The sequence below is a fragment of the Lycorma delicatula genome, chromosome 10, assembly GCF_047948215.1.
Source record: "Lycorma delicatula isolate Av1 chromosome 10, ASM4794821v1, whole genome shotgun sequence".
NCBI classification, from domain to species: domain Eukaryota; kingdom Metazoa; phylum Arthropoda; class Insecta; order Hemiptera; family Fulgoridae; genus Lycorma; species Lycorma delicatula.
In genome coordinates this window covers 85,677,564-86,251,400 of record NC_134464.1, presented here as the reverse complement: position 1 = coordinate 86,251,400, position 573,837 = coordinate 85,677,564, and the positions used below count along the sequence as shown (strand labels likewise).

Here is a 573,837-nt window from a genome sequence, read left to right as displayed (position 1 = left end):
CTTAATTATTACTGTGTACAACGTTTTGTAGCTTTAATATTAAGTTGTTTACTGGTAGTTGTTCTATATAATTCTTCTACCGTCAAATGGCAATTTAATATTTGTTGTACGTTTTTCTTTTTATTGTTATTGTTTTTATGACAGTGAAGCATACATAATAGCGCACGCACGCACGCACACACATACATACACACACACACACTAATAAGTAATTACACTGGTCTACAAATTGAAAAACGTTTCGGAATAGAAACACTTTTTTTTTGTCTTCAGTCATTTGACTGGTTTGATGCAGCTCTCCAAGATTCCCTATCTAGTGCTAGTCGTTTCATTTCAGTATACCCTCTACATCCTACATCCCCAACAATTTGTTTTACATACTCCAAACGTGGCCTGCCTACAAACGTGGCCTGCCTACACAATTTTTCCCTTCTACCTGTCCTTCCAATATTAAAGCGACTATTCCAGGATGCCTTAGTATGTGGCCTATAAGTCTGTCTCTTCTTTTAACTATATTTTTCCAAATGCTTCTTTCTTCATCGATTTCATCGATTTGCCATAACACCTCTTAATTTGTCACTTTATCCAACCATCTGATTTTTAACATTCTCCTATAGCACCACATTTCAAAAGCTTCTAATCTTTTCTTCTCAGATACTCCGATTGTCCAAGTTTCACTTCCATATAAAGCGACACTCCAAACATACACTTTCAAAAATCTTTTCCTGACATTTAAATTCATTTTTGATGTAAACAAATTATATTTCTTACTGAAGGCTCGTTTAGCTTGTGCTATTCGGCATTTTATATCGCTCCTGCTTCGTCCATCTTTAGTAATTCTACTTCCCACATAACAAAATTCTTCTACCTCCATAATCTTTTCTCCTCCTATTTTCACATTCAGCGGTCCATCTTTGTTATTTCTACTACATTTCATTACTTTTGTTTTGTTCTTGTTTATTTTCATGCGATAGTTCTTGCGTAGGACTTCATCTATGCCGTTCATTGTTTCTTCTAAATCCTTTTTACTCTCGGCTAGAATTACTATATCATCAGCAAATCGTAGCATCTTTATCTTTTCACCTTGTACTGTTACTCCGAATCTAAATTGTTCTTTAACATCATTAACTGCTAGTTCCATGTAAAGATTAAAAAGTAACGGAGATAGGGAACATCCTTGTCGGACTCCCTTTCTTATTAGGGCTTCTTTCTTATGTTCTTCAATTGTTATTGTTGCTGTTTGGTTCCTGTACATGTTAGCAATTGTTCTTCTATCTCTGTATTTGAACCCTAATTTTTTTAAAATGCTGAACATTTTATTCCAGTCTACGTTATCAAAAGCCTTTTCTAGGTCTATAAACGCCAAGTATGTTGGTTTGTTTTTCTTTAATCTTCCTTCTACTATTAATCTGAGGCCTAAAATTGCTTCCCTTGTCCCTATACTTTTCCTGAAACCAAATTGGTCTTCTCCAATTCTTCTTCAACACTTCTTCCACTCTCCTCTCAATTCTTCTGTATAAAATTCTAGTTAAGATTTTTGATGCATGACTAGTTAAACTAATTGTTCTGTATTCTTCACATTTATCTGCCCCTGCTTTCTTTGGTATCATAACTATAACACTTTTTTTGAAGTCTGATGGAAATTCCCCATTTTCATAAATATTACACACCAGTTTGTATAATCTATCAATCGCTTCCTCACCTGAACTGCGCAGTAATTCTACAGGTATTCCGTCTATTCCAGGAGCCTTTCTGCCATTTAAATCTTTTAATGCTCTCTTAAATTCAGATCTCAGTATTGTTTCTCCCATTTCATCCTCTCAACTTCCTCTTCTTCCTCTATAACACCATTTCTAATTCATTTCCTCTGTATAACTCTTCACTATATTCCACCCATCTATCGACTTTACCTTTCGTATTATATATTGGTGTACCATCTTTGTTTAACACATTATTAGATTTTAATTTATGTACCCCAAAATTTTCCTTAACTTTCCTGTATGCTCCATCTATTTTACCAATGTTCATTTCTCTTTCCACTTCAGAACACTTTTCTTTAATCCACTCTTCTTTCACCAGTTTGCACTTCCTGTTTATAGCATTTCTTAATTTCCGATAGTTCCTTTTACTTTCTTCATCACTAGCATTCTTATATTTTCTACGTTCATCCATCAGCTGCAATATATCGTCTGAAACCCAAGGTTTTCTACCGGTTCTCTTTATTCCGCCTAAGTTTGCTTCTGCTGATTTAAGAATTTCCTTTTTAACATTCTCCCATTCTTCTTCTACATTTTCTACCTTATCTTTTTTACTCAGACCTCTTGCGATGTCCTCCTCAAAAATCTTCTTTACCTCCTCTTCCTCAAGCTTCTCTAAATTCCACCGATTCATCTGACACCTTTTCTTCAGGTTTTTAAACCCCAATCTACATTTCATTATTACCAAATTATGGTCGCTATCAATGTCTGCTCCAGGGTAAGTTTTGCAGTCAACGAGTTGATTTCTAAATCTTTGCTTAACCATGATATAATCTATCTGATACCTTCCAGTATCGCCTGGCTTTTTCCAAGTGTATATTCTTCTATTATGATTTTTAAATTGGGTGTTGGCAATTACTAAATTATACTTCGTGCAAAATTCTATAAGTCGGTCCCCTCTTTCATTCCTTTTGCCCAGCCCGTATTCACCCACTATATTTCCTTCCTTGCCTTTTCCAATGCTTGCATTCCAATCTCCAACTATTATTAAATTTTCATCTCCTTTTACGTGTTTAATTGCTTCATCAATCTCTTCGTATACACACTCTACCTCATCATCATCATGGGCGCTTGTAGGCATATAGACGTTAACAATCGTTGTCGGTTTAGGTTTTGATTTTATCCTTATTACAATGATTCTATCGCTATGCGTTTTTAAATACTCCACTCTCCTCCCTATCTTCTTGTTCATCACGAAACCTACTCCTGCCTGCCCATTATTTGACGCTGAGTTAATTACTCTAAAATCACCTGACCAAAAGTCGCCTTCCTCTTCCCACCGAACCTCACTAATTCCTACTATATCCACATTCACCCTATCCATTTCCCTTTTTAAATTTTCTAGCCTACCAACCTTTTTCAAGCTGCTAACATTCCACGCTCCGACTCGTAGAATGTTATTTTTTAATTTTCTGATGACTCCTTCCTTAGTAGTCCCCACCCGGAGATCCGAACGGGGGACTATTTTACCTCCGGAATATTTTACCAAGGAAGGCGCCTCCATTATTGCTATGTGAAAATGCAGAGAGCCACGTTTTCTTGGAAAAAAAGCAGCTGTAGTTTTCCATTGCTTTCAGCTGTGCAGTACTCAGAGGACTGAGTGATGTTGATACGGCCGTTTAAGTCGTCCTGACTCACGCCCCTAACATTTACTGAAAGAGCTGCTGCCCTCTTTCAGGAATCATTCCTTAGTCTGGCTCTCAACAGATACCTCTCCGATATGGTTGCACCTTCGGTCCAGCTACTCTGTATCCCTGAGCACTCAAGCCCCCTCACCAACGGCAAGGTCTCATGATTCATAGAGGAGGATAGAAACACTAGGTAAACTTTATTCTTTTGTGTGCGTTGAAAACGAAATCAGTTTTCCTCCATTATTCATCACAATTTTGTTTTACACCCTTCAGAAATTTCTAAATAATCTGAAATTTTGAAAAGATAAATTCCATAGATTTAATAAATTTTGTAATTTATTACAAAACGTATCACGATGATCTCCCGGGACTCATAACCTAGTTACTTGTGGAAATTACCACAAATTAACCATAATTACTTGTGAAAATTATGGAAAAAGTTAATGTAAACGTATATCCTAAAATGCTTTGTTTGGAGTTACGGCTATTTCAGGTGAAATGAAGTTGTATTGAAATTATTAAAATCTTAAGGAACGGAATTCGTGATTTCTTACGGTTTTTGACCTGAAAATCAAGTAAAATAGGTCCCGCAGTTATTGAGAAATGTAGGTGAAAACCAAACAATTGAGGTAAAAAACGTCATTTGATTTATATATATATATATATATATATATATATATATATATTAACTACTGAACTATTTCCATTATTTTCACGAGTAGAATAGGTTAAGAAAGTCCCAGTAGAACTTTATGATAAATCTGTATCTTTTTATTGCTCATATTTTATTTTGTTTATCAAATAAAAAATCCTTGTAGGATCTTACTATAACAGATAAAACGTACAAAAATTTTTTGATAACTGGATATGGTAAATAATAAATTATTTCTTCCTTTTGTGTATTGAGGGGTCCTCTCCTTGTAGAAAGTAACATATCACTCATCATCGATTCTTCCTGTCTACCTTGGTAACGTTTGATGGGAAAAAGTCAAAATGGGAATGCAAGAAATGAACTTTTAATGACATCAACCTAAATTTTTTTAGTTTAACAAAAGACGAAAAATATCCAACTGGTTATGATATTTATGGTATATTTCTAGTTATGATGTATTATTGAGCTGTTCAAATTGAATAAAAAAAAAAAAATTAATAATAATTATTCATAACCATGACTAATTATCTAACTGGTTTAAATAATTCTAGTTCTAATTATCACTGTTTTTAATAATTTTAGCAGCGCTTTTGTAATGAATAAAATGTACTTTATCTGAAATTAATGTTTTTATTTGAAAGCCGCCATTGTGTTTTTATTTATCCTAGAAAGTTTAAATTTTTGACAGAACGTTTTTAGAACCTTACTTAAAGGTTTGTAAAGTTTCAGTTGAACCGGTGGGAAGATGGGCGAGTGATAATAAATCAAAAGCGTACACCTCTTTGTGGGACTCTGTATAAAACGATCTATAGTGAGCGATTCATAATCATCGCCCAAGAAAATCTACTGAAGATAAATTGATGAAAATTTGTATACGTGATTTTCTTATAGTCTTAAGTGCACACTAAGAAAGGATATTTTGAAAGTCCGAGTTTGACGGGTTAAAATGGAGTAACAATCAAATTTATTACTTTTTTAATTTCTCGGTAACAAATGAAGACATCAACTTGACTTTTGGTTTGTGTAATGTTCATGTGAACATCTAGAAATCAATTTACAGATTTTCTGAATTTCGGGTTTTTTTAATTTCAATTTTTAAAGGGTGTGACGCGACTGGTTGCACCTGCCTTCGGATACTTGACTAAAAACATAGAATAATAAAAAAAATATTGACCGCGACGGGAAATGAAAGTAACCATACAGCGCGGACGCAGGCGATGGGGATGCTAGTGTAAAGTAAATTAAAATAAATTCTGTATTTATATTTGCAGAAGATTACTGATAATTCAACATAAGCTGTTCGAGGTGAGCGATCCGAGTAGCAGTGCCTTTTGTACTCAAAAGATCATACTGAGAGACGCATGACGCAAAACCTTGTTGTCAATACCGTTGATTTTTTGTTGAACGTTCGACTTAAATTCTTCAACAGTGTAGGGATTCGGTTCTTCAACTCTCACCTTTAAATAACCCCAAAAGAAAAAATCGCAGTTAAACAGATCTTTCTTTTTCCTATTCAGCCTCCGGTAATTATCGTTCAGATAATACTTCAGGGGATAAATGAGGATGATATGTTTGAGGGTAAATGATGTGTAGTCTTGTACAGTCTCATTTCGACAATTCCTGAGATGTGTGGTTAATTGAAACTCAACCATCAAAGAACATCGGTATCCACGATCTAGTATTCAAATCCGTGTAAACTAACTGACTTTACTAGGATTTGAACGCTGAAACTCTCAACTTCCTAAATCAGCTGATTTGGGAATACGCGTTCATCACTAGACCAACCCGGTGGGTAACTAAACAGATCTCGAGAACGCGGAGCCTATCGTGCTCGGATCGTTCGTTCTTCTGTTTAAGCCGTACGAACGCGGGTTATTGAATCGTTTGGTGTATGACCGTTGCTCCGTCTTGTTGGATTAGGTCGTACTATTTTTCACGATCCGAGTGTAGAATTTTTCGAAAATTCTACGGTATACTTCTATATTGATATACAGTCAAAACGTATTGATACCGTTATAGGAAATCCAGAAACAGCACATCATGCACCGATTTTAGGTAGATTTCATAAGGAAGATACCTATTGCAATAGGTACCATGATTCGACTTCTGGAAAATTTCGACATAACTTCTCGTTTCACATCCCCCAGACCCCCAAAACCACCGTAAGCTCAAAGGTTTATATAATATATATCTGTAGTATATATATATATTTCACTTTATTGTGAACACAATAACTGCCGTAATTTTGCGCCAATAACTTTCAAATTGTTCCCTAAAAATAACTCATCCCAAAATCTCGTTAACGGCCAAAATCAGACCATGGAAATGGGAGGGCTTTTTCGAAAAAAAACAAAATATCGCTATAACTTTCTTATTAAGTAAAATATCGAATTCGTTTATAGTTTCTACTATTTTTTGGATAAGGACCTAAAACTTATGTAAGTAAAACTTTTGGATATCACCAACCATTGGCTCAGGCTGAGGTGGAAAAAATGGTGTTTTGAAGTAAAAAAAAAAATCATACCTTCCTTAATAGGCACGGTATCGAATCGGTTTAAAGTGGTCGTTAATCCTCTAAACATTACCTAAAACGTTTGTCTGAAATAATCTTTGATATGACCAACCCTTACGGCAAGAGATAACCAAAATGTTGCTGGAATTGTAAGAAGATGGGGCTTGTCGTATCGTAAACATGTGAAACTCTTTTTTACATGCAATATTGTCGTATTGAGTAAATTTGAAGTTTTTCTTAATTTTAAGGTGGAAATCTTTTTTATCCCCTACTTAGCACTAGTGAAATCTACCTCCGCTGTTGTATTGCATTTTTAAACCAAATCATGTTTGCTACGCTTTGCTGGGATACTGGCATTCGAAAATTTTTCGGCGAATATAGAATTCTGTATATAAATTGTTAAAGTTGTTTAATGTAAAAATAAAATGACTAATTTATTATAATTCTTAAATAATTACTTTACAATTATTTTTGTTAACAATTAATTAATGATATATTAATTAATTTATATTTACAATGACATCGTGTTTTAATAATGATATCTATTAAATAATTGATTTACTCTTATTTTATGGCTAAATATATGCTCTTGAAAATTATTGCTGTGTTGATTTACGATAAGCATGGAAATATTTAAATTTCTCTTGTCAAAGATAAACAAAATGATTACTTAAATATAAAAATTTATTATTATATTTAAAATTTGGCAATTGATTATGTAATCACTTTTATTTTCTTATCTTGGATGTAGTCATAGATTATCGCTTTATATCGATTGTGCAATTAATTGTTTTCGATAACCTAAATAAATTCATAGTTAGAGCCTTTGTTTATAGAACAGTTGTTTGTTTTAAATTATAAATGCATCTAAATCATATTTTCAAGCTGTTTTTGTTACCACTATTGTTTAATAATAATAATAATAATAATAATAATATCCTTGTCAACAGTAATTAGGATTAGGCTACTATAATTTTGTAGTTGAATATATGCTTATAATGATGATAATAAAATTTGAAGCTATTAATTTTAATTTCTTATACTTAGGTTTTTACGAGTATATTTAAATAAATGTAAACATTTAATTATTTTATATTCTCAATTATGAAATTGTTTGATGAATTAATTCACCAAAGAAGCTTACAGAGAAGGTTGCGTATAAGGGAATATGAAAACGGAGTTTTGTAGCGTATGAAAATACCATGCCTGACCAAGGGATTCGAACCCGGGACCCTCAGATGAAAGACCAAGACGTTACCACTGCGCCACGGAATTGTATTTGTATTAACCTCTTTGTTTTTGAAATGCTATAATTTTCTTCGGAATATCAAGCTGTATGTGTAGAGATCGTATCAATGTATTAACGGTTGGTGTTCATAAAGAATAAAGCACTATAATTATTTTCTTTCTCTCAAGCTGAGCCTGGCTTGTATTGTTCGGTAGGGGAGATCCCAGCTTCCTGGTCTATTGCAGAACTTACTTCGCAGCCAATAACTGCTACATGTTTGTAAAATACAATTTTTTTTTAGTTGTATGTATATGTTCTAACCTAGTCTTAGTTGGTTTAAGGCACTAAACAGCTGTTAAGGTACGGTTCCAAATATGCCGTTCGTTATAGATACAACTATTATGCTTATATAGTCTTTGATCATTTGATCTCATTGAATAGAGGTAGGTAGACAATCGTTTATTTTGATGATATCGCCACATAAGCTTGAAGCTGTGCGTGGGATATGTAAAAGGCATTTTTGTAGAATATGAAAAATTACATGCCTGACCAAGATTCGAACCCAAGACCTCCAGATGAAAGGCGCTGTGATGTAAGTTAGGTACGTACACTTTCCTGTTTTGCTAAAACATTATCGGGTGATTGTCATGTACAGCTTGTGATTGGCCCTTTTAATAGGGTTTATTGATGTTAATTAGATCCTTTCGTTTGTATATCCGTTGCCAAGGTGATCACCATGGCAACATTGTCGTGTCGTTTGAGGTACTTGACAGGGACCAACACTGAGCACCCTCTGATGATGTTCTCAGTGTTTTCTCGTCCTTCGTTGCATATAGTCATAGATTATCGGAATCTACGTGAAATATGTTTTAATTTTTTACCTACTTTTATACAGTAATTGCAGTTAGATAAATAACTGTGAAATCAAGTTAGCACACGTCCACCAATCCCGATTTCTTTAAGCTTCCTCAGTAATACTGAATGAGAAAGGATACCACCAAATTCTTTAGATAATCGATAAAATTAAAACATCGTTTCCCTTATTGAAATTCCCGTTTACATAGTTAGATAAATCTGAAAAGCATTTATTAACACCCAGAGCCTTCCTGAACTGAAACTGACTTCTAAGAAGTTTCTTAGACGTTTGAGCGTACGGTGGATTTTGGGGTCTGGGGGATGTGAAACTAGAAGTTATGTCGAAATTTTCCGAAAGTAGAATCATGATACTCATTACAATAGGTATCTTTCTTATGGAATCTACCTAAAATCGGTGTATGGTGTGCTGTTTCTGAAAGTCTTATAACGGGACCAATACATTTTGACTGTATATCAATACAGAAGTGAACCGTAGAATTTTCGAAATATTCTACGCTCGGATCGTGAAAAATAGTACGACCTAATCCAGCAAGACGGAGCAACACACCATTCAATAGCCCGCGTTCGTACGGCTTAAACAGAAGAACGAATGACCCGAACACGATAAGCTCTGCTGTTTTGAAATCTAAGAGGCTTCTAAGAATCTCACTTTCTTCAAAATATTTATATAATCTTTTATGTATATATCGTTTAAAAATTTTATCCAGAACAGAAAGAATAGAAATCAGTCTATAGTTTGACTTATCACCGTGAAAACCAGATTTTTAAAATGGGCGAACTAGCAGTTTTTAAAATTTCAGGATAACAATAGTAATAATAATAACAACAAAAATTTAATTATTGTTTTGTCATTGAGAAAATGTTGGATTTTAAGGTATATGCACAAATGTTTGGCAACGATTTTTTTTTCAGATTTAATTTGGTATTGAAATTAATTTATAAAATAATATTTGTTTAGCTTTTATTTACTTATCATTTTATTTATCTGTGAAAAAACAAACAATTATGATACCTAACTAATAATATATTTTTTATTGTTGTTTTAATTACTTTTGGGATTGTAAAATATTGTCATTGATTTCAATTGACAGATTTATTTATTAAAAAAGACAGAAAAAATGTTTTTCCTTCTACTACTCGTAAAATTAAAAAGAAAAAACAAAAACAAAAAAGTATTGTCAATTTATATTATAATGAAAAACGAATGACCTTCCAAATACGCTTCTTTAAACCTTCGTTAAATTTCAGTAAGCTGAGTTAAATTTTATGCTTTGAAGAAAGATTGTAATAGAATAAGTTTTTGCATAGCTATGTTATAAGAGAAGTCGGAATGGGAAATAAACGTTAAATATTTAAATTATTTTCTCTTTATTGTCTTGTGTAAAAAAAAATTACTAAGGTATTCAAATGAATTTGTTTTTTGTTATAAATTTAACCCTATTGTATTTTTGCGTAATGTAAGAGTAATAAATTGAGTTTAACAGCCCTGATTAATTTACAATTTCAATTTAACAGCGACAATAGTGTTCTATTCTTGTACAATAAAACGTACTCGGTTGTATAGCAGATAACAGTCAAACGTAATTAAATCTATTTTTTATTAATTATTTTCACAAAATACCTTGCATATAAAGATTGTTAAAGTGGTAGCTTCGTTTCGTGGATGCTTGTTTGTGTATGTCTCAGTAAACGATTTTAAATATTTTTATTCAAAGAATTTTTACTTGCTTCAATGACTGTCGAATATTTTCTTATCCGTGCTCTGTTTTTTGCTATTTATTTATTTTTTAAAACTTTGTTTCAAATATAAATCCCAAACGTATTAGGATTAATATAATTTATATATGACAATGTATTCTTTCCTGTATTATTTTATAACAAGGGAATTCGTGCAAAAATTATGCAACATGAAAAACAGCTGTACAAAGATTTAAGTATAAATTTGTACACTGATTGAAATATAAAGTATGTTCCACGAAGAGGTATACGCATCTGTTCTATTAAAACTTTACAGATCTTTTAATGAAGGTTCTAAAATGTTCTATGAAAATTTCAGCCTTCTAGGATTTATGGAAACAAAACGACAGCTTTCAAATAAAAACATCATTTCAAATAAACAACATTTTTTATTAATTAAAAATAAATGGTAAAAATTATTAAAATCAGTTAATGTACTGTTAAATAGCTGTTGAAGTTAAATAAAACAAGTTAATAACCATGACTAATTATCTAACTGTTTATGATTATTATACTTCTAATTATCATCTCTTTTTAACAATTTTTTCCATCTCAATTCTCCCCCGCGGGGAGAAGATCCCGGCTCGTAGCGTGTCAGGTTGCTACACCACCCCCTCCGTTCCTTGCCAAGAATGGCTTTAACGGAGGACATCTTCTTGCCCTCAAACCGATCACATTTCACAGTGTTCAGCCCAGCCACGTGAGATGCCACCGATGCAGATGCCCCGAGGGACACCTACATCAGTAAATTCACCCCGAGAGATAGTAATGAGTTTATGCCTTCCGAAGAAGACATCTGAAACCTAAAGCTACCAATCATTTTTACCAGATATTTTGTAAACTACAAAATAGTAAATTGTAAAACGGTAGGTAAACTCATGGTTTATCTAAAATCATGTTTTAATTTGACGGCCGCCATTTTGTTTCTATAAATCCTAGAAGGTTGAAATTTTCACAGAACACTTTTAAAACGTTAAAAGCTCTGTAAAGTTTCAACAAAATCGAGGGGTGAATGAGGGAATGATACTAAATCAAATCTTACACCTCTTCGTGGGTCATATTGTACATATGGCTGGCGATGGTGGAGTGCCGGTGGCGATTAGACGCATCAATGGGCCAGTGGAATATATTTGAATCATAACTGACTTTTTTAAACTTTCACTTTTCACTTTTTTCGTCTTAAATCTGTTTGATGCACACCCTGGGCGTAATTTCCTATCCAGCATTACCATATTTGTGGGGGTTTGTGTTGATCGCCATCTTATAAATGGTGAAAAACCGACATTTTTCCTTAGCGTATTACATACTAGTATATATATATATATATATATATATATATATATATAGATTCTTATAAAATAAATAATTTATAAAATAGGATTTAGTGTCTACAATTTATTTATACCTGAAGATATTTTAGTGCAAGAATAAACAAAACTAGTACCAAAACTCCGTTTCATTTTTCCTTTTTGATTTCAGTTTTTTAGATTTTCGTTATTCTGTGTTGATTTGAAAATCTACGAGGGTAAGTCAATTATTATCCGCAATGTAGTTATAAATTTTCAATACAAATAAGAAACTTTCATGTACATAATTTTTCAACATAGTCCCCTTGCATTTCAACGCACTTGGTCCATCGTTGCACAATCTTCCTGATGCTCTCATAAAAGAAGGTTTTCGGTTGAGCTGCGAGCCAGGAACGCACCACTTCTTTCACTGTTTCGTCCGAGATAAATCGACGCCCCTTAATGCCTCTTTGAGTGGACCAGAAAAGTGATAATCAGAAGTGGCAAGATCAGGACTATACACGGAAGATGAGCCAGTACTTCAAAGTTGAGTTTTTGGAGCGTTTCAGCAGTATGTGGACGGGCATTGTCGTGCAACAACACACCTTTTGACAGTAGTCCTTGGTGTTTGCTTCGAATTGCAGGCTTCAGCTTGCCAGTAAGCATCTCACTGTAACGCGCAGTTTATTGTCGTGCCCCTATCCTTATAATGTTCCAATACTGGGCCTTGTGAGCCCCAAAAAACCGTAAGCATCAGTTTTCCTGCGGACGGTTGGGTCTTGAAGTTTTTTTGCTGGGCGAATTTGGATGTTTCTATTCCACACTCTGCCGTTTACTCCGGCTCGTAATGATGGATCCGTGTTTCGTGACCGGTGATGATTCTGTCTAAGAAGATGTCCCGTTCGTTACCATATTGATCCAAATGTTTTTGGCAGATGTCCAAGCGCGTTTGTTTATGCGACTGTGTGAGTTGTTTTGGGACCCACCTTGCACAGACTTTATGAAACCCAAGTCTGTTGTGGATTATTTCGTAGGCAGAACCGTGACTAATTTGCAGACGATGTGCCGCTTCATCGATAGTTACTCTTCTGTCTAAGAAATCCACGTCACGTGCACGCTCAATGTTTTCCTCATTTGTGGCAGTAAACGGTCGTCCGGCTTCTTCGTCGTGCGTAACACTGGTGCGACCATTTTTGAATTTTTGGATCCATTCGTAGACACTCCGTTGCGGCAACACGCTGTTCCCGTACTGTACCGAAAGTCTTCGATTAATTTCGCACCCTGATACACCTTCCGATACAAAAAACGGATCACTGAACGTTGCTCTTCGTTGGTGCAAACAGAAAGCGGAGTAGCTATGGTTAACGGCCGGGCAGCGGTAATAGAACTAACCTAGCAGCATCAAACCAGCACAGATATAACAACAATTAAACTACACATACGTCATCTACGCAACACAACAGTACTACCCCAACATAAACAAAAATATAACTAAATTGCTGATAATAATTGAATTACCCTTGTAATTTGAAATTAATTCCTTTATTTTGTAGATTTCACATCTAATTTAAACTATCTAATTGTAAAAATAATATAATGATTTAATGTGTACGTAATATAACAATATCTAGTAGTGTTATTTTCGAAGTTCTGTATATTTATTAAAATAAGCATGTTCAGTAGTTTAACGTTTGAATACAATAGATTTACACTTTTTTATAAAGAATGTAAAATTTTCATTCCGAGTATAAAAACTTTATTTAAATAATTTACTCGGTTTTTAAACTGTTTTTCTGATAAAATAAAATAAAATCAGATGACGAAAAAACAATAAAATTATATAGACAATTTTTATATGAATATATATATGTACTGGGTGGCTGAAAAGTACCTTACACACCTCTAAATCTTTTTATACTCGAGATAACGGGAAGCAGTTTGCGGCATTGATCCTTGTAAAGTAAAAATAAATTCTGATCGCCCAATTTAAAATCGCCAACAATGTGTTTTTTTTAGATAGCTAAAACCACAGTTGTATGCTCCCTTTAATTTTCTTTATATCTGAGATATCTCGATTTTCTCTTTTGTAATTTTCCCCGATATGAGAGGCTAACTCATGATTTCTTTGTATGCATACTAAATTACATACACACATTTTTTGCTGCACTTTATTTAAACTTTTTCATTTGAAAGTGAGATACGATCCTCCAATTGTTTAATAAAGTGGACAGTTACATAATTGCATTGTGATTGACACCACATTGCATCACATTTTTTATGGTTTCCGTATTAGCATATTATTTTAGTTTATATATTAATTTTTGCATCACATTTTTTATAGTTTCCGTATTAGCATTTTATTTTAGTTTATATATTAATTTTGTTTCATGTCGATCAAGTAGTTATGTGGTGTAACTGAGAACGTGTCGGATCCGTAACTAGCACACATCGGTCGAATATGAAAATTGATTTAATAAACTCTAAGAAAAACAAAAAAAATCAACTTTTATTAAACACAAACCTAACAAAAAAATCTTATAATTTGTAAAAATTAAAAACAATACAATAAATTCAGACCTTAGTAAAATTAAAATATTTAAATTTACTTTTAAAGAATACTCTTTGTGGTTTATTCTCTAATAATTTATTACATTCCTGCCCAAAAAGTAGTTTAATGTATTTAGAGTGTACATATGTTTGCTCTACCGTAGCAGCTCATCGGCTGAACCGATTTAGATGTATGACTCCGCGGTGAAATGTTGAAATCCGTATATATATATACATACATATATATAAATTTAAGAAATTTGAAAAAATTATATTGTGAACAAAATTGTCAGCCGCACGCTCTGTAATTATCTCGTATTAGTCATTATCCTATATTAAAGATCGTTGTTTGTTAGTAATGGTTTTTTTTTTGGCAGTCGTGTTTTTTAATTTTTCATATTTATTTTTAAATTTATTAATAACTAGCAGACGCCTCGCAATGCCTCGCTACTGTTAGGTAAGAATATATATATATATATATATATATATATATATATATATATATATAGAGAGAGAGAGAGAGAGAGAGATTAAATGAACACAATTGAAAGTTTGATAAAACATTAACAAAATGAAGATTACGGAACTTTCCCTTTCCCTTTTACATTTTCTCCCTTTACCCTTTCACCCTTTCCTTTCCCCCATTTTAATTTTTACCATACCACCTTTCCCTTTCGCCATTTCACCTTTAATTTTCCCCCATCTCCTTTTCCATTTCTCCCTTTCTCTTTCCTTTCCTTTCATTTTCCCATTTCTTTTTCTCTTATTTTTATTTTCCCCTTCCTCCGTTCCTCTTTCAATATTTCTTTTTTTCCCGTTTTCCTCTTTCCTCTTTTTTCTTTTTTCCATTTTCCCCCTCTTCCCTTTTAACTTTTCGATTTTCCTTATTTTGCTTTCCCGATTATTCCCTTTCTGCCTTTTTTCCGCCAGTAAATCGGTCCAATAGTTTTTTAATCTATAGCGGACACACATATCGGAAATACTGAAAGGGAATCGTAAGATATTTGTTAATACGTGTGTTGCTTTTACGTCGAACAGATAGCGCTGATTTAAAAAAAAACAAAAAAACATGTTTTTACCGGTCACAGATGTGAAATCTTAGGTATATAAATAATAGGTACATAAAAATACGCGCATATTCGAATGCAATCTTGTGCTAAAATTTCAAAGCAATCGGTGAAAAACTTTAATTTAATATTTTGAACAAACGAACATTTACATTTTTATTTATATAGATATATAGATTTTAGTTATTTATATTTTACCGAAAGCTTGAATTTTAATTTTGGTTCTAAATTTAATATCTATAGAGTATTAAAATATTTTTTTTAAAGAAAAAATAAATAATTTATTTAATTTTACCCCAAAAAAATAGAAAATCACATTTTGAAATATAATCAAATATTAAGAGCATTGAACTATCTCCCGAGGGTAGACGAGATCGGGGTCGCCCCACAATAAGATAGGTGGAAGACTTTCTGAAGCAGGATTGGAATCCTAATCAATGATAGCTGAAAAAGAAAAGATATTTAAAATAATATGTACCATTATTAAATGTTTATATTGAAAATCAAGTCTGAGGGATTACAAACAATTATTAAAATTTTATTTTTGGTAAGATTTAATTAACTTTTATTTAAAAACATAATAGAAAAATAATGTCACCAAAAACTTAACTTTAAAAAATTATAAAATCCTTCCCATACGATATAGCTGAGAATGATTTTAACTAGACGACAGATAAAACGTTTATGAGCGGCTCCATTGCACAGTAACACATATCCCTTTACTGGTTGGCTGTCAGTAAAACCTGTTGAAATAAGTTAGCGAATTGACGCCGATCGGCAGAGCGACATGCATGATGTTAATTCATGATGCTGTTAAATCTAACTCGTAAAAGAAGTTCGGTAATCCCGTTGCCAGCTGTTTTTATTTACTTTAAAATTTGTCTGATTTCATATATATATAAATCGTATCATTCGATATTTCTTCATACATAACACACACACACACACACACACACACACACACACACACACACACACACACACACACACACACACACACACACACACACACACACACACACACACACACACACACACACACACACACACATATATATATATATATATATATATATATATATATATATACACACACAGAGAGAGAGAGAGAGAGAGAGAGAGAGAGATAGTTTCTATCTAAATAACAATATTATAAAAGGATCTTTTTTTCGTTGCCCTTCAATAGGTATTTTTGTTTATATATTATTTCTATTTTTAGGAAAGTTATATTTCAGCTTTTCAGGTTAGAAACTTGTTTAACCTCTCTACATTGGAGATTGCTTTTTCTCGAATTCTTCCTTTTTTATTACCACTTATTTCCTATCCTTTATTTTTATTAGACTTTTTTCGTATAAATAAAAAGTATATTCCTTTAAGATAAACTTTGTTTCTTTTTAAGTTTCTATAACAACCATTAAGGATTTTATTTTTATAGATTTACATCCATCTGTCTGTTTTTAGTTTCAATGTAGTGGAATATTTGTGAGTTATTAAAAACATTTGAATAAAAATTATTTAAAGTAAAATGGTACTCTTTTAATTAAGTATAATCTATATATATATATAAATCAATGTTTGTTTGTCTGTCTGTTCCAACTTAACTCGAGATCTACCGGACAGATTTTTCTCAAATTTTGCACACCTACACTTTGAAGCCCTGGAAAAATTTAATTTTTAGTTAACATTTTTTTTCAACATTGAATTGATTAATTTTGAAAAGGGCTGAGGTTTTTAAGTACAGTTATTCCTAAGTTTCAATTGATTTACCGCACTAGCATATGTAAATTTGACGATTCATTCATTTACAATTATTTACAGCTGTTTAAAAACATAAATAAGTAGCTGCTTTTGTTTATCATGTGTGTGTTACTAATTTAAAGTGTGTAAAGTATTTAACTGCAATCTTTTAAATTCTTTGATCTTTTTTCAAAACATATACCATGCCTAAAAGACATTATTCAATCGGGAGAAGTACAAAAAAAGCACGTATGATTAAAACTGTTCGTGCGGCAGAGACTGAAGACGAAAGACAGTCAAGATTGGAAAGCGACCGAATACACACAGCCCGATCCCGTTCGACTGAAATAACTGAGCAACGGGAAATGCGATATTCCACTGTTACTGTATGTGTGAGTGAATGCACCTGTCTCCGGTTACTTGACTAATAAATATAAAATAAAAAGATTGACCACCACGGGAAACGCAATTAACCATATAGCGCGAGCGTAGCTGCGCCTGGGAGCTAGTTGTTGTTGTAGGAGGATCTTGTACAATTTAACGATTTTTTCGAGGTTTTTTTTTTGATCTACTTATATCGTTAAATATTTATTGTAAGCGTATTATCTTTTTCTATTACTTTTTTTGGCGAATATAGGTAGAATAGCTGAATTAAAAAGGAAAGTATGATGATCATGTGAAAAATGGAGTATCCGATTATTTGCAAATCTTTACGTTTTACCCTTCAAATAATACATCTAGACTAAAATAAACCCATATGTTGTATATATGCATACGTACCCTACGTATCGCAATATATGCATATCACAATAAAACTAATTTTGATTTACTTCAGAGACATTTTAAAGAAGATTTTATTAAACAAAATGTTTTAACTACAATACATATATAAATAATTCAAAAATATATATATTTAAAATTAACCCCATCTCTTAAAATTTAAAAATATGTTGTTTTTTTTTTGTTCTGCTGTATGTCCCTTCGGTTTAAATATACTTAAACATTTTTTGAAAGTTTATTCGAGATATGAATAACTGAGATATAAAAGTTTATTCGAGATAAAAAACCAGTTTTTAAATAATGCTGAATATTTCCAGATAGGCTTAAAATTTTGGAATTTTAAATAACTTTATAACTTTTTCATCTAACTAAATCTCAGTTTTCTACGATTACTATACAAAGTGAAAAATTAAAAATAGCGAAAACAATTTTTTAATCTTGTCCAAAATTTAATTATATATTAAATACTGCATGATTTTTAAGATACAAATATTCCTGGATCAAGGAGATTAAATTAAACCCAAATTTCTTTGTACTAAAGCTTTTTTTTTTTTAATTCTAGTCTAAATACTGAATAATTAAGTCATTATTATTATTTTAAAACTCTATCGATTTGAAATAGAAATCTCCAAGTGAAAATCCAGAAAATTTATGCCATTTTTTGGCAAATTTTTTCTTATTGTTTTATAAAAAGATGAAATTATTTTATTACAAAAATAAAAGTTAGACGCTTAATATTTAAATTGAAAAATATTTCTGGCGTAGCTAAGAAAGTCCTGCTGTACTTTCCAGCTTTTATTTTATTAATCCAGTGCTCATCAATTATGTACTGAAAACCCAAACTATTAATTATTATTTTAGGCTTCTCTTTTGAAATTTTCACAGATAAGAGGCTAACTCATGATTTCTTTGTATGCATACTAAATTACATACACACATTTTTTGCTGCACTTCATTGAAACTTTTTTATTTGAAAGTGAGATACGATCCTCCAATTCTTTAATAAAGTGGACAGTTACACAATTGCATTGTGATTGACACCACATTGCATCACATTTTTTTACGGTTTCCGTATTAGCATTTTATTTTAGTTTATATATTAATTTTGTTTCATGTCGCTCAAGTAATTTTGTGTTATAAGTGAGAACGTGTCCGATCCGTAACCAGCACACATCGGTCGAATGTGAAAATTGATTTAATAAACACTAAGAAAAACAAAAAATCAACTTTTATTAATCACAAACTTAACAAAAAAATCGAATAATTTGTAAAAATTAAAAACAGTACAATAAATTTAGATCTTAGTAAAATTAAAATATATTTAATTTACTTTTAATTCATACTCAATGTGGTTTATTCTCTAATAATTTATTACATTACCGCTGCTTTAACGAAGAAGAAGATTTAAGATTTTCGTACGTAGTTTTTTCGTCTATACCAGAGGTTCCCAAACCTATTTTTCTCATAGACCACTTTCAAAATTTTGCTGGTTCCGGTGGACCCCCTGCAGCTACATTTCTACCATATTTCCAGTCGACGGAAAATGTGATGATTTGATCTAACTATGAAAATTTGCGTTACGGCTGAGTTCCACAAACTAACAGCTTCCGAAAAAAATGTGAGAATTGATCGGTTAATTTTTGATTGACTGTGCTGTGAGTGGGTGTCAAAAAAGTAAAGTTGGCCAATCAAAAAAAAATGCTTCCATCCAACTTTACATTTATGACATCTACTCACAGCACAAGAAAGCAATCAATTCTCACTTATTTTATTTCGAAAACTTCCCATTCAAAGTGGTAAAAAGCAAAAGAAAAATAGTATATTTTATTGTGTTGCATTTATTCAAATATCTAATCATTACACTATTAATTATTATTGTTATCATATTGCAATGTAATATAATAAAATTATCGTAATATAATTAAAATTAAACATTAATAACGTAATGTAACTTCTACAATGACAATCACAAAATAGTTACAATTTTGCTTCTCAAAACATTATCTGCTTAGATTGATACGCAAAGTCAAGCCTACATTTTAGTTCTTCACTATCGAAACCAGATGAATTTTCGTGGACCCCCGCTTACGAATTGTGAACCCCCATTTTTTTGTCACGTCAACGTAGACCCCCGTCGAGTCTCCCGTGGACCCCTGGGGGTCCACCTGGACCACTTTGGGAATCAATGATCTAGATGAACTAGTTGACCCTAAAACATAAAGTTTGCAAAAACTCCGATGCTTCATTTTTTATATTCGATAGGAAAGTAAATAATTATTTAAAAAAAAAATGGAACTGGCATCAAAATGCGCTAAAAAATCAGAAATAATTTCGTCCAAATACATAATTAATTCCTTAGAAATATTTTGTATCAGCGGATGTTTCTACATAATTAATTTCTAGATATAATACAAATCTGTTTTATAATACTATATACGTATACTTCATAAAAAATATCGATAAAACATCAGTGAAATTCATTTTTATGTGCTTCGATTGCTTTTCCGTTAGAGATTATTACGTGTTTTTATATACGCCATCTATAGGTCCATTCAAGTACCAAATAAGAATGATCATGTATTTTGGAGCCGATTCAAAAATTAAGGAATTAATTATTTGGACGAAATTATTTCTTACTTTTTACGCGTTTTGATGTTGGTTCCATTTTTTTTAAAAATAATTATTTCATAATTTTCTATGTCTGATTAATAATAATAAATTATTCGGCGGAGTTTGAGCTCCTTTTTAGTGATACGTATAATGCCGTTATCTCCAGTTCGTGTAAGTCCATTGGTGGTTTATTACCATCCTTGGTATGAAGCAGAAATAAATATGTGACTTCAGTTTTCATTTTATGAGCTAACAATAAACATGAGACAAAGAAATTACTTGGAGTTGATTGATTTATTAAATAACTACCGTTTTGACGAAGTTACACAACGGGCCAGTTGGTAATAATTTGCAAAAGAAGGAGGGTACCATTATCAGACAAATTTACAGATGGAAATGCTGTAAGAATATTCCCAACTATTAGATAAGTTGATGAATATAAACGTAGTATAACTGATATATTATCAAAAACAAAAAGATTTTATATTAACGCTATTGAAGAATCACCCGAAGCTGCACATTAGAAGCTGCCCCGGGAATATTTTCCTGGTAGACATCAATTACTCTGGTAGCCTGTTGCATAATCTATCATTGGAAGAGGGTTCAAGAGTTGTGTTAAGGCGTAATATATTGATTTCTGATGGTTCAGTTAATGGTGCTGTGAGAATTATAAAAAACTCAAATGGCCTGCTCTATAAAGGGACCGACTGAAAAGGGGTGATTTATCAAAAGCTGTGTTAATAAATCTGATGAGGAAACATTACGTAAAAAAATGAAAAATGAAGGTGAATGTGTACCTATTACACCAGTAAGTACAACATTTCGTGCTACTAAACGATATGGAGGTACAGAAAGAGGTAAGCTACCTTTAATTTTAAGTTGGGCTAAGTTGACAAATTGCAAGGTACAATACTGAGTAGAGCTGTAGTAGATTTGAGGGGAAAAATATCTGTAAAAGGAAAAGTTTATGCTGCTCTAAGTCGAATCAGAAATTCAGATTGTTTAGCTTTGCATCATATAGATCGACGTAAAGTACTGAATAGTCCATACGATAAAAAAAGACTTGCCGAGACGAAAATATTGAGAACCATGTACAGTATTGAACAATGCGCTAAACTTCGTTCAAAGCATCTATACGTTGATTACTAATGATATATCAACAGTGTTATGAGTAATATGAAGAAATTTAGTTGCCTGACCTTGCGAGAGACTGCAAAATAACATGTAATGTAATTTTACATTCTTATGTAAAATTGTAAGATTTCCACTGTTCCTACAATTGCTGTGTATTATGATTAACGTATATTAAAAAAGGTTAAAAGGTATTAAAAAGAGTATAAAAAGGGTATTTAAAAAGGTTAAGTGTATATTAAAAGGTTATTTAAAAAGGTCTGAAAGGTTTAAGACGAGATATCGAGTTTTGATGATTTTATTTAAGGTGCTCCATATATTGTACATGTACAGAAACTCATTACTTCCCCTACAGAAGACCATATAACATCATAAACGCAAATATATAGAATATCAGTATACTTATAGAATGTCAGGAATCCCATTGTCCCTACCTACTCGCCAGACGGCTAAAATATTTTTTTATCAATTTTAAGACCGATTTATTGTATTTAAAAAATTTAACATCATGGTCGAACTGTGAACAGCAGCTGCGTCGATTGCAACAAGATTTATTTCAATCGGATTAATTGGAAAACGTTATGCAAGAACAAATATTTAAAAACTCTGATGTGAACACCACATGACTTCCTTGTACGCCTATTAAATTACATATACAATCTTTTTTTTTAAATGAAAAGTTCGTAAAATTTTATTTCATTAGTAACTTTTAATGTTTTTTTCTTTTTTTTATAGTTATTGAATTATAATTTATCGTAAAAGTTTTTTTACAATCAGATATTAATAATTATTAATAAATCAATATATTTAAATTACAAAAAAAGTTAAAAAAAAAAAAAAAGAAGGAGATCAAGTCTGATTCGAATCGATGTAACTTCTGTAAGATCCATCATATTTTATTAATTAAAATTTTATTTGGCTATAACTCTGGAACCAATGAGAATAAGTATCACTTATAATCGTTGAAAAGCTCTCAATGAGGGTTTATTACTGCAGTTAAAAAAAATCCAAAATCCAAATGTTTTTGGAATTTGGGCTTTTTTGAACACTTTTGATTCAGTAAATTGCAATAAAAAGAGTTCAGTCAATTGCACAACTACATGTTACAGCAGTCCTAAATTCAAAATTCAAAATTACAAATTACGGCTAATCATTTTTGAGTTATGCGAGATAAATACATAGATTCGTACGTATATACGAATGGATATCCCCGTTGAAATAAAGAAACCGAAATTTTTCGCGATCACAATACTTTCATTACTTCGTACAAGGAAGTAAAAATATACGACTCGAATATATAGCCTCCTTTTTTTGAGATCGGTTAAAAATTCTACTTTAGTTTTTATTAAATATTTTAAAACTTTATCTTTTAATGGATTCGGATTACTTTTTTATATTTTTTACTACTACGACCATTAAACGATTTAAAACCTAGATGCGGTGAAATTTTAACTTTTGTTTCGCGTAAAACTATTACTTTTAAGTGTTAGTAGACAACTATTTTAAACTCCACGTTTTACTACATTTAACTGTTATCGTTTACCGTACCTCCTTCGCCGTATATTTCTCCAACTTCTAAATTCTCACCATAAAATTTCTACTACGCAGTTTCCTATTGCCCCTATTTCTTTATCTTACTTTTCTCGAGTCAATATTTCAACATGATTTTCTATCTCGTGTACTAAAGTTAACGCTGTTATTAAGTTAGCTCTGTAGGATGTAAGTTAGGGCTTTTTATTTGAATGCCTTATAGGAGCAAGAATCCTTTTGTTAAGTCCTTTTTTACTACTTTTTTTTTTGTATTATTTATTCTTTTTTTACATTGATTTTACTGTGTAGTCTACCTACCAATTTGAATTTGGTAGGTATAATAATTTGGTAGGTAATTTGAATTTGAATTTTAGTTTTCATCCACTTTTATTCAACATTATTCTTACCTTTTATTTCTTATCATTATTTCTTATCTTTTCTTATGTGTAACGGTATTATCAATCGTACACACACACACACACACATATATATATATAGAAATATGTGTGTGTAATTTTTTTTTTAAATCAAAAGTTTCCGTTTAATTTTACACGTAAGGTGTTTTTAATCTTAAAATTTTCCCATTCTTGTTATAATTTTTTATTAGATTAAAGAATTTTTTTTAATAGCAACGTAATTTGAAAAATTTAATTTACTCATTATCATGGAAAGTAACGGGAGGAGTTTTTTAAATCTGTTCTCGGTGTCAAACCAATCATTACCTCTCTTTGGTCTAAATTTTATTTATAACGGTGAGGAAAACGATTTATTTCTTTAACTATGAGATCTAGCCACATAATAGTTTAGAAATTATATTTTTATTAGCATTCCCAGTTATAGTTTTGTCCGTGTTGTATGCGTATAGAACTTAAAAAAATTGTGAATAGTTTTTCAGTAATTATGTGTGAACATTTTTCTCAAAATAATCGCTTTATTTATTTTATTCCCTTCTCTTATTTCTTTTGCTCCAAATGATATCATTTGAAGTAGGGTATTATCTAACAAATGTTTAGATAAAAGATGTGTTGCTAAAATTAAATTTTTAATGAAATCAGGAGGATATTGAAATTATTCAAAAAATACTTTTCTTCCAGCACAGTAAAATTCAGGACTCTTATCATTCCTTCTTTTGGTATTTCATTGGTTATATATTTTGATCATGTTAATTATTTGAATATCTTTCTTATTATGTTAATTAGTTTTATGGCGATAATAAAAAGCTGTTTTGTAATCTAACATATTCCTCGAAGGTTGAACTCGATTCTGAACCGAGAGTATAGGGTTGCTTTCCAAATCTTTGAGAACGCTCTGGCGTAGATCCCACGTGGTCTCTCTTTTTTTGTTTAGTCTCCGGAACCATCGTAAGGTATTACTTCAGAGAATGAATGAAGATGATGTGTATAAATATAAATGAAATATAGTTTTGTACAATCTCAGCTCAACCATTCCTGAGATATGTGGTTAATCGAAATCCAACCACTAAAAAACCCCGGTATTCACCATCCACCTGCTTTCAAATCCGTATAATAGTCACTGCCTTTACTCGGTTTTAACCTTAAAACTCTTGACTTCTAAACCAGCTGATTTTTGGTGACGAATTAACCACTATACCAACCGGGTGGGTTGGATTCACGTTGTTTGCAATCATAAATTCTAGTAGCTCTAGAAGTTCTTCCTATCTGTGATCTCGCCGATCTAGGCGTTATGAAAGTATTAGTATCGGATTGAAGGTCAAATCTATGCCAATTATATGTATGGCTTACTCCGATGGAACTTCTTATATCCGGATATTAAAATCTACAAGAGCTACTTTGCTGGCGTGAGGATGAGTTCTCCCGACTAACCGCCAGATTTGACCCACCGGGTTGGTCTAGTAGTGAACGCGTCTTCTCAAGTCAGCTGATTTGGAAGTCGAGAGTTCCAGCGTTCAAGTCAGTTATTTTTACACGGATTTGAATACTAGATCGTAAATACCGGTGTTCTTTGGTGGTTGGGTTTCAATTAACCACACGTCTCAGGAATGGTCGAACTCATGTTGTCTCACACTCTTACATATCATCCTCATTCATCCTCTGAAGTATTATATGAAAGGTAATTACCGGAGGCTAAACAAGAAAAAGAAAAAGACGTGTCCGGCTAGCATGGATTCGCCGATATGAAATATTCATTGAACCGAATAGCGGCCAAATTGAGCAACTGCATTGAAATGTTTGCAGCTTCAAGTAGTCTTTCTGATATGTAATAATTTTTAGAAAAAAAAAAAAAATTATATAATTTTTTTTTTTTTAAATCTATTTTTTTTTACTATTGATAAGTTTTCTATTTGTTTTCGTTACATTGTTTTTTCAAACATTGATGATAGTTCTGTTTAAAATCGTATCAGTTTTCCGATCCAGTTAGTGTGTTTTGTTTCTAATTAATGTTTAACTTATCAAATTTTTGTTTAATTTTAATAGACGTTACTTAGATTAATTTTCTCAGAATTAAATTATCTATATAGATACTTAGAAATTTTTATATGTTTACCGGTAAATTAACAAAGTTATTTATTCCAAATCTAAAAATGTGTATTTTCCTACAAAACGTGTTTTACCCCGTTTTTCTTAAAATCTAAGTGATATAGAGGTCTGGGACCACTTAATTAAATTTTTTAGATCAACAACCATAAGGAACCATCAAATGTACCTCTCGATTTTTAACCCAAGGATTTTAGTACGGTTTAATTTCACGCAGAAAGCAGAAAGCAGGGTTAACTGTTTCTCGAGTTGAAACTCGCTAAAATACATTTTCTGATCTATGTTAATATGTTTTTTCTTATTTTTGACTGTAGAATCATCTCCCGTGAAATTTCCGTACAGTTTGAAATGATTCTGAATATAGTTATATTAGTTTATTTAAGCCTGTGTATAAATTTTTTTGGCTAAAATTTCTTCAAACTAGTACATCAATTTCATCGAAATTTATAAATTTCATACTATAATATCTAAAATTGAGCATTAGAAAATTTGATGAAGATTGGTTTGAGTCGTTCTTGAGTTACGCTCAATTTAAGGTCGATAAAATTGAGAGGGGCAACATTAGAAGCGTGGTTCGTTATGATGCTGTAGATTGGAATGTGGAAAAAAATTATGTAACGAAACGTCAGTCGGTCATCTTGCGCAGAACTGAGCAAGATTTTATTTTTAACTTGTAAGGTACTTAAGACATTAATAAAATAAGCAGAAAGTTATTTGCATAAAATGTACAACTTAAACAGAGATTACAATGCAAAGTAATTACTAAACATGTGCTTTAAATGAAATTCAAATAAAGGCGGATTCTTTTTATGTATATATTTCAATTTTTTTCTTTTCAATGTTCAATAAATATATATGGATTTAATAAAAAAGTAACATCAATATTTAAATATTATTCTCATAAAATAAAATCGGTATTTGAAATGATAAAAGAAATAAAAACAAACTACGGTAAAATACACAAATTTTTTTATACCTCTTCTGTTCTATTTAGATTTTTAAATATGCAAATATTCAAATATTCAAATATGTAAACGATAATGTAAGATGTAAAATCTTAAAAGACAACATTGCAGCATAGTATTAAAATCTACACAAACTGCATATATTCTGTTTGTCATATAAAGCAGTCGAGTATTCAAACAAATATAATAATATTATTATTATTATTTATTTTAACGATTGTAGTTATTGATTTCATGTTTTAGAATTTTATATATATTCTAACATCCCCGTCGCGGCTTCGCCCGCGTTATTTGGTTACTTGCATTTTTCGTCGCGGTCAGTAGATTTTTAGCCGATCGATCAAGGGATGTTTAGCCGTGTAAGCGATTCCTGCAGACTTGCTTGCCAGAATGTGAATGAGATGAATTATCGGTTTGCCGTCTGCAAGGTCGTAAAAGCTCCTAATATTGTAGTACATTAAGATTTTTAAAAAAATTTCTACTAAAACTTTCTACTATGTAAATTCAATAAATTATACTTTGTATGAAAATCTATGTCTAATTTTAAATGTAATAAATTTTATTTAAAATAACCTGGTACTTTACGGACACTCCGTAGATAAACTAGTACAAATACATTCTAGAACGTGTATTTTTTCTCTTCCTACATTTGTGACTTTACAATTTTCTCAATTATTCCTTTTTACTCTAACAAAAAATTAATTCACTTTCATAGTCTTAAAACCATTTTTTTTAAATTAGAATAAAAATAATTTATTTAAGAAGGAGGTTTTCACTCAGGTGGTTTAGATTAAAATGTTTATCGTCGCAATTTTTCTCATCTGAAAAAAAAACCGTGTTTAAGTGTTTCTACAAATTTTTAACTCTAGTGAATGGGGAAGCTATGAATAAAGCAAAGTGAAAATTCAATGTACAGGCAAGTCAGTAGTAATTCTATATCCGTATATAAAAAAAACAAATAAATAAATTTATAATTTTATCTATATTTATAAAATTACAATTTCTCAATTTATATCGTAAAATAAGCTTTTCAGTTATTAAGCCAAATAATATATATATATATATATATATATATATATATATATATATACACACACACACAGAGAGTGTATCTAAAATGGTGATCTGGCTATACTTCTTCGGATTCTATTTGCAAAACTAAACTTGGGGAAAATGCCAATTTCTCCTTCGTTCTTCCCCTATCCACCATATTGTTATTTTTTACATAAAAAATTGATATTCAAGTTTTATAACTATTGGTTTGCTTGGCATTTCTCCCCCCACCACCCCATTCGGTCGAGCTAAAGCATAAGACCGAATGTCGTGCCACAAACGGCTACTGAGCCACGAAACAGTTTAGCGACAGCGTCCTAAATAGCTCCTAGAGCTTATCTGACAGCGTGAGAGAACTAAGCGCGGTGCCATACACCACCGGCTTACGTGTCCCAACTGCTCACTTGTCATATATTTCCTAAAATAGGTAGGCGCACCCCATCAACTACTAAAAATGTATACGAAATCCGTAAATTAAAATTTAATTTGTCAAGACAGCAATTCGCTGCCAAGCCTAGGTCGTTGAATGCCAGCAAGTACCTGTCCACCATATTAAAGCGCTTGGAGCCCTAATTGGCTGGTGGTCAGCCATATATCTCAAGGTTAGCTTTCCACAGCAGTGCGTTAGGAGTCTTTCCCTTAAGTAAACTACTGATGTCGGTTTCCAAATAACCGAGTTATGGCTGAAAATTGATGTAATTTTGTGTCAACATCTTCTCCAATATACGTTCAATTCGATTAAATACTAATTGTTTTTATTTTTTGTTTATTCTAAAACTGTAAATTAGTATCAGATTAAGTAATAATTTTCTCACAATAATAGACCTAATAATTATGACACAAAATTACAACATCAGTTTTCTCCCATAACTCGACTATTTGTAAACCGATTTAAAAAAAATTATTTCGTTTTGTTCAAAATCAGAGGCTCAATATTTTAGCAAAAACATAAACTTTGATAAAACTAATACTTATGGAGATATAACGGATTGAAAAATAAATACAACCGCCATTTTGTAATTTATGAAGGTATTTAAGTCCTAATTTTTCGCTAATTCTATAACTTTATTACTAAGAAGCTTACCAAATATTATTGTGATTCATGTACCCGAACTTGAGATTTAAATTTTTATATAAAAATAACAAACTGGCAGACGGGGAGAACGAAGGAGAAATTTACATTTTTCCTAAAGATATTTTTTGTTTAGTTTTACCAGTAGAATCCGAAAAATTATAGCCAACCCACAATTTTAGAAACACACTCTCTCTCGCTCTCTCTCTCTCTCTCTCTCTCTCTCTCTCTCTGTGTGTGTGTGTATATATATATATATGTATGATAAAATCATTTTAATGAACTTTCCTTTAGGAAATTACACACATAATCAAGCGTTTTCAAATAATACCTTTAAAAAAATAAATGTAAAGCACGAAATTCAAATAAATCATTAAGTTTTCTGTTTCAAGTACAACAAACAGGAATTCTTTTGAAGCTAATCAAATTTAAACAGTATCTTAACAGAACATTTCAATTAATATTTAAAAATATAACGATAAACTAGAAGTTTCCATGGATTCGCGCACAACAAACGTGCATACATTTGTTTTGCATTGTACGTTTCAATATTTCACGTCAATAAATATTTTTTTCGTTTATAGCATATACGATTATAAAGTCGATTTATTAAACCAATATTCTGTTGGGAAATATCTAATTTTTTTTTTTTTTTTTACGTTATCTGATATGGCAATAAATAGAATTATCTATTAAGTTGTAGTTACTCCCTTACGTCCCATTTATTTTCATATAATCTTAACTGCAAGAGAATTTCAATGTCCATTTTCAACGATGTTTTTTTATATTTTCTGAAATTCCCTGGTGATTTCCTTTCAAATATTCTTCATATAAAACAAAAATATTATTATTATTTTTTTATTCCTTTAAGGTAAAGTAAAGGCTACATTATAATACGGAGGGGACTGTAGTGTGAGATATAAATAGATAAATATTTCAGGGATCTAATTTTTTCTGCATTTCTTTTACTTATGTTCTCTAAGTATAAAAATGGGAAAAATGTTCTACAGAACATAAATAGGACGATTTTTGAATTATTTATTTTATTTTGTGTAGTTTTTTGCGCAGGAAATATACAAAATATAAATTAAATGAAAAAACTAAAACAGGTACAATTTTTTTGAAATTTAATACTAGCCGGCCGTCTAGTCAGAACCTGCACCCTCGGGGCTCAGGTAAGCCCAGGCGAATGCCGAAGCCAACTCCTCGACGCCTCCAAGGGTGAAGGGACCTACCCCATGGCTGCAGAGCTCGCTTCGTTTGCCATTCCTAATTTGCGAGGGGGAAACGGTGCCCTCGACAACACCGGCAGAGCTTGCTTCGGTCGCTATTTCCATCACCCAGAGGGCTCCGCCTCCTGGAACCCCGAACTGTACGTTATCCTCATGACTGTAAAAATAATACTGATAAATAACAATTATAGTGTTCAGGGTTAATAGAAATTTAAAAAAAGAAACTAAATTACAAAAGATAGAATAATAGTAGCTCGTTCTTTCTTTCTTTTTCCTGTTTAGCCTCTGGTAATTACCGTTCAGATAATACTTCAGAGGATGAATGAGGATGAAGTGTATGAGTGTAAATGAAATGTAGTCTAGTACAATCTCAGTTCGACCATTCCTGAGATGTGTGGTTAGTTGAAACCAACCACCAAAGAACACAGGTATCCACGATCTAGTATTCAAATCCGTGTAAAAATAACTGATTTTACTAGGACGCTGGACCACTTGACTTACAAATCAGCTGATTTGGGAAGACGCGTTAACAACTAGAATAACCCGGTGGGTTCGAATAATAGCAGCTACTAAAGTACACATACACCTTTGACGATGAAAAATTCAGAATTTTTTTTTTTGCCATGGTGGCAGAAATATAAAATAATATAAAAAAAAGAATGAAAATAAAAAAAAAAAAAAACACGAAAACAAAACTAGCATTTCAAGAAATAACAATTTTTTGTTGTAAATTATACTGTTTATTATAATAATATAATTTATTAATTAACTCAGCATGCTCCCAGTGCGTGCGGAGTTAAAATTATATTATAATATAATTTTCCTCAATAAATATCTTTAATTCACAACTTCAACCTTAGAGGGCCAAGAAATAATGAATATTTTTAATATCATACGGCAGCAGGCTCTGTTGAAGTCGCTGATCGGCGTGGAAGAGTACCTAAACGAACAGAAGTTACTTGATATTTAGGATGCTTTAGCCGAAAGTTCATCAATGTTAATGGGTATATTAGCACAGCAGCAAGATATCGGACTTGCTACCGCACATAAAGCTGTAAGAAAAGAACTGAAACTTTTCCCCTACAAAGTATAAATGTGCGTTCAGACATGATACTACCTACACGACTGTGTAGGATCATGGACTCTCTGAATTACACAAACAATCTTTACACGAAGCGAAAATTGGAGTCTGAGTCAGTGTGAGTAGAACGCGTATTATGGATGCAATCTTATTTTAAAATGCAGTTAATACTGATCGTTATTTTGGTTTTAACAAACTTCATTAGTCAGTGTGTGGAAATCAATCACGGTTTGTTCCAACAAGATGGCGCCACAACGACACAGCGAAGAGGTCACGGAGTTTATTACGAGATGGTTTTGGTGAACGAATCATTCATCTCAAGGAGTTTATGGCTTGGACGATCGCCCGATCTGACTCCCTTAGATTACTTTTGATGGGGGCAGTGAAACAAACAGTGTATCGCAACAGACCACGTACGATTGACGAACTGAAAACGAAATCACGGCTTACGCACGAGACATTCCAGTAAATCAGCTGGTTGGAAACAAAATGAATCGTGTGCAGTATTGTATTGGTGTTGGTGGAGGTAATTTTCAACACCTTTTATTAACCAACCTAGTTATTGTAATATTTGTTTCAATAAAATAATGAAATAAAAATACAAAGTAATAATTAAGAAAATTTCGTCATTACATTTCATAATTTCAGTGCTCAGCAACTTTCCAACATATTGTATAAGAGCGTATGAAAAATACTCCAATACAAATCTTGACTTATCTTAAGAACGACTCAACAAATATTCATAAAATTTTGACATGCACAACATCAGATACACTACTTTAATATATCTGAATTTCAATGAAGTTGATCCAGCTATTTTGGAGTTTTTTCGAGTCACAGGTTTTATATATAGGACTATATTGTATTTTTTGTAATCAAAAACACCAACTTGAACAACCCAAGTACAGAATTACAAAGTAAATGAAATGACACTTACCTTATTTTTATTTTATTTTTTCCAGTAGCACTTTCGCGGGATCCCGCATCATCAGTTATATATAAATTATACAAAATTACTTCATGTTTACTTCGTAATTATATAAATTGGCTTCATTTTTTCTATATATGATAGTAATTTTAATGTTAATATTTTAATTTTTTCTAAAAAAAAAACGTTGTGTTTTGATATGTAATTTTATATAATTTATATACAACTGATGATGATGCGGTATCCCACAAAAATGCTATTGGAGTATAGAAAGAAAAATAAGATGAGTGTAATTTCATTTACTTTGCAATTCTGTACTTGGGTTGTTCAAGTTGGGTTTTTTAATTATAAAAAATACTATATATTGGTACAGACGAATATGGGTCTTATAAGTATTGAGTTTAGAAAAATCATAGTCCTACATATATATGCAAGAAAATTACATTTTAAGTGAATGGTATTTTCGTATTTCTCATACTTCAAAACGTAAAAAACCATTCAATTTCACCCTATAATCCCACCGTGCGACCGAAAGTAACAGTTTATTTTTCTTCCAAAAGTCGGTAAAAAAATCCAGAGTGCAATCTATATGTGCTGGTGTGAGTATGTCTTCTCTCTCTCTTTCTCTGTGTGCGCGCGCTTGTGTATAGAGAATTGGTGCTGATTCATATAAATAAATCTTATGTAGTTGCGATTGCAGTTATTTTTGTTGTGAATTGTACGTAATATTCATATACATGTGAATATATGTATAATATATATATGTTATTGAATCCATAAATGTAATGATAGCTCTTGAAGTAGATTAATCGGGTAGCTGGAACCGGACTGTCCAACTGGAATGGAATGCAAAAGTGGCGGGAGTATCACAAATTCTCCCTTGGAATTGCAGAGCCTGGACAGTGTCCCTTGCTGCTGTATGATTCTGTAATCGGGCGTGTTTTAAGGGTTTATTTTAATGTCGGGTCTAAGTTTCAAGTTTTGTTATATTTTATGGACGAATTTGTGAATAGCATTCAATATCCGTTTGTGTACAACTGAAATGATGAGATTGCTTATATACTGTATGTGGAGCCGATGGCATCCGAAAGGAGCCGATTGAAGTGTAAAGAGCCGAATGAAACCGAAGATCTTTAAACTTAAAAGTCCTACATTAAATGAAAATTAAAGTTCCAACATTTAAACAGGACAACAAAAAAGTGAACATTTATAAGAATATTTAAAAACTAGATGTTATTTAAATAACCTGAGTCTTAACATAGTGGGAGTTTGTATATATATATATATATATATATATATATACAAACTGTGTGTGTATATAACTGTGTGTATATACAACAATGTGTGTGTGTGTGTGTGTGTGTGTGTGTGTGTGTGTGTGTGTGTGTGTGTGTGTGTGTGTGTGTGTGTGTGTGTGTGTGTGTGTGTGTGTGTGTGTGTGTGTGTGTGTGTGTGTGTGTGTGTGTGTGTGTGTGTGTGTGTGTGTATGTTCACGTATATATATGTATATATATAGCATTGCCATTTTTTATAAAAATCAGAAAAGCTTAAAGATAATACTACTTAAACTCATAATTTCATTTATGTTTTCGTACATATTTATAATGGACGTTTAAATAAGTACGTAAACATAAATTAAATCATGAGTCTAAGTAGAATTACCGTTTACGCTTTTCTGATTTTCATACAAATTAAATGACATTAATGCTATATATACACGAATCACCATACAAAATTTATTTCGCATACAACAGTTCAGATATATTAAGCAAAACAGGCCCTAAAACAGTCGTAATAAGTAAATATAAATAAAAACACACACACACAATCTTGAGTGTTTTTCAATGTATATTTAAGCGGTTAATCAATGCAAAATCGAAGTGGCACTCTCATCTTGTAAAAAATCCTCGATTTAAGTTTACTATAATCTATATCCTTGGAAAGGGAACTAAAACTTACAGGATTTTGTCTAAATAAACTACTTTTACTAAATAAACAAACAACAACAATAAATCTTTAAAAAATGTTTCCCATTTTTAGAAAGAGTTATTCTTAGCTGTATGTAAATAATTCTTATTCTTTCCTGTTTGTGTACAAAGAGCTATTAGCTATATTATTAAACTTGTGATGAAAAAATAACTCCATTTGGTATTTAATTGAAATAAAACAATGTCCCATAATATAATTTTTTTTTATTTTTATTTCTATGTTAAAAACGGATTCACATTAGAGACAAAAAAAAAACATTTTTACAGTCGACAGTTTTAACAGTACGTAAATCTTTTATGCATGCTCCAGTTATATTTGTGTCTGTGAATATTTGAAGCAGACTGTACCTCTGTTTTAGAACAATATTTATTTTTGTTAGTATCTCTCAATTTGTTTACTTTAATCCATTTTATCAATTTTTTAAGTACTAGTTAAAAATATAATTCCTGGAGTAATTACTGCTATTACCTGGAAAAATAAATAATTACACGTTAGAATAAATCTTTTAACGTTTACAAACAATTAATCAGTTTATAGAAAGAAAAAGGATATAATTATGCGTTGAAATAAAAGGAAAAAGGTTCTCTAAATATTTTTTTTACTTCGAAAAAGTTTCGTTCTCTGAAACTGGTAAAAAGATGTTTCCCTGATTCCTGCACCAAAGGTAAAAGGAAATAACATTTTTGGAATAAAGATTATGAGGTAAAATTAATAGTTTGTAGTGATATTTGATCTGATGGATTTTAAAAAGTTGATCCTAGAACTGTATCTTTAGTAATTTTACAAAATAAAAAAAAATAAAAAATCACAGGCGGGAATGTAATTTTTCCACAGATCTTCTTCGACAGATACTACTAGGGAATAAAAAGAATACTAAGGTATATAATTATGCAAGTAAGGAATTTTGTAAAACAAAATTAGTCTACTCTGATAAAATTTTGAGCTATGACACATTCTATTTCAATCTTCTTTACCAGTTATAACCTTATTTATCTGTATCTTATAAAGAAAATAATTGGCATTCAGAAGTTCTTGAACAAAATTTCATAGAAATCGGTCAGGTTTGAAGATATATGCAAAACGCTAACTTTTCCAAAAGAGTCTTTTTTTAACGAAAATTAATTAAAAATTAAAAATGGGCCTATTATTCCCCACACCTGAATGAAGACTACTCGTAACCGGTAAGGGGTAAAAAAAATCGTTTTTTTTTGGAATTTCATCTCAGTTTATTTTTCAATATTTTCTGAGTCATTTGATAGAAGATTAAAAATATGTATGTTTTATATTTTTTTTAAAAAGATTACGTTACAGCCCTTATGCAAACAACGAGGCTTAAATTTGCCAGTAAAATTGTGTTCTTACACAAAATTTCTCTCCCAAAGCCTGTCTGTCCTTCAAGATATAAAACCAATATTGTAAAGTTTATCTGAAGAAGATTTGTTGAAAAAATGTCTCCATGGACAGACGCAGAATTCCAACGAGTCTCTCAACCGCATAATTTAGAACCGGTTGCCAAAAAATATTTTTGTGGGAAAGGAAACACTTGATTTTAAGTACATGATACAGTGTCAAGATTTAATAATGGAAACATTAGCAAATGTAAAATTCTGCAGCATCTTGGAATATATCCAGTTGTTAATACCGTACAAATTTTAAAAAAGAATTACGAAGACGTATAACCGAGGCGGAAAGTACAGTTCAAGAAATGCAGAAAAAAGGCACAGACAAGAAGGAACAAAAAGCTAAAGCCAGAAGATCAGGAAGCTCCGGTAAGTAATGTGAAAGTATGTAATAGATTACACATCAATCACACAAGTGCTTGATGTGTAGTTGTATGCTCATGTGTATGATGATCTGTTACGACTGTTTGGTGTGCTTGTGGCGTGATATGTGTAATTCTTGTTTTCTTGCTCTGTGCATGATTAGTGTATGACTGTGTGTGAAAGCGTGTCACCCCCCCCCCGCCATCAATACTTCATGATGAAATGCTTCCTTAAGATGTTCCAGGAAGAGTGGGGAGCCAGGAGTGGAGGTTTAGTCGGTAGTGCGCAGGTATACATACGCACTTAATAAAACCTTGTGAAACCTGTTAGCGTGCCCGACACTGCCTAGGCGCCCGTAAATGGGGTTCCTCCACCTCTTTAAAAAAAAAATAATAATAAATAAATAAATAAAAAAAAAATTAATGATCAAGAAGCTACCACTGATGTAAATTAAGAAAAATTTATTTATGTAATTTTTAAATCCCATTTTCCAAAAATCATATTTTTCTATATTTATCGCTTTATTTATGACGCACTGAAGATAACAACATAAATTTTTTTCTCATTTTTGTATATGTATATATATATATATATATATATATTTCAATACGTCTAAATTTATGAAGATATGTAATCTATTATCCGTTTAAAAAAATTAAAATTCCTAAAAAATTGAAGAAAAAAATTATTATTAATTTATATTTCATTTTTACAGTTATAATTCCAGATGCATCTAATGTATAAAAAGTATCCACAAAAAATTTTAAGCCTGTAGTATTAATAGTTCCTGAGATAATAGGTCGTCAATATAATTAAAATTAATATAGCAAAGGATAGAGAGTTACGAGTGCTCTGAAATTGCCCAAATTAATCGAGGATTCGAACGCGAGGCATCTGAATGAAAGACCAAGTCGCTATGACTCCGTCACGGAGATTGGCGATATTAATACGTAAACATTATTTTTTTATGTATTAATTAACTAATTGCGCAGGTCTCCGTGGTGCGAGTGGTAGCGTCTCGGCCTTTCATCCGGAGGTCCCGGGTTCAATCCTGATCGGGCATGGCATTTTTCATAAGGTACAAAATTCCATTTCTATATCCCACGCACAAGCTTCAAGCCTATGTGGCAATATCATCAAGCAAAAATAAAAAAAAATTAATAAATATTCAATATATAAAATTAAAGTAATTAAAAAAATTGTTTTGTTAAACAATGTAAAACTTCATCCTTCGTTAAGGATAATATTGAAATTGAAATTATTTTATTATTCAAAATTATATGAATTTTTTAAAATTTTATCTGCAGAACGTTTTCCTAGTGCATGCCTGTTTGTTTTATCACGGAATACTCTATAATCTGGATATCAGTTCCTTCCGCCTACATACGATTTCTCTTAACAAAAAATAGATGTTTAAAAAAGAAATTTTTTTTTTTTTTGTCTTCAGTCATTTGACTGAAGACAAAACTGATTTGAAGACATCACTGGTTTGATGCAGCTTTCCAAGATTCCCTATCTAGTGCTAGTCGTTTCATTTCAGTATACCCTCTACATCCTACATCCCTAACAATTTGTTTTACATACTCCAAACGTGGCCTGCCTACACAATTTTTTCCTTCTACCTGTCCTTCCAATATTAAAGCGACTATTCCAGGATGCCTTAGTATGTGGCCTATAAGTCTGTCTCTTCTTTTAACTATATTTTTCCAAATGCTTCCTTCTTCATCTATTTGCTGCAATATTTCTTCATTTGTCACTTTATCCACCCATCTGATTTTTTAACATTCTCCTATAGCACCACATTTCAAAAGCTTCTAATCTTTTCTTCTCAGATACTCCGATTGTCCAAGTTTCACTTCCATATAAAGCGACACTCCAAACATATACTTTCAAAAATCTTTTCATGACATTTAAATTAATTTTTGATGTAAACAAATTATATTTCTTACTGAAGGCTCGTTTCGCTTGTGCTATTCGGCATTTTATATCGCTCCTGCTTCATCCATCTTTAGTAATTCTACTTCCCAAATAACAAAATTCTTCTACCTCCATAATCTTTTCTCCTCCTATTTTCACATTCAGTGGTCCATCTTTGTTATTTCTACTACATTTCATTACTTTTGTTTTGTTCTTGTTTATTTTCATGCGATAGTTCTTGCGTAGGACTTCATCTATGCCGTTCATTGTTTCTTCTAAATCCTTTTTATTCTCGGCTAGAATTACTATATCATCAGCAAATCGTAGCATCTTTATCTTTTCACCTTGTACTGTTACTCCAAATCTAAATTATTCTTTAACGTCATTAACTGCTAGATCCATGTAAAGATTAAAAAGTAACGGAGATAGGGAACATCCTTGTCGGACTCCCTTTCTTATTACTGCTTCTTTCTTATGTTCTTCGATTATTACTGTTGCTGTTTGGTTCCTGTACATGTTAGCAATTGTTCTTCTATCTCTGTGTTTGAACCCTAACTTTTTTAAAATGCTGAACATTTTATTCCAGTCTACGTTATCGAATGCCTTTTCTAGGTCTATAAACGCCAAGTATGTTGGTTTGTCTTCCTTCTACTATTAATCTGAGGCCTAAAATTGCTTCCCTTGTCCCTATACTTTTCCTGAAACCAAATTGGTCTTCTCCTAACACTTCTTCCACTCTCCTCTCAATTAAAATATAAATAATTTTGTTTTATTTTATAAAATAAAACAGAAAAATAAAACGAGTTTTGGTCATTTATCGTTGAACTACTAAAAAGATAAATTTTTTTTAACTTACCCCGGGCATGAGTACTGTTTTGATTTCTGATTACACTAATGATTATTCAAATATTTATTTTTCTTTTTTAAATTTTAAATACTATTTATAATATACGAGAATTTAAGAACCCAGATAATTAAATGAAAAGATTTTCTTCGAATACATTAAGAAATTTAGTGTTTTTTTGATTTAATTTTCGGTACTTTTTCGGAATTTCACAGTAAAAACAAATAATTATAATTATAATTTGTAAATTTAACATAATTAGACGAGGTTAACTAGCGATATGAGTGTAGATTATGTTTGGTTAGGTTATGTTGATGTACGTACTAGTCAATAAACGGAACCGTGCACAAATCATACGTCACAATCTAACCAAACATAACCTACGCTCGCTTCGCTCGCTAACATTATCTTATTCTTTCTTTTTCCTGTTTATTCTCCGGAAATTACCGTACAGGTATTACTTCAGAAGATGATATGTATGAGTGTAAATGAAGTGTATTCTTGTACATTCTTAGTTCAACCATTCCTGAGATGTGTGATTAATTGAAACCCAACCACCAAAGAATACCAGTATCCACAATCTAGTATTTAAATCCGTATAAAAGTAACTGTCTTTACTAGGTCTTGAACGCTGGAACTCTCGAATTCCAAATCAGCTGATTTGGGAAGACGTGTTCACCACTAGACCAAGCCGGTGGGTTTTCGGTAACCTTATCTAATCAACGTTAATATACTAATTATATTTAACCAAATAATATGCTGTAATATAATGATTCGTGAAATAAAAGATAAAAAATTTTGGCTCTAATATTCCGAAAAAGTATCAATTTTTATAAATAATTTTGTAATCTACCCGAGGAACAAGAATTTGGGTCAAAGTTGGTTTTCTTGGTAAAAATTATGTTCATTATTCATCGAATCTCTTTGAACAAGTTGAAATATTTACTTCCAGTAGTTAATATTATTTAAATTTGTGGTATATCTGACATACTGAATTACAACAAAATCATTTGATGCAGAGAATAAAGTGATCATATATTTCTTTCAGTATATCATTTGTTTTTTTTTGTATCTTGGTATGGGATATTTTTTGTTCTTGAACATGGATATTCTATTCATGAAAGTTATGTTTTTCTGGTAGTAATAGATTTCTAATAAGAATTGTGATTATAGTACTTAACAAGAAAATGTACAGTGGAACAAATAAAAAATTTCATTAAAAATAAATTCTATCATTTTCTTTTAAAAATAATGTTATTCTTTTATAATAAAAAGAAGAAAATCAATGGCATAAATATTCATTTAAAATATTACACTAAAAATTTATTTTAGAATGAAATAACAAAGATATATTTTGAAGAGAAAATGCATTAATTAACTTAATCCTAAAAAAAAGATATTGGTAAAAAATTCTAATTCTTTTTGTTCATTTTTATGTAAAAATAAAATATGCTAGAAAAAAATTATTTATAGGTAAAGAGATTTTTAGATTTGTGATATGCAGCAATTTTTTTCTCAATTTAATTTTTTCGACAGAGGGAAAAATTTAACTGGATTTGAGAAATACTATGAACGGTACAATGATTCGTTATCCGTTATAAAATAAATCTGATATCCCTTTTATTCTCTATCACTTCTCTCTTTACACCCACAACACACACACATACACACACACGCACACACACACACACAGTCGTTCCATCTATCTTTCTCTTTCTATGGAATACACATTTATACCATTCTTTCTTTCTCTCTCTTGTCAAATATTATATGTCTATTGCGGCCCCAACGGTGACATTATTGACGATATTACATGGTACTCTCTTTGCTGCCTTCACGGTTCAAAGGATTTTTTTTTTCCGATGAAATTCATTCGTACTATTTTAGTCACGTAGCAAAGGGCATTATACATATATTTTTGTCCAGAACGATTTAAAAAAAAACAATACCATTAAGAAAAGTGTTAATAAAAAAAAAAAAAGATTGCAAATATCTCATAAAGGATTTGTTATATACGTGTAACTAACCTATGAACATTTTTAGAAAATCTTCAGTTTCATGAGTTGTTACTTTCCCGTCTAGATAGTGTTACAGCATTGTAAGTAATTCTAGAAGGGAAAGTATTGTAATCGATCCAATTTGGGCATATGCGGTTTTCACCGGATCGTAACAGTTTTGATACCAAAGGAACCAAAAAACACCGAAAGCCAGATGGAAATTTTCCGGATGTTATGTACGTATGTGTGTGTGTGTTCGGTGTTGGCCTCTAAATCACCTTATATCTTCCGAATTACTGAATTGATTTTAACCAAATTTTCTCAGATTAATTCTATGTATAGTATACTGATGTCAATACATTTTCAACTTAAAAGATCAAGTGGGTGACCTTCATTATCTCGAGATTTCGCCTAATTAAGTTCATATTTTTCTTAGGTACATTTGTTAACAAATAAAAAATTAAGAATAATATTTGCAAAAACGTTTTGCAAATCACATCCACACCCCCAAAAAAAGCTGTTGTAATCATCTGCTATGTTGTGACGTCACAGCTGAGCGGTAGAATTAGATAAATGAATATATTTTTTCTTTTTCTTCTTCTCTCTCGGCCCGAATCCTGCAGATAAATATTACACAGCCCAGGGGAGTATTTTTTACTCTAACGGGCCTCCACGTCTCAGCCCGCCGGTCTGATCTCACTTTAGGTCCGACTCAAATCCCCAGAGTAGGATCTACCAGGCCCGGCTATGCCGTCCCTGAGTCCCCACTCCGGCAGCCAGGACTCGGTCTTTTTGCCAATGTCTCTAACGGGGACACCTCGAGTGGAGCCCCGCCGGGACTCAGTCTTCTTCGCTCGGGGGTGCGAGAGTCCCCGAACTTAATCGCTACCTGTAACTCGTGCAAGCACGTGCGAACAGCAACTCGGCAGAGAGCTGTCCTTCATTTCCGAGCTCCCCGATCCTTTTTCTGAAGAACCCTTGCCACGAACTCAGCAATGGTATCAAAACTCTTGGGGCTCCACAACATGGTGCCGATTATGTTCTCCACGCTGAGCGGTCCGGTAATCGCCGAGCAAGCTGGGCGGTATTCATCCCACTGCGAGTACCAGAACACCACGTGTTCTGGGTATCCGGGTCGCCGCAGTAATGAATATTACGAGGGTTATTTTTTTTTCCAGGTCCGATCGGTCACGAAATTTAAACCACAGTGAAAATAAAAAAAATTTTATTTGTAACAATTACTTACATAGTTATGCTATTTCTCTACATAGTCGCCACTCCGATTTAGACATTTGTCGTTGCCAAGATTTCGTGGTACCAAGATTTCCACCAATTCTTAACTCAGCCTGGTTTCAACAAGTCGGAGCAACGTCACATACTGCACGAATATCGATGGCAGCTGTACGCCGATTGTTTGGACAACGTGTAATTTCACGAAATGGTGACATAGGTGGCCTCCCAGATCGCCGGATCTCTCAGCTTGCGATTAGATTTTGTGGAGTCACCTTAAAAGCAAAGTGTTCTTTATCAGCCAGATCCATAATCCGGACAATTAATTCCTCACGAGAATGAATATTTGTTTTGTATATAATATTGTATTTTTATCCCTACTCGCAAAAATCTAAAGTTGTTAGATCAGGCCATTTTGGTGACTAGGAATATAGACTTCTAGGAATGATCCATATCTCAAAGAAATGATGACATAAGTAAGTGAAAACTTCCCAAGAAAAGTGGTGAGGTGCCCCACTTCAAGCACTTCCGGAAAATCTTCTTTAAGAAAGTGTAAGTAGACCTTAGCATTTAAGCAATCAGATATGAACGGTCCAAACAGCTAACTGTGAAAGACGTTGAACTAGACATTGACGCTAAATCAGTGTTGGAAATTCCTTTGCACCGTTTCATGAGAATTTACTTCTTTCCATGAATGTTCATAGCGTAAGTTGTGACCCCGTCTTCACGCCATCTCGAGTAAAATTTGCGTCGTTGGAAAACAAAACACTTGTGTAGAGTTGTCGATTTGAATTCCATCTGCTGCAGAACTTCAAGCGAGCTGGACGGTCTTCTGTGTTAGATGTTGAAACTGGCTGTTAATGATAAGGTTAAAACTTGTTTTGGTTAAGTGTTCTCTAAATCATCGAATGCGAAACTCCGATCCGCTAAGAAAGACGTCCTGTACTGACGCCTGGACTACGCTGAATTGTATCGATAATAATTTCATCAATAACAGCTTCATGTTGGACAGATCATTCGTAGCTGGTACGAATACTAGGCACCTAGGTAGTGAATCTGTTTGTCAGTGTTTTGGGGTCTGGAGTTCTACGATTCGGAAAACGTATTTCATATTCTACTATAGGAGCCGTAGAATTACAAATACACGCACCAAAATCAATACTATTTCAGTGCATTCCTCTGTTGTAAATAACTACGGCATTGTTTCAATGGCAAACCGATGTTTGAAATTAAAAATCACAGAAAACCTTCGCCTACGACAACACGGTTCACAGTACCCTATGTACTTTATGTACCTTGCAGAATAATTTAAACACTAATGAAGTATTGCGCATTGTTGATCAGCGCAATTATTTCCAAGTTTAAAGTAATAATTTTTCAAATAATTTATTGTATTTCTGTCACTAATAAAAAAAATTATTATCTAAGTAATTTTTATTTTATAATTGTGTAATTTCTTTTTTTTTTCACAACATATTTTGACAATAAATTTTCGTTTTACAAATTTTTTCACATCATCAAAAAAGAATTTGGTTTTTGTTTACATGAAAAAATACTTTTCTTACAAACTAGTAATAATATACTGTTTGTTAATAAAATTCAATTTTTTCTAACTTTTCTTTGCTTTATTCTACTATCTTACATATTTTGTTTAAAATTAAATTCTCTAAAATTTTTATGTGCGTTATACTTATTTAAGAAAGTTATTTTACGTCAGACATAAAAAATAAAGTTTTTTACCCAATTTATTTGTTTTCAATTATAATTATTTCTTTCTACTGAACACTTCCTTAGATATAATTATTATTATTATTTTAATTGTTATTTGATTTTTTTTCAGTTTTGTTTTAATTAATATGTCGTTCTGCTTGAAAGATAGAAAAATTATTAAGAACATTTCATAAAATTTGGAGTAGTAAGTTGGCGTTTACTGCATTACAAACACACAAATGTTGTTTAGATCGAGTTAAAAGATGTAGAAGTAGCTTTACTCGATTAAAACTTATAATATAAACATAGAAACACGATCACTCCATTACTTCAATTCCAACCCAAATTGTCTTTTTTATTTTAATCTAGATGTTATTTTAAGAACTCTATTAATGGTATATAAATAAGAAATCCAATTAGAAATATTTTATTACTGATCCCTTAATACTTTGAATAAAATGAATTTAGGCACTTGTACGATATATCATAAATTACAAATCTAAAAATTAAAATTAAAAATGCTCTATTGGTTTACTTTAAATAATTCAAAAGAAATTGAGATAAGTTTTCACCGCATTTGAATAAACTGCACTGCAGTATATACTCGTATACATATTAAATGAAAAAAAAAATAAATAACATAATGAAAAAAAAAATTATTTCATCGAATATTAACTGAGATTTTATGTTTATTGTATTATTATTTTTTTTGATTTATTATTTATTAGTTAAAAAATGATTACATAATTAATTTTCACTAAATATACAAAAATCAAAAGAATATATTTACTTTTAATATTAAGAAATATTTTTAACGAAACTCATTTATTCAATTTATTTTTGCCCTTAAATAATATATATTCCATATTTTCATTTTACCAAGTAATGATTTATACCTCCTGGATAACAGGAATTATATATATAAAATTATAAGGAATTATATATATATATATATATATTTAAAACTAAATAAAATAGAAAAAAATGGTTATTCTAAGCACCAATAACTAATTAAGTTTGTTTCTAACTAGGCATTAATTAATATGACAACCATTGATCAGTTCTAATTTTACAGGAAAAGTACAAAAAAGGTTCATTTTCTATCTCTTAGTGCGTATTTAAATTGTCTTTTATTTGTAGAAAATCATATTTAACAAGAGATAAATTATAAAAAAATTAAAAAATAATACTGCAAAAAAAACGTTGTTCCTTATTATATTGTAGGATAATTAAAGAGTGGGCGGGTGACAATTTTGTATATAGAACTTTTTTTCCCTACATCACCGAGCCGGACATCCAATTAAGTATACTCGACTCGAGGACGTAGCCTTTTCGGATCTTTTATTTGCCTGCCTCTAATCTCCAACGGAAGAACCAGGCCCGGCTATGCAGTTCCCAGCCCCCCCGCCGGAGATCGTGCCACGGTCTTTCGTTTTGCCAGCCTCAAACCGACGGCGCTGGAGCCGAAGCCCTCAAAGCGTATCCGGGAACCCACACCGCCGGCCGGGTCTCGGTCTTTTCATTCATTCACACCTAACGGACTCCAGGAGTCCCCGCTCCATCACAGGAACCCACACACCAGGGCATGTGAGCCCTCAGGAACGGGTCTGTCCGCCCAGCCTTGCTATAAACTACAACCCTCAGTATCCCAGTCGTCTTGCATCATCTTCTTTTATTCTGAGGACTGCTCTTGCAAATATTGCAAAATTATGTCAGTTTCCGGACATAGCCAAGAGCCACTCCTAGAGCTGTTTCGGTCGGGTATGCAACAGTCCTGCATTTATACGATGTTTCTCCCAACGTCTGCACACAAAAATAGTGTTCGGTATCGTCAACCGCATCCCAGTAACAACAGATGGGTGACTCTCTCCTGCCAAACCTATGCAGGTATTGTTCAAACGCACCATGTCCCGACATGAGTTCGTTGTGTGGTAATCTAATTCGCCATGAGAGCGATATAGCCAAGCATCCAGGTCCGGGATAATTCTTCTGGTCTATGCGGCCATTGCTGAACCCCCTCCGTGCCACCTTCCGTTGTTCCCGTATAATAGAATTGGCCTCATCTTTGGCTACACTGTATATAGAACTTGTATAAGTATACTTTTTCAAAACTTTAAAAATTTATTTAAATATATATATATATATTAATTATTTATTTATTGTTCAAGAAACACCATGCATGTACAACATATATAAAAAATATCCCTTTCGGCACGCCGGAAGGCGGAGGTAGATTTTACCCGTGCTAAGTAGGGGATAAAAAAGATTTCCACCTTAAAATTAAGAAATACTTCAAATTTACTCAATACGACAATGGTTGCATTTGAAAAAAGTTTCACATGTTTAGCGTACGACAAACCCCATCTTATTACAATTCCAGCAATATTTTGGTAATCCCTTGCCGTAAGAATTGGTCATATCAAAAATTGTTTCAGACAAAATTTTTAGGTAATGTTTACAGGACTAACGACCACTTTAAACCGATTCGGTACTGTACCTATTAAGGGAGGTATGACCTTTTTTGTCTTCAAAACCCCATTTTTTTTACTCCCAGGCCAGTCGTTGGTGACATCATAAAACTTCACTTACATAAGTTTTAGGACCTTATCCAAAGAATAGTAGAAACTTTAAACTAATTTGACATTTCACTTAACAAGAAAGATGTAGCGATATTTTTCTTTTTCGGTAAATTTTGGGTCGTTATATTTTGTTTCAATTTAAAAGTTATTGGCGAAAAATTACGGCAGTTATCGTGTCCACAAGAAAGTGAAATATATATAAATGTATAAATAAAATTTTGAGCTGACGGTGGTTTTGGGGGTCTGGGGGATGTAAAACGCGAAGATATATAGGAATTTTCCGGAAGTTGAATCATGGTACCCATTACAACAGGTGAAATTTACCTAAAAATAAAACTAATCTCACCTTTAATGTTAAAATCCTTTATTAATTCAATAAGGCCTTTTTGGACCTCTGGATCCATCATCAGTTGTTAACAAAATTAATAAAATATTAGGTAATCGGTAGCTAAGGTACAACTAATTAAAATTGTAACCAGATATTAAAAACATTTGTCAATGTGCAGATGTTATAGCTAATTTAAATTGATCATCGTTTTCGAAATGTGTTTGATGGTTCACCAAATTGTAATATTTGGTGTGTATTTTTGGTTCACAAAATATTTGTCTAAATTCTTTAGTTTTTTTTTAACGTTACAAACTTCTATCTCAAGATTATCTACCATGTTTGTAATTATGTGTTTTTTCGAAATCAAGTGATCTGCCATGTTTGAAAAACATTTCTTCTTATTCTTGAACGCCCTCAGATGTTCTGAGAATCTTATACTAAACTATCTATCGTTTTTTCAATATATATGGCATCACAGTGTGTGCATCTAATACTATATATGTCGCTCAAGTTGAATTTGTCAAAGACGTAGGTTGAGTTATAATTAAAGAACCTTTTTGAGACGTTATTGACTGGTTTGTATGCGATTTTATACTTTTCCTTACTATACACGTTCGTTAACATGGTGTGTGTTAACTATGTGTGTTTGTTCACATAGTTGTATAAAATATAGCTTTTACTGTAATTGTTAGACTGTACTTTTGTTATATTTCTCATTCAAATATCGTCTGTAAATACAGTTAACGAAAGATTTATCGTAGCCATTTTGCAAAACTATACTCCTTATACGTTCTAGTTCGTTATTTAAAATTATTTTATTATTATGCGAATAAACCATAGCTTTATGTATCATAACATCATAATAAATGTTCTTTTTACGCGATCAAAATAGATCCCAGAACTGTATCTGCAGTAGTTTTTGAGAAATCTGGGGTGAAAACATCAGATTAAATTGAGGTAAAATCCTATTTTTCATGTTTGTCATACGAAAACTTTATTAAATTGGTAATAAATACGTAAGACTTTTAATCAAGTCTTGTAGATAATTTAATTCTGAACAAATTGGTATAAGATAAGATGAATGAAAAAAAAAGTTAGAAAAATTTGAATTTAATATAGAAATAGTATATTCCTAAATTTGTCACTTTAATGTAAAAAAAAATAAAATTATTTTTTTGTGATGTAAAAGATTTGTAAAAACAAGATATACTGCTAAAAAATTAAAAAAAAAACTGGAAATTACCCAACTATTGTAAAATAAAAATATATCTTCCCGCAGCCACCACCGGTGGTGGCATTAAGATTATGTTTGTTTATACGTATTTATAACCACACGACTACCCTAGTACTGTAAGGTATGAAATCGCTTACCACACATATTCACGTGGGACGGAACTACTAGCAACTTTTAATTAGTTAACTAAGTGTCTAATTTTGGTGAGTTTCTGTACTAGGATAGAATTTAGGTGTTAAGCGCTCCCATAAAAATTTCTTCATATTGCCCAATGGAGTTAGATTAAGATTTAATTTTCTATTTATACAGGATGATTCAGAAGGATAGGGCAATACTTTGACTACTCATTCTAGAGGCTAAAAATAACAAAAAAGTTCATATAAACATAGGTGCGAAAACGCTTCGTTAGCGAGTTATACAGGTTGAAAGATTTCGCCCGAGTTTCAGTTCCTCTGGGTAAATTAAGGCTTTCTGAAATTCTGGGAAGGTCAATTAAGGGACAAATTCAATTGTTTCTTATGGGTTTTAAGCTGGGAATTTGAAATAAATAGGTCCCAGAACTGTATCTCTCTTATTTTCTAAAATATCCCATGTAAATTGCCAAAAATAGGGTCAAAAAACACATTTTTTTTACGTTTGATGTCCAATAACGTTGTTAAATTGGCAATAAATCATACATTTTTTAAACAAAAATTATAGAGAATTTAATTATAAGAAGATTGATGTAAATAATGTCAACAGAAAACAAATAAAATTTTAAATACGTCGACTTTTAACAACAAAACAGATTAATTTTTACAGATTGAAAAAAACTTTTTCGTTATGTACAGTAGAAAATAACTGGAGGAAGAAAGAATATTTACTGTTTTTTATGATAATGATAAAATACTACTTACAAGTAGTATTTCATGCGGTTTAATAACTTTCAAAAATGCCATCGTTGTGTTCAATGCACTTTTCAACGCGTTGTATTAGATCTGTTAAAAATAAATCTGTTATCGTTTTATTTGAATAGAATATTTTTTCGTTTATTAAATTCAATAATTCAAACTAAAGCCTGTGCGCATACCGTATTTAATTCGTGCGGGTGTGGCGGTCGGCACAAACTAAACTAATGTAATTTCACAACTTGCATAGAACAAAGTTCGCTTACACGGTCGGGAGACTGGTGTAGCCGCAAGGCTTAACGCATCGGGTACCGAGTCAACCGAGCGATCGTGTTTGAGACCCAGCCAGACGGAGTTACTTTTTTACACTTTAAATTCATTAATTCTACCGCTCACTTGTGACGTCACACAATATAGCAGACGACTACAACAGGAGTTTTTGGTTTGGGGTTCCATTTTGAAAACATTTTTTTGTGCAGATATTGTTATATTTTAATCGTTAACAAATGTGCCTAAGAGAAATATGACCTGTATTTGGCGAAATCTCGAGATACTGAGAGTGACCTTGCTCTACAGCCTTGTCCCCTTAATCTTTTAAGTTAAAAATTTAATGGTTAAAAATTTTTTTTTGCATTGGTGCCATTAAATTGCACAGTATATAGAAATAATCAGACCAAGTTTGGTTAAAATCGATTCGGTAGTTCTGGAAATATAAGATGATTTATAATGCGACAGCGAACGTACATACGTACATACATTCGGAAAATTTCTATCTGGTTTTTTAGCTTTTAGGGTTCCTTAGGTGTCAAAACGTCAAGATCCGGTAGTAACCGCCTTTGCCCAAACTGGATCGATTACAATATTTTCCCTTCTAAAGCTGTAGCTACGCTGTAGCAGTACCTAGACAGGGGAAAAAAATTGTAGAATTTTTTTTGGTAGAACTGTATATAAAATATAAACTTTCAAAAAATCTTTGAAAAATATTTAAACCGATGGAAGATTATTTAAAAAGTGGAGGTTAATTAAAAAAAAAAAATATTTTTTTGAATTACTTATATATATGCATTAAATAGATTGGTAGGTAACAAATTTGCTTTAATAGATTTTTCCGTAAACTACCTCTGAACTGAAAAACATCGAAATAGTTTTTTTAGGGTTATTCCTCCACGCTCTTAATGAATTTTGAAAAGAAAAATATGATCAATGTTCTATATATAGAAATATATGTCTAAATTTGAACAAAAACGGTTCGGTCAATCCTGTGATATAAGGTCAAAAGAAGTGCGACACATAAGTACGCACATACATACATGTGTTTTTTTTTGTCTAGATAAACTAGTTGGGATCCTAAAACGTAAAGATTTGCAAAAAATCGGTATCTCGTTTTTGATATGATCACTGTAATTTCCCGGTTAATATAGTTTTTCTATTTATATTCACCGGGAAAGTAAAATTTCTTCCTAATTTTTATGGATAATCAATATTTTTCCATAAATAGAAATATTATTTTTTTTACGTTTTACAGCGAACAATATTTCATTTCAGATCTAAATAATTTAATCGCTATAGTGACAATAGTAAAGACGTAATTTGTCTAAAGATCAACTTGTTTTGATATTGGAACGTATTACTTATAGGACAGCTATCTGATACAGAGTAGTCAGTCCTGCGACTGCGCACTGCCTGCTGCGTTCAGCCTGCCTGCGCTGCTGCCTGTTGCTGCTGCGCGGACATGTTACAACGGGCACGCGAGACGTAGTTAGCTACGCGAAGTCAGTATGTTTTAGAGCTTTTGTTACCTGTATGTATAAATTCGTTGTAACTAAATAATATTTAATATTTTTTAGTAATTTTTATGATTGTTTAATTGTGTATTGTGCGAGTTTCTCTGTCTACATGAACAAATTAATCTTTTGGAGTACTTTACGATAAGCATTATTAATAATAATAATAATTTGTAAGTATAATTACTTATTTTGTTTAATATTAAGGATCTGTTTGCTTAGTCGTTCCGTTACATTATATTAACTTAAAAAAGTTATATTCACCCTGAACTGACGTCGTAATTTAATCATTCAATACGAACTGCTGTCTCTAATTTTGACTAAATATTTCACACCAGTATTAAGAATTATTAGTATTTGTGATATGTCAATTTATGATTCATTGTATGCAACAGTAATTTTTCTTTTTTAATTTTATATTATAACATTTTTCAGATAATAGTTAATCTGTAAAAATTGAGATTATTTGTTAAAAATATTTGATTAATATTAAATGTATTTGGATCCCAATATTTGAAGAGTAATTACTGAGGTTTTAAAGTTTGTTTATAGATATTCTTTAATAAAACGAATTGAGTAGTTGATCTCGAAATGATAATAGTTATGATGAAAATGAAGGCATGAATTTTTATTGCTTAAAAATCGATATCCTACACCACTATGATTGTAATTTTCAGTGCAAAACCCAAATGGGGTTTTTTGGGGCCCGGCCGATAGATACGGGTTAGAGCCCCCATTTTGTGAAGGGAAAAAGTTTGGGCACAACGAGAAGCCAATAGAAAAAAACTACAACGAAAATCACCCCTTGTATTGCCTTCTATAAATCTTCAAAATTAAAACCGTTTTTAGGGGTAGGGGTGAAATTTAGCAATTGTTTTTCAAAATTTATTTATTTTATTAATATTCAGAAAATTATAAAAACATATATATATATATATATATATATATAACCTTAATTATACAAATTCTGGAGACTATTTCGCTCCCCCCCCAGGTACCCCCACCCGTTGACCTTTTGAATTAAAAATTTAATAGCATCACTGCCCCTCCTGTATAAATATTGTAGCCAAGTTGGGTGAAAATCGGTCAGCTAGTTCTGGAGATATAAGGCGATTTACACGGCAAATTTCGATGCCATTTTTCGGTTTTCTGGGGTCCTTGGGATCAATTTGTCAAGATTTGGTGAAAACCGGATATGCCTATTTTGACCGATCACCATAGTTTTCCTTCTACATAGCTAAATTACAGACGGAAAAGTAAAAACCGTAAATCATTCAAACGTTCATACATGAACCTTTGATTTTAACATTTTACCATTTCTTGTATTTCATTCATGAACGGCTGATATCATTTTTTAATAATCGCCGATTGAATTTACGATAAGCTTGGTTTAAGTAATATCTATATTTCATTAAAAAAAAATACTTTGTGACGATGCATCCTTCTTTTGAATTATGTTGTGGAAGTTGCTTTCTTAAAGGACCTTGCCTCATTAGATTATAGTGTACTGCAATAAGAACGTAGGTGAATTCAGCCGCATAGTTTGTTTCTTATAGCCTTTGGAACCAACGTTAGGTATTGCTTCAGATGATGAGATTAAATGGCAGTTTTTAATCGTATGAAAATTTCATGCCTGACCGGGATTCGAGCCCGGAACCTTCGGATGAAAGTTCAAGACGCTACCACTGCATAGTTAGTCGATTAAAACGTGATATTTTATTTTTTTTTATCCAAACAACCGATGATATGTAAAAATAACTGTCCTTACGAATGCAACTAACTATTTTAAGGTAATTTTTTTCGTAACCTGTTTTAGGTACTGTGAAAAGAAAAGTACGAAGTAATAAGTAAAATTAGGTGCTTTTGGATAAATATTTAATTTAGTGATAAATTTATAACTTAATTTAAAATAGTTTCTTACCCTTGGTAAAATTTTCAAATCGACGTCAAAAAAACCAGCAGCTTCAATTTTTAAGTTACGGTAGAATATTAACATAGAAAAAAGTTCAAGCTGAAAAGAATAAAACACGTGAAAATTAAAATCTTATTCTCTATTTCCTTCTTTTTTTTCTATTATTTTTTATTCTATTTTATTTGCCGTATTTAAATATAAATATCATAATTTCAACATACAGTTTTTTTCTGTCCCTGTCTGTTTCAAATTGGATAGACTTTTTTGGCAATTTTAAAAATGTTTGTAACTTCACCTGTTAAGTCAAAAAATCAAGAAATTACATTAACCTTTTCTTTTTTTGATGGAGCCCAGTAACTTCCTCTTATTCTACACATTATTATTGTTAAAAAAAAAAAACATTTCTTGGTACGTTTTCGTTTTATGCTACCCAAAAATTCTTGCCAAAATCAACTCGGAATCACTCAAAAAAATTATTAAATGAAATAAAAAACAATTTTTAGGCGAGGAAAAAGATAAAAAAAATGTTTTTCTATTTTTTCTATTTCTTGTTTTTTAAGTTACTGAAATGTAAAATTACAATTTTACATTTACGACATTTTACATTTATTTATATTGTAACAATTGGGGGGGTCTGCCTTCCAACTCCCCCTGAACAATCATTATACTTTCTTCATTTTGTACATAAAAATAATTTTAAATTAAAAAAAAAATTAAAAAAAGATTATTTTCTTAAAAATTGAAAAAAAAAATATTTCCTTCCCAAACCAAGTTGTGAACATGTTAGGAAATCATTCAGTATAACCATTTATATTTATTTATTTTATAAAAATAGTTTAACAAAACTTAACCTACGATCGTTAACCGTAACTAAATAACACAGTAATGTTTTTAGTATTTATAAAATAAATTCAGTAATTATTGTAATTATTTATTATTTAAATAATCAAAACATTACTGATAATTAGTCTAAGTTAGCGAGCGAAGCGAGCGTAGATTAATTAAAATATGTTTGTTTAAACGATTCAAAGGTTAAAATTCAACTAGATTTAAATTAGATTGAAAATTTTTTAAAAAGTTACCTTAACCACAAATTCAATACCCGGGCGATTCAAAAAGAACTTTACAACTTTAAATGCATATAAAAATTTATTGAAATAACTTGCAGATTCGGTTGAGGTCTCATTTCATAGAAAAGCACATCGAGTTTGTCATCAAACACTCACTCGGTTCGATGTAATTTCCATTTGTAATGAGTCATACATTCTACCTGTAGTCGATTTCATTTCATACTGCAGGCAGCAAGTCGGGTGTTACCTCTGCAGCTGAGGTGATAATTCGAAGTCTTAGTTCAACAAGATCAGCAGGAAAAGATAAACCCGTTCTTTAATGAAACCCCACAAGAAAAAAAATCTAGCGGGGTCAAATGTGGTTTGCGAGGTAACCATGCAATCGGACCTTCACGATTAATCCACCGACCTAGGAATCGAGTAACAAGAAAATTGGGACTTCTTGAAAGTAGTTTGTGAGGGGGTGCACCGTCTTGTCGATAGTAATGGCGCCCATCTTGCTCATCATCGTCTAATTGAGGAATTAGAAATATTTAAAGCATGTCCAGGTAAACGATACCATTTGCGGTTGCCGCCTGGAAGAAGAACAGTCTTTGTTTGTGTGTAAGGGCACTAAAAACATTGATCTTAGGACTATCATGAATAAGCTGCGAAGATTCATGAGGCTTTTCGCTAACACATATGCAGCCGTTATGAGTGTTCACACATTGCCAATCATGCGAAACGTTGACTGATCATTCAAAATTACATTGTCTAATAATGTATTGTCGTCTGAAATTCTATTCATCATTTCTACTTTAAGTTTTCATTTTATTTTAATTTTTTTTATGCTACTTGTTTTGTTTTCTGGGTTTTTTTTTTTTAGTTTTTAAATGTGTATTTTTTTGACTTAGTCTTTAAAACCCATACATCGTGTTCGGGTGATGAAAATGCCGAAGCGAAACCCCCCAAAAAAAAATAATTTCTGCACAAAATTCAGACGAGCTACTTTGTTGTAATCTGTAACGTGTTGAACCACGGTTACTTTGTATGGCTTCAGGTGCAATCGTTTCCGTAATATGCGGCAAACAGTCGTCTGTAGAATGACAATCAAACGTGACGCACGTCGAGTTGATTACTTCGGATCGCATGCAAGCTTTCTCTAAGTTATTCCACACCGGCTTTAGGGACGCATGGTTCCTATTGTTTAAAGTTGCCTGCTGAAAGAAGAACGAGCCGTTCGGTCCGGGGAAGAACCACCTGTCTCAACGAAGATTTGTTTTTTTTTTTGATTTCGTAGGAGGAGGAAAAGCTCTGCCAGCGGGTATCCGGTCAGCCCGACTAAAACCCTTCCCCTTAAACAGCAGACCGGATACCTGCCTTTGAGCACACCCGCGTTGTTTCAACCGCGGGCTTCGTGTTTTGCGGTTCCTTGTGTTGTCTTTCACCTCTTCTCGTTCCCTTTTCTCATGGAGGACCTTTCCTAAGATGGTTTAGGGAGTGTCAGGCACCTCATCAGCAGCGGCGACCCCTAGGGACCCCCGACAAAGGAAGGTTTGTTGCCAAGAGTAAATTGTATGTCTAGTAGGAGGCTCCCTACCATAATCTCTACAGAAATTACGTTGAACTGCAGTTGCCGAGTGCAATTCGTGAAACCAAAACATATAGCGAGCTCGTACCGCACCAGTAAATTTATCCATTTTTAACAACACTCGTGAAAGCGCTAGTGGCCAAATTCGGTAATAATGAACTAAGTGATTCAAAAATTGATGTTTTGCTATGATATGAGACCTCAAACAAATCTGTAAGTTATCTCAATAGATTTTTATCTGTTTTTAATGTTGTGAAGTTCTTTTTTAAACACCCGGTATAACAATGTTTTTGTTGTATCGACTCTATATTACGTGCTTTAATTAAAAAAAAAATATTTTTTTACTAATACCAGGGATTCTGTACATATATTAGCTTGAAATGGTGTAAGCATCTTCATTATCATCAGTATTTAATTTTTTAGTTAAGAATGAGTGGTGTTAAAATCTTTATAAAAGAAAATCTTATTCAGTTATTAACATTTGATAGAACCTTTTTAAAAATATTTGAGATAATTTCAGCTTTTTACTTGCATTTATTTTATTCAACAAGAACTTATACAAATTTAAAAAAACGATTTACTGAAATTTAAAAATTTTCCCCTGATAATAATACTATACATTTTCCAGTTTTACCGATATACAAACGGAATATGTAAGTAGGTTTAACATTTTACTTTTTCTTAGAATTTTGACCTAGTTGTTATAAGTAAATAAAGATTTTATAACATAATTACATAACATATAAGTTACGTTCAGCTTTTTACTTGCATTTTTTTATTCAACAAGAACTTATACAAATTTTAAAAAACGATTTACTGAAATTTAAAAATTTTCCCCTGATAAATAATACATTTTCCAGTTTTACCGATATCCAAACGGAATATGTAAGTAGGTTTAAAATTCTACTTTTTCTTAGAATTTTGACGTAGTTGTTATTAGTAAATAAAGATTTTATAACGTAATTACATAATATATAGGTCACGTTAAAATGCTTAGTAATTTCCTCGAATAAAAAAACGTAATTTCCTCTGCGTTTGCTTGGACGGAAACCGTATTAAAAGCTTGAGCAAAGCAAAGACATGTACAGTAAAATCAGAGCAGTCACTAAATACAGAGTTAATTAAATCTGTCAAAGTACAAGCAAAAAACAAACAGAAAATTAGACGGGGAAATTATTTCAACGTATATTATTTTTATATATTAAACAAGGTTTCAGGGTTTTCTTTTTTCTGGTAGCAGTATTACTTTTTTGAAAGCTATTAGGAATAATATTAATTTAATAATAAAAAAAGTAATTTAGTTTAATTTTTAATGTCAAAGAAAATATTTAAATAAGAGGGATAATTATTTGTAAGCGGTAGGGAAATATAATAATCTCCTTTTGAGTGTACTAAAGTATTTATTTTTTCGTTACACAAAAATATTTCTATCTTATGATTTGATAAAAGAGTTCGCTATAAATGTTTCGCTCCTAAAGCGAAGCCGATAAAAAATAAACTAATAATAAAATCCACTTAATTTTCACCATCCCTAACGTTGAACTCTTCCTATAATAATTCAATATTGATTCGTTCATACAAATCAGATTATTTCGATAGTTAACCGATCAGAATACCGCATTTTCCTAACCGACACAAGTACGAATACGATTGACCAATCGTAAAACAACATATTTTACACCAATCACAGCAGTGAAAGTTACTGACCAATTATAATGAAGTAAACTCCAACCGATCACAATCTCCTGTTTTGTAAACAAACATAAGGGGTGAATAAATCTCATCGATCGCAATACACAAATTTTGACCAATAAAAATATGTACTTACTCTGGATTCTATTAACACTATTTCCTATCTAATCGTAAAACCTTATATTTCAATATCAGCACACAAACACACACACACACACACACACACACACACACACACACACACACACACACACACACACACAGAGAGAGAGATATATATATATACGCGCGCACACGCACACACACACACACGCGCGCGCGCACACACACACACACACACACACACACAACAGAGAGAGAGAGAGAGAAAGAGGGTGAGAGAGAGAGAGAGGAGAGAGTGTTTCTATAATTTTCCTGGCTCTTCTTTGTCGGATTCTACTTGTAAAACTAAACATCGTTTTCCTCCTCACCCCAATTTGGCTATTTTTATATAAAAATTTATATCTCAAGTTCGGATAGAGGAATCATATTAAATAATATTTGGTAAGCGTCTTGGAAATAAAGTTTTAAAATTAGCAAAAAATCAAGAATTAAATACCTTTGCAAATTACAAAATGGCGTCCATGTTTATTTTTCATTCCGTTATATCTCCGTAAATATTGGTTTTATCAAAATTTATGTTATTTACTAAAATATTAAGACTTATTTTGAACAAAATGACATTTCTTTTATAAATGGGGTTACAAATAGCCGAATTACAGCAGAAAAGTGATATAATTTGCATATTCACTTTACGTCCAATTCGATTAAATATTAATTTTTTTTTTTTTGTTAATTCTAGTATTGTGAATTAGTATCAAATTAAGTAATAATTTTTTTACATTAATAGACCTAATAATTAAAAAATAAAACAACTACCTGTGATAATCTTACGTTAATTATTGTAGAACATTACGGTTATTAAACAGTTAACAACTGTTAAAAGTTATCAGAGATGTTCAAAGTGTCCACCGTTAGAACTTACATAAGTTTCCAGTCTTTTTTTTTTTTGAGAATGTCTTAACCGTTCAAACATTCCGGGATTATTCCTAATTTCTTGAAATTCATTTTGGATCCTTTGTTGAAGATCCTCAATGTTGAGTTGAATAAACAATAATGTGTTTCAAATGGCCCCACAGGTAGAAGTCTAGAGGGTTTAAGTCAGGTGATCGGGCAGGTCAGGCCACTGGCCCTCTGTGTCCTATCCTTCTTTCAAGGAAAGTTTCATGCAGGAAATCTGATACCAACTAACTGAAATGTGTTAGAGCTCCATCATGGTGAAATCAAATATCTCCTCTTGATTGTAGAGGTAGGTATTCCAAAAAAATGTGAAAGATTTTCGGTTAAATGAGCAAGATAATTTTCTCCATTCAAACGATTTGCCAGAATGACAGCACTCAAAAGATAGTCATTAAAAATACTTGCCCATATGTTCAGAGAAAATCTTTGATGATGGCTACTTTGGAAGGTACCATGAGGATCCTTGTCGCTACAGATACGCTGGTTGTGATAAATTTGAACACCATTCCTGTTGAAGGAAGCTTCATTTATACATTGTTAACATGATGAACAGTAATAGTGGTTGTGTAAAATTATTTAAAGTGAAAACTTAATATCAATTGTTTTATTATTATTTAATATTAAATCTATTGTGAGAAACTTATTACTTAATTTGATACTAATTTACAGTACTAGAATTAACAAGAAATAAAAATAAAAGTACAATATTTAATCGAATTGAACGTAAACTGGTGGACATGAAAACATACACAAAATTACAACATCAATTTTCTTCCATAATTCGGCTATTTGTTAACCCATTTAAAAAAGTAAACTGTCATTTTGTTAAAAATAAAAGGCTTAATATTTTAGCAAATAACATAAATTTTAATAAAACCAATATTTATGGTGATATAACGTATTGAAAAATAAACATGGCTCCCATTTTGTAATTTGCGAAGGTATTTAATTCCTGACTTTTTGCTGATTTTAAAACCTTATTAACAAAAGGCTTACCAAATATTAATGTGATTCGTTTATCCGAACTTGAGATATACATTTTTATATAAAAATAACAAAATGGCGGACAGGGTAAAACGAAAGAGAAATCACCATTTTTCCTCAGGATATTTTTTGTTTATTTTAACAAGTGGAATCCGAAAAAGTATAGCCAGCTCAGCATTTTAGAAACACTCAGTATTTGCAGATATATATTTATATTGTAATATTTCAATTTAGCATATGAAACGGTGTATTTCTATGGATTTAATATTTTTTGATAGCTGAAAGCAAGAAACATAATTTTTTTGTAAGTGATAAATTAATGTATTAGCAGTTTAATTTTTATTAGTTTTATAAAATATCTGTATTTGATTCTTCTGTAAGAGGACACCTACATTTCTGAAACAAAAGTATCCTAACTTAGCCAAGCTGAAGCGTAATAAATAACGCGTGCTATTATCCCAATGACTTGAAAGCGTGGATGTTTTCTAGTGTCTGATCGCACAAGTTATTCCACAAATGGCGGATTCTCTAACGGTATTCACAGAGATACGAGTCGTGGAGGAATCTTAGTTTAATTAAAATTTACAAGAGTAATGTTTATTAGTATAGAAACAAAGTACACAGACTGAAGTTTCAACGTATATGAGTTAAACTTTTAAGAAATAGGGCGTCTACTGAAGAAGATCTTTGAATTTTAAATCTTTGCGTTTTATTTAATACTGTACTTTATGTGTAATATTACAAAATTGCTTTTAATATTAAGACATTTTCAAAAACCGATTTAATTTTTCAGTTTTACTAATTATTTCAAAATTTATTCACCCGGATTATTTTACTTTTAACAAAATAAATATATTGAAATTAAAAGAAGTAGTACATAATATTTATGATTATAAATTAATTATATTAATGGAACTAAAACTATATTTACCTCTTGAATCACGTCTTCAGGATAATCTTCGTCCAATATTTCATGTATTAATGGACCAGTTTTTTTTGCCTAAAAAAATAATTTAATTTTACAAATAATGAAATATTTTTATGAAATTTCTTATTTTTATTCCGGGTGGCTGAAAAGTAATTTACACCGCCTTCTAACGGTATTTATGAGATACATGGTTGCGATCGAGGGGCCACCTCGATGAACTTATATTTCACTCTTTCTGAATTTTTGATGGTGAAGGGAAGGGGGCAACGTGAAAAATTTCAAATAGGATCAGTTGTCATTTTACAAATCATTTTAAATAGCTCGATGTGAAGGAAAAATGATCAAGTTCCTAAATAGGAACTTGACCGCCATTTTGGATTGGGGATCAGAACTAAATTCCGGCTAGATGGGGTGTTATCTGAAATTCGAGGGGGTATAATTGACTTTTTAGCCTCCCCGTAAATAAATCAATAAGCGTGTTTGTTATTATATACCGATGTTTACTAAACATAGCCTAAAGACTTTATATATATATATATTTTTTTTTTGTAATATAACCTGAACTTATATATACTAATTGGTTTTAGGCATAAATTTATCTAGATAATTTCATCATGTGATCTGTAAAATTTAAATAGATACTGTCTGGTGTTTAACAGCGATGTTTTTTTTCGTCTTCAGTTCATTTCACTGGTTTGATGCAGCTCTCCAATATTCCCTATCTAGTGCTAGTCGTTTCATTTCGGTATACCCGCTAAATCCTAGATCCCTAACTATTTGTTTTACATATTCCAAACGTGGCCTGCCTACACAATTTTTTCCTTCTACCTGTCCCTCCAATATTAAAGCGACTATTCCAGGATGCCTTAATATGTGGCCTATAAGTCTGTCTCTTCTTTTAGCTATATTTTTCCAAATGCTTCTTTCTTCATCTATTTGCCGCAACACCTCTTCATTTGTCACTTTATCCACCCATCTGAGTTTTAACATTCTCCTTTAACGCCACATTTAAAAAGCTTCGATACTCCGATCGTCCAAGTTTCACTTCCATATAAAGCGACACTCCAAACATATACTTTCAAAAATCTTTCCTTGACATTTAAATTAATTTTTGATGTAAACAAATTATATTTATGACTGAAGGCTCGTTTGGCCTGTGCTATTCGGCATTTTATATCGCTTCTGCTTTGTCCATCTTTAGTAATTCTCCTTCCCAAATAACAAAATTTTTCTACCTCCATAATCTTTTCTCCTCCTATTTTCACATTCAGTGGTCCATCTTTGTTATTTCTACTACATTTCATTACTTTCGTTTTGTTCTTATTTTTTTGATGTGGTAGTTCTTGGGAAGGTCTTCATCCTTACCATTCATTGTTTCTTCTAAATCCTTTTATTCTCAGCTAGAATTACTATATCATCAGCTAATCGTAGCATCTTTACCTTTTCACCTTGTACTGTTACTCCGAATCTAAATTGTTCTTTAACATCATTAACTGCTAGTTCTATGTAAAGATTAAAAAGTAACGGAGATAGGGAACATCCTTGTCAGACTCCCTTTCTTATTACGGCTTCTTTGTTATGTTCGTCAATTATTACTGTTGCTGTTTGGTTCCTGTAAATTTTAGCAATTGAACTTCTATCTCTGTATTTGAACCCTAATTTTTTTAAAATGCTGAACATTTAATTCCAGTCTACGTTTTTTTTATGTATTGAATTTTTAATAGTTATTTAAATCATATTTTAATAACTGACATGGATTATTATTTATATATGTACCATATAATACATGGTTCCCATAAGTAAAATTTATAAAAAAAAACTGAATTTTTTTATTAAAATCTTTTATTATTAGAAATTAAAAGCAGTAACAGAGAGAGTTACATGTTTCCTTCAAGTAAAATTAAAATGAAAAAGTTGGTAAATAATATATGTCTTTCCTGGCTACCCTCGTCAGGTCATGATTACCAAAACAAGATTTAAGCATCAAAATTCTAATAAAACTTTTTTTTTTTTAGGATATTGCTTGCTTTAGGTGGGAACATTTATTTATAACGAAGTGATCCCAACAAAAGAAAAAAAAAAATTTTAATTATTGAAAAAATAAAGTTTAACTTTTATGAAAGTAATGTAAAAACATTGCTTCTCATTTTGGGTTCGGAATGTAGTTTAGGTGCAAAAGCCAAACTTAGGGCTATTTTAATAGCCCTTTAAATAATAAGAAAAATACAAAGAGAAATTAAATAATAATAATTAAAAGAGTTGGAGCAAAAAAAAACAAATCAGAATTTATATTTTTTTAGATTTGGGAAAAATTTAATAAAAAAATTCTAAAAATATTCTTACGAATGTTAAGCAAACAAATTTGCTTAACTAAAGTTTTTTCTATCTTTAATATCACTTTACACAGGCTAAAATAAGAAAAAGGTACATCTTCATAGAGCTTTTCTGCATATTAATTTGTGGGTCTATAGTTTAAAAAAATGTGGACGTTTCTTGATAGCTCTGTATATCAAGTGTAAACTTTAACATTTTTTTTTTAAATATTTAAACTTAAGTGAGGTACAACAGAAGAACAAAAAGATTTTTTTTGATTATTTATATACGTTTTTTTAGGTAACAAATTTGCTTTAATAAATTTTTTTTATAAAATGCCTCAAATGAAATTCGAAATTAGTTTTTTCATGATTTCCCTCCTTTCCTTTAACGAATTTTGAAAAAAAAATTTATCAGTGTCCCATATATAGAAATATTTGAACCATATTTGAATAAAAATTGTTTTATCAATCATAAGACCAAAAGCAGTGCGATACATATACTTATGCACATACATACATTTTTTTTTTGTCTAGATGTACTAGTTTTACTTTAATACGTAAAATTTACCAAAAACCCGTTACCCCATACCCCAACAGCTCATAATTACATTTCTGGAGTATTATCTAATGGATATACATTGACAGAAAATATAATGATTTTTGTTGTTATTATTATTATTTTTATTATAAAAAGTATCCCATTTTAAAGAACGAATTTTAAGCGATTTCATTATAATGAAGAATTAAAACAAAACTGTTTCCAAATATTTTTTTCTTCGGGTGGCCTTCAGTGATTTAATTTATCCTAAGATCCAATTTTTTTACGTCAAGCATTAAATTCCACCAATCTGATCTATACATTAACGATATACCTCTGAAATTTTTTTTTGTCTCAAAATAAAATTTATAATTGGTAACAAATATTAAAGAAACCATAAGTAAATACATATAAATCTTGACTATTTTGTAGTAATTGTTATGTTGGCACCACTTTCAATGAGAAGGCGGGAGTGTTGTACATCAACAGCTCTATTCATGCTATTTCAGTAGGCAGTATGTCGTGGTCGGGTGAACAACGAGCGTTTGTGATTGAAGCCTATTTTAAAAATAATGACTCGTTTATTATAACACAGCGTTTATTTCGCAGACATTTCAATTTAAATCGACACGCGTCTGTTCCTAGTAGGAATACTATATTGTTGTGGGTGAAGAATTTTAGGAACCCATCGTCTGCTTTTAAAATGAAATCAAAACGGGACTGTGAGAACGCCTGAAAACATTAAGGTTAGCTGTTACGCGGTCTCCAAGACGTTCAGCAGCAAGACATGCTGCTGCGCTAGCCATTTATGATCGAAGTGTTCGACGAATTCTTAATGCCGACCTGAAATTCCATCCGTATAAGATGATGTTAGTGCAGCAACTTAATGCAAATGATTGGGCGTCTCGCAAAGCAGCTTGCGTGGTCATCCTCGAAAATATCCACCAGGATGCCATTATTCTTTTAAGTGACGAGGGCATTTTCATCTGTCAGGATTTGTGAATAAACAAACTTACCTTTATTGGGCTTCGATAATCCACGGAAAATTCTTGAAAAACCACTTCACAGTCCATATGTTAAGTGCGGTGTGCGGTTTCAAAGTTCGGCATAATTGGCTCATATTTTTTTGAGGAGTTAAATCGCAGAGTTACAGTAACATCTCATCGATACGTAAACATGTTGAATAAATTTCTGCGACCGAAACCGAATGACTTTCAAGGACATGAAATTTGGTTTCAACAGGATGGTGCCACCGCCCATACGGCGAGAATCGCAATGGATGTTCTGCGAGAAACCTTTCCTGGACGTTTGATTTCCCGATTTGGCGACATTCCTTGGCCTGCGCGTTCACCTGATCTGGCTGTTTGTGATTTTTTTCTGTGAGGGTATCTCAAACATAAAGTCTTCAGTAGTCGACCACAGTCAATTGCAGAACTCAAGGAGGCCATTCAACGAGAAATTGAAGCGGTTCCACAAGTGATTGAGCAAGCAATGCCAAATTTTAGAATGAGGTTAAGTGAGTGTATGAGGAGTAATGGATAACATTTGGACGACATAATATTCATATAAAATAAAATCTATGTAAATAATTCACTATAAATTGCAAAAATTGATCTTTAATTTGATATATTAAATGTTTTAATAGTACAAAACAAAGTTTAATTATTATCCCTCAAAAATCGTCAGGGTTATATGCCGGACCCTTTTGATCACGTAAAAAATCACATGCAGGGAGGCTTCCATCGAAGTTCCTCAGATATTACATACTAATAATCGTATATAGAACATTTCTACTACGTTCATTCCATCTTCAATATAAGTTCACACATAACGTTGTCAAAGAATAGTACCGTTGGTGTCTCAACACAAAACAGAAACAATCAAAGAATAAAGAAGAGGAACGATGAAATTCTGAGAGAAAAAATGAAAATAATATTAAAATTAAAACGAAAGAATATCTAAAATTGAATAAAATAAAATAATGAACCGATGGGTAGTAAGTAATTGGTTGATGCAGTTCCACCTCAAATCACATAAAGTCACCAAAATCTAAAACATTGAGTCGTTTAACCCTTCTAACGTCTTCACTATTTTCTAGAAGGTTACATCTAAATAATTCACACAGTGTTTAGCCGGAGTTTATACTTGTATCGAATCGCTTTATTTCATCTCGAACATACGGTACACCTAGATATTCGTGTAACTCATCGTTCTTACAATGAGTGTCTTAAACAAGACGCTTCTGTTATGATCCTCAGAAATTTGTTTTGGAATTTCTATATTATCTCGACGTTGCTGCTGCTTGTACACCAAAGCTGGATCCTTTAAGTGTAAATCGGTTTCACAATAGTCGTGTACAACAATTGCTCGTTAGATAGTGGAAACTGTGATCTCCTGTTCAGCAACCAGTACATTTCCTTAAACTTAATATTCAGTTGTTTTCTCTTTTCCCTTGCAGGTCAGAAAACAATCAAGACGAAGACCAAGGTACCGTACAATTTGAGAACGCCATTAAGGTAAACCGGTAGTTAGTCTAATTTCCTTACCGCTAATGCCACATGACTCGACTTCGCTTGATTGACCTTAATCTTCCATCTAGATAACCATTAGTTGATTTGGTCCAATTCAGATTGTAGTTTACTTGAAGCTAAGTTGGCTTAACATCAAAAACTAGGATAGCAGTGTCAAACCCACCGGATTGGTCTAGTGGTAAACGCGTCTTCCCAATTCAGCTGATTTGGAAGTCGAGAGTACCGGCGTTCAAGTCGTAGTAAAGTCAGTTATTTTTATACGGATTTGAGTACTAGATCGTGGATACCGGTGTTCTTTGGTGGTTGGATTTCAGTTAACCACACATCTCAGGAATGGTCAACTGAGACTGTACAATACTACATTTCATTTACACTCGTATATATCATCCTCATTCATCCTCTGAAGTAATATCTGAACGGTAATTCCCGGAGGCTAAACAGGAAAAAGAAAAAAAACGATAGTAGTGTCATCGGTGAATTAAATTAAGATCTCTTTTTTGGGCCATATCCTTTTTTAAAATTAAAATACTTATTTTATTTTTTTTTTTGAATATTAAAAAACTTTATAAAAACACTGATATAAAATTTGAAAAACAATGTACTTACCTCTGTATGGATATCGTCACAAATTTTTATTACTGATATCGCAGACAATAAAACCACAGTAATTCTTACGATATAAAACAAAAATAAATGATACGTTTTATCATTTTTTACTACATTTACATCGTGAATAAATGTTTTTATCTGATAACTAATCGAAAAAGTAAAACTTATAAATACACCGCTTAAACAGAAAAATAAATTTAAACCAAATAATTTATTAAAATTATTGATAGAATCGGCTAAATGTTTATGTATTTCATTTAAAGATTTTATTTTGTTTTTTGTTACATCCGATCGCGATGAAAAATGTAAATTAATTTGAAATTTTTTTCTGTTATTAATTACGCACGAATATTCCCGAAACGGATTCATTTTATCAGCGGGTTCGATTAAAAATAACGGAAATTTACAACTGTAATTTTTTAATTGCCAATTTAGTTGAAAAAACTTTTCATATATTTCAGTGGCTATATTTAAAAATATTAATTGCAACGAACCTAATCTTGCAACACATAATACTAGAAAAACGAAAAAATCATAAAAGAAGTAAAATGCGGGACCAAAAAATAAAAATATAACGATAAAAAATATTACCATTTGAAATGTTTGATGTTTTACCGTATTCTTTGATATTATGGATAAATTATTTTTAACAAATAAATGTTCTACTTTTGTTAAATTATCCCAAAATAAAGATACTTCTTTCCTATTTAGTATGTAACAGAACATAATCATTACGTTTTGTAAAAATAAAGGCAAGTATAGTAATAACGATCCGTTATTTTTTGTGTTATAATAAATAAGTACATTTTGTATTTTTAAATAATAAATTGTAATATATAAAGTATATAAAATTAATGTAAATGATGATTTTATTGTAATTTCATAATTATTAGTAAAAGGATATGTGCCTAAAATTTTCGATAAAATAAAAATAGGTTTTAAATTGTTTTCGCATACTGACACCATTTTCATAGAAATTAAACAGAAGTTAATAAAAGAAAATGGTTTTCAAATTATTTATATACCCATATATGTAAACAAAATACTATTTAATCCAATTTAATAATTATTTTTTTTAAATATATATCATAAAACTTTAGTTTTTAATATGTTAAATGTATTTTGAAAGACATTAAGTAGTTATGGTCAACTGAATCAGAAAAGAATAATTACTTTCATAATGCTTAATAATTTATGAATAGGAGTAAAAAAAAAATTGACAAGTTGGTATACTTTCCTGATATTGTTTATTTTTATTCGTATATAATGGAATAGTAACAAGCGATTGGTTGTGTGTTTTAGTTTATGATAATTGATTTTTATATGTTTTTTAGCTCTGAATCCGAACATAACCTTAATTTGTTTCCATCCCTTCAGGATTTTTCGCAAATCAAAAATTTCAAAATTTGTAAAAAAAGTTGAAAAATTACGAAAATGTGAATGAAATAGATATAAAACGTTTTCTTTTATAATAAATTATTATAATATATTCACTTTCTTGGCTTATACTATGCATTTTTATGGATGAACAGTTTTGTGGTCTGAAGAGGATTGATGGGGGGGGGGGGGATTATTAACTCCTTAATTTCTAATGAAAATTGCCACAATTTCTATTTATTTATTTCTAGTACATTTTTAAATTAATCTATTTTTATTCATTTAATTAATTTTTTTGAGATACGTCATGCCTCTGGAAACCACTTCCCCTCTTCACTCACCCATAATGATAAAGTATCTAAAATACTTACAATTTTTTTCCATTTGTCAAAGTTTCTTTGGATGGATTATATGCTTCGCACTTTTCCTTCTATGTTATCTATAATATTCATCTCGGTGTAACATCCAGCTATAGTCTGCCATCATCCCAGTAGTCCACGTTCCTTGATACCTCCTCACCGTTTCTTTCATGACCTGATGAAATCTCTCATCCATCTCTTCGCTAACGGCACCAAGATTTTCAGTAAAATAGTCTACACGTGAATTTAGGAAGAAGTAAATCTTCAAGCTCATTAAACAGCCTAAATGTTTGTGCTTCTGAAGCATGTTCTCAACGATTGATTTGAAGTTCGAATCCTTCTTATTGTCCAGAAACTTGGTTACTACAACTTTAAAGGCTCCCAAGGCTTCTTTTTCTGAAACTTCGACTTGTTTCTCAAAGATGGTAATCTTTGAGAGGTTTTCTATTGTCAGCGGTTGATAAGACTGGAAATTTGTCACAGATGTATTTAAAACATTTACCTTCTTTTAGTAAGGCTTTGACAAATTTCTTCATCAATCCTAACTTAATGTAAACAGGTGGAAGGATAACTTTATTCGGATCTATGAGAGTTTTTCGGAGCAAAGTTTTGGTTCCAGGATCTAATGAACCTCTTTTTGGCTAATCTTTCCTTATCCAATGATTTTTTTGGGATGAGGGTGCGATTTTTCAAATAATAACCAGTTCAACCGTCTAAACTTGATGTTTAATTGTTTCCTTTTTTCTTTCACATGACTTTCCTATCTTAGGCGGCGGTGCCTAAGTCCTAGGTATCGTAAGTTGTCCGAATGAGAAATGTAAACTCCATCTATGCGTGCTCCCCTCCTCATCGCAAACGTCTCATGACTCGACTTTGCAGTATTAACATCTATCTTCCATTTCACTATCACTGAGAAGGCCTAAATCTCCGACTGCATTCACTCCTACGCTACTGTTGGTTTAACAAAAATATTAAAAATAAAAAACAGCGATTTAATGAAACCTTGTAACTTGTTACAAAGCGTTGTATTTATTAAAACGATGGACAAAGTTATTGTTAGCTTGTCTCAGGGTTTTCTTTCGTTGGAAGAGAGGAAACTTTTTATATGCATCATATTTTCTCGAACCCCATGTAGTGTGAGACTTTCCCTTGAGAGCTGACCCACTAAAACCCCTCCTCTTCTACGGTGGGAATGGGATGCCATGCCCATCTTCCGGTATTATCGCAGCACCCCATATGTCTTGGCCCCACGCCTCGAACTCACTGGGGTCCTACGACTTTTTTTTAACCTCGACCTTGGAGCCGGGAATTATTTCAACGGAGACTCAGAGAGAATTATTCACACCTGGACTTCTTCCATCAACTTTGTTCAGATGATATTAACCAACATTGTGGACACCGCGCGCCACGACCGTTCGCTCTGAAGCATAGTATGAGTGGTTATCTCTGGGTTAAGCACCCCGAATTCTCACAGGTATGCCTTAAAACACCAGTGACTGGTTAGGAATTGATTGGGTCAACTCGTATCCCAGTTCCCAGTATTTTCGGCACATTCGTCTCTAAAGGTCTGGCATCAGTCTGTAGGCCTAAGTTCCTTTCATCGACTGATTCCATTATTCTCAGGGTTAATGTATGGGTATCAGTTTGCCTTGCTTTTTGATCAACTATATTGTTTTCAGTACACCAAAAATTTTGCATGACTAATATTTGTAATATAGCTAATGATTTTTTAGTCTTTTCTTACTTACTTTACATTACTTATAAAGTCTTGATGATTTTTTAATACTTTTCACGTCTCCTTTTAGTTTGATTTATATATATAAAAAAAAAAAAAAATTGCAATCCTTAGTCAGCTTTCTTATCAATTACATTATTATTTATTTATTTTTTAAGCCCTGCTTCCCGGAAAAAATCCCCAACTAAGCATGACACGGTTCCGGGAGGTGCCTTTGCCTCTAGCCGCCAGATGAGGGAAACGCCAGGCCCGGCTATGTCCTCTAAGGCACCTTCTGGAACCTTGTTTGTGCTTGATTGGAGGTCTGTTTCTGGGAGGCAGAGCTTAAAAAAAAAGTTATTAATTTGGTTGATGATTAATTCACCAGATATAATTGAAACTTGTTCGTGGGAATGTAGAATGGAAATTTTTTAGTGTAGGAAATATCCCATTACTGATCGAACCCATTACTGATAACGGATTCGAACCCACGACTGTTCGGATGAGAGGCTCAGATGATATTCCGCCACAGAGTTCAGTTAATTAATTGTTATCATTGGTTATTGTATTGCTACGGTATATTGGTATACATCATAATTTAGGAATATCAAACACATGGAAAAATAATCTATTAAAATTGCATTTAGTTAACAAGGATTTTTTTCTTTCCCATTAGTCGATTAATTTTATTTAGATGACAGGTACAAGTTGAAGTCCTCTTACAATTGAAAGCATGAGGTACATGTCAATTCTTTTTTTTTGAAAATAATTTTTTTATAATCTACTTTTGTTAATATGTTTGTTAATCACTCAATAAGGCTAGAAGAAAACTTATTTTATGGTAATGATACAATGAATATTTAAATAGATTTATTTAAGTACCATATTCGCGTTTTATTACAAAAGAATGCTGTATTTTAATGAATAATACTTAATAAATTACTTTATTTTTTAAAAATTAATAAGCTAGCTGGTAAAAATGAGTTATGTGAATTATTTGCGTTCAAATGCTTTACAGATCAGTGAAAAATTAAAAATTATTCTCTTAGTTGAGAAAATCGCCAATTATGCAGCAGGCCGTAAATATAATATTCCGGAATTGTGTACAAAAGATTAGAGAGAGAAAAAAGAGAAGCTCATGGATAGAAATAAAAGTAGAAAAACATTTTACGGCGAAATTCGGAAGTTTCTTCAAATAGAATAGCAGTTGTTTTCTTACACTCAACATGTACACGGTCAAGGATTTGCTATTCTAACAGAGATGGCACAAATAAAAGCCGAACAAATCGCGAGAGAATTTAAATTTACAAGCAACTCGAGCATGGTTAAATCATTTTATGAATAGATATGAACTTTTCTTTTTTCCTGTTTAACCTCCGGAAATCACCGTCAGATACTACTTCAGAGGTTGAATTTGGATGATGTATATGAGTATAAGTAAAGTGTAGTATTGTAGTCACAGGTCAACCATTTCTGAGATGTGTGGTTAATTGAAACCCAACTACTAAAGAACAACGGTATCCACGATCTAGTATTCAAATCTGTATAAAAGTAACTGTATTTACTAGGATTTGAAAATTGGAATTCTCGACTTCGAAATCAGCTGATTTCCAAAGACACGTTCACCACTAGACCAATCCGGTGGGTAGAACAGATAGATATGAACTATCAATAAGAAAATGTACGTTTGGATGCCTTTTAGGAAAGATTACCTTCCAGAGACATGTAATTCAGTTACGATAAGAAAATAACTTTTCAATGGAGCAGATAGGAAATGTCGATCAAACAACTGTTTTCTTCTATATGCCAACAGATTCAACAATTAATTCTGTCAGTGATAAAACTGTTCTCGTGTATAAATTTAGCTATGAAAAAAGCGATGTTGACAATACTTGCAGATGACAAAAAACGTCCACCGTTAGTTGTATTTAAAAGGAGAAACCTTTTACAAAGGGTGAAAATTTAAATAAAAAGGATGGGTGGATGACGAACTAGCTTTAGACTAGGTAAAATATGCGTGGAAGTGGCAAACTGGTGCCCTTTTAAATTTGAAAAGTATGTTATTGATGGACCGTTTCCGTGGACATGTAAGAGACAATGTGAAAAAAAAACTTGGGGAAAGTAAAACTGACCAAATTTGTATTCCTACTGGAATGATCTCATTATTACTCAACCCATTCGATGATTGTGTTAATTGGCCTTTCTTTCTTCCTTTATTTTTCCTGTTTAGCCTCCGGTAACTACCGGTTAGATAATTTTTCAGAGGATGAATGAGGATGATATGCATGAGTGTAAATGAAGTGTAGTCTTGTACATTCTCAGTTCGACCATTCCTGAGATGTGTGGTTAATTGAAACCCAACCACCAAAGAACACCGGTATCCACGATCTAGTATTCAAATCCGTGTAAAAATAACTGGCTTTACTAGGACTTGAACGCTGTAACTCTCGACTTCCAAATCAGCTGATTTGGGAAGACGCGTTAACCACTAGACCAACCTGGTGGGTTGTGTTAATCGGCCTGTCACAGCCATTTGAAACATTTTTATCCCGAGTGATGGCGAGTACAACCTATGAAAAGATTAATACATGAAGACTGAAAAAGCCGAAATTGACATTAGTATACGAGTGGATCTTGACTGCATGTGGTCGAATGATTTGGTTGTAAAGAACTTCAAGAAATGTTGCATTTGCCTCGATGGAATGAAGACTGGCATATGGAACGACAAATGCTATAATCCCGCCGTCTGAAGTTGGAGATCCAAACAGTGATGAAGATTAAAAAATTTATAAGAATCCCTCAGATTTACCGTTTAATTTTTTAACTGGCTCCTCTTTTAAAACGATCCTACGATGTTGCTACAATAGGATCTTTGTTTTAATTTTTTTTTTTTGTTTCAGTCTTCAGTCGTGTCTGCTACCCTACGTGTATATCTATATTTTTTGTGTTTATCAATGTACCGTAATTTATATATATATTTTTTTTATTTTTTGCTTGATTATATCACCACATAAGTTTGAAGCTTGTCCGTAGTTATGAAAATGGAATTTTTAGAGCGCATAAAAAATTCCATGCCTGACCGGGATTCGAACCCGGGTCCTCCGAATGAAAGACCGAATCGCTATCACTCCGCCACGAAGATCGGTTAATTTATAATGTACAAAGAATAAATAAAAATCAATTGAAAATTTTACGTGTTACCTTTTTCTCAAAAATCACACCATTTGTTTTCGGGTGCGCGTCTTAAACGAGTAAATACCGTAATAATTTTTATGGATTTTTCTACTGCTCATCTCAAGCGGATATTTCTTTTAGTATTCGTAATATCCAGTTTTCTCTCTCTCGTACAATATTTCAGTTTTGTTGCTCGACATTTTTTTGCACTGGGCGATCCATTTTTAAATAAATATAATTAGTAACTACGTAAAGTATCTTTGTTATCTATAATCAGTTGCTCAAGAAACATTCGAAAATATCATTATCTTTTCCTGTTGTGTTTAATGAAAATACAGATTCTCTTGACTGTAAATTTTGTTAAAAAAAAAAGATATACGTTATCTCACAGATTTTTCCATGCATAGGCTTTGCATTCTCATATTTGTTACAAAGTAAATATTACTATAAATTAAATAAATTTAAAAAAATACAACAAAATTGAAAATACATTGAAAAGTAATCAAGATTCACTAAACTGAATATATGACAAAAATGTCTGTTTCTTAATCGATTTCATATTTTCTTTTGTACGGTAAACATTCTACACGTGATCACCGTTCATATATAATGTAAGGTTAATTATTTGCTTGTAATCCACTTTATTCGTAATTTAATTTATATAAAACAAGTTTATTTATGGAAGACATTATTATAATATTATAATACCAGCTCGATTGTCGAATCAATGATTATTAGATTGTACTATGACAATTGTTAGATAATTTTTTTTTAAATTCAAGCTTTGACAGGATATCCTCTCTTTATATCCTGTATAATAAATTAATCAATGAACAAACCAAATTTGAGGATAATATTCTATTTAAACAAATAATTATAATTATCAAATTACTTAACCTGATTATCACCCTGCAATCATCACCATTCTTTTTACCTCCGAGACCACCATTACGTACTTACGTACTTATGTTCAGTGTATAGATTTATTGGCGTTGTTGACCAATTTAATGATCGACAAAATGAATGGCAATTTTTGTAGCGTGTGAAAACGCCATGCCTGATCGGGATTCGAATCCGGGACCTCCGGATGAAAGACCGAGACGCTACCACTCATGCCACGGAGGGCGGCATTCATAGCAACTTTATTTTTTCCTGTTTAGCCTCCGGGAAATACCGTTCAGGTATTTATATGAGTGTAAATGAAGTGTAGTCTTGTACAGTCTCAGTTCGACCATTTCTGAGATGTATGGTTAATTGAAACCCAACCATCAAAGAACACCGGTATCCATGATCTAGTATTCAAATCCGTGTTAAAATAATTGACTTTACTAGGACTTGAACGCTGGAACTCTCGACTTCCAAATCACCTGATTTGGGAAGACGCGTTCACCACTAGACCAACCCGGTGGGTTACATTCATAACAGTTGAGACATTCTTATGTAACGGACATAATTAATTTTATAGATTGACGATCATTTGCTATGAATTTAATATTCTATAATTTTTATTCTACATATTTTAATTTAATGATTTAAATTAGAAAAAAATTCTCTCCTGAAGATGGTCGAATGATTGAAACTACTTGAGGATTAAGATAAATTTGTTGGTAAGGTTGATTTTTATTTAATTTTTTATATAATTAATTTCATATACCAACGGTACCATGTTTAACAAACATTTAATTAAAAATATCTATTCTTACATAATTCAGCACATTATGTAGTTCGGATTACAAGTAAGAACCTTATTACGCTGTTGCCGTTTTAAATAAATTACGGCAACTGCTGTTTAAATCAACATCCCTCTAACAATTTTATTTATGATTAAATTTAACTTTCTCCCTCTCACTCATCTCTCTCTCTCTCTCTGCGTCTTTCATCCCTCTGTCTTCTCTCTCTCTTTGTAACAGAACTATTCTTTGTAGTCAACGATATTTTAAATAATACAGATAATGTTACTGAGCATTCCAAATCCAGTTTAGTGGATACTAATAATTTTTGTTGTTCCTTTCTCAATTGTTATTTTTTACAACTACTAAGTTTATTAAGTAAAATAAATATTAATGTATTGATTGATAAATATATATTAATACATCTAGTTTTTCTTTATTTTTGTTTACTATTCTTTCATGAATTTATTATTTTTAAGTGTGTATACATGTATATATTTTAATAAATATAATAATTATAATAAGATATATGTATCCTACCGTTTCGTTGTTGAGGCTTTGTCTGCGATATCAAGGTGGCTTCACTCATGAGTGCTGAGGAGAGGGAGTAGTAATTGTTGCTTCTGCATTGTTCACTAGTGTGCTGCTGTGGTTGTGGATACTTTTTATTTTTTCCTGTTTAGCCTCCGGAAGTACCGTAAAGTGTAAACTTCAGAGGATGAATGAGGATGATATATATGAATGTAAATGAAGTGCAGTCTCAGGTCGACTATTCCTAACCTGGTGGTTTAGGAAGCAGCATATCCCGGGTAATGTCTTCATGGTGGGTACAGGTGCAGGTTTTTCCCGCTTAGTGAGTTATTGGTGGGAAACCTCACACATCATTAGTACGGGCTGCTGGGCATCTGACAGCAGATGCTGTCATTTTTTCTCCTGCAGCGGAAAGAAAAAACCCACGGGTTGGTCTAGTGGTTTAACTCGTCATTGCAAATCAGCTGATTTCGAAGTCGAGAGTTCTACGGTTCAAATTCTAATAAACGCAGTTATTGTTATACGATTTGAATACTAGATTGTGGATTCCGGTGTTCTTTAGTGGTTGGGTTTCAATTAACCATACATATCAGGAATGGCCAACCTGAGACTGTACATGAATACACTTCTTTTATATTCATACATATCATCTTCTGAAGTAATAGCTTACGGTGAATGATAAACAGAAAGAGAAAGGTCAGCCATTCCTGAGATATGTGGTTAATTGGAACCCAACCACCAAAAAACACCGGTATTCACGATCTAGTATTCAGATCCGTATAAAATTAGCTGCTTTTACTAGAATTTGAACCTTAGAACTTTCGACATCGAAATCAGCGGATTTGCGACGACGAGTTCGCTACTAAACCAACCCGGTAGGTCTTGTTGCTGTTGTAGCTGTTGATTTTCGGTAAGCTGTTATTACACTTGACTCACATCCGTCAGTGTGTTGTTCAGTGTATAGATTTATTGGCGTTGTTGACCAATTTAATGATCGAACTGTGGAAAAATCACAAACTGATTTTTAGATAATAAAGTGAAGAACATTCGTTACAAAAATCAAATTGATACCTCAATTTATTGCCGAGAAATGCTCAAAAATATAAAAGAAAAACAATTTACCTTCTTTCAGCACGGCTTGGCTTTGCCTATAGTATAGTTTCTTGCGTTTCCCGTTGCGGTCAGGGCATGTTAGCCGGTAATGGCTCTTCGCTTGCCCTTCCCGTCCAAACGAAGGGCTTTGCCCTTTGGATCCTGCTGTATGCATTAAACTCAGCTTGTGAGAATAATAATCTATATATATAAAAATGAATGTTTGTCTGTCTGTATGTCTCTTATGCCTTCCTAAACCGTTCATCCGATAGCGATGAAACTTTGGGGAATGGTTGGACGCATGTCAGGGAAGGTTTCTGAATTAGTTTGAACCCACGAAGTGGCGCTGGGATCGAGATATTTCGAAAATTGTATTTATAGTCCGATTTGGCTCATATTCAGAATATGTGTTATTTACATGGAAAGAAATACCTCTCCAAAAGTTGGACACGGTCGATAGCGCTGGGGTTGAAATATTTGGAAAAATTCCATTTATGGTCTGATTTGGCTGATATTCAGATTATATATGTTACGTGAAAAAAAATATTTTTGCAAAAAATGGCCGCTAGATGTTGCTGGGGTTGAGATATTTAGAAAAATTGTATGTGTGTCCGCTATAGACTAAAAAATTATTGGACTGATTTATGGACGGGAAAAAGAGAAATAGGGGAAAATTGAAGAAGAGAAAAAGGGACAAGGAAAATAGGGAAACAGGATATAGTGAAAGGTTAAATTTTGTGAAGTTCTATATTGTTCATTTTTTAAAATGTTTTATTACACTTTCAATTGTGTTCATTTAATCTACATATATACTCAAATCTAGCAATAGCGAAGCATTGCCGGGTCTTCTAGTGATAAATAAAAATTAAAGCCTGTTCAATTTATAAAAGATATCCTTGCCGTGAATTGTAATATATCAACAATTGTAATATATAGCAACAGTTTGCTCGTACAGGACCCGAAACTTTGAGTGATTTATGAATGTGGGTTATAAAACAATCAGCCTCCATCTTAAAAATATTAGTTATAACTGGTTACACCTACTTGGCAAGGGTAAAATATATTTGGCCCGGTTCTTAGCGTTACCCGACAAACACCACTAGGACGTGTGATCGTGCTTTGTTTCTAGTTTAAAAATGAAATTCTAATTATTTTTATTTTATGATATTTTAATTAAGTAACCGGAGGCAGGAGCAGCTAGTCGCATTACTTTACTTTTACTTTTTACTTTTCGCACTTACTTTAACAGTGGTTGTGTTGGATTAGCCATACTGTCGCATTTCTTAAAAAACCGAAATTTAAAATAACTCGGAAATGGCTTTTAGATGTTTGCCTGCATTGTATTTGCAAGCCCTGATCTAGTAATATCTTTTTAAGTACAGTCAGAAATGGGAAAAATTTATATTCATTGTTCAAACATTTTTTTATATTTCATCTTCCCTTTCAAGGTCGAATTTCGAAATATCTAGTGATTGGTTTTTAGATATTTACATGAAAATTACATAAACAAAAATCAAGTTGATATCTTCAATTTTTACTGAGAAATAAATTTAAAAAAAAAGGGGGTTAAAAAATAATCCAAAATTTATTTTAACCTTTTAAACTCGGAATTTCTAATTTAGAAATTAGTTTTTAGATATTTGCATGAAGATTACACTCATTAAAAATCATGTTGATATCTTAATTTGTTAGCGCGAAATTATAAAAAATAATAAATTTCATCGTTACATCATTTCAATCCTTTTAACACGGAATTTCAAAAATCTTTTCCTAGTGTGCACTTAGTCTGTAAGAAAAATGTGTGTACAAATTCATCAATTTATCTTTAGTAATTTTTGCTGACCGTTGATGAATCAGTCAGGACAAGTCGTTTTATAGGTACAGATATTATGCTGTTGTAAATAAAAACGCTGTAATTTTACACAGGGATAATACAATTGGTTCAATTTCTTTAAGTCTAAAAATCAGGGTCAGTTATGGTGTATTTTAATGAAATTAATAATAAATAACAAAATCTATATGAGATTTTGTGTTTTTCCAACCTATATTTTCATTATTTTTCTTAAGTAAATGGAATTTTTTTCAGCAATTTAGATAAACAAAAATCCGTTCATTAAAATATTAATCTTTTTTTGATTTTGAAATGTTACTGTTTATTCTTACGTTAATTATTATTATTATTATTATTATTATATTTTATTTATTTTGTATCATTGTGCTGTTTAGAAATTAATTACTAACCTCACTAGTAAAACTAATCTATTAAAAAAAATTGTAATTAAAAAAAATAATCGTTTTATATAGCTTTATCAAATAAGTTTTGATATACAGTATAAGTATACGATTGTAGATAGTATGATAACTACTCAACAACGCTTAAGTATTATTAGACGTCAACAATGATATTCATTCATCGATCAATTGTTATACAGGAAAATCGATGTCATTGTGTGTTGTCGATTGCATTTATACTATTACTTAAACCATACAAATATTTTGTAACGTCTTGACTTTCATATGATAAGCAATAATTGATGTTATGTATACGTGTGTGTATATATATATATATATATATATATGTATATTCATGTCACATTTCAGTCGTCCCCCACTCATCGTTATGATAAGTTTCCAACTTTGTTGTTGAGGTGTACTGAAGACTCGTATCGTAAATATATATATATATATCAGTGTAGTATTATCACTTTTCCTGTTGCAAGTATCCTTCTTCTGTGACGCGAGGAACGATTTTACACAAAGCTTTTCATATAACAAACCATTGATGATCACCTACAACATTTTTTATTTAATTTTAAAAGTGTTCATATATATATATTTAATAGCTGAGTGTGGTTTATTGATTAGTAGCATTAAATTTTAAATCTCTTTTTCATCCTGTTGGATTTTTTGTTTATTCGTTATTACAATAATGAAATATAAGAGAGTTATACCATTATTTCTACTGTTATAACGTTTTACATATTCTTTAACTTATATACAGACTGTCCTGAAATGTTGCTCGAACTTAAGGGATAAAATTAAGGACATCAAAACAAAAGAAAAAAAATCCTTTTCGGCACGCAGGAAGACTGAGGTAGATTTCACCGGTGCTAAGTAAGGTATAAAAAATATTTTCACCTTAATATTAATAAAAAACTTCAAATTTACGCAATACGACAATAGTTCGATGTAAAAAAAGTTTCACATGTTTAACATACGACAAGCCTCATCTTCTTACAATTCCAGCAAAATTTAGTTTATCCCTTGCCGTAAGGGTTTGTCATATCAAACATTCTTTCAGACAAAAGTTTTAGGTAATGTTTAAAGGACTAACGAATACTTTAAACCGATTCGATTCTCTGCCTGTTAAGGGAGGTATGAGTTTTTTTTGTCTTCGAAACCCAATTTTTTCCACCTCCTGGGCCAATAGTTGTTGATATCAAAAAACTTTACATAGATAAATTTTAGGCCCTGTTTCAAAGAATGGTAGGAACTTTAAATGAATTCGATATTTTACTTAATAAAAATGTTATAGCAATATTTTGGTTTTCCGAAAAAGCCTCCCCATTTCCATCCCCCATGGTTCAATTTTGCCCATTAACGAACTCGACCTACATTTTGGTTCCTTAAATTTTATGTATCAATTTCAATCTGATTGGCCCAAAATTACGGCAGTTATCGTGTCCACAAGAAAGTGAAATATATATATATATATATATACATTAACATTTGAACTGACGGTGATTTTTGAGTCTGGGGGATGTGAAACGCGAAGATATGTCGAAATTTTGCGGAAGTCGAACCACGGTACCCATTACAATAGGTAGCTTTCTTATGAAATCTACCTAAAAGTTCATGCGAATGTCCTATCTCACTTCATTTTTCCTCTGTTCACCATTTTTTGTTTTTTCAATAAATATGGATATGTTAAAAATGAATTGAAATATTTTAATAAAATTTGGTGAATTTAAAAACCCGACAACATCTATAAAATAAATCAGACTAAAAATTTTATCGTTAACGAATTTAAAAATTGTGGATAATTAAATGTTTAATAATTAATATCTCCGTAAACGTCAGTTATATTGAATTTTATATTAAATTACATAAAATAAATAGCGTTTAATTATAAACAAAACGAAAAAGATTATTTTTTTAAATCGGTTTAAACAGATTAGATGTAGCTGAAATTTCTAAAATGAATCATAAATATTATATACGTGAAAAAAGACACATCATACATAATTTTTGCAATCCTTTATAATTTCAGCCCTACCACAGTCGTTTATCAGCTTATTTGAGCAAAAAGCTCAAGATTTTATCCAATAAAACATAATTCCATAAAAATAATATTTATGGAGCTAATTATTAAAGTTTTAACGACCATTTTAGAACTTTTCGAAGGTAATATTCTCTCTCATATTAATGGTCATTATAAAGAGTTTCATAACGTATTTTTTCTACGGTTGATACATTGTTTATGGAATATATTTTTTAAATTTTTTAAAATTTCAATAAAGAATACGTTTCTATGCCAATAGGTTATTAATCGTAAATTTTGCCTTTTTTTTTTAATATCGATGGTTGTTAAAGACATATCTTCCTCAGAATCCGACTTAGATCTGGTTGAATACCTGTACCGTAATGAAAATCTGTTTCATAATGATTCTCGTTACGATACAGGTTCTAGCCGCGTAATTCTACACATATAATACAACCACAGAAAAAATATTTTAAAAAGAATTCGCCACTACTCATAGGCGTGTCCAGAATTTTTTCGATGGGTGCCGAGTCCGCCTGCAAACGTCCCCCCACCCCTAAAATTTAGTCTTTGATGACGCGTCTGACACCGAAGCAAGCTATCAAATAGATATAAAATAAAATTATAAATAAAATAATTTATTTATAAATATATTTAAACTTTTATTAATAAAACCTTTTAAAAATATAATATAAAAGCTCGTTTGTCGGTGGCGGCCGGTCGGCAAATTTTATGTTAAATATTTCTAATTGTTGTAAAATGAGAAGAAAAACCTATTGTAAATAGTTGTCATGACCTGTGATTACTGGATTTAATAGTTTCAGTAAAAAAATTATCCTGTTTGTTTAAATCAATTAAAATATGGTTCAGCTACATAAACGTTGGCAAAAGGTTCTTGTCACAATCATCTCGGAAAGTTTCGAAGTTAAGACCTTATAAATTCTTTCCTTTACTATTGTTGAAAGTAAAGTCTTGTCCCATTTTCTTCACTTGTTCTTTATGTCTTATCTGAAGAGCAGTAGAGCAATACCAAGTACCTAATTTCGCCGCCCCTCTGAGAACGCGTGTGGGTGCCACGGCACCCACTGTGGACACGTCTATTCTCGTACTGTGCAATTTTCTATAACGGTAGCATTCGAAAAATACATGTATTATACTAGTAATCATTCTGTTTTTTTTTTACAAAAAAGATTATTTATAAGCATGTACAACTTTATTGTTTGTAGATTAAACTTTCATCGATAATTTGCCTACTGCATAATGTTTCTTTTATATTTCAATATAAACCATTTCTTTCTACATAAAACTCTATGCCTAAAAATATTTATGTTGAACTAATGTTTTTTTTTTCAAACCATTTATATACTAGATCTCAACCAAAGAGATGCGATGAACAAAATCTATGGCAACTTATTTTTGAATAGTATTCTCAATAGTGTTTCGTATCTTACTGAATTCATCCCGTAGAATTCGTTGTAGGATAAAAAAAATATGTCTAGTATTAAAATGGGATCCCTGTAGAAAAAATGGAATCGACCAAGTAATCAGCGTCGTTACTCGATTTATTTTCAATCGAAAACACATTGAACTTCAACCATACTTGACAGATCTACCGAAAGATATTGAAGCATCTAAAAAAGTATAACTTTATCCAACTATACTAAGATTCTTTTACTAGATTACAAATGTTTCATACTTGACCGGTCAAGTATGGTCAAAGTCCCGTATGTTTAAGATTGAAAATAAATCGAGTAACAATGTCAGTTACATTTTCAGTTTTTCTAATGGCTTTTACATATTTAAAACGTTTGAGGTAAATATATTAAACAAATATCCTTTCTTCGATGAGAGTAATGAGTTAATAATCATCCCTTTCCATTAAAGATTAAAGAAGTCACTTATCAGGCTGAATTCTCATATATTATGACGGGCTTGGGGTACCGATATGTAATAGTACAATCAATTCTGTGAAACTTCAATATACATGTCCTTATTGTTTTTTTTTTTTTTTTTTTTTTTTTTTTTTTAATTTACAAGCTCCAAAGATTTCCAAATGACAAAGAAAGAATTTTTCAAAGGTTTTTAAGTTTTATCTTTCAACATAGTCATTTGCTACATTCGATACATTTAAACCAATAAATTTCCATCCTTTTAATGTTCGCAATATAATGCGATCTATCCATCTTTGAAAAAAACGATTGAATCGGATATGAGCCCGTCATTCATCCAGGAGGCATTTCTTCAGGTTTGGGAAGTGGGATCGCAAGAAACCAAATTCGGCGAATATGGGGCATGTGAAAACACTTCAAAGGTCACGTAGATCATTAGAGTTTTGCAGCAAGAATCCGAGATTGTGTGTGTGTGTGTGTGTGTGTGTGTGTGTGTGTGTGTGTGTGTGTGTGTGTGTGTGTATGTGTGTGTGTGTGTGTGTGTGTGTGCAGGCACATTTTCTAGTTAAAGATAACTTTCTTTCTTTCTTTTCTGCCAGATGTGGGCATTTCGTCTGATTAGCACACTTCAATAGGTTCAATTGTGAAGTGTAATAATACTCTTCGTTGATGGTCTTGGCTTTTTTCAGGTTATCTATGAGCACCGTACCAGGAGAATCCCAAAAAATCCAGAAAAACTTTTTCAAAAAATCAACACCCACTTCTTAAAATTGAAACGTAAGGTATTGTCCGACTTGATAGACGTAGGCGGGAAAGTCATACAATTCGTTGCCAGATCTTATAAAATTATATATATATATATATATAAATTATTAATTTATATAAAAATATTTATTGTTTTGCATTTATAGACAACTGTAGATCCAAAATTTTTCCGTACCATAAAATTTCGAAGATTTAATGTTTAATGCCGTTATTATTGTCAAAACCATCCGTTGGCAAAGTTTATGTGTTCATATAATACCTGTAACTCGGTATCAGTTACCTGATATATTTTTATTATGAAGCGAAAGCGATTGCTTATTACTGTATGTAAGAGAACTTCTCTAGCCACCTCTTAATTTTATTTCTTCTTTTCAAAAATATTCATTCTCTTTATCATGTGAAATATTCTACAAATTAATATGCAGGGTGATGGTATTTAATAAAACAATAAAACAATTTCACGAACGAAGTTTTTTTTTTATTTCAAGCAATTAAATAATTATGAAAAAATTAATAATAATTATAATAATAGTAATAATTGACAATAATTTTTATAGAGTATTTAAAAATACAATAATAATAATTAGTTATAAAAAAATATAAATTACAAATAGATAAGCTTGTAATTTTAAAATTTTTTTAATAATTTTTTTCAAATTTTTTACAAGGAATTAGCATAAAGGGTTTATACATTGCTTTAGGAGAAGATTAAAGATAAATGGATGGAAACTATAGCAAGATATAAAATAGAGTAAAAAAATTTTAACATTTTTTTTTAGTTAAAAAAAAAAAATTACTAACATTTTTATAATAATAGAAAAGTAAAAATACTACATAATAGATTATTATAATTCTATTTAATAACGACATATAACACAATGTATTATTTATTATTCTATATCACATGTATAAAAGCTTGTTAAAATTTTACAACGAATAACATAATCTATATTCTGATAATTTATCTATTTTACTATGTAAACCTATTAACTATTATCGTAATAATCAATGGAAAAATAGTTAACGTTTAAAAACCGTTTATAAAAATTTTACCTAAGATTTAAAAAAGCTAGATACCATTTTTATTGTTAAACAACCATCTGAAGTAGACGTTGAAAAAAAATTATTTATAAAAAAATGTTAATAAATTTAAAAAAAAATAATGAGTTAAGAAGTATAACCCAAAAATCAGACATATTTATAATTTATAACTGTTCTTTACCCACGACGAAAATCATAATCATCAAATCGTTCACAAAGGCGATAGGGACTTAAATACGGAAACATGAATGTCACCAACCATTTTAAGTAACTACGAGAAATTATGAGCTTAACAGAAATAGATAAAGCGTCAATTGAAATTAGAATATTAAAACTAGTTAAAATTCGATTTATCATCAAAGACATCTGTAGTAAAAAGAATCTCTTCAACATCGCGAAATTACGATATTATGTTGCTGTAGTAAGACCGGTAATATTTTGACACTGAAACATTACACATAAACGACCTCAAAAAATTACTCAAGGTCGAATGAAACTTACTAAGGAGAATTCATAGTCTAAAGGTAATATAGGAAGGTTTCAAATTGAAATCTAACAAGGAGATTTACCAAAATCAAAAAAACCTAGAAACATCTTTAAGAAAAAGAAGGTTAAATTTCTTTGGGTATACGATCCAGAAGGATCCAAACAGATTAAATAAATAAATCTTTGACAAGCTATAGAACATGAAAAGCAAATCAAATTACTTGAAATTGATAGAGAAGAACCTCCAAAAATTAAAGGAATTTTGGGATATAGATAACTTCAGAAGAGTAATTTACAATATAAAAGGATTTCATAAGAATTCCAAAAAATAAATTACTAAAACAACTGGTAATCGGAAAGCTGAGCTTAAAAAACGATGGGAAATATATAAAACAGAAATAAAAAAAGACCTAAAAGAATGGACTGAAAATTGAATACGCAAATGATAAATCAAAAATCAACGAAATTCTAAAAACAGTATGTTTCCACAGACAAAACAACCCGAAATATAAGAGTTTTGGACAAACCAAGAAAGATCTGATTTGAATAACCAAAAGAAATATTCGCAAATACAGAAGACAAAGCCAACGAAGAAAGCCAGAAGGAAAATTGACATAAATTCTCTTAAGTGATCCGATGTGGTCATAAAATCAGAAAAAGTAAAAATGTATTTGTGACGGAAAAAGGAACAAAAGCACAGGAAGAAAATGGACAGTTAAACAGTAAAGAAGTCATACTGAAAAAATAACGACTAGTAAGAGAAAAGAATATAGATAAAAATAATATTTTGGTGATCTTATAGCCTTTTCGCATAAAAAAAAAAATATATATATATTAATTGAAACGAAATATTATTAAAAAAAATATTTTTAAAGATGGTTTTACATAAGACTAAAAACAAGTGTTGTAGTGTTGTCATTTAAGGCGGCGATTCAAGACGATCCAAACAGGAAGAGTTAATTTAACTTAAAAAAATTAATGTGAATATTTGACATGAAGATTACGCAAATACAAGGGGATTTATAATTTTAAAAGATCACACAAAACCATCTTAATATCTGAGTAATTTCTAGTCGATAAAGCCAATTGGAATCAGAAAAAATTGTATTTTTTATAAAAAATTTACATGGCCATACAATTAATTTATAGGTAACTTACATCGTCTGCTTTGTATTTTTTAGTTTACAGATATTTGAGATAACATATTTAGTCAAGTAATCCGGACAAATTTTCTCAAAAATTATTTTTTGTACATTGTCGTCGTAAAATTAATTAGTAGTTTATAATTGTATATGCAAAAATAGTATTGTCATCTGATTGAAATATTTTAAATCACAAAAAAATGTATAATTATATTTACATTTTTTATCATCTTTCTTTAGTATGTTATTTATTTTATTACACATTTTCATTCGCTCGTAAATAAAAACAAAAAAACGGTTTTAAGTAATATTTATGAATTGAAAAACGATTACAGTATTACGATTTTATTACAGAATAAATCTTTACTTTTTTAAAAATTAATGTGTAATAAATTAAATGGCAGTAAAATATAAAAATAAGAAGTCTTAGTGCAACCAAAGAATTGTAAATCCAACCAATTTACTATGTGTAAATCAGGGGGCTCGGGGATGAGGGACAGCCCTCTGCGGAGCTGCCGTTTGCATGTGCTTGCACGAGTGGGCTGTTAGCGATGAGGTACGGGGACTTTCGCACCGCCGAGCGAAAAAGACTTAGTCCCGGCGGGGATGCTCCACTCGGGGTGTCCCGTTAGAGGCATTGACATAAAGACCGAGTCCCGAGTCCGGCTCCCGGAGTGGGGACATAGGGACAGCATAGCTGGACCTGGTGGATCCTACTCTGGGGTTTTGAGGAGGGCACAAAGTGAGATCAGACCAGTGGGCCGAGACATGGAGGCCCGTTAGAGTAAAGGACACTCCCCTGGGCTGTGTAATACTTAACTGCAGGATCCCACCCCGAGGAGAAGAAACAATAGCTAAAAAATAATAATTTAAAAAAAACATATTACAATACGACCCCGCTGATAACATCCGGAGACAACATTTATACCCATTGTATAAATTAAAGTTCCACTTACCAACAATTTAAAATATATATCCAATTACTTTCGGAGTTGCTACTACATCACGAGGAATATCTTATAACATGTTAATTCAAAATTCATGTGTCAAATGTATAAATATATTTGAATTTAAATTACGTTAACGACTATTATGTAGTAGTCGTAAACTTCTTACGGATATGACGTTCTTACAGTCTTATTGACGTATAAATTATTTTTTCTTGACATCCGACGTCAAGAAAAAATTGTGAACGTAACAGTTTTAATTTAAATATATTTATACATATGACGTATGAATTTAAAATTAATATCTTATAAGAAATAATAATATTTATATGAGGGTGTCTTCCCCTACGGGGTCAGAATGAGCCCGCCTCGGCCACGGTAAACGCGCATGCTCAACAAAAAAAAATTCTGTTCGATTTATTACTAAATACGGATACTTATTATAATGCGTTTGTATTTACCTAATAAAAACAGAAGTATTTTTTTTATATCAGTTGTTTTTTTTTTTTGCGGGCGGACAACAGCTTTCTATCCGCGTTATTTTGAATCGTATTATAACAAGATCGTACTGTATTTTCAAAATATTTTAGTTGCCGTAACCCAAATATTGTAGGCGGTAATAAGGTAAGAAACCCTTAATTAACATATTCATACTAAAGATAACAAGCATCCCATGCTGAGATTAGAACGGAAAGTAAGGATTATAATGATTACAGTTTATTGTATAACAATACGCCAAATCCTTCGCAATACAAGAGATGTTTACACCTATAAACTGTAACTTAGCAATATTTTAATTGTGTTGCAACGTAACTCAATTGGCATTATTATTTTTCATTTGTCATTCGATCTTCGGAAAAACCAGGTTAATCTATAACGTGGGTATAACTGTTGTCTCTGGATGGCCGTGTAATAGAGGGATCGTATAGTATCATCCTTCGTAATATTTAGTTTTTGGATTGATTATAAAAATTTATGGGTGTTAATGATATAGATTTGCTTCAAAAATCATCTAAAATTTCCATGTATAAAATATTTTTTATAACAGTAAGAATGATATTTTGTGACTTGACTAAATTCAGACGCGGAAAGTGGGTATACGGCGGTAGAAATTATAATTTATCAATTGGATAAAATCACTGATCACATAATATTCTACTATAAAAATTATTTGTAAGCTTGGTATTTACTTGTAGTGAATATTTATTTTATTATTTTTCTTTTCAATTGAATTATATTAAAACTAAATAATATAAAAAATTATATATACTTTGAAAGAAAACAGTTTAGTTACATATTTAATATTTAACGATCAAAACTTTATTTTTAAGTACCATTTAAGAAATTACCGTTTTTCAGGTTTACTTTTCTTAAAAACAAAATTAACACTGTTAAAAACTATAAAATTTTATCTTATAAAGTCAGTAAAAACCTTTTACATCAGTATACCTAAATGAATACAATATTTAATATTGTACCACACATCTCAGAAATGATCGACCTAAGACTGTACAATGCTACAGTTCACTTAACACTCATACATATCATCCTCATTCATCCTTTGAAGTAATATCTGACGATGAATCCCGGAGGCTAAACAGGAAAAAAAATTAATGTGTATTCCGGAGGTCCCGGGTTCGAATCCCGGTCAGGCATGTCATTTTCACACGCTATTTGTCATTCATTTAATCCTCTGAAGCGATACTTAACGGAGATCCCGGAGGTTAGAGAAGAAAAAATTAAATATGTATTCAATTTATTGTAATAAGAATATTTATAATGTAAACTCGTGTATTATTTATTGTCAATAAACTTTATAAAAATTGAAAGAAAAATTACATATCGCATAACATTTTATTATTTTTTAATCTGCATTAATGATAATTCTTTTTATATAAGTAATATAAAAAAAAAGTAATGTTATGTGCTATTTGACACGGTTTTTAAAATATCCATAGTATACAAACGCGCCCTTCATGTACAACTGTAGTACAAGTTTTCTGCAGTTGACATAGTAAAGTTAAATTATTAAAAAAAAATTGAAAGAGTTGCTTGTAAATTCTGAAAAAAATATTGTTTCTTTTAACAATCCTCAAAAAAAACGTTCATATATGTAACCTAAATTGTGATAACAGACGTACACGTCTAAGCTATTTTTATATATAAAGCTTGTTTTTTAGTTTGATGAATTAATTCATCACAGAAGCTTTCATACCTGTAGTTGGAATTAGTTTGAATACGGAAATGTAATTTTTTGTGTAAGAAAAATTGCATGTCTGACCGGAATTCACTTCGGAACAACCGGGTGAAAGGCGGAAAGGCTACCATTCCACTACGACAATATTTTTTTCATATTTAAATGGTATATTTTTCTTGTAATTGTTTTTTCTTTTATTTTTATTTATTTATTTATGATATACACGGTTACAGAAAACAGAACAGTGACTTGACGTCATCTGTACTCTACAGAGATGCCAAGGTACCTGTTCGCAGTGTGGTAAGTGTATAGGTACCGGTGAATTTTTTAGTCTTGAACAGACTCAGGCCGATCACTCCTGAGATGTATGGTTAATTGAAACTCAATCATCAAAGAACACCGGTATCTACAGCCTAGCTTTCAAATATGTATAAAATCAACTGCCTTTACAAGGACTCAACCTTAGAATTTTCGACTTAGAAAATCAGATGATTTTGCAATGATGAGTTTAATCACTAAACACGGCGGGTTGGTATATTTTATAAATAATTAAAAAAAAATAATAATATAATTGTTATTCTGAGTGTTTATAAATTGGTGAGCTGGTAAAACTTTTTCGATTCTACTTGTAAAACTAAACATAAAATATCGTTACGAAAAATTACAATATCTTCATCGTTCTCTCTTTCGTCCGCTATTTTCTCTTTTTTAAATAAAAATTTATATCTCAGATTTGTATAGACCATTGATTCCCAAAGTGGTCCAGGTGGACCCCCAGGGGTCGACGGGGGTCTACGTTGGCGTCACAAAAAAATGGGGGTTCACAATTCGTAAGCGGGGGTCCACGAAAATTCATCTGGTTTCGATCGTGAAGAACTAAAATGTTGGCTTGACTTTGCGTATCAATCTAGGCAGATAATGTTTTGAGAAGCTCAGCGACTGATCACTTTGAGAAGGAAACCTGATCACTTTGAAAGCTGATATCGCGTATTTGACAGATTTGTTCAAAAAATTTAATGACATTAACTTAAAATTACAAGGGAACAGATTCAATTTAATAAAAACAAAGGGTGTAATTTCAGCTTTTCTTGGAAAATTGAAATTTTAGAAGCAAAATATTAGTCGGCTCGGATTTTCCCAGTTTTCAAACTTGTCACAGGTAGAATGCCTTGATGAGGATATTCAGACATACGTTCAACATTTAATTGCCCTGCAAGATGACTTCAAAATCAGATTTGAAGATATTCTGACGATGGAAATACCACCAAATGGATCATAAATCCATTTGATGAAACGGAAGTGGAGAATGTGATATTACAAGAGGAGCTAGCTACTCGAGCTTAGCACTAATGAGGAGCTGAAGGTGAAATTAAAAAGAGGGTATCAAACATTTTGGCTGCAGACAGAAATACCAGAAAAATATCCTGGACTGTGGGGAATTGCGAGAAAGCTTTTGATAGCGTTTCCCTTGTCATATCTTGTGGAAAAAAGTTTTAGTGTCGTTACAAACCTTTTATCAAAAAAAAGGAGAAGATTCAATATCACAGAACGGGGAGATTTGCGCTTATTCCTAACAAAACTGAAGCCAAATATTGATAATTTGCTGTCAATCCATCAAGTACATCCCTCCCATTAAAATTGTAACCATTTTGTGATTGTCATTGTAGAAGTTACATTACGTTATTAATGTTTAATTTTAATTATATTACGACAGTTTTATTATATTACATTGCAATATGATAACAATAATAATTAATAGCGTAATGATTACATATTTGAATAAATGCACAACAAAAAAATATACTTTTTTTTCTTTTGCTTTTCACCACTCTGAATGGGAAGTTTTCTAAATAAAATAAGTAAGAATCGATTGCATTCTTGTGCTGTGAGTAGATGTTAAAAATGTAAAGTTGGATGGAAGCATTTTTTTTGATCGGCCAACTTTACTTTTTTGACATCTACTCACAGCACAGTCAATCAAAAATTAACCGATCAATTCTCACTTTTTTTTCGGAAGCAGTTAGTTCGTGGAACTCAGCCATAACGAAAATTTTCATAGTTAGATCTAATCTTCACATTTTCCGTCGACTGGAAATATGGTAGAAATGTAGCTAGCTGCAAGGGAACCAGCAAAATTTTGGAAGTGTTTTATGAGAAAAATTAGTTTGGGAACCTCTGGTAGAGACGAATAACATTAATATTTGGTCAGCGTCTTGGTAATAAAGTTTGAAAAATAAAAATAAAAATTAGAACTTAACCAGCTTCGAAAATTACAAAATGGCGGCCACGCTTATTTTTTAATCCGTAATATCTACATAAATATTAGTTTTATCAAAATATATGTTACATTAAAATATTAAGCCTTTCGTTTTGAACAAAACAACATTTTATTTTTGAAAATCGGTTAAAAAATAGCCAAGTTATGGCAGAAAATCGTTTTTATATCCTCCACTTTACATTCAGTGCGATTAAATTGTTAATTGTTTTTATTTATTTTTAATTCTAGTATTAACAATTAGTATCAAATTAACTAATAATTTTCTCACAATAATAGACCTAATAATTATGACACAAAATTACAACATCAACTTTCTCCCGTAACCTGACTATTTGCTAACCGATTTAAAAAAAAATAATGTCATTTTATTCAAAATAAAAAGCTTAATATTTTAGATAAATTTTGATAAAACTAATGTTTATGAATATATAACGGTTTGAAGAATAAAAAATGTCCGCCATTTTGTAATTTCCAAAGGAATTTAAGTCCTGGTTTTTTGTTAATTTTAAAACTTTATTACAAAGACGCTTACAAAGTATTAACGTGATTCCTCTATCCGAACTTGAGATATAAATTTTTATATAAAAATAACAAATTGGCGGACAGTGGGAGATCGAAGGAGAAATTGCCATCTTTCTCAATGATATTTTTTGTTTAGTTTTACAAGTTGAATTTGAAAAAAGTATAGCCAACCCAACATTTTAGAAACACACTGTATAATATAATAATAAATTATTTAATTATTTTTTTGTTATTTTATTATTTTTATTTTATTAAAAATAAAATGCTGTCTTAAAATAAAATAAAATAAAATATGGAGCAAGACGTATGTATTACGATAAAATTGTATCGTTTGTAAAAAAGATTACCTCTCCGAAAGTATACAAAACTATGGCTACTGTTATCGTTTTAACAGAAATACCAAAATTAAAATATTTTCAAAAACTTAATAGTAATCACCGTTTTAAAATACGATCTTTGTAGCTCATTAAAATTTTTATGATGAAAAATTTATTAGCTAAAGAGAATATTGGATTTGTAATTAAATTAATATATATCTCAAAATACATCATAATTATTGGATATTTATTTTGGACATCTGTTCCATAATATTTCTCAAAAGTAACAAATGTAATTAAAAAGGTTAATAGATTTTTCAGTAATGAGAACGTGAATATGATTTATAATTCTTTTTGAATATTTCTCGGAAGAGAAGGTACTGGGAAAATATTACGCTGGTAAAAGCTTGTTCATGTGTGGGATATATTACGGGCAAAACTCTCAACTACATTTTCGGGGAATAGAATATTAAATTTAATGAAATTTGTTTTCGAGTTGGTAAAATAAAATGCTCAAATTGCTTTTTAGTACCGAAAATTTTGTTATTTTCTATCGAAAACAGTAATTTAACTTCTACCATAATTATCATATTAAGTAATAATTTCATTTAACTAAATAAAACGGATTAATTTATTTATTGTTTTATTCAGGTTATTTTATATTTAGAAAGTTGAAAAGTGGAAAGTTAAAAAAGTAATTAATTGTGTAATTTTGTGAAAAAGTGTAATAGAAACCTTATTATGCTTACCTCAACGTAATTCTTGCCATATGTAATAATTATTACTAGCGTTTATATTAGGCGATGAGTTGAAAGCCTAATGGTTAATTGTATTTGATAATGATTAAATGTTTTACAACATATATACATATTACGCCCGAGAGAAGGAGAATTTAAAATATAAAATAAAAATATTTTAAATAACTGTTATGTAAAAATAAATACCATAATCTATCATGTTTACAAATAGACTATAAAATGGTAATTAGAATATTACTTGAAGACAAGGCAATGGCGAATATTTCAATACATCGCCCGTACAGACATAAAAATGGTGTTCAACCGTGAAGGAATAGTTGTTTTTATATATATTCGGTTAGCGTGTTTTAAATTTTAAAAACGATTATATTCTTCTCAAAAAGAAATTATTTGGAAAAATGTTATCCGAAAACGTTTTAAGTGAGCGAAGACAATGCGAAAAGATCATTTATTATTTTTTTTTTTTTTTAGTATTTTTGTGAGGTTTCCTCTGGCGTTAATTAAAGAATAAAAAAAAAGAAAAAGTATATTTTTTAATTCAATATTTCTATAATTGAAAGTGAAATTCCCTTAAGTTATCCGAAAACTGATTCTGGTATAAAGTAAGCACCATCGCTGATTTTCTAATGTTATTAGAAAGGAAGATATAACACTTTAATTAATGTAAATATTTACGTTACCGTACAACCAACATTATGACTTGATAGACCTACGCGTTTTGTTTTGTATGTTAAATATCTGAGAGTACACAAGTTGTGATTTCATCCATATTACAAAGGAGGTTATTTCATGTTCCATTACAGTTTATAAATTTGGAATCTCTACATAACAATATATAGTTTGTAATTATAACAACTAAAAAATAAATTAGACGGATGAAATATGTTATTTTTGAAGATATCATGTACGAAACGCCCAATGGAAAAATTGGGTTTTTATTAAATTACTTTTTTTTCTTGGTTATACCTGACTATTTATTAAAAAAAAGTATAGAAATTATTATTAGGTAATTAAACTGTTCCGCTTTTTGAATGCCATTAAAATTGGTGTAACGTAACTAGTTTAGTAGAATTATATATTATATATATAATATATAATTCATATATATATATATATATATATATATATATATATATATATATATTCTACTAAACTAGTTATATATATATATATATATATATATATTTATATTATATTTTTGTTAAATATATACGAAATTTTGTTTCGATCTATGTGTTTTAAATATATTTGTACGGCAATACATAATATGAGTTTAAAATGGGATGAAAAAAACAGTTTGAAAAGAACGAAAATTGTTTGTTAAGCTGATAAAAATGTCTAATAAAAACTGTAACTGTCTAATAAAAATTATATAATTTTAAAAGTAAAAGGAAAATAACTAACTGTTTACACAATAATTATTTTAGCATTGTATTTTATATGAAACGACTGTTCTATTTTCCGCCCATTTTAATAAAGATTCTTTCTCTCGAAAACTATTTCCATCATGTTCTTAACGGAAATTATCGTAATAATTTCATCAGAGCAAATAAGTACCTACTTTTACTGAGAGATGAAATACTATTAAAGAAATGAAGTTTTACGGCATTTATATAGAAATCAATCATACAAAATATATATATTATATATGTTGTTTTATATATATATATATATATATATATATATATATATATATATATATATATATATATATAAAGCAACATGTGACTAATTGAAAATCAACGCCCAGCTAAACCTGCTGAAAATAAATGTATGAAAATTTGTGTACACGTTCAAATTAGGATGTAAGTCCACACTTAGAAAGGATTTTTTGAAATTCCGAGTATAAAGAATTGAAATGAAGTAACAATAAAATTTACTATTTTTTTTTTTTTATAATTTCTTGGTTTTAAATGAAGATATCAGCCTGATTTTTGGTGTGTGTAATTTTCAGGTGAATTGGTTAAAACCCAATTTTTTGATTTTTTTTTAAAATCTCATCTTGAAATGAGATGAAGAAAGGGTAGAAAAATTTTGATTTATGATCACAAATTTTCTCTATTTCAAGCTATACTAATCGAGATATTCAGTAGATTTGGGTTTGCAAATTACTCTTCAGACAAATGTAACAAAATATTATTTATGGTTTTTTAAGTTTTGATTTTTTAAGAGGTACTCAATCAAGATTATTACTGCCACTGTTAGTGTATGTGAGAAGCGACTGGTTGCACTTGCCTCCGGTTACTTAACTAAAAAACATTTTTAAAAAATTGAACGCGACGGGAAATGACGCAAGTATATATATATATATATATATATATATATATATATACGAGGTTTGTTCAAAAAACTATCGAACGTTTTTAATTACGCGCCAAAGAAAATATTATGTGACGTGCGGTTGGCAGCATTGTATTTCGCATAACCTCCTCTGTAACCACATGTTCTTGGATTGTTGATATCGCGTTTAGTTTTCGTGTTATTGTTATTTGAGTGCAACGTGTTTAAGTGTTGGTAGCGATTTTTGTAATGTGCGGTTTTCAAGATCAACGATACAACGTAAAATTTTGCGTGTAACTGGGGAAAACGTTCACAGAAACTTTCCAAGTTTTGAAACAAGCTTACAGAGATGATGCTCTGAGACGTACACAATGCTGCTAATGGTTTTCAACATTTAAAATTGGTCGTCAGTCAATTGAAGATGATCCTCGATCAAGAAGGCCTTTGACTTCAACTGATGACACACACGTTCAGAAAATCAACGATCTGTTGCTTGTAAATCGCCGATTGTCTGTCAGAGAACTTGAAGAAAGGGTTAGCATCTCGATTGGATAATGCCATTACATTTTGACTTAAAAATTGAACGTGTATCGAATCGCAGCAAAATTTATTCCTCGTTTGATGACCAAACAGCAGAAAGAACATCGAGTGGACAATTGCTGGCAACTCCTTGAACAAGCCGATGACGATGAAACATTCATGCAAAGGATCGTAACCGGAGACGAAAGCTGAGTTTACGGCTACTTCATTGAGACAAAAGTTCGGTATTAACACTTAAACCTGTTGCACTCAAATAACAATAACACGAAAACTAAACGAGATATCAACAATCCAAGAATATGTCGTTACAGAGGAGGTTATGCGAAACACAACGTTGCAAACTGCACGTCACTAAATATCTCCGTTGGGGCGTAATTAAAAAAGTTTGATTTTCTTGTGAACAAGCCTCGTATATATATTTAATTCATAAAAAAAACAGAAGTAATTGTATATTTATTTATTTAACATTATTAAAACATTTGTAGAAATCTAAACATAAGACAGACAAATACATTTGCTATAAGTTATGGTATCATTACAATAAAATAAAAACCAGGAAACTCCCAAAACCGCTTTTATAACTGATAACAGTTTTATATACGTAGGAAATTAATTTTTTTTAACTAAATACTGAATGTTTCTAAAATGGTGGGCTGGCTATAACTTTTTCGGATTCTACTTGTAAAACTATACAAAAAATATCATAGGAAAGCTGGCAATTTTTCCTTCGTTCTCCCCGTATTTGCCATTTTATTTTTTTATAAAAATGTATATCTCAAGTTCGGATAGAGGAATCACATTAATATTTTGTAACCGTCTTCTTTTCGATGTTCATTTCTTGTTTTTGAGATCTCTTTTGAATGGGTCCGTCTTTGATTTAATTTCTTTCTATCTTCGTTTATTTTCTTTCTTTGACCTATTTTAACCACTTGGTAGTTGGCTTTCACTTGTTTCCTAGTTTAGTCTGTTTTCGTCTATTCTCATCGAGTGTCCGTAGAAGGTAATTTTGCGTTTCCTAATAGCGGCTGATAGTTTGTCTATCTTACGGTAAAATTCATCGTTTTTTTTTGTAGTTTCGTCTGCTTTTTTCGGTCCTTGTATTTTCATCAGTATTTTTCTTTTTATATTTTAAATTTTATTTATTTACTCTAAGTTTAGGATTGTACATTTGGCCGTACTTAGTTGCACTGTTGTGTAATGTCTCAGTTTTTCCATACGTGAGATTTGTTTCTAGTTGTAATCAAGGCCATTCCGTAAGCTTTTTATCAGTTTTCTGATCCTGGCTCCTTTGTCTAGCTCATTATGCTATATTACTTCTCCATTTTATATGCAGCCGTCTTGCTTTACCGTTTCTTGTGCTAAGGTATTTAGGTACATCTCTTTTTTATATGCTCCGTTTTTCGCCCAGATTCCGTGGGCTTGGTACCGTTTCGGCCTTTCATCCGGAGATCCCGGGTTCGAATCCCAGTCAGGCATGGCATTTTCACACACGCTACAAATCATTCATCTCATTCTCTGCAACAACACCTAACGGTGAACCCGGAGGTTAAAAAAAAGCTCCGTTTTTCAAAAATACTCTTAGGCTTTTTTTTCAGTAATTTCCTTCAAAGTGTTGATCTGATATTCGGTTGTATTTAAATTTTCTGCTGGGATTTGAGAAGTTTGCAAATCCCAAGAATTTGTCGAGTGGAAATCTACCTTTTTCATTGCTGAACCAGTTTGCTTAAAATTACGTATTCATGTATTAATTGGATGTGATGACGGTACTTGAGCGTAGCGTTCTCTATTAAACAGGCAGTGAAATTTCTACGCGCAGCGTCCACTCTTTATAAAAAGCTTTAATGGCAAAAACCCACTGCAACCTTTCCAGGTATTTGTGATAACTGAAGGTAAAAGCCATGAGATGGTTCTATAATTTATTTAGCACCGATAGTTGCCACGGGCTACCGATACAAATTTGAAAATTTCCCGTTTCCCTGAGACATTCTGTGCTTATTTTTTGTATCCGACGACTGCTGTAGTTACACATTTATTATAAAAATTCAAATTGTAAAAGTTTTTATTTCTTTAGGACAATTATAATATATAAATTATATAATTTATTTGTTAATACTTAAAGCATCCTGGTTTTTTTTACGGAGCCCTCCAAGGAAAATCAGTTGATTTGTTATCGCTAATTATTTTTGTAATCTTCTATTTCTCAATATTTTCCATATTTTGGTATTTACAAAAGTTATGATTCTGTTTTGGTGTGTTAATTTTATAATGAATGCTTAATTGAATTAAATGGTTTACGTTTTAAATCTTTTTGTATTATCAATTTGTGTTTTTAACATTATAATACAATTGTAGCAGAAGAATCTTACACGGTGTTATCATGAATTAGTTTCCTTCTTTAATTCATTATTTTACTTAGTATTATCATTTTATAGTATTATATGAACAAAATCTATTGTTATAAGTAAGGAAAGTGGAATTATTGATTTGTATAAGCGGCTTCACTTGTAGAATTAATTAGTTGCTAATGGACCCTTAATATTATCCCATGAAAATAATATATTCAGAGATTTCTATTACCTTATCTCTTTTCTGCTATATGCTTTTGCCCAAATTTTTAATATCATGACAAATGAGTTTTAAGTCTTTAAGGATTACTGTAACTAAAGTTTATAATGTCATTGATTGTAAATTACGTTTTAAGAAACTAGAATTAACATTGTTATTAGAGATTAGGAACGCATAAAATTATTTTAAAATTTTGATTACCATGTTCTAATATACGTGTGACATTGGATACCTGTTACTTCCGAAAATGCAATAATCATTGTCAAGATAAGAAATGTATTATGCCATGCTAGGTTTACTAGGAAAGTGAGGAATGAAGTTGTATCCCAATGCCTTGTTGATTGAGTTAAATATTTTATAAAATACCGGCTTCCGTATTTAATAGAATGCAGATGATATTCGGCCCAAAAAATGACACCTTAAAACCGTTAACTAAGAGGTAGATTTAAATAAAATCGTCTTGGTAAACTTGTTGAGATATGGGTGGAAGTAACTGATATTGAGATATGGGTGAAAAAAAGTAACTGGCCGAAAATAGAAAGGAATGAACATACGATGAATATAATCGTCTCTGAAAGCAATGTATAAAAAATGTGAAAAATAACATTTAGCAGACAACTAGCCGCATTCCTGAGCTTTATTATTGAATTATTAACTCGATAATAAGTTATAAGATCATTTTTGTACTCAATTTTCACTGCGGACCTTCGGACACTAGACATGTCACTATCGCCTCGTTTGAAGATAATATAGAAACCCTGGCAGTTGATGAAGGCCCACACAATTAGCCTAAGCGAAGCTCCAATTAGTACTATATTTGATCGGCGTACGGTTAGCAAAATGGAGAATAAAGGTGAATTAGAGTAAGCCAAGTTTACGATGAGAGGAGGCGACTGTCCTCCTAGTCCACCTAAACTGCACTTTCTTACACATGCACTCACATACACTCTGACCACATACGGTACCTTGGGCTTCACCTTGATCGTCGTTTGTCGTGGAACTATCACGTGAGTGAAAAAAGGAAACAGTTAAACACGAGGAATAAAGAAGCTTTATTGATTGTTAGGCAAATATTCACACTTGATGCTGTCCAACAAGCTTTTAATATAGAAAGTAATTCTAAAACCGATTTGAACCTAGGCATACAGTTATGGGGTACGACGGGAAAGTGTAACAGATATTAAACAACGGTTTCCAGAATAAGTTAATGTGATCCATTGCAGAGGCACCTTGGTTTGCACAAAACGCAGAAATTCACAACTACCTAGAATGTCCTTATTTATGTTCGCCTAGAGGTCAAACGGTTCGATTTAAATTATAAACAGCGGTTAGATAAATATGGGAACTTTCTAGCAATTAATTTCCTAGAAAACAGAAATTTGCTGGATTTGAAGTCTGTGTGACTGGAAAAATGGTTTAATATTACATACTAATCACGTATCTTTTTATGCCTTGTTGAGAAGCCTAGCTTCTTTCCATTTATCTCCATGAGCTTATTATATTATACGTGTTTGTGCTTCTTGTTTATTGATGTTAAACATTTCATTGTTTATTTTTCATTAGAACTTAGTGAACTCTTGTAGATATGCTATTTTATTCAGTGCGAGTGTGTTTATATAACTTTATATACTTATGTATTACTTTATTTACATTTTTATTTATATGTTTGTTTTATTGAGGATGTTCGTTGGAAACCCCCTCATCATGTGGATTTTGCAATACGATTTACTTATGGTTCGTTATTCGTAACCGATTTTAAATTAAATAATTGTAAGGCAAAAAAAAAAAATGAATTGCATAGAGATTAAATATCAGTCAATAATTTTCAAATATCTCGGTAGCATTATCTTCAAATTATGCAATCTGTAGAATAATATAATGTCAATTTGAATACATTTCTAAACTGAACTTTTACGAATTGAATTTTGTGCGTTTTTTCCTATTTATTTATTTATTATTTTTTTATTAATTAATTAGGTTTTTTAACATTAATAACCAAAACTAATTTCAATTAAATATATTTAAATCTTTCAACATAAATTTTTTTTTTTTTTTTTTTATTAAAATTTTACTAATAAATTAATGATATATTTTTTATTAAAATACAGTTTATCGTTTACTTTTTGTAAAAAAAAGTAAATGTGTGATTATTGTTTCTTCATCCAATTAATTAATTAAAAAACATATATATATATATATATATATATATATTTATTAATTTTTTTTATATTAATAAATTATAATTCGATACATATATTTGCTAATAGTTATCACACTACGATTGTTTCCAAATATATATATATTTTTTTTCATTCTAAGCCAACGGTCTGGTCTAGTGGTTAACTCGTCATCACAAATCAGCTGATATCGAAGTCAAGAGTTCTAAGGTTCAAATCCTGGTAAAGCCAAATTACTTTTATACGAATTTGAATACTAGATCGTGGATACCGGTGTTCTTTGGTGGTTCGGTTTCAATTAACCACATATCTCAGGAAAGGTCGACATGAGATTGTACAAGACTACACTTCATTTACATTCATACATATCATCCTCTGAAGTAATACCTTACGGTGGTTCCGGAGGCTAAACAGAAGAAGAAAGATATATTTTTCTGAGTAAATTTAAATGTAAATTTTTTCTCGTTTTATTTGTAGAAAATTTACTGTAAAATCTTTTACAAGTAAGATTTAAATTTAAAGAGTTTTCCATTGTAGGAAAATACTACGTCATAGTCGCAGCACGTACTATATTTTTTCTTTTATATTTCAGTATTAAAATAAAATTTTGAAAGAAAATTATAAAAGAACTAATAGTACAAATTGATTTAAATGCAAATATTCTGATACAATTTATTTAAATGACTGCAGGCGTCTTCCATTTCTGCTTTTGTATATATATATATATTTTTTTTATTATTATTATGTATTTATTTATTACATTTGTTCCTAGAATCACAGATACAGAAACATTATGGTGATATAAAATAAGTTTGAAACTTTTTTCATAAAGAATGATCAAACACTGATCGTATGCAATGATAGATTAAACATAAAGTAATCATTTTTTTTCTCTTTTTCTTCTTCTCTCCCGGGCCGGATCCTGCAGTTGGTACACAGCCCAGAGAAGTGTCCTTTACTTAACGGTCCTCCACGTCTTGGCCCGCCGGTCGGTTCTCATTTTTAAACCCCCAGAGTAGGATCCACCAGGCTCGGCTATGCCGTCTCTGGGTTTCCACTCCGGGTGCCGGGAATCGGTCTTTATACTAATGCCTCTAACTGCCACTGGCATCAAGTAAGAAATTATATTTAAGAAATATCACCTTCTTCTGGAGAATAAAATTCTTTATCGATCTTGTTAAATTACATTTAGTTAAAGAAATTACTAATTCAGTGATGTTTAAATAACAATTAATAAATAAAATTTTGAAAACAAAAAATATAAATATAAATTTTGAAAATATTAAATAAATTTAATTTTTAGAAGCTACGATAGGTGAGCATTGTAACGTCTGCTGAAACCGATTTTTTTTTATAATTAAAAATTCTCTAATACTTAAAAAAAATTACTACTAAAGTAACTACAGGTCGTTCGGTGTAAACTGACTATTGTAGCCTACCATGTAAGGGGCAATATAATACTGTCAATTCTACTAACATCATCTCACATCATCGCAAATGTGACATATATCACGGTTATAAATGCGAATGAAACTAAATAAATTGAAATTCAATACACTGAAGCTGTAAGAGGTAATTTAACTGTTAAAAGAAAATCAAATAAATTTATTAAAATGTAATTGTAATTTGTAATAACATTACAAAACATTTTGAAATATAAAAATATTAATTATTGTAAAATGTTAAACAACGGCGAATAGTGTTATTTGTTACAATTTTATTTAGATATTAAAATAATCTAATTTAGATACCCGTATACGTTATATATTCATTAACATTTGAATAAGTTAAATCAAACTAACCAATTTGTGTTCTATATTCAAACTTTATGAATACATTTCTTCAACTCCAGATAGTATCTCTGATGGAACTTCATTTTCAGTATCGCTCGATGTTTCATCAGTAGAAGTTTCACCATTTAGGTTGATGATTAGTTAGTCGGTTTCAATAGTCATGGCATATTCTTTACCCCAATAGTCGTTTTCAATTTCAATAACATACTCAAAAAGTTTTAACCACATATTAGCATCAATAGATGAAACATTTTTGTTCAACGAGGGCAATAATATCCTTCGCTTTTAGATTAAGTTTCGATCTACCACCCATTCTTTTATTACTCCCCAAATTAGTTCAGTTGGATTTAAATTCGGATGGTACGGGGCAGTCTAAAAACGGTATGACCCTCCACATTTAAAATGCTATCGAGAGAATAAGTTAAAACCGGATTTGATTGTTTTATTAACTGAAGTAACTTTGTTTTAATTCATTGGTTTTTCGAAGGAAATATGCCTTCTCTCTAGCCACTCCTGCATTTCTACTGTAAGAATTCCCATATTTTGATTTTTTTTCCTATTTGCAACAATGTTATGGCACATTATCGAAAGCTACTACAGAATTTGGTTTCAATTTTTCTAAAAGATTTTTGGAAACCCATCGTTCGAAGTTCCTGAGGTTTATATTATCGTTGTAGTCTCCTATTTCTGAGATAACGATGTATGTCAGTAAGACATTTGGAACAAACCTATCTTTTCCTCCTGCATGACTTATGATGACTCTTTCGCTTTTCGAAATCGGTGGATGAAATTCACCACTGCTGCCGACTTCCCCCGATTTAGCAGATGAGTATGAAGTTAAAACGTAACTTTCTTCTAAATATATGATCGGTCTATTTTCTTCCCGAAATTTCTTATTGGCATTCAAATAAAAAATTCTCTTCACAGCAATATCATGATTCTCTGTCAAAAGGTTTCGTTTATTTTTTGTTTTTACCCACTTAAATCCGAAATCGTGTAATATAGTACTTAAACTTTTTTCTCCTCCTTGAAGTTCAGATCGTTTTGAAGTTTTTTTTTTTTTTTGTCAGTAGATATTGCTTTATCTGTCAAGTAAAAATTATGAACGATTCTTCTGATAGCTGAGGAATCATAATTGTCAATCGTTGTAACAGGTTTTTGTATTTTACGATTTTTATTCGGCGTACAGAAATTTGACTCATCGTTTTCATTTGAAAACATGCCTTCAGCTTCCCTTTTTATTCGCGTTATAGCACTAACAGATACACCAGTAGCTTTACTACAACGAAGCTGAACTTGTTGCTAAAAAATAAGAAAAGTGTCGTCTGATATTTTAGATTTGTTGTGATTAGCGTCTTCTTCTACAAATTTTAACACGTTATATACAATTTATTTGCTCTATCAAAAAAAAAAAAAAATTTTTTACTTGGATTTTAATTTCAGGATTCATTGTTAACAAAAAAAGTCACAAAATAAATTATTTTGTTTCACGTGAATTCACTAACACTGTTAGGCTCTATAACATAAAGAAACTATAGTCCGTTTTCAAAACCCACGCATAATATATTTTATAAACAGGAAAAAATTATAATTCTTAAAAAGAAATCGCTTATAAATTTAAATAAAAAGCGCAAAAATAAATTTATTGAACTTCACTTGTTAAGCTGGATTTACACATACAGTACTGTGCACGAACTGTATCGTTACCGTGTCGTGACTGTTTCAAATAAAAAATGGTGTAACCCATTTGAAATCCTTAGAAAGTCTGTTTTTAGTTTAATTATGTAGGACTGTACGCATACCGTGCTCAGACCGTACACTCTTCGACTGTTTCAAAGAGGATTCATTAAGGTTATGATAGACGACAGTCCGACAGTTAATCATTTTTCATATCAGAGTTTTATCATTTTCGTTAATCTATGCTTGTACTAGGGCCTCTTCTTGTCACATTAACTTGCCATCGAACCTTCCTTGATCCTTCAAAATAATCACTGAATTTTCACCAAACTTCCTTGGCTTCTTTAGTACCACGGCGTCCGACATTTGGAATGGAAGTAGGACAGATTCAAATCAAACGAAATTGTATTCGTGAAAGAAATTATACAGAACACATGCAGCGAGTGTAACTTTCCCGCGTTTTCAAGCTTCACCTGTAAACGCCCGTAGAATATTCGGAATCTTTGCACCGATTGGCCAAAAGCATTTCCTGAGGTACGCCGGGTTCTTGACAAACGATTGTTAAAATATTCTTTGATTTCTATTAGCCTTTGCTAATAAGATTTTGAGTAGGGTCGCAGTAAATATTTCTTAAGAGGGAAACCTTAAACTCCCACTAGCACAAAAGGCAATGGATCTGAAGTTCCCAGTAGTGGTTTTAATGGAAGTATATGCAGCGTTCCTTGTTCCAGATGCTGAACTGAGTTTGAGGTTCTCAGAATAACGCCATCATTAGATTTCCCGTACTCTCCTACATCCACGACTACAAACCTGTAATTCGCATCAACTATTGCCAACAACACTATTGAAAATGAACCTTTCAAATGAAAATACAGTGAATTGCTATTTGGATATTCTTGTCAATATTTGGAGGTGCTACGTGCTTCCTGTCAACCGCACCAATGCATTTGGGAATGGCCAATAATACTTAAATTCTTCTGCAATTTTCTGTATAAATAATGGACCCAATTGGTTTCCTTTTTTTCGTTTTCTTCCGTTGTTCTTGAACGAGCACATATAAGCAGCAGGCAATAATTACCTCCCTTCGTCTCGATACATCAATTTACGTTTCCGTCTACGAATGAGAGTACTAGTGAGCTAAAAGAAAATCAAGATGAAAGGAATATGCGCACAGTGTTTCAACAGTAATAGGTGTTCGGTACGAGCATAGTACGATATCTGTAAATTGAGACGGTCGAAGACACGGTAGTGATATAGTACGCGCAAAGTACTATATGTGTAAAGCCGCCTTTTAGGGTTCAGAAGATTGCGATTCAACTATCACGTAAGAGGATACTAAATATATATTATTTATTGTTAGACGTTATAGTTGTTTATTAATCCAAGGGCCTACACATCTCTGTAATATGTGCTGCATATCATGAACAATAGTTTAAACGTAACTTTAAATGCAAATGTAAATACAATAATTAGACGTTGATGTCATTGTAAGTATGATTTCATAATATTATCTTTGTAACAACGATGTTTGTGGAACGCACACATAACAGCTATTCAACCCCCCCCCCCCCCCATCGACGACTAGTCAACTCACCATCACACCGCCAAAAATCAAATTACAGCCCGGACCTAATATACGTGTAATTATGTAACGGTTTTCAAGTAAAACTAACATTGCTTTACCTCATTAAATATTTAATTTTTTGGTAAGAAATATTCTGAATTAATTATAACAACATTTTATTAATAATTTTCCTATTTCCAAAATAAATTATGTAGGAAAGTGAACATTTTGAGAAATGTGTAACAAAATCTTAAAAAACAAAAATTTTATAAAAATTTATTATTTTTTTTAGTAAATTGTTTTAAAACAATAAACTTTAATTAATAATAACTATATATTTTTTTTTTTTTGGAAATTTGGAAACAGAAAAATAAAATTAAAATCTTACAGTGAAAAAAATATTCAGTAACAATGCTACTCAGCGATTAAAATATTGAAAGAAAATAGAGGTTACGGAGGCAGTAATGAATCTTGTAGTAAAAAGAAGTTTGGCTTTAATTGCTGAACGACGCAATGAGTTACCTGTTGTGGGAATGTGTTATAACAATTTTTATTGTACGTACTAATAATGTAAATATAATGAAATTTGTTTGCATCAAAAATTAATTTAAACGTGAGGAAAAGATTTTTGGAATTATATGTTTGGAGCATAGCTTTATATGGAAGTTAAACTTGGATGATCGAAGTATCTGAGAAGAAAAGATTAGAATCTTTTGAAGTGTGGTGATATAGGAGAATGTTAAAAATCATATGGGTGGATTAAGTGACAAATGAAGATGTGTTGCGGCAAATAGATGAAGAAAGAAGCATTTGGAAAAAAATATAGTTAAAAGAAGAGACAGACATATAGGTCACATATTAAGGCATCCTAGAATAGTGGCTTTAATATTGGAGGAACAGGTAGAAGGAAAAAATTGTGCAGGCAGGCAACGTTTGGAATATGTAAAACAAATTGTTAGAGATGTAGGATGTAGGGTGTATATTGAAATGAAACAACTAGCACTAGATAGGGAATCTTGAAGAGCTGCATGAAACCAGTCAAAAAAAAATTATTTCCATTTAGTTTACTTTGTTTTACTCTGTATCTACAGAATAATCAATTTAAAATGCAACCCACCAATCAGCCTTCTATAATATTTGAATTGACTGCCCAACTTCCTTACGTTTTACTGGAATGGAATCGTCCAACAAGTGAACATCGCGCCGACCATCAACAGCAGTAGACTGCCATTGATAACTATAACAAAGCGATCATAATGTCAGTGTTTTCTTAAGGAGAAGATTGTGTTTTCATAAGACGAACGTGTTTTTATTCTTCAGTCGTACTTCAGCCCGCGATCAGTGGTTGCAGCCCAAGAATCTTTTAGCTGTAAGTAACGTGATAAACCAGCACCTAAGACATCAGTTTTGAAATTAGCAGTTATATTTAAAGTGACAGATTCTGTTAATAACAAGGAACACAAAAAGTTCGATGACAGTAGTGAATGATATGTAAAACAAATTGTTATCCGAGATGTTGGATATACGGGGTATACCGAAATTAAACGACTAGCACTAAATATGTAATCTTGTAGAGCTGCCTCAAACCAGTCAAATGACTGAAAACAAAAAAAAAAAAATGTAATTGCTATAATATTTGGATATATTTATTGATGCTTCATTTCCAGTCTTTCCCTGTTTTTTTTAGCTCCGCCTTTCTAGTACGTACTTTTAACTCTCCCTATCAACTAGGCTGAGTTTTAAGTGATAATTTTCCTATTCATGCTTTTTGTTTCAAAAAAAAAAAAAACTTTTAGTCGCATAAAACATCTGAAAAATGTGATCAGATGGATTTAACAATAATAAAAATTAGTAATAGACAAAAATATATATAATAATAAAAGATAAATTAAATTATGATATATTACATTAAATTTGTATAATTTTATAATATATTTTTTAATATTTTATAATGTTAATAAACTATTTAATAATATAAACTACCCTGTTAATAATATGAAATTTATATATATCTAAAATAGTAACACTAATTTTAATTTCTAACAATTATTTTGATTAACTGTTATCTTAAACTACTTATATCAAAATATTAATAAAAACTTTAACAAATTAAGTAATAATATCTAAAAAAGAATTAACGCAGTTAATAATGTAATTAAAAACTTCTACATGTTATGTAACACTTTAAATTATAAAACAAAACGCTTTTTACTTCTTAAAAATACATCATCTATTGATAGAAGTAATTAATTACTTTAAAATATTTTTAAAAAATACTGGAATAAATTTTTATCATAATTTCATCAGTCATATCACATTACTACAAGAATATGAATTTTCTGAAGTATGAAACTCGTTTTATAATTAAACAGAAAATTACGCACAACTTATATAGATAATTAAAAATTTTTACACAATATATAACATTGAAATATTATAAAAATACAATTTGCAGTTCCTTAATCGATTAATTCGTACATAAAATAAAATCTCCTTATTTGCGGGCGGCAAAAGTTTCCGTGTTCGCGTACATTAAATTATGTAGTGACATTAAAAAATAAAAAAATTGAAAGATTTAATAGCGCAAGTAGAGTATAAACGTGAAGAGGTAGAAAATACGATCCCAGGAAAACAGTTGAATGTCAAAACGCCTATCGAAGGCTATCCTGTGATCTTATCCAGTTTTTTATTGATGCTGATCTATATTTGAATAGAAGCTTAATCTTTAAGGGCAAAATTGAAGATACCATGCAAGAACACAAAGGACTTCGCACAGATTTAAAAATACGAGCGAGACAAGGAAAAATTACAAATTTTTGTAATTGCAATCCAAAATATGTAGGTTAGTTTTGTAAATTTCCTTTACAGTAATTTTAGTTTTAGTGTACGTAGTACTGTAGTGCTATTTATTGACTTTTTAAGGCGATTAGCGAGTACGATTTGAATTTGTAATACCGTTTTCTAATACTGTACGTACTGCAGTGAGTTTTTAAATAAAACAGTTCGGTAAGTGGTTACGAGTAAATTAGAAAATATGCTGTATTTTGTTAAATATTTTTTATGTAGTGTACCTATGTACTGTATACTAAATCGGTCCTTATAATTATTGTTGTCGTCTGTATTTCACCAATAACATCGTCCTAAGTAAGTACGCATGATTTTTTTTCATTTTACTTATAACCTAACCATTCTTCCTTAAATGAGAATAGTTCCGTTCGCGGCATTTTTACGGTCTGTAACCCCCGCGAAAAAGGAGATTTTACTGTATATTTAACCAAAAACAGTGGAGTAAAACAAATGTAATACTGTTTATCCAATTGAAAAATGGAATTAAATTTATGTTTGGAATAAGTGTGCGGTACCAGACAAACCTGGCTGATGATCCCTGTCTCGTTGCCATGCTAATAGAAATATATTCCATAAATATTACATTTCTAAATTTCAAAAAAATTTAATTTATTATTATATGATTTTGTATATATGTTACCGTAAATTTGATTAATCACCTCCAACTTTGGAGAATTTAATAAATATATATGAAAGAACAACTCGATTCGAAGCAGTAATTACTGAATTTATTATTTAAATAATCAAAATATTACTGTTTAGCCGAGGTTAGCGAGCGTAAATTATGTTTGGTTGCCAGTCTCCAGGGCGCGAGTGGTAGCGTCTCGGCTTTTTATTTGGAGGTCCCGGGTTTTAATCCCGGTCAGACATGGCATTTTCACACACGTTACAAATCATACATCTCATCTTCTGAAGCAAAACCTAACGGTGGTCCCGGAGGTTAAACAAAAAACAAAAAAAAAAAAAAAGGTTATATTTGGTTAGATTATAAGAACCTAACCAGGGCGGAGGTGAGATGCAAGATTGATGTTCCAATCTTGTCAGGCTCGTTGGGATCGTTTCTTCAGGGGGTGGACTTACCGCTTGATTCCGGAGGTGAGCCATGGGTCAGCATTAGGTTTGGCGAGATCTCCTATTCGTTGATCCAGTTCCTGTCTGGCCACGGCGTGTACCGGATATATTTTAATGCACGGCAGCGGGATGATGACCCCTTTTGTTTATCCTGCGGGGAGCTCGATACTACGGAGCATGTCGTGTTTGCCTGTCGGGCCTGGGACAGGGAGCGCTGGCAATGAGAGTAGATTAATGGGTCATTTACGGTGGAGAGTATCGTGGACGGTATGTTGGTGAATGAGATACAATTCCGTGCTATATCTGATTTTATCACACGGGTCCTTCAATAGAAGGATAGGGCTGCTAGGACAACGAGGGGATGAGGGACAGCTCCCTGCTGAGCTGCTATTCGTTTGTACATGATGAGTAGCAGCGATGAGGCACGGGGACTCTCTCGTCCTCTTGTGGAAAAGACCGTAGTCCCGGCGAGAATGCTCCTTTGGGTGTTTTCATTTGAGGCAGAAAGGCATAAAGACCGAGTCCCTGCTTCTAGAGTGTGGGAACAGGAACGACATAGTCGGACTGGTAACCCTACTCTGGGAGTTAGAGGTAGGCATTAGTAGATAAGATCCAGTCGGTTATAAAAGAAATGTCCCCCAGATTGTGTTATCCTTCACTGTGGAATTCGATTCCAGGGAAAAAAAACCAGGGTGGGAGATCCCTTTGGGGGTTCCTCATTGGAGGCGAAGCGTAAAGATGGGAATCCCGGTAGAGGATCTCTTTGGGGGTTCCTTCATTAATTCGCATGACGAATTATTAAAAGACCGAGTCCCAGCTACCTGGGGAAAACCTTAGTTCCTGACGAGGTATTTTAAGGGGATGGCGTCCCCCTGGAGCTGTTTTTATGCTTAATTGCGGTTCCGGCTTCAAGGGAGGAACAAAGATTAACAATAAAAATCTAACCAGGTAACCTCTTCTAATTAACGTTAAGTACACAAATTTAAATTAAAATTAAATATTATTCTGCAACATTAGAGGCGATTTATCAAATTCACCAGTAATTATGTATAATCAGCGGATTATCAAATTTACCGTAACATATACAAACAGAAAATAGTATATTTATATACAATATTAGATTATTGTTCCCAAAATACAGTAAAATAAATAAAAATAATTCTACAAAACTATGTAAACTACGAGTAAAAAATTATGTATCTTCTAAATAAAAGAAAATTTCCTTGGAATCTCTAACTTTGTAATCAGCATTGTTTATAAATATTGCGTACTATATTTAACGATGAGTTTGAACTTAATAACTTGCTTCATTGTAACGGTAAAAATTCAAGAATTGTTACTTTATACCTCGATTAGTTTCCTCTTAACATCTGAATTTTTATTTCATTATTAAAAAAAAAAAAAAAAAAAAAAAATTAAAAGAACTATGTCCTTTTTAATTAATTTTAAAATTTATGCTCTTTTGAAACAATAATAAAAAAATTCTGAAATCTAATTTTAACATAAATGCCTGTATCTATTTTTTTTTCTTATTTTTTATTATCAAATTAGTCCTTTGGACGAATTCCCATTTATCGATTATATTCGAAGTTATTTTATTCAATTTTTTTTTTTTTTTTAATTAATTCAAACCTTTTTATTTTTATTGATTTGTTGAATAAAAAATTAAAATAAGGATAAAAGATCATAGAATAATGATTCGTTAATTATTAAAAACAATTATAATAAATATTTTACTAAACTGCAATTTATATCTTACTTTATTAAAAGTGGTTTACAATATTTTATACGTTATTTATGTGATCGTTACAGTACTTTATCCTTTCCATAACATATTGTGTAGTGGTAATATTAATTGGGTACGGTAAAATTTAGTAGTATGATCTGCAATCGTGGGATGGGTGAGAAACTTTTCTTTAAATTATTATGATGAAAATCCCTGAAAAACACGATGCAGTAAAGTGCTAAGATTAACAGGATAGTTAATTTAATTTCTCGTTCAGGTTAGGTTTTTCCGGTAATTCTGAATAAAATAGTTAGTAAACACGGAAGGAGATTGTTTTAAAAGAACAGTATTAACTAAGGAAAGGTGAGGAACAAGGGATGCGATTGGGGTAGTAAAACCTTTTGGTGACAGTGAAGAGAAAGAGGTAACGAAGTGAGAGTATTATAGGTATGGTAAAAACATTAAAACATGTTAAATAAGATGGAATGATGAATATATTAATATATGAAAGAGTAAATTAAATAAAAGATAATTAATTAATTGAACAATAACCCAGAAAACAATAATGAAAATAAGTTATGCACAGAAAGGTTTAACTTAGAAAGAGTAGTAAGACTGCTTATCTCTAATATTTTTTTTTAATATATATGTTGAAGATTTAAAAAAAAAACAGGATAAAAGAATCGGAGAAAGGAGGAAAATAATTTTGCTATTTTAGTAAATTATTTGATATATTTCTAGGAGATACAGAAGAATACATTTAACATATGATTTCAACATTAGTAGGCATTATGCTAAAACATAGAATTAAAATTAATAATGTTAAGAAAATTGAACTAATACGAGTGAAACACTAAACCCATGAATTCCGATTAAAAGAACGCAGCTACAAATAAAATATTACAGATATGAATGCGCTCTATAAATGTTAAATTACATAAATGAAACCGAAATAAAAAATAAAACAATAACAAGTAGAGTTTAATAGAAATAATGAAATATTATAAAGTAAGATCAACACAGACTTGAGGAAAAGTCTTGTAAAGTTTTATGTATTGTTTGGAATGCACTTTTGTTAGAATTAGAAACATAGTCGCTATGAAAAAGACATAAAAAGTTAGTTATTGAAGATGTGATCCGAGGAAGTTGAAGAAAACTAAATCAATCGATACAGTTAAAAACAAAAATAATGAAAAGAGTAGACTAGAGTAGAAAATTATCAGAACAATTCAAAATAAGAAAACTAGTTTGATTAAAACAGTGCTTAAGGAACAATAGAAGGTGCAAAGAGAAAAGTAGGATAAACTTTCTGTACTTCTGGAAGTACAAAAAAGAAAAGGTCATGTGGTAAGAGGAAGTAGAATCTTTTGAAAACAGCTTTGGGGTCAATAGAAGGAGTAAGGAAGCGAGAAAGAAGGATGAAGTTAATGGATGGGGTGAAAATCGAAAACTACGAGGGGAAAAAGAGAAGTTTTGGGACAGGGACGGTTGGAGTTAGCGCTAACGTAAGGGATCTCCCACCAGGCAGAATTTCGTATAATAACAAACAGCTGATTAAAATGTAATAGCAGATGTCAAGAACTCAGAATTTTAACGGAAATAAAAGATAAAGAAGATTATCAGAAGTGATACAAGGGAACTGCCTCGGGACAGGTATGATATTTTGTTTTATATATATATATATATATATATATATATATTTTATTCCAGTTCATCCCCATCATAATATTTAATTACTTTAAATCATAGATGTTCTAGCGTTTGATTTCTTGAAAAATTCTGGAAATTTTTTCATCAATCATTTCTTTCGTCTCGTATTTGTTCAAAACCGAGAAAGTAGTAACGAAGTTGTGTAATATTATAAATAAAAATTATAAAATTATTTTTTTACCCATTTTATCAAAACGAACAAAGTTTACTCTTATATTTAAAAATATACATTAATAGAAATATGTCTAAAAACTGAAAACTATTCGTCAAAGAAAGCCCTAATTTGGCAAGGCCAATGAGAAGATATTAGATGTGAGGTAGTAGTTGATAAGACATATTTAAAAAGAATTATTTGTGCGTTTGAAACAAAACATAAAAAAATTTAGTCAAATGAAGGATACTTTTCTTTAGTTTTTGTTCGAGCTTTTGTATGTAAATTTCAACTATTAACTGGAGTGAGATAGGTTAACAAACAAGTGGTTGGGGAAATAAAACTATTCTCGCGATTTTTTTCTACTGTTATGTAACAAATTATTAAGATTTAAACTCTCACTGACAAAGATCTAACTTAACGAGTTTAGGTATTGCTATATTTTTTCAAAGATTATTCGTGCATAATCTAAGCCCAATTAAATTCGATAATTATCTTATATCAATCACAGGCTCTCATATCTCTTATTACTTCCAACAAAAGCTAAAAATCTAATACTATTCTTCTCAGAAAATATAAATTAATAAGCATAAGAATTCATCTCATTCGATATAAAACTGATATATAATTAATTTTCAAGCAATTTTATTAATAAGTAAAATATTACCCTACCTTCATTATATTAGACGCTTTAAATTTACATAAATGAGAGAGAGAGAGAGAGAGATTCTTAAATTTACTTTAATATTAAAACGGAAACACTAAAAATCTAAATATAGATAAAAAAATATTAAAGCTTAGGTATATTTTAATAATTAAAAATATTTCAATTTACATTTTAACTTTTATACTAGTGTGTATAAATATATATATATATATTTATGGTTTGAGATCATTCAAAATTGTTTCTTTTTTTCACGTATTTTTATTTTCTAAAATAAATCGCAGTATTTATCAACGAGATTCGCATTATACTATCCCGTCCAGATAGCGCTATAGCAGAAGTTCTCGCCTAGAAGGGAAAGTTTTGTAAACGGATCTTGACGTTTTAACACCTAAGGAACCCAAAAATTCGGATGGAAATTTTCCGGATATTAATGTTCGTATGTGCATGTGTTTGGTGTTGGCCTCTAAATCACCTTATTTCTCCAGAACTATTACACCAATTTTGAACAAACTCGGTCAGATTACGTCTGTATATGCAGCATTGATGCCATTAAATTTTTAAACAAAAGGTCAAGGGGGTGATGGTGCAGAGCAAGGTCACCTCAGTATCTCCAGATTTCGCCTAATTAATGACTTATTTTTCTTAGGCAAAATTAAAAAATAACAATATTAATCGCATCCCCACCCCAAAAAATGCTGTTGTAGTCGACAGGTATGTTGTGACGTCACAAATGAGCGGTAGATTTAAATAAATGAATAATTGTTAAAGTGTAAAAAAGTATTTAAAGTAGCTGCTAGTACCGCCACAACCGTGCGAATGGTATACGATATGTGCGCGCGCTTTAGTTAAAATCGTTGAATTAAATAAACGATTAAATATTATATTTAAAAAAAATTATAAATATTTTTAATTAAGTTGTCTGTGTATGTGTGTGTAAGCAGGTGTGGTGTCAGCTTTTCTTTTTAAAATGTTTCATACATTTATTTTGATGTATTCTGAAGAATTTACTGAACCATTAGTTAATTTTTAATGTCCAGAATATTTAAATAGTGATTTTTTTTAACGATTTCCTGACCTATAATTGTAACAGACTTTTTTTAACTTTCACGTTATCAAAATTGATTTGTATTTGCTCAACTTATCGGTAACTTTATTTTTTATATCTAGTCGTGAGAAAATTTCTCTAATATGACCAATTCTTATAGATCACAAATAATTTTGAATTAATATAAAATATTTTCATTCATCAAAATACGTATCGTTAAATAAACATCTTCTAAATGTCTTCATTTAAATTTTAAAGGTAAATTTACCTTTAATATGTAAAATACTCTTTTTTTAGGTTCCGGAACCACCGTTATGTATTACAGAATGAAATGAAATGGCAATTTTGTAGGATATAAAAATATCATTCCTGACCGGGAATCGAACTCGAGACCCCGAAAACACTACCACTCGCGCCACGCAGGCCAGTTTTAAACGAATTTAATAAATATGTAACTAACATACCTAAAGCAGAGGTAATTTTTTTCTTTTCAATTAAAAATAGCCATCTTTTTTATTGAAAAGAAATGGCTATAAAGATTTTCTTCTGCATAAGAAAATTCTTAAATTGGTGTTATTATCTTATTAAAGAAAAAAATTGACAGCAACGTTGTTATGCTTTATTATTTATTTATTCTTGTATAGTGAAAAACTAATGATTCAAGAAAAAAGTTTAAAAAATTTAATAAAGTTGATATTAAACTTTGTTCGTCTCCCCCATTCCTAATATTGCCCTCAAAGTATTTTTTTTTTTTTTTTTTTTTGATGTACCATGCTTATGAAGATAAAACAAATTTGGTTAAAAATATGAAATAAATAAAAAGATAACTTTTTTCGATTTTTGGGAAAGTGGAGAATTTGAGAGAAAATTGACTTTTTTAAGTAGTAGGTACGCATTTGCTGAGCTTAAAATAAAATGAGGTTATCTTTGAAAAATTTTGATAAAATTTACCACTCGTTGAAGATATTAACCTCAAACCTTTATCAAACAATTGCCCTATATATATATATACGAGTCTATTTGCCAAATTTCATCAAAATTGGTCTATCTAGTCAAAAGTTATTAAGCTTCAAACACTCATGCGTGCGTACGTATGAACATTACTCCCCTCGGTCATGAAACGTTGAGAAATGCAAAAAAAAACCTATACCGAGTTATTGGCTTATTACCTTAAAAAAAGACTTTAAGTATGCAATTTTTTTTTTTTTTGCTTTATTTAATATAAAATGAGACTTTTATTTCTGACTGAAAAGGGGAACAATTGTTTCTGTTTTAATTATGAGATCTAAGCGGAAACAGTTGGATGTTAAATTTAACAACATGTACTGACTACAGGACATAGATCTTGGCTTTCAGTAGAAAGTAAATTATTGATTTATAAATCAGTTTTGAAGCCTGTTTGGACTTACGTGCTTGAATTGTGAGGTACGGCATGCAATTCCAGTATTGACATACTTGAACGATACCAGACAAAAAAACTGCGATAAATGCTACACATACCCTGGTACAACAACAGCCTCATGTATCTTAGGTTGCGAACCGTTCGGCAGGAAATCTCTCTGGTAAGCCTACGTACAAAATCGTTTGGATCGGCACTCGAGTTATTTGGTGGTCAATTTATTTGATAACAGTCAGTGATTTCAAGATTGCTGCTGTACAATATTCTTGGTTTGTCTTACCGTTTCAATTATGTGACTTTATGGTCTGGCTGTAAGGAGTGCTCTTCTATTTCACTTCGTTGTTATCGTTAAGTCACCAGCCGCTAGGTTTGTGACTACTTGATGTTAGTTCAAATAGATCTAATTTACTTATTGTTCAATTATCTTGCTGAACAGATTGTAAAGTTGCTGTGTCGTTATAATAAGAAAAAACAAGTTATGTTATTTATTTACATAAAGAATATGTAGAAAAATAATATAGATTTTAAAACCATTAAAGAGTTTAAACAACTATTTCATTTTCTGTTGGGGTTTTATTTATATTTTTCTATTTATCTATTTTTTATTAAAATTTTTTGTTTATTAGTCAAGATACAACTGAATGTTTTGTTATGGAAATTTATTAAAGTAGACGGTAATAAAATGTAGCAAAGAGATAAACTATTGTGTTTCTCGGACAATACACAATTTACTACAAAAAATTTCAAGTTACGTTCTCTTTTGAGACTACGCTTTTATCATCTCAACAAATCATATAACATTCCAACCATCATTCTACGACATCGTATTCGGGTACCCGTTTATAAAAATCACGTAATTTAATCTCAAAAAAATTGAACTTTCTTTTAAATATTATTTATTCTATTATTATTATTTAGAACAATAAACCAGTTATAAATGAATAAATATGTGTCTAACAGACATCACAGCACAAACTCAACAACACAATTAACTAATAAGAGGACGTTTAGGTTGGTAATTTATCAAATTTCAACTACTTAAAAAATTTAAATCGATTAGGTCGGTGCATTTATCAAAATTACTACTACATTAATTTCAAATAAACTCTAGAAATATGTGATTCAAATATAATTCTATAACCATAATTAAATAATTCAAATGACCAATGTTTTTATGTATTACAAAAATCACAAATCTTCGAATTTACCCATAAAATTAACCACCTCAGAGAGGAATTTTATCAAAGCTGTTTATCAAAATCTAAGGTATTGCATAAATCAGTAATTAAATTTATTTTTTTTCGTAATTAGGCAACATCATTCATCTGTATTCTAGCCTATAGCCCTTACTTTCTTGTGCATAATTACCATTTTAAATATCCTGAAAAAAAGTTTACAACGCGTCCAGGAATATCCTACAACTGTGAATTATTTCATTCAGTCATTCTAACTAAAGCTCGCGCGCATACCGCATTTAATTCGGGTGTGGCGGTACTAGCGGCGACAAACGGCATTAATTAAACTAATGTAATTTTACAACTTATATAGAACAAATTTCGCTTGTACGGTCGGCAGACCGGTGTAGCCGCGAGGCTTAACGCAATAGGTTCCGAGTCAACTGGGTGATCTAGTTAAAGAGCCGGCCAGACCGAGGTACTTTTTTTACACTTTAAATATTATTTATTTATCTAAATCTATCGCTCATCCGTGACGTCATAACATAGCAGTAATTTATAGCATTTTTTAGGGTGGGGATGCGATTTTACAACATTTTTATCCAAATATTCTTATTTTTTAATTAACAAATTTCCTTAAGAAAAATATAATTTTAATTAGACAAAATCTCGAGATACTAAGGGTGACATTGCTCTAGAACCTCACCCCCTTGATTCTTTAAGTTGAAAATTTAATGGCATTAATGCCTCATATATAGAAATAATCTGACCAAGTTTGGTGAAAATCAGTTCAGTAGTGCTGGAGATATAGAAGTCAATACCGAACACACACACGTACATAAGAACAATAACATCCGGAAAATTTTCATCCGGTGTTTTTAGTTATTTAGGTGTCAAAAGGTCAAGATCCGGTAGTAAACGCATATGCCCTAATTGGACCGATTACAATACTTTTCCTTGTAGAGCTGTAGCGCTATGTAGACGGGAAAGTCTAAATAAATAAGGTTTAGGAAAACCTAAGTAACTTTATCATTAAAAACTATAGAGAAAAGATATAATACAAACCACTGTTTTTTCCAAATGATCTCTCGGTTATTTCATCATTAGTCGTGTGCATACGAGTATATATAGATTTTAACATTCTGAAAAAATTGTTAAATGAGATGTGTTGAGTCAGTGACCATTGAATAAATATTATTATGAATAATAAATATTTTAATGGAGCCAATCCATAAAGATTAAGTATTAACAGAAATAAAGAAAATTTGTGTTCGTTTCCGTATATTCAAGCCGAAAACTTAAATTAAGAACTCTTTAATTTAAGCGTTAATTTATTTGTATTCATGTAAAAACTCAATCTGTTAGCTAAACTAGAAGAGATATATTCTACAATACGCAAGAGAGTTGTTTGTAATTTAATTTAGACTTTTATGTAAATAGAGAGAGAAGTTTTGTTATTTTCAACTCATTAAAAATTAAGTAATACCCCTAACTTTTTAAATTAATAAACTTATTATTATAACAAGAAAACAGGATTTGTTGTTAACGGCTTTAGTTAATGAATTCTTTAAGATGCTTTATTTTTAATTTAACATTTGTAATATTGTTATATTTCCTGTACAACGTTAAAAATACTTTCAACACTAATTTTGCTTTTTAAATAGCAAAAATATCCTTTCAATGGCAATAAAAAATCAAAGGTACCAGATTATCTATTTAATTCCTTATTAAAATGTAAACGAAGAATTTTAAATATTGAACTATTTTAATTACGTTTCATAATGTCACTGAGACCATGAAAAATCCATAGATAGAAAGAAGTAGCTCTATATAAAAATTCTACGTATTTAGAAAAATATATCTATATTTTTCCTATCATTCAAATGTTATCTTTACATAGTCTTTTTTTTATAAATATTTTAAGTTAAAGCAGAAAACAGTAAAAATTATAATTTTAAAAATATGGGAACGAAAAAAAATTTTTTTCAAGGTGTTAGCGAGCACAACTGTGCTTACGTACAAATCGATACGTAATTACCACATTACAGCTTGCCCGGTTTATTAGAAATCGGGACGGATTAATTCAACTACCATTTTCGATTTCGTGACGTTGTCTTCTATAATTTAATTAAACCTAGTTAGAAGTTTTCAAGATATTAATCTTATTTTATAAAATGCATTATACTTATTATCTTTTCTGTTGAAGATTAATTAACTCTTTAATTACAGCTTCGATGAATGCTGCATTAAAAACTTCTTAACAGTTACCATAGTTACTGTTATTCTATTTTTGTCATGTAGTTTCTTTTTCAGGTTTATATAAAGCCTAAATAATTTAATTGTTATTTATTAGTATTATTCTCTTAACCATGAGAGTAACAAATGATTCAGGGGGTCCAGGAGTCGGGAACCCCTGGACAGACGGGAATGGCGAACGAAGCGGGCTGTCCGGTCATGGGTTCCCTCTGGGAGTCCAGTTTAGGCGAGCGAACCGAGTCCTGACCAGCTAGTATATGTAATATACATAAGTGTAATAAGACGACGATTATCCTAACCAATTTTTTTCATTTTTAACTGAGGCAATTTAAAAAAAATGAATTCATTATTTAAGAAGTTGACTGCTACACCCAAAACTGCAATACTTGACTATACTTTTACAAAGACTTTTTCCCCATTTTTTTTTCTTTTCAAGCTATGTATTTTTTGTATAGAATTTCATTCAATCTTATATTCTGTGAAATTATAATAAAAAAAAAAAAAAATGAGACATAAATTTGGGCCTAACAGCATTTCAGTAAGTCAGATACAATTTTTTTTTTTTTTTTTGAGTGCATCATTTCCCCCCGCTGGAGCCGGACACACAACTAAGCTTGTCACAGCTCCAGGGGGTGCCTTCGCTTCAAACTGCTTTATCGAGAACTACTGTTCCCTCCAGGCGGCCGGGACTCGGTCTTTTGGTGATATGCCATGCCTCTACTGAGGAGACCTCAAAGGGGTCTCCTTACCGGGACTCCAGTCTTTACGTCTTGCCACTAGTAAGGAACCCCCGGAGAGATCCCCCACCGGGACTACGGTCTTAAATTTACCGCTCAAAATCCAAAACTACGTGGGAGTTCCCGCCCGATCATCGAGAATCCCAGCAACCGTAGGCTATACTTGCAAATATTTAAAAAAAAAACAGAAAATAATTAAATTAAACACAAATAATAAATAAAAAAAAACTCAAGGAAAACAATTAAATTAAATAAAAACAGTCGCAAACAATAAATTAGTAATTAGTGTCAGGAGTAGCCCGTATGGAAGCTAACCAAAACGGACTATCCAACAAAAACAAAAAAAAAAAAAACACAAAAACCCAAAAAACGAACAAATACCACAAAACAATTAATAACGTAAATAAACAACAAAAAACGAAAGCACAATCGTATGACAAAAACGGAGCTCGAACATGACTTCTTCACTCTCTCAGATCTTGACACGTACTCAGATACATATTAGGTGCCTCAAGATAAATTCAGCGGTTGGAATATCATAAATGGGGGTTTTGTAATTACAGTACACTGTTTCGTTTACAAGGATGCTATAAGGGAAAAACCGTATTTGTGTGGATCACAACCCACATTGAAAAAATCTTACATCAAAATTTTATATACCACTACACTTTAATTTTCGTTGGTAATAACATAATTCGAAAGGAAAAATTAAAATATTTCTACTGAAAGTAGCAGTATTAGAAAAAAAAGAAGAATTATGCATACTATTTTCAAGTTTCTTTATCTATAACTAATCCGACTAATAGTGATTTGGGAAAAAACAATCCAGGGATATAAGCATAGAATATCCCCGTCACTCCATTTTAACTAGTTTTGGACCTAAATAACAACATTATTCTACAAATTGAATTTTATAATTTTTATAATTTAGAATTTTTTAATACAGCTTGGTAATTTTTGAATGAGGCAATGTACAAAAAACTAAGAACATTGTTAGAATCTGTCATATAATGACGTTTCTGTTATGAAAAATGGGACGAAATAAAGACTGTTAGTAGTTGAAAATTACTAATACAAAGAGACATAAGTACTTTGATACGAATTTGGGTACTAGATCGTGTACTTTGGTGTACTTTGGTTGGTTAGATTTCAAATAACCATACATCTCAGGAACAGTCGACCTCAAACTGTACAAGACTACATTTCATTTACATTTATACATCATCCTCTAAAGTAATATCAATCGGTGGTTTTGGAGGCTAAACAAAAAAGAAAGAAAAATACAATGAGATATCAAAACGTATCTCAATAACCCAGCTGTATATATAACATAATACCCCGAATCGGGTTTCGTAACAGTCAACCAGTTAAAAAAATTTTAAATACTATTCAATTAAACTGTTCTTCAACAGGTAAAGCATTTTTATGTATTATTTATTTTTACAGGGTTTTTAATTGAATTTTTTTAGATGTTCGTAACCTATAGCACTTTTGAGTTTTGAAGTATCCTTTTTAATTTTACTGGAATATATTTATTCTTTCATCTTTTTATTTAATCTGATACCCATTAAAAAATATAAATATATGTCTAGTACGTTAAAACCTTTTTTTTAATTCTCCAATTATCCGGATTCGGCCTTGCGAAGGTCAACCCGGATAATCGGCGTTCCATTGTATGTATTTTTTAAGATAATAATTTTAAATGATCTCTAATTTATTTAATCAATTAAAGTATACAATTTTCTAATTTTTTTTATAAAATATTTGGCACATATTTATAATATTATAAACTATTTTTGGGCCTACCACCCAAATAACATAATTCTACACTATTACCTTTATCTATATCACTATCGTATTCCTTATCTAACCGTTTCTTTTTCTTTTTTTCTTTCGGTGTTTTTCGATGAAAAAACGATGTTCGAGATCCATTTTGTTCTCTTACTATATTTTTACATAATTTTGATACGGTTTGTTGCTCTTTTTTATCCAATTGTACTAGTACCGAAGTCGAATTCATTTTTTTTTTTAATAATTCTTTATGGGATACATCTTTATTAATACTATGCGATACGACATGTGCTGGACTAGCTAAAGTTCCGACTAATTCTCCAGATGTTTCAAACGGCTCTGTAACACCTAATAATCTTCTCCAAGCCGATCGAAACTGTAAATAAAAATAAAAATATGTATGTAATAATTATATATTTATAAAAAAAATATTAATATTTTTTTTAAATCTCAAATTTATGTATAAATAAAATTTAACAATAATATCTTTAAAACAAGAAAGTTATCCAAAATGGACGGTATTAAAAACTTATACAATTTAATAAGTTTTCTTAAAAAAAATATATCTATACGTAAATATTGGCTATTAACATATTAGTAAGTATGGATCAACAGGAGGTACGGAGAGGAGAGTTTCAATCTTGCACAACTGTTAACTGGACATGTTGAGTTAAGGGCTTACCTCCATCGTCTTGGTAGGCGAATGAACCCAGACTACCGATATTGTAACGAAATTGACACAGTAGAGCACTCGATTATACAGATGTAATAGGTAGGACGAGATTAGGCACTCATTTGGGAAAAGTCAATTACATTCCTAACACACGCTGAAGTACATAACAAAAGGAAAACATGAATAGGATAACCAGAGTAATACAAATCAAGGAGAGAGACGCTAAGGTGTGGGATAGGGAAAGATACTGGAAGTAGGAAAATACAAGGGCAGCCCTACTCATAAGAGGGCGGTTCGTTGTGGTGGGTTGCTCTCGGTGATTGACTGCCCTTGAGTTACCGGAAAATCGAAAAGACCGGAGACCCGGCTACATCCCCTTCTTGGAGGGGAACTGGTTTGTGGCATGGCACAAAGAAAAGACCGAGTCCCGGCCTACTGTGTGAGCGACCCCCGCAGGGTACGGCATCGCCGAATCCTATGGGATCCCGGCAGGTTAGAGGCCAGGCAACCACTGAGGATGAGCAATGTGTAACTGCTGAACCATCCTCAGTGGTCTTGTGGGGAAAAAAAGAAAAAATTATAGTAAGAACATAAGCAAATTTTCGCTCGGATAAAACATTCAGTTTATTATAAGATGAAGATTTGCATTTTGAATTATTTCAGTACATACGACTCCCTATTCGTTTGAATGTAACATACCGTATTTTATTATCCGATGCAACCGCAGTATAATAGATCGTCCCGTAAAAAATTACTCGATCATAAGCTCTATTGAGATTACAATGTAATCTCCCCAGTAGTAATTTAATATCACTTACAGATCATATTGTCTTCTACGTGTGGGAGAAATCCTATTAATCATATGATGGATTTATTGAATATTCTATCCTATTATTTCTCACACGGTTGAATAAATGAACATTTAAACTGAACAAATGTAGATTGACAGTTAAATTCTGGCTTATAGCGTATAAGAAATTAATTTTCTCATTTGATTTTCTACTTAGTTTATTAAACTTAGCATTATAGATTGAAGGATCTGCGGTAGTAGTAGTAGTTAAAAAGAAAGTTAACAGAAATGATAAAAGAAGATTTCTAAAACAAAATATTTAAATAAAAAATATAAATAATTGAGTGGAACTGAAGTTCTCACAGAATAAAAAATAATATTTTTACAAAGGTAATGAAAAAATAAATAAATAGGGTATGAAAATAATATAATGAAAAATTCAACAGAAAGTTTCTTCCATATATTAAAGCATATTTCGCTCATAAAAATAATGAGAGAAAAAAAATTTATATAATATGAATTTTGCTGCAAATCTCAAATAAGGTTACACTAATCTACGGATATAAATAATAGAGCATTATTATTGGTTTTATATAAAATACATGTTTTTACCTACACGAAAATTGCTACACACATCGTTCTGAAACCTATCTTTTTTTAACTCTTCTTTTAAGATTTCTTATGAAACAACTAATTTGCTCGATAATTTGTGTTAGTATTGTTTTAATATATCATTATTTGGATTTTGAGCAAAAAAATAGGCGAAATATTACCTCAGTTGCAAGTAAAAAACAATCGTTCCCAGATATTTGTTTAATGAACTTTTTTACTATTTTGATTAGAGGAATACTCCTAAAGTAAGACAGAATTTTTTTGAAAAAATCTGATGTGGACACCGCATGACTTCCTTGTACGCCTATTGAATTACATATACACATTTTTTAAAATGAAAAGTACTTAAAAGTTTATCGTGTGTGTCATTAGTTGAAGTCGAAGGCCTTCTTGATCGAGAGTCATCTTGAAGTGACTGACGACCACTTTTAAATCGTGAAAATTATTCGCAGCATTGCATACAACCCAGAGTATCATCTCCGTAAGCTTATTTCAAAACTTGAAAAGTTTCTGTGAAAGTTTTCCCAAGTTCAGGCAAAATTTTACGTTGTATCGCTGTTCCTGAAAAACCCACAAATTTAAATATGTTGAACGCAAATAACAGTATCACGAAAAATAAACGAGATATAAACAATCCAAAAACATGTGGTTATACAGGAGGTTATGCGAAACGCAATGCTGCCACCTGCACATCACTAAATATCTCCGTTGGCACCTAATTAAAAAAAGTTCGGTCATTTTTTGAACAAAACTCGTACAACGTGCAAAAACACATCCGACTGGGCTCTATTTCAACGGCGACAGTAGAAATGTAACATCCGGTTGAGTAGTAGCGGTAAAATATGATGAATACAGTCAATGTTTATAAAACGTAAAATTTCCTTCCAGCAAAATCTAGCATTTAATCTTAGAAATATACGAGTGTAATATACTTGTTCGAATAGAATTTATAGATGAAGCGTTTGCGCATGTTTGTGAAGGTATAATTCACTCGGATGTAGTTACGAGAAATTTTGTAATCCGTGGGAAATATGTGGCAACCTTTCATTGTCAATTTTTAATATCGCAACGGAGGATTTTTACGATAGTTTTTTTAAAATTATGTATTTCTAAACCTTCCAAAATCTTACCAGATGGAATTGGGAAATTGAAAATTTATTCAGTTTTATTCACGAAAAAACGTATTATAGTGAAAAAAAATAAATAAATAAAGGAAATGATAATTCCTGACTATTATTTTCAAAACCAAAATAATTTTAGGTGATTGCTCAAAAATTTGTATAGATTATCAAGAAAGACATGTCTATGCCAAGTATATCAGAACAAAAGTATCAGTAAACAAGGTTTAAGAAGCATTATTCTACATTAATAAATAATATGTATTAAACTTTAACATTTATTCTTCCAGCAGTTTTTTTTTTTTTAATCCGATAAAGTGAAAAGTGTACTTGTTACTCTTGTATTTTTTTCATCCATCTACTTAAATTACGATTTAACTATAGAAAAGGGCACCTTTAATCTCTTTACCGCCAAGATTAGCTATCCAGTGAACGGCATTCCGTTGTTAATATAGAACAGCTTTATAAAAACCGGTCGACAAAAGTAAGTGGATTACCTACAATTTTAAACAGAAATTATGTCTGATTACTGTATGCATTAACCGTTTTCTTTAATAATTATCAGAATTTTGTGATCAATTTTATATTATTATTTCTTTTTAGTTTGCCTTTTCGCGTCTCCATTATTTAAAGAATGTTTAAAAATCAAAATGATTAATTATACTACTCTTTTTTTCTTGTAACATTTAATAAAATTTGTTTCAAATTGCATAATGCAATTATTAAAATAGACGTAACCGTTGTTTACAGCTTTCTTGTTCACAAGTGGCGGACTGGATGCGCCGTAGCACGGCAGTAATAAAGAGCGTTCCGAAAGTTGCTGTACAATGGAATTAAGAAGTGTACGTAACTGCATTAATTAATACTTTGTATTTTTATTCCATTGCATTATAGAAACTGATATTACAATAACTGAAATAGTTTATCAAAAGATGTAGAAAACGAACTCCTCCAACATCAATACAATACTGTGCACGTTTCAGTTTGTTTTCAAACACTTTAATCAGTTGATTTACTGTAATGTCTCGTACGTATGCCATTATTGAAGTTTTTGTTCGTCAATCGTGCGTGATCTGTTGCGAAACACTGCTTTTTTATGCTGCCCCCTATAGAAAGTAATCTCTCTCTTTTTCTGTTTAGCCTCCGGAACCACCGTAAGATATTACTTCAGAGGATGATTGAGGATGGTATGTATGAATGTAAATGAAGTGTAGTCTTATACAGTCTCAAGTCGACCATTCCTGAGATAAGTCGTTATTTGAAATCCAACCACCAAAGAACACCACGATCTAGTATTCAAATCCGTAAAAAAGTAACTGCCTTTACTAGCATTTGAATGTTGGAACTCTCGACTTCGAAATCAGCTTTGCGAAGACGCGTTCACACTAGACCAACCCGGTGGGTTTTAATTCACAGTTAGATTCATTATTGAAATAATAAATAAACCGTAAATTACAATAAATTTTTATTATATTTTTTTTACACAATTATAGGCCCACATGTCGTGTACAATTACCGATTATAATAGTATAAAAAAAAAACGTTTTATACGATTAATATTAGCAATTCTATGTTTGTTGTGCATGACTTTACAGTACTCCCACTCGCCACACAAGCCATATGAAATGACACTATGAATGTTTGCTCTCTGCATTCCTGTCCGCAGAACGAAACTCTCTCTGTTAACTGGTTCGAGGTAATTAAAGAGTTAGCACAGTTCATATGGAAATAAGTGTAGTCAATTTTATTAAACAAACATTATTTTAAACGATTTTAATCGGTTCAGTTTTAATCATTATTTTAAACACATTCATTCCTTTAATTTTGTATTATTAATTAATCCTTTAATATCCGACATGTAAAACACGACATGTTTATCTACGCAAGTAATAATTAACTAGATATTTATTATAAATATTTATCCGCTGTTACACAGCATAAACGTCACCCGTATACAAATATTGCCTATTGAAATTTTCTATCAATAGCTACCTCATATTAACAGTTTAATTTAATTTGTGAAGTGCAATTTATGTACCATCACAAATAGGTGTTAATACTAATTACTATAACGAAGTCATGATCATATTATTAATTTTTAAATGATTTATCTATTGTAATCATTTGGTGTTATTTTTTAAATTTACATGAAATATTAAAAAAAAATATTTATCCATTTATGAAATATTGTGTTTATTGAACTACATTTAAAATTTTAGTGTATTAATAATAAAATAAAAACATAACAATAATAAAAAAAATCGGAGAAAATAACTTTCTCTATTGCGGCCATTTATAATTTTTCTCAGATAGTTTCATTAGTAGTTTATATTACGTTTTAAATAACTGCCAAACAGTGAAATATTAACATTTATCAAATGTTTATTTGATGTTGCTCAGAATTATCTATTTTTTGCACTGCTTGGGTAGTATTTTAGCTCATCTTTGAAACCAATTAGAAATATTAGATGCCCAAAATTTTGATTAGAGTTGTTAAAGCCGGACAATTTTACGTTAAAATTTGATTTTTCAATGCTTTTGAAATAATACGTTACAATCATAAACATTCCATTTAAATTGTTTTACTTCCCCCATGGGTGATTTTGGGTGTGGTAGTCTCTCATAATAAAAAAAAATAGTTTTGAGGTAGGAAATATTTGCTAAATTTCATCTCTCTATTATTATCGGTTAAAAAATAAATTTTTATTTTTAATTTGTATCCGTAGTATTTTATTGTTGATATTTATATTTAAATCGTGAAAGGTAAAAAGGAGCCGGGCTTGAATAAACAATAAAAATGTACCTCAGTTATTTTTTGTCAAGAAATATAATAATTTTCCTACCAACTGCTGGCCGCTAATAAAGATACAAATAACCGGTGATAACTAATTCGATTTTGTTGCGCTGGGAAAGTAATGACAGGGAAAAAAGAATGGTGACTTGTTGCTATGATATGGCTTAATGGCGATACAATTACTGATGCAGCTAGTCTGTCTCCCAAAAAACTAGCTTTCAACGTTTGTAATAAGGAGAACAAATATATATTTTTAAAAAAAATTGGTATAGGGTTCAATCTCCTCAATTATTTCCTGATCGACTTAATAGTCAAATTCAACTTTTCTAAAAATTCGTCTTACGACCGAGGGGAGTAACATAAAAGTTTTCTATAACTGAAAAACCGTAAAAACCATAAATTAAATATTTTTTTATTTATTTATAAAATTATTGTTCTTTATAACACACACACACACACACACACACACACACACACACACACACACACACGCGCACACGCACGCGCACACACACACACACACACACACACACACACACACACACACACACACACACACGCTCATTTAGATGTACTGAGTGAATCACGAGTTATTTCCCGGAACTTTCATAAAATCTTCTCGTTGAAAATAGTGGAAAATTTACCTCAGTGAAATGAGGCTGTAATGATATTTTTAGGACTTTAATTACGGGGCAGAATTAATGATTTCTTATGATTTTTGACCGAAAAATCGAATAAATAGGTTTCAGAACCGTATCTGCATAGTTTATATATATATATATATATATATATATATATATATATATATATATATATATATATAAATAAAAGGAATAGATTACCCGACCGATGATTGCTTTCAAATTTATCAAATATGTTCGTGTTATCCCAGGGAAGGTATAAACGGAACGCAAGAATGGCGGGAGTTTCAATATTTCTCCCTACAGATCGCAGAGCCTGGACAATGTTCCTTGCTGCTGTATCTTTCTATTATCGGGCGGATTTCATCGTTTATTTAGTGGCGGTTATAAATTTTAAGTTTTATTTATGGACGGATTTCGTAATTTGCGTTCCTGTCCGTACGCACCATGGTGTAATATATTTACTGGTTCTGACCGTGATAGACTAAGCTTTTGAGCCTAGTAATCCCGGCGTGATTCCCCTTCAGTCCATCCGCTGAAGTACTTTCGGTACCAGCACCTATGGGCTAGCAGGAGTGCGCCTACCGGAGCTATAGTTATTTGGAGGAAGAAATGCGCCCCGTTCTCCGGAGGGAGTCGCATATGCTGACTAAATGAAATTGTGGTCTCTTCGTGGGACGGTGTGGGGTGATGTCTAGCATTTTATAGTTAAAAAAAAATTTAATTGCGAAAACGGTTACTTTCGCGGCCAGAATTTTTGTGCTGTTTCCATTTAGCACCTAAGTCTGGTTTGTCATTTTTTGACTCCCGTCCTGCCTCTTCACGGTGGTTCGTTTAATACGGCACGAGGCCGTTTTCTTATACCGTGTGGAGTACGGTCCTCTCGGCAGATGCCCCGGAGATGGCCGTGATCGGACACGGCCGCTCTCCTGAACAGTCTGCGTGCCTACGCCACTCCCAGCTCGGATACGGTGTGTACTCCTGCATCGTAGCGAAGAGTGACGTTTCTGACGAATAGGTTTAAAGCCGTAGCTCCCTTGAGAGTGTAGTTGTAAATTAAAGATATTCATTAAAGAAAAAAGAATAATCCATTTAATTCATTGTTATATTTCTGTCACCATGGCAACAGAAATATGTTGTAAAGTTTCCCTTGTCAAAGGTCTAGGTACTTAAGTTACCACAATTATTACTATTCTGTCTTTTTTAATTTACTTTCTTTTTTAGATGTCTATAAATTCTGAATATCTTAAGTGTTATTTATCACTATTTTTCGTGAGGGTAACGAACAATGCGGAGGTCTATAGGACGGATCTCTCTGACTTGACGGAAACAGCGATCGAAGCGACTTCTGGCACCTGGGTTCGGCCGCTGGAGGTCCACCTGGGTCAACCTGGGCCGTGGATCAACAGGGTGGAACCACGAACGGCTAGTATTTATATATAAATATATACACAGCAAATAAGTAGCAAACTTTCAGGATGATCTACTGGTGAAAATAAAGAAGAGAGTTCATATACCGGTAAATATAGGTTTAAAACCGATGCTTTGTGTGTTTTCGGTGATAAAATTAAGCCAATCTGTAATTCTACTCAAATTAAGGGGTAAAAATTTACTGGTTTTACATGAAATTTGATCTAAAAATTGAAAAAAAAATCATAAAACTATATTTTGAGTAGTTTTCGAGAAATATGGAGTATAATATAAAGAGTATACTGTTAACATGCAAACCGTCATTATTGTAAACGTATTTTAACTTTTTACGTAATTTTAACTTTTGGCTTTATTATAATGTTTTATCTCTTGATGATGGTTTGAAAAACTGAAAGATTTCGAGGACTTAACACCTGTTTGCTGTTAAGGTGGATATATCACTTATTTATTACTTTTAATTATTTTGTTAAAATATACCAGCTGAACCACATTCAAGAAATTTATTGTAATATAAATTATGTTATATAAGTTTGTGGTCAAAACAAACATTATTTTATTTTTGCGTAAAATAACTGTTAAATAGGTAATTAACAGACAACCCTGTTAAATAAGCTTGTAGAGAATTTTATTCTGAGTAAAATTGAACGAATAAATTCTACAAAAACTAAATATAAATGTAAGAATTATGAAGTTTATTAAAAATAAAACATAACAAAACGTGACAGATTTTAACTATGAATTAAACAAAATAAAAATTTTCAATATTAAAAAACAAAAAGAATTAAATATTTAAAAAAATATCATATGAAACAAGATATCAATTAAACAGTTTATTAAATATCCTCAATACTAATTTTTTCTTGAGAGATTTTTATCGGAATTTCAGTAAATCACGTATAAAAAAATATCCCGTTTTTTGTATTTTTTGGCAGTGTATAAATTCAATTTGACAAAACCTTACTGATAAATTACATTAAAATGAACCTTTAAAACGTAGATTTTTTTTTATTAAGAATTTAAATAAATTTCCGATTGCCGTCTTCAACGAACCAGTTAAAAATAAATATTATTTCGGCTCGTGATAAATATATATTATTTTTATAGAAGTATCTATTTTACCCACGACAGAACTGAGACTGTTTGTGTGTGTTACCATTTTCCTCAAAAACTGCTGGACCGATTTCGATGTGGTTTTTTCACTACATAGGTATAACTTCAGAGCAGGTTCTTAGATATGTTTTACGGTTATTGGCTCGGAGGGGCCGCAGCAGTATATATGTTTCTCTAAAACGGATGGGCATATTTTTATGGTTTTTTTTGTATTACTCATATATAGGTATCATCTCAGAGCAGGTTCTTAGATTAGTTTAACGATTATAAGCCGCCAGAGGGCGGTGCAGTATATGTGTTTCTCTAAAACCTTTTGAATAGTTTGTAAATCTTTTTAACTCCCCAGCAAGGCTGCATTAATATTATAGCAACCGTAATATTATTTTGGTACTTACGTATTAACTCCACCGCAGCTTGAGCTTTATTTACTTATTACTTTTTTTAATTGGCCGCAATTATGAAAATATTTATTTTTATTAAATTTAAATACTGATAAATTAAATATAGATAAAACTGCTTTTCATGTTTAAACACGAATTTTTTCCCCATAACGTAGTTATGAAAGGATATATAATCCAACCAAATTACACTTATAGAACAAATATTGTTACCTGGACTTTTATAAGTGGAAATTGTAAAGGGGCCTATAATAAAAGTGAAAATAATAAATGCACGAGCGAAGGTGTTGGAGGGGTGATTTGGGAGGTTGGGAGTTGAAAAAAAATTTTCCAATACAAAAGCAGATCATTTTGTAGAGATCATTTTTTAACATAGCCTCAAAATTACCGAGAAAAATGCGAAAATCTTCTTTTTTTTTCGTTTTTTATTAAGTAATTTGCGCTGATCAAGTATACTAAACTTTCATCATCAGCCTATAAACGTCCCGCTGTTGGGTACAGTAGCAGGCCTGTACCCAACAGCGGGACGTTTCCCGCTGTCTTATAAAAGCTATATCTTTAAAAAGTAATATATAAAAAATCAAATTAAAAATGTTAAAAATCCTTAAAAAACGTAAAATGTTTAATTAGATGTATATTTGCCTTATAATCCTCTGTGACATTCTGATATTATTTTTAAGACAATAAAATTTTGATTTACCGTCGTGGATGACTCGTAGACTGCATAGATAACCTTTAGTTATCGTCATATTCACGCACGACGATTAATGAAAATCTTAAATTTTATTGTCTTAAAACCAATATCACAGAGGATTATAAAGTAAAATACAGTTATTTAATTATTTCACTCTTTTAAGAGAGTCACCTTTTCGTTGTGGTTTTTTAACATTTGTAATTTAATTTTTTTATTAAAATTAGTGCATAGCTTTATAATTGCTATTAATGGTAGTAAGAGAGAGAAGAATTGATTTTAAAACGAGTGGGGGAGCGTGAGATTGATCGTTAAATGTACAGTCACTTCACGTAATCATAAATGTAATTGTATATGTCTGAACAACTTGTTCAAAATTGTAGAGCAATGTAAAGCGATTGTAATTCGCCTTGAATAGAAAATCGAGACTGTCGGCAATGTAATGGAAATTATTTCTTTTTCATCCATTTCCCACTCCGTCGTTGATTTAAATTATAAAATTGTGTAGGCCTATACATCGTAAGTGTATTGTTAAAATATACACTTCTATGAAAAAAATTTGTCTTTTTTTTGACAACCGTAATATTATTATTTTTTTTTTAATAGGCCGCAATATTGAAAATATTTATTTTTATTAAATTAAAATACAGATAAATTAAATATGGATAAAAGTGCTTTTCATGTTTAAACACTATTTCCCCCCCCCCCCCCATAACGTGATTATGAAAGGATATATAATCCAACCAAATTACACATATACAAAAAAAAATATTATTAACTAGACTTTAATAAGTGGAAATGGTAAAGGGGCTTAGAATAAAAGTGAAAAAAATAAATGCGTGAGGGGGGTTGTGGAGGGGTGATTTAGGAGGTTCGGAGTTGAAAAAAAAATTTTCCAATACAAAAGTAGATCATTTTGTAGAGTTCATTTTTTAACATAACCTCAAAATTACCGAAGAAAAATGCGAAAAATCTTCTTTTTTCCGTTTTTTTATTTTTTAATCCCGCAAAAATAATTTAATTTTGACGAAACTTTATGAAAGTATATCTTAAATAAAGACAAATTTTTTTGACGTCAACTTTCACCGGAAATCGCAATTTTTCACCCCTTTTCAACCTCCCAAATCAACCCTCAACCAAACCCGCTCACGCTTTTACTTTTTCAAATTCAAATTCTTTTATTTCTTTCACTTTTACAGAATTAACAATTAATTAATGGAGTAATCTTAATAGTAATTATAATTGTACTCTAAGGTTATCTATTCATAGTCAAGAACCAATATTAACATTGTTTTATAATACAATTAAATATTTATTACTTAATTTATATGATTTATAATCGGAAATGAGTTTTATAAAAGATGAAAGATTAGGTGTCCACAAGGGTCTTGCTCGTTTTGTGGCACCATCCCTTTTATATTAATCTGCTTAGTTAGAGTAAGGGGTAAAAGGAAACAGTTTTATTTTATATAAAAGAATTAGGTTTGGTTCAATTCATGATTTACTCTGGCGGAAACTTATCTTTTCTGCAATTAAGTATAGAGAAGATCAATCGTCGTCAAATATTTATGTATACCAATAAAACTTTCATCCAGTGATGCCCGTTAAGTTATATGTGTAAAAAAATCTATTACTATGTTAAGACCAATAATATAAAATATTATAATTAATTATATATATAATCGTAAATCATAAATCATAAATATAATCATAAATCATGTAATTAATCGTACATGGAACATATTTTCAGCGTCATCAATATTAATTAGCCATCGTCTTAATAGCTTTAAGAAAGTGTTTAGGTTTCTACTCGTTTTTATATGATTAGGAAGTATGTTATACAATCTAGGAGCAGTACTTGAAAAGAACTTCATATAACTTGTCTTATTTGCTCTGGGGAAATATGCATTCCTTTTGCTTCTAAGTTCGTACTCGGTTATCATATTTTCTCTATGACCACTTCTGATAAAGAAAATTTTCATTACTTTATAAATATATAAATAACGTAGCGGTAATATAGACAATTCCCTAAATATTGACAAAGAATGATCCGTAGTTCTTTTTTTACTTATCATTCTAACGAATCTTTTTTGGATTTTGATTATTTTTTTACGTTTATTGTAAGTCCCTTTACCATTTCTACTTATAAAAGTCTAGGCAACAATATTTTTTCCCCTCTAAATGAGTTATTTCGATTGGTTTTATTGTTCTACCAAAAAACATTCGAAAACGGGATATATTTTATACGTAATTATTGACCCAAACTCGTAATTTTCCAAATAAATTGAAAGAAAAATAATATAGGAAAAACTACGTTTAATAATGTATAAAAATACATTTTTTCATTCAAGTAGTTCGTAATTTATAACTCTTTTAAAACAAAATTGTTTCCTTCCTGGGAAATGTTTTAGTCTAGAAAATACTAGGTTTAATATAAAGTTAATGATCAATATGGGTTTCCTTATAGAACGGAATAAGCCCATTTGTTATAGTCTGTAGAACTTTATCTATTAATTATATAAGTTAACCGATATTTCTACTCGAGTAACATTAAACATGAAATTCTTTATCGATCAACGTAAGCAAAATCATTCGTACGATAAAATACTTTTGTAACAGGTTATATTGAATTTAATTGTATCAGAAATAAGAGAAGTGAGGTTACGGTACTTTTTGTTTTCTAATACGCAAAGGATTTCATTAAAAAGTGAAATTTATTTACTTAGTTTTTCTACTGTGAGGTGTATATATAAAAATAAACAAGGACGACTGAATTTTTTTGTTTATTATACTTTATTTTTTTAATCAATTTTATTCAGTGTTTTTATAGTCATTTTCTTTTGTAAAGAATTTATTTATTTATTTTTTTTATGATATACTGTTTTCACGCTTCATAGGGAAAAAACTGGAACCACCAGAAAAGGTCATGTGTTAAAGGTTTTTAATTAATTGTCAAAATATATAACAGAATTTTCAATTTAAATAAACAAATTAAAATAAAATAAAAACATTTTACTTAGTTTTTTTTTTGTTTTTAAAAAAACTTGAATTAAATAAAACCGAAATATATTTTCTTTTGTAGACGACACTGAATAACATTTTTTTTTTATTTTCGCCTTTAAAAAGAAAAAAAAAATGTTATTGTTAAAAAATTAAAGAAAGTATTTATTGTATTTAGGTTTTTCTTCACACGCAATTATAATGGATTAAAAAAATTATGTAAATATTTTAGAAAATGAAAAAAATACAATGAAAAAGATATGTTTATAAATATAAAGCAGAATATAGTAATTTTATAAATCTATATTTTTGTTATTATTATTATTATTATTATTATTATTATTATTTAAAAATAATTTCTTTACTAAATCTGATTCTATTGATGATTATTAGTTAAGTTATATAATAAAAACCACATTTTTCTTTAGTAGCTAGAAATTACTTGAATGCTAATTTCTTAAACTTGATTGGACGTGATGGACCAATCGATTGGCCACCACGATTGCCTGATTTAAGGCAATTATTCCTAATTTACTCTTTTTCTTGTTTACCCTCTGGGAATTACCGTTCAGGTATTACTTCAGAGGATGATATGTATGAGTGTAAATGAAGTTTAATCTTGTACAGTCTCAGTTCGAACATTCCTGAGATGTGTGGTTAATTGAAATCCAACCACCAAAGAACACCGATATCCGCGATCTAGTATTAAAAATACAAAAAAGGAAGTAAAAACATTAAAAGTTACAGTTAAAATTGAATCTCATTTTCCAACTCAGTTGTTTGAAAAAATTTCTTTTTTTCAATATAGACACATTTTTAGTTTTAAATATATTGGTCAAAGGAGAAAAATAGATTAAATATTTTAAGCGAGCGGTATCTACGGATTTAACCGTAGTATATAAGGAGTATGGATAACATCAAAGAAACCCAACGGGTTGGTCTAGGGGTGAACGCATCTTCCCAAATCAGCTGATTTAGAAGTCGAGAGTTGCAGCGTTCAAGTCCTAGTAAAGACAGTTACTTTTATACGGATATGAATTCTAGATTGTGGATACCGGTGTTCTTTGGTGGGGTTGGATTTCAATTAACCACACATCTCAGGAATTGTTGACTTGCGACTGTACAAGATTATACTTGATTTACAATCATACTTTTCATCCTTATTTATCCTCTGAAGTAATACTTGAAAGATAATTCCCGGAGGGTAAACAGGAAAAAAGAAAGAAGGAACGAACTTGAGATGTTCGTTCCTTCATTTTTGAAATTTTTTGAAAATTATTAATTTAAAGAAAAAATTCGTTTTCATGATTTCTAGATTATAAGCGACTTATCGTAGATGCAGTATTTGTAATTAAAAAATGCTTTTTTTTATTTTTTAAAGTGCAGACGGGACTACCTGGAAAATTATAATAATTCATAAAATTATTAAACGGTGAAAAATCAATACTCAATTTATATAGTTTAAAGGAAACAAAGCACTTTCAATGTTTAAATAGTTATTGTTAATAAACGTTTAAAGATAATTATCATAGTAATATTATCATTGTTAAAATTTTAGTAAACACTAAAGATAAAGTTAAATTGGATTTCGCTTCCATCAGTCAATTATTTTAAAAAAAATCCTTTTTCTTTCAAGTAACTTTATTCAAATCAAAATTAAATTTTAATTTCATTTTTAAAATAGCCATAAATTACATTTTAGGAATTCACATCTAAGCGTTGCCTACATCAGAGGTAAATAAAAATGTTTGTATTGTATTATACTGTTTTACAAGTTTTAAAAAATAATCCAGATCTATTTTTTTGAGTAATAAAACAAATGATTAAAAATAATTTTTTAATTCTATCACGTGGTAAATTTTATACTCAATGGGAATGGTGGAGGAAATTAAATAACATTGCTGCCGACTTTTTAATTATCCAAATGGATACCCATAAAAAAAAAGAAAAATTATTTCTAATTTTTTTTAACTTTTTTTTTGAATTAACTTTCTTTCAACTATTAATATATATATATATATATTAATAGTTCATACTTCGAATTAAAATATTCAAAGTAAATTTACCAAAAAAAAAAAAAAATTAAATTCCAACTAACCACTAGCAACAAGGAACTAGAATCAACCCGAACTAAATCTTAAATTGTGATTTATCTAAAAATAAATCGAGAAGAAAAAACACATTTCATTTTATGTACGTATATTCCACGAAGAGGTTAAATCACATATTACCTCATTTTACCGTTCAAGAAATGAGAGATCATTTAGCAAGATCTCATTTTGCAAACCCAGTTAAATTGCTACTAAATACCCATCATTTTTAGGATCATTGAATCGGTCGTGGAAATGAATTTTTGGACTGGCCACCGAGGTCACTAGACCTTTCTGTCTGTGAATTTTTATTGTCGGTTTATTTAAAGGAATATGTGTACTCCCATAGCCTTAACACGAATGAAAAGTTGAAGATGGTCATTGATAAAGGAATTACACGAATTCCAAGACATTTCTTTACAAATCTATATACAGGATTTATTAAACGATATTACCAGCATGTCGCTGTTGTTGGATTTAGTTTGAATAAAGGATTTTTCTTTATTAATTCATACAAACATTTCTCATGGTATTAGCAGTAGTTTTCATTTTGTAGTTCATCTTATTTTAATTATTTTTATTAGCTATTTTGTAATGAATAAAAAATGTAGTTTATCTGAAATTGTTGTTTTTATTTAAAAGCCGCCATTTTGTTGTTATTTATCCTAGAAAGTTTAAATTTTCACAGAACATTTTTAGAACATTAGTTAAAAGGTTCGTAAAGTTTAAATTGAATCGGTCGGAGGATGAGCGAGTGATACTAAATCAAAAACGTATACCTCTTCGTGGGACACTCTGTAGTTACGTCTATTCAGAAAATAACCGAGTATTTTTAATTATGCTCCAAAGGAGATATGTAGTGATGTGACGCTGGAAAAATTGTACTCCGCATAACCTCCTCTGTAAGCACATGGTTTTAGATTGTTGATATCTCGTTTAGTTTTCATGTTATTGTTATTTGAGTGCAACGTGTTTAAGTGTTGGTAGCGATTTTTGTAATGTGAGTTTTATGGGAGCAACGATGCAACGTAAAATTTTGAGTGAAGCTGAGGAATCCTTTCACGGAAACGTTTCAACTTTTGAAAAAAGTTTATAAGAGATAATCCTCCGGGTCATACGCAAAATTACGAATGGTTTTCAGAATTTAAAAGTGGTCGTCAGTCGATTAAAAATGACCCGCGTCAAGGAAGATTTCAACTGATGACACCCACGTTCAGAAAATCAAATAACTGATCCGTGCAAACCGTCGATTTACGGTCAGAGAACTTGTAGATGTTAGATCTCGATTGGATCATGCAATGACATTTTGAGTGGAAAAGTTGAAAATACATCGAGTTACAGCAAAATTTGTTCCTCGTTTTACCGAACACTAAAAAGAATATCGATTGTTCGTTTGTCAGTAACTTCTTGAACAAGTCGGCGATGATGAAACATTCATGCAAAAGATCATAACCGAAGACGAAAGCTAGGTTTACGGGTATGACCCGTAAACCCAAAAAAAAGGGTTTTTAAAAAACCCGTTTTTTAAAAAAAATCGCTACTAATAATTAAACAGGTTGCACTCAAACAATAATAACACGAAAACTAAACAATATATCAACAATCCAAGAACATGTGGTTACAGAGGAGATTATGGGGAACACAATGCTGCCAACCGCACGTCACTAAATATCTTCGTTGGCGCGTAATTAAAAATGTTCGGTTATTTTCTGAACAGATTTCGTGTGTGTGTGTGTGTGTGTGTGTGTGTGTGTGTGTGTGTGTGACATACACTATCACTATTTGTGATAGTAAATGGATTGTTCCCTGCCGATTTTCAATTTTATTATGGCCAAACCGTTGATCAATTTGAATTCGGAAACCATTTGCAGTATTTCAAATTAAATTTTCTAAAAAAAAGAGATTTTTTTTATATCTCTTTTGGTAATCGAAAAAAGTTGTTTTAAAGGGTTGACGATACAATGCGGGGAGTCAAACAATAGATTCACTGCCACTGTTACTGTGTATGCGACGTGACTGACTACAACTACCTTGGGTTACTTAAACAAAAAACATAAAACGAAAAAGAAATATAAAGAAATGAGAAACAATGTGCGGATACCTGCTCGTGGAGTTTTCAAATAACACTAAGAACCGCGCAAATTACTTTTTTACATTTACAAATTAACCAGCTGTAACTACTGTTTTTTTAAGATCGGGACCAATTATTCTGAAACGGGTACTTCAGATTCACTCAAAGTTTCTAGTGTTGTTCTGAATCAATCGTTGCTGTAAAGCACTAGTTCTGAACGTGGGCGATAACGTCCCCTTGTGAGCGCTTAAAGCCTTCATGGGAGGCGGTAGAAGAACTACGGAAAATTGAGGGCGTTCAGGCGGTCTAGGAAGGCGTTGGTTGATTAAACGGCAAAAATTATGTTTTTCTGATATTTCAAACTAAAATGTAAAGTAAAATGTAAATTTCAACTCGGAAATTGGATATGAATCGTTTAAAAACAATAATTGCAATTACTTTTTTTAAGAGTACATCTTAAAAATAGCAATTGTAATTATTTTTGACAGATAGAAAGATTAAAAATTTTGAGATCGCTAGAAAATTTTTGATTCTAAATGTGGCCGGTGGGCTAAAAAGTTTGAGAATCTATACTCTAAAGAAATTCGATAAACTGATACTTTTTTATAAATTGAACAGGCCTTAATTATTATTTATCGAATTATAACCACAAGAATGAGGATAATGATTACAGTGGGAATCTAGGAGGCCGAGCCCCCTGGCTTACGGGAAGGATATTTTTATTAAATATAAATAAAATACAAATATCTGTATTTTTTTTAATGCAGAGTAATATTATTTTTAATTATTTTTGAAGTGTATTAATAATTTACATCAATTATCAGGAAACAAGTAAAACAACGTAATTTGTAATGATGTTTACTCTTTCAGTAATATCATAGATTCTTTTGTTAATATTTTATCTACGCTATAGTAAAGGAAAACGTGTAAGCTGTAGTACTGTATTGGTTTTCTTATCTTAAATTTATGACAGTTGTCATATTTGTGAACCCTTAAATAAAAAGTGTAGCGTAGCAGCTGAAATCACAGTTTTCAAGCTGTAAAAAGTGAAATATTACAGTAAAAGAATATTAAAAATAAAAAAAAGTTACATACAGTATTTTAAAGATTTTCACTATAATCTATCTTTTAAAATATTTGTGTAAATCGTATACCTTCTCATATTTTCCGTCCGGATAACCTCTATTACGTAGTGTAATACTGCAAAATATATATATCGATGGTAGTCATAATATTTATATGAAATATTTGTACGATAGGATATTAAAATTTCCATTTGAATAAATATTTTTTTTTTTAAAGTTTTGTGAATGTAAATAACAATTTTTCCACCTAAATTGTTCTGTTAAAATTCCTGTATTAAACTATTTTTCATTTGTTATACTTTAGTTACTTTTAAAAACTCTGAATCTGTTTCACTTGAATAAAGTTTAGTTATTAATTTTAAAATACACTTAAAAATAAAGTTAAACGAGAAACTGAACATATTAAAATGAATAATATTATTTATTAATTTTATTCCACCTAAAACAATAAAAATAGTACAGGTGTATATCAATTTCGGTAATTAAAAACTCGTAGTAATGCCAGTAAATTTTCCCAGAATTCACATTGAGTATAAAATTAAAAAAAAATTTAACACAATTAATTAAAAAGTAAATAAAACTAATTATTTTTAAAAATTTATAAAAAACGTATAATAAATAATATACAGTTTGTTTGTGCCAGAAGTAGACAAGTTTTCAATTTAAAATAATAAAATGTCATTTCTGGCTATTTTTAGAAATATTCTCAGCTTTTAGACATTTTTCTTAGCATACCTGAAGGGTATGTTCTGTAGAAATATGTTAAACGTGTAAACTAAAAATGTGATTTATACTAAAACCTGAATCTTCTGTGTCGAAGGAAAAGCTACTACAATTCCGCCATGTAAATCCTAACTTTTTATACTTTTCTTTATTTCATTGAAAAAAAAATAATAGTTTTAAGCTTATAGATTAAAATAATAAAAATTTACAAAATATATAATTAAGTAATAATAAATAAAATTTATAGGGATTAGAAAAAGAAGCAGTAAAGTTAGAATATAGAAAATGGAAGTAGAGTTACATTTAGATGGCAACCTTCAAGATGGTACCTTCAACATAAATAATGAATACAATAAAAAATCCGTTACAAGAAAAGCAAAAGATCCTATAATACTATAGTCCTTCCAGAAGCATTTATGGTTTTGAAATACTATACAAATTCTTTAACAAAATCATACGCAGAGTTGAAAAGAGAATACTCAAAAAAATGTATGGTCAAAAAATAAGGATAAACTGTACTGACCGAGAAAAGTGGCGGTTACATTAAAAAGTAGAAAATACTGGAATAACAATGAGGAACAGAAGAATAAAATTCTATGAGCATTTATATAGAATGCGAGAGGACGGTACTACAGAGGGTATAAGAAAACGGCCTCGTGCCGTATTAAACGAACCACCGTGAAGAGGCGGGACGGGAGTCAAAAAATGACAAACCAGACTTAGGTGCTAAATGGAAACAGCACAAAAATTCTGGCCGCGAAAGTAACCGTTTTCGCAATTAAATTTTTTTAAAACGATAAAAAGCTAGACATCACCCCACACCGTCCCACGAAGAGACAACAATTTCATTTTGTTAGCATACGCGACTCCCTCCCGAGAACGGGGCGTATTTCTCCCTCCACATAACTAGAGCTCCGGTGGGCGCACTCCTGTAGCCCATAGGTTCTGGTACCGAAAGTACTTCAGCGGTTGGGCTAAAGGGGAATCACGCCGGGATTACTAGGCTCAAAAGCTTAGTCTATCACGGTCAGAACCATGGTCCATACGTATAGGAACGCAAATTACCAAATCCGTCCATAAATATAACCAAAATTTATAACCGCCTCTAAATAACCGATGAAATCCGCCCGATAATAGAAAGATACAGCAGCAAGGGACATTGTCCTGGCTCTGCGATCTCTAGGGAGAAATATTGAAACTCCCGCCATTCTTGCGTTCCGTTCCATATAGAATGAAAAATAACAGCAGAATGACAAAGAACATTTTTAATTTTATTAATGAAGAAAAAAATACAAAAACAAATTGGAAAGGACCTCGAGAAGCTGAAAATAATATGATAGAGATAATTTAGGAAAATTTGATTTTTAAGAAGGAAAAAGGAAGTAGAAATAATGAAGAAATTTTGGGAAAAGAAAAGAGCCAAATTATGTAAATTTGGTCTAAAGAGATTGCCTAAATGAAAAAAAAAAAAAAAAAAAATTAAATTAAATATTTCAGCTAATCTTATTTTCATGAATATGTGGTGGTGCCCTTAACGAATAACAAAAAAAGAATTGTCCCAAGATTTATCTAGAAGTATGAAAAAATGTCAAAAAAAAGGACGACAAAAGCAATAAATTTTATAATCACAAAAATATACACCTAAAATCTGCATACTCAACCAAAATGAAAGTTCATTTTATCACTAAAAAATACTTCAGTACAAAAATCCTTGTTTTTAATTATACTGTACTAAGTTGACATTAATAAATTCTACACAGACTTGACTGTAATAAATTGGACGTATGACAAACAGGATGAATTTTTTCAAAAATATTTTAAGAAATAGTATAAAAACATTTCACTCTATATAATTTTTACGAATCATCTCATTGAAATAAAGCGTAGCTACATAAAAAAGTATATAATTTTTTTTTCATTCTTGAATTACTTGAATTATATAAACATAAAATAGGAATTAAAACAAAATTCTTCTTGAATAAAAAAATGTAAATCGCATAATCTTTAAACCTATCATAAACAATATGATATGATACAATATATAGATAGGATACAATATGATGTATCATTATTAAAAATCCGATTAAAACATCAGTCACATGCAATGGATTCTCACTACCATAGGTTATGAACCTATCTATATATGTTCTTAACCTATATAGATATAGGATAACCTGTAAGAAACAATTTAGATATGGTAGTGAGAACCTTCATAGGTTCTCACTACCATATCTAAAGAAGTTTAATAACAGAAAAAACTTAGCTTACACTTCCATTTTTGTAACTTTGATCACTTATAATTCGAAAAGATAGACATTTATCGAGAAACAGGTTTTGCCGTCGTTATTTTTGTAAATTTTACTTTAAAATCATGTATCACAGTTGACCTTTGTATTTGAAAGGAAAAAAGTTTAATTCAATATTACGGATCGAGAACAGTTATGCAAAGATTTCAAAAAGTTAGTAATTTAATACCTATGTAGATCCGCATTTGTTTCTATCTCCTGTAATCTCTCAGTTTTGAAATATAAACTTATTTTTTAATATCACATGAATTTTAAGTAGTTTTAAATTAGTAATACTTTTCAATTATTTTTAAAATTTCTGTTTTTAGAAGTAGATGCCGAATAAAAAAAAAAATTAACCCAAACTGAATCATATTTAAAGTCTTACCCTCGAATATAATGATTCGGTCTGACCTCATCCAACATTTCTATTCTATCTCTCAGCAGCTATGAGTTGGACTCTTCTATCTTGATTTCAAGTACAATATTTAAGCCTAATATACACATAGAGTACAGAAAACACTAAAAAACCTAGGCCGACTAAGGCGCTTAAAACCATCCCCAAAAAACCACCCAGAACAAAAAAAATCCTTTAACCTGATTTTGGCAGGGATTTTTTTTTTGGGTAGGTTGGTTTCTCTTGTTTTTTTGGGTTGTTTTAAAGATAATACTTTGTTAAAACAAAATTTTTAACGATGATGCTGGGAAGTTGTAAATTATTTTCTTATTTATAGAAAGTTAATTGAAGTTAGCTTGATTTTTATAAATTTTTCTGTTCGTGGACTTACGTAATAAACGACTTAAAAGAATTTAAAAAGACTTTTTTCCGATTGATGATTACTTTATAACGTATTAACTTAAAAAATGTCTTACAATCGGCCGTTTATTACTCGACTAAAAGTATTATTTTGGTTCGCTCAGGATGCACGTTACTAAAGGTATTGTCATAAATTTTGAGGCAGACTACAAGTCGTAGTTTCATTGGGTACCTAGTGAAATTCATAAATCGTTTTAGTGTGGTAATATATTCATACTACTGTACCTCGTATATCATCGTAACTTCTCAATACAAAAAATAAATATTTAATCTAATTTTTTTATTTATTTCCGATGAGTCTGAAGTGATCAGTGTCGAACTCGCTAACAGGTTCCGCTAGATGTTAAGAGAGCGTATGTGTGCCTGCGTCTTACTGACCAAACGTCATATCTCACCTATCCTCTCTTCCCAGGGTCAGGTTCACAATTAAGGATTCATATCCCCGGGAAATCCCTTTTGGCCAGAGGGATCCAGAATCTTCGAGCTTCATCACCGACCCATCCACGCAAGCTTAGACGAAAGAGGCTTCGCAGAGAGCTGTCTTTCCCTTCCGACCATCCGTTCATGTTCTTCCGCCTCAGTCTAAGGACTTTGTATTGTGGTGCTCTCTAGAAGATCCACCTGGAAGTATTCATCAGTTCCTCTCTTCCCGGACTTTGGTTTGCAGGAACCCTACCCACGAATCCTGCGACTGTTTCAAAGTGGTACTGGCTTTTCAACATGGTGTCTATTATGTCATTTAATCTAATCTTTAATAAATAACCTTTATAACAATATTTTTAAATATTTTTTCATTCAAAAATATTATTTTGGACATTGTTATATGTTTTTGTGTCCGCGGTACATACGTGTAATTACGCAAGCTGTTTTTTTTATTCAATTAATTTCAATTTTGTTATAGGATTCAATTCGTTAAAGTTTAGTACAAAATTAATGAAGTCTTCTTTTTCACAGAAATTCTTATTAAAAGATGAAAAGAAATGATAAAAAATATTTTATAATAAATGTATTAAATTTTAAACGGAATTGCTATATAACGTTAACTATTTAAATAAATTACCAGTGTACTTTTTCGAAGAAAATTACTTGAATAATATAGACTAATTTATTTATCAAGCTTAAAATTTAATTTTCCTTTGTATTTTTATGACAATCCCGGATAAAATTAGGCTATACAATTATTTTTATTTTATTTTGATAATAAAAATTTTACTTAAAATTTCAATATTACTTTATACAAAAGAATGTTCATGTAGCAGGTGAGGTGAAACAAGAGTTACGAGAATGGGTGATAAATTGGGATTAATTGATTGATTCTGTGTTATTACATTATAATCACTGAGGTTTCATAGCTGTTCGGAATTGATATAACGATCTCAAATTAAAAATAAAAAAAGGTAAAATAATCAATTTATAAAATTATTTACGTACCTGAGTGTTAAGTCCAACATATATAATAGGATTATAACAGATAGAACTTTTAGCTACTAATGCGGGTACAACTCCTAACCATGGAGATACATTTGCATCAGCGAAGGCAATTAAAAGTGCTAATATTGCGTACGGTGTCCACGCAAAAAAGAAAGCTATTATCATAACCGCTACCATTACGGCTACTTTCTTTTCTGCTTTTGTCACACTTCCCATAAATCGGACGTTCTGCAAAAAAAAGGAAAATCAAAAGTTAGTTAAATCTCTTTTATAATTTTACTAAACAATTACTTACTTCTATGTTAATTCTTTATATCTTCGTATTAGTTAGATTTCTTATGAAATCTAACTAATCTATTCTTTCCTTTTTTTTTTTGCAATTGGTACCATGATTCGAATTCGGGAAAATTTCGACATATCTTCGCGTTTCACATCCTACAGATCTCAAAACCGCCGTCAGTTCAAAATTTTATATATATATATATATCTTGTGGACACGATAACTGCCGTGAATTTGCGCCAATCACTTTCAAATTGATACATAAAATATAACGACCAAAAATCTCGGTCAAGTTTGTTAATGGGCAAAATCGGATCATTGGGGTGGATATGAGGAGGCTTTTTTGAAAAAAAATATCGCTATAAATTTCTTAGTAAGTAAAATATCGAATTCGTTTAAAGTTCCTACTATTCTTTGGATAAGAGTCTAAAAGTATCTAAGTAAAGGTTTTTAATATCACCAACCATTGGCTCAGGAAGTGAAAAAATCTCGAAAAGTTTCGAAGACTAGAAAAAAAATCATACCTCCCTTAATAGACACAGTATCGAGTCGGTTTATAGTGGTCGTAAGTCCTCTAAACATTACCTAAAACTTTTGTCTGCAACAACTTTTGATATGACCAACCCTTACGGCAAGGGATGACCAAAATTTTACACGTGAGCTCTTTTTCACGTGCAACCGTTGACGTATTGAGTAAATTTGAAATCTTTCTTGACTTTAAGGTGTAAATCCTTTTTATCCCCTACTTAGCTCTGGTGAAATCTACCTCCGCATTCCGGCGTGCGGAAAGGGAATTTCTTTGTTTTAAATTTCACAGCATATACCTTTTGTTTTTTATAAATTACTAGCTCCTGGTCAATCTACTAGCGGTCAATATTTTTATTTTATATTTTTTAGTCAAGTTACAGGAGGCAGGTGCAGCCAGTCACATATATAGTAACGGTGGCAGCGGCAATTTTCGTTGAGCCACAGCGCCGTATACCTTTGCATCCATTAAAAAAAAATTAGAATTAAAAAAACCAAAAACGTACTTTAAATATTTAGTTGAATAGTTTTGCAAGCCCAATATCTCGTTTACTATAATCGTTAGGAAAAATTACAATCATTGTTCAAGATTTTTTTACCTTTCTTCATCACCTTTCAAGGTCGAATTTCAAAAATCTAGAAATGTATATACTTACATGAAGATTACACTCACAGAAAATCATGTTTATTTCTTAATTTTAGTCCGAGAAACTGAAAAAAAAACAAGGTTTCAAAAAAAAATTAAATAAATTTAACCCTTGAAACTCGGAATTTTAAGAAAATCTAAAAATAGATTTGTAGATATTCATAATCATTCAGTTTAAACCCAGCTAACGTAGTGAAAGAGACTAACAGTTCATTAATTCAATTCATTAAATTTGTGCTTCAACCGGCAAATCTTCACTACTAAATATATTTTTTTCACAATTTTTCGAGGTTAAATATATTTAAAAACCTTCTCAGTTATGCCAAGAAACGGGTAAAAATTTGGTTGTGATTGATCGAGTAATTTTCTTTTTATTCCGAACAAACAAAAACCCTGTTCCTGTTTACTTAATTGTATAGATTTTCTGTTTCATAAACTTAATTGAAGCTACATTGATTTATATACATTTTCTGTTGGTAGACCTATACAAATAACACAAAAAAGACTTAAAGAATTTAAAAAAAAAAAAACTTTTTTTTCGTCGATGATTACTGAATAATCTTTTACATTAATCAACTTAAAATGTTTTACAGTCGGCTATTTGTTACTAATCAGTTAAAAATGTTATTTTGCTTCGCTCAGGATGAATGTTACCAAAAGTATTGTCATAAATTTTGATGTAAGCTATAAGCCGAGCCGGCCTCCGTGGCGCGAGTGGTAGCGGCGACCTTTCATTCGGAGGTTCAGGTTCTAATCCCGATCAGACATAGCATTTTCACATACGCTACAAATCATTCATCTCATCCTCTGAAGCAATACCTAACAGTGATCGCGGAGGTTAAATAGGAAAAAAGTTGGGAAAAAAAAACGCTTTAAGTTTTTGAGAGATTCCAATTGGGCGTCGGCAGAAATTCATATACCCGTTTAATTAAAGTCGCTGTTTAATCTAAATATAAATCGAATAACCATAAACGTTTTATCGGTGATCTAATAATGGTTTAAAAGATTTTCTTGAAGTTATATTTGGAAAAAATAACTTAACATTTATTATGTGTAATTTAAAATTTATTAAAAAATAAAAATTATTGTATAATTTTTGCAGCTACTCCTTGTTTACCTATAGGTTACAATGTTAATTCTGTTTATTTTTTTTTGATATATGAAATCACTTACTATTATGAACACTTAATTAATATTATTATTTGTTACCTTATTTATTTAAATACATCTAAATTGGCTTTGAATGTCGTTTATGTACAAGCCGTAAATTTACTTTTAACGGTATTACAGAAATTGAACTTTAATTAATATATTTGTACACTAATTGCAATCTGTGTTCACAAATAACCAATCAAACACAGCCTGATCTAATTGTAATATTTATTTCATTCGCTCAGCAGTTTTTAATTGATTTTAAATTTTTATCAAATTTTAGTTATATAATATTTAAAATTGAAATTTATTTTTTTGGATGAATTTTTAAGTTAAAAATGCAGTAAATTTTGTTTTATTGTGCTCAAAAATCATTTATAGAAATTAAAAATTAAGAAACAGTGAATTTCAATTTTCGAATAATCATTAATCAGATGTTATAGAGAAAGCTAAAAAAATCCAAAGAAATGAAACAAAAAAAATATTCAATAAATTTATAAAATATTAAGTAATGAGCTTGGTATATGTATTTTTGTTATGAAAATCACAATTTTAAATACTTTTCCTTCTGGTTTTCATTATTTATCAAATTTTTATTCAAATAACCTCTCATATAATATTCTGATTTAATAAATGTTTTGTTATTTTCTACAGCAAAAATATATCAATTCTAATACATTTCTGATCATGTGGTATTTTACCAACTTTTTATTATGTGCTACTCTTCTTTCTTAGTTATTTCATTCTAAATTTATGTAACTTCTTTTTTTGGTGATATATATATATATATTATTATATTAGATTTTATATGTATGTATATAATAAATAAAATATAATTTGTAATCTTTTACTTCATATTTTTAATTTTTATTATAATTTTTTTTCATCGATCTTCATGTTTCATAAGTTTCAAAAAATTCAATTTATATTTCAAACAATCAAATTACTAAATAAAAATGCTATTTTAGAGTTATGCCTTTTTTATGTTAATTTTGATAACCGTTAATGGATGAACATGATTTCCTCAAAACTATAATTGTATTAGAACAAAAATGTTGCTGAAACCTATAGATGAATTTTTTTATCCTTTTAGGTCGGCTACAATGTATAACAAACATCATGACCTCAAAGCAAAGGATAAATTTCTGACAGGTATTTCTTGTATCTCAGGCGGTTTAAATGGATCGCAGTCATAAACATTTTTTATGAATCTCAGTTTTACTGGGACAATTAGTTTAAAGTAAAATTTTCTAAATTGAATAATTTTTTTTTGCATTTCTTCGGATTTTTTAAAAAAATCCTCTATAACACCTGATTATGATTGTTTAACTGTAGAAATTCGCCAGGTTTTAAATTAGGTAAATTAAGGTAAATTATTTTTACTTCTTTGTGTAAATGGTTTTTTAGTATACTATAAGAAAATATTTACTATATTGTTAATTTAAAAGTTCATCCAAAAAAAAAAAATAATTTAAATTTTAGAAAACTAAAAATTTCTGTTACGAAACGAGCCTTATATGGCGTTGTTTATAAACAATGCCTTATAAATTTATATGTTACCTGGAAATATCGATATCTGGCAATATCTATATTCTCTGGTGAATGTCGAGACATACCAAATATACCGGTGAAAGACCGAAATAGTTGCTTATTCGGGCCTTCATCGGTATATATCGGCAAAACAAATAAGCTCTGGTTGGGCTTGAAACGATAACTACAAATAAAAATAAAAAAAATCACCCAGTACCAATCTTTAAGGTAAATAGATTCGAATAGGAAGTTTAAATTTAAGTTGAACATACCCTACGCTCGCTTCGCTCGTTAACCTTATCTAATTAACGTTAAATATTATATATTATTCTTTAACACTAGATGATTAATCAAATTTACCGCATTTATAAAAATATTTAATGAAATTTTCAGCATTTAAATTAATTGAAAGAGCCAGTCAGAATATACAGAAAATATTAACTGCATGGATGAACGATAACGACCCAAATAAATAGTCAGATGATTTGCTCTTTATTCAGATTTTTTACAAAAATATTTTTATTCAACTTTCACCATCGGTTCATTCCGAATACGGTGATTTGATTAATCGCCTCCATGCTAGAGAATAACATATATAACGTGTATTTTATTTTTTTTTATTTACTTATTTTTTGTTTAACCTCCGAGTCCGCAGTCAAGCAATTCTTTCCGTACAGGATGAGATGAGTGTTTTGTAGCGTGTGTGAAAAATGCCATTACTGACCGGGATTCGAACCCAGGACCTCCGGATGAAAGGCTGAGACGCTACCACTCGCACCACGGTGGCCGGCTGTATATAATTTGTATAGACGAGGTTAGCGAGCGTAGTTTATGTCTGGTTTAAATTAAAATTTCCTTTTTTTTCGAGTGTTTCTCGTAATTTATTTACCTTATAGATTTGTATTTGATTATTTTATTATTATTTTTTTTTAATTATCGTTTCGACCCCACCACCTGAGCTTATTTGTGTTTGTCGTCATATACCGGCGAAGTTCCGAATAAGCAAATATTTCGGTCTTTCATCGACGTATTTGGTATATTTACTCATTTATCGGAGAATATTGACATTCTCTAATTTCGGTTTTTCCTGGTTATATATATTACTAGTTCACCTCAGTATGGAATGCTCTGATGATATAAGCTACATGTTATATTTAACTTGGACTAATTACAGTTAAGTCTTGAGTATGTTTGTATGTTCATTTGTTTTATTTTTTTAAATTAAATATATGTATACCCATCTTACGATATACGATATATGCTTGTTTTATAAAATGTATTTATTCCTTTACTGATGATTTGTATAACAATTGAAGTGCGCATTAAGTTTTATATTACTGTTTTGTTTGTTTTTTTAAGAGATCTTGAGCTTACGATTAGTATATTAATATTTTTTGCCTGTTTAGGATGAATGAGAATGATATTCATGAATATAAGTAAAGTGTAGTCTTGTACAGTCTCAGGTCGACCATTTCTGAGATGTGTGGTTAATTGAAACCCTGGTGGTTGGGTTTCCACGGTATCCACGAGAGACCGGTAAGAACACCGGTATCCACGATCGAGTATTCAAATCCGTATAAAAATGCCTGCTTTTATTAGGATTTGAACTTCGAACTGTCGACTTCAAAATCAGCTGATTTTCGAAGATGCGTTCACAACTAGACCAACCCGATAGATTAATATATTTATACTAAAGAGTATTATCAAAACTCATTATCAAGATTTATTCATACAAAATTTAATTTTGTTTCAATATTTTCAGTAGTTGAGACAGAAATGTTTAATATAATAACAGTATGTTAGTTTTGTTCCTATCTTCTATACTAGATTAAGTTCTACCCAAAACTTTGTATACAAGAAAGAGAACATGGTTGCTGTAATCAACATTATTTAGTTACTATCTAGTTTACGCTCGTATTATTACAGCGAACTAATTAAGATACTAAAACTTGAACAGTTTGAATAAATTTGATATTTGTGTTATTTCAAATATGTATGTAATTAATGGGAGTAATATGTAGAAAATTCAAATGATACTCTGCATATAATCTTTATAATTTATGAGTATACATAACTAAATACCTATTAATGTTGCAAAAAAAATAAATCTTTTTATTTTTTATTTAAAACATTTTATAATTTCATAATTTTTCAATTGTTTTTCAAGTTTTTATCTTCGATGGATCACATTAAGACATTACTTTGTATTTTGGTTTTTATGTTTTGCCAATTTTTATTTGTTCTTTGACTTTGAGTTCGTTTTTATTCTTTGTTTATGTTTACTCTTTTTGCTGTTTGTTTTTTCCCCTAGAAACTGTAGATTTTGAATTTTATATCTTGTTTTTTCTTTATTCTGTTTTCACTCATTCTTTTTATTAACCAAAGAATAATAATCTCTTTTTTTGATATTTCTATCTAATAGTGGTGACACTGTTTATTTATTTAAATTTCCAATTTATTTATTTTTAACTATATAGGAATGCTATTTGATTAAATGCCTTTTACAGAAACGAGAAGTTTCTTATTACAGTGATCTAATTCAACTCTGCATCTGTATCTAATGTATTACTGCCGATTACTTAGAATTGATTCTGTGCGTTTTTCATGAAAGCAGTTCAATTTCGTTACCATATATTTACCACAGTTTAACATAGATGTTTTCAATTTGATGATTTTGAACAGAAAACCGATTACTGTGAGACATACTGCGAGAAACCAGTCAAAGGAGACGCACAATGCGTCTTTATGACATACGATTTTGGTGTTGCAAGAAACGTACTTGCCGAACGAAAATCAATTTGCTGTCGATAAGTGGCTGAAAAATTCGAACCTCAAACGTGTAGTAATCCACTGGGATAATTTTATTAGAGTAATGTTTGTTTAGTACGTTGAGCAACAGAGGCAAGAAAAAGTTAGAAGAACCGGTTTGTTACCAAAAATGATGGCATGGTCGAGGTACAAAAATTATGCTGGTCGCGTCAACCTACAACAATAGGTTTTCAGTTGTTTGTCGTGAAGTCTACGAGTGTTTCGTTATGAATATTACTGATAGATCGATTCATACCCTTGCGAGTGCTATTGACGTTGTCAAAAGACAACGTTAATGAAGGGACCGTATTTCGAACCTTGCCGTGCGTACCAAACCGATGAAATAGAAATGAAAGGGTTCCGCTATTATACTCTGAATCATACTTCCATTGAACGCTTGTGGCGTCACTGTAATGGCGGAAGAAAAAGCACAAGGAAACTTTCAGGCACGGTGTGGATTCCTACTTCACCGAATTCATATGGCGTCTCAAATCCGATCCTGAAAATACTAGTCAATTTGTATTTTTATTTGAAAATCCTTACCTACCGATTGATGTTTTTTCCATATGTTAGGGGGCGATGATGGAAGCTTAACTCCATATTTTTTTCGAGAGAAAAGTTTTTCGAACAAAAAATGTAGAGGACATTCTCCTCTACATTTTTGTTGAAAAAATGTAGAAGAAAATCTAGAAAATGCTGAAGTTGTTCAGCGCCACCTAGTATTTCAATTTCGAATTATACGGCATAACTTCAAAGACATTAATTGTAGATTTTTTGTTTGAAAAACTTTTCTCTAAAATGCATGGATTCAGAGAAAAACGCATTTCAAAAACTTTTTGAGTTTTTAAAAAATCTATAGGAGGGGGATGTTAAAAATCTAGAGTTAAGCTTCCCTCATCACCACTAACTCATGGACAAAAGATCAATCGGTAAGTAAGGATTTTCAAATACAGCCTATTTTGATGACAAATTGCCTGTACTACGAGTTGTAGCGTATCGGCCTTTCACCCGGGGGTCCAGGGTTCGAATCCCGGTCAGGCATGACATTTTTCACACACGCTACAAAACACTCATCTCACCCTCTGCGGAAAGAATTGCTTAACTTGACCGGAAGGTTAAAAAAAAATAAAAAAATACTCGATGCAGCAATTAAGAATGCAGCAGTTGGTGAATAAATTTCCCGTAATCTTTAAATTTAAATATTACAGTAGTCCGTACATAACCAATAATTAAAAAATTCATTCGTAAAAGCCACCGAGTTGAAAGAACAAGCGGTAGCGTTGGTATTTGATTAAAGTGCCCTTTTTTTTGTATCGGATATGTAATTTTTTCAAATTTTTTATATTACTCCTTATTTGATCTCAGCATATTTTTTATAATTTTTGAACGTTAGGCCTAATATTTTCTTTACTTTTTAAATGTTTTCCATTTTCGATTTATTTACTTGTTTCATTGTTTCTGCTGAATATATTAGGATGCTGAATATTAAATTTTCAGGATTTATTGTTCTGTTATCATATTTGTTTCATTGTTCCAATTTACCGCAGTAATCACGTAAGAATTTTAACTAAAGGATTTAAATATTTCCATCCTTACTTGTTTTTTTATTACTTTTTTTTAGTTATAATTCATTTATCTTTTTTATTTTATTTTCTCACTTCTGCTGTAAACGTTGAACGCAACGTAATTACTACATTTCATATTCTCGGTTATTTGTGTTTTAGGTAGATTTCATAAGAAAGCTACCTATTTTAGTGGGTACCATGATTTGACTTCCGGAAAATTTCGACATATCTTCGCGTTTCACATCCCCCAGACTCAAAAACCACCGTGAGTTCAAAAGTTTATTTATACATTTATATATATATTTATTTCACTTTCTTGTGGACACGATAACTGCCGTAATTTTGCACCAATTACTTTCAAATTGATACATAAAACATAATGATTCAAAATCTCGGTCGAGTTCGTTAATGGACAAAATCGGACCATGGGGGTGAAAATGGAGGAGCTTTTTCGAAAAAAAAAATATCGCTATAACGTTCTTATTAAGTAAAATATCGAATTCGTTTAAAGTTCATACTATTCTTTGGATAAGGGTCTAACACTTATATAGGTAATGTTTTTTGATATCACCAACCATTGGCCCAGGGGGTGGAAAAAATGGAGTTTCGATGACAAACAAAATAATACCTCCCTTAAAAGATAAGTATCGAATCGGTTTAAAGTGGTCGTTAGTCCTCTAAACATTACCTAAAACATTTGTCTGTAAAAAGTTTTGATATGACCAACCCTTACGGCAAGGAATGGCCAAAATTTTTCTGGAATTGTAAAAAGGTGGGGCTAGTCATCTGCTAAATATATGCAAAATTTTTCACATGCAACCATTGTCGTATTGAGTAAATTTAAAGTTTTCCTTAATTTTAAGGAGAAAATCTTTTTTATCCCTTACATAAAACTGGTCCGGCGTGCCGAAAGGGATTTTTTATATTTCACTTCTATTTTTCATCAACTTTTTATCTTTCTCCATCCTTCTATTATCGATTTAACCAAAGCTGGATTTGTTAGTTCGCGATCTAATTATTCTATTATTTATAAGGTTTTGGAACTAATTTCTCATCCCTCCTATTTATTTTAATACAGTTTAATTTATTGATTCACCTGATTTCACTACTACATAATAGCTAAACTCCAATGAAACTGATTTAGCAATTTTGGAGATTTTTGGGCCCCAAATTTTATGCATAGGCCTATAAATAAATATACATAAATATGTTAAAAAGAAAAACAGTTTGAATAAATTATATTTTCGTATTCTGTATACGTCAAAACGTAAAGAAAATGTATTTTCCCTCTTTACTACCACCTTGCGACCGAAAGTAATACAGTAATTTTCTTCTACAAGTCGGTAAAAAACACTGTCTTAACAACTGTCAATTTTTCGTAATTACATCATTACTACATTTTTTTAATAATTTTTAATTTATGCTGCTTGCCATAACAGTTGTGGGCAACCCGAAATTAGATAAAAATCACTTCCAAAAATAATATAAACAATAACAAGCATTTCACGTTAGGTTTACACATAAAAATCATTATTTCAATAGTTACGCTTTATGTGCGTTACGTGCATTTCAGCCGTAAAAAAATATTATAAAGGAAGAAATTGATGTAACCAGTTCTGTTATGAAACAATGCGTTTTATTCACTACACAAATGCATATACACATATATATCAAGTATATATATCATGAATAAAAATGAGGGTCTGCTCTTTTGTATACGATATATAAAAAAAGGATATGACTTGAAGCTCAGCGTATAGTAAAAGAACATTTGTTTTTCCCATTTCAACCTTTATCTTATCCATTAAACATAACATTACATGAAGTAGTAGGAGGCATTCAACAATTCTTAAGTACACTATTCTTTTCGAAGGTATTTTAAACAAGTTTTGTTGTCTATACGTTATTTAAACATTAAAACCTTCCATTTCACTTTTTTTTCAGCTCACATACATTTATATATTAAAATAATAATGGCATATAATATATATATATATATATATATATATATATATATATTAAAGAGAAAATACTCTATGTAAAAAAAATGTTAATTATGAAGAGAAATATAAAAGTAGTTGTTTTAAAATTTCAATACAGAGCTGTTCATTCCTTTATGGTTTTAGAAATGTTGCATGCATTAAATATTAAAAATCATAACCTTGTCGCCTATAGTCGCACATATACGTACATGGATAAACTTTTATACGTATTACAAAGTATGTTCTAGCTACCTTGGATTTAACCGCGTGAATTTCTATGAAACGTACCCGTTGGTAGAACTAAAATGATGCATACTGTATAATATACTGTATCTGTATAATTAAAGTTTTCAATATATTTTCTACAGAACACACTCTTTTTTATAACATCATTGTGTTTCGTACAAAAGTGAACCAAGTGTTTCTCCATTTCATCCAATTCATATCTATTTTTTTTTTCTACTTTGTAGACTGGGTTAACATATTAAGTATATTTGAAAATAAATTTAATTATAAATATTTCTACAATTATACACAAATTGAACTACCCGGCGTTTGATCCTATTTATTACCCGATAAAGAAACCCTTAGTAGAAATAAGCTAGTTGACTGTTTTTGAGCAGTGGTTTATATTATGCTTTACGATCTATTTTATTAAAATATAAACATACAAACGATTTTTTATACGATGTATTTTGTATTTTTATAAATCAATTAAAATTTTCCCGCTAAAACTTTCTAAACTGTCATGGCCTCTCGTATGACGTCACGCCTTACAAAACAATCAGATGTTTAGTGGAGTGTTTCAGGTGTTTCAAAACTTACTAAGCCTAAAATGAATTACAAGTTTACAAGTACTGTGTTATGACTCTGAAAGTACTCTGTGTGCTCTGAAAGTCTCTGTGTTATGGCAATGAAAATACTACAGTTGAAACTGCAAATGAATTGTTTATTTAACAAACAATATACAATTTCACACGAACTTTATGTTCCGGGCATATTTTACATTTGACTGTACATATTTTTTCATCACGCTTTAGCTGCACGTAGCTTACAGCATCATCTCTATACGATGCTCTTTAGAACCTAAAATCAGATTTAGCAATTATTATAACTATTTAATTATGAAATACGTTTTTCTTCTGAAAAATAACCTCAAAAAATCATTATATACCGAATTAACAGCCTTCCTCTTAATAGTCCTTGGACCAATAATTAGTTAGTTACTTAGTTCTTAGATGGCGCTACTGAAACGTTCTATTGAAATAAGAAAATAAATAAATAAAATTATAAGTATAGTCTTTTTTTTTCTTCTTTTTTAGCTTCCGGGAATTACAGTCAGGTATTACTTCAGAGGATGATATATATAAGTTAAGTGTAGTCTTGTATAGTCTCAGGTCAACCATTCCTGAGATGTGTCGTTAATTGAAAACCCAACCACCAAAGAACACCGGTATCCACGATCTAGTATTCAAATCCGTATAAAAGATTATTATTGGTGACCTTCCATTTTCCTGTTTAGCCTCCAGGAATTACCATCAGATATTACTTCAGAGGATGAATGAGGATGATATATATAAGTGACGCGTAGTCTTGTGCAGTCTCAGGTCGGCTTTTCCTGAGATGTGTGGTTAATTGAAAACCCATCCACCAAAGAACATCGGTATCCACGATCTAGTATTCAAATCTGTATAAAAACAACTGACTTTACTAGGACTTGAACGCTGTAACTCTCGACTTCTAAATCGGCCGATTTGGGAAGACGTGTTCACCATTAGACCGACCCGGTGGCATTATTATTGGTGACCTGACTGGAGATAAAGTCACTTGTATATATTAGATATTAATTCCAATAATTCCAAGAATAATAAGCACCAATACAAGGTTTTCTAAGAAGAATGAGGAATGAAGTAGTTTCACGTTATTTTTATAATAAATAACGTTTACTCTTACAATAATAATATTGTTGCAGATTGATGCCTTCATTCTGTTCACAGTTATAAGAAAGACTGAGGCCAAGAGTATAAATAATACAAATTAATGTACTTTTTTCTGCGAGAAACGTGTCATATGCACACCACTCCACTTACGGAGCAGTAATGAGCCGAAGGAATTACGTCTAAAAAGATATATGTCAGTAACATTAACACCACATATTTTAGTATTTCAACCGTACTTAAAACATTCTCTTTCTCGTTCGGTTCTACATATCTTTGAGGAAATTTCAATTCTGTCAAATTTTAAATTATTTCAAATGCTGCTCATCATAAAAATGTGTCTTCAATAACAGTGATAGAAAAAAAAACTTTTAATGTTTCTTTAAGTGTGATACCGTTTCTTGAATTGCTTTTTTTGAGTGCCTTATAGATCTGTAAATAAAATTTTTCTATCACCCTTAGTTGTAAATAAATTACGCTTCAAAAAAAATTAAAATCAAGCAACAGTTAAAATCTGTAAAATTTATAATTTTGCATCGTCATACCTGTGTTAGAATGATTTCACTGATGCTTTTCTTTTATATATAGCCTCAGGCACACGTCAAATTAATGCCAAACAGTAATCGGCTAACATGTTATTATCCATTTTTCCTTTATAGCGGCTTTCCATAACCGAAATATCTTTGTGGAAACGTTCACCGTGTTCGTCACTTACGTCTCCGAGGTTGTCCGGAAAAAATCCCAGATGTGAGCGGAGGAAATATATTTCCAAAGACATATTACATCCCATAGCTCTGTATGAAGTAAGAAATTGATTAACAATATCGTAATAATTGTCGGATTTTTGTTTGCCGAGAAAATTTTTGCAAACGTCTTTAAATGAAGCAGAAGCTACACTTTCTACATTATTTAACATCGAGTTAAATACATCATCTTTGACCGACTCTCTTATTTGAGGACCAACAAATATTCCTTTAGTTTTTCCTTCATTTACATTTAGAAAGTTCTGCCTGATGTACAAAATCCGGGATTATCCTTCTTCATTGCTTTTACAAAATTTTTCATTGTCTTAGCTTGATATGGTGAGGGGGTAAAAATATATTTTTTTGGGTTCAACTAAGGGCTCATGAATAATAATTTTCCCATTTATAGTTGAGTTGTCTCGTTTTTTTTTTACTCTTTGGTCACATAATGCTTATCCCTAGTTCGGCTATCCCATTCGCAAAGAAAACACATCTATTTAGTACAGCTTAACTGCATGCCCAACAAAATAGCTATAACTTTCAAATCACCACATATATTCCAACTTTGTTTTTATAATTTTTTTTTCAAGAACGTCTTTCATCACATCGTATGTCTCTTTCAAATTTTAGGCCACGTATTAAAGCATCCTGGAATAGTCGCTTTGATATTGAAAGGACAGGTAGATGGGAAAAATTGTGCCGGTAGGCAACGTTTGGAATACGTAAAACAAATTGTTAGAGATGTAGGATGTAGGGGGTATATCAAAACAAAACGAATGGCAGTAGATAGGGAATCTTGGAGAGGTGCATCAAACAAGTTAAATGATAAGACAAAAAAAAGTTAATATTTAGCAATAAAAAAAGGATACTTTATTTAACGAATTATTTAAAAGTACGTTACAACGGGTAGTGGAAAAGAAAGACTAACAGAGCACAGCGAGCGGGAGAGAGTCGGTTGCTCGCAACCACTCGGCGCACCACGTCCGCTCAGCGCCAATATCAACTAAAATAAAAATGTGAGCATATTCAGCAAACAAATTAACGCACCATGCTTTTTTGTTGGACAGATTTATTTTACAATTGTTTCTCTCTTAAGATTAAAATCCACAACATTCAATATTTTTCTAACTCATTCATGATTTCTGCGGAATAGCAGTATTGTCAAAGAATCTTAGCAGTTTTATTTTTTTTCTTTGGATTGTTTATTCGTTCTCAAATTTTTATTTAAATTCCTGATTGCTTCTTTATTAGACAAGTTGAAAAGCAATAACTTCTTCTCACTTCATTGTGAATCGGAGCTCGCATTTCTTCATTTTCTATTCTTCTTATATAACTGTTATCCGATCTTTATATAAATTGCATTTGTCTTCTTCCTTGCACATCAGTTCAATTGTTATTGAAATTAAAAGTTCCATTTTACATTATCAAATGACTTTTCCAGATCTAATAACATCATATGTGGCTTTGATTTCCTTTTGTAAGAAGATTTACTTCAGGAATAGAATGCATTATTTATATTCAAGTTTATCCTGAAATTTAACTAGTTTCCTCTCAGAATAACTTCCATCACACATTCTACTTTCCTTTAAACTATTCTAATAAGAATTTTTGATCCTGTACAATTACTTCTTTCTTTTTTAAATTTGAGTATATTTATACAATTTCGTAGGATTTATATATTATTCAACATACGACTGTATGTAAGAAGAATTAAATAGGCTATTTCTAGTTGTGTTTTTACATAAAAAAAGAAAAAGACAATTATTCAAATGATCATCTATACCTGCCAAGATTATCTATATTAAAAGATCGGAATATTCAATAAAATAATTTGTAAAAAAATTTTCACTATTTTTAGTGTCCAAATATTTTCTTGTGATTACCATCGAGAAAAAAATTAAAATCGATCTAAAAAAACAAAACATTTAAAATAAAAACACAGTTATATAAATTTATAATTAACTATAATATAAACATATAATAGATTAAATTAAATTAAGCAGTAATCTCTTACCTTTTTTACTGTCTTTATTATATTATAATATGAATAACAAATAACTATTATTGGCACAAACAATCCGAATGCGAACAAAAATATAATGTATGTAGTGGTACTGTAGCTACGCGTTTCCCAGTTAACTGAACAACTGAAAAAAAAAGAAATACAAACAAATATTATATACATATACATATTATCGACCATAAAACTCGAAGATTAATAGAACAAACATTAACTGGAACTAAATCTAAAATAAAATTTATGGGCGAAATCTCAGAACCCTTTGAAATTAATACGGGAGTGAGACAAGGGGATGGACTCTCCCCCCTACTATTCAACATCATATTGGACAGTGATGAAAGAGTGGGAAGATACACTCAAACAACAAAAATACTGGAAGCCGATTTCATTTGGATTCGCGAAATTACATTTAAGTATCCCTTACCTGGCATTTGCAGACGATTTGGCAATTCTTGCGGAAGACGAACGGACTGCGATAAAACAAATAGAAAGACTCAAGGAATGTGCAGAAAAAATGGGGCTACAAATTTCGTTTGAAAAAACAGTGTTCATCTGCTCCAGAATAGAAATCTCACAGAATATGGAGTAATAAATAAAGTCCCTCACTTTAAGTACATTGGAGAATTTATTACGCCGAACAGCTCTGAGAAACCAAGTCAATTGGACCGTCTGCAGAAGGTCAGGAAAGCTCGCGCCAAACGAAAATGCGACATTACAACACAGTTATTATACCCACAGCATTATATGCCAGTGAAACATTGACCATAAGTAGGGAAACCGAAATAGTAGAATTAAAGAAACAGGAAAGGAAGATTATAAGGAAAATATTGGGTCAGAGACAAACTGAAGAAGGATACAGATTACAATTGAACGAAATTGTTGAAACATACTCTAATATCGAAACTGACATAAGGAAAAAAGAATGAAATTCTTCGGATACCTTTGCAGGCTGCCGGAAAACCGACTGACCAAAAGAATAATCGCGTACTTAACATCATTAAAAGTTGCAATCCCCTGGCTCGCAGAAACACGAAAATATTTAGAACACGCCGGAATTACCTGGAGGGGATCATAAGACAAAAACACTTAGAGAAGTAAAATAGATAAATGGGAAGTTAAACCAGAAGCGCCGAAGACTAAACAACAAACAACATCGTTCGAAATGGTCCGAAGAACGGAAGAAGATCTTTTCTGAAAGAATGAAAGAATTTTGGAGGGATAAGAAGAATGCCAACCGAAAGAAATATGAATCATAAATGCTTAACGTCTTCAATTGGGAAGTTCTCGACTTATAATAACAATAATAATAATAATATATATATATATATATATATATATATACACTGTATATATATTTTTTGTCTTCAGTCATTTGACTGGTTTGATGCAGCTCTCCAAGATTCCCTATCTAGTGCTAGTCGTTTCATTTCGTTATACCCCCTACATCCTACATCCCTAACAATTTGTTTTACATATTCCAAACCTGGCCTGCCTACACAATTTTTTCCTTCTACCTGTCCTTCCAACGTTAAAGTGACTATTCCAGGATGCCTTAATATATGGCCTATAAGTCTGTCTCTTCTTTTAAGTGCCGCGGTTAATCAAATGGAACAAAAAACTTTGTCTAACAAAATGCGAGGTATTTTTTGAAAGTATTCATTATTACAAATCTAACTGAACTGAAATATAATGTTTTCACGCTTATTTTTTAATTTCTTCCCCATTTTCATTTCATTTTAGGTTAGGTCATGTTTAGAACTGTAAACATAGTTCGTTGACTTCGCCGTGCCGTCCAGTTCTGCGAACTCATACTGGCGAAGTTCGAACGAACTTCGTGGTTATTTTTATACGAGTAATATTAAATGTTTAAATTTCTTCATAAATGAGGAAGCATTTCTTACTAATTAAAAAACAAATTAATATAACATAAAATAATTAAAAAAAAAAAATAAATAAATAGTTTTATGTCGATTTAAAGGTACTTTACGTAAATTTAATAAATATCAAAAGTTTTCCTCATTTTTCCTCATTTTCCTGTTTTTCCTCATTTTCTCTAACATGAGTTTCATGGTGGCTTTTAGATTTATTATTCTCTTTTTACTTATTTTCATAATTTAGTCAATATAATAAAATATTTAGTCAATAAAGGGTTTTAACCCTTTAATAAATTTAAAGGAAATGTACGTATACTGTTACACTGTTATTCAACAGTTAAAACATAATTTTTTGCATTGTATTCTCTCTCTCTTTCTCATCGTATTTTATGTAAAGCATGTGAATTACAAAAATCATTTTTGTTAGTTACTTTCTCTGATAGTAATGATGTTCACTATACAGCCAGTTCTTATTGTAAAAAGAATGAAGGTGTCATTCGTAGGGCTCGGAATATTGAAATGCAACAATGTTATATTCTACTTGATAAAAAAAAAACTACAGGAAACTACTTCAAAACTCAGTTTCCTTAATAATCTTGAACATATGATCTTTTATTTATAATTTTTTCACCCAAAAACCATAATTAATAACATATAATAGGTAATAAATCTCTCTAAATAAAACTCAAGTTAGTGGAGGGAAATACGAGAATTTATATGAAAGGACTTTTTTTTAGCGTCCAGATCATCGTTAGGTATTGCTTCAGAGGATGTGATTGGCAATTTTGTAGCATGTGAAAATGTCATGCCTGATCGGGCTTTGAACCCGGGACCTTCTGATGAATGGCGGAGACCCTACCACAGATGGCGGCGTATTAAAGAACTTAAAAGCTTATATCTTTCTGTTTTTTTTAAAGAACTTAAAAAACTGTTTACTAACTGTTAACAATTTATTTACTAAAATATATAAAATTATAGAGAATACCAAAACGAAAAATATAAACTACTAGAAAAAAACAAAGATGATTTACACGTTTGGTGTGACCTCTCGTCGTCCTGTAAAGAACTATATTTAATTAATCAAATGTACTGTAGTTGTAATTAGAAATAATATAATGGAAGCTAAATAAATTAAGGTCATTGTTTATTAAAACCAACTGATTTGAGATGTATAAGAAATCATGATAAATGGGTTAAAATAAATACATTTACTAATGCAAGTTAATAATTTAATTTTTAAATATATTTTTAAAAAAAGTGGCGAAAAGGATATAGAAAAAAAATATTGATTTATATAAATTTTAAAAATTAAATTGCCTTCTTACATTTAAAACTCCCTTGGTATACTTCATTGGTTTAATCCAGACTTGCCCATTTAAAATGTTAACTATTGTTCTCTTATAACTCTTTTCTGAAATCAATGAAACCTAATATTCCCTCAGGATCGTAAAAATTCCTGAATGTGGATTTTTATTTCTTGCTGAGTGTTGCACAAGGAATAGGTACGTATATCTATTTCCCGTGACATTATAGTCCTATTATTCGTTAAGAGCGTTTTACCTCGGGTCTAAATTTATATTAATAAAAATATCTTTAATTATTATTATTATTATTAATATATTTCCATGTCCCCAGATTTAAATTTAATCTAGAATATAAATCATTAAATCTTAATTTTTAAGTATTCTCGTTCGTACACATTTACAACTGTGTATTATCTTATTTCTTCATACGTAAGGTCCTGGGTTCGAATCCGAGTTAGGAATTCATTTCATATTCCAAAGTACAAGCTTCAATGTGTACGATTAATTAATCATAATTAAAAAAAAAATAAAAATAAAAATGTAAGATTACATTGAGGTTTCCGCATTTTTTTCATTTTTATTATTTTTTTGGTCTTGTATACGTATAACATATAATAAATAATTAAAAATTGTAATTATATTTATTTTTATTTTTTTACCCAGCTACCGTATCACTTATTTCTTCTAAATTTTTCGGAAATTTATTGTTAGGAAGAAAATATGTTTTCAGTTGGTTCAGAGTTCATATTTAATCAATCTACATTAATATACCAAACATGGATTTAGTTTGTATATATAGAATATCCAGTATTGCGTCCAAAATACTATCTTAAGAAATAAAATTTTAGTTCTTTATGATTTTATTGTAAAATTTGAGCCTTTTTACAGAATTATAGGTTTCTATCACGCGCCAATTATTATTAGTCTTTTTTATTGACATTCACAGATTATTTTTAACCCATTCCAATAGTCTGTGATAATAAAAAAATATGTTTAAATGAGAAAAAAAAGATTTTTTTAAATTTATTTTAAATTTAAATCCACCATAGAAGTAAGCCATTGCATCTAAAAAGAAAAAGCCTTAATTTTTTGATACCCACCCTACATTCTTTGTGTTTCTTGAAAAAAATAAATACCCAAAAATGTTCACCCTCTTCGTAGAAAATTAAATTTTTGTTTATTTAGAACTAGCAGACTCGACAATGCTTCGTTATTGCTAGATTTTAGTATGCTAAACAAAAGAGTTAATTGTTAAAAATTTACCTAATTTTTAATATTTATATAGCTTATTAAGTTATATAATAAATTTTTAAATCTGAAAATTATATTGTGGAAATACATTATAAATTTAAAAGAAATAAAGTTGTTGGAAACAAATATACTATTTTTATCGTTACGTGCAAAATGAACTTATTTCGATTATCCTATCTTTTGAGTAATTAATAGGGAATTATACGAGTAGTACTTGAACCCATTTTAAGCGATTTCGAGAAGATATCGAAGTATGGTTGTGTGTATGGTTGCGCGCGCATATATATATATATATATATATATATATATATATATATATTTCCATCAGTGTTCAGTCCACAAACAATATGTACGATCTATGATAGCACGTTTACCAATATAATAGATCTGATTGGAATACAACTTTTTCTACTACTTACTAAGATTTGAGCGTAGTATATTTAAAAGTCACTAATGACCTCTCGCTGAATCGCAGCGTTATTGTTACAAAGCATTGTTGTATATTTTAATAAAATAGGCTAAAAATCTAGTGGTCCCTTGCTGCTCCACAACGTTATTATTGCAAAGCAATGTTTTATATATTCTAAAAAAAAAAATCAACTAAAAACCTATTCCATTTACAACAGGTCTCACCCCCTTCTCTTTTCTCTTTCCTTTCATAACACAAGTAAAACGCGTGCTCAAAACCTATTTCTAGTTCGTTCAGAAGTCCTACTAGACGGATGGTACGATTTGTTTTTCTTATTTTTTCCGCTCAAACTGGCTATTAGATATGTCATTAAGCATAGACTGACCTTGAAAGTGATTTCTAATGACTAATAAGCTCGAAAAGTTCCTCAATTACGGAATAAATGATGATTTTTCATAAGAGACTTAAGTTTGGGGTCCGATGAACTTGATGACATATTTGTTTGTCATTCCGAGCAGAATAAATAAATAATCAGCCGAAATCGTCTAATAGAACGCCCAGTCGGACTGGAAGTAGGTTTTCAGCCCAATTATTTTAATATATGGAAATTACTAATAGAATAAAATAAATCTAAGTAATTAATAGTTGATTAATTTCAGTCTTATTTCTGCTCTACCTAGCATTCTCATTCTAACACCCGTAGTTTACGGGTTTTGGAGTATCTCCATTTTTAAAACTACTTTTAATACTGGGACTTCCTGTGTTGGAATCGTCGAACTTTTGATACTTTTTCAAAAGGAAACATAACCAAAAAAAAAACGAGAAATCGGTCTTCTCGCAGAGAACTGCGTAAGGGATTTTATTTTATTTTTATATATCACTTATCAGAATTAAACTGCCTCAATAAAAAAAAAAAAGATTTACTTATATTTATCTGAAATGTAGATTTTTTTTATTACTTTTGCTACTCCAAGTTAAAAAATGAAACTTTATAACCTGCCACAAAATCTATTTTTATTGAAAACGGAAAAGAATTATAGAAAAAACTTTTATTTACGAACCACCCAGCACGTTCACCTTTTAAAACGAGTAGCTTAAGACACCGAAATCATTATTAAGAGATTTATGTACCTAGTAAAAGACTTACAGGGGTTGATGACCTTTAGAAGATTTTGTAACACAGTAATAAAAAAAATGACCGAATATAATCTTATGATTGGAAAACGATTTATAAAGTCTATATTTTTCTCATCGGTAATAAACATAGAGACCTATTTTATTATAACCCTTATTTAAAGCGATAATAGTAGCTCATTTTTTTCAGTTTCCTTATAACATAAAAAAATTAGACTTTTTATCACTGTACTTTTTTCCACGTGGAAATAGATTTATGAAATTATTATTTTGCAAACTTTGCAAATTGAAGTAGTGTATTGTTATAAAGTTGTTATGCAAATAACTTTTAAAAGTTCTAGATAAAAAAAATGTTTTAAATTAGCTTACCATCGAAGGACAATCTAGATGAATTTGAACAAAAGGATTTCACATATTTTGATTTAATTCATTAAAATTAATCAATGAATTTTATCACATGCACTGTATCAATTTTATCACATACTATTTTATCACATAATTAACTGCCTTCTCAGAAAAGTCTTCGAAAAGTTGGTACAAAAAATTTTTCAAAAATACCATATACTTAAAATTTATTTTTCCTATATATGTATAGGAAAAATAAAAATATGTATTTTCCTGAATGTGAAAATAGGAGGAGAAATGATTATGGAGGTAGAAGAATTTTGTTATTTGGGAAGTAGAATTACTAAACATGGACGAAGCATGAGCGATACAAAATGCCGAATAGCACAAGCTAAACGAGCCTTCAGTAAGAAATATAATTTGTTTACATCAAAAATTAATTTAAATGTCAGGAAAAGATATTTGAAAGTGTATGTTTGGAGTGTCGCTTTATATGGAAGTGAAGCTTGGACAATCGGAGTATCTGAGAAGAAAAGATTAGAAGCTTTTGAAATGTGGTGCTACAGCAGAATGTTAAAAATCAGATGGGTGGATAAAGTGACAAATGAAGAGGTATTGCAGCAATTAGATGAAGAAAGAAGCATTTGGAAAAATATAGTTAAAAGAAGAGACAGACTTATAGGCCACATACTAAGGCATCCTGGAATAGTCGCTTTGATATTGGAAGGACAGGTAGAAGGGAAAAATTGTGTAGGCAGGCCATGTTTGGAATATGTAAAACAAATTGTTAGGGATGTAGGATGTAGAGGGTATACTGAAATGAAACGACTAGCACTAGATTGGGAATCTTGGAGAGCTGCATCAAACCAGTCAAATGACTGAAGACAAAAAAAAAACGTATAAAATTAGTGGTTGAAAAATCTTCAAAACTATTAGATGAAGTTGTGCATGGGAATATATGATGAAGACTGGTTTGAGTAGTTCTTGAGTTACTCTCAATTTAAGGTCTACAACAGGTAAATAACCTTAATTTGAGGTTACGTAGACTTTGTATTTGTTTTTTTTTGTTTGGGGGCAAAACACGCCTGTGCGTTATCATCGCCCGGAATTTTCTTTAATAAAAAGGTAAAATAACTCTAAAATAATAAAACTTATAAGGTTTAAAATAATATAAATTATATAATAAAAATTTATTAAAACAAAAGTCAAAAAAGTGAAATAAAACTCAAAATTAATATCGCAGACGTAGTTTTGTATTATTTGTGTATTTTTACATAAGCGCTTACGCACTAAGTCACAGTGGTGAATGAGTTTAAACTTGATGTTTATGAATTGGGTTTATTCGTTACTACCCAGGGACCCCTCCCCCAAAATTAGGTGGGAGATAATATTCATACGTACGTACGTATGTATTTTTGTGGGTGCATTGGAAGCTTACTAACTTTTGACTGGATGAACCAATTTTGATAAAATTCTGTACAGAGACTCGTGTGTATGGGACAATTTGTAGATAAAAGTTTGGGATCAGGAGAGTGGGGAAGGTAGTTTTTTGGTGTCAATTTTTTTCAAAATTTTGGCAAACATTATCTCACTTTATATAAATCTCCCTACATTCGTGCATGCTTATCTTACCATTTAAAAAAGTCTCTAAAATTCACCCTTTCCAAAAAAAAAAACTCGTTTAATTATTGTATTTTTTTATGTCTTCCTCGACATAGAAATAGTGTAAGCGCTCAAAAAGAAACAAAAACTATTTTGGAGACAGTCATGGTGGTAAGGAAACTCTTAACGTTAAAAATATCGATATTGTGTTTTTAAAATGTTGAAAAATTCAATTTTAATGAATATTTAATGTCTAACTGTAATGAAAGTAATTAAATGTAGTAGACATAACAAAGATGGACCACTTAATGTAAAATTAGGAAGAGAAAAGATTATGGAGGTAGAAGAATTTTGTTATATGGGAAGTAGAATTACTAAAGATGGACGAAGCAGGAGCGACATAAAATACCGAATAACATAGGCGAAACAAGCCTTCAGTCAGTAATATAATTTGTTTAGATAAAAAAATCAATTTAAACGTCAGGAAAAGATTTTTGAAGATATATGTTTGGAGCGTAGCTTTATATGGAAGTGAAACTTGAACGAACGGAATACGTGAGAAGAAAAGATTAGAAGCTTTTGAAATGTGGTGATACAGGAGAATGTTAAAAATCAGATGGGTGGATAAAGTGACAAATGAAGAGCTGTTACTTATAGGCCACATATTAAGGCATCCTGGATTAATCGCTTTAATATTGGATGGCAGGCAAAAGGAAAATATTGTGTAGGCAGGCAACGTTTGGAATATGTAAAACAAATTGTTATGGATGTGGGATGTAGGAGGTATACTGAAATCAAACGACTAGCACTAGATAGGGAATCTTGGAGAGCTGCATCAAACCAGTCAAATGACTGAATACAAAAAAAAAAAGTCTAACATTAAAAGTGCAAAAAAGTTTAACAAATATTAGCCGTATAAAAAAAAAGGTTAAAAAATTTATATATTTAGGAGAGACAATCCAAGAAAATGGATTACGGTAATCCTCCATAGATGATAGGATCCATAAAATTCTAAGAGCGTATGGACTAAGAATATTTATAACAAAAAATTCAAAAATAACACATTGCAACGCTGTAACTGAAATAGAATATTTACATGTTTGTCGATACTTGTTTATATGCTTACCGATTAATTATAGATTAAATAAATTAAAATTGTTAGAGAGAAGAATTATTAGGAAAATATTGGGTCCATTAAAAACCAATGAAGGCTGGAAAATAAAAAGTAATGGTGAAGTGTATAAAAAAGGAGAAAAAATTTGGGAAAAATGAGCAAAAAAAGATCTCTTTTCTTTGGAAACCTATATTAGAATAAATGACCACAGGTTAACGAAACAGATTTTCAAGTACCCTTTTCAGAAAAAAAATTAACAACAAGCTGAATCCAAGAAATCAAAAAAATCTAGAAAGAAACAACATAAAAGAGGGAGAAATAACAAAAAAAGATGTGTTTCGTAGAAAAGTGCGAAAAATAGAAGGATTCCAAGATAGGAAGAATAAGAAAACCGGAACAAAGTGGTCTGAGGAAAGGAAAAAGATGCTTAGTGAAAAAATGAAAGAGTACTGGAAGATAAGGAAACAATAAAATAGAAGGAAATGAAATTTTTAAGTGGTCTTTTAGCAGCTTAACGAAAGAAAAAAACATAGATTAATTTTCTGGGTGTTTCAAATTATGATTTTTTTTTTGTTTTTATATTTTTTCCGATCTTAAAACAGGGATTTGGTGCTGTTAAATTTAATAAGGTTTAAGATTCTGATACATTATATTATGACTTAAAGGATGCTTTATTACTTGTCATGATTGCTAATCTGTAAAGATCCTTCTACATCCTGGCCTAATATGGCATAAAATTTTCTTAATTAATCTTTCAATGTTACTGTGTTTCCCACATTAACCCTCTTAGAAATTTCACTCCCTTACATCTCGTATACTTTGCCTGCTTTTCACTTGATTTACATAAACTTTACTAGCTCTCCGTCGTAGCTTCGCCCGCGCTATATGGTTATTTGCGTTTCCCGTAGTGGTCAATGTTTTTATTTTATATTTTTTATTCTAGTAACCGGAGGCAGATGCAACCAGTCACATATACAGTAACGGTGGCAATGGCTCTGTTGGTTGAGCCACAGCGCCGTATAACTCCGAACCCATTAAAAATTGAAATTCAAAAAAAATCTGAAAATCTTTTAAATATTTATCTGCAGAATATTTGCAAGTCTAAATTTATTGAATATCTCGTTAGTATAGTGGAGATTGGAAAAATTGTCAATCATTGTTAAAAAAGTTTCTTTATCTTTCTTCACCACATTTCAAGGTCGAATTTCTAATATCTATAAATTGGTTTATTCATATGAAGATTACACTTACCAAAAATCAGATTGATTTCTTCATTTGTTACTGAGATATTTAAAAAATAATAGTTAAAAAAAAACTCAAAAATCCATTTTGATCCTTGAAACTCGGAATTTCAAAAATCTAGAAATTGGGTTTTAGATGTTCACATGAAGGATTACATATACCACAAAAGACCAAGTAAGTTTTTTTTTAACCATTTTTTCCCTCATAGGATGAGATGAATGCTTTGTAGCGTGTGTGAAAAAATGACATTGCCTGACTGGGATTCGAACCCACGACCCCTCCCGGGTGAAAGGCCGAGACGCTACCACTCGCGCCACAGAGGCCGGAACAAAAGAACAAGCTATGATATCTTTATTTGTTGCCGAGAAATTAAAAAAAAAAATAGTAAATTTCATTGTTACTCCATTTTACCTCTTTAAACTCAGAATTTCAAAAAAATCCTTAGCGTTCAGTTACACTCTGTAAGAAGAACATGTATACAAATTTTCATTTTCAGTCGTTTTTGTGTGGTGTTGAATAAGAATCAGTCACGATGTATTGTCTTCAATTTTAATAAAACCGCTATTGTACATATTTCTACCGAAAAATATCTTGGTAACGGCTCGCTATAAGAAACGAGGATGCGAATTTAGCAGCTCGCTACCTAGTGGCTCGAATGAGAAGTGTAGCACCGCAACGGATTATTTATTTTTTACACATTTTAATAAATAATTTTTCATTTTTAGATAACTTTTCTGAATAACCGTGAACTGTTAGATCGAGAGAGTATTTGATGCATGCAAATGTTAGCCTTCGACTTACTAAGAAATACCCCGTTTGAATTTTCAAAATGAGATGTTTGTTTGCAGAGATATTATAACAGGCCCCATTGCACCTCCCAAAAATCGCTTTAGGTGCACGCCGTTTGTTACCAGTTGATGGTTATGATCAGTGTAGTCTTCCACGAGGTGCTCGCTTACCTGACCATTCTAGCCTCATACGCAGTCCTCATGGAAAGCCCATTATTGTTGAACAAAAACTTATTTAATATTATTTTATTTACCGTAAATTTTAATTCTATTATTTTATCCCAGCTCAAACAGTGATAGAGACTCACAGCTCACAATTCATTATTTCAATCCATTAAAGTTTATGCTTCAACCGGCTAATCTCCACTACTGCATATATATATTTTTTTTTTTCGAGATGAAATGTATCTAAAAACCTTCTCAGTTATACCAAGAAACATGGGTTAAAATTTGGTCGCGATTGATGGAATAGTATTTTTGTTTACCACGAACAAAGAAAAAACTCTCTCCTCTTTATATAATAGTATTGCTAACTGTGAAGTATTTATTTATACATTGTACCCATACATTGGTAATTCATACATGAAACAAAAGAAAGATTAATTGATTTTTTTTTTTTTTTATTAGCGGAAGTTTATTTAAGATATATACAGAAAATTTAATTTTAAATCCTATTGAAACGGTTTTTATTAAAAACTGACAAACAATTCCGCGGGTTTTCAACGATTGAATTTGAAAGCATAAACACAATACTTAATAATTAATTTTAATAAAATCTTTCTTTATCTGCAAAAAGGAAAAAAACCAAACCAATACTCAAGTAAAATAAATAATATTATAAAATTGTAATATTATCTCTCTATAATATTTTGTATACAATTTTAATAGGATCTTTATCTCATTTATAAAAAAAGAATACATATTTATTAATAATAAACTTTTGTTTCCGAGTTGAAAATAATAATTAAATTTTTTAAAAAAGTACATAAAGAATGACTAAATGAAATGTAATCGCATAGCGCATATCCAATCTAACTGTAGATTTATTTAATTCATACCCTAGGAAAGAAAAAGAAAAAAATTCAAAATCAATAAAAAATCTATATATATATATATATATACAAACAAGTCCGTGACTGAATCATAATCAGTGCCCAGAAAAATCTACTGAAGATAAATTAATGAAAATTTGTATACATGTTCGTCGTACGGTCTAAGTGCATAGAAATAATTTTTTGAAATTCCGATTTTAAAGGTGTAAAATGGAATAACAATGAAATTTACTATGTTTTGAATTTCTCTGTAACAAGTGAAAATATCATCTTGCTTCTTGGAGTGTGTAAGCTTCTTGTAAATATATAAAAACCAATTTCTACGTTTTTGAAATTCCGAGGTTAAAGGGTTAAAATGGATTTTTTTTTTTTTTAAACCCCGCTACATTTTAAATTTCTCGATAAAAAATGAAAGCTATCAACTTGATTTATGTTGTATGTAATCTTCACATGAGTATCTAAAAGTTAATTTCTAGATTTTTTGAAATTTGATTTTGAAAGGGGTCAAGAAAGGTAAAACATTTTGAACAATAATTGTAAATTTTCTCCATTTCCGAATATACTAAACGATATATTCATTATATTTTGACTTGCAAATACTCTTCACATAAATATTTAAAAAAACTTTTCGGGTTTTCCTGAATTTTTATTTTTTATGTGGTGCGTCAATGTACGGCGCGGCGCTTAATCAACACAGCCACTGTCACTGTTGCGGTATTAGCGACACGAAGAGCTGTATCTGTCTCCGGTTACTTGACTAAAAAACATAAATTAAAAAAAATTGACCGCAACGGAATTCGCAAGTAACCATGTAGCGCGAGCCAAGCAGCGATGGGGACTTTAGTGTACCGGCACGTGTAAATTCCAGACCTTTACAGAAACAAATAATAAATTTTTAAACTTAGGAATAATCTATTTAACGATTTAGTGATTGTCCAATCACTAAATCAAACCAATTTTAGTTTAATTTTTCTACAAACTCGTTCAGAAAATTAGTTTTGTCAAATTTAAGTTATTTGGTTATCAAGCAAATAGGAATATTAATGAGTGAGTGAAAGTCAATTAGGAATACACCATTTAGATTTTTAGATCAGTTTGCATACCTTTCCATCCGTGTGATGTGTTGCGTGAAAAATAACATTTTTTAGTGATAGTTTAATCCTGAGGAAAATATACCTATCAAGGTTTAGGTTTCCTAACTCCTATTAATTTTTTAAACCCTTTTAATTTGACTCCTTTGGAGGTTAATTTTTATAATTATTTTTGATTATTTACTCTAAATTTCCTTAGAAATAATTATGTTAACATAATTAATATATTATCATGTTTTAAAAAAATTGGCCTGAAAACGTATTTTCAGTTCGTCTAGGCGTTCTACTGGATGAATCTAGCTGATTTTTACTTCCTTGTACGAAGTAAAGGAAGTACTGTGATCGAAAAAAATTTCCGTTACCAGATTTCAATTGAAATATCCATTTTGACCATTCCTGAATCCATTTTGGCTAGTTTAGGCGTGACGTCTGTACGTACGTATGTTTCTCGCATAACTCAAACACGATTAGCTGTAGGATGTTGAAATTTTGGATTTGGGACTGTTATAACATCTAGTTGTGTTCTTCCCCTTTTGATTGCAATCGACTGAACCAAAAGTGCCCATAAAAAGCCCAAATTATCAAAGAATTAGGATTTTGGACTTTTCCTTATCTGCAGTAATAAATCCTCATTGAGAGCTTTTCAACGATATATCATAAGTAATAATTATTAGATTAGTACCAGAGTTATAGCCAAATACAATTTTAATTAATGAAATATATGGATCTTATAAAAGGAAGGGAAATCGGTTCGATTCAGACTTCATCTCCTTTATTTTTTAACTTATTCTTTTAATTTAAATATATTAAAGTTAATTATTATTAACCTCGCGTGGTAAAAAAACAATTACGATGAATAATTCAATATAATAAAGAAATGAAAAATATATCAGAAGCTTTTAATGAAATAAAATTTTATGTACTTTTCATTTAAAAAAAAAAAATGTGTAAATATAATTTAATTGGCGAATAAGGAAGTCCTATGTTGTTCACATCACATTTTTTGTTTTATTTTGTTCGGAATGACCATCAGGTATGTCATCAAGAGTTAATAGATCCCAAAATTTTGTCTCCTATGAGAAATTCTCATATATTTCTTTACAGAGGAACTTTTTGAGGTTGTTACTCAAAGAAAAATCACTAAACGTCCGTCGATGTTTGATGACATATCTGCCGGCCACTTCGAGCAGAAGGAAAAAAAATCAGTTCGATTCGTCCAGTAGAACGTCTGGGTGGACTGGGAATATTAGCAAAATCTGGATGGGAATTCACAAAAAAAGTGAAAATGAGGTTATGTCAGTTTAAAATAAGTACTGGTCGATGAGATGTCAGTGAAAATGAGTACTGGTCGTTTATTTCTAATTTATTCGTTAGACATCAACTTTATACATATAATTAAAGATATCATTTTGGTGTTTGCAATATGAGAATATTCTTACTTATAATCTGATTATAAACATATATTATCAATAAACGTTTGATGGCGGTAAAAGACCAGACTTGTCAAATAATTGTAGGACCCTGAAATAAGCCATTTGTATATTTGACTGGAAAAAAAATTCAAAAATTGGTCAGAATACTTCCTTGCTCGATATAAAAAATACGCGACTGCTACGAGACTAATAGTGAAGCTGAAGATAATTCAAGAAAAAAGAAATGTCGTGGGTCATAGAAAAACATTTTCTGTATAAAAAAAAACGAAATGTAAATAACTATACCTCTAGGGTTAAATGTATCATGAAGTTATATGCCTATCAATTGCCATTGTAAGCAAAAAAGTGTGATTTTATTCAATTCTTGAAGAGATTTTGTGGTCCTTAGGTATAAGACCTTTTTTTAGCAGCTTTTGCAAGAGCAATCAGTTTCACCGTAGCTAATGTCCCATTAGGTCTAGAAGAAAATCTTTTAAAGTTGTGAACAAAATTTTACACAGATTTTGGAAGAATTTTTTTTTTTTTAGTTCGTCCAAATACTGTTATAAATACTTTTATAAAAAAAAATTACATTTGAAGTAAGAATAATTATCGAAAGTTGATCTATATAAAGAAACTGAATTTAAATTTCGAAAAAAACGATTGCAGTTCAAACAAAAAATGTCAAAAGTATATAAAATATAAAACTAATTTTATATCCATAATCTTCATATTGATTAATATATAGTTTGAAATTTTTAAAAATTTTGGAAGCCGGCATAGATCAAATGTATTTCCTGATAAAATACTAAATGGTTTTTATAGGGAACCATTAATACTTATATTAAAGTTATTTATCATTTAAATTCCGTAGCAGAGTAGTAATGTCTCGTCTTTCATTTGCAAGGTTCTAGTTACTAATCCCGGTCAAGGTTGAAATTTTTTATACGCTATAATCATTTCATGAGATATATCCACGTATGTTCTTTTAGATCATGTGGTGAATTAATTGACAAAAAAACGAGTTTGTTTCTGTTGTTAACTGTAAATTGTTTCCAACGTTTTTATTTTTTTTTTTATTTTCTTACCAGTTCATGAATTGGAAGCCTACACTTTATTTTATCTATTTAGTTGTATTACATTGTAAACATTTTTTAAAATAAGAGATCCGAGGTTCAGAGATTTCTTACGTATGTTCATTTAGTTAGCCAAGTATTTTAATAATTTATTTTAAGAAAGAAATATCTAAAGAGTTATTTAGTATTTTAATGTTACGTCATTTAATTATTCGTATTTTACTTTTTTATTAACTTCCTTCTTCTTACGTTGTTATTTATTTAATAAATTTTATTCGTAATAATTTCATAAATTTTTGATTCTTAATTACCTCCTTTTTAAATTTTTATTACCCTTGTACTTTAAATTTAGATTAAATATATGAAAACTTTCATGAAAGTATAAATTTTTAATAATTAACTTTATATTTTCCACTAAAATCGAATTAAAAAAATTTTTAATTTGAATTGCAGTTGTCTATTCATTTAAGATTTAAACAATTTTTTTATAAAATGAGATTATAACTTAAAATTTAAATGAATATAAAAAAAATGAGTTGTGAAAGAGAAAAGTGAGCTTGAGGTAACTGAAGCAGATTCTACAGTAAAGTTATACAAATAAATACAGCTTAAAATCTTTTTTCGATATTTTTATTCCATACTGTTGAAGTTTATCGTTAATATATTAAATATACTTTATAAATTTTATATAAAAATACATTCGTTGAATTGAATTTTACCACCATTTACTTAATTTTTATTTAAAAATAAAAGTAGAAAGTTTTGAAACATATTATATTTATTAAATTAAAAAATATAAAACAAATTTTAAATATATTTAAAAGTGAAAAAAATAAGTAAAACAATTTAATAATGAAACTGTATCATTTTACAATGCGTTTTTATTTTTAATATTTATTTTTTTTTAATTTGTAACAATAATTAATTACCTATAATTTTTATAAGTAATTTAAATAATAAAAAAAGGCGTTTCAGAGTCTCCTGATATCATTGAGGAAGAAAAATATTTTTTTATCTCGGGAAGAAAGATATGTCATTTTGATAGTATTATTTCTCCTGAATTCAAATATGATATCGGTTTTCCCCATCACGCAAGGTTTCCGAGAGACAGGCATTTATAATTTCAACATTTTAGTACTTTCTGCATTCTTAACTATTCAACATTCATTCACCTTGAAAGTATGAAATGAGAATCTTCTGCTGTATTTCGCCTGTGGAGCATCTCTCTTGATGATCCAACAATAGTCGGCCAGCATATTAAGATTCCATTTGCCTTGATACCTCTTTTCCATAGTTGAAATCACCTGATGAAAGTTTTCACCGTGCTGATCGCTCACTGCGCCAAGATTTTTCAGGAAGAAATCTACATCCCAGTGCAGGAAGTGTACTTTTAAGGACATATTACAAACCAAATTTTTATATGATCGTTGACAATATCATGGTAATTTTCCACCTTTCGATTTCCCAAAAGACTGAGTAATATTTTTGAATGCTTTCCATGCTGCTTTCTCCAGTGGATTCAATAATTTCTCAAACTTTTCATCGTGGATTAGTGAACATATTTGTGGACCCACAAATATTCCTACTTTAATTTTTCCATCACTAACTTTAGGAAACTTCTGTTTTAATTACATGAAATCAGGAGTATTGTCCATGGTCTTGATGAATTTCGTCATTAACCCTAATTTGATATGCAACGGAGATAGATACACATTTTTAAGATTATACAACGGGTCATGATTCACATTTTTCTGTTCAGGAATAAATGATTCGCGTTTATGTCATTCTTTTCTAATGAAATGTTTTTACTGTCCCGACTATTCCATTCACACAAAAAACAACAGTACTTTGTGTAACAAAGAATAAGTGCAGTTACCTTTAAATCACCACAAATATTCCATTCATTCACTGCATATTGAAGTTTTTCCAAAATAAATTTAAAGTTTTCATATGTTTCTTTCATATTAGCAGAGTGAGCCACAGGTACTGATGATAATCTATTGCCATTATTCAGAAGCACAGCTTTTAAACTAACTGTAGATGAATCCATGAACAAGCGCCATTCTGTTGGGTTATGTTCATTACAAAGTATTTCCATAAGAGAAGAAATGTCATACAAAATGAAATGTACAAAATACTAAGCCATTTTCTTCAGAGAAATTGTTTTTAAATTCAGAATGACGATTACGATAAGAACATATGTCTGCTTTCTTTTGAAGAAGATTCCATCTTTTTAGCCGAGAAGCAAGAATTTCCGACTGCTTTTTGGATAGCTGTAAATCTCGTATGAGATCGTTAAGATTTTCTTAAGTCAGTAAACGAGGCTCAGATGAACTGCTTGTTCAAAAGTTGTATCATTAGAATCTGTTTCTTTTCGTTCCTTACTTGTATCAGACTCTGAGCTCTGTTCATCTAACGTCACATGTTCTGGAGGCTTTGGTATGGGCAATTCTTCGCAGTATGTTTTTTAATTATTTATCGTAAAAACTTTTTTACAATCAGAGGTAAATAAATGGGAATAAATCAATATATTTATATTACAAAAAAAAAAATGTTAAAAGAAAAAAAGAGATGAAGTCTGATTCGAATCGGTGTGCCTTCCCCTTGATCCAATTATTTCATTAATTAAAATTTATTTGTCTATAACTCCGGAACCAATGAAAATAACTGCCATTTATCATATATCGTTGAATATTTCTCAATAAGGGCTTGTTACTTCAGTTAAGAAAAAATCCAAATTGTTTTGGATTTTGGGCTTTTTGGACACTTTTGGTTCAGTCGATTGCAATCAGAAGGGGAGGTGCACAACTAGATTGTACAACAGTCCTAAATACAAAATTTCAACAATCTACAGCTAATCGTTTTGAGTTAAGCGAGATACGTACGTACGTACGTACGTACAGACGTCACGCCGAAACTAGTCAATATAACACTGGGATGTTGTACTTGGCTATAAAAGTCTTGATAGACAATGCAGTGTGCCGGGGCGTTGTTCTGATGAACCCATGAGTTTTCTTCCACAGGTCGGGTCGTTTTTTTCTTTTTATTTTTAAAAAGTTGAGCAAGGACCTTGAATAAAAACCAGAATAGTTAACCGATGGTCAGATCGTATCACATTACCAGTTTTTTAAATATTTTTATCCGTTTTTGATGTAGAAGAGCGACCCGGGTGAACATCATTTTCAACATCTTATCGACGACCTTGAAAACGCTTAAACCACTCAAAAACCCGCGCACGTGATAAACATTCATCACCATATACTTTTTTTTTAATAAAAAATAAGTTTCAGTAGCGGTTTTTTCAAGTTTCATGTGAAATTTCACGACTACTCTAATAAAACACATAATTTTTTCGGCAAAACAAAAAAAAACAGATGTTATCCAAATGAAGGCCACGGCCAGAATAATATGTCTACAGAAACTGCAGTGGCAGCAATCGAAAGAGAATGCTTCACGCTACACAGATATCCGTCATACGCATTTGGCGCATGCACAGTTTTTCTATAGCAGCATTAGTCTCGTTAGTTAATAGCCACACTTCATATAACAATATTTGATCAGTTAATCACTTAGACATCTGTAAGATTTATTTTTAAAAAATGAAAAATGTCAATTAAGTTCAACGAAAAAATACTTAAAAAAAATTATTTTTTTCAGTTTTATCCCTCAAGAAAATTTTAGTAATGAAATAAATTTGGAAGAGTTAAAAGGAAAGTGACTTTGAAATGAAATAAAATTACCCTCGATTCTTTATCTTTATATTATGAAGCGAGTAATAATGTTTCAAAACTGTCGATCGAGATATAGCGCGCTAATTATATCATTGCCGTCCTCCGTGACGCGAGTGGTAGCGTCTCGGCCTTTCATCCGGAGATCCCGGATGAAAATTGCAAAAAATTGAACCCGGAGATCCCGGGTTCGAATCCCGGTCAAACATGGCATTTTCACACACGCTACAAATCATTCATCTCATCCTCTAAATTAATACCTAACAGTGGATCTGGAGGTTAAACAAAAAATCATTATTTTTCGTTTCAAATTATTCAACTAAACTTTTTTTTATTATTCAGTCTTCTGTTAAAAGAAATTATTAGAATAATTTTTAATAATAATATATATGTAATAATATGTAATTTATTAATTAAAATTAAATTTTACCTTATATTAGCTGATTCATTGACGTAGTCTCCCCAGCCGAATAATGGTGGAGCTGTTAAACATACGGCGTAAACCCAGATGCCGAAAACCATCATTCCTGCGTTTTTATGACTTAAATGGTGCCTATGAAACGGCCTGGTGATCATTAAATATCTTTCAAATGCTAGCACTGTCAATGTTGTTATTGAAGAAATTCCTAAAAATACATGTACAGAAAAACAAAAGAACAAAATGACATATCATTAATATACAAATATTTTAAAAATATAATTTATTTTAATTACTTATTTTTATAGCGATTTAAAATAATTTTTTATATTAAAGGTGAAAAAAGGTAATTAATAATAGGATATTCAGAATAGTTTTATTTATAAGTGCTGTTATACTTGTAAATCTTAATTTAGAATTTAACCTTCATTTAGATGTTAAGTGGAAGAAAAGGAGGTATGTACGAAGAATGTTTGATAAATCCGTTAAAATAAATAAGAACCAACTTTTAGGAAAAATCTATTTTTATTTCTAAATGTAATCTCCTTCCAAATACAATCGGTTCAAACATTTTCAAATTTTTCGGTCCCATTGTTACAGAATGATTTATCCAAGTCTTCAAATAGGCATATATTTAAACAATAACTTATTATTTCTCATAGATCTCTTTCTACCAAGCCACAGATTCCACATGTGTCCACATCAGATCACAGATGTGTCCACAGATTCATATATGGTCAAAAGTTTGAAGAGGGGTTGAAGATGAATTTCATTAATTGGAAGAATTTTGATGTTACAAACTCAGGGTGACCTGGTGGATTGTCTTGGTAGAAAATAAGTTTATTTTTTAAGAAATGTATTAATGTTTTTCTTTATTTCCTCATTTATATGATCTAGAAGATACAATATATTTCCCAATTATCGTTTTACCTTCAATCAATGAAGGTTATACCACAAGCATACCAAAAGATAATGGTCATAATTTTTCCTTCTGATGGAACAGTTTAAATCTTCTCTGAGTTCCCCGGATACATTTTACTGTTTTTAAATTTTTCTTAGTTTTAGGTCGGTAGCGATATCCCTTTCTTTTTTTTCTGTTCCCTGGGTCGGATCGTCATTCAAGCAATTCTCAACCCAAGCACCCTGTCACTTTTACCGTAGCGATATACCCAGATTTCTTGAACTGTTATGAAATGGTCCAAAGATTCCTTTCAATTACATTGAAACAGCCACATACCTGGGCTTAGAAATGTTTACTTGTTCTTTTCATAAGATGGGTGGAAACACATCACTCATCTGGTAATCATTTTTACAAGTTTATATATATACAGAGTGTTTCCAAATTGGTGAGCTGCTTATACTTTTTCGGATTCTACTTTTAGTAGAATATCATTAGATAAAATGGCAATTTCTCCTTCTTTCTCCACCAGTCCACAATTTTGTTATTCTTGTATAAAAGTTTTTATCTCAAGTTCGGATAGATTAATCACATTAATATTTGGTAAGCGTCTTGGTAATAACGTTAAAATTAGCAAAAAATCAGGACTTAAATAACTTCGCAAATTACAAAATAGCGGCCATGTTTATTTTTCAATCCGTTATATCTCCATAAATATTGTAATATTGTTATAATGTTTTATCAAAATTTATGTTATTATGATGTAATTTTGTGTCATAATTATTAGGTCTATTATTGTGAGAAAATTATTACTTAATTTGATACTAATTTATAATACTAGAATTAACAATAAATAAAGACAGTTAATATTTAATCGATTTGAACGTAAAGTGGACATGAAAACAAATACAAAATTACATCAATTTTCTGCCATAACTCGGTTATTTGTAAACCGATTTTAAAAAATAAAATATAATTTTGTTCAAAATAAAAGGCTTAATATTTCAGCAAAACATAAATTTTGATAAAACTAATATTTATGGAGATATATAACGAATTGAAATATATACATGGCCGCCATTTTATAATTTTCGAAGGTATTTAAGTCCTGATTTTTAGCTAATTTTAAAAATTTGCTACCAAGACGCTTATCAAATATTAATGTGATTTCTCTATCCAAAATTGAGATACAAATTTTTATATAAAAATAACACAATGGCGGACAGTGGGAGAACGAAGGATACATTTCCGTTTTTCGTAAGGATATTTTTTGTTTAGTTTTACAAGTAGAATCCGAAGAAGTATAGCCAGCCCTATAAAAACACCTGTATATATATGTACATATATTGCACCTATTTATTTGAGTTGTTTATTGTCTTGTGATCTCATGCATTTTCAACACTCTATCTTCATCACTATATCATGGACATTTTTAGTGTTCTTTGAAGTTTTAATTTAACAGGCTGTTCTGCTCACAGACCAGCCAAAAATAATCAGAAGACTTGTAAACTGTAATGAATACCAATAATTAATCGGCTTGGCTTTAGTTTTTTGTAACGTTTTTTCTTTCAAAATTAGTGTTGTTTTACTAGATCAAATTTTCTTTCGTCAATTTTTCACTAATCGCAATACCTGATACACTCGAATGGCTTTTAATAAACAAAATTATGAATATATCAAATTAAAGCTTAATGTATTCTCCTACCGGTGATGCGGGAAACTAAAAAATGATTTCAACAAAGTATTATGAACGCCATCTTTTTACTTTAAACAGATTTATCAAATCAATCCTATATGAATGAGTAGCAAAAGAGGTATTATATTTAAAAACACTGTAACTTTTGATGGTTCAGAAATGAGATACTCCATTTTACACAATAGGATCAAACTATGTATTAATCTATCATTCTACGTATGATATTAGAATATATATCGTAAGGAAATATAAAATATATATATTCCTTACGTAATATATTACGTAAGGAAAATATAAAATTTATTTTTTTACTAAGGAATAAATAAAGAACTAGTTATCATTAAATGTAACATTTTATTTCTTAGGTTTTCAAAATGTGTTGGTAACGATGATTGGAAGACAATTACTTTTTGTGAGAATGAGAACACTGTCTACTGGCATTCTGGTTTATAAGGTGAGTCAAGAGTAATTTGATTCTCTATGTCACCATAATTTTTATTTTAATTCATTTTGTATGTATCCCAATTTATTTACTTTCTGCTAAAAATAATTTATCAGATTAATCTATTTAAACTTGTTTATACTGATTGTAAAACCAAATAATTTGAACTTGGTTATTTTAAATTGATTTACCTGTAGCTCTGTTTTTTTATGTTACATAAAGCCTAGGAAACATTTGAGAGTTATCCTCTGCAAGTTTATGGAAATACGTCTTTAAATATACAATACACGTAATGTATTCTGCTTTTAGTTTTAGTAAAAGTTGTCAGAAAATGTTTATAAAATAGTGATCAGTTACTTTTTTCTATGTAAAGTATATAGTTCTCAGATATTAGTTTCTACCTAGTCATTAAATCTCCCAAATATTTACTTGTTTTGTTTATTAATAATAGAAAATTTTCCGATAGTTAATATCAATTGCTTTTCTTTGTTTTATTTTTAATAAACTTCAAAATTTTTACAATTGTATATTTAATTTCTGCTGACTTAATTCAAACCAATTTGTTCAGAATAAAATTCTCTACAAGTTTTTCGATTTAACAAAGTTATTTTACGACAAACATTAAATAGCGTGTTTTTCTACTTTTTTTTTGTTTACCCAGTATTTCAAGAAAATAAATGAAAATATTATTCTTAGATCTATTGTTATTTTTCAATTTTTATATACAAACTACTAAATTTACCTGTAACTTTGTTTTCAAAAAAAATTATAGTTGGCTTAATTTTACCGTTGGCACAGAAATCAGGACGAAATCATTCGTCAGTAAATTCTCGCTAACGAAGCATGTCCGAACCTACTGGTGATAATAAAAACCTTGTTATTTTATTTCACCAGTAGACCATATCCTGAAATTTCGTTACATTATTCGTGAATTGCCCTCCTTGTTTATAAACAGTGTATATAACTATAAAGAATGGGATCAAACTGAGAAATTCTTTCTTTTATTTTGTTTGCAAAATTAACGAAAACGAAATATTGGTGTCTATTATAAAAGAGCTGTATTAAGGACTAATTAATGTAAAATTTTCTTTAATATTTAATTTCATTAAATTTGTTTAAAAATATTTGGAATCAATTTTTAGTCTGATTTTAAAATTTTATTAACTTTATGTTATTAACATAATTAGGGAACAATATAGTATTAAAATGAAAAATAAAAGTGTATGTATACTCTTTATACAACAATATTTCTTTGATCATAAAATGTAAATTTTGTTTAGAATTAAGACTCTTCAAGATATTGGTTGCTGTAGGGATTTATGTTTGTACTTTAGGGTATTATTAGAAGGGAGAATGATCATCCCTAGTTTAGTTGAATGTGTTCAATAATCAAATTTTTATTGTTTTTTTTAATGCAGATAATAAATCTCCTTTAAAAAATTGTAATAAACACTAAAACAAATCCCATAAAACTAGATGATGGTAGAAAATTTACATTTTAAAATTACTTAATTTTCTTATAAATTCTCAATTTTCTTGGGGGTATAAGACATTAATTTTTTAATATTTTAAATTTAGTTAAAATATAATGGAAAATGTATACCTTTTTAAACTTAAATTCCAGATTAGTTGGGTTCTTTTATCTCATATTTTTGTTAAAAGAAAATTACTTACTTTACCGTAGAGTTTTATTGCTTTTCTCTATTCCTTCACTCCATGTATTTTTTGCTGTTGCAAGAAAAATATTATATACGATTTTAACCATATGCTCTTATATAAAACAGGTAGTCTGGTACTTGCAACATCCGATATCAGTACTTGACGGGAAAATGTTAAGATGAGAGACATAAAAAATGTATAAAGAACGAGCGAGTCAAAAGTCTGGAAATCCCACAAAAACTTTAAAACCGTTCCAGATAGATTACTGTAGCTATCAGGATAAGGTATCGGTCAACTACTTTATTTTTTTGATAAGAAATAGAATTTCAACCCCTTCTTTGGGGTTGCCCAGGGATTGTAAATCAAATATTTTAAATGAAATACCCTTTGTACGATATATCATTTTAAAGGTATCGTTAAGGCAAGAAAACTGGTATAAATAAAAATTGGTGCGATATCTATACTCAAAATGGTGGCAAGATAAAGTTTGGCTTTTGAAAAATAATCATTGATAATTTAAGGAACTGTTATTACAAATAAATAAATTTATAAAAAAAAAATTAAATGGGTATTATCGATTATATTTATTTAAAAACTATATATATATATATATATATATATATATATATATATATATATATATATATATACAGTATCAGGATAACGTTTGCTTATTTACTTCATTTTAATAAATGTTTGAAATGTCCTCCTTCTATTGTTTGACAGTGTGCTAGTCGGTTGTTATAGTATAATACTGCATTATTCAATGATTCCCTAGTGATATTTTGTGCTGATTGTAGAATTTTGTTTGGTAAATCCACAAAACCCATAGAACTCCAGGTTTTGGAATGCTGGCTTAGCTTTCAGGGCATGGAACGGGGTGATGCTTCTGAAGTGGTTATACAGGCATGACAGCGTAAATGGAGTCAACATGAGGGGGCTATGTGGACAAAAAGGTTGATTTCAGACATTAGCCAATGGGTCAAACGAAGGCATGGCGAGGTCAGCTACTATGTCTCTCAGTTGTTCTCTGGACATGGAAATTTCGAGCAATATTTATTCCGCTTTGGCAAAACAAGCTCTCCACGTTGTCGGTACTGTGAACGCGATGACACAGCTGAGCATACAATATTTGAATGCGATAAATGGACAACAAGGGACGGCATAGTCGGACTCGGTTCCTGCCCTGGGAATTTGAGGCAGGCAATGTAAAGAAAACAAAAAGAAAAGATCCGACCGGGGGGGCTGACCGACCGTGCCGGACATACAATCGGTGGGTGGGGAGGCCTCTTTTGAGTAAAAGGACACTTCCTCGGGCTGCGTATACTTAATTGGATAACCGGCCCGAGGGAGTAGGGGGAAAAAAAAGAAAAAAAAAGGCCGAATGAGCAATAGTGGAGAGTTTTATAGTGTATTCAGCAAAGATTGCTGACGGGATCTAGAGCTCTGCTTGGATTTCTCTTTTATTCTATTTTTGTTTTATAAATTATGTTTTTGTTGTCCTTTGTTTTGTCTTGTTTCATTGTTACTGTGTTATTGTTCCGTGTGATATTTTTGTGTTTCGTGTTGATTGGTGAACTCACTTTTTCCCTTCTACGGGTAAGTGGTTCAATTCCTTTGTTAGTTAGGTATTTTCAGTTTTGCTTAAGGCTCGGTGAGATGTGTTTTGTTTTGAGTTCATTAAATAGTAGTACACCGATGGGAATGTCACTCGTGGCATCTTGGCCGAGGCGGACTGGAATGTGTCAAAAGCCGAGGTTTGGAAGATGACCTCCGGTAAAGCCCATAAGGGCTCGGAACGGGGATGTGTCGGAGGGTCTCTTCCCCTACAGAATCAGGACCTATTTAAGCCGTTAAAAATTGGATTTTGTTAGTCAGTTATTACAAAAAAAATCCGAAAAACCGTTAAAAATGGCCCTTTTTTGGAAAGCCAATATTTATTGCAAAAATATTTTATTTACTATTTTTTACACAGTAACAGTAATTTTTTTTATAACAATAAATGTAATTTCTTTATATATATATAATATATATATATATCTACGAGTATATAAATTACGTTTTATATGAATGGTATTTCCATACCTCTCATACCTTACAATGTAAAGAAAATGCATTTTCTCTTCCCGCTACCTCTCAATGCTACCGGAAATAATACCTACTTTTATTAAAAACGTCGGTTAAAAAAATTCCTTTATGCACGCCTGAAGGCGGAGGTAAATTTCACCGGTAATAAATAGGGGGTAAAAAAGATTTTCACCGTAAAATTAATAAAAACTCCAAATTTACTTAATACGGCAATGGTTGCATGTGAAAAAATGTTTCCCATGTTTAGCATACGACAAGACATCTTGGTTATCCTTTGCCGTAAAGGTTAGTCATATCAAAACTTATTACAGACAAAAGTGTTAGGTAATATTTAAAGGAATAACGATCACTTTAAACCGATTCGATACTGTATCTATTAAGGGAGGTATGATGTTTTTGTATTCAAACCTCATTTTTTCCTCCCCCTGGGCCAGTGGTTGGCGATATCAAAAAACTTTACTTATATAAGTTTTAGGCCCTTATCCAAAGATTAGTAGGGACTTTAAACAAATTCGATATTTTGCTTAATAAAAAAGTTATAGTAATATTTTGTTTTTTGATAAAGCCATTTATCCCTATGGTCCGATTTCGGCCGTTAATAAACTTGACCGAGATTTTGGGTCGAGTTTTTTTTAGGGAACAATTTGAAAGTAATTGGTGCAAAATTATGGCAGTTATCGTGCCCATAAGAAAGTGAGACTGGTGGTTTGGGTGTCGAAATTTTCCGGAAGTCGAATCATGGTATCCATTACAATAAGAAGCTTTCTTATGAAATCTACTTAAAAGTAAAATATACAATGATTGTATTGTTGGCTTAGGACGACAGTATTGAATTATAAAATCAACATATATATTTGTATATAGATTAAAATATTTTTGTACGGATTACGGCTCTAGAACCTGTACAGATTAGAAATATTAGCCCGAGGATGAAAAAAGGTTAAAATCAAAAGTTTTAAAGATAGTGAAAAAAATGTTTTAAAGTTTTTTAATTATAGCTTGTAAAACGTTCTTGCAGCCAATATAAATTTTATGATATGAAAAATAAATGTCGTAACATATAATAAAAATTGTTATATAAAGGAAGTTTTATAAATTTAAAAAAGTTTTTAAAATTAAAAAACTAATAAATCTAAATAAAAAATAGTAAATCTTTTTACGTTATTTTAACTTCGTTTATTAAATTTAATGACGCAGATTTATAATTTCGAAATCATGTTTAACATAAAAGTACATTAATATAATTATAATAAAAATAAAATTTTATAAATGTTATAAGATAAATAAATTTTAAGACATGGAAGAAAATTAATCGTTTGTTATTTTTAAATAAAATTTTATTTATTTTTGTTAAGTTCTTTAAGAATCCAATATATATATATATATATATATTTTTTTTTTTGTCTTCAGTCATTTGACTGGTTTGATGCAGCTCTCCAAGATTCCCTATCGTTTCATTTCAGTATACCCTCTAAATCCTACATCCCTAACAATTTGTTTTACATATTTCAAACGTGGCCTGCCTACACAATTTTTTCCTTCTACCTGTCCTTCCAATATTAAAGCGACTATTCCAGGATGCCTTAGTATGTGGCCTATAAGTCTGTCTCTTCTTTTAACTATATTTTTCCAAATGCTTCTTTCTTCATCTATTTGCCGCAATACCTCTTCATTTGTCACTTTATCCACCCATCTGATTTTTAACATTCTCCTATAGCACCGTATTTCAAAAGCTTCTAATCTTTTCTTCTCAGATACTCCGATTGTCCAAGTTTCACTTCCATATAAAGCGACACTCCAAACATGCACTTTCAAAAATCTTTTCCTGACATTTAAATTAATTTTTGATTTAAACAAATTATTTTTCTTACCGAGGGCTCGTTTAGCTTGTGGTATTTGGAATTTTATATCGCTCCTGCTTCGTCCATCTTTAGTAATTCTACTTCCCAAATAACAAAATTCTTCTACCTCCATAATCTTTTCTCCTCCTATTTTCACATTCAGTGGTCCATCTTTGTTATTTCTACTACATTTCATTACTTTTGTTTTGTTCTTGTTTATTTTCATGCGGTAGTTCTTGCGTAGGACTTGATCTATGCCGTTCATTGTTAAACTAATTGTTCTGTATTCTTCACATTTATCTACCCCTGCTTTCTTTGGTATCATGACTATAACACTTTTTTTGAAGTCTGACGGAAATTCCCCTTTTTCATAAATATTACACACCAGTTTGTATAATGGCCTTTCTGCCATTTAAATCTTTAAATGCTCTCTTAAATTCAGATCTCAGTATTGTTTCTCCCATTTCATCCTCCTCAAGTTCCTCTTCTTCTCCTATAACACCATTTTCTAATTCATTTCCTCCGTATAACTCTTCAATATATTCCACCCATCTATCGACTTTACCTTTCGTATTATATATTGGTGTCCCATCTTTGTTTAACACATTATTAGATTTTAATTTATGTACCCCAAAATTTTCCTTAACTTTCCTGTAAGCTCCGTCTATTTTACCAATGTTCATTTCTCTTTCCACTTCTGAACACTTTTCTTTAATCCACTCTTCTTTCGCCAGTTTGCACTTCCTGTTTATAGCATTTCTTAATTGCCGATAGTTCCTTTTACTTTCTTCATCACTAGCATTCTTATATTTTCTACGTTCATCCATCAGCTGCAATATATCGTCTGAAACCCAAGGTTTTCTACCAGTTCTCTTTATTCCGCCTAAGTTTGCTTCTGCTGATTTAAGAATTTCCTTTTTAACATTCTCCCATTCTTCTTCTACATTTTCTACCTCATCTTTTTTACTCAGACCTCTTGCGATGTCCTCCTCAAAAATCTTCTTTACCTCCTCTTCCTCAAGCTTCTCTAAATTCCACCGATTCATCTGACACCTTTTCTTCAGGTTTTTAAACCCCAATCTACATTTTATTATCACCAAATTATGGTCGCTATCAATGTCTGCTCCAGGGTAAGTTTTGCAGTCAAGAGTTGATTTCTAAATCTTTGCTTAACCATGATATAATCTATCTGATACCTTGCAGTATCGCCTGGCTTTTTCCAAGTGTATATTCTTCTATTATGATTTTTAAATTGGGTGTTGGCAATTACTAAATTATACTTCGTGCAGAACTCTATAAGTAGGTCCCCTCTTTCATTCCTTTTGCTTAGCCCGTATTATTCACCCACTATATTTCCTTCCTTGCTTTTCCAATGCTTGCATTCCAATCTCCAACTATTATTAAATTTTCATCTCCTTTTACGTGTTTAATTGCTTCATCAATCTCTTCGTATACACACTCTACCTCATCATCATCATGGGCGCTTGTAGGCATATAGACGTTAACAATCGTTGTCGGTTTAGGTTTTGATTTTATCGTTATTACAATGATTATATCCCTATGCGTCTTGAAATACTCCACTCTCCTCCCTATCTTCTTGTTTATCACGAAACCTACTCCTGCCTGCCCATTATTTGACGCTGAATTAATTAATATAAAATATATATATTTAAATTAAATCTTGTAAAAAAATAATTATATATATTAGATTACATTTTTCTTCAATAATTTAAAAACATTTTCGTTGTTTTAAAAGGAACAAGTATTTTTATCCCCCATTCTTTTCAATATTAAAAGGAAATTTTTAAAAAGATGTTGGATGTTGATCACGAAGGAATAAGTAGTATTTTTATCTATAATTTAAATGAAACGAGTGACAGTAGTACTAATTGTAGCTTAGAAGAATTTCAGTCGCTATTAAAAAGAATGAAAGATGTAGATGATTGCTACGGATTACAATTGTACATTAAAAGAGATGAAATATGCGGTAGTTAAGTAGTCATAGAACCCACGGCGATGGCCTTTTCATCGGTAATATTCCTATTTAACCAGTATCAAGTCTTAAATACTTGGAACGGTGATTGTTTGACGGTTCGGATTACGTATTACAAATAAAGAATAGTATAGTGAAAAGCCAAATCAGCTTTTCTGCTAACGAATAAGAATAGTTGTATTTAGCTATAAGTTTTGTTTAAATCTGAGATAGAAAATCATCACGCTTCTCTGCATCTTAGACTTTATCGAAGAATTACTAAAGATGTTTGAGGCCTCTTAAAAATAACAGAAATCATAAACTTAAATCTCTCACAGTCAACAAAATACGCGAAAAAAAAGGTTATTAGTAAACAAATAATATTTGAACATGATTACGGAAAAAATATATTTAACTTTTTTCACTAAAAACTAGGTGAAAAACTTAAAACCGAGCCGACACGAATTGCAGTTGAGTGTCACCTTTAACGCTGCTTCGTTGGTGCTACTTCTAACACTTCTATTGGTTGTCTATGTTACTACAGCCTATTGTTATCATTTATAAACTGTTCATGCTTCAGTTTATTGTTTCGGTTTTTGTAATTGCAGTTTTTCAAAATAGCGTTATTCGATCGCAGAAAGAGTTGCTAAAGCGGCAGTCTATGTACATTTTAAATCTTTCTAAAATAACGCTTCAAATATTTGTGGAAAAATATCCGTATCACAGCAAAGAGTATCATATAAGATCTGGCTAAAACATGATGTAAAGTTTCAAACGCAAATCGAAATAGGCTCCTTCTTATAGGGCTCAAGAGACACAGCCGATATTTAAATAATTTTTACCGGTTCCAAAAAATCTATTTAATAAGTTATCACACCCAACTGTTGTAAAAAAGACTTTTCGTAAATTACCTAATGATTTAAATCTGAAACCCTATCGTGTAACAATATTTAATAGATGTATTTTGGGGCCGACTTTTTGAATATCGTACAATTTTCGACGAATTTTTCGCTCAGTACGATTCACTAGTACGCGTTCTAGCGGATTTTACAGAATAAATAACTGTGGTCTCCACGTTGCCCTGATTATTGTAGTAAAGATTTTTTCCTTCAGGGCTATTTCAAGGGGAGAGTTTATGAATAAAATCCTCAGTAAAATCCACAAGCTCAAAACTGGATCGCTCCACTCACTTTGAATTTTTTTTTGTAAAATTATGTTAAATATGTTTGCTAATGTAAATGCAAAATCTAATTTAATTAACGTTTGAATTTTTTCATTTCATTCATAAAATGTTATATGTTGCGGCTGTGTTTACTTTGTAGCGGATTAGGTTTTAAATTGCTCACTCGGTATTTAAAAATATATTTAAATAAATAAGTTTTGTTGCCAACCAACAGATTTTAGGAGAAACGGAATAATTCATTCTATTTTAGTGAATGAGATTATCTTTTCTCTTATCGAACACTACAACTTTTAATCTTAATTATAAGGTTTTTAATTTATTTATTATAGTAAAAAAAAAATATCTGTTCTGAAGAAACAGAAATATATACGAAAGCACTCAACCGTAATAAAAAAAGAATAAAAACCATTAGTGAATAAATGTTTCAATTAATTTTAATTATATATATCCTACCCTTCTAAAGGGCATTTGTGTGTGCGTGTCCTTAGCTTAGCACCGGAATGTACCGATCACTAGCGGAAAATCCCGATTCGTTAGTACATTTCTTGTGGTGGTCAGGTGTATACAAGTTATGTTATTATATATCGATATATCGCATATACGTCTATATATATTAATAATATATTTTTTATTTATTTATGTGATTGTTTTTCTTCATAATAAAGTGAATTATAACCTAAAAACAGGCATCGGAATATACCGATAACTAACGGAAAGTTCCGATTCGTTAGTATCAATTTCTAGAGATAAGTTTCTACTCGTAATTTAACTTTAGTTATATCAATTTTCATCATTCAAAAAATAATGTTTTTACACAAGAAGTAATCAACTTTGGACAATTAATAATCCCATTACAAGACCCCGCCTGCCAGCAGGCTCTAGCTGCGGAGGGCGCGCCATAGGCACGTCCACCGCAGCTAATATATATATATATATATATATATATATATATAATGTTTCTTTAATTCTGTACTTGGCGGATTGGCTGGAAAAAAAATAATTTTCAATATATATATATATATATATAAATTAATATTTAAATAGATTCCAAGATTCTTTTGTTACGCGAATGAAAATTGGTATCAATTTACGTGTATGCTGTAACTTCTACTTTATATCTAAAGAGTATTTTAACCTACAACCATAAAAAGTACTACGAGAGCGTCTGTATTAGTGGAATCGATTTTACTGAATTTTTGGAAAGAATGAAAGATAATTAATGAAGAGATATTTAGAGTACAATATCTTGGAGAGGGTTATACCTACTGAAGAGTTTACTTCTACGTTTGTTATTCAAAATATTAATATTAGGAGAAATAATTTGTGACTGCAGTTCCATAGAATATATATATTCCTTGAATTTATACAAAAATAAATAAACAATTAATTAAAAAATTTGATTTTTCTATTTTTAAAGTTCGATTACTGACATTAAACTTTTAATAAATATATAAATGATTCGTTATCGGGTAAAAATAATTTTCGAAGTTTATCCCAGAAATATAGCCATGACCTAAATTTTACAATATTTATAAATTAATTGTTTAACGTATTTTTATTTGACCCACTTTTAACTACGTTTTTCGTGTTAAAATTTCCTTCCGCAGCATTATGTTTTACCTAATTTAAAAACTTTTTTATTTCATTATTTATATTTTGATAAGGAAATAAGTAAGGTAGTAAAGATAATAAGAAATGTCAACTTTCTCACTAGGGGAAACTTAAATTTCAAATGTATGCAAATACTGGGAAAGTTTACCGGTAGTGCTATCATTTTCTTCTCTTTCTAAGACTAAATACATTTTCCTTGACTCCAATCTGTAACAGCATGCTAGAAACGAATATAAGTAATACACGGGATTCGTAATTATTTTTTTATTTTTAGTTGCATCAATATGCTTTCTTTTTTAATAACAATTAATTAATTAATTTCTAATCCACTGTCACAGAATTAAAATTGGTTATTAATTATTCATAAGACTTTATATTATGATTCCTATCTATTTTATTTTTAATTCAAAGAAAAAGCTGACAAGAAAATTTGTAATACTTTCGTGGCATTAGTTATTTATTATTATGAACTGGAAAAATTAAAATAATCAATAAAAATTTTAAGAAATTCAAAATATCTATATTTTTATTTGCTCCGCAACTCCAGTGTTGCCCCAAAGTACCAAAGTATATTTTTTTGGAGTTACTTGCACTACTACTATCCTACTACCCTTTGTTTTTTTTTTAGCCTCGGGGGCTACCGTTAGGTATTGCTTATGAGATGAAATGACAATTTTGTAGCATTTGAAAATGCAAAACCTGATCGGAATTCGTTTGCAACCGGGATCTACGGATGAACGGCTACATTCTAACACTCGCGCCATGGAGGCCTTTTTTTCCTTTTTAGCCACCGGGAATTACAGTCAGGTATTACTTCAGAGGATGAATGAGGATGATATGTATGAGGGTAAGTGAAGTGTAGTCTTGTACAGTCTTAGTTCGACCATTTCTGAGATGTGTGGTTAATTGAAACCCAACCACCAAAGAACACCGGTATCCACGATCTAGTGTTTAAATCCGAGTAAAAATAACTGACTTTACTAGGACTTGAACACTGAAATTCTCTATTTCCAAATCAGCTGATTTGGGAAGACACGTTCACCACTAGACAAACCCGGTGGGTATGCGCCACGGAGGCCGGCGGACAACTACTATACCTAGGAAGACATTAAATAAAATACGCAATAAATAAAAATATACCTTTTTCGATTTTGATGGAATGGGGAAAATTTTGGGGCAAAATTCTTTTAACAATGGATAAGCATGATGACATGTAAAAGTGGTATAAAATAGGATTCTGTTTCTAAAATTTTGAAAAAAATTGACCCCAAAAAACTATCTACCCTGGTGATATTGATTCCAGAATTTCCCCCCAGACTCTCTTCAAACTTCCACTGTCTGTAAAATCCTTCAACAAGATCGGTTAATCCAGTCAAAAGTTATTAAGCTTTAAAAACACACGTACATAAGTACGTACGAGTAATATTTCCTCTTTTTTTTTGGTTTTTCTGGTGCCTGGGTCATGAAATGCAAAAACCCATTCCCCATTTTTTTACTGATTACCATACTTTTCTTCTTACAGCATAAATCTAGGGTTATGATGCCAGGAAAGTAAAAATAACACACACTCAATTAAACTTCACCTCTTTCCTGCTAATTTTGTTATTCCTCTATCACATAATACCGATAGACCCTGTTTAACGGAAATTGTTGAATGAATATATTTAACTAAGATTAAAATTTACACATTTTAATCTGAAAATAATTTTATTCGATAATGAAATGTTGTTCTTACGAAATCTAATTAGGAAAATAGTGGCCTATATTTACTCGCTGCTAAATGTTTATATTATTTTTTGCTGAAGTACAGTAACTGGAAAAATCTATTATGATGCATATAAAATTAAAAAAAAAAAATTGCAAAATTAAAAATTACTTCTAATTTTCAGAATTATAAAAAAATATTTTCGTATCCAAAATATAAAATATTTTCATTTAAAATTCCATTTTACATGGCGGAGTGGTAGGATCTTGGCTTTTTTATCCGTTAGTCCTGGGTTCGAATCCCGATTAGGCGTAGCATATTTCATACTCTACACAAAATTTAATTTCCATATTCCCGCGTAAAAACTTCACTGCAAGTTTCTATAGTGAATTAATTCATCAAGCAGAAAAATAAATACATAGAGACAAAGAAAACACTTAGTAGATACATCCTAACATTAGTTTCAAGTCGCTTAGTTCAAGTATTCGAAGAATATTGTTGCAGAAGACTTACTTTACCATTCGTACAAGTTGTAAATCGTCCAGGAACTGAAACCAAATGATCACGTAATGCACCATAAAAATCTTTATTAATAACTATGTATGTTACTTAATAACTATGACTACCTAATAACTATGGATGTACCTTAGCGGATTTGTTAATAAACAAAATTTTCGTTTTGGGCATAAGAGAATCCTATACCACCACCCTCTATACAACAAAAAGGTTATTATGTGGTGTAGTGTTTCATCATTTGGCATAACCAGCCGTTATTTTTTTAAAAAAAAAAGAGGTTGGCTTCAAGACTATAGTCACATCAGATCAATCGATACGTTGTCACGCTGAAAAAACTTTGGTGCACAAAAACTACAGACACTTTCACAAGTTACTGACAACGCTTGGTTTCAACAAACTGGATCAAAATCACTCACAGCACGAATATTAGAATATATAAGTTAAGAAATGTTGACATTCCATTCCACGGTCTCCTGATACTGTCATATGGATGACTAAAGTGGTCCAATGTGGCTTCAAAAGTAAAAAATTAAAAATAAAATAATGTTTTTAGTGTAATTTTTACATAAGAATATTTAGTTTTCAAAATTTCCCGTATTTCTGAAACACTCTTTATAAACTGATAATTCAAGGAAAAGTTGTTGGAAGCCGGAAAATTGTTGTAAAATAGAAAATAGAGGTCGTGGTTTTGCAAAATGGGAAAAGGTTCAGTCGTTAAGTCCACGCTATTATTTTGATAGAATGGAATATTTTTATGATGAGGACGCCGACTAACTTTCAAGAGCAGCAGATAGAAGCAATAAGAAGCGAATAAAGTTTATGAAATTTTCTTTTTTAGTTTTTCCTTTCTTATATTTTTTACCATGATTGCGTTGCTGTAGGTTAGTTTTTAAAGCTTACAAATTCATTTATTTTTTTCTCCCAGGGATTGTATTGAATATTACCTTTACGACTGTACTTATTTTATTATTAATTTTTCTTTATAAACGGAAAAAATAATATAAACAAAAAGTAATTCAATCCGCCGGATCGATTTGTTCGTAAATTCATTAGCTAATTTCAAAGTCGAGAGTTCTCATGTTCAAATCCTAATAAAGGCTTAAATTCGGATTTGAATACTAGGTCTGGATACCGGTGTTTTTGTTGTTGGGCTACAATTAACCACACGTCTTAGGAATGGTCGGCCTAAATTTTTCAAGACTACACATTTACCGATACATTACAGTGATAAGTCGCTAATGACTTTTGTTGTTGATGCGACTATAAATAAAAAATACATTATTATTTTTAGAAAGTTGTATAGTTAATTTAAGTACGATAAATCTTATTTTTAGAAGCGAAGAATAACTATTATTTATCACCTCTCTTCCTTTTCTAAGCTTTTAAAACCTGATAACAGAAGAATAAGAGAATTAAATTTTAATGTATTTTAAATTGATATATTAAAATTTGAACACATTAATGGAATTCTGAATTTAAGATTTATTATGTAAATGTGAAATTTGGGGTAGTATTTCACAAAAGTCACTTCTCCCCTTAAACTTAGAATCTCCTCTTTGTTCTTAAAGTCTTAACTTTATACAAAACTCTTTTACTATAAAGTACTTAATTATATTATTTTTATAAAAAAGTAATAATTTGAAACAGCCAAATGTTGTAAAAAATTGTAAAAATAAAATATTTAGAACAAGAAGGTTTTTATAATTGCTTCAGATTTTTCCATGTGTTAGTTTCAATAATGTTTCTGCATTTTTTGTCTATTTAATATTTTCTATTCAATATCCTCCACATTTAATGGAATCTAAAAAATATTAATTTAAGATTCTCAAAACTAGTCGCGTCCTTAACTTACATTTCTTTGAAGGAAGTGCCCATCTGTTCATTTAAATAATGAATCCAAACACGAAACTAATTTCAAGATAGCACATCACTACTTAAAAAATGGAAGAGTTTAATATTTATTTCAAAAAAATATATATATATCACTTAATAGAAAATATTAATCATTATCCAATGATAGCAAACTCTAGATTTATAAAGCGATATTGAAGCCGGTTTGAAAAAATCGGTCATTGGCTTTATGAATTTGTAGATGGTAATGTGTTGATTGATGGTAATAATGTTAGGTAGGATTAATATCTAAGCACAAACTTTCCGCTAATGTAGTTTTTCCCTTAATATTACAGATATTAGGAACTTCAACAAGGTTATTTCATCATTTTATTACTTTACCGTTAACAGCTCTGCGCTTTAGTTCTGGAAGGGAAAATATTGTAATCGGCCCAATTTGGGCATATGCGGTTTCTACTGGATCTCGATGTTTTGACACTTAACATTTAACACCTATAAAGTGTTGTTTATAAAGATGATACGAAATACTTTGAAATATCTGATTTTGGAACATTATTATAAAGAAAAATTTTCATATAAACATACATTCGAAAATGCATTACTTTTTTTTAAATTAAGAATTAAATATCTGACCTCGATTTCTGGTGGTAAAATGAAACCGTATTGAGATTCTTGGAGCCGAAATTAAAGGTAAAATTTGGTACCTTTATGTGTTTTTTGACCTAAAAGACTTAATAAACAGCTCTCAAACCAGCTGCTTCAGTAGTGGTTGTCCGTGCATTTCTTGAGTGATCTTCGTTTTTTCTGGGGTGTAATTCGTTTGATAGGTAAGATATTGGTGATGGGGATTTGCGTGTGTGTGGGATGAGTGAGGACTTCATTCAGTTTTACTGTCCTGGTATCATAACTCTAGAGCTAAGCTGCAAAAAGAAAAGTATGGTAATCAATTAAAAAACGGGGTATCGATTCTTTTTAATTTCTTGATCACCCAGGGACCGCAAAAAAATAAAAATAAAAATTGTGGGGGTTATGTTCCTACGTATGTATGTACGTGTGGATTGGCGTGTTTGATGCTTAATAACTTTTGACTAAATAAACCGATTTGGATGAAATTTTCTACAGAGACTCGTGCATTTGGGGCAAACTGCTGCAAAATTCCGGGGTCAATATCTCCAGGGGGATTGATAGTTCTTAGGAGTCAATTATCTCAAAAATTATCTCATTTTATAGTATATGAGTTCATCCTTATCATGTTGTTTTTCATGTGGACTTGTTCTTTATTAGGAAAATAACTTTGCAAGACCCATAACCATGTCTTATTCCTGTTGAAGCTATTTACTTGGAAATACATTATTCTATATTAATCTTGTTAAAATTAGTTTTTTTTAACCTCTTGGACTACCGTTAGTTATTGCTTCATAGAATGAGATGAATGATCTGTAGTGTGTGAATATGCCATGCCTAATCGGCATACGAACCCGGGACCTCCGGATGAAAGGCCGAGATGATACCACTCGCGCCATAGCTTATAACCTTTCTTTTTCCTGTTTGGCCTCCGGGAATTACAGTTCAGGTATTACTTCAGAGAATGATATGTATGAGTGTAAATGAAGTGTAGTCTTGTACAGTCTCAGTTCGACTATTCCTGAGATGTGTGGTTAATTGAAACAGAACCACCAAAGAACACCGATATCCACGATCTATAGTTCAAATCCGTATAAAAATAACTGATTTTACTAGGACTTCTGATTTAGAACTCTTGACTTCCAAATCAGCTGATTTGGGAAGACGCGTTCACCAATAGACCAACGTGGTGGATTTTATTACCTATGACCTTGGGGAGCTTTTATGTTGCTCTACATGTTCCAGAAAATGGAACTTTGTATATCTATTTTTAAAATTATTATTGGAATAAATTTGAACATTAAAACTCTCATAATTTATCTTAACCTCAAATAAGAAACCTTAGTTAATTTTTTCATGCATAATTATTTTTCTAGTATGCTAGAATAAATAACTAATACCAGGAAAGCGGACAACAATTATGTTGTTCGCTTTTTTACTTGCTTTATTTTAAGTCACAATGTTTTTTTTTTATGTTTGTCCTCAAATCTTGCATCCTTAATTTAACATACTTCCTGATATTGCCGATTGATGAAATTTTACACAGTTACTAAGGTCGGGTGACAATACAATATTCTACCATTACATTTGCAAACAGCTCCCATACGGAGGTAAGTTAAGGGTTTAGATTAAGTTTGTCGGTGTAAAAAAAAATCTGCAAAGCAAATATCTGGGGTTTTTGGGGTCGCAGATAACAACTGCGATAGCCATTTGACATAAAAAAAATGGCAAAAACTTGGTACAGGAGTTTTTGTAGTTCCGAATTTGGCAACATTCGTCATTACTCATATAAAACTCATAAAAACGTTTGTCAAAAATTGCGATACTTAAATAAGTAAAGGAAATAAAAATTTCACTATGAATAAACTTAACTATTTCGTTACTTTGTATAGTAAATGTTGGAATGAAAATTAGTTTGATATTTTATAGATATATATGAAGTTATATTTTGTAATCCAAATTAACCTACTAATTAAAGTCATGCAATGTATGTTTACAATTTAATTAAGTATGACTAAAATGTATCAAGCAAGTTATTAAAAGTTTTGAAAGATTTTTGTAATATTATTCTAACTTCAATTAATATTCCCAAAAATACATAAAAAATTAAATTTCTAAAAGTAAAAAAATTTGTAATAAAAACTTAAAAACTTGTAATAAAATCTTTTACCTCGAAATAATTTATTACCGAAATATTTATTTACGATTAAAGGCACAAACGTACATTTATAAATACAACCTGTTAAGTTCAGAACAATAAGATAATTAATGGTTCCACTAATACGAGACTCAACCAAAAGCATTCATAACGACTAACGAACACCGCTTAGCAATAACATTTACTTGGAATTTATTCTAGCGGTTGAATGACAAATTAAGTAATAATTATAACCCATTTATTAGACGTTTGTATTATACATACTCTGTGAAAATCGTAAAAGTAGGCTAAAACCTATAAAATGTTGAGATTTTTTTATATAAAAATATTATGAATAAGTAATCAGCTAAGTATTTTATAAAAAAAGGATATAGATTTATTTTTCATATTTAAAAAAAGTTGGTACTTGTTTAAAAACCAAAATTATCATTTATCCTTATAGTATATTGATAACTTATGAAATGATTTGTAATTGTAAATTTTATTAAAAGAGTTAATAAAGGTAAAAGCAAAATATAAAAAAACAATTAAAATAATTTAAAATAGTAATACATATAAGTATTTGTGGCAAGACAAAAACACCACGTAACAAGCTTTATTTTTACTTATTTTACCTCAAGGATTCGCTGTTTTATGAACTTTATTACTCTTGAGGAAAGTAACTAACTATGTGCCTCTTTTACTGCTTTATATTCGTTACAACCTTAAGAAAGGGTATCTAATCTAAAACGACAAATTAATGTACCTCTTCTATTGGTAAACAATTAATTATATAAATTGCCTCTTCTTAGTACGGAACTTTTTTTTCGTTTAATTTCGATTGTATGGAGTCGGGGCCGAAATAAAAACAGAACTACTAACAACTTACTTATTCTTAATTTTGACTCGACTTCCAAACATCAAGATAATAAAAATTTATATTTTATCTTTTAATGAGTTTTTACCAACTTTTCGAATAAAAGTACGATATTACATTCGGTCGTACGGAGGGATTAGGGGGTGAAATTAATTTTTTTTCTTATGTTTTGAGACATGACGATACGAAAATACCGTTCACATAAAATGCTATCTATATATATGAATATATATTGGCACACCATTTCTTAATTCTAAAAAAATATAAATTAAAAATATAATTATAAAATCCTTAATACCGAAAATTATTAATAATCATTAAGAATAAAATATCTAATAAAAATTTACATGCATTATAAACTCAAAGTCAAATAAAAAAAACAATGATCAAATTTTTAATCTTAAAAAAAATAAAAGGTCTAAACGAATAGAATAAAATAACTATAAGCCTATACATGTTCTGGTAATTCTAGCCAGAACCTGGACCCTCAGGGCCCAGATGAACCCCGGAGCCAACTCGTAGCTCCTCGGAGCCTCCCGAGTCCATAGGACCTACCCCAGGGCCGCAGAGAGCGCCTGCAACACCATTCCTGTGTTGCAGGGGATGGCGGCTTGGACACCCGCAGAGCTCGCTTCGGTCGCCATTCCCGTCGTCTACCGAGAGGTCTGCGCTCTATGGACGCCCCCCCGCACTGTTCGTTATCCTCAAGACTTAGAATAATACTGATAAATAACTATTAAAATATTCAGGCTTTACAGAACCTGAAAAAGAAACTAAATCACTGAAAACAGAATAATAGTAGCAATGGTAAATAAAGTTTACACACCTTTGACGGCGAAAAGTTCATAACTTATTCTTTTGCCATGGAGAGAAATATAATAATGAAGTAAAACGATTAATGTTTTTTTCTTAATGAATATCTTTAATTTATAACTTAATTTTCCTTGGTGGTGAAGAAATAATGACTGTTTTTAATATTTTAATCTTCACGGCATCCATCTTCGGTGGATGGCATAAAACATTCCGTGTTATAATTCGAATGTATCCTGAAAATTTGAAAGCAATCGATCGGTTGGTTCTTCGAGATTTTTCGAATTGAAATGTAGCTAAAAACCTTCTCAGTTTTGCCAAGAAATATTGAAAAAAAATTTAGATGTTTTTTTTTATCCCGAACAAACAAAATCCCTGTTTGTCTTTATATAATAGTACAAATATATCAAATTTGTGGCTTGAAAATTTCGAAAACTTCTAAATCAATTTGATTGAAATTTAGATTGTAGTTGTAGTATTGTATCTGAAGTTGTGCATGTGAAAATTTCATGATGATAGGTTGAGTCATTCTTCAGTTACCCTGAATTTAAGGTCGACAACTCAAAACATAACCTCAATTTGAGGTTTGTGTAATGGTGTATTTTTGATATACGCTTATACAGAGAGTCACAGTGGTGAATGAGTTGAATCTCGGTGCTTATGTGTGTGGTCTATTCGTTAGTCGATTGTAATGAGTTGCAGTCTGAAAATCGGTGCGTTTCTGATTGCAAAATAGTGAGGGCACCGGAAACGAAAAGTCGATCTGCTTGAGTAGAACTGCGCAAACTTTTTCTTTAGTTGACGGTATAACGTTTCTCGCCGAATATAGCTAGAATTTCTAAATTAAAGAGGAAAGTATGATCATGTCAAAAAATGTGGCATTTTTGGAAATCTTTACGTTTGGGGTCCGATTAGATCATCTAGATAAAAAAACAAACGTAAATGTCGCACTGATTTTGGCCTTTTATTTATTTTGGCTGAAATATTTCTATATACGAAGTACTAACCATATTAATCTTTTTTAAAAATTCGTTAAGGTTTTTAAATTCGTAAAAGTTTTCTTAAATTCGTTTAGTTTAATTTGTTTTTTATCATTCGTTGGTTTAATTTTAAAAAAAGCCAATTTAGATTTTCTTCAGAAGAATTTTAAAGGAAAATTTGTTATTCAAATATTTTACCTGCATTACATATATAAATAATATTAAAAAAAAATATTTTCAAAAAAAAGTTTTCACCTCTTAAAATTAAAAAATATATATTTTTTGGTTCTATTTCCCTTCCGATTAAATATTTTTCAAAATGTTTTTTTTTTTTTTTTAATTTAATCCTTCATACACAGAGCTATCAAGAAAGATCTATTTTTTTATTATAGAACCCGTAACTAAAATAGAAACGTTTTTATGAAAATTTTCTTTTTCTGGTTTTAAATTTTATTAAAGCGGGTGTTAGATTTAGAGAAAACTTTAATTAAGAGAATTTGTTAAGCTTAACAAATTTCTAAAAATATGAATATTTTTAGAAAAAAGAAAAATTCAAAATTTATTCCAGATATCTAAAAAATATATGAACTCAATATTTTTTTGCTTCTTTTTTACTATCTTTTACTTTAATAAGCTGTTTCCAGTCTGTTACAAACCAATCTTTGTCATGTCAAGAGTTGTAAAATTAATTAAATTGTGTGACGACAGATGGAATGAATTTTACCTGATATTTTAACGTTGTTTATTTATTAATATTTAATACATCTATAATTGTAATAATTCTAATTATATGAAGTTTATTTTATACAATAAATTTAATATGATTTTGTATTTGAAAATATAAATCTTGCAGCTAAGCTTTTCTCTTCGCCTATCTTAACAAAAATTAATATTGAAATAATATCAGTGCAATTCAAATTAAAATTAAAATCATACATCAGTTTACAATTTCGATGATAATCCTTAAAATTTATTACATTTAAAACATATATATATATATATATATATATATATATATATATATAACGTTTACAATAAGTTAAAAATTCATAATTACTAATAAAATAATTTGCAATGTGTAATTTTAATTTCAGTGTAGTTCATCTTTTTGCTTTGCTTCTTATTACTGGATAATTTATTTCTAGTTGTAATTTATAAATTTTTATTAAAAAAGAAAAAAAGATTACTTCTACGTATTACCTCTCCTATAATTATGAAAAACATATTGCTAAAATAAAATATCTCTTCTAAGGGAATGTTTTGAACTATAAAGGTCATCTCTCATATCCCAAATGCCAAACACTTTTAACCCGCCACATTTCCTCCTCCAAATTCCTTCTCTCCATCGTCTGGATCACTCCACATATCGATTGCTTTGGAGGTCGTCCACGTTTCCTCCTTTCTGCTGGAGTCCACTTCAAAATCCTCCTAGGCCATCTATACTCCTGCATTCTACAAAAGATGTCCATACCATTGTAGTCTTCTTCCTTCCAAAACATCGATCATTGCACCGGTTGCCCCTATTCTTCTTCTGATATCATTTCTCACGCTTTGCATTCTAGAAAATCCACAACTCCAGCGCAGAGCACCCATCTCTACAGACAACAACCTTCCCTCATCTCTATTTCTAATTTCCCAAGCTTCTAACCCTTCGATAAAATGCTCTCGATAACACTCTTCTAAAAGCTATAGTTAGTTTCTTTGCATATATCTTCAGACCACCACAAAGAGTTGCACTTCTAGATAGCCATACGCTCCAAATATATATTATGATTTATATCTTTTGGACTATTTCGTTTTTGTGATAATATAGAGCCAAGGTACATAAAATCTTCACATGTCTCGGTGATTTTCCCAACTATAGTCATCTTCTTTTGCACTAGCGACTACTAAAATCGCCTTACTAAAATTTATCTTCAAACCCTACTTACTAAACGTCAATTTTTTTTATCATATAGCTAATATCAAACCGATGACCTGATAATCTGCAAACAACAACGTTTATATACTCATCCTCCAACTCCACTCCCATGTTTCTACATTTTTTCCACCATTCTTCAAATGCCTCTCCCAAGTAAAGCATAAACTGAGTGGGAGAAAGGTACCAACCTTGACCTAAACCCTTACTATCTTTAAAAAACTGACAGATGTTTTCCTACCTTAACAGTCCTCGCTTGATTCCTATAAAAGTCTTTATGACATCTGACGTACTACGTACGTCAGATGAACGCCACAATTACTAACAACTTTAAACAATTATTCACCGGCACCATGTCATAACCTTTTTCTAGGTCTACGAAAACCAACCCACCGGGTTGGTCTAGTGGTGAACGCATCTTCGCAAATCAGCTGATTTCGAAGTGGAGAGTCCAGTGTTCAAATCCTAGGAAAGGCATTTACTTTCATACTGATTTGAATACTAGATCGTGAATACCGGTGTTCTGTGGTGGTGTGGTTTGGATTAGCCATACATCTCAAAAATGGTCGACCTGAGACTGTACAAGACTACACTTCACATATCATCGTCATTCATCCTTTGAAGTAATACTTGACGATGATTCCCGGAAAGTCTACGAAAACAAACCCGCCGGTTTGGTATAGTGGTGAACACGTCTTCCCAAATCAGCTGATTGAAAGTCGAGAGTTCCAATCTTCAAATCCTAGTAAAGACTTTCATACTGATTTGAATACTAGATCGTGGATCTAGTAGTGGTGTTCTTTGGTGGTTCGGTTTCAATTAACCACACTTCTCAGGTCAAACTGAGACTGTACAAGACTACACTTCATTTACACTCATACATATCATCCTCATTCATCCTCTGTAATAATACCTAAATGGTAATTCCCGGAGGCTAAACAGGAAAAAGGAAGGTCTACGAAAATCATGTGGGAACACATACCTTGTATACATACAGAATTACTCCCTGTTCTTTTTTTTTATTTTGAATCCGAGTCTAAAAATACCTTAAGATCTCTTGAGTGATCTGAAAACGTTAAGCAATACTAAACCTATGAACTCAAAATGTTTATCTATTAAAACACTATGTTTGAAAGTAAATATCTATGCATTAATTATAGGATATCCGATATGGAGAGTATTTATTTGGAGAGAAGGGACTTAATTATCTATACACTGCATTAATACCTCTCAAGTTCTTTCTAGGCTTTGTATAACAGTCATTGTTAATTTCAAATAGTTTTCCTAAAGATACTTATACAAAAATAAAAATTCTTATTACCCAGATTTGTAAAGATAAATCAGTATTTATCTCTCATTAATAGAACTGTGTACTTTTATACCTTTTCTATTAAATTAGTTGTTTACAAATGAGGATTTCATAGATAAGTATGAAACAGAATTCAGATATGTATTCTATGATACGATATTTAGGTTCTAACTGTTGTACTTTGTAATTTTATCTATTATAAAATTCGCTACATTTTAAGTTCTAAAACAAAAATTAACTAATCTTTAAAATTAATGTAACTGAACTAATTTAACTAAAATAGTAAATATTTAAAAAAAAAAAAATATTATTATTCTTATTTGATGAACATTGTTTTTTAAAATCCCTGCTCGTACTTGCCGAGAAGCGCCATGAAGAAACCATAGACAACGCACATGACACGTCCAAATAACCATCGATGCGCTATCGCTGATGCTAATGTAAAAGGATTTCCCAAAATTGATACTGAGAAATCTGACATTACTAAATTGAATAATATCACATTTAATGGAGTCCATAACTGTAACAAACAGAAAAAAATACAAAAATTAAAATACGCTTTTGACTCATTTTTTATCACTAAAAGAAAATAAATATTAGTTATACAATAGCAATAATTAGTATTTTCTGGTTTATTAATAACGGTAATAAGTTTTTATAATAGTAACTTTTCTTACTAATTTAAATCCTCATGCTATTCCTGCATCTTTTAAAGTTAATGCCTGAAGGGAAGGAATGGCTGGAATTGGCTGAAACACGCTTTTTCTGATTTCAACATTCACTTTTTCACTCAGAGAAACATTGTCTCATATAAATTGCTACATTGCAGCGAGTACTGTTCGATAATGAAAATCTGACAGCAATGTTACATCAGGATATGTGGTAGTGTTGTTGTTATGATTACAGCTATGAAGATGAAAGGTTCCCTCCCGACAAAATCTATTATTTGATTCTGAAAAATACAAGAGTACTTTAACCAAGAAGCATCAATTAACTCTCTACATTTTATTTTCAAAAAGATGGGTGTGGATATATTTAAGAAATGTATGCTGTCTTCAATGATTATGTTACAATATGATACTTTTGTGATTAGTAGTTTAAAATTGTTTCTTTAAAAAAAATCGTCAGCGGGAAGAAACTGAATTTTTCAATACGGAATGTCTGAAATAACTATTTCATAATCTTTTTCTGAATTTCTTTAAAAAATTAGCTTGAAGGAGAGAAAGACCAACAACAATTAATACCGGTATATATATTGTTTTTGTTATTCTAGCTAGCATCCTGCAGCAGCAATCTAAACATGTTAAATATTTTAAATTAAGGTGTATTTAGTGTGTCCGCGTGCGTGCGTGCGTACGTGTGTGTGGTATTTTAAATAAGTTTGTATAAGCCGTGCATCAGAAACACCTACAGTTGTAAGAATTTCTCGTAACGCGGCTTTAGCCGCGTGACGGCTAACACTTCCTTAAGATTCCAACGCGGGGTCATAATCTAAATCGGTTCAACGGTTGAGCTGCTACGGTGGAACAAACATACATATATACACCATAAATATGTTTCATTCCTTTTTGGATACTCATGTAATGAAAATTCTAACAGAAAAAAAACGAATGAAAATTTTTCTTAACGAAAAAATTTATGTAATTATAATCTTTTTTACAATTTCAAGAGTACAATAGTTAAAACAAATAAAAATTGAAAAACATTACAATTTTGACTGAGGTTCCTTCCCAATTTGTAGGGAACTGGAGAACTAACTGGAGAAAACCCACTAGGTTGGTCTAATGGTGAACGCGTCTACGGAAATCAGCTGATTTAGAAGTCTTGAGTTTCAGCGTTCAAGTCCTAATTTCAGTTTTTTTATATAGATTTGAATACTAGATCGTGGATACCGGTGTTCTTTGGTGGTTGGGTTTCAATTAACCACATATCTCAGGAATAGTCGAACTGAGACTATACAAGACTACACTTCATTCATACTCATACATATCATCTTTATTCATGCTCTGAAGTAATACCTGAACGGTAATTCACGGAGGCTAAACCAGAAAAAGAGAGAGTTAACTGAAGAAAGATCGACGAACCAATTTTTCCTTTTTAAAATATTCTGTTAAACAGTAATAATACCTTTATAAAATAAGGACCATTTAAAATTTGTTAGTAATTTATTATATTATAACCTTCCTAAAAGAAAGATTACGATCCGAATTAAATTTTTTGTATATTTAATAATTATTTTTCCAGTAAATTGTGTAGGAAGGCCACGTTTGGAATATGTAAAACAAATTGTTAGGGATGTAGGATGTAGAGGGTATACTGAAATGAAACGACTAGCACTAGATAGGGAATCTTGGAGAGCTGCATCAAACCAGTCAAATGACTGAAGACAAAAAAAAAATTTTTCCAGTAAACAAACTTTTCTCAAAAGTTTGCGTTTTATGGAACGATAAGATATATTTCTATATAACGAATTTCAAACTCAGTCTTATAGTGTATAAGATTGACTAAGATTGACAGATTTACGGATTACAAAATAAAGACTTGAATTTTTTTGCTGAAATACGTAAATTTGTTGGGAATATTAAATAATGTTAGTATTCTTAAATAACTCATTAAAACCTTTTAATCCGTTATTTTTAATATTAGTACAATACATAAAACAATAATTAAATAAAGATTAATAAGAAATGTTCCCACATCATCAAAAAATTTAATTATGTATTTACATTTGTTTATTTATAAAAATAAAAGTTCCAAGCGTATTTATTTTTAAAACAGATTACTAATTTCATCTGTGTGGTACTACTTATCCCAATGGAACACTAAATCCATTGGGATAAAATGTTATCTTTACAAACGACCGTCGTAAAATTACGAGTAAGCAATGACTTTAAAAGACTGGCATGTTTTCTTTTAGTGGAATGTAATATAAAAGAAATCTTATTTGACGGTACGAATAGGCAACTTTAAGATTGCGTTTTTTCCATTAAAAAAAAACAAAAAACAAAAAACACGTAAAAATGAAATGGTTAAATTGGACTTTTAAGTGAAAAATAAAAAGGGAATTTTGCTTTTACAGTGAAACTGTTTTTTTTTCTTGTATTATTATAGTCAAATATGGCACTTAAAAAAATATTTTTGTTTTAAAAAAAAAAAGTCAGTACATGAAATTTGTTGTAGTTCATTTAATTTATTTATTTGAAGAAAGGAAATATTTTTATGTTTTATCGCTTTTAGATCACATCTCTTAATATAAAATCATTCCATCTTTGTAATAAGACATTACTTAGCTAGATAAGATTAAAAACAAATGCTTAAAGTATCATTTCCTTGTAAATTAGGAAAAAACTATACCAGTTAGTAAATTTATTATTTAAACTAGCTGCAGAGGCGTGACTTAGACACGTCTCGGCAGCTAGGCCCTCAGGGCGGGTTGCCCTGGGGCGGCGTTTCGGAATGGGTTTAGTTGTCCAAAATTGATTACTTCTTGTGTAAAACTATTCTTTTTGGAATGATAAAAATTGATATAACGAAAGTTAAATTAGAAATTTATTTTAACGAAATGGGACGTATGATCCAATTGGCGGATTGTACGATCCGCAAATGATCGGTACATTCCGGTGCCTACTTTGTAATTATAGTTCATTATTTTATGAAGATAAACAATCACATAAATAAAAAAATTAATGTGGACACCACATGACTTCCTTGTACGCCTATTAAATTAAATATATACATCTTTTTAAAATGAAAAGTGCATAAAATTTTATTTCATTAAAAACTTTTGATTTTTTTTTAATATATTTTTTTTTTTTGCAATCGGTGGTTAATAATAATAATTATTATTTTTTTTGTCTTCAGTCATTTGACTAGTTGATGAAGCTCTCCAAGATTCCCTATCTAGTGCTAGTCGTTTCATTTTGTTATACCCCCTACATCCTACATCCCTAACAATTTGTTAGTAATTTGTAATAATTATTATTAATAAATCAGTATTTTAAATAAAAAAATAAAAAGTAAATGAAGTACGATTCAAAACAATGTGCCTTCCTCTTGTAAGATCAAAATATTTCTTTCATTAATTAAAGCTTTATTTGGCTATAACTCTGGAACCAATTAAAAAAAGTACCACTTGTAATATATAGTTGAAAAGATCTCAATGAGGGCATATTATTGCAGTTAAGAAAAAGTTCAGAATCCAAATTAATTTTTAATTTTTTTTGGATACTTTTTGTTCAGTCAATTGCAATCAAAATGGGAGGTGGACAACTAGATGTTACAACAGTCCTAAATTCAAAATTTCAACATCCTACAGCTAATCATTTTTGAGTTATGCGAGATAAATACTCACATACATACAGATGTACGTACAGAGGTCACGCCGAAACCAGTCAAAATGGATTTAGGGATGGTCAAAATGGATATTCCGTTGAAATATATTGCAGTAAATTCCGCTTCGTTTTAAATTATATTAGTTTATACCCGTAGTTTATAATTAACATCGCATTACGTTGAAACTTCAATGTTAATTATAAACAACTGTCTGTGGTGTTTCGCATTTTAAAGTGCTTGTAAATTTAGTATTTTGTGTGGGTGTGTGTGTGTGTGTGTGTGTGTGGGTGTGTTTCAAACGGGTAAGATGTAAGCAATAATATTTCATAATTTTAACATTGGGTAGCGTACAAATAATGATATAATAGTTTATAATATAATATAATATAAATAATAATATATATTATACGAACATATATCATAATAAAATCTAAAATTTTATTTTTTATGTGGATCCATTCGAAGATTTATTTTAATTACTCGTTATTTTAACTATAAAGTAATACTGTTACTTAATTCTTTTTTAGAGTAGTTTATCAGTAGAGGTAAAAGTAAATGAAAATAAATTTTATAAACGAATTAATCGTGTTGCTTAATGGAATTATTTACAAAAGTATATGTATATTTTTTTAATTAAGACAACTAGATTATGTTCAATAATCATTAATAAAAAGTAAAGAAGAAAATATAATAAGAAAAAGAACATACTCTACAGTCTATTTGTTTTGGCTAAACAGATATTTTGGGTTTATAAATTTTTGTTTTTTCCTAGAGGAAAATATCTTTGGTTAAATATTTTAATAATTTTACTTTAATAATTTCTTTACTAATGGCTAATTTATTAACAATGAAAATTTGAATGAAATTATTCCGTTTTAATTTATGAAAGCGGTTCTGTAAGCGTAGTAGTCTTTAGTTTGAAGTTACACATAATACAAGTAATTCCAACAAAAATGAATTTTAAATTTAATTGTTTTAAAAAAATAGTATTTAATAAAGTCTTTTATTTTTAAGTAACTTAAATTAAAATTATTTAATATTATAGTTCAATTTTTTCATAGATTAAATTTTACAATAAAAAAACATTTTTTAACATTACTTTTAGGGGCATTAATTGGCGTTGGTTAATTGAAACAAACGACAATTAGGTTAATTTAGAACTAAAATTTAATTTATGTTTTATTTTTTTTTAATACATATATCCTTTAAAAAAAATTGATGTGGACACCACATGACTTCCTTGTACGCTTATAAAATTACATGTACAAGTTTTTTTTTTTTTTAACAAAAAGTATGTAAAATCAATTTCATTAATAACTTCTGATATATTTTCATATTTTTTTAAAATTATTATTGAATTATTATTTATTGTAAAAAAATATTTTTTACAATCGGAGGTTAATAAATCAATCAGAGGTTATTAATAAATCAATAAATTTAAATTAAAAAAAAAGTTGAAAAAAAGGAGATGAAGTCTGATTCTAAACGATGTGTCTTCCCCTTGTAAGATCCAAATATTTCATTACTTAAATTTTATTTGGCTATAACTCTGAACCACTGAAAATAAGTACCACTTATGATATATCGTTGGGGCTTATTACTGCAGTTAAGAAAAAGGCCAAGATCCAAATTTATTTGGATTTTGAGCTTTTTTGGAAATTTTTGGTTCAGTTGATTGCATTCAAAAGAGGAGCTTCATAACTAGATGTTAACAACAGTCCTAAAAACAAAATTTTAACATCCTACAGATAATCGTTTTTGAATTATGCAAGATACGTACGTACGTATTTACGTACGCCACTCTGAAACTAGTCAAAATGGATTTAGGAATGGCCAAAATGGATAATTTCGTTAAAATCTGAAAACCAAAATTTTTCGCGTTCACAATACTTCCTTCACTTCGTACAAGGAAGTAAAAAACACAGATGTTACACCAGCATAAAATTGTTGGGTAACTGTTAAACAAACTGTTCAAAGATTATGGGCTTTTAGAGAATATTTAATTTCTTTACAAAAAGCTAACAACTCAGCAATAAGATGAAGTAATTTGAGGATAAAGACGAACACAGAAACCTTCCTTTTTGTTGTAAAAAAATTAAACCAAACGTATGCTGTTCTTCTTCTTTTTGTAATAATTTTATTACTGAAGATTCTTTTTTTATATATGTAAATTAAATATCGACCTTGTTTTATGGGAAACTGTTTAATATTCTTGACAACTGTATTAAATATAATATGACGTCATACCAGTAAACTTGTACGTCGCAAAGAACGATTCATGGATTTTTAATCTTCTACTTACCTACTTTTTGTATAACTATGTATTGCTTTTTAACTCTTTCCCCCTTCATTTTTTGTATGAATTTTAAGTGGTGAGAGAATTACATAGCTCTCAGAATCTCTACTATTACGAAGTGCTATGTGCATTTAGTCGGCTCTTGAATTTTGCGCTTTATTCTTCTTTTTCTTCAACATCTATTGACGTCAGAAGTTTTTTGTTTCCCCTTTTTTTTTATTTCACTAGAATAATTAAAAAAGGTTTTTCATCCTTATTTACCTACTAATTTCCTGTAATATTTTAAAAGTATTAAATAATATTGTAATAGTGTTTTAAACTTACTTTAATACAATTTTATAGTTATTTAATTATAATTTTATTTTCCTTTGATTAACAGATTTCAGCAATGAAAAATATTCTCAATACAAGTTACACGACTTTTTTTAATATGTATTTTTATTCTCTTCAAAAATTGGATCGTTAGGGTGATCACTTTTTCATTTTATAGAGAAAATTCATCTGGTGATCCCGTTGTATGTTTTTCACTTTAAATAAATGGAAATGTTTTCTCAAAAATTGTCTGTATAGACGATGTAATGCCATATTTTTCATTTTTATTCGTTGTCAACGTTGCTTAGAGTTAGGACGTTACAGATGTCATACTTTAAGTAGTATTCGAAAAAATGAAATTAAAAGTTATGTGCTTAAGTTAGGGTTACAATTAGTAGATATATTTTTATTCCACAGCCCTTAAAAATCATGTTGAGTAGTTACAGTAGGGTTCAAATTAATTGGAAAACTCGATGAAAAACAACGATTCCTCTTAATACTCAAAAGTTATGTTTTAATAGTTAATATGTACTTCCTTGTTGTTTATTACCTCCTGAAAACGTTTAGGCGTTGATTCAACTACTTTTTACATGTTTATTTTTTAGTTCATCATCACGAAACCATGTCTTGGTAGTTGAAGAATTTATAGAAATTTTTGTTATACAATTTTTTCTTTGGGAAGTATTTTTTACCGATTGACCACAGATCCTCGAGTGAGTTTAAGTCTCTGCTGAATTTCCAGGTACGAGGAATATTTACACACTTTTTACTGAAGCAGTTTTGGTATTTTTTAGATGTACAGCAAGGTGCAACATCTTGCTTAAAAATCCCGACGCTGGCTAGAAAGAATTTTATACGATTGGAATCACTCTTTATATGTTTATCAGAATTCATCATTTCTTTTATTGGAACCGGTGTTCCTAGTCTAAAAAAGATCATGCAGTTTTAAAATATTCTCCTCTTTAGATGTTTTGGTATTTGCAAGGATATGAAAAGTATAATCTCATTTGGAATTTTGCGTACAAACTTTACTTTATGTCCCTGACTTCAAAATGTGATTCAACAGAAAAATAAATTTTTTTCCATTGTTCTCCATAGATTTTATTGATTTTAGTCTATTGTAAACATTTCTTGGGTATTATTTCAGTAAGCAGTTGCTTTTACACTGGTCGGCATGTTCTTCGATCGACTTTGCAGATACGTAGTTCAACAGTAGTCGCATAGATGTCAACACCACTTTTTCTCATTTCTTTAATTAAATCTACAGTAGATAACCTAGGATTCACTTTGATTTTTATAATAAATCTGTCTGAAGAGTTGTTTTCCTTTTACCACCAAATTTCCCTTCTCTTTTGGAAGAAAAGAACCAGTATTTTAAATCGCTTAAAATTCTGTTTACAGTAACTCAAAACTTATATTTAGTAATCATCCTCTGTGACATTCTTTTATACTGAAAGTAATAATTCTGCTACGGTTTTGAGGTGTAGGGTCCATCTTATTCGGTAAATAAATAACAAAGCTTAAAAAACTACTAGGTATACAAATTCGTAGCTATATAAATTTATAGCAGTAGTTTATTACAATAGGGTAAGTTTGAAAAAAAACTGATAAAATAATCAAACAATATTCAAAACACTAAACTCACATGTGCACTAACTGTCTGAGAAGTTATGAGTAACAAAAATATCTAACAAGAATAGCTGCAGCGTTACCAACTGTTGTTACAAAAATATAGCAACATTTTCAAAGTTTTCTATTAATTTGATCGGTACTATATCACTTTGTCCATTCCTATACTCAATTCTACTTATATTATACTTATATTTCACTTTTGTCTATTCCTTTAGTCATTTTTATAAACACTAATTTTTTCTCGCCTCTACAGTTCTTATGACTGACTATTTAAATATTTAAAGTATAAATTAAGGAAGAAATGAATATTTTATAGGTGATATGATTTCTTTTTTCAAAAAAAAAATGAGTTCAAATACGACTAAACCAGGACAAGGAGAATTATAAAAAATAAAAATAAGTTATTGGCGGTGAATCGTTTTCCAGAAATGTCTTTGGAGGAAAATGCGACGGAATAACCTCCAAATTATGCAGCTGGATTGGTTAGAAAGATTTCTACGTAAATAAACGGGAGAATTGAAGATTAACAACCCTGTTTTAATTTGGGAATTTTAAGCCCCTCAAATTTTTTGTTACAATCTTCTAACAAAATTTAAAGTTTGAAAATAGGAAAATTTACCCCAGGTGGTAAATAGATATATAAATCAATAATTGCAAATAGCAATGAGCCAAGATCGGACAAAAAGTGTTAGGGATGAATCGAAGCGTTTTGGAAACCCTTCAAAATTTAAATTTAAACAAAAATAGTTTTTTGAAACTACAAACGTAAACTCACTTTTAAAGATAGGAAAACAAAAAAAGTAGAAAACTTTTTAAAAAATTTCAAATTAAAATTTTAGCTATTCAGGAAGGTAGATTTTTAAAACAGATAAATAAGTAAACCAGATTAATAAATGGAATCCAGAAAAAATGGATTCGTTCTGGGAACTATTGGAAGAACAAGTTTTAAAAGTTCTTGAATAAACATCAAAATTCTTCTCGGAGATTTTAAACTGGCTCCTTTGGGAAAAGTAAAGAAATCGGAAATTTTCCGGCATATAAAAGAATTAATGTGAATGGGGAAAGATTAGTTTAAATTTTGTAATTTGAAGGAGGACTGGACGAATGAAGGAAGTTTTAGAAAAGGAGGCTGATGTTCAGAACAGATCTTCAGTTTAAAACTATTAATTTGGCATAGAAATTCTTCAACCAAAAATATATTGATTTCGTTTACAGCTTTAAAGAAAGCTTACGGTTCCATAGATCGAGAAATCTTAATAAATGTAATTCAAGACTCTGGAATTTGTGAACAATTTAAAAATCTAATTAAAGAAACATTAACCGGAACATTTTCAAAAACAAAATTTAGAGGAGAATTTTCTGAATTTTTTTAAATTAACACTGATCCAAGACGAAACGGATTATCACCGATCCTTTTTAATCCTGTCTTAAAATATATATATATATATATATATATATATATTAGAATGTGGAACCTAGAACGGTAAAATAAAGCCAATAAAATTAGGATGTAAACCGGGAATCAAAGTTATCTGTCTAGCTTTCGCAGATGACATAGCGATCTTTTCTGAAGATGTAGAATTAGCAAATCTCTAATTGAAATTTTAAAAAGATAGCTACGAATACAGGCTTACAGATTTCTAAAGGAAAAACTAAAATTATGACAAATATTAAAAACTCTCCGAAATCCGTTCGAAAATAAATAGGCCAAATTGAACCTGTTCAAGAATTCAAATATTTGGCACAAATAGCTGAAAAGAATGACCTTGATATATATGCAGATATAAACAAACTCGAAAGTGCGTACGGAATTACAAAAAAGTATTTATAATAAATATGCCTTTCCAAAAATCGAAATATTAGGCAGTACAATACGGTTGTAAACCACAATGTTTTTACACCTTAGAATACCTAAATTTAAATTTAAAAATGGAACCTTTAATAAAAAAAGAAGGATAATTAGGAAAATTGTAGACTCAGTTAATGAAAACGTAACTTATAGACCAAGACATAACGAAGAAATTTACCAACACAAAGAAGATTTAATAATAAAATGAAAAATGAAGATTATTTATCTTTGGACACCTTTTTAGAATGGCCAGTAATCTTCTTAAAAAATACATTGAATTATTTCTATAAAAGAAAACTGAATTAATTTGAATAAAGAGGTTAAAATTGACCTAAAAAAACCAAAACATCTAATAGAATTAAATATCAGACGGAAAAGTTTATAAAAAGAAAATTGGCTCGATAAAAGTTTTTCAAAAAAGATAATGCTCAAGAATGATCAGTAGAAAGGAGAGAATAGCAAGCTGAAATAATAAAACAATAGCGGACAAAGAGAAAACAGCAAAGAAGATGAAAATTGGAACGTGGTCTTTCAGAAGCTAAAATCAACAATAAAGAAAAATAAGTTATTAGGCAAGTTTATAAGATATGTATTTTCTTTTAATTTATTTTGTATGTTTAATTTGGGAATTCAACAACTAAGATTAAAAAGTAGTGAAAATAGTATTTTGTTATGTTAATGTTTTTTTTTTTTTTTTTTTAGTTTAGTAAGAATACAATATTGCATAGTTTAACAAAAAATATTACAGGGGAATAAAACTATATACATTCGATTCTTTAGCATTATAACTAATAAAATTATCTTTTATATTAAAAAAATACTGAGCTGAAAAACTATTTCCAGTCCGTTTAGACGTTCTCCAAGACGGATCGGGCAATGTTGCACCAAGCGTCATCGGATTTCAAACTTGAGTCTCCTCTGAGAAATCCTCAAAAAATCCTTATTTATTCCTTAATTGAAGAATTTTCCAACGTAATTACTCACAGGAAAATAATTTTGAAGTCCGTCAATGCTCGATGAAATATTCTCGGGCCATTTCGAGCAGAATAAATAAAAATCAGCTCGATTCGTCGAGTAGAACGTCTGGGCTAACTGGAAGCAGGTACTGAGCACGCATTTTACCTGTGGTAGGAAAGGAAAGAAAAACAAGAGGAGAAAAACAAGGGGTTGGGGGTGAGACATATTGAAATGGAGTAAATGTTTAGCCAAATTTTTAAGATATTTAACATTACTTTGTAACAATAACGCTGCGGAGCAGCAACAGGCCACTAGTCAAGATTTAAAAGTCGTGTAGGTATATAAAGTTTCTCTTCTATCGCAAAGTTTAATTACTTGAAAAAAGTATTTAATAAAACAAAGAATTCATAAGGGAGCTAATAAAATAAATTGAATATCATTAGATTTCCATTAAATTTTAAATGTATCGTTGAAATTCCTTGACAGAAGAGTATATAGAAAATTATTCACTTTTTTATGCTTAAAACTTATTATTAAAATTTTATTTTCTCTACATCAAAATATTTCCTGTGGAAATAATTTTCTAATTACATTTTCTTCGTCTCAGCTTTTATGAAAACAGAAATAATGTGATGAAAAAAAATAAAAAATAAAAATTTTCAAACAAACGAAGGAGGAATAAAAATTAAAACAGTACAAGGACCATGTTAAAATAAAATTACAAAATTATATATGAAATAAAAAAAAAAATACCAATTATTAAAGAAGCAATTTATTGAAAATATACTGCATCGTAATGAGATGGAGTTAAACTTATAAAATATTCAACGTTAAAATGAACACTATGACACAAATTAAAAAAAAAAAAATGGGCATGGAGAAGTTTGGAAATATTAAATTGAATGTCTGAGTAATAAATTAAGTAATGAAAAAATCCCTTTCGGCATGCTGAAAAGTGGAGGTAGATTTCACCGGTGCTACGTAGGGGATAGAAAAGATTTCCACCTTAAAGTTAAGAAAAACTTTAAATTTACTCAATACGACAATGGTTGCATGTGAAAAAAGTTTCACATGTTTAGCGTACGAAAAGTCCCATTTTACAATTCCAGCAACATTTTGGTTATCCCTTGCCGTAAGGGTTGGTGATATTAAAAACTGTTTCAGACAAAAGTTTTAGGTAATGTTTAGAGTATTAATGACCACCTTAAACCGATTATATACTGTGCCTATTAAGGTAGGTATGGTTTTATTTGTCTTTGAAACCTTATTCTTTTCACCCCTTGGGCCAATGGTTGGTTATATCAAAAAAATTTACTTAGATACATTTTACGTCCATATCCAAAAAAAATAGTAAGGACTTTAAAAGAATTCGATATTTTACTTAATAAAAAAATTATAGCGATTTTTTTTTTGTTGAAAAAGCCACCCAATTTCCATCCCCCATGGTCCGATTTTGGCCGTTAACGAACTCGACCGAGATTTTGGGACGATTTATTTTTAGGGAACAATTTGAAAGGATTGGCGCAAAATTACAGCAGTTATCGTGTCTACAAGAAAGTAATATATATATATATATATATATATATATATATATATATAAACTTTTTAGCTGACGGTGGTTTTGGGGTCTAGTGAATGTGAAACGCGAAGGTATGTCAAAATTTTGCGGAAGTTGAATCAAGGTACCCATTAGAATAGGTATATATCTAAAAATGAACAAGAATAGACGCTTAATTGGAGCAATTATAATATGAAATCTAACCGGTGTTTTAATAAGTACAACAGTTACAAGGATCAATTGCAGGGCTAAAAATAAACGGGACGAAAACGTAAAAATTATAAACTGTTTAAAAGGAAATGGAAATCAACAGGCTTTTTTAAAGTTTAGCTAGAAAAAGAGGAAAATTGAGAGAATATGGTTTAAATTTTAAAAGGTCTGATTGAGATATGACGTAATATCATAGACAATCATTATATTAAATACAGTATTTATGTACAGAGTGATTCAAAGAAACGGGAAATTTTGAAAGTTGTGTTGATAGCCGTGGGCTATTGCTACCACTTGATAAGTGGCGCCAGCCTCTCTAACCTAACCTGCCATTTAGTTGTCATGGATCCTTGGAGTGGTGCGCAACGTGCATTTACTATCAAAGCGTTTTACAAAAACAATGACAGTGTGGAGGGAGCGCGTAGAGAATTTCGCCGTCATTTTAATCTGGGACGGCACCACCGTGTTCCATCAGCACATGAAATTAAAACATGGATATCTAATTTTGAGGAAACCGATTCGGCGATAAAAAAGAAACCTCCAGGCCGTGACCCAACCGTCCGTACACCACAGAATTTTCAAGCTTTACAAGATGCTGTCACACAAAGTCCACATCGGTCAATCCGTCGTCTCTCAGCATCTTTACAATCGCATAGTTCAAGTGTTCGAAGAATGTTAGTGAAGGACTTGCAATACCATCCGTACAAGTTGCAGATCGTCCAGGAACTGAAACCGAACGATGCAGTTGTGCGAGCACAATTCTGTAATGTAATGCTTCAGAAGATAAACGATAACGAAGAGTTTGTTCACGAACTGTGGATGTCAGACGAAGCGCATTTCCACCTCGGTGGATTTGTTAACAAGCAAAATTTCAGATACCGGGCACAAGAAAATCCTACGCAGCTACACCAGCGACCGTTGCACAGCCAGAAAGTGACCGTGTGGTGTGCTATGTCATCTTACGGTGTTACAGGCCCTTATTTTTTTGAGGATGACAACGGTCTTGCGATTACAGTGACGTCGGCTCGTTACGTAGCCGTGCTTGAAACCTTTGTTGTGGAACAACAAAAGAGACTTCCACCGATTCTGAACACAGCCTGGTTTCAACAAGACGGAGCAACGTCACATACTGCACGAATATCGATGGCAGCTGTAGGCCGATTGTTTGGACAACGTGTCATTTCACGAAATGGTGACATTAGATGGCCTCCCAGATCGCCTGATCTCTCAGCTTGCGATTACTTTTTGCGGGGTCAACTTGCAAGCAAAGTGTTCCACAGTAGACCTGCTACAACGGAAGAACTGAAGGCAAAGATCCGAGAAGCAATTGCGGAAATTCCAGTTGAGATGTTACGTCAAACCACGAACAATTTAACGAAGAGACTTCGTGAGTGTTTACGTAGAAGAGGAGGTCACCTGCAAGATGTCATCTTTAAAAAATAAACTAAAATGTATGTATCCTAAAATGGCAACATTTGTACAATTACATGAAATAAAATTCATTTTCTAAAAAAAATGTTTCATTAACGTTATTTAATTTTTAAAATTTCCCGTTTCTTTGAATCACTCTGTATTTGCACGACTGTTAAAGTCGTGCAAATTGATTTAAGAAACACTACTTTTTCAGAAAAAAAAATACTATTACAATTTTTATAATCTAAGAGGAAATTCAACACTTTTAATTTTTTAAATTCTTAATTAAATTAATTATAATATTTATACCCTTCGTTAACAGTATTTATTGTTCTATATTATACTAAAATAAATTTTATAGTCATAAGCAAAACATAAATAATTCAAACAAGATAAAAGAGTATAAACTGATGATACTTTATTATTGGTACAACACATTTTAACAAATTACCTCACGCGGCTCCAATACATCCAAAGTTATTCAAATCAATAATGCGTGACTGGTTTATAAAGTAACTTATTTCCCAAGAGAAATATCTTGTAGGATTCATATACCATATTTTGTATAAAAGAGCATTTAAATTTTTTATTATTATTTTTATGTACAACTTACTTATTTTTTATTAGAATATTTCTAATTTAATTCTAAAATTTACAATATAAGAAACATGAATCATTATAATATTAACCCACTTAATTTGTTTTTAACAGCTAATTTGGTACAGGAGTGGTTACGAAAAAGTGTAGATGTAGATGATAAGACGTCCGATTTTCCGGACGTCTTATCATCAACAACATTAGGTAAGCTTAAAAAAATTAAAAAACGCCACTTAAAAATTAAAAATACTAATTCAAATAAAGTTTTTCTTCAACAGAAAAGGCATTTAAATCGATTGATTTTTTGCGATTTATATGGCACAAAAAGAACATGTAAATTTAGGCCTGTGTCTATATTAATTCCAAAATTAACTTATGAAAAGACTGATGAAAATACATTAATTGATCGAGCATGAACCACGAATGTGACATGCATTCAATGTCGCCACATGAAAAATCTTATGAATGTTTGTGTATCACTATGGAATAATTGAACGATAAAAAGAATGCAATTCTACTCTGATTCATTGTTTAAAATTGTTACGTGATCTTGCAGCTTATAATCAAACATCAATATTAATGAAAATATAGATAAAAGATTTATTTTAAGAAGAAATAGTTTTATAAAAAAGCTAACCACACAATTGTAAGATTTTCCCTTCATCACGCGGCTCTTTTCTGATGCACGGCTTACATACACATTCAAACACAACTTAAATTAACATATTTATAATTTTATTTAAATGTAATATTTTTTGTTCAAGCGTATGTCAGTGCTACACTAGCGCGCCTTGTGGTGACAAGGTACTATTGACGAAGTATACCCACTTAGCCACTAGTTTTGAGCATTTTTTGTGATTGGGTGCGATTTTGAACAATTATTTTTGAAAATATTATCTTTTAATTTTTAATAAAATTTCCTAAGAAAAACCTTGACCTTGCATTACAGTCTCACCCCGTTGACGTTCTAAGTTGAAATTTTAATGGCATTAATCCCCCATATATAAACGTAATCTGACCAGGTTTGGTAAAAATCGGTCCAGTAGTGCTGGAGATGTAAGGTGTAAGGCACCGAACACACACAATTACGTGCATACGAACAATCGGAAAATTTCCATCCGGTTTTTTGGGTTTTTTATGTGTCAAAACGTCAAGATCTGGTGAAAACCGCATATGACCAAACTGGACCGATTACCATACTTTCCCTTCTAGAGCTATAGCGCTAGACTGGAAAGTAAAAGATATGTTTTTATTATTAACTTGTCAATGAATTTTACTTTTCGATTTTATGTCATTTAAAAAAATCTTTTTTTTTTGCCCACAGTAAATTAACTCAATTTCTCTTCATTTCGTCTTTGGTAGGTTTATTAAATAAATTTTTTTATATAACAATAGAGTAGTAAATTTTTATTTCTTTCAGATAATTTTTATAAATTTTAATAATTTTACTGAAAAATTTCTACTTATTAGATTTTTTGTAACGTATTACTGAACCTTTATTAAATACATTGTATGAATATTCTGAGGGGTTTGATGAATTATTCAGAATATAAGCTAAAAAGTTTGTGCATTGGAATGAAAATTTGGAGCATATGAAGAATTCCATGCGTGACCGGGATTCGAACCCGGGACTTTCGGATAAAAGGCCAAGACGCTACCTCTCCGCCACGATGTTCGACAAAGTATCTTTTTAATTTTAATGAAATACAATTATTTTTTTATATTTTCCTATTGTTATTAAGTGTGATAACTATTAAAATATTAAAATTATGAGTCCATTATATATGGTAAATATTTTTTAATTTTCCAATTATCCAGATTCGGCCTTGCAAATGTTAATCGGCGAAAATGAAATTACCCTATTTTTTCTTTTGTTTTTAACAGAAATCATATGTATAATTCATTATTTCTCTTTGTTTGATTACATTTAAAAGTAGATTAAAAAAAAATAAAAATAGTTAACTACAGCGTTAAAAAGTTAGGTCAGTACTCGTCTAATTACAAACTGATAAAAATTTGCTTATCAAATGAAAACATTTTTTCTTTCTTTTTAATGAAAGAGCGGGCATGAACAGCTATGGTCATTAGCCCGGTGCAAGTTGGTAGCGTATGAAGAGATGCCATGCCTGACAGGGAAAACTAATTTATTCGGGATGTTAGTTAAATTATCCAGTTAATACAAGACTGTATAAATAACAAAATTAAAATTTTCATGGTTGTTTTAAAAAATTATTAATAATTTTTAAAAAATGAATAAGAGAAAAAAATTATTAAAAAAAATTAATATTATAAAAAAATAATTAAAGGAATATATTGTAATAAATAACATACGATGATATTATTAATAATACTGTTAATTAATAAAATCTAGTAAAAATTAAATAATTAACAGAAATGTTTTTTTTTTCTTCCCGTAGCGGAGGAAAAAGCTCTGCCAGCCGCCGTCAGGCCCGTACAACCTCCCCTTCTACCATGCAGGGGCCGAATCTAAGCCATATGGTATGTACAGCCCCTGCATGATCACCCAGGCACTCCACTATCTGAATCCGTGTGACCGGAAGGCGTCCCCAGGGGGCGATCGACGAGCGACGACTCCGAGGAGACTGAATTAACAGAACTTACTGAATAAATAGTTTTTTTTTTTTTACAAATGAATTACATTTTAATAATTTTATTGATAGATTTTTGTTGGTAATTAGTGGCTGATTTTATAATAACTGCAATTATTTTTAATATATTTTAAAACTAATATTGTCGACAGCGTTAGAAACGTTGGTCTTTAATGTATTTTTAAACATGATTTACATAAATAAATTTTGAGTGTTTTTTATTTAAATTTTTGAGTTTCAATATTTCTGCTAACAATGACAAAAAAAAAACTAAATTAAATAAAAGTTGTTTATTTTACAGAAACATAGATAAAATTTACAACAAAAAAACAATAAGAAGCTTACAGTTTTACGGCCATTTATACAGAATGGATCCACAAAGACTTACAAAGAAAATCTTTGATAGATTTAATGCAGCAAAAACTAAACTCACATGGTTCTCGGAAGTCGATAAAGACATTAAAAAATTAAATATAAACGAAAACACAGTACAAGACCGAGATCAATTTAAAACCTTAAAAAACGGTAGACTCCCAAAGAAAGCCAATTAAACGAGGCATAAAATGGGCTCTACAAACAAAACGAGAACAATGTAGTAGAATGAGAGAATACTGGAAGAACAAAAAGAATAATTCTGTTTGACTTTATGTGTGCGTAGTCCCTAGAGGCCTAATCGAAAAAAAACTTTTTACATTTTGGCTTTCAGGCAATATTTGTAAAATAAAAAGAATTCTTTAATTTTGTTATCTTAAAAGAAATCTTGCGCAATTCTGCGTAAGGAGACCGACATTTGTTTCCGACGCCTACAGTATTTTGCACTCAGAAACACACTGATTTTCAGAGTAAATTGTAATACGTTGGATAAACCCTACACACAAGCATCAGGTTTCATCTCACTGACCACTTTGACTCACTGCATAAGCGTGAATAAAAAATATTCTACTGCACAGTCAACATAACCTTATATTGTTTTCTCTTGTCGACATTAAATTAATTGTAACTCAAGAATGACACGGCAAATCTTTTTAAAATTTTCATGCGCACAAAATTTCAGTTACACTACTAAATTTCAATGAAATTGATCGTGTAGGTTTGGAGATTTTTGGTCCACAAAAATTTATACATAGGCCTATATGTATAAATAAATCTATCCTATATGTACTCGTATATCTATCTATATAATAAAAATGTAAATGTTAGTTTGCTCAAAATCTTAAATCTTTGAAAGTTCTTCACCGATTGCTTTGAAATGTTGAAACAACGTTGCATTCGAATACGCACATGTTTTTATATACCCATTATTTATACAGCTAAGATGTAATACCTGTGACAGGTAAAAACATGTTTTCTTTTAAATCTGCGCTATCTGTTGGATTAAAAGGAATACACGCTACACTAAATATTTTACGATTCCATTTTAATTTTTTCGATATGCGTGTCCGCTATAGAATAAAAAATTACTGAACCTATTTACGCACGGGGTAAAGGAAAAAAAGGAAAAATCGAAAAAGAGGGAAAAATCGAAAAAGATAAAAGGGATAAAGGGGGAAAAAGAGGAAAATGGGGAATAAAAAAGAAAAGTGGACATGGGGAAAGCGTAATGGGAAAGGGAAATGAGGAAAAGAGAATTGGGGGAAGGAAAGGGAAGGCGGAATTTCGGAAATGGAAAAGGGAATATAGTAAAAATGGAAACGGAAAAAAGAAAAATGGGAAAAGGAAAATGGGAGAAAAAGGAAAGGGTAAATGGGGGAAAGGATGAAAGGGAAAGGTTAAATTTTGTGAAGCCGTAATGTTCATTTTGTTAATGTTTTTCAAACTTTCAATTGTGTTCATTGAATATATATATATATATATATTCAAATGTAGCAATAGCAAAGCATTGCCAGATCTGCTAATATATATATATATATATATATTAGAATACTCAACTCTCTACCATGCGACTGAAAGAAATGAAAGTAAAAACATACTTTTTCAAAAAGTCAGTGAAAAACTTTTTTTGGTTAAAAATATTGAAAAAAAAACTTGAGTAACTTAACGAATAAACATATAAAAAAACATTTTAATTGTAACTGAAATATACAGTGATTCCCGAGATACGTAACAAAATTTCAGGACATGTTCTACCAGAGAAAATAAAGAAGAATTTTCATATAAACAGTTTCCCAAGCAATTCATTAGCAACTATCCGCTGGCGAAAGATTTCGTCTTGATTGTTGCAACATCGATAAAATTAAGCCATACTATAATTTTAGGAATTCAGATTAAGGGATAAATTTATTATTTTTTTTAATGAATCTATCTTGAAAATTAAAAAATTACAGAACTGTACTTTTAGTAGTTTTTGAAAAATTTGGGATCGAAGACAAAAGATTGGATTCGAAAAACACACTGTTTTATGTTTGGCGTAAAATAAATTTGTTAAATCGGTAATAAACACATTATGAATGGGTTTTTAATTTTAAAAAAATCTTGTAGAAAATTTTATTCTGAGTAAAATAGTATGAATAAAGTCCACAGAAACAAAATACAAACATAATAATTTCGAAATTAATTAAAAATAAAACTATCATAATGCAGCAAATTTTAACTACGTATTAAGTAAAACAAAGTTTTCATTATTATTATTATAAAACAAAAGAATTAAATTTTTAGAAATATAACAAATACAAACACAAATAATAAAAATATCTGTTTTATATTTACGTGAACTTCTATATTTTCAGTAATAGAACATGTCTTAAAAATAGTACATTTTTATTGAATCACTCAGTACAATTCCCAATCAAAGCTACATTGATTTTTACAAAAATAATTAATAAGAATTTTTGTTACCCAGTTATCAGTAATTAATTTGGATAAAATCATATCATATAATAAAGAGATAATTGCGGTATGTGTAGTTAAATGATTTTTATTTTGTTGGAATAGAAGTTCTCTCTCATTCAAATAGTGTGAATGCATTCGTAGTATTTTTATTATTATTCTTGTAAAGTTTTTTTTTATTGTAAACTATCTTATTTAAAAAATAAATTAATAAAATCAATGATTAATATAAAATTTTTATTTATTTTTTACGGATATTCTTGTATTGATATGGAAATTCTTTGTACTGAATCATGAAGAAAATATATTTTCATCAATGTGCAGATAGAATGATAATTCTTTTGTATCACGGTTATCTATCTTTATTTAGTTACGATTTCTTTCGAACTGCTTCCTTTGTTGGTCACGTTTAACTTTTCCTTGCCAATAAGGATGAAGAAAAGTAAATGGTGACCAGGAAATAAAACCAAGAAACTAGTAGTGTTAAATTCTAATTATTGTGGTTACATCTACAGTGCAGACGTCTACAAACAAAAAAAGGGGAAAAAACAGTTGTACTGAACCGACGCGTTATTGTTTAAACATTATATTACAAATTGTAATCTTGAAATATATGAGATAAAACTCTGATACATCACGTCAGGAATAGTTCGTTACTAATCTGCGGATAAAAATAACCGACAAAAAAGTTATAATACTTTCTTGGCATCGGTTATTTATTCTTATATAGTTGAAGAATATTTATACATTAAAAAAGTTACCAAGAAACATGAAAAAAAGTAAAAAAATCAGACGTTTACTATTTTAAACGGAAGAAACTAAAAAAAAGATCCACTGAAAGATATGCAACTAATAAAACATTACCTAAGATTTTTTGTTTGTGATGGAGGAGGGAATTATGATGAAGATTTATTGTAATATTATTACTAATATTAATTTTAATATTATTAAAAGTTTAAATAAACCCAAAAAAAAACCCTGCCTGGATTTCTCCAGTCTCTCACAGATTTAATCCGGGTTGGGGATTCAGTTACTGCCTGGTTCACTATACCGAAATTCCACTTCTACTACGAAGAAGTAAAGGTCCGATACCAATCCCTACCAAGGGCCGAAATAACTGAATCATACTGAGCGACGCAAGCATTTGGCAGAAATCATAAATTTTTGACATAAATGTTTTGTTTTATAAAATGTTTTCAATATTTATTAAAATAGAACATCGGAAACTATTTTATAAAAATGTTCATATCAATAAATACATGACGCCATCAAGTTTAGCTCTAAATTTAAGTTCCAAGAATTTCAGCTTAATTTTTTTACTTGGAGCAGAAATCATTACGAAATTTTTCGCAAGCTATAACTTAAAAATGAAAGTGGGTTTTCGGAACCTTGCTGAAATAATTTTTTTTTTCATTTTCACTTGTAAACCATGAGTTATTTTCCTTTGCTTTATGAGTTAATCTATATACTTATATAGAAAAATAATATTTTGTGTCCTTGATAGATCACATTTAGAATTTTACAAAAATTTAGAAATTTCGTTTTTATAAATTTTATTTATTGTTAACTGAAAATTATATTACAATTTTATTCAACAAATTTCCATGACGCAGTTATAAAAATAAGCCTTGAGGGCTAGCCGCGAGTTCATATCATAATAACAGGATGATTGTTAGAAAAAAACTAAATAAAAACTCAAATTTAAATAAATAAAAATACATGATTTTTATAACATGATACATGAAAATAAAAAATTGAAATTGAAAAATTAAGTTAAATAAAATAGACTTAAAAGAAAAAAATACGTAGTCAATACGTAAAATTATTTAAATTGACATTGAAATCAATATAATAAAATACAATAAATTCATGATCTAAAGAATTATAGAAAAAAAAGTAATTTCGTAATGGAGAAATAAAAACTAATAGATTACAAGATAACATGTGATAAGACAATAAGAAATATTCTTAAGACAACTGAATACATATATACAACATATATACATAGACAACTGAATATATTATGAATTTGTACATGCTTAGTGTTCGCTAAAAATTCACAGATTTATATATGATTTATAAAGATAATTTAAAGAAAACTTACAAAATAATAGTTTTTGTTATTTATCCAATTCCTAGTCTTATTTAAAACTAGGTTGAAAACCTATTTCCAATCCGTCTGAGCATTCCACTGGACGGGTCCGGCTGTTATTTTTTTTATTCTGTTTGGAATGACTCACTGATATGTCATTAATTGTCATCAGGCCCCAAACTTGAGCCTCCTCCGAGAATTCCTTAAAAAATCCTCATTTATTATTTAATTTAAGAATTTTTCGAGGTTATTACTCAAAAGAAATTTAATTTGAAGATAGGTCATTGCTTGGTGACATTATTTATTGGATATTCTTAGCATAATAAAAAAAAAAATCAGCCCGATCCTTCTACTAGTACATCTGGACGGATTAAAAATAAGGTTCTGAACACATATTTTACTTGTGATAAGAAATGAAAAAGAAAAACAAGAAGATTGGGGGGCGATGTGTTGTAAATGGAATAAGGTTTTAGCGGTTTTTTTAAAAATTAATTTGTATACGTAATAACGCTGTGGAGCAATACGGGTCCACTAGTTTTTAGATGATTTTTTAAAATATTCAACCAAGGAGCCACTTATTTATTTTTATCATTTTAGAGTAATAATAAAAAAAAAGCGAATAACAAAATGGTAATGGTTCATCCAAGAAATCATAATGTATCATGAGATTAATTTAAAAAATTAATTTATAAAATTAAGCTACGCAAATACTATAATTTGTCCTTTGTTATAATGACGTTAATACCTCCCATCACATATATGGTGAAGTTACATATAAATATATAATGATATGTTTTTATATAACTTTAGTAGATTAAAAATAGTTCTGCAAGTGTGATTTATAAAATTATTTAATAGTCAAATTAAAATTATTTCTGTATTTTTAAATAATTAATTATCTGTAATAGAAAAATTGTTTTTTTAGAAAAAAAAATATCAATCTAATTTTTCAGAAAAATCATTACCAGAACATACTTTTTTATGAGATACATACAAAATATATGAAACTGGGATTATGGTATTATCTTTTTAATAATGCTTGTTTAGTAAATTCTTATATATTTCAGAGAAGAAAAAAGATTTCAGTAATTTTCTTTATAACAAAAATATTTAAAAATAAATATAACACAGTTATTTTATTTATGATTGTTAAGAATGTATTTTTCCTATTTCGGATTGTCATTTATTTTATTTTTGCTGGAAAACTGTTTGTCAGTTGATGTAGTATTTTTTTTCCTTTTTCATTTATGAATGTATACGTGGTGTGTTTTTACATATGATTTTTTACTGAAGGTCGTTTTATTGATCCGACTCTCAGAAACTGATCACTTATTCCAGTCATTAGCTAAGCCTCTGTCAAGATGTTACCAATGCAAATGCATGGTAGACATTTCCATCTATGATTCTAATTCAGCTTGTGCCTTAGCTGTAAGCTTCCAGACTTCTTCGGTTTTCTGTCCTACATCTTAGCCCTCATAACTAATTAACTGAATCTGTGGAAGATTAGAAGTTAAATATTATTCGGCTCTCATTATAATAATCAAATAAGACTGGTTTTTAATTAATCTAAGTAAGCCCAATCTAGACTACATCCCAATCCCGAAGGGGGAAGACACCCACCTTGTGACATTACCGATCGCCACACCACTTCCTCCGTTCCGAGCCCTGAGGGGCTTTACCGGAGATCGTCTTTAGAGTCTCTAACTGATTAGATGTCACAGTCATCAGCCATGCCTCGTTCGAGGTGCCACCGATGTAAGTGCCTCGGCAGACATTTGCATCAGAAAAATACATATCAAATTTCGCCTTCACGTAAGCCTCAAATAGATCTTCACATCTAACCTAACATGATTCCCTCAAACTAACTAACCGAAAACACGGAAGCGCGAACCCCGCGCCTAGTCCAGATTTGACAGCACCGTTCGTAACTGTGAATGCCTCAGAAAACGAACGAGTTTAAAGTTACATCAGTGCTACACTTCATATCAATCAAAATGATGTCTTACGTAACATAGAAATTCAGACATACATCTAAATAAGTCGACCAATTTAGGTCACTTAACACGGGGAGCGTAACCTCATTCCGGCTCCTGCGCGGACCGGAATGAGGCTACGCTCCGAAAATCTAGACTACAATGAAAAATTGTTATTATTGATTTAATAATGTAAATATGAAAGCCTAATCTCGAACCTCATAAAAACTGTTGAACTCATCAGTGGCAATTTTGACCTTCAGCAACGATAGCATGGAAGGATGAGTGCCTTCACACATCCATCATAGCTCTATTTCAAAATAAAATAGTTAAATCGAATTGTTTGAACTTACCGGAGCTCGAGTCCCAATACACCTTCTTTTTTATTTTTCCCTACTCCTCTAGGTCGGTCCGGACTGTAGGGTATAACTCCACCCAGAGGAGTGTCTGGTTATTCTAACCTGCTTTCTCACCAACTGGCTTTATATCTGGCATAGTAGGTCGGCTCGTCGGCCAGCTCTTTTGAGGAGACTTTATTGTGCCCTTTCTTGACGCCGTGTCCGGACATATATGCCCAAAACACAGCGCCGGGTCTTTTCTCTTTTAATGTGCCTACCATCCCCTGGAGTCCCCAGAGGATCATAGGCACTGGCACACCTGGGCATACCAGCCCTCACCTCTGGGGCTGTCCTCCCGTTCCTATACTAATAGCCCCGGCGCCGTTCCTCTTGATTTTTACTCCTGATTACCTCCGTGGTATATGTGTTGACTCTCCTCCAATGTTCCTCGCTTTGTAACATGTAGTTCATAAGGGTATCTGGTGTGCACTGTGCGATACCCGTCCTATTCCGTTGTATTTTTCCGTTTCGGCATTTGAAGTATGTTCAACTGAGTCCTCGTCTTCGCAAAACATACATGACGGTGACGCGCGTCTGCCTATTCTATGCAGGTAATCTTGAAAATTACCATGCCCCGTTAATATCTGCACTATGTAGAAGTTTACTTCACCAAATTTCCTACCGTTCCACGCGTCTAGCTCATGTATACTTTGCTTGGTCCATTATGCCACCCCTCTTGCGCGTCACCTGTTCTTCCATTCGGTCACCATACGTTCTCTAGTGTCGCTCGAGCCATGAGCAATCGTCCCAATACATTCCAGTAAATACACCTTCGACCAATAAGCCCCAAAATAGATCCCTAACTTCACGGGCTACTGCTCTATCTAAACTGTTTATCAAATCTTTTCAGCAACTCTTCACAGAAAAAAAATCTGAGTGCGCTAGAAAATATTAGCTATTCTCTGCAAGTCTCCCAGATTACTTTCAAATTTAGAAAGGAATTAACTTTCTTGAGTTCCCAAACAATTATGGTACGTTCACCTACATATTTTGAACAAACATACAGTACATAATCCATAGTTTCATTAACCCTGCAGTCCGGGCAAAGGCTCTAATCAACCAAACCAGGAATTGAAACAGAAATCGAATAATATTTGAGTATTGGGGAACCGTTTGCAGACCAGTAAAATCCGGGGAAATACCATGCTTGTAATATGTACGTAAACCCGGACTCCTGTAAGGGAAGACACCCGCCTTGTTGCGATCTCGGTTGCCACACCAACCTGTTTGTTCCTAGCCCTGAAAGGCTTTATCGGGAGTCGTATTTTCGACTTCCTAAACCTGATCACAGTTATCAGTTTGCCCTCTATAGGATGCCACCGATGCAAATGTCTTGGCAGACATATCCATCAGTGTATTTACACGACTTATTATCGCCATCGTATGGCTTCTTCTAATTATGTAATTATAGTAATGGTATTACTTGAAATATTTAGTTTAGTTCATAAAAAGTCCTGTTCTAATTCAGATTGAAAATAAAACTTTTTTTAAGAGCCTTTCGCCCAGAAATGTTTAAAAAAAATTAAATATTAAAAAGCATCTAAAAAAGGTAAGACTATATAATTAACATTAAAAATTATTAATTTTTGTTTTTAGTATAATTTATTAACTAAATCGCATTATGTTGAAATTTTACCACCGTGAAAATAGGTAAAAATATATACGCAGAAAAACATTTTTGTCGACATCATACTGCTGGGGTAGTGTAAAGTATGAAAATGTTAGTAGAGATATCATAGTGTCAGATTGAGGGAAAGAGATGCGGTGTAAGGGAAAAACATGTCGGGTATGTTGCAACATTTTTCAACAGCTTGACAGGTTATTCATACCATACTAGTTTTTACCATTAGTAATAATGGAAGTGAGAAAAGATTTATAACACTAGGTTTTTACATCTAGAAATTGATTACATTCAGACGTTAATATTCCTTTTTGCTCTATGCTAATTTTCTAACCTAATAACATTCTTTATATGTACTGAATTTATCATACAAATAATGAATCCTATTTTTTTTTTATTTAGTTTTTTACCTTTAAGCTTATCTACAATGTTGGTAAGGTATCTTTAAATAGGTTAATAAAATACTGGAGAGGGAAACGGAATAGTAAAATATACGTAAAAGAAAAAAGAGAAGTACACTATAATCCTATAAAATATTTAATTAAAATCATTTAATTTCAAATAAATTATTTATCTTGTACATCTGTAATTTATTTTAAATTTATAAATTTTTTCGTGTATTTAACTTATACAGTAATAAAAAAAAAATCTTGCACATTTTTTGTCAAGAAGACCAGCTTTTCGTTATTTTATTTTGAATAAATTTTTGCGCAAGAAATATACAAAACATAAATTAGAAACTAAGAGGAGTATAATAATTTTATTTGTTTAATATTAAAATATATATTTTACTTATAAGGAAATTAAACGTTTATAACCGTAATTTGATGTAATAATTAAAAATATCGAGTAACTCAAGCATCAAGTTTAAACTCGCTCACCATTCTGACTCGCTGCATTAACGCGTCTGAAAAATACACCACTATACAGTCAACATAACTTCAATTGAGTTTATATTATCCATTATCGACCTTAAATTGAGGTCGATAATTTTGGTTAAGTTAAAAAAATAATAATCTTCAAAGTTAAAATTACTAACATAAGTAAACCTTAAACCAGTCTTCATAATATTTTCACCCTCATAACGGCAGATACACTAATACAGCATAGCTAAATTTCAATGAAAGCCATTTAACAGCTATTTTTCATAGTATTTTTAAATATTTTCAATTTTTTTTTTAACCATTGAGCGTAACACAAGAATGACACAACTAATCTTCATCAAATTTTCACATGCACAAGTGAAGATAGATTAATACAACCTATATAAATTTAATGTGTGTATGAATGTGTATTGTCACCTGAGGAAGCTTAGAGAATCTAAGTGAAACGTAGTGAATTTAATTTTTAAGTTTGTATAGTGGACTGGTTAACCCAAGATATTAATAAAGACAATATTTTTACGTAAAATATTGTCGCTGCAGCTATAATCAAGGAACGCAAAGATACTGTAGACTAGCAACACAATATCTAGAACAATGCGTTGAAAAGTGCATTGAACACAACGGTGGCATTTTTGAAAGTTATTAGACCACATGAAATACTACTTGTAAGCAGCATTTTATCTTTATCATAAAAAAAAACAGTAAGTATTCTTTCTTTCTCCAGTTATTTTCTACTGTACATAACGAAAATATTTTTTCAATCAGTTAAAAATTAATCGGTTTTGTTGTTAATAAAAGTCGACGTGTTTAAAATTTTATTTGTTTACTGTTGACATTATTTACATCAATCTTCTTATAATTAAATTCTCTACACTTTTTTATTTAAAAAAAATGTATGATTTAATTCCAATTTAACAACGTTATTGTACGTCAAACGTAAAAAAAATGTTTTTAGACCCTACTTTTGGCGTTTTACATGAGATGTCTTGGAAACTAAGAGAGATACAGTTCTGGGACCCATTTTTTTCGATTTCCCAGCTCAAAAACCATAAGAAACAATTGAATTTGACCCTTTATTGACATTCCCAGAATTTCAGAAAGCCTTAATTTACCCGAAGGAACTGAAACTCGGGTGAAATCTTACACGCTGTATAACTCGCTAACGAAGAGTTTTCGAACCTATGTTTATATGAACTTTTTTCTTATTTTTAGCCTCTAGAATGAGTTGTCAAAGTATTGCCCTAACCTCCTGAATTATCCTGTATATCTTATTATATTTAATTCTATCCAATCAAGAGGAAAATAATCTGAAATAAATTACATTTAAGTTAATATTCATACACACACGTGCGCGCGCACACACACAAAGGATATTACTTTTTATGAAAATGATACTTTCGTACTAATATTATCTCAAAACGTAAAGAAAATTCAATTTCAATGCTCCACAATCCCACCGTACGTTCGAAAGTCGGTAGAAAAATTATTCTAAAAGTCGATAAAAAGTTGTATTAGATATTATTTAAAAAATCATTTACAAGAATTTATTGAAAAGTAAGTAAATTACATTTATTACAAAAGAAAGGGGAGAAATAAAAATGTAAAATTGTTGACTGCAAGTTGTTTTTTTTTGAATCCAACAGCCACATTTTTCCTTTTCCGTTTAGCGCTATAGCTGTAGAAGGGAAAATATTGTAATCAGACCAATTTGGGTGTATGGGGTTTTCACCGGATCTTGACGTTTTGACACCTAAGAAACCCCCAAAAAAAGGTGGAAATATTCCGGATGTGTGTGTGTGTGTGTGTGTCGCTTTCGGATATTTCGGATATTCGGTGTCGCTTTCTAAATCACATTATATCTTCAGAACTACTGGACGGATTTTGACCAAACTTGGTCGGATTAATTCTGTATATGAAGCATTGATGTTATTCAATTTTCAACTTGAAAGGTCAAGAGGTGAGGCTGTAGAGCAGAGTCACCCTCACTATCTCGAGAATTTGCCTAATTAAGGTCTTATTTTTCTTTGGCTTATTTATTAATAATTAAAAAATTATATTTGCAAAAAAAAAGTTTGCAAAATCGCCCCCCCACACACCGAAAACCACCACCCGAAAAATGCTCTAAACTACTGGTAAAGTGTGTATACTGCATCAGTACACTCTGTCACCACAAGGAACGATAGTGTAGTATCAACCCTATTTTAAATTAACTAGTGTGTAGAAAATTCTACAATTGTGTTGTCAACTTTTTAAAGTACACTTACGTAATTTTAATTTTTTAACAGTTTTAAAAATTTTACCCTTTGCAGAGAAATTATAAATATAATCTAACCAAACTTAACTTACACGCTCGTTTTGCTTGTTAACCTTGACTAACAAGCAAAGCGAGACTAGTTTAAGTTTGGTTGGATTATAATTATAAGCAATAATTCTTATATTGGATCTCTCTCAGGTACATTTGGAAGACTCATGAAAAAATTGGATTCCGAAAAAGTACCTCAAGTTTTTCTAACCGGGTAAAAGTTTTAACTTATTGTATATTGTTTTTCTTTTCTTTTGTTCATACAAGTTTCAATATATTTAAGAAATTTCAATATTTAATATTAAATATAATCTAAATTTTATATTCATATTTTGTTAACTAAAAACAAATTTTTTAATTGCTTCAATCTATCTCTCTCTTATAGCGGTAGCGTATATGTGTATTATCTGATAGGCCCAGTTAGGCTACGGAATGTTTTACATATGCTAAAGGCATTAATGTAAATGAAGTGTAGTCTTCTACAATTTCAGGTCGGCTGTTTTTGAGATGTGTGGTTATTTGAAACTGAACCACCAAAGAACACCGGTATATACAATATAGTATTCAAAACCGTAAAAAAGTAATTGCCTTTACTAGGATTTGAATCTTAGAATAGTTATGTGGTTTATCTCTTGACTTCAAAATCAGCTGATTTACGATGACGAGTTCACTACTAGGCCATTCCTGTTGGGTGGGTCATTAGCCTATAATTAATCAAAAAAACTAAATAAATATATTAAACAACCGTTATATAAATTTGTATAATTTTAATTTTTAGTTGCCATTATAGTATACTATAATTTTTTATAGTAGTTTATATATTAGTACAATAAGAGCGAAAATCTATTGCAATATCTTATAAAACAAATTGCTTTTACATTTTTTTTTTTTTTTTGGTTAAGTTAGTCGTGAAAGTTGTATAAATTAAAAGAAAAAAAAATACTCATGTAATTTACTCTTGTAATTGCGCACTTTTTTGACCAATATCTTTTACCTAAAAGTAGATGCGTAGATTATGCGAGAAAATGATTTTACATAGGTTTATAATTAAACTATAACGTGATAATCAGTGAGAAAATATTATTTATTTGACTAAATGTTTAAATAAAAAAAATATATATATAATACGGTAAGTGTTTTGGTGTCTCTTTGTGTTAATAAGTAGCGGTTGTCGGTACTTCCATTTATAAATATATTGGTGCTTGAATGGGTACCTAAAAAGTAGGAAAATAGAAAAGAAGTAAGGGATCATATCTCTCGGCTGAAGCAGGACTTAAAATAAAAATTTTCATCTTTAATTAGGATTTTCAAAATTACGTCTTCTAAGAACAAAAATAAAATTTTAGTTTTAATTTCCTACTTTAAATTTTTTCATTCATATATATAATATATATATATATATACAGAATGTCTTTAAAATGGTGTGCTGTCTATACTTTTTCGGATTCTACTTTCAAAACTAAACAAAATATATCCTTACGAAAAATGGTAATTTCACCTTCGTTCTCCCACTGTCACCCATTTTTTTATTTTTATATAAAATTTTATATCTAAGTTGGGATAGACGAATCACATTAATATTTGGTAAGCTTTTTGTTAGTAAAGTTTTAAAATTGAAAAAATTAATTTAGAAATACTCTATATATGTTATTGTTGAATTTAAATTAAATTTGTTTTTCAAAACGGCAAATATTCATACACGAGAACAACTTAAATGTAAACACGTACTTTCATATTTTGAGTTATATTAATAAACAATTTTTAAACTTGTCATATATGCTTATATTTAAATATCAAACTAGTTGTTTTGCTAGTAGAGGTGAGCTGTAATGGTCTACCAGTTGGTATTGTTAGTACTGCGCATGTTTACCGTCCGCTGCGCTCACGGACCTGTTTCAACAGGTACGCAACGCTCTGTTACTACGCTGTGCAGTGTCTACATATACTCAACGAAAATTGCTTGTTACAGTAAATTTTATGATTAATCTTGTTTGTTTGTTCCGATGTCTACACTAATGAAATTAATTATAGAACTGTTATTAGGTAAGACATTTCATACTACTAATGTTAATTAATGTAAATAGTACCTTTTTTAATATTAAGGTTGTGTATTTGAATTCTTTTTTTTTAGTTGTGAACGGAAATTTACGAAGTAATTGATAATAAGTATTTTTAAATATTTTAATGGTGTAAGCTTGAAATAGATCAAAGGATTTTTAATTATATTTCTAAATAAATATATTCATTCAGTAAGAGAATTGTTGTGAGGTTATGTATTTAGAATATTCGTATTTATGAACTTTCTCTCTGTGTAAGTAATAAATAAAATTGTTCTTATAAATTTCATGAATTTGTTAAACCAAACATTTTTAATGTATAAAAACTATCTTTTAAAATTTATACGTAGGATAGAGGTTTAAACGCTACTGCCGATTTTTTAATTGTATATTAATGCTACAAAACAGTTTATTTGTATGAAATTCATTTTGAAAACAAATTTAACTTTGTATTCCACTTAATGACGTTCAAATAATTTTTTTAAATAAAAAATAAACAACTCTATTGAAACCTTTTCTTCCAAAGATCCTTCGGAGCTAGTTAATATAATTATCTTTAATTTAAATACCGGTAACTTCATAATGCTCCCGTCCTGAGAATGTTAGTCTTGGATTGGATTCGTTCGATTAATTTATCAAATTTTGTACGTATTTTTATATCATATTGTTCAGATATGTCCTAATTACTTTACTGGGTATAGTGATACATATTTCTCTATCTGAAACAGCTGCAATAGGAAAGTATAGATCGGAAAAAAAATTGTTTTGTGCCTTAAAAAAACACATAGATATTACAAAAAATACATATTTAAAAAAAGATAGATTTAAATAGAATGTAAATTATCTGAAAAAAAGATTCTTTATTCCGTTGTCGGACGGACGTTTGTGAGTGTACGTATGCAGTAGTATGTTGTCCTACATTTGGTTTTTTATCGCTAGACCTTGTTGACCGATTTTCTTCGAACTCGATAGACGGGTACAATCTTCGGTAGGAGAGAATGTATTAAATTCGTGCAAAGATTAAAAAAAGGAGAGGAAGTGTTCTGACCGAACGAAATTTCAAATCTTTACTAGGGCACTTCAGCTAATATTACTTTTAATAAAGTTGAAGTTTTTTTTATCAAAATGTCAAATTACCAAAAATTATTATTTAATATTCACCCCCTTTCAAAGCCAAAAAGAATGGCTTTATACATATATATATTTATTTTGTATCTTACTTCAGAAAAGGGATTAATCGGAGTTTTTGCGTCTGTATCTTCTAAATCAACTGAAAATTTTCTAACAACTATAAATATTTTTTGCACATCCGTCTCCAGTGGTCTAAGGTAAAGAGATTTTTTTTAAAATCTAAATTCACCTCGCAAGTACCCATTTCATTTAAAATTTAAATTTTTTGATAGCTCTCCACTATTTAATAGGATTATTTCTTGAAAAAAAAGAATTAACCAGAAATTTTTATCTTCTTCCTAGATAATTATACAGCTTCGTTTATTTAGAATTCTGGCTTCTCTTTCTGTTTGTGTTTTTAAAGGAATTTTAAAAAGTGATTTTTTTTTTTAAATTTGGTTGATGAATTAATTCACCACACAAGCTTACAAACAGGATTGTAACCGGAGAAATGAAAATGGAAATTTGTAGCGTATTAATAATGCCATGCCTGACAGCTATTCAAACCGGGGACCTTCGTTTCAAAAGCTGAGATATATCACTCCGAATTGGAGATCGTCGGGATTTAAAAAATAATTTATTATCAAAACTTAAGGATTATTTTCTTAAAATTTAATTTTACCTAAATGTTTCCCTTTTTCAGTATGAGAGTTCCCAAAGTAAAAAGAAATTGTTCTTAATTAAAAATTTTTAATGCTCAAAACATAAATTATTTAAAAAATAAAGTCAGTAAAATAACTTAATACCCCTTCCCTCATGTAAGAGCTCTCAAATTTAAAAATCGAATTTTTTTGTAAATTTCTATTTTAATTTATTTAAAATCAATTTTTGAATATTCTAACCATTAAAAAAGCGTTGTGATACAAAGGAGTTTAAAAATAACCATATTTTCAAAGGAATTGTTTTATCATAAAGATACAAATAGAGATTAAAATGACAACTAAAAAAAATGAATTGCATACCTTGACCGGTTTAGCCGGGAAAACGGGAAAATTATGCAATTCCTGCCGGGTTATTTTTTGTCTCACCTATGTTCTGTTTTATGTCGTTGCCTTATTGTCATTGTAATTTTTTACCAACGAAATTCAGGGTACTTTATTTAAATAAATTCATCATTGCACCTCCTACTCTGTCTATGAAACGTCATTACCCCACGATTTACACTACTTTTATTGCTGAACGTATAAAATACTGAAGTAGCAAAATTTATAACTCGAGTTAATATTCATTCTTGTCTCTTTAAGATAATGCTAAGTTAAGTTTAAGATAGTGATGTGTTTTAAAAAGAGCTGACAAAAGAATTATAGAACTTTCCCGTTACGCGGTTAAAGCCGCATTCCAGGAAAGTCCTACAAATGTGAGTTATTTCTGATGCACGGCTTATACACACATACAAAGAGAGCTTAATTAAAAATATTTATAATTTTATTTAAATATATTACTCTTTAGTTTATTAATTCCAAATAAAGCGCACGCGCATACCGTACTTAATTCATGCGGGTGTAGCGATACTAGCGGCGACGGTTGGCACTAATTAAACTAATGTAATGTTAAAACAAACGTAGTACAAATTTCGCTTATACGACCGGTAGACTGGTGTAGTCGCGAGGTTCAACGCATCAGATACAGAGTCAACCGGGCGATCGAGTTTGAGACCCAGCCAGACCGAGTTACTTTTTTACACTTAAATAATATTCATTTATTTAATTCTACCACTCACGTGTGATCACAGCATAGCAGTATTTTAGAGATGTTTTTTGAAGTAGAGGTGCGATTTTGTAAAAATATTTTTGGCAAATATTATTTGTTAACAAATGTGCGTAACAGAAATACCAGAATACCAGAATAACAGAAATAATGACCTTAGGCGATATCTCGTGATACTGAAGGTGACCTTGCTCTAAAGCCTCACAACCTTGACTATTGGCTTAGTGGGTTAGGGGTGTCCTGCAGCTCGCAATACATGCAATTCTGGAACATCCTTCTCAGACCGGTAGAGATATTCCCCAAATTCGACGTGATCGAAGAGGAACTGTGTGACATGATATCCAACCTCACCATGTCTTCTCCACAGCCACGGCTGGGGAGAAGACCTGGGTAGTCTGCGCGTCCAGGCGCCATTGCGCGCCATGTTCCATGCCTCCTGTCATTCTTGAGTTAACAATGGCGCCGCATCTTCTTTGGTCATTCCTTCACGTTGCCTTTTTCTCTGCAAAGCTCTGAGACGAATCGGAGGGGACCCCAGCGTGTACCCCCACCACCTCTGCAGACACCGTTCTGTATGCATGTGTTATTTTTAGCGTAGCCCTTCGCTGTATCGACGTCAAACATCTGACGTGTTTCTTTCTTTTAAAGGCAACAAACCACGTCAGCATTGCATATGTAGCAACACCGACGTTGCAGCAGACATGAGCAGTCTTTTTTTACTGCTCGAGATCCCAATCTGGTTCCCATTAATCGGCTCAATATTCCAACCACACGCTCTGCCTTGCCCGACACTTCAATTACAGTCCAGCATAATTTTACCGAAGAGCCAAAAGTCAACGCGAAGTATCCGAATCTATGTTTCTGTGATTTCTTTTCTTCATAATCATGAGTAGAAAATGTCCAGAAAGTTTGTAACATTCTACGTGAATCACTTATATATGTTTGTTAAAATTTATTTTTAAAATATTACATTCACTACTTTTTTTTTGTAATCTCAATATTTTGTTAAAGTTATGTCCTTGTAGCAAATGAATGCCCTTTAGTTGAGATTTTGTTAAAGAAGATATTCTGTACCAAAATGAACTTGTAACTTTTCTATATAGGAAAAAGTTTACACTAATATTTTAGAAAAATAGAAAAAAAAATTGTTACGTCCCTTTTATGATTTGTGGTATCTCTAATCTGAAAAATTATTAAAACAAACGTCAGAAGGAACATACATCTTAATTCTTGCCTACGCTTATTAAATTTCACGCTTTGTACGTTGTTTACGCGGTGGTAAAGAAATTTAAATAACTTAATTATTTATTACGAGTAATAGAAAGTTTTATCACAGTCTGTTAGAATATATCATCCATATAATCAAAATAATTTATATAAAGAGAATGGAAAAGATAATTTTAAATTATTTGTGTAGATTGTGACATGTGTAAGTAGATAAATTATATCAATTACAGCATGAATGCTATAAGTTCTCTTTTGAAAGCTTCTAGCTTTTTTTCTTCTAAGTAATTCCAGATAGTTTTATTATTGGACAGAGATGAAACTTTGTAAATTTATATGATAAGCTTTTAATTTTGACATTTTGGGAAGTTGATTCAATGATTTTAAATTAATCTCTTTTTTCTGTCTTTCTTTTTAGCCGTATTTTACCAGCGACTATTTTCAACGAACGAACAATTAGTTATTGAATTTAGTATGTGGTTCGTGCGCGCGCGTGTGTGTGAACTCTTTTTATTTTGGATTTTGATTTCGGATTCCGATTAGGGATCGTTAGAGGATTACAAAAATATACGAATGACCGCGATCGCCCGTTTGGTTCACCTCAAAATGGTTCCATAATAAAAAATTTGTAATAATCTTTACGCGATAACGGTTTAAGCTATCAAGCTGGTTCAAATGAACTAATTAAGATTAACTAAAATTTATCACTATAAATTTTATAAATTAATTGAAAGAACCGAAAATAGCAGAAAAAATATATTTTAATAATTAAAAAAATAGCCATAAAACTGCTAAAACACGAGATAAATAAATTATATTAAGTTAGCGTATGCAGCGTAGTTAGAAGTTAGAGATTTTATCTTTTTGAGAAATGAATTAATATTTGAGAGAACAGTAATAATAACAATGTTCATTCGGGAAAGTCTTACTAAACTTTTCATTGATAACGGGTTTAAATTTCAATAGCAAAACTGTTCATCCCGGTTCGATGCGATGCAATACGTAGGAGGAAAGAAACCATATAATTTTTACAGCATATCATGACTAAATTTATATATTAAACGACGACGACGTTAAGATGCGGTAAAAACAAATAATTTCATACGTTAACATAATTTTAATTTTTTTTCAAATTAGTTTATTGAAGCAACGGGGTTTCGGATTACACTATAAAAATATATACGACACGTTTGTATATTTTTTTATAATATATTAATATTATAGTATAAAAAAGAAAATATTTAATTTAGTACCGGTATACAGTACGGTTTTAAAATATTAACAACTAAAATTCAATTATTTCTATTGGGTACGAAACTGTAATATTATTATTGTTTAATTTTATCTTAAAAACATGATTGCCTCCTTTTAATGTATCGCTTCCTGGAAACGAGCCGTTCTGGCCTCTTAGGATATTCTCATTTGAATGTGTTTCCTAATTAATTCTCTATTCATTAATCTCAGTAGTATAATTTTTAATTAGATGTGTTTCTATGTTTTAATTTTCTTATTCAAAATGACTGGAAGTGAATTAGTACTTGATATTTTAATAGTTAATGAAATGGGATTGGTATTTTTCGAAGTGAATTTTACAGCTTAAAAAAGAACTTTGTCAGTAGAAAATTAATCGTGTGAAAATGTGTTAGAGAAAATAACTAGCGTTAATTTATTGTAACTCAAACCAGAGAAGGAAAAAAACAGAGGAAAGAAACCTGCAGAAGAAATTCTGATTATAACTTGTCTGTGTTTGCGCTTTCTGTGACTCTCAATCTCTACCCCCTTCCACTCACTCACTTGTACAAACCAAAAACACACACATGAGCAGTCACGGACGTGTTCTCTCTCCTAATATTGGCAATTACTTTTTTTTACTTAAACTGATAAAACTTAAAATAAAAAAATTATCTATATATATATACACGCATATATATGTATATATACGCATATATATATATGTATATATACGCATATATATGTATATATATATACATATATATGCGTGTAATTTAAGAATTCATGAACCCTTAGGGTACTATTATTATTTTGTAAAAAATTAAAATAAATGAGAGAAATAATTAAAAAATAAATGTAGATGTAGAGTTAAACGAGAATTACAGAAGGAAAGTCGCTCAGATATTCGTAAATGAGTTATTGAGATACTGTGAAATGGTTTTAAATTCCACCCATTTTCGGTGTAAAATATAATACCTGTTTACTTTCATGTCCTCCTTATTTATCGTAAATAAACTATGTAACTCTTTTCTTCTTAGTTAGTTCTAATAGATAACTCGAGCTGTCATTGTAGATGGCCGTGATTGAAATTTTTTCTTGTCAGGTGAACTCAAGTGCTCTATCTTTTTGATTCCGTTTCATAACCGTGAATCCATGATTTACCACAGGTTAGAATACTGTACCCACCGGGTTGGACTAGTGGTGAACGCGTCTTCGTAAATCAGCTGTTTTCAAATTCGAGAGTTCCAAGTTCAAATCCTAGTAAAGGTAGTTACTTTTATACGGATTTGAGTACTAGATCGTGGATACCGGTGTTCTTTAGTGGTTGGGTTTCAATTAACCACACATCTCAAAAATGGTTGACCTGGGCTGTACAAGACTACACGTCACTTATACTCATTCATGTCATCCTCATTCTCATTTATCCTCTGAAGTAATACCTGATGGCTAAACAAGAAAAAAAGTTTATAATACTGTGCATAAACATACTGCTGATACTGTTATTTTAGCTCTCTGCACATGTGAAGTCTCGTCTCATGATGCTTGTTAAGGTGTCAATGAAACCCATGAATAATGGTGTTCTTGAAATCCATCTTGGGCTTGTTTTACGGTACTTGAGCTTTTCGGTGATAATGTTACGAACTGCATCGACGCTTGTAATTTCTAGTTATAATTTCAACTATAATCGGTCGGTCTAGAGAATTATTACGCTATGAATGAATTATATGGATGAGAGATTCTATATGACTTTCAAGCGATGGAGTCGAAAATTCAATCAGAAATCCAGAACTTTTCTCCTCAATCACTGAGTTAGGCCGACTTTAAATATTTTTTTTTTAATTTTTGGTAAAGATGTTTGATGTTCAAACAACTTTGTCCGTATTTTTTGTCTTACTAGTATATTGGTTTGCTTGGCATTTCTCCCGCCACCGCTCCATTCGGTCATGCTAAAGCATACGATCAAATGTCTGTGCCACAAACGGCTACTGAGCCTCGAACAGTTTAGCGACCAGTATTCTAAGTGGTTCCTAGAACTTACCTAACAGCGTGAACGGACTAAGCGCGGTGCAATATACCACCGGCTTAAGTGTCCCAATCGCTTACTTGTCATATATTTGCCAAAATGATTAGGCGTACCTCGTCAACTACTAAAAAATATACATGACATCCATAAATCAAAATTTATTTCGTCTAAAAAACAATTTGCTGTCACGCCTAGATCGCTGAATGCCAGCAGTTACCTGTCCACCATATTAAAGTGCTTGTAGCCTTAATTGGCTGGTGGTCAGCCATATATATCTCCAGGTTAGCTTTCCACAGCAGTGCGGTAGGAGTCTATTACCTTAGGTAAACTACTGATGTCGGTTGAACAAAGCAACCGCATTACGGAACGCCAACAATGCGGCTCTCGCCACATTGACTCGCCGCTTGTGAGTGGCCAATTTTCCCCTTGATCTCTACGTTCCATGGTGACCTGGTCTCTGATCAAGAGCAGGGCAGTCGAATATAACGTGGTTGGTGAGCACCTGGACACCCGTTACCCTTAAAAACGAGCTCGAAATATACCATTTCTCCAGATCCTGTATAAATTTATTCAAGGATCTTCCCTTAGTCGTGGTGTGCCATTCCAGCTGCCATGCATCCATCGCGAGGCTCCGCAGCCTCTTCCGCAAGCTTACTAGAATTACTAGTATGAATGTTAACCGATTTATCTCCTTCGGAAACCAAAAAACGCATCATTCCACTCTGTTCAACTAATCTTCTTAAACTTCAAGAGAACTCGCCTTCGAAAAATAAGATTTTAATATCTAAACAAAATAATTTTAATCGACCAATCAGAAGTCAAGACAGGGTTTCTAATTTACTGCTCTGAATGTATCATATCCCTCTTACAAACTGTTTTACTTCTACAGCTGTTTGTATCGAATTATTGAATGACCCTCATAATAATAATAGTTACTATTGTTTACCTTTATATTTACATTATTACATTAATATTTGAAAATTTTACTAAAAAAAATTCCCTCAATAAATTATAAGTTTAGAAATTGAAACAGTTTACAAAACTGTATAATTTCAATTCACAGAAATTGAAAAAATTCACAAAACATCAAAAATCGCTTCATAACAATCTTTTCAAGTTCGTATGGGATTTTAATTGTACAAAAACCCTTAATATATGTGTAGTCTACATAAAAATATGCTTAAATAGTGAAATACTATTTATTTCGAATTTTTTTTTTTGTCTTCAGTCATTTGACTGGTTTGATGCAGCTCTCCAAGATTCCCTATCTAGTGCTAGTCGTTTCATTTCAGTATACCCTCTATATCCTACATCCCTAACAATTTGTTTTACATATTCCAAACGTGGCCTGCCTACACAATTTTTTCCTTCTACCTGTTTTTCCAGTATTTCAAAATAATAAAATATTTTTATTATATTCCTTTATGTATAAAATATTTATTTTTTGCAATAATTTTCTTTTTTTTTATTGGTTTTTACAACATACATTATAGATTGACAACTGAAAACGTCATATTAAAATATTAACCAATATTTATAGTTGAAAGACCGTAGATGGAGCCGGTCTTTCTTTTCTAATATGTATTTTGCCTAAGTAGTTACTAAATAAGTAAAGAGATGGTTACACTCCTGAAAATCCTTTTAATATTTACTATTAACTCTTAAGATAATTTGTTCTTCATTATTATTTTACATGATTGTAAATTACTGTTCAACCTTCTTCATATAAATATCATTTTTTAATGAATTTTTCATAAAAGGGTGTTTTTATCCCCAAAGGGTTAAAAAAATGGTTCGAATAACTGTGCCTAAATGCACCTTCCATTATTCAGAACTTATGCCGCTAGATCATTAATACCTTTAAATAAAGTCCTTGTTAGTGTAATAAATATATATTTTATTTATATTTAATTAAAATAAATTTAAATATATTTTCACGTATTTAAATATTATATTATTAGTAACTTATCTCACATTTTTGAGTTAAAAAATATTATACGTGTACAATATTTATATTTAAAGATTATTATAATTAATGTGTTCATATTTAGTTTCACATTTTAAGTTACATGTTTTACTGTTAGTTTCACACTAAAAATATTATAAAGAAAACAAAATATATAATACAAGATAGCTGTTGAACTCATGTAGATTAAATAAATTTATACACTTTACATAAGTAAGAAGAAAAGAGTTACATAGTTTATTTATCATTAATAAGGAGGACAGGAAACTGAACATAGTTGCCCGGCAAAAATCCGGAGGTTTTTCCTTGATAATGCTGTAATAAAATATTACAAGTGATATAAATAATCTTTGTTTGTAATCTCGATAAGTTTGACAATATAATTATAAATATGTATTATACAAAGAAAGACAAAACAAAAAAGAGAAAGAGAAAACAAAAGTAGATTTTATTCAAATGAGTGTAAAAGGATCTTCACGAAACTTTTCAGAATGCATTTACTAATACTGGTTATCATTATAAGGCTTCATAATAATGAATAGAGTCATTTTTTTTGTACTTCTTATAATTAATCATTCCTGTCAGATACAAACCCACTCGCCAATTCCCCACAATTATGGATCTACTTACAACTCCGATCGGAACTTATATTAATTGTCGGGCCTAAACGCTTACTCCTTACCACCATGATGGTTAAATAATATTGGTGTACTCACCGGATAGCCAGATCCTTAATGAAATTAATTTCATTTATATCGTTTATGAACTACGTTAGTTTTTCTGTAATAAGTTGTCTTCAATATATATTAATGACTTAGTTTACCAAAGTAAGAACAATCATTTGATTTAATACTGTTTAAATTTTTGGTTAAAATAAGAGATATAATCAAAGTTTTTGAGCCAGTCTGTTGATCGAATTAGGATCCGAAAAATAAGACGAATTTAACGTAATTTTAAAATTTTGTCCAGATTCAATAACACACGAATACGGACTCATGCAATTTATACATCCTAAACCCCATAGGGGAAGACACTCATCCTGTGACGATTCCGTTCACGACACCATCCCATTGGTCCCTAGCCCTGATGGAGTTTACCTGACGCCGTCTTTTAGATCCTCTAAACTTGATAACACGACACAGTCATCACGCTGGCCTCTGCCACAATACCACTGATGCAAATGCCTCGGAAGACATTTTCATCCGTGTATTTACAAGACCTACTATCGCCTTTGCATGGCCTTTTCCAACCACGACCTCCTGCCATAACTTACAACTCTCAACTATCAAATTAACCGATTAGTGGAAACGCGAGCCTTCCTCTAATACCGAAGATTTCACACAAAAATTCTTCCTGTATCTTAATTTCAATTTGACTAGGTACTCAGATCATTACTTGATTGACTCTTAAAATACAAAAAATACTATCCTCATACAAACAAAACAAATGTTGATTGCAACAACGATAATTTGTACAAACTTTTTTGCGCAAAAGATTTATATGTGTTTTTAGAAAAAAGTTTACAAAAGATAAAATGAATACAGAAGATATAATTATACGGTCGTATGATTAAATCTTCTGTAGCAAAATACCATCAGGTACCAAAATACCTAATGGAAAAATTTTGGCATATAAAATACATTGAATTGACTTCTGTAAACGGATACTCAGCAGATGATTTCAAAATTAAACAAGTTAATGAAAGTTTGTCATAAAAGCAGAAATTTGACAAATAAAACATTACAGATACTTATTTATAATTTTAAACCGAAGAAATTGAAAACGAATTAAAAATAGTTATTGCGTAGCAAGATAAAGTTAAAACTTAAAAAAGATCTTGTAAAATTGTTTTGTTGGAAATGTTAATAATATGAATATGAAACTAAGGTGAAGGAATTTGAAATGTGGATTGGGAGGAGATTAAAGAAACTCTAGCCTACAGAATATAAAAATAAAACTGAGAAAAGTGAACGATAGTAGAAGCTATCAGAATGTAAAGCTAATTAATTATTAGATAAATATCATAAAAGAAAATTTGATTTTTAATGCAGCTAAAAGAATCATTAGAATGTAAAAAAAGGGACGCCTTAAAAGGATATATATCGTAAGAGATCGAATTGGAAAAGGGAGCTATATAAAAAGATTTCAAAGTGTTTAATTTGAGACAGAGAGTATAATGCAAAGGACTTGCGTAAGGGTAGATAGCTTTACAGTGATAAGAATAATAGTGGGAAACATAAGCAACATTGTCAGCGTTTAAAAAAACGTAATTCATTATTATTACATTTTTTATCATTTCCAAAAAAGTAAAAAAAAATTATCAATATTCTGAAGCCTTTTGCACAAAAAAAGAAAACAAATTCCCTAAAAATTCACCTTTTATAATTAAAATTTTTAATGAAAATTACATAATAATACCTAATTAAAATTAGTTTAATGTATGATATGTACAAATAAAAAAAAGGTTATGAAAAAAATTAAAATGTTTACCGATAAACATATTTGATAATTTATTCATATTGTTAGTAATGGGTCTTTTCAAAGCTATAAGTTATTTAATAACTGCTCAGTTGGCAGTATTTTAAGCAATATAAACAAATATTATACTTAGTAAATAATGCATAATTCAGTATAAAAACCTATATAAAAGGGTTGCACACTTTAACTTTTTCGTTTTTTTTTTGTGTTTTAGCAGCAGAACTTTACATTGAAGCAGTAAATGAATGTGTAATTTACCATACCCAGTTTTCTTGTTTTTATGATTTATTTATATGCATATACATATTTAAACATATAAGCCACTGTTTCATATATCATTTCTAAGAACATCCTTTCAGATTGTACATTTCTATAACGTGATTTTGCTTTGTTTCATTTAAACTTTTTTGTAATCTAAAAAAAAAAATCATTCTAAATTGTTACTGAAAAGATATTTCATTAAAAAATACTTTCATACATTTAAAAAAAAGTAAATTCATATAAATATAGATATATAATTATTTATATAGAGTGATTGATGAAGAATGTAACAAGTATTTGGAACATGTTCTACTGCTAAAAGTAACCAAAGTAGTACATATAAAAATAGATCCAGAAACGTTTCGTTAGCGATTTTCGGCTGGCGAAAGGTTTCGCTCTGAAATCTGCGTCTTCGGTAAAAATCAAGCCACACTGGAATTCTTGTGATCCAGATTAAGAGTAAATTTAATGGTTTTATATATATATATATATATGTCACTTATATGAAAAAAAACCTTTAGGGCTGCTAGCATTTATGACGGGAAGGACTTTAACGGAAGGACTGAAGGGGAATCACGCCGGGAGTACGAGGCTCAAATCAGCTTAGTCTCCCACGATCAGCCTCAGTAAATAATTTTCGCGCTGGTCAATAGGATAGGAAACCCACCGGCTTGGTCTAGTGGTGAACGCGTCTTCCCAAATCAGCTGATTTGGTAGTCGAGAGTTCCAGCGTTCAAGTTCTAGTGAAGTCAAGTTATTTTTACACGGATTTGAATACTGGATCGTGGATACCGGTGTTCTTTGGTGGTTCTGTTTCAATTAACCACACATCTCAGGAATGGTCGAACTGAGACTGTACAAAACTACACTTCATTTGCACTCATACATATCATCCTCATTCATCCTCTGAAGTATTATCTGAAAGGTAATTACTGAGGCTAAACAGGAAAAAGAAGAAGGTCGAAAAGAAATAGGATACGAACGCAAATCACCAAATCCGTCCATAAATAAAACATGAAAAATTTATAACCGCCAATAAATAACCAATAATCCGCCTGGTAAAAGAAAGACCCAACAGCAAGGGACTTTGTCCAGGTTCTGCGATCTGTATTGAGAAATAATAAACTCTTGCCACTCTTGCGTTCCGTTCCATTCATGACGATCTGAATCTACGCCAGAAATTTCTCAAAGGCTAGAAGAACAACAACGTAAATGTGCTCGGCTCAAAATCGAGTTCAACCTTCGAGAAATATGTTGTCACAAAACATCTCTTGGTTATCACTTTGAATTCGAAAGATATTAAGAGAGGTAACATGATTAGAATAAGTAACCATTGGAATGGCAAAAAATTGTATGATGAAATTCCTGGACTTTGGCGTTCTGGAAGCAAAGTATTTCTTGAACAACTTTAATATCCTTCTAACTTGATAAAAAATTTGATTTTAGGAACATATCTTTTATCTAAAGATTTTATTTTATCCTGTAATTTTTGAATAGCGATACACGTAATTACTAAAAACCTATTTCCAATTTTTGAAGTTCCGTAGGCATATAGAAGCCTGAAGCGGAGGCGAAACCGGGACAGGGTATTTATGTATTATGCAAGTATATTGTTAATTATATATTGTTATTGATTATTATGAATTCTTTTTCAAATAGTCAATTAGTTTATCTTTAATTATTATTAAATATAATTATTTGCTTTAGGGATTGTTTTGAAAGCATTAAAATTCGTATTAATATTTAATTCTCCTATAGGTAATGTGAGGTATTCACTGTCTATTAGTATCGTTTATTTATCTCGGCAAACTAGAGTTAATATCATAATATATTCCTATAACTTAACATAATTCAATGTTGTGATAGATGAAAATTGTTATGTAATAATAATATCCCAGATAACTACATCCCAGTAAGTTAGGTAAACAGGATTATATATATATTTTTGTAAAAAATTTTAGCTACCTGTCAGATAACATATATTCCTAATATATGTTAGGAATATATGTTAGTTAATATATGCTAATAAACATATATTTCAGAATATATATATAAACATATAATTCATAAACATATATACATATAAACATATAATTATAAACATATATATATAATAAACATATATTTCAGAATATATGTTAATATATGCTATCTTCCTAATATATTTATCCTATATTATATTATATATTCCCTATATTATTTATATATTTTTATTTTTTCCTATATATTTATCTTCCACATGTATGTTCCTCATAATTGACGTTTTCCTTCTTTTACCTACTTAGTGAACACACTTGATATATACCATAATTTCTAAAAAAAGGAATGCAATAATTTTTTTATTTACATTAAATATAAATTAAAAAATCGTACCCCATTTAATTGTAATTTTTAAAATTATAAATCCAAGGATATTTTTTATTAATAAATACGATATTGGAATTTGTATGAATTAATGAATAAGTATTTAAAAGCTCGACTGCCAAAAACAAAACATTGCTGTTTAATATAAGATAATTTGTAGATAATTAAAGAGCATAAATTTTTGTATAGTATAATTTTTTTTCCAATTTTTTTAAATTTATTTAAACATATTTATTTATTTATGTAGCTTATGACACTCCCGGTAACGTAAGGATTCCAATGCGGGGCATCCATATAAATCGGTTCAGTTGCTATGGTGGAACGTACATACACATACACCCTAAATACACTACGTTTTGAGCAGTCCTGTAAAAAAGGAGACATTTGGGACCCGAATTAAGAATTTAATGATTTTTTTTTGTAATCTCTGATTCTTTTTCTGGTTTTTACGTTGTAACTGTTATTAAAATTTTAGAAGTGAATTGTCAAGAAAAGGGTTCAAATGGGAGCAAAACGTTTTACTAAAAATTTCGATATTTTTTGCAATTATACTGTAAATTAAGAACGATTTTATCATAAAAACGATATTTGAAAGGTCAACTGGGACCTAAAACTTTTTATTAAGAATTTTTATCTTTTTTATTTTAATTATAGTTACATCATTTTTAAAATAAAAACATAATTGTATCAAGGGGATAAAATTGACTGAAATATTCTTACTAAACATTTAAATTTTTTCATGGTTATACCCTAATTATTCCATAATTATGTCATATTTGAAAACCCTATGGTGCATTTGAAATAAAAATTCGTCATGGGCCAAACGGGGAAGTACTTTCCCTCTTGCTTTTTTTTTTCTTTTATAATAAATTATAGATTTTTTGCTCTCTTTTTACAGCGGTTACCTTTTTCCGATTTGTTTTTGATTCATGGAATACCACGCCCATCCAAATCTGGTGGGATCTATTTAAGCATTATTATGTATCGATGAGAATATAGTATTTATTTAATACGTATTTTAAGAAACTGTAAATTTTACTAATAAAGTTTATCAAATTTTTTTGTTAACTTGGTAAATATTGGAATGATTTTTGTATTACACGATCCTAGTCTGCACTAAGTAATACATAATGTGTATACGTGAATGGCGATACTTTCTTTCAATACCACTCAGATACTCCGGAAATGAACTCTTATCAATTCATTTATCAATTTAAAAACAGGCCGATAATTATTTTTACAAAACATTCAGTTTTTAGTTAAAATTAAATTTAGAGTAGTTTCTTTAAAGTTTTCCCCTTCAGTAGAGGCTGAAATAAGAAAAAGAAAATTTTCAAAAATCGTTTCAAAATTTTAGGTACGGGATGTGCAATTTAAAAAAAAAGTTGTAAAGATTTCTTGATAGTTCTATGTATGACGTATAAACTTTCAAAAATTTATTGAAAAATATTTAAACTGAGGAGAAATAGACGATAGATTAAACTAAGAAAACATATCTCAATCTTAAGAGCTAGGGATTGATTGAAAAAATATTTGATTTATTTATATATGCAAATCTTCTTTAATAAAGGTTTTCTTAAAATGCCTCTGAAGAAAATCGAAATTGGTTTTTTTCGCGATATCCCCACTCCTTAAATGAACTTTGAAAAAAATAATTAATATGATCAGTGCCCCATATATAAATATATTTCAGCCAAATTTGAAGAAAATCGGTTTCGTCAATCCTGATATAGCCAAAAATAGTGCGACACTCTTACGAACATGCGTACGCACGTACATATGTTTATTTTTCTAGATGAACTAACTGGACTCTAAAACGTAAAGATCTGCAAGAAACCCGGTACCTCATTTTTAACATGATCACCATAATTTCCCCATTAATATGGCTATTCTACCTATACTTGCCGGGAAAGAAAAATATTCAATTAATAAATAAAAAAAATAAAAAAATTAACAAATATAAATAATAAATAATTACAAAATACTATCAAAGAAATATTTGTATTTATTATGTGCATGTTAATGTTATAAAATAGAATAATAGTTATAAAAAAACTTATAAATTATACCATATCATTTTAGTCAGTGCAAATTAGCAGATATATAGTCTCAAACTCCGTACTCAAGAAGATTATCCTAATGCATGCCCACGTAAAGGGTAGGGGAAGATAAAAGTATCTTAAGAAGGGTAGAGATAACAAACATCTTTATCATGTCAGAAATTCAATCTAATAATATTTACTCTCTTTATGATATTTAATGATATTTTACTCGAAGAAAATTTTCAGAAATATATATTTTTTTTAAATTTATTTATTTAATATTAAATAATGGTCCACTAATCATATATAAAATATTGGTCTGTGATTTTTTAATAAAATTTTAACCATTAATTTCTGGAATATTGTAGATATATTATACATGTTTAATTTTTATAAAACTTATTTAAAACTATATTTGTTTAAAGCAGTTCTGAGTCGCTGTTAATTATACTATTTTTTTTATACTTATAACGAGTCAAATGATCTTTGTTCTAATAAAACACGTATGTGTACGAAATAATATTGTTTTGGCTTCTCCTATGGTCACTTAAAACGATGTCACTACTAGTATTTATTGCTGCACAGATAATATTTCCATGTTGACGCTTTTCATTATTCACGCTTCCAGTTATCAAGCTTTTGACAACTACCTAACAGCGATTTATAATACTGACGTAAACATCTTTATAGGAAAATCAAAGAGTAGGACGTATGTAATAAAAATGACAGTATATTTTACAGGAGTATTGGTTTCCACAAGAAAGGGATATGAGGTTAAAGTAATTAAATTAAACTATATGTTCTACCTACAGTACCAAGGTAAAAAATAATATTTAAATAACTTTCAATTGTAACATTACCGGAGATTATTTTTTGTCCATGAGAACGCTAAAGATAAAACTAAAGCAGTTACAAGACCCGAATGAAACTTGAAACTGATATAAAGACAACATATTAAACCTGGTTTAGGATTTTGAACGTGTATTGATTTGAAAAGAAAATAAATGTAATTTACAATACGTATGAAAAATTCATTAAAAATATAAAAGATCAGAGGAGTCGGTTGTGGATCTACATTGCCTTGAAAAGGAGGTCTTAAAATTAGTTTACTAAAAACAAAGGTTTTAAAAATGTTCAAATCTAAACAGAAATTAGATAACTGGAAAAATTAATTTATCAGTAATGATGTAGAAAACTTGAATAATGATATTAAAACATAAGATTAAGTGAAGTGAATTTTGGCAAATTGGATTGGTCAGTACAAGAAAAAGAAGAAGAATAAAGTTAATAAATGAAATGAAGTTTGGAAATTTCAAAGGGTCGAAGGCTTGGCACAAAAATTAGATGGAAAAAGAAGTGACGAAAGGGACCTGCAGCCAATCAGAATACCAAATGATGATGATCATCATCATTTAGGAACTTGATTATTTAAAAAGAATAGGGAATCAATACCTAATTGTCTTAAGTTTTAAATTAACAATTTTTTTCTAGTCGTTTTAATCATTAGAACAATTAAACGGTTATTCCCCTAAATTTTTGTCTTGGAAGGGGATTCATGCTTGTTTGTTTAAGGTTCACGCCTACTCAGTTTTCTTAAGAAATATTGTAATCTAATTCATCTCTGTAAAAAGGTTATTAGACAGCGTTAGACAATCTAAGTTGATTTTTCAATTAATATACTGTAATCCAACTTTATGCTTCCGATTGGGATTGCCTAAAGTGACAATTTTTTTATTTTACTCTTAATCTACAGCAGTGTAACAAATTTATATATATGTATATACGGTTATGCATATATAAACGTATATACAAGCATAAAAAACAAAGTAAAAACAAGTATAAAAATTATTTCTGACTTTTTAAATAATATCTATTATATATATATATATATATATATATATATATATATATATATATATATATAGTGTATGTGTATGTGTGCGGGCGCGTTTGTATAATAATTTTCTTCTGTCGGTAAAACTGTTTTCATTTAAAATCAGTCCCAATTAATCGAAACCATTGTGAATTTGTAATTTTATTACAAAAACATGACATGCAAAGAGAGGTCTTCATTAAACATTTTCAAGAATTGTAAACGCGTACATATTTAGACATATGTATTCGCCTATATTGTATCTTATACAGTACATTCAGTTGTAATACAGATAAACAATTAAATAGACTGATGAGTCAAAGAACACTAAACAAAACCATAATATAAAAATAAATCAATGAAAACACCAATAAGTATATGTCACAATTACACAAAGAATCATAAAAAATGAAGCAAACGAAGAAATAACAGAAAGGTGAAAAATTAAAAAAAAAATGATGAAAACAAAACTATGCGACGAAACAAAACGAAATATGTTGACATACGTCCACGCATATGTCCCAATGTAGTTGATTCACCCAAATGTGATAATATGATACAAAATATATACACTTAAGGAATCATATTGGTATAGTAATAATGGAATTACAGCTATACAAATAATATTCCATCTCAAGACAAAATTTCTAGAATAGTTGGATAAAACATGATCATCGGTAATAAAATATATAAATATTTGAAGTTAAAATATCAAGTTATTTAATCAATTTCAAACATTTATCGTCCAATAGTATTTTATTTTTTTCATTTTATCCATTCGTGTTGTTCATGTAATAGATCATAAGTTAATATCGTATTATTTTAACTGAAGATTCGGTACAATTCTCAAATTATGTAGTTTGGTATTTTGTATAATAGCGCAGAGATTTCTCTAAATGGGGGTCGTATTACTTAAGCAATAAAGCGAACGATCTGTGCTTAAGGTCTTATTACGGGATCGTGCTATCACTACTCTCTATAGATAATGAAAATACCTCGAGTATTAGACCTAATCTTACAAATTCCCTATATAGACTTAAATTCATCGTAATTTAAGGAATCGCTGTATCAAATCATTTAAAATTGTATTTTATAATATGTAGTATATACATTACGAAAATATAACTAATAATACAAAGTACGGCAAATAAAACAAATTTATTTCTAGTACTTTGATGTTACATTTCGTAGTAAAAAGTCAAACAAAACACAAGTTTCTTAAAATAACGTTGCTGGACTTTAATATTATTACAAATCCCTTTCGTTATAGAGAATACGCGTATTCTCTAATTTATGTAAATACGAGAAATTGTAAATTAATGTGTTCCTTTCCCACCTGATCTTCCTTAGAATTGTATCCTACTGTATGTATAAAATGAACTACATATAAAAATTAATTGAGTTGCTTTCACTGAGAGTAATGATGTTTTATTATATAGGCAGTCGCTGAAATGAATGGACTAATGGTGTCATTTGTAGGATTTAATATTACCTGAATTTCAATGGCGCTTGGCGTGATAATATACAACAATATATTTACTTTAGAGAAGACAACGGGAAATCACGTCATTCCACATATTTTTAATTAACCTGGTATGTGCTGATTTTTATTTTTAAGGCTCACTATAAAATTATTGGAATTGTTGCTTTGTATCATGACGTTTACAAATATTACGATAATGACACGCGTCATACGTCTGCATAATAATATGCATTATTCATATTCGCGAGTACTGACCTCACGATTGCGTGCTGTTAGGTAGATTTCATAAGAAAGCTAACTATTGTAATGGATACCATGATTTTCGGAAAATTTCCACATATCTTTGCGTTTCACATCCCCAGACCCCAAAACCACCGTCAGCTCAAAAGTTTACATATACATTTATATATATATATATATATATATATATATATATATTTCACTTTGTTGTGGACACGATAACTGCCGTAATATTTTGCCAGTAACTTTCAAATTATTCCTTAAAAATAACTCGTCAAAAAATCTCGGTCGAGTTCGTTAACGGTCAAAATTGGACAATAGGGTTGTAAATGGGGGAACTTTTATCGCAAAAAAAATATCGCTATAACTTTCTTATTAAGTAAAATATCGAATTCCTTTAAAGTTCCAACTTTTCTTTGGACAAGGGCCTAAAACATATCTAAGTAAAGTTTTCTAATATCACCAACCATTAACCCAGGAGGTGGAAAAATGGGGTTTCCAAGATAAACAAATCATACTTCCCTTAATAGGTACAGAATCGAATCGATTTAAAGTCCTTAGTCCTCTAAAAATTACCTAAAACATTTGTCTGTAGCAATTTTTTTTATATAAGTAATCCTTACGGGAAGGGATGACAAACATTTTGCTGGAATTGTAAGAAGATAGGGCTTATCGTATGCTAAATACCTGCAACTTTTTTTCACATGCAACCATTGTCGTATTGAGTAAATTTGAAGTTTTTCTTAATATTAAGGTGGAAATCTTTTTTACCCCCTACATAGCATCGGTGAAATCTACCTCCGTCTTCCGGCGTGCCGAAAGGAATTTTTTTAATTGTCTATCATCCGCGGCGGCTTCGCCCACGCTCTAAGCGCGTAGAAATTGAAACACTGGAAACAGTTTTTTATTAATTATCTTTGGATTTTTTCTCTCAGAGTTATCGCTGTTCATAACTTACCGGATAAAGTAAAATACTTAGATAAAAGATGTGATCCCAAAGTCAATTTTTTTTTAATGAAATCAGGATGATATTAAAGTTGTTCAAGAACTGTTTCCTTGCCAGTACAGTAAAGTCCCCGGAGTTTTATCATTATATTTTTTGACATTGCAATGGTGATATAATCGTGTTACCTATTTTAATATCTTTCAAATTCTGATAGACAATTTCAGAATGATGGAACCTAACATATTTTTCGAAAGTTGAACTCAATTTTGAGCCGAAGGTATACAAGACTTTCTTGAAGAGTATACAAGAACTGTTCTTCAAGACTTTGAGAAGATAGGACACATTCACGTTGTCTATGATCATAAATTCTAGTAGACCTATTAGTTCATCTTCCTACCTTTTTTCTTTCTTTTTCCTGTTTATCCTCCGGAATTTCCGTTTAGCTATTACTTCAGAAGATGAATGAGGATGATATGTATGAGTGTAAATGAAGTGTATTCTTGTGCAGTTTCAGTTCGGCCATTCCTGAGAGGTGTGGTTGACTGAAACCCAACCACTAAAGAACACTGGTATCCACGATCTAGTATTCAAATCCATATAAAAGTAACTGCCTTTACTAGGACTGGCTTGGGAAGACGCGTTCACCACTAGACCCAACCCGGTGTGTTATCATCTTTCTACCTGTATACTCGCAACTTTTTTTAATACCTGCAACTTTTTTTCACATGCAACCATTGTCGTATTGAGTAAATTTGAAGTTTTTCTTAATATTAAGGTGGAAATCTTTTTTACCCCCTACATAGCATCGGTGAAATCTACCTCCGTCTTCCGGCGTGCCGAAAGGAATTTTTTTAATTGTCTATCATCCGCGGCGGCTTCGCCCACGCTCTAAGCGCGTAGAAATTGAAACACTGGAAACAGTTTTTTATTAATTATCTTTGGATTTTTTCTCTCAGAGTTATCGCTGTTCATAACTTACCGGATAAAGTAAAATACTTAGATAAAAGATGTGATCCCAAAGTCAATTTTTTTTTAATGAAATCAGGATGATATTAAAGTTGTTCAAGAACTGTTTCCTTGCCAGTACAGTAAAGTCCCCGGAGTTTTATCATTATATTTTTTGACATTGCAATGGTGATATAATCGTGTTACCTATTTTAATATCTTTCAAATTCTGATAGACAATTTCAGAATGATGGAACCTAACATATTTTTCGAAAGTTGAACTCAATTTTGAGCCGAAGGTATACAAGACTTTCTTGAAGAGTATACAAGAACTGTTCTTCAAGACTTTGAGAAGATAGGACACATTCACGTTGTCTATGATCATAAATTCTAGTAGACCTATTAGTTCATCTTCCTACCTTTTTTCTTTCTTTTTCCTGTTTATCCTCCGGAATTTCCGTTTAGCTATTACTTCAGAAGATGAATGAGGATGATATGTATGAGTGTAAATGAAGTGTATTCTTGTGCAGTTTCAGTTCGGCCATTCCTGAGAGGTGTGGTTGACTGAAACCCAACCACTAAAGAACACTGGTATCCACGATCTAGTATTCAAATCCATATAAAAGTAACTGCCTTTACTAGGACTGGCTTGGGAAGACGCGTTCACCACTAGACCCAACCCGGTGTGTTATCATCTTTCTACCTGTATACTCGCTGACCTATGCTTACAAAATATTAATACCGGATAGAAAGTCGAATCTATCTACGCCAGTTATCTGTATGGCTTATACTGAAGGAACTTTTTAATTCACTACATAAAAATCTACAGTGTACTCGGGAGAGTACTGTATCTTTTTCTCTAATTTTTGAATAAATGTACCTAAGAGTAATTCAAATATTTTTTGCTCCCAGTTTTATGAATTTCCAAGATAAAACGTAATAAGAAAAAACTGAAACCATATTTATATCGATCAATTTTATTTTTTTGATAATTTAGTATATGTACAGGCTCTTTATATAAATCAAGTCTTATAAATATTCGAATACAGTTTAGTTTTGCATAGAATAAACCAAATCCACATTACTATGAATGTCTACGTTGAACTAAAACGTTAGCAATTTCTTTTTGATAGAAATTCAATCAGTTTCACAACCAAATTAGGGAATGACATTAGTTTAGAAAAATATACCTAATAAAAATCTTAAAAATTCAATATATTTCAAAGCAACAAAATTTTTTTAAAATATTTAATTACTTTATATAAAATTTCATTAATTTTATTATCGAACTAATTGTTATTTCATATCTTAAGATAATAAAAAAATTGATCTTTTATTGGGTAGAACATATAACTGTTTGAAGAAGAGGATATTAGAGTAGACAATGATCGATATATGCAACATATATCGATGTTGATAACGATATAAAATGGTACTAGTAACTTACTGTTTTACATTAAAATTTTAATAAAAATTTAGGTAAAAATTTTAGTTAAAGATGTTCTACGTTATTTATTAATACGTTTTTTTTTTTTTAATTTATGACACACACACACACACACACACATATATATATATATATATATATATATATATATATATATATATATATATATATATCAATGACACTAATGAATCTTGAATTGTGGTGAAGATCCCAGGGATCATAAGAAAGGGATACTTAAAATTTCTTAATAACTGGTTCAGTAATTTTTATAGTTATCGGGAACAAACTAAAAATACGTTTTCTCTTTAGTAGATAGTAGCTAGATAAAAAATACCTTTTAAAAATAATAACACTTCCAGATGCACAGTATAGAGTATCTAAGTAGGAATACGCGTGCACAAGCGCATAATTATCCTTAACTAAGGCTAACTAGATAGCCTTAACTAAGATAGCATTCAATTCGAATGCTATCCTTTTTGGGTCTGTTGAATTATATTTGAATATCAGCCCTAATCAAGGTGATAACGTTGTATTTTTGAATCGGATCGATATGGAAACCTAGCTGATTTCAGACAATACCTGGCAAATTCTACTTTAGTCTATATATATATACATGAATGATTGTCTGTTTATGACGCTAAAATTTACAACGCAATGATAAAATAGTCATCTGCTTATCAAAAGACACTCTTGTACGCGAATAAGCAAGCAAGGAATTACCTACTCATACAAATATAACTCCGTACTGCAGGTAGAAATCATTATCACTCGTTTTATGTGTTCTTCATTTAATAAAATAAAGGTAATGCAGTTAATCCCCTTGATTAATTGGTATCACAGAAGCCAATTATTTACAAAATAACGAGGACACGAACTCTCATACATAATTAAATACACAAACAGTCAAACAAATTAAATCCGTTGGCATTTTAAATCTCAAAGTCTCATTTAAATTCATTTTATAAACATCGGTAGTAATTATGATTAACATTAAATCTAATAGCTAAGCTTTTTCTTGTTACGCTTTGATTTAAAAAAACAAATGTATACGCTCTAATTAATATTTTTTAATAAATGATATAAAAATACGTTAACACATATGTTAGTAAATTAAATATTAGATGAATATATTTAAAAGGTATGTTTATTATATATATATTTATTTATTCAGACGGATTTATTCTTTTGATTTCATGTTACCAAAAGTATGAGGAATTAAGCCGTTATAAATAATTGTTTGATAATTTTCAACAAAATCTTCATTATAATAATTCAATAAACCAGTTTTCTGAAATAAAACATTTTAATATTTTGTTAACATGTCAAAGATGATCTTGCTTGTATCGTGACTGTAATACTAATATATTAGTGGAGATAATTTCCTATTGGTTATAATGTCTTTATTATTTTTTACAATTTATTATTTTAATATATTAGTAGAGATAATTTCCTATTGGTTATAATGTCTTTATTATTTTTTTACAATTTATTATTTTAATATATTAGTAGAGATAATTTCCTATTGGTTATAATGTCTTTATTATTTTTTACAATTTATTATTTTAATATATTAGTAGAGATAATTTCCTATTGGTTATAATGTCTTTATTATTTTTTACAATTTATTATTTTCGCGAAACAATTCTTCCTTTACTTCGTACAAGGAAGAATTGTTTCGCGAAAAATTTCGGTGTTCAGATTATATCTCCTTTTTTCTTTTTTTTTACTTCCTTGGTTCGAATCAGACGATCTCGTTTTGGTTTTTAACCTGTTTTTTTTTTTTAATTATTTTTTTTAAATTGAAATATATTGATTTAATTAACGCGTGATTGTAAAACAAAAAATTTACAATAAATAATAATATAATAAAAAATAAACATGAAAAAAAAATCAGAATTATTAGTGAAATAAAATTTTATGGACTTTTAAAAATGTGTATATGTAATTTATTAGGTATTACATATCGGTATATGTAATAAATTTGGTGAAAAATCTGATTATTTAATATTAATTGAAAATCATAATTTTGAATCGTATTACGTTTGGATTTTTTAGTTTAATTTCTGTGTAATTTTATTTAATTATTCTGGAATTTGTGTTTTTATCTACATTAAAGTTAACTGCAGAGTGACTGAAAAATAGACCCTCACAAGAACAACATATACGTTTAGGTATACATGTCCGATCTTTAATAAATTGCAAAAAAATTCTTATCATTTAGTTCATTACTCTTCTGATATTGTCGGACAATATTCTCTTTTGGTGAGTCGGAGGAACCCCATTTACGGGCAGACTGTCGGACTCGCAACAGGTTCCGCAAGATCTTGTTTAAGTGCATATGTGTACCTGCTCCCTACCGACTAAACCTTCTACCTCACCGCCCCCCCTCCAATGGCTGGACCGGGGCAGTCAAGCATTACTCAGCCCCGGGTAGTGCCTTCGAGTTCAGGGGATCCAGAGTTCCCATGCTTCATCGCTGACGCCCACCTACGCAAGCGCGTATCAACGACGTCAGCGCAGGAGGCTGTCCTTCACCCCATCGCTGTCCAATCCTTTTCTTCACTTGTTACACATAGATTTGTTTAGGTAATCTAATCTACTAGAAAAAGAGGAAATCTTTCCTCTGCTTCCTTAGCCGAAGTGTCACCCTAGCGAATTCCTTAACTGTTCTTCACTTGTCTTTCGAGTTTAGCATATACGCTGTCAGATCTTCCGGCTGTAGGTCACTGATTCTAGCACATCTGCGGTGTTCTTCCCACTCCGAACAGTGGAACAGCGTTTGCTCTACTGTGTCTCGGGCATCACAATACATACATTCAGGTGAGCTTAGTGTGGTGAGCTTAGCGGGGTCTGTGAAGAGAAAACAGCGCCATTTCCAAAAAATGAAAAATTACCGAGTAAAAACATTAATAATCACATGTAAATTTGTTGAAATGGTCCATAGGTGGGTCTAAACTGAGAAAAAATAAATACATCCATAAATATAAAATTAAATTTATAAATTTTTAATTCAAACATTCGCATATTTATAAGTATAATACTTAAATCAGTAAAAATATTGCTCCACTTCAGATAGGAGCTAAAAATGAAAAAAAGTTGATTATAGATTAAAGGAAACTGAGGAAGAAACAGAATGTAAATAAAATAGAATGGAAATAAAACAGATTGCTTTCATAAATTATTAAGAAATGTAAAACAAACTGAAACATGTTATATTTCTGATTGCTCAACAACGAAATGAGAATAACACTAGTAAAGAAATCTTGACAGATTTAAATATGTTGTTGCATTTACTGTACGTAATGTAATAAAAAATTGTTTTACGTAAAGAAAAAAAAGCGAGAGATTTCAACTTTTAATCTGTCTTTCTAAGAAAATTTAAAATTCCAATTAGAATAAAAATAACTTATGTTTTAAAATTATTTAAATTAAATTCTAATTCCGAATGATAAAATCATATTTTTAAACTTGTTTTTAAAATTTTTCTATTTTCTCAGAAACATGAAAAGTTTGAATAAAAGAAAGAAAAAAAATACCTACTAACGATATTCATTGTAATAAATATAATGAATGTATCACGAAATTCTCCCCAGGATTTTTAAAACTCATTCTACTCGTCAAAATAATGGAAAAAGGTTATAATAAACATGTTCTAAAATTCTTCGTTAACGAGTTAAAACTAGTGAAAAATTTCGCTTAGATTTCGGCTACCATGGTGAAATGAAGTTGTACTAAAATTTTTTGGACGTTTATTTTAGAGAGAGAAGTAGTACTTTCTTATGGTATTTGAGCTGAAAAATCGAGTAAAATAGGTCCTAGAACCGTATCTGCTGCAGGTTTTGAGAAATATGGGGTTAAATCAATAAACTTTGTTAAAAAACCCTGTTTTTTTTTGTTCGAAGTACAATAATTTTGTTAAATGGGTTAAAAAAACAAATTCTTTTACACAAAACTTGTAGAAAATTTAATTCTCAACAAAATGGTATAAGATAAATTGAATAAAACAAAAAAACAGTTATAAAAATTCGAATTTTATTTAGAATCAGTAAACTTTAGCAGATTATATATACAAAATTACAATAAATGTTCAAAAATGAGCCCATTTTCCAACACATTCCTTGGCACATTTCTGTTCTACTTTTTTTTGCTTTGTTAATTCTTCAGAACTGCCCATAAGTTGCTTTGATTCCGTATCATTGTGCGGACAGTTAATTCCTCACGACAATGTATTTTGTTTTGTACACAATACTTTTCATCCATCCCCAGACGCAAAAATCTAAAGATGTTAGATCAGGTGATCATGGTGATCATGAATGTGGACCCCCACGACCGATCCATTTCTCAGGAAAACGATAAAAGTAATATCACAAGAGAAGTGGAGAAGCACGCCATCATGCTGGAAGTATACTTTGCGTCTCAACGCTAGAGGAAAATCGTCAGACAGCTGCGATAATTCTTCTTGAAGAAAGTATATTTCAGCAGAAAGTTACCTCAGAATTTAAGCGACTAGGTAATATGAACAGTCTAAACAGCTGCTTGAGAAGAAGGCCGCCCCATATATTAACGCTAAATCGATGTTGAAAATTGTCTTCCACCGTTTCATGAGGATTTATTTGTATACATGTACGCTCATTGTGGAGGATTTACGTCTTCTATACATATAAGCTCATAGCGTAAATTGTTGACCCTATCCCGAGTGAAATTTCTTTTTTCGGGAAACTGAAAATTCCTGTAGAGTTATCGATTTTTATTCCACCAGTTACAGAATTCCAAGCGAAACGGACCGTCTCGTAAGTGTAAATGTTAAGCTGGCTGTTTATAATAAGGATGAAGACTTGTTTTGTTTAAGTGTCTTTCAAACCATTGCATCCGAAACTCCGATCTGATTAGAAAGACGTCGTGTACTGACGCCTAGACTGGGCTGAACTGCATCGATAATAATTTTACCAATAACAGCGTCGTTTTGGACGGATTGTTCGTAGCTGGTACGAATATCAGGTAGTGAATCTGTTTCCAGAAGATTACGAAAAGTCGCGTTAATTGTTTTGGGATCTGGAACCCTGCGATTCGGAAAATGTATTTCATATTCTACTGCAGCAGCATTACCATTTCACACACCCAAAATGAATACTATATCAGCGTATTTCTCTGTTGTAAATAAGTACGGCATTACTCCAATGGTAAATCGATCACAGGCAAACTAATAATCATATAAAAACCTTCTTTAATGACAGCAGTTCATACTACCCAAAATGTTTAATGTACATTACAGAAGATTTGAAGACTAATATTATACATCGCATTGCCGATCAGTTGTTGTTAATTTATTGCTAATATTAGAGTCATAATTTTCCAATAATTCTAATTTTTTTTTTTTTTTTATTTCTGCCATTGATAAAAAATTTATGTAAATAATTTTTATTTTACAATTGTATATTTTCCAGTTTTTTTTAAATTTTTAACTGCAATTTTTAACAGTAAATTTTGTTTTTACAAATTTTTCACATCAACAAAAAAGTATTTGGTTTTTGTTTACATTAAAGAAGTACTTTTTTGACAAATGCAGTAATTTAGTGATTCTAAATAAAATTCGGATTTTTCTAACTTTTCTTTGTTTTATTCAAATTGTGTTACTCAATTTTATTCAGAATTAAATTCGCTACTAGTTTTCTTTAAAGGTTTTATGTGTTTATTACGCATGTAGCAAATTATTGTTCGTCGTTATTATACGGATTAACTTATGATAATTGTTTCAACGCTAGAATCTATATAAATAAAAATGTAAATGTTCGTTTGTTCAAAATCTTAAATCTCCGAAAGTTCTTCACCGATTACTTTGAAATTTTGACACAACGTTGCATTCGAATACGCGCGTGTTTTTACATACCTACTATTTATACACCTAAGATATCACACCTATGAAGGGTAAAATCATGCTTTTTTTGAAAAAACAACGCTATCTGTTGGACGTAAAAGCAACACACGCTATACTAAATATTTTACTATTCCATTTCAATGTTTCCGATATGTGTGTCCGCTATAGACAAAAACTACTGGACCGATTTACGCGCGGAAAAAAGGGAGAATGGAAAAAATCGGAAAAATGTGAAAAAGGTAAAAAGGGAAGAAGGGGAAAATGGGAAAAGGAAATTGAAAAAGGAAAGGAGAAAAAATAAAAGAGGAAAGTGAGGAAAGAAAAGAAGGAAGAAAAGGGAAAGTCGGATGAAAGGGGGAATAGGGGAAAGGAAAAGGCGAATGGTCAAAATGAAATTGGGAAAAGAGAGAAAGGAAAAGGGAGAAAGGGAAAAAGGAAAAGGTTAAATTTTGTGAAGTTCCGTAATGTTCATTTTGTTAATGTTTTATCAAACTTTCAATTGCATTCATTTAATCTATATATATATTATATATACTCAAATCTAGCAATAGTGAAGTATTGCCGGGTCTCTAGTTGGAAATTTTTTAATTCTTTCAAATTAATTATAGAAAATAATAATTAATTACGTTAAAAAAAATATTTATTTATTTATTTATTTATTTACCATTAAAAGACCAATATTTAAAAAAAGGAAATTATCAACATAAATGTTTTAATTTTTTTTTTCTTATTAAATGTTGATAACATAGCAGCATATTAGATGACATTGATGCAATTGATGGCATATGTTATTTAAAAATAAATTTTTAAAGAAAACTAAACCAACCCGTCTGAAGCCGGTAAATAAATATTAGTATCAAGGTAAATGTTTCCCGCCGGGCTTGTGTAGTGGTTAACACGTCATCGCAAATGAGTTTTATTTTAGCTGATTTTCTAAGTCGTAGGTTCTTAAGTTCAAATACTAGTAAAGATTAGTTACATTTATACGGATTTGAATATTAGACAGTGGATAACGGTGTACGTTTTTAGTTGGGGTTCAATTTATCATACGTCTCAGGAATGGTCGGCCTGAGTCTGAACAAGACTACACCTCATTTACATGTCATAAATACGTCATTAGGACGTGTGGAGATTGTTTATTGTTTACTAGTTGAACAGATTGCACCTTATACATTACATAAAAAAATTTAAATATCCATTCGTATTTTAAATGATTAATAATGTTTCATTTTATTAAATATTTCAAATATTTGATTTTTTTGTCATATTTTATCAGTTTTCGTTTTTAACAACGTAATTTATAGTAATGTATATAAAAACTAAAAAGAGCTTTTAGCTTAAGAGCTTATTCTGTTATGAAGTGAAATACGTTCAATTTTAGAACACAGTAAAAACCGATATTCTTGAATACGTGTTTTAAATATTTAATTTTTTTTAACTTAGGCTTAAGTAAAGTTCCCTACATTTTAAATAAATATTAAATTAGTTTAATACAAATATATTTTTTTTATTTTTCTAGTAAAAACATTATGTAAACCGTATAAAGAAACTTGTATCATTTACAAGGACACACTTTTATAATAAGTATATAGAGTGATTCATGAAGATTCAACATTTAAATGCGACTTTTTAAACAAGTGTATTGGATCTGGCGGACCTACCAACTGGTCTCCAAGATCTCCTGACTTACCTCTGAATTACCTACTTGGGCCATTTTATATCATTAATATATGAACAAAAGTGTAATACAAAAGCCAGAGTTAATTATTAGAATCTCATTACGGTACAACTAATACAAACAACCCTGTTGAAATACTTCAAATTGTCACCAAAAAAATTTTCGTCGGGCAGAGTGCTGTCCCTATAGCGGAGGACATTTTCAGTAGTAGTTTCAATTGTTTGTGTTTGTTTTTTCATTTTTATAAAATATTTAATTCTTTTGATTCGTACGTAATATTGAAAACTCTTGTTTTAATCCAGCTAAAATCTACAAGTTTTTAATAAACCCCGAAATTCTTACGTTTGTATTAAATTTTGTGGACTTTATTCATAGTATTTTACTTAGAATCAAATTCTCTACAGGTTTCATTCAAAATATGTAGTGTTAATTATTTAATTAGTACTGTTTTACGTGAATCATAAAGTAGTGTGTTTTTCAACCCCCAATATTTTGTATTTTACCTCAGATTTCTGGAAATATTAAAAATACAGGTGTAGGATTATTTCTTTTTTTTTAAATTTACCTCTTAATTTGGGTCCGAAGAATGACAGTCTCTCTTTTTCTGTTTAGCCTCTGGAACCACCGTAAAGTATTACTTCAAAGGATGATATCTATGAATGTAAATAAAGTGTAGTCTTGAATAATCTCAGGTCGTCCATTCCTAAGATGTATGTTTATTTAAAACCCAATCACCAAAGAACACTAGTATCCTCGATCTAGTATTCAAATCCGTATAAAAGTAATAACTGCCTTTACTAGAATTTGAACCTTAGAAATTTCGACTAGAAATTACCTGAGTTGCGATGACGCGTTCACCGCTAGAGCAACCTGTTGTTATGGTGGAAGGAATTACAGTCTGGTTTAATTTTACCGAAGGAGTAGAAATCTGGGCGAAATCTTTCGCCACAGCCGACACTCGCTAACGAAGCTTTTCCGAGCCTATGCTTATATGAACTTTCTAAATTTTCACCAGTCCTAAAGGTTTTTTATATTATTCCTGAATAACTCTGTATAAAAAAATGTTAACGAAATATTTGTTGAAACTTTGGAATAATATGGTGATACATTGTTTCTTCAATGATTTGAACAGTAAGGTACATTTTAGTGAATAAATATTTGATTGGGTAAAATAATATATATTTAAAAAAGAAAATGTTATCTGATGATTCTATCTTGGTAAGTAGCCTTTCGGAATTTCCCTCCCAAAGTATTTTCAATTTTCTTTTTTAACGATATATGACGAATCGTACGTATGTTAACACCTAACCAAACCTCTGTTCGCTAACATATTATTAACGTTAAATATACAAAGTATACACAACAATGATACAATTTTTAATGATGGCTGATAAGAGTTTGTTGGATTCTTATTTATGTGACTCTGGCTCTCTATGACGCCACTGGCTTAAGGATTGTTCAGTTTGATAATTCGACACATGAATTTTATCCTATTATATAATTATCGTTCAGGAAAAAAAGTATCGCATTGTGTTTATAGAATTAATTGTAAATATGATTTACAATAAATCTTATATTTAAAAATATATTAAACGTATATATCGTTAAAAAAAATAGAAAACTTTTGTGGGAGAATTCCTAAAGATGATACAAGATAGTTAGAAAGATGATACAAAATAGTGTTTCTATTACAAGTGAAAACCGGGTAATTCTTTAAGTATCTAATCTAGTATGCAAAGAAAATATTTTGCCACTTCATATATATATATATATATATATATATATATATATATATATATACACGTATATTACAATGAAATATTTAATGTAATTCAGTCTCTCACATATTATAATACAATATTTTTGACGTATTTTACAGTACACCTCAAAAGAAAAAATTAAATTTTAGTTTTGTTTTATTATTGTCTTTTTTATGACTTTTTCATAGCTGTGGTAAGGGTGTGCATGTATGTGTTTGTTTTTGTACGTTGGATACATTAATTTACGTGTTACGTGTAATAAATAACATCTGAGTAATATCAAACGAAGTAATACAACATTTCTTTTAGAATGTAACGTCGTTTGCGTATGAGATATGTTTTTTAAATTATAAAAAAATTAAAAAACCATAAATAATTTTTGGATTACTTCTAACTAAATTAGTTCACATATATTGTATGAAATATTACAGAACATCATATTATCTTTACATTTTTTTTTTTTTATATTAATTAAGCAAAATAATTAAATACTTAGAACATTACTACTGTTATAAAATGATATCCCTACACTAATCGCTGACTTGGTAAAAAATTGAAGATAATAATAATGGGATTTGAATTGAAGGGAAATAATTCACAAGATAAATTCGATAAGAAAGATATGATTTATTAATGATAAGGCTTGGTTTTTTAGGGTGTTGATAAAAATAATTAAGAAATAATCGAGTTATGTTTTTCCGGTTTACAAATACATTTTTTGTTGAAACGGTAAAATAAAGGAATTTTAAATATTGATCAGCGAAAAAACTGTTTACACGCAAGTGTATACACTTCTTAAGTACTTATCATATAACACATTAGTAATGTAATCCAGGACTAGCTAAAATACATCCAGTCTCTTTGGTATCGGTAGCTAACAAAATGGACGTAAATAACGTAACGTATACTGACACTTATTTTCAGATTAGTTGCATATGGTTCCGAAGTTACTTAGATACTCGTAAATACCTCAAAAACGAGTCTTAGACCCCCCCCCCCCCACGATACATGAAAAATTCTCCTTTTCTCTTACTATATTCCACTGTACTTATTTCCGTATAAAGCTTTTCCATGTTTAAACGCTTCAATCCTTTTAGTAAAAAAGTACGATCTCCCTCATCTGTAACTGAAATTATCCCAAGCTGACAATAAATGATGCGGTACATACATAAATTCCAAACAAAGTTTGAGACATCAGTCGTTACAATATTACTGTTTCGCCTGCAGTCGGATCGCACTTCTGATTTTTTTTCATATTTTTTATCTTATTGTTATTATTAAATTATTATTTATTTAAAACCTTTTTTTACAATCAGAGGTTAATAATTACTAATAAATCAATTTAATTAAATTAAAAGTAAAAATTGAAAAGAAATAAATTTTACCGGTGCTAAGAGGGGATAAAAAACTTTTCACCTTAAAGTTAAGAAAAACTTAACATTTATTCAATACAACAATAGTTGTATGTGGTAAAATACTATACCACAGGTCCCATCTTACAATTCCAGTAACATGTAGTCATTCCTTGCCGTATGGGTTGGTTATATCAAAAATTGTTACAGACAAAAGTATTAGGTAATTTTTTGGAGGACTAACAACCACTTTAAACGATGCGATACTGCGCTTATTAAAAGAGATATGAGTTTTTTGTCTTCAAAACCTCATTTTTCCACCCCCGGAACCAATTGTTGGTGATATCAAAAAAACTTTACTTACATATGTTGTAAGCCGTTATCCGAAGAATCTTAGGAAGTGTAAAGGAATTCGATATTTTACTTAATAAAAAGTTATAGCATTATTTTATTTTTACTAAAAAGCCCCCCATGGTCCAATTTTGGCCGTTATCGAACTTGACCGAGATTTTGGGTCGAGTTTTTTTTTTAGGAAACAATTTGTAAGTGATTGTCGCAAAACTACGGCAGTTATCGTGTCCACAAGAAAATGAAATATATATATATATATAAATATATATAAAAACTTTTGAACTGACGGCGTTTTTGGGGTCTGGGGGATGTAAAACGTAAGATATGTCGTAATTTTCTGGAAGTCGAGTCATGGTAACCTTTACAATAAGGTAGCTTCTTATGAAATCTACCCAATAAGTCAAAAGTAGTTAAAGATACCGATCACTGTAATTTTGTTACTTATAAGGTAATAGAATGGATTAGGTTAAATAAAAATTTAAACTTATTGATTAAGTTGTATTTTAGTAATGAACAATCAAAATCAATGTACGAAATAAAATACTCAAAAAGCCATATTATTCTTTCATTCTCATCATGATAATATAAAACAAAAAGTTAGCAGAAAAATAAACGTTGTATAAGATCAATCGCAGTATAGAATAATGTAAAAGGTAAAGGTGTTAGTTTTGAAATCTGATTGGTTTCAACGATTTGACCCAGTTCCTCATCGGTCACAAGTGTTTCTAAGCGTACCTGTGGGCACGAACGTTGAGACCCTCTGAGGAATGTGACAATTGCGGAGAGAACACCATAGATAACACAGTGTTCATGTGTGATCGGTTTGTACATTGTACAACATAGACAAGAAAATTCGGCTTGCTTTTCCCAGAACGGACGTGGCATCCACGATGCTGATGAAAATTATTCGTACGAAGGTGGCGGAAGGAGTTCAGGGGTGAATAATTTCCCTTGGGGCTATGTTCATACTAAATTTGGTCCAGTCCTAAGGTGGAGAAGCAAAGAAAATACATCTTTGACCTATTTTTAAAAATTTATTTTAATGTATCACACCCAAAAATAAAAAAAAAATGTTGAAATCAGTACTGTTCCAAAATACCCTTAAAATGTGTTAGATGGTCAACGATAATAATAAATTTGTAATAGTACCTTAATAGCATTACATAAATAAAAAATTTAATTAATGAAATAATTGTGATAAATAAAATACTTAAAAGGACTTGTATAGCATTAGCCCTGAAGTTTACAATAACATATTTATGAAACAAATGCATAAATAAATAATAAATAAATTTTATATGATTATACTAACGGATTTCAAGTTAATCCAGGGTTTTTGTTATTGTAATATAAACATAGTATTTTGTTAGTATAATTTGTAAATTTATTAATTAAAAAATTGCTCAATTTAATGCTATTTTTTTTTTTTGCGTTTCCGTTGTACTTTCTTAGACATCTGTACTTATTAAGAACGAATTATTTTGTAAAAATAAATTAATTAAAAATATAATTTAAATTTCAGACCAAAAGTAATTATTTCAATGACTGAAATAAACTGAATTTTTCTAATGCTATTGTTATATCACGATAGTTAATTTAAGTATTATATATAACATATTGAGACTCATTCATAACCAAGGCCTAGAAAAACAAACCACTAAAAATAAATTTATGAAAATTTGTTTGCACGTTCTTCTTTTACAGAATTAAGGGCATACGAAATAAGAATTTTTTGAAATTCCGCCTTTAAAAGGTTAAAATAAAGTAATAATGAAATTTACAATTTTTTTTTTATTTCTCGGTAAAAAATGAGCCCTAAATTGATTTCTACATCAATTTCTAGATTTTTTGAAATTCGACCTTGAAAGTGGGTGAAAAAGCTAAAAATTTTTCAACAATCTTTTCAAATTTTCCGATACTGACTAAACTAAACGAAATAATATGTAAATTTGAGATTTGAGATAAATTTCTAAAATCCACTTTCAGGTTTTTTTTAATTTCGATATTTTAAGGAGTGCGACGTTGTACGGCGCGGCGGCTCAACCACCTCAACCACCTCAGCCACTATTACTGTTATGTGGGACGCGACTGGTTACACCTGCCTCCGGTTACTTGGCTAAAAATAATAAAATAAAAAAAAAAATTGATCGCGATGGAAAACGTAGGGGTAACCATATAGAGCGGGCGAAGCTGCGAAAAGGATGCTAATATTTAAGTATGTTTTTAAAATTTAATTTACTAATTTTAGATATTTTCCTAAGGTAGACATCATGTTCAAATTTTGCTTGTTCATTAATTATTATTTTATTGCTGTTTTATTTTCGAGTGTGTGGGTATTAAATTTTCCAAAAATTATTTTTTAAATTTACATATTCTCTAAATTTAGAAAAATGTATTTATTTACATTAATGTAATCAAAACAATTCGATACAGTTTATTATAATATTTAGATGCTTATAAAAAAATTGCTTATTTTTCTCATTCCTATGTAGAGTTTTTATTTATATTTTTTTTTATTCAAATTTTATTCTATAGACACCAGCATCATTATAAAATATTAGAAATAGATTTATTCTGCACATCATGAAATAGTAATTCTATAACGATGTAGATCCGCACGTGTTCCTACTTCTATTATCCCTCAGTTTTGAAATGTGAAACCCTTTCTATACTTTAATATCTCTCTTTGTATATTTTTCCTGAGCAATGATGCAGTGCAAAAGATCCTTTTTAACTAAGAACATAACATTTAAAAAAAATACCGTTTTAAACACCTTTCATTTTTTAAATAAAAAAAATATTACACGTGGAATATTTAAAAATGAATCGTGAAATAAATTAGAATAATATTAAAAAAACAGTATATAATACTAATACTAGTATTAATACTAATACTAGTAACTAGTATTAATAATAATAATTATTAATAAATCAAACATGAACTTTATTTAACAGTTAACATTATTACAATTGGTATACACTTTCTGTAAATAATTAACTTTTAACAGTATTTTACGTATATGTTGCTGATAAATTAATTAGGACAATGAACGAGTTCTGCAACAGAACTTGACGGCATTGAACGAGTTCTGCAACAGAACTTTACTCGACGAGAAGAGAAGACCAATAAAAGAATAAAAAGATTTTATGTCCCTTTATATTCATCATCCTCTCTTAGACATAACATTTGAAAACTGGAGAACGAGTACACAAATTGAGATCAGAAAAATTATATCAAAACAAACAGCGATTAAATGATTGGCAAAAAAATCAAATAAACGAAATTATGATCAACTCTGACTTAGGGAGAATATTATCCCACAATATCAGAGGAGTAATGAACTAAAAGATAGGAATTTTTTGCAATTTATTAAGATCGGCCATGTATGTCTTAGTGTGTTTTGTTTTTAAAAACAACACGTACACTGACGCATATAGGTAACTGGTTTATTTTTCAGTGACTGCCGTTAATTTTAATGTAGATAAATTAAATTAAATTTAATAGAAATTCGAGAATAATTAAACAGAAATTAAAGTAGAAAATCCAAAAATAATACGATTCTAAATTATAATTTTCAATTAATATTAAATAATCAGATGTTTCACCAAATCTATTACATATAAACATGTATAATAATTACTATTAAATAAAATATACGCATTTTTTAAAAAATACATTAAATTTCATTTCACTAATAATTTCTGATTTTTCTCATTTTTTTTTTATTGTTACTATTGAAATAATATAATATAAAAATATATATTATATATATATGTATATAAATTTTTATTGTTATTTATTGTAATATTTTTACAATCAAGGATTAATAATTATTAATAAATCAATATATTTAATTAAAAAAAAAAAAAGTTAAAAAAACTAATGAAAAAAATTACAAAAATAAAGAAGGAAATGAAGTCGCATTCCAACCGATGTGTCTTCCTCTTGTAAGATCCAAATATTTCATTAATTAAAATTTTATTTGGCTATTATTCTGGAACCAGTAAAAATAAGTATCACGTATGATATTTCATTGAAAAGATCTCAATGAGATCATATTACTGCAGTTAAGAAAAGTCCAAAATTCAAATCTTTTGGATTTTGGGCTTTTTTGGACGTTTTTGGTCAAGTCGATTGTAATCAAACGGAGAGCTGCACAACTAGATTTTACAACAATCTTAAATCCAGTATTTCAACATTCTATGGCTAATAGTTTTAGAGTTATGCGAGATATACTTATATATACGTACAGACGTCACACCGAAACTAGTTAAAATGGATTCAGGGATGCTCAAAATGGATATTTCCGTTGAAATCTAAAAAAAATATTTTCCGCGATCACAATATTTCCCTTACTTCGTACAAGGAAGTAAAAAGAAAACTAAATTATCATTGCATGAGTCCTTTTTAAAACTATATGTAAAACATCATAGTTTATAATTTTTACTTCTTTGTACGAAGTGAAGGAAGTATTATGACCGCGAAAAATTTCGGCCTGTATCCATTTTGACTAGTTTCAAACTGACGTTTGTACATACGTACGTATGTGTCTCGTATAACATAAAAACAATTAGTCGTAGGATGTGGAAATTTTGAATTTAGGACTGTTGTAACGTCTAGTTGTGAACCTTTCCTTTTGATTATAATCATGTGAACCAAAAGTGTCCAAAAATCCCCAAAATAAAAAAAAAATTAAATATAGAACTTTTTCTTAACTGCAGTAATAAGCTCTCATTGAGAACTTTTCAACGATATATCAGAAGTACTAATTTTCACTGGTTCTAGAGTTATAGCCAAATAAAAGTTTAATTAATAAAATATTTGGATCTTACAAGGGGTAGGCACATCGGTTCAAATCACACTTCATCTTCTTTTTTTAACATTTTTTTAAATTAAATATATTCATTTATTAATTATTATTAACCTCCTAATGTAAAAAAAAATTCCGATAAATAACTTTACAATAATAACAAAAAAAAAAAAAAATGAAAACATATAAAAGTTATTAATGAATAAAGTTTTATGTACTTTTCATTTTAAAAAAATGTGTAAATGTAATTTGATTGGCGTACAAGTAAATCGTGTGGTGTCCACACCACTTTTTTAAAATTTAATAATGAGAACTAACTGTTGTATTCCCTGACGCAAAACGGCTTAAAAAACTGCAATGTAGTAATTATATTCTACTGCTCAGATATAAGTTAATAAATTATTTTTTATTAACGCATTTTATATAACTGTAAATTGTTGTAGTAAATGTAAAAAAATATACCAAATGTAAAAATGATAACAGTTGGCAAAATAAACAGGATGTCCCAAGTATAATTCTTATGTAAGTATAAAACTGAATAAACACGATTTATGAATACAATGACCAAATACAGAATCTAAGCACTCACAGCTAATACGAACTATGATGTATTATACATTACGCGACACTGTTATAGACTGGAACGTAAATTGTACGCATTGTATGTCATCCTTTGTCAGTAGAATATACTGCAGTCATAAATTTAAATTAGACATTAATTTAGGCGGGATATAAAAGATGTAATAGGTGTTACAAATTAAACGTTTATTTGTAAGTAACGTACCCATTCTACTCAAATCGTATTCATACAAATTTATTCCTTAGAAAAACAAAGCCAGTTATGTAATTATTTGTATTAATTAATGCATTTTTATGAATATAAATAAAAAAATAAAATATATATAGTCTGTCAAATAATGAAAGTGTTATGGTAGTGAAGAAGGCAACATGCTCCCCAATGAAACCTTTAATTAAGTGTTCTCACGAGACTAGTGTCCGTATATCCACTGTTCGTTCAATTTTACGGGGTAAAATGTGAAAGCCTGGAATTCCAAGTTTACTCCATACAATGAATGTGGTTGATATAAATTAACAACTGCAATTTTGTGGCTGGTTCTTAGAGATGTGCAAAACAAGAGAAGATTTTCAAAATTGAATTGTTTGTTCTGATTAAGCCGCATTTAAAATGAATATTTCTGTTAATCACTATAATTGTGCTCATCGGGCTAACGAAAACCCTCACATTAGACCGGAAATATCAATCCGGTAACTAATGTCTTCCACATGGATGTTCGAGCAGTTTTTTTTTTTTTAAGCGGCTATATTCAGGACGACTTACTTAAACATTTTGTTAAATAGTATTATTCCGGTTTAATAACTTCTTTTTTAATGAAAACAAGTGTTACATACAACAGGATTGTACACCCTTTCTCATTTTCATAACGATTTCAGACATTTTGTCAATTATAAATTCCCTGACACATAATAGGACGAAGAAGTGTGAAATACTCACAGCAATATTCGGTTTTTTTTTGTTTTTTTTTGTCTTCAGTCATTTGACTGGTTTGATGCAGCTCTCCAAGATCCCCTATCTAGTGCTAGTCGTTTCATTTCAGTATACCCTCTACATCCTACATCCCTAACAATTTGTTTTACATATTCCAAACGTGGAATATGTAAAACGCTTCCAGTTTTAACGCTAATAAATTTTATATTCGGGATACTTTAAAGAATATTGTGGTGTTATAAAACCACGAACACTCCAGGAGGCAGAAATTAAACGTGCTTCTACCCGTGGCAAATCCAGAGGCAAAACCAAAGGCTCGAAGGCCTTGAGTTTTGAAAACCCAGTTGAAAGGTAATGAAACATTTTCAATACTGTATTGTCAAAATAACCAGTTGTACCTTTGTAATTAACATGAATATATATTTTTTCTTAATAGATAATTATAAAACAGTTATTTTTTCTAGTAATGTAAGTAAACTACACAGTAATTAGAATAGGTGTTTTCTTATTAAACACGTGTCGCGTTTAAAAAATCCCTTTCGGCACGCCGGAAGGCGGAGGTAGATTTCACCGCTGCTAAGTAGGGGATAAAAATTATTTCCACCTTTACGTTAAGAAAAACTTAAAATTTACTCAATACGACAATGGTTGCATGTGAAAAAAATTTCACATATTTAGCATACGACAAGCTCCACTTCTTACAATTCCAGCCACATTTCGGTCATCCCTTGCTGTAAGAGTTGGTTGGTCATATCAACAGTTGTTTCAAACAAAATTTTAGGCAATGTTTGGCGGACTAACTACCACTTTAAAAACGTGCCTATTAAGGCACGTTTAAAACTTTAAAACGTTTATAACGTGTCTATTAAGAAAGGTGTGATTTATTTTTTGTCTTCAAAACCCCATTTTTTTCACCCACTTGGCCAAAGGTTGGTGATACCAAAAAAACTTTACTTAGATAAATTTTAGGCCCTTATCCAAAAAAGTGTAACTTTAAACTAATTCCTTATTCTATTTGATGGCGGTTTTGGGATCTGGGGATGTGAAACGCGAAGATATGTCGAAATTTTCCGGAAGTCGAATCATGGTACTCATTACAATAGGTAGCTTTCTTATGAAATCTACCTAAAATTGTTCAGAATATAGTATGTATCCAATAAAAGTGTATGAAATATTTTATACCCAACCCAGTTAGAAGGGAGTAGGAAAATCTGACATCTTGCCACCAGTGCCCCCCCCCCAAATTCTGTTGCTAGATCCACCTCTGATTCCTACGCTTTTATTCTACTAGAAAAAATACAGTTGTCCATTTGTACTAATGCTAATCGCTTGAATTTTTATAACTTTCGAATATTTGAATAATAACAGTTTAAATATTTTAAACATCTACTGTAAACAACGCAAAAATAATAATATATCTATCTGTTTTATTATTAATGTATAGTATTCAGTTAGTGGGTACGTTATTTTGCAATCTGTTTATAGGGCGATTAAAACAATCTAAAAAAATTTCAGAGCATGTTCTGCTGATAAAAATAAAGAAGATAAAGATTCGGAGAAACTTTGTTAGCGAGTGTTGGCTGTGAGAAATATTTTACCCTGATTTCTGCGTTTTGGGTAAAATTAAGTCAATCTCAATTTTTGGGACTCAAATTGTTGGATAATTTACCGATTTTATATGAAATCTGATCTGAAAAACTGAAAAAATAATAAGTCTTAAAAGTGTATGTTAAGTAGTTTTCGAGACATCTGGTGTAAAAGGTAAAATATGGTGGTTACAAAACACACTATTTTATGGTTGGATTAATATAACCTTGTTAATTGGGTATCGCGGTAGTAATAAAAAGATATAAATCGCTTTGTAATAAATTGTTAAATTTTTCGTACTTTTTCGTTTCTCCCCCTAAAAAAAATTTGCAAGTTTTTCACCTGGAATGACTCAAAATAGCAGGAAATATTGATATTAACAATAACCAGGTTGGAGAAATTATCTAACAACCCGATAACACACTAACATATTGTTTTATACCGGTCATTTTAAACAAAAAACTTTGCTTCGCTCGCTAACCTGAACTAATTAAAAGTAATGTTTTGATTATTTAAATAATTAATCGCAAAAATTACTGAATTTATTATTTAAATATTCAAAATATTACTATTAATTAGAGAAGGTTAGCGAGCGTAGGTTTAGTTTGGTTTGATTATATTTCTGAAATGAATAATTAAAACTGGTCACATATTCGTAAATGGTTATATCATCGGGTATTTTCCTGCTAGAAATTACCTGCTTTTTTGAGTTATTTTCAGGAGAAAAATTTGCAAACTTTTGGGGGGGAGAAGAAATTAAAAAGTACCAAGTTTTTTTTCAAAATTTATTGTATTAAGTAAATAGGACCGAACAAATTTACATAAATTTTAAAATCAATTATTCTTATAATTAAAGTAAATAAGATCATTTAACCTAGCGTTTTAATTTGCAGAACTCATAATATTACAAATTGTAAGTTACTATTAGTGTAATTTATCCTTCATTATTAAGGCAGTTATTATTTGTGTTTAGTCCATTAATTCCAATATTAATTGTTTATAATTTGTTATTTAATGTAATTTTGAAGTTAATGAATAAAAACATTACTATGTGGCTTTAACCTCGTTTTATTACTTTCGCGATTTTTTCGTTTAATTGTAATTTTGATTGCTTATAACTCAAAAACAAAGGCATAAAACGAAAAATTGTTTTCGCCATCGTTTTTCTCGTAATCTTTTACATTAAAATCGATTATCACATCTTCACCTTCCTATTTAAAAAATCTGATGTAGACACTACATGACTTCCTTTTATCCCTTATAAATTACATATACATATTTTTAAAAGTACATAAAATTTCATTTCACTCAACTTCTGATATTTTTCACTATTATTAAAATACTATTGAATTATTTATCGTAAAAATGTTTTTACAATCGGAGATTAATAATAAATCAATATATTTAAATTAAAAAAAAATAAATAATAATGAAAAGGAGTCATTTTTTCGAACATTTTTTTTTTTAATGAAAAGTGCATAAAATTTTATTTCATTAAAAACTTAGTTTTTTTTTTTTTTTTTTATTATATGGAATTATTTTATTCATCGTACTTTTTTTTACCATGCGAGGTTAATAATAATTAACTTTAATATATTAATAAATCAATATATTTAAATTTAAAAAAAAAAGGTAAAAAATAGAGGAGATGAAGTCTGAATCGAACCGATCGATGTACTTTACCCTAAGATCCAAATATTTCATTAATTAAAATTTTACTTGGCTAAAATCTGGAACCAATACAAATAATTACCGCTTATGATGGGATATATCGTTGAAAACTCTCAATGAGCTTCTTGTTGCAGTTAAGGAATAGTCCAAATCCAAATTTTGTTTTTTGATTTTGGGCAGTTTTTACACTTTTGGTTCAGTCGATTGTAATCAAAAGTGGAGGTGCACAACTAACTGTTGCAATAGTCCTAAATCCAAAGTTTCAACATTCTACGTCGTGCCGAAACTAGTCAAAATGGATTCAGGGATGGTCAAAATGGAAATTTCCGTTGAAATTTGAAAACCGATTTTTTCCACGATTACAATAATTTCCTTAGTTCGTGCAAGAAGTAAAAATTAGAAACTTAGATGTTTTACATATAATTTTACAAAGGATTCATTCAATGATAATTATGTTTTTTTTTTACTTCTTTGTACTTACAAGGAAGGAAAAAAGATATCAAGCACACAACAATGTTGTAATTTTGTAACAATGTAGATACTCTTCGGTTTCTACCTCCTAGTATCCTCAGTTTTGGATTATCGAGCAGACTCCGTTCTTTAATATTACACTATGTAATTACTAATATTTTATCTCTGTACTAATTCTGAATTAAAATAAGAAAAAATAATTTGAATGATTTTTGAATTAGGTAAATAACATATTTTATGTAATTTTAAAAGCTGTTTTTTTTTTTAAATATTTTTATTTGTTGAAAACAAAGTTTTCATCAATTTGAGAAATGTTTTAAATTTAGTTAAAATATGAAAATAATATACTTTTGAAAATAAAAGTATTTCATTAAAATAAAAATATTATTCTAAAATAAATTTACATTTATTTTGTAAATTTCTCATAATTATACCACAGTACTTTATATATTTCTCGTAATTATATTAGTTTTGATTTTTTTCTTTACCATAAATATTTTGTAAGAAAATAAATTACTTAGAATAAGTGTTTTTAGTTTTACATAGTTTTCAAAATTAAATTCCTGAGATTATATTTACTTGAAACTTCTCTTGCTTTATAAACCGCAGCTTAGTAACATTTTTAATGTAACAGTAAGTTAAAGTAGAAATCGTTTCAAATTTAAATACTGAATAGTAAAATTAATTAAATTTTTTCCTCCAATACTTAAAATAAACAATATTGAAAAAGCTATAAATTCATTACGTTAAATTTATCATAAGATTTAACTGAAACCCCTTTAATATTTATATAACTATAATTTAAAAAAACAAATTTTGGTTTTACCATGACATATTTTTTGTACATGGTACGAATATTAGGAAGTGAACCTGTTTCCCGAAGATTGTGAAAAATCTTCGCAAGAATGTGTATTCTTCATATATACATGACCATTACACTTTCCAAAAGTATAATTAATCAGTTTTTAGTTTATCCATTTACTTGCCGTATTATTTAAAAATTTATGGTACATTTTCTAGGATAATATAAAAATATCATTAAGTTTTTTACATTCACTTCACTATAAGGTTTTTAAATTTTTGCAGAAAACTTGAAAATTGAAATAAATTTATTCTAAAAGTTTTAACTGGAATATAAAAAATGCTCAAAAAGTATTGCATGATTTATCCCGCTATTAATCAAAGGAAATTAAGAGTTAAAAACAAAAACAAAAGAAGGAATCTGTATATTGTTTAGAGATAGAGAATAAATTTTAAGAAAGGTTTTTCTAAAAATATTCCTATGCAGGGTTCGTGGCGAGGGTTCTTCAGGAGAAGGATCGGAGAGCTCGGGGATGAGAGACAACCTTCTGCGGAGCTGCCGTTCGTACGTGCTTGCACGAGTGGGCGGCAGCGATGAGACACGGGGACTCTCGCACCTCCGAGCGAAAAAGACCGAGTCCCGGCGGGGATGCTCCTCAGGGTGTGTCCCCGTTAAAGACATTGACATAAAGCCCGACCCAGGGACGGCACATCTTTTTTTTTTTTAACCTTATTAAATACTCCAGGGCAACTGGTCCTCGCCGTGAAGCAAAACTCAATCGGCCTGGTGTGTCGTGGCAACAGTTTGCCCACCCTGTATCACATCAACATGAGGTTTCACCCGTCGGGGTCTCCCGAGCATCCTCGAAGGATGCCGACCTCCCACCTGGAAGCCAACATCCCTCTCTGCTGGAGAGCTACCCTTCCCGGCCCAAACCTACTGGCTCCGGGCATGCATTCCGCTTGCCCTTCACCTCCAGCGCGTCCCTCACACACCTTAAGGGTCCCTAGTGCCATCATCGGGGAGTCCCGACCCCCTCACATCTTGATGTGAGCGGACCAAAACACCCTAGGCAGGAGGGCTGCCTTCCTGTCCCTAGACGTCGCCACGCTTCGTTCCCCTTGTGTATTCAGTACACTCTTCCGTGTCTGTTGCACCTGCTACAGTCGAATCCCCACTCCGCAGTTGTGCGTGTACCTCACTACAGGTTAATCACCCTTCTCACTTTCCCAACTGACACTTTCCCAACACCGTGAACCATGCTTGCATGGCATACAACCCATACGAATAGTGTGACATAATTTGTACATTCGATTTTTCCTAGAATTAACATAATATGCACAATTCATGAGTTACAGTATAACACACAATAACTACCTTTAATTCTTCTCAATATTAACATAATATGCACTCTTAATTGGCATCACGTGGTACATGCACCTCCTTTGGTCGGATCGCCGCTCGACGATTGTGCGTGTGCATCGCCTCAGGAGAGTACACACCTTACGTGAGAGGCTGAACACAGGTTTTCAACACCGCGAACCATGCTTGTATGATATGCATCCTAAGTAATATAGTTACGCATCGTTTACGCATCAGTTCGTCCTTATGCTAACAAGATGTACACAATCCATGAGTAATGGTATGCCATATAATTACTGTATTTAATTCATCCTAATACTAACATAAAATACACAAATAATGTCACATGATTCATTATAACACTAGCCTAAGATACAGTATGTACCTCCATTATATTGTCTGGTTGGCCGGGCGCTACCAGAACAGGTTAAACTTTACAATGTTACAGGGAAAGATTACACATTACTACATTATAAACAAAAGCCAACAGTACAACATACAATTCTTAACCTACAGTACAGCAATAACCTTGACACATTAAGAAGTTGGACACAATGCTCCAACATTAGGAACTATAATATACTCGCACAGCACGCAAGCCTTGGTAATATACCACAATTTAGTTGGCATCGCCACTACATGGAAAAAATCAGATCGGCATGATACATAATTTTCAAATAGTATTTCACAAAATTTATACATTCAACCTATCCTTATACTAACATGATATACATAATTCATAGTGAGATCAGACTGGAGGGCTGAGACGTGGAGGCCCGTTAGAGTAAAGGACACTACCCTGGGCTGTGTAATACTTACTGCAGGATCCGGCCCGGGAGAGAAGGGGAAAAAATTCATATGGTAAACAAATTTGCTTAATTATAGGATTTTGTAAATCTAACACCCCCAATCAATGAAGACTAAAATAAGAAAAAGGAAATTAAAAAAAGGATGTTTTCTGCATTTAAGCTCCGGGATCTGTCATTAAACAAAATTTAACATTTCTTGATAGCACCAGGTATGAACATCTTTTAAAATATCTATGAAAAATATTATAAACCGGAAATAAGTAAGAGATAAAGAACGAAAAACATATTAAATTTTAACAGGTAGGAGTTGATATTTAAAAAATAAATCTTCGGTCTATTTATATATCTGCGTTATAAGTAACAAGTTTTATTTTAATAAAATTTTCTCTAAAATGCCTCGGAAGAAAATCATAATTAATTTTTTCACGATATCCCCCACTCCTTAACGTATTTTTAAAAAAATTAATGATCTATGCCCCATATATACAAATATTTGAACCAAATTTGGAGAAATTCGCTTTGGTCAACCCTGAGATATAAGGTTAAAATCAGTGCGGCACACATACGCGTATATATGCATATATATACATACATTTGTGTGTCAGTTCTATAATAATAAGTTGGACCCTACAACGAAAAGATTTTCAAAGAAACCGATATCTCATTCTTGACATGATCACCATACATTCCCTTTTAATATTGCTATTCTAACTGCATTCGCTGAGAAAGTAAAAGTTAACGGGTACATCCTACAAAGATTGATTAACCCCTTAGTAGCAGCTATCTACATCAGTATGCATAACCCTACTTTTGAGTTACCGTGTGTATTAATAAGTTTTTCATCATTTTCTCACTCTCTCTCTCTCTCTCTTCCTATCTCTCAATTAATGTATGATTTCTACTATAAACTGAAGCATATTAGGTATGGAGTAAGATAAAAACCTCACCAATTTAGCATATTTACCTCGTAATTATGGCCTCAAGGAATGATTTTGCCAAAGTTTTGTGAACGTGTTTAACACGTAAATCGGTTAACGCATATCTACCACTAATGTGGCACTACGCTAATTTTCGTGGTGTGATAGCATCACAAGGTCGCTGGTTGGAATCCTGATCATGCATGACATTTATTATATACTACAAACTTTCCATTCCATAAACCCACGCACACGCTTTGAGATTATGTGATGAATTATTCGTCAACGGTTACAAGATTACTGTATAATTTCGGACTTACATAATTCTATTTCGGCGCTTCTAAAGAACTAAATGCGTGAGTTAGTTTCTGTTTTTGATTCTTATTCACAAAAATTAATTCCAGTTAATGAAAAGCCAATATATTTTCCAAGAACGTTTGCACCCAGCCATCTATCACGGAACGTGAACTTATTTTAGTTATATGTTACTTATGAGACACAGATTGAAAAGAGTCAATAGAGTGAAAGATTTACCATTGTCAACGATAAGCTTTGTTACATAAATGCTAAGTATGATGTCGAAATCGTCATTGTTGCTGTGAAAACATTTTTGTTTACAAGTTGCACTTGAAGCACAGGTTAAGAAAGATTTCTCATATGTTTTGCAAATGTTCCAATTTTCTTCCTAGCTAATTATTTGCCATATTTTTCACCATTGTTTACGTTACGCGCACTGCCAGGAAACTTAAATTGAAATGAATAGGTGATATTCACTGTAATATATAGTTGTGAAATAGAGAAATTTTTTTATATTTTAAAAGCTATGGGACTGATGTCTAAAGTGTAGGCTATTGTAGTTTCTAGTCCATAGTTAAGGCTTCGCTTTACCTTTGCCCTTAACGCTCTTACTTTGATTGCTATTAGTATATCTGCATACTTCCACATAAAATATTACTTACACATTGTTGTTTTGTTTTATCATTTCATCGTTAGGTATATAGTTTGATTGTTAACCAAACTCATCCGTATATAGAAAAGTTAGTAAAAGTAAATATATATATATATATATATATATATATGTATGTATATGCTAGGATCCCCGTCGCGGCTTTGCCCGGGCTATATGTTTACTTGTTTTCCCATCACGATCAGGGGATGTTTAGCCGGTCATCGCTCTTTTTGCTCGCCCTTCCAGTCTAGTCAGAGAGTCATGCCCCCCATTAAATTCATGTTTTTGATAATAATAAATAAAAGATAAAGCCTGTTAAATTTATAAAAACTATCAGTGTGTTGTAATTTCATCAGAGCAATAATTTAATCAGTACAGGACTCAAAATTGGCTTTTAGATTTAAAAAATTACAAAAATTACTATCACAATATTACCAAATTTTATAAATATTGATTCAATAACGGTAGCATAAACGGCAAAAATTAAAAAAAAAAACATATCCCTTAAAATATAAAATACAAAAAATCCAAAAACGGTTTTAGATTTTTACCTGAAGAAAATTTTCAATCCCAAATGGAGTGAATATATTTGTAGTATAGATGGAAATTACGAAAATTTTCAGTAATTGTTCAGACGTTTTTTTTATCTTTCTTCACCAAAGGGGTGAAGAAAGATAAAAAAAAGTGGTGGGGAATTTTGAAAAATATTAAAATTAGTTTTTAGATATTCATATAAAAATTAGACACATCAAAAATCAAGTTGATAACTTAAGTTGCTACCGAGAAATTAAAAAAAAAAAAAAAATATTAAACTCCATTGCTACACTATTTTAATCCTTTAAACTCCGAATTTGGAATGGAATGCAAAGTTGGCAGGAGTCTATTACTCCCTACTTTATCGCAGAACCTGGACAGAGTCCCTTGCTGCTGGATCATTCTAATCGGGCTTGTTTTTAAAAGGGTTATTTTTAATCTCGGATCTAATTTTTCAAGTTTTGTCTATTATTATTTTAGTGAATTTAAGACGGATTTAATTGCATTCCAATCCGTTGTTAAACCAGCGTTATCGAACCCATTTCATGGGCCGACCGCGGAAGGCTAGGCTTATAAAGCCTGTCCTCCCGACGTAATTCCCCTTCAGACCGTCCACTGAAGTCCTTTCGGTGCTAACTCTTTAATAGGCTAGCAGGAATACGCCACAACGGGACACTAGGTATAAGGAGGGAGCAATGCGTCCCCTTTTCCGGAGGAGTCGCAATTGCTGGGATATTTTGTCTTACTGTAAGTTTTTTTTTTTTAAATTTAGACCGCGTTTTTGTTTTATGCGCGACTTACCGTGTTTGACGTCTTCAAACTATATAACTCGCGAAAACTTTTCACTCGCGACCCCGGAAACGCGTCTGACGCACTATTCCGTTTACGGCTCATGCGATATGGAGGCCCCTAAGCCTGGTTTGTCGATTTTCGGCTACCGCACCGCACCATCACGGTGGTTCGTCCAGTACGGCGTGAGGCCGCTTCCTTACAACTGTCGGAGTTGGGTCCTCTCGGCAGATGTCCCGAAGATGACTGTGTTCGGACACAGCCGCTCTCCCGAACAGTCTGCGCGCCTGCGCTCCGAATTTCTAAAAATCCTTTCTTATTTATACTCTTATACCGTAAAAAGAACGTGTATACAGATTTTCATCAATTAATTTTAATAGTAATTGCTAGGCGTTGTTTATGAATCAGTTACGACTTGGTGGTTTTTACATATTGTATATATATCAGTATAAAAAAATAATAAATATGTTAAAAAAAATGATAAATGATAAATTATAAAACATAATGAAAAACGTAAAACATAATGTTATAAAACATAATTTAAAACAACATTTTAAATTATAAATGATAAAATGATGATAAATGATAAATTATAAAACTTACAAAACATATGGATACATACCTTAAACAATATGCGTAAATATATAACAAACATAATAATTACATTCAAAGATGAGTCCAAAGAACACTGATTAAGTTCAGAACATAAAAAGCAAAGCAAACACCAAAAAGTTGTTTTATCAATCTCACAAAAAAATAGTTAATCAAATGAAACAGTGAAGCAAATCAAAGAACCAACAAAACTATGTGACCAACGAAATGAAAAAAATTTGATGATGCACAACATCCTAGATGATTCACCTCAAATCTCGGTGAACTTACAGATCTAACATATACAGTTGCTTTAGGCGCCTAATATTCTTACTTATCTAGGAGGTTAACCGCGAGCCAGTTCACATGTTTGTTGTGACATTTTGTATCTTGTACTGAATCGTCACATCTCCTTTCGAATGGCTGGCAATCCCAGATAATCGTGTATTTCAGTGTTTTTCGCAAACCGCAGAACTACTGTTATATTTTTCAATAATTTCTTCTGGAATCACTGTACGACTTCGATGTTACTCTCGCTTGTCGTACCCCCACAGTAAGATTTCATAGTCCAAATCAGTTTCATGCCCTCTGAGTACAGTAATTACTTGTTAGATAATAATAGTTGCGACCCTATTCCTAGCAACCAGTACATCTCCCTGAACTTAATATTAAGCTACATCTTTTTCTTTACGTCAACGGCGATCCAGATGCACTCCGTGGTATCGCACGCTGTTACCGTGCGGGATGAAAGCGCTTTAAGTTATCGCTCGAAAGTTATCCACTCACGTAGCAAACGTAACATGCATAGACTTAGCCGAATTAACCTTCATCTTCCATTTAGCTAGCCACTCGTTAATTATGCTTGATGATACACAAACAATAATTAAAAGTTGATTAAAAAGACAACAGATATATGTAAAAAAATATATGTATTTTAACTTTTACTTTAATTAATAAAATATAAGCAATAAAAATATTTATATACCTTTTTTATTTTTCAATATCGAAAACAGATTTTTTTTAGTAATTTTACATTTTTTCTTCATCTAACTTGTAGACATTTACATGACTCGGACTTTCCACCACTTTACTTCCTTTTATTCATTTTTTTCTTATATTTCTTTCTCTTTTCATCTCATCACTCTACTTCCGATTTTGCTTTTTCTTCTGCTCTTCTGGAAATCCAGATGCATCTATTTTTTTACTGAAAGTTTGTTTGTCCAAAAAACAAACATCAACAGAATCAAAAAATTCTGCTTTTTTGATGTAATGAGTTTTTAAAATCCTTTCCGTGTGTGTGTATGTGTGTATGTGTGTAGTGTGTGTGTGTGTGTGTGTGTGTGTGTGTGTGTGTGTGTGTGTGTGTGTGTGTGTGTGTGTGTGTATGTGTTAAATTTTGTTTTCTTCATTTTATCTTCTAGTTTTTCAAAATTTTATAAATCTTCTCTGTTTTTCTTAATTTACAAATATATTTTTCATATTTTGGTGCATGTATTTTTCTTTTTTCGCAAATCTTTGTAAACTCTCTGACGGCTTTTGGAAATATTACTACTGTCTTGGTAACGTCTCGGTTTTGAATTTTTGGAAAGGGATTTCTTGTTCTATAATATATAATTGATGTGATCGTTTATCCTTTGTTAATCGATATAATATTTCCATTTTATTTATTCCAGCTTTCTTCTTTTTTTTCTGTGACGCAAGGGGTTATAATTTTCCCTAGATATATAAATTTTTAGAACTTTCTTTTTCGAAATTTTGATTGTTCGAGTTTTATTTTTGCTGATTTCTCAAACATGGTACCGCTGATATGTTAAATAAATAAATATAATTCACCTTACCAGTACTTTGATATGTTTTCTAGATCTTTCGGCTTACTTGTAGGCCATCATCAGGAGTTAAAATTAATGCATTAAAGACAAAGTTTAAAAATCATAGTTACAATTTGAAAATTAAAAATATTTAACGTAGTCATGGCTGTTTTTAAATTTTAAGTACAATTTTTAAACTTTGACTTTAATGCGTTAATTTTAACTTCTGATGATGGCTTTCCAAGTAAGTCGAAAGATCTACAGAACGTATTAACGTGCTGGTAAGGTGGAAATTTATTTATTTATTTCATTTTTTCTCTTTGAGAACTATTCTGTTTTTCGTATGAAATTTGAACCTCGATTTTATTTACGCATTCTTCTAATTTTTTTAATTTTGATTTTCTTTTCTGCTGTATTTTTAGCTAGGATAACTAAATCGTGTGTATAAGTTAATAAGTTGTAAAAAAATTTGTAAATCTTTTTTTTATTTTTTGATATTTGATTTTTATTTGCCTGGTAAGCTTACGCGCATAAGAGGAAAAGAATATTATGAAATATTAGTACGAATAAAAAATGCCAGAACTGACTGGAATTTGAAATTAAAATCTTCTATATTAAACGCAGAGACATTATAATTCCAACATATAAATGAGACAATATTATACAAAACTAACCTTTCATAATACGACTATATGAAGTCACTTATTTTTAATAATAAAAATTGAATTTTTAAAAATTATTTTTTAAATTTAATTTTCTGTTGCAGTAGCATGATATCATTCACGCGTCATTTATTATCTGAGACGTTATGGGAATTACTTCTATTACTATGTTTTCTATTATTGAGCAGACTGTATGAATAGCCCATCATAGAACCAGGATGCGTATCAATAAATCACTTTTACTTCGGTGTAAAAATAACTATTCATGAAAAAAATCCGGACTTGAATACTTTTATCGATCACATACCGTGCCCTAATTTTGCTTTTTTTTTTTTTTAATTCAAATGATCTTTTAAATAAGTTGAAAATATAAAATCTGATTTAAATATTACAATTTTGATTCGTATATCGTATTCCTAATTAATCACATATTTTTTTTACTTTATTTGAAATTTCACGTTTATTTTATAAAAAAAAATCTGTTAATTCTTTTTTCTTTATAATACATTAAAAATTCTACTTGAAGTCAGGCACATTACTGGTTTTTATTTTCATGAAATCTACTCGTAATGAATTAATCTCATTAAACTGCTCGATAATGTAATTAAATATTTGGTGTAAAAAATTGTCAGGTATTGACAAGATTTTAACCAAAGATCAGTAGTTTCTGAGGTTTTGATGAAACCTCTATTATACCAACTGCTTAGCCAATTTAGTTTTTTTCTATAAACTTTTTTTTATTAATCAAATAAAAATAAATATTACAATTAATCAGTCAGAACTTTTTAATCTTTTTTACTTCTTTGTACGAAGTAAAGGAAGTATTGTGATCGGGAAAAATTTTGGTTTTCAGATTTTAACGGAAATATCCATTTTTGACTAGTTTCGGCATGACTTCTGTACGTATAAATCCCGCATAACTCAAAAACGATTAGCTGTAGATATTGAAATTTTGGACTTAGTACTGTTGTATCATCTATTTGTACAACTTCCCTTTTGATTGCAATCGACTGAACCAAAAGTGTAAAAATACTCAAAATTAAAAAACAAAATTTGGATTTTGGACTTTTTCTTAACTGCAGTAAGAAGCTCATTGAGAGTTTTCAACGATATATACCATCATAAGTAGTAATTATTTCTATTGGTTCCAGATTTTAGCCAAGTAAAACTTTAATTAATGAAATATTTGGTTCTTACTAGGGGAAGGCACATCGATCGGTTCGATTCAGACTTCATCTCCTCTATTTTTTACCTTTTTTTTTAAATTTAAATATATTGATTTATTAATATATTAAAGTTAATTATTATTAACCTCGCATGGTAAAAAAAAATTACGATGAATAAAATAATTCAATATAATAAAAAAATGAAAAAAATATCAAAGTTTTTAATGAAATAAAATTTTATGCACTTTTCATTAAAAAAAAAAAATGTTCGAAAAAATGTCTCCTTTTCATTATTATTTATTTTTTTAAATTTAAATAAATTGATTTATTATTAATCTCTGATTTTAAAAACATTTTTACGATAAATAATTCAATAGTATTTTAATAATAGTCAAAAATATCAGAAGTTGAGTGAAACGAAATTTTATGTACTTTTAAAAATATGTATATGTAATTTATAAGGGATAAAAGGAAGTCATGTAGTGTCTACATCAGATTTTTTAAATAGGAAGGTGAAGATGTGATAATCGATTTTAATGTAAAAGTTTACGAGAAAAACGATGGCGAAAACAATTTTTCGTTTTATGCCTTTGTTTTTGAGTTATAAGCAATCAAAATTACAATTAAACGAAAAAATTGCGAAAGTAATAAAACGAGGTTAAACATAGTAATGTTACACAAAAGTGTAAAAATAACTCAAAATTAAAAAACAAAATTTGGAATTTTTCTTAACTGCAGTAACAAGCCCTCATTGAGAGCTTTTAAACGATATATCATAAGTGGTACTTATTTTCATTGGTTCCAGAGTTATAGCCAAATAAAAGTTTAATTAATGAGTATTTGGATCTTACAAGGGGTAGGCACATCGTTTCAAATCACACTTCATCTCCTTTTTTTTAATTTAAATGTATTGATTTATTAATAATTATTAACCTCTAATTGTAAAAAAAATACGTTGAATAATAATTCACTAATAACAAAAAAAAAAAAAAAAAAAAATGAGTTTTTAATGAAATAAAATTTTATATACTTTTCATTTAAAAAAAAAAAGTGTAAATGTAATTTAATAGGCGTACAAGAAAGTTATGTGTTGTCCATATCATATTTTTTTTAAATATAATAAAATAATTATTTTTATTATTATATTATTAATATTATAACCGCTATCCATACGAATTATGTTAATTTATAAATAAGTCAAGCTGTCATTTGCCGTTTACAAGTTCATGAATTTTATTTTTTAAGGTACATAAGTTAAATATTAATTCAAATAAATATTTTTTCATGCCATACGAAACCATATTCCCCAATTATATTTGACCTTTTCTCTTATACTATTTTCTCCTGTGGGGCTCATTCGTTTTAATATTTTAAAACCGTATTCTCTTTTTCCTTTTTTTTTTATCTGATTTTATATTAAGCTCACTGTTTTCTTTCAGTATTCTTTATGGCAATGAGATCCGTTATCCTTTATTATGTGTTTGTTTTGTTAACAATGTTTCTGATGTTATAAAATATATATATAATTTCAATATTTTTCTGTTAAACGTTTATTATTTATCTGAGTCGCCAAATATATTATATTAATTTCACTATTTCTATTTTGCTTCCGTTTTATATATTTTTCTTATTTACAAGTATATAAACAGCAAATATAAATCGCTTATTCAAAAACGTTGCGATATCTTCTATGTATTATATTTAGATTTCTTTTTTCTATTTTATCTGAAATCAGTCACGCTATTGTGTTGAATAAAACATTTTTATGCCTTTTTGTTATTTGTAAGGGTACTTCATTTAAAAATATTTTTGATTATAAAACTATCTGTTGAATGACTCTTATGATTTGGCAAATAGAATGAATCGGATAATTGCAGCATCTTATGATGAATCAGTACAAGCTACTAGAGGGTTTTTTATGTAAATTGAAATTTTACAAGACGCATGTGGTCAAATGCGTATTTTTTTACACAGACAAAATATATTTTTTAATTTTCAGTATTCCCTTTATAAATTTAATTTGTTTTTCCTTATCATTATAATAATTAATTTTAACTATTACTGGAATAACGTTACGCCACGTTGTAAGCTACAAATAAGAAAGCATTGATATTGCTCTAGATCGTAAATAGTTGTTGACGCTAAAAACAGTGCTAGGTAAATCAGTTACTGTGCGAGCACTGAATACTGCTTGTAGTACAGTAGGAAAAGTATACAGTACCAAAGGTCACCTTAGGAGTACAAAAGAGACGCTGTTCAGCATCTTTGCAGCGATTAGATATTTTTGACAATAAAAACTCTTACTCTACTGTTCTTCACCATCATTTAGATACCATAAACACACAGTAACCGCTATTTTTAACGGAAAATTTTTTGAGCAAATAAATAATTCCTAATATATACACGTTTATTTAATGGGAATAAATTTTATTGCAAAATTTCATAAAGATGGGACATTTTGTTTGTTCTTAATTATTTCACAAACAGACGCAGTACTAAAAGATCGAGTTCGAATAGGACTTCTTCCCTTGTCTTGCTTCTCATTAATCTTAACTGTGTATTTAATATGGTGGATAGCTAGTTGCTGGCATTCAGCGACCTAGGCGTGGCAGCAAATTTCTGTTTAGACGTAGTAAATTTTAATTGATGGTTGTCATATATATTTTTAGTAGTTTACGGGGTGCGCCTAACCGTTTTAGTAAATATATGACAAGTGAGCGGTAGGAACACGTAAGCCGGTGGCTTTTGGCACCTCGCTTAGTCCGCTCACGCTGTTAGGTAAGCTCTAGGAGCTATTTAGGACTGTAGTCGCTAAACTGTTTCGAGCCTCAATAGCTGTTTGTGGCTCAGACATTCAGTCTTGTGGTTTAGGGCGACCGAATGGGGTGGTGGCAGAAGAAATGCCAAGCAAACCAATTTACCTTTGTTTTACTTGAGAAAGCTTAGAAAAATAATAATCAAAATAATTTCTTTTAATAAATATTAAACTTAATTTTTTTATTGCTGTAGAAACTTTACTAAATTTTAGGAAAATAAATTAATGCCTTATAAATATAATAAAAAAAATTAATTAAGTCTGTTCCACCAAATCTACACTAATATTATAAAGAGGAAAGATTTGTTTGTTTGTTTGTATTGAATAAGCTCCAAAACTACTGATCCGATTTGAAAAATTCTTTTACCATTAAAAGCCGACATTATCCCTGATGAACATATGCTACTTTTTACCGCGTTATTTAAGCAACATATTTTAATTTTTCTATCTTTGTAATTCAGTAACTAGCAACTGTCCGTCGTCGTCGTGTCTCTCTTGGCGTCCCCACCACTGCCTGCCTCTGCTCCATCACCCCGCCAACACCCCGCTAGGCTAGCTTGGCAGCAGCATGTGACCTAAGCGTCACTGCGGTGCGGGAGGGGAATCAATGTCACAAAATAAAGTGCCGCGCGGCTCATTCGCGCGGTCGGCTTCCTACGCAGCGGTTGTGTGCGTTATGGAATATTTTTCCTTGAAAATATTTCGAATTTTTTATAATTTTTTAATCACCACTTCATATACAGGCTAATTCCTGTTCAACATTTAAGCAAATAATTTAGTATTAGTTGATGTAGTATTTAGTATTTTTTATAATCTCTAAATGACCAAAAGATTAAGATCTCAACTCTCTAGAAATAGTTTACAGGCTAGGGCAATAAAAATAATTTCAAGGGTATTTCATTTAAAGATGAAAAAATTCAATAAATTATTCACAAAAGATGAAATATTCGGCAAAGTGAAATGTTACATGGCAAGTGTGGAGTGGCAGAAACGGGGTTTACCTCACTGTCATTTGCTGTTTTGGCTAGAAAGAAAAATCCAGCCAGACGAAATTGATAGTGTCATAGTTGCGGAACTGCCCAACCAACTAAACGACCCGATATTGTACGATATCGTGACTAAAAATATGGTGCACGGTCCATGCGGAGAGGATAACAACAGCACCATGTATGAAAAACGGTATCTGCACAAAAAAGTATCCTCGACGTTTTGTCAACGAAACCCCAAACCGGAGAGGACGGATATCCAGTTTATCGTCGTCGTGACGCCGAAAATGGAGGCCAGAGCGCGACGCTAAATATCAGAGGAAGTACTTTCTATATAGATAATAGGTGGATTGTCCCTTATTCTCCATTATTGTGTAGGATGTTTAACGCGCACATAAATATCGAGTACTGCCACTCAGTTCAAGCCATCAAATACATTTGTAAATATATCAATAAAGGATCTGACCAAGCTACTTTTAGCGTCAAAAACCCAAACGATGAAGTGGAAAACTATGTAAATGGCCGGTACATCCGAAGATGTTTGGAAAATTTTAGAATTTCCCATTCACGAGCGACATGCTACAGTCTTGCAGTTAGCCGTCCACTTAGAAAACGGCCAAAGGGTGTATTTTACCGCAGAAACGGCTGAACAAGTGGCCCAAAACCCTGAACGACTGCAACAAATATCTTATTTTTTTAAATGGGTACACCAACCGTGCGAAGCCGGGCCGGGCAGCTATATTCAATAAATTAAGTGATTCCGACGCGGACGAAGTCGCGGGTTTCAGCTATGTATCATATAGTCGTTAATTTTTGCGAATAAATTTTCACAATGAAGCACTATTTGTAACGAGTGAATAAATCCCACGCGGACGAAGTCGCGAGTCACGGCTAGTATAACAGTAAAAAAAAAAAATATTATGGATGAGTTGCATCGCTAGAGAATTAATAATAAATAAACCTATTGATATTTAGTCTGTACTGATTTTAATTATTTAAACAAGATAATCGGATTAAAATCTTAGCTAAAAGATTATTTTGTTTAATTTGGCTTACAATTTCGCTTAAAAGAATAGAAATAATTCATACTACATGCAAAAAGTAATAAAAATGGGATTATTGCCGTTTGCGGTGTATTATACAGGTAATATGCCCGGTCGTGATATTTCAAAAACAAAAAAAATTACATTTCGTACAAAATAATAAACAGCAAGTAAATATGTATAATAATACAGCAATATGTATAGTAATATACCACATATTTTAGACCAACTATTAATTATTTTTGTACCGTTTTGTTTTATCGTGTTTCAGATTAACAAATACCTTTTTTAAACAGGTACAATTAGCTTTTTTAAACAGATTGTATTAAAAGACACAATATTAAAAAAAAGAAGGTAAACCTAATATTTAGGTTTAAATCTAATATTTTATTTAAAAATAATATATCTACATCCACTTGAAATTAGTAAATATTCATTTACATATTTATGATGTAGTAGAAGGTTGAAAGCTCGTATATCATAAAGTTGTTGATTTAGGTTGAATTTAATATCAGTTAAAATAACTGAAATTTATTTGACTATTTATACATATTTTTAAATTAATTGATTAAAAATATATTTAAAAAAAATAAAACTAACACAGAAAATACTATTTTTCTAATTTTTTTATATTTTTTATTAAATCTGATTATATTTTAAACCCTTTATTTCATGAATTAAAGGCAGTTGCTTTTGTATTGATTCGAATTCTAGAATGTGGATACCAGTTTTCTTCGGTGGTTGGGTTTCAATTGACTACATGACTCATGAGTGGTTGACCTGAATTTGTTTCAAAGTAGATGTTTACATTTATAGTAGATGTTTCAAAGTAGATTATATTTACATTACATATGCAGCGACGTCAGGCGTGGCGAGCCAGTAGCAGTAATTCCATCTGCTTATGCACACCCATGCTTAACATTTGTCTATACACACACATGCCTATACATGCTTAACATTGTTTCCGGTGAATAACATTGTGCTGGACGGCAATGTTAAACATGAACCGAATCTGGAAAAGTAAAGATACTAGTCTTGGCACTAAGTGCCGGCCGGTCCATGCCATCATCTTCCCTATAATAATTTATGTATGTGAATGTTGGACCCTGAAGAGGGAAGATAGAAGAAGGATTGATGCTTTTAAACTACGGTGCTGGAGAAGAATGCTGCGAATATCATGGACAGCCAAAATTAAAAACAAGGCAGTTTTGGAGCGGGTCAAACCAGTTGTGTCCCTTGAAGGCAAATTACTTCGGCTCAAGCTCTCGAAACTCGGACATATCATGCGATCAAATTTATTAGAAAAGTCAACGATGTTTGGTGTGGTCATCGGCAAAAGGAGACCTGGCCGCCCAGGGACCATTTGGGTTAATACCATCAAAGCTAACACAGCTACGGTCATGAAACAACTGAAGGAAGCATCAGTGACAAATGGTTGGAGAAAACTTAGTTTCTAAAACATAGAATTGCCAAGAGTCGGACACGACTGAACCGATGAGAACAATAACATACACACCCACACATATAGACCCAGCAGTAGCTGGAAAATTGGTTGGAGAAATATATATATGTAATGAGATATTTTTAAAATTTTCATTCAAAAGAACGTGATTATATAACATAATTAATATATAGTAGAAGAAATATTAATTGTGAAATAATTATAATAACTATTGCGATTCACCCATTTTCCCCAAAATTTTAACTTTTAATTGAAAATTTTGTTTTGTTTAACGCCTAGTTAAAATTTTCCACATTTTGTTTCTTTTTGTTTTCAATAAAATTAGAAATTCTTACGTTTGTATTTAGTTTTTTTGTACTCAAAATTAAATTCCCTACAAGTTTTATTTAAAAATTTTATGGGTTTGTGTCCCTTTTATCAATTTTTTTTTAATTTAGGCATAAAATATTGTGTTTTTACACCCCAATATTTTGTCTTTTACCTTCAGATTTCTCAAAAACCACAAAAAAGCAGTTCTGAGACCAATTTTACTTTCTTGGAATCACAGCACTAGTGCTACGCTCAATCATTCAAAATATAGAGGATTTTTTTTTTTAACTTCTCAATATTTCACGACCCATGACCCCAAAAAATAAAAATGTAGGGAATAATATTTATACGTACGTACCATGTTCGTATGAGTAGTAAGACTGATAATGATTTTGAGCAAACAAGTGAAAACAAACTCAAAATAATTTCCACGTAACTTTCTCATCTACATGATCTCCTCTTAAAACAGTTTTTACTTTGAATGCTCTTAAGATAATTTTCATTTAACTTTATCCTAAGATAATTTCTACTTTGGTTTCAATGAACCGCAGACTATAAAAACCGTAAAAATCAGTATAATGATACTTAAACCGTCTATAATATTCTGTGTTATTAGTATCGATTAGTTTAAAAAATTCAGTCCATCAATCAACATCCAAAACAATTTTCGTATCGCCAAAATAGTATAACTTATACCAACTTTCTCTTCTAGTATTACCGTTTATCATAATCAAACTGAAATTTCTTTATGGCTTTTTTATTTACAAGATTTTTAGTCTTTACTTCTGTTGCTATTTGATTATAAGTTACACCTACAGATTGAGTTTTTCTTCAACTATTTTGTGCGTAACATTCATATTCAACATTTTTGAATTTATATTGTCCAAAGTAAACCCTTTTATCTTAGTCGCACACTTTTTAAGTTGTTTAAGCATAACTCTTAGGATTCGTTGAAACATATTCAGTTATCTAATCATCACCTACAAATTTTTCTATTCTTTCTAAGCATACGTCTGGTTTCTATTGTATTTTCACCATCATTAATATATATATATATATAACTGTATCTGTATCATAGTACACTATATCTTTACCAAGTCTATTCAGTATATAGTACAATCTCAAATACTATACAAAATTCCTTTGCTGTGCTCGACCTACCAAGATTTTCTGTATAATTCTTATTGTATAAAATAAATTTCGGCTATCTTTTATGTATTACCACTTTTAAAGCAGAAATTTCCAGGAATTCCAAATATACAATAATAATAGTCGTTACAAAGAAAAAAAAAATTTCACTTTTATTTGCACAACCTAAAAATGGTTGTGCAAATAAAAGTGAAATTTATAACACCAAAAGGTGTAATATTTAACTAAACCGCGAAAAAGAGTTTAAAAAATATATAATTAGAAAAACTAGATATATTAAACAGTGAAAACATTGGATTATTATCTTAGCATTTAATACAATGGATGGAGCTTACGCATACCCAAAAGAAAAGTTTAAAGAATTATTTTTCATCTTCAATACAATAAACAACACACTTTTAACTGATATTCACCAATTATTGTAAAGGAGAACTCATGAAAAATAATGGACTAAATACAACAATATCCATTTGTTTTTGCGACAATATTCTTTTCTACAAAGTTTTCCCATTAACCATGTACCATAAAAAAACTCTTAATAAAATTATTATACACGATAAAACCTATGCAAGCTTTAATTCATGTTAACGTGGTTATTCTTTAAAATTTAAAAATAAGAAAATATTTGTAAAAAGACAAGTGACTTTCCTATTAGTTTTGGAGATAAAAATTGAGGCAGAACCAAGAAAATTAAAAAAAAAAACTGGTCGTAAAAGAGATTGTGAATTGAAAATTTTAGAATTATTTAAAATAGAATAATCTGACAGACTTGAATCTACAAACAACAATCTTTTTAAATTTAAAAAAACAAATTTTAGAAAAACAGTGGGATTCCTGGTTGATTGCTGTCTGTTCTAAACTAAGCTTCACACATTTGGATTTTAATGATATAAAATTTTTACATGAAAATTAAGACACGATGCGAAAAGTAAAAAACCTTTATCTTACGGATTTGGATATTACACGAGAATTTTAAAAAAATATGAGATTATAAAGCTTTTAAAAAAATTATTTAATTAAAGGTCATTTTGAAATTAGCTGCAGTGTAAATCAAAAAATCGTAGAAAATGACAGTAATGTAGGTAGAAATTGTCTATGGTATTACAAAAATACAAAGTATGAAATTTGCAACATTATTTTCCAATTAACTTCTGAATGAGACATTTGTTATAAACTGGTACGTATAATAAAGTTAGGTCTAGTGGTGAACGCGTCTTCCCAAATCAGCTGATTTGGAAGCCGAGAGTTCCAGCCTAGTAAAGCCAGTTATTTTTCAAGTCCTAGTAAAGCCAGTTATTTTTACATGGATTTGAATGCTAGATCGTGGATACCGGTGTTCTTTGGTGGTTGGGTTTCAATTAACCACACATCTCAGGAATGGTCGAACTGAGAATGTACAAGACTTCATTCACTTCATTTACACTCCTACATATCATCCTCATTCATCCTCTGAAGTATTATCTAAACGGTAGTTACCGGAGGCTAAACAGGAAAAGAAAGAAAGGTCTAGTGTACTGTTTCTGTTTCCGAACTTTGTTGTGATCTGTCTGGATGATCGTTGGATTTTGTACATATGATGACCTCTGAAAGGGGCTGATTTGCTGTACTGTCTGCAATTATGTTCTTTGCTCATGTGGTGTTTGTGGTGAATTAGTCTGAGTTTTCTTTGTTAGATTTGTTGTATATTTTGTTTTTATTTGATTTTGTTTGATGATGATTTATATTGTCTGTCGTTGGATGCGTTTTCTTTGCGTAATTTTATTGCTATGTACTGTTTGAACGGTGATGTACTGCATTGAGGTGTATGAATGTGTGTGTGTGGACGCATCACCCCCTTTCCAAAAAGTAATGCTTCTTTAAGCAATTCCAGGAAGGGCTGGTAGCCAGGGGTATAGATTTAGTCGGTAGTGCGCAGTTACACATACACATCTTGCAGAACCTGTTAGCGACCCTTACACTGCCATATGACGTATATAAAATGGATTCCCCACCTCGAAAAAAAAAAAGTGTACTGTTTCTGTATAAAATTCGATTTTTCTAACTTTTCTTTGTTTTATTCAACATCTCTTACACTATTTCGTTAGGAATTAAATTTTCTACAAGGTTTTTTTTCTAATTTTTATGTGTTTATTACCCATTTATCAAAGTTATTGCATGTCTAACAAAAAAAAAAAAAAAAATACACTTTTGTTCCCCAATTTATTGATTTTCATCCCAGACTTCTCAAAACTACCGTTCTGGGACCTATTTTATTAGATTTTTGAGGTAAAAACCATAAAAAATAACTAATTTTTCCGTGTAATTGGTGTTCTAAAAATTTCTGTACTACCTTATTTCACCGGGGTAGCTAAATCCGAAAAAATTTTTCATTAGCCGTAATTCGCAAACGAAGCATTTTAGGTGATATGTTTTCATTAAATTTTCAGTTATTTTCACGAGTAGAATATGTTATGAAAGATCCGGGAGAAACTCGTGATCCACCTGTGTGTGTGTGTGTGTGTGTGTGTGTGTGTGTGTGTGTGTGTGTGTGTGTGTGTGTGTGTGTGTGTGTGTGTGTGTGTGTGTGCGGGGGGGGGCGCGCGCGCGTGTATATATATATATGCGTAAAAAAGTTTATCAATACGTATATGTATATATTAGTATTTTAAAACTTAAGTAAAAGTTGCATCTAACGGCCAGAAGATGTTACAAATGTAATGTTTTTATGGTGAAATAAACTAACAATGTTAAAAAATAAGAAAGGGCTATTGTTACAAAAAAAAATATTTTTTACAAAAACATTTACAGTTACGCTTAATTTGTAAGATAAAGGAAAACTTTATTATTTCTTTTTTATTCTGAGTAGATTAAAACTTTATTCTGAATAAAAGAAAACATTTTTCTCTCTCGATGTTGTTTCCGATCAACGTTTCATTCTATTAATTTTTTTTTTTTTTTTTATGTAATGCTGCTGAAAAAGATAAGGTTATAATGGATTTTGTAGTTCGTATGAATAACTTCGATAAAAAAAAAATTATATCTCATTAAATAACGTTAAAAGTGGAGGTTTCTCTGAAATACTGTTTTCCTCTGGTGGTTTTTTTTTAGATTTACGATAAAATATATAGGTCACTACAGTCAATTTAACAAAACTCTTTTAATATAAAATTTATCTCTCATATTTCAATTGATTTGAAAAATTATGATTCTCCTATAATTATCTACAGAAAAATCTGTCAAAAATACTGAATTAAAGTACAAAAGATATTATTTAAATCTTTTTAATCGGACAAATTCTTGGGTACCAAATTTTGCTGATCTCCTTTGTGAAGCGACAGCACCTCGACCTTTCATCCGAGAGTCCTGGGTTCGAATGCCGATCAGGTATGTGGAATTTTTCAAATGCTGTAAAATTCAATTTTCATATTCATATTAACCAGGCAAATTGTAGGGTGCCAAATTTTGCCGATCTCAGTTGTGGAGTGACAGCATCTCGACCTTTCATCCGAGAGTCCTGGATTCAAATCCCGATCAGGCATGTGGAATTTTTAAAATGTTATAAAATTCCATTTTCATATTCATACGTACAATATTTCAATAAATTAATTCATCAAAACAAATCAAATTATATATGTTATTAATTCTAGTGTATCGTTGACGATGAATTTGAAGTATTTTATAATAAAAGGTCAAACAAGAGTAAATAATTTATTTTTAAAAATTGAAAAAATTTCATCATCATTTTCGGTTTCATTTAATCTCTTAAGTTTCCTCGGGTTGGGCCGTCTACAAAATTTCTCGACCTGCCTCACTTTATGAACCATCTTTTTTCCATTACACTTATCAAACTTCTCTTTTGGGCACTTCCTCCATCACTTTATTTATCTATTTCATTCCTGGTCTACCCCTTGATCTTCTACTTGTTTTCTCTGCATGCATCATCCAGTTTGGCAATCTTTTTTCATCCATCCTTTCAATATGACCAAACCCTGAGCTTTGATCTTCCAATTGACTCGAAAAGGCTTCCCAAGAAGCCTGAAGATAATATAACCAAAAAGTATTTTTATTTGATTACTGAAAATGGATTTGCACTTTTGTAAGAAGTGTAGAAATCTAAAACCATGCTACATAATAAAATCTATTCGTTTATCATTATTTTTATTTGTTCCGTTCTACGTCGAGCCGTCCGGTGCTGCGATCTAGTGGGTGCTAGCGCTAACCGGAAAGTGAAGCTTGTACTAATATTCTCCGTTAGAATCCCGCCCAGTGCGGTCGCATTTTTCATTTCGTCCGGATGGACAATTAGTGTTAGTTAGTTATATTCTGTGTTAGGATCCCTCACAGTGCGGTCGTGTTTTCATTTCAGTCCAAGGGGACACATAGTTTCTTGATAATGTTAAAGTTCAATTATGACTAAAGTGTCATACATTTTTAAGTTTAATGTAACTATTGTAATTCAATCAAAATGTCAAGAGTGACAAGAAATTAAATACAACGATTCAAGAAGTACATAGCGTTGCTTCATTTCATCATCTACCATCTCATCAAAAAATCCAGTCCACACTAGCACTAAATTCTACTATTATTCAATATAAGAATTTTTTGACATTTTCCCTTTTTCTATTGTTTATTTTTTAAGTAATAGTTAATAAGTAAGGAATAGTTATAAAAATTATACATTTAATTAAACAAAAAATCATGTATAATTGTTTTATTATCTACATAAGAAAGAATGCACATATAATAAAATAGAAACGTTATAAAATTGTAGATAAAAACGATATATTTGTAAATAAAAATGGGACTAAGTATTTATTGTCAGGAACTGTGATATACTGTGACTTTTTTTAATAAAATGATTAGCTGAGGAATTTTCATGTAATCAGGAAATCATAGCTAATAATCTATTTTATCACATAATCAATAATATTAACGTATCAATTATATTATAGTAATCAATTATAGTCAGTTATAGTTAGTTATAATAATATTATAGTATCAATTATAGTAATATTAACGTATCAGAAATAATAGTATTTTATCACGTAATCATTTTATCACATAATACAATATTTCTTTTGTTCTGGAGTAATATTTTTTTTTATATTACTTTATCTTTTGCTAAAATATCGATTACTTTTAAGTGCTGTTCGCATTTTCTTAAATAGCTTATAAAAAAGAAAGTATTTTAATTTTTTTATAATAACCTTTCTCGGAAATAATAATTACTTGAAAAAAGTATATTAATTAGAATTTACGAATAGAAAAACTCTGAATATGAATAGAAAAAAAAGAGGAAATGAGAAAATATCATTTATTTAATCTTTTATGAAAATAGTATTTTCTCACTGTATACTAAATTTAACAGTTATAACTAATATTAAATTTATGAGTTTGTGAAGATCGGATAGTTTTTCCTTTTTTTAATGATTTTTTTTTTGTTATTGTTTTTTGATATCAGTGGGAATAACAATATATAACGATTTTTTCAAAGAATTTTCTCAAAATGAATTGAAACCTATCAGCTGTTTGAAAGTGGGCCAACTCTTTAGCCGCCATTCATTACATCACCGCTTTATGAGTGTTCTTTTTACAACCGGTATTGTATATATTTTTTGTTTTATTTAAAAAACTTTGAATAATTCAACGAGATAGTATTTCTTTACCAGTCATTAATCACTGATGTCATGGACCATTTGCCTACGGCAGCGGTATATACAGTACATTGACTACAATATCATTATTTTTGGTACTACCTAAAACTTTTACAATTAATTGCAATCGGAAGTTGAGTTTATTATTTTATTTTGATTATCAGTGCCGTTTTACAGCTCAATTTGTTAAATTCAGAACAGAATCAGGGAGGTTTACTGTTCAAAAAACTATAAGTAAAAAACTGAACTGTCGATCGTAACCGATTGTGAAAACTATTATCAAAAATAATCTTATTTTATTACCAACATCGTAAACTTTGTTACCATGAGCATTGTATATTACTGACCAATAGCGATGGAGAAGGGAGGAGCACTAACAGGATTGGGTAAGAAAATACGCTAGCGCTACCTAGATCACAGCACGGTAGTTATACTAGAAACAACTTTCCTAATCGGTTGTGTTGTGAGCAATGAACAGTATCCATATTGCCCAAGTATGGACAGTGCATAAAATTTGCAACTAGATAGCGCCAGGAGTGGCGAAGAAATGGCGTAGTGGCTTGGAGATCACAACCACCTGGTCTAGTGGTGAACGCGTCTTCCCAAATCAGCTGATTTGGAAGTCGAGAGTTCCAGCGTTCAAGTCCTAGTAAAGACAGTTACTTTTATACGGATTTGAATACCAGATCGTGAATACCGGTGTTCTTTGGTGGTTGGGTTTCAATTAACCACACATATCAGGAATGGTCGAAATGAGACTGTACAAGACTACATTTCATTTACACTCATACATATCATCCTCTGAAGTAATACCTGACTGTGATTCCCGGAGGCTAAACAGGAAAAAAAGAAATGGCTTGTAGATCAAAACTAATCCTTAATCATTCCTCTTCTTATCTCCTATCGTAAGTAAAATAGTTCAGCAATTTTGAAACTATAAAAGTTTACATTTACATTTTACAGGTCTTACACCTAAATAACTGGAAACATTGTAGCAAAAAGTCATTAAAAATTTGAAGACAATATGTGATACTACGTAAATCATCTTATAGATCTTTTAAAGTTTTTCGTGTACGCAGTAAAATGTATAATCTTCAAAAAATTACTGTATAGCCCACCAATATTTTTTTTGTAACTTAGAATACAAAAAGCAATATTTAAATAACCGTGGATCTATTTTAGAACTACTATTGACTTCTTAGTAAGGAGCAATTCCAGTTAAAATGATTTGTTTTTTAAATTACCTAGTCTTAGAATCAATTTTCATTCAAAGGATTTAAAACTTTTTTTTTATTTATCATTTCATCTGTCGATAAAGTATTTATACAAATCATTTTCAAAGTCGTAATAATAAAAAAAAAAATTAACTAGTAGTTGGTAATGTACGCCTTCTTTGGTTTTTTATTTATTATTATTTTTTTTATAGATTTCTGTATTTGAGGATACACGGAAGCCATGTTTAGAATTAAGTGTTCGTTGTAAGAAAGGATTTTATTATTTTCATATATGTCAGAGGCGCTAGACGTTGGGAAATCTTTCGTGAAATAGACTTGCATAATTCATCATAAATATGAACAGGGAAAACTTAGGTGACCTAGTTAAAATTACTTTGAAAGTGTTATAAATTATATGAATAAATAATCGTGTATTTTTTATTTTAGTTGTTTTATAGAAATAAGGAAATTATATTTTTCTCTAATTAAGAAAAAATAAAATAATGAGTAATTTTAAACTTGTTATTTCCATAATAATAATAATAATAATATAGTTCAAGAATAACAACCTTGAGAAATAATTGTAATGATAACGATGATGGTAGTAATAATAAAGAAATTAAAAACCATTCGTTACCCCAGATGATACTTAATATTAATTTGTATGCACAGATAAGAGAACGACCGCAACTGCATGAGTGAACTGAACAAAAATGAACAGTTTCAAACAATTAAATCTATCAAAATGATACTATAAAATCTTTTAGCGATTTTATAATCTAGAAAAACGTTTATTTTCCATTTAATAAACCATAACGTTAAATTTTATTCCATCCTAGCATTAAACTGTTTTTTTTTTAAATTAATTTCTATTCGCGTCATTCATTTCTACAAAAAGATTATTAATACGAATAGAAAATTAGCATTTGTGCTGTAGATGTTGATAATTAAAATCGTTTATCCACAATACAAAGTTTTATAGTTTTAAATACGAATCACCACTATCTGCTTGTTACTAAATTGTGTCAATTATCTAAATTGTATAACAACTGATAAGCAATCATAAAATATAGTCTCAATTGTAGAAATTAAGCGGGTATAAGGAATAATAATGATTTGATAGGGGTAACAACAACCTTTCCTTCCCCAACTTTTGTTTGCTCTTTAGTATTGCATACATTATTATAAAGGAAAAAAATACTACATTATAACTTATGACCAACTGCCCTTGTACTTCAATCTTTCAACTCGATCGAAATTTTTGTTTTTACATTACATCAAACTTTTCTGCTTTCATTTTTGTTGTTATAAATTACGATTTATTTAAAGAAAACCTATAAAAATTACCGTAAAAGAAGAACGAACTACATTTTTTTAATTATTGTTGATATAACTGTTCGGACATGCCGCAAGTATATATTAACGAGGAAGGTGTAGAAAAAATGTTAGATAATAAAAAAAATTAAATCTTTTTGGGAATCGAACAAAAGGTTAGCTGATGTAGAAGTTATACTGTTCTGTACAATAATTATGATGTACAGCGTTCGTATAAAGACAATTGATTACTTTTCAAATGAAAGTAAATGAGAATATGATGACTGAGTCGGTTTAAGTCGAACAGTTAGGCAAGAAAGCTGGCTCTCATCGATATCGTTCAACTTTTTCCTTGACGATATGATAAGGAATATATTATCAGAAAAAGAAGAAGAAATAAGTTTAGGAGGAAAATAAGATGTATAAGCTTTACTGATAACATGGTAATTCTGGCTTATGGCACACATGCCCTTCAAAGACAGTTAACAGCCCTGGAGAAAGGAATAAAAGAGTTCGGAATGAAAATAAATAAAAGAAAAGTAAAGTAATTGAAAAAACAATAAAGATTTTTTAGTGGTAAGGACAAGTGAAGTAAGTATACAATAAGTAAAAAATTACAGATACTTGAAAATTCAATCACATGGCGATAGAGGACTCAAAAGAGCAAAATGGAAATAACGGGAAGGATAAAGATAGCAAAGGAAGACTTCAGTAAGAAGAAGAAATTACTGTGAAATAAAAGTTTGGATTTGGAGTTAAGGAAGAGGTTAGCCAAATGCAATGTATGAAAGTGAAACACGAACGATAAGGAAGAGAGAGAAGGAATGGATTGAGGCTTTTGAGAAATGGATATGGAGAAAAATAATATCGACAGTTAAAATGAGGAATAAGGAGGTAAAGAACAGGATTAAAAAAGAAAGAGCATCTATGTAAGAAGTATACGAAATAAAAGGAAATGGTTAGGATATTTGGTTAGAGAAAGTGATAAAATCTTGACAGCTATATTGGAAGGGTCAGTAGAAATAGAAAGGAAGCAAGAAAGAAGGATTAAGTTAATAGATGAGCTGATAAATGTATTGTCGATAATGGGAAAAAGAAAGTGATGAAGAAGAAGAATGAATTTAATAATAAGATTGAAGACTACAAGTGGATGAAGAAGGCTTAAAACAGAAATGGATGGAGATGCAGCAGGTCCTGCTAAAATAGCAGGACCTGCTAATTTAGTTGAAGAAGATAATCATATTTATTTGGTTTTATTTCTTTTTTCTTACAATTATAATGTTAGTTTTTGTAAAAAGTTAAGCTTTCTGCTTTAGATTTACCGCCAGGCGTGGGGATATTGCCTGGGTCGTGCGGAATTCATAGCCACTGAAAAACCCTCTTTCAACCACTTTTTCCTCGGGCCGGAACCACTTTCGTATAACTTAGTTCAAAGCATGATGTCTTTTGCTTTATTTAGAACTACCTATGTTATTCGTTCCATCTTCCTAGCTCTCTAGGGGGACCACTAAGCACCTCTCCCTATTCTTATATCTCAATACCCGTCCGATATACAGAGTCTCAAGTTTCCTTATCCGTCAATATTGTTAGATATTTATTCAGTCATTGTCCTCACTGGACAATGTTGTCGGGAAAATTACTCCAACGCCTAAAACAGTAATTTTTTTTTTTTTTTTTTGATGAGTGGGCGGGAGCTGGAAATACTTTTATGCACGGAGTACCGGGCTTCCATTGGTGGTAATATCCAACCACCATCAGCAGACTGGCGACTAAAACCACCCCCCTTTCTACCAGGACTCGATCAGGAACCGTTTAATACATTACTCAGGCCAATTTCTCCTATAGTACCCTGAGAAGGCCGCTACCAATTTTCAAGACTATCCAGGTCACCCTTCTTGGTCATGAGAATGCTGCCAACGATTCGGGCCACACTCTTCCAGCTGTTCAGGTCACGGAACATCATCGCAACCACTTTCTCAGTGCTCCGAGATAGTGCTCCACTAGTGTTCCTCGATCCGCCGCCCACCGAGCACATTTGAAAAGTGTGTGTTCAGCGTCATCCCGCACACCGGGGGCAATAGACGCAGTCGGGGGATGGCGCTTTCCCTATGAAATTGAGGTAAGTGCGGAAGAACCCGTTAGCCGTTTAAACTGGGTCACATAGTACACCATTTCTCCATCCAGCCGCCGCTCCGTCTACGGTCTGATCAAAGGGATAAGCCTTATAGTCCATCAACCAGCTGTTAAAGAAAAGACTGATTGCGGTGATACGTAACCAGTCTTTTCTTTAACAGCATCTCCAATACCTTCTCAAATGTGAAATTAATACAGAATGGGCGGTAGGAGGACGGCGACTCTGGTTCTTCTTTGTCCTTGGGAATCAGCCCAAGACATACGGTCTTCCATCTGGTGCTGAAACCAGCCTCCAGATATGCATTATACATGTCTAGAAGTAGACGGGGCCTGCAGCGTCCCACCAGTTTTACCACCTCACCCAGTTTGAGCAACCTCAAGAAAACAGGGATTTTTCTTGTCTTTAGCGACCAAAGACATCCCTCCAGCTTCTCCATCGAGAAGTTGCCGAAGTCCCACTTGGCACGAACCAAGTGGGCCGGGAACAACGTCTTCACGACGCTCTCTGCTTTAGCCTCCTCTAGTGGAGCTGATGACCTCGAGACCTCCAATCTCCGAGTTGCTATGTTATAACCCAGACCTTAAGGGTCTGCGTCCACAATCTCCGTTGGTTCTCGCCAGCAGCGTGCCTTGCCTTGCTCACGTTGATGGCTCGGCGGAGCCGGTTCTTTGCTGCCTTATTCTCAGCCGACCTGGCGTTTATCAGTGTGATTCCTTGCGCGTTGCGCCACTCGTCTTAGCCGAAGACACTCTCAGCGAAACCCCGCAATCTCCGGTGCCCTCCAGTACACGGGTCGGTTTCGTTGCCTCAGCCCCCCGTGAGGCATAGAGTGCTGAAGGGTTCAGCCGCATAGTCGAAGCAACCACGACTTCAGCTTCAGATGGTGATGTTTTCAGAGGCTACTACCGCTCAGGAGATTTTTCCTTTGAATCTCTTCTCGTCGATTTTATCACCGTTGTATCTTTTCACTAACCGTGGGGGCTCCGAGCGCTCCCTGCACCATCTAGGACTCTAAACGAGATGTATTAGTGGTTGCTACCGCTGTAGTCCTCGATAACTCTCCAGTCTTGGATGAGCGTGACCAGTTCTTCGGAGGTGAGGGAAATATCGGGAATGGTCTCCATTTCCAGATCCTGGAGGCAGAACGTCGTCATGTTCGTTAAATTCAGGATCACCAGCACAGCACCTGCCACCATTTCCAGAATGCATTTTCCTCTGGAGTCGGTATGCGCCATATCCCACTTCACCACTTTGGAGTTCAAGTCCCCAGCTATCACCAACCCACCGGCGGCAGCAAGAACAACATCCTCCAGCGCGTCAGCCTTCCGGCAGAAGTCCACTATCAAGTCATTTGTGTTGAGGTTGCAACTAAAAATCGTCACTTCACCGCAGCAGACCCAAACGAACCCGTCGCCTGTGCCGGGCCTCCGATATTGGACTCTGCTGCGATACGGAATCCATATCGCTACAGTCCCGGAACCAAATAATAATAAGCACGCAAGAGTATCGATAAATAAATATATTTTATTTCAATTTTTTTTTCTTCCTATTTAGTTATCATTATTTAAGATGAAGTATCTACTTGTTAAAATCAGTTTTAATCATAATAATATGGCATTTACTAATCGTTCTGGTGCACTTATTGGTTTACGTCAGATCGGTTTAGTTTATCTTTGAGTAAATTACCAAATTACTTTGCAATTTTAAAATGAACGTAATCTCAAGTAAATTTCAATGCTTTTAATGCTTTTATTTACAGTCACATAAACAATTACAGTCATTAGCGATTGAAGTAACACTATCATGTAGTGTTACATAAACCAACAAAAAGAAAGAGGAGCAATAAAAAATAAACGTAGACAAGTAACAAAAGCAAATAGAACAAAATACGTAATTCAGACAAAAACCACTAAATTGTATTCTTCATTCCACTGTAGGAGAGGAACCGCAACAGACATTTTATACCTTTTTTCCGGTTTTAGTAGAAATTTCTTATCCGACCCCAGGTCTAAGTTTTGTCGGATGGTTCCAAAGATTGGGCAATCAAAAAGCAGATTGTGCACGGACCATTTGACCTTGTAAGCCTCACAGATCTTATGAGGAGATCCAAAAAGATGACCGTGGGTAAGCCTGGTTTGTCCAATCCTTAGTTGAGTTGTGATGACTTGCTCTCTTCTGTTGCTCGGGGAAAGAGGTTCCTTGAGCACATTCTCCCGAATTTTATGTAATGTCGTGGGAGGACTCAACAGCCAGAACCTATTCCACTGAGCCCATAATTTTACACGGACTGATCTCATGAAGTCTCTTTCATATATCGATTGTACTCGGATGCCATTTATTGCTGCTTTCTTGGCAGCCTCATCGGCTCGTTAGTTCACGAGGGTGCCATAATGGCCAGCGATCTAAACCAGTACGGCATTCTTATTTATCCTTGAAAGGATATCATGAATATCCTTTACGATGAATTCAGAACGTCTGCAGCTCAAACTCTCAAGTACACTTCTAGTGTCGGTAATTCCTAGAAAGCTGTCATCACTACGGTTTTCGAAAACTTTCAAGACGGTGTATATTGCGTAGGCCTCGCATAAGAACACAGAAGAACAGGCAGAAAACTTATATAACATCTCGGTGTATGGGAGTACAATAGAACAGCCACATTGATCGGCCGAGACAGAGCCGTCTGTGTTTATGGTTATTAGTTAGAAGATTTTATAATTTTTTTTTGTTCTTTAGTTTCTAATTATTGAACACTTTTTTCCAGTTTGAATGCTGTAAGTACAGTAGTACTTTTTAACTGTAATGTTAATTATGAATTATATTTAAAAGAATCATTTCAATCTTACTAATTAAAAGCTGAAAAAGTAAATTCTAATAAAAAAATTAGTCAACCCAATACCACTTTCAACATCGTATAAAATTAAAACTAATGATTAATTTATTAAAAGATTTCGTTTTTAAAAGTTAGCAGATGAATTAATTACCGTACTCAAGGATTATTACTCGCTCTGGTTTTAATAATTATATTACCCATTTAATAGATTTTCCGCTTTCATTATTTTACCTTTTTTAATTATATTCTGTAGTATTATTTCATTAATAATAAGTTATAAAAAAGAATTAAATTTCTTTTTCTTTTAAGTTATTTACATTTTACGATTTTATTAAAATGTGTAATTATAATAATCTTTTTATTGATGTAATTACAATTTAAACTGTGATTTATTAATACAATTGTGTAAAATAAGAACAAATACAGACTGATATGTAATCAAAACATCTCCACGTGTGCCAGAAACATTGGAAAATATCGCTCATACACACGGGTATTTGAGCTCAAGTGCAACATTCAAGTAACAAGTACCAACCGTGTGTTTGCTAAGATTGTTAAAAGTTAGATACTTGAAGCGTTGATGCTATCGAGGTAGGTGGAACATTGGAATTCCATGGGATATTTTAGTACTATTTTCATGAGTTTAGAACAATCCCTCCTTTCTTTATTTAATTTCAGTTTTATTTTTTATTATTATAATTTATTGCTATTATTATTATTATTATTATTGTTAAGATGGAGAGATAAAAGTAAGAATTACACAAATCGTAATTCAAAAGAGAAAGTCCTGAAATAATATTGGTAAAGATCAATAAAAAAAAGTGTTATAAAGCGGGTTAAGATTTTATAATAAAAACAAATTCAGGAAGAAAGCGGCTGTTACTGAAGAACATTTACCAATGTCAAATATCAAACAGAGCGAAGGTTATCTTATACAAAAAAAACTTTTTTTCTCTTTTTTTTTATCCTCCGAGTCCGTAGTCAGCAGTCAAACAATTCTTTCCGCAGAGGATGAGAAAAATGCCATGCCTGACCGAGATTCGAACCCAGGACCTCCGGATGGAAAGCCGAAACGCTACTACTCGCGCCACGGCATACCAAAAGTACCTGTACGAAACTTTTAACTCTTCCAAAAGTTAAAAGTTTTTTCCGTTGCTACAAAACAACAGTCGCTAAAAAATTTTTTTGAACAGGTATGGCTATTCGTATAGGTGTCTTTTTTCCATCAAATTTAATAATTAATAAAAAAAAAATAGTACTTTAATTTTTAAATCCGATTTATCTTCCTGTAATTTCTTTACCAGAGTAATATATCCAATTATTTTATAGTCCTTTCTTTTCATATCCCCTTCTAATTTTATTACTTTTTCTACGTCTAAAAATAAAACGTTGCACCAAATACCCTAATTTTTTTATTAATTAAAAAGGGGACCCTTGCGAAAATTTATTTATTTTATTCAGTTCTGAAGACGTTTTCTTGGTTGACTTAAGAAGAGATCTAAACAGTATCCATCAACAATATCAGAACTATTCAATCGACTGGAATAACGTCCTGATCGTTTCAAATCTAGGATTGGCCTAGTGGAAAAGTCTTTTTTCCCCCACTTTTGAAGTGGTAATACTGATAGAGCTTTCTTTACCAAGTTCTAAATACTCTTTTATAGTTATTTTTTTATATTTTTGTATTTCCATAGATTTTGTGTTTCCATGGTCATGCATTTAAACGCTAGCAGCAAGTCTTTCTTCAATTGAATTCTTGTTTTTGCCAGCCACTTTAACCTAACTCTTTACAAATCAAAATTTTCACTAATTAAACTTTACAATAATCTGATCATATATACAGTTTTACCAACTATGTTATATCATAGAAATGAAGTTTCGTGGCCACTCCGTAGATTATTTCATATTTTTATATTATTTCATATTGTTTTATTCCTTTTTTATCAATGGCTGAAGTTATATTTTGTCTTAAAAATGAAAGGATTAATGCATCAATGTCACACATATTTTATTTTTATATTAGATCAGATGTTCGTTTAAGAATCTTAAAGATTTAATAACAGCTTATCTTTTCTCTTCAATGGACTTACCATTTCAATGAAAAATAAATTAACGTTTTGTTTTTCGTTAAAACTATACTGAGTTATTTTTTCAAGCTGTAAAGAACAAGCAGACCCGAACAAAAATTTAAATTTTATAAAAATAGAAACAAATCACCTTAATTGCAGTAATAATTTATTTTTAAACAGTGAAAAATAAGCTAGGTGATTGAAATACTACTACAAACAGCACAGAATATTAGAAAACATGAAAAATACAACCGCTACAAAACATTAGTTCGTTAGTACAAATTTTAGAACTGATTCCGGTATTATTACAGCGATCAGACGGTGGCGATTTGATCAATGAGCCAGTGAAACACTTTTGAATTTTAACTGACTTTTTTTGCGCTTTCAACACTTTTTACTTTCTTTTTCGTAATAACATCTAATTGTAAAAAAATTTGACTGAGTATACCCGTGGGGTAATTCTATACCCAACAATACCACATTTATGGGGGTTTGTGTTGATGGGTTCTTATAAACGGTGCAAAACCGTGTCTTTCCGTAACATATTATATATAGAGAGATAAGATTATATTAATTGAACTTATTATCTGTACTTATTATTATCCATGATACCGTAACGACAGCAAAGAAAAATATAATTAAAAAAAAACATACCAATGGAATGTCGAACATTTTAGTACTTATACTTTTATTTTTCCTGTTTAGCATCCGGTAATTACCTTTCAGATAAAACTTCAGAGAATGAATGAGGATAATATGTATGAGTGTAGTCTTGTACAGTCTAAGTTCGACCATTCCTGAGATGTGTGGTTAATTGAAACCCAACCACTAAAGAACACCGGTATCTTCGATCTTGTATTCAGATCCATGTAAAAATATCAGTACTTACACTAAGTTTGAAATTGTTATTTAATATATTTTGCAAAGAGTAAAATGTCAAGTTTTCGTTCATAAATGAACGCGCAAGATGTTTTGGTTCTAAATTCTATAACAATATTAAGCTAACGTTGTTTGATGATATAACACTTAAAATGTCTGTTGAAACTAAATTATTTAGTTGCTTGCTTTTTCATAAGATCTTTACGTTTAAGAATAGGTATCTCTCGCCTTACTACGGTTTAACTCATCAAAATATAACTCATTAGAAATATTTAATATAGAATTAAAATATTTGCTTTCAGGGAATCAATCTATTTTTTTTGAGGAATATTTTTATATAAATTTTTAAAAAACGGATTATCTGCATCCTGCTCAACGTGCAGATGAATATTTGCTCAAAATAATATTCAACAGCTGCTTCTGAATTGTGAATTATTTCCTAGAATTTTTTTTAATTTATTGTATTTACTTTACATTCTTTCATGTGTTTTTGTTAATAAAAATTAATATGGATTTTAATTGCATCTATTTTTTTGTTTTATAATTTATTTTTGTATTTATAGCTTAGTTTATTTTGACGTAATTTATATAAATTATTATTATGTTTCGATCAGAATAAAAAATTATTTATTTATTTTAATAACAGAGAAGTGAATTATAGAATTAACAACATAAAAAAAGGTTAATTTTAATGAGTTGAAATATTCAATACTTCTTGTATTGGAAGTAACATTTGTTGGAAAAAATAAGGTTTTTGTTTTCTTTTATCCACAAAAATATCAGAACATTTACAAAATGTCATGTGAAAGAAATTGATGGTAGGCAATATTTTTCTACGTTTAATTTCACGCAATTTATACCAGTATTATTTTATAAATATATAATTATAACATTTTCGTTTACCTTAAAAATTATATTTTACGTAAATAAAATATTGCTATTTCATTTAATAAATTATCAGCAATTGGTAAAACGATTTCTTTTTGCTTTTTTTTGGTTTGAATATCAAATTTCTTAACTTAACGTTGGAAAAATAATTTCATAGAAGAGTGGTTTATTTTTTCATTATATTACAGGAATTTTGTTTTTACTAGATATCTTTTATGGCTTTTCTTTCTTTTATTGTATTTTGGAATTGATTCTAGCTTATTAAACACTCTCTCGAATAACCTTCAACTTCATCTAACTTTGACAATTGATAAATATTTTGATTAAAAAAAATTAATTTCTAGCCTGATTTTTAATATCTTTACCTATTTCAATCTTCTGAAATTAATATTTCATTTGCCGACCTCTGCCCCTGGACGGTAACTCACTTAGTTTTTAATTCAGAACGTCCTGGAATTGAATTTCAGTCTGGCATGAAGTTTCTCATTCGCAAAAACAATTATATTGTCAAAAACGTACTCTCGTACGAGGTTTTAGATTTATTATATTTAGTTAATTAATCATGAAGCTAAAGAAAATGTTTAAGTAGATTTACAATTTTTTTTCTTTTGAATGCAGAATACGTAAAATTTATTAAAAAATCTTTAAATAAAAGCTACTGAAAATTTCATAGGATTTACTTTTATTCTCTTTAAGTTTTAAACAAAATGCGTTGTAAACGAAGGTCATTAATTAATTAAAAAGTACTTCAAACGTCACTTAATTCGATGCTTAAATATTAAAAAATCCTATATTTATGAACTTTAATTTTATATTCTACAATGTTGTACGTATAAAAGAGATTAGGAGGAAAATTTATTGAATATGATTTAATTCTAATAAACAGGAATAGGTTTCAATTAATATTTTCATATAATACTGTTATTCAAAGCAAAAATCTTTTAAAGGTCATTTAAATTTTTTTTTATAAAAGACATATTTTTAATGAAATTCTTGTTTTGTTTATAGATTTCATCCAGAGGAAATGGACTATTTATTTAAAGACATCGAACACTAAAAGTAAGTAAAAGATTTTCTAAAAAAAAATTAATTTGATTAGCTTTAAATTTTATTCTTTCTACATTTTCGATAAGTTACAACCTGAGCTAGTAAAATCCTACGCAAGAAGATCAACTTTTCATATTTTTTATCCGTAAATATTTTCTTTCGTTAGTTTAATTTGGTTTAAAATTTTATATTTGGTTTATATATACCCCTATACACACGATGCAACTGCCGCATGACTGTGCACCACATTCTCATAGACTGCATATGTTATGCGGCGTTGCGTCGTAAATTTAATCTACCCAGAAACATCCGTGACATCTAGTACAATAATAACGAAATTTTGAACCGGATGTTTCTGTTTTTGCATAGTACCAGGTTACTGCAAAAAATTTAATATTATCGTATATATTTTTATGCTAGAAGAGTTTCTGATAATTTTTAACCCTTACTTTCAATTTTGATTTTTTTGGTTCTACGTCTTTAATTTTATTACCCGAGAAGGGAGCCTTTTGCAGAACCTATGGAATAAGGTAAGTTTTATATAGTTTCTTTATTCTATTATTTTAACTTTTATATTTTAAAGACTCCGTCTGCGATATTAGTTTTGAGTTTCATTTCAATTTTTTGGCTTTTATTTTAATAAATTATTATTATATGATTTATATTAATTTTACACCTTATAAGGTTTATTATTTTAGAGTTATTTTACCTTTTATTAATAAAAATTCCGGGCGATGATAACGCACAAGCGCTTTTCGCCCCCAAATAAAAAAAAAATTAATATTTTATAATTTTTTTTTTTGATTTGGTTTAATATTGCTACAGTAGATACTTAGATACTGCAAGTAAAGAAACGTCAACATTTCAATTTGCAGCATCATAACGAACTGGGTTTCTAAATTGCCCCAATCAAATTTTTTGATCTTAAATTGAGCGTTATTCAGAACGACTCAATCAATCCCTATCAAATTTTTACAAGCAGAACTTCACATACACTACTACAGCATTTTTAAACCTGAATAAAATTGATATAGTAGTTTTGGAGATTTTTTAACCATATATAAAAAAATATATATAGAAGGAGAGAAAAATTTAAGTTAATGATATTTTCTTACTGCTCATACCTGAAAACACAAAGAAAATTTGTTTCCACCCCCCCCCCCCCCGAAACAACTCATATTATGCGACCGAAAGTCATTCTGTACTTTTCTTCGAAAATCAGTAAAAACCTATGACCTTTCTTACAGATTGCAGTAAAACCCTTTCTTGCAGATTGAACTGTTTTCCCTTTCTTTTACAGTCACTCTTTGGTCTGTGACATAAAATGGCGAATCCATATTTTATTTACTGTTATGAAAACGTCGAAGAAACTCAATGGAATTGCGTTTTAATTAATTAATTTATTTAGTTGTACTCATGCACAACTTATGTTCTTTTTAATTGAGAAAACGTTTGGTGTCATTAGATCACTTACGTTTTATAGCAAGTGGCCATGGCTGCATGAAAATGGGTGTTGCTGGTCTGAAGATGTGAGGTTACCTAGGAGTCGATCCTCAACCTTTCCTTCTTCCTTTCTAAACGATTCCCTTCACCTGAAGAATTAGTACCACAGCTCACTCCTCTACTTTGATGACAGAGTCGCGCAGTTCGAAAATAGAGTTCCGTAGCTATAGATATCACAAAGTGTGAAGATGCGGAATTGCACCTGCTTGAATTTCAGATCCATAGTTTTATAGACCGCAAAGTATGATCGAGATAAGTGGTGTTTCTACCAAAGAACAGTTGAGTTGATACATTGGGGTATTAGGTTCACAGATTTTTCTTATCTATAGTTTTCCAAAAAAATTAATTTTTATAAAATAAAAGAAATTGAATTTTCTGAAAAAATATTTATGTTACCAATAATTTCACCTTAGAAGTTCGCAGAATTAAAAACAATATAGAAATTGTTTTACAGATCGGTAATGATCGCATTATTTTGGGTTTTTCTCGGTGGACTGAATTTATTTATAAACTGACACAGAATATTATAGACGGTTCAAGTATCAATAGTTATGTTTAATTTTTAATAGGCTGTTCAGATTAGGTTTGCCTACTTAGGTGTATGCATGTAATGATTAGAGGATTTTAATGGGCTGTGATTCATTAAAACCATAGTAGAAAACATTTTAAGCGAAATTTAAGTGGGAATAATTTTAAAGATGATCATGTGGAAATTATTTTCACTTAAAACTCTCTTGTTGCTCCAAATTTTCAGCTTTACTACTTTTATATATATATAAAACCCCTAGCTCTACCCGCCACGCTTCGCTGTGGCACATTGTGGTTGCATGAATGAGAAATGAGAAACAAAACAAAGCATACGTTTCATAGAAGTTTAATTATGCAATACTTGTGGATATACAAATTTGTTTTGTTTTTCCACTGTCTGCGTAGATACGAAGGCTATCTGGTTTGCCGACTCGGGAACACGGAACATACAGTTGCCCATGTGAGAAGCAATCCGCATCTAAATCTAAACCACACAATTCTAAAGACTGACCTTGAGCTTTATTGATTGTGATTGCAAATGCCAATCGAATTGGGAATTGCAATCTTTTAAATTAAAATGGTGTATCGGTCGGGATTATGGGTATTCGAGGAATGAGGACATCTTCACCTTTGAAAGGCCTTTGAAAATCGTTGCTTCCACTACGTTATTCATCAATTTCTTAACTGCAAGTCGCGTGCCGTTGCAGAGTTTTGGCTGATTAATATTCCGCAACAGGATAATTGTCATTTTTTGATCGAACCGTTGCTAGAATCAATCTAATGAGGAATGTTTTCCCAGTTCCTCCTGGCGCATCCAAGAAGAAGGTCCCCCAACTCCGTTATTTATCATTTGCATTATGCGATCATAAATGCCTTTCTGTTCACGCGTTAATTTGGGAATGTTTGATTGGACATATGACTGAAGATCACCAATGTTGTAACTCTGTTTACGGCGTAAATCCACATCAAATGAAGCAATCGCAGCTCGGGTGGGTGCTGGCATTCCCAATTGACTAAGAACCTTATTTGCAATAGCTAAGCACTTGTCTTCAATATTTATTAATGCTTCGTTGTAAATGCCCTCTGTAAATTCCATGGTCATATTGGTATTTTCTAGGCGTACTCTATGCAAAATATTCTCACCCATATTTGATCGATATCTTTCCCATAACTCTGTGGGAGATGAAGGGAAGCAAGCGGTCAATATAATTGCGAATAATGCGCGAATTTGGTTTGGATGTGCAGTGTTGCACGCGTCATTAATACATATATCCTACTGTTGGTCGTTTTCTAATAAATTCAGAGCTTGGTGAAAGGTGCAGCTCAATCACGACATGATCACACAAAAGTACCTCGATTAAAGTGAATATTTAATTCAGATTGTATAATAATCTGAATCAGATGCAAGTGGATACGTATTTTTTTTTTTTTGTTAATAAACTATGTAATTGGGAAAAGGTATTGTTTCACATCTGACTGCGGTTGTCATTAGCTAGTATGGCGAGTCTTCCCCTCGCTTCCGGCAGATAGTGCAGTTACTGGTACACAGCTGACAGTTAAAAAAACTGTTTTTTCGCGGTCGCGGGTATGTGACTGATGCGAAAAATAGATAAAAACAATCTTTTATGCGGGTTATATATCGTGCTAAAATTTGAGCTCAATCGGTGCAGAACATTTTGAGTTTTTGAAGCGTACACAAACGAACTTAACATTTTTATATATAAAGATTTGTGGGCTGCGAAAAACCCCTTAAGTCGTGCGAAAAAACACACCATTTTAAATGCTTACAAAAGCAGAGAGTAATACCTACAAATTACAGAACTAATCAAACGGCGTTGATTTCAGATGTTAATAAACTGCTAACGTAAGTAGAAGTTGTGCTGCTTCAGTGTACAACGTGATTCTCGAGTATGAATCTACTAATGAATTACGGTCTCCAAAGAAAACAAAACCCCGCAGGTCAATTGAGAAAAAGGTGAGATTTGATAAAAACGTGATTCGTAAAAAAATTATACGAATTTGAATTATTTAGAAATAGTTTAGCGGTGTATTATGTCCTTTGGAAGAGAATTCGGTTATTGTCTTCGACATCGCTTCTTATCATTAAACGAAAAGAATTCCAGCCGTGTTATAGAAAAACAATGATATCAAAATGTGGTTTAGTTCAAAAGGAATAATTTTTGAAGAGGTTTAAGTTAATGTTCAATCATTGCAAAGGGTTTCGCGTATTAAAAGTAATTATAGTCTGTATAAAATTGGTTTAACACACAACGCCATATTGTTAAGTCGTGTTTTTATTCGGCTCCTAACATATATGTTTGCCGGCCTCCGTGGCGCGAGTGGTAACGTCTCGGACTTTAATCCGGTGGTTCCGAGTTGGAATCCCGGTCAGCCATGGCATTTTCATATACTATAAATCATTCATATCATCATCTGAAGCAATGCATAACGGTGGTTTCGGAGGATAGAAAAAACAAAAAAAAAACGAATACTTAGTTGTGTGGTTTCAGTGTTACTATTTGTGAATTTTGTTCTTTGCTTTTGCATAGCAAAGAATGCTAAATGACCAAAAAACGATTGTTTGGCCATATATATGTAAAAAAATAACCTAACAAAGGATTTTTTGGTCATTATGTAGGGATATTATTTTCTGTGTATTTGGTTATTTCGATTTTTTTTTTGATTGCATAGTCTTAAGTCTATCTGGGCTATAAGAAAGTTGGGTGTTTTAATTTATTTACTGTAAGTCATCCTTCTTGGTGGCTTTTCTTTTTGTTTTGGTGTTTTTTTTTGTTTTTTTTTAATAAAATACAGATTTTTACGTGTTAAATATAATTCAAAGAAATTTGTTACTTAATCAGTTGTGATTTTGTTTATATTGGCAACGGCCATACGGGCTCTTTGTGATTGGTCGTTGTGTTTGACAGCGGCCATCTTGCATTGATCTGATCGGTTTTCCTTTGTTTATATTTCCATCTGATTTATTAGCCTCTTATTTATTAAAAAAACTGTACAAATTAAAAATAGATAGATAGATTTATTAAAAATAGATGAAAACAATCTTTGATGCGGGTTATATATCGTGCTAAAATTTGAGTTCAATCGGTGCAGAACATTTTGAGTTTTTGAAGCCGAACACAAACGAACTTAACATTTTTATATGTATAGATTGGACTAGCATCTTCATTGCGGCTTCGCCCATTCTGTACGGTTACTTGCGTTTTCCGAAGAGCATTTTTTTTTCATTTTATGTTTTTTAGTCAAGCAATCGGCGGCAGGTCCACACACTCCTGCGGACACACAGTAAGGGTGGCAGTGGCTATGTTGTTTGAATCACTGCGTTATATACCGTTGCACCCCATAAAAATCAAAATTGAAAAAAATCCGTAAATGGTTTTTAAATATTTATTTGAAGACTATTTGGAAGCCCAAACCTGGTGAATATCTCGTTTAGTATAGTAGGTGGAAATTGGAAAAATTTGCAATCATTATTCAAAGTTTTTTTTTACCTTTCTTTACTCCTTTCAAGGTCGAATTTCCAAAAAAAAATCTAGAAATTGGTTTTTATATATATATTCTTGTGAAGATTACACTCACCAAAAACCAAGTAACATCTTCATTTGTTAACGAGAAATTCAAAAACTAATCAGGTTTCAAAAAAAGTAAAAGAGTCATTGTAACCCTTTAAACTCGGAATTTCGAAAAGTATCTAGAGATTGATTTTTTTAATATTTTAATGAAGATTGCACACACCAAAAACCAAGTTGATATCCGGATTTGTTACCGACAATTTTAAAAAATAATAAATTTCTTTCTTACTACATTTTAAATCTTAAAGAATTTAAAAAAAAAATGACACACCGCAAGAAGAACGGGTATTATACAAATTTACATCAGTTTATCCTTAGTAGTTTTTGCTGGGCGTTGATTATGAATGATTCACAACATGCTATTTTATATATATATATATGATAGATTAACCTATTCAAAAAGTTCAAATAAGGTATTTAAAAACCGTGTACCATATTATCGTATCTAAGTTTGATTGTTAAATTTAATAAATGTTTTTATTTTATTTTACTTTACCTAAGAAAAATTGAAACAAGAAATGTTACTGTAATTATTTTAAAAAAACTAAATTAAAATTATAAAACAAAATAACAAGAAATATCAAACTAGGATATATTCTTGTAAAACTTTATCAACAAATATTTTAATAAAAAATAATATTATAAATAAATATGTTGTTTCTTTTTTTTTAAATAAATATAATTTTTGTAATTTCTATATTCGAAAAGTTTAATTAAAGCACCTAATTGAATAGCCTTGAGGATTTTCATTTCATACAACGGTTTAAAAAGTAAACATGTAAAATTACGTGTAGTTTTCCTTGAGTTGGAATTCAGTACAACAAAGTTATTTTATTAACTTTATGTTGTTTTATGTATGTAAATAATTTAATAAAATTTTGTATCTCTACATTAAATAAAATAAAATAATATAATTATTTTTTTATGTACTGAGTTTTTCCAATTTAAAAAAATGTTAAATTTTTTTTTTAAATTCAATTTTTTTTATTTTTCTCATATCTACAGATAAAGTTATAAAGCGAAACTTTGAAAATTAGGGAAAATATTATATCTTGTTAGCTAGTAGCAAGGTCTCCTCAACAGTTATTCTGATTATTTTCATAGAAAGATACTGTAATTTGTATGAAAATATAAAAGCAAAAATAAATAAAAATAAAAACTTCGCTTTTAGTTATTTAATTTTTTCTCTCATATATTTCTATTTATGATATTAATAAAATGAAAATTAAGTAAATTATAATAGAAAAATTGATATATTTAGCACACAAACTCTCTCTGTCTGTCAGTCTGTCACTCTGTCACTCTCACTCACTCTCTCTCTCTCTCACACACACACACGCGCGCGCGCGCATGCGATTTTTATATATATACACACACAATTATATTTGTTTACATATAATATACACATATTTAATGTACACACATATTTTTATATATGATAATAATATAAATATATATTATATATATATTTTTGTCTTCAGTCATTTGACTGGTTTGATGCAGCTCTCCAAGATTTCCTATCTAGTGCTAGTCGTTTCATTTCAGTATATCCCCTACATCCTACATCCCCAACAATTTGTTCGACATATTCCAAACGTGGCCTGCCTACACAATTTTTTCCTTCTACCTGTCCTTCCAGTATTAAAGCGACTATTACAGGATGCCTTAGTTGTGGCCTATAAGTCTGTCTCTTCTTTTAATTATATTTTTCCAAATGCTTCTTTCTTCATCTATTTGCCGCAATACCTCTTCATTTGTCACTTTATCCACCCATCTGATTTTTAACATTCTCCTATAGCACCACATTTCAGAAGCTTCTAATCTTTTCTTCTCAGATACTCCGATCGTCCAAGTTTCACTTCCGTATAAAGCGACACTCCAAACATATACTTTCAAAAACCTTTTGCTGAAATTTAAATTAATTTTTGATGTAAACAAATTATATTTCTTACTGAAAGCTCGTTTCGCTTGTGCTATTCGGCATTTTATATCGCTCCTGCTTCGTCCATCTTTAGTAATTCTACTTCCCAAAAAACAAAATTCTTCTACCATCATAATCTTTTCTCCTACTATTTTCACATTCAGTGGTTCATCTTTGTTATTTTTACTACTATCCATTACTTTTGTTTTGTTATTGTTTATTTTCACGCGATAGTTCTTGCGTAACACTTCATCTATGCCGTTCATTGTTTCTTCTAAATCCTTTTTACTCTCGGCTAGAGTTACTATATCATCAGCAAATCGTAGCATCTTTTTCTTTTCACCTTGTACTGTTACTCCGAATCTAAATTGTTCTTTAACATCATTAACTGCTAGGTCCATGTAAAGATTAAAATGTAACGGAAATAGGGAACATCCTTGTCGGACTCCCTTTCTTATTACGCGGCTTCTTTCTTATGTTCTTCGATTATTACTGTTGCCGTTTGGTTCCTGTACATGTTAGCAATTGTTCTTCTATTCCTGTATTTGAACCCTAATTTTTTTAAAATGCTGAACATTTTACTCCAGTCTACGTTATCGAATGCCTTTTCTAGGTCTATAAACGCCAAGTATGTTGGTTTGTTTTTTTTAAATCTTCTTTCTACTGTTAATCTGAGGCCTAAAATTGCTTCCCTTGTCCCTATACTTTTCCTGAAACCAAATTGGTCTTTTTCTAACACTTCTTCCACTCTCCTCTCAATTTTTCTGTATAGAATTCTAGTTAAGATTTTTGATGCATGACTAGTTATACTAATTGTTCTGTATTCTTCACATTTATCTGCCCCTGCTTTCTTTGGTATCATGACTATAACACTTTTTTTGAAGTCTGACGGAAATTCCCCTTTTTCATAAATATTACACATCAGTTTGTATAATCTATCAATCGCTTCCTCACCTGCACTGCGCAGTAATTCTACAGGTATTCCGTCTATTCCAGGAGCCTTTCTGCCATTTAAAAGATTTAAATGGCAGAAATTTATATATATATATAAATTAAAATAATACACGAATTTACACAAATTATATTTCACAAAATAAAATTATGCAGGAAAATCCTTTAAAGATTAAATTAAAATAAATAATAGTTTAAAAAAATTCTGGTCTCAGATTCATGTTTCAATAATTAAAGAAAAATAATAACATATAATTTATACTTTTTTAAATATTTATATGTATATCTATGAATATAGCACACTTCATTTTCTCTAACCAGTTTTCCAGCTACTGCCGGGTCTGGATGTTTGATCATAAGCTAATGTAATTACAGCTACCAGCTTGCAGGGCTGACGATCCTGAAGTGTAAGTGTAAAGTATACCGGTAAACGTGTGGTATGAAACAGACTTAGATCGATTACTCTTGAGACGAGTGGTTAATTGAATCCCAACCACTAAAGAACACCGGTAGTTACAGTCTAGCATTCAAATTCATATAAAAGTTAACCTTAACAAGGGCTACGAGTGTAGTACTATAAAAAAATTATATGAATGGTTTTATGTAATTAAAATAATACAAATTAGTCGATCTTCATGGCGGAGTGGTAGCGTCTCGGCTTATCATCTATATTGGTCCCGGGTTCCAATTCCGGTCGGGCATGGTATTATTCATACGCTAAAAATTTTCATTATCATATTACTTGCAAACTTTTGTAGTAAATTAATTCATTAGGTAAAAAAAAACCTTAACTTTTACAAAAGGAATATTTTTAAAACTAAGATAAAAAAATTAAATAATTAATATAATATTGCAATTTAATAGAGATTTTAAAAATTATTGAAATTCATCATTTGAAGTAAAAATGTTGATCTTTATATCAATTTTGGTAAATACAATAAAAAGTAAAAAAGGAAAGTATATAAAAAAAGAAAAGAAAGAATATATTGGTTTTTTATGAACCGCAAAAGATTTAATAAAAATAATGGGAAAAAAAACTAATTTATTCAGTAAAGCAAAACAATTAATAAAAACTATAGAAAGATTTAAAAATTAAAAATTCTACAAAATATTAAACCAAATAAAGAAACAATAAAGACAATTTTATAAGTGGAAAAATATTTTATGTTACGCAATAAAATTTATAAAAATAATTAGCGAATGAAATGACATTCGTTTTGATAAAATATATTTCTTTTCTTTCGATCTCACTTCTGTCGATCAAGTTACCATAGCTAGACTTCTTTCCTTTCTAAAAACTCTTCTTCCTTGCACTCATTTTTCATTTCACCTCATCACTCATTTACCGTTTTACTTTTTCTTCTCTTCTGAAAATTCAGATTTATTTACCTTTTTTCCTGAAAGTTTGTCTGTTAGAACTCTACTTTTTCATTTATTGAGTACTAGCTCCTCGTCACATTTTTTCCCGTGCTCTATGGTTATTTGCGTTTCCCGTAGCGATCAGTCTTATGTTTATTAGTTAAGTAACCGGAGGCAGGTGCAGCCAGTTACACAAACAGTAACGGTGGCAATGGCTATCACAGCGCCTTTTACCTTCGCACCCCTTAACTTAATCTGAATTAAAAAAAAAAAAAAAAAACGAAATGGTTCCTAAATATTTATTTGAAGAGTATTTACTAAATACCACCTTTTACTATATTTGGGAAAATTTACAATCATTATTAATCATTTTTTTACCTTTCTTCATCACCTTTCAAGGTCGAATTTAAAAAATTTAGAAATTGGTTTATTGACATGAAGATTACGCTCACCAACAATCAGGTTGATTTCTTCATCTGTTACCGAGAAATTATAAAAAATATAATAATAATAACAGGGTTTCAAAAACAATCCATTTTAACCCTTGAAACTTGAAATTTCAATCAAAAATCAAGAAATCGGTTTTAAGATATTCTTAATCATTCATTCAAACTTAGCTCACACAGTGATAGACACTCATAGTTCACGTTTGTGCTTCAACCGGTCAGTCTCCACTACTACTTATATTTTTTTTTCGAAATTTTTTGTTATGAAATATATCTAAAAACTTTCTCAGTTATGCCAAGAAACATTGGTAAAGATTTTGTTGCAATTGATTTGGTAGTTTTTTTATTATCTTGAACAAACAAAACCCTCTTCCTCTTTAGGATAGATAGGTTATTTAATGTAATTTTATTTCTATTATTATGCAATATTATTCATCTGATTGATTCGAATCATTCAGTTAAAACACTGTTTACAATTCATTAATCTCCGCTGTTACATATATTTCTTTTTTTCAACATTTTTTGAAAATATTTAAAAACCTTCTACATTTTTGCCAAAATTTGGTTGCAATTGATCGGATAATTGTTTTTTTTTTATCTCGAAAAAACAAAATAACCCTCTTCCTCTTTATATAATATTATAGATTTCCAAATCCTTTTCTACAAACCAAAACCAGTAAAAAATAAAAATAAATAAAAAAGAAATTATTTTTAATTAATCTGCTCTCATTAATTAATTAATTTATTTATTTATTTATTCATTTAAATAGTAGTAACAAACTTATACTTTATAACAGTTAGGATTGAAGAACAAATGAATTTTGTAGCGTGTGAAAAATGCCATGTCTGAGCGGGATTCGAAACAGGGACCTCAAAATTTTAATCTTCTTTCTATCATCGTATGTTCTGTTTTTTTAAATCGTTATAAATTTCCTCCGTTTTTCTTAATTTATAAATATTATTTTCATATTTTAGATCTGTTTTAATTTTTTTTTGTAATTTTGCTGATTTCTTTACCCGAAATATTTTATAAATTCTGCCTTACATAGAGCTGCTTTAATTATTGTAATGTCTCAGTTTTATACTTTTCGAAAGGGATTTATTGTTCTTAGCCAAATATACATTAAAATAAAATTAATTATAAAGTAAAAAAAAAAAAAAAAAAAAAAAAAAACACCATTATTTACAAAGTAAACATAAAACCAGTAAATTATAATTTTAGTTTTAAAACTAGCTGCAGAGGAGTACCATATTGGAGGGCTGCAGAGGCCCTACACAGCTAGGCCCTCCGGGTGGGTTGCCCTGGCGGTGGCGTCTCGGAAAGGAATTATTAGGTGTCCAAAATTTATTACCTGTTTTGTAAAACTATTTTTTTTTTGATCGGTGAAAATTGATATAACGAAAGTTAAAAAAAAATTTAACTCTAGAAATTGACACTAACGAATCGGGATTTTCTGCTAGTGATCGGTATATTCCGGTGCTAAGCTAATTCGTTTATCCGAACTTGAGATATAGATTTTTGTATAAAAATAAGAAAATGGTGGATAGGGATGACCGAAGAAGAAATTGTCGTTTTTTCTAAGGATTTTTTTGTTTAGTTTTTCATGTTGAATCCGATAAAGTATAGCTACCCCACCGTTTTAGAAACACTCTGTATATTGATGAAAAAATATGTACATATAATCTATCGAGATGTTTAATACTACATATTTATCTTACAGATTATCAGTTTTTAATTATTAAATTTCTTCTATATAATCGGGAAATGGGGGTTTACTGTAATGTAAATATATAAGTTAAATAGTAAATCCGCAATCGGTTTATAAACCTGAATTAACTTAACTGATTTAAAGAGGAATATATTTAGCCGTTTAATATTATAGAGAATATTTGAAATATTTATACAAAGTTCAGACTACTTAAAAAATATATTTATATTATTTATTAATTTCTCTTTCAATAAGTAGCCCACAAATATTTTCCTTTGTGTTAACTGCTATATTATTTTCCGTACTCTATTGTTTAGTTTTATTACAATAAATATATCTGGTTATCCCATTTATAAGTTATGTAATTAAATAATTTAATCTTCAAAGTTAAATGCTTTTTAATCAAAAATATTGATTATTTTAAAACGGAAGAAATCTTTTATTAATATTTTAATCATCATAATGTGGTATTCTGCCTTCCAGCAGGTCCCTTACACCACTGCTGTCTCCATCCATTTCTTCTTATTCCCTTGTATTTTCCAATTTTCATTTATCTACTAATTTTATCCTTCTTCTTCATTGTTTCCTAATCTCCTTTTAGTAATCCTTCCAATGGAGTTGTTAAGATTCCACTTCCTCTAATTACATGTCCTTACCAGTTTCTTTTTATTTTTTGTACTTCCCCCATAAGTACTCTTTCTTCTTTAATTCTATTCATTATCTCATAATTCTTCATTTTATCCATCCTTCTCCATATCTACAACTCAAAAGTCTCAACCCAGCCTCTCTCCCTTTTCTTTATCGTTCATCCATATATATATAGCATTTGCTTAACTTCTTCCTTAATTTTAAACCCAAACTTTTACTACATTGTAATTTTCTCTTCTTATTATAGCCTTCCTCTATCTTTCCTTTTATTTCCACTGCGTTCTATCATTCCTGTGTCGCCATGTAACTGAGTTTCAATTAACAATAATTTTTTTATATTTTTATTCTTCCTTCACTTGTGAAGAATCAACTCTTTGATGTTTACATTCATTATTTGTTTTTCGTATATTTGTTTTCATTCCTTTCTGCAGAGTTCATATAATAATTTTTTAAGGGCGTGATATCAGGGAATGATATCAGCTAGATTACCATACAATCAACAAATTTATGCATCTTATTTTCCGCCCTCCCGTACTTATTCCTTCTTCTCTTTGTTCTAATATATTTCTTTCATATGTTTTATGTAAATGTTGAAAAGTGTCGGTTAGAGGCAGTATCCTTGCCTAACTTCTGTACCCTAGACCTACCTTATTTACTTCTTATTTACCTTAATTACTGCTGTTTGTGTTATGTAAATTATTTAATTAATCTTCTTTCATTCCATTCCAACTTTTTTAAAGTACTAGTTTATTTTTAAAAGAAGTACCGTAAGTAATGTAACAATACAAGTTCACATTTTGGAATGAAACCAGTCAAAAATATGTCTTAATTTTTCCGTGAAGTTCTAATTATGCTCCAAGCTTTTGAATACATTAGACATTAATTTTCAAAAGCTTTGATTAAACACGTCAATCATTAACCCCCTCCTCACCACACTTCAGTTACAAGGTAGGATCAGTGATTCATAATTTAAGTTGAAAAAATATTATTGGCTGAAATTTATGAATAATTAGTTGAATTATTTGGTTATAATTTAATAAACGAGAAAAACTCACGGTAGACGTAACAGAAAAAATCAATTACCGTAGCCAGAAAATATATATTAACGAAGAAACAGAAAGGATGCCGAGCAGGAAGCTAACGCTGCAAGGAACAACTAGTGGAAGACACCATAATGTATTACGCCCGAAGCTAACAGAAAAACCTGTGAACGGCTTACATAGATTATAACAAAGCTTTTGTTAGCGTGCCGCACACTTGGTTCATCGAAGTTTTGCGCATTTATAAAATTACCGCTGGACTGACAAATTTTCTGATGCAAATCGTTTCTACTTAGAAAACAACAGTACAGTTTACCACAGAAAGGTCACGACCGAAAAAATCAATATTCTCCAGGCGACTTCGTCTGTGATTCTGCTTGATACTGAATTCGTTACCCAGAGCGCTCAATGAGACCCCGTACGGATTCATGCTAAATAAGAAGACCCCGCAAGTATATTGAATCACTCACCTCTCGTACGTAGATGACTTTAAGCTGTACATATCTACAGCTCACCAACTCTAGTGATTTTTGAAACCGATCGAAACATTCAGTAAGAGTAAAAAACTGGCATTCGAATTAAATAAGTACAGCACTCAAAGAATTGAGTATATGTTTATTGGGCATATGTTGCGTACAGATTAAACGATCGATCACATCCAAGCTGGAGAAACTTATAAATACCTAGAATACCAGCTGTCACTTTAACTGGATCATGTCACAGTCAAACAGGAACTGCGCAATACATATATAAGCCGATTCAAACAAATCCATAAGACGGAGTTAAGCGGGAGGAACAAAGAGACAGCTATTAATGCGTACGCCGTACCGCTGTTGGCTTTCTCATTCTAAGTCGTTAAATTAAGTAACGGAGAGCTCGAAGAATTAACCGAATAACAAGGAAGAGGAGCACAAAGTTCCGCTTCCATCACCCGAATTCATCTGTCGAACGATTCTACCTACTGAGAACACAGGATGGGCGAGGAATAAACGTTATCGCAAACGCGCACTGCATGCAAATTCAGACGCTCCGATAATATTTTAATATTTAATGTGAAATTTACTGGCCGCAGTTATCAGTGGTTATCAGTGCTAACAACAAATATACATCACTTAATCTTCAACACGAAACATATGAGCCCCTCCAAAAGTAGTGGACGGAGAGAAGCTATGGAATCTGGAATAGATACACGGAAAGTATAAATATTAGCTATCCTAATCGCATGTTGACGAGAAAGCATCGCACGTATGGCTGCAAAGAGGAAAAATATATGCTGAGAATGTTACATGTTCAACATCCAAGATGCCACTGTTAAAAACAGAAATTACACCAAGCACAACATTAAAAATAACACCAAAACCGACACCTGCCGATAATGCAGCGATGGAAAGCAGACCATCAATCACATCACGGGAGGATGCGTGCAGCTCGCAGCTGTAGAAAACTCCACCCGCCTCGTTCTCGTCGCTATGTTCATACTTTAAAATAGTTATGAAATATAGATTATCTCACTTTAAAACGTATTACTCGAATTATTAACCGAATCCGGTAATCGAAAACGAAAGAGTAAAACTGTACTGGAACAGAAAAAAAAGGTTGATAGAACTATCGCGCAGAATAAACTGACATCACACTAATAGAAAAAGGTACGAAAGAAACATTCCTGGTTAAAATCTCAATTAAGGGAATTAAGGATATCTTGCAACAACAGCGTGTTCATTTAGTGCCGATTATCCTGTCCACTACGGGTATGATACCGAAACAAAGTAATAGCGAACGTAGAGAAATTTTCTGTAACTTTGAACCGATCCGTAAATCTATTCAGCGTTACAGAAAAGTTTAATCATCAGTACCTGCAGCATACTGAGGAAATTCTTACAATGATGTAGTTGGATAGCTTGATGAAAAAAACCGCGCCAAATGTGCTATCAAACAATAATTAATGTTTTATAAAGAAAAATAATAGCCCACCGTCTAAGTAAAAATATATTAAATTTTTAATTAAAACTTCCCTATATATTTTTATATGTTATTTTACCTCGTATAAAACATGTATTTTTTTAATTTAATTTAAACTGACATAGAAAATAAATATTTTTTATAAAAATACTAAACCAAAAATTGTTTGAAAAAAAATATTTTCGTATGAAATTCTGATTTTTATTACTTTTTATTTATTTATTTATTTTTTTATGAATTTAATTTCTAATTTATATCGTGGAATATTTATGAATTTTTATATGTTTCTTATATATTTTGTAAAAAAAGCTACAAAAATATTTACGTATAATATTAGTTACGTAGTGTTCTCGTGTATAAATATTCATAAAACATACGTTTATATATAAATAAACAAATGAACAAACTACGGTTTAACTGTGTGAAAAATGGAATATAACAAAGTATTTCATACAGAATTTTACGTTTTTAAAATGAATTGTAATTTTATTTTTTATATAATTAACTTTTTATAATTTTTTTAAATCGTTAATACAATTCTATGATAAATTTTTTGTTAAAATTTTTTATCATAGGTATGATTTCTCACTCTTTTTGGCATCCCACATTGCGAACTAAGTACCTGGCTATAAATTTCATTAAACAAACAGCGCAGTGCACCCTAGATTAGGAAATTTTGTAACAAACGATTTGCTTGATGTTGGGAATATTGTATAATACGAAATAAAATTAAAATATAAACGTAAATATGTTTAATTTTAAATTGTAAGAATACAAATATTACATTCGTAATATGGAATTTTATTTATAAAACTAAAAAAAAAGCGTGCCTACGGCCTGCTGCGAAAATGTTTCATGGTTTATGTTTCATTACACATGATTTTTTTTAATGTTTTTGAAAACTGTTACTAAATAACGTTCATGAATTTAGCGTCCTAACAACAACAACAACAAAAATTTTAACGAAAAGCTTCAAACCCTGAACATTTTTAGCTGTTTGTTTTTTTTTTGTGAGATGTGATTTTTTTTAATACAGCTTTAACCCAATTTGTTTTCCTTTTTTATACCCAAAACAGAAATATAATTTTACATAAATCGTTCGTATAAAGAAGTATAACTCTTTCGAACGAATGAATCGTTCGTGCGCTGCGTGCAGCTACCCGGTGCACACGTGGTCCGCTCTGTATCAATAGCAGTTAAAATAAAAATCTGATGTGGACACTACATGACTTCCTTGTACGACTATTAAATTACATATACACATTTTATTAAAAAGAAAAATACATAAAATTTTATTTCATTAATAATTTCTGATAGTTTTATTATTTTTTTTATTGTTATTATTGAATTATTATTTATTACAGAACCTTTTTTACAACCAGAGGTTAATAATGATTAATAAATAAATATATTTAAATTTAAAAAAAGGAAAACAAGTCTTGATTCGAATCGATGTACCTTCCCCCTTTTAAGATCCAAATATTTCATATACTTGGCTATAACTGAGACCATTGAAAATAAGTATCACTTATGGTATATCGTTGAAAAAGTTTCAATGAGGGCATATTACTACAGTTAAGAAAAAAGTCCAAAATCCAAACTGTTTTAAATTTTGGGCTTTTTGGACACTTTTGTTTCTGTCGATTGCAATCAAAAGCGGAAGTGCACAACTAGATATTACAATAGTTCTAAAAAAACATATTTCAACATCCTACGGCTAATCGTTTCTGAGTTACGCAAAATAAGTACGTACGACGTCACGCCGAAATTAGTCAAAATGGATTCAGGGATGGTCAAAATGGATATTTCCGTTGAAATCTGAAAACCGAAATTTTTCACGATCACAATAAAAAACGTTTATTTAGTACAAGTAAGTAAAAATGTGAGCACGTACATCAAACAAAGAAACCAATGCACCATCATTTTTTATGGGAAAGTTTAGGACGTGTATTTAGATTTTTAATTCTGACAGGTTCATTAATACTTTTCAGTTTGATATATGTATCTGTTTGAAGTTCTAATAGAGTATGTAGAAAATTATTTAAACATAGGTGGACTTTGTAAGCTTAAGATATACCTTCCTGTAAATCGTAGGAGAAACTGGCTCATATTGTTGATATGAACTCTGAATTTTGCAATAAGTATGGAAAAAAAAAGGTAAATATTTTTCAGGTAATAACGGTTTAATGATCATCGGGAGGTTGAGTAGCTATTCGTATTTTTCTGTACAGGTCCACCCAACTTCAGGTGAAAAGGAATTAAGCAATTCCTTTAAATTAAGAATTAATTAGGAATACGGTTCATAAACGGCTATACTTTTTATGCAGGAGGTGATGTAAAATAGAATATAATTCTAGATTGCTTAATTTACTTCTTCTTTGTTAATTTTCACTTACCATTTATGAAAATATTTTTTATAAATTTATAAATGAATAAAATATATATATTAGTTGTGAAGAATATATGTTATTTATTACAAATTTTTTGATATAATATTTTTTATATGAAAAGGAATGTTACGCTTAAATACTCTGTATCTGTATTAAACTGTAAAATAACACAGAAAGGAAGAGATATCAGCTTAACATTTTCATTTCCTTCTTAAAACATACCGTATTCAGTCTTTTAAACAGCTTAAGCAGTTTCTTAGCGATTCGTGAGCGACTGCAATGTAATGTTTTGTTAATGTAACTGTTACTTAAAAGGTTTCGGTTTGTTACAACAGCTAATACGGAAAGATTCTTTAATCTTTAATAGTAGACTAGTACACTTCCTAACAAATCCTACATTTTTTTAATTTCCTTACTATATAAAGACAATGTTTTTTCCCCGTTTTTTTCCGATAATTGCAAATACTACTGAACCAACTTACAAAATTTTTATCGTACCTTTTTTACGGCCCCGCCCGGAAATTTTACCACAGTTCAAACCTCGCCAATCTTTTGATATGGACAATACATGACTTCCTTGTACGCCTATTAAATTACATTTACTCATTTTTTTTTTTTTTTTATTAAAAGTACATAAACATTATTTCATAACTTCTGCTATTTTTCCTTTTTTTGGTTATTAGTGAATTATAATTATCGTAAATTTTTTTTTACAATGAGAGGTTAATAATCCATATAAATAAAATTGTAAATATTTATTTCTGTTGCGTTGCTAACGCATTTACTGTTTCCCGCCTATATACATGTGTTTGCCGTTGTTTTGACAACGGTAGGCTACGTCACAAATTCAGTCTAGATTCAATAATTTTTGTAGTCAGTACTTATATATAGTAGAAACAATAAATTCAGAAATATGATACGATTTCATTGTGTTTATTCAATTAAGACTTCGGACCTAACCCTACAGTTTCTTCAAAATCTTAAATCTCTGAAAGTTCTTCATCGATTGCTTTGAAATTTTGACACATCATTGGATTCGAATACGCTCGTGTTTTTATATACCTACTATTTATATACCTAAGATGTCACACCAGTGACAAGTAAGAACATGCTTTATTTTGAAAAACAGGTCTATCTATTGACGTTAAAGCAACACACGCTATACTAAATACTCTATGATTCTGTTTCAGTGTTTCCGATATATATGTTCGCTCTAGACTAAAAAAAAACTGGTCAGATTTACGCGCGGGGAAAAGGGAGAAAAGGAAACATCAGAAAAGGGAAAAATCGAAAAAGGTAAAAGGGAAGAAGGGGAAAACGGGGAAAAGGAAATGGAAGGGTGAAGGATAAAAAAGAAAATGGGAAAGGAGGAATTATGAAGGGGGAAAGGGAAATGATAAATAGAAATGGTGGAAGGAAAGGAAAGGTGGTGGAAAGGAAGAAATGTAGGTATAAAGGGAAGGAGAAATGCGGAAGGGAAATGCAATATGGTAAAAATGAAAATTTGGGAAAACTGAAAATGAAAAGGTGAAAAAGGAAAAGGGGGAAGAGGAAATGATAAAACGGAAACGTTAAATTTTGTGAAATTTCGTAATGTTCATTTTGTTAATGTTTTCTAAAACTTTCAATTGTGTTCATTTAATTAATATATATACTAAAATCTAGCAATAGCGAAGCATTGCTGGGTCTGCAAGTTATTAATTAATTTAAATCAATATATTTAAATTTTAAAAAAAATTAAAAAAAGGAGATGCTTATTCGATTTCCGTGATCCGCGAAAAATCATCCTCACGTGAACAAAGTAGCAATCTGTCTAATTTTTACATTCTGAGCTAAGAAGTTCATTGGCTTAAATTCAACTTTCAATTTGGGATTAATATTTTCATAATGCCTATGTTTGCGAGGTTACAGAAGAAGAATCTCTAGAGATACAAGAATTTATGATCATAGACAACTTGAACCTGTCCCAGAAAGTTCTCAAAGACTTGAAGAACAATGTATACGATCGGCTCAATCGAGATCAAACTTCTAGAAATATCTTAAGTCAAAATCAATTTTTGAATATGACTCTGAAATTGACTAGGTATTTCAATTTTAAAAATATTCAAATACGTAGTATCTGATTCCACGATCTTGGATTAGCCATCAAGATCAAGTTATAAAGTCTTACTGGTAAATTAAGTTGGTTGTATTACCTTTTTACTTCCTTGTATTCGTATAAGGAAGTATTGTAATCGCGAAAAATATTAGTTATCAAATTTCAACGAAAATATACATTTTGATCATCACTGAATCCATTTTGACTAGTTTCGGCGTGACATCTTATATACGTATGTCTCGCATAACTCAAAAACGATTAGACATAGAATATTGACATTATGGATTTAGGACTGTTATAACATCTAGTTGTGCACCTCTCAATTTGATTGCAATCGACTGAACCAAAAGTGTCTCAAAATACCAAAAATTAGGATTTTGGACTTTCTTTTAATTGTAGTAATAAGCTCTCATTGAGAGGTTTTCAAGGGTATCATAACTGATACTATTTTCATTGGTTCCAGAATCACAGCCAAATAAAATTTGAATTAATGAAATATTTTGATATTACAAGGGGTAGGCACAACGATTCGAATCAGACTTCATTTTATTTTTTTTTACTTTTCTTTTTAATTTTAATGATGATTTAATAATAATTATTAACCTCCGATTGTAAAAAAAAGTTGCAATAAATAATATTTCAAAAATAATAAAAAAAAAGCAGAAGTTACTAGTGAAATAAAATTTTATGTAGTTTTAAAAATGTGTCATGTAATTTAATAGTTGTTCAAGGAAGTCATGTGGTGTACACATATCTTTTCCAGTTAATTAAAATTGCTTTTTTATAATAAAAATAAAAAAAATAGAAATTTTGTGGAAAATTTATATAGCATATTTTTTAAATTAAAAATTCGTTTTTAAATCGCATAAGGTAAATAATAACCTTTAAAAGATTTAATTTTTTTTTCAATTATAATTTTTCAACAGAAACTAAATGATATTGTAAACGATTTTTCCTTAATATTAGTACCAGGTGAGCTAAATTTCAAAGAAATGTTTTTATTACTTCCAGCATATACAGAAAAAAATATTCCTAGACTTGTGTTTTATGGAAAAAAATTAAATCGCCTCTGACGCTATTTTTTTTTAAATCATAGAGAAATATAACAGAACAATTTTTCTTGGTTTACGATTCAATTACAGTAATGCATAATAAAATTCACTACTTCTTTATTACCAACTCCAATTCTAAAATTCAATTGTAGACCTTAAATAATATGACTATTTCTCCGTGCAAAATCTTTATTACTAGAAATGTTGAAAGTATTAAAACTTTTCCTTTAAAATAAAAATAAAATCAAGACTGCATTAGAATACAAAATTTTTTCATTCGTGTTACATGATATCTAAGAAATAAATATATTTTCGATATAGTTTCTGTAATGGGTCAAAGTAATTTTCTCAGTTCACTAGAAACTATTTTGATTTATTTAATCTTACAGTTAAAAAACCGTTGTGAAGTGGTAGCAACTTTGCCTTCGGAGGTTCTGGTTTCGAATCCCAGTTCATAGAAATTACCTAATGGTATATATAACGTAGGTGAAAAATTCATTTCATTATAAGTGAGCTTGATAGAATCATTTGTTGCAGCTTTGTTTGATCAACTTGTTGCAAAAGTTTGTTCCAAAAGCTTCTCTTAAACTATTCCATCAAAGGTTTTGATATTTTGCATGCACGTTTTGTACTATTCAGACGGTGCAGAATGCAGTTTTGGTATTTCCAAAATACCAATACCAAAAAAAATACCAAAATACCAATATAACTAATATTGGTTCCAGAGGTAAGTTGAGTTTTTGAAAAAATCGATTGAAATCGATTATTTTTCAAATTAATTGAATAGTTTTCACCTACTAATTGATTTTGATTCGAAAATAAGTTATTTGGGATTTCAAGGTCAACGATTTCCATAAATAAGTTAAACGTTTTCATTTAAGAATGTGTTTTTAAAGATAATTCTATTACTTCCTTTTACGATGTAAAAGAAGGAATTGTAATCGCGAAAAATTACGGTTTTCAGATTTCAAAGGAAATATCCATTTTGACCAGTTTTGGCGTGACTTCTGTACGTACGTATGTGTCTCACACGACTCAAAAACGATTAACCGTAGGTTATTGAAATTTTGGATTTAGGACTGTGGTAACATCTATTGTACACTTCCCATTTTGATTGCAATCCATTGGACCAAAAGCGTCCAAAAAAGCCCAAAATCCATAAAAGGTTAGGATTTAGGACTTTTTCTTAACTGAAGCCCTCATTGCTTTCAGAGTAATAGTCGAATGAAATTTTAATTAATGAAATATTTGGCTCTTACAAGAGGAAGGCACATCGGTTCAAATTCGGTTCATTTCCTTTTTTTTAACTTTTTTTTAATTTAAATACATTGATTTACTAATAATTATTTCCCATGATCATAAAATATGTTACAATAACTAGTAATTCAATAATAACAATAAAAAAAATGAAAAAAATTCAGAAGTTATTAGTGAAATAAAATTTTATGTACTTTTAAAAATATGAATATGTAATTTAATAGGCGTACAAGGAAGTCATATGGTGTCCACATCAGATTTCTTTTAATTAACACGAAATAAAATACTTAACTAAAAAAATAAAACTTTCTTTGAAATACACCCAACAAATAATAATTATATAATAGAATTAATATTACATATTGGATTGTCTTTGATGATTGGTTGTTGGCTTCGAAGTGGATTGTCGATCAGGATTATGTCCACTAATTCTGCTGACGGGATGCAACTATAAAAACGTCCTCTCTCTTCTACTTTGCTGAACTCTTATTCCGACGATATAATACCGAAATAAAATTATATTCGTCAATTTTTGAAGACTGCATTAATTATAACTGCTTCATTAACGATTGAAATCGAAATTGATATTATTTGTACTAATATAATTTTAAAATTCCTACTGATTTTGTTCCCATCATTAATGATCTGAAAATCAAAATTAAATTATATCCGCTAATCTAATTTTAAGGGTCCTACTGACTGCGCCAGCTAAACGTTTCCATTAAACAAACATGTTTTTAAAAATACTTTTATTTTTTAATGAACACAAAATACTATACAACTTTCTTTGATATGCAAGTAAATACTAATTACATAATAGAATTAATGTTGTTACATATTCATTGTAATAAATAAGTTATGCGCGCATGATAACTTATTAAGACGTTAATTATTTAACGAACGAGTACAAGAAAACGTCCATACATGGTGAAATCTTAAGTAGCATTAAATAATATTACACTAATAAAGACAAAGACTGCAGTTACAAGACATTCCTGAGCACAATGATTTCCTGGAAATTAATAACTAGCTGCGCGTGCCAATTTCATTGATGTGTCAACTTTCTTTTTCCTGTTTAGCCTCCGGGAATTACCGTTCAGATATTACTTCAGAAGATGAATAACGATGATATGTAAGATTGTAAATAAAGTGCAGTCTTGTACAGTCTCAGTTCGACCATTCCTGCGATGTGTGGTTAATTGAAACCCAACCACCAAAGAACACCGGTATCCACGATCTAGTATTCAAATCCGTATAAATGTAACTGCCTTTATTAGGACTTGAACGCTGAAACTTTTAACTTCCAAATCAGCTATTTTGGGAAGACGCGTTCACCATTAGACCAATCCGGTGGATTAGTGATGTGTCAAGTAATAATCTCGTACTATAACTTGCATATACTCGTTTATATATACATACATATTGTTTCAGCAATGATTGGTTTGATTTTTATAACCTATAAAAAGGAGATATAGAAAAGCTTATGAAATCTTGCTCATTAATAAGCAACCCGGAGCTTTGATAAACATCATTCTACAGGTATCTTGTCCATAAGCGGTGAAATAATGAAATCTTCCGAAGGTACAAATTATTTCGCAAGAATTATTTGCGAAATTATGTTTTTGTAAAGGGACAAATATTCTAAGAGAAATATTTCAGTCACAAAAAAATTTACTAAATTAGCTGTAGTAACAATAATATATATAATTTACTATTCTAGTATTGAAACGAAAATTATTATGAACATATATACCAATTTTTAGACTTGTTTTTTTTTTTGTTGTTGAAAATTACACAGAATCAACTCTTAAGTCTCAAAAGTTAAAACATGTTATAACGGCTGAAATTGAAATCATCATTCGATTTTGAAATGTAATTGAAAGTTAATAAAGTTCAGCAGTGTTTGGACATCCAGATGATGATTACTAATGAATATTTATATTTAAATTTGAATATTTTCATAATCTATAAAAAAATAAACTCGTGTAACCAGTTTGAAATGATTACATATTTATTTTATATAGAATTATTTACGAAGAATTTAAAAACAAATTAAAGACATGTTTTACTGGTGTAAATAATAAAAACTTGTGAATTTGATTCTTAGCAAAATAGTATACATAAATAGAATAATGTCTACAGTAGCAAAATACCAATCAAAATATATCATATTTTTTGGCGTTAAACGAAAATATTTTTTTTAATATTACAAAACAAAAAAATTAAATAATTTAGAAAAATAATAAATACAAACAAAAACAATTAAATAACATAATGAAAATGTCCTTCGCCACACTATTACGCACTACGCCCAACGAAGATTGTTTTGGTCTTATTCTGTAATTCAACGTATGGAGCATACATTTTAGTTGTTTTAAATCAGTCGTACCACACTGAAAATTCGAATAACTAAATCTTCTCTTGTATTACATTTTTTCATGTCCTAATGATTTTAAGTGGCCCTACTGGTAGTAGTCTAGAGGTTTGGAGAACTTGGATGCCAGATTTTAGGTCGCCACATCCACTTAACTTGTTTAAAAAAGTTTCATTTAATTGTTGTCTAACAACAGTTAGAAAATATAGTAAGAGAAAAGTGTAGGGTTTCCCCTACACTTTGTCAGATTTCTTATAAACCACAAAATTACCCGTTAATTTGGATACAAAGAATTACATTCTGGCTTAATCTTACCAATTTTGTGGAAATCAGAGCGAAACTTACGCCAGTCGAAAATTGATAACGAAGCGTTTTCGAATTTATGTTTATATGAACTTTCTTTTTTATTTTTACCAGTAGAACAAGTCCTGAAAGTTTGTTACATTTTTCATGAATTATTCTGCTTATAAATAATACTGTTCGTATATTTTTCAAAAGTTTATTTTAACTTAATAAATGACAATTATATTAAAATTCGATAATCACTTCAATTAAAATTAAATACGTAGATAGAAGTTGAGTTTAAATCGCTCGCTAATTGTACACGTTTGTGTCGTTACCCTTAGTTCATAATTAGCTATTTCAGGGGCCAGCTAGAATAAAGAAAATTGTTTTTGTGGGGTTTTCTCTCCTTCAAGTCAATTATAAATATTCAACACATATATTCGTTCATTTGTTCTGAAGGAACAAGTTGTAGATATTTTTTTTTTTGCTCAATAACAATTATAATTACAATCGGCTCTCCTGCGGAGCCATAAGTAAGTTTCCTGACAAAAGTATGTGCTAAGAAGGTCCTTAAGGAACCCCAACAATAAATAATACATAATAATCAGCCGTAAGCAATCTTAAAGTCAAATATGAAATTTCAAGCTCAGTCATAAATCACAATAATTTCAGCACCATATAGTCCACCAAACAAATATTAATAACAAATAAAAAAGAAAAAGAAAAAGAAGTAACAAGAAATTAGATACGACACCACTAAAATTGACGGTGTTAGATTTCAAACTGTTAGGCAGAACCTAAGTCGAGTACATCGGTTCTTTTCAACGTCGGACGTCTCTGCTATTATCGAGTAGATTAATTGCAAGTGGTTTACATGATTCTCAAGCCTCTGCAGGTATTTGATATTGCGCTGTCGTGCAATCTCACGATGGGAGAGCTCCAGATAATCCTGAATCTTATCATTCTGCGTGAACAATGGAGCTTCGGCAGTTACCCTCGCTACTTTGTTCTTAAATCGTTGTATAATTTCCACATTACTAGTACTAGCCGTTCCCCACAATTCCACACCGTACGTCCAGATTGGGCGCAGGATAGTCTTGAAAATTAAGATCTTGTTCGATAACATGAGGCCTGAGTTCCTCCGTAGCAGCCAATGAAGTTCCCTGTACCTTGCATTTAGCTGTTTCTTCTTCATCCTCACGTGACATTTCCAGGTCAAACGCCGATCCAGGTGTAGTCCCAGATACCGCACAGTCTCCGTTTGCGGGATCAAAACACCATAGAAGTACACACCGGGACAGTCCCGCATGGGACAAATGTGACGTGCTTCGACTTACCCTGATTAACCTTAATCCTCCACTTTTTCTGCTACACGCACAACCGATCCAGCTGACATATATATATTTAATTGCAGAATAATGAAATTACTGCAAAATAATGTAATGTATAAAAAGAGTCAAAAATCGTTACCGATAATTTCGTTTTAAAACTAGACGATTGAAAGTTATAAATGAGGTTTAGATTTTAATAACACATGAAGGAAATCGTTAATGGAGATAATGTTTCTTTTAAATAGTTACATTTTTTTTTTTAATTTTACTAATAATTTTGGAGCGTAGCTTTATATGGAAGTGAAACTTGGACGACTGGAGTAGCTGAGAAGAAAATATTAGAAGCTTTTGAAATGTGGTGCTATAGGCGAATGGGTGGATAAAGTGACAAATGAACAGGTGTTGCGTGAAACCGATGAAGAAGGAAACGTTTGAAAAATAGAGCTAAAAGAAGAGACAGACTCGCAAGCCATATCTTAAGTCATCCTGGAATAGTCGCTTTGATTACGGAGGGACAGGTGATAGGAAAAATTGTGCCGGCAGGCCACGTTTGGAGTATGTAAAACAAATTGTTAGGGATGTAAGATGTAGGGGGTATACCGAAATGAAACGACTGGCACTAGATAGGGAAACTTGGAGAGCTGCATAAAACCAGTCAAATGACTGAAGACAAAAAAAAATTATTTAGAGATGCTGATCTCCGTGGCGGACTGGTAGCGGCTCCGCCTTTCATCCGGAAATTCCGGATTCGAATCCCAGTCAAACGTAACATTTTTTATACGCTAAAAAATTGCATTTCCATATCCCACGAACAAGCTTTCAAGCTTACATGACGAAATCATCAATCAAGAAAAAATTAGCGTTAAAAATGACTACATATTTTCATACGTTATTTATATATATACATATTTAATTTTTAACTATATCCGTGTATTGAGGTTTTAAATGTTTCCACTCAGGGGATTCTTGATTTTTTAGAATTTGCAGATACTCTTGGTCAAAATCGTAAACTATTAATAATTTTTATTGATGAAAAAAATACTTTTTAGACTGTTTATTTTTTCAAATAAACTTGTATTTTAATGGAATAATTAATATTAAAATAAACTTCAATGAGCTTCGTGTATTAACAAAAAAAAAAAAAAAAAAATTAAAGTTATAATCAATAATAAAATTAAATTTGCGAAAACAAACAACTAAATCAAAAGGTTGCTCAAATAAAAAAGGATGGTTTAGAATTTTTTTTTTGTTTTTAATTAATCTTTCTCTTTAATTATATCGTTTATAGACGTCAAAGTAAAATGAGCCTCATTTGAATGTTTTTATAAAGAGTACTCATAAAGTCTAAAATGTTTCTGTTATTTACCAACCAAGTATTTAATCTGATACGTATATTATTTATTTATCAACCTATGTATTAACGTTAACTAATTCCGGTAGGTAATGCATTCTTATTATAATAAAAAAATTAATGCGTTCAGTCAATAATTTTAATTAAACAGAACGAAAAATAAGTCTGACTCTAATATTTATTCCTGTTTATATATTTTTTCCTATGATGAAAGAGTTTCTTAGAAATTGATTGAAGCGTATATAAAATCCAAAACAAACGTACACGATACCAGATAATTACGATAAAATTAAAATAGAAAATAATAATTGGTGTTTATATAAATTTATTCTTCAAATAATTAATTACATAGATTTTAATTTACTTTTGTTTTCATAATATTTTATATTTACCCTAGGATTATCATAACTAACCCACCGAGTTGGTCTAGTGGTGTACCCGTTTTCCCAAATCGATTTGGAAGTCAAGAGTTCCAGCGTTCAAGTCCTAGTAAAGACAGTTACTTTTGTGATATTGATACTTACAATAATATAACAATAATAATAATAATAAATGTACACGATAATTAAAAATTTGCAACAATTTAAAAATTTAAATGGCTTGGTCAACTTATAATATTTATTTTAATTATCGTAATACTTACTTTAAAAATTTAGTTTATATTTTGGTTCTAAATTACTTAATATAATAAATTTTGAAAAAATTAAGCAACTGGAAAAAGTTTTAAATTTTAAAATCATATTACAAATTTAGAGTAGTAAATTATTTGTTTCTTTACATCAGCGCATTTGTTTTACATTACAACAACGTACAAAAAAACTTCTCATTTTGGCTTTTTACTTCAACATAACAGTATTTGGTTGTCTTAAATTATGTACTGGAGAATTTAATTTTAGCGGTTCAAATGTTGTTTTCTAGCGCAAATTTTATTATCATTATTATTTTCATTTATCTGTATTAAATAATAATGCATCCTTTAAGTGAAACCGAAGGAATAATTCTATTGATGATGATCAACAGAGTTACTTTATCGGTTGGTTTATCTTTTGGATCATTCTTTGGGACGTTTTAGCTTCATTTTATTATTACCGCGATTTTTCGTTTTTGCAAATTTGATAGTTAATAACTAGAAAATGACGGCATTGATCGTGAAACGCTTTCCCAATCGTTTTTCTGATAAATCTTTACATTAAAATCGTGTATCACATTTTCGCGTTCCTAATAAAAGAAAAAAAAAGTTTAATTCAAAAAATCGGATGCAAGATAGTGTCAACACCATTGAAATTTCCAACACACCATAAAATAGTAGTTTTGTAATTATATATATGCATTTGTTTCTACCTCTTACTATCACTGACGTTTAAAATATGAGATCGTTTCAGGAGAAACATCACCTGTATATTACTATACAGTATATAGCAAATTAATTTATTTTATTTGCCTACATTTATTTGTTTTATTTTGGCATGTTTTTTTTAGGCAGTTATGTAATATATATATTTATTTACAATGTGTGCGCGCGCACACGCACAGAGAGAGAGAATGAGAAGAGGGAGATATATATAGACTGATAAATTATATCGCTACAAAATAAATACTTGCCTTGTTTATTTATTGATATTACTTTACTGGTTTTTTAATTTTTTTTTATATTGTTGCAGTTTTAACAGTTTATTTGTATTTCTTTATTTATCTTTTATTTTCACTGTTTTCCCTGTTATCACATTCACTATTAGTTATAGCTTAATCTAACTTATCTAAAACGTGTTTTATCATGGAAACTAAATAATAAATATTTAGCTATAAAATGAAGTACAATGGATATCTGAATTTACTATAAAATCGGTTTGTAAAGAATAAAACGTAATTTATTTAGTTGATGAATGAAGACAAAGTAGAAAATATTAAAATACTCTGAAAAGTATATCAATTTAAAACTTCTTAATGAAAAATGTAGGATAACGCCAGAAACAGGACTATAAGTACAGAGGCGGCAGCAGCAGTAGCCGGGATGCCTCCAATAGATCTGCTGGCGAAAATGAGACATTCAATTGCAATGGAATGTGGCAGGAAAACGGCTTTTGACGTGATGTTCAGAGCGTGGAATAACAGATAGGAGGAGACAGCTGCAGCAAGATGGACACAAAGACTCATCCGCTATTTGAGGAGCTGGGTGGAGAGGAAACATGGGAACATAAGTTATGAGTTCACCCAGTTCCTCTTAGAACACGGATGCTTTCGAGAATATTTAAATAGAATGAACAGCAGAAATACAGAGACCTGCCATGATTGTGGCGAACGGGACACCGCTGATCATGTAAGGTTCTCGTGCATAAAATGGAGGGGCCGTAGGACCGATATACTGGAGCAAGGTACAATAATTCAGATAACATCATCAGCATAATGATCGTGCAGGGGTTGTGTGCATACCATACAGATTAGTTGTGCGACTAGAGGGGGAGATTTTTTAACGGGTGAGAACCCCGCATTTGTCGTCAGATCGGGTCTGGTGGCGGCTGGCAGAGCTTTTTCCTCTCCCTACGGAAAACAAAAAAAAAATAAATTTATAATTACTGCAGATAAAAATTACCCGCAAAAAACTTTTATTTCCCGTGAAAGGTAGCTAAGTATGTTAATATTTTAAGGGAATATATTCAAATTAAAAATATTGCTATTAGCCGGTCAAGGCTTGTTTCGCTCGTTTAACCTCATGTTTGTGAGAATACAAATAAATAACAATTAAAGCATGTTTATAAAAACTATTAGTACATTGTAATTTCTTAAGAGCAGCAGTTTGGTCACCACAGCACTCAAAGCTTTGACTGATCTAACTATGATGGTTTCCGAATGGTCGGCCCCATATTAAAAATAGTTCTTATAGGTTTATTTCCAGTTACTTTTTTACGAGTAAAATAAGACCTTTGCATGGTTCTTAACATTAACCGATAAACACCACGAGAAGGTGGCCGTAATTCGTTTTTTATTTTTTGATTCTTATGATTTTTTATTTTATATTTTTTAATGAAGTAACCGGAGGCAGTACAGTCAGTCGCGTTGCACAAAATAGGTGTGTTTGAGCCGCCGTGCCGTACACTATCGCACATTTACGGCTGCTTTTATTAATTGTCAAAAGAAATATCGAATAAGATAAAGAGACCTATTATTTTCGAAAACTTTAATTTCAAATACTACAACTTGTCGCTGAATTCGATTTGATGAACGGTTTGGTCATAGTAAAGTTGAATATTGTCAAGGAACATAATTCGCTTGTTACCGCAAACCATTAAAAAAAGACTACCATCTTGAAACTGAGAAAAAATTCATTATACTATTTCGTTTTAAATAATATTATGTTCTTCCTAGGTGTAAAAAATATGTTTATGCAAAATTTTAGCTCAATTTCTTGTGTAGGTTTTGCATGAAATAGTAATAGACTCAGAGAAACCAATAAATTTTATATTTATTTTTTTTTATTTTTTACTAAAATCACATTTTTATTTTTTTTGTGTTTGTAAGACAAAAAGGACGTGATTAGAATCACTTTAATTCTCTGATCATGCTGATACACTGATAAATTAATTTAATTTAGTTAATTTATTTAATTATAATTAATTTAAAATAGGTAAACATGCACGAAAATATGCGTCGAAACATATAGGAATACATATCCTATGAAAATTGTATGGTAAGACGATAATAAAAAGGCTGAAAAAGTTTTCTATGTTTTTACTTCCTTGTACGAAGTAAAGAAAGTATTGTGATCTCGTAAAACTTCGGTTTTCAGATTTCAACGGAAATATCCATTTTGACAATTCTTGAATCCATTTTTGACTGGTTTCGGTGTGACATCTGTATGTACGTATGTACATACTATGTTTCTCGCTCAAAAACTCAAAAACGATTAACCGTAGAATGTTGAAATTTTGGATTTAGAACTTTTGTAATGTCTAGTTGTAGACGTTCCCTTTTGATTTTAATCAACTGAACCAAAAGCCAATATCGAAAATCCAAAAAGGTTTGGATTTTTGATATTGGACGATTTCTTAACTGCAGTAATTAGTCCTCATTGAGAGTTTTTCAACTATATATCATAAGTGGTTTTTATTTTCATTGAGTCCAGAGTTATAGGTAAATACAATTTTAATTAATGAAATATTTGGATCGTACAAGAGGAAGACATATCGATTCGATTCTGATTTCATATCCTTTCTTTAACATTTTTTTTTTTTTTTAATTTAAGAATATTGATTTATTAATAATTATTAACCTCTGATTGTAAAAAAATGTTATATGTAATTTAATAGGCGTACAATAAAGTCATGTCTTGTCCACATCAGATTTCTGAATAAAAATAAATGAATAAATAAGTATATATATATATATATATATATATATATATATATATATATATATATATATATATATATATATATATATATATATATATATATATATATATAATATATAATAATTATTATTATTGTTACGACTATTCTGAGGGTATTCTACTGAGTGTTCTTTATATAGATCTGGAAGTATTCAGTAGAAGTCGTCTTAATCATGATTTTTTTTTTTGGACAAAAGGGACTAAAAGTACAGCAACTGGATCGCTCTCAGGAAATGCAGAATATCATTTAGATTGACAGAGTAATGGTTTTTCCCTTATTTAGATGTTACACATGGGAGAAGAAATGTTGAATCAATGGTGATTCTTAACCAAATCTCTAAGGAAATTCACGTTCCACTCCATTATTCTTTTCCTTCTCATTTTCTTTCTCGTTTATCGTTTATTCTGTTTTTTCTCACTTTTATTTCTAATTTCTTTAAGTCTTTCTGTCATTTGGTTTTTTATTATTCCTTTACTCTGAAGGTAGGTAATCTTTTGTTTGTTTATAACTTCCTAGTAAATTCACAATAACAGAATCACTATTCAATTAGTAAATATTAAATGGTTTTACTTAATGAATAATATAAATATTGTCATTATAACACGAATGAAAATATATTTCATGTAATTTTAAGAATTTAAAATAGCAGTGGTTTACGTTATTCTCTTGAAGTTGAAATATAATTTTTTTTAATTTTGAAATACATTGAATATATTCAATATCCAGAATGTTTCACGAAAAATGTAACAATGTTCAGGACATGTTTTGTTGGTGAAAATAAAGAAGAAAAATGATGATATAGTCATAGGTTCGAGAGTGTCTGCTGGCGAAAAGTTTCGACATGATTTCTGTCCCTTTGGAAAAATTAAGCAGACCGTAATACTTTGAACCAAATTAAAAGGTAGGTTTATTGGTTTTGAATGAAATTTGACCCTAGAAATTGAAAAAAAGTTTTCCAGAACTCTATTTTTAGTAGCTTTCAAGAAATCTGGGGTAAAAAATTTATGATCGGGTCGAAAAAAGTACTATTTTATATTTATAAAAAATAATTTTAATAAATGGGAAATAAACGCGTAAAAGTTTTAAACTACACTTATAGAGAATTTTATTTTGAATAAAATGGAGTGAATAAACTAAATACAAACGCAAAAATATGAAAATTTATTGAAAGAAAACATATCAAAATTTAATTAATTGGAAGTCTATTTTGTGTTATACCTAAGTATATTTTTATAACAATCTGCAATAAATATTTCTATCTTCTAGATTAGACTCAAAATAAAAAATAAAAAAAATTCTCTTATTAATAACTCTCTTGCCAAAGTTCAACTGGTGTACAAACCTTTTTCACCCGAATGGTTTATACTTCAAATTTGTTTCAGAACTGACATCCCATCTGTCTGTATAAATGTTTTTTTTATTGTGAATGCTAAGTTAATTTTCAAATTGATTCTTATATGTACATTTTTAAGTAGTTCATTCAAGTACATCGTTTAAAAATTCGAAAAAATCTCATTTCTGTATATCTATAACTTTTTTATATTTCTAATAAGCATTCAATCTTCACTTGTATACGTTAATGCCGGAACAGTTATCACGTTCATAAAATTTGGATGATTATCTTTCCTGAACTTACTCTTAAGAATTTTTAAGGAAGATACAAAAAAAAATTGTTCTTCATACACTTTGAAATCTGCTCAACCTCTTAAAAAACATCAATTTCTTCATCTACTTTCATATCTTAACTCGGGTAATTAAATTTGTTAATTCGTTATTTTTTTTTGTGTTCAGTCATTTATCTGTTTTGACGGAGCTCTCCTAGATTCCCTATCTAGTGCCAGTAATATGGCCTTCAATCACGCCGCGTCACTTCGATTCGTTCTGAACACGCAGCTAGCGCGTAAACATGTCTACAACAATAACATCTCCCGCCAAGCGTTAAGTGCGTGCGGTAGGTAATTCGATTTCTTCAGGCTGAGGGGTGTAATGCAACTGAAATTCATCGACGAATAATTAATGTGTACGGTGAAACTTAAATGAGTGACAGTAAAGTGCGACAATGGTGTAGGAATTTTAAAGCAGGACGTACAGATGTTCATGATGCAGGCGGTCAGGGAAGGAAGCGAGTGTCAACCGATGATATCGTCGAGTGGATGAGGCAATTCAAGAAAATCGTCGGTTCAAGATTTTTGTATTGTGTGATTCGTTTCCTGAAATTTCAAGGTCAGTTTCTACACCATCGTGAGTGAGAGACTTCAGTACCACAAACTGTGTGCGTAGAAACATGGCTGAAAACACAGGCGGCTTCGTTCTATGAAGAGGTTATTGGAAAGTTGGTACCACGCTACGACAAATGTCTAAATCGGAGTGGCGACTATGTAGAGTAATAGCGTAACTATGTAAGTACTTGTTACAAACAAAAAAAATTTTATTTTTACTGATTTTAATTTCGTGACTGATCGGACCTTGAAAAAATAACCCTCGTAAATAACCCTGTAGGGTTAAGTAACCCTGTATATATATATGTAACCGTTTAGTTACATATATATATATATTTGTTGTTTGTTTTCTAATGTCGCAATACTACAAAATAGAATTATAAACGAGTGTTTCGGTCTAAAGTAATAAAAACATTTTTTTTAAATTACTATTTAAAAATGAAATTATCTATTTAAATATTAAAGAGATAAAACATTTTATTTAAATTGAACGTATTAATATTAAAAATGCCTATCTTATAAAAACAAAATTTATAAAAAAATACTCATAACACACGTGTAATGACATGCTTATAATAAACCATAATATGAAAAAAAAAATGAATTTAATATTATATTATAATACAATACGAATAGAATAGGGCAGCTTACACTTTAATATCAACGCATCACTTTATATTTTAATGGTTTGAAAATAAAGACGTGATATTTAATAATTAAAGGTCCGATGTTTAATATAAACGAGGTCATAGTTTTAAATGGACTTTTATTCAAAATCAGTAAAAGATCTTTAATAATTAAAAATAAGTTATTGTTTTTATTTTTATGTAAAATGTCTATTTTTCAAACGGAATGAGTTGTGCAATTTCAAGGAGTTTTATGGATAAAACCCCCAATTACAAAATATATTTTGTTTCATTATATTTTTGGACAATTTAATATTTTAGGTAGATTTCATAAGTAGCTACCTATTATAATGGTTACCATGACGCAACTTCCGAAAAAATTCGACATATTTTAGCATTATACATCAGTATTTACATCATACATTAACTGAAATCTTTGAAAAAATGTTTGATAAGACCAAACGTTTGCTGAATTGTCATACAGTGGTTGCATGTGACACTTTTTTCACATGCAACCATTGCCGTATTGAGTAAATTTGAAATTTCTTTTAATTTTAAGGTGGAAATCTTTTTTATCACGTACTTAGCGACGGTGAAACCTACCCCACCTTCCGGCGTGCCGAAAGGAATTTGTTTTATTTATTGTTTTAACTTTTTTTTAAAATTTAAATATATTAATTTAATAATTATTAATCCGTGATTATAAAAAAAAATTAGTATAATAAAATAAAAATAATTCATTTTGTGAAATATCTGATTATTTACTATTAATTGAAAATTGTAATTTAGAATTGTATATTTTTGGATTTTCTAAGAAAATTCTTATATAAACTGTATATTTATTTTTAAAAAATCATTTTATTTAATTATCTGACAGAAAAATGAAATAATTTTTGAATTGTATTCAATTTAAAGTGATTTTTGAATTTTTTTTTCACTTGTACGTAATATGCACAAGCTTTCTGGTATGCATTTCTGATTGATTTCTGGTGTGTCGTATAAATAAAAGTTAATAACAATTAAACTATTCCGTTTAGTGAACTCGTGTTTACTGTTACAGATATTAATTTTGACCTTACAGTGTACAATAATCAGTTTTTATTATTGGATTATTTGGTAAACAATTTATTTAAAGAGTAGTCAAGGGATTTTTAACTTAATATTTCAGGTAAGATTATTGAATTAATAGTTGTATAAATATTTGATGTTAAAAAAACTAATATTTTAACAATTGTGTAACTGTCCACTTTTATTAAAGAATTGGAGGATAGTATGTCACTTTCAAACGAAATAAGTTTAAATGAAGTGCAGAAAAAATGTGTATATGTAATTTAATAGACGTACAAGGAAGTCATGTGGTGTCCACATCAGGTTTTTTATTTTATAATTATGATTAGATATTTATATATATTTAAAATAATAATTATTTTGTAATATTACATTGAACAAGGTTTTCCTTCATCTATCCAAACAAATACTAAGGAAGTCCCTTTTTTATCTACAGATTCTCCTTTTACCTATTCATTCCTGACGGGATCTAATGTAGGTGACGTAATGTATTATTATCTACTAATCCGAATAGAATGTTTAATTATTTATCCAGTATGAAAACAATACGCTTCTGATTAATTGGGTGTAAAGCAATTATTTTATGACAAATTATTTTTTTTCACACAAAAAACAAAATTTTCCTATGTAGAAAAAGTCTACTATTAAAAGGAAAAGACATTTACCCATTCCTAGAATTTTTTTATTAGTTCTTTATATAACTGGTTCTGATTTTTAACATTCTCCTGAGAATGTTAAAATTGAGATGGGTGGATAAAGTGACAAATGAAGAGGTATTGCGGCAAATAGATGAAGAAAGTAGCATTTGGAAAAATATAGTTAAAAGAAGAGACAGACTTATAGGCCACATACTAAGGCATCCTGGAATAGTCGCTTTAATATTGGAAGGACAGGTAGAAGGGAAAAATTGTGTAGGCAGGCCACGTTTGGAGTATGTAAAACAAATTGTTGGGGATGTAGGATGTAGAGGGTATACTGAAATGAAACGACTAGCACTAGATAGGGAATCTTGGAGAGCTGCTTCAAACCAGTCAAATGACTGAAGACAAAAAAAAAAAAAATAACTGGTTCATGTAGATCCCTGGTTCTTACTTTGGGGGGGGGGGGGGGGGTTAGGTTTTGTATTAATTTAATAATATACAAAGTGAACATAAATTTTTCAGAGCATTTTAGGGGTTAATAAAACATGAACAAAGCAATATAGAGCGTGTTGATTTTTTTTTTAAACATTAGTGGGGCTACTAGAGTTACTGATGACCTTCAGTGAACATGCCAATGGATGTAACGACACGAGGGATGGACAGTTGAGCATTGACTACCGTGCAGAAGAAAGCGGTGTGCGTACTACGGTTTCATAAAAGCGAATGTATTATTATTGTTCGTAGACGTTTTCGTTTAGAACACGACCGTGATTCTCGCACTAAAAACTCTTAAACGATGGTTTTAGCAGTTTTAGGATACAGGAAATGTAGTTCACAAAAAGGTACTGGTAGACCTTTCTCCAAGGAAGTTGTGGATCGAGTCAGAGATACTTTTCAGAGAAGTCCTGGGAAATTGTCTAGTTATGTGAGTTTAATAGTGGGCATACCGCAATTGGCAATCATGCGTTCTACACAAATGTCTAAAACTTCGTGTACAAAAAATTCAGTTGTTGAATGCAATTTACGATGACGATAAACCACCACGCGTTTTAATTTTACCTCAGATGTTCTTGATAAAGTGAATGCAGAAATGCGCTTTTAGAAAAAGTAACATTCTAAACGAACCGTCCATGTATCTGGTCACATTAACAAGCATGGTTTACGTGGTCAGAAACTACTAATGTAATATTACTAAATACAATATTACAACATTGCATTTCATATTATAATGCAATATTACTGCACCGAGAAGTTTTGTAAAGTACTATTGTTAAAGTTGAGAACGGTTTTTTTAATGATGTAAAAAATCTTGCTTTTTTGAGAAATTGTTTTCTTATAAAATTAATATATTACAATATTATTTATTATTTTTCATCATTCATTTTTTTAATAAATTTTAATATAATATAATTCAAGTAAGAAAATTACAGACGTATACACGCAAAGCCGGAATTTATAGCTGTATAAGGAATTTTCACATTAATATACTATCAAAAAAAAAAAAGAGAACAAACTATTTATTAGTTATTTAATATTACATTCCATCCCATCGTAATTCTTATTCTATCAAAATTCTTACTTTTTCTTTTTCTAATACTTATGTAAAAACATGAATCAAATATTAAGCAAAAAAGAAGGTTAGTGTTTAGGAACGTTTTTAATAATAATAATAATAAAAACAGTTTTAATATAAGTACCATTGTAAAATAATAGCTTCCTTTATTTTGTAAAATTAAAATTTTTAAAATCTATGTTTTTAATATATATATATATATATACACACACACACACACACACACACCATATGTTTCGCAAAGAATGAAACAAATATTCAGGACATGTTCTACTGTGAAAATAAAGAAGAAAGTACATGTTAACATAAAATCGAAAACGTATTGTTAGGGAGTGTCAGATAGCGAAAGATTTGGTCCTCATTTCTGCGCCTTCGATAAAATTTAGTAAAATTTTAATTCTTGGAACCATTAAGGTTTAAATTAAGTAATTTCATGGGAAATTTAACCTGAAAAAAATATAAATACCAGACCTCTATTTTCAATAAATTTCAAACAGTTGGGGTTAAAACAACGGATTGGAGTCTAAAATCACACTATTTTATATTAAAAGTGAAATAGCTATTAAATGGGTAAAAATTACAGAAAATCTTTTGACAAAACGTTTTGAAAATCTGATTCTGAATATAATGGTACGAATAAGTCCATAGAAAGGTAAAATATGAACGTAAGAATTTCAAAGTTTATTAAAAATTAAACGCATCAAAATGTGAAAGATTTTAACTTTATACTAAACGGAACTAAATTTTCAAATATTACCCAATAAAAAAAAAGTATTTAATATTTAAAAAAAAAATTAAATTGAAAAAGTAATAAAAATCAAATAATGCAACACATCAATTGTATTACTTGCTTCAACATTCTAGTAACTAACAGTTTTTTCGTGTTTTTATAATTTTTGACAATTATTACAGAAATACGTAACTTTAAGGTACTACCTCAAGCGTTCTTTTAAGTGCTTACGTCCAGAAAATTTGTCAGGAAAATATGAATTTTTTATTTTTATTTCTGCTTGTATAATTATTAATTTTGTTACCTTTTTGTACTGTTACCACTTATATTAAATACCTAATTAAATATCGGTGGACAACAACGATACCAGCTCACGTATCAACAGGAGCATAGTATTCGTACTTGCTGGTAGAAGCATCACTACCGCCACGCAGATGACCGCGTAGTTTTCCCACCAAGGCACTGCGGCCTCACCATTCTCAGGCTCCAATAAAAGAGCGTTCACGAGAGTGAATTTTTAATTCATTGTCGACCACTACCTGGAGAAAACCAAGAAGAAAAAGAAGATTGAAGACAGAAGAAGTTCCCTGGCTGCCTCAACGTAGGACCTCTCGGCGGATGCCAAAATCCCTGCCGGAGCAGCAGGCCTAGCCATCCCGCTGAGAAAGCCGCTAGACGCGGACGCTACCTTCACGCTCCAAATCACCAAGCTTCATTCGCCCTGGCCGGCGGGCTCAGCAACAGGAGCCGGCCCAGCGTGGAATCTCGCTCGGGGACAACCGCCTCGGCCGCGCCTGCAAAAGACGACCGACGCCGACCGAAACTGCGGGGCTCTGGGGGCCCACTCTGATTTCAATGAACGAACCGCAACACCGCGACTTCGCCGGAGACTAGCTTCCGGATCCAACAACTCTTCTAACGCAGAAAACGGCCCTTTCCAGGGCTTCCACAAGGTTATAAATTGCGAGCTGTAGAAGCCATTCGACGACAACAACAGCCCTTCTCAGGGCTACTACAACGTTATAAAGCGCCACGTCCCGTCGAAGCCATTCAGCGACAATACCCTTAGCTGAATTAATAAAAATGATAGACGATTTTTTTTTTTTTTTTTTAAATGCACGTTTAATCCCTCAGTTTAAAAATTATGGCAAAAATGGGGTACTGGCTTTCTTTTTTGCATTTCTCGACGTTTCATGACCTCAAAAGACTAAATAAAGTGAGGTCTAATGCTTGTACGTTCGCCTGTGTATATATGTAAGTACCAATTTACAATTAAGAATGTACAATTTTTATGCTGTATTTAAACTGAATTTTCAAGTCAAAGTTGAAATTAAAAAATCCAGGAAAAATATATTATTAATATAAAATATCTTTATTTATTTTCTCAATACTTTATTTTCTTTTACAATCGATATCGATAATATTTTCTTGATTAAAAGAAATAGAATAAAGACTTCTTTTTAAAATATTATTTCTGCCTGAAATAGAAAAGTGGGAAAAAGAACATGAATTATTAAGTAGATTTTCTTTGTGTGTTAATATATTATGGAAACAGACTCATGAGAAAGAGTAGGTCTAAATAAAGGAAATAGATAGAAAATTGGAAAATAAATCAGAAAGAGAGATTATTATATATTTATGTAAACAGAATTCTATATTATAGCTCTTGAATAGACTAAATTTTATTACTAATTTCAGTTTTAAGAATTCAATAATTTATTGAAGGATGTAATTTTTAAAACTAAAAATGTTTTATAAAAAGATATATAATATTATAATTTCTATATAGACAAGAATTCATAACGTTTTTTTTTTTTTAGTATTTGTAAATTTACATATAACAATATAATATAATATATGTAACCTTATTAAAAGTAATCTTTTAGAGCACTTTTTGTATTTTATTGGATATAGAAAAAAAACTGGAAATGATTTACTTCCCTCAAGATTATTATATTTATTTTCACGTACTGCTTATAAAGAAAATTTATGACTGTATATGATTACCCAAAATAGAAACTACAATGTATAAACCAGTAATATATATATATATATATATATATAAAGAAGGGAAGGATAAAATATCTTAAGGTCATATAGAGTAAAATACATTCAAGTTAAACAGAAGGTAATGAAGTATCAGTACTATTTTCTTCTTACTTGAAATATTCGCTGTTAAAAGTTTTTTATTTAGCTTGATAATTTTATTAAAATTCATTTATATACATTATCAAAGAAGTTTTTTGTTCCTTTTTTAAAGATATTTTTATTTCACAAGTGATATTAATACAGAGGTTCATTAAATAACTAACAAGAGAAAAAAAAGAGGAAAACTGAAGTTTTTATCTACTATTTAACTATTTATCATTCTTCTTACACGAGTTTCTGTCTTTAGCATCTTCTATCTATAATTCTTTTCTCCTTTAAAAAAAAGGTTGAACAAGAATAAACCATCTAGTAATGTTTCCATCTTTTTTATTCTTTGTACATTTATTTCATTCCACTGCAGAATTTGGGTATTTGCCATTTTCCTTTTATTTCAATAAAATTTAATCTTTCTCTAATATTACATCGAGTATTATTCCTGTAGTTTTTATTATATTTTTTATTTTTCAATACAAATGTCTAATTTATCTAGATATTTCATTGATTTTCACCACCAGTCTACTTTATAAAAAGTAATATTTGATAATTATTTTACAGTTTTCTCTCAAGCTTCAATCTGTTTGGTTTATATATAAATTTTAATCTGCCCATCCAGATTTTTTGTACATTATCCAAGTTTAACTTGTATAAAAATCAGAGGAATTAATTATTTCTTATGATTTCTCAAGAATGACAATATCATTCGCATTATTACTCTAGTGCTGAAGCGTACTCCTTGTATGAACTTAATACGAGGAATTTAGTTTACTATATAACGTTATCATGTCATCTATAGAAAATAACGTAAATATACGACAAGTTAATACTAGCCGTTTAATGAAAAGTAAAAAAATAATATATATATATATATCGAGTTTTTATCAATAAAATTGTATTAAAACACGACGGTGACTAGTGACTTCTGTTTAGGAAAACAGTTTCGCGTCCTTAAAAATAGATTTTCCTTATTCTCTCATTGCTTACTCTGTAGATAAAGACTCGTGGTATATTTTGGAAGTAATGCAGTAATTATTTCCAAAAAAATAAATTTCCTTCTTCCCTATAAATGATTATATTAACATGTGTTTTGTAAAATCGTAATTATTATTTTTAATAAATTATTTGTAACATTCTTTAGTAGATTATTTTAAAATTTTTATCATATTAAATTATTAATATGATAATATTAATTAATATGGTAATGCATCATTCACGACATTAAAAATATGTCGTGAGTGATGCATTAACAACGGTCAGCAAAAACTACTGAAGATAAACTGATGAAAATTTGTACACACCTTTTTTTTTTTTACAGTGTATATGCATTCTAAGAAAGGATTTTTGAAATTCTTAATTAAAAGGGTTAAAATGTAGTAACAATGAAATTTACTTTTATTTTTTTAATTTATTAAATGAATTCAAATGAACTACAGTGTAAATACAATAAAATGAATATATCAACTTGATTTTTTATGTATAATCTTCGTGTAAATATCTAAAAACCATTTTGTAAATTTCTTAAAATTCCGAGTTTAAACAGTTTAAATGGATATTAATTTTACTGTCTGTTTGTTTCTCTGTAACAAATGAAGATATATACTTCAATTTTGGTTTTTCTAATTTTCATGTGACTGTTCAAAAAATATTTAAAATTTTTTTTCAAATGAGACCTTGAAAGACGTGAAAAAATTTCGAACAATTATTGCAAGTATTCTACATTTCCGACTGTACTAAATGAGATAATATTTACTCGATTTAGGCTTGAAAATACTATTCATATAAATATCCAAATACCATTTTTCGTTTTTTGAATTTTTATACTTTAAGGGGTAAAAATATAAATTGTTTTTTACATTTTTGCTGTTTTATGATTACAGCTGTTTTATGAGTCAATCTTTATGAGATTTGGTAACTTTGTAATAGTAATTTTTGTTTTTGTAATTCTGTTTATATATCCAGAGGGTAGAGTCTTCTGGCTAGAATCTTTAGGCTAAAAATCCGTAGACCGCGACGGGGATGCTAATATATATATATATATATATATATTTATAAATTACCGAAATTAAACCGCGAAAAGATATCAGGTTTGTGTTTAAGCATTTCTGCCACAGTGAGGTTAGAAATGAAAAAAAAAATGTAAATACCTATTCTACCATTCAATATTGTAAATGTTATTTATTTAATATAAATTAATTGTATTATTAGTTTTCGACATATAACAAAAAAAAAAAAAACAAATTATTAATACTTAATAAAAAAATGAACTAATAAAATTCTTTGGAAAAAAGCTTAAAAAAAATTTAACTGACTTTTACATATATTTATGTAAATAAATAATGTAACCGTAGTTCAACGAACTACGTTGTGGCTAGACAAAACAAGATGGCTGTTATTTTTCACAAGTTCAAAATACAATAGAATTTGCACGAAATTAATTTTTTGAATAATCAAAGCAGCTTACGTTGAAAATAAATAATAATAATAAAATATACAATTTAGTATTTCTGAAATCTTGACTGCTAAGTTACTTTCGCTTCTGTTAATCACCTAAAAATTAGGTGAGAAGGGCCTAAAAATTAGGCCACGTTAGAAGGAACAGACAGACTCGCTGTCTGTCATGTAGATCGCACGGACATGCAACTGGAGGTTGAGGATGTAAGGTGGCCCCACCTACACCAGCACGATAAATATGTATACAGTTGCGCTGTAGTATCTGCAAGGGACAAACTCATTCGGAAGGGGTGGGAGGCTTCGGCGTCCATCTTCGTGATCGGGTGGGGACTCCCTCGCAGTGCCGTTGGGGGGAAAGTGGCTCTCTTTGGGGTTCCACGTTGGAGGCGAGGCGTTAAGACCGAAATCCCGGTTAGGGGAAACTTTTGGGATCCCCTCATTTCAGGCATGGCAAGGGAGAAAGACCGAGTCCCGGCTGCCTGCGCGTGGATTTGTTCTCTTCCGAGGTAGTTTGAGGCGATGGCACCCCTTGGAGCTGAGCTTATGCTTGTCGCGAATCTGGCTCTAAGGGGCGGGGAAATCGACGGAGATAAAAAAAAATCACTTAAAAATTGATATGAAAGAAAAAAAAAATTATATTTATATTTTTTTAAATCTAATTAAGATTCTTTTATTTCATCATACTACTACATTTTAAAGTATTTAAATTCAATTTTGATTAAAATTAAAAAGATTACATTAATATATAGAACATATAAAAAAAAAATAAATTAATTTAATTACTGTATAGTGAAAACCTTACCCAGGCAATTAAAATTGAACTCTCGAAAAAATAAAATATTTATTGGAATTATGAATTTGAGCGCTCATCTAAGATACGTAAATATTAAAACCAAAGTTTTTTTTTGTCTATCCGAGGAGAAATAAATATAAAATTTTTGAGCAGCTTATTTACAGGATCAGGATGAGGTTCGATTTTCAATTTTAGAGCAATTTATAAGTACAATTAATCTATTATTACTTCATAGGGATAGTATATTTAAGCCCTTCTTACAATAATTAAGCCTTTAAGTACATTGTAAGAAATATCTTTTTAAGTATCTTTAAATATCTTTTTATATATTTATAAGTAATCAACTTATTATCTTTTCAGGGATCACAGAAAGGTTTTTAAATGTCTAAGAAAAATAAAAGATAAAACAAAAAGGAAAACGCTTATTTAGTGCTTTTTTCTAATCTCTTTAAGGCTAATGATTAACATAATTTAAGCTTAAGTTTTTCACTTAAAATTACTGTAAATTCTAAATTTCAGCTTTGTAGATGCGCAGGAAAATTTTATACTTATTGATTAGTGAGTGAGTGGGGCTTTTGCATATATATTTATATATCGTAATATTAAAAATTAGAATTAAATAGATATCACATAGGAAAAAATAATTGTAATTATGCTGCAAAATTTACTAACCCAATTGAATTAAAAAAAAAAGCTTCTTCAACGTCCTTTGTTTTTTTAATTTCCTTGTCCATTTTCTTTTATTCTGTATAAAACTAAAACAAAATTTATCTTTTATTTTTCTGTATTTTCTTTGTGTTTTAACTTAACTTCTCATTTCATTCATTCCCTACTCTTTTTTTTAAGTTCCTTTCTCTCATTTAATCCATAAAAAATACAGACAAACAGGCAACATGTACTCCTCTGCACAGTAGTAAATTGTTTTTTCCAAGATATTGTTTTCCTAGTGTCTAACCTAGGAATCGAAATTCTGAATGAAACTTTTTTCATTTCGCGCTGTATACACACACAAACACACACACACACACATATATATATATATATATATACACACACACATATATATTTTTATAAAGAAAATAATTTCATTTAAAAAAAAATCAGTACCAGAAACATATTTTCAAAAATAAATCATCAGAAAATGGTTTGTTTGTATTTAACATCATATCATTTTTATAAACTTTCATAATTACTAAACGTTTTGTCGGAAAGTATATTAATCGGAATTCTAAAAAATTATATCAACCTATTTAATATGCAGATTATGAAAGTGTAAAGGAAAAAAAAAACAAAAATAGGAACGGCTAAGGGAGTATTTAATATAAAGAACAGTTGTGTAGAAAGATGAAATTAGAACTAATGAAGCGTCTTGTGAAATGTTTCCCTTATGTTTAACTTCTGTACGGATCTGAAAATTAGTAGTAAAAAAGAGAAAAAGAAACATTAAAAATCTTGGCATGGAATGAACTGGAAAAAATTGAACTAACTGAAATAAGGAAATTAAAATAAAATAGAAAATAGTCAGAATAATTCGGAGTAGAAAAGTTAGTTGGGATTTATCATAAGAGGAATTTTTTAACTCTTTAAACTTAAGATGTTTTAATCCTAGATCAAAACAAAAAGGTTCTAGATCGTAAGAATCCTAACCGTAAGTAAAATAACTTATATTAAGAGAAATAACTTTAAAAAAACCTTTAAACAGTAAAAACGTAATATTTATTCACTTTTTATTTTAATTTTGAATTCTGTAAAACTCGGAATATTAAAAATAATTTACTATTCCTTAATTTGACCGCGAGTTTTAAAAAATGTCTTAAATTAATAGAAAAATTATTATTTTTTATAATTCTTATTATGATTTTCTAAACAGATTTTTAAAAATATTTATTTTAGTTATTTAAACGTTAAAATTGTAAGCCATCCCTTAAAAACAGCTATATGTAGACAACAAATGCAAATGAAAGTAACTAGCATTTGATAAAAATAAGGAAATAAATTTTAGAAAAACAATATAAAAAATTAGTACAGTTTTTAGAAAAGAAATTTATTTTACAAGGCTTCGGCTTCTATGGCCATTAGCCTATTTTTAAGCCTTGGAAGAACGGTTCGCTTGGACATTGAACTAATTATAATGTTCCTCAAAATATAACACAAATACATATTCATATATACACCATTTTACGCATACTCAACACTCACTCACGATGACATACACTTTATAAAACCCTCGTTTTAAAATTCAACACGGGTTCGCTGCATAAGCTGTGAAAGAGCCTTATAAAGAACAGTGGCGTAGAAAGATGAAATTATAACTAATGAAGAGTCTTATGAAATGTTTCGCTTAGAGTGAACTTCTGTACGGATCTGAAAATTAGTAGTAAAAAAAGAAAAAGAAACAGAGCTTATATCTAGGTAGAATAAAAACTTCTTGTATTAAAAAGGGAAATCAATAATACTGATCTTTTCTTTTCCGTTTTCCGTAACTAAATTCTTTCATAAAGCTTTTTTTCGCTGTTCTTCATATCTGATGCATTCGAATAGTAAGTGTTTGACCGGATTCTGGTACCTAATCCCACAAGGGGAAGACGTTGCCGGTCGCCGTACCACCCGCTCCATTCCAAGCCTTGAGGGGCTTTACCGGAGGTCGTCTTTAGACCCTTTAACTGATTACATCTCACAGTCATCAGCCAGGCCTCAGTCGGAATGTCACCGATGTAAATACCTCGGTAGACATTTGCATCAGTAAAATACAAATCAAATTTCGCCTTCACGTAGGCCCCAAACGGACATCTTCACATCCAACCTTGCATGATTCCCTCAAACCAACTGACCGAAACCGCGTAAGCGCGAACTCTGCGCCTAGTTCAGATTTGACAGCACTGTTCGTGACTGTGATCGGCTCAGAAAACGAACGAGTTTAAAGTTAAATCAGTGCTACACCAAAAACACAAGGGCAGTGCATATTGGTCTTTCTTTCTCAATCAAGAAATTCCTGATATGACACGATCCTGAATCGTAGTAGTACAGCATCCTTTCTTTTTTTAATTTTATTTTGCCTTTATATTTAAATGAGAATCGTCTACTTCATATCACATCTCTATTCTTATTAATGGCTGACGTTATTCTAGCTCATGTGTCTTTTGTGTGATATATGAGAGAAGTCCATTTCTACGTATTTAGCAGCGGTATGCGGAGCTGAATCTGTGGTCTCATTTCCTAGATTCTTCAATGACAGGGCGTCCAAACAAAAAATTTCTGTCCTCTCTGGTTCGGAATGTAAAATGTGTTGCCTGTATGAAGGGTTCAGACGTACTACAATCAAACGCGGGATGGGCGTTGAGTTAGTACAGATGTTAGCTCTTTGAATACTGTAGTACTCGCAGTTTCAAACGGCATAGAATTCTGCCATGTACTCGCTAGCTTCCCTTAGAAATCTGTAATTGTAATTCTGATTCTATTTAACAAACGCACATCTGTTCCCATCCACTGACTTCGACCATTTCGCGTAAAATTCTTGCCAGCCAGGACAGTCAGTTATTATCGTTTTGAAATTTTCTGTAGTATATTTCGTGGTTGCGTAGTTTTTAACATTCATCTCCGGTTTGCTAACAACCTGTGGAATTCAGCGTGGTAAATATATCACAAATAAAACATGGAATTAATCTTGAAAAATTTAATTCATATTTCTGACGTAGTGTTATAGCGCTGATGCAAGCTGGTCGTTAGTAAGATTGGCGGCGAGCGTAATGATCCTATATAGAATGATTATTAAATTTACTGTAATTCATTTATTTTGGAAGAAAGAAAACTTGGCTTTGTATATCTCAGGAGGATGAAATTACTATTATTAATCTGATCAACTAATTTTATTAATTTTTTCTATAAATTCTTTGAATATGAGAATCATAAAAAGTGATGTGATAACAGGCGGAGGGCGGAGGTAAATTTCACGGTGCTAATTAGAACATAAAAAATATTTCCACCTTAAAGTTAAGAAATACATCAAATTTACTCAATACGAAAACGGTTTCATGTGAAAAAATTTCACATGTTTAGCATACGACTAGCCCTATCTTCTTTCAATTCCAGCAATATTTTGGACATCCCTTGCCCTAAGGGTTGATCATATCAAAAATTGTTTCAGACAAAGGTTTTAGGTAATGTTTAAGGGTCTAACGACCACTTTAAACCGATTCGATACTATGGCTATTAAGGGAAGTTTGATTTTTTTTGGAAACCCCATATTTTCTACCACCTGGGCCAATGGTTGGTGACTTCAAAAAACTTTACTTAATAAGTATTAGGCTCTTATCCAAAGATTAGTAATAACTTTAAAATAATTCGATAGTTTACTTAATATGAAAATTATAGCAATATTTTGTTTTTTCGATAAAGCTTCCTCATTTCCATCCCAATGTTTTGATTTTGTCCATTAACGAACTCGATCGAGATTTTGAGTCGTTATATTTAATGTATCAATTTGAAAGTGATTGGCGCAAAATTACGGCAGTTATCGTATCCACAAGAAATTGATATATATATATATATATATATCACTTCTATCGTCAAAACCGAATGGCTTCGACGGCACGTAATCCATAACCTTGTGGTGGCGAAGTCGGGGAGTTGCTGCTCGTCCATTGAAGTCCGACCGGGCTTTCCCTCAGCGGCAGTTCGGTCCCCACTACAGCGTGGTAGTGGAAGCCCCCAGAGCCCCGCAGTGTCGGGTCGACGTCGGTCGTCCTTCGCCGGCGCGGCCGAGGCGGTTCTCCTCCAGCGACTCCCTGCCCGGCCAGGATGTTGGCATCCGCCCGGAGGTTCCACGTTGAGCCGGCCAGGGAACTTTTTCTGCCTTCTTCCATTTTCTTCTTCTTATTATTCTTGGTGTTCTCCAGGTGGTGGTCGACGATGAATTCCGTTCAGTCTCGTGGTGAACGCTCTTTTACTGGAACCTGGGAGCTGTTGGTTGCAGCAGTGCTATGGTGGGAGAATTACGCGGTCATCTGCGCGGCGGTATATTGTGCGCCAGTTCGCATCTGAGTTGCTATACCGTGGTCGGCCGCAGATATTAAATTAGGAATATATGTGGTAACAATATATATATAAACTTTTGAACTGACGGTGGTTTTGGGGTTTGTAGAATTTAAAACGCTAAGATTTGTCGAAATTTTCCGGAAGTTGCATCATTTTACCCAGTATAATATAAAGTAGCTTTCTTATAAAATCTACCTAAAATTCTAACCTGGACCAGGATTAGGAACTTGAACCTTGCGAATGTAAGATGAGACGGTAACGTCTCATCTTACATTTGCAGAGTAGTAATACTCTGCTACGGCATTTAAATGATAAATAACTTTAATATAATTATGAATGGTTCCCTATAAAAATAATTTAGTATTTTATCAGGAAATACATTTGATCTATGCCGGCTTCCATCAAATTTTTGATTTTTAAGAATTTCAAACTATATGTTAAACAATATGAAGATTACAAATATAAAACTAGTCAAAATAGCAGCACACAAAGTAAATGTTTTATCCCACCCGGCTAGTATAGTGGTAAACTCTTTCTTACAGCTTTCTTATGAAATATAATGTATCATACATAATCTTTCAATTAAATTAGCTGTAAAAATGGGATAACTAGATGAAATATCTCTATTAAAAAAAAGAAGAAAATCATTACGACTATTTCATGACAGTACAGCTCAAAACCAAACATTATTAACAAATTAATATCAACTTGCTTCTTTTGGAGAGTCTGGAAATAAAAAAAAACTAATTGAAGTTATTTTAAAAAACCTTTTTATTACAATTTTACAGTACCATATTTTTCCTTAGAATGAACATTTTTATCGAGTTAACTTTTGTATTTAGTAATGAAAAAGTAAATAAACACCAGTATTCCATCACTTTAATAAGATAATGGAAAAGAAATGCTTAGCATATGAAAAACTTATTTCAAAAAGGTTTTTTCTACAAAGATGTTTTTAGAATTAAATAATTTTTTTTAATAATTTTGTTATGTTAAATATATTTATAAATCTCCTAAAATGAATTAGCAAGATATACAAAACCTTACTGTAAAGATACATAATGTAATTGAAATTTGAACTCTGAACCTTCCAGATGAAAGGCAGTAATGCTACCATTTCCCCACAATGGTCGGCTACTATGGATATAAATAATAAGATTATCTTACTTTTCCTTTACTTGTTTTACCTTAACTTTTGTTTTTTATTTTTATTTATTTACATTCTAAATAAAAGAATCTTATTTCTCATGAAGAGAGGATCCTATGCTCTTTCAAACTAGTAAGGATTTAAAAAAAAAAATCGTAAAACCATTTTAGTTTTTGTGAAATTTATTTTTTCTTTTGATAAGATTGACCTTAGATGTGTAAATTTCAACAAAACATGTATCATTTTATATAATATATATATATATATATATATATATATATATATATATGACTATCAATTGGAAGATAAGCTTTAGAAAATTTCATAATATATTAATTTATATTTAAGTTGTGATATATATGTGTTTAAATAATATTTCTTTTAATGTATTTAATCTTTCTGAATATAAAAATTAGTCGAACTCCCGACAACTTTACTGATAATAATCTTTTATTAAACTATAAGTAGGGCGCACCTTAACATTTTTACACCTATAGCGCATTTATTCAAAGTGTCCTTTAAAGGTGAGGGGCCAAACTCTAGGAAGTGGTTCTACTTAACATTCTGAAGAAAAAATGTCCAGTGAACATAGGTCCGAAAACGCATATTTTTCTGTCTGTCCCCATTTTGTGTTTTTTAAGAAAAAAATTATTTTTCAAGAAAGGTTGGAGATAACGCAGTAAGATCTTGTACTTTATTTTAAACTAACATTTTTTTAATAGTGGAAAAATAACGATACTCTTCGTTGACAAATTTAAAAAAATCATTTCAATTTTTCAATCTTAAATATCTTAGGAATTGATGAGATTTATCAAATTGTGTTATAAAAATTATGAAGGATTTATTTGAGAACAAAACGACACCTTAGTCGTAAAAATCCGGCGATAAACAACAGAGTTATTGCAAAAAGTATGCCTAAACCAATATGGCGGCTATATTGTTATTTTTTATCGTGATTCAATTGATAACTAAATCAAATTTTGATTACAATTGCAAATGTTAGCAATTTTAGTCTGAAACCAAAATAATAAATCACGGTAATAAGAAAAACAAGATGGTCGTCATATCGGTTTAGGCTTATTTTTTTTTGCAATAACTCTCTTGTATGTCGCCAGATTTTTTTTTTGGTGTACGTTTTGTTAAAAAAAAAATGCTTCATAATTTTTATGATACAAAACAATTTGATAAATATAATAATTCCTAAGATATTTAAGATTGAAAAATTGAAACGACCGCCATTTTTCAATCTTTCACCGAATAGTATAATTATAATTTTTTTTTTTTTTATTAAAAAATGTTACTTTAAAATAAAGTACAAAATTTTATTGCATTATCTCCAGCGGTTCTTGAAAAATAATATTTTTCTTATAAAACACCATTTGGCAGACAGACAAAATATGCGTTTTTGGACCGATATTCATGGGAAATTTTTTCTTTAGTATGTTAAGTAGAAACACTTCCTAGAGTTTCGTCTCACCTTTAAATAAATACTATATACTTTTTTATCTTCACAAAAAAAAAAATCTAAAATTTTATTTGCTAAGGCTTGAACATCTGGTCACATAGTATCAATCTGTTTGATGCATTAAGGATGATCTGTGCCCCACTATTACACATATGAAGTATTGGTTCCATCTGTGCTACTTACGACGCGAGAGCCTGGAACGTTGATTGTAAATATTAAGAATCTGAAGATTGAGGTAGTTACAAATAAAAAGTCTTGAAGGTAACCTTTTCTTGGAGAAAGTCTCCTTTAAGGAGACTTCCCTCCAGGATATAAGGAAAGATATATCAAGAGTACATTATTTGGTAGGAAAGAATCAAATTAAAGATTTTTGGTTTCATTTTCCATTTCCAAAAATACCAACTTTTAGTAAAATACCGATAACGATATCCATATAACCAGCAAGTTAACTTTTTATGATTGTAGAACGCAGTTGAAGTGTTCTATCTAGAGATGTTTTCTCTTTGTTGTTAACTAGCCGGTCCGTTTAGCCAGAGCCTGGAGCCTCGGGGCACAGATCAGCCCAGGTGAATCCGGAACCAACTCAGGAGCTTCTCGGGCCTTCCCAGGACTAAGGATCCTACCCCCATAGCCGCAGAGCGGCTTCGCTTGCCATTCCCAATTAGCCAGACACCCGCAGAGCTAGCTTCGGTCATTATTCCCATCTACCCGTAGGGCTCCATCCCTTGGCCCTAACATTCTACGTTATCTTCATGGTTGTGAGAAAAATACTAATAAATAATAATAATAATAGTATTCTGTTTCAAAAGAAACAGAATTACAAAATATAGAATCTTTCGCGGCTCGCATGCCACTTGTTGTACGCAGGTTCACGGTGATTGGCAGGCGGAGGATATAGAAATAAAATCTTTTCTGGAATGTCAACTTTGCTCAAAAATATTCGAATATCGAATATTCAGAATAGATTTTTAATATAGACATTCGTTAGTTGCTGTTGATTGTAAAGTTGACCGTTACGAGTCCCCGATATCTACTTTTTTTTCCTTTGAATTTTTATGCTTGCTTCAAAAAAATAAAGATTGGCAATTACATCTGGCGTTTCTTACAGAAATTAAGGAATATTTAAACAGTTTAAATGTAAAATTACAAAGTAAAAGATTGTTTGTTTCCGATATTATTTAGTTCTGTATCTTCTTTTTTATTTTTAATAGAAAAAATACATTTCAGATGAATGATAGAGTTAGTGATCAAACTCGACAACCTTCCTAATTATGACTGGTAAAACTTAATTTCTAAATTAAAAGTTTCATTTGAAACAAGATTTAATGATTTCCAAAAGGATAATAAAAATGTTGAACTTTTTATAAACCCATTTTCTGTTGCTATCGAAGATTTATACCACTACCCTTCTGAAATTGAAACAAAAATAATTTATATTCACTACCGTGATGTTCTTAAAAATAAATATAAGGAAGTAATTTCAATCCCAAGTAGTGAAAATTTTATTGAGTTTTGGAAATCCCTCTCGACTACTAATTTTCCAAATTTGTACGAGTTTCTTCAGAAATTTAGTTTTAGGTTTGGCTCCGCATATGTTTATGAACAGTTATTCACAATTATGAATATGATAAAAAATAAATTCCTATCAAAGCTAACTGATACTCATTTTAAAAACTTGTTATTGTTGGCCTTTTAAAAAAAAAAAACATCAACCCGGATATAGATGAAACTTTAAAGACCTTGCAAATTCAAAAACTCATTAGAGATAGTTATCTTTCTGTTGAAATAGTCTGCCCCTTAAAAACAATATTGTAGAAAAATTAATTTTTTGTAAGATATTATTGTTTCTTAATAATTTTCATTATTAGTTTTACTGGAATTTACATCTGTAACAATTGGGCATGTTTGAATCAATTTTTTTAAATTCATAATTATATTTCGTAAAGCAAGAGCAATTTTAATATATAACTGTCAATAATTCATGGTAGAATAGAATTAAACATTTTGACTCTTTATTGTTAAATCAACATATCTATATATATATATTTTTTATTAATAATACATTAGCATCAAACATTTACACGGTACCTAATTAAATTTAAAAAAATCTAATATGAAATATGTTACCTGTATATCCGTAACCATCAAAGTTGTTTTGAACGTAAAAGTTTTTAGTTTTTTTTTTTTGTTTTTTTTTTAATTTTTGTGTTTGCCTGATGTGATATTTAGGGTAATATTTAAAGAATAAGTCTGTTAAGAAAATTATCACGTAAGAGGTAAGTTAAGTCATAATCTTAAAAATAATAATACGGTAGAGGGTGGAGGAACTTGGTCATAAAAGTGGCAAAAAAAGTTCCACTTTAAAAAATAAAGTTTAAGATTCAACGCTCATAAGTGGTAACTTATTGAAAAAGGTTGGCCGCGGATGACTTAGACTGATAATCAAAAGTTAATATTATTTTTTTTTTAATTTTAAATGTTGTTTGTAATTATTTATAAATATTAGTAAATTATATATTTTCTTTTCTTCATAATGTTTTGTTTTTTTTAATATTTATATTAATTTTACTTATTCTGATTATGATTGCTTCATAATCATAATGCGTATTCTTTTTTAGCAGGGTAATCGTTTTTGTTTTATTTTAGAGTGTAATTTTTAGGTGAAAAAATTTAATAATTTTAAATTTGATTTCTCAAGTAAGTAAGTAAAGTAAAAAAAAAAGTACAAAAAGGTTCTTGTTATACTGATAACTAGCAATCAGTCATGACTGCTTAATATTTTAATTTTTTAACTTTATTTTATAATGATATTTTAATCTCCTGATGACGGTCTAGTACTGAAAGATCTTGAGAAGTTGAAAATTAATTGCTGGTAAGGTGGATTTGTACTTTTTAATAATATTCAATAATTTTAAATTTATATAAAATGTTTAATTGTTGAAAGATATGTAAATTAATTAAATACAGGTATATTTTTATCATGTGTAATATTGATATAAAATATAACATATATAAATATATATATATATATATATATGTGTGTGTGTGTGTGTGTGTGTGTGTATGTCAAAAATAAAAATATATTTTGTGACACTAGCATCATAATACAACCTAAATTATAATTTTTTACACTATTCTCGTTTATTTTTCCTGCTGTGTTTTCGCGGAATTTAATTTTTAACAGTCTTTTCGTTCCTTTATTACTTAATCTAATAGTTCTTAAACTAGTCGTGAAAAATTACAACTTATTGTAAGACAAGTGATAAGCTCTTAAATTTCTAGTATTATCAGGAAATGAAAATATATGGGCAAAATTTCTTCCTAGAATAATATTTTTTATGTCACACAAATTTACAGATTTTAATTTTAGATATTTTCTGTTTTTAACTCGTTACAATGTGCAATAAATGCTGTGTAGTTCGTCTACATAAAACATTATTTTAAAATAGATCGACAGAGGTTAAATTTAGGACAGCACATTTTCTATGTAACAGTAATTTAAACATACAAAAGCAGAGAATGGAAAATATTGTTTAATTGATGTGGGTGTTGTATAAATTTCGTTTCATCGAGGAATTTTTTTTATATATTATACTATATGGTATCTAGACGATAGGGTTCCATATACGTAGAAAGCATGAATCATACGTGATTGCCATAATAACTAATCTAATCAATACAAGAAAGGATGGCGAGTTCGGGAAGCCTAGAAATAGCACGCCTGAAAAAATAAAAACGTATTTTATCTCTTTAATTTGCAATCAGCAAACACAGGATTTTCAAACTATACAGTTTAAGTTATTAGTAACCGTTGAATTGAATAACAAATCTAGGAAATAACAAACCGATTAGAAATAATTCGGTTATTATAATTCATAATATTTATATATTTATAAGTTTCAATCCATTAATTTGAAAAAGAAAACAAAAATTTAGTCAATATTAAAATTTATATATGAAAAATTCACATAATTTGCAATCTAATACAACATATACTTATAAAAACATAAATTGTTACAATCGGTAACATATATTTTTTCCTTCGGAGGAGGGGAAAACGTTTATAGGCATAATGTGGTCTTGACCCCTTGATAGTGTGAGGCTCACCCTTGCTGGTCTATTCCATAAAACTCCTCCTACTTTGCAACATGGAATGCCGTACTCATCTTACGGTATTATCATAAGTACCCTATGTGTGTTGTATCCAAACCACCATTTCTGGCTACCCCCTCAAACCTATCAGGATCCTGCAAGTTATTTTTGTTTTTACTCTGACCTTGGGACCGGATGTGCATGATATGAACATAGCCCTAAGAGATACATAAGTGAGAATTATTTACCCTGGATTTCATCCGTCACCTCTTTTCGGTTAATCTTAACAAATATCGTGGACACCGCATGACACGATAGGTCGGTCTTCTGCATAGACCCAATGATGTACTTTGGGGTAAGCACATCGAATTCTCATCAGTATGCTTCCCTATTCTGCAGGAACCGATTGCTCATGAATATCATGTGTTCTACGGTATCCTTCTCCCCTGGGAAGATATCCCAGTACGTTTTTGGGAGAACTCGTATTCCAGTTCGTCTTGTTTCCAGTACAGCCAACTGGGAAGGTCAGCGGTCAGTCTGTAGGACCATCTTCCTTTCGTCATTTGATCTCATTTCTCCTGCCATCAGCAGACAAGCGATGCCTTTGCATTCGCTTTACCCGATCGCTTGTCGATGATTTCCTCCTTCTAAAAAACGAGGAGATACATCGGCGCAAGTCTGCCCACTACGCCGGCGGCATTGCTCGAGGCGATCCTGTACCCTCAGCATACCTAAGGGAGACAGCTCAGTGCACCCGGTTAAGAATTGCACAGTGAAATGTACCAGTCTGGTTCTCTGTATAAAATTTTCAAAAGTACCATCTTTCACAAGTCGTCCGCTTCGATGTGCGAGGAATCTCAGTGTTAGTCTTTATCCGATTGATGGTGGCAACCATTTTCTGAGTTTTGAACGACAATTCTACTACTACCTGTCTCTGGATCGTGGCCTTCTTATCTATCTACTCGCCGAGGTTCATTAGTGCAGGGAAAGAACTGCCTTGGTAAACCGAAAACGTCCTTGGTGGGCTATATCTTTGCAGATGAATTTGAACTTATTTCTTTCTAAGAACTTATTTCATAATTGTAGTATAAAATCGGTATAATGTTTAACTCTCCGATCACTATTTTCTTACCCTATGAAAATTTATTATATTACTGAAATTTTTCTTCCAAAAAAATGTAGAAAAATTAAAAGTATTACTTTATTTATTTATTACTCAAACGAGTACCCCTCAACCATCGCGAAAAACGCAAAAAAATTATCAAAATATACACCGGAATTTAATCCTACGAAGGCAAATCAAAAATTATGTGCTTTTGCCATAACACACCTTCAAGGATATCTTTCGCCTTCTATACATGCCTGCTTAGTGTTAGTACGACTGCGGTCACGTGTGCGAAATTTGATTCAAATCGCATCATTTGCCATCAAGGTATTATAGTGTAAACATGTCAGTTCGGCTAACAGTTTGTACTAAGGAGAAACAACGAGCACTGACCCGATTTTTCTGGTCGGAGGGTGTGAAAGGGGCTAAAATTCATCGTAGATTTTTATCACAATACGGGGATACTGCTTTTATAACATAAAAGTGTTTTACCCGGTTCGAGAAGTTTTAAAAGTGGCCGGACGAGTGTAACGCACGTAGAGGGAGCAGGACGCCTGTCAACCTCCACCACGGAGAGCTCAAGATATAGTTTCTGGCAAATAGGCAAGTTATTATCGTTGAGATAGCATCTTCTTTGAACATCAGTCATGAATCTGCCCATCAAATCATCCACGACGAGCTCAGTTTTTGTCTACTAATTATTTTGCAACTAATTATTTTGTAAGCTTGAACCGTTTTTTTTTTTTGCATTTAAATGGTATCTAAAGTTAAGGGTAGCTTTCTTAGTGTGTGGGTGATGGGTAACAAGACAGGTTACTCAGAATACAAGCTCAAATGTGTTAAAATCTGCAAACGATGAATTTTGAGTTACTAGAACATCCTCCTTACAACTCTGATCATGTTCCTGTTCAATTTTCCTCTGTTTGAATCGCTCAAGGATGATTTTCGTGGTCGTCAATTTTGCACAAACTTAGACGTTGATGAAAAACTGGCTTCGTGACCAACCGAAAACTTTCTTAATAGTGGAATATACAAGTTTTTGGACCCCTAGACCAGATGTATTGAAAAGGGAGATGATTATGTAGACAAGCGACGTACATTTTGAACCCCTACCTTTGTGTAAATAGATTGTAAAATTACAAGTGTACATAACTTTTGACTCGTCCTCGTATTGGTATTACAATTTCATGTGTAATTATTTGATAGTAATTAAGCTATACGAATAAGTCTATAGTTGGCAGTTAATCTGTTGTCATTTAATATATATAAGAGTGTGATGTTTGATTTGTATGGTTGTAATATATCTTTTTTATATAACTTTTTACTGTGTCTAATGAAATCAAGCATTTCTTGATTTATTCTTGGTCTAAGCTTGGAAATATAACATTTATTAATTAACTTTCTTCATGTAAGTTTTTATGAGGATTATTTTATAAAATGAGACACTTATGTGAAAGAATTGCTGAAGAGAACAAAATATTTAACTTTTATTTTCCATATTTTAAATAAAATTTTTAATTTTTACGTTAAAAATGATTTATTTTTCTTGATTCTGGAGTTCAGTTAATTACGGCAAAATATGTGGGAACGGTTAGCTATATTATAGTACGAGTTTAATTAGTACTCTCTCTCCCACCCTCCCTCAATCACAATATCTCTCTCTTATTAACTAATCTGTTAATTTTTTTCTGGTCTACATTTTAAACATATGTGGGATAGCTTAATCTATGGTACGTAGTTTTACATTCTACTAGCCTAATATCTGGTTGCAACGTACGTACCCTTGTAGTTTGGATTCTCTGTGAAAGTTTTTGGAGCGTGAAAATTATTACAAGTATGTTTTTGTAAGTAGATATTACTAAGAATAATTAATTAATTAAGCCATGTTTTCTTGTTAAATATTATGTTTACAGCTCTGTCTGTAAGTTCAAATAAACTGTGCACTCAAGTGTCCTGCGGCCGGCGATAATGTTATACAGTATCTTCAGTGACGTTACCACTCATAATGTACATTAAAAAAGACTTAGCAGCTTCTTCTTCTCTTCGGGCAATTTTAACATTTTGTGACAACAAAAATTGATGAAATTTTATAATTAGCTAAAAGTAGGTATTATTCTCGAATGGAAATTAATATTTTTTCTATTTTCTAAAGTGTACGAAGAGACTGCACTTCAACTAGTGAATAATATAAGCGACCACCTCCCACGGCCCAATGAGATGAGGATGATACGTTTGACATGTAAATGAGGTGTAGTACTGTACAAACTCAGACCGCCCGTTCCTGAGATGCGTAATTAATTGAATCCCAACCATCAAAGTACTTCGCTATCCACTGCCTAATATTCAGATTCGCATAAAAGCAACTAAATTTTACTAGGATTTGTACCTCAGAACCTTCAACTTCGAAATCATCTATTAAACTTATTTGCCACGTTGAGTTAACCATTAGACCAGCCTGGTGGGCTTAATATGAAAACGAAATTTATCTTTAAATAATAAAAATTACTAAAAAAAAATTGTTAGTCCCTGTTAATAGCTTTAGTTTATATTTATTGTACATTTAGCAACACTGAAAAAAAACATATAACAATTTAACCTAAAAAAAATAATTTTTTATTATAAGCAGCAAACCCGGCAATGCTTGGCTATTGCTATATATATATATATATATCTATATATATATCTATATATATATATAGAGAGAGAGAGAGAGAGAGAGAAAGTGGAAGAGAGAGAGGAAGAGAGAGAGTTTAAATGAACACAATTGAAAATTTGATAAAAAAATTAAAAACTGAACTTCACAAATTTTACTTTCACTTATTCTCCTTCCTCTTTTCCCTTTCCAACTTCTCCCTTTCACCCTTCTTGCTCGCCCCTCTCGCAGTTTCCTTTTTACCCTTTCCCGTTTTCCCCTTTTCTCTTTCCACCCCTTTTCCCCGTTTTCCATTTTCCCTTTTGCCCGCGCGTAAATCGGTCCATTAGTTTTTTTGGTCTTTAGTGGACACACATACGAACATGCCTTTTATATATATATAATAAAAAAATGTGTTTGTATATTTGTTTGTTTGTTTCGTAAATATCTCGACACCGGCCCCACCTAGCGGGTATAGGTTTTGCAAAAATATTTCTTTTCACGTAACTAATATTCATATTCTGAATGCGAATCAAATCGATCCGTAAATATATTTTTTCTAAATATCTCAACCCCAGAGCCATCTTTCGGGTTTATTTTTTGCAGATATAATTCTTTCCATGAAAGTAACATGTATTCTGAATATGAGAAAAATCGGACCATAAATACAATTTTTCGAAATATCTCGACGCCACCTAGCGGATCCAACCTAATTCAGAAACTTCCTTGGCATGCGTCCAACCATTCCCCAAAGTTTCATCGCTATCGGATGAACGGTTTAGGAAGGCATAAGAGACGTACAGACAGACAAACATTCATTTTTATATGTATAGACAATAATAATAATAATATTATTGTATATATAATAATTGGGTAATTCTTAAACAGTGTTTTTCTATTATCATATACGCTGGCTTCGATAAATTGAAAAAAAAAACACAATAGCCTTGCACACATTGCTTTAGTAAATAAACCAAGATCATTTAAGTTAAATTAAAAATAATTAGTATTACAATAATTGTATAATTTCTTAAATATCGATTATTTTTTAAAACTCTATTAATAAATTTTATGGTGTAAATTTTATAAAATGTGTTAACTACGGTGTTAATTCTGTTTTCAAATGCCGAACACTAATTTAATAACAATAAGACTATTTTTTTATTCAATGGATAGCAGCATCTAACTATCTAATTTCGATATAACATCCAATTTATTTATATATATATATATATATATATATTTTACTTAATGAAATTACTATTTATTATTGAATTAATGACTACGGCTATCTATATTTTTTTAAAAATATTTATCTTATTAAGTGTAGAAAATGTGAAAAACCCTAATATCTTATGGTTTTAATAATATTCCTTATCTAAACAATATTTGTTAGAATTTGCTAAGTAAATAAAAATAAGGAAAATAGTAAAATCCACTTATTAAATTTATTTTTACCGTAATCAAAAATACAAATTGAAAATTGTAAAATAAATTACGTAAGCGGTATGACCATTGACAAACTTGTATTATAGTTAAATCAATGTAATGGATTTTAAGATTACATTTCTTCAAAAAAGTAAGATATAAAGTATTTTATTAAATAAAACAATTTACCAAATTAGGCTAACATTACAAAGTAGTATAAATAAATTGAACAATATAGTTCTGAGATGAAAAACATTTCTATTAAAATTAATTAAATTGATATTTTGTATTCCTTTTAAATTTTAAAGACATATTACATTTTCATATACCATTAATTTACAGGCTTTGAATAGAACAGAGACGGGTCTTGGTGATTTTTGCAGGTCCACCACTTCATTTTAAAAGTACAGAGCTGATTTCTACGATTCTGGTTAATTTAATCGGGCGAGAGACTGGCATACTACAATCTTGTTGATTGAGATTTTAACACTTTAAAAATTAATAATTTTAAATTTTAATTATCACAAAATGCCACTTGGGGTTTTAAATAAAAGTAAATTTTTTTCGCACAATAAAATGACATTAAAAATAATACCTTTTGTATCGGTGCAAGGATGTTTTCTTAAATTAAGTAAAGATAAAAAATTATAGTTTCTAAATTTTAATTTAATAAAGACATAAGTTTTATATAATCTGCCGTAGACAAGTTTAATTATTTGATAAATAGTAAAATACCAGTAATCTGAATTAATTGAACCTTGTTTGAGTTAAGTGAATTCGACTTTATACATCAGAACAATAAAAATTTATTTATTAAAATACTATATATATAATGTATAAATAATGAAAGTTCAGCTTACCAACAATTATAAGATATTTAAATATATTCTAGCGTTTTCGGACCTTCATCATCCTCAGAAATATTCATATAATTAAGTATAAAAATGTTACAACTATTCATTTAAAATAGTATAAAACAGAATAAAATGAAATAAAATAAACCAAAATTTTATATGCGTAACAATTGATTGTCCTTGTATTAAAGATACGGTAAGATGTGTGTTAAAATAAAAACACGTCCTGTGCGTAAAAGAATCTTAATTGTTATCTCTTTTAATGACAGGAGATTTTTTTTTTTTTTTTTTTACTTTAACGTACTATACTTTTAATACAATTACAATCAATTTTTATGTATATAAAATTTTGCTTTATTTTATTTTTTCTGTTTTATACAATTTTAAGTGAATAGTTGCAACATTTTTATATGAATATTCCTGAGGATGGTTGAAGGTCAGAAAGCGCTAGAATATATTTGAACATTTTATAATTGTAAGCTGAACTTTCATTATTTATATATTATATATAAAATACCAACGGTTCCATGTTACGAAAATTTAACCTCCAAGACCACCGTTAGGAATTGCTTCAGAGGATGAGATGAATGAATGACTTGTAGCGTGTGTGAGAATGCCATGCCTGACCGGGATTCGAACCCGGGACTTCCGGACGAAAGGCAGAGACGCTACCAATCACGCCACGGAGGCCGGCACGAAAAATTTAACATAAAATACTATAAAGTTACTGTTCTTTATTTATGTTTTAATTTTAAAATTACAGGAAAATGTAAGTTTAAAGCATGTATTTTTAAATATAATTATAATAATAATTATATTTAAAATAATTATTATAAATAATTATTTATAATTATAATTATTATTATAAATAATAAATAATTATTATTTATAATTATTATTATAAATAATAAATAATTATTATTATTATTTTATTATAGTAATAGTAGTACTAATAATACATACACGAAATTTTAAACAATATTTTTGTTATCAGACCGATAGAGAGAATATAAAAAAAATGTGCAAAAGTTTATAACTTCCAAATAAATTAAATTTAAACAAATCTGGGATAAAAAAAAAAAATACACAATATAAGTTATTAAATTCTTCAATTAACTGATATTTACACTTTCATACGTCCCGTTTCATACGCCCTGACTATATTTACTCAAAATTAATTCACAATATTTAAAAAAATCGTTAAATTCATTGTCATAATGTTTTTTTATTGAAGTGCTTGACTATAAAAGTGCTTTTATCTAGTGCAGCACTGCGCAGGTAGCAATAAAATGTTTTAATTTCTTCCATCTATTTAAGGTCACATAAACTAGATGAATGTAAAGAACTCGTTAAAGAAACTTATTCAGATATATTAATTTCCTTCTAACCTTAAAGAGTTGGCTAATTAAAATTTTATTATCAAGTGTAAATTTACACTTTAAATGTTCAAGCTCTTTATAAAACCCGAATCTTTGGTTTATTGCAACCGCTCTGAATTTTATTTTTAACATTCAAAGCACATTTTCCCCTAAAATCTTTGATTTAAGGTACCGGGAGTTATCTAGAAATTATACGTTCCATTTAAATTTTTCCCCGTTCAGTAAACAGACACTTTTTTCTAATAATCTCAAGATTTGAATTAATTCCTTCGGATATCTTTTGGGAAACCTGCTTTTTTTATGTTTTAGAAACAAACGCTCCGGAAAATTCTTCAATTTTTCCTCGCTATAATTTTTGTTACTTCGAAATTTCAACTAAATGGAATTGCGAGATCTCAGTTGAAATTATTGTAAAAGATTACACTATAATGCATTGATATGCTGAATAATTTTTTGCCTGTCTTTTATTTTCTCCACTAAATGTAATAAAAATTATTAATAATACATTATAAATTAATAAAAAAATAAATAATAATAAAATAATTAGTAATAATATAAAAAAATAGTAAATTAATAAAAATGAAAATTATCATTTTGCATTACGGTATGAAAGCGTACTGCCGGGTTAATTGTCTGCAATAATTTGATTGTTTGTCAACGTATTTTTATAAATAAGGTGTCATTTTGTTCAAAATAAAATACGTAATAAATTTTGTGAAAGTAAAAATTTGATCAAACAAATAATTACGAGATGTTGAAGATTAAAAAATTAAGATGGACGCCATTTAAAAATGTTTGAAGGTGATGTTTTCAAAAGTTTTTATTTTGTACAACAAGACACTAACTAGTCTTAGATTTGCCAAATTTAATTTAACTAAATTTACCCGTTCCTGAGAAATATATTTTTTATTGAAAATCACAAAATGGCGTCCAGAAGAAAAACAAAGCAAAACAGGTCGATATGTTTGCAAACAACATTTTTTGCTAATTTTGGTATCCTGAATCAATTTATGAAGTTCGAGGAATAAGTCTCAGAACACTCTGTATAATATTTTCTTTCATTTTTATTTAAATATTTTACTTAAAACAAATTTTCAATAATATTTTTCATAAATTTTATTCCATCTGAAATTTTTTCCCCGATTAAATAATTATATTTATTTATTTATTTGATAATTGATTTGTTAATTTTTCTTTCACATATGATCGATGTCAAATAAATCTTTTAAGATAAAACTATTAATATTTCTGTTACGGCTAAATTTTTATCCCGAAGATGTCAATAAAAGATTTACCTTTTATCCTTTATTACTAATTGACCTTAGGTAAAAATTGATTCCCTAACCAGTTAATAAAAAACTACAGTTAAAAAAAATCGACTAAGAAGCATTGTAATAACATTTATCAGGAAAGTGTATAGGAGTTAATGATTTAATAAATATATATATATATAATATTTTTATAATCAAAAACCAACTTGAACAACCCAAGAACAGAATTACAAAGTAAATGAAATGACATTTACCTTATTTTTTTATTTCAAAAGCACTTTCGCGGGATCCCGCATCATCAGTTATATATAAGATATATTTATATAAAATTACATATAAACCATAAAATTTTTTAAAAAATTGAACTTAAAAGAATAAAATTATAATCATATAGACAAAAAAGTCAATTAAATAAAATAACTACATATACAGAGTATCCCATATAAAACGTAACCCATCAATCACTCATCCATGAAATTTCAAAAGTCAAGCTTACTCTCCTACTCGTTACTGAAATGGACTCGTCCAACATCTGAACATCGCGGCGACGTAGTAGAACACTACCGATAGTAACAACAATGCAATCATAACGTTCAGTGTATTGCTAGAGACAAGATGGTGTTTTCGGTAGATGAACGTGTTTTCATTGTCGAGTCGTACTTCAGTACGAAATCATGGTTGCAGTGCAAGATTTATTTCGCCATAAGTACCAAGATAAACCAGCTCCTAAAAAAACATCAGTATTAAGGTTATTTGCAAAATTTAGAGAGACCGGTTTTGTTAATAACAGGGAACACAAAAGATCTGCGTCAATGTTGAATACAGATACAGTCACTGAAATCAAAGACCGATTACTCGCCTCGCGTGAGGAATTCTTTGGTAATCGTGTTATCGGTCGAGGCTTGTGGCCACCAAGATCTCCAGATTTGACTGCGGCGGATTTTTTTCTATGGGGTTATCGCAAAGAAAAAGCCTACAACAACAAACCACGAACACTTTAGCAATTGAAAGTCAATATTGAACAAGCGGTATTAAATATCCAGCCACAAACTTTGAAAAAAGTTGCAAGAAACGCTGTAAAAATAATTGAAGCTTGTATTCAAGAAGATGGCGGCCACTTCCAACATTTACTCTAAATGTAAGGTAATAGATGGTAATAATAAAACTTATATTTACATTTACACATGCCTTTTTATTATTTCAATACCTACCAATATAAGGTTGGGTTGCATTTTGTACGAGACACTTTGTATATAAATATGACGTCATAACTAACAAATTTAAAAATAAAAGAAATAGAATATTTATACTATGTCTCAATAATGTAACATCGGCTGGCGTATCTTTTAATTTTAATTAAAAATAAAATTATGTTTGATATGTAATTTTATATAAATATATCTTTTGTACAACTGATGATACGGGATCCCGGAAAAGTGCTTTTCGAATAAAAAAAAACTAAGTGTCATTTCATTTACTTTGTAATTCTGTACTTGGGTTCAAGTTGGTTTTTATAATTGGTATTATAATACCAAAGTACAATATTTTGGTACATAGGAATATGGATCTTTTATACGTATTATATATATAAATAAATATATATTTATTTATTTATTCATAATAATAAAATTATTATGTTACCTCCTAAAAAAATAAATTTTAAATATCTTTTCTTCTCTGAAATTAATAAATAACAAATATTTATTTATTCAGTAATATACAGTATTATTAATTTTTTTCAATTTTGTGTTATAACACACTAATAGCAAAATCGTGTATAACTGCAGCAGCTTAATGCAACGCTAATTTGTATAATTTTGTACTACACAGCAAGCCCTACACAACAAACTTATATAGTAACATAGATAACAGGCATTGCTAAACGGGGATTACTTCCAGTCCCGTTTTACAAACAAATTTTCGTTTTCATACATAATATCCTGAGTAAAATCATGTCCTCCATTACTAACTTTATCCCTTTTGTTTGATAACACAAGCTGGGTTTTCACAATCTTTTTCCTCCTGGGTTTTTCACTTTATACCTCTTTTTCCTCATTTTTAAAATTATTTATAGTACGTTGATGTTTGATTTCATGATAATTTATCTTCTTCACATATAATTATAAAAAAAAATATAAAAAAAAATATATATATGTATGTATCTTTAAAGTAAGAACTTTTAATTATATAAAAAGGGTTTATTTAGAAGAGGATCGTAAAGCAAGATCATTAAGAATGACTAAATATTGGGAGAAAGTAAAAGCTAAGAACTTAAAGGCCAAAAGATCGGCAAAAAAGACTTGAATTATTCTGACTAAAGTGGTCCTTTGCGGCCTTAAAAGTAAAATAATAAATAAATAATATATATATGTATATATATATATATATGTGTGTGTGTGTGTGTGTGTGTGTGTGTGTGTGTGTGTGTGTGTGTATTTTCCTTTTTACTTACTTGTACTTGTACGACGTAAAGGAAGAATTGTGATCGCGAAAAATATCGGTTTACAGATTTCAACGGAAATATTCATATTGACTCCAAAAAATTTGGATTTTGGACTTCTTAACTCCAGTAATAAGCCCTTATTAAGAGTTTTTCAACGACATACCATAAGTGATACTTATTTTTACTGGTTCTAGAGTTATAACCAAATAAAATTGTAATTAATGAAATATTTGGATATTACAAGGGGAAAAAAAACTAAGTGTCATTTCATTTACTTTGTTTGCATTGATGCATTGAGATGACTGTTCCGCTCTGGTACGTGCCCGGCTCGAAACCGCATCCCAAATACCTCGACCTCCCTGCCTCTTCGCAATTTCCACAAGCCAACCGAACTTTCACCACTAAATCAGTAGGGAGAGCCTTTCTCAATACAGTGGTAGCCTCGTAGGAGTTTATTTTAAAAACACCGGTGCATACAATTAATGCTCTGCGCTGGGCACTCTTTAATTTTGAATAAGTGCTCGATTTCTTTCCAATCTATGCGCCCAACCGGACGCCGCATAAGAGGTCGTACTTTCGAAGACACCTCGGTACACCATGTACAAATGACTTCCTGACAGCCCGTAATCTTCCTAAGCTTGTGCATCACAAAGGCGGCGTCTGCCGCTACTTACTAATGTAACTACATTAGGTTTAGCAACTGCTAAACAGCAATTTCTCATCAAACAAAACACCTAGGTACTTATGAACTTGAACTCGGCCCTTGAGAAGCATAAACTTCGTCTTGGACACAGAAATCTTTAAAGTTTGAATGTCCATCCAGCCTTCTGCGGTTGACAAAGCCGCCTGCGCTCGATATTCTAGCTGTGGTTGTGAGTTACCACAAATTAACAGGAGACAGTCATCAGCGAAAGCCTGGGCCGTGACCCCTTCCCTGAATGCTGTCCCAAAAATCCGTCGAATACCAGGTTCTACAGCAAGGGACCGAGAACGATGCCCTGCGGGCTTCCCCTGGTGACGGACGTTTCCACAACTATGTACGCATCCTTAAACAGAGCCGTGCGACCAGACAAGTAGTCAAATATGAGGTATCGGATTTTTTGAAAATCTGAAATTTTAGTGTCCAATTAGTTCATCTAGACCAAAAAAAAACATATGCATAGGTATGTACGTAGCACTGCTTTTAGCCGTGGGATTAACCAAACCTATTTTCTTCAAATTTGGCTCAAATATTTCTATACACACGGCATTGTTCGAATTAATTTTTTTTTTAATTTGTTTTGGGGATATCGCAGAAAAACCATTTGTAATTTTCTTCAGTGAAACTTTAGAGAAAATAAATTTGTTACCTACAATGAATATGTAAATAACCCGATTTTTTTTTAAAATTACACCGTCTCTTAAAATTTAAATATATGTTTTTTTGTACTTTTTCTGTATCTCCGTTTGGTTTATATATTTTCCAAAACATTTTTGAAACTTTATACTTCATACATAGAGCTACCAAGAAATGTCTGGTTTGTTTTTAATTATAGATCCTGAGCCTAAAATGCAGAAAAGGTTTATGGAAATTTTCTTTTTCTTATTTTAATCTTATTGAAAGCTGTTATATTTAAAGAAAACTTTACTTAAACAAATTTGTTAGCTTTATATATTATATATATATATATATATATATATATATATATATATATATATATGTATATATATATATAAATATTTTTTTTAAAAATCTTTCTTAAAATTTGTTCCTCATCTCTACTCTATTCTGTATTGATTTTTTAACTTTTAATTTTTATTATTAATTGTCAGTAAAGTCAGACAATACTTTACCAGCTTTCTTTTTAAAGAAAAAAAAAAAGATTGTTGTTGGAAGAGGCCATACGAAGGCGATAGCAGGTTGTATAAATACACTGATGGAAATGTTTACCGAGACATTTGTATCGTGTGGCATCCTGACAGAGGCCAAACTGATGACAGTGTTGTGTTGTCAAGTTTAGAGGGTCTAAAAGACGACCTCCAGTAAAGCATCAGTGCCAGTATCATCAGAGTCAATAGGTGGTGTGGCGACCAGGACCGACATAAGGCGGGTGTCTTCCCCAAAGAGGGTCAGGATTTAAGTAAAATATTTTTCTAGTTCTCAGGTTTATTAATCCCCAGCCGATTTTCTATAAAAAAAACTTCAAGTTTATTCAATGAATTAATCATCTTTAAAATGTCATTTATTAAATTACCTTTTTAAAATATTTTTGTTACTGTGATTACTGTAGATTACTATTCATTTATACAATTATTAAAACCGACCTTGAATTCTATTATTAGAAGCCTTACTAGTAATTTAACAGATGCTTTCATTCTTTGTTTTTTTTGGCGTGAATGTCAAATTTAAAAATTTCATTGTTGGTTAATTTTGTTAAAAATTTTCGTTGGTCCAATCTTTGATTCAGAGAATGGTGTTTATGAACTTAAAATTTTATTAGAAATTTTCACCCCATTATTCCGCTTATACCCCTTTGGGTATAGAACTGCTGCAGCTTTTCAAGTAAAACGTTGTTAATTAATTTTACACCTTATGTTGAGTTCAAAGACTTGCTGTGGATTAAACTAAGTCATGAGGTAAAATTAGATTTGAGGTTGAACTCAAACGGCCGTATAATCCTTAATGGACTAAGATGAATAGATAATAAGTAATATGTAGATAACGGATTAGGTTTATGAGAGTAATCCATTATTAAAAAAAAAAAATAATTATATTTATAAAGAAAAAGGACTAGGTCCTTTCACAGTAAAATAAAATTTTTTCTAGGTTTTAGAATAAATAATGCCGCAAGAGGAAATACCTCCTTATTAAATCAACGTTATTATTTTAATTTTCACACGTTATAAACGATAACGTATTTGTTGAAGTATACCAATCTGAATATTAATTAAAATTTACATCCTGTAATTTAAAACATACACAAATATTTAACGTAATGTAATAAAAATTTAGAAATTAAGAAAAAAAAAGTCCAACCTCTGATTTAATTGGTAGTTGATTTACCTTTCTTTTTTCTTCTTAATATTTAACGATAACAGTTTTTATATTTTTAAAAAATTTTAAATGAATTAGTTCGTTATTTATAGTGTTTAAAAAATATCTTTTGTTTTTTATACTTAAAAAGTAAAAATTTTAATTTTCATACTACCGACTAGCTCATAATCTTTTTATCAAATATCCAACCTACCTGAATCTTGGGATACAAACCTTTGAAATATGAAGACATTGTAACGTTCTTTTAAAGCTTAACAGAGAAATAATAATGCAATCTAGTGCTCAACAAATTGATTCGTTAAAAAATGGTAGCCGGTCAAATTTTTAAAGTAATATTATTTTTCGTAGTTTTAATAGAAGGTAAAAATAAAAAAATCTGATGTGGACATCACATGACTTCCTTGTACACCTATTAAATTACATATACACATTTTTTTATGCACTTCATTAAAATTACTTCATTTGAAAATAAGAAACATTCCTCAAATTCTTTAATAATGAATTCTTTATATTGAATTATTATTTACTAGCTGACCCTGCAAAACTTCACTACTGCGGGATTTGAATATATATATATATATATATATATATATATATATATATATACAGATTAAATGAATACAATTGAAAGTTTGATAAAACATTAACAAAATGAACATTACGGAACTTCACAAAATTTAACCTTTCCCTTTTTTCCTTTTATCTTTTCCCTTCCCCCTTTCCTGTCTCTAGGTGTGATATCTTTTATATATAAATAGTAGGTATATAAAAACACCCAGGTATTCGAACGGAAGGTTGTGTTGAAATTTCAAAGCAATCGGTGAAGTAATTTCGGAATTTATTATTTTGAACAAACGAACATTTACATTTTTATTCATATAGATTGTAATTTTTTTTTTTTACAATTACAGGTTAATAACTATTAATAAATCAATATATTTAAATTAAAACAAATAAAAAAAAGGGAAAGTCGGATTCGAACCGATGCCTTTCCTTTGTAACATCTAAAAATTTTATTTGGCTACAACACTGGAACCAGTAAATTAAGTACCACTGATCATATATCGTTGAAAATATCTTAATGAGGGCTTATTACTACAGTTAAGAAGAAGTCAAAAATCCACTTTTTTTTTATTTTGGGATTTTTTGGACCCTTTTCAGTCGATTACAATCAAAAGGGTGTAGATGTACAATTAGATGTTACAGCAGTCCGAAATGCAAAATTTAAACATTCTACAGCTAATCGTTTTTGATGATTTTTCAAATTTTTAATGGTAGCTATAATTTGAATTTATAGTAAAATATCATAAGTATCGATTATGTCAACAATGAGAGAGAGACTTTTATAATTTTTTTCCTGAAATTTTGGAAAATTTCAATAACTGGTCCAAAAATAAATCTTTTTTTTTCAGGAAATGATTTTGATTTGGTAAGTTTCTTAGTTTTGTTCCTTAGCAAGACTCCACCTATTCTGAGATTTATCTACAAAAATTAAAAAGTTATTTAGTGTGTAAAAAAAAAGTTTAAGATTAACATGAATACGGATTAAACCTATTCCCGTTAAGATCAAAATTGAAATTTAAGTACACGTATGAATATTTTGATTCTACATCTTAATGGTATAAATCATTACTTTGGATCTGCTTTTTTGGCCTGATGAAAGGCTTCTTTAAATAGATTGAGTTAATATAAAACACTCATAAATAAAATCCAACAAGATAACTCTACAGTATTTCAAGGTTAAATATTTTAAATTTACAATAAGTTATCCGCTTTACTTTTTACTATTAAAGTTTAAAAACGATATTATATGAGACCCTCACCTTAAGCAGTGCGATAAAACATTAAACGATAATTCAATTGCACTGTTCAATATCAGCTAAATCCGCTCTTTTTATACATTAACTAATCTCATCGTTGTTTAATAACATTATCTACATTTATAACCTTTAGGGGAATCCATTTAAATCCAGTATATTTTTCAAACGAGGATTTTTCTTTGAATTCGTTTCAGTTTTTCCACTACGTCTCTAGCAGGACTTTTGTACCATTTCCATTACAAAATGACGGATCAAACTGTACATATAAATTATGTTAAAAGTCTTTAAAAAAAAATTACAAAAATACGAAAAGAAAAATTATACAAATTTTATAAATAGTAAATAATTTTATTACAGTTTGTAAATACTTTTTAAGACGGTATTTTTTTAAAATTCAGTTTCGAAGATATATTTAAATTTGTAACATTTTAATTTTAATAATATAACAAAAATTATTTATTTATTAATCTATTTGATTAATAATTTAGCGTAATTTTGTTTTTAATTCCTTGTACGAAGTAAAGGAAGAAATGTAATCGCGAAAAATTTCAGTTTTTAGATTTCAACGGAAATATCGATTTTGACCATTCCTGAATCCACTATGACTAGTTTCGGCGTGACGTCTGTACGTACGTACGTATGTAACTCGCATAACTCAAAAACGATTATCCGTAAGATGTTGAAAATTTGGATATAGGACTGTTGTAACATCTAGTTGTACAACTTCCCTTTTGATTGCAATCAACTGAACCAAAACTGTTCAAAAAATCTCATAATACCAAAAGATTTGGATTTTGGACTTTTTCTTAACTGCAGTAATAAGCCTCATTGAGTGCTTTTCAACGATATATCATAAGTAGTACTTATTTCCATTGGTTCCAGAGTTATATCCAAATGAAATTTTAATTAATGAAATATTTTGATCTTAAAAGGAGAAGACCCTTAATAAAGGAGAAGTCCTAAATAATTTTTTTTCCAAGAAAATGTGGCTCTGCATTTTCACATAACAATAATGGAGGCGCCTTCCTTGGTAAAATATTCCGGAGGTAAAATAGTCCCCCGTTCGGATCTCCGGGTGGGGACTACTAAGGAAGGGGTCACCAGAAAATTAAAAAATAACATTCTACGAGTCGGAGCGTGGAATGTTAGAAGCTTAAAAAAGGTTGGTAGGCTAGAAAATTTAAAAAGGGAAATGGATAGGGTGAATGTGGATGTAGTAGGAATTAGTGAGGTTCGGTGGGAAGAGGAAGGCGACTTTTGGTCAGGTGATTTTAGAGTAATTAACTCAGCGTCAAATAATGGGCAGGCAGGAGTAGGTTTCGTGATGAACAAGAAGATAGGGAGGAGAGTGGAGTATTTCAAAACGCATAGCGATAGAATCATTGTAATAAGGATAAAATCAAAACCTAAACCGACAACGATTGTTAACGTTTATATGCCTACAAGCGCCCATGATGATGATGAGGTAGAGTGTGTATACGAAGAGATTGATGAAGCAATTAAACACGTAAAAGGAGATGAAAATTTAATAATAGTTGGAGATTGGAATGCAAGCATTGGAAAAGGCAAGGAAGGAAATATAGTGGGTGAATACGGGCTGGGCAAAAGGAATGAAAGAGGGGACCGACTTATAGAGTTTTGCACGAAGTATAATTTAGTAATTGCCAACACCCAATTTAAAAATCATAATAGAAGAATATACACTTGGAAAAAGCCAGGCGATACTGCAAGGTATCAGATAGATTATATCATGGTTAAGCAAAGATTTAGAAATCAACTCGTTGACTGCAAAACTTACCCTGGAGCAGACATTGATAGCGACCATAATTTGGTGATAATGAAATGTAGATTGGGGTTTAAAAACCTGAAGAAAAGGTGTCAGATGAATCGGTGGAATTTAGAGAAGCTTGAGGAAGAGGAGGTAAAGAAGATTTTTGAGGAGGACATCGCAAGAGGTCTGAGTAAAAAAGATAAGGTAGAAAATGTAGAAGAAGAATGGGAGAATGTTAAAAAGGAAATTCTTAAATCAGCAGAAGCAAACTTAGGCGGAATAAAGAGAACCGGTAGAAAACCTTGGGTTTCAGACGATATATTGCAGCTGATGGATGAACGTAGAAAATATAAGAATGCTAGTGATGAAGAAAGTAAAAGGAACTATCGGAAATTAAGAAATACTATAAACAGGAAGTGCAAACTGGTGAAAGAAGAGTGGATTAAAGAAAAGTGTTCAGAAGTGGAAAGAGAAATGAACATTGGTAAAATAGACGGAGCATACAGGAAAGTTAAGGAAAATTTTGGGGTACATAAATTAAAATGTAATAATGTGTTAAACAAAGATGGTACACCAATATATAATACGAAAGGTAAAGTCGATAGATGGGTGGAATATATTGAAGAATTATACGGAGGAAATGAATTAGAAAATGGTGTTATAGAGGAAGAAGAGGAAGTTGAGGAGGATGAAATGGGAGAAACAATACTGAGATCTGAATTTAAGAGAGCATTAAAAGATTTAAATGGCAGAAAGGCTCCTGGAATAGACGGAATACCTGTAGAATTACTGCGCAGTGCAGGTGAGGAAGCGATTGATAGATTATACAAACTGGTGTGTAATATTTATGAAAATGGGGAATTTCCATCAGACTTCAAAAAAAGTGTTATAGTTATGATACCAAAGAAAGCAGGGGCAGATAAATGTGAAGAATACAGAACAATTAGTTTAACTAGTCATGCATCAAAAATCTTAACTAGAATTTTATACAGAAGAATTGAGAGGAGAGTGGAAGAAGTGTTAGGAGATGACCAATTTGGTTTCAGGAAAAGTATAGGGACAAGGGAAGCAATTTTAGGCCTCAGATTAATAGTAGAAGGAAGATTAAAGAAAAACAAACCAACATACTTGGCGTTTATAGACCTAGAAAAGGCTTTCGATAACGTAGACTGGAATAAAATGTTCAGCATTTTAAAAAAATTAGGGTTCAAATACAGAGATAGAAGAACAATTGCTAACATGTACAGGAACCAAACAGCAACAATAACAATTGAAGAACATAAGAAAGAAGCCCTAATAAGAAAGGGAGTCCGACAAGGATGTTCCCTATCGCCGTTACTTTTTAATCTTTACATGGAACTAGCAGTTAATGATGTTAAAGAACAATTTAGATTCGGAGTAACAGTACAAGGTGAAAAGATAAAGATGCTACGATTTGCTGATGATATAGTAATTCTAGCCGAGAGTAAAAAGGATTTAGAAGAAACAATGAACGGCATAGATGAAGTCCTACGCAAAAACTATCGCATGAAAATAAACAAGAACAAAACAAAAGTAATGAAATGTAGTAGAAATAACAAAGATGGACCACTGAATGTGAAAATAGGAGGAGAAAAGATTATGGAGGTAGAAGAATTTTGTTATTTGGGAAGTAAAATTACTAAAGATGGACGAAGCAGGAGCGATATAAAATGCCGAATAGCACAAGCTAAACGAGCCTTCAGTAAGAAATATAATTTGTTTACATCAAAAATGAATTTAAATGTCAGGAAAAGTTTTTTGAAAGTGTATGTTTGGAGTGTCGCTTTATATGGAAGTGAAACTTGGACAATCGGAGTATCTGAAAAGAAAAGATTAGAAGCTTTTGAAATGTGGTGCTATAGGAGAATGTTAAAAATCAGATGGGTGGATAAAGTGACAAATGAAGAGGTATTGCGGCAAATAGATGAAGAAAGTAGCATTTGGAAAAATATAGTTAAAAGAAGAAACAGACTTATAGGCCACATATTAAGGCATCCTGGAATAGTCGCTTTAATATTGGAAGGACAGGTAGAAGGGAAAAATTGTGTAGGCAGGCCACGTTTGGAGTATGTAAAACAAATTGTTGGGGATGTAGGATGTAGAGGGTATACTGAAATGAAACGACTAGCACTAGATAGGGAATCTTGGAGAGCTGCATCAAACCAGTCAAATGACTGAAGACAAAAAAAAAAAAAAATAGCACCACATTTACAAAGCTTCTAATATTTTCTTCTCAGGTACTCCGATCATCCAAGTTTTACTTCCATATAAAGCGACACTCCAAACATATACTTTCAAAAATTTTTTCCTGACATTTAAATTAATTTTTGATATAAACAAATTATATTTCTGATTGAAGGCTCGTTTCGCTTGTGCTATTCGGCATTTTATATCGCTCCTGCTTCGTCCATCTTTAGTAATTCTACTTCCCAAATAAGAAAATTCTTCTACCTCCATAATCCTTTCTCCTCCTATTTTCACATTCATTGGTCCATCTTTGTTATTTCCAATACATTTCATAATTTAAATGTTAAAATTTAAATTAAAATTTTTAAATTCTTCTTAAGGCCGTGAATCTCTCTCAGCAAAATTTTGAAAAAATTAAATATTTAATGTACTATTTGTATGTAAAATGTATCAGAACAGGATCGAAGAAATGTATTAAGTTATCATAGAAATTATTAGTTGGAATAACAAAAATTATTATACGTTAAAATTATTTTTTCGTCTTAGGGTGTAATGATCACACCCAAATCGGCTGCATATTTGAATCGTTTATTATTAATTTAAAAAATGTACGTACACTTAAGTAAATATACGTTATTATTACGTATATTTTACCTGGGTTTAATATATTTTATTATATATATGTGCTCTGGTAATAAAGCACATTACGGTAAACAATCAAAAAATTAAAATAGTAAAACAATTTAAATATCTAGGGGAAATAATAACTTATAATTTAAATGAAAAAAGTGACATGGCAAAACAGGACAAATAAAATTATTAAATCCCAAAAATTAACTTGGTCAACAAATAACAAAAAATGCCTTTCGACTAATACAAAACTTAAAAATTATAAAACTGCAGTTCAGCCAGAAGTCACCTACGGAAGCGAGACCCTTTTCAAAATCACTCAGAGGAACCGAATTGATAAAATTCTGAAAATAGAGAGGAAAATTTTCAGAACGTGTATCAATAAAGAACACCAAAAATTAGGCCAAAGGTGGATTGTGCCAAAGGAGGTGGTCGAGAAATAGAGCTTGTTACTCATACTATGCGGAAAAAAAGAACTCTTTCTTTCGTCATCTCATAAGGACACCGGAAACAAGACTGTCAAGAAATATCATTGGAAAGCTCTGGTTCCATAAGCTAGAAGTAGGATGGATCAAAGAAATTAGAGAAGATATGAAAGAATTGGGAATTTCCCTAACCGACCTACAGAATAAAACTGTAAAAATTACAAGGCTAAAAGACAAAAACATTAGATTTAAACAAAAGACAGACAAATGACAAAATACAACGAAGAGGGTGTTTACAGATGAAGAAAAGAAAGCAAGATCTGAACGGATGAAGAAATACTGGGCAGTTCGGAAGAGTAATATAACAAGCTTTTCTTAGAGAAGATCTAACTAAAATTGACTTAAGTGGTCCCATGTTGGCCGTAAAAGCATAATAATAATATATTTATACACATACATATATTTAATACTAGGTAATGTTTTACTTATTATGCATAATCCGCTAATTTTATGAGGTGATGATGAACAAAGTAGACGGACCCATGATGCCATTACTTTTTAAACTGAAAACCAAAATTGAATTCCATCAACTAGATATACTCAAATAAAAATGCTTAAAATAAATAAATATATATATATATATATATATATATATATATATATAGAGAGAGAGAGAGAGAGAGAGTGTGTGTGTGTGAGAGAGAGTGAGAGTGACCAATGAGTGATCATCTTCAGTTCTGTTTTACTCCATGATACTAGCAGTAACAAAAACGACCAACTATACGTTAATGGTAATACTGAAGGATGAAAATACAGAGACGCATAGCGATAACGTGTGAGTGAATTAAAGTTCAAGTAGAGTTCTGTGAATAAAGTATTCAAGGAGATATAAACACTACTTCCCTTCTCCTTATAACTTAACGGTTCATTAGTCTCCGTTAATTTAACTAACTTAAACTGATTGTTTATTTCCATCCTCCAAGACACGAGTGGTAGCGTCTCGGCCTTTCATCCGGAGGTCCCGGGTTCAAATCCCAGTCAGGCATGGCATTTTCACATGTTACAAAAATTGTCATTCATCTCATCCTCTGAAGTAATTCTTAGCCCTAGTCCCAGAGTTGAAAAAAAAAAAACTGTTTCTTTGTTAATAATAGTTTACAAGATCTAAATGATGTAGAAAATCTCTGTTTACTTTTATTAAATAATTTAAAAATTTAAATACCAATAAGGAATAGATGGAAATAGTGGAATTACTTTATCCTTGTTGATAAGAGATTAATATATAAAATAAAAATATAAAATTAAGATTGTAAATCAACAGCCATAAATAAAAAATATGTTAAACCTAGAAATTATTTGATATGAATTACTTCCTTACATTTTTAAAACTTCTTTTTAACTGATCAAATATTTACATTAATTTTATGTTTTAGTATTTTAAAACGATTATGAATGTTTCAAGATCCCTTTTGGGGTGTAGACATCCATATCTCCAGAGATTTGCCGGATTATCGAAATGGTTTTTCCTAAGAATTGAATCAGCGTATTACTTAGCAGCAATATTTAATCGACCGGCTTATATTACATCAGTGAAAAACTTATTTCCTTTCAGATACAATAGTCAAATAAAACTAATCTCTATCTTCTTTAGTTAAATAATCTTACTCAAATATTTCCAAGAATTATGTAGCTTATTTAATTGAAGTACAATAGATACTAAATTAGTATTGACTTTTATTTTACCCAGTAACGGAACTGAAAGAAAAAATATTTTTCTGTAATGTATAGATCTTTAAAATTAAATCATTCAAATTAATCCTTATTTAACAGATTACAGATATATGTAAGAAATAATAAGTGATACTAATAGATAAAATAAAAATATTTTTTTGTAAAACTTACTTGTTTTTCGCGACACATAAGGACTATGACGATAAGATTTGAAAAAAATCCAAAGAATCCAATAAGAAATAGGCAAACAGCAGCTGCGTTGTACCCAATGGGGCTCATCAACTCGTCATTATCGGTCATGGGGTTTTGCCGTATTATTACGGACGACACAACTTTTGTATCATTATTATCCATGAATATCATAAATCCATCACCTGCAAAAAAAAAATAGTTAAATTATATTTATGAAATTAAAGTAAAATTTACAAAATTAAATTTTTAATTTTCTGTGTAGTCATAATTTAATCAATGGAAAATAATGTTGTCGTTTAATAAATGATGTTTTTCCTTACTGTTATATTTCCTCAATGTTTTGAAGGGAAATTCCTTTTTTTCCTTATGACAATAAATTTAATATTTATATCCGGTTATAGTTTGAGAAGAAAACAATCGTGAATGACTTAATATTGCACGGTAAAAAAGTTAATAGAAGCAAATTCGACTGATGTATCACCAGTTGACAGGTACAGTATGAAATTGGGACATGGCAAGAGTTGCTCCATACAATTGGCGATATCTTTTTAGACATACGTATATAGCATCATAAGTTTATAAAAAATACTAAAAATTTAATTAGATTTACTAAAATACTGTTAATCGTATATTAATTTTTCAGCAATAGTCCATAGAATTATTTATGTCTTTATAAAAATTCGGGGAAAAATCAGATGTAAACACCACATGACTTCCTTGTACGCCTTTGAAATTACATATATACATTTTTTTTTTTTTTTAAATAAAAAGTACATAAAATTTTATTTTTTAATAACTTCTGATACTTTTTCATATTTTTTATTTTATTGCTATTATTGAATTATTATTATTTAAAGATATATCGTTAAAAAGCTCTTAATAAGGGCTTCTTACTGCAGTTAAGAAAAATTCCAAAATCCAAATTTTTTTGATTTTCGGCTTTTTTGATCGAGTCGATTGTAATCAAAAGGGGAGGTGCACAACTACATGTTACAACAGTCCTAAATCAAAAATTTCAACACGGCTAATCGCACAGTTATATATCCTACGGCTAATCGTTTTTGAGTTATGCGAGATACAAACATATAGACGTTACGCCGAAAGTAGTTAAAAGGGATTCAGGGATGGTCAAAATGTATATTTCCGTTACAACCTGAAAACCGAAATTTTTCGCGATTACAATACTGCCTTTACTTCGTACAAGGAAGCAAAAATAAACACGCAGAAATAATCTTCTTTCAATCCAAAAAAATAAAGATTTGTAATTCTATTAAAACTGAAACTCAAAAGATTTTAATTGGCTAGAAATTGAGAGATTGATGAATATTTCAGGTGATATAGCGAAACTAAAGTAAATGTCTTAACAGAATAAGCGAAAGCGTATGGAAATTACAAAATTTTCATAAGCCATCATAGATTTGTTCTTTGATTTGTTTATACTTTCGCTTATTTTAAATTTACACTGTGACAGTATAGAATTTTTTAGGGAACACTTACATTTGCATCCATACTGTTTACAGCTGTTGTAGGCTTTAAAGCCTACCGATTACGCTGTGCGTGCCGATTTCGCAATCAAAATTTTTCAAAATGAAGATGACGTCTTGATCGTATTGTGTTAAGTGATGAGTCAAGATTACATTTCAGTGGAAAAGTTAACGCACATAATATTCTTATCTGAATGTCAGAAAATTACATGAACTCTTAAAAAGCGAAAATTTCTCCTCAAAATTAAATGTTTTCTGCAGGATATTCCGACAGAAAGTTAACTAGCCTTTCTCGCTGAAACATATGTAACAGGAATCGCTTATTTGGATATGCTGTATAGCTGCATTTTTACTGAAATGCAAAATGGACCCGGGAATTTTATTTGGCAACTATATAGTGTGTTTTCTTAATGGCGTAACGCTGTAATGGTATGACGTTTTCCCCATCGCTGGTTTGATTGCCATGGAATTGATGACAGAGCTTATTTCTGGAGGAATCCAAGGTGCTTCAGAAATAAGCTTGTGATTTTTTCGTTTGGAGTTTTATAAAGGATATTATATATATGCCTCCACCACCTACCGATCTACCCGGTTTGAGACATAGAATTGAAGTAAATATTGTTTTCTTTACGGGACGAACTCTCCTATCGGTTGGATGTATGACGCGTGAGGAAAGGTGCTCACATTGAACGATTATAGGGAAAACCTGTAGGAGTTACTGTTTAATATTATTTGTGTTTCATTACTCTAAATCAGAGTTAATAGCTTTAAAACCCCGATATACGTTTTTATTCAACCTGTAGAGTTTGATTATTATTAAACCATTATAAATTTTTGCAGACCCTTCAATATGAACAAAGATTGTATGTAGTCAAATTTTATAAAATTAGTATTACAGAATTCTAAAAATAGCTTTTTAAAGGATAACTGATTATTAGGAAATTCTATAAGCAAGTTAAATTAATTGATCGTAGTTTATTTAATAATACCATTAGGGCAAGTCTTTGATTTTTTCAATTTGTCAAAGCCTGTAGTATAACAGAAAATAAGTATTTAAGAATTAATTCGTCATTCTATTTAATAATTATAAAAATGGTAATATTTTTCTTAAGGTTTTGTAGTTTTTTTTTTTTGTTTTTGTTTTAAGTGATCAAAATTTTCTTTTCCAACCATATATTAGGAAAGTAGCACTATATCAAATAATTCGGTGCTGCTATCTACAGAGAAAAATTGGAATGAACGTTAATAAATCAGGAAATGATTTTTTTTGCTTTTAATTATATATCTAACTTATTTTTATTTTTTAAAGATGGAATTTCATGTTCAAATTTATTTTTATTTCACAAGAATACATCATTAAACAACTCGTAACATTTCAGCTAGTTTCGTTTACGGGAAAAGCTGTAACGATTTTAACGGGAAAACATAATTTATTTTCATTCTGTAATATAAATGTGTATTAAAATAATTACGTAATGTAATAATAGTTTCATACCAATTGTATCATTCAAGAATGGAGAGTTAAAGGGTAATATAATATGCATGCAGTGAGACGAGCGTGTTTTGTAGCGTACGAATATTAATTATTGTGGTGCCTATTTTTTAACGTCGCTTGGGACCAACCTAGAAAAAGAATTTTTTTGTATTTGCATATAAGTCTGCAGTACTACTTAATTTAGATGCATAAGAGAAATGTATCAGTATTTATTTTAATGCAGTATTATGACGCAATTTTTTCTTAGTTAATTTCGTTTATAACTTACTCATGTGAAAATATTTGAATAATATATAATATAGTTTATATATAAATATAGTTTAATATATAATTTTATTTTAGAAAGAAAAATTATTTAAAAACGTAACTATAGTTTTATATTATTTTATCAAGCAAAATGTATTATCTGTACATAAAAATCATTGCATTTTTCAAAACGGTTGTTTTGAAAATTTAATTGCTTTTTTGGAAATTTTTCTTTCATTCCGAATTTCTTTACTGACATACAGTCAGCTTTTACAATGAAGTTATAAGTGATATCACTGACTGACAATCACTTGAAAAAGGACCACCCAATGATAATCCTCAAATAGTACGAAAATAATAGTATGACAACAAACAAAACAGTAGTATAACATAAATAATAAATATTTTTTAGTGCCTTTGAATGTCTATTCGAATTCCAATCAACATTAACCTTAAAATAAATAACTTTAAATAGAACAGTAAACGAAACTGTAACTTTGAAAGAGCCAAGAAACAATAAACGTGAACACTAAGGCTCCAAACCGGATCATCACAACGAGCCATCAACAAGATCAAGCACATAGTGTCTTTAGCCTACTAACGTCCACGCCGTTATCTAGCAATTTCAAAGCGAGATGATTAATATGCTTAACCATCCTTGACTCATACTTCGAAACTAGACGTTCAATTTCCTCTCGATCGTGTGGAATGCCTACGTAATGGGATCTCAGCATTCCTCGCGAACCACAGCGCGTGGGTTATGTTCCGTAGAAGTTTGTTCTGAAACCGTTGGATGAGCTCAATTTTGTTGTTACTGACGGTTCCTCAAAGTTCAATCCCGTACATCCATATCGGTTTCAGGAAAGCCTTGTAGAAAAGAACCTTGTTGGACAAAGAAAGTTGTGATCTCTTATTCAACACCCAGTACATATTTTTAAGCTTAATGCAAAGGAACCTCCTCTTCTTCCTAACATGATCTCTTCACGTCAAACGGCTACCAAAGTAAAACCCCAGGTACTGTATCGTACTGACTTGAGGTATCCTGACACCTCGGCAATCTGCAATTGCAATTTGCAATTTTATTTGCAAATTTAGAAAATAAATAATTAAATTCCCCGTGTTATGTTAGATTAAATTTCTTTCTTGTTGTTTTAGAAGTAATACCAAATTACATATTTACTTAATACATTATGTATTACGTTCCTTTCTATATTTTTTTTTCTGATTTTTTTCTTTTTTTTTGCTTGAACTAATTCACCATAAAAGCTGACAAAAGCTTGATACATGGGAATATGCAAATTGAATTTTTTAGCGTAAGAAAAATGCCATGCCTGACCAGTATTCAAACCCGAGACCTCCGGTTGAAAGGCCGAGACGCTACCAATCCTCCACAGAAATTGAAAATTGCTCGAAGAAATTTTGTTCCAAGCTCTGTTTTCAACATTCTCTGGTCTAACATTAATGAAATGTTCATTTGCTATCGATAAGTATTATACATATCAGGAATTTTTAAAAGACATGATAAAAATGCCGAATAGAAACATTTTCGAGTCCTAATACAACATGATTTCTCCATTTTCTCAATGGCGAACGTTTAATTTTTATAACCATCACCTGTACAGGCTAAAGAAGATAAGAAGAAAGAACAGTGATGATCGTCCCGTTACCACGGATTGGAATCCGACCCGACATGAATTCAACCGAGATGGAGTAATGAAGACAGCCGGAGTGAAGAAAGTTTGCTGATTTTGTCTCATCAATCACCCATCCTCCTTCCTACATCTTATGTCAGAGACAGCACATACGACTCCCTTCGGAAAGGGAAGCGCATTGCATCCTCCAAACACTAGGGCCGGGAAAAGCGCATTCCTGCTAGCCCGAAAGGCTCTAGTACCGAAAAGACTTAAGGGGACGAACTGAAGGGGAATTACATCGGGAGAATGAAGCTCATACGCGGCTAGTCTCCGAAGGTCAGCCCTATTTTCCTGTTTAAAGGATCGGAATGCAGCAAATAACTCCGTCCAAAAATAAATATAACCGCCATGAAATAAATATTTACCCGTCCGATAAAAAAAGATACAGCAGTAACGAACTTTTGTCCAGGTTCTGCGAATAGTGGGAAGATAAATAAATCTCTCCTGCTATCGTTGCGTTCCGTTCCGTTCCGTTCTATTAGCTGTAAAGTTTTGTCGCTGTTGATTTAGTATTTTTCCCAATAAATCTCAACAACTTGTCACAGAAATTGAATTGAATTGTGAATTTCACGCGTTGTATAATACAACATTTTATAAATGAAATAAAACTCATGTATCCTGTCATCTTTATGGACGTGGTACATAAATACAGATTATAATCAAAAATACATCTAGCTGTAGAAAAAAACAAATATATACTGACGAACTGTCTAAAAAATTACCAATATTTTTCGTTTATCTTTCAAAATAAGAAAAAAAGTATAATACAGTAATGAATATTAAAAAAAAAATACATATTTAAAAACATAACAAACCAGATATATTTAAACTAACCTACAACAATTATTATATCGGACAAACTGGACGTATATTCATCCAGTTATAAACAAACATTAATAAGCACTATACACAAAACTCAGTCTTTGAAAATTACCCGATATAATTGGGATGCAAATACAAAATCATTTACCACAACATTGAAATTTGATACATACAATATAAAAAATACAATACCTCAACATAGTTAAATAATATAAAATTTACAATAACGAAATTTGAAGAAAAAATAATATATATTAAACCAATAAAATATTGGCCAGAAATATGTATAATTCGATTACATAATTAAGATTTTTCTAACTTTATAAAAGTAATAGTTAAAAGTTAACTCTGAGAAGTCTATATAAGAAAGAGTTTTAGTATTTCGAAAGTTAGTCGTTTAATATTCACCAAATTTAACGAAGTTTTGATCCCATTCTGCCATGTTGTTCAACGAAAAGGATATTAATTTGACCTTGTTAACAATCTACCAGTAAATTATTCAGTTTTTCCATAAACTCTACAATCAAAATTCTAAATAAATTATAATTTCAAATTTTATTTAAATAAAAAGGAGAGGTTTATATTTTTTTTATTTTTATTTGAGTATCACTATAAATCAGTAGATAGTTGGGGAAAATATATTGCTTTAAAACAAAAATAAAATACTTTTTATTTATTTAACACTAACCAAATAATTTTTAATATTTACATTTAAAGAAATATCCTAGTTGCTTTTTCTGAGATTAATGATGTTTATTACAGTTATATACGCTGTTAATCTGCTTTTATCCAGTATATTGCGTCGGTGATATGTTGATTTATTATAGTGAAGCTATTTGGTTCAATAAAAATTATTATGGGAAACCTATTTCCATTAGTTACTTTTTTTTAGAAGCTTGGGATGACATACTTGTTTTTCTTGATAATAAATATACTGCATTCGGTATTTTATTTTATTTTTTTCACGTTGTGTCATGTAAAAATATTTGAACATGATTTGTAACATAACCTGATTTAATTAAATGTAGAAAGATTTTTTTTCCCAATAAAATTAAATAATTAAAAATAAATATTTATTCTATTTTAAAATAGCAATTATTTAAAAATATAAAAATAATAGACTGTTATAACTGGAATTAGGGATGAGAACGATCCCTTAAATTAGTAATAATTTAACAATCAAGTGAGAATTTTCATACGGCAGCTGGTAGAATATTAAAAAAAAAATTCATTTTTTAGAACAGTCTTTTCTTCGCTTTCATTTTGAATGAGCCTTGATTCGAATACTTCTTTTGATACTACCTTATGAAAATTCTTTCCTCCATCATTTTTTCTATTAAAACTTTTTTCTCGCTCTCTCTCTTTAATTTACCTAAGCTAAACTTTTATTATTATTTTTATTATTACTGATTATTTATTTTTTTATCTCTGTATAAGAAAGTTTTATCAGCGAAATAAATATGCACATTTATACCATTGTAATCTACAAAAAAACAATTTAAGATAAAATATTACTTAATTAAATATTACATAAAAAAATATAATGATAATTACACCATATTTAAATTCTTTATTAAAATTTTTAATAAAATATTAGTCGTTATAATACTTAAGATAAAATACTGTAGTATTACAAATGTATTTTTAAATAACATTACAAAAGAAACATTTTTTAAATGTTTTTTTTAGTCCAGTTTTTGGAATTTCATACATTATCATCAATAAACAAAATTAGATGGTGAAGATTCCGTTCTAAATTTGATTTTAGAAAAAATTGCTTCGAAATATTCAATCCCATTATAGACGAATAATAGAAAAAAAAAAAAATTACGGCACGCCGGAAGGCGGAGGTAGATCTAACGGGTACTAAGTAGGTGATAAAAAAGATTTTCACCTTAAAGTTAAGAAAAACTTCAAATTTACTCAATACGACAATGGTTGCATGTGAAGAAAAGTTTCACATGTTTAGAATACGACAAACCCCATCTTCTTACAATTCCAGCAACATTTTGGTCATCCCTTGCCGTAAGGGTTGATCATATCAAAACTTCTTTTGCACAAAAGTTTTAGGTAATGTTTAGAGAACTAACGACCACTTTAAACCGATTCGATACTCTGCCTATTAAGGGAGGTATGATTTTTTTTGTCTTCACCCCCATTTTTTCCACCCACTGGGCCAATGGTTGCTGATATCAAAAAACTTCAGTTCGATGATCTTTAGGCCCTTACCAAAGAATAGTAGGAACTTTAAACGAATTAGATATTTTTCGTAATGAGAAAGATGTTTTTTTCGAAAAAGTTACCGATTTCCACATTGGTAGGTTGTTTCTTGGGTGATGCTGCTGTAAAACGGTCAGAACCGCCATAAACTTTAATTTATGCATTAGGCTGGCTAGTAAAAATATATTACCAGTTCAGTTTTACAGAAATATATTTTTTTTCAATAATTATTTTAAATATAAATGAAATAAGATTTTTTTTTTATATAATTTGGATACATTACCTTAAAATGAAACTTATAATAGCAGTTTCAAGAATTACCTGTTAAAAGAGTAAAAACGTTTACGTTTCTGAAACGAATATTAATTTAAATGTAAAAAATTCTACTCTGAGCACATTCAAGGGTAAAACTAATACATAAAATACTCTGCTGTTAAATGTATTTAGTACATATTATGTAGAAAACAATCATTCAGTTTTCGAAAAAAGTTAATCATATTTTAAAATTATAAAAAAAAGATTATTCCTAATTCGCTGAAAAATATTTCATATATTTTAATGAAACGAATGTAGTTTTTATGTAAAATTTTTACTTCCTTGCACTTATTGTGATCAAGTAAAAAATTGTGATGTGTTTACCATCAATATTGTGATGTGTAAAAAATTTCGGTTTTCAGATTTCAACGGAAATATCGATTTTTGATCAACTCTGAATCCATTTTGACTATTTTCGGTGCGACGTCTGTACATACGTATGTATCTCGCATAACTCAAAAACAAATTAACTTTAGGTATTGAAATTTTGCATTTAGGACCGTTGTTACATCTAGTTGTACACCTCTCTTTTTGATTGCAATTGACTGGACCAAAAGTGTCCAAAAAAGTCCAAAATTCAAAAAATTTGGATTTTGACTTTTCATAATTGAAGTAATAAGTGCTCATTGAGATCTTTTCAACGATTACTTATTACTTATTTTCATTGGTTCCAGAGTTATAGCCAAATAAAACTTTAATTAATGAAATATTTGGATCTTACAAGAGGAACGTACATCGGTTCGAATTCGACTTCATCTCCCTTTTTTAACTATTTTTTTAATTTAAATATATTAATAAGTATTAACCTCTTATTGTAAAAAAAAAATACATTAAATAATAATCCAATAATAACAATAAAAAATAAAAAGAATATGAAAAAATATCAGAAGTTATTAATGAAATAAAATTGTATGTACTTTTCATTTTAAAAAAATGTATATGTGTAATTTAATAAACGTACAAGGATGTCATGTGGTGTCCACATCAGATTATTTTAAATAGAAAATGGATATCTGATATGATTTTGATATAGGCATTTTGGAGAAAAACAGTGGTAAAAACAATTTCTCGATAAATGACTTCGTTTTCGAGTTGTAAGCAATTAAATTTGAATAAAAGGAAAAAATCCCGGTAGTAGTAAAACATGATAAAACGCTCCGAAGTAACTTTTTTATTTCGTATTACTTCCAGAATTTCATCCAATAACAAACTTTAAACAGTTAATGTTGGAATTAAAGGTGTAAAAACTAATAATAACAGCCTTTACAATAATAAATAACACAAATAATAATAACACACAATAACTTCTTTCTTTTTCCTGTTTAACCTCTGGGAATTACCGTTCAGATAATACTTCAGAGGATGATATGTATGTTTGTAAATGAAGTAAAGTCCTGTACAGTCTCAGTTCGACCATTCCTGAAATGTGTGGTTAATTGAAACTCAACCACCAAAGAACACCGGTATCCACGATCTAGTATTCAAATCCGTGTAAAAATAACTGCCTTTACTAGTACTTGAACGCTCGAACTTTCGACTTCCAAAAATACACAATAACTAAGAATTTGCAAAACTACTAGAAATTAAATTTGTCCAAGATCATATAGTAATATATTATTTTTCATCAAAAAAAAAAAAAAAAAATTTTCCTTCATAATTGTGATCTATATAAAGCATGTAATGTATTAGAGTCACTTATCTTCCTTGCTATTCCTGATAGTAATCATGTTAGGACGTAGAAATTTCCTTTGTGATTGAAAATGTTATGTGCAAAACTGAGTATCACCTACTTTCCTGTTGGCTTTATTTGTTGATGGTTAATATGCTCAGTGAAAAATTTAATCATTTAAACTTCATTACTCATTTTTGCGAATAGGTCTAGCATGGAATGCTTATTATTCTTGAGAATAACTATGTAATTTTTTAAAATGATTTGTGTATAACATCAGGTTTGATTATTTTATATACTACTGTTACTGTTTGATTATTTTATATAACATCTATACATGGCCACATTAAGAAAGTGTTTTTGGTGTTATTATCAACGGACAGTTCGTAAATAATAACGAAATGTCATATGTATGTGTGTGGATACTTTTTGTCTCGGATTGATTTTGATTTCAGGTTTCGATTAAGCGCCGTTAGAGGATTACAAAAATTCACGAATGACCTAGATCCGCGTCGGGTTCACTCAAAATGGCCGCCAAAATTAAAATTTTGTAATAATCAGTACGCAATAACGGTTTATGCTATCAAGTTGGTTCATACGCAGAATGTAAGGTTTACTAAAACGCATAAAATATATAAAATATAAATTTTATAAATCAAGCGTAACACACCAAAATGACGATAAAAGTATTTTTTAATAATTAAAAAAAAAAATGCCATCGCCAAAATAGATTTTTTATTCGGGAAAGTCATAACTAAACTTTTAACTGGTTTTCATTATATAACATTTATAATTATATTTAATAATTAAATATGTTTGTTCTTCCCCTTCTTTCACTAATAAATAAACTAACTTAAAACTAATAGGAAATGTATACTATAATTTTAATTAGTTTTACGTTACCAAAAGTTACATGTCCGGAAACCCCATAGAGACTTTCTGGTTAGAATTTCACTCGTATCATGAATGCTCAATCATTATCTCTTATTCTTTATCGACCATTTCCCTTTTATTACCTCTTTCGCACACTCTCCTTCTCACTTTCAATTTTTCTCTCTCTCAAACCGATTCTGTTCCATTGACATTTATATTTATTTAAACTGAGAATTTGCGGTTAACTGTGTCCTTTACCACTACTCATTTTAATCTCTCTTATACGTAAAATCCCATTCCCATTTTCTGCTTATTTTTCCCTTTCTAACCGTATGCATTGGACCATAGTAGTTTCATCCAATTATAACTTAGTATTCTTGTAGAAATTAGAGTAAAATTTCGCTTCTGTGCACTTGTGACAGAAGTCATTCTTCTGTATTAAATTCCAGACCGAATGACTCTTATAAAAAATTATGACATCATAATACAATTTTTTATTTTTTAAATGTAGAAAAAAATATGAAAATGGCAATGAAGTTTGATTTTATGAACTTTAAAATTTAATTGTATAACAACTTGAAACTTATAATATTTTACAATATTTTTATTTTTTATTCAAATGGAACTTTTTTCTTTGATTATTTTTTCAAGTATGAGTTACAATATCCAGTTACGAATCATATTATAATCCAGGAAATTATTAAATTAGCTGGTGATTGTTAGATGATTTCTTTACATAATTCAAGTATAAATTTCTTACGGTTTCTAACTCATCATGCCATAATACACTTATAAATTCTTCGATCAATTGTCTCACTGTTGCTATAATAGGGTCCAAGATTTAATTTTTAGTTTGAACAAAAAAATTACACAACAGGAAATTCAAAATTACATAGTGTTTCCATCTACTTCATCTAATTTCAAAGTAAGGTATCATAATACCATGCTTAATAATTATTTTTGCATAACCATGTAGAAACTAAACGGTTAGCTCATTTGATATTATTTATTTTAATTATCACAAATTTATTTAAAACTTTTCAGTTTTAAATTATTAAAAAAAAATAGTTTGATTCAGTATGACGGATCCAAGATGGTGAACAGAGATTTCAAACACACCATAAAATAGTAATTCTATAATTACGTACATCTCACTTGTTTCTATCTCCTAATATTCTTCAGTTCTGAAATGTAAACCTGTTTCAATATTTTAATATTACTCTATGTATTAAGAGTTTAAAAATATGTAAAGTCGCACCATATTACTTCCTTGTATTGTAATCGGGAAAAATTTCGGTTTTCAGATTTCACGGAAATATCCATTTTGACCATCCTTGAATCCATTCTGAATAGTTTCTGCGTGACGTCTCTATGTACTTATATATGTGTGTATCTCGCATAACTCAAAAATGATTAACCGTAGGATACTGAAATTTTGGATTTAGGACTTTTGTAACATCTAGTTATGCACCTCCCATTTTGATTGCAATCGACTGGACCAAAAGTGTCCAAAAAAGCCGTAAATCCAAAATATTAGGATTTTGGACTTTTTCTAACTGCAGTAATAAGCTATCATTGAGAGCTTTTCAACGATATATCATAAATGGTACTTATTTTCATTGGTTCCAGAGTTATAACTCAATAAAAGTTTAATTAATGAAATATTTGGATCTTATTAGGGGAAGGCACATCGGCTCAAATCCTACTTTCTTCCCGTTTTTTTTCTATTTTTTTTTATTTTTTATTTAAATATATTGATTTATTAATGATTATTAATCTCGGATTATAAAGAAAAATATAATAAATAATAATTGAGTAATGACGAAATATATATGAAAAAAATATATGTAATTTAATAGGCGTTCAAGGAAGTTATGTGGTGTTCATATCAATTTTTTTAGTATAATATGAACAAGCAACATGGACAAAATATTATTTGCTATTCTTATTTTTTTCTTTTTAAAGAAGAATAGTTTCAATAATATTTTAATATAAATAGCGATCCGGAAACGGTATTATATAAAAAAAATTATCCTATAAAAAAAAGGCTCAATTTTAAGTAAATTAGTTTTTCCTTAAATAATACAGAATATTTTTCCAATATCTTATTTTTTCGACAACCCCAGTCTGACACAGCAAATAGTTAGTGGATGCTTGGCACAGCTAACAAAACTTAAGCTATTTGGTACATCTGCAAAAATCTACTCATACGCGCGCGCACACTCAAACACAATTTTAGTATGATTATTTCGGCGTATTTTAATTTTTCTCATAAAAACCATTAATTAATTAATTTTATTGTAGATCAATAAAATTACTGAATTTAAACAATTTAATATGAAGCATAACAAATTATTTTAAATTAAAATCAAGCACAATAAAAAAAGGCATTTAGTAATAATACATTTCTAAGCATTACATTACTCAGCGGGAAGTGGTATTTAACAATACAATTGTTCGTAATATAGTTTAAACATTGATGATGCAACTAAAGTAAAATAATAAATGACAACACAATATCATTCTGTTACTGGCATTTGAGATGCAATTTATTCTTATAATCCCATCTTGACATTAAAATTGTTTAGCTTCATATACTGAATCGTTTTGTTGCTATGCAGGCTGGATATCGTTTAAATAAAGATTGGATTTAATAAAAGAAAAAATATAATTGAATCTTATTTCTTATATAATATATATATATATATATATATATATATATATATATATATAGAGAGAGAGAGAGAGAGAGAGAGAGAGAGAGAGAGAGAGCGAGAGAGAACACAAATAGAACACCTAAATAAAACTCCCGCGCGGGCGTGCATATTCTTGTGCCCGCGCGGGAATTTGATTATCTGGGTTGTTATCTGTAATTTTTCTAAATCGGAAGATGTTGATATTAAGCAGCATAAATTTCAGAAGCTGCTAGGTACCATCCAAAAGACTGCTTTCGGCAAAGTAAGGAGAAAACAATTATTAAATTTTACAAAACTCTGGCGGTACCGTCATTGCTGTATGGTTCTGATACTTGGACTCTTGCTTATATCAAAGTCAAAGAATTAAATCTACGGAAATGATAGTTTTGCGTAAAATTTTGGGTGTTTCATTGAAGGATCATATCAGTAGCGATGTGATATCTCAGCAATTAGGAGTCGACAGTATTGGAAGCATGATTGCAAAAAGTAGTCTTTAATGGTTGAGTCATAATAGTCATATAGGATGGATGGAAATAACAGGATTCGAAGGATTATATGGGATTGTAGAGCGGTTGTTGTGATAAAAACAGGGCGGCCGAGGTAGAGAGAGAGACCAGTTGAGTCTATGGCAATGGAACAGGCTGTATGTCCTACCGGCCACTCATAACGTTCATGATGATGGTATCATGTTTGAAGTTTTTGGATGCCTAGAATCTTTATTAGATTTTTTTCTATAAATCCATGTCGTATTTTTTGTAACAACTTTTAATTATTGAATACCTTATGCAATAATATATATATATATATATATATATATATATATATTTTTTTTTTTTTTTTCTTTGTTTAACCTCCGGGACCATCGTAATGTATTAGTTAAGAAGATGAATGAGGATGAAATGTATGAATGACGTATAATCTAGTACTGTCTCAAGTCGACCATTCCTGAGATATGTGGCTAATTGAAACGCAATCACCGGTATCCACGATCTAGTATTCAAATCCGTATAAAAATAACTTTGTCTTTACTAGGATTTGAATCTTCGAACTCTCGACTTGAAAATCCGCTGATTTGCGACGACTAGTTCACTACTAGACTACCCCGGTAGGTATATATATTAATAATGTAAAGAAATCGGAAAATATTTAAAATAATCAGTAAACACCTTGACAGAGTCTCCCCCAGCCTTAACCAATGGACCGATTTTATCAATTTTTTTGAAATGAAAACTTATGATTCCTAGATATGTCATCAATGGTCGTCTGCCCCTTTTGTCACTATTTTGAGAGATAACGAACAAATAAATCTGACGCGCTGTATTTGCATCATTCTTTAAAACGGATGGATATCGATAATCACTTTCGATACTCAATTAAATAAAACAAATTAAAAAAGTTAAAACTTAGAAAAAAGACTGCATCATCTTCTTCAGTTCATAAATACTGCAGAAAAATCACGCAAGCAAGATTTAGTCCTAGCGCTGCACGCAACTCACCAAACACTAGTTTTATATTAAAATAATATAAATTATAAAACAAATATAATTATAGAAACAATAAAAGTAATTAAATTACAAAATAATTTAAATCAATGAAATATTACAAAAAGGTAATTTAAAATATATTTACAATTAATCAAAAAATAAGTTAAAAAATATTTTTTTACAAAATTGATACTAAAAAAAAAATCTATAAATAAAAGCAAACAAATGATTTAAATAAACATATTTTACCAGTCTATATTTTTATAATTGATTTTACAACATTTAAAACCGTTGTAATAGTATAATAATACATCTATTGATGTGTATTTTAATGAAAGTATATTCTGGATGCATGCCAATTTGCACTAAAAAAACTTGGCAGATTTGTATTACGTTCTTAATGTTATGAGGGTTAGCGTGGTTTTATAAAAGTTCTTATTCCTTTTTTGGTGTGCTTACTGTCTTTAAAAGAATTTCCCGATACATCATGTAGTTTATTTGTTACTTGTATTACTCTCTTAAGGCAGATATATTTTTTTTATGGGTTAATTATGACTTTAAACCGAAACATTTAAATGCTGAAAAACATATATATATATATATATATATATATATATATATATATATATATATATATATATTGAACGTTCTTCACTGTTTTTACTTTCTTGTACGAAGTAAAGGAATTGCGAAAAATTTAGGTTTTCACATTTCAACGGAAATGTCCATTTTGACAATCCCTGAATCCATTTTGATTAGTTTCGGCGTGACATCTGTACTTACGTATGCACGTACATACAGATGTTACGCCGAAACTGTAATGAAAAATTAAACTAGATGTTGCTGTTGTAACATCTAGTTGAGCACCTCCCCTTTTGATTACAATCGACTGAACCAAAAGTGCAAAAAAATTTGGAATTTTTCTTAACTACAATAATAAGCTCCCATTGAGAGCCTTTCAACAATGTACCGTAAGTGGTACTTATTTTCATTAGTTCCAGAATTATAGAAAAATATAATTTTAATTAATGAAATATTTTGATCTTACAAGGAGAAGACACATCGTTTCGAATGAGACTTCATCTCCTTTTTTTTAATCTAAATATAATTATTAACCATTGATTATAAAAATTTTTTTACGACAAATCATAACTCAATAATATCAATAAAAAAAAGAAAATATATCAGAAATTATTTAAAAAATAAATTTTTAGGTACTTTTCATTAAAAAAAAAAAAAAAAAAAGTGTATATGTAATTTAATAGGCGTACAAGGAATTCATGTGCTGTCCACACCTGCTTTTATGTCTATATCATGTGCTTTTATGAATTTTGGGGAAGGGGCAATTTTAAGGCAAAATTAAAAAAAAAATGATTTGAGATAAGCTTATATTAAGCTCAGCAGGTATGTACTGAGCTTAATAAAATTGGGGTCATGTTTGAAAAATTTTGAGAAAATTGAGCCTAAAAACAGAGGGGGTTTTTGGAGAGCTGGCTCAAACCAGTCAAATGACTGAAGACAAAAAAAATTTGGATCTATTGAATAAATACATACTGTTCCACTTGTTTGTAATTTCTTTAAAATCCTTAATGATAACTGGAGAAATTGCGTTTAGAAGCGTAGAGCCATATTTTTAATAATAATGCAAATACTTTTTGTATTGGAATTGTTACTAAAAATACGTGCATGACTTAGACGAGACTAAAAAAACCTTCTTGGCCCGGCTTTATTTGATCTGGATTGAATCCTTATTGGAATCGATGACCTCAATGAATTTTTTGAACTCTACTAAATAAACTCGTTTATTTGTAACACTTATTATTAATAACAAAACGTTAAAGGTTTTTTTTTTAAAATTAAGTATTAAAGCACGCATTTGGATAAAACATAATCAACGAATTATTTACACAATACATGTAACTACGGTAACAGCCTCTTTTTATTTTCAATAATAACCGACAAAAAATGTTAAAATGTAAAAAAGTTAAATATTAAATATGATGTGACTACGCCGTGTTTTTATTAAAAGATTATCCCAAATTAAAAACATTAAGTTTTATTTAATACGGGGTTAATGTTTTCTATTATATTTTTAATTCAATTGCCTAGACATACAAATCTACTGAAATATTTTTAAATCTCTAAGATTAAATTCATTCTTTTCCTACACCGGTAACTATAATTTGTGGGGGGGGGGCTGAAAGCTGTACCATTTTCCCCTACTCGCACGAAAAAAAACCCGATAAATTTAAATCCAATAAAGTCACAAACACGAAGACGTCAAATGTGGTGAAGTAAAAATGACTTTACCAATGACTTTTTTACCGATGACTTTTTTTTGAAGTTACTGCAAAGCAGTAAATGTCTAGTAATAAGTAATAATCAGTGATAAGGCTTAACAGTCTAGAAAAGGAAGGGCAAAAATGGAGTTATATGGCGCTGAGCGTTTCGAAAATTTTTCGGATAAAATAATATTAAAAATATTTAATAAAATTTAATAGAAAAAATATTTTAAGAAATATATATAGACCAGATTACCAGGACGATTTATAAACTAAAAAGTGTAACAGAAATTTATAAAAATACATAAAAAAAAACACCGTCCGTAGAAGACGATTACAATTTTTTACGGGTATTTATTCAGAATGAGCGAAAACAAATTAAAAAAACAAATATTTAACTTTTATAACAGAACAACTATTAAAACTTAGCCGGTTTAAAGAAGTAGAAAATTAAAAATAATAATCAAAGAGAATAGAAAAGAAACAGTAATAAAATAATAGTCGCCAAGGATGTTCCATATTCCCGTTACTTTTTAATCTTTACATAGAACTAGCTGTTAATGATGCTAAAGAAGAATTTAGATACGGAGTAACAGTACAAGGTGAAAAAATAAAGATGCTACGACTTGCTGATGTTATAGTAATTCTAGCCGAGAGTAAAAACGATTTAGAAGAAACAATGAATGACAAGGATGAAGTCCTTCCCAAGGACTACCGCATGAAATAAACAAGAAGAAAACGAAACTAATGAAATGTGGTAGAAATAAAGTAGATGGACCGCTGAATATAAAAATAGGACGAGAAAAGACTACGGAGGAAGAAAAATTTTGTTATACAAAATTATACAAAAAAGTATAATAAAAAAGGAAATAATGTTAAAAATAACAAAATAAACAAACGAAATTAAAAAAATAAGCGCTTAGTATTAAACAAACGACGTCATATGGGGATACTTTGTGGTACGTGATTCCATTGCACCTACACGCGCAGCTTATTTATTAGTATTAAACAGATGACGACGTTACACGGCAAGGCGTTTTTATACAGGTTGATTTATTTTATTTAAGAAAATGTTGTCTTTTAACGGAATAGTTCCAAAAATTAATCATCGTAATATATATATTTAGGTTAACATATTTTTTATCATAAAATTATCCTTTTAATTTTTTTTACTAGTGTAGTAGGTATTTAATTTTAGTTTGATATACCGGGAAAACATAATGTTTCCCTTTTTTTTTAATCAACAATCAACTTCCTAGACCGTCTGAACGCCCCCAATTTTCTGTTGGCCTTCTACCGCCCCCTGAAGGTCTCTAGCATTCACAAGGGGGCGTTATCACTCACTTTGAGTACGAATAATTTACATCCAACTGTTTTTAGGATACGCAATTTTTTTTATTATATACTACCTGCAATATAACATTTTTTTTTTTAATTTGTTTCCAAAACTAATTTCCATTCCGTATGTTGCGACCTTTGTATTCTTGGCGGAGTGGTAGCGTCTCGGCCTATCATCCTGAGGTCCCGGGTTCGAATCTAAGTTAGGCATGTCATTTTTCATAACTATATTTTTCCATTTGGGCTAATGAACATAGCAGTTGAGCCCGTAATCTCATTAAAAAGAAATGGTAATCAATTAAATGGATTTTTTCAGGTATTAAATATGTATATAATTATATTATGTATGTAATTAAAAATAATGTTAATTTTATAAATTAACATTATTTTTAATTAATTTTTAGTAACTTCAATCCGAGTTCTGCAACTGTATAAATATATATATGTAACATAATCGATTATTACATGAAATACATGTGATCTATAGGTACTTCAATAACTTATCGAATGGAAGGAATGACGAAATATATTTGTTGGAAAGCTGCCAAGAAGCTGATACACTAATTAAACTTATGATAACTAAGAGCTGTATCGTTAGTAACTGCGTCCCTGTGTTTAATTAACTGCGTCCCTTTATTTTATTTATTTTTCCAAAGGAATATATATTTTATTAACACAGAATTTTATTTTTATTTGGGCATAAGATAAATAGCTGTTTATGCTATTCCATATTACAAATAAATATCTAAAGAGAAGTTATTAGAATCCTCATTGCGACATAACTAAACAAAACAATCGTGCTGAAATACAAAAAGCCACCTAAAATATTGTTCGTCGGACCGAGTGCTGTATCCATTATGGCGGAGTAGATTTTCAGTAGTTAATTTTATTGTTTGTTATTTTTCTAAAATGTTTAATTCTTTTATTTATACCTAGTTAAAATCTGCCTTATTTTATAAAAATCGAAATTATTATGTACGTATTTTACTTTCTGTGAATTTTATTCATACCATTTTATTTAAAATCAAACTCCTAAGAAGTTTTATTTAAAATTTATATGTTTAATTAATTTAACAAAGTTATTTTACGACAAACTTAAAATAGTGTGTATTTCGACCCCAATGTTTTATTTTATTCTACATTTCTCGAAAACTAGTAAAATTATAGTTCTACGAGCTATTTTAAAAACAATTTCAGTTGAATTTCATATAAAATCTATTAAATTTACCCCTTAATTTCGGTTCCAAGAATTACAGTCTGGTTTAATTTTACCCAAGCGGCAAAAATCAAGCCGAAAATCTTTTTACGAAACGTTTCCAAACCTATATTTATCAATTAATATAGGTTTATTATCATCAGTAGAACTTCTCCTGAAAGTTTATTACATTCTTCGTGAATCACTCTGTATATTAAAATCTATTTTTTCAGATTTATAATTGAAGTAACGTTGTAAAAATCACCTTATAATTGTAGTTTGCTATATTCTGATCCTTAAGAGACAAGAATCTATCATTTTTAATAAAACATAACAAAATTTCTGCTTATTTTTCTTTCACTTGCACTGTTCTAAAATAAGTTCTTTTTATTTATCTAGTTTATTTATTTAAGTTTTTATTCCTACCACTGAAAATCTATTTAAAATTTTATGCCCAGTAAGTAAAAAAATTCTGCTTCAAGGTTTCATCTACATATAAAACTAAATATTATATTATTGTCGGTATGTATATCATTTTTTTTCTTGCATTTGTTTTTCTTTCTTTTTTTATTTATTGTGTTAATATTCACAACTCTTCCTCAGTATTGTTTATCCTGTAGGTTTTTTCTACTTTCTTTACACTTTACATTTACATTCTGCATAATTTAGTTCCAAAATACTTCACTTTCGTGTTACCATCAGTTGCATAGTATAAAAGAATAATCTGATATTTTCTTTTTCCTTCATAGAGTTATCTCTAATGACATTTTTAGATATTTTTCAGTTATAATAAATATTATATTAAAAAAATTACGTTTATTTTTTTTTTTTAATCAGCGGTGATTTTTTTATTCTTTTATATTTTTAGCTTTTTTGTATAGTTGTGGTATAAACTTTTTTTTTCTTAACGAAATTTTTAAATTATTTTAAAAATAAAAATAAAAATATAATTTTGTTTATAAATCTTTCGAAACAAAAAATAAACATTAAAAAAAAGACATTGCTGACAAACATTCCTCTTTTTGTTCTGGTTTGATTCCATCGTGATTTTGTATAATACTAGCAAATATCCCTTTTGAATTTTGAAAATTAGAAGATTGGTTGCGAAGATATAACAACATTTCCGAATAACCGTTATGTATTAGATCGAGAGTGTACCTAATGCGTGCAAAAGTTACCCTTCAATCTATTAACAAATACCTCGTTTGAATTTTGAAAATCAGACGAATTTTAGCTTAGATATTATAAGTGAACTTCTTTACATCTCCCAAACCAGCGCCTGTGGGGCATCCCGTCTGTACCCAGGTGATGGTGATGATTTGTCTAGCCTCGCACGAGGTGCTCGAATCACCTCACCACTCTAACCTCACACGGAGTCTCCCATGGGAAGCCCATTATTATAAAAGAATTTTTTTAAATTTATTTAATATTATTTAAAGTAAATTTAATCTATGTTTCGTAGTATGATTCATTCCATTGATTCGATGCTTCAGCTCAAACAGTGATAAAGACTCACAGTTCACGGTTCATTAAGTCAATTCATTAAAGTTTGTGTTTCAATCGGCAAATATCTACTACTACATATTATAAAACATATTTGTATAGCCTATAAAACTCCAGTTAACGTAAGGATTCCAACGAGAAGTCATACATCTAAATCGGTTCAGCCTTTGAGCTGCTACGGAGGAACAAACATACACACATACAGTGTGAGCGAAAAGTTCCTTTACTTGATTACAGCACAATACAGTTAGTCATGTAGATAAACATTATTATAAATACAAAACAATACAAAAAACGGTATATTTTTTTCTGTTTTTTTTGTTGTATTTATTTAATTTATTTTTTTATTTATTTCCCGGTTAGTGTGGGAAGAATTTGGACAGTTTCAAGTTAAAGCATGGCGGATACAATTGGTTTCACTGTTGAGGAGCATTTGGTGGCTTCTGTGTGGGTTCACGCACGTCAGAACACAAAGAAGACAATGACAGATATTTTGAAGGACTTCGCTGTGTGGTTTAGAAAACCGCCACGACCAACGTTATTCGCATGGGAAAAGAAAACCTTTACGACGGAAGTGTTCTCGATGCACTACTTAGCGGAATGCTTACGACTTGCACCGAAACTTGTGTTGCTGTGGCGGAATCAATTGAGCAATTGCCGATGAAGACAACCCGTAAGCGGTCTGCAGAATTTAGCATCCCGCGATCGACTATGCGAGACCACATGCGGAAAGACTTCAATGTTTTATGTTACGGCCATCCTCAGTGAATTAGTTGAGTGATTGTGACTTGGAAGAATGTGTGCATGCATTTGAAATGCTACTCACACGCATCCATATGCAAATGATCTAAAAAAACGTTATTTTCTCTGACGATTGTGCAATTTATCGTAATTCACGAAATCGTAACCTTTTTTTTTTGGGCTAAAGGCAATCCGCACTTTTATGAGGAAATCGATTGCAATCCGCCGTATGTTATAATTTGGTCAGGGATACGGCAAAACATCTAATTGGACTATCTGTGAACCAGCACAGCTAGCTTCACATGATTAACACGTCGTTGCTTCCAATATTAACGGCAAGAGGAATAGCTGACATCGTTACATTTTAAGAAGAAGGCGCTTGTTCTCATTTTGCTGTGAGTTTCCGCACACGGCTTAATGAATTGTTTCCAAACCGCTGGATCGGACTTAGATCATGAGACCTTCCAGCACCGTTGCCATGGCCTCCACGAACCTCACCACACCGGACAATATACTATGGGGGATAATAAAAGATCTTTCGTAAACGATGATACGTGAACGACGATCAACTGAAAGACGGAGTTCGCATGGCATTTGAAAGGATCACCCCTAATATTCTGCAACGGATGTTCACAAGTACAGGGCGGCGAATCAACCTTTGCATCGAACGTGGAGGAGTGCACACTGACGTTGTTGATAAATGAACCTTGAACCTTTAGAGGAATGTTATTCACAATAAATGTTAATGTTAACCAGATATAAATGTTGAAACATACTGTTTTTTATATTCATAACAATGTTTATATATCTAACTGTACTATGTTATTAACATGTAATGGGAATTTCGCCCCCACATACAAACATACACTCTAAATACATTACACTCCTTTTTTGGGCAGACGTGTAAAAAACCATTATCTACTTCCTTTACAGACAGTCCTTTTTGTCTTTTAACGCAGATAAGTATTATGATAATAGTTTTACGTCATAGTTAAAATTTAAAAGACGTTACGAAGATTATTTTTTTCTTTTTTTTCTCGAAAGTATTATTGACTGTTTTGTCGGTCGTATATTTATTTATAATTCCTTTCATTTTTGCGATGCTATTTTTATTTAAATATTTAGGTATTTTCGAGCCAATAGATTATAAGAGATATAGATCATTTTCTTTTCTTTTTTTTTTGGATATAATTTATTTATGCATTTGTCATCAGTTTTTGATTTAATAACAAAAAAGAAAAGAAAATGACGTATTTAATTTTAAAATGTGTGTTTTTACGATAGCACATATTAATAAACAATAAAATTTATATATATTTTATCATTCATGTTATAATCAAAAAGACATTTAATTTGATGGCAGAAGTAATCTGTGTGATATGAATATACTGTATTATTTCAGGTGATTTAAAGCCATAGGTTTTCAGGAAATTTATTTTAATTTTATTTAAATCGATAGAAAAATTATATATTTTTTATTCTCCCTAATGTTGCATAAAAAGAGTATTATATTTAGTTAATTAGGAAATTGTTCTATAGGAAAATAAAATTTAAATAAATAGGTGGTTATTATATCTGGTGATAGTTTGTTAAGGAAATAAACATTTTTATTTTTATTTGATTACATGTTAAAACTTACAAGTATGTTATTTCATAATATAATTTAATATTATAATAATATTTTGTAATAGTATAATATAATTTATGATAATAATCAATGTTTTATCATACAAAAATGGAGGTTGCCTATTAAATTTTCATAAACCTGACTATTTTTGTCGATTTCTTAATCGAATTTTTTTAAGAAAATGAGAAACTTCTCAGTTCGAACCACGTATTTATTCTCCTTATGTCCACTCTCCAAGCTTTAAAATAATTTAATTTACATGATTATTTTTTAGAAAATTATCAAAATTCTATTGTTTGTGGGGAGATTTGAAAATATTAATTTTTTTTTTTTTTTGATAGGCTAAATAATTAATTTTTGTGGAGTAATTATATATAACCTGACGTCATTATGACATTTAAAACGTTTTAACGGGAAAATTCAATAAAACTAATTGAAAAATGTTCGGTTAAAAGAAAATTCATAATTTATTCTTTAGTCCAAGGCCTTACCTTGCACTTAGTCTCTATGTCTCTACGTTCATTATTATTATTATTAAAACAAATATTTCTAATTTTTTCTTCGTTTTTGAACTAATTATTTCTTAAAAGTCCAGTGTATTTTGTTCGCATCTATATATTTTAAAGAAAAATAAAATGATAAAAAAAGTAAATTAAAATTTAAAAAAATTGTAAAATATCCATAAAAATATAAAAATAGTTTTAAAAAAAAATACTTTCTTAAACTTTAAATATTTGAATTTGACGCAAAATTCTAATTTAGATTTAGGTTACTGTTTTTCTTTGGTGCCGACTTGTAAATACCGAAATTTTAAGAATTTACTTTTTTTACTGCTAAGTTTTTCATAGACTATTTTCTTAAATTTTGATTTATTTTACTTTTTTCTTTTATTTATTTTACATATGGGAGGGAACTTCACAATACAGAAGAATATCTTCATGAATAATAAAATTATAATTTGGCGTTAAATTAAAAAATTAAAATTTAATGAACAGTTTTACTAATGAGTTCAGGTTTTTTTAAAGATAATTTTTATTTCGTCAATTTACTTTTTTAATTCTGAAATAATAAAGAATATACAAATGATGGACTAAAAATCTGTTTTATTTTCATACAGTTTTCTGTTTTCGACCTTAAATTGAGCAAACTCATTAAGGACTCGACCAGACCAATCTTCATAAAACTTTTACATTCACAACTTCAGATACACTACTACAGAATATCTACATTTCAATGAGTTGAACAAGTAGTTTTTAAGATTTTGGAGCCAAAGTAGTGTGTGTGTGTGTGTGTGTGATTTATTTTGATCCACCACTCACACCATGCGATCGAAAGTAAAGTAGATTTTCTTCGAAAAGTCGTTCAAAAATAAAAACAATGAAGAACTCGTTAATGGAGTGGTAGCTTCTCGTTATTTCATTCGGAGGTCGTAGGTTTGAATTCCGGTCAAGTTGTCATTCTTTTACGCTATATAATTTTAATTTTATATTCGGACGACACAAGCTTCGATGATCTAATGTGGAGAATTAAAAAAAAAGAAAAAACTTACTGAACCACCTGAAGCTATCGGCTTAAAACTGAGCTGATTTCATTAATATAAAGTTCATTAAAAAAAAAAAAATTATTTAATTGTTAAGCGTTGATACGTATGCATCACCTTAGAAAGAGGATGACATTTTATGACATTTACTCTAACGTCAATTAAACATGGAATGATAAAAGAAATGTTTATTTGAATTTTTTTTATTTTTTTATTAACTGCTTTTATGTTAGTAAATGGGAAAAATGAAACAGTTTCATGTATTTAATCAAATACATACTTTGACATTCTTTGAAATTCTAATAAAATGAATTATTATTATTGTTCAATGAATTATATGCTATTTAGTTAATTATTTGATGTGTTTATTGAATAACTCGTTATTTATTGCCTAATAAAAACAACTAGTCATGTACAACTATTTAGTGTAATTAAATTAATAATAATTAAATTCTATTCCCAACAAGAAAATTGAGATTCTCCTTATCGCAAACATTCTGTGTATTCTATATGCATTACACCATATGAAACAGCGATGTCTATTAGTATGGACTCCTGAGAATGCCGGAATGTCAGGAATGAAAGCACAGACGAAACTGTCAGAATGACAACAATTTATCACGATACGGACATTATTCCTATTCGATTGGTAGACGTGAAAAATCAACGATTACACTGATAAACATAATTTTTTTTCCTAACATGCGATACATGACTTTAATCTGTTTTTTGATGATGAAAAATAATATGAAATCACAATCTTTCTATCACCCACCATTTTTGATAAATGTTTAAATTTTAATTAAAGGATTTTTTTTTAATTTTTCAACGTACGGTTAGCATTTTACACAACTATATTGTATTTTGTTAGCTCATTTTTTATTGTGTAACTTTGTAAACATAATTTGTAAGCTATTAATAAACAATACTAGACGAAGAATTAAATCATATCATAGTCACATATTATGACGTTATTTCTAATACTGAAGAGTGAGCCTTCATGGACAAGATTAAGCATGTCTGTGCAGGTCAAAACATGTAGCTGAAAATACAGCTGGGTTGTTTGTATTAAGCACTAGATTTAGGAATGAATTAATTTTGTTCATTCTTATTGCTATCTTAAGTTTGTTAACAGTGCAGTGTCATAATGCCTCACAATTGTGTAAATGATGTGGATGCCTTTTTTTTATGTATGTGGTGAGTTTACCGTAAAATCAAATAGAAAAAAACATTACACCTTTAATTAATGAAGCACATCATTTGTACTTTCAGTGTAAAATTGGTGATTAGGAAAATATGTGGGGTCCTCATATAGTATGCACTAATTGTTCTGTATATTTAAGAGGATGCCTGAAAGGTACACAGAAGGCTTTGCCATTTGGTGTACCTATGATTTGGCGAAAACCAAAGATCGCGTAGCCGATTGTTACTTTTGTTTAACAAGTGTGTCTGGAATTTCTAAAAAATCTAAACGTACTGTAAAATATCTTCATTACAATCTGCAATCAGACCTGTACCTCACAGTGAAATTATTCCCGTTCCTGAGCGACCTGTGAATGTATGTTTCGAAAGCAGCGATGAGGGCAGTACTGAAGAAGACGACAATGATTTTGAATTCTTCTAATAAGCCACATCTTTTATCACAAGGTGAATTAAATGGCTTGGTTATGGATTTAAATTTATCAAAAAATCAAGCTGAACTGTTAGGATCAAGACAGAAAGTTGAAATTTACTTTTAAAAAAATGCAAAGATTTTGGGCTTTCAAAGCCGATAAAAAGAATTTTCTCAGTACTTTATTGATGAAAATAATTTGGTTTATTGCACAAATATTGATGAGCTTATGTTGCACTTAAGACAGGTTTATAAACCTGAGCGGACTGGCGCCTTTTCATAGATTCGTCCAAGTATAGTTTAAAAGTGGTTTTACTACATAACAGTAACAAATATCTCTCGATACCAATCGCTTCTGGTATTAATTTGAAACTGACATACGATGTGATGAAAGACGTTCTTGAAAAATAAAATATAAAAACAGATCTGGAACATAAGTAGTGATTTTAAAGTTATAGCTATTTTGCCACGGTTATTCTATTATATATATATATCCCATATTTATTGTCATGATGGTACTTCCAAAATAACAAAAACTATACGTTGAAATACTAATACATTATATAAAAACCCTTGTACTTTGTGTGATTAAAATGTTAATTTAGTTAATGGGACAAATTTAATCCCAAAGTAAATCGTTCGGCCGATTCATCTTTTCAAATAGAAACATCTATTCAAATCTGTAATACGTAACATTTCAAATAAAAAAAAGACAATAGGTCAAAACTACAAGGAAAATAAATTTAATCGTAATGGATTTAATTTAAAAAATAAAAAGTTTTTATGAAAAGTTCAAAGCATACAATATAATCATTTAAATGGGATAATAATTCTCTACGTTAAGATAATAGAGAATAAAATTTGATTCTACGAATAATCAGTATGTAAAATTATACGTAATGCAATTCTTTCCAGTTTAAGTTACTTTTTTTATATAAGGCTTTTAAATATTGAATAGCTTAAGTTAGTTAAATACAGAACCTTTTTTATTTTGCTACTCATGAATGTCTTTTTCAAACTGGAAAACCACTTATTACGATAACTGGAACTAAATAAAACTTTATCGAGCTATATTTAATTTTACTCATTTTGAACATTTTTAGTTACTAAATTTATTGGTAACACTTATTTAAGTTCGAATTATATTTTATAATTGAAACCAAAATTTTTCTTTATGTATAAAATATATACAACCAAATTAGATCTTTTCTTTTCGTTTAACCTCCGGGACCACCGTTACGTATTGCTTCAGAGGATGAGATGACAAGTAGCATGTAAAAATGCCATTCCTGACCGGGATTCGAACACGAGACTTCCGAATGAAAGGCCGAGACGCTACCACTTGCGCCACGGAGGCCGGCAAACAAATTAGATTGAAGCCTCTAAAACATTATGATAAAATCAACAATAATTAGAATTACATTCGTAATTGTAATTATGTATAATTCCCAAAAAAATAAATTAAAATTAAAATTTTGAATTATGTATAAACAATATACTGACGTATGGTATGGATGTAATATTTAATGTTTATTATTATTATTTTATTTATTTATTTTCTTTTTAATTGAGTTACACAGGCATAAATTTCTTAGTAGGCGTAGTAATGATTCATTAAAAGAGAATAAAATCGCATGTAGGATTGTCAGATGTAAAGGTTAATAGGGCCCTTGTATGTTAAAGAAAAACATAAAAAAATAATAATCATTGAGATAATTAAATAAAACAGACACATAACACATACATAATGTGAAGTGCCTTGACATTTACATAAAACACAAAGATTAAAACAAAACATTAAACACTCTTTCAGAAAAAATTCTCTAAAAAAGGTTTGGTTAATACTACGTAGAGTATCTGAAAATTCTGTTCAAATGCAAAAGGTATTATAATTATTAATTCAACAATCTTACCTAAAATATTAGGATCGAGTAAAAGTCCCTTTATTGCCCTTTAAATAAAGTCTTATATCTATATAATATTATGTTTTATAAATTATTATAATGTAACCATCAACAAAATGAAAACAAAAACGAATAATCAGATGTTTCACCAAATGTGATGTGGACATCACATGACTTCCTTGTATGCCTATTAAATTACATATTTTTAAAATGAAAGTACGTAAGATTATATTTCATCAATAACTTATGATATTTATTTATTTTTTTTATTGTTACTATTGAATTATTATTTTACAATTCGAGATGAATAATTATTAATAAATCAATATATTTAAATTAAAAAAACAAAAACAACAAATAAAAAAAGAAGATAAAGTCGTAGTTGAACCGATGTTCCTTTCCCTTGTAAGACCCAATTATTTCATTAATTAAAATTTTATTTGGGTGTAACTGTGGAATCAAAAAAAAAAATACTACTTATGGATATATCATTGAAAAGCTCTCAATGCAGGTATGACTGCAGTTAATTTTTGGTTGTTTTGTACACTTTTGTACCAATCGATTGCAATCAAAACGGGAGATGCACAACTAGTTGTTACAACAGTCCTAAATCCAAAATCTCAACATATTACAGGTAATCGTTTTTGAGATACGGGATACATAGTACAGAAGGCACGCTGAAACTAGCTAAAATGGATTCAGGGATGGTTAAAACTGATATTTCCGTTGAAATTTGAAATTTTTCGCGATTACAATACTTACTTTATTTCGTACAAGCAAGTAAAAAAGTTAATCAGAAACGATAAGAAATAATTAAATTTGATATGAAGGATAACATTTTAATATCACTTAGAATACAAGAAAACCTTTTTGAATAAGAATGCATAGCTAAGTTCTTAAATATGAAAAGATGAAATTGTAAATACGATTTTCGGAAACATTACAAAATAACCTCTTGTGCGATCCTACGCAGGACGGCCGACTTTTTATAATTTATGTTGTTTCTTTTTGAAAAAAATATCAACTCATTCTAATCAAAAATTTAAAAAAAAAAAACTTTGAACCCTAGACACAAGCATCGAGATTCAACTCGCACACTACTGTGACTCACTGCATAAGCGCCTATGAAAAATGCATAAAATAAATCGTCAGTCAACATAATCCTTAGATAAAAACGTATACCTATTCAAAGTAGGTAACGGTACCTGAATACGCCGAACGATATTGCTATCAACAAAAATCGCAGATAAAAAACCGTCAGCGTTCCAACTTGCTGCATCATAATGAATCACGCTTCTAACCTGCTCCGCTCAAATATTTTTGACTTTAAATTGAGTATAACTCAAGAACGACTCAACCAACCTTCATCAAATTTTCGCATGCACAATTTTAGATACATTACTACAGCATATATAAATTTCAGTGAAATTTATTTAGTAGTTTGGAGATTTTCCAGAAAATAAAATTTTATACTTAGGCGTATAAACATATAAGAAAACCCCAATTTAAATGTATGATTTTTGGTACTCCTTGTACCTCAATACGTAAAAAAATCATTTTCTATCCCATTCCTTCAGTGCGACCAAAAGTAATACCATACCTTTCTTCAAAAAGTCGGTGAAAGATCAACCTTGGGAATTCTCCGTAACTGTAGTTCCGAGTATCAATGTATGTAGCAAAGGGTTGACTATAAGCATATATATTTTTACTACAATATAGGAGCCAACATAAATTTGGTCAATTCAACGCTTGTAAGCGTAAATATATGAAATAAACAGGGTTATGAAACACACCTAAAAATGTTTATTTCTTATCTTTGCAAGTTATCTACATATTACACAAAGGTTGCAGTTATTTTTGAACTGATACTCAATGGAATTGTTGATTTAGAATATATAACAGTTTATTGTGTTTAGTATTTAGAATAGTTTACTTTATGCAAGGAATATAATTTAGAATACTATACACATAAAAATAAATACTATTAGTTTTATTGTTAAAAATAAGGATATTATAATTTTGTATGAGTTCTCCGACTTAGCTTGCTCATGAAGTAACAGTTTTCTGTTACTTCAGTATTACTTGAGTATTACACAAGTATTACTTGTGAGTATTACACAAGTAATACTCACACTTGTGTTAGTCTTTAGCAAGAATTGAAGTGTCATAATTTTCTATAGAAACTTGGAAAACTAATGGAACTAAGCCTCTCCCCCACTATTATTCATTGGATTTTTAATTAATCTTTTTTTAATATCCTGAATTATCCAAAAGTAAACTTATTGTTCCAACTGTTTCTGGGAGTTTACAGTAAAAGTATATACGTCTATGGAACACGGTAGAACATGAAGTAGAGGAATTAAAATGGAGGTGTGTGTTTGTGTGTGTGTGTGTGCGAGTTCAGTAACGCGTGTGAATGATTTTGTTACGTATTATAAAAATTTAAACAATATTAAAACTTTTCGTATGTTAAATTAAAGACGTTTGAAACAAATTGCTTCTTCGTTCAGATAGTAATTATTACGTCATTGACAAAAGTAGTATTCAACACATTAAGGTTCCAGCTAACGTAAGAAAATTTTGCTTCACTTCTAATTACATTTACGAGAATACCGTTTAGAGCAATTATATCAACGTAAACGATTTTAACATGTCTTCGGTAATGAAGTAACACAGTAAAATTTTATTCCTTCTCCGAATACAAAATTACTACTATTCCTCAACTGTATATACGGATATTCAGTTATTTTCTTGCGTATAAACATGCAAGAGATAATTATATTCGTATGGTCACCATAATTTCTCTATTTTAATGAAGTTGATTCTTCCAATATTTCATAATTCTTCTAAAGGCGTAAATAGCATAATATTAAACCAATTATCAATTATGACAACCAATAGGATGTCGTCTAATTACGGATTTTTTGATTTGATAATTTATATAGCGAATGAAAAAAGCCTTAATCAGAACCCAGAATTTTCCGGATGAAAGTCGAGTGAAGATGCTACCACACTGCCATAGAGTTACATAATAACAAAATCTTCTTGAAAGGGAAGTCTAGGCTGATTGTGATTTAAAGTTTCATGTATACAACACGTAGTTTGGATTGCAAGAACAAAATCATGCACAGGCATGAGATTCCAAAGGAAATAATACGCTATGAGTAACAGACTATTGATTACTTGTAAGCTATTAGTAAATAGTTATGTGGTTTATGGCTATGAAAATTCAGCTGGAACAAATTATTATAAGTTTGTATCAATAACAAAGAAAACAGCTAAATGAATAGAAGAAAAATAATTATATATTTTAAATTAAATTCTTCCAACAAATAAATGAAAATCTAAAACGTTTTTTGTTGAAAAATAATAAAAATATTAGATATAGAAAATATCTAGTTCATATATAGAAAATATCACTAGTTCAGAAAATGATTGTTCCTGGTAAAATATAGAATTTGACCAGAATTTTAGGATAAATTAATTTGGATGAAATAAATACTTGATATTTTTATGCAAAATAAATTAAAAACGTTATATTAATCTTTGTGGAAAATTATGCGATTCATCAATACTGTAAATCTTCATTGGAATCTGCCATGAATTATTTATAATCAGAATTTCTTATATTATTCACAATTAATTTCTTTCAATGGTCTCAATTTTCTTCAATAAGTACTTCGTTAAATGAACTAAATAAAAACCTATCAAGACAGGAAAATATCTTTCTTGTTATGTTTATTATTTGTTAAACATAAATCTGAGCACGTAGGGATAAAAATTTTAGTTCCTTAACGAAAACGTTCCTAATTTCTTTTTGTAACCTATTGCTGTTATCTAAATACAAAATTCCTTCATCTTTAGAGCAAATTTCTTACCGCATCAGCAAAAAAATGTCCTATCGATACATCCATCATTTAAAAATATAGTTTATCACGTATTGGAAACCTCCTTATTCCTCGAGTTGTTCGGAAATGTGGCATTAAGGGTGATGAGCTCACCAACCTGTACCACATTTATTTAAGAAAAGATTGCAATTTAAACTGTTTCATTTCACACAAAACTTATCTGAAGTTATATATAGTTAGGAGACAATAATACTAGTTACCTAAATCTTGATTTAGGTAAAGATATAGGTAACCAGTATTTTGGTTACCTAAAATTTTATCGAAAATTTTTATTTAGTAAATAATGTTTAAATAATTTAGTATAGAAAAAACGGCTCTCAAAGGGCCGTGTTTATGCTTAAATGCGGGCCCAGCCCTGGAAGTCAGAGCAAAAAAAATATATAGAAAAAACGAAGGGGAAAACTAATTTGTCAAACTATGTTTGTGTGTATTCTCTCTCTCTCTCTCTCTCTCTCTATATATATATATATATATATATATATATATATATATATATATATATATATTACCATTTATGTTACCATTTCCAGCAGTGGCTTGCTGATGAAGTACATAATCAGAATATGAACATAAATATAAAAAATAATTCTGCAACGCCAAGCTTATTTTATTTTTTTAATTACAAAAATCCGATGTGGACAAAACATGACTTGTTATGCCTGTTACATTACGCCTATTAAATTACATTTACACTTATTTTAAAATGAAAAGTACATAAAACTTTATTTCATTCAAAACTCTTGATATTTTCCACATATTTTTTTTTTTTTTTTTGGTTATTGAATTATTATTCATCGAAATTATTTTTTACAATCAGAGGTTAATGATTATTATTAATAAATAAATATACTTAAAAAAAAAAGAGATGAAGTCTGATTCGAACTGATGTGTCTTGCCCTAAGATCCAGATACTTCATTAATTAAAGTTTTATTTGGCTATATCTCTGAAACCAATGAAAACAAATACCATTTATGATATATCGGTAAAAGCTCTCAATGAGAGCTTATTATTGCAATTAAGAAAAAGTCAAAAATCAAGTTTTTTTAGGATTTTGGGCTTTTTTGGACACTTTTGTTTCAGTCGATTGCAATAAAAACGGGAGGTGCACGGCTAGATGTTGATGGATTTAGGACTGTTGTCCTAAATCCAAAATTTCAACATCCTACGGTTAATCGGCTTTGAGTTATGCAAGATATATACGTACGTACATACATACATATACATACGTACGTACAGAACTCACTCCAAAACTAGTAAAAATGGATTCAGGGAAGATCAAAATGGATATTTCCACTGAATTCTGAAAACCGAAATATTTCGCGATTACAATACTTCCTTTACTTCATACAAGGAAATAAAAAGTAGCAGGATTTAAAAAAAAAAATCAAAATCCATTTTAACTCTTTAAATTCGGAAATTTAAAAAAAACTAGAAATTAGTTATAAGATATTACCATAAAAATTACACGTACCAAAAATCAAATTGATATTTTCATTTCTTACCGATAAATTAAAGTAATAGTAAATTTAATTTTTACTCAATTTTAACCCTTTACAACTGAAACTTCAAAAATCTATAAATTAGTTCTTAGATATTTACATGATAATTACAGACACCAAAAATAAAGTTGTTATCTTCGTTTGTTAGCGAGAAATTAAAAAGATAGAACAATTTCACTATTAGTCTATTTTAACCGTTTAAACTCGAAATTTTAAAAAAATCCTTGTTTAGTGTGCACTTTTATCGTAAGAAGAACATGTACACAAATTTTCATTAATTTATCTTCAGTAGTTTTGCTTAGCATTGATGAATCATTCAGTCAAGACAAGTTGCTTTATAGGTGCCGATATATATATCAACCGACTGAGCAGAAGGTTCTTTTTCGTTATCACTTTCGGTTATCGAGAAAAAAGGTTTTAAAAGAGCGAAGATGTACGGGCGGCGGCTCAACTATAAAAGCCATTGCTCATATTACTTTGTGTGCACCGCGACTGTCTACACCTACCTCCGGATATTTGACAACTATTTTTAAAATGGGGACTGATTATTTTGAATCCCGCATACTTTACATCACACAAAATGTTGAGTACTGTGCGATCAAACTGCAGGTCTAAAGAAATTACAGTGCATTGGTAGTTTTTATAAATTGAACAGGCTTTAACTGTTATTTATAAGTATTATTTTCTTAAGGGTCAGGATAATGAACTCATTGGAGGTGGATACCTCTGACTAGTATTATATATTTATTTCGCATCGTAATTAATCGAAGATGGGTAAAATTTTTTTGAGTATACTAACGCTGATTGGGAGTAGGAGGTCTATCCGTCTCACCCTGGTAGACCAGACCGGAGTCCATAAATGAAATCAAGTCAGGAGTATGAACTGAAAGTTGAGTTCAGGAATCAGGAATAAATTTAGTTGTTGCGAACAATATTTTTGGTGGTATTATTTATTCAATTGCCTTGAATATTATGAGACATTTACACACGAGTTGGCTCTGTAAAGTGTAGAATTAGGCGCGGGGTTTGTGCTTCCGCGAACTCGGTTAGCTAGTTCAGAGGACAACTATATAGGACAGTCAAGATATCCGGATGAGGCCTGCAGAGAAGGCAAAAGCTAAGTTTATAAATCACCGATGTAAATGTCTACTGAGCCATTTACATCGGTGGCATCCTAACGAGGCCTGGCTTATTACTATGAGATGTAAAAAGTTAGATGACAAAAGACGACTACCGTTAAAGCCCATTAGAGCCATGACTGCGGTGGTTGGGTGCGTCACAAGGCGGGTGTGTAGGGGGTGTCTTCCCCTACGGGGTTGGGATGAGTACATTGACATTTGATATGTAAAATTCTAATTGAAATTTTATTTAGTTTATCTCGTAACAATGCATTAAAAGCACGGTTACTTAAAATAAATTAAGGTAATTTTAATAAATTTATACGTAATCTGATGTTTTAGTTTGTATCTACACTAAATTCCATATATTTTCATAAACTTTTACCAGTAGAATAATTTGTGATTGTAGAATAGCTTAAATGTTCTATTATATATTTCATAAAATTTTCATTCCAGTTGTTTTCTATCTTTCTATATCAAAAGATTAACGCCAAGTTATTAATGTTATAAAATAGACTCTAATTCCTTATCAAAATGAAACTTACACGATGTAGAATTCCCTAAGTTACATTAAATTTATAATAGAAGTATTAAAAAATGTTATTTGTTTGTTTTTATAAAAACAAAGGTTGTATAGGAAAGTGTAGTTCTAAATTGAATTTCTTATGTATACTCTGAATTTTGAATTATTAATATGGAAGAAAACGTTTTAATGATAATTTCGTTTCATGGAATATCTGTATGTTATTGAAAATTTACTAGAAAGTTTAATTACAAATATTTGTGCTTTATCATGTTGAAAATGAGATAAAAATAACTTAATGAAATATATTTTAAATCATTCCAAATGGTATTTCATATAAATTCTTAGAAAACATATCTGTTTATTGCAATACGATTCTCCTCCTTTTGTATTCATTAGTTCATGAAGATACGTTTAAATTTATTTTAATGTCTTTACACATATATTAAATTTATTATTAAAGTTGACGGGTTGTTTTATTTTATTAATTATTAAAAATCTTCGAAAAATCCTTTAGTTTTAATGTTCAGTTGTAATTAGGAAGACCTATAAATATTATAATAAGTATTCCTTTCGCATATTTCTTTTTTCTGTTTAGCATCCGGAACCACCGTAAGGTATACTTCAAAGGATGATACGTACGAATGTAAATGAAGTGTAGTCTTGTCTAATCTCAGGTAAATCATCCGTGAGATGTGTGGTTAATTGAAATCCAATCATCAAAGAACACCGATATCCACGATCTTGTATTCTAATCCATATAAAAGTAACTGCCTTTACTAGGATTTGAAGCTTAAAACTTTTACTTCGAAATCAGCTGATTTGCGATGATTTTACTCATAATAAAATTCTTTACAAGTTTTCCCTAAAACTTTGATGTATTTATCCACGCATAGAGCGATTTTCGAGCAAAGTTTTTATCTTTTACAACAGATTTCTTAAAAATTACGAGAAACACAGTTCAGAAACCATTTTTTATTTTCAATTTTTCTGGTCAGGTTTCATATAAAACCATTAAATTTTTCCCATGATTTAGATCTCAAGAATTATAATTTATATTTGATTTATCGAAGGGGAAGAAACCAGAGAAAAATCTTTCGTCAGCCGACACTTGCTAACGAAACGTTTCCGAATTCATATTTATACGAACTTTCTTCTTCATTTTCAGTACTAGAACGTATCCTGAAAGTTTTTTGCATTCTTCATGAACCACTCTATATATTTCCTTTAAATATATATGTCATATATACTATTACGATTAATACTTTTCATTCATTAAAGCTAAGATTATAAATTTAAAAAACAAAATAATAAATTTTTTTTGTGAGAATACGTTAAATTGTAGGTACTAAATACATTTCACTTAAATTACTCGTTTTTCCGAGTATGTATATATCAGTTTTTTTGAACTGATATAAATAAAATGTTAAGAATTAGATTTAAATGAAGTTTTATGGAAATATATTGTAAATTTACTAAAGACCGTTAATAAATATTATAATATATTTATATTGTTTAAATATTAATTGGATGTATTACGATTAAAAATATTTATACTGTACAATAAACCAAATCATATATCACAGGGAAAATATTTTATATTAATATGATGGTAATAAATAACTGACACGCAGTAAATATGATCCTCCTTTATAAATGTAATTTACTTCGTAGCCATTTTATATACTCAATAAAAATATATCATATAACTATCTTACGTAACATATTAATATTCCAGTTTTTATTTAAACGATCAATCGTTTAACCTATTTTTATTTTTTCTCATGAGAAAATATAATTGTATTTGAACAATAAAAACATAAAAAGATAAATCTAAAACATTCTGTTTTTGTTTTCCCTAACTAGTTTATATAGAATCAGTTTCCGATCGTAATTTACATAATTATGGAAAAATATAAAATAAAAAAAACGACAGCATTGTTAAAATATAAAATTTGTTTATTTTTATTTTAAACTTGCAGACCCGGCAATGCTTGGCTGTTGCTAGATTTTAGTATATGTATTGATTAAATGAGCGCAATTGAAAGTTTGATAAAACATTAACAAACTGAACATTACGGAACTTCACAAAAATTAACCTTTCCCTTTTACCCATTTCCCTTTTCCTCATTTTCTTTTCCCAGTTTTCTTTTTCCTATTTTCATTTTTACCATATTCCCTTTCCTTTTCTCCCATTTCCGCTTTCCCTTTCTACATTTTCCCATTTTCCTCCCCTTTTCCCTTTTTTTTTCTTCTCTCCCCTTTCCATTTCCTTTCCCCATTTTTCCCTTTTTTTATTTTTTCCATTTTCCCCTTCATCCCTTTTACTTTTCCGATTTTTCCATTTCTCCCTTTTTCCCCGCGCGTAAATCGGTTCAGTAATTTTTTAGTTTATACGGAACACACACATCGAAAACATTGAAATGGAATGGTAAAATATTTAGTATTGCGTGTGTTGCTTTTACGTCCATCAGATAGCGCTGTTTTTTAAAAAAAGCGTGTTTTTAACTGTCACAGGTGTAAATCTTAGGTATATAAATAGTAGTACATAAAAACACGCGCGTATTCTAATGCAACATTGTGTCAAAATTTTAAAGCAATCTATAAAGAATTTTCGGAGATTTGAAATTTTGAACAAACAAACTGAGTTCATTTACGTTTTTATTTATATAGGTATGTAAAAACAGTTTTTAAAATTTACGATCTGAACATTGGATTGTTATAAATTTTGTTGAATCGTTAAGATATATATTTAAATGAACACTTAAAACAAAACATTATTTATTATTGAATTGAAAATGAGAATATTACAATAAAATTTAAGGTTATCTAATTAAATACAGGGTTATCATAAAAGAATGGTGCGGTTTTGAACATGGTTTAAATTAAACCAGAATTACTTACAGTTTTTTATTTTTCAAATTTGTCGTCTCAAACATTCTTTTACATAATTAATAAATTTCAATATGTGCGCCCTTAGTCGCTCGACAAATGTCCAAACGATACTCAACTTCTCTCCAAATATTAGTTAACATTTCTTCGTTAATGGTTGTCATTGCTTCATTAATCCTGTTTTTTAAGTGGTTTAGGTCGCGAATTTTGTGTGTATAAACAACGCTTTTGATGTACTCCCACAAGAAAAAATCGCAAGGTGTCAGGTCTGGACTCCTTGGTGGCCAAAGTATGGGTTCTTGCCGGCCTATCAATCGATCTCCAAATTTTTCGTTCAAAGCGTCCGTGACCGATGCATTGAAGTGCGGGGGAGCACCATCTTGTTGGAAATGAAGTTGATGAATATTTTCGAGTTCATACGGCTGAGGAAAGCAATAATCGGTTAACATGTCAAGATACACAACTCCATTAGTTGTTTTTTTTTCAGAAAACAAGAAAGGCCCTACTATTACACGATTTTTCATCACACCACACCAAGCATTAACTTCAGGCGAATCGCGTTGTTTCTCAATAATTGCGTGTGGGTTTTTAGAGCCCCATATTCGTGAATTGAGTCTGTTAACATTCTTTTATTGTGTGGTGTTAACTGGTGATTTACACTGATGGTAATTTACACATGGTGTAAATTGTAACGTTTTACACCATCATCGGGTTTCAATTCCTGCAGTATCTGGATTTTATAAGCGTGTAATTTCAGTTTTTTATGTAAAACTTTGTGAACTGTTGATTTTGGAATACCTAATTCGACGCTTCGACGGGGGTTGGACTTCCCAGGACTTCTAATTGCCGATGGTCTAATTAGTTCAACCGTTTCGTCTGGTACACTTGGTCTGCCGGTAGATTTCTGTTTCTTAACCGATCCAGTTTCTTCGAATCGTTTGAACCAACGTGTTATGTTATTTTTGTGTGGCGGATCTCTTCCGAATTCACGTCGAAACGCACGTTGAACTAAAATTACGGATTTTAATTCATCCATCAATAAAACACACTTTGCTTTGTCTTTATCCGAGAACATAGTAACTCACTAAACTCACCGCAACAACAATACAAGAACTGACGTTGTAGTTACAACTGCTGATAAACAAACTTTTGGGTTGGAGGCTTTCAGGGATACTAATATAACATCTAGAAATTTCCCTACAATCTTCCTATGAATTACTGAAACCGCACCATTCTTTTATGATAATCCTGTATATTAAATATGTATGAAATTTTCAATGTATGAATTTACACGGTTTCAACTGACATGTTATAAGTTATATTGATTGCATCTAAACATTGTTTACTTTAAGAAATATTTGTAGAAGAATCAGGAAACAGTTACTTCTTTTGTCATGTATAATGTGATTCAGAAAAACGGGAAATTTTGAAAATTAAATATTTTTATGAAAAATTGTATTAAATAGTTCTATTTATAATATTTAACAGAAACCAAACCGTGTCATTCATAAATACATAAACAAAACTTACTTTTTGATGATAAAATCGTGCAAGCGAATTCTATTTCTGCTTACATTCCTGCAATCTCGTAGTGAAACAGCATTGTTCATCGCAACATTTCAGAAGGAATTTCATTAATTGCTGTTCGAATCTTGCCTTTACATTATTCTGTCGTCGGAAGTCGATTGCTTTGCTTTTAAGATGATCCCACAAGAAAAATCGCACACCTACAAATCAGAAGACATGGGAGGCCATGGAATGTCAACATTTCTCGAAATTTTAGAAAACTCTTGACTGAACCTATTTTTTTGGTAATAGGTTGAAAAAAATGATACTATATAATAGATTGAAAATGAAAAGGTAGACAGAATAATTCTGCTTTTAATAATTACTTTTTTAATATTTATATGTATCTCTGTTTCGTTATTGATGTAATACAGAATGGATCTTTTTGTGTAGATATAATGTTAACAATTATAATATAAGGATTTTTTTTTTACTTTTGAAGTCACATTAGACCACTTTAGTCATCTATATTTCAGTTTCTCTTGAATTTCCGTATTAGTCTAGCCTTTCGAATTTCCCAGTACTTCGGATCGTTGCTTCCTGACCTCGTCTGTGACCTCCACTTCGTAATTTGTTAACGTTGAATCTATTGTTTTAAAGTGCGTAGGTAACTCATTTTATCACAGGCGTCCTCAACCCTCAAGCCAATTTCTGGAAGATTTATTTGCATTTTTCCAACATATTTTCCACAGGTTTTTTTGTTAATATTCCTTGTTGTTTTATAATTCGGTTCTCAGGCATTCTTAATACATGGAAAAAATGGGAAATTTTTCCTTTTTTTCATTGTACTGAGAATTGGATCGACTTGTTTGTAGGCTGTTTCATTTGTGGCAGTTCACCATACTCCATCCTTTTGATAATTTTTATTGAAACAAGTTCTGATAATTCGCTTTTCTGTTTTAAGTAATTTGTTTTATTTTCATTCTTAATTTGAATGATAGTCTCACAAGTATAATGCGTCACCGGAAGAACTACTTATATAATATTTTAATATAAGGATATTATAATAAGGGATTTAGTATATTATAATAAAAGGGAAATCTTTTATTTCAATAAATATTTAATGTCACTAACCATCTAAATAAAATATGTATGTAATGGAACATTCTTTAGACGGTTCGTTTTTCTTGTTATTTGTGATAGGAATAGATAATTTCTTTCTTATTAGTCATTCCTTTCCCGTATTTGTAACCCTTACAATTCTGGTTGGCATTATATGATGTAGTGATCTATTAAAATATTCTATTTTCTATCTGATAGTTGTAAAAGAAAAGAAGCCCAATGTGTTTATATCGTTAAATTTAACCTTCTAATACCTTCTAACAAATAGATACAACTCACTCACAGAAATTCATAATCAAAACAGAGATTAAAGTATAAAATTTGAAAAAAAAAAGTTTCTATATTTTTATTATATTTCTGTATAAAGAACAGCAAACGTACATTATACACATAGAAACTAATGTAAATATCTAAACGGAAAAATTTGTTATAAAATTATTACAAATGAAAGGCAGACTAAAGTTTTCGTTACTGAAATATTCTTAGGATGAATAATTTTAAATAACCAAGCCGTTACGTTCCACTTTGCCGTCGAGTGCTGCTACCTAGCGAGGACTAGAGTCTCCATGGCAAGCTTGTTCAGGCGATCTGATACGCCATGTCCTACGTCATAATGCCGCAGCTGGAAGTGGTCATTATGAGGTACGACTTATTCATTCGGCGCTCGAATCTGATCCAAGGTGGTCACGTCATACTCTTATTCTGGATGGACTCCATTCTTTGTTCGGATGAATGTTAGCTTTAATGTTGTATTTAATTTTATATTTTTTATTTTTATATGTCAAGTTATACGTTATGTTACAATTCAATTCATTAACTGTCAAGAGGACAATTCATTAAACCATTATTCTACAAGCAACAAGGCGTAGTCTTTATTCATCACATATGACATACATATTCATCACATAAAGCAAAGTCCAACTTTGCTTTAAAATCTACCACAACGTGTTAACAGTCTTCAGGCGAGATTTTTCATAACACAAGTTGAAAGCAAAGTGATGCATAAAAATATTTTACATTAACTGTTCTAAGGGTCTTTATAATTATTATCTTAATCAGCTTTTCATATTACCATTAATACAGTCGGGTTGCTCGTGCAGCATAGAGTCTCCGCCGTAGGATTTCAGTTCATATACACATATGCTGACTCACATACAGGCTGTTTAAAATAATAATCAATATTTTGCTCACTGTGTAATTTCAGTATAGTTCACAGCGTACACGTACAATGCACAACGAAAGCACGGCTTTTACGGTAAATTGTACACGATTATGTGGAATAGAAGAGTTACGTCATAGTGGCGGTGACATGGCAAGTACCGACAGGCGGTGGGGAAAACCGCCAAATAAATTGTAATATTCGTAACTGTTTATTCGAGCATTATCTATAGCAATATACCAACACGCAATGATGAAGTCAGCAGTAATTTATACTCTAAGCTGAAATTATTATTATCTGAATTTTTTTGGTCGTACTTTTCATATGGTATTAATTTGCTTTTGAAAGAATATATTTATTAAATTCGATTTGGTTTGTCGTTTAAATGTAACAATTTTATGTTGGATTATTTATTGTGGTTAACAATTTATTTTACCGACCTCGATAGAAAAAATAAAAGATTTTTTTTTTCTTTTTGTATATTTACCGCTAAGAGTGTTTATCTACGGAGGCGATATAAGATGAGAAGAAAAAAGCCGTATTTCACGGGTTTTTCGCTCAGTTGCAACAAGGTGAGAAAAGTTCTCATTGTTTATTTCATTCGAGGACGTAGTTTATACTACCAAACAGGAGTGCATAAGTAGTCCTTTCGATAATAAATGAAAGCGAACTTACAGTAAGATGAAAATAAAATATCTTCATTCTTAGAACTCTTCGTGTACCGGCTATTATTGTGAAAAGAACGTGTGTAACATCGACACCACCTGGCTTGTTACACAGAATTTATTTTCATTTTACTTCTTTTAATTTTGCACTCATTATAATATAATAGAATAATTTTCCTTATTTCTTGGTTTTTTTATAAAATAATGCTTTGGTAAATAATAAAATTGTAATGGTAATAAATAAATTTTTCAAATACTGTAAAAATTATATCATTTGAAAAAAATATGTTATTTAAGTAAATATTTCATAAAAGTCGATCCTGAGAGACCTGTAAATGGGCTATCGTTGTAAATATTTATTAAATTTAACATGAAATAAAACGGATCTGTATTTTATGATTAAATATTTCATGATAAAATGAAAGTAATTTTATCATGAGTTATTGGCTTTAGTATAAATCAATAACCCTACGAATTTTCTAAAAAAATATGTTTTTAATTAAATACTAATCTAATTAGTATTTAATACTAATACTAATGTAAGTTCAGTATTAATAACAGCTGATTATAGGAAGAAATTGCGTTTATGTAGTGTTCTGTGTTCTTAGATCTTTCTTTTTGTTGTTTAGTCTCCGGTAATTACCTTTCAGATAATACTTCACAGGATGTATGAGTGTAAATGAAGTGTAGCCTTGTACTGTCTCAGTTCGACCATTCCTGAGATGTGAGGTTAATTGAAACCCAACCACCAAAGAACACCGGTATCCACGATCTAGTATTCAAATCCATATAAAAGTAGCCTTTACTAAGACTTGAACGCTGGAACTCTTGATTTCCAAATCAGCTGATTTGGGAAGACGCATTCACCTCTAGACCAACCCGGTGGGTTGTATTTTTAGATCTCGGGAGCGCTAACTTCCCCTCATTAGGTGAAAGAACAAGTAGGAATCTGAGCAGCAGTCCTGACACCCGTCCGAGAACTTCCGCTGCAAATTCTGAACGCAGTATTTGCAATGCTTCTGAAGATAAACTAGAAAAACTACCATTACATATAGAGTTTCTAGTGCAGCAGGTAGGCAGTCTGATATCTCTAATTACGACGGTGATATTTAAACTTCGTTGATGGCCAGGTTTCTGAGGATTGCTAATTGGAAAATTAGGGTCTTGCTTGTCAGCATCAGGAATTAGAAATTTTGGTAATTAGCGAATCGTTGGATGCTGTATTGATCTCGGAGACACACTTTACAGGTAAAAATTATATCCGTCTCCAGGTACTGCGTTTACCCGACTAATCACCCAGATGGTAATGTCCATGAGGTACCGCGAATCGTTAAAAAGCACTATCAACTACCCGGGCAGAAGATTGACCACATGCAAGCAACCTCAGTGGAAATTCATGATTTTTAGTATTATTTGCAGTCTACTGACCTTTGCGCCACGTGATCAGAGATGAATTATTTTCTGATTTCCTTTCTATAGTGGGTATCCGTTTTTATAGTAGAAGGTAATTGGAATGCGAAACATCCTCTCTGAGGCTATCTGTTACTACAAGGAGGAGAGCTTTGAGTGATTGCATAACCAACAAATGTTTGAATGACATCAATGGGATGCAACCAACGTACTAGCCGTCATACCCGATAAAGTCCTTGACTTACAAGATTTCTTTGTCACTTCTGGTATTTCGCAGGTGTACGCTGATGTTAAGAATAGCCTTGATCCCTCTCATATCATTCATTCATACCATTAGCACGATTATCGTAAAAAAGGACAAAACGGCTGTTTTACACAGTAATAGGACTGACTGGGATTCTTATCAGAACTGGATCGAGGCTAAATCTATTTGACCTATTCAAAAATAGTATCGATATAAACTCTGCGACGCATTACTTATCCGCATTGCTGCAAGAGGCGGCCTGGATGTCGACACTAGAGGATAGACATGCGGAACAAGGAGGTGTGACATACCAGAGAGAAATCATGACTTTATTTTCTGACAATAGATAAGAGAGACGGAGGTGGCAGTGTTACAGAAGATCCGAGAATAAAGCAGTATTAAATAGAGGTACTAGAAAATTAAAAGGGCTACTGAAATCTGTTAGGAGCGAGACATTTAGGGATTTCGAAGTGAATGTATCCACTTTAAAGATCAATGATTACTCGCTATGGAAGGTCAGGAGTAGCTTCAAGAAGCCATCACCAACGATCTCTCCTGTAAAAACGTTGGATGGGTCATCGGCTAGAAGTGATAATGAGAAAGCTGAAGTATTCGTTAGGCATCTTGGCAAGGTCTTTCAGCCTTTTCATATACAGGGAGCAGGTGAAGAAGAGGTACACGAATTCCTGAGTAGCCTAATTCCTCCAGTCTTCCAGTAGACTTATTACTGGAAGACTGTCCAGTAATAGGTCTATTAACATTAAAAAGTTAATGCTAAAATAGATTTCTATGATAATCGAATTTATTAACCTCTTACTTTCTTTTGCAATCCATGTTTCTTTTACTTCAAGAATATCATGCTGTAAAATAAGATTCATTCTCAGTGTCTTCTACTGAACTCTAATTAGATCAGAAATCTCAATAATCTTAATGGATAAACGCATGAAAAGGGCTTAAGCAGTGATTTTCTTGAAAGAATTCGTCCAATAAGATTTAAACCAATATCTCTCCGTGCCCTTAAAGACAATCGTACAGATATTAGTTTTATTTATACATTAATGTGTACTGTAATTATTGTTTTATTAACTAACAAACATGGATATCTTTGTAAATATAGAACACTAACTAATAAATTTCTGTTCAGAAATTTATTCTGCACTTGTTATTTCACTTTGCAAATGTTTTTATATTTAAAACAAATATTACAGCAAATAAGAAGGAATATTCTGAAAGCAATATACTGATATAAATTAATGTAATATTTTAATAAAATATTACTAAATATTGAAATTCCACATTAATTATTTTATTCTTTTTTAATTAGATTACCTTACAAAATAAGTTATAACATTTTACATTACAAATGCAAGTTTATTTTAACGGGTAATTGTAAAAGTACACTCGTACAACATTAAAAGTTTTTGTGTAAAAATTTTAAAACGGAAAAATTCTAGTGTATGAATAAACGAAAACAAACAAAAAAATAAATAAAATTTAAACCAATATTAATTATATATTATTTGTTTAAAAACATAATACTTAAGTTATTTTGAGATTTTGTAATATTTCTGTAATATTTTTTTTTGTAATATTTATAGATTTTTAATCTTTCTTAAGAAAAAAATTACTCAGTTTATAAAAACAACACACACACACACACACACACACACACACACAACTTAATTAAAAATATTTATCATTTTATTTATGTAATATTTTTTCGTTTATTTAATTCAATGATTCTAACTAAAGTGCGTGTGCATATTTAATTTCCGCGAGTGTGGCGGTATTAGAGGCGACGGTCGGTACTAACTAAACTAATGTCAATTCACGACGTACATAGATCAAATTTTGCTTGTACCGTAGACTATTTTACTTGCGAGGCTTAACGAACCAGGTACCGAGTCAACCGGACGATCGAGTTTGATACCCAGCTAGGCAGAGTTACTATTTTACACTTTAAATATTATTCATTTATTTAATCCTACCGTTCACCTGTAACGCTACAACACAGCAGAATACTACAACAGTATTTTTTCGGGTGGGGTGCGATTTTGCTATTTTCTTTTTTTTTTGCAAATATTGTAATTTTTTAATTGTTAAAAAATGTGCCTAAGAAAAATATGACCTTAATTAGGCGAAATCTCGAGGTGTATTTGCTTTACAGCCACACCCCTTTGGCCTTTAAATTTTTAAATTTAATGGCATCAATGCCGATATACAGAAGTAATCTAATTAAGTTTAGTTAAAATCAGTCCAGCGGTTCTGGAGATATAAGGTGATTTAGAGACCAACATCGAACACACACAGACGTTTGTATGTACGGACATTAACATCCTGGAAATTTCCATCCGGTTTTTTGGATTCTATAGGTGTCAGAACGTTGACATGTGGGAAAACCGCATATGCCCAAATTCTACAGATTACCATACTTTCCTTTCTAGAGCTGTAGCGTTATTCAGACGAGAAAGTAAAACGAAAACTTTTGTTTTATTTTAAAATTATAAAAGTAATATAGATAATCTATTGTACGGAGATCCTATACTTTTATATTAAAATAATAACAATAACATGCACTTTAAAAAATAATAATTTTAAAAACTTTACATTAATTTTTTCGTCATTGCAGATCGGATAGGAAAGTCTTATTGTGTGAAAATAAATGAAAAATAAAATTTTAATTATTGTAATAGTTAGTATTTTTAAAGAAATATTGTACAAAATGTTATGTTGAAACTTATATACTGAGTGAGAGAGTAGCAATTAAAGGATCATTTTATCTTTATACCATTTTTAAGTAAAAAAAAAGAAATTTAAAAAAATAACAAATTTTAAAATATAAGAACATTATGAAAAAGAATACAAATCTCATAAGTAAAAGCTTCTGCAATTTTTACTGAATGTTAATATATATTATTGATAAAAAAGAAAAAGTAAAATTATTAAGAGAAAAAAATTAGTAAAAAATAAAAAAAAGAGAAAATGTCAGCCAAAATGAGAAGCTATGAACATCATGAATCTATTATTGATTTTTTCCACAATTCTGAGATCATTTTGATAATTTAAAAAAAAACATATATGAACTTACCATTTATGGTATATTTTATATGAATCTTTAATCATAAACCATTATATACAATTTAATATAAGAGATAAAAACAACATTTATATTCATTTCCGTTATAAATTAGGTAGCTAAATGTTGATTTATAATTGGATTAAGAAAGACTTTAACAGAATTACGAAATACGAACAGATTTACGGGAAAATGTATAAACTTATTTCATAAATGCAATTTCTGATAGAATAGATTTATGTGTTTAACTTCTTACTGCTTCATTTAATTATAAATGATTGTAAAATATTCAAATTTAAATTTTGATTTAATAAAGACAATGTATATTTGTGTATATATATATGAGTTAAAATTTTTTTTTTTAATATTTCAATTAAAATTTATTAAACCAAACATATTTCGTTGTAATCGACCACCTTTTGAGAAAAATATATATTTCCATCACTGTAAAAGTTTTGTATTTTCTGAGCGATAAGCAGTGTTTAGTAATTTTCACAGGCCTCTTTAGAATCCAAATTTATATACTGTTAAGAGTGTTCTGTAGAGACCGAAATAAATAATAATCCGACGGTAAAAGATAAACTCGGTGGATGCATTAAAACTTCCTAATCAAGCTCTCTTAATTTTCGAGGGTGTCAAAGTTGAGTGGTGTCTGGCGTTGTCATAATTGAACAAAATACAAAACTTTCCTGTTATCTTCTAAAGTTTTAATAAATTTACAATTGATCAATATTGGTCGCTTAATTTCGATTGCTTTACGTATTTTTTTTGTTATCGACAAAAGAGGTTAATAATATTACAAAACTGTTTAATGATTTTTAAAAACTTACATTTTTACTTTTTATTCGTACATAATCAAATTATTATCAAACATTGCATAAGTTTAATTAATAGGGTAATTTGAATTTAAAATCCCGCATAGCCGTTTTGCAGATTTTGCATGTTTTACACTCATACCCTTAATTTACCTCCGTATGGGAGCTGTTTGCAAAAGTAATGGTAGAATATTGTATTGTCCCCCGACCTTAGTAACTGTGTAAAATTTCATCAATCGGCAATTTCAGGAATTATGTTAAATTAAGGATGCAAGATTTGAGGACAAACATAAAAAAAAAACATTGTGACTTAAAATAAAGCAAGTAAAAACAACCAATCCACCAGGTTGGTCTAGTGGTAAACGCGTCTTTACAAATCAGCTCATTTTCGAAGTCGAGAATTCCAACGTTCAAATCCCAGTAAAATTTTATACGGATTTGAATACTAGATCGTGGATACCGGTGTTCTTTCCTGTTTGGGTTTCAATTAACCACACATCTCAGAAATAGTCGACCTGAGACTGTATAAGACTATACTTCATTTACACACATACATATCAACCTTATTCATCCTCTGAAGTAATACCTGACTGTAATTCCCGGAAAACAGGAAAAAGGAAGTGAAAACAATCACTTAACACGCCGTTAGCAACGAAACGCATACAATTCCTTTCAAAAACCATCCTAAACAAACCCGCACTTTCCAAACCTTAACTTTTCGCTTTATTTTTTATCTACTATTATTTATGTTATTTTGATCATTTTTATTTTAATATTAAGAGATCTTAGGGATAACAGCGTTATAAATATGGTGAGGTCTTTTTGATAGATTTGTTTGCGACCTCGATATTGGATTAAAAATTTCTGTGGCTAGGTTTTACAGTTTAGGGTCTGTTCAAACTTTAAAATTGTACATGATCCGAGTTCAAGCCGGCGTGAGCCAGGTTAGTTTCTATCTTCTTTAATTTTATTCTAATTAGTCCGAAAAAATCGTTAGCACATAGAATTTTTTTACAAATTGCATTTACATATGACATCTCTTTTATTATCGTCATCCTGGCTTTGCCACCGTTTAAGGCGCTTTACGTTGCTTCAATCACAATCTTTTCCGTACATTATTGAAGTAATCTATTTTTCATAGACTAAAACTATCCGTTTCAAAAATCCTGAATTCTGTTCCGTTTTAGCAACAATTAAATTCGCATATAACATAAATGTCATGTATTTGATACAAGTTTCATGTAAATTAGTTTTGACATTGCCAATTAATCTAAATTTCTTGTATGTAAAGATATGAAAATACGTTAAAAGTGTATCCAAAATATATTTATTTCTTAAATTAGCTCATATATTTTCCAAATTTTACAGTCAAATATTTACTCATAAATATTTAAGAACCAGTATAGTCTATTTCCTTCAACAACCAAATTAAGTCAATCTGAAGATTCTAATAAATGACCTTTTAATCGTGTCGTAAATAATAGTGGTTTTCCGGAATACAGTTTAAAACCTCATGATTTATAACTTAACTGGACTAATTTTCAAATATGTTTGTATGATATCACATTTCCAAAAGTTAACTCCTTTTTTGTCTGGTTTTACTATTATGCCTGTTTTCCTGCCATTAAATGAAGCACTCGAACAAATATTAACAATTTAGTTAAGTTCCTAAACTACTTTCTAATCATCAAATCTCTTTTCGACATAAAACGTTTTTCTTTATTCGGCATTTCTGCTTTTCACCTCTTGTTATTTCATGAATCATTCGACTTTTACTATTTAAATAAGAAAATTCTGAAAGTTCTGATGTATTCCTCATGTTTTAATATTTATTACGTTATGTTTTATTTTTATATAATTTTTACCTTTTCACTATTAATGATTGAACCCGTACAGTTAATTCTGATTTATTCCAAGTTTCAAATAAAATAATTACGTCAGCATATTTTGTCTCACGCTGTTTATTTCGCTTTGTAATTTTTCTTTTATATTTCTTTTTCTTGTAAAATTTAAAAAAACGTTCATCACAACAAAAGAAAAAACATCTTTAATATTTCGAGCGAAGGCCTTTTTTTTGTTTACTGTAAATATAAAGCAAAAAAAAGGAAACGAAATACTTTAAGGAGCATTTAATTTCAAAATTGATTAATTATATTCTATACCAAGCTTTGGATTTTGAAATTTCCTTCATGAAATTTTTGATTTTGTTTTCTCCTTTAGTTCCTTGAAAGGGCGGGAGATTTTACTCCTTGTAATTTCATTAATTTTGTCTTGTGATATGCTGTGTAAACCATTATCTGGATAAGAAAGTATAAATAGCATAATTCTGTCTGAATCACAAAAAAATAAAAAAATAATAGAATCAATGTCGGTGAAGGCTATTGTGAAAGGATAAGTAACAACCAACAAAAAGGTTCCACGCTTCAAATACTTTCTTTAAAACTTTTTAAGCTTCGACGTGCATACTGATCAGGTAAGCAAGACGTTCTCATTTTTAACTTTACTGCTTCATCAACTTTCCAACGTTATTCCTTTACGATTCAGTGAATGAAATTCCTCTCTTTTTTTTTCGTAAACGTTACGTACTAAAATGTATAGTCATTTAAAATGTTAAAATGTTTGTTTAACTTTAATTCCCATAGATATCATACTAATTTAGTTACTGAAAGAACTATGGTATAATCATAGAATCATCAATTATAAAAATTAATCATCAATTTCTACTGGTATAACCTAGACCAAGTTTTTAATTGCTCTGAAAAATTTCTGATTGTAGCATAGAAGCTTATCTGGAACTTTTATAAATCTCTTTTTCCCCTTGATTTAGACCTTTGCCAGGTAAATTTTTTTCTACTGCACATAACTTCTACTTATTTCTGACATGTTCCCTCACTCACTCACTCTCTCTCTCTCTCTCTCTCACTCTCTCTCTCTCTCTCTCTCTCTCTCTCTCTCACACACACACACTCCTAATGCAGTGAAATACTACATTATTTGGATTTATTTTATTTTACCTTATCATTGTTTTCTGTTTACAGTTTTTATTTTTTTTATTTTTGAAGTGCAGTTATTTATATATTTAGTTTTTCATGTTGGTAAAATTTAAGGATCATTTTTTTAATTTCGAATGAAATTTCGAATTTGAAATGAAATGAAACTGAAAGTTATATATGTATATTGGCATCCCTGTTGGCTTCGTCCGCGCTATATGATTACTTCCGTTTCCCGTTGCGGTCAGGGAATGTTTAACCGATCAGGGCTCACTTCACTTGCTCTTACCAACTAGCCACATGGCAGAACCTCTGCATTCAATTGTGGTCATTTAACTCGTGCTTTTGACAATAATAATAATAAATAATAATTAAAGCCTGTTCAATTTATCAGTGTATTGTAATTTATTCAGCTCATCAATTTGGTTAGCACAGGACACACTTATTGGATTTTTATATTTCCCGTCACGGTTTCGCTTGCGAAATAAATAATCAGAATTACAAACATAAATTACCATTAAAATTTTACCGAATCTCAGATTGATTTAGTAGAGATAGCATAAAAGGGCAAAATTTTAAAAACAATTTACGTTTTTTACCCCTTAATGTATTAAAATTCAAAAAACCCGAAAATTAGTTATTGTAGCTGGTTATCCATCCTTCGTAGGAGTAAACATGTATTTCGCCCGTTTATTAGCTTCACCCAACAAACAGCACTAGGAGGTGACAGTATTTCGTTTCTCATATTTTTTTATCTTTTTTTTTTTTTTAATGTTTTTAGTCAAATAACCGGAGGCAGACGCCCATACAGTAACAGTGGCTGTGGTCGTGTTGGTTAAGCCGCCTCGCCGTACACCATTGCATTCCTATAAAATTAAAATTCAGAAAAACCCTAAAATAATTTTTAAATATTTATTTGAAGAGTATTTGTAAGCCCAAATCTACTGAATGTCTCGTTTAATATAGTCGGAGATTGGAATTTGTTGTAATCATTGTTCAAAACTTTGTATCTTTCTTCACCCCTTTCAAGATTGAATTTAGAAAAATCTACAAACCTTTTTTAAAAATACTTATATGAAGATTACACACCAAAAATCAAGTTAAAATCTTCATTTTTTACAGAGAAATAAAAAAAAATATATATATATAAATAAATTAAATAAAATTTAATGATTCTTCATTTTACCGTTTAATTTCAAAAACTCCAATTTCTTTTCTTAGTGAAAACTCCAATTTTGGAATTTCTAAACTTTCTTAGTGTGTAAATCAAATTGTATTTGCTTTCTTACAAAAAATAAATTAAAAGTTTTACTTCATATATTTTTGTAAACGTATACGGTTGGTAAAATTGTCTCTTAACTCTACAAAATATTTGAATTCGACAAGCAATTTCTGTTTTATGAATTGTATTTTTTTAGTTATTTTTTATATGTAAAAATTCAAAATATGATTAAATTATAGAATCATCAAGGACTACATGTATATTGTAATTACTAGTTATAATTGTTCAGACTTATGTATAATTTCCTCCACATTATTTATAAATAAAGAACTAACTGTCCCTTTTTCTTATTCATGTAAAGTATAAACTAATAATTCAATTGACCTAATTAACCAGCTAACGTTTAGAGAATATCACTACTAATTATTACATTGTTTAGACTAAATTCACACTTCATTATGTTAACATATACAGTAAATTATATATATATATTATTCAACAATGTAATAGCCAAATTAAGCATTAATGTAGTCGTGTATACTGACGAGATCCTTTGTATTATTCATTCAAACAATAAGGAGGATTTAGGATCATATATAAATACAAAGTGAACAATGTCTATATTTATTCAGTGTACTGAACCAGAGATTTATGTATAAGAATAATTACTCTTAATGGAGGTACTACACCAAGGTGGATAATATTTGACAATAATAACGCTCTAAAATAGAAAGTATTGAAAATACTTATAAAAATTTACATTTAAGAAAAATAAATAAATTAAATTATCCAATTTAAAAAGAAAATTGTAAGAACAAAGGAATTACCTTTTAAACTCAATAATTTATTTATATACATATTTGTACCTCCAGGAGTTTCAATACGTTTTAGTAACTGGGTGAAAGAAACTGAAATTTTTCAAGACCAGCTACTGTTTTATTTTTAAAATCCGAAAAAATTCTAAGTTTTAGTGGTCATTTTTCTTAGTTAAAAAAAAATAATTTTAATGTTATTAAGCTTTAAAAATATGGTATACTCATACATTTTTCTAATCCAGTGAGATTGCTAAAGGAAAAATTTAGCAAACTGGATAAAGATTAAAATTCTATCTAATAATTATGTCCTAATAAATTAGGGTTAGCTTGATATTAATAAAATTTTAAAACAAGGCGATTTTATCCAGTTCCTAATCATAAAAGTAGTGAAAAAAATTCTGGGAAGTAGATAAAAACTAATAGGCTTTTGTTTAAAAATAAACCATAAAATAATTTTTGGTGGTAATAAAATTTACTGCCAAAAAGTCCTTAATGTTTTTTTAAGATTTCCTTAATCCATTGGGAGTTTTAATAATCTATAGGAATTAATGAAACGTTACGTTTTTTTTTTCTTTTTTTTATAGATTGATTATTTAGATCGGTTAAAAAAATTAACTAATTTTTGTGGATGTAATAAAGAGTATTTTTACGTATCTGGCTATAACTCTATTGCTTCTGCTGCACTATAACTATATTTAGGAAATTTCGACACAGTCCAACAAATTTTGACTCCATAGTTTAAAAACAAAAAAAAAAGTTATAGAACTTTCCTGAAAATGTAAAACCATACGTATGTACGTGCGTCTAAACTTTGATTAATGTCTCTGGACTGGTTCATATAAATTCTTCCAAAATCATTTTAAAAATTATGATGTTAAATTACGGTATTGAATATTGGAAAAAATTAAAAATAGGGAAATGATAGGTTTTACCAAATTTAACTGATGTTATCTCGACTTATAATTAGAGATCTGTAATTAAACTAATTAACATTAACTGACCTAGCCTTTAATTTTTGTACTTGTGTTGCAAATAACACTGTCCAACAATGAAAATATTTCGGGCTCAAAAATAACTTATTCTTACGTATTTCCATTTACTGAATTCAAAAATTACAATAAAAATGACCGAATATCTCTTGCTTTGGAGATGGAATGAAATGTAACTTTTTTGAAGTGAAAAATTTGATAAATCAAATCGCGCGAAAATGTGTAAATTTAGAGAATAATTTTTGTTACGTTTGTGGTGAAATAACATTTTCGTCACAGAAACGCATTCAGACGCCTCTTGTGAAGATCGCCTATCAGCATTATTTTGGTATGAAGGTAGGGTACCAGGATAAGTCATGGGCTCCACATATATGTTGCAACTCTTGTTCAGTTATAATATGAGAATGGCTGAAAAAAAAAAAACGATCTAAGGTTTTTGCTGTGTCTATGGTTTGGCGGGAGCCTACAAACCATACAGATAACTGCTATTTCTGCTTGATTTCACCTTTAAAGGCAGGATTTTCAAGAAAGAAAAGACCACTTCAATACCCTACTCTTCCATCTGCTATTCGACCTATTCAGATAGCTAGCATACCAGTTCCTGCTCCACCCCAAAATTAAGAGCTTGAAGTAGAAAATGAAAGAGTAAAAAAAGAAGAATCCAACAAGCCTTCCACATTACATGACTCTGATTTTGATGAAAAAGATGATAAACCGCACAGACTGAGTCAAGCGGAATTAGTGATTTCATTCAAGACCTTGATTTATCGAAGGAGAAGGCATAACTTCTAGGGTCAAGGTTACAAAAATGGAATCTTCTCCAAAGTGATCTCAGGTTCTCACAGTACAGATATCGTCATAGGGATCTGCTTTCTTTTTTTGAGAAGAAAAACGATCTCGTTGTTTGCTGCGACATTCCAGCAGGATGGAGCTACAGCGCACACAGCAAAGGCAACGATGGCTGTTCTTCGTAACTTGTTTCCGGGACGGATCGTTTCCAGATTTGGCGACATTCCTTGGCCCCCTCGGTACCCCGACTTGAGTAGTTGTGATTTTTTTCTGTGGGGGTTTCTGAAATCGCATGTGTACGGCAATAAACCGCGTACATTGAAGGAATTAAAGATCGCAATTCGTCATCACGTCACCCAGATTGATGTAGACATGCTGCAAAGAATTGAGGCCAGTTACCGTGAAAGGCTACAACAATGTATTGCCCAAAATGGACATCACTTGCCAGACATTATTTTTCGTTCATGAGTAAGTAACAAATGCTTTGATTTAACAAGTGTTTCAGTACCAATAAAACTTTTTAAAGTAAATATTCAATTTTTTACGATTATTTTAAAAACATCCGGTTCCCGTGAATTACTCTGTATTAATGTTATTTACTATTATAAAGGCCGTTGTTATTTGTGTTAGGGCCATTCATTGTAATATTAGTTGTTTAATGTTTATTGAATGTTTTATTTTGAAGGTAATAAAAATAGAAACCTTGCTATGGAGCATTTTACATCGTTTCATTAAAACTGTAAGTTTTCCGTTTTTGAAAATTTGATCGCTTTTAACTTAAAAACGTAGACATTAATAAAAACTTTGATATGGGAACCACATGACTTCCTTGTACGCCTACTAAATTACATATACACATTTTTTTCTGCTCTTTATTTAAACTTATTCCATTTGAAAGTGCGATACGATCCTCCAATTATTAATAAAGTGGACAGTTCCACAATTGCATTGTGGAGGACACCACATTGCATCACATTTTTTTGTGGTGTCCGTATCAGCATTTTATATTATTTTATGTATTAATTTTGTTTAATAGTTATAATGGTTTTAGTTATTGTTTTAGTTTAATAGTTATAGTAGTTTTATTTTGTTTAGTAGTTATGTGGTGTAAGTGAGAACGTATCGGATCCGTAACCATGCAGACATCAGTTCGAATCCGACTTCATATACATATATTTAAAAAAAAAAATAATAATTAATTTAAATATATTGATCTATCAATAATTATTCACATCTGTAAGAATGGTAAAATTTAAATTTAAAGTACATAAAATTTTATTTCTCTAATAACTTCGATTTTTCTTCATTTTTTAATTTTTTTTTATTTTATTTATTTTTTTATTGATATTATTGAATTATCTATTTGAAGTCTATATGAAGGGAGGCCGAGCCTTCCCCTTATAATATCCAAATATTTCGTTAATTAAAATTTTATTTGGCTTATCTCTGGAACCAATGGAAATAAGTACCACTTATGATTTAGCGTTAAAAAGCTCTCAATGATGCCTTATTACTGCAGTTAAGAAAAATCCCATAGTTCAAAGTTTTATGAATAAAAATTAAAAACTAAATTACAAAACTATGTCAGATAAAAGTTTACATTTTTCTAGAAGTTCCATCCTTTATAAAAAAAATATAATTATGGTATAGTGATCACATTTAATTATCATTCTAAATTAATCTAAATTAATCATCATTTAATTACTTATACTAAATTAATATTCACTCCAAGCAAACCACACATTCTTTGATAGTATACTGAATTAACTTACTGTCTTCAAAAGGGTTTTGAATTATTTAAATACTCCTTAATAGAAAAGTGCAAGAATAATATAACAATCATAAAACTTCATGTATAGTAATAGAATAAACAATGGGGGTGATTTTTTAATTTCTCTACTTATTTTAGAAACCAGATCAAACAATTCTGTTTGGTAATTAACAGGTAACATATATATATATATATATATATATATATATATATATAGTTCATTTAATTAGCTAATAACGTACCTCTAAAACAATATAGTATTGGTTTGTTTGATATTGTGTTCATTGTATTGTTACAGAATATCAGTAAAGTAGATATGCTCACACACACACACACACACACACACACACACACACACACACACACACACACACACACACACACACACACATATATATATATATATATATATATGTTTCAATAGAAAACAGAAAACGTACCTTAAATTCCAAAAGCAATAAATATGAAATATATCGATTTTTCGTAATTTTGGATTTTTTCATATTCTGTTAATTTAATTATTTCTCAATATTACAGTTTTTTTTAATTTTTTTTATTTCTTTACTTTTCGTGGAAAAATGTATTTTAAAATGTACTGATAGAGTAAAAGTAAAGTTTCCTTATGTACAGATAAGGAAATGTACTGTAAATTCCTTAATGATATTTTGTATGGTAGAAGTTAAGGAACGATTTTCTAAAAAGAAGCTAAAATTTATTTATTAATAATCTTTGTGTGTTTATTTTAAATAATTACAAATTTTTAAATAGATAATGTTATGAATAATAATTTCTTAATATAATAAAATTAAAAATATTATATTGGACAGTACTGGCAGTTTTGTTACCGGTCGTTATTAGTAATATTCAGGGTTATTTTCGAACAACAATATATTGGTTTTTGTTTTATTACATAAAAACTATAACTGTATAAAAATTTGCGTTGAAATTATTGAAATGTGCATTTAAAACTAATGACGTCACACACCCCAATTAGATAAGATAGAATTCGTAATTTATTATGTAATCACAACCTTTATTAATTTTTAAACTTATTTTCCCACAAACTATGTTTTTCAACGGAGTTATTCCTTCATTTAAAAAAAAATTCTTATAAAATCTAGTTTTAAAAATTGAAAGAAAAAATAAAATAATTACAAATAACTTTTTTATTCAGTTTTACTAAATTTTTTGATTTTTGGAAGTTAAGATATGTTTTCTTTGTAATTATAAATCTTTCTTGCTCTCTCTCTCTATCTCTCTCGCACATGCGCGCACGAGCACACATACACATAAATCCTTCCTTTACTTATTCATTTAAAAGTTGCAGTCTTACGTCAGATTAATCACTTAATTGTATTTGATCGTAACTATATGTATGTAACTGGTAATAAAATCCTTCTAAATTTTAAGCAAAATTAAATTTTTGACTTAAAGGATGAGTTTTCTTTATTAAAAAGAAAAAAAAAGAAAATGTATATTTAAATATTGTATACTTTATAAGAAATCGGTAAAAATTAAAAATCTGGTCAGATAATTTTTTTTGAAATTACATTAAACGTTATCAGTTTTCATTTGATTTCCTTTTTAATTATCAATTGTTAGGAATTTTCATTTATATAAAAATATAAGGAAACATCATTTTTCCAAAGGTTTTTCCATTTCCATGTTACTATTAAAAATGAGTTTTTCTTTGTTATCGTATCATTTTTATCTATACGTAAACATTACCTTGTTCGTATAATAAATATTTCTTTTCATAAAAATATCGTGTAAAATATAAAATTTTTGACAGCGTAGAAAATTAAATGTAATTGTAAAGTATGATCGTCATCTAAGTAACTATAATTTTAATTAATATTTGTATTAATTCAGTTTTTATTAAGAAAAAGTAAGAAAACATCAAAAAGTTTTAAGTAAATCTTTTGTTAAAATGTTCTGTAAAAAAAAATATATACTTATATAGGTTTAATATTTAACAGTATTGCTAATTTCTTTTTTATTTCTTATATATTTTAACGGGCTAGTCATTTCTTCCAATTAAGAAAAAAGAGAGGAAATAAAGAAAGAAGAATCTAGAAACTAAAAGGGATTATTTTCTTTGAATAACGGGTCCGTTTAGCAATCTGTCGTTTATAATACAATCACCCCGACTCAGAAGGGTTGCTGGACTGGAAAAAGAAGTTACAGGAAAACGTAAAGCCGCGGACATCCTAACCCCGTAGGGGTTGACACCCGCCTTGTGACGCTTCCGGTCGCCACACCATACCCCTCCCCACGTTCCTAGATTGGCTTTAACGGGAGTTGTCTTTTACACTCTGGCTTTTTACATCTCATAATAATAAGCCTGGCCAACACCGATGTATATGCCTCAGTAGACATTTACATCGGTAATTTATTAACCCAGCTTTTACCTTCGCTGTAGGCCTCGTCCGGACATCTTGAATATCCTACATCGTTTCCCTCTGAACTAACTAACAGAGTTCGTGGAAGCACGAACACTAGTTTTAATTTTATTGAGCCAATTTCTAAGGCCGCGAACAATGAAATTATTGCACTTCAGCAATTAAGAGGACGAGTTGGATATTGGTTCTGCAACCAAGAGGTACAAATACTTCTGGGAACCAGCGGATAGATCAGAAGTTGTGCCAGGCCGTGTTCGTTGCAGTCCTGATAATATGTGATAACAGCTAGCGTATGGAAACAAGTGAAGAGTACGTTACGAGCATTCCATTGTGAATGCTAAAAGTTGTTCGATGAGTTAACAGTAGTAGTGGCAGTTATAGATTTTACTCGTATGTGTTTTATTTCTGAACGGATTTATTTGCGTTCCGATTCTAGAAACCAATTAGAAATAGTTGACTGTGGCTGATCATGGGAGACTAGGCATGTATAAGCTTCGTACTTTCGGCATGATTCCTCTTCAGTCCTCTGAAGTCCTTTTGATGCTAGCGCCTTTCGGCCTAAGAGAAATTTGCCTTCCGTGGGCCCTAGAATTTGAAGGAAGTAATGCGCTCCGCTTTATGAAGGGAGACGCATGTGCTAGCTGGGGCCATGTTTGTAAGAGTTAGGTGAATAGTATGGTGGGCGTTAGGTGAGGTGAAGTTGAAGTTTGTAGTTCCTTCACTCGGGCTGTCTTCGCTTCTGCGTCTTTCTCCGTTCTTTCTTTTTTTCTTCTGTTACTCTAGTTTGCTGGTTTTCAGTAGTATTTATACCTCCGGGCCTACGGTTTGATCTGTATTAACAGCAGCCGACGTACCCTTTTGTTCCATCAAGCATAATGATTTTTGATTTCGTTATTCGAATCTTTTACACTTTTCTAGAAAGAATTTATTTGTTGTTATTTCTTCTGGATTTTTCTTTTTCAATCTGTTTTTCGATTTACGTTCTTCATTTTTTTTTTCTTTTTGTGACACTTTCTATTAGTGAAAGCTTCTCTACCCGTTTCAATATGAAAAGAGTTGGGCAGAGTTATTTAGAAAATATTAATGCTATCTAGAGAGTCTTAAAAAAGATATGTAATGTTATTTTATATATAATGCAGTACTACGAAATACCCAATCGTCATTGAAATTTAAATTAAATTTCTTCAAAGCTTTAAAGAATTTTAAATGGAATAACTTGTAAAAAAAATTTACTGTATATCTTTCATGCGATTAGGTTACGTTATTGTAACTGAATATTAACGTCAAGTTTTTATCATATTAACATTGAATTCTTATCTTTTGAAAGATTAATTTTATTTGAATTTTTATAAAATATCTTTAAGCTTTCTCCTTGAATGTAGGTTATATGTCAGATCTATTAATATGTGAGAAACACATGTCACACGAGAAACGAAGTAGAAAATTAATTTTATTAAAATAACAAACTTTCCACACCGGACTTACTAGAAAAAGTAAAGAGTGAAATCATTTACACCTGCTGTCGATTTCATATAAATCAATATATTGTTTCATATCAACATTCCAAGATCACTTATTCAGTCCTGCAGATCACATTTTCGCTAAAGATATTTTTCACCACATATTCGACGGTTTGTTAAAAGTAAATTTTTTTTTTATCGCTTTCCAGTACATAGCAGTTTACGTCTTTGACCCTTTCTTATTTTATTATACAAAATATCAGAACTTTTCTTGTCGAATCTGTGTAATTTTGATTGTAATAAACTCCAAATATTTATTAGGATTTTAGGTTTGTATGATAAAACCTAACCTATTAATTAATTCTGATGTCGTATATAAAACCTATGGCTGTATTATACTCGATAATATTTTTAATATTTACATATATTTAAGAACTAGTATCCTCCCCGTGCGGCTTCGTCCACGCTACGTGCGTGTACAACTACAAAAATTGGAAACACGTTTTAGTAATTATTTGTGAACTGTTGCTCTGTTTATCCCCAATCTAAAGGACAAACTAAAATATTTAGATAAAGGATGTGCTCCCAAAATCAGATTTTTAATAAGGATGTTCAAGTTATTGAAGAACTACTTTTCTCCTAGCACAGTTAAATCAAAGATTTTCCTCATTATATATTTTGCATTACAATTATTATACATTTTAATCATGTTACCTATTTGAATATCACTAAGCTTCACCTTTGAGGATAATAATTTAAAACTGATTTGAGGCTTAACTTATTTCTCGAATGTTGATAACGATTTTGAACCGAGCGTACATGTTCCTTTTCAAGTCTTTTAGAATACTTTAGCGTAGATTCACGTTGTCTACGTTCATAAATTCTGGTAGCCATAGGAATTCTTCCTGTGAACTCGTAGATCTAGGCGTTAACAAAATATTAATACCTAATTGAAAGCCGAACCTTTGCCGATTATGCGTATGGCTTTCCATATGGAACATCTTAGTTCAATATATAAAAATACTCGCATGAAGAATATTTACTCGCATGAATATACTTTACTCGCATGAAGATGAATTCTCGCAGGTGTCCGCAAGATTAGACAATGATATTAAATTTAGTGAAACATATAATAACTGTCTGAAGAAATCGATATTGACATTGGCAATTATCGATATAAACTATAATAAATTTAATAATAGAAACTCTAGGTTATTTATTTATATATTTTTTTATTTATGATTTATATGTAGGGAAATTGTTGGGATTTGTACTGTGGTAAACATTCCGGAAGTTATAAGAAAGGTACAGTTAAACTTTTGTAATTACTGGTTCAGTAGTTTTCGCGGTTATAGAGAACAAAATAAAAAGGTATTGTTTCTTAATATAGTAGTGAGCTCGATATCTCTGAGGAATTGCAAATTTGAAGTTTTTTCATCATAAAGAATTATTTTTGAAAACGAAATATTTGTACTTATTATATGCTACAGTTGAATTGGAAAAATAATTTTAACAAGGAAATTTTGTTGTGTTAAAGAAAGAGCGCAAGAAAATCCCAAGGAGCCAAAAGGCTCAAGGGAAACCTTGAGCCTTAAATAAATTCCGAACCGACAAGGTACTCTACACACGCGCGCGCACGCTCTCTCACTCTCTTACTCTCTCACTCACTTCTTTACTCTCTCAGAGACTCGATCCCTATGAAAAACTTATCGAAATAATGTGAAATACAAGATTCAATTCAACGGCCACATTTCTCGCATGAGTGACATAAGACTCATAAAATATATCCTTACATACAGTACAACAAAACTCAAAAGAATAGTCGATGAATCGATGATATTTGCAAAGTTATGCAAGAATTAAACATCACCATTGAAAAAACACAAGACTGGAACAAATTTCAAGACAAAATCAAGAATTTCAGTGTGTTTCAAGAACAAAAATAAGGAAACATCAACTTTGCTTGGTCTGAGGAGAGAAAATAAACCCATTCACAAAAAAAAAAAACAACGTACAGTTATTGGAATAAAAATATTAAAAACCATACGCGGTTCATAGATGGATTCAATCTATAAAGAAATTTATCTACGATGTTTACAAATTAATGTTTGCATTTAGTTTATCGTATTTAAATAACAATAATAGAAACAGGAATAATGCTTACTAACATTGAAATTATATAGAAATTATAGAGGAGAAAGGAGATGCTAATAATTGAAAACAATTTGCTTTTAGTTATGCTAACTTCCTTTGCTAACAATATCAAAACCGAGTTAAATGTATGTTATTTATTGATATTCAGGTACTTCTGTTTATTTACACAGTTACAGTTATAATTGAGACACTCGCAATATATATATATGTATTCCGAGTGTCTCAATTATTATTGTGTATATATATATATATATATATATATATATATATTTATTTATTTATTTATATATGTGTGTAATAAAGCAAAGTGTACCTTGAATTAATATTGATTTTACTCGGAGAATAAATCAATACAGTGTTCAAAAAAACGTAATATTCCCTATATGATAGATTGCTGTGTAGGAGGTATACATTTTTTGTTTGTTTGATGATATGGCCATTTTTAAAGCTATTCCTTAAATTTTAAGTTAAATTTTTAATTTAATAAGACATTCACGCTGCTGAGTTACATAAAGAAACGATCGTTTCTCAACCATTCTTTCAGAAGGTTCTGTGTTTGAATCCTGGTTATGCATAACATATTTTTTTTTTATGTGCGGAATACACTGTTTAATAAAATTTAAACTTCAGCAATAATTTGCATCATTATTTTTTTGGAATAACTATTTCTGTTTAATTGTTAATCGTGTTAATTGTGTTTTTTGTGTCAATTTGTGTTTAAGCAATTAATCACAGATTGACATTAATTTAACAAATTATTGTCTTATATAAATTTTTCAAACAGTTACCTGGGAAATGAACCCAGGACCTTCAGTGTAACAGATTAGTAGTCAGCTACCGGCTGTAAGAAACACACACACACACACAAAGAATAATATATAATAATTGTATCATTTGAGATAATATTTGTCACTCATGTTTTGTGAATCTAAGTTTATTTTTAATATATTCTTGGAGAAAATAGTATATATCTCATAACTTTTTGTAGAACTGGATTTCATAAAATTCACTTGAAAACCTTGATATTAATTTTCAAGTAAAAACCCTTTTGATAAAATTATTTGAGGTATTAAAAATGATAAAATTTCCTTAGCTAAATATTATTTAAAAAACAATTAAGAAATAATGGATTATTCAGAAAAAAAGCAAAAGTTTTATTTTATTATGAAAAGCTATTATTAAGAAAAGTGAATTTTCGTATTTGCGATGCAAACAAGTATTGTTTGCAATCACAAAGATTTTCAATTGAATAGTTTTTTACATCCTTTTAATAAATATTATTATTGTTATTACATAAAAATTTTAAGACGTAAAAACCTATTTTTCTTAAACTCTGTTGGAATAATTTTATAATTTAACTGATTTTGTTTACTAATATCAAACCCAATTCTTTTGCTTCTAAGCATTTTAATAGGGTCTAACTTTGAGCTTATTATTAAATATTTATTGTGCCTATGTAAAGCCTATATTCCTTTCTAAAATATTTCTTGAAATTTCTTCACAAAATCAAAACGAGTTTTGGGTAAATATTTAGCTTGTCAGGATATTGTTTAATACTTGTAAAGATGAAATATGTAGATGATTATTTAATAAAATTAAAGATTTTCATATATATTCTCTTTTATATTTACTAATGTCCTATCAAAAAATTTAACTTTTTTATAAAAAGGAAAAGAGACATTTTTGTCATTCAGATAGCCAAACTTCTTCCCGTTTTACATCGCAGTACTTCATCAAAAATAAAACTTCTTATATTTCTTTTGCCATTAAAAATATATTGCAAATCCGTTTAAGAGATTTTCCCTACTAATTTATTTAAAATAAATTAATTATTCAAAAGATTCTCTCTTTTGAATAATCGGATACCAGTCCGTTGATACGTTTTTAAGTTACACTAATTAAAAATAAGTAAACTTTAAAAAAAAACCTGAAGTCTCTTCATCTTCATTTAGCTTGTTCAAAGTAAATTTTAATTTAACAGTTTCTAAAAAATGTTCACCAATCAAGTTTATTTACTCATCATATCGTCATCACCAGCAAAAGATGGATTCAGACATGAAAATTCCTTTTTCGGAATAAAAATCCTTTCATTTCTTCTTACGTCTTTCACGATCTGTTTTATCTTCAGAATGTCCGTATTTTAAAGTCTGTAAAGAAAATTTATCTTCTTCCATTCTTTCTACATAATAAATTCCAATTTCTTTTATACTATTGAGATATTATTTCAGATAATTTATTTGTATCATTTGAGATAATATTTATCACTCATACTAACTATAAAATTACCTTAAAAATTAATAATAAAATACTGATGTGGACACTACATGACTTCCTTTTACGCCTATTAAAATTGTTTTTTATTAATAACTTCTCTTTTTAATGGTTATTATTGTATTATTATTTATCGTAAAAGCTTTTTAACAACCAGAAGTTAATAACTATTAATAAATCAATGTATTTAAATTAAAAAAACAAGTTACAAAAAAAAAGGACATGAAGTCTCATTCGAACCGATGCGCATTCCCCTCGTAAGATCCAAATATTTCATTAATTAAACATTTTTACCGCTATAACACTGAAACCAATGAAAATAATTACCACTAATGATATATCTTTGAAAACCTTTCATTGAAGGCTTATTACTGCAGTTAAGAAAAAGTTCAAAATCCAATTTTTTTTTTGTTGGATTTTAGTCTTTTTTGGACGCTTTTGGTACAGTAGATTGAAATCAAAAGGGGAGGTGTATAACTACATGTTATAACAGTCCAATCCAAAATTTCATCATCCTACAGCTAATCGTATTTGAGTAAGGGAGTTCGTACGTACGTACAGATGTCACGCGGAAACTAGTCAAAATAGATCCATGGATGGTGAAAACGGATATTTCCGCTGAAATCTGAAATTTTTCGGGATCACAGTACAGCCTTTACTTCGTACAAGGAAGTAAAAATTAATCTTCTTCTTATATATTAAAAAAATTGGGCTGAAAACCTATTTTCAGTACATCTGGGCGTTCTACTGAACGGATTATGTTTTTTTTTTATTCTGCTCGGAATGACCTACAGATATATGATGAAGCGTCATCGGAAACCAAACTTGAATGTCCTCTGAGAAATCCTCAAAATTTTCTCATCTATTTCTTAATTGAGGGATTTCCGATGTTATTACTCAAAGGAAAATTAAGGTCCATCGATGCTTGATGACAAATCGGTGGGCCATTCCGAGCAGAATATAAAAATAAATTAGCCTGATCCGTTCGGTCTGGACGGCTGGAAATAAGTTTTAATCACGCATTTCATCCGTGATAGGAAAGGAAAGAGAAAAACAGGCTGTTGAAGGTGAGATATGTAAGCGGAATAGATTTTAAGCTGATTTTCTTTTTTAAATGTAACGTTATTTGTAATAATAACGCTGTGAGTAGCAAGGGGGTACTTGTTAGAATATTAAAAAACAAAAATCTAGATCTGATATTTATTAGGCTTGTCTTTATGAAATTAAAAAAAAAAAATTAGGAAAGTAGACGTTCCGCCGTGGAGATCGGGCGAAGTGGTAGATTCTCAGCCTTACATCCGGGGGTCCCGAGTTTGCATCCCGATTTGTCATAGCATGTTTCATATGTAACACAATTCCATTTCCATATTACCACGTACAAACTTCTTTGTAAGCTTCTGTGATATATTAATTCATCATTCAAAAAAAAAGAAAGTTTCTTAGCCGCATTCATAACGCGGACAATCAATTCCTCACCAGGCTACTTTCTTTTTTTTTTAATATAATATTTTTCCTTCATCCCCAACATAAAAATTTACAGGGATTAGATGTGGCTCAGCAACTTAAGGACAGTCTCAGAAATTAAAAAGAGCAACAAAAGCAGCTCAGAAGCGTGCCAAGAAATGTGTTGAAAATGGCGGGCTATTTTTTGAGAATTTATTATAAACTGATACGTATAATGCACTTTGGTATAGTGTACTGTTTTTCAATAAAATTCTAATTTTTATAATTTTCTAACTTTTCTTTGTTTTATTCAACTTATCTTACATTTTCTTTAGGAATAAAATTCTCTACAATTTTTGTGTTGGCGCCGAATGGCTTCGACGGCACGTAATTCGTAACCTTGTGGTGGCCCTGAAAAGGGACGGTTTTTGGGATTAGCTCTGAGAAGAGCTGTTGGGTACGGAAGATGGACTCCGGCGAAGTCGGGGAGTTGCGGCTTGTCCATTGAAGCCCGTCCGGGCTTTCCCTCAGTGGCAGTTGGGTTCCCAGTACAGCGTGTTAGTGGTGGCCCCCAGTGTCGGATCGGCGTCGGTCGTCCTTCGCCGGCGCGGCCTAGGCGGTTTTCCCCGAGCAATCCCACGCTGGGCCGGCTCCTGCTGCTAAGTCCGCCGGCCAGGGCGACTGAAGTCCGGCGAGCTGGAGCTGGAACGGGAATGTAGCGTCAACGTTCAACGGCTCCCTCGGCGGGCCGGCCAGGCCTGCTGCCTGAGAATGTTGGCATCCGCTGGAAGGTAGTACAGGTATGGGTCCCTGGCCATTGTGGCATCCTCGGAAACGAACGGGCCGAAGAGCTGTAATAAATGGCATCGGAGTACACACACGAGACGTGTGGTTAATTGAATTCCAACCAGCAAAGCTAGTAGTCGCGGTCCACTGTCTAGTATTAAACTCTGAAAAAAAGCAACTATTTTTACTAGGATTTGAGCCTCAGAAACGTCGATTCCGAAAATCAGCTGTTAAATAACTGACTTGCGATGAAGAGTTAACCACTAGGTCAACCCGGTGGGATAAAAGTAGTAAATGAAAAAAAAAATTATTAAAGTTATTTATTTTTTAAAAATTAAAATTTACTACTTTCACTAGCTTTTTCAACACATATGTTGGAATAAGGAAACGGTAGGCTTTGAAAAATTATTTCCATAATTCTTAAGTTGAAACCCATAAAAATCGGAGAAAATAGGGATAAAATTAAAAAAAAATTCCATTTATTAATTGTTTAGAAATTACAATTCTTCTTTAAGTATAATCGACCAATCTTATTTTTTTAATTGAGATGTTTAAGTATACATACACTGAATGAGAGTTCAAAGTATTTTCCCACTTCATTCCGCAATGAAGCCGAAGAAGCTGACAAAGTTTGTAATTGTTATGGTAAGGAATGTCTTATGGTTTCTAACTAAGGGATTTGCCAGTCTACACGGCCAACTTTATCTCATTAAATTCGTAATGAAAAGTGGTTTCTAACTAAACAAAAACAGACTTATTTATCTTACCTTTATTAATTACACGGAATTCATATTCCTGGACGTGACATTTCAAGTTCTATTTGTATCAAAATATCTTCAGATACACACTTCTAGTTTTGAAAGAAAAAAAGATTCTGTGTAAGGTAAATAGCAATATATCTCTTATCTTATATTTTGAGGAGTAACTAATTAGGTAACGATTAAAATATCTAGAGGTTTAAGGTTTTTCACATTATTTAAATTTTTATTTTTTTACCCAAAATCTTTTGTGCTTTATTGTAATTTACAACGCATTAGTTCTGATGAATTATAGAATAATAATGAAGTTTTATTTTGTTTGATAACTATCATATCACAATTAGAATACTTAGGTATTTAAACGATATAAAGTTTTGTATTGAGTTAAACTTTTAGCCACAAATTTTATTAATTCCTCGACTTTTGAGGTTTCATTTTTACTCCAAAAATGCAAAAACAAGTGCTAGGAAATACATTCTCAAGGTATGGGTCTTATGTATGTTTGTTCGCTATATCTGTATGTGGGCATATGTTGGTCCTATATTTCTTTATCCTTTATATCTGAAACGATAAATAATCTTAATTTCATTATAAAATAGGTGTTATTACACGTATATATGAAAGATTAATGATATTAAAATTTATAAGAAAATTAAACAAGAAACAAGGGAAGGGATTTCTAAGAAAATTAAACAAGAAACAAGGGAAGGGATTTTGTTTGTTTCCGGGTAGAGAGGTTTCACCAGAAATTTCGGGCGGTTTTAAAATTTGTCAAACGGTGGTCAATGTAGATAGTTTTTACATAAAAAATAAAAGTATCTGCTATTTTCATATTTAGATCTAAAAATTATAAATAAATTATTGAAAATTCCAGGTTTTAATGCAACCCAAAAAAAAGCTACCCAATTTAAAGAAAAATAATGTGACATATTTAATTATAATATCAAAGTGCAAAATAATATTGAGATAAAATCTTTTTATAACAAATGTTGAAAATGTACACCATTTTCATCAATGCAAGCCTTTACTCTCTTTTTCATATTCCGTGCAACCTTTCGAAATGTACCTTTTCCAGTTTCTCGTAATTCTTGAATTATGTTAGCTTTCAGTTCTTTAATGACGTTCGATTATTTTTGAATACACAAAGTTTTAGATATCTCTAGTTAAAAAATCTGAAGGAGAAAGATCAGGTGACCTTCCTGGCTACACGTCAGCCGATATTACTCTTTTACCAAAGAAATTTCTTAAAAGATCCATGGTTGCTCTTACTGTGTGACATGTGGCCCTAAATGTTGAAATCACGGATCTTTCGGGTTTAATTCTAGATTTAAAATAAACTGCGTTACAATTTCTTGGTAGAGGTCACCATTAAGGTGTTTTTTGAAGAATATGGGCCGATTATTTTTCACCTGGAAATAACACATTTGGTTTGGCTAATGAGGTCGTGAATGGATGATGTGAGAATTGCTGAAGCGATCATTCTATTAATGTAACCACTCAAATTAAACCAAGCCTCATCTGTAAAAAATACATTATCAACAGTTTAATGCTCTCCCGTACAAAGTGATTAAACCATTGACAGCAGTGGAGCCTAGCAGCGTAATAAACCGGGTATAATTCATGTGATACACGAATTCGGTGTGACTTTAAGTTAAACAGTCGAGTAGCTTTAAAGGCACTATACAGAGATATTCAGTTTTGTTGCGCAAGTTTTCGTAATGATTTGTTAGGTAAGGTTATAAAGCTTACCCTAAAGCTTACCCTTCAATGTTTCCTCATTAAGTACTGAACGTTTCCGGCTATGTCTCTGATTTCAAACATAACCAGTCCTTCTATATTTCTTTATCAAACGATGAATTGAAGATTTATTTGGTACATTCTTACCCGGTAAATGCAATTGAAAATCTTTTTGGTACAAAATAAAATATTTAACTATTAATTAATTTTCTATAATAAAAATCTTTTCTTCGTATTTAAAACCATTTCTTCTTAATAAAAAAAAAGAAGAAAACAGAGATAACCAAAAATAACTAACTGTTCACAAAAAACAAATAGAAAATTATATCAGCTGATTATAAAAAAATATAGTGCTGCCACCCATTTTCTTCTGAAAATGTAAAAAAAAAAAAAAAAAAAAAAAAATTAACTATTATCTATTTCTAGAATGTATTTTTCTTGAGTTGCGTCTTAAATCAAACACTTAGTATATATGTTACTTTCGAGATTTTTAATAAAACTTGGACAACAGTGGGAACGAATGGAAAAAATAAAGATGTTGAAAACTCGATAAAGTTAGAAATGAAAAAATCTTAAGATAAATAATAGAGAAAAGACATTTGTTGTACAGCCTAGCAAGGCTATTCCTTTTTCCTTCCTTGCTAATTCCTTTTTCTTTACTAGTTCTCAAGAACTGAAGGTGGTCCTCATATTAAGACATCCAGATTTTTGGTTTTTTTTAGAGGGCGAAAAAAACTTTTGCGTTGTCATCGCCCAGAACAAACATACTATAACAAATAAAACTAAAAATCTAAAAATAAATTTGGATTAAAATTAAAATATTAAAAAGGAAATAAAACTTAAAACTAGTAACACAAATCACTAAAGTAGACAAAATTATAAAGGAAGACAAAGTTTGGAATACGTAAAATAGAAAACTGGTGTGTAGGGAATAGTAATTGTGTTCAGGATAAAAGATTAACGTAAAATAGAAAGGAATGGATAATAACAAGAAACAATCAAGTGACTGGTGAATCAAGCGAAGAAATAAATTATCAATATTTGACGATTTTTTTGAGGGTGAGATAAAAGGAGGGTTGTCTCCGGTAGGAATTCATGATTGGTGTTTTGATCTAAGTGAAATTTGTCACAAATCTTTGCTTGTTGTTATAATTATCATTTGTCCAATAATTAATATTAATAAAAAATATATTTTAAAACTCTCCCTTACATCGTAGACAGAAAAAGATCTGTTTAATATCCAAGTTTTTTTTTTTTCATTTTTCGACATATTTAAGTAGAAACACTTATAAAGAGTAATAGGGGACTCAAAAGGGATGACATACCCCTTATATGCATAAATTATGCATATCGTTGGAAAGGGAAGGTTACGGGCCACGCTTAAGTACCCCAATATCCGGTGTCGAGAGAGTGAGACTGTTTCAAGAGCATCGCAATGCTGGCAGAGCGCGCTCAGTGAACGACGCCGATGAAGCGAACACCTCTACCGCTGCTTATTATACATTAAGTCTTTTACTTCTCATATCACAGACCAATGTTGAACAAATTTTCGTCGAATATTAGTGGAAAAAAATATCATGTACCATTTAGTTAAAATTAAATTAAGTACGCAGTCAATTGCTCGTTTTTATTTCTATCCAATACACTAACAGTGACTCGCTGACACACAGATCAACCAGTTTATCTGTAGAGTTGGGCAAATGAAGGAACTAAAATGTTCCATTGGAGACTTTCAGTTTTGTTCAAACAAAATACGATGGTGGCTCTGCCATTTAACTTACTTATCTATTAACTTATTTCTACATATAAGTTGGTCGGTCTGTAACTCGAAGGAACTTCATCCAAAGTTTGTACATTTTCACGTTAAACCAACGACCGTGCGCTCCGACAGAGCCACATCCGATTTTTTTATAACCTCAAAATTGAATTTTACGATGGCGAGTCCTCTCGAAATTTGCCAATTAGCTGAACAGTGTGCAGTGATCAGTTTTTACCCACTTTTCAAAGAAAAGTATGGTATTACTTTCGGTCGCATGGTGAAAGTTGGGGGGGGGGGGGAAGTCAAAATGAATTTTCTTTACTTTTTAAGGCATGAGAAAATCACTTTTACTTAAAATGGGATTTACTTATAAAAACTACTAAATCAATTTCATTGAAATTTAGATATCCTGTAGCAGTGTATTTGAAGTTATGCATGTAAAATTTAGTGAAGATTAGTTGCGAATGTTCTTGCTTTATGATCAATTTAAGATCGAAAAAAGATTTAGGTTATGTTGAATGTGTAGCGGTGTATTCTTCATACGCGCTTATGCGGCGTGTCACAGGGGAGAGTGAGTTGAAACTTTATGCTTCTGTATAGGGTCTACTGGTTAATCGAACGTATGCAGTGCGTTTTAATTTGAAGATTAGTGCGTTTCTGACTGCGAAATAGTGTGGACGTAGGATTCGAAATGTTGATCTTCTTGCGCAGAACTGCAAAAGGGTGTTTTTACTTTTCGAAGAAGAAAAAAACGGTTAAAACTTATTCATCTAATATCAAAAAAATAACGCAGAACTGCGAAAGGTTTACAAGTGAGTAGAAAATTTTAATAACATTCGAACTTCAGCGACTGACGAGCACCGAGCTAGATGTCCAATTGGAGTTTCAACCCAGCATTTTAAACTTGCATAGACTGTCATACAAGAATACCGACGGATTAAAGTAAAGATTATAGCTGAAAAATTAAAGGTAAGTGTCTGTACAGTTCATAGAATTATCAACTAGAAGTTCAAGAACGGTAAATTAAGTTCAAGGTGGATTACAAAAGAATTGATAGATCACTATAAGGAAACAAGACTTTACATGTGCACAGAGCTAAAACAAGTATATAAGCGTGAATATTATGCTTTTTTGTTCCGTATTCTAACGTATAATGAGATATGAATTCATCATTATGAACTGAAATCAAAAAGACAGAGCATGTGAAAACACACGAGCTCATCAATCAAGGATAATTCCAAATCCAACCATAAACAGGAAGATCATGAAAGATAATCATGAAGATAATCTTTTTAATGCAAAAGAGTCGGTTTTTTGTTAATTTCTAGACGTTCTGTGAACAAAGAGCAACGCATACTACTGTGACATGCTTATCAATAAACTGAAGCCAACATTGTTGAAAATAAACTCTGGATTTCAATAAAAAGGTATCATTCTGCTTCACGATAACGTCGTCCTTACAAAGCTCAGGTAACTCGACATACTATTCAGGAATTGCACTGGAAAATTCAACCTCACCACCGGCATACAGATCTAACTTGGCCTCATCATATTTCTATTTGTTTGGTCCACTCAAGGAGGCGCTACGTGATAAAAAGTTTAATAGCAATGATGACGTCAAAAATTGTGTTAAATTGGCTCGGACATTTAGAAAAAATTTCTTTGCCGGACGCATAAATAAGTTGATTCAGAACGAGGATAAAGGTAATAATAAAGCTAAGAAAATATGTTAAGAAGTGGGAAAAATGTTACGTTGATCAAATAAACCGTTTTAGCTCCAGAACTGTTTGTATCTTAATTATTGAATGACTTTCGTATTAATACAATATTAACATGCTTTGAACATTTTTGTGATCAAGTGGGATTAAACATAGCGATTATATTTTTTTAATATTTACGTCAAATTATGGTCTACTAAAAAAAAAGCAGACATTTTTTTTTTCTTTTTATACAGAATAATTAAACACAAAAATTCATACTTCATACCGCCTCACTTTCACTTTATAACGACCAAAAAATAACTTATAAAGCGACATATTATTAAAAGCTTTGTGTCAATAAATTGGGTTGAGACTGCTTCAATCAAATAGCAGATTCAATATAATCTTATTATCTGTAACCGTAAAAATAGTATATACGTATGTATACATATTCATAACTGCATGCCGTTAAATTAAAATAAAAATTAATCTTCTTTATTTTTTTATAAATATTATTAAATTTATGTAATAAAAAGAAAAATTTCATTGCGGTGGGTTGATATTACAATCTCTGGTCTTAGAATTAAATTACTAATACGAATGATGACAGTTAAAAAGCTTTTTCGTTTATAATTATCTTCTTCAAAGAATGAAAGAGAATGACGATGTGAGAAAGAGAAAAGACGTACAAGAGAGGGAATGAATGACATAGACGCATATCATACCGTATTACTTTCCTAATAATAACTAATAACATTTAAGGGAGATTAATAAAATTATTAAGTCTTAAAATTATTAAAATTTTGTTTTTCGTAAGATTATAAAATAATTTTGTATGTCTAAATAAAATACATGTTTAATTCAGTGTTATATATAGATTATTTTTTTATAATACATAAAATCAGAAAGAAAAAAGAAATTAAAAATCTAAACATTTCTAAAGCATTAAAATTGGGAACAAAATCTAAAGGATTGATTATATTTTGGCTTTTGCATTTAAGCACAGAAACCAAAAATATAGAGCCGAAAGGCAAATCCTTTGGATTTTGATTAAATATTTTTTTCAAAAACTAAAATAAAACAAAGGTGGGGTTAAATGTAACAGTAACATTTTTTTTTAAATATTTACATCAAGTAAACCAAGGTTGATATATAAATGACGGTTTCCTACAAAAAAAATTACTAAATTATAAATTTAAAGCTTGCTTGCACGAGGCATTTTTTGTCCCAAGATGCAAAAGGAAAGCTTCAAATCTTTAAAAAAACACGCAAATAAGATAGCTTTTCAAATTTTGTGTGGGAAAATAGAATGGCTGACCATCACTAAAATTAAAAACAAAGAAATTGGAAAGCATCAGAAAATAAAATAATCAAAAGGGTAAATAGATTCAAATATTTAGGAGAGAAGTAAATCCAAAAGTGATAAAATAAAGAAGGAATGAAAACTAGAGAATAGAAAATGGAAACAGCATATTTAACTGAAAAGTTGTACAATAAAATAATTATACAAGATAAGCCAAATTACAGAACAACAAAACAATAATCCTTTCAGAAACCTTATATGGTTCAAACACTAAAAACATTCTCTAGAAAAATCGTAAGCAGAAGTGAAAAAAGAATCCACAGAAAAATATACTGTTCGAACTATGTACCAACAAAGAAAAGAGGAAAAAGCTAAATATGTAGAAGTAGGAAATATTGTAACAACAAGTAGGAAAAGAAAGATAAAATTCTATGGGCATCTATATAGAATGAACAATAACAGACTGATAAAAAAAAAAAAAATTAATTTTATTAATGATTCAAACAGATCGAAAGAGACCTCGAGGAACTAAAAATAAAAAACATTGTATATGAGATACATTTAGGAAATTGGTTGGTGAATCTAAGTTTTAAAAAAAATAAAACCTGAAAGAAATCTCAAATGAAATGAAGAAAAAAAGAAATAAAAACAAGCAAAGGTAATGAGGAAGTTTTGAGAAAAGAAAAAACTAAATAATGTAAATGTGGTTCAAAGATTGCTTGAATCGATAAAAAAATGTATGTGTATACAGATCGACAGACTTGTCAAGAGAGCTCATCTGCGCATGCGCATTTATTACAAAACGCCCAGATGTTTCCCTCAATCAATCGGTAATTCTCAGCCATTCTGCGTAATTTAACAATACACCATAAAAAAATAATGTAATGAATGTATTCCAAACACTCCTCCTTAGTATGTATAATATAAAAATATAATTTATCTTTTATTAATATAATAAAATTTGAGTGAATTTCTAAGAAGAAATAATCAATGTTTTAGTGCAGAAAGTTTTTTTGTTTGAATTAATAAATTACCTCTCTGTTATCTATTTATTTATTAATTTTATATTTAAAAACAACGAATTTTATTATTCATCAATTTATTTACACTGCATACTTAAAAAAAATAAATAAATAAAAAATCAACGATGTTATTCGGTGATTACTAACAATATTCTTAATTGTTTACCATGTGTATTATTCGGTCATATAATTTATACATATGAAATGTTCTAGCTATAGAATGTATAAACAACTTTATTTTGTAACTAAACAAGTCAGGTTAACGTATTTTTATTTTGATCGATATTTTATTTGCTTTTACGTTCGGTTGTTAATACAAAAACCTTGTCAGAATAAAAGCTTTGATAAAATACTTTCTGGCATTGTTTATTTTTACTTTTACAGTGGCAAAATAATTAAACATGATAAAAGTTACCTAAAATTTATTTTTTTGGGATGGGGTAATTTATGAAAAACATAAAATATCAATATAAGTTAAATATACAACAAAAAAAAATAAATTAAAAAATCATTATTTTTAAACTTTAATCGGCTCCCCATCCCTAGTACTGCCGCAAAATATTTATTTTTAAGTTTTTTAAGCATGGTACAGTTGATATATAATATTTTTTTTGTCTTCAGTCATTTGACTGGTTTGATGCAGCTCTCCAAGATTCCCTATCTAGTGCTAGTCGTTTTATTTCAGTATACCCCCTACATCCTACATCCCTAACAATTTGTTTTACATATTCCAAACGTGGCCTGCCTACACAATTTTTTCCTTCTACCTGTCCTTCCAATATTAAAGCAATATTTCAGGATGCCTTAGTATGTGGCCTATAAGTCTGTCTCTTCTTTTAACTATATTTTTCCAAATGCTTCTTTCTTTATCTATTTGCCGCAATACCTCTTCATTTGTCACTTTATCCACCCATCTGATTTTTAACATTCTCCTATAGCACCACATTTCAAAAGCTTCTAATCTTTTCTTCTCAGATACTCCAAACATATACTTTCAAAAAATTTTTCCTGACATTTAAATTAATTATTGATGTTAACAAATTGTATTTCTTACTGAAGGCTCGCTTCGCTTGTGCTACTCGGCTTTTTATATCGCTCCTGCTTCGTCCATCTTTAGTAATTCTACTTCCCAAATAACAAAATTCTTCTACCTCCATAATCTTTTCTCCTTCTATTTTCACATTCAGTGGTCCATCTTTGTTATTTCTAATACATTTCATTACTTTTGTTTTGTATTTGTTTATTTTCATGCGATAGTTCCTCTATCATATGATAGTTTTCATATGATAGTTCATCTATGCCGTTCATTGTTTCTTCTAAATCCTTTTTACTCTCGGCTAGAATTACTATATCATCAGCAAATCGTAGCATCTTTATCTTTTCACCTTGTACTATTACTCCGAATCTAAATTGTTCTTTAACATCATTAACTGCTAGTTCTATGTAAAGATTAAAAAGTAACGGGGGATACGGAACATCCTTGTCGGACTCCCTTTGTTATTACGGTTCTTTCTTATGTTCTTCGATTATTACTGTTGTTGTTTGGTTCCTGTACATGTTAGCAATTGTTCTTCTATCTCTGTATTTGAACCCTAATTTTTTTAAAATGCTGAATATTTTATTCCAGTCTACGTTATCGAATGCCTTTTCTAGGTCTATAAACGCCATGTATGTGGGTTTGTTTTTCTTTAATCTTCCTTCTACTATTAGTATAAATAGTATAAATTTAGTCATGTCTGTTATCTAAGGTCGCAGTTGTTATGAATATTAGTGATAGGAGGGAGGCAGTTTAGTTATCTTAATAATTATTAATTATTTATTTGAATAAAGTCCTCGAATCTGATTTGTTCATTGGTTAATTTATTGTTATAATACTATATATTGAATTTTTCGAGTATACTGGTTTTATAAAAGCCGTTAGAAATATCTAATATTTTAATAAAATTCACGGGATTGTAGTAATATGTGTTTAGCGTAATTTCATTTATATAAGTACGGTTTCTTTAGGCTCTTTGCCTCTTATAGAAAAAGAACGGTTAGTCATACCTATATATTCTAAATGGCAGAAAAATCGTGAATAAAAATTGAAATTTAACCCATTTTATAAATATTTTGATAAAATATACAAAACTTATAATCTAAAGACAACATACACCACTAAAAATAAAATAATAAATTTAATAAACAATAACGATCATACTAAAATAGCAAACTCCAAAAATATAAATATCATAGATAAACAAGGAGTCTATAGTTTGAAATGTGAAGACTATCATTTAGAATATATTGGTACGATCAACGGGAATTTCATTTTATTTATTTTTTTTTTTTGCTTTCACTACAACTATGCCTAAGAAGACATTAAAAAAATTCTGTTAAAAAATATGCAATAAAAACTAGATTTTTCAGAAAGGAGGGAATTTTGGGGCAAATTTTTTTTTTTTTAAAGGCTAAGAAGCACGCATACGTGTATTGAGCTGAATATAAATTTTGATTATATTTACAAAATTATGAGAAAGTTGACCCCAAAAAAACTATCTACTCCAACCTCTAGAGATATTTACCACAGACTTTTACCAAAACATTGTCCTATATACTCGAGTCTCTGTCTAAATTTCGTTAAAATCGGTTTATTTAGTCAATAGTTATTAAGTTTCAAACACGCAAACCCGCGTGCCATACTTACTGTATGTATAATGCAAATAAAAGCTTGCTTGCACGAGGCAGACAGCCGTCGCTGCAGGACATTATATTACTGTTCTTTTCTCGTAACATTATGCTCATTCAGAAACCGACTAGTATAGGTCGTTTAACTATTTTCATAAATAATGAAAATTCTTTCCACAATTAAAATTTATTATCTCTTTGTTTAACTTCAAACTATAATTTCTTTAAAAATGTTTAGCGTACTATAAATATCTTTTAATGTATTCGGTACAAAAATGAATATTTTATATTGTATCAATGGAGTATTATTAAACTCCATGCATTAACCAAGTCATAAAATGAATGACCACTTAATACGAATAAAGGTTATCAAAATATTTCTTTTGAGTTATAATTATATGCAATTGTAATGGGTATTAGTATTGTTGATGATGTTCACAATAATAAACATCATCGTTAAATGATAGGTCTATACCTGACAAATTATTAAATTATTATTTATTTTATACGTAGGCATAGAATAGCTAAGTAATTTTTTCGCTTTAACTAATTATTCAATAGTAATGTTTACTTTTAATTTTCAATAAACTTATTTAGTTAAATTCTTGACTTGTCCCGGTACAAGTGGTATAGACGTTTTTTTCTGTAATGTACGGCGTAATAATTAATTTTTTTGTATATTAGTGAATTCGTTTAGTTTTGTTGGTGATTTTTTTTTTTGTAGTGACAGAATTTAAATCCACATTTAAAAATAAAAAGTTCCGCAATCAAGCTCGTGAAATAGTTCATAAAATATACGATTTTATAAAGAAAGAAGCTATAAATTAAGTCACACAAATTAAAAGATGATATACATTTAACACGCAATGAAATACTTGAAGAAAGAAACGCTGCAACTCGTGGGATTTCTAAATCAAAAATTTCGAAAAGAAAAGCATGATCTTCTTAAACCTAAATTGCAACCGTGTTCATTCATCACACCTAAAAAAGTATAAACAACGTTCAAAACCAGTTAGTGGATTACAGTGTTTTGATCAAGGTGTTGTAAGAAGAACAGTTAACGAGTTTCACGAGAAACATAATGAACTTACTGCGGCGACCCGAATACCCCAGAACACGTGGTTTTCTGTTGCCCGCAGTGGGATGAATATTGCCTAGCTTGCTCGGCGAATACCGGACCGCTCAGCGTGGAGAACATCATCGCCGCTATGTTGCGTAGCCCCAAAAGTTTTGATACCATTGCAGGGTTTGTGGCGAAGGTTTTTCAGAAGAAGGATAGGGTGGCTCGGGGATGAGGGATAGCCCTCTGCAGAGCTGCCGTTCGCACGTGCTTGCACGAGTGGGCGGTAGCGATGAGGCACGGGAACTCTTGCAACCCCTAGCGAAAAATACCGAGTCCCGGCGAGGATGCCCCACTCGGGTTGTCCTCGTTAGAGTCAATGATATAAAGACCGAGTCCCAGCTCCCGGACTGGGGACCCAGGGATGGCATAGCCGGGCCTGGTGGATCCTACTCTGAGGGTTTGAGACGAGCGCAAAGTGAGATCCGGCCGGCGGGCCGAGACGTGGAGCCCCGTTAGAGTAAAGGACACTCCCTTGGGCTGTGTAATACTTAACTGCAGGATCCGGCCGGGGGAGAAGAAAAAACATAATGAACTGCCTACGTTAAATAAACTGCATGAAGAAATTCAAAAGACTATTCAATTTAATGGTTCTAGAACTACAATAGCAGTTATCCTGAAAGAGTTATGGTTTAAGTGGTGTAAAATTGATTATTATCGGAATAATTTGACTGAGAAAGAAAACATCCGGTAGTAGAGGATAAAATATTTAAGAAAAATGACCGATTGCAGAAAATAAAATTCATCGATTATTTATTTGAACCAATCGTATATTTAAATTTCCCCCGTGATCGAATGACAGTGGTGCAGAAGTAAAAGCGCCGATTAATGAAAGTGATCGGTTTATCCACGCTGGAGGAGAAATGTGGTTCATTCCGAACGCAATTTTAACTTGGTAAATGAGTTCAAAAAGCGGTAACTATCACGACAGCGTCAAAAACAAAAGTTTCATGAAGTAGGCATCTGAAAAATTAATTCCTGGTCTTCCCCCCACTCAGTGGTTATGATCAATAATGGCGCATTATCACAATCCACTTCAAGAGAACTCTCCGAATTCAAATGATAGGAAAAGTGATATGATTAATTGGTTAGAAAATAACAATATTGCGTTTAATAAATAAATTTGAAACCACAATTGTATGGCTATTAAATACATAGAAATTCAAAAGTAAAGTAACATTTTGATGAACTACTAAAAAAACATGAGCATCTGATACTGCAACTTTCATCTTAACATCCCAATTTAAATTCGATTGAGATGGTATGGTCGGTAGTTTATAACAGCATTTTTTTTAATGCCAGATATTACAAAATTAGCTGAGGAAAAAATTAATCAAATGAATAAGATGACTGGAATCCATATTGTGAACATGTAAAAAAGTGATGTACTGCTAATCGACAAAAATGACGGATAAATTTATTTTGCATATAGACATGGTAAAGAAAAATAATGAAGCAAATAAGATGGTGAACTTGCACAGGAAATGGACATATAATGCAAAATTCAAGTGTCGATAATAATAATAGTACAATCAACAATGAAAAAAATAGTGCAAAAAAAAGAATTTGAAAATAGTAAATATTGTAAAAAAAAATTGTACATTATGGATATAATATACATTCAAGAACAGTTAAGATTTTTAGGTTAAAAATACATCTAAATAAAAATTCTTGTTTTTACAATATATATTTACTGAATTATTAATATTTATTACGCAATTATAACGATTATTATTGTTCTCTTATTTAATTGTTGTAAATGTTTTCAGGTTCGGTAGTAATGGAGTTTTAACCTTTTCCAACAGATTTTATCTTCAGTGTACGTATTATACTTATGTACGAACATTTCTCCATTTTATTTTTTTTTGTCCCTAGGTCATGAAACATAGAGAAATAAAAAAAAAAAATACCATACCCCGTTTTTGATTGATTACCCTACTTTCCTTTATGAAGCATTGCTGAAGAGCTACAACGCCAACAAAGTAAAAATAGATTCAATTCGTTTTAAAAGTAATACTCTAGCTGCATTGGTACTAGAGTGAATTTGTATAACCTAACTAGTAAATTGCCGTTCTGCAATCGGTAAACAAAATGTATATTTCTTACGAATTTCCCTTAAAACCTAAGCCGAATTCGGAAATTTGTTTGGTACTTACGTATTAACGCCACCGCAGCTACAGTTTTATTTAAAAACAGTGTAGTCAATCGGATATTGGTGGAAAATGGGCCGATATAGAGTTTAACATAGATTCAAAACAGTCTCTTCATTAATTTTAATAACTTGTTATTTTTATTTATTTTATAAATATAATTTAACCAAACTTAACCTACGCGAGCGTAGGTTAAGTTGTATTACTTGCGGTAATTAACCGAAATCCGATTGACTACTTTGTTTTTAAATAAAACTGTAGCTGCGGTGGCGTTAATACGTAAGTACCATTTGTTTAATATTATTTACAGAGCTTTACTGTAAATCTATTAAGACGTATAATCATTAGAAGAACATTAAAGCGTAAACGAAGAGCGAGTCATATTTTATAGCGACGTTTTCGGTGCATTAATAGTTGAATTTCATTAAACTAATTTCGGGAAGGTATGACGTATTCTTCCAGAAAATTAAATTTAAATTAAAGACTGAATTTTTGTTTTGCTATTTAATTTATTAAAACAAAGTGTAATGTTCTCAAGATGTCAACTATTTAGTAGAAGATATTAGGGTGTGTACTATGTAAGTAAGATTTTTTATAAAAAAATACGCCAGCTATATATATATATATATATATATATATATATATATATATATATATATATATATATATATATATATATAATTATTTATTACTATTATAATGTTACAAACACACATGCATAATTTTATTAAAAATATTTATATACACCGTGCGATAAAAAATACTGATCAAAAAGTTATATATATATATAAATATATATTGTATACTATTCTAGTCTAGCCAGGGTACTACAAAGCTTCCTAAGGGACAAGTTCCAGTCCTAGTAAAGGCAGTTACTTTTATACGGATTAGAATACTATATTTTGGATGCCGGTTTTCTTTGGTGGTTGGGTTTCAATTAACCACATATCTCAGGAATTGTCGAACTGAGAATGTACAAGATTACACTTCACTTACACTCATACATATCATCCTCATTCATCCTCTGAAGTAATATCTGAACAATAATTCCCGAAGGACAAACAGAAAAAGGAAGTAGGAGACAAAACTTCCTAGACTCCCGACGTGTTCGTTATACTCTTCGTTGTGACAATATTAAATATTTTAGAGATATTCATTAAAAAAAATATATATAGTCAGTCATTTTACTTCATTATTTCTACTGCAATATACTTCGTATTTCTATTGCTACGGTGACAGAAATATGATAAATATTAAATTTTGTTTCTTTAATGAATATTGTAACCCATAAGGAGCTAAAGCCTCGATGTATGGCTTGAAACATTCCCTGGGATAAGACGAATGTATTCCGAAAATTTGAAAACAATCGGTTGGTTGGTTCTCGCGTGATACTGTTGCAAACATACAAGCAGTCAGATCCACAAACTTTCACATTTACATCATATAAGATGTAATTAAAGAGCTATGACAGAAAACTTAGAATAATATTACTAAGATTTATGCAAAAGAGCTTTTTCATTAGCAGCTTTGTTTATTTCAATTGGTACTTCATTTGTAACTTTTACTCTTCATACCGCAGTATATATTAATAACATAATCCGTTTTAAGAAACCTACAGAATAAATTTATTTCAACTAGATATGGAAATTTACATAACTGAGATCATAGAGAAAAAAAATTTTATCAATGGACCGAACACTCTTGTCGAAAATTTAATTTTTGGTACTAAATATAATTGAAAAAAAAACGGTAAAGTATTGCTATTAATAACAAAAATTATAAGAAATAGATCCAAAAGTAAAGAACGAAAACCAAATATGTATTTTTTAAAGATTGGGAATAAACTTTAAGAAACCTTTTACTAAAGAATACCAGAGATGGAAAATATAACAAATTTTATATATATCAAATTTGTTAAGGTAAAGTTTTCTCTAAATTTAACACCCCCTTCAATAAAGGGTAAAATAAGGAAAAAATCTTCAAAAGCACTTTTCTGTATTTTAGGACAGAAGTATACAATTTAAAATATATATTTCTTGATAGCTCTATATGTAAAGTATAAACTTTCAAAAAATTTTGAAAAATATTTTAACCGAAGGGATACAGGCTAAAAGAAGAAAAAACAAACGTATATTTCAGTTTTAAGATGTGAGGGTTGATGTTTTGAAAAGAAAATAATTTTTTGATTACCTATATATGCACTAAAATTCGTAACAAAGCTTTAATAAAGTTTTCTCTAAAATGCCTCTGAAAGAAACGAAATTGATCTTTTCGCGATATCCCCGTTTTCCTTAACGAATTTTTATAAAAATTAATATGATTCATACCCCACCTATTATTTATTAAAATTATTTGAGCTAAATTTTAAAAAAATACCGAGATACGAGTATAAAATCAAAAGCAGTGAGACACATATGTAGATCATAGTACGCACATAAATATATACATACGTTTTTTTTTGTCTAGATGAGTCAGTTGTTTGTGGGGAGTACGTAAATGGTATTTCTCCGCAACATTGTAAAAAAAAAAATAATGTTGAGCCAGTTAGACCTTAAAACGTAAAAATTTTCAAAAAATCCAATTCCTCCATTTTTGACGTGATACGTTCCTCTTTAATCGCCGCCGGGAAAGTAAAATTAAAATATCGCTTCATTTAAACAAATTGTTTTTAATTTTCATCCTGATGATACAACTAAGCAAAAAATGTTCTAGACATAAAAATTAAAAGAGATAAAAGTTTTTATAACTTTTACAAAAAAGTTTAGAAATTTCAATCCAGGTTTCCTTGTCCCATCAATTGCGAGAGCAGTATTTTTGTTATCTACAAGTTGTGGATAAATTATAGTAAATCACCGCAAAAGAGAGGAATTTAAAAATAAAATTTACAGAAATGTTTGTAAGAAATATGATTTGAAATTATGTATTAAGCCTTAAATTAAATATGATATTAAGCCTTAAATTAATATGATTAATTATGAATTACCCTTTTGGGTAATAAATACCATAGAATCAACGGGTCGTTAAATATGAATGTGTAATGCTATTTTACATTATTAGTTATAATAGAAGATAAAATTAAAATATTGCACTCATTATCAAAATACTTGCTAAATTAGGCTTCAACTGACACATCTTATTAACCCCGAATAAAACATCCTTTCACATATTTCTGTTCTTGGTTAATAACAAAGTTAAACTCTTTCCTAATTACTGCACAATTCTTTGATAATTCAGTGGAATTTTTTTTTATTTTATAATTTTTTTTCTTAACTGCTTTTTTCCTACTGAAAGAAATTTTAATAGAATTTAAAAACGAAACTGGAATTTTTCCACCGTATGTTACAGTTAAACGTAGGTAATTTAATGCAGAACTATTTGTAGAGCGCAAAAATTGTTAAGGAAAGTCAAGGATTAAAATACATGAAGCAAGTAATTGAAGATGTTGCAATGTACGTCGTATTAATGTTGATATTAGAACCGTATCTCTTATTAAGAGAATACAGAATTGTATGAAACCATGGTTACAGAAATTAAACAAATTTTTTTTAATCCCGTAAAGGATAAAATAATATGGTTTTTTATATCACTTGTTTAAAGAAATTGTTTGTTCTATAATTGCTGCATAAATTTCTTTTTGAATCATATTTACTTCACTGTAAAAACAGAATAAGGATATTATTTTTATTTATTTTTTTGCAAATAAAAATAATTTTATAATAATTTTATTATTTTATTTTATAAAATAATACCTCGCAGCGAGGTACGGCTAGAAAAAGATTTCACCTCGATCTCAGCTCCCTCAGTGAAATGAGGTCGTACTGAAATTTTTGGGCGTTCATCTACAGGCAAAATTAATGGTTTTCTATGGTTTTTAAACTGAAAAATTCAATCAAATAGGTCCCATAACTGCATCTTCTTTAGTTTTTAAAATATCTGACTTAAACTCCAAAATTAAGGGTCCAAAAAACAATTTTTAAGGTTTAAAATAACTTTCAAGTAATAAATGCATAAATGTTTTCTACAAAACTTGTAGAGAATTTAATGCTTAAAAAAGTAGTGTAATCAAATGTTTTCAAATTACGCAGATAAACAATTATGAAAACTGAACACTGCAAACAAAAATTTTAATTATAGGCCTATTTCTGTCAAAATAATTTTAACCAAATGTTCATTTAAATATTCCACAGTATTTGTCATCTAAATTATTTAATTTGATAAACTTACATTAGCTAATCAAAATTTACACCTCTATTGGCAATATACACTTCAGCGCGACGATTAAGGACAACATTCATGGGTTGTTTTTTATTTCTTGGGCAGCAACCCAAGAAATTTTTCTTTGTAAAATTTCACTTTCATTATTGGATTTTTGAGCGTACACTAATGACTTCATGAGTCCCCATACAAAGAAATCTAACGGGTTCAAATCAGGGATCTGACTGACCACGCTATTGGTCCTCCTCGGCCAATCCACCTATTTTGGAATGTTTCATTAAGATGTTGAGTTACACGGTGATCAAAATTAAATTCACTTATCAATTACTGGGGTTTCGTCATGTTAGAAGTACATAACTTTACTACTACATCACAACAGACATTTATCGATAATCGACAGTAGTAGTTTGATTCTAAAATGGCGTTCCTATTGGTGTCATTCCAAATATGGTTGTTTCTTGAATTGTTTATATCAGCTAGTTATGTTTGATTTTCGATATAAACAAATTGAAAAAAATTGTATCAGTGTTGGTAGACGTTGATTACATCACATTTTTAATAATTAAATTTTCTACAAGTTTTGTAAAAACCGGTTTATGCATTTATTACTTAATTAAGAAAGTTATTTTAAGCTAAACATTAAAAAGTTTAAAAAGGACCTAAATTTGCATATGTATGCATATGTATACATACGTGTCTTATGCAGTACACATAAACATACAATAGAGATAAACAAGTTTATACAATGTTAAGTACAAAGAACATTGATCAAGTCCAGAATATAAAAAAATAAAACACCAAGAAGTCCTATCAGTCACATAAAGAATTTAAAAAAACTAAACTAATAAACAGTTAAATAAAAAAAAGTTAAAAAAAAATAGAACCAATAAACGAAATGGAACATTTTGATGATTCATAAGATCCCAGGGTAGCTGGTTCACGTCAAATCTTGAAGAACCTCACAGATCCAATATGTGTAGCCACATTAGGCCCCCAACTTTCACGCTGTTATCCAGGAAGTTAACCGCCAACCAGTTCACATGTCTGTTCAGTCTCATTTTTTATTTAGCACCCAATCGCCGTATCTCCTCTCGAACGCTTGACACTTCCAGATAACCATGTTTCTCAAATATCTTTTGCATACAATGGATCTTCTATTATATTTCTCAATGATTTTTCTGGAATTGTTGCACGATGTCAATATTACTCTCACTCATATCCAGAACTGGATCCCGTAGGTCCAAATCGGTTTTAGGAAAATTGTATACTACTGTTTTTTGGATTATGAAAATTAAAACCCCCTACCTTAGAACCAGTACATCTCATTGAACTTATTGTTAAAGTGTTTATATTTCTCTCTGACGTGAATCCTCCACGTCAGACGGCAATTTCGATGCAGCCTCAGGTATTGCACGCTTTTACCATGCGGGATGAAAACGTCATGCAGTTAAATTCGCGGACAGTCACCCCTCCTCAGCACAAACGTAACTTGTGCTGACTTAGTCGGATTTACCTTCTTAATCAGTTTATATTGCCAATTAGTAATACGATCCAATTGCAGTTTAGTAGAAACTACGACAGGGTCAGCATTCACAGCCATGATTGCCATGTTATCCGAAAATGATACACCTGTGATGCCCTTTGAAGTCTGAGATCCGCCGTAAAGATCGAGAATAAAACAGGCCCTAGAGCCAATTCTGAGGAACACATGGCTTAGTATCAAGGAATACCGATAAGTTCAGATTACACTTCACTTGGAAAAAACCAGGTGACTGCGCGTGATCAAATCATACGGTTAAGGTTCCTTTTCAATTTACAGAGTAAGCTAGAAAGCCATATCTTATCAAAGGCCTGCTGGACATCAAAAAAAACAGCCAACAATACATCTTCTCTTTTAGACACTTGCTGTTAACGTTGACAGTTCTGTTTGTTCGATGATGAGTGATCGCCCCTGAAGCCGAACTGGTGGTCAGGTATATAATACGCCCTTCCTCCAGAATCGGCCAGAGCCTCAGAAGTAGTAATCTTTCAAATACCTTCAATAGAAGGTACAATTTTATTAGAAGATGTAATAACGCTATTATGATTTTAAAATTCTCAAAGTTAATGAAAAATGCTAAGAATTCATTTATTGTCAGAAATTTTGTATATTTATCCCTATAAATTATATTTTAATAAGTAAAAGTTCTTATTTATTATGTTCAAATATTTAATGAAAATTACAAAACATTGGATGGATGTTGCTGAAGATTATCAAAATTTGTATAAATCATTCTTTCAATAATAAATTAAAAAATTCTTATAAAGCCTTGTACTTTACATTTTTTATTTTTTTTTTTTAATAACTTCCTTATCGTCCGAAATATAGTTTTAACTAATTTTGATTATATAAATGGTTAAAATATATTATAAATAAATTCCTTCCTTCCGGTGACTTAAGAATTAAGCTCTGGATTATTTATATTTTACATCGTTTCTAATAATTTATTTTTTTCTTTAATTGTCCAATATATTTAAATTAATAATTTGATCTGGGTAGAGGCTGAGAAGTTCGAGTAGTTTTACAAATTTTTTTGCTTAACTACTGTAGTAGTTATGGTAGTAGAAACTTCTGTAGTAAATTGTTTATCAAAATGATAACCATGGAACTACCTCACTTCTAATCTAATTTTTTAAAGTTTAATTTCATCAGTGTCGCAAGTCCTCCTACAAATACACGCGAGTCTTCTACCAAATTTCTTTATGACATATTCACTGATACCAGAGATATTAATTAATACAAAGCAAGTTCACTTATCATTGAATATAAAAAATCAAATGACCAACTTTTTTATCAGTTCTGTTTTTTTTTCGTAGTAGCTTTGTGGCAATAACAAGGAAGACAATTTTTATTGTTTATATTTTTATTTAATTTAATTTTGTCCCCTGAAGTCTTTTACTAAAATACTCCATAGAAAGTAAATAATTACAAATCCATTCCTAAAAGGATAACGGTGACAGGACTTGGGATAAAATTCTTTGATAAAAACATTTTCTAAATTTCTAATTTTTATTTAACTCTTTAAAAAATCAAATTAAAATAAAAAAAATTATTTCCGTCCGTGTAGATGGATTAATCAAATACATTCAACATTTTATTTTTTCTTCCTTAAAATGTTTTAATAATACATCCCTAGAGGTAAAATAACAAACGTTCTACCAACAGAGGGTTACAGAAGTGAATATAAAGTAAAATATATTTCCAACAAAAGTCATTTCACAGTTATTTATTTTAAATGTCTCCCTTGCGATTTTTCAGTCTTTTAGTAAATGTTCCCTTAAAATCATGATGATACATTAACTATCTACATAGTAAAAAAAGTCAATAAAGTTGTTATACTTTCCTGATATTGGTGAATTATAATGATTTGTTATTATTATTATAATTAAAAGTTTAAATAAACTAAAAAAAAAAAATTTAAATCAAAAATTCATTGTAGACAATACTGGTGATGAGAGAGCCCCTAAAATTCCCATCAAAGTATTTTTTGGACCTCATTCACTACTACTACGTTAGAAATACTACGTTAAAAAATATGAAATAATTAAAGACATCTTTTTCGATTTTTGGGAAAGGGGATAATTTGGGGAAAAGTTTTTTTTTTAAATGCTAAGATAAGCATGTGCGCATGTTCTGAGCTAAATGTAAAACGGGGTTGTTTGTGTAGTTATTAGAAAATGGATTCCAAAAAAACTATTTACTCCACTCCCTGGAGATATTGACACCAAACCTTTACTCAATTATATTACTTTCTCAATTAACTGAATAATTGGAAAAAGAATTTTGAAGGATGTAATGATACAAATTAATGTTGGACTCGGGCAATCGGACAACAAATAACTTCGGACTTCTCAAACCCAAACCTTTACTATCAAATTGCCCCATATACACCAGTCTCTGCTAGATTTAATCAAAATCGGTTAATACAGTCAAAAGTTAATAAACTTCAAACACGCCAACACGCGTTCATACGTACGTACGATCATTACTTCCCACTGTTTTTTGGGGGTTCCTGGGTTACATAACTTCGAGAAATGCAAGAAAATGCATAACCCATTTTTTGACTGATTACCATACTTTTGTTCTTGCAGAATAGCTCAAAGGCATTGATTCTCAAACTTTTTTGTCCATCGCCGAGTTTAAGAATCAAACATTTTTAAACTTACCATCTGTTACAAATAATAATTGTTTTTAAGATGCGCTCTTAAAAACAGCAATTGCAATTTTTGGTTTTAAACGTTGCATATCCTATTTCTGGGTTGAAACTTACATTTTAAATTAGAGCAACAAAAACACATATTTAATTATATTTGGAAGTATTTTTATTAAAATTGCTTCGTAAAAAATTACAATCGTATCTATGTAGTTATAACAACAATAATGATAGCATATTCAATATAACAATACAATATTGTAAGTTGAAAAATTACATTTACAATAATGTAAAGAATAAATCTGATGTGTTTTAAGGAGTTTGTTAATATCAGGCTCGAATTTATTTAAAAACAGCCTTAAGCTGCCGCGTTCGGTAACATGGCCGATTTCTCTTTTTGGTTAGCAAAGATGCTACAGTACTAAACCCACGTTCAGAGAAATACGACGATAGGAATGCTATCAGAAATCGTTGAAAAATCATCCATAATCCATGGTACAGTTGCGGGATTGGCTTTCGCAGCCAAAATTCTTGGTAGCAATTCTTGAATTTTATCTTTATTTCTTTGATTGTTGTCAGTTCTATAAGTTGCATTTTTAAGGCTTTTCTTTTCACTGATTTTTTTTTTAATATGATGATTTTTGAAATCTGAAGTACATTGTCAAAAAGTAGAGTATTCAAGCTTTAATATTTTTTTATTCATCTCTCTAAGCCACTTGGTTGCATTTTTAAAATAGTTTAAATGCAATAATATTTTATCATAAAATATAGGTGTTCCTTTAATTTTTTGTACTAGTGTAGTAGGTATTTTAGTTTGAAATACCAGGAAAATATAATTTTTGCCTCCCTAGACAATAATTTACCTTCCTATAATCAGCCATCGCCTTCCTAGACCGCCTCAACGCTCACAATTTTCTGTGGGCCTTCTACTGCCTCCTCCTCGAAGGCCTCCAGCGCTAACAATGGGGCGTTAACGCTCACTTTGAAAATTAATACTCTAAAGCTATGATGCTAGAAGAGTAAAATCAAAACTCTCTTAATTAGCTTTTAAATTTCGATTTTTTTTGAAGTCTACAGAAAACTAAACCTAACTACACCCATTTTTTTTTAAATCCGATGTGAACACCGCATGCCTTCCTTGACGCCTATTAAATTACATATACACATTTTTTTTTTAATGAAAAGAACATAAAATTTTTTTACATTAATAGTTTCTGATATTGTTCATTTTTTTATATTTTTATTGTTATTATTGAATTATTATTTATTGTAATTTTTTTTTTTTTTGCTGTCAGAGGTTAATAATTTATCAATTCATCAGTGTCGCAAGAATCAATATATTTAAATTAATTTTTTGTTTATGAGACGACGGGCATCGGCTGCTTTGATCATTAAGCTCAAAGGAATGTTGTCGCGGATGAAAAACGCCATGCCTGCTCGGAATCGAACCCGGGATCTCTCAGAATCGAAAGGCTGAGACGGTGCCACTCCGCTACGGAAATCATCAAAAAATAAGAAAAATATGAAATGTGTTATTGAATCTATGTCTACACAATATTAATATTCATTAGCTGTATATAATAATAATTTTGTGGATATAATGTAAATAAATTATGAATAATGTGTTGTGAAATTAAAGTATTATAAATAGGTTGTAAAGAAAATGAAAGATAAATTTTACAAACCATAAAAAGTGACAACTAAAAGTGCAATAAAAAAGGAAATAATGTTAAAAATAACAAAATAAACAAACGAAATTAAAAAAATAAGCGCTTAGTATTAAACAAATGACGTCATATGGGCATACTTTGTGGTACGTGATTCCATTGGACTTACACGCGCAGCTTATTTATTAGTATTAAACAGACGTTACACGGCAAGGCGTTTTTATACAGGTTGATTTATTTTATTTAAGAAAATGTTATCTTTTAACGGAATAGTTCCAAAAATTAATCATCGTAATAGTTATATTTAGGTTAAACATAGGCCTATATATAAAAATAATAATTCATGCAGGTTAAATTGAGAACGCCACCTGTTTTGAAGTCAATTTGAAAGAGAGACAACGAAAAGCGGAACCAACGTTTTTTCATTATATATATTTTTTTTATTTTTACCAGTAACGTCCATAATGTATAACGCAACTGTTTTTAGTCGTAACATACACACCCTCCTCACTCAAACTCTCTCACGCACTCACTCTCTCGCACCCTCTCTCTCTCTCTCGCGCGCGCGCAGATGAGTAAGTGCGTGAGCAAGCCTGTTTATGTGAGTGTGTAGTGATAAACAAAATTTCATTCGTACGCACATTTATTACCAAGCACTCCTACGTAAATAGTCACAACTAACACATATAATGCAGAGGGAGTTGTATGAATTAATTAATATTTATTCTCGAATATTAAAATTCATAAATTCATCTTTTTTTTGCGAATTCTTTTTATCACAATTTAAACCTTACATTTTACACCCAAAATAATTTTCCGTATATAAACTGTTCGTATTGTGTTCTGCTTAATAGATTATTTCTCCCTTCAATGACGCAATGCGTTAACGGTAATAGAAAGCTGATACGGAACAGTGCGTGACCAATCTTTGATATAAGTTTGATATAAATTTTTTTAATTTAAATTAAACTGACTAAAAATCTATTTTTTCTTGTTTTCAACTTTTTATTATTGGCCTAAGGTAAAAATTATTTTATGGGAATATTTTTTGTTAATTTATAAACATATTTGAGAATCAATTCAGAACAAAATTTAAATGAATGGTACTCATTTATATATTGCGCATTCAGATACATATTAAAGCTGTAAATTATTGCAAGCTTTCATGGCTGTTCTAAAATTGCCCCCCCCCCCCGAACCGTGGGAAATATTTTAATGACTCTAATATGTTTTAAAATTTGTAATAAATAAATTAAAATCGAAATCTCAAAAAAATAAGTAATTTGTTTTTTGTTTTTTTTAAATTGGAGGTACCCGCATTAAAGGGGCATTTTTGTAGCTTTTATATTTACAAAAACAGGCGTGATAATTCGTAATTGAAAAAAAAAATCTTGATTTTGGGAGCTCTTTTACTCCAGGGAAGTAACTGGATAAAATTAACGTTAAAAAATTATCACCAAATTGGAAATACCAAATTTAAAAATATGTTTTACAAAAATATATAAAAAATAAAAAGGTACAGCTATAATTTTAAATATATATTTTCAAATGTGACTTTTTAGGAAGGGCTGAAAATTTTTGAATTTTTTTTTGTAAATTACAATGAAATATCGATACTTTCAAATTTTAAACGCAATGGATGTTACATATATTGAGCATTTAGACATTTAAAATTTTCAAAAACAACATTTTTCGTTGCGCCAGATTGTACGAATGGGAGAAAAACCTTTATAGACATATTTAACAGCTCATTAATTTAGAAAATATTCACGTAAAAATCTCACATTAACTTCTTTTCTGAAAAAAATAAATAGCTAATAAAGAAAAAATTATTTTTTTGATGGATGGGGTGAATTTAAAAAAAAATATTGGGCAATTTGTTATCCTGATAAAACGGGCTTCAACCTTTTTAAGAAATTTTTTTTAATAATATGCTCCAGTAAAATTAATATATAATATTATATAATAATACGAGGTTTTTTAAAAAAAAACTGAACTTTTTAATTACGCGCGAAGGAAGATATTTAGTGACGTGCGTTTGGCAGCATTGTGTTTAACATAACCTCCATATAACCTTCTCTGTAACCCCATGTTCTTGGATTGTTGATATCTTGTCTAGTTTTTGTATTATTGTCATTTGAGTACATGTTTAAGTGTCAGTAGCAGATTTTTGTAATCTGCATTTTTTGGGAGCAACGATACAACGAAAAAGTTTGCGTGAAACTGGGGAAAACTTTCGCAAAAACTTTTCAAGTTTTGAAACAAGCTTACGGAGATGATTTAAAAGTGGTCGTCAGTCAATTGAAGATGACTCTCGGCCAAGAAAACCTTCGATTTCAACTGATGACAAACACGTTCAGGAAATCAACGATTTGATGCGTGCAAATCGCGGATTGATTGTCAGAGAACTTGCAGAAACGATTAGTATCTTAATTGGATCATGCCACGATATGTGACTGAAAAATTGAACATGCATCGAGTTTCAGCAAAGTTTTTTCCTCATTTGGTTTTTTCCTCAGCAGAAAGGACATCGAGTGTAAAATTGCCGGCAACTCCTTGAACAAGCCGATGACAATGAATCATTCATCCAAAGGATCGTAACGGAAGACCAAAGCTGGGTTTACGGTTACGACATTTAGACAAACGTTCAATAATCAAAAAATCGTTACTAACTCTTAAACATGATGCACTCAACATTAACACAAAAACTAAATCAGATATCAACAATCCGAGAACATTTGGTTACAGAGGAGGTTATGCGGAACACAATGCTGACAACCGCACGTCACTAAATATCTTCGTTAGCGCGTAATTAAAATAGTTCAGTCTTTTTTGAACAAATCCGTTTAATACTTGTAGTAAAATAGTAATGTAGTAGTATAATATAAAAAATCCCTTTCGGCACGCCGGAAGGAGGAGGTGCTAAGTAGGAGTAAAAAATATTTTAACCTTAAAGTTAAGAAAACTTCAAATTTATTCAATACGATAATGGTTGCGCCTTAAAAAATTTTTTTTACATTTTTAGCATACAACAAGCAAAATTTACCTTCTTACAATTCCAGAAAAACTTTGGTCATCTCTTGCCGTAAGGGTTGATCATATCAAAAGTTGTTTCAGACAAAAGTTTTAAGTAATATTTAAAGGACTAACGATCACATTAAACCGATTTGATACTGTGCCTGTTATGGGAGGTATGAGTTTGTTTGTCTATTCAGCATAAACATGTATTTAGAACTGAAAATGTCAATCTAATCTCTAACATACGGAATCCTTATTAGAACAGACAACTGAGATCCTCCACTTGAATTTGTGAACAATCTATTTCTTAATATCTAACTCAACATTATATATATATATATATATACACGATAATGGCCTTAATTCTGTATTTCTTGAAAAAGTGACATATTTCTGAATTTTATTCAATTTGTTTTTTACTTCCTTGAAGTATTGTGATCGCGAAAGATGTCGGTTCCCGATTTCAACGGAAATATCCATTTTGACCATCTCTGAATCCATTCTGACTTGTTTCGGCATGCCATCTGTACGTAAGTACGTATACGTTAAATATTCGTATGTATCTCGCAAAAAAAAAAACGATTAGCCGTAAGATGTTGAAATTTTGAATTTAGGAGTGTTGTAACATCTAGTTGTGCAACTCCTCTCCTTTTGATTGCAATCGACTGAACCAAAAGTGTCTGAAAAAGCCCAAAATCCCCCAAAAATTAGATTTTTAACTTTTTATTAACTCTAGTAATAAGCTCTCATTGAGAACTTTTCAACGATATATCATAAGTGGTACTCATTTTCATTGGTTCCAGAGTTATAGCCAAATAAATTTTAATTAATGAAATATTTGGATCTCAGGGGAAGCCACATCGGTTCAAATAAGAGTTCATTCCCTATTTTTAATATTAATTTATTAATAATTATTAATCTCTCCTTGTAGAAAAAAAATTACCATGAATACGGTAATTTTAAAATAAAATGAATAAAAAAAATATGGAAAAATATCAGAAGTTTTTAATGAAATAAAATTTTATGTACTTTTCATTTAAAAAAAAAATATTGTGTTACTGCAATTTAATAGGCGAACAAAGAAGTCATTTTTGTCCAAATCATACTTTTTAGTATTATCTTCTCCAATCTTTTTTTTTAATTTGTATTATTATTTATAGTTAAGTTATATCATGAAGTACCGATACTAAATTTTAATAAACTGTTATAAAAATATAGTTATTTTGAGTTACATTTTTTAAAAAATAAAGAAAGGTTGGCTTTTTAATCTTCCTAAAATGAAGCTATATCACATACCTTATATACCAGTAGTCTATAGTTAGGATTGTATTCGGTTTTACTTTTTGTATAATAGAACTTCTTTTCGAGAGTCTTTTGTAATCATTTCTACAATGGCTCTTTATATTTTTGGAGATGGTAAAATAAAGAAGACTTATTTCGATGAAATGCTTTTGAAGTAGCACATATCTCGATACAATACTTAAAGTACGCGCAAGAGTATTATCCGAAACATATAAGAACTCCTTATCGACCAGTAAATTTCCTCATCAGAAAATCTATTGTTTAAAATAAAATTTACAGTAACAACATACTTTCTTTATTTTTACTTTTTGAACATTATTTTCCTTTTATTTGATTTGTTCTATAATCTTATCAATTTTAAATTTATTATTTCTATATACTTTGGTAGTTTTACGTAGTACTTAACTTATCTTTAAAGTACATCCTTTCCATTTACTAATTTCATATAAAAATGTGAAAATAACTTATCTTTTTCCCTTTAAAATTAAAAAAGGAATGTATGTTGCTTTTTATTGTTTTCTTATGAAATTTCTATATTTTATTTTTTAAGCAAATCTTCACTGATGTGGTATCACAACTTTCCATAACACAAAACAAGCAAAATACAGATAACTTAATACTTAACAAAACTTGCATAATACTTAATCTATATAAATAAAAATGTGGATGTTCGTTTGTTCAATATCTTAAATCTCCGAAAGTTCTCCACCGATTGCTTTGAAATTTTGACACAACGTTGCATTCGAATACGTGCGTGTTTTTATTTTATCTACTACTTATATACATAAGATCTCAACACCTGTGACAGGTAAAAATAAGTTTATTATTTTTTTTTAATAATGCTATGTTGGACGTAAAAGCAACACAATCTATGCTATACTAAATATTTTACGATTCCATTTCAATATTTCCGATCTGTGTGTTCGCTATAGACTAAACAACTACTGAACCCATTTACGTGGGGAGAAAAAGGAAGAAAGGGAAAAATCTAAAAAGGTAAAAAGGAAGTAGATAAAAAATGAAGAAGGAGAAAATGGAAAAAAGAACAAAGGGGAAAACGGGAAGAAGTAAATGGAAAGGGGAAGGGAGAAAAAATCAAAGGGAAATGGAAATAAGGGAAAAATAAATGAGGGAGAAAAGGGAAATGGAAAGGGAAAGGAATATGGTAAAAATGAAAATGGAAAATGGGAAAAGGGAGGAAGGGTAAAAGGAAAAGGTTAAATTTTGTGATGTTCGGTTTGTTAATGTTTTATCAAACTTTCATTTTGTTCATTTAATCTATATATGTATACTCAAATCTTACAATAGCGAAGCATTACCGGGTCTGCTAATACGAGTATATACAGGTTCATCACGGGAACCGGATGTTTTTAAAATAATCATAAAAAATTGAATATTTACTTTAAAAAAGTTTTATTGGTACTGAAACACTTGTTAAATCAAAGCATTTGTTACTTACTCATGAACGAAAAATTATGTCCGGCAAGTGATGTCCATTTTGGGCAATACATTGTTGTAGCCTTTCACGGTAACTGGCCTCAATTCTTTGCAGCATGTCTACATAAATCTGGGTGACGTGATGACGAATTGCGATCTTTAGGTTTTCCAATGTATGCGGTTTATTGCCGTCCACACCCGATTTCAGAAACCCTACAGAAAAAAATCACAACTACTCAAGTCGGGGGACCGAGGGGACCAAGGAATGTCACCGAATTTGGAAACGATCCGTCCCGGAAACAATTTACGGAGAACAGCCATCGTTGCCTTCGCTGTGTGCGCTATAGCTCCATCCTGCTGGAATATCACATTTTGAAAATCGATTCCCCGGTTTCGTAACTCAGGGATGAAAAACGTATTCAACATCGCAATGTAACGATCAGCTGTTACAGTTACGGCAGCGTCATTTTCTTCAAAAAAATATGGTCCAATAACACCGACCTTTCCTATTGCACACCAGACAGTCACCTTCGAGCTATGAAGTGGTCTGTCGTGAAGCTGATGTGGGTTTCTTTCTGCCCAATACCGGCAATTCTGTTTGTTGACGAAGCCATTCAGATGAAAATGGGCTTCGTCACTCGTTAACAATAACAAATTTTCATTTTCTTCAAAAATGGTAAGCATTTTCGACTAAATTGTAATCGCTGCTTGAAATCTTGCTCGTTTAACTGCTGCACGACGGCTATCTTGTAAGGATGGAGATGTAGGTCTGTATGCAGAATTCGTCTTACCGTATTTGTGCTCATTTGAAGCGCTGCTGAATGCCTCTGAATAGAGCGGCGTGGGCTTCTGACAATGGCTTCCCTTACTTGTTCGATGTTCTCGGAGTGCTAGCAGTTCGTCGGGGACCCGGTGGTTTTTTCTTCAATATTGAACCGCTTGTTCGAAGGTTGTTTACCCATCGCAATATTGTGTTACGAGAAGGGACACTTGCATTACGATGGATATAAAACTGACGGCGGAAATCTCGCTGAACAGCAGTTACGGATTCGTCATTTCGCACAAAACTGTCATACGCGTACAGGCGTTGGTCTAGCGTCCACGGCTCCATCTCAACGACTAAAATGTAAATTCTATGAACAAAGGAAACGTCAGACATCAGCCACGTGCCCCTCCCACATTGAATGCCCGAGTACAACCCACTTCAAAAACATCCGGTTCCCGTTAATGACCCTGTATAATGTTACTTTTAAAATATTTTATAATTTATTCGGAGATCATCTCATATTAACCAAGATTTATTGATCGATATTCGAGGTTATTTTAAAATTTTTATAAAATAAATAATTAAATTTGAAAGAATTTTATCAATTAATTTTTACACCATTTTTTTATACTAGTATCATTGTATCGTTTCTGATATGTTCAAAATTTAATAAATGGATTTATAATAATTACGATAAATTGATTACTTTTTTTAATTGATTATTATTCTGCCAAAATTATGCAATTATATAAATTTTGATCTTAAAATTACACGAAAATTCAGTTTGAGAAAAATTAAAAAAAGGGTAATTTTTATTTCCCTCCCAATCACATATTTCACAACACTGCACTCCTACAATAAATCATATTCTCTTAACAGTATATTGAATTTATTGTTAGTTGTTTGTAGATGTGTTTAAAAATCAATTTAAAATCACTGTTCTTTTTTCCAGTTTCACAATGAAATAAATGCAAACAGTTATATATTTTCTCAATTCAAAACGGCAGAAATTATTTTTAGAGTGTAATACGGAAGAGTTGTTCAAGTTTAATTAAGACCTACGAATGGATTGTTCGCTTTAAAAATGTACATTTTCTGATAAAGTGAAATATAGTAGGGGCATGAAATCTAAAGTGTGTAGTCAAGCAGCTAATATGCTGTATATCAATAATTCTAGAAGCATTTCTTATATCGGTGTTTACTAAATAAAAAACTGAATCTGTTCATGATTCAATCTAAATCATTTTACAATTTACATTAAAAATAAGTATTATTGAACAAAGAAATTGTTATCTCAAATCGATGTCAAGTATAATTTATTTTATAATATTAATTACAATTAAAATAAAGGAGGCCGATTGTATACCTTGATGAAACGTATATTTTGTCATGTCATTACTCAACAAAATCACGGAGGAATATTTAGTGGGAGGATTTCTAACTTCAATTTCTAAAGTCAGCAGAATAATTAATATACATGCTGGGGGTGAAATTGAATTTATTCCGGACACATTATTAACCTGGACAGCAAATTTAACAACTGGCGACTACCATGACTCTATGAATACAAATAATTACTTAAGATGACATGAACAAAAATTAATGAAAAATCTGTGATAATTTTAGACAACGCATCTTATCACAGAGCATTGCAAGAAAAATTAACCACATCCAGTACAAGAAATGGAGTACTGGTTCCGTAATTATTGCATTCTGTTCTCATCTGCTATATTGAAATCTCAACTATTCGAGATAATTAAAAGTAACAAAGAAAAATAGAAACTTTTATGTCATGAACTTGAGAAGAAAAATAGACATAAACTGTTACCGCTATTTCCGTATCACTCAGGCTTAAACCCTATTGAAATGATTTAGTCTGAAGTAAAACTATATGTTGGTAGCCACAATGTCACTTTTTACTATAGCGATGTTCAACCGATTGCCAAAGATACATTTTCTAAAATGGACGCATCCCATTCGAAACCTTATTACGAAAAAGAAAAAAAATGAAGATGAATATATTAGACAGGAGATTTTTAAAATTATTTTGGAAGAAGATAGGGGTAGTGAAAGTGATGACATAGGAAATTCGAAATTTAGCCATTTGGATGATGATATTAAACCGTTTTAGTTTCTTAAGTGTTAAGCCACCGGGTTAGTCTAGTGGTGAACGCGTCTTCCCAAATCATCTGAGTTGGAAGTCGAGAGTTCCAGCGTTCAAGCCCTAGTAAAGTCAGTTACTTTTACACGGAGTTGATTTTTAGTTCATGGATACCGGTGTTCTTTGTTGGTCGGGTTTCAATTAACCACATATTTCAGGAATGGTCGAACTGAGACTGTACAAGACTACACTTCATTTATACTCATACATATCATCCTCATTCATCCTCTGAAGTATTATCTCGAAGATAATTACCGTAGGCTAAACAGGAAAAAAAAGAAAGTTTCTAAAGTGTTGGATTCAGTTTTATTTTTTTAAAGATTCTGTATTATTTAAATTTGTGTAAAACTTGCAGAAGCTATTTTTCCGAAAATCTAAAAAACAATTTGTATAACCATCAATGGATCAGCATAATATTAATGGAAAAACATGAAGATTTTTTCATATGGTATATAACTGTACATTATCAATTAAAAATCAATTAATTATGTTACTTAATATTAATTTTTGACATGATTAATATTAAAATGAATGAAATAATAATTATGATGATAATAACACCAGTCAATAAGTATTTTTTTTTTTTAAATGAGAGTGAATGGCTGATTCTTATAGTAATTTTTATGCTGATTTTATATATGTTAATAATTCTTTTCTATCGAGCTCAGTTTTTTTTTGTAATTGAAATTTCTTTTGAAACAAAAAAATGTATGCTGAACGTAATAAGAAAATACATTACATGCATTTTGTACTCACCTAAAACCATTTTTATGGATTTTCTGCTGTAATTCCTCTTTAGATTCCAGCAGTAATCAGCTAACATTTTTGGGTTCCATTTTCCCTGGTATAGTGTTACCACTGTAGATATCTTCTGGTGAAAGCGTTCTCCATGTTCATCACTGATATGGCCGAAATTACTCAGGAAAAATTTCAAATGTGGATTTTGAATGACATGTTTTACTCGGGTTCTTTGTGGTTTTGAAGGATTACACTCACAAGTTCTCTGTGGTTACTGGGTTTATGGTTTACAAGGAAGTTTTTTACCACATTTTGAAATGATTTCCATGCAATAACCTCCAAGTCATTCAAGTATTTTTGAAACGCCGGATCACTCATTAGTTTCGTTATTTGTGATCTAACAAATATACCTTCCTTCAATTTAGCATCGCTTATATTAGGGAATTTGTTTTTTACAAACTGAAATCTTGCATCATTATGATCCATTTCTTTAGCAAAATTTTTGAATTAATCTACCTTAATGTGTAGTGGTGGAAGATAAACTTTTTGTGGTTTTACTAATGCCTGACTAACAATATTCTTCTCTCTTATAGTCAGTACTTCTCTCTTTGGCCACTGCTATTTTGTATAATTGTTTTTCTTATCCCTGCTGTTCCACTCGCACAAAAAGCAACAGAACTGTCTAAGCTGTAGTCGAAGTAAAACGCTATTACTTTCAGATCTTCATAAATATTTTCAATACTGAATCCTGCTCAATACAATTTTCATAAGACTTCTTCAAATGGACAGCATATGCTAATGGTATTGATGGATATTTATTTCCAATGTGAAGTAAACGAACTTTCAAACTAAGCTTTGACTAGTCAGTAAAAAGTCGTCATTTGTCAGGATAGTCCATATGTCCCAAAGCTTCCAGTAGAGTCCTCACCATTAAAATATACTAAGTTTTCGTACTGGGAGAAAAAATGTTCAAATTCTGACAGTCTCTCACGGAAAACGCTTATTTTAGTGTTTGGTTGTAAAAGATTCCATTGTTTCAGTCTTGATGCCAATATTTCTGGTTGATTCTTTGATAAATTTAGATCACAAATCAGATCATTTAATTCTGACTGATTAATAAAATGACGTTCAGTATATATATTTTCAAGAATTTTCGGATCTCTTTGTTCATCGCGTGATATGTCACACAAGATTTGACATCTTCATCTAAGTTCCATGTATCTGGTAGTACTGGAATTGAAAGCTCTTGGCTATGTGGCACTGGCCGCATGACAGAGGAAATATTTGTGACGTATTTACGTTTACAAAATGCTATGCTTATGGAATTCATGCATGATACTACCTGAAAATAAGAATGGTAACTACAAAAAACTAAACCTGATAAAAGAATTCTGATTTCATATTTGAAATCAGCACGAAAAATACTATAAAAATCAGTTATTCACTCTCATTTAACAAAATCATTGCTGATCAGTGTAATAATAAATATTAGTAATGCTAATTTTGCGTAGTATATAAATATACAGACGGTTCCGTAGCGAAACGTACATTACGCTAAATATAATATAATGTCAGGTAGAGCAGGTTCAGTTGACACAGTGCTAAACTTAAAAATTCATGCCTTTTATTATAAAAGTGGCTAAATGTAGGAATTTTTTCCATACCGGAGGAAATTATTTCATTATTATACTTTACAGTTAGTTGATTTGTAAAAATGTGCTCATTAAATTGTTTATTGTCATAAGTCTTAAAATAATTTATTTAAACTTAGCAGATCAGTTAAATTTATATTCTACCTGTATAACTTGTTTAAATTATAACTTACTATATTGTTATATCAACAAAATAAAATACTTATAACTAATTGGATGATGGCTAAGCGCAATTTATAATCATAAATTGCCCTTAACAAACATGCGCATTGACCAACTTTAACCGAGGAAATGTTAAACTAACAATTATTGTCATCATTATTGCTGCATCGTAGCATCTACTACTAGACTACAATTACGATGTTCTTAATTTAATCAGCAAACAATCGCTGGACTGGAAAACGTGGAATGTTTCAAATTGTTCATGAAGAAATAATGATAAGTAATAATAAGAATAATAATGATGAAATTAAATTTCATTATAATGAAATATTATATAAAAATATAAATGAAAATATAAAAACGGCTTCACATTTCAAAACTGACGGATACTAAGAGGTAGAAACAAGTGCGGATCTACATAGTTAAAAAATTACTAGTTTATGGTGTCTTTGAAAATTTTTTCACCATCTTGGATCAAACTTTTATTTTTTAAATAGGAAGTACATTTGTACATAAAAATTGTACATTTTAATGTACAATTTTACGATAAAAACGACAGTCAAACCCGTTTTTTGATTGCTTTTTTTATTATAAGAGAAGTTTATTTTTTATTACTTTCAGTATTACTTTTAGCATTATTGAAACCTTCCGGAATCCTGTTGGTAACACGAAACAACAATTTTTAAACATTTATTGTTGGTTTTAATGGCCAAAATACTAATAATAATAGACTTCATAATAATAAATAAAACTAATAATAATAATACACAATAACTGATAATTTATAACACTATCATAAATTAAGTACTAGGTCAATTGTTTTTATTTATTTTTAATTATCACAATTTTAGATATCAGTGTTTTCGTTCGTAAATTACAAATACATAATATTTTGTCAAAAATTTAAACAATTTAAAAAATTTATTACAAATTTGGAATAAGCCCACTAACTTGGTCTAGTAGTTAAATTCATCGCAAATTAATTGTGTAACAACTGATTTTCGAAGTCGAAGGTTTTGAGTTTAAAACTTCAAAGTTGATTGATTTTATTCGGATATGATTGCTAAACAGTGGATATCAGTGTTCTATAGTAGTTGGGGTACAATTAATCACACATCTCAGGAATGGTTGTCCTGAGTCTTTCAGGACTACACCTTATTTTTATGACATACATATCATCTTCATCTCATTAGACTTTAGAGGAGCATTGCTTGTTCACTAGTTAAACAGATTTAAACGTACATACTTGGAGTAATAAAAAAAAAAATAGAGTAGTAAATCAACTGTTACTTTACAACGAAGTAATTTGTATTAATCCTTACAACAACGCAAATTATTACTTCTTATTCTGGTTTCTTATTTCAATATTCCAGTACAGTATTTGATTGTCTCTAAATTAAGTCATTATCGCATAACTTATTTTTGGAATTCATTCGTTCATAGTGTTCTGCAATAAGGGCAGGTCCTGTCACGGTTGCTGCTCTCTACCTTGTTCCATCTTCTGCTAACCTCTTTGTTTCCGCATATCCTTCCCTTTTCCATAATCCTATCCATCATTTGAAATTTCTCCCTTCCTCTTCATTTCCTTTGATTCACCAAGCCTTCTACATCATCCACTAATAAACACCTTCTTCTCACACAATGTCCTAGCCATCCTGATCTCATAGGGGAAGATACCACCTTCATTTGACTGTCCCAGTCGCCACACCACCCCCTTCGTAAGTAGCCATTATAAGCTTTACCGGAGGTCATCTTCAGTACCTCGGCAATTACCTCAGCCAGGATGCCACCGATGCAAATGCCACAATCGGTGTACTACTAACATAAACTCAAAATAAAACGCATTTAGCCAAGTCTCAAACAAGACTGAATGACTTTCTAGGAATAAAGGAACTTAACTCTACCTTCTCGAAAGGTAAAAATTAGTTCGACACACAACGAATCGTAAAACGCAACACAAAAACACTATAAAAACATAACAATAACAATAAATAATGTAACATAACATAACAAACGAAAAACAAAAAAATATATATATCTAAAACCAAACAGAAACATGAAACAGCAATAAAATAACAATAAAACCAAACATAAACACAAAAAAAGAAAATTCAAGTGATCATCCCACTCCTTCAGAGATCCTTTATTTTGCCAAATATGCAATAAAACTTTCTACGGTCACCTATTGTGCCCGACTTTTCCAATTAACACGGAGATCAAGTGTCGACCAGATAATATCAAGCCAACAAATGGTCTCTGAGCGCATTAAGTAATACCTATTCATGGTTCTTCTTAAACTGTAATTTCTCATCAAGAAACACTCCGAGATACTTTTGAACCTAAATATATATCTAATAAGTTGGTCTGACATCGATACGCGAACTCGCCGCCTCACAGACAAATGTCCTAGCCAGTCTTTTTCCTATATTCAGTCACATTCAGCATTTTCCTGTACTCTTCGATTCTCCTCAACAATTCTTAATTTGTTACATGGTCTTGCCACCTGATATTCTGCACCAAACCCATATCACAAAAGCCTCAATTTGTTTTCTGTCTGCTTTTCTCAACGTCCATGTTTCAGCTTCGTAGAGCATCCATCACACTCCAAATAAAAATTTAAATTTAAAATAAAATACAATTAAATATGCAGTACGCTATTTTTCTAAACAGTTAGCAGTAAATTTTAGATGTTACTTTTTAAATTCATAGATGTATAATAGTTCTACCTGGCTTTTTTGAAGTGATGTTGGTTGTGTTAATAGTACATGGAAGGGGATATATACCTTGTCGTCGTAGGTAGCGAGAAGCCAGTCACCGATCAAAAAATTCATACACCACCCAGCTCGTCTACAGAGTTCTCTGAACTATGATAGGTAATAACCTTAGTTTTCTGCATGAATCGACTTTTACACGTAGTAGAACAATAATACACCAAAGAGTCATCGTAAAGAAAATCTTTAACCGAAGTTTCACGAATAAAGTAGCGAATTGTTTAATAACTTGAATATAGTTTTATCAATACAGAGTTTCCGAACTAAAGATATCCAAATGTTATAGCATATATTTAGAAAACCAGTCGTCCTAATCTCTTAAACTTAGACTCAATCGACAGGAAATATCTCTAAGATTTGTTCTGTATACTCTCAAGGTCACTGGAATACGCTTGCGCAGGCAAGCCGACTCACAATATAATTATAGTCAGTCGAAATGTGGTCCCCACAACAAAAGGTTCATCGCGCGTGGTTTGGTTAGCGTAGTTTCAATCAGTTACTCGTGTTAAACGGTATCTGTACCAACTGAATGGAATATCTATCTTTCTACATCAAAGTCAATTCGTCTTTTAGTATTGACTAAAATTTCGCTAACCAAAGCATGCATTGAACCTTCTGTTGTAGGATACACATCTCGACTGACTGCAATTGCAATGTGAGTCGGCTTGCCTCCACATGCGTATACCACTGACCGTGAAAGTATGGAGGCCAAATTTTGGAGATATTTCTTGTCGATTGATTCTACGCTTGAGATTACGACGAAGAATGGTTTACTTTAAATATGGGCTATTATTTTTGGATATCTTTATCCCGGATACTCTGTATTAAATATTGTACTGCTGTTTCTAATTGACATCTCTATTATCATATAATTAACCATTTGTATACATTATTATAAATTCTCATTGTGCTCACTTCAGGGCTTTTATGGAAGCCATCTGTTATCTGAACATTTTCACACAAGACACAGATTTACTGGTTAGGTTCAATTCCCAATATACTCCTGATAATTTATAGTTTTTTTTTTCATTCTATTAATGATAATAGAAAAACATTTTTTTCTGCAAGAAAGTAATTTTAGATTAGATTTTTTACAAAGTGGTTTATACTTTCTTAAAATAAAAAAACAAAAAAAAACATCAGAAATATTTTTTTCTATTTGAAAAAATATTCTGGATCACTTTTACATATAGGTCAAGAATACCTCAAGGAAATAAAATTCAAATATTTAATGTTTTTAGATGACTTTAATTTATGCAGAACTATATCAAATATGTTTGATGTTAAAATTATGCAAGAAAGTTTAATAATTTTTAGTTGATGTAGAAATAAATTATTTTATATTTATAAAAACGATACTGAAAAGAATAAAAATCACAAAATACAGATTGAATTATTAAACACTATTTTAATCTTTTATCGAAATATTTTTTTACATAAGTATTGAATGCCATTGTAAATGGTATTTATAATTTTGATTTGGTATTTTGATTTTATATAAATACCATTATTTACAATAAATGCCATCGGTATTATTTTTAATCAGTTACTCACTGATTAAAAATAATACGAATATTTTTTTTAATTTACAATATTATTTAGCATTCTGTAATTGAATAATGAATACAGCTATCAATTTACAGCAATGGTTTCGTTCTTGTTTTTAATTTGTATTAAGTGCTTTGAACTAGATTTAAAAATTTTACTACGTAATTAAATTTATTAATTTTAGTTAATTTACATTATTTACTGTACTCGTATGTTGGTATCAAATTGTCTAATTGATTTATCCAATCAAGTCACATAATAATTGTTAATTTTAGATTTCAACTGTTTTAATTAAACCGGAAATAGTCAATAATTAAAATTACTAATTGATCAGATGACCCATAAAAAATTGATTAAATATTTAAAATAAGAGCGTTATTCAATTATTGTTTTAATAATCAAAGTTAACCTTATCAAAATCGAGAAGAACACCAGTTTTATAAATGTAGAAAGATATTAGAAAAATGATAGAAAGAAATGTTAAAGAAAGATATTATTATTAAAAACGATGTTTAACTGCATATATACGATTAATATATATACTTTAATATATTAATATATACTTTTTTAAATAATTAAAAGGCTAACTGTTCTATAAGAATCACTGGTAAGAAATTAATTTTTGTAGCATTTAAACAAATACGAAACCTGATTGGGTTTCAAAGCCAGGACTTATATGATGTAAGACAGAGATGCTACCACTTCACCATGGAAGTAGCTAATTATATTCCAACAAAATATTTATAATAAGGATTATAAAATTTACTATTTATATTAAAAAAATTGGAATATTTGTAGACCGCTTTCGGTTTTACAATATCATCAATTTAAAAAAAAAAAATTAAAACATATATATTCTTTGTGTTCAGAATTTTAGTTCGTTTTCATTTAAACGTTGCCAAATAAAAATGGTTGATAAGGAAAAAAGGAATTTTTAATTAATTTTACTTTCCTGGTGAATATAACTGGAACAGTTCTTTTAAAGGAGAAACCCACACGTAACAATTGAAGCAAGGAAAATTGTAAACCGTATCAAACTGTCTAGGATTTGAGGATGACCTAGAGTTTCTAGCTAATAACATGGCAGAAGCTAGAATCCAAGTAACATTATTCGAAGAACTAGCAGGAAAATTAGGCCTAAGAATATCATATGAAAAGATTAGAATAATGGTCATAAATCCCCTAATATTGACCAACGTAATCATAAACGGACATAAAGTCGAGCTAGCTGAACCGTTTAAATATTTAGGAGAAAATATCACACATGACCTCAAAGAAAAAATAAAGTGGAAAGAAAGATCTCAAAAGCTCAATTATGTGCAAAATACCACCAAAACAACATATAATAAAAGATGCATCTCAATAAATACCAAACTCAGACATTATGAAACTGTAAACAGACCTATAATATCATATGGAAGCGAAAACCTCTTCAAACTAAAATCCAACATTTCCTACTCGGCAGAGATGCAAAGAATAGAAAGAAGAATTCTAAGAACATGCATAAATAAAAGACGACTTACTGATGGGGGAGAATGGAGGAGACTCATGCCAAACCAAGAGGTATATAAAGACGTAGAACCAGCTCTAGACTACTTTAGAAAGAAAAGAATCGCCTTCTTTGGACACATAATAAGAACAGAACCGAACAGGCTCGTCAGGAAACTGATCGAAATATACTAGAAAATGTCCAAAACACCGACCTGGATAATCAAAATTAAGCAAGATATGTAAGAACTAGAAATCACTAGAAATAGAAAATTTACGAAACAAAACTGACAATACAAAAATACTTAAAGAAGCAAACTCCAGGTTTAAAATTAAAGAAAATAAAACAACGAGGGTTTGTTCAGAAGAATTCATAAAATCAAGATAGAATGAGGAAGTATTGGGAAGCAATTAAGAAGAAAAGTAAAAAAAACGAACTAGAGTTAACTAACGTGGTCCACTGTGATCTCAAAATCCTCGAAAAAAAAACATGATGATCATGTGAAAAATTGAGTATCATTTTTTTATGCAAATCTTTATTTTTTAGGATCCAATTAATTTATCCAGACCAAAAAAATGTATGTATATGTAATTAAGTGTGTCATACTGCTTTTGACCTTATAACTCAGGATTGACCAAATCGATTTTTTTTTGGCTCAAATATATACATAAGTTATTGATCGTAATATTTTTTTTTTCAAAATTCGTTAAAGAAGTGGGGAATATCGCGTAAAAAACAATTTTGATTTTCCTGAAAGACATTTTAGAGAAAATTATTAAACTGTTCCTAAACATTCCTTGCATATAAGGCTTTTGGACAAATTACTGTTTTGTATTGTTGTAGTTTAGCTTTACAGTTTAAGAATTTCTTATTTTAAACATCCGTTGCCAGTCTATAAGCTGTTTAAATTTTATGAATCTTACTTTTAATTTCTTCTTTTCGAGGACAGATATTATTTATTATTTTCCCAGGATACTTAAATTTGCCTAATCTGTGTATTTTTTGTCTCTTTTCAAAGATTATTTCTTTTATACATTTCTTATCATTGGTTATAAATTTTGTTTTTTCATAGGACATTACTAAACTTATTTTTCGCTGTTTTCTGTCAACAGATGTAATGTTGAAATATAGTACAAAAAATAGTTACAATCGAAAACTTTAATTACCAAATTTTACATCTTTATTTATATCAAAAATTAAAATTTAAACGAATTTATATTACTTTTAAACCCATTGTTTTTATTTCCTGTTTCGTTAATTATTATTAGTGAACGGTAAATTATGAAATCGAAGCGATTTTAACATTATCTCTCCAAATCGTATAATATTAGAAATAGTCAGTTAACATTACTGGGACAAATGTTCAATGATATGTAAATTGGTCAAAAGGTTACTCGCACTTCAGTTATATTAGTTTACTGAGCAGGAAAGCGTCATTTAATTCGTATAATAACGTGCCTCTAAACTGAGAAATGTATTGAACGCAATATTATATAACAGATGTGACCTTGATTTACCTATATTAATTTTCAACCGATTAAATGCATCATTGAAATTTCATAAAATAATCTACAATTTATTAAAGTTAATTTGTTCAACAAAGGTAAAAATAAATTAAATTTAGCTTATAAAAATTACTAATCTGCTATGAAAATAAATTACAATCACAGAACTCATACTGGTCGTCATTTACATTGTTTAATAATATTAAGTACTAATCTTCAGTTTATATTTGGACATAATTTTTAGGTCTTTAAAATGTAATTATAATAATAATTTTAAGTATTTTATTTTAAAAATCAACGGCAGTTTCATGTTAGTTTTTTAAGACCAACGACAAAACTTATGAGTTGATTTTATACAAAACATTTTTAACCATTTTGTGACTTTTAACTTTTCGCATATTAAAATGACGCGTTTCAGAACCCATTTTTCATATTACTAAATTCACTATAAATACTAATCCATTATTAAAAAAAAAATTAATAACATTTACTTATTTTCTAATTAATTTTCATGTACTTTTCCTAAAGCGTTTTTGTAAAAATCTCTGCTTCGTCAGAACGTATGAAAACATATATTCTGTATATTATTAAAAAACATATTTAAAAAAATAAAATAAATTTAGGTATATCAGCCACTTAAATAACATATAAAATATCCTGCCTATATTTTAATGTTTCCAATATGTTGTAAATCCAATACTATACATCTTTTGACACGTCCTGACTAAGAAGAAGTTTAGAATTTAAGAAAAGCTTGCAGTGAAAACTTTTAATATAGAGAAAGAAAATAAAAATAAATAATTAAACAATAGGTAAAAGATAATACTTATCTTTATTTTTTAGTACTTATATTATTTTTGTAAAATGCAATTTTAGGTAGATTTCATAAGAAAGCTACTTATTGTAATGAGTACCATGATTCGACTTCCGGAAAATTTCGATATATATTCGCGTTTCACATTCCCCAGACCCCAAAACCACCGTCAGTTCAAAAGTTTTATACTTTTTTTAAGTTATAAACTTTTTTTATATACTTTATATATATATATATATATATATATATATATATATATATATATATATATATATATATATATATTTATTTATTTCACTTTCTTGTGGAAACGATAACTGCCATAATTTTGCGCTAATCGCTTCAAACATTTATACATAAAATATAACAACCCAAAATCTCGGTCATTTTCGTTAATGGGCAAAATTAGACCACGGGGGGGGGGTGGAAATAGAGAGAGGCTTTATCGAAAAACAAAATCTCTATAACTTTCTTATTAAATAAAATATAGAATTTGTTTCAAATTTCTGCTATTCTTTGGATAAGGGGCTAAAACTTATATAAGTAAAGTTTTGTGATATCACTAACTATTAGGTCAAGGGGTGGAAAAAATAGGGTTTAGAAGACAAAAAAAAACATACCTCCCTTAATAGGCACAGTTTCGAATCGGTTTAAAGCGGTTGTTAGTCCTATAAACATTCCCTAAGACCTTTGTCTGAAACAAGTTTTGATATGACCAACTCTTACGGTAAAGGATGACCAAAATGTTGCTGGAATTGTAAGAAGAAGGGGCTTGTCGTATGCCAAACATGTGAAAATATTTTTCACAAACAACCATTGTCGTGTTGAGTAAATTTGAAGTTTTTCTTAACTTTAAGGTGGAATTTTTTTTTATTCCCTACTTAGCACTGGTGAAAACTACCTCCGCCTTCCGGCGTGCCGAAAGGGGTTGTTACATTTACATATTAATACTCGTATTAATCCATGAGGTTACCACCGTATTCACACCAAAAATAGATTACATAATTTTTTCACAGATCTTATAAAATGTAATTTGTAATTTAGTTCATTTTACCGTGTTTTTTTTTAATTAAAAATAATCTAATTTATTTTTAACAGACTTCAAAAAGGAGGTTATATATTCGATCCGTGTATATAATATATATATATATATATATATATATATATATTTATGTTTTTTCGCGCATAACGTTTTTCCTATTAATCCGATTGAAAGAAATTTTAATGCAATTGACGAAGCTGCCTTTTGCGGTGGTACCATGATGTTGAAAAAATTTTTTAAACACAAAAAGTCAGTCTGAAAATTGACAAAAATAATTGTTTTCGCCGTCCGATGAAATGTTGTACTTAGTGGTGTATAGGTACAAAACTACCTTCATCCTTCATTTTTGTAATTATTGTTTCGTCATCGAATTTCATTAACACAGCTTTGATAACTCACCTTTTTCCAGTTTGGTACATTCGTAAGGCAGGCCGTTTGAATTTCTTTACAATTCCCATTCGCCGTTAACTAAACCATCAGAAATCGATATGTTATGCCTTAAGATAACTCTTGAACCCTTTGCCAATTGTACATTATGTAATAGGCCACCACAGTTATTGACGTCTACCGGAATGACATTCCCGCGGGGAATTTTCCCATATATTACTGCTTCTCGTGATTCATCAATAGCGTTAATAATATTAACTCTGTTTTTGATGTCGTATCAGCCACACTACGATTATCTTCATCAACTAATTTAATAGTTGGGAATATTCTTACAGCATTTTCATCTGAAAATTCGTCTGTTAAAGGTACTCTACTTTTTTCGCAAAGCATTTTCAATTGGCCAGTTATAACATCGCCAAAACAAAAGTTATTTAATATATCACTGAGCTTCAAGTGTCATTTCTATGTCGTATTTATTGTTTGCTCAAAAAATGAAAACTGATGCTATAAATCTATTTCTGCATCACAAGGAGGAGTTTGAACAAAAGACTAATGGCCTTATATCACCTGCATTATATCACCAAAAATCACATTAACTCCACCGAAAAACCTATCGTTATTAGTCAGATAAAAAAAAATTATGAAATAATTATTTTTAAAAAAATAATGGAACCGATATCAAAATGTGCTAAGAAATAATTTCGACCAAATACTTAATTAATTAATTCCTTGGACACTTTTTTGAATCGGCGAAAAATACATGATCATACTTATGTCGTAATTGAACGGGCCTGTAGATTCGTATGTAAAAAGAAGTAATAATCACAAAAAGAAGAAGCAATCAAAGCAATTAAACATATATTCCACTGATGTAATAGGTATTGGTTTTTATTAAGTATACGTATGTTGTATTATAGAACGAATTTATATTATATCTAGAAAATAATTTTGTAGAAGTAGGCACTGATTAAAAAAAAAAGTGTCTAGGGAATAATGAAATATTTGGACGAATTTATTTCTTATTTTTCAGCGCATTTTGATGTCGATTCAATTTTTTTTTAAATAATTCTAATGTTTTTAGTTTTATTATTATTGTACCCTTTTACAGCCAATGCGCAGTGATCATAGAACATTCATCACAAAAAACAAATGAAAACACACTTATTAATAAGTTGTCAACCAAATGAAGAAGCAGAAGAGTTTGGTTCCTGTGAATGTTAACAATTATTCTTCTCTCTCTATCCTTGAACCCTAAACTTTTAAAAATGCTGAACATTTTATTCCAGTCAACATTATCAAATACCTTTTCTAAGTCTATAAATGCCATTTACGTTGGTTTGTTTTTCTTTAATCTACTATTCTACTATTAATCTGAGTGCTAAAATCCCTTGTACCTATACTTTTCCTAAAACCAAATTGGTCTTTTCCTAAAAATTCTTCTTCCACTCTCCTCTCAATTCTTCTATACAAAATTCTAGTAAGACTTTTGATGCATTAGTAATGAAACATAAACCATGTAAAGTTTTCGCGGCGGGCCATCGCCTCTTTTCTAGTTATTGAATTAAAATCAATAATCTATGTACCCTGTAAGCCTATTGAAGTAAACTTACCACCATCTATTCCTCCGACACGGTCATCTAAAATTATCAAGTTAAAATATTCAACTAAATTCGTTAACATTTAATTCCTTAGAAGTTCTGCTTATTGAATTTCATCTTCCTTTTAGATAATTTGTTTATCGGCAAATTATCTATTAAATTCCTTTATAAGTATAAAATTCAAATTGTTGTTAATATTTATGCCCAAGGGCTCAGTCGAATCCTGCTTAAAATGGTCAGTATTCAGAAATATGAGTAGAATTTAACTCGTGCAAGTTGAATGTACCTCATGTCACATAACTTTATGCCACTGTAACAATCTATCTGGCCCAGATTAAAACCGTATAATTTATATAAAAAATATACATTTTCGTAATTTGTTTTAATTCCGTCGATACTTCGTCGTCTTTTCTATCATATTTTTAAATTTTATTCACCACAATAAATAACAAATCATGATTGTTAATAGTTGTTATTCATTAAATTAATCCTCAACCTTGAGAAACGTCTCAGACTGAAAAAAATCATGTTTTTGAAGTAATTTTCAAACTCAATACTAAATACTTTATTTCTGAACATCATACGCTAAAAGTTTTGCAATACTTTATAAGAATTTATTAATTATTTTAACTAAATAATTAAAAGCTATATTCTACAATGTTGATAATTAACATCAGTTATTATGAATTACCAATAGACACAGAAATGTAAAGATCATTATGACATGAGTAAATAAGTTCATAATGAACGTAAAAAGGGGAAGTTGAACAATGCGTAGTCGTTGAATGACCTAGATTGCCCTAGATATTAACAGGGTAACAAGGGCATGCATGCGCAAATGATGACTTATATATTCGTTGAAATAGATAATAGTTTCTTTACTATCTCTTTACGTAATCTACGTCACAAATATTATGTGATAGTGTTTGTGACGTAGTTACTTGATATGTATCTACTAATTATTAATCTTAGTAATTATACTAATTACACATACACACGCGCACGCGCGAACACAATGCACAAATAACAGTTGCCAACTTGAATTCATTAATATATAACCACAGACACCCGTTGCTTTGTTTTTACTTTCTTAAACACAGATTTAATTCAGATTTTTCTTATTTTCAACTAATATATATATTAAAATTAAGTTCATATTATTCAACAAAAAAAAAAAAATATATATATATATATATATATGTATATACCTAATTAATTACTCAAAAAATTATGAGAAAAAACTACCTTTATAACAATTTATTCCAAGTTCCTATTAGAATAAACAACAAAATTTCCTGTAGAATTACAACAGCAGTCAAAGATAAATTTCGAAGTAGCGTTTACTACTACCTGTAAAAATGGATATTTTAATAACAGTATCGTTAGTGAATCCATAATGTTCGCTGTAAAATATTATTTATTCATTTCTAATTTCTCTCCTATTTATGTGTATATATACAGCATGATTCATAAGAAATGTAACAAATTTTCAGGACATGCCCTACTAGTGAAAATAACGAAAGTTTCTATAAATATAGGTTCGAAAACGATTCTTTAACGAGTATCGGCTGGCGAAAGATTTCGCCATGATTCTTGCACGTTTGGTAAAATTAAGACTGTGATTTGGACGTCGAGAGTTCCAGCGTTCAAGTCCTAGTAAAGACAGTTATTTTTACACGGATTTGAATGCTAGATCGTGGATATCGGTGTTCTTTGGTGGTTGGGTTTCAATTAACCACACATCTCAGGAATGGTCGAACTGAGAATGTACAAGACTACACTTCATATCATACACTCATACATATCATCCTCATTCATCCACTGAAGAATTATCTTAACGGTAGTTACCGGAGGCTAAACAGGAAAAAGAAAGAAAGTCTGTAATTTTAAGACCCAAATTAAAGAATAAATTTTGCGATTTTTTTTATGAAATCTGATCCGAAAAATTGAAAAATGTAAGTCCGAAAGCTGTGCCGGCCTCCGTACCGAGAGTGGTAGCGTCTCGGCCTTTCATTCGGAGGTCATGGGTTCGAATCTTGGTCAGGCAAGATTCGAACATTTGGCATTTTCACACACGCTACCAATCATTCATCTCATCCTCTGAAGCAATACCTACCGGTGGTCCTGGAGGTTTCTAGTAGGTTCAATAACTATGTTTTTAGTAGTTTTTCAGAAATCGTGGGTAAAATCAAAAGACTGGGTTTAAAAGACACTCTATTTAATGTTTGGCGTAAAATGACTTTGTTAAATGGGTAATAAACACATAAAAGTTTTAAAGAAATTTTGTAGAAAATTTGATTCCATTTGAAGTAAAATGGCTTAAATAAAATTCACAAAAACTAAGAATTTTTATGTTTGTTAAAAACAAAACGTATCAAAATATGACAGAATAACCTATATTTATATGAACATTTTTCTTTATTTTCATCAGTAGAACATTTCCTGAATATATATATATATATATATATATAAACATATAAGATTTTTATTGGGATAACATTTATGACGTATATTTCTGTTTCACATATTAGTTTATGAAATCATTTGTCAGTAATCCATATAATCATAAAATTTTCTTAATTCTGTAAAATAATTTTATGAATTAATAATTTATTTTCTCCCTGTACCTGAATAAGATCGAATAAATAAGAACGTAAATTAACAAATAGATAATATAAATATAAAAAAACAAAATGAAATCTAGAAAGAAAAACGGTAACATTGTACAAGTAATATCATGTTATATCTTTACCAATTGGTTTGAATTTAAATAAGCTGCTTCGTAATCAAATTAATAATTCAAGGATAGTCTTATTTTATATCCCTTCTTTCTGTTAAATTATGCAATATTTATTCATTCTAATTAAGTTTTATCTTTTAAGAATTTAATAATATTAAAAGAAAATTCCAGTATTTTAAACTTTTTTACGTATTCGAATTTATCCTTATATGAAAAGTGTATATAAAATGTATAGGTAAAAGTAAGTAAATAAAATATAAAGTGTAAATTCCGTATGTATAAAACGATTTTAAAATTCTATTTTACAGCATGCTTTTAATATATATATATATATAAATGCGAAAGATTGTGCCAATTCTGTGCGTTTGCAACAGCATTACGCGAGAATCAACTGACCGATTGCTTTCAGAATTTCAAGAAAACATTCTTGCTTAAAACCCTTGGGGGTAAATTTTTGAATTTTTTCTCTTGGACGACGACCCAATATCATCTTTTTTTTCGTTTTTTGACATAAAAATAATAGACTATGCGTTTTAAAACTTATCCGATTTTCATTTCTACTTTCATCCCTTCCCGAGATAAAAGGTCTTTTACGGTAAAGGAGAACCAAAAGTCATAAGCTCATCTGCAACAGGAGTTTTATATCAAGAATGAGAAAACGATGGAGGAAAGAGAGCTTTTTAGGTTATGTTATTTATCAGTTTTATTTTTACAAACAATAAAAGACACCTTATAACAATACTCTTTATAACAATAACGAAACAATAAACCTTTTACCTTTTATAACAATAAAAAACACAGCGGGGGTCCTGGTGCACATATTATATATACATATATGCGCGCGCGCGTACAGAGCAGAATAGAAAATGTGTAATTTATATAGAAAACAAATGAATACACGCTTTTAATATTAAACAATATGTTAATTTTTTCGTTAAGGTAAAAAATAATAAATTGTTAAATCGTATCCACAACTCTGAAGTATTTAGGTTAAGTGTAAGGTTTTTAATAAATGAATAATTAATTTTCTACTACAATACAAATTATTATAAAAACAGATAGTTTGTTTTACTTTATTATTTATTAAAATTGATGAACCACAATAAAATTTACAGACAATGTAAATAATTAACTTATATATACCCCTCATTAAACTAGTTGAAATTGATATCAAAGTAGTGCATAATAAGTTATAAATTTATGAAACAAAGCGTAATATGGAAATTTTCTAATAGAAATTTCATCTTTATTCTTTACTTTAAAAACCTTGAGAAAACAATAAAATAAAGCAAAGTTTAATATCGTTATTTATATAATTACTAATGAAAACATTTATTATACATTTAAAAATTCTGTGAAAATATTTCGTTTACGTAAATAAAATTCATTTAAATAAGATTAATAATTTAAATATACATTTAAATATTGTATCTTTATGTTACAATCATTACAACCAATAGTTGTTACATTAAAATGTATTCGTCTTTTTAATAAATCTTCCTTTATTATCTTCCTAAATATTCCTTTATAAACGAAATATTTTAATGGAATTTTTAAAAATGTCAACTCAGCTAATAGAATTTCTGAAACTTTAATTTTTTTTCGAATTTGGTTTTTCAATGTTTAATCTATATTTTTTATCTTTTTATTAGAAATTTAAAAACAGCTAATTGCTTCAAATTTAAAAAATCGACTTTTTTTCTTCTAACAGTTCAGCGTAATTTTTTTAAAACTAACAAATTTTTTTTTTGAAAAAAATTGAGTTCGCAGTTTTGGAATCTATTTTGTTCTACGTTTCTTCAGAAAATTAACATTAAAAAAAAAAATTGTTTCTAAATCTCAGCCAAGTATTTAAGAATGATTTTATTTTATCCTTGCATTAAAGATTAGGCCAAAATTTTCCCTATTAATTTCTTAAAAACAGAGCGTTTCCGAGTATATATTTATAGGGATTTCTTTGCTTACATTAATATCCAAAATGAAATACCTGATATAATTACTGTGGAATTTTGAAACATACATATACGTCGAATATGAAATACTCTTTTTTTTCAAAGTTATCTGCTAGGTTGTACCAACTCCTATAAACTGTCAAAAGCCTTTGGCGTTTGAGGTACAATAAATGTATTTACGTTTTACCTTTCTCTTTTTTTTTTAGCCTCCGGGACCACCGTTAGGTATTTCTACAGAGGATGAGATGAAATGGCAATTTTGTAGCGTGTGAAAATGACATGCTTGATCGGGAATCGAACCGGGGACCTCCGAATGAAAGGCCGAGACTCTACCATTTTTACCTAATTGATAAATAAGTAGTAGTTTTACTTTTCGGTTATAGCTGTATTACTGTTGGATCAGTATAGCTATAAAGGAAATTTCGGGTACCGGAGGTTTTGCAGACGTTGAGGTTTCAAGACCCCGTTATCCAAAAACATTTCTGGAAGGTAAGTACGTGTGTTAGTCTGTACTCTGATTAATATCTTTAGACTAGCTCAATACAGTTTCTTAAAAAATGGCTAAATATGGAGCATTGATACCATTAAAATTTTCACTAAAAGAAGAAAAATAAGAGTGTAGTTTTCCAATTTTGAATTTTTGGTAGTGCGGTCGTAGAAAATTAAGCTTAAATAAAATTAAAGTACTTACTAAGTTATTTAAAATTTCTTATTAAGTTTTAAGTCAATCAAATTGAAAGATGTGAATATTCAACATTTACTTCTTAACACTTCATGACTCACATCTCGGAAGACCAATTGAACAGATAATGGAAATTTTTTATATATATATGTACATTAATTCATTATTGGATATATTATATTCATATATACATATATTATATTTTATATATATATATATATATATATATATACACGCGCACACACACACACACACACACACACACATCCACACCCACACCACTTTTGCTTGGTTTTCGATCATCGGATCAGATGGCATCACAGTATCCATATTTTTTAAAAATATTATTTTACTGTGAAACATTAAATCCAAAAGACAAGGCGGCAAAATGTATTTAAAATATAATTTTATTTTTTAACTTTATTATTCAAGTTAATAACTTAACTGTATTTTGTATTATCGTAGACAACATAGAAACTTTTCAAAAAATAACAATTCTTGGGATCCGATTTAAAATTAACATTTTTTTTTCATCTTTTGTAATTTTTGATAATTTATCTATAATTCAACTTATCAAAAATGTTGCATAAGATAGCTACCCAGAAACGGGATAAAACAGGATCAAATATTCTTTGTTGGAAATTATGTTTTTTTTTCTTAATTATGTATTTTTAAGGTAAATACTTCATAATTATGGGGATCAAATCGGAGCCAATTTTTTCTACCTATCATTTTTTTATACCTAGTTATTGCAATTATACTCAAAATATTGCGTTAATATTTCAAAGCTTTATGGCGTTTTATAATTTCTGTGACTTCTTTCATCATAGGAAAGATAAACATTTTGTATAAAACTTGTAAAAATAAAAAATACTTATGTCGCTTTTGAAATTTGTTGCTATTAGTCTCTTGGTTAAAACTTGATTTTATCGTACTTTATGAAAAAATAGTTCATCACTGATGTTGTTTGGCAGTCCAGGTAAATAGTTCCAGTGGTATTAATTTTATTGTTAACTAAACCTTTTCTTTAGGACTGGATTTTCTTCATTTAAATTATATATTCTGTTAGTATTTAAGTTTTTTTGTTTTATTTTATAAACATAAATACGAGATTTTTTTTGATACTTGGTAGGTATTTATTTTTGGTTAATAACTTGTTTTCAGTATATTTTTTTACTTCTCTCTGGCATCAGAAATCTAAAGCTATGCTGGAATAAGAAAGTATGGTAATCAATTAAAAACTGGGTTATGATTTTTTTTTGCATTTTTGACGTTTGATGACCAAAGAAAAAACAAAAAATAAATTTGGGGTAATATTCATATATACATACATGTAAGTGGATTGGTGTTTTTAAGTTCAAAAACTTTTAACTGGATAAACTTTTTTGATTTTTCTCAGACACTCTTGTATATGGGTCAATTTGTTGGTAAAACTTTGAGACCAATATCTCTAGGGGATTTTGGGAGTCAATTTTCTCAAAATTATGCAAATACAACCTCATTTTATATTAAACTGTACATATGAGCATGCTTATCTAACAATTAAAAAAAAAATTGTCAAAAAACGTACCCCTTCGCCAAACATCGAAAAAGAGCTATCTCTTTATTTATTACACATTTTTTAACTAGATTGTTTTAATATCTTCCTAAGCATAATGATAGTCCAAAAGTAGCAAAATAAATACTTTCGGGGTGAAATTGGGGAGTGAGGAAGCCGATAAAAATTTTAGAATATCAGTTTTTTTTTTTAATTTATCGTAAACTTTTGGGGTTTATTTAAAACCCCAAACAATTTACAGTATTCTGTAATAGTATTAAAAATTGTTTAAATAAACTTTTAGTAATAATATAAGAATAAAAATTCATCATAAGTAAACCCTTTACCATTTCTGATAAGAAATCTCAGTAACTTATTAGAAGCTTTTATTTAACTCGCTTTAGGAATAATCAAATCTTGCAACTGCTATATCTTTTGATCTATCGTATGAAAATCAATGAAATTTGGTACACGTATGTAACTTCGATGACAATACAGCACTACGGTGTCGGTATTTGATATGGCCCACCCCCACGCACTACCACTACGCTAAATTCATGCATTTAGTTGAAAATTTTCATTTCTCATGAACTATAGTATGAAAATGATTGAAATTTGGTACACGTATGTAACTTCGATGTGTAAAAATAAATAACTTTACTTATTTTAGTCTTTAAAAAAAATACAAAAAAACAAAAAAAATTACAAACATATATTTGATTACATATAAAAAATTATTTTTTTTAAAATCTTTAGTTTATCTAATATTAATATTAACATTAATAAAAAAAAGGAAACAAATTAGAAAAATCCTCTAAAATGTAAAAAATAAGAATTAAATCAAATTGAGAATTTTAAACAAAAAAATATAATATATTAACAAATATAAAAATGCACTGAAAAGTAAAAAATAAATTATATAAATATCTAATAAATAAAAAAATAAATAAATAAATGTAATAATTATTAAATTTTAAAATTAAAAGTAATGAAAATACTTAGTTAAGTAAAAGCGTGTCGCAGTTTTTATAACAATCTTTTCGAATAATAGACATTTGCTGTATTTTAAAATATATATATTTTTTTGTTTACTGAGGTTGTTTAGTATATCTATATACTTTATTTATCTGTAATAAAATAACTCAAGTTTTAATTTTTTGGTGGTTCAAATTTGCACCGAGTTGACCTTTAAGGGTTAATAAGATTAAAAATAAGAATTAAATTTAGAAATCTTGCACAAATTTATTACAAATTGACGGAAATTTGAAAAATTATTATCATTATTATAATTGTACTCGTAATTATGAATCCATTAAATAAAAATTCATAATTAATTAAAATGAAACTTTTAGCGGAAAGAGTGCATTCAATTTGGCTTAGATTACAAGCAGAATTCGAAGATGAACTTCAACTACGTGAGAACACGTACAAAGAAAGCGGGTAGGCGCATTTTCCCAGGTTGTTACTTGTAGCTAGTCAGTCTCAACTGGAGAGGTTCCAGCAGACCTTTCCGCCTCCTCGCGTCGTTATTGAAAATAAAAATGAAGACTAATTGTTGTAAAAATAAATGTTGTGTTGTTTTAAATAAATTATAAAAACTGCGCCACGCTTTTAATTATCTAAATATTTTCATTACTTTTAATTTTACAATTTAATAATTATTACATTTATTTATTGTTATTTATTAGATATTTATATAATTTATTTTTTACTTTTCAGTGCATTTTTATATTTGTTAATATACTATATTTTTTTACTTAAAATTCTGTTTGATTTAATTCTTTTTTTTGACTATTTAGAGGGGTTTTCTAATTTGTTTCCTTTTTTTATTAATGTTGATAATATTGGTTAAATAAAGGCTTTTTTAAAAATAATTTTTTATTTGTAATCAAATATATTTTTTTATTTTTTATTTTTTGTATTTTTGTTACTAGTTATACATTTTGTAGCGATTTTTTTTTTTATAGTTTTTTCCATTTAACATAGGAAATGAAAAAAAAAAAAGTTGTTAGAATGTGAAAGGTGGGGAGAAGAAAAAATACTGATTTTTAATTTTTAAAACTTTGTTTATTTAAACATATAATGATAACTTTACAACAAAACTTCATCATAAATAATCCCTACCTGAAAAAAAGGAATCTTTGGTAAGTTTTTTCATGCATAATTAGTTTTCCACTCTAAAAGAATAAATAACCAGCGTCAGAAAAGTATTACAAATTTGTTGTCAGTTTTTTTATTAACATCTTTATTTCTATTAATGGTTATTTAACAAATTAAATGTTTATCTTATTAATTTCTTTAATTTTTTAATCTCTGTTAATCTATTTCTTATTCTTATTGAATATGTAGATTCAATTCAATTCCTCTCGTCTGATTTTTTAAAGAGAAACGTTTCTAACCCCAATATTCATAAATTAGTATTTCAATTCTTGAATAAAAATGAAATTTATCGGAACTGCTGAAGGAAACGGATCTGATTATTTAGTTAAAGAAAATCAATTTAATATACCGTTCACTGAATAAAAATATTTTTATCCATATTTCCTCGGCGAGCTCATGAAATTTCTAATCTTTTATTTATTACTTTTTACTTTAAAAGATCGATTCCGATTGTTTATTTTGTTTCTTTTTCAATATAATACATTTTTAATTTAACTGTAGTTTAATATTAGGTTCTGTTTTTATTAAAAGCAACCAATAAAAAACATCTAGAGAAAATTACCTTTCATTTAAATAATTTACATTCATCGGAACGTATACTATCAAGTAACATACGACATATGTAGAAAGACTCGTATAATTTAAAAATAACAAATGTTAAGGTCGTACATTCCACATGATAGGTAGCATAGAAGAAAGAACTTGGTGCTAGAATTTGTTTTATTGTAAGATACAGAATGATTAACCAAGAAAGTAACAAATTTTCGGATGTTCTACTGAGACTATACAAGACTACACATCATTTACACTCATACATATATGATCCTCATTCATCCTCTGAAGTATTATCTGAACGGTAATTTTTCCGGAGGCTAAACAGGGAAAAGAAAGAAAGAAGATATTCTATTCAAAATAAAGAAGAAAGTTCAAACATAAGTTCGGAAATAAGGATGGTCTAGCGGTGAACTGGTCATCGCAAATCAGTTGATTTTGAAGTCGAGGACACTCCTCTGGGCTGTGTAATACTTAATTGCAGGATCCGGCCCGGGGGAGAAGAAAAAAACATAACTCCTGAAAAAGAGAAAAGTCTTTCATTAATAAACTTTCTCGTTATCAACCTCATTACTGTAGATCAGATACCGGGGAGAGAGTTCATTCTGATTTCTGCCGCTTCGGTAAGATTAGTCCAGACTGTATTCCTTACCCACCGGGTTGATCTAGTGATAAGGCCGAGACGCTACCACTGCCGGCCTACGTGGCGAAAGTGGTAGCGTCTCGGCCTTTCATCCGGAGGCCCGGGTTCGAATCCCAGGCGTGGGTTCGAAGTCAGGCGTGGCATTTTCACACACGCTACAAATCATTCGTCTCATCCTCTGAAGCAATAACGGTAGTTTCGGAGGTTAAAAAAAAAACCATGTGTCCGCTGACAAAAGATTTCGCCTTGATTTCTGAGCCTTCGGTAAAATTAAATTAAACTGTGATTATTGGAAACCAAATTTAGTATTTTATATAAAATTAGACTTAAAAAATTGAAATAGAAAAATAAGTTCCATTACTGTTTTATTTACTAGTTTTCGATCAATCTGGACTAAAAGACGAAAGATTGTAGTAAAAAAATACATTAATAAAATTTGTATTATTCTTAACTTTTCTGAAATATTTAATTTTTTTGTTTTGTAATATCGCGTAAATATTGCTTCGTTTAATACCTAATTAAATCTGCCACATTATTCTCGTATAATACAGACTGTTCAGGGACGTATTCGCCGAACTTGAGAAACTGATTCACGACACCGAAATGAGCAAAAACGTTCATATCAACTTAAGTCCGATTTTTCTTTGTTTTCTTTCTGGATGCCTTTTGTGATTTTCCAGAAAAAAAAATTTCTCAGGAACGGGTAAACCTATTTTAATTAAATTTGGCAAATTTAAGACTAGCAAATTGTTCTACAAAATTAAAAATTATGAAAATAAAATTTTCAAAGATTTCAAAATGGCGGCCATCTTAATCTTTTAATCTTCAATACCTTTGTGATTATGTATTTGATCAAAGTTTTACTTTAATAAAAAAAAATATTAAGCATTTTATTTTGAACAAAATGACATCTCATTTGTAAAAATCCGTTTAAAAACAATTGAGTTATTACAACTAACCCGGCAGTTCGCTTTCACACCGTAATGCAAGGTGATAATTTTTATTAATTTACTATTATTATTTATTATTAATCATTTTTATTGCATATAGTGAAGGAAATAAAAACAGGCAAAAGATTGTTTGTTCATTTTGTTGTCGTGAATCAATTCCTGAAATTCGGCGAATACGTCCCAAAACCCTCCGTATGTCTTATTTTTAATAAACTTCGACATTCTTACGTTTATATTTGGTTTCTGAGGATTTTATTTATACCATTTATCTTAAAATCAAATTCTTTAAAAATATTGTGTTTTTAATATAAAATTTACTAAAAATGTGTTTTTCAACATCAATCTTTTTTTTCTTATAGCATATCTCTCAAGAATTATTTAAAATATGGTTTCTGGGATTTCTTTTCAGTTTATCAGATCAGATTTCATCTAAAGCCATTAAATTTATGTCCTTAGCTTGGAATACAAGGAATACAGTCTTCTTCTCTTTTTCCTTTTAGCCTCCGGGAATTGCCATTCAGGTATTACTTTAGAGAATGAATGAAGATGATATGTACCAGTGTAAATGAAGTGTAGTCTTCCACAGTCTCAGTTCGACCATTCCTGAGATGTGTGTTTAATTGAAACCCAACCATAAAAGAAGACCTATATCCACGATCTAGCAATCAAATCCGTATAAAAGTAACTGCTTTTACTAGCACTTGAACGCTGGAACTCTCTACTTCCAAATCAGTTGATTTGGGAAGACGCGTTCACCACTAGATTAACCCGGTGGGTAAGGAATACAGTCTGGACTAATCTTGCCGACGCGGTAGAAATCAGAATGAACTCTCTCCCCAGTATCGTGTTTCTGATCTATAGTAAAGAGGTTGGTAATGAGAAAGTTTATTAATGAAAGACTTTTCTCTTTTTCAGGAGTTATGTTTTTTTTCTTCTCCCCCCGGCCGGATCCTGCAATTAAGTATTACACAGCCCAGAGGAGTGTCCTCGACTTCAAAATCAACTGATTTGCGATGACCAGTTCACCGCTAGACCATCCTGGTGGGTAAACTTAACCTAACCTGTTGTAAGTGACGTTACATGGTGAGTATTAATAGTAGGTAATTATGTAATACTTACTTAGTTTATTCTTTATTAAACTTATAGTTCTATTGTATTATATTTAGTTTAAAATGCTCATATATTTTTCTTTTATTTTGTTTTTTGTTAGTTTGATTAGCGGAGCCACATTACAGTAATAAATAATATAAAATAAAGTATTAAATACTTTATTAAATAAATATATAAATAAGTATTAAATACTAACATTAATTTTTTTATTTCCCGAATATATTATTATTTTATCTAAATATTTACCATTTATACCGGTATTTGGTAAAATTACCAAAAATTTAGTATTTTACTGAGTATTTTTAGAGTTAACCTAGTACTTAGTTTTTATACTGATTAATTTCTTTTTATAATTGATATCTAATAATTTACTGAGAAATTAAACAAAATACTGTGAATTTATACTATGCCTTTAGTTAAAATACTGGGTATTTAATTCATTGCATTTTAAAACCTGTTTAAAAAAAAAAACCATTTACCTAATAAATTTATTAAATAAATATATATATATCTATTATAGTTTAATAAACGTTTAAAAGATCGTAAATGGACACAAAAATATTCATATTAAGACAGGGATTTTATTGATAAACTATTCAGAAATAAGGCAGTGTTCAAAACACTGTATTTAATCAGTAATTTATGGTTTATAGCCATTACACTGTATACCGGTGTAAGGCGGTTTTACACTATTCAGGTACTAAATCTCTTCAGAATTTTTCATCGTATCAGCAAAACAATATTGCAAATTTTATGTAAGCAGTATTAATCTCTTTTAATATTAATTTATGTAAAACAGTTTTGTGTTCGTTGTTTAAAAATGCTGATATTCACGTTTTAATAATTCCTACTAAGCCGCTTTTAATATGAAATCTTTTTTAAAGCAGCTGGTAAATTTTCTTCGATTTTTAATTATATGTATATATATTTTTTTTTTTTTTAAAAGCGATATATAAAAGTGTTATAATGACAAGGTATCGATTTTTAAAAAGTTACAATAATTTCATAAATTTCGAAATCTGAAAGTTTAATTTTGATGAATTGAAAACCAGAATAAATGGTATATTTTTTTTATAAATTCATGCTCAGGAATCAGTCAATTATCTTAACGTACTGTTTTCACAGAACTCAAAATTTTTCTGTAAGAAAATCTTTCACTAAAAATTTTATCTAAAACAAATGAATAAAAACTATTAAGTGATGTTGCTGTATACAATAAATGAGATTTATTACCAAAAATTCATCATTTATTTCATTGTCTGTGGTAAACAACTATGATATGACTGATTAGAGTACTTTTTGTAAGATCTAATAGTAGTAATTGCAGACGTGATGTCTCAAAATTATGCTTGCACTTTGTGAAGGGAAGAAAAAAAAATCGCTATTATTTTAATTTATTTTAATAATAGTATGTAATTTAGAAAAAAATTGTACTTCCCTTTCAATACGTAAGTTCTAAAATCAGATAAAATAGCCTAGTCATTCTGACAATCCTTTTAATTTCGTATGACAATCCTAAGCCTCGTAATTTTAATTTTAATATTGGTAATCCTTACAGAATTAGGTAAAATTATATAATTCTAGTTCTAATACAATATTAAACAGTATTTTTGACACAAAAGCTTAAATAGAATCTCTGTATTTGGTGATCGGAAAATGGAAATTAGCTCGTATATTCCTTTTAAGTAGATTCTCTAAAGCTTTAGGGAACAAGTATATGGTTTACTTAGAAGGTTTGAGAATTCTAATGGAATATTAGAATTAGGTTTCCTCTTCAAATGGAATATTTTAATTACATCTCTTGCATAACTTTGCAGAGTTATACCTTATAGGCTTGGTCAATACTTCCAATTTAAATTATTACGATATTATAATTGAGAGTGAACTTATTAAAGATATTCATTAAAGAAAATAAAAATCTGATGTAGACACCACATGATTTCTTTTACGCCTATTAAATTCTAAGTAAATCACAATGAAAAAAAACAAGAAAAATCTAAAAATTTAGGTAAATTTTAAGAAATGTTTTGGTTTTTTTATTTAATATACGTAATGTGAACACGCATGCTTTTAAAATGAAAATACATCAAATTTTATTTCATTAATTACTTCTGATATTTTTTCATATATACATTTTTTTTTATTGTTATTATTGAATTATTACTTATCGTAATTTTTTTTACAATCGGAAGTAAATAATTATTAATAAATCAATTTATTAAATTTAAAAAAAAAGTTAAAAAAAGGAGATGAAATCTGATTCGAACCGATGTGCCTCCTCTCTAAGATCAAAATATTTCATTAATTAAAATTTCATTTGGCTATAACTGTAGAACCAATGAAAATAAGTACCACTTATGATAGATTGTTGTAAAGCATTCAATGAAGACTTATAATTGCAATTAATAAAAAGTCCAAAATCCAATTTTTTTGTGGACTTGGGCTTTTTTTGGACACTTTGATCCAATTGATTGCAATCAAAAGGGGTCGTCGTGCACAACTAGTTGTTACAACAGTGCTACATATAAAATTTTAACATCCTACGCCTAATCGTTTTTGAGTTATGCGAGATATATACGCACTTACAGACGTCATGCCCAAACTAGTCAAAATGAATTCAGGGATGGTCGAAATGGATGTTTCCGTTGAAATATGAAAGCCGAAATGTTTCGAAACCACAATACTTCCTTTACTTCGTACAAGGAAGTAAAAAATTAATCATTTACAATTGTAACGGAAATAAAATCTGATGTGGACACCACATAACTTCCTTGTCGTCTTTAAACTACATGGACACATTTTTGCTGCACTTAATTTAAACTTATTTCATTTGAAAGTGAGATAAGATCCTCCAATTCTTTAATAAAAGTGAACAGTTACACAGTTGCTAAAATATTACTTTTTATTAACATCAAATATTTATACAATTTATAATTCAACAATCTTACCTGAAATATTAGGTTAGGGTAAAGGTCCCTTGTAAACTCTTGAAATAAATTTTTTACAAAATAATCCAATAATAAAAACTGATTTTCTACACTGTAAGGTCAAAATTAATATTTGTAACTATTATACAGGAGTTCACTAAAGGGAATAGTTTAATTATTATTAATTTTTATTTATACGACACACCAGGAATCTTGTGCATATTTCGCACAAAAAAAAATGTTTAATAATCACTTCAAATTGAATACAATTCAAATATGTGTTTTATTTTACTGCCAAATAATTAAATAAAATGATTTAAAAAAATAAATATACAATTTTTATTAGAATTTGCTAAGAAAATCCAAAAATAATAAAATTAAAAATTATAATTCTCAATTAATATTAAATAATCAGATGTTTCACCAAAATTATTACATATACGCTAATGTAATACCTATTAAATCACATTCACATATTTTTAAAAGAATATAAACTTTTATTTCACTAATAATTTTTTAATTTTTTTTTATATCGTTGAATTATTATTTATTGTAATTTTTTTTACAATCACGGGTTAATAATTATTAAATCAATACATTTAAATTAAAGAAAAGAAAAGTAAAAAAAATAAATAAAAAAGGTAAAAAAACAATAGGAGATGAAGTCTGATTCGAGCCGATGTGCCTTCCCTTTAAGATCCAAATATTTTTTAATTAAAATTTTTATTTTAATTTCGATTCCAATCAAAAAAAAAAGGTCCACAATTAGATCTTAAAACAGTGCTAAATCCAAAATTTCAACATCCTCTTCGGCTAATGGTTTTTGAGTTATGCAAGATACATACGTAAAGAAGTCATGCCGAAACTAGTCAAAATGGATATTTCCGTTGAAATATGAAAGCCGAAATGTTTTGAAACCACAATACTTCCTTTACTTTGTACAAGGAAGTAACAATGGTAAAATGTTTAATTTTTTTTTTTTTTTAATGAATATCTGTAAAATGTTTTAAATATTTTATTAGTTTGTTATTATTATTACTGTAATTAGCTTAAATAAGCACAATTGATGAATTTTTATAAGTTTGATTGTTTATTTATGCAGTCAATATTGGACTGTTAAACGTTAAAAAAAGTATGCCTTCAAGAAAGAGAATTAACCTTTCTTATTACTCAAATCTGCTAAAATAATGAGAGTATTATTATTTGGTTTAAGACCTAATGAGTTTAGAAAGATAATATTTGAAGAAATGCATCGAAATTGAAAAATTAATTTGCTTGGATAATTGGACAAGCGCGACATATGAAACTTATAGAAATAGTTCACATCTACTATTCATATTACTTATTGTTACTTGAGTACATGTTAATTTATTGTTATTGTGTGTATACGTTAACGTTATGTTACATATTTTTTGTTCCATGTGCAATATACAAAGGCTTAAGTAGCTGTTCTGTTGTACTAAATAAATAAATAATTATTATTACCATTATTAATTTTGGGATTGGGAGTTAGGAAGTGATGGTGAACAAAAGTTCTACTCGTCGCGCTGCTGGAGGTTTGTTTTAATTGATTTTTTTTAGGTTCTAGTGATTTTATTGTGTTTGGTGTGTTAGGATGTGCTGGTTATTTATATGTACTTTCATATGTGTATGTTTATGTGTTGTGAATGTTTTTCGTGTACGAGCCACATAGTGCTAGTTTTATCTTGTTTCTTTTTTCTTCTCATTTGTAGTCTTCTTGCTTTGGTCTTTCCTATTTTTTCTTCCCTCTATGATTTCCTGTTTTTGATCTTTCCTGCTTTTATTTGTTCTTATTATCTTCTTCTAACAGTCTAATCTATTAATTCATCTCATACCGATTATAGGTTAGGTGGCACCAGCCTTTCTTCGGAAGAGCTGTTTGATGTGTTTCTCGTGACGAGCTAGCCAACGGGTAACCTATTTCTCCGCCAAGAGGTGGTTATAGGTAAGAAAATTAAATGCTTTTTGAGGTTCGTCACATGGCTTCCAAGTTTGGACTTTTTCTCTTTTACTTTCACTTCCCTCATCTTTTTCTTAAACCAATCGACAAAGTAAAATTAATAATTAATGTAAATGTACCTAAATAATAACAAAACCTAAGCTACCTAAGCTAAATAATAACAAAAATTAATATTAATAACATAAATTTAAGTTGAAATAATTAATAATATTAAAATATATCGAAATATATGAGCATGTTATACATGCCGAAATTGGGTATTTATATTATAAAATAATATACCCCATGCTGAAGGGCGGTGAGGGGGAAGAAATGCCAAGCAAACCGATATCTTTTGTAATATAGCATGATAATAACAATTTCATGTATAAAGTTATTGAATACTGTAAAAATTAATTTCCCGAATCTTATAGAACACGGAAATTCTTTTCCGTACAATACGTTGTTGTAAAACAATTTTACTGTCATAATTAAAAATTGTATATTAAATCTTTGATCGAAAGGTTTTAATTTCAAGAATGAAAAATTACATATGTGAATGTAATTTTTTTAATACATATATTTATGCGTGATTAATGGGTGTGACAAGAACCTATAAATGTATTGTAGTAAAAATTAAAAAGCTCCATTATTTAAATTCTAAAAAAAATTCGTTCCCGCGAATATAATTGTTTGGAAATGACATCTCCCGGAATTTGAAATAATTGCCATCTTTAATATAAAATAATTGATTTGAGACATATTTCCAGTTCATTTGGGCGTTCTTCTGTATGGATCGGGTTGATGTTTTTTCTACTCGGAATGACCCACAGGTATGTCATCGAACCCCAAACATGACTCTCCTCTAAGGATTCTTAAAAATCCTCATTTATTCCTTAATTGAGGAAATTTCCGAGATTATTAGTCGCAAATAAATGAGTTTGAAGGTCTGTCGATGCTTGATAACATATCTGCGTGCCATTTGAGCAGAATAAAAAAGGGATTAGCCCGATTCGTGCAGTAGAACGTGTGGACCTACTAGAAATAGGTTTTGAGCACAAATTTTGCCTGTAGTAGGAAAGGAAAGAGAAAAATAAGTGGATTGGGGGATGAGGCATGTTGTAATAATAGTAATAATAATAATAATCATAATAATAATAATGCTGTGGAGCAGCATGGGCTCTTAGTTTTTAGCCGGAAGAGGTTCTTTAGTCGTTTTTAAAAAAAAATGTATGACATTACTTTGTAATAACGTTGCTGAGCAGCAAGAGATTTCACTAGTTACTGTTTATTCTTATCTTTACTCAACCTTTAAATTGGTTACCATACAGACAAATCATACTCTACACTGTACGTTACGCATTCACTACAATCATGTATAAAGATTTTATTAAAAGTTATTTAAATATGCATAAAAAAAATGAAAAATCCGTAATGGTTTTTTTTTCTTCCATATTAAAGCAGAGAGATGGAAGAAAAAATTCTGTAATCAGGGATTAGGGATCCTAACGGAGCACAACCTCTAAACGTTTAGAAAGCGTCTTATGAAGGGGTTACATCAATGAAAGTTGTAATCCCCTCATTAAGCAGTATTTTTCATAATTAGGGTTATTATTCAACAGTGTAATCATTGTTTAATAAGTATTATCACATTTATTTATTTTTTATACACAACATATCTATTTTTTTATTCATTTACGAATGAAAGAATTAATTGTACATAAAAAATATTCTAATATACAAAAACTAGAGTTTTATACTATCATTTTAGTTTTAAAATTTTAAGATCAACAAAAATAGCATTCATTTTTAAGTAGTCAGTCAAGGCTAGCTTCGCTCGCCCTTCTCATCTAGCCAGAGGACTCCATTCACTGAACCCCACTATGTTCATTATCCTCTTGCTTAAGAGAATAATATTGATAAATAATAATTAAAGCCTGTTCATTTTATAAAAACTATCAGAGTATTGTAATTTCTTCAGAGCAACAGTTTTGTCAGCACAGGACTCGAAATTTTGAGTGATTTATGAATGTGGGTTTCAAAATAGTCAGCCCTCATCTTAAAAATGGTTGTTATAAGTGATTACACCCGTTCTTCATACAGGGAAAAAAGTATATTGCACGGTTCGTAGTGTTACATCACGAGGAGGTACGGTCACCTCCTCGTAACTCATTTAACTCATTTCTCGTTATTTTATTTATTTTATTTTTTATTTTTTTTTTTAATTTAATGTTTTATTTGTATATTTTGTAATAACTGGAGGCAAATGCAACCAGTTGCAACGCACATACATTAGCAGTGGCAATGGCTGTGTTGGTTAAGCCGCCATGTCGTACACGGTCGCACATTTACAGTTGCATTTCTCAATAACCGAAAAGATATCGAAAAAATAAAGACATTTCTTGTAGAAAATTTAATTTCAAATACTAAAAGATTCTCCGAATTGGATTTGACCAATAGTTTGGCTATAGTAAAGTTGAATATCAAAAAGTTGAATATAATCTGGTTGTTAACGTAAGCCATTAAAATGGCTACAATCTTGTAAGTGTGAAACATTTCGTACCGGCAATAGTGCTATATACTTTCCAGGTTTAACAAACCTATGTTCAAGCAAAATTTTTATCATTTGGTTGAGTAGATTTTTGCGTGAAAAGAGTTACAGTCTCAAAGACACCGCTAGATTTTTGTACATGCCGGGTGAGTCGGAGGAAACGAATTGTAACGTTTAAAATAAGGAAAAGGTTCGTACAAATAATCCGGGCGAAATTTTTCGCCCGGATTTCAGTTTCTCCGATGAAATGAGGCATACTGAAATTTTTAAGGCTTTTTATAAAAGGAAAACTTCTTACTTTTATAGACCTAAAACAGGTCCCAGTACTCTATCTCCTGCAGTTTTCTTGATATCCAACGTAAAGCAGGAAAATTTAGTGGCGAAAAGCAGTATTAAAAATTGTGCTAAATACAGCTGTTCTTAATTTATACAAATCTATAAGTTTTCCTGTTAAGTTTTGTTTTTCATAATAAAAATTTATTTTTGCTCGTTGTCATTGCCATTTATTACATCGTTTTTCTCAAAACTCAATTCTCTACAAGTTTTGATAATAAAATTTATACATTTTTTACTAATTTAACAACATTATTGTACTTCAAACCTAAAAAATATGTTCGTTTCCGATTATTTTCTCTTTTACTTTGGACATCATTAAAATTACGATATATAGTTCTGAACCTTAATTTATTCGATTTCCCAGGTCAAAACCATCAAATTCGCCCTTTACATACGCCTTAAAAATTTTATTATGACCTCATTTCATCGGGGGGAACTGAAATCGGACGAAATCTAGACGTAACTAGATTACAAAATGTTTTCGAACATATATTTCTATGAGCTTTTTTCTTTATTTGAAGCTCTAGAATTAGTTCTCAAATTATTTTCCTTTCTTCCTGAAACACCTTGATACTCGTATATCAGATTAATTATTTATTAATAAAGCTGCGAGATATTTCTTCAACATTAGTAAAATACAAAAATTATTACAGACGTTGCCGATGTTATATTGAACTTAATGTAACCGGGATTTTGATAAAAGTATTATCAGTTTCAATAATTTAACAAATTAGATGTATAATGGTAATTATATATACGTATATCAATATATAATCTGTACTAAATATTATAAAGGTAATATTTGCATACTAATTACAGATTATATATTAATACTTTAGTTATTAATATAAATTAGGTATGCAGTACGTTCAATTTCACTTAATTTCCACATTATTATATTAATATCATTAACAAATTATTTTGTATTAAATGGTTGAAGTTAACAAGAATTTGGATGAAGATAGATTATGATTAAAAAATATATAATTATCAACAATATGAAATATAGAGAAATACGTTTGGTTATTTGACAAATATAAATTGAAATTCCCGTTAATTCCAAACAATATTTACCCCCTTTGATTCTCATATAAAATTACTATGTAATAAAAATTTGAAATTTTCCTATAAAAATATTTAAAATTCTAAATTTTTTTCTTAAAAATCTATTGTTAATTAAAAATAATTTATTATTTTATCTTTTAACAACTTTTACTTTTTTTTAAAGTAAAACATTAGATTTGGAGATTGGGTTTTATGCAATAGGGATTTCAGTTATTAGATTTATGGTGAAACTACAGAAAATAAAACTGAATCCTTGAATCGATTCGAAAGCAGTTCCACTCCCACCCTTAACAGGTACCAGGAATCCACTGTCTCGTCAGTTGACAAACCAGTCATGATCTGATTTATACCCACCTTGTAAACAGGATAAAGAAATAATACGGTTAAAGAAAAAGCGTGGCTGGTAAAATTACATCTTCCAGAGAGATAAATAAAAGACCTTTCCATGAAATGGGTTCGCATCACGTCCAAAAGATTTTAAGTTTATATTATTTTTAAATATATATACAGATTGATTCACGAAGAAAGTAACAAATTTTCTGGGCATGTTCTACTGGTAAAAAATTAAGAAAAGATTTTGCATAAACATAGGTTCGATCTTTAGCTATCAATACTACTCTCATTTAGAATTTCCAAACGTTTCAGTTATTTTCGTTTTAACTTGATAAAATGTTGTGATTCCATATTGAGGTTATCCACGTGGTCACAACTCGGAGATAACGATCCAACAAAATTTTTCTTGACCAACGTTCACAGTTATATTCTGGGCCTATAACTTGTTGCTGAATGCTTTAAATAAATAAAAAATTGACGACCAGAAGTTTACATTTAAATATAATTTTTTCCGGGACCACCGTTAGGTATTGCTTCATAGGATGAAATGAATGACAATTTTTTTAGTGTGTGGAAATGCCATGCCTTACCGGGATTCAAACCCGGGTCCTTCGGATGAAAGGCCGAGACGCTACCAGTCGCGTCACGGAGACCGGAATTTTCAATATAATTTAATAAATAAAATAAGAATTTTCATATACAGCATGCACTCTCTCTCCGTTGTAAATTCCACATTGCGTTTTATAACGACGCTTGTTCATGTCGATTCTTATATTACCGATTGATATAAATCAAAACGTTGCAAGTTTGGTAAAAAATATTTCGATCGTATCACAACAATGAATTACCAGAAGTCTTCAGACAAAGCTTTCTGGATTTGGGCCCCGAATCCAGAAAGCCTGGATTTAGGCAGCTGCGTTTCTTATTTGTAACGTGCGAGTGAAATGTAGTCTTGTACAGACTGAGGCCGACTATACGTTGTGTGATTAATTAAAACCCAACCAACAATGAACATCGGTATCCATAACCTAGTATTAAATCCAAATAAAGGCTTCATAAACTACCTTTATTAGAGTTCGAACCAGATTTATCGATTTCGAAATCAGCTGATCTTTTCTTCTTCTTTGATCCCTAGCTGGCGCCCTCAAAGGAGCGGCTGCCGCGCAACCAATACACTCCTGTGTGTGACACAGGATTCCGAACTTTGCGCATAACGTTTTTTCATGCTTTACGGTTTATAGCGATGATCCTGGCCTGGTCGAGGTTAATTCACTGATCCTCAGGTCATCTGCAACTTCGAAGTTTTCTTTGGCGAAGATTTTTGAACCTTCCACTCTGTAAGTTGCCTACAGAGGAGTCTGTGCGGCAAGCGAGCTAAATCCATCCGGCACACACGATCAAATCATCTCAGCTTTCGCGTTTGGATCTGTTATTCAACTGTTGGTTCCTGCCAGCATCTGGAAAATGTTTGCTGAGGCATTTGCATCGGTTGCATCCGGGCCGAGGCCTGGATGATGACTGTGAGATGTAATCAATTAGAGAGTCTAAAGATGACCTCCGGTAAAGCCCCTCAGGGAATGGAACGGAGGGGGTGGTGTGGCGACCGGTAACGTCACAAGATTGGTGTCTTCCCCCTACGCGAAGACATTCCCAGATGCCTGTATCTGTATTTGATGACGTCATTTTGGATTTGGTCATAAAGTGAGACCCTTATGATCTGGCGCAGTCACCACATTTGGAAAACTTCTAACCGGTTTAAGTCTGTTTGGAGGAGGATCCAAGTTTCTGACCCATTGGGATGATAAGTGTGATAAGTCCCAGTGATAAGTGTGCAAAAGAGGTGGATTTTTGTCTGGATGGTAAGGTTTGCCCGTTTCCATAGGCACCATTTTAATGATGGTGAAAGCTGTAGCTGCCTCCCTAATCCTTGCGTGAATTTCAGTTGTAGATTCCACTTTCTTTTCTTGGACCACTGACCCGAGAAATTTTAATTCTTAGACTTGTTCGATCTGAGCTCCTCCGAGGTAAACAATGGACTGTAAACCGTCAGTTGTTAGTATCTTCGTTTGGTCAACATGATTTATGATGACGAGATTTACCAGTAGACCAATCCGGCGGGTTAATTTCATTAATATTTCTCAATTCATAACAGAGTTTAAAAAAAAAATACGGCGGGAAGAGATTTTGTTGTCCTGTACCAGTTCCTTAAGGTTTGATAAACATTTTTTAGGACAACCTGTATAATTTGTTTTTTTAAATTAAATTTTGGGAAAAGTTAATAATGATGTGACGTATAGGAAATATAAATGTATTATATAATAAAATCCTTTTACATGTTATATATATATATTAATAATAGTAGGAATTCGTTTACTACAGACTTAACTGTAAATCCAGATATAAAACAAAAAACCGGTAATTATGAATTTATTTTCCTGATAAGAGATTTATTAAATTATTTTCTATTTTAAAGAGGACTAAATTAGGAAAAATGTTATTTAAGAGAGCGCAGATCGAAAATAATTTTTGTTATTACGTACAGCAATAGGGACTATCCACTGGATAGAATTGTGTATTTTAAATTAAAACTCTAACAATATTTCAAAATGAAAACTTATTGTTTATTTTCCCATCTGTCAACTTACTGTACATTTTAATACCGAATAGATAGATAAATTTCACAATTGTACACACACACACACACATACATACATATGTATATATTTGATTATTTAAAAATATTGAATTGTTTTTAATCGTTTTTTTATTTAAATTGTTTTGTAAAACAAAACAAAAAATCGAATAAACTTATGAGAAATAAAAAAAATGTAAATATTAGACTGCGAATTTTCTATTTTATTATAGTAATTATTTGGTTTATAGCATTATTTTATTTTATTTTTTTTTGTTAATTATGTACGGTTTCTTCCAATTATCAAGGTTTTATTTTAATTTTCATGATCAATTTAATAACGATTAATTAATTCTGTCAAAATAAGTTAAACGGTTTTTTATTACTTTATGACCAATGAAAAATTTTTGATTCGAAAAATTCATCGTGAGAATTTAAATCCTAAATAAAATCGACTTCATGGACGTTCCTTTTCTTTAAATGAGTTTTTTTTTAATTTTGGATCTGTGTATAAATTTTAATGTAAACGTATCATTTCAAAGATTAGGGGTAAAAATATTAAAAAAGCTTGATTTTCCCGTTTATTATTTATACAAATTAAAACGTTTAAAGCCAAATATTTGACCTTTAACGGACACAAATACGAACATGCCTTTTATATATATATAAAAGTCTGTTTGTATATTTGTTTGTTTCGTAAAAATCTCGACACCGGCCCTACCTAGCGGGGATAGTTTTTACAAAAATATTTCTTTTCACGTAACATTCATATTAATATTCACGTAATATTCATATTCTGTATATGAACCAAATCGGTCCATAAATATATTTTTTCTAAATATCTCAACCCCAGCGCCATCTAGCGAGTTCATTTTTTGCAGAGATAATTCTTTCCATGCAACTAACATGTATTCTGAATATAAGGCAAATCGAACCATAAATACAATTTTTCGAAATATCTCGACGCCAGCGCTACCTAGCGGGTCCAAACTAATTCAGAAACCTTCCCTGGCATGCGTCCAACCATTCCCCAAAGTTTCATCGCTATCGGATGATATATTTATTTATTATCGAAATAAAGGTATAGATCTGTATAAAAGACAAACGGACACAACCGTTCCTCTTTATATACTTATATATATATATATATATATATATATTACGTGCAGTTCAGCCAGGGGGCTTCACCCCTTGGACCCCTGGGCCCACGTCGACCCAGGTGAACCCCGGAACCTATCCCAAGGACTACTAACAATTATAGTCAGGCTTTAGAAGAGACTATTCAGAAACGAAAAAGAAATCTAATTACAAAAGACGGAATAGTAATAACAACGGTAACTAAAGTACATACACATTTGATTACGAAAGATTCATAACTTATTTCTGTTGCCGTTGTGACAGAAATATAATAATTAACGAAAAGGACTAATCTTTTTTCTCTTTAATGAATATCTTTAATTCACTACGTCACCCCCAAGCTGGCTAGAGCCTCGATCTATGGCTTAAAACCTTCCCTGGGATAACATGAATGTATGCTACAAATTTGAAAGCAATTTTTTGGCTAGTTTTTGCGTGACGCGAGAACAAATTTTCGGTTCGCAAAAAACACCTTTTAGATGTTTTTTTAGATGTCATCTTATGTATTTTTTCTGGTGAGAGAGGGCAAGATTTTTTTGTTTCAAATTCTGCAGGGTATTATTTTTTAACCACCTTAATATTTAATATAATTTTTAAATTAAATGGTTTTTTCTATAACTGCTAAGTTAAAATTTTTGCTCATTTTCTTAATATGTTCTAATATATTGAAAATTATTGATTTTTTTAAAATACATATAATGATAATCCTATATATTCATGACGTAGTATTAGGTTCTTTTTTTTTTTTTGTCTTCAGTCATTTGACTGGTTTGATGCAGCTCTCCAAGATTCCCTATCTAGTGTTAGTCGTTTCATTTCAGTATACCCTCTACATCCTACATCCCCAACAATTTGTTTTACATACTCCAAACGTGGCCTGCCTACACAATTTTTCCCTTCTACCTGTCCTTCCAATATTAAAGCGACTATTCCAGGATGCCTTAGTATGTGGCCTATAAGTCTGTCTCTTCTTTTAACTATATTTTTCCAAATGCTTCTTTCTTCATCTATTTGCCGCAATACCTCTTCATTTGTCACTTTATCCACCCATCAGATTTTTAACATTCTCCTATAGCACCACATTTCAAAAGCTTCTAATCTTTTCTTCTCAGATACTCCGATCGTCCAAGTTTCACTTCCATATAAAGCGACACTCCAAACATACACTTTCAAAAATCTTTTCCTGACATTTAAATTAATTTTTGATGTAAACAACTTATATTTCTTACTGAAGGCTCGTTTCGCTTGTGCTATTCGGCATTTTATATCGCTCCTGCTTCGTCCATCTTTAGTAATTCTACTTCCCAAATAACAAAATTCTTCTACCTCCATAATCTTTTCTCCTCCTATTTTCACATTCAGTGGTCCATCTTTGACATTTCTACTACATTTCATTACTTTTGTTTTCTTCTTGTTTATTTTCATGCGATAGTTCTTGCGTAGGACTTCATCTATGCCGTTCATTGTTTCTTCTAAATCCTTTTTACTCTCGGCTAGAATTACTATATCATCAGCAAATCGTAGCATCTTTATCTTTACACCTTGTACTGTTACTCCGAATCTAAATTGTTCTTTAACATCATTAACTGCTAGTTCCATGTAAAGATTAAAAAGTAACGGAGATAGGGAACATCCTTGTCGGACTCCCTTTCTTATTAGGGCTTCTATCTTATGTTATCTAGTATTAGGTTCAATACATGAAAATTTAAGTCGCGACAGAAATAATGGTCGTATAGCAAAAAATTTGACTCCAATTCTATTTTCTTTAATTATCATCGCTTGAACTTTTATTTTTTTATTAAAGTATTATTATCTTGTGTTAATAAAAAAAAATTTACGAAAAAAATCGGGTTTGATTCTCCATTTTGTTAATTTTATTTCGTGAAGTGCATTCTGACCTTGTTTATTTTTGTCAAAAAAAGTAGCCCAATAATAATTATTTTTAAGTTACGATATTGCAGCCATTAAGTAAACTAATATATCTATTAAAAATTAGTTCATTCTTTAAGTTTTGGTTAACCAATTTAATTTTGTTTATGTATTACCTGTAAAACAAAAATAAAATTCTAGATAATAGATTATTAAAATATAAAATTAGCTATTTATTGAATGCAAGATTTATTATTTTTATTTATTTATTTATTTTTTTTTTTTTTTTTTTTTACTTTCCTGCTCTAGAGCTATGCTGCAAGAAGAAAAGTATGGTAATCAGTCAAAATATGGAGTATGAGTTTTTTACATTTCTCAAAGTTTCATGATCCAAGGACCCAAAAAAAAGACAGTGTTTGTACATAGTATAGTACGTATATGTGTCGGCGCGTTTGAAGCTTAATACAATAACGGTTGATTGGATAAACCGATTTTAATGTCTCGTGTTTATGGGGTAATATATTGGTAAACGTTTGGGATCAATTTCTCCAGACGGTGAGGTAGATAGTTTTATGAGATCAATTTACTCAAAATTTTGCAAATAAAACCCACTTTATATTAAGCTCACCGCATGCGTCCATGCTTATATTACCATTTTTAAAAACATTTAGCTTAAAAATTCCCTTTTCCACAAACATTTAAAAAAATTATATTTTTATTTATTGCTTATATTTTAACCGAAATTTTCTTATGTCTTTCTAGGCATTGTAGTATTGCAAGCTGCCAATAAAAATACTTGGGGAACAATATTGGAGGTGGAAGAGCCGATCAAAATTTGAAAAGACCGTTTTTATGAATTTTTCAAAACATATTTGGTTTATTCAAACTAATAATATTTATAATAAATATTACATAAAAATTACAATAAAAATACATCATAATTCTACTCCACCTTCAAAAAATAAATCGTAGGTAATTTTTTTGGAGTGTACATTTTTAAACCAGAATTTTTTTTTAGTTTCTTCCACTTAACGTAGTAAACGTAATAAAATTAAAAAAAAAAAATTTGGAAGGTAATTTTTGTGGTAAGGTTGGAGAATAAATAAAAATTCCGATTATTTGAATTTTTTAAACTTTTTTGATGATAATTTTGCAACACAATATATGATGATAATTTTACAATAAAACTTCACTAAAATAAAACTTCAATTTTGGGGTGGTTACCTCCACCACAAAAAATAGTCATAGGTAATTTTTTTTATCTATCATTATTTTTCCACTATATAAGAATAAATAACCAATGCCAGAAAAGTATTAAAACTTTGTGTTTAATTTTTTTCGTATGAAAAGTAAAGTTAGCAAGAATTTTAAACGTACAATATTATTTGATGATGTAACTTTAAATAAAGACCATATGCGGCGAAAAAATACGTCAATCTTCATTAGGATACGATAAAACCTTTTATTAAATGTCAGAAATCTCAAAAACAGTTAACTCGATAAATACAAAAGAAATCCTGAAATTAATTTAATTTTGTTTGCTTTAATTTGGTAGAAAAATAAAGCAGAAAACTCTTTTTCGAAAGAACATGATTAAATTAGCAATACAAAAAATATTAACTACAAAAAAAAAAAAAAATTAGTTAATTAATATGTAAAAAAAAAATTTAAAACAGCACTATTAAATTAAACGCACTAAAAGGTAAAAAATAATTTTAGGACGGTATCTCAGATGGATTTGACAACAAGCTTTGATGGCGATATGTAAGAATATGCATATGCGAGGTGAATGGCCTAAAGAGTGGGGAGTTCATCTCAAAGTACAAATTTTTGCTCTCCTCTCTTAAGGCCATTCATCATGCATCTGAAAAAAATTGTCAAAAACATCAAATTTTTAATTTGAAGCTATGACTTCGCATATCTTACTTATCACAATTAAAAATTGTTGCCAAGTTCATCTGAGATGCCGTCCTAAAATTATTTTTTACCTTTTAGTGCGTTTAATTTAAGAGTGATGTGTTAAATTTTTTTTACATATTTTTATTTTCTATTTTTTAATCATCATAAGTTTATACTTTACAGCTACACTAGCGCACAGGTTGAGCGATCTTTCGAAATTTTCATGCCTCCAATTTCCAATACCGCAGACAAGAGTATAAGCAGCTTTAAAAGTTCATATATCTTAAAATATTACTGTATATAATCATATACACTTCAAACATCAGAAACAGAAAAAATCTTAGGTCTGTAGTCTCACATATTTTTTTCTTCTTTTTTGTGTTTGTTTGTTCTCCTGCTCCCCTGGGCCGGCTCAACAATCAAGTATTACTCAACCCAGGGGAGTGTCCTTGCGGCTTTAATAAGCCTCTCCGCATACCGGCAGTGCGCCCGGAATGGTGCGTGGAATGGCTCACTGGTTCCAGATCTTTTTCATATTTTCACCTTCTCTCTGCCTCTGCCTTGTCGGGCTCTGCCCCAGCAGCTGGATCTCGGTCGTTAGGTTTTTTCTCTCTCTTAAAGTAACTCATCCCATTTCTTGTAAACAACTTCCTTTGCTCGTATAAGCTCAGCCACAAATTTCTCTATTGTCAGCCATTCCTCTTTACCTCTCGGCATATACTTTGTTGTAGTTTCCGGAGTAATCTCTTGCATGTTATATCTGGCATTTAGATCCTCCCAACGTGCACGTTCAATAAAGGTGTAGCAGGGAGTGTCCTCTTGACTGCAGTACACATCGCAACCCCGTAGGGGGAAGACACCCACCTTGTAATGTTACCGGTCGCCACACCACCCCTTCCGTTCAAGCCCTGAGAGGCTTTTTCAATATAATTGATATAAAAATCTTTCTGGTTGGTTCGTCAATTTTAAGGACAAACACAAAAGCAATTAAATACATACAAATAAATACATCTATACATAAATACACAGGAATATTCTGTTTATCATGTACATTCAGAGAAAAAGGGAAATAATTTGGGAACTGATTCTAGGATTAAATAAGGGTAAATAGTTCATACAAACAAATATCCAAAAATGCTTTATTATCGAGTTATCACTTGCGAAAAATTTTTCCCGGATTTCAGTACCCGTAATTGTAAATGAGGTCATACTGAAATTTTAAGGCATTATATATGAAATAAACTTGTTGGTTTCTTATGTTTTTTGACCTGAATTGCAAAAAAAGGTCAAATTTTTTATTTTGAAACAGTCTTTTTGTAAATGTGGGTCCCCATTAACCCTGTTGGTCATCAGCTACATTACTAAACGTTTTTAATATCAGCCATAAAAATAAATAAAATTGTAAAAAAAATTCTTCATTCAGGTGTCACAAAATTTCCTTTGTATTAGAAAAAAAATTCCCATGTCGTCTAGATTAATACCAGATTTAATTGAATTTTCATTCTTGAAAATATAAGTTGAAAAAAAATTGTAATTTTAAGTACAGACCCGAAAAAAGCCTTCTGGTTTTTTGGCCTTATTTGTTTCTTTATCGAAGTAATTATTTACATGAAACAATTGACTCAATTTGGTACAATATTATTCGATAAGGCTGAAAAAGGATGGGTACTTTGTTGCCCCTTGTCCAATGGGATCGAAAACCATAGCAATATTGAGATATATATTTTGTTTATAAATATTGTTGTATGTTCTACCATCACCAAATCCAATTAATTTAAAACATTAGAATTTTTAATAATTTAATAAATAACATTTCAATTTTCATCGCATTAAATTTTAATTTCTACGCCATTTTAAAAAATGTCAAAAATTAAAAACTGTCCTTTCATCTTTTTTTAATTTTTTCAAAAATTTAATTCCAACAATTTCCCATATACAGACATGCTGAATTTGACTTTTCGAAGAAAATTACGGTATTACTTTCGGTCACCCGTTCTGATTGGAGGGATGAAATTGAATTTTCGTTACATTTTGAGGTATGAGAAATACGAAAATCAAAAAAATCTTAAATATATATATGTATGTATACATACATATATATATATATTTAGGCCTATGTATAAAACTTGTGGCTCGAAAATCTCCAAAACTACTTGATCAATTTTATTGAAATTTAGTAGTAGATACCTGAAGTTGTGTATGTGAAAATTTAATGAAGATTGATTAAGTTATTCCTGAGTTACGCTCAATTTAAGATTGACAACAGACAATATAACCTCAATTTGAAGTTATGTTGATTATGTATTTGTGTACTTTTCATACGCGCTTTTTCAGTGAATCACAGTGATTAGTGATTAGTGAGTTGAAACTTTATGGTTGTATGTACGGTCTATTCGTTATTTGTAATTATTTCATCAAATTACGGAATTACGGTTACAATAATTTAATTTTCTTATAAACAGAAAATATAGTTTAATAATATTAAATAATTCTTATTTTTCACGTTGTTTTAGTTTTCTCATTTAATTTATGTTTTGATAATTTTTGTGCAACAACAAAAAAATTGTACAAAATAGTTTAATTGTGTTAAAAATATTATATAAAATAAAATAACGAAAAATCGGTCTTTTCTTGCAGAATTGCGCAGGAAATTTTTGAGATATTTTCAAAAAATTAATGTTGACCCATTACAAAGATTAATCATTATCATACAAGGCAACCACACGTTCATATATCTTCCAGAACTTAAATTAACTTTTTTAATTTTTTTTTAAGAGGCTTTTGAAACGTCAACATTTACCTAAACTTCAGTGTCCAATATTTTGGCCGATTCCTATCTCTTTACTGCTGCAGCAGTAATATTACTATAACTGGAAAATAAAAATTATAAGGTGTTAAAGAAAATTATACAAGTTAAACGACGATATAAAAAATCCGGTTTTGGTAGATTTATTTTTAAACTCAAATAAATAATATCGATTCTATAAAAGCGAGTATTTTAATTTTATTTTAAATAAACTGGTAAAAAAATAATTTAAATGGACTGGTAAATAATAAAAAAATAATTGATGAAAGCATAATAGGATATTTCACTCCCTGTAAATAATTTTCTTTGTTAAATCGGTAACGAGACAACTTCACAAAAATTGAAATGTTTGGGGAAAATATTTTTCTTAAAGTGAAAGGTTTTGAAAGAAAAGGAATAAATAAATAGCTTTGATATTATATGAATTTTAAGATAAATTAGTGATTTTATATACGTAAAATAATTTGCCTATTTAGTTTGAAATTTTGTATAAAATAAACTTCATAATTTCAAATTAAAATGATTTAATGTGGTATTAACTTGACAGTTTGATATAAAATATATTAAAGTATAATTTTTATTTATAAAAAATAAACGAAAATTTTTCTCATGTTTGACAATATTTCAATAAACTCCTTTATCAAGGACTCTAATAAAATCCCGTGAGCCGCTTTTCTACTAAAAACAACGATAACACTTTGTGTTCTTTCCAGATACGGTTAAATTTTCAAAGAAGATAAAATGTAACTTAAATATTACGCCAAGCACGTATTTACACACAAATACACTATCACACGTGCATGAAGTAATACTCAGTCATTTTAAGTAAATTCTTTATGTAGCTTTTACCGTTTAAAAGTATACATCTGTTATTTTACTGGTAAAATGATATTCTACACAGTGTCTGATGGTATATGAATAATTTAACAACTATTTTTTTTAATTTGTATAATAACGTCTGACCAAATTTAATAAATTTTCTAAAATAATAAGGTTTTCTGTTTATCTACAAATTGACTCAATTCTGTTTATTATGTCTGATCTGATCTAATCTACGTAAAAAAAATAATAAATAAATTAAAAAAATATGGAGATCGACAAAATTTTCACCCTCCATCAACACACTAATGCGTAAATATTAATATTGTGGATGTGGTTGAGCCACTTGAGGACAGCCCTTAAAAACTGAAAAGAGCAACAAAACCAGTACAGAAGCGTGCCAAGAAATATGTTGAAAATGGGGTATATTCTAGGATGTGTCCTCATTGTGGACAATTGGATGATGTTCTTTATGAATGCTCGAAGTACGAGTTAATGCGCATGGAGACCATCTATCGGCTTGATCTTTTCGAGTAGGCGTTGGAGTTCCGTGTAAAGGAGGAGCCAGGCCGAATTGGCAAGAGTGGAGAGTTTTATAGTGTACTTAGCAAAGGAAAGGATTACTGAGTGTATCTAGAGCCCTGCATTGATTTCTCTTGTATTCTGTTTTTGTTGTTATTTTTATCCTTTGTTTTGTTTCATTGTTACTGTGATTTTATTGTTCTATATAGTATTTCTATGTTTCGTGTTGTATGATGAACTCACTTTTTTCTTCTACGAGGAGGTTGTTCAATTCCTTTGTTCAGATAGATCCTTTCAGTCTTACTTAAGACCAGGTAAGATGTGTTTTGTTTTGAGTTCATTAAATAGTAGTACACCGATGGGAATGTCACTCGAGGCGGACTGAAATATGTCAAAAACCCAACGTTCGGAGATGACCTCCGGTAAAGCTCATAAGGGCTATGAACGGTGGTGGGGTGGCGGAGCGTGTCTCCCCTACGGGGGATCAGGACAATACCTATGTAATGCAAAAAACTGCATCAAAATCGGTCCAGTAGTTTTTGAGGAGAACTGTAACAGACATGCGCGCGCACACACACACACACACACAAAACACAAACCTCTTAACTCAAACGTATATACGATCTCCGTTCCATCATGGATAATATACCAAAAGAATAATAAATAAATAAATAAATAATGCTAACCAACCTGCCAAGAAAAAAAGATTCAGTATCAAAATAGCTAATTTTACAATTTTTTTTTATGTGCTTTTAAATACTTGAGGCTTTTAAATAGTACAGCTAGTTTAATTATGAGCAATTTATTTTTTATTTTTTTGTAAAAGAAAGACTAATTACAATAAATGGAACTTCGTTTACTTAGAAAGTTTTGCTCCATTTTTTGTCTAATTTGATGCACTACAGTTAACCTAAATTAAACTTGTAATTATATTCTTTTACACTATATAATCTTGTAGTATACACGCGTACAGTATGTTTGTAGAAGTAATATCGTCGATAGAGAGTAAAAATTTACTGTGTAATTAAAGTAATCATTTTGCTTCCAACTTCATATCCCAATACACAATTTGCACATTTATATTCATCCATCCAGAGTAACATACAAAATAATATGACGTTTAAACATATTATTCTGTATTTATTTTTAGTTTTGATTTATTCATCCTGTTTGCTGAATTAAGTAAATTGAGTATTGAGTTCACCACCATTTGTTCAATCCTACTCTCAATTTCCTGTTTTTGTGCCAGTCATCTCATCTCAACATAATTAATTACTATACCCTTAATTATGAATTTTATATATATATTTTTTTATTTTCCAATACAGTTTTTTTTGTCATCTCTATACGTTCCATCTAGATTTCTAATCAAAACAGGATGCCTTTATTTGGCGGATGGTTAATGGGTCAAATGGTGAATTCATCCTCACTTTTTAGAATTTTTTAATCGAAAGTTTATGTTATCATTGTATCGTAGATGAAAATTTTCACAAAAATATTCAAGGGAACATATTAAATTAAAATAATTTTTAAAACGATAAGCAAAATATATAATATTTTTTCCGATTCCAAAGCACTTTTTTATATAAATAGGGTAATTTAAAGACGAAAGTATTATTTTAAATTTTTACGATGATTCCGTTATTTTGCCTTAAATACATTAAGACATTTCAAAATTACGAAAATTGATATTTTTGACTTTTATTAACTTTGAAAGTTTATATGTAGGAAATCACATTTCGTCCTTCTACAAGTGGCATTTGAAAGTCCAGAACTTCAACTTTGAAAAACTACATTGGTTTTTTCGCATTACATAAGAATCTTTTTGAGTAAAATGACTTTGAATATATCCATTTGCTATACATGCGCTTACTTGGTAAAAGATCGATCTGTACGATTTAAAGTTTAAAGATATTTTAATTCTATTCTCCACGGTATGGATTCTTTTACAATCGAAATTTATGTTATCAATTTATCGTAGATAAAATTTTCAGAGATATTGAGAGGAATCTGTTGTAATAATTTTTTAAAACAATAATTAAAACGTTGCTTTTTTGCACTTTTTTAAACATTGTATAACTTGAGTAATTTGAAGATGAAAGTATTTTTAACTTGTTTTGCGTAAAATGCGTTGTTTGCCGTAGAATTAATTTAAACAATTAGAAGTAACGGCAACTCGCTGAAAACAAACTGCCAGAAAAGAATGAAGCCTTAAAGTTTCCTCTCTTATAGGAACCATCAACCCTGTCATAAAAAAAATATGTCCAACGGGCTTTTTATTAATTACATAAATCCCATTTTCGCTAAATTTAATACCTTCCCCTCTTGTATGATTCGTAAGATTACTAAAAATCCCCCAGACTTAAGTAAGGTTTCAAATTTTATACTATTCAAAGTCATTTTACTTAAAAAGATTTTTATATAGATTGTCCCACGAAGGAACGGAGAAACTTTCAGGATATGTTCAACTGGTGATAATAGTTCATATAAACATAGGTCTGGAAATGCTTTGTTTTCGAGTTACGGTTAGCAAAAGATTTTGCCCGGATTTCAGCTCTTCTTATAAAAAGGATCCCTGTTGTAATTTTTGGAACACAAATTAAGGAGTAAAGTAATTTCTTATATAACTCGAGCTAGTTACAACTTATGGATAATTTAATTCTGTGAAAATAATGTAAATACAGCCAATAAAACGTAAATAATTTTTTTTTAAATTCAGTTTTTTATTGAAGTAAAACAGACGAAAAATAGACAGAGAATCGTATTATTCTACATCTAATAAACATTATTCTTAATGTAGCAAAACAAAAAAAAAAATAATACATAAAATGATAAATTAAAACAGAATAACAAAACTCGGTTACAATAATTGTTCGAAATTCCCTCCCTCCCAACGTTCACAGCACTCTGACCAACGAAAAATATTTTCGGTAGCTTTCTGTATTAGCTCAGCATCGTTTCGTATAAATTCTAAAACATTTCGTATTTTAAAATGCGATTTTTTCTGTTTATTTTTCGTCTGTTTTGCATCAATAAAAAACCGATGTTTTAAATTTTTTATTTACTTTTTACGGCTGTATTTACATTAATTTTCTCAGCATTAAATTCTCTGCAAGTTTTTTTATTAAATCTTTCGCATTTATTAGTCATTTATCAAAACTATTATACTACAAACCTAGAAAAAAAATTATTTTTCTACACGAAAATTTTGTATTTTACGTCGGATATCATAAAAATTACTGGAGTTACAGTTACGGAATCTATTTTATCCCATTTTCCAGCTCAAATTACATAAGTAACCATCAACTTTACTCCTTAATTTGGGTCCTAAAAATTACAATTGGGCTTCTTTTTATTAGCAGAGCTGAAATCCAGGCGAAAATTTTCGCTAGCCATAACTCGAAAACAAAGCGTTTCCAGACAATATTAATATAAGCTTTTTTCGTTATCTTTTCCAATAGAACATGTCCTGATCGTTTCTCTGTTTCTTTATGAGATATTCGGTATAATGTGGGAAAAAATGCAATTTTTCATATTTAAAGTTTTAAGGTTATATTTACTCAAAATTCTAGTTCAACTTTTATAAGATTTTGTAATAAATTTGTTCCCTCATGTTTGATTTAAGATTTTTATTCGTTTTGGATTCTATGATTCATCTTACCTTCGTAGTGTTAAACGACAATTCAAAGGCCTCTATGATTATCTTTTCTAATTTTCTTATTGTGCACGTTTTGCTACTACGCGTATAAAGTATTTCATTGACTCAGTATAATATTTTAAAGAATGCATTTTTAGTTCATAGTAATACAGACTTTTTTTATTGAAAAATTTTTTTAATCTCTGTTCATTTATTTATATTTCATTACCTTTGTTTTACTTTTATTTGTTTTTAAATGTAATTTTTTTTTAGCAATGAATTCAGAATACCTCTAACTTAATTTTTGATTTCTAAAAAAAAAAAAAAAATAAAAAAAACAATATCAGTGAATCTGAACACATTTTTTTATCCCTCTTCAATTTCTGACACATTAAATTAAACTTTATACAATTTCTGTATTCTTACTTATATTTGCAATTTAAAAAACAATGTACGAAGACTACAGACACATTTCAAAACCTTTATGAATCAAAGGCTGCCTTTTGTAACAACAAAAGGCAGTTAGAGGGTAACAACCCTTTACTCTAATATCTACCTCCTGCTTCTTCACACGTTGTAAATAAAGTTTCCTTACCCTCATTTAAATTAAATTTTTCATGAAGTTAATGAAAACATATTAATGAAATTATTATAAAAGTTAAACAACCCGTACCAAGTGATGTATATATATATATGCAGGTCAAATGAAACGTAACAAAACCAAAGCCAAAATGTAACGATATTATTTTTTCTTTATAAGGTATGTTTAAATAGAAAACATTTTCGTCAGATATAGGCTAATTATTTTAATCAATCCGTTCGTATTTGGTGAAAAATAATTTCTTGGTTAATACCACTTTTTTGTTATTCATTATTTCACTTGCTGTGTCAATACACCGAAAAAAATTAAATTTTTTTAGTTTTTGAAACAAGAAAAAAAATGTTAACGTAAGTTACAGTAGATAAAAATTAAGGATCCAAATGTATAAATTCCGATGTATGTGGTGGAGTGGTAGCCTCTCGGCCTTTCATCTGGAGGTTCCAAGTTCAAATCCCGATCAGGCATGGCAATTTTTTATAGGCTACAAATTTCCATATTCATATTCCTTTTCGGATTCACCACGTATAAGCATACTTTTTGTTAATTCACCACAAAAGCAAGTATGCTTTTGTGGTGAATTAACAAAAAAATTAATTAAGCAAAAAAAAATACCATAATTGTTGGTGGAATAAGATGAAAGAAAGTGAAGATTGCCATCAGAAGCAAAAAAGTTTTTATATAATTATTATTAAAAGCTTGAAAACTAACTATACACCTGGTCATGCAATTGTCCATCGGCTTAACTATAATTGTTGGAAATCGTCTCATGAACACCCAGAAATATCTGCAAGCATTTCTTCTTATTCTCATGTGAAATTATGTAAATTATCATGTGAAATGTTCTCTCAATGAAGTCACGAATACCATTTTAAAGTTCCTGGGCTATGAAAGATTTCTTGGGAAACATACCTTTTTCTTAACCAAAGAAGTTAAATTCCGGTGGGTCTAAGTCCGAAGAACGAGGTAGCTGCAAACCCTTAGAAATGATTCGATCTCAAACCTATTGCAGTAATTTCAACCGGGCGATGATAACGCCCAGGCGTTTTTCGCCCATAAACACCAAAAAAAAAGAAAAAAAAATTAATTTCATGAACTGCCTAACTGTTTGCGTGGTCAAGGCATGTTGTTAAATCCAAGCATTATTAATTTCACCCGGGGTCAGCTGTCTCATAAACTGTTGAATTATTTCACAACGAACTGAATTTATGGTTTTGCAAAGAATATATCTTCTGGTCATGTAGAGATATTTCATATACGGCATGTGGGTTGTTGGCAGACCATAAATATGAGGAATGTGCGTCCACATACCTTGATAAATCTAACCGTGCTTCATTGGTATAGAAAACAAAGTCAAATAAATTTTCCGCTAGAAACTATTGTAACCATTTACAGTATTGAATTTGCTTTCCACTGTCTGTGACGAATTATTTTTAATCCACTCTCGTTTTATATAGGATGTCCGGTTAGAATAACAATTGTTTTTTTTTTGTCGGGCCAACATCCGCATAGACAGTAATGAGGATGGACATGATGGTTTCCTCTCTAATTATCTTTTGAGTGACTAAAATTATTTGGTTTAGCGTTTATAAAAAACACTTTATAAATATCTCATCCATAAAATTCATAACTATTGCGCAGTTCTGCACAAGAAAACCGACTTTTAGATATATTATTTTGTTTCCTTTTGAAAAAGTATCAACTCAATCTAATCTAAAATTTAAAAAAACTTTGGTTGATAAAAAATAGTTACACGTTAAATACAATAAAAAATAAAAATATAATAAAAATTTCAGTACTAAAATAAGTCATGTTTAACTTAAGCCTTAATCCTAGTTCAAAACTCTTTTTCCAGATACCTTGGCATTAAAAATACGCTCTTTCCTTTCAATAAAACGATATTTCTATTTTTAATTGTTTTTCTCTCCTTAATAATCGGTCTTTTCCTTTTACACTGTAACAACAAAATCAGGAATAAATGAATAATTCTGATGCTTCACTACTTTCAGTCGGAAATGCATTGCCTTTTAGAGTACAACGCACTACTTACATTCAATAAACCATCCGATCTCACATATAAGTATCATGAATTAATTCGCACACCACTGTGCTCACTGCATGAACGCGTATGGAAATTTTACCTCTCTCTACACAGTCAACATAATCCTTAGACAAAACCACGAACCCAGTCAACGTTTCAACTTACAGCATCATAACGAAACTCGCTTCTAATTTAAGCCGCTCAAATGTTTTCATCCTTAAAAAGTGCACGTAACTCAAGAACGACTCAACCAATCTTCAACAAATTTTCACATGTAGAACTTCAGATACACTATAACATATCTAAATTTCAATGAAATTAATCAAGCAGTTTTGGAGATTTTTGAGTCACAAACATTTATACATAGACTTATAAATAAATAAATATATAAGGAAACCGCAGTTTAAATGAATGATGGTTTCGTACACCTCAAAACATAAAGAAAATTCATTTTCACAATCCACTTCCATCATGCGATCGAAAGTTGACTTTTCTTGAAAAAGTCTGTAAAAATTTTAATGGATATTGCAAATATTTTTTATTATTTTACTATAAGTATTCGTAGAAATTATATTATTAATCTGTTAAGTCTTCTATAACGTCACAAAAAAAAAATTAAATCATAATTTTTGAGAAAATTCTCTTGATTCTATAATATATTAATAAAAGTTCTATAAATTGGATAAAAAAAGGTTTATGAATTTAATTTGGTTTGTATTATATTCAAATTAAAAAAGAATAAAATAAAGTAAAACGGTTATAAATAATTAAATCTGATAAAATTCTCTTTCAGTGAACCTTCTGACGTGGAATCAAAATGTAGCAATTACAATATCCCGTAATTTTATTTAACTATCACTAATTACTCTGAAAGTTAAAATTTTCCAGTTTTAATTTCATTCTACCATTCTTCAACGATGAATAATTAATAATTTTATGTTTAGAAATTAATTTAACATGGTTTGTTATTAGCTAGACATTACTTCATTTAACAGGACATTGAAAAATAATAGTATAAAATAGTGTTGAAGTGAAAAAACATATAAATGAATTCTCTGAACCGTGAATTTTATAAATAAAAAAAAAACTGTTAGGTTTTTAACATTGCTAGAGGCTATAATACTAGAATTTAATTATTGTTCGTTTGAAAATGTTTAATCGGGTGCTGCCGATTAAATCTTTTCAAACGGTACCTTCTGGGTAGAAAACATCTGCATTTCAACATATAAATTGAAATTTATTATTTAGAACACTCTTTGATAATGAATATTGAAGATTAAAATAGCAACTTTAAAATATAAAATACTATTATATATTTGTTGTTAAATTTTATTTATTTTTTATTTAAGAAGTTTTTTTTACCACAATCAAAATTTTTCCCACATTTTTTGTGGGAATTTGATGAAACCGAATTTGATGAAATTTTGTACAGAAACTTGTGAATTTGGGAACAGTTTGGTGGTAAAATTTTATGGTCATTATCTCCAGAGTGATTCGATAGAAAGTTTTTTTGGGGCCAGTTTTCTCAAACTTTTGCAAACATAACCCTATTTTATATTAAGCTCAATATATGCGTGCATGCTTAACTTATTTTTAAAATAAATTTTTCCCAAAAATTTTCCACTTGTCCTAAAATGGAGCAAAAATTCTTTTATTTATTGCATATTTTTTAGTTGAATTTTTTTTTTAATGTTCTCCAAGGCGTAGTAATCGTGCAAGTGATCCAAAAAAAAAATTATTTTTTTACCACAATCACAATTTTCCCACATTTTTTATCAGTGCAAAATTTTTCACTCGTTTCTCTTTCTTAGAAACAGTCGTTTTTATTTGACCTTCCAGTAGTTCTTCATTCTTTCCCTTTATTTTTGTTTTCTTTTCTAACGAAATATTGTTAGTTTCATTCTTCTTTTGGAAACTCTTGAAATTTTGTACTAGTTTTCTGAATATTGTTGTATTTTTATAGAATTTCTTCAGATATTTTTGTTTCTAGATTTTTTTTCACTGACGTTCATTCATTTCTGTGTTGTTTTTTTTTGTGGCCGAAGATTTGTTTTGTTACTCTGTTAGCATTTTATCTCATAGGTGACCGAAATATTTGGCTCTTAATTTTCTGATGGAGTCTAATATTTTTCAGTTTTATTGTATTTATAAAGATCTTTATTACTTCTGAATTTTTATTCGTTTTCACCTATTTTTTTTTGGTCCTAAAATTATCCTCATGATTTTCTTCTTTTTTTTTCTAGTGCATTTTTCATCTGATTTTAAAGCAAATATGCATTGTGATGCTTATAGGCAGATTGTCTGTACTCATTATATAGTTCAATCAAATCAAAATGATTGATTAGATTATTTGGTTGCTCTATTGTAATGCCCGATTTTGGATTTTATTGATGTTCTTTTTGTTGTAAATAACTTTTATTAGTTGGTAGACCAGTTTCAATTTTCTTGGTTTTGTTTAATTGTATTCTTTATTTAAACTATTTATTTGGATTATTTTACCAGTTATTTAATTTTATTGACTTTTATAAACCTTATAATTATCCCTTATTTTTTAAACTTTTATACTTTACTATAAAGATATCCAAATAAAAAGTGCACGTGCGTTCTGTTCATAGCCATAATGACAAATGTAGAAAAAGTTAAACTTATTGAGCAAAAAGAGTATATCGAACTGACCAATAGTGCTGCTCTGCGCATGCGCGCTTGTTGTTTCAGTATTTCTCTCCTATATTATATGTACAAAAAATTTGATCTTAGTATATTTTTATTTAGTTATATTTTTACAAAATTACTAGTAAATAGCTATTATAAAAAAGATTTTTATTTTAAATAATTGCACACAGTTGTTATTTGATTAGGGGAAATAATGATAAAAATATTATTCATTTTTATTTAAGTTAAATATTTCGTAAGTAATAGTTTAAAATCCAGATACGGGTTTGATACCAAGTCAATACAACACTGGGGAAAAAATATAATTAAATCTACTATAAAAAAGTAACTTATATTTTTAAATTATATTAAATATAAAAACCGGTTTAGAGTAGCGAAATAACTTCTGAACATTATTTTTTTTCAAGATTTATTAAATATCGTTATAATTTGAAATGCTGAAATAAATTACTGAGTTGATAAAGTTATTTTATATTATGAAGAAACTTTGGAACTCTGGAGTATATACGAAGTACAGTTTCTTGAAAAATTACCTTTTTCCTATTTTATAAAAGTAGATTTACTTACAGCACAAGTAAATATCAATAACCTATATCATTAAAATTTGTTTCTCTATTTAGCTTACATTACTCCTATGTAATTGAAATTTTATTTATTTACTTTCTTTTTTTTATATAAATGTCGAGTAACAGCTAATTACTTGTTACCAATCGGTCGAATAACATTATTTTTTAGTACAGTCACTTACTGTGGTTCAATTAACAATAGCTTTTTATTATTATTATTATTATTTGTTATAAAACTTTAATCTGAGAAATGAACAAAATGCAGTAAAACTAAGTTTTGTTTATAGATACAGTAGTATCTATAATTCTTGACATCATAGCCCTACAGAGCAGCGGTCTCTAAACGTTTTTGTTCGCGTACCCCTAAGACGAAAATATTTATAAGTTGTACCCCATGTAATATAATATATATATATACAACACATTGTGTGTATGAGTTTGTGTGTGTGTGTGCGTAGTAAAAAATCAAATCATTTATTATTTATACTACTTCTTTAGTGTACCCTCAAGTATCACTTTGCGTACCCTCTTGGGTAGATCACTGCTCTAGAACTACACATATGCTGCGAGAAGAAAAATATGGTACTCAGTCAAAAAATGGGATGTGGCTTTTTGTACTTCTCGATGTTTCATGATCCAGGGACCCAAAAAAACAAAAAAAAAAACAATGTTGAAGTAGTATTTTAAGTACGTACGTATGTTCTTATGTGCGAGTTGGAGTGTTTGAAACTTATAAATGTTTGACTAGATTAACCGAATTTATTGAAATTTTGTACAGAAACTTGTGAATTTGGGAACAGTTTGGTGGTAAAATTTTGTGGTCATTATCTCCAGAGTGATTCGATAGAAAGTTTTTTTGGGGTCAGTTTTCTCAAACTTTTGCAAACATAACCCTATTTTATATTAAGCTCAATATATGCGTGCATGCTTAACTTATTTTTAAAATAAATTTTTCCCAAAAATTTTCCACTTGCCCTAAAATGGAGCAAAAATTCTTTTGTTTATTGCATATTTTTTAGTTGAATTTTTTTTTTAATGTTCTCGTAGGCGTAGTAGTCGTGCAAGTGATCCAAAAAAAAAAAATTCTTTGGGGGACAATATTGCGGGTGGGGGAGCCGATCAAAGTTTAAAAATATAGATTTTCGGAATTTTAAAACATTTTTTTGTTTAATTAGACTTTTAATAATAATATTACTACAAAATTTTATCTTAAATCACACCTACCGCCAAAAAAGCGATTTTAGGTTATTTATTAATGATTGTACATTTTTCAGTGGATTTTTTTTAGTTTCTTCTGTACTTAAGAAGATATAAAAAAAATTTTTTTAAAAGATATGCAATAAATAAGGAGGTAGCTTTTTTAGATTTTGGGGGAGGGGGAGAATTCTGAAGCAAATAGCTTTTAAAAATGATAAGATAAGCATGCGCGCATTTATCGAATATATTTTAATTTAAAGTGGAGTTATATTTGCAAAATTTTGAGAAAATTGATAGCCCAAGAAAACTCACACTTGGAGTTACGGTCCCCAAAAGTTTATCAACAAATTGCCTTACACATACAAGTGTCTGTACAAAATTTCATCATAATCGATTTATCTAAACCAATGTCATTAAGCTTTAACCACACAAACACACGTACATACTATTTTTTTTTTTTTTGCCGTGGGTCATGAAAAGTCGAGAAATGCACAAAAAAACCATAACCCATTTTTTGACCATACTTTTGGGTTTTGATTACTATATTTTTTCTTCTTAACAACATAGCTCTAGAGATAAGTCAGAAAAGTAAAAATTAATTTAGTACAAATTTACGAAATTTATTATTTGCCAAATATTATACAATTTTAAAAGTTAATATACAACATAATCAGTTAGACAGGATAATAAGTTCAGTTAGTAAATAAATTTAGCATCGATATCTCGAAAACAAAAACATTATTAAACACAAGCAAAAATGTTCAATCTTATATTGATTGATGTGTCTTTTGAAGTTAAATCACACGATATTGTTTCGCTTTGAAATATTTAAATTAAATGCTCAGCTTGTAATAAATATTTATTATTCTCCTGTGTACTTTTCTGTAAAATTTATTTTGGCTTTGCTTCAAAACAAAACCATAAAATGTTTTTTTATGAAAAACAACTGTTAAATCATTTTATTGGTAAATATGAATCGTATAACAAAATTAATTAAATTGCAATTTATTATATTCCATGATTTTATTTTTACTTTTGATTTTTATAGAGGTAAATTTCCTAAAAGAATAATTTATTGAAAACAACAAAAAATATCAGTATCTACAGTTATCAATCCAATCATACAACAGAACTATTTTTGCATTTTTCTGTTTTTCATTAGGCTTTGAAAAATTATATTGTTACATCTTGACCCAGGTGAGAAGACACGCGCCGTGTTGAAGATCCGGCTATTACTCTCTCGATACCTAACCCTTAGGGGCTTTACCGGAGGTCATCTTCAAAAGTCTCAAGACATATTCCAGTGTGGCCACTGTCAAGATGCCACCGATGCGAATACCACAAGCGACATTCCCATCAGTGTACCGTGCCTAACGTAGATCCAAGCAGCAATTATCTTAATACGTCCCAAAAATAACCATCCGATTGAGCTGACCTGCAATCCTAACCAAGCGAAGGTGAACCCAACATGCCAAACAGGCTCTAACTATTTCAAAATGTAAAAGTATAAAAGAAACAATAAATATAAAATTGTAAAAAACATCAACAAAACTCAAAACACATAAAAACTAGACCAAAAGTAATCAATAAAATAAACTTCAAACAGACCTAAAATACACCTAAAAGAAATTAATAAAAATAAAACAAACCTAACGAAACGCTAAATAAAACACACAAACTCGAAACGCTAATCCAAGAACAAAAACTTATTAAACACAAATCATAAAACAAACAAACAAACAACAGATAATAAATATAACACTCTAACCTAAGCAAAATTAAAGCACCAGACACTAACAAAAAAGACCAGACATGAAACACATAAGCAAAGTCTAAGCCAATAATAAAATAAACAAGCTAAAACTAACTTATCAAAAACGCATAAGAAAATCAATTCCTACTTCTATGATCTGTTTAAATACTAACAAAATTATACTCCAAATCAATATATATAATACAGTACTAAACTGAACATTAACGTTAAAACAACAATCAGGAGAATATATAAATAAAAGAAAAACAGAAGCAAAACCAAAGATATCAAAGCTTAAACTAATAAAATAGATCAACATACATAAAAATAAAATAAAACAAACCTAACAAAACCAAATGAAAATCAAAACCGGTACAATGACTAAAAAAATGAACAAAAAGCCAAAGCAGACAACCCTAACAAAAGCAAACTGACTGTAATAACCCAAAATATCGATCCTATAACATAGAAAGACCCGACCTAAAACGCTTGTATAGAAGGACGTGCACGCTTGGTTTCCCAGGTAGCAGCACCCCTACCTGCGAAATACATAGCTTGTCGCTCTAAACTATTAATGAACAACATTACTGTCTCTACGTCCAACACGAAACAAAGTCTTCCGCTGAATAATCCGTAATTTGTACCCCGTTACCGCATCCACGAACCCTTCCTGTCCAATATTTCAGGGACGTCATATACTATCATCCTTGGCCGCAAGGGTTTTGTTGTAGCAGTAGTGATCGGATATTTGTTACAGCATCCTTGCTTATTATTCCACGCTCCGTCTTACTATCATTGGTCACAATTCTTACACCCTTCGTATTATTCCGCAATCTGACAATTCGTAAGCCCTTCTTTTTAGCCTTCAGATTTTTCATCACCTCAACCTTAAAAGATAAGTTAGTTACTCTCTCATGTTTATCAATAAGCATAATCTTTGGCTTGACGCTATCATAACTTCAGAGGCTAGTCTCTTACTCGACAATGAATCGTTCGCTGTCGCTCATCCATTTTGAAGCCTTTATATATAATCTTCTATATATGAAGCCTTCTATATAACCTTCTAACCTGTCGACCCACTTGACTGTTAGCAGGTGTAGGGACCGAAGCCTACGAACTTGCGACAGAACGTATACCGCGCCTTTCTCTCTAACATTCTTTGAGTCCCCCACGAACTCTTTGACCTCAACTCCGATGCTATTAAGCATCTCAACCACTTCAATAATGACATCACTAGAGACAACATCAGAAGATGTAAGCCTCACATCTAATTCCTTTGGTGTCAATGCCTCTGCCTTTTTTGTCTTCGTCAGCGGTTGGACCCACTTGGTTTGACTAGTTGCAGGACCAAACAGTTCCGCAGAACAGCATTAATTCCGCTTCAGAATCAACATCCGAACACTTATGACCCTGAGCTATCTTGTTTCCTTTTTCCTTAGTCTCTCTTTCTTTAACTTCTCTCCCCTTCTGACGCATATTGAGTTCCATTTTTCTACAATTTTTATTACGCTCAGGTTGTACTCTAGATTCACGCACCTTTTGTGTTTTCTCTGTTAGCGCTGCCTTTCTCCAGAGATACCCGGAGAATGTAGTCCTTCCACAGATTCGGGATCACTATTCATACTAAAATAACAGATGAAACACTAACAAGCTGGTTGCCCGAATTGATATTGAAACAATTAGTAATTAAATGTAATGCTTAATTAATGATAAAATTTTATTTAAAAAATCTACCAGTAATCTGTTATTTAATTTATAATAAGCCACTCGTATTAATTTATATTATTATTAATATTTATATTATTTTAAGTTCATACCAGATTTCTGCTTTTTTACGTTAGGGCATTGACTGCTGTGGTCATTGGCCCTTTTCCACATCAAAAAGAAATAAAATATTTTCTGTTAAAAACACAAGCGACATAGTCAGTAGACTAGTCTTGTCATAACGGATCACCCAAAAATAGATTTATCAAGGGATATTAAAACCCCAGAAGAAACACAATATAACAAGGGTGTAAAGGGTCCTTGCCATTTAAAATTACTTATAATTTACACACTAAAATATTTTTTTAAAAAAAACTTGTTAAAAATACCTAAAACTTACTAACCTCCTGCAAAAAACCGTTGTCAAAATTTCGATTGCTGCAGTAATGTCACACGAATATAAAAAAAAATATTTATTCATTATAAAATTCCTAAAACCTCATAAAAACTATTCCATTCCTTTAATATATCGCTCAGGTTCACCCCCAGGCCATCCTCCTCCCACGCCTTTCCCATCAATACTCCCCAAAGGCTCCGATGCTGAAACCCAGGACGTCAAAGAACCCGAAGACTCCCCGACCCTCCACAGCAAATCACGGAGGGTCCTCCTGCAGCTAGCATCAGAGGACACCGACCAACGACGCGATCAGCAGCGCGCCGGAGCCCAGACCTCTGACGGCCCCTAAAGGACCCCAAGACACTTATGGGCACAACCCTGCCTCTCCCAAATCCTCTCCCTCCAATATTTCCATCTCCATCCTCTCAGTTCCCTGCATGGGTACTCCTACAATCCCCTCACCACGCACCAACCGAATCCGCCCCGGAACTGGCCGTAGACTCTCCCCTCAAAAGAAACAAACTCTCCTTTTTATTATTTTTACATTTTGCGAATCTGCTTTGATAAAATTATTCGCATGGTTTTCCACAATCCTTTCACTCAAGAGAAGAAGGCAGGTTTTTTATTATTACTCATTTTTGGTCTGATCTATATTATCTGAAAGATATATGACACACAGGGTTATTCATTGAGTTAAGATACAAATTGCTCGAGATCTAAAACTGTTTATTTAATCAGTGTGACTTTTTTAGGCAGACTTCATAAGAAAGTTACCTATTGTAATGATTCGACTTCCGGAAAATTTCGACATATATTTGCGTTTCACATCCCCCAGACCCCAAAACCAACGTCAGTTGAAATGTTTATATATATATTTCACTTTCTTGTGGTCACGATAATTGGCGTAATTTAGCGCCAATCACTTTCAAATTCATACATAAAATATAACGACCCAAAATCTCGATCGACTTTATTCATGGTCAAAAACCGACAATGGGGCTGGAAACGGGAAGGCTTTTTTGAAAAAAAAAATCGCTATAACTTTATTATTAAGTAAAATATCATTTGTTTAAAGTTCCTACTATTCATTGAATAAGGGCCTAAATAATTTTTAAGTAAATTTTTTTGATATCACCAACCATTGGCCCAAAGAGTAGGAAAAATGGGATTTTAGACAAAAAAATCATACTCCCTTAATAGGCACAATATCGAATCGATTAAAAGTGGTCTTTAATTCTCTAAAAATTACCTAAAACCTTTGTCTGAAACAATTTTTGATATGACCAACCCAATTTTTGAGATGACCAAAGTTTTGCTGGAATTGTAAGAAGATGGGGCTTGTCGTATGCTAAACATGTGAAACTCTTTTTCATGTGCAACCATTGTCGTATTGAGTAGATTTGACTTAAGTGTTTCTTAACTTTAAAGTGGATCTCTTTTTTATCACCTACTTAGCACTGGTGAAATCTACCTCCGCTTTTCGGCATGCCGAAAAGTATTTTTCACTTTGTAAAGTGAAAAAGTTTATAATTTTATATAACAAAATAAAATTATAAAATTATTGTTATAATATTTTCTAAATTAATATAATAAAATTAATTGTGCTTTTAATTCCAAACGAAGTGTTAAAACAAATAGATTTTTTGATATATTCTTGTAATAATATGAACTAGATCGGTGGGCTGGGCGGAGTAAATGAAACAATTAATTGAAATTCAAGGATGTAGTTAGTACTTAGAGATCAGATGATTAGCTGAATACAGAAAGGACGAACGAAAGATACCAAGAAACTACTAATGATTCCTACTACCTAATGACTCCAAAGAATCTTCTTGCCTTGCATAAAAAGTAATTCCTTTTATAACAATTTAACACAAATATATTTTATTTCCATATCCATGCTACATAATTTTACATTTAATTTAAGTTTGTAATTTGTAAATCGTATATATTCTGGAGCTATTTCATCAGAACTGTGTAATTACTTATCTCCAGCATTTAAAGTTTGTTGTAACTACCGGTTGCAAATGACATTTACTAATTTAAATTTGCTTTTTAGATTACTTCAATTGTTTTGCCTGTTCTAAAACATCCAAAATGTCCCCCCCTATATTCTGAATTTTCCTTTATGCTCTCCCACTAAATCTTTATAGTATTTCCATTTATTCCCTTTTATATTCCACCTTTTTGACTCTTATCGTTTAACCTATTTAAAATCTGTAATGTCGGGTTGGGAATGTAATGTCTAATTCATAGCTTTTTATTTCTTTATCGATATCAATGAGCGTTACAACTAGTAACTTAGAGATACAAATAAATCTTTTAATAGCTTGGATAAGAAGAAAAATAAAAGTTTAGTGTGTATAAAAGTAAAAAGTAATAAAAGTGTAGTATGTATAAAAGTAAAAGTTAAATATAATTATTGTTTTACGAAACTGTTTTATTGTCAGAATCGTCATAACCTTAAAATTTAGATTAAATTTTACTCCTTACCACTTTAGTATATTTGTTTCATATATTCTTTATATTAATTTTCTGCAAAGTCTTCACCTTTTCTAATTTTTATATTCGTAAATTAATTTCTTCTAATATAACCTATCGCCCTAGTTGGTCTTTTTCTAGTAAAAGTTTGATATAGGCTACTTTTTGTTTATTTTTTAATGTCATTTAAAAACTATTCGGTAAGGGCGAGAAAAGCGAGCCCTGACCAGTGCTATAGTCTAGGCAGAGGGCTCTGACCCCTCGACCACCCGTTGTGTTCTTATCCTAATGTTTGTGAGAATAATACTTATTAAAATTTCCAAATGAAGTCATATTAAAGCTTCTGCTGTGGGCTCTTATATTGTTTAGAAAATTATCGGATTAAGGATGGCCTCTATTCAATGGTGATTCAAGTTCCTTCGGTGAGTCTTGAATTGGAGGTATGTACAAACCTTTCTTGATGTACAACATATCCGTTTTAGTTCCCCTTTCCATTTCCGAGGATTACAATACATACTTCTGTAATGACGCCAATATGTTTATGATCTAATACGTAAGCTTAATAATAAAACTAGAGTTCTATCCATATGTGACCATGTTAGCTCTACAATGACATCAGTGAGGAATATAACTGAAATTTTAATACTTAAATCTTATTTTAGTAATCATTATATCAATAAAAACGTCCCACTGAGGGTTCCAAAACTTAAATACGACTCCCAAAATAAAAATTAATTAAAAAATGGTACGGCTTCTAAAACACAAAATACAGGGGTCCCGAATTTTAAAAATTTCGGAAAACTTTTTTTGTTACTTATATTTAAACGTCTATTATGAAAATAAAAGTAAGACTTTTATTGACTGAATTGAAAGATTTATATGAACGCTTAAACATTATTTATTATCTATTACTGTTTATCTATTGTCTATTATATATATTTAACATGTATTTTTTTTAAAGAAAATTCTAAATTAATAACAGATTTTGATAATAGAAATAAAGTGTCTTACCTTTTTTTAATATCAGCATTGTTTTGTTAAAAACAGTTCTATTTATATTACAGAAATTTTTGTTTTTTGAGGGAAAGAAATGATATCTGTGAGACAATTACCGAACAGTTTACAATTTCATTGTAATGTTTTTGGATTTCTCATTATTATTTTTTTTTAATTACGATGTATCTGGTTGTGATAAATTGAAAATATGTTTTCTTTAATAGATGGAAAAAAGTATGATCAATGTGATTTTTTTATAATGACAGTAGGATGTAATTTAAAAAATATGTATTTTGTTTTTGTAAATAATTTTATCGTACTAACTTTTGATGGATTGTTACATTATTTGATGTAGTGAAATATTCGGTTAAATAATACAAAAGTTTTCAAATAAAGCTTTTGACTACTGGTTGATTTTTCATATACATTTTTTTTCTACCTTCAATACTGCTTACTGGCATTGATATAACAAAATATGAATTCTTTTTTTTGACATTTGTTTACTGGTTTATTTTAAAATCAATTTATTAATGAGATACACAAATCTATTAATTTCATATTAACCGTTTAATTTCGTATTGCTTAAAATCCAAAAATTAAGCTTGTTATAATTAAAACATGCTTATTTCAAAAGTTTCACTAGTCCGATTTTAATTATTTTCAATTTTTTTAAAAACATATTCTTAAGTAAATGTTCAGAAATTCTTAAAGCAACTTTTTTTTTGAAATCTTATTCCTGAAAAACTTTTATAATTCCTGAACCATAGAAGATATATAATCGGGAATCTTTTTAATATTTTACTTGACCTTGACCCCGTAGGAGAAGACACCGCCTTGTGACAATCCCGATCGATACACCACCTCCTCCAATCGTAGCCCTAATGGGCTTTACCGGAGGTCGTCTTTTAGACTCTCTAAACCTGATAACACAACACAGTCTTCAGTTTGGCTTCTATCAGAATGCCACCGATGCAAATTCCTTGGGAGGCGTTTCCATCAGTGTATTTACATAATTTACTATCACCCTCGTATGGCATCTTCCAACTACTACCACCAGTAAGTGGTTAAGTTGTAGTCATAACTTGCAACCCTCAACTATCAGATTAACCGATTTGTGTATTTTCCTCCAACACCGAAGGTTTCTAATAACAACTCTTCCTGTATTTAACTTCAATTAGATTATGCACGCAGATCATTACTTGACTTAGTCTTTAAACACGAAAAATTCTATCTTCATAACAACAAACAAGCGTCGATCACAACGGCAATAATTTTGTCCTACAATTCAATTTATACAAATTCCTCTTGATTTTCTTAAAAATCAAGAAATTCACAAATTTAATAAAGCTTTAATGAAAACATACCCTGTGTTTCTCATCTATGGTCCGCTTTCGGGAGCGAGGTCAATGCCTAAAACGGGGCTCATTGCCAAAACGCCTTTCTTGACGAAGTAAGAACTCAGGCGAGCCGCTAGCCACCCAGGTTGCTATTGTATTTGCAAATCTATAACAGCACAAGCCACCCTCACCAGAGGTAAGAATCTAAGGAAATCAGCAACGATATTTCGTTCCCTTTTGGTTTCCAATTTACTTGCAGATGAGAACCAAAATTGATCCTCACAAGCTACTTTGGTACGTTCAGCTTTATACCTGGGGTAGACATATAAGACATGGCACACATCATCAGATGTTCTAAACTCTGGACACAACCCTGAATTAATCATACCAAATCTGGCCAACCTATATCGAAAAGCACCATATCCAGAATAAAACTGTATTATACTGATTGGAGGAAATCAACATCTACCTGCATATTTCTCCCATCAGTTTACCCGACCTTCTCCTTTTTTTTTCTATTGAGCCTCCGGAATCCCCATAAGGTATTAATCAGAGGATGAGTGAGGATGACATGTATGAATGTAAATGTAGTCTTGTATAGTCTCAGGTCGACCATTCTTGAGATGTGTGATTAATTGAAACCTAACCACCAAAGAACACCGGTATCCACAATCTAATACGCAAATCCAGGTAACTATCTTTACATGTACTAGGATTTGAACCTTAGAACTCTCGATTTCGAAATCAGCTGATTTACGATGACAAGTTCATCACTAGACCAATCCGCTGGATTAGTTTACCAAACTCAGAAAAACTAGAAATTTTTGGGTTAAAACATAAAATATGTAAAGTTTGTTATAACTTTCTTAAAAATAGTCTTAAATTTATAATGGCCGATGTTTCCTGTTCCTACTTTTTTTTTGTTTAACCTCCGGGTCCACCGTTAGTTATTGCTTCAAAAGATGAGATGAATGATGTGTAACGTGAGTGAAAATTCCATGCCTGACCGGGATTCTAACCTGGATGAAAGGCCAAGACGCTACCACTCGCGCTACGGAGACCGGTTTTTATTCCTACTTGAAAGATTAAATCTTTAATTAATCTTCTTAATATGAATCCACTTAGTCCCATATTAATTTACCATCAAAATCTTTTCATTCAAGATTCACATAACAAATAAACCAGGCTAGCTAAGAATTCAAGTTGTATACTCATTTTTTCATTTATTAAGTGATTCATTTTCATCAGACTTGTTTTCTGATAGAAATCAGTTTTTTCATACGTAGTTACTTTACCTTTTCCTTTTTTCTATTCTTCATTTTCTTTACATAAGAAAACATTTTAATATGTGGCTACGGTTTTTAAACAATAGCATAATGATAAAGTTTAAAAAGATGTAAATTAAAATCCATTCATAACAGAGAAACGGAAAAACACGAAATAAAAAACAATGAAGCAGTAAAATAAAAACTTTGATAAACGAAAAATCATGGTCTTTTCCGTTGGATCCTGCAAAATCGGTTCCCCATTTTGCATTTTAATGAGTTTCTTTTCCAGACTTTGTTTTTTTCACGCATCATTCTTTTTTATATCATTATAGTATTGGTTTAAATAAAATTTATTATAAAAAAAAAAATACTTATCTATTAATCTTATGTACGATGTAACCCCGTCTTTATGTAACACCGTTTTGGAAGTGTTTTTTAGGGAAATACTTTTTAGATATTTAGATAGATATATATATTTGATATATTATATATATCTATATACATCAATATAATATGATATATTTATATATCTATATATATTTATAGATATTTAGATAGATATTTTGAAACTGGTTTACATCTTTGTTATTTAACCACTAAATTTATTTAGAATTCTTCTATTATTCTTCGATTCACTCACATTTTATTATAATGAGATAATTTTAAAGATTATTACAAGGATTTCATTACATATTGAATTACCTATTTGTTCATGTGCAACCGTCCAAAAAGGTGATTCTACTTCCAGACTCGTTGTTTATATATTCACTTAATGGACATTGTAGGAATGTAATCAAGTCTTATTATTGTAGTTATAACTTGTATAGATTAATGCTGTAATAGATTTTAAAATTTTAATAAATCCTGTTTCGTGAAAAAATTACGGATTCTAGAAAACATTTTTTCTTGAAAAACTGTTTTCGTAAATTCTATACAAATTCTTTTCCATTAAATGCGTTTGAATTTTATTCGTGTAAAAGAATTTTATACAAATTCGTTACAGTATTATAATAATTATTGGAAGCTTAGTAAAAAACTGTCTAAATTAAAAAAATAATAATAGTTTAGTTATCTCTAGCATCAAAATTGCAGATATATCAAAACAGTTTTAAATTTTATTCTACAGTTGGGGTGATTTCTGAAGATTCTAAGAAATATTTATTTACTAGTAAAAATAATAACAAAATGATCATAGGTTCGAAAACACTTTGTTGGCGAGTGTCGGTTGGCGCAATTATTTTGCACTGATTTCTGCGTCTAAGGAAAAATTACGGCTAATCTACAGTTCTTGGAACTCAAATAAAGGGAAAATTTAGTTGTTTTACATGATAACTAAACAGAAGAATTTAAAAATCAATAGGTCCGAAAGCTAATATTTTAAGTTGTTTTGGAGAAATTTCGGGTAAAAATAAAAATTGAGATCGAAAAATACAATTTTTTTATGTTTGGCATTTGTATAATGGAAAAAAAATATTTTAAGACTAATTTTTTTTGGTAAATTTAAGTATGATAAAATTTATTTACCCTGCAAAAATTAAAGAAATTAAGAAAGTATAATCAATAACAGAAAATATGTTTTTCATTTTGCTTGTAAAAATTTCCCTTTTATTCGTAGATCATCTGATATTGTCGTACTACAGGTTAATAGTAATTACATATTTACTTTTATTAATAATATCTGTTTGTGAAGATAATCTAAAGAAAATTAAAATAAACTTTTTAAAAGAATTGGAGATGGGATAAACGGTAAGCTTACTCCATCATCGTGAGCACTCAGATGGGACCGTAAGTGTTGGTGAATAAAAAAAAGGAAATGAGTTCTTCGAGTAGTTAAAAACAGACGACTTATAAAATATAAAATGAGTGGCGAGGGTTGTGATGAATATTTTATAGATTTTTACCGTTTTTTGTTTTGTTTCAACAGCAGTTCCATGGCTTCAACACGAAGACATTTACTTATTAAACCAATTTAAATTTTTTTATAATACTGAAATTGAATTAAAATTCTTATCAATCACGTCCTTAAATAATTTAATTTTATAAATTAATTTTTTTATGATTACTTGGTTAAATCTTTTCTTTTCTATCACCAGTCTGGCAGACAACATTTTTATGTTATGCCGTTTGTGAATTAGGGAATAACTATCTTTTAGAATTATAGAATAGTAATTTTTTTATTTTGTGTTTATTGTATCGGTTGCATACAATAGATTTATTCAGGAAAAAAACATTTACTTATGAATTCATTTAATAGCTTTGTAAATACAACTATCCGGTCATAAAATATAGACGTTGTATAAATTTTTATGTACAATAAACTTTATTTCATATTTATTTTATTTTGTTTTATTACTTTATCGGAGGGAACGCTGAAGGTCGATCAAATGTTTATGCGTCACTCTGAAAAATATTATAAAAACGAACAAAATTCGTCTATATTCAACCTATAAACTCTTTTAATGAAAATTCGGGCATTATTTTGAAAGTATAGATATTCCTTAATTTTAATTTTCTGAATTACCAATATCATTATGCAAATTATTTAAAGATTAAGTAATACAATATTAAATTGCTAATGTTTTTCTTATCTGTCATTATAGTAATTATATTGCAACCAGACTTATATTATCAAAGTTATATTGCTGGCTGAACATTAATCGATGCAATAAATATTTCAATCAAGTAATGCATGTGTTTGCTGTATTTGTCATCCGATATGGATTTTATTAACTTAATCCATGATGAGCCAGATAAACAACATACTGTTCATTTTTTAAAAGCCAAAGGGATTTTACATTATCCTACATATTGTGTATAGGGTTATGAAATGTATCTTTTGTTAAGCGAGAGGGAAGATAGATGGCGTTGTAAAAAAAGCGAGTTGTTACAATTCTGCTCGTTTAATGAGCGGAACGTAGCTGCAATTCAGCAGACTGAAATTGGATATTGTTCCTTATTACATATACACGTGGAATAGGGCAATATACTAGTTTATATATTTGTAACGAATAATTTCATGGTTATTAACGCTGTAAATGATTGGAAGAGTTTTGTAAAGGAATTGTGTGCTGATATGTTTCTCGTAAATCAGTATTAATAAGCGGGAATGGTCTGAACGTGGAAATAGACGAATCTCTTTTTTCCTGGCGAAAATACTATAAAGGGACGGTTTACCCTCAGCATTGAGTGTTTGTGGGGGTTGCAAAGAAACAGAAGAGCGTTTCGTATATGCGGTCCCCGATCAAACGAAAGACATGTTACTGTGTAATAATGGGGTATATAGGCGTGGATAAACATAATTCTAAATAGTTTGTGGAGTTACGATGGCATACCTAATCTTTTTTTTTTTCTTTTTCCTGTTTAGCTTCCGGGAATTACCGTTCAGGTATTACTTCAGAGAATAGTTATTACTTCAGAGGTAGTTTTGTACAGTCTCAGTTCGACCATTCCTGAGATGTGTGATTAATTGAAACCCAACCACCAAGGAACACCGGTATCCACGATCTAGTGTTCAAATCCGTATAAAAATAACTGACTTTTCTAGGACTTGAACGTTGGAACTCTCGATTTCCAGATCAGCTGATTTGGGAAGACCCATTCACAACTAAACCAATCCGGCGGGTTGGATGCAATCTATCATGTTACAACTTTACGTATTAAACTGTTAACACTCGGTTAACTTTCGAGATCTAATTGCCGGGGCGTATACGCAGTGATGATTTTACGGGCAGCAGAGAAAAGGCGGAATCGTAAAAATGAGATATAATGAGATCTACACTGGAATCCTATTTATTAGATTTCATGGGGTGTCAGCCTAATATCGATAGAACCCGTTCGATCAAATTTTTCAAAATATCGTCTTGTTTTGGCCTCCACAACAGTGAAAATAAGTAAAATTTATTTTTTACTATTATAATAGAAATTTAGAAAATGCATCCGCTTTCGAAACAAGACTGAGCGTTCTCTTAATGTTTTAACAGTTAAAAAAACAATTTTACATTATATCTTTGTAAATAAATATAAATTTTTATTGGTTTATAGCCTTAATATTTCGTGAGAATATCTGAGGTACGCAGGTTATGTAATGTAAAATTATTCACTAAAACGAAAACTTATTAAATATATCTTAGCTTCTTTATCAAAATCTTTAAAATTACTTTAGTAAATTTAATGAAATAAGTACTAGTTCATTCAACGTACTGAATTGTGATCGTGAGCAGGTTGGCTACAAAATAATTTGTAGCGTAAGAATATTTTTATCCATAAACAATTTTATTCTTTTCATATCTATAAATTGTGTGTTTAACTCAAAATTATTTAATATATTGTTGCAATTGAAAACCTACTCTGAAATATATCTTTTGCAATTTTTTATTTTTAAAATCTTCAGAATGTAAAAGAGAATTAAAATTATCTCTGTGGTGTTTTTTTTGTGATGAAAAACTTAATTATATTTAATTTTTCATATTTATTTTTCCATGATTGATTCCTTTTAAGTAAATTTAAAGGAAATTAATATATTGTTATAAACAAATATACCTTAAAATTTTATGCACACGAATGTGTGTACCTTATACATACACACATAGCCTTAGACATACACCTTAGTGTGTACCTTAGACACACATAGGTAATGATGTGTTTAAACACATCGCTCCTATGTAAAGGCATTACGGGGTAAAGGCTCTCATGCTTGTATGGGGTAATTAATTACCCCATAATTTATAAACACATTGTTTTTTTATGTAAGTAAAATATTATTCATTAAAACCCCATTATTAAAAATTCGACAGGTAATAAATTATTTTATGAAAATTATGTAGCTTAAATTATTAACTATTATTTTTATATTTATCAACACTTCATCAGCAATCTTAGAGGTTATTAAATAAAGCTTAGTATATCTTTTACGCTAAGAAAAATTACAGTTGTACTGAATTTTTACAAAATTTGTTCCCAATATTACAGCTTTTTAAAATTTTAAATAATGAGTGTCAATTATTAAATTTGGTTCAATCATTTGCTTTAGAATTTATGTTCCAATACTCGAATACTTTGGTTCATCTTAGAAACGTTTTTTTTTTTTTTAGTTTAAATATTGTTTAATTATCACCCGGTATTCTTTTAAAGATTTTTCAAAGAAAAATACGGTATTACTTCTGGTCGCGTCGTAGAAGTGGGAGAGGGTTGAAAATTAATTTTCTTTACGTTAAAGAATTTTCGTTTTGAGGTATGAGGTACGAAAATACCATTGACTTCGATTTGATTTTCTATGTTTATTATATATATATATATATATATATATATATATATATATATATGTATATATATACATGTAGGCATATGCATAAAATTTTGTGGCTCGAAAATATTAAAAAACTATTTAACCAATTTTACTGAAATTTAGGGATACTGACGTACAATATTTGAAATTATACATGTAAATATTTGAGGATGATTGGTTAAGTCATTCGTGAGTCAGTTACGCTCACTTTAAGGTCGGAGTGGGAAGAACAACGTGGACGTACTGGCATCAGTGGCCTAGAGCTGAAAGATCTGACGGCGTATATGCTAAACTCGCAGGACAACTGAAGAGCAGTTCAGGAATTCGCTAGGGCGACACTTCGGGCTAACGAAGCAAAGGAAAGGAGGAGGGGTTTCTAGTAAAATAGATTACCTAAACAAAGCCATGTGTCATAGGTGAAGAAAGGTGTGGAGTGCGATGGGTGAAAGACAGCCTCCTTGCGGAGTCGTCGTTCGTCCGTGCTTGCATGGATGGGCCTCGGCGATTAAGCATGGGGACTCTGGATTGCCTGAGCTTGAACCCCCTCCCGAAGCTGAGTAATCCTTGATTGCCGGTCCGGGCCCCTGGAAGGGAGGTGGTGAGATAGGAGATTTATTCGGTAGAGCGCAGGTACACATACGCAAATAAGATCCTGTGGACCCTGTTGCGTGCGATACTCTGCCCAAATGGGGATCCTACGACTCACCAAAGAAAGAAACAAAAAAAAAGGCAAAAAAATTTGAGGTTATGTAGGTGAATAATGGTGTATTTTTCATACGCCCTTATGCAGTGTTTTTTTTTTTTAGAAAGATCCGGCATCGACAGCTACGGTAATTGGCCCGGTGGAGATTGCCGAGCGTATGGAAAAATACCATGTCTGACCGGAATTCGAACCCAGGTCCTTTTTGGATGATAGGACGAGACGCTACCACTCTGACACGGCGATAGGTTGATTTTATTTTAATTTTTAAATTTTTAATTTATATATGTACGAAATATTTAATATCAAATATATATATATATTTGATTTTTTTTTGTTTAAATATTGTTTAATTATCACTCGGTATTCTTTTAAAGATTTATCTAATCATAAGTCTTCGTATGTGCTATCAAATGTAAAGACAGTAACTGCAATAAAGGCAATATTTCAAATCGCTTAGTTTAACTTTGTGTTTATATCACATAATAAATCACTTTCGAAGGAAAATACAATATATCATCTTTCCAGTTATAGATTTTGTAAGATACTCAATAAAATAATACGGCAATATTAGGAGTAGTTTACTTTTTATGTTAAAACAAAAAGATAAACCATATAGAAAAAACGTTTGATTATTTTGTCTTTCTTGATAAAAGAATTCAATTTTCTATAAATATATTTTGTATCTAACATAAACTTCAACGCAATACGTATAAAGTTGACAATTCAGAAATAGATGCGCTTCTTTATCTGTAATAAATGAGTTTCAACAAATCAGTTTTTGAAATAAATGATTTTATAATTAATTATTTAAATCAGATGGGTGGATTAAGTGACAAATGAAGACGTGTTGCGGCAAATTGATGAAGAAAGAAGCATTTGGAAAAATATAGCTAAACGAAGAGACAGACTTATAGGCCACATACTAAGGTATCCTGGAATAGTCGCTTTAATATTGGAAGGACAAGTTGAAGGAAAAAAACGTGCAGGTAGGCAACGTTTAGAATATTTAAAACAGATTGTTAGGGATGTAGGATGTAGGGTATACCGAAATGAAATGACAAGCGCTAGATAGGGATTGTTGGAGAGCTGCATCAAACCACTCAAATGACGGAGGACAAAAATAAATGGAAAAAAAAGAAAGTAAAAAATATGAAAAACAAATTAGGATTTATAAAAATGATGACAATATATATTAATGCAGTAATTATTTGGAGGTTAAAACATTAAGACAGAACAGATGAGATGGAAAACATCATTAAACCTGCCAATCAAAACGTAAAACCGCCCTCAAAAAATAAGAATATTTAAACATACGATTTAATAATTTTTAATAGAATTATTAATATTGTTTTTAATCATGTTTTTGAACTGTAATTCAAAAGTATTGTCATAAAAGTTTTATTTTATTTTAAGCAAATTCTATTTGTATATAATCCAATAATTAACAAAAAACGGCTTGGGAAATTATAGCTCCATCAAATTGCAATAAATTCACAACAGATATTCTAATTTCTGGTGAGTATTTCAAGATTTATTGGCACAGATATTCACAACCTTTTCTCTCAGAATAATGGATAGATGTATTAAATATTTATAGTTGACTTGAAGGAGAGATAGCCCAATAAAAATTAACTCCTCTGTTTCCGTTTAAGTCTGTTGTTGACTTTTTATTTTTAATTTGTTTTTTTGGACTGTTTTGTTTTTAATAATAAATGTTCGATTTTTGTTTTTCAGAGACTTTATTATATCAATTTTCTCAGAATTAAATTTTTTTCAGGTTTTCGTATACATTTTATGCATTTATTAGCAATTTAACAAAGTTATTGTACTTCAAGCCTATAAAAATGTGATTTTTATCAACAATTGTTTCTATTATACGTTATATATAATGAAAACTATGGAATATGCAGTTCTAGGACCTTTTTTATTCGATTTTTCAAGAAA

At 30.2% G+C, this 573,837-nt stretch overlaps 1 protein-coding gene across 1 annotated transcript; it reads right to left on the bottom strand.

The window, feature by feature from the left end:
- Positions 1 to 144,837: 144,837 nt before the first annotated feature.
- On the bottom strand, positions 144,838 to 397,779 carry LOC142331387 (parapinopsin-like). Its single transcript, XM_075377268.1, has 5 exons — positions 397,605 to 397,779; positions 206,355 to 206,514; positions 179,890 to 180,085; positions 160,032 to 160,164; positions 144,838 to 145,077 (listed from the first exon to the last, which is right to left on the bottom strand). Exons 1-5 carry the CDS (start codon positions 397,731 to 397,733, stop codon positions 144,838 to 144,840), a joined length of 858 nt encoding a protein of 285 aa, XP_075233383.1. The 5' UTR covers positions 397,734 to 397,779.
- Between the last annotated feature and the right edge of the window lie 176,058 nt (positions 397,780 to 573,837).

Excerpts from the sequence above, each read along its gene's own strand:
- LOC142331387 (XM_075377268.1), bottom strand. The coding sequence starts at position 397,733 with ATGACCGATAATGACGAGTTGATGAGCCCCATTGGGTACAACGCAGCT. Across the intron at positions 206,515-397,604 it reads TTATGTGTCGCGAAAAACAA|TTATGGACTCCATTAAATGT; the intron begins GTAAGTTTTACA and ends TGTTTGTTACAG. Across the intron at positions 160,165-179,889 it reads AATGAATCAGCTAATATAAG|TTGTTCAGTTAACTGGGAAA; the intron begins GTAAAATTTAAT and ends TTTTTTTTTCAG.